This window comes from Mesoplodon mirus, assembly GCF_964341445.2.
Source record: "Mesoplodon mirus genome assembly, chromosome: 3".
Lineage (NCBI taxonomy): Eukaryota > Metazoa > Chordata > Mammalia > Artiodactyla > Ziphiidae > Mesoplodon > Mesoplodon mirus.
This window is the reverse complement of record NC_138978.1, coordinates 46239398-46804538: the sequence shown is the minus strand read 5'-3', so window position 1 is coordinate 46804538 and position 565141 is coordinate 46239398. Positions and strand designations below refer to the sequence as shown.

At 39.7% G+C, this 565141-nt stretch overlaps 7 protein-coding genes and 2 pseudogenes across 21 annotated transcripts; 7 read left to right on the top strand and 2 right to left on the bottom strand.

Annotated features, from left to right (window-relative positions):
* Window positions 1-28185: 28185 nt before the first annotated feature.
* On the top strand, window positions 28186-30254 carry LOC309801451 (ski-like protein; annotated as a pseudogene). Its single transcript has one exon. The product of its transcript is annotated as a ski-like protein (transcript).
* A 15815-nt stretch (window positions 30255-46069) lies between these two features.
* Window positions 46070-75089, bottom strand: BTF3L4 (basic transcription factor 3 like 4). Of its 4 annotated transcripts, none has more exons than XM_082613370.1 (6): window positions 74765-75089; window positions 69620-69686; window positions 65756-65869; window positions 47991-48192; window positions 47067-47126; window positions 46070-46527 (listed from the first exon to the last, which is right to left on the bottom strand). In XM_082613370.1, exons 2-6 carry the CDS (start codon window positions 69671-69673, stop codon window positions 46481-46483), a joined length of 477 nt encoding a protein of 158 aa, XP_082469496.1. In that variant the 5' UTR covers window positions 69674-69686; window positions 74765-75089; the 3' UTR covers window positions 46070-46480. The 4 variants fall into 4 exon arrangements, with proteins under 4 accessions (XP_082469496.1, XP_082469495.1, XP_082469498.1 ...); XM_082613369.1 differs by lacking the exon at window positions 74765-75089 and adding an exon at window positions 72900-72994; XM_082613372.1 differs by lacking the exon at window positions 74765-75089 and adding an exon at window positions 72637-72828.
* Window positions 74113-97770, top strand: TXNDC12 (thioredoxin domain containing 12). The gene is made up of 7 exons (XM_082613368.1): window positions 74113-74336; window positions 84655-84715; window positions 91340-91392; window positions 92192-92265; window positions 93883-93952; window positions 94737-94820; window positions 96905-97770. The coding sequence occupies exons 1-7, from the start codon at window positions 74240-74242 to the stop codon at window positions 96982-96984; spliced, it is 519 nt and encodes a 172-aa protein (XP_082469494.1). The 5' UTR covers window positions 74113-74239; the 3' UTR covers window positions 96985-97770.
* Window positions 86378-88412, top strand: KTI12 (KTI12 chromatin associated homolog). The gene has a single exon (XM_082615141.1). It carries the CDS (start codon window positions 86591-86593, stop codon window positions 87644-87646), a length of 1056 nt encoding a protein of 351 aa, XP_082471267.1. The 5' UTR covers window positions 86378-86590; the 3' UTR covers window positions 87647-88412.
* A 19303-nt stretch (window positions 97771-117073) lies between the features above and the next one.
* Window positions 117074-178893, top strand: RAB3B (RAB3B, member RAS oncogene family). Its single transcript, XM_082615519.1, has 5 exons — window positions 117074-117321; window positions 125066-125293; window positions 158607-158725; window positions 162286-162410; window positions 175174-178893. Exons 2-5 carry the CDS (start codon window positions 125066-125068, stop codon window positions 175359-175361), a joined length of 660 nt encoding a protein of 219 aa, XP_082471645.1. The 5' UTR covers window positions 117074-117321; the 3' UTR covers window positions 175362-178893.
* A 34096-nt stretch (window positions 178894-212989) lies between these two features.
* LOC309800742 (heat shock 70 kDa protein 12B-like) lies at window positions 212990-216612 on the top strand. Its single transcript, XM_082615076.1, is given in 5 exon segments — window positions 212990-213179; window positions 213182-213278; window positions 213382-214520; window positions 215117-215325; window positions 215327-216612. Coding segments are annotated over 5 exon segments (2082 nt in total). The 5' UTR covers window positions 212990-212995; the 3' UTR covers window positions 215780-216612.
* An 8326-nt stretch (window positions 216613-224938) lies between these two features.
* Window positions 224939-317014, top strand: NRDC (nardilysin convertase; the record flags this gene model as incomplete). Of its 6 annotated transcripts, none has more annotated exons than XM_082613360.1 (34): window positions 224939-225057; window positions 247228-247546; window positions 249978-250111; window positions 251017-251086; window positions 251247-251328; window positions 252185-252338; window positions 269859-269932; window positions 275277-275372; window positions 276442-276564; window positions 279051-279108; window positions 280868-280941; window positions 282326-282395; window positions 284777-284854; window positions 286928-287048; window positions 287130-287188; window positions 287459-287513; window positions 295651-295755; window positions 297266-297389; window positions 297947-298033; window positions 299799-299918; window positions 301032-301083; window positions 303560-303710; window positions 305909-306036; window positions 307610-307772; window positions 309625-309656; window positions 310120-310258; window positions 312217-312264; window positions 312543-312595; window positions 313015-313098; window positions 315104-315194; window positions 315475-315591; window positions 316415-316474; window positions 316571-316660; window positions 316795-317014. In XM_082613360.1, 34 exons carry the CDS (start codon window positions 224939-224941, stop codon window positions 316990-316992), a joined length of 3528 nt encoding a protein of 1175 aa, XP_082469486.1. In that variant the 3' UTR covers window positions 316993-317014. The 6 variants fall into 6 exon arrangements, with proteins under 6 accessions (XP_082469486.1, XP_082469482.1, XP_082469483.1 ...); XM_082613356.1 differs by having other exon boundaries at window positions 224973-225447; XM_082613357.1 differs by lacking the exon at window positions 312217-312264 and having other exon boundaries at window positions 224973-225447.
* Window positions 317015-317974: 960 nt separating this feature from the next.
* Window positions 317975-487800, bottom strand: OSBPL9 (oxysterol binding protein like 9; the record flags this gene model as incomplete). 5 transcript variants are annotated; one of them, XM_082613363.1, is made up of 24 exons in its annotated part: window positions 317975-318711; window positions 318938-319073; window positions 321056-321147; window positions 321948-322026; window positions 324098-324238; window positions 324368-324431; window positions 324673-324783; window positions 325509-325593; window positions 326890-327061; window positions 329177-329262; window positions 333467-333585; window positions 333715-333827; window positions 339754-339913; window positions 343164-343271; window positions 344574-344664; window positions 348424-348462; window positions 360555-360605; window positions 361408-361437; window positions 362425-362472; window positions 363156-363251; window positions 389146-389222; window positions 426183-426261; window positions 456555-456605; window positions 487636-487800. In XM_082613363.1, 24 exons carry the CDS (start codon window positions 487798-487800, stop codon window positions 318637-318639), a joined length of 2268 nt encoding a protein of 755 aa, XP_082469489.1. In that variant the 3' UTR covers window positions 317975-318636. The 5 variants fall into 5 exon arrangements, with proteins under 5 accessions (XP_082469489.1, XP_082469490.1, XP_082469491.1 ...); XM_082613364.1 differs by lacking the exon at window positions 348424-348462; XM_082613365.1 differs by lacking the exons at window positions 389146-389222; window positions 426183-426261; window positions 456555-456605; window positions 487636-487800 and adding an exon at window positions 379223-379425.
* Window positions 487801-508873: 21073 nt separating this feature from the next.
* LOC309799127 (calreticulin-like) lies at window positions 508874-543019 on the top strand (annotated as a pseudogene). The gene is made up of 9 exons (XR_014296148.1): window positions 508874-508973; window positions 520817-520918; window positions 524304-524507; window positions 527337-527431; window positions 528673-528887; window positions 531122-531235; window positions 532398-532541; window positions 536607-536699; window positions 541800-543019. The product of XR_014296148.1 is annotated as a calreticulin-like (transcript).
* The last annotated feature ends 22122 nt before the right edge of the window (window positions 543020-565141 follow it).

Below are 565141 nucleotides of genomic sequence, written 5' to 3'. Positions count from 1 at the left end.
CTTTAATCGGGAACCATTTCTCAGTCTTTGTTTCATATGACCTTGCCATTTTTATGGCATTTTGTAAAATATCCCTCGATTTGAGTTTGTCTGATGTCTCTTCTTGATTAGATTCAGGTTATGCATTTTTGGCAGGAGTACTACAGAATTCATGTTCTGTCCTTCTCAATGCATCACATCAGAAGACATGTGACACCTGTATAGGTGATAGCAGTTTTGTTCACTTGATTAATTAAGGTGGTATCTGCCAGGTTTATTCAGTGTCAGTAACCATTTTGCTCTTTGTAATTAATAAATATCTTGTGGAGAGATCACAAGTTTTAACATTCATTGATAATTCTTGCTTGAAACAGTTATTAGTATAGTAGTTGCCAAATTTCTAATTCCATCATTATCATTCCTAATACATTTTTTTATTTGCCTTCCTACTGTATGGGCAAACTTTTTGCTTCTCCCCCCATTTATTTTTTTAATCACTTTATTGATTTATATCAAGATAAACTCATCAATTTTTATTTTATTCTGTGAATTTTATAATCATTAACCATCATTTTTTTTGAATTTTATTTTATTTATTTTTTTATACAGCAGGTTCTTATTAGTTATACATTTTATACATATTAGTGTATATATGTCAATCCCAATCTCCCAATTCATACCACCACCACCACCACCACCACCCCCGCCACTTTCTCCCCTTGGTGTCCATACGTTTGTTCTCTACATCTATGTCTCTTATTTCTGCCCTGCAAACCGGTTCATCTGTACCATTTTCCTAGGTTCCACATATATGCGTTAATATACGATATTTGTTTTTCTCTTTCTGATTTACTTCACTCTGTATGACAGTCTCTAGATCCATCCACATCTCTACAAATGACCCAATTTCATTCCTTTTTATGGCTGAGCAATATTCCATTGTATATATGTACCACATCTTCTTTATCCATTTGTCTGTCGATGGGTATTTAGGTTGCTTCCATGACCTGGCTATTGTAAATAGTGCTGCAATGAACATTGGGCTGCATGTGTGGTTTTGAATTATGGTTTTCTCTGGGTATATGCCCAGTAGTGGGATTGCTGGGTCATATGGTAATTCTATTTTTAGTTTTTTAAGGAACCTCCATACTGTTCTCCATAGTGGCTCTATCAAATTACATTTCCCCTAAAAGCCCTAGTTCCATTTAATGGAGAATGGTATTTAGAAATTAAGATCTAGGTGGTAGGTGTGCTCATTACCACTATGGTGCCATTGCTTCTAGGCTCTCTCAGTAAGTAGAGCTAGAAAACACACACACACACACACACACACACACACACAGCACTTTTACTTGAACCTCATTTTTACTTTAAAGAACAGATGAACTCCAGTATTCAGACTTGGGAATTTGGCAGACATTTTCTAGAAAATAGCTGAAGTGAGCTTGTCACTTCAAGGAAAGCAACTAACAGCATTTGTTGCCAATGATAAAATTCAAGCTTTCAGGTAAATATTAGAATACTGAAAAACTTGCATTCACCAAGATAAACTTGACAGCTTCCCAAACTTTCTGAAGGAATGGGTGGTAATTAACAAATGTTATGGAATGTTGTGTGTTTTTTTTTAATGTGTAATGAAATATGTCAACATTGGGAAGGTCTGCATAACTCAGTGAACTAGTATTTTTTTCAAATGACCAACACATAATGTTACAAATATGTAATTGGGTAAAATATCCCTTTAAAGTGTAATATAGACCAAAAGATTTTTTTTTTTTTTTTTTTTCTGTACGTGGGCCTCTCACTGTTGTGGCCTCTCCCGTTGCGGAGCACAGGCTCCGGACGCACAGGCTCAGCGGCCATGGCTCACGGGCCCAGCCGCTCCGCGGCATATGGGATCCTCCCAGACCGGGGCACGAACCCGTATCCCCTGCATCGGCAGGCGGACTCTCAACCACTGCGCCACCAGGGAGGCCCCTAGACCAAAAGATTTTAATGGAACAGAGTGCAAAAAATCAGTATGGTTTCAGATTCCACATTGCAGCTAACCATTAAGAAATTACCACTTGTCAAGTTTTGATGTAGTATCAAAGAAAATATCCCTAATTATCTGAAATGTCTATTAGAATACTCCTCACTTTTCTAACTACGTATCTGTTAAGGACAGATTTTCTTCATATATTAACACATCAACCAAAACAACATATCCCAACAGATTGAATGCAGAAGCAGATATGATAATCCATCTGTCTTCTAATAGACCGATTTTAAAGAGACTTACAGGGGGCTTCCCTGGTGGCGCAGCGGTTGAGAGTCCCATGGGTTAGTGCCCTGGTCCGGGAAGATCCCACATGCCGTGGAGCGGCTAGGCCTGTGAGCCATGGCCGCTGAGCCTGTGCGTCCAGAGCCTGTGCTCTGCAACGGGAGAGGCCACAACAGTGAGAGGCCCATGTACCGCAAAACAAACAAACAAAAAAAATTGGACTTCATCCAAATTTCAAATTTTCTGAAATTGGTCATGGTGGGACTATTTATACTACAGAAATTGGCAAACGCTACAAATCAGGGCTTGTTTTGTTAATTGTCTAGATTTAAGAAAGTGACAGAGTGAATGTTAATAATGCAGATTAAACTTAAAATTGTGTTGTATCTATAGCTGTTACGTTGTGAAAAACAACAAAAATTGAGGAAATATTCTTCCAGCATTTGAAAACAATTACCTGATTCAGCAAATAAGTTACTCATATTATTGACAAATGAGTGAAGTTCCAATAGATGTCTTTGGTGTTTCACTTTCATCTTACTTGTTAACATAAAAATGTTAACAACATTCATGTCGGAACTGCACTCAGCTGGTTATTAAACATGTACCAGCACACCATAGGCTGGAAAGGACATCAATGATCCGATAATCCAGCATCTCTTATCATTTTACATGTTAGGGGCATGAAGCCCAGGACCTGCCCAAGGTCACAAACAAGTGAATGGATGGATGGTCAACCTTCGAATCATGTACTATTCTTTTACACTTTAACACCACCTCCCTGGGTATCCAGGAAAATATGTTTTCCGTGACATGTCAGACTGAGGATGGGCAGTGAAGATGTGTGAAACAGTTGTCATCAGTTTAGCTAATAAAAAGCCCTTCTCTCCAGAGTTCTAATGATGCTGTGTACCTCCCATGGGGAAATGAGGAACCAGAAAAATCAGGACACAAGAAGAGACCTGCCAGGTGCCTCTCCCTATCCTGGCAGACAGCAATAGGGCAGGTAAACAAGCCATGCCTTATTTTTGGACTTTTCTCTCCTTACGCCCTGAGGCATTAAAGAGATTGGGGAGATATTCAGGCTTCTCTCTTCAATAAGGGATTAAACAGAGGCCTGGCCCCATGGAAGAGGATCATGTTCAAATTTGGCCTCCAGACCAAAGCTCTCTCCTTGGCCTCAATCACTTGGAACATCACTTCAGTATTATTTACCCAGAGTCCCCTTGGGAGGCAAGCCAAGGATTATTAATAATAATAGACATTTACTTTTACATATATTCCTTTACAGTTTATAAGGCCTTTGTACATGCACCATCCCGCTTGAGTCCCATCATAGCCCAGTATGGTGAGTAGGGTAGGGGTTAGTAAACCTATTTTATAGATAGGGAAATGAGGCTCAAAGAGACAGGGTGCCCAACTTCTTGAAACAAATTTTAGGACTGGAACCCAGACATACTGACACAAAATTTAGTTGTCTTCCATGGCACAAAAGTATTACAGCACAGGCCTAGAAGTATTCAGAGAATTATTATTAGTGATAGTCATTAATAATAAAAAGTAGGTTGTTAGGAGAGAGAATAATTGAGCCAGAGAGGTCTTTGAGAAGCAGTTATTCAGGAGGGTCCAGGAAGTTCTTACTAAGGAAGTGACATGTAAGTTGGGACCTAAAGGCCAAGTAGCAGTTAGCCAGGAGACAGCATGTGCAATGGCCTGGGAAACTGACAGTCAGCCAGTGTGGCCAGAGTGGCCTGAGCAAGTAGTGAGTAGCAAGAGATGAGATCAGAGAGAGAGAGGCAAAAGTCAGGTCACAAAGGACGTGTAGCCCATGGCAAGCAATTGGGATTTTATCTCAAAGACAGTGGGAAGCCTTGGAGGGTTTTTAACCAGGGGAGGGATGTGATCCAATTTATGTTTAAAATATCACTGGCTGCTGAGAGGCAATGGAATTATAAAAACAATATTTGAAGCAGGGAACAGGAGGCTCAGAAATCCAAGCAAGATAGTGGCTTGGACTAATCTCAGGTAATAGCAGTGGAGATGGATAACTCTGAGTGGATGAATTTGAAATACATGCCAGATATTGTCAAATAAGTTTTCTTATTTAAGCCTCACAACAACTCAGTGATGTAGGTATTCTACAGGTTTTACAGATTTTTTATTTTATAGGTGAGGAAGCTGAGATTCAGAGAGGTTCAGCTTCCATATCATGCTTCCCTCTGTATAACAATGATCATCTCATGCCAAGTAAGGAAACTGAAGTTCAGAACCCAGAGTAGGTGTCAGGGTGATTAGCATGATAAAGCTCCTGTCAAAAGGCTTTGTCTTTTTCCAGATGAAAAAAAATCAGTCTAAGTTAGAGAACTCCTATGGTTAGAGGAGGTTATATCAACTAGAGGACTGTATGTGACTCAGCACAAGGTCAGGCCATCAGGACCCCTAGATTCCAGTAGTGTGGACTATCTGGCAACATGAAAAATTTAAGCCCTAGAAAGGTGTAATTGTAGATTGATAGAATTTGAAAGACTTCTTACAGATAGCTGGGTACAAACGTCCCACTACACTGATGAGAAAACGAAAAACTAGAGTTCAGAGAGGGGGGAGGGTCTTACAAGGGTTGCCTGGAATGATAGTGGCAGAGTTGGGGCTAGAACCGGGTCTTCTGACTCCCAGCCTACAGTTCCCACAGAACTGAGCTCTGCTATTTCTTTGATAGGCCCAACGATCCTTTTACACTGAGATATTCCATATCAAATGAATTCCATGTGGGGAAAATGTGCTTTCGAGTAGAGGAAGGGGGGCAAACCTCACTTCTGCTCCTAGGAGTTCCCTGCCAGAATCACAAGTCATTATCTTCCCACATAACAACCTCTTAAATCCCCAAACAAAGCCTTCTCCCAGGGAAGCTGGAGAGAGGGCCAGATTGTCACCAGGATTCGAGGCTCCTATTCCTCCCTCTCTATCCCCTTCCTTCTCCAGGTGCTCTCTTTACTCTTAAAAGCATGCTCTGGGGAAAGGATCTTCTATCAGACACTTACTTTGGCATGAATTGAGGAGAAGCAAATCCCAATAAGCCAGGGCCCCTAAATTCTGCCTCTCACTGCTATGTGACTCTTGGGCAAATCACTGCTTCTCTCTGGGCCTGTCTCCTTATCTGTACAATGAGGATACTGGACATAATTTCTGAGGGACCTGCTAGTTCTGATCATATGGGATCAGAACTTATCAGTTCCCACAACTCCAGATTCCCGCTACAGAGTAGGTTCGCCGGAACTCTTGGTTACCTGGTGAAGGGATGCTCATCAGGTGGAATGTCATCAATGGCTAGGCCCTCCCTGCTTTCTCCTAACATCCTCATCTGGTCCCCCACAGCCGCTGACTGGAAGCTCCTAGGATTCAGATTATTTTTCTTCTCTGCATTCAAGGGAGGAAGGATCCCCAGCCTTCACCCTTGGTCCTTACAGTCATACCCTGAGTATAATTTGAGGGAGGCATCTTCCTGCCTTAAAATATCTCCTCCCCCCACCCCACTGGGAGGAAGTGAGATGCTGATGAAATCACGAGAGTTGTGGAGTAAGTAGGCTTGGGTTTGAATCTAGCCCCACCATTTTACCAGGTCTGTGACCTTGGGCAGGTTATCCCCTCATCCTCAAATCCCCAAGCTCTGCATGCTCTGAAGATTAGGGTAGCATCTGTGAAATACCTGTTGAAGGAAAGCATATGGTAATCTCCTTTTCACTTAAGGAAAAAATATCACATTAGATATAGAATATCAAGAGAGCCGTCTCTCTCTTCCTACAAGGTTTTAAAAAATGAGGTGATGCCATCTAACTGCTTATTTTCTAAAAACCAAAATGCAATGAAAAGTCTTTTTTTCTTCCAAGTGTCCAATATATAATTCGTGTTCAATACATTTTTATTATCATTATAATTATGATTGTTTATTTTAAGTCCATTGACTCCACTCATAAGGTTCTGAATTCTCTCTTAAACAGAAGTCTATTCAAAACTCTCTCCTGCTTAAAAATCTTCAGTGGCTTCCCATACCCTACACGATATAAAGCCCAAACTTTATACTGTCATTCAGAGTTCTTAACACTCTGGTCGAACCTGCTTTTGCAGACTGGAACTTCTGGTATACTAAAAAAAAAGTGTAAGTTTTGGCATCCCACCTTAGCCACTTAGCCTTTTTCCTTCTCTGTGGTGCTGGGATAGTAATTTCTACCTTATCCATTAAATAATAGTAGCTTATGATAGCTACTAATTATTGCAGTTAGTAAGTGCTGGCCAGTGCACAAAAATTTGACAAATTCATTTAATCCTGACAAGAGCCCAATAAAGTAGGTGCTTTTATTTTCAGATGAGAAAACTGAAATTTAGGTTAAATAATTATCAAATATAACACAGACTTAAGCCCAGGTCTAGCTGCCATCCCAGTTCATGGTATAAGCCATTGTGCTAGAGTCTCCCTGAGGGCATATGTTTGAAAGGGCTTTGTACATGGCAAAGCTGTGAAAATTGGCTATTTATCACTATCACCATCTTCTTCTTCCTTAGATCCAATGCTCTGATTACACAGAGCAAGTTATCATTCTCAAAGTCACTTTTACAGCTTTGTGCCTTTGCTCATATTGTTCTCTCTGCCTGAAGTACTCTTATTTTCCTCTCAAAAATTCCTTTCATGAGACCCAGGTAGGAGATCACCTACTTTGTAAGTCTTCCCTAACACGCTGGCATATCCCTCATCCCTTCAGTGGTAGGCGTTGAGACTTCTCCATCTCTGTGTCCTTGGCCCTGTCCACTTGGTAAACATTCAATAGATATTTGTTGAACTCATTAATCTTAAATCAGTTATTATAAATTCAGTGAAATCAATCAAGGGAGTTTTTTTATCTTAAGGGTCTTCAAGTATGCCAGAGAAAATCTAAAATGATTGCTGAGTGACACTTAGAAGATAGCAGTGTAATTCAAGCTATGTCCAACAGGTGGCACAGTATTCATGGTCAAAGCAGCCAAGGAAGTGCTCTTTTGAAAAAGAAGTGGGACAGGGGTTTCCCTGGTGGCGCAGTGGTTGAGAGTCCGCCTGCCAATGCAGGTATTACGGGTTCTTGCCCCGGTCCGCGAAGATCCCACATGCCGCGGAGAAGCTGGGCCTGCGCGTCTGGAACCTGTGCTCCGCAACGGAAGAGGCCACAACAGTGAGAGGCCCGCGTACCGCAAAAAAAAGAAAGAAAAGGGAGAAGGATAACAACAATAATTAATATTTGCATAATGCTCACAAAGCTCTTTTACATATATTATCTACATGAATTTTTAATCCCCACTTTACAAATGAGGAGGGAAATAAGGGAACTTTTCCAAATCCCAGAATCTTTTCAGAACACAATATCAATCAATTAGGTAAGGTGATTTCAAGGGTCCACCAGAGACCCTGTGATTTTCCTTCCAAATTACCTCCCTCCTTTTTTGAAAATGTGTGAAATGTTACTTTAGGAGCGTCAACTCTTTGGCTGAGGCTTTAAATTTTAAATATTTAAATGGAGGGTAGGGATAGGGGAATGTATGAAATACTTTAATTCATTTGCACTTTAGTGTAAAAAGTTTAAAATATATTCTCGAGAGCCACTTGACCTAAGTGGGTTGGGTGGATGCAATAAGTGTTCATAAGGGCACTGGGGACGTGAAGAAGAGCCACAAAGATGAGATGGCAGGTAGGGGTAGGATGGGGAACTATAGGAAGTGACATTAACTCAATTTTGCCATAAGCTAACCTGTCATTAACTTAATTTTGCCATTGTCAGAGGACTCCATTCATCAGGGGGTTTGTTACCCCAGGAATTGTAGAGTACAGTTCAGGACAGTGTAGAATCAAGTAAGAATGCCTGGGAAATTCTCAAGAAACCTTTCTGGCATCCTCTAGAGAAAAGGTAGAAAATCAGGAGTCAAATCTGGGGTTGTAGGAATGAAATCTGGAGTAAAATAGTAACGTCTGAAATTCCAAGTTTGGCACCCGGAGTTCAGTGTTAGAATCTCAGACTCTGATAGAACTTGGAGGTCAAAGGTAAAATACAAAAGTCACAGATTAGAACTTGTGTTCCATATAGCATCTTGGGTTGCTATTATTGAAATTCCAGAAGTAGAATTTCTTTCTTTTTTTTTTTTTTTTTGGCTGCACTGTGTGGCTTGTAGGATCTTAGGTCCCCAACCAGGGATTAAACCCTGGTTCTAAGTCCTTTATATGTATTATTATTATTATTATTACATTTAGTGCTCACAGAAAAAACCTGTCAGGTGAGTACTATTATTATCATCCCTATTTTACAAATGAGGAAACCGAGGCATAGAGAGGTTAAATAATTTTCCAAAGGTCATACCTGGGAAGCACAGAGATTGTATCTGACTGTAAGCAAGTATGCCTCCAGAGTTCTGCTTTTAAGCACTATGATAAGTACCTCTAGATTCTAGAGGTTAGAAGAACTTTAAATTTCATTAGTAAAACTTGAGGTGTAACAAATAGAACCTTGAGTTACCGTAATAGAAACTATAATGCCAATAGCAGCATCTTGAGCAACCTTTATGTCCAATGGTAGAAAGAGGGACTCACACAATAGAAACAATAAAACATAAATTATTCAATTCCGAAATTAGAGCCCCAAATGAAGACATCGATTTAATCTCAGTAATTGGAGTCCAAAATTCTACTACCAGAACTTCAGACTCAGCTCTGAACCTTCAGGTCTAATCCCAATAATGGAATCTGTGTTCTGAGAGTAAAGTCTAAGTTTCTATAGTATAATTTTAGTTTCTGAGAGTAGAACCTTGAGGGTTTTTTTGTTTGTGTTTTTTTTTATTGTTTATTTTTGGCTGTGTTGAGTCTTCGTTGCTGTGCACGGGCTTTCTCTAGTTGCGGCGAGCGGGGGCTACTCTTTCGTTCTGGTGCGCGGGCTTCTCATTGCGGTGGCTTCTCTTGTTGCGGAACACGGGCTCTAGGCACATTGGCTTCAATAGTTGCAGCACTCAGGCTCCGTAGTTGTGGTGCACGGGCTTAGTTGCTCTATGGCATGTTGGATCTTCCCGGACCAGGGACTGAACCCTGTGTTCCCTGCATTGGCAGGTGGATTCCCAACCACTGCGCCACAGAGAAGTCCCAGAACCTTGAGTTTTAATGGTAGAATTTTCTGGGGAGAACTAGGGTTTTAATAGCAGAATCTAGAATTAGTGGATCCTTTAGTTCCGAGATTGGAAATTGGGATTCCAATAAGGAAATCTTAAATTGAAGTAGTAGAATGTAAGGTCCAATATTAAGATCTTGGGTTCAGAGAATACAAAAACACGTTTCAAAAGTAGGATATGTGATTCAAAGAATAGAACCTGGAGTTCTAATATTAGAACCTTGGCTTTTGACAAGAGAATCTGGGGTTATTGGAATATTAGAATCTGGAATTTAGGGAATAGAATCTGGAGTTGCCAAAATAGAAGGTATAATTCCAAAAGCAGCATCTTTGGCTTTAGTAGTGGAACCTGTTTGCCCAGTGGGAAAATATGGGACTCACAGAATACAACCTGGAATTCCAAACATAAATTATTGGGTTCCCAGAGTAGAATCTGTAGTTCAATAGATTAATTTTATGGAATGATAGTAGAATATGGACTTGCATTAGTAGAATCAGATATGCTCAGAGTAGACCAAGAGGTCCACTATTCGAATCTGGAGTTCACAAAATAGAACTTGGAAGTTTCAGTAGAACAATCTAGAGGTGCAATTGAAGGATTCTGGGACTTAAAGTAGAACTTGGACTTATAATGGTGGACTCAGTATAGTTAGTTTTCACATCAGTTTTCAACCCTTATCCTGTGTTAATAGTAGGATCGTGCCTCAGCAAAAATCACTGTTTCCTGTTTAATGAAGGAAGGTTCTTAGAGGGTAGGATTTCAACTGCCACCTTCAGAAGTGTGTAGAGTTGAATGTAACCTCCCAGTGTTACTGAAGGCTATTTGGCTCTAGATGAAAGAAGTCTTCTAATCAATGAGCCAGGTGATTAGGCCTGTGTTATGCGCTCCGAGGCATTCCAAAGGGAAGATTCTATCCTTGTCCTGAGAAGCTAACCATGAATGAGACAATACAAGCCCAATGTAGGGTAGAATGTAATCCGGGCGAAAATGTGTAGGCTGGCATTATTGAAATGGGGGAAAGAGATAAGTGAAGGCTGCAACAGTCAGGGAGGATCCACAGAGGAGGCATTTCAAAGGACAGGTAGAATTTAAATAGGCAAAGAGGAGGCAGGGCATTTCAGGTGGGAAAATACTAATCATTTATGGAAGTAGGATCTAACATGGTGTGCACTAGCAATTTTTCCACAAAGAAGTATTATGGAGTGTCCACAACTCACTAGGTACAATGTAGGCCCTGGGGAAATAAAAAGAAATCATTTCCTCTGAGGAAATTATGTGGAAAAAACAATTACAATGACTTTGACATTAGATATACCTGGCTTTGAAAAGCACGCTCATTAACTTACTAGCTATGTAACTAAGCAAGCCCCTTTGTATCTTTGAGCAAAGAGGATAATGATACTTCCCTCAAGGGTTGTTGTGAGGATTCAGAATATTCATGATGGTGTGGTGTGTGTGTGTGTGTGTATAAAGAGGCACATGGAGGATGCTAGTTGATGATGATGATAGTGATGATATGCTGAGTCACATAAAAAGTGTTAAGAAAATACAGAGCAGGTGACATTAGAACTGAGTCCTGATGGTAGGATGCATCTGACAATCAGAAAAGGGAAATGGCATTTCAGGCAGAGGAAGCAAAATTTATAAAAGTACAGAGGCATGAGAGGGAACAGTATTTTGGAAGACCTGGTCATTGATGAGGCTGGAGTAAAGGGTTTTTAGTGCCAGGCTAATTGCCTTCAGGTGATGGTGAAGCATTCATGTGTCATTGGTAGGGGATTCACTCAACAGAAATATATTGAACAGGCTTAGGGCCTAACTGAATACGAACTAGACTAGTGTAGGAGAGATGGCCTCTGCTTACACACACCTTACAAAAATTCAGCTGGGAAGAAAGATAAGTAACAACATGAGCATAGAAAGAAAAGGTTGGGCTTAGAGTTAGGAATCTCTCCCTATATTTCACCCATCAAGTTTACTAATGTTTACTGACACCTCCTTCAGGGAGTCTGTGAGTTCCCTGAGAATAGAGACTATGTCTTTTTCCCCAAAACTCCTTTCTGTGGAAAAACTCATACATACAGAAAAGTTTAAATAAATATCCATGAACTCAACTTCCTAGGTTTAATAATCAACATTTTGATTTATTGCTTTGTATATATTTTTTAACTATATGGAAGTTGCAGACACCATGACACTTTACCACTACATAATTCAGCATAAATCTCTTAAGAATTAGGATATGCACCTGCAGAACCACAATACCATTATCACACCTAATAAATTAATTCCCTAAAATCATCTATAATTCAGCCCATGTTCAAATTTTTCCAGTTGTCCCTACATGTCTTTTATAGTTAGTTTTGTTTGAATCAATTTTCAATCAAGATTCAGGCAGCTCATTGGATCATTGTGTACCTTAATATTCTTTTCATCTAAAATAGTCACCCCAGTTTTTTCAATTACAATAACTTTTTAGAAAAAGGAGGCCTATTTTCTTAAAGAGTGTTCCACATTCTTGATTGTCTGGATTCTTATAAAGTAGAAGTTAAATCTAAAGGCTTGATTAAATATAGGTTAAACATTTTTGGCAAGACTATTTCATAGGTAATACTGTGAACTTCATGTTGAATTGCTTTGAGAGGTACATAATGTCCAGTTGGCCTACTCTTAGTGATGCTATGATCATTTGGTTAAAGGCGGCCAATCACCACACTCCCCCACCCCCACCTTTGCAATAAACAAGTAATCTATGGCGATATGCTTTGGTACCATGTACCAACCTCTCACCTAATAGTTTAGGATCTATAGAAAGACTTGCGTGAATTAGTTATTTCACTGGTGGTTGAAATGTGATTTTCTAATTCTATCATTCCTTCTATATCTATGGCTGGCATTCCTTTGAAAAGAACTTTTTGTTTCCAACATGGGATGAACTAAAGTTCTTTCTTAAATTGCATGATAAAATGTTTAATTCTTTTCCATTTTACTACCAATTTTTAGAGTAAGAGCCGGTGAAATAGTCACCTCTAATTGTGGCAATGGATTTTTTTCTTTTACTTTTTTTAAAGATAGTATCCCTTTGGGTTTGTAGATTTTTACTTATTCAGTATTCTACAAACAATGACAATTGCACTTAGTTTGTCATTATTTATTTTAATGCTTAAATTGTCCCAAATTTGGCCAGTGCAAACTCCTTCAAGCTGCCTCCTGTATAATTTTGATATGGCTCCATCATTCTTTGAGCATTTCTTTACTTTCTGGAAAAAAAGATATCCCATATTCACTTCATACTTTCTCTGCCCTATACCTGGGATCAGCCATTTTTCTGGAGGGACCCCTGTTTCCTTTTATTAGGGAATGATACCTAGAAGCCCTGATCTAGGCATTAGATGTGCTTATTGCTACTGGGGTGTCACTGTTTCTGGGCTTATTCAGTGGACAGAACTAGAAAACCTATATTTTAAAAAATCATGAGATAATATTGATATTTCCAATTAAAGCTTAAGTTTTTCTTAGTTGCTATTATATCTATTTTTCGTAACATGAAAATCATGGTTTCTAATAACATTAACACATTTATTTATTTGTTTTATCCTATAATATACATGAAATGGTTTAGAAACTATAATACCAATGTACTAACAATAAGACTAGAATCAAATTTAAGATTTCTTTGCAGATCTTGTACTTAGACACTCTCCCACATCCTACTTAGCACCACGTTCAAAAAAAACTTGAAATAATCTTTTCTTTCTAGTAATTATAGTAGTAATTTAATGTACAGTTAGGTCCATATGCTTTCATTTATCTTCAATTTTAGTGTTTATTTTTTAATTTTTACTTTATTGGAGTATAGTTGATTTACAATGTTGTCTTAGTTTCAGGTGTAGCGCAAAGTCATTCAGTTATACCTATGCATGTATTCATTTTTTTTTAGATTCTTTTCTCATATAGGGTCATCACAGAATATTGAGTAGAGTTCCCTGTGCTATACAGTAGGTCTTTGTTGGTTATCTGTCTTATATACAGTACTGTGTGTGTGTTCATCTGGATTTATCCCTCCCCCCCCACAGTATTTACTTTTAAAATAACATCTTGAATATGTAACATTTTACATAGCCTAAAGTCAAAATATTTTAAGTACTATATTTGGAGAAATCTTCATTTCATTTTCTCCACCACATTTTTCCCTCTCTTGATAGGCAGAAATTTTTAGTAGCTTCTAAAATACTTCCAGTGTTTGTGTTTATTTTCTCTTTCTTTTAAAAAGAAGTCCTTTACTTCATGGGCATATATCCAGAGAAAACCATAATTCAAAATGATACATGCACCCCCATGTTTATTGCAGCACTGTTTACAATAGCCAGGACATGGAAGCAACCTAAATGTCCATCTACAGAGTAATGGATAAAGAAGATGTGGTACATATATGCAATGGAATATTACTCAGCCATAAAAAAGAATGAAATAATGCCATTTGCAGCAACATGGATGGACCTAGAGACTGTCATACTGAGTGAAGTAAGTTAGACAGAGAAAGACAAATATCATATGATATCACTTATATGTGGAATCTAAAAAAAATGGTACAAATGAACTTATTTACTAAACAGAAATAGAGTCACAGATGTAGAAAACAAACTTCTGGTTACCAGGGGGGGAAGAGGAGTCAAGGGGAGGGATAAATTGAGAGATTGGGATTGACATGTACACACTACTATATATAAAGTAGATAACTAATAAGGACCTACTGTATAGCACAGGGAACTCTCCTCAATACTCTCTAATGACCTATATGGGAAAAGAACCTAGAAAAGGATGAGTATATGTATATGTATAACTGATTTACTTTGTTGTACAGCAGAAACGAACACAACCTTGTAAATCAACTATACTCCAATAAAAATTTTTAAAAACCTTTACTTAAAATAATTGAAATCTACAGAAAAGATGCAAGAATAGTTTAATGAACTATCCTTCACCTAATTCACCCATTATTAACACGCCTCCATTTGATTTCTCTCTCTTTCTTCAAAGTATTGATGGTGTTATTTTTATTATTTTCTGAACCATTTTAGAGCAATCTGCAGACATCATTACCCCTTACTCCTAAGGGAAAGGACATTTAAAAATATGTCATAATACGATTCTCAATTTCAGGAAATTTAACATTCATTCCATATTTTGGCTAATATATAGTCCATATGCAAATTTCACTCATTGTCCCACTACTGTCCCTTAGGTCAAGAAACAACCTCTCCACAAATATTTTCACATTTCTGCATGGTTAGGTCTTTCTGAGAAAACAAATTCTGGCAACCTGGGTTAAAGGGTGATTGAACAGCAACCCTAAAGATAAAGACTTCTGGAGACATAAAAAGTCTTCTCCCTCCCCATAGCTATTTTCTCCAGGAAGGTAAAGTAGAGATCTCTCCAACCTCTCCCTAAATAGGATTTGTTGCATTCCAGAGCAAAGATCTCTCTTCACCTCTAGAGGGTAGGATGGGCAGCTGTGAAGACCATGCTAGATAGGCTCTGGGATTCATAATTTTGGAGTTTCTCTTATGTAGTACAAACTCCACTGTATGTGCCCTCTTTCTGTCACCCTATGGGAAAATAGGCCATAAAAAACTGGTGCTAAGATTAGGTCAGTAGAAACAGTTCTATCTCTGATCCAAATCCAGAGGTTTCATGTTCCTTTGTGTGTGTGTATGTGTGTGTGTGTGCGTATAAAACTGTGGAAGTGAGATAACATCTCAGACCATTTATAGTTCAGGACTTAACACTTTATAGCGTTTTCCTCCCCAGATCCAGGATCCTATTGGGAAATGACATGTTGCATTTAGTTTGTCAAGTCTCTTTAGTGTCTTTTAATATTTACCTTTTAACTGTTTTTGGTTGCTCATCACACTGACATTTTTGAAGAGTTCAGACCATTTGTTTCATAGTTCCCTTCTTTCTTACACATTCGCAGATAGGGAGGGCCAACTGTACTCTTCTGCACCTTGCTTTTTCACTTAACAATATATCCCAGGGAATTCACTAGCTGTCCAGTGGTTAAGACTCCATGCTTTCACTGCTGTGGGCCCAGGTTTGACCCCTGGTCTGGGAACTAAGATCCCACAAGCCATGCAGCACAGCCAAAGGGGGCGAAAAAAAAAAAAAATATATATATATATATATATCTCCCAGAGATTATGCTGTATATTAAGGCCTTCCTTTCTTTTCTATGGCTGCATAATCCTTCTTTGTTTGGATATCCTGTTTCCCTAGTGTGTATCATATACAGTAGGTACTCAGTGAGTGAGTGTTGAGAAAGTGGATGGTTCCAAAAAAAAAAAAAAAAAAAAACGGGTAAATGAATGGGGAACAATTGAGCAGAAGAGCAATATATAGCCTGGACAGAGAATAATTTGGAGTCAGACAGATTAGGGATGCAAATCCAGCTCTCCTGGCATTGGACAGTTTAGCATAGTGGTTAAGTAAGCAAGCTCTTAAACCAGAGTACCTGGGTTTGACTCCACCACTCACTTAGCTGTGTTCCCTTGGGAAGGCTGTTAAACCAACTGTGCTTCAATTCAGTTTCCTCATCTGTGAAATGGAAATAATAAGAGCAACTACTTCATAAGGTTATTGTGAGAGCTCAATAAATATTAGCTATACTTTATAGCTATAATTTTTCTAAACCTCAGTTTCTTCATATGTAAAATAGGGCTAGTAATACCCATTCAGCAGGGAGAGTGTTGAGGACTAAGTGAGCTAATGTCTTAGTACAGTGACTAGCACAGAGAGGTAATCAATAAGTTATAGCTATCAAGACTAAGGGATAGAGGATTATCGGTACTGTAAACTCCTGTGAAGGTTGGACTTTATCTTGTTCACTAATGCAGGCCCAAGCACAACACCTTTCACATTGGCTTTGGAGTTAGACAAATCTATTTGTGTTTAAATTCCTGCCAGGACACCTGCAAACTGTGTGATCTTGGACAAATTACTCAACCTTTCTGATCCATATTATCCTCATTGATAAAACAAGGATAACATTAGTTTCTATCTCAAAGTTATTGTTGGAATTAAATAGAATGATTGGTGTAAAGCTATCTGATCTCACCTTAGATGATGATTAAAAAAAAGTAAAGCAGATTGCTGCCCATGTATGTATGCATAACAAAATATTTTCATGGTCGCGGCTGAAAGTGCGGAGCCCAGTGACGGGCGTGGGACGCTGGGGCTGCTGCTGCCGCCGCCAAGAAGCCTGTGTGCGAGCGCAGGTCACTGTCCACACCGCCCTTCCGGGAGCCTGTGCAGCCCGCCACTGCCGGGGTCCCGGGATCCAGGGGCGGCTTCCCTGGGAGAACGCACGGCGCGCCTCGGGCTGGTGCAACGTCACGCCGGCCTCTGCCGCTGCAGGCTCGCCCCGCACTCCGTGCCCCTCTCTCCCCCCAGGCCTGAGTGAGCAAGAGTCCCCGAAGAGGCTGCTCCTTTAACCCTGTCCTGTCTGAGCGAAGAAAAGACGCCCTCCGGCGACCTACACGCAGAGGCGGGGCCAAATCCAAAGCTGAGACCCAGGAGCTGTGAGAACAAAGAAGAGAAAGGGAAACCTCTCCCAGCAGCCTCAGAAGCAGCGGATTAAAGCTCCACAATCAACTTGATGTAACCTGCATCTGTGGAATACATGAATAGACAACAAATCATCCCAAATTGAGGAGCCAGGAGTCAGTGCTGTGCCTCTGAGGTGGGAGAGCCAACTTCAGGACACTGGTCCACAAGAGACCTCCCAGCTCCACATAATATCAAACGGCAAAAATCTTCCAGAGATCTCCATCTCAACACCAGCACCCAGCTTCACTCAAAGACCAACAAGCTACAGTGCTGGACACCCTATGCCAAACAACTAGCAAGACAGGAACACAACGCCACCCATTAGCAGAGAGGCTGCCTAAAATCATAAAAAGTCCGCAGACACCCCAAAACACACCACCAGACGAGGACCTGCCCACCAGAAAGACAAGATCCAGCCTCATCCAACAGAACACAGGCACTAGTCCCTTCCACCAGGAAGCCTACACAACCCACTAAACCAACCTTAGCCACTGGGGACAGACACCAAAAACAACGGGAACTACGAACCTGCAGCCTGCAAAAAGGAGACCCCAAACACAGTAACATAGGCACAATGAGAAGACAGAAAAACACACAGCAGGAGAAGGAGCAAGATAAAAACCCACCAGACCTAACAAATGAAGAGGTAATAGGCAGTCTACCTGAAAAAGAATTCAGAATAATGACGGTAAAGATGATCCAAGATTCTATTTCCCAGATCCAAAATCTTGGAAATAGAATAGACAAAATGCAAGAAACAGTTAACAAGGACCTAGAAGAACTAAAGATGAATCAAGCATCGATTAAAAACACAATACATGAAATAAAAAATACTCTAGATGGGATCAATAGCAGAATAACTGAGGCAGAAGAACGGATAAGTGAGGTGGAAGATAAAATAGTGGAAATAACTGCTGCAGAGCAAAATAAAGAAAAAAGAATGAAAAGAACATAGGACAGTCTCAGAGACCTCTGGGACAACATTAAATGCACCAACATTCGAATTATAGGGGTTCCAGAAGAAGAAGAGAAAAAGAAAGGGACTGAGAAAATATTTGAAGAGATTATAGTTGAAAACTTCCCTAATATGGGAAACGAAATAGTTAATCAAGTCCAGGAGGCACAGAGAGTCCCATACAGAATAAATCCAAGGAGAAATACACCAAGACACATATTAATCAAACTGTCAAAAATTAAACACAAATCATATTAAAAGCAGCAAGGCAAAAACAACAAATAACACACAAGGGAACCCCCATCAGGTTAACAGCTGATCTCTCAGCAGAAACTCTACAAGCCAGAAGGGAGTGGCAGGACATAATTAAAGTGATGAAGGAGAGAAACCTGCAACCAACATTACTCTACCCAGCAAGGATCTCATTCAGATTTGATGGAGAAATTAAAACGTTTACAGACAAGCAAAAGCTGAGAGAGTTCAGCACCACCAAACCAGCTTTACAACAAATGCTAAAGGAACTTCTCTAGGCAAGAAACACAACAGAAGGAAAAGACCTACAATAATGAACCCAAAACAATTAAGAAAATGGGAATAGGAACATACATATTGATAATTACCTTAAATGTAAATGGACTAAATGCTCCCACCAAAAGACACAGATTGGCTGAATGGATACAAAAACAAGACCCATCTATATGCTGTCTACAAGAGACCCACTTCAGACCTAGAGACACATACAGACTGAAAGTAAGGGGATGGAAAAAGATATTCCATGCAAATGGAAACCAAAAGAAAGCTGGAGTAGCAATTCTCATATCAGACAAAATAGACTTTAAAATAAAGACTACTAGAAGAGACAAAGAAGGACACTACATAATGATCAAGGGATCGATCCAAGAAGAAGATATAACAATTGTAAATATTTATGCACCAAACATAGGAGCACCTCAATACATAAGGCAAATACTAACAGCCATAAAAGGAGAAATCGACAGTAACACAATCATAGTAGGGGACTTTAACACCCCACTTTCACCAATGGGCAGATCATCCAAAATGAAAATAAATAAGGAAACACAAGCTTTAAATGATACATTAAACAAGATGGACTTAATTGATATTTATAGGACATTCCATCCAAAAACAACAGAATACACATTTTTCTCAAGTGCTCATGGAACATTCTCCAGGATAGATCATATCTTGGGTCACAAATCAAGCCTTGGTAAATTTAAGAAAATTGAAATTGTATCAAGTATCTTTTCCGACCACAATGCTATGAGACTAGACATCAATTACAGGAAAAGATCTGTAAAAAATACAAACACATGGAGGCTAAACAATACACTACTTAATAACGAAGTGATCACTGAAGAAATCAAAGAGGAAATTAAAAAATACCTAGAAACAAATGACAATGGAGACACGACGACCCAAAACCTATGGGATGCAGCAAAAGCAGTTCTAAGAGGGAAGTTTATAGCAATACAATCCCACCTTAAGAAACAGGAAACATCTCGAATACACAACCTAACCTTGCACCTAAAGCAATTAGAGAAAGAAGAACAAAAACATCCCAAAGTTAGCAGAAGGAAAGAAATCATAAAAATCAGATCAGAAATAAATGAAAAAGAAATGAAGGAAACGATAGCAAAGATCAATAAAACTAAAAGCTGGTTCTTTGAGGAGATAAACAAAATTGATAAACCATTAGCCAGACTCATCAAGAAAAAAAGGGAGAAGACTCAAATCAATAGAATTAGAAATGAAAAAGGAGAAGTAACAACTGACACTGGAGAAATACAAAAGATCATGAGAGATTACTACAAGCAACTCTATGCCAATAAAATGGACAACCTGGAAGAAATGGACCAATTCTTAGAAATGCACAACCTGCCAAGACTGAATGAGGAAGAAATAGAAAATATGAACAGACCAATCACAAGCACTGAAATTGAAACTGTGATAAAAAATCTTCCAACAAACAAAAGCCCAGGACCAGATGGCTTCACAGGCGAATTCTATCAAGCATTTAGAGAAGAGCTAACACCTATCCTTCTCAAACTCTTCCAAAATATAGCAGAGGGAGGAACACTCCCAAACTCATTCTACGAGGCCACCATCACCTTGATACCAAAACCAGACAAGGATGTCACAAAGAAAGAAAACTACAGGCCAATATCACTGATGAACATAGATGCAAAAATCCTCAACAAAATACTAGCAAACAGAATCCAACAGCACATTAAAAGGATCATACACCATGATCAAGTGGGGTTTATTCCAGGAATGCAAGGATTCTTCAATATACGCAAATCAATCAACGTGATACAGCATATTAACAAATTGAAGGAGAAAAACCATATGATCATCTCAATAGATGCAGAGAAAGCTTTTGACAAAATTCAACACCCATTTATGATAAAAACCCTAGGCATAGAGGGAACTTTCCTCAACATAATAAAGGCCATATATGACAAACCCACAGCCAGCATCGTCCTCAATGGTGAAAAACTGAAACCATTTCCACTAAGATCAGGAACAAGACAAGGTTGCCCACTCTCACCACTCTTATTCAACATAGTTTTGGAAGTTTTAGCCAAAGCAATCAGAGAAGAAAAGGAAATAAAAGGAATCCAAATCGGAAAAGAAGAAGTAAAGCTGTCACTGTTTGCAGATGACATGATACTATACATAGAGAATCCTAAAGATGCTACCAGAAAACTACTAGAGCTAATCAATGAATTTGGTAAAGTAGCAGGATACAAAATTAATGCACAGAAATCTCTGGCATTCCTATATACTAATGATGAAAAATCTGAAAGTGAAATCAAGGAAACACTCCCATTTACCATTGCAACAAAAAGAATAAAATATCTAGGAATAAACCTACCTAAGGAGACAAAAGACCTGTATGCAGAAAATTATAAGACACTGATGAAAGAAATTAAAGATGATACAAATAGATGGAGAGATGTACCATGTTCTTGGATTGGAAGAATCAACATTGTGAAAATGACTCTACTACCCAAAGCAATCTACAGATTCAATGCAATCCCTATCAAACTACCACTGGCATTTTTCACAGAACTAGAACAAAAAATTTCACAATTTGTATGGAAACACAAAAGACTCCGAATAGCCAAAGCAATCTTGAGAACAAAAAACGGAGCTGGAGGAATCAGGCTCCCTGACTTCAGACTATACTACAAAGCTACAGTAATCAAGACTGTATGGTACTGGCACAAAAACAGAAAGATAGATCAATGGAACAGGATAGAAAGCCCAGAGATAAACCCATGCACATATGGTCAACTTATCTTTGGTAAAGGAGGCAGGAATGTACAGTGGAGAAAGGACAGTCTCTTCAATAAGTGGTGCTGGGAAAACTGGACAGGGACATGTAAAAGTATAAGATTAGATCACTCCCTAACACCATACACAAAAATAAGCTCAAAATGGATTAAAGACCTAAATGTAAGGCCAGACACTATCAAACTCTTAGAGGAAAACATAGGCAGAACACTCTATGACATAAATCACAGCAAGATCCTTTTTGACCCACCTCCTAGAGAAATGGAAATAAAGACAAAAATGAACACATGGGACCTAATGAAACTTAAAAGCTTTTGCACAGCAAAGGAAACTATAAACAAGACCAAAAGACAACCCTCAGAATGGGAGAAAATATTTGCAAATGAAGCAACTGACAAAGGATTAATCTCCAAAATTTATAAGCAGCTCATGCAGCTCAATAACAAAAAAACAAACAACCCAATCCAAAAATGGGCAGAAGACCTAAATAGACATTTCTCCACAGAAGATATACAGACTGCCAACAAACACATGAAAGGATGCTCAACATCTTTACTCATTAGAGAAATGCAAATCAAAACTACAATGAGATATCATCTCACACCAGTCAGAATGGCTGAACAATAAATGCTGTAGAGGGTGTGGAAAAAAGGGAACACTCTTGCACTGCTGGTGGGAATGTGAATTGGTACAGCCACTATTGAGAACGGTATGGAGGTTCCTTAAAAAACTACAAATAGAACTACCATATGACCCAGCAATCCCACTACTGGGCATATACCCTGAGAAAACCATAATTCAAAAAGAGACATGTACCAAAATGTTCATAGCAGCCCTATTTACAATAGCCCGGAGATGGAAACAACCTAAGTGTCCATCATCGGATGAATGGGTAAAGAAGATGTGGCACATATATACAATGGAATATTACTCAGCCATAAAAAGAAATGAAATTGAGCTATTTGTAATGAGGTGGATGGACCTAGAGCCTGTCATACAGAGTGAAGTAAATCAGAAAGAGAAAGACAAATACTGTATGGTGACACATATATATGGAATTTAAGAAAAAAAAATGTCATGAAGAACATAGGGGTAAGACAGGAATAAAGACACAGACCTACTAGAGAATGGACTTGAGGATATGGGGAGGGGGAAGGGTAAGCTGTGACAAAGTGAAAGAGCGGCATGGACATATATACACTACCAAACGTAAGGTAGATAGCTTGTGGGAAGCCACTGCATAGCACAGGGAGATCAGCTCGGTGCTTTGTGACCGCCTGGAGGGGTGGGATAGGGAGGGTGGGAGGGAGACGCAAAAGGGAGGTGATATGGGAACATATGTATATGTATAACTGATTAAATTTGTTATAAAGCAAAAAAAAAAAAAAAAAAAAGAAAAGTCACTCAGCTTAAGTCATCTTTCTCTTCATACTCAAATAATTATTAAATGTCTTCTGGTTGCCAGGCATTCACCTAGGCTTTTGCTACTAATAAAACTTGTGCTTCTGTTTTTTAAAAAAAAATATTTTCATGATTATTTCTCTGTGGTAGCCATGAGAATGTGACTTGGGAGACCTCCAACCAGGAAGGGTAATTGACCAAGGCTCCAGCTGCTGAACGGTGAAATCCATCACTGCATTTGTACTGAGGCCATGCCTCCCGTGGGCTGGCCTATCAATTACTGAGTGTGGCAGAATACTAAGGCAGACCTGTTTCTGGGAGACATGGGACTTCTCTGATCATTGACTTTGGCTTGGGGATTCCATATGGCTTTGCCAAACCTTCCTCTGACTGCAAGGAAGCCTAGGGTGCTTTCATCCAATCTGTTCTCCCTCTCTCCTTCACTTAGGGTCAGACTTACATGGTAGTCTGACAGCTCTCTCAGCCTGTTCCAAAAATTTCCCATAATAAAACCTTTGCATGATTAATCCCATCTTGGATTCTTTGAGGGCCCAGACTAATAACCCCCTTGGAAAAGGATCACTTAAACATAATGAATATGTGCTTTTTTTTTTTTTTTTTTTGCGGTACATGGGCCTCTCACAGCTGTGGCCCCTCCCGTTGTGGAGCACAGGCTCTGGACGTGCAGGCTCACCGGCCATGGCTTACGGGCCCAGCCGCTCCACAGCATGTGGGATCCTCCCGGACCGGAACACGAACCCGTGTCCCTTGTATCGGCAGGCAGGCTCTCAACCAGTGCGCCACCAGGGAAGCCTGAATACGTGCCTTTTTAAATGCTAGAGTTCATAATGAGTATATTTAAATCCAGATATTAGCCAAATTTTATTTTGAACTGAACAATGACTCAGAGAGGAAAGGAAACATTGTAAAAGGTCTGACCCTCAGTCACTTAGTATTCCTGCTCCTTCTTTCCTTCATCTTCTACAGATGTTACGCCCAATAGATTTATTGCATTTTATCTCTGTCTTGGTGTCTGCTTCCTGGAGCACTCTAACTGACACAGCCATCCAGAGGGGGAGAACTCCTGGCTCTCAAAAAGTGTTTTATACAGAATGAAGGAGAAAAGCTGGAGTCAGGGTGGATGAGGGTGTGTGTGCAGATGGGCTATCAGCGCCACTTCCCATTTTGCCTCCAAAACAGTACCTGGAGATCAGTATATGCAAACTTGAGAGTTGAAATTAGCCAAAATTAAATTCTTCTAACCCAATGAACAAGCTCATCAGTGATATAAAAAGTGATTATGTAGTTTAGTAAATTAGAGGTCATGATTGGATGATGGTCTGGGGAATAGAGCACAATCAAAGCTGTGGAAAACTTCACATTCTTATGCCTTGGATTTTAGTTCTATTTTATTAGACCCAGGCAATAAGGTTAAGGAAATGAGTCTCACAACCAGTTGCCAAATGAGTTTCACTGTTCTGCTTTATTGCCCAAAATATACCTCAAGCCCCTGAGGGAAAGAAGAAAAGTCAGATAAAAGGTAAAATAATACCAGTGGCAATGTAAGAATACTCTTGCACCCTTTATGAATGTCAGGGCTGGGTAGCCCCTGGTGCAGGAAACCATTGCCTCTGGCAGGTAACACAGAGCCTTATTGAGGAAGCCATGCAACACAGAGCCATCTCTGTGTCCTATTTGCTGTCCCATTTGCTCCAGGAGCTGTGAGTGGATATCCCAATACCACTGTAAGAATTAATTAGATAAAATGAGCATTGGGAAGTTAATCATTGGCCTAGATTCTGGCTCCCTGGATACCGTCATCGTCAGGATAACCTGAACTTGGCGGTCAATCATTCCACAAGGGATATACAAGATATGAATGTTCTTATACTCATTTTGTGAAAGGAAAAAGTCACACCTTCACAAACATTTTTTGTTATCTGCATAAAGGAACTTTGATTTATTACTTGGTACATATTTTGCAAAAATTAAGAAGACATATATTAAAATCTACCATATGGTATCCAGTCATAATACAAGTCTGGCAGTCAAAATAGAAGCCCAAATAAATGAATAAATGAAGTGGCAAAAACTAGATTTGATTTTTTTTTTTTGCGGTACGTGGGCCTCTCACTGTTGTGGCCTCTCCCGTTGCGGAGCACAGGCTCCGGACGCGCAGGCTCAGCAGCCATGGCTCACGGGCCCAGCCGCTCTGCAGCATGTGGGATCTTCCGGGACCGGGGCACGAACCCGTGTCCCCTGCATCGGCAGGCGGACTCTCAACCACTGCGCCACCAGGGAGGCCCTAGATTTGATTTTATATCTGACTCCCAAACCCATTTTCTTTTCACTTGACCATGATGTACTTACAAGCGGTCATTTCCTAATCCCATGCAAATTATTCTGTGAGAGGAATAAACGCTAGTAAGTAAAATAGAAAACTGCCATTTTGGCGCAAAGCTAAATCACAGATTCTCCATAAATGTTAAATAACAATGGTAGGGGACTTCCCTGGTGGTCCAGTAGTTAAGACTCCGTGCTCCCAGTGCAGGAGGCACGGATTTGATCCCTGGTCGGCGGGGAACTACGATCCCGCATGCCGCCTGGCGTGGCCAAAAAAATAATAAAATAAAATAAATATGGTACAAATCCATCGGTGGCAGTGTGCTTAGAATTTATAGAATCACACAGAATCCCAGGGGGGAGAAGAGACCATTAAAGTCATCAAATCTAGGGGTTTTCAAATATGTTCAGGTAGTAGAGTTCCTGGAACTCACAGTGTTCTTTGCAAAACTTCACAGATTACTGACAGCTAGTATTATATAAACTGGAAATGATTTCACTAGCAGATGCCATGATGTAATGGGAAGGAGCAGGCTTTGAAGTCTCACAGATTGGACTTTTCCATTCACTAGCTTGTGACCTTGAGTAGGTTAGTTAACCTTTCTGTGCCTCTGATCCCTCATCTGAAAAATGGGGACGTCTCCATTTCAGGATTGTTAAGGATTACTTTTGACAGATGTAATGCTAATACCTTGACAAATGGTAGCTACAGGTCCATAATTCCGTATGCAAAATGCTTGGAGCCAGATTTTTTCAGAATAAGGAATTTTTTGGATTAAAAAAATGTAATATAGGGGCTTCCCTGGTGGTGCAGTGGTTGAGAGTCCACCTGCCGATGCAGGGGACACGGGTTCGTGCCCCGGTCCGGGAAGATCCCACAGGCCGCAGAGTGGCTGGGCCCGTGAGCCACAGCCGCTGAGCCTGCGCGTCCGGAGCCTGTGCTCCGCAATGGGAGAGGCCACAACAGTGAGAGGCCCGCGTACCGCAAAAAAAAAAAAAAATGTAATATGGGACACATGTCTTATAAGTAACACCCCAGCTGAGTCTGAGGCAGTACCCTATAATCCAACACTTTTATATTTCTGCAGCGTTTGCACCAAGTTTATTAAAAATATAAACTTCTTCTCAAACCATCTTGAATTTAATTGGGGTTTTGGACTTGTGGATAAGGGATTGTAAACAGGTATTAGTATTATTTGAAGATAATACGAGTGCTATATGTATGCAGGTCTCCATAGCTTAAGAAAATATGTATTTTTTATGAGCGATGCTGTTGGTATCAACCCAAATCCTTTTTGCCAGTTGATGTACCCATCCTCCAGCTGCTGCCAGTGGTGGCTGATAACAACTCACAGTTTTCCCCTTCCTGGAACTAGCCTTCAACCAAACAGGAGCCACCTCTCTCGGCGGTGACGGAAGTGGGGAGAAGAACTGTTAATGACTGTCTGACATAATCCCTTGCCTCAAAAAACTAATATGGGGACACAGTTCTTGTTTTAGGGTTTCCCTGTGGGATTAGACCAATGCCGGTCTTCGAAACCACATTCTTCTTTAGTTTTTCTCCCCTCTCCTATGCTGCTTCTATCTCTCCTCTTTTCCTAAGAGCAAATCCCTCAGCCTCTGCTTCTAGGGAACCTAACCTAAGACATTTGGTGCCAAGAGTAGTCCTAGAAAGCAGATTCTAGGATGGGATTCTGAAGTTGGATCACGCAAGGACTGGATGGCAATGTGGTAGTGGAGTACGAGATTCCCTGGCATGCTGTAAATGTAATTGAAAAGCCTTTCGCCTACAGTGAATTGGGGTGGAATACACGCGGAAGGAAGGGGATGCTCAGTCTAACTGGCGCAATGTCTAAGACGTGAAAGATATATGGGAGCCGTCGGGACCCCGGAGACCGGGACGCCCGTCACCGCCCTCTCCCGCCCCCGTCGCCCGTCTGCGCCGCGCGGGGATGCCCCGGGCTCCCCCCGGCTGGTCGGCGCCCAGCGGCTGCGGGATCCCGGCTCGGCGCCCCACGCGCCCCTCTCTCTTCTGACCCCGGGCGGGCGAGGGAGGTGCAGCCTTAGGGGTGGTGAGGTAAACCCGAGAACTTCCTGGGGAGAGGGTGCACGGGGGATTTCCACAGTTTTCCCCGCGGCCCCCTCAGTGGGGCGGTGTTGGGAGTGCCCTGGGGTGTTCCGAGACCGCGGAGGGGGAGGGGGGATGTTAGGGGACTCCTTTTCCTCCACTTCCCACGACCCCCTTGCACGCCCCGAGGCGTCCCAGGTCCCTTGCTGGCCACCCGCCCCCCCGCCGCCGCCTCGGGTTTGAGGTGGGTGTGTGGCTTTGCGTGGGCCGAAGATTTCAGGGTTTGGGGGCTCCCCCATTCTAGGTCTCGCCTCCTGCCCTCTTCCTTGGCCTGCGTTGGCTGAGGTGTTCCCGTAGGGGACGAAATCAGTACGTTGGCTAGTGGCCTTGGTCCTTAACCCTTTGGGTTTGTTTTAAGATTAATTAAAAGAAAAATGAACAGTAATCCTTGAAGATAACTGGGCAGTTTTTCTTTAGGTTTCATTTTTAATTGTACAAGTTCAAGTGGAGTCAGAAGCTCTTCTTACTGGTGTGAGGACTTACACAAGCCTTCATTTTGTCCACACAGACCAACAGATCATCATTTTTAGAGAAGATACTTTTTTCTCTCCTTTTTTGGTGTCCTTGATACCAAATACTAAATTCGGGTGCATAATTCTGACACAAGTAATTGCATAAATTTTTCACATGTTGTGCTTAAAGCCAAACCAAACTGTTGCGTTGAACTTGGACATCTTGAATTGAGAGAACTGGTAACTTTATTTTAATACATATATATGAAGAATTTAAGAAAATAAAGGCTTCCTCGGAGGTGTGCCTCTTAAAATTATTTTCTTTGTTATTAGACATAAAATAAGAAATTTTATAGCACTTGCAGTGAAATTACACTAGAGTACAAGCAGAACCAAAACAAAGTTGCAAAATCTATTGACAAATTTAGGGAGATGTCTCTTTGGAAATTTAAATTTTCTGTGAGAGTAAGTTACCATAAGTATTGGTATACATTGCTTTTCTCTCCTCAAATAAGTAACTAAATAACAACGCAAATCTCAGACTTATTTAACACAATAGTTTTTAGCAATGGAAAACCTACAGACAAATTTTTCCTTGGTTCAGGGCTCAAATAAAAAACTGAACGGGACGGGAGATGATGGCAGCCCTCCAGTGAAAAAAATGGTGATGGACATTCACGCAAATGGAAAAATGATGATAAACAAGATGCCAACAGTAAAGAAGGAACACTTGGATGACTATGAAGCGCCAATGGAAACTGATGAAGAGCATGTCAAGAGAACCTGTGCCTCTGTACCTGAACCTTTACATTTAAATCCCAGTTTGAAACACACTTTGGCACAATTCCATTTCAGTAGTCAGAGCTCTCTGGGTGGACCAGCAGCATTTTCCGCTTGGTATTCCCAAGAAAGCATGTCACCTACTGTATTTCTGCCTCTTCCAGCTCCTCACGTTCTTCCTGGTCCACTGCTCATCCCTTCTGATAGCTCCACAGAACTCACCCAGACTTTGTTGGAAGGGGAGTCTATTTCTTGTTTTCAGGTTGCAGAAGAAAAGAGACTATTTGCCCCAAGTCCTAAATTCTGTTCTCTGAGAATTTTCACTCCAACAAATAAATACAGTATGTGATGAATTGTACATCTATTGTTCAAGGTGTACATCAGACCATCTTCATATCTTAAAGGTCCTGGGAATACTTCCATTTAATGCCCCATCCTGTGGGCTGATCACATTAACTGATGCACAAAGGCTGTGTAATGCTTTATTGCGGCCACATACTTTTCCTCAAAATGGTAGTATACTTCCTGCTAAAAACTCATTGGCTCAGTTGAAGGTAACTGGAAGTGCCTTTGAAGTGGAACATGAATGCTTAGGCAAATGTCAGGATTTATTTGCACCCCAGTTTTATGTTCAGCCATATACTCCGTGTATTCAGCGTCTGGAGTGCTGTGGAATGTTTGCACCCCAGACATTTGTGATGCATTCTCACAGATCACCTGACAAAAGAACTTGCCACTGGGGCTTTGAATCTGCCAAATGGCATTGCTATTTTCACGTGAACCAAAAATACTTAGGGACACCTGAAGAAAAGAAACTGAAGATAATTTTAGAAGAAATGAAGGAGAAATTTAGCATGAGAAATGGGAAGAGGACTCAATCCAAGATAGATACACCACCAGGAGTGGAGTTAAAGTCACGGTATCCAGTTATAAAGCAGGAAGGTGACCATGTTTCTCAGACACATTCATTTCTACACCCTAGCTACTACTTATACATGTGTGATAAAGTGGTTGCCCCAAATGTGTGGCTTACTTTGGCTGTATCCTAGCCTAAAAAGGCCCCAAAGACAGAGGCAAATAGATCTATACTAAGACATTCAGAGAAGCCTCACAGCAGTGGGAAACATCAAAAAACAGTGTCTTATCCAGATGTCTCACTAGAGGAACAGGAGAAAATGGATCTAAAAACAAGTAGAGAATTATATAGCCACTTAGATCCATCAGTTTCAAATAATTCTACGAGCAAAAAGAAACCTGAGTCTACCACTTGCAACTTAGCCAGAGACACAAGTAAGGCGGGAATTGACCATGATGCTGCAGCTTCATCTCCACTTCTTGTCAAAGATGTCATTTGTGAGGATGATAATGGAAAAATCATGGAAGAAGTAATGAGAACCTATGTAAAACAACAGGAAAAACTGAACTCAATTTTGCAGACGAAGCAACAACTTCAGATGGAAGTTGAAATGTTGAGTAGCTCAAAAGCTGTGAAGGAACCCCCTGAAGAATAGCAGAATTTACAGAAAGAGCTTGAATCTTTGCAGAATGAACGTGCTCAAAGAGTGGAAGAATTTTATGTTGAACAGATTTAGACATAAAATTAGAGCAGGCAATGAAACAAAAATGTACCTGTGACTCAAATTTAGAAAAAGATAAAGAAGCTGAATATGCAGCAGAGCTGGCAGAACTGAGACAGAGATTGGACCATGCTGAGGCTGATAGGCAAGAACTCCAAGATGAACTCAGACAGGAACGGGAGGCAAGACAGAAGTTAGAGATGATGATAAAAGAGCTAAAGCTGCAAATTTTGAAATCATCAAAAACTGCTAAAGAATAGAAACCTTTAAAGAGATTCATCTGTGTGTTCCCAACAGGGTTTATTTTTGTTTGTTTGTTTGCTTTGGTAATTGAATTCTGAACAATTTATCTGCATGAAAATAACTAGGCATTGTATCCATTTGTAGATCAGAGAAAGTGAAGAGATTATATATTAGTACATAAATTTTTACATTTTCCAAATGAATGAAAATATATGGTTCTTTGTACTTTTTTTTCAACCAGCTCAGTAACAGCACTTTATGGTTTCAACTATTAGATAATCTGCCTATATTTCCAATGTAATTTAGCAGTTGCATACTTTTTAAAAGCTGCATTTTGTGATGGAAAATAGTTTTGATCAATTTTGTTATCCATATTTCAGATTCAATTTTAGATACAATGGTGGCTTCATAGTTCATATATAGAGCTACTCAAGGAGTTGAATCTCCATTTTTTTTCATGAACACAATCTCCTTTCTAAGTTAATATAGTATACTCATTATTATCATCAAAATTTGCTTTAATTTTGTTTATATTGTGAAATGAATTTCCACCAGTTCTCTTCTATTTAATGTCTCCTAAGAGACATTTTGTCAATAGAGGAATTTCATTGATGAGGTTATATTATAGCACACCCCATGGGGAAGGATAACATGCTTTCTTATACACTGCTGCTAAACACAAGAAGCAGTTATAATTAGATTTTCTGTTTAAATGTGGTTATATTTAGAAAAAAAAATTTTTTTTTTAGAAAAAAATTTTTATGTAGCAACTTTAGAAGAGGGTATAAAATGTAATAATTTTTGAACTTTTATGTTGTTAATAGTGGTGTGAAAATATTAATGTACTTGAGAAAAACTGATACCATTGATGTACATCAGTTTCTATACAATCCATAATCCCCCTGTACAGTTTCTGTATGTAGTTGTGGGTCTTACTGATATTTATATAATGGATTTGTTTTCCTTAATGGATTTGTTTTCCTTTAAATTGTAAAACATTAAACACTTTGAAGGTTAAAAAAAAGAAAAATATATGGGAAATAGCAGCTATAAGGATTGTGGAAGTGGGTGACTGACACTGAGTCTGATGAAAGACTGATAAAAGAAAATAACCTAAGTTCTATTTATCAACAATTTAAAACAAAGGACCTCACTGTTAGTATTTAAAGAGACCCTCATCTCTTTTTTTTTTTTTTTCTTTTTGCGGTATGTGGGCCTCTCACTGCTGTGGCCTCCCCCGTTGCGGAGCACAGGGTCCGGACGCGCAGGCCCAGCGGCCATGGCTCACGGGCCCAGCCGCTCCGCGGCATATGGGATCCTCCCAGACCGGGGCACGAACCCGTATCCCCTGCATCGGCAGGCGGACTCTCAACCACTTGCGCCACCAGGGAGGCCCGAGACCCTCATCTCTTGCAGCCAGTATTCAGAGATAATTATCAAGCAGAACTTTAAGAATGGGAGAATTTTAGAAAAGGCTGAATTCTCAGCGTAGGAAAGTTTCCTCCTAAGAGTTGGGTCCTGATGGGGAAGGAGTAGGACCTTGAGATTTGGGGTGAAGATATCTAGGTAGATTCATTTGAAACGCTTGAATCCCAAGACTCCTCTGAATCCTCTGAGCCTATAGAAGTGCCCCTCTGGCCTAGGTGGGATGTTAAAGGCCCATCCCTCCCCATTTTGTAGGTACCTTATAAGACAATGTAAGTCCTCCTCAGGATCTACTCTGATTTCTCCTCGTGGCCACCAGACTCATAACTAGGATCAAATAGCCCAAGTAGGCAATATTATATCCCCAAATAGCTATAGCACCTGACTTACATGTAATGGCAAGTACCAGGAAAGGATGCCTGAGGGCTGGATAAATGGGGGTGGGAATTTAAAGCTGGATAAGGGGGAGTTGATCAATATCAGGGCTCTCTGTTGTGACACGGGGTTTAACACTCAGCAAGGACCCCTAAGAGATGGTTCTATACACTGCTGGAATGGCTCTTTAAAACTTGAAAAAAGTGATAGCCACACATTAAATAAATAGAGATGCCAGAACTGCCATGGTAAAAGGAATCAAAAGGCTCAATGAAGTGGGCCTGCAATAATGGGTTTATTATCTAAGACTGAAAAATCCACCAGTCAATCGGGTTTTTTGGAAAGCTTGGAGGACACTCCATTTACCAAGACAACAAAGAATGCACTAGGTAAGGAAATTACGGGTATCATTGAGAATCTTGCAGCAGCTGTGGTCTCTAAGTCAGGACCGATGGTAGGAGATGGGCTCCCTAGTAGCAATGAGGATAAGAACTCAGATTAGCAGAGACCAGGTGGCTGTACTTCACCATCAGAAGAACGGTGAGGCTTAATGTTAGAATAGTAGCCAGGAGGGCCTGGCCAGCAGGGATCTTGGTGATGGCTCAGAGAACACGGTGTACCGGGAATTCCGTGGTGATCCAGTGGTTAGGACTCCACACTTCCCGGAGTGCAATCCCTGGGCAGGGAACTAAGAACCTGAAAGCTGGGTGGTGCAAGAAAAAAAAAAAAAAAGAACATGGTGTTCTTAGGGCCAAGATAGATGGATGGCCACTTTTTATAACGAAAAGGGAGGGGAAAATGAGGAGTTATTTAATGGACATAGTTTCAGTTTTGCAAGATGTAAAAGTTCTGGAGATCTGTTGCACAACAATGTGAATACACTGAACACTACTGAACTGTACCCTTAAAAATGGTTAAGATGGTATGTTTTATGTTGTGTGCTTTTAACTACAATTTAAATTTTTTTAATTATTTACAAAAAAAAATGGATGAGAAGGCTGAGATCAGCTGCTCTACTGGAAAGTCACAAATCTTTGCCTGTTGTCAGACCCAGAAACTATCAATTATAGGAGACCAGTTTCCCATGAGGAAGCCCCCTATAAAACCACAGCAAGTATACATAGTAGTGATTCCTGCAGTCCTTCCCCAATCTATGGCCATTTATTCAGATAACTCTACAATGGAGTAAGAAAAATACCCAGATCTTTCTAAGGTTGTTGGAGACAGGGTCCAAGTTAACACTGATACCTGGGGACCTAAAGCATTAGCATGGTCTCCTCATTGGAATAGGAGCATATATGAGTTAGATAAAATGAAGGCTTGGGCCAGGTTTGTACCACAGTTGTTCCACTAGGTGTATGGACCTACCCAGTTATTTCCCATTCCTGACAGTATAATTGGAATGGGCGTACATAGAAACAACAGAACTCTCACATTAGTTCCTTGACCTGTAGAATAAGAGCTACTAAGTAGTAATAAGAAAGGCCAAGTGGAAGCCCCTGAAACTGTTCCTGGACAATGGTCAAAATAATAAATTAAAAACCTGTCAAATTTTAGGGGAATGGCAGAGTTTAGTACCTCCCTCAAAACTTTAAAGAATGAAATAATGATGGTCCCTGTCATATTCCTATTTAATTCACCAGTCTGGCCTCTGCAAAAACTGATGGATCATGGCAGATGACAAACTTAATGCAAACTTAATCAAGCAGTGGCTCCAACTACACCTGCTATGCCAGATGTGATATCTTTCTAGAGGAGATTAACAGAGCCTCCAGTACATCGTGTACAGCCGTCGATCTAGAAAATGTGTTCTTTTCCACACCCATCTGGAAAGAGGATCACACAGGATGGGCAACTATACATTCATGGTCTTGCCCCAGTGTCATATTCTCTGTCTTATTATAGTCCAAAGGTATCTGAACCGTTTGAAAATTCTAACATGATATTAGTCCAGTATATCAATACCATCAGATGTGATAGGAAGTAAGTGGCAAGTATTCTGGATACCTTAGTAAGGCATATATCCTCCAGAATGTGGAGGAGAAACTATACAAATATTTAGAGGCCTACCACATCAGTGAAGTTTTTACAGGTTGAATGATCTGGAGCATGCCAGTACATTGCTTCCAACATTAAAAAAACAAAACAAAAACATTGCACAATGCACCTCTTACCACCAAGAAACACATTTGGTAGGCCTCTTTGGGTTATGGAGGCAGCATATTCCACACTTGGAAATACTGCTAAGACCCATTTATCAGCAGATACAGGTTTGTTGGATTGCACCCCTCAGTCCTACAAGCCCTGTACTTGCCCAGCTTCAAGACCAAAGAAAGAGCCCAGAGTCAGCAACAGAGACATCAATGGTTTAATGGATAGGGGGACCTCACATGTCTGAAGCAGGGTACTGGAGCAACACCCCACCATGTGTGGCATGTGGCAGGCAGGACATGGCAGCAGTCTTCGTTCCCAGGGGGAGGGGGAGGTTACCAGTTGTAGGGCGAATTGATGTCAGGTTGGCTCTTCAGTTACCAGGGAAAGCAGCAGAGGGGCACACCACCACCTTTCACTACCCCTCTGATAAGCTATCATAGTGGAGATGTTCTGATCTAAAGCAAGAACAATCCTTAGCTGGGGCCTGGGGCAAGTAGGTAGGAAGGTCAGTCATGTGAATAGGGTATTGGTGAAGCAGGCACTGGTTGAGCAGGGCATTACAGAGAACAAGAGTACAGCCGTCTTGAGTGGCCTGACCACACAGGTTGGAACCTTTGATTGGAGCCCAGAGGAAGAAAGGACTGAAAGATTAAAACTGAGATATGATCAACACTGCTGCTTGGGCTCTGTGACTCGGCAGATCCCATGATACTTGAACTACCTGGGAACAGAGAATGACACTGTATGAAATCTCTGGCCACCACTTGGCTCAAATATTTGGACATTCATGCATTTCTAAATTTAGTTGATTCATGTTTACTTAATATGTGCTTACCATATGCCAGGCCCTGTCCTGGACACTGAAAACACAAAGATGTAATAAAACCTATTCTCTGTTCCCAAGTAGCTCGGTCTAATTTTACTCTTACTATTTGCCTGCCATTTGACTCATCTATTTCCTCCACCCTGGCATTTGCTAGGATTCAGGTAGTAACAAAGTGGGGCCAAATGGGGAAAAACTTGAGAACAATTCTATTAACTAAAAATCGACCACAAATCGGGCCATCATGATTTGATTTGAACAAGCCACATCAGTCATGCTTTAACAATAATAACTCAATTAATGAGACCTACTGTGTATATGCCACACACTTCATATACATTTATCTTCCCCCCAAATTCTGCAAGGTGTTATCTCTCTCCACATGAGAAAACTGAGGTTTAGGAAGTTAAGGCATCTAAGACACATATGAAGTGTTAGAGCTAAGATTTGAATGTAGGGCTACTTCTGGCACCTCAAATCCTCTTTTACCACTATATCATACTACCTTCATGCTACTTCCAGTGATCCGTAATAGTCTGAAAATACCTTGATGTATTCCAATTCCTTCATTAAACATTAAATTCCTATTTGAAGCCCGCCAGTGACAACAAGCTCTTCAAAGTGGTCCTTTTTATCTATGATCAGGAGATTCTTCCACAGGAAATTCAAATGTCCTCTCTTTAGGATAATTTAGCTGCAAAGAACACTCAAGCTAGGCAGAGGGAGGTGTTTTGTTTTGTTATTTTGGCTGCATTGGGTCTTCGTTGCTGCGCACGGACTTTTCTCTAGTTGCTGCGAGCGGGGGCTACTCTTTGTTGTGGTGCACGGCCTTCTCATTGCGGTGGCTTCTCTTGTTGTGGGCTCTAGGCACGCGGGCTTTAGTAGTTGTGGTGCATGGGCTTAGTTGCTCTGCAGCATGTGGGATCTTCCTGGACCAGGGATTGAACCCATGTCCCCTGCATTGTCAGGTGGATTCTTAACCACTGCGCCACCAGGGAAGTCCCGAGGGAGGTGTTTTAAGAACACAAAAATCTCACTGGAAAGTTAGCAACCCAGGGACAGAAAAAGGACAGCCAGCCATCACGGGGACAGGAATTTTGAAGCCATTTCTGAAGCTGTCATTTCTGCTTCATTCATTTTTCATTCTATATCATTCTTACCAGCTTCCATTGCTTGCTCAGGGCCTGGCATTAGTGCTCTAGCCCCATCCTACTTAACCTTTCAGTTCAAGATTCCATTATCATCTGACTCGGTCTTTTCTTTTAGTACAAAATCCTTAGAAATAAATAGATTGACCCAGTTTAACCTATGGATTGGATCTTGGATCATGTTCTAACCTTGGTCTGACCACCTATGACTACGATGGAGTCACCCCAAAAACATGGCTGAGTTTAAGTAGGATCTGTGGATGTAAAACAACTTCAGAAGGGGTGTGAACTGGGCTTGATACACTGTGTTAACAACCTTGTTCAGAAAAACATAAAGATGAGATGAATATCCTCTTTTTATGTGACACTTAAACAGAGTCTGTAGCAACCAGGTATGATTTTTTATTATTTGTTTGCTATTTTCTAACTTAACTAAGTACCAAGGAGGCAGAGATTGGCTCCTATCCATCTCTGACCCCTCAAAGCACATATCCTAGTGCTCTCAACACTGTGCCCTGGTACAACTTGATGCTGAGGTAAACAGTATTTGTGATGGGGGTACACTTACCTACTGTTGGCTGATCTCTTAAACATAGGGTACCAAGAGGCATACTGACAGTTTGATTTTGTGTGTGTGTGGTAAAATATACACAACATAAAATTTACCATTTTAGCCACTTTTCAGTGGCATTAAGTACATTCATGTTGTGCAACCACCACCACTATCCATCTCCAGAACTTTTTCATCATCTTGAACTGAAACTCTGTACTCACTAAACAGTAACTCCCTATTTCCCCCTCCTTCCTGCGCTTAGTAACCACTGCTCTGTCTCTATGAATTTGACTATTCCAAGATACCTCACGTAAATGGAATCATACAATATTTGTATTTTTGTGTCTGGTTTATTTCATTAAGCATGTTTTCCAGGTTCACCTTTGTTTTAACACATATCAGAATTTCATTCCTTTTTAAGGCTGAATAATATTCTATTTTATATATACTAGGTCCCCTACATATGAACAAGTTTTATTCCAAGAGCTTGTCTGTAAGTCCAATTTCTTCGTAAGTCCAACGAAGTTAGCCTAGGTACCCAACTAACACAATTGGCTACATAGTGCTGTATTGTAATGGGTTTATAATACTTTTCACACAAATAATACATAAAAAACACAAAAAATGAAGAAAACATTTTTAATCTTACAGTACAGTACCTTGAAAAGTATAGTAGTACAGTACAACAGCTGGCATACAGGGGCTGGCATTGAGTGAACGGGCAAGAAGAGTTACTGACTGGAGGAGGGAGAGGAGGTGGGAGATGGTAGAGCTGAAGGATTGTCAGCAATAGGACACGGAGGGCAAGCTGCAATTTCACTCACGCCTGACGCTGATGGCACAGGTTCTGGTACCTTGCTGGATTCAATTCTATCTACCTTCTTGAAAAAATGATCCAGTGATGTCTGGGTAGTAGCTCTTTTTTTCTTGTCATAGATGACATGGTAGCACTGGACTGAATTCTGAACGGCTGCTGCAACCTTCGTGCACTGTTCTTCGTTCGGTCCTGTGCCTCAAAAACTAACAGTGCCTCCTCAAATAAAGAAAATCCCCTTGCCATTTCCTGCATCATGACTCTCTTTGGTTCTTCAGTTACTTCTTCTTCCTCTTGTCTCTCTTCATCCTTTCTCTGGGCCTCCAATTCCGTCAGGTCTTCATTAGTAAGCTCTTTGTGTTGCACAGCAAGGAGTTCAGTGAAGTAGTCTTCTTGAAGATCTAGCTCCAGTTTCTCACTGAGGGTCACTAAGTTGCTGAAGACCTCTTTGGACTCCTCATCCACCTTCCAAATCCATGAAAATCGTGAACAAACTGCAGGCAAATGCTCTTCCAAAGCCCATTCATGGTGACAGCTGTAACCTCACACCAAGCAAAGTCAATGTTTTTTAAGGCCCTGAAGATGGCAGTCCTTCCAAAATTGTCACAAGGTTGTTCCTGATTTGTCACTCGTCTTTACTGCCTGATGAAAAGTGTGAGGTAAATATTTCTTGAAAGTCGCTATAACTCCCTGGTCCATAGGCTGGATGAGCAACATAATATTTGGTGGCAGATGCACTGCTTTGATGCTGGGATGAAAGTCATCCATGAATAGGGGGTGGCCTGGAGCATTGTTGAGCAGCAAAAGAATGTTGAATGGGACATCCTTCTCCAGGCAGTATTTCTCTACCTCAGGGATAAAGTGGTGGAAAAACCAGTCCTGGAAAATGGCCTGTGTAACACAGGCTTTGGGGTTACTCTTCCACACAACAGGATGAGAGCCCTTGGCTATGTTTTTAAGGGCTCTTGGGTTCTCTGAATGATAAATTAAGAGAGGCTTCAGCTTCATATTGCCGGAAGCATTGTCACCAAACAACAGAGTTAGCCTATCCTTTGCTGCTTTATAGCCTGGCATCAACTTTTCCTCCTTACTGATGTAACTTCGGTCTGGCATCCTCTTCCAGTACAGCCCTGTTTCATCCACATTAAAAACCTGCTTGAGTCAATATGTGCCTTCATAAATAATTTCTCAAAGTGTTTCATGAAACTCTCGGGCAGCTACCATATCTGCACTCGCTGCCTCACCGCTTACTTTTACATTGCGAAGGTTGGCTCTAGCCTTGAACCCTTGAAACAAGCCATGGCTGGCATTAAAAGATGAGCCCTCTGATTCTTCAATGTGTTTCTTCTTCAAGTCTTCATAAAGGTTTTTGGCTTTCTCTTGAATTAGCATTAAGCTTAGTGGGACTCAGTGCTGAAGCTGATCCTGCATCCACACACTGAGAAGTTTCTCCATCTCCTCCATCACTTTTACACGTTTCTTTGATATTGTTGTTGACATCATTGGCACAGCCGACTTCACATGTTCCATGATCTTGTCCTTGTTCTTTAGAATCGTGCCAATGGTTGAACAATTCACGTTTTAAGAATGAGCAACATCTACCATATTTTCGCCTTGCTCCACTCTCACTTATTTTCACTTTTGTCTCCATTGTTATTGCTTGGCGTTTCTTAGCAGTACTGGCTACATCACCGCTGCTTTTACGCTTGCTTCCGGACATCCTGGGCTTGAAATAAAGATACTGTACTCTATAAAGTACACAAAAGCACAACCACTTGTGGAGGATGCACGCACATGACAAGGTATGCCAGACACGTGAACTAACTTATGTGATTGGTCATGCGAATGCACGTTCACATCTTTGAAAGTTCACCACTTGAAGGTTCATATGTAGGGGACTTACTGTATAGACATTCTGTTGATTCCTTCATCTGTTGATAGACATTTGGGTTGTTTCTACTTTTTGGTTATTGTAAATAACGCTGCTATGGGGACTTCCCTGGTGGTCCAGTGGTTAGGACTCTGAACTTCCACTGCAGGGGGCACGGGTTTGATCCCTGGTGGGAGAACTAAGATCCTGCATGCTGCACAGAGCAGCCACAGGAAAAAAAAAAAAGAAAGAAAAATTGCTGCTATGAACATGGGTGTACAAATATCTGTTTGAGTCTCTGTTTTCAGTGTCTCTCTGCTTTGGGGTATATATCTAGAAGTGGAATTGCTGGACAATCTGTGTTTAATGTTTTGAGGAGTCACTATATTGTCTTCCTCAGTGGCCACACCATTTTATATTCTCACCAACAATGCATGTGTTCCAATTTCTCCACATCCTTGCCAATGTTTGTTTTTTGTTTTGTTTTTAATAGCAATCCTAATAGGTGTGGAGTGGTAGCTTATTGTGGTTTTGATTTGCATTTCCCTAATGATTAGTGATGTTGAACATCTTTTCATAGGCTTATTGTATATCTTCTTTGGAGAAATATCTATTCAAGTCTTCTGCTCATTTTTCAATTAGGCTGTTTTTTGTTGAGTTGTGGTTACTTATATATTGTGTATATTAATCCTTTATCGGATATATGATTTTCAAATATTGTCTCCCAGTCTGTGAGTTGCTTTTTCATTCTCTTGATAGTATCCTTTGATACACAAGTTTTTAATTTTGATACACTCCAATTTACCTATTTTTTCTTTTTTGGCTGTGCTTTTGGTGTCATATCAAAGCAATCATTGCTAAATTCAAAGTCATGAAGCTTCCCTGTGTCTTCTTCTGAGGATTTTATAGTTTTAGTCTTATGTTTAGGTCTTTGATCCATTAATTTTTGTCTGTGGTGTAAAGTACAGGTCTAACTTTATTTTTTTGCATGTGCATATACAGTTCTTTCAACACCATTTGTTGAAAAGACCATCCTTTCCCCATCGAATGGTCTTGGTACACTTGTCAAAAATCATTTGACCATACATATAAAGGTTTATTTCTGGGGTCTCTACTCTATTTCACTGCTCTGTATGTCTGTCTTTATGCCAGTACATTGTTTTGCTTGCTGTAACTTTGTAGTAAGTATTGAAATCAGGAAATGAGTCCTCCAACTTTTTTTTCAACTGTTTTGGATATCTGGGACCCCTTAAGATTCCATATGAATTTTAGAGCGAGTTTTCTTTTTCTTTGATTTCCTTAGCATGAATACTTTGTTCCTTTTATAACTTTTTAAAAATACTTGAGTATATTTGATTTACAACATTGTGTTAGCTGTATAACATAGACTTTTTTTTCAGAGTATATTCTAAGTTATTACAAGATATTGGGTATAATTCCCTGTGCTATACAGTAAATCCTTGTTGCTTATCTATTTTATGTATAGTAGTTTGTTATCTATTAATCCCATACTCCTAATTTGTCCCTCTCTCAACTCCCCTTTGGTAACCTGTTTGTCTTCCATGTCTGAGACTGTTTCTGTTTTGTATATAGATTCACTTGTATTATTTTTTAGATTCCATATATGAGTGATATCATATAGTATTTATCTTTTTCTGTCTGACTTATTTCACTAGGCATAATATTCTCTAGGTCCATCCATGTTGCTGCAAATGCCAATATTTTATTCTTTTTTATGACTAATATTCCATTGTATATGTATCACATCTTCTTAAGCCAATCATATGTTGATGGGCACTTGGGTTGCTTCCATGTATTGGCTATGGTAAATAGTGCTATGAACATTGGGGTACATGTATCTTTTTGAATTAGAGTCTTTATTTTTTTCCAGATATATACCCAGGAGTGGAATTGCTAGATCATATGGTAGTTATAGTTTTAGTTTTTGAAGGAAACTCCATACTGTTTTCCATAGTGGCTGCACCAATTTACATTCCCACCAACAGTTAGAATGGGTTTTTCTATTTCTGCAAAAAACTTTATTAGGGTTTTCATAGGGATTGCATTGACTCAGTAGATCTCTCTGGGTAGTATTTACATCTTAACAACATTAAGTCTTCCAATCCATAAATTTGGGATGTCAGTTCATTTATATCCTAATTTCTTTAAACAATATTTTGTAGTTTTCAATGTAGACGTCTCTTACTTCCTTGGTAAAGTTTATTTCTAAGTATTTTATTCTTTTTGATGCTATTGTGAATGGAATTATTTTCTTAATCTACTTTTTGGATTGTTCATTGTCAGTGTATAGAAATGCAGCTGCTTTTGTGTGTTGGTTTTGTATCCTAGAGCTTTGCTGAATTCATTTATTAGTTCTACTTTTTTTGTGGGCCAGTTTGATTTAAACACATTAAAAAAAAGTGTGGCTGCAGGATAAATTCATCACCAACTTGTTCAAGTGTATATTTTTCTTTGACAAGGTAACCCTAAAAGGATGCAAAATTTTGAGAACACCAGTGCCAAGATTAACATATGTAACCTAAGAATTTTTGCCCATATACCACTGTCAAAGATCTCATCCCAGGTTTGCAAAATATCCAATTATTAAGTTCATAAAACTCAACTCCTGAATATATACAAAAGTTACAAATCCTACTTGTAAAAAACCCCTCAAACTTGCTGAGTAATCCTTAAGATTTGACTTTCAGGCTAATATTGAGTGATATTTGATGAGGATATCCATCTAGAGGTCACAAAAACATAATTTTCATTTCAATAAATATTTGTTGAATGGTGTGGGGTGACGTTTAGAATTTAAACTCTGGAATCTGATAATCTAGATTAGAATTCTGGTTCTCTCACCTGTTAGTTGTTTTGGTACTTCCCTAAATCATTTTTGCTCCACTTTAAAAGTGAGACCATAATATGTGCCCCACTGAACTGAGAGTTAAATGAGATCTCTATTCAGTAAATGTTAGTTATTACGATTGTAGTAGACTACATGTTGTCACTATGCTAGATATTGGGAGTAAAAGATGTGTGACACACTATCTGCCATCAAGGTTCTCACAATCTAGATGGGAAAACTATAAAGAAAATCAAGTAATCTCAATATTGTACTACAGTAAAAAATATGTGCAGAAGGATGAAAGCTTGAACCAGAGTGGTATGTTGGAGATAAATGTGAGGCTATGACACACTCAGATATGAAATTTAGGTTGTTTGGCTCCTATGTAAAGGATGGATTGGAGCAAGTGAATCATAAGCAAGCCCAGTAAGGGGGCTATGATAATCTAGGCAAACTCTGTGTGGCAGAACAATACAGACTGAACAGGAGGGTGGCAGTGTAGAATGGAGCTTTCCTGTGCCTAGAACCATAAGCTCCTTTCTGCCATTGCTTGGGAGATCACACGCTTTAATCATCTTTCATCTTCACCTTAATCATTTAGGGAGTTCTAAGGAACCCTGTTTGATTCAGGGACTATTTACAGTGGAGGAAACAGGCTCAGATAGCAAGGCCATCATTACACTAATATAGGGGCATTAGTCACATTATACTCTATGAAAATGGCAACCCCTGGGACACAACAAATATGAGTGGTGAACCCCCGAGTTGTGCACTACAGTAGCCCTATTGGAAAAATTATAACACAGTAGATAATGGAACTGACCTCTATCTAAAAACCTGTGCAGTTCCTACTATTCCATACTATGTGTTTTTAATTAAATTAATTAATTAATTTTTGGCTGCACTGGTTCTTCATTGCTGTGTGTGCCCCTTCTCTAGTTGTGGCGAGTAGGGGTTACTCTTCGTTGCAGTGCACAGGCTTCTGGTTGCGGTGGCTTCTCTTGTTGCAGAGCACGGGCTTTAGGCGCATGGGCTTCAGTAGTTGCAGCACATGGGTCAGTAGCTGCGGCACACAGGCCCTAGAGCACATGGGCTTCAATAGTTGCGGCACGTGGGCTCTAGGGCGTGAGCGCTTCAGTAGTTGTGGCTCACGGGCTCTAGAGCGCAGGCTCCGTAGTTGTGGCGCATAGGCTTAGCTGCTCCGTGGCATGTGGGATCTTCCCAGACCAGGGATCGAACTCATGTCCCCTGCATTGGCAGATGGATTCTTAACCACTGCACCACCAGAGAAGTCCCTATCCCACACTATGTCTTCTCATAATATTGTATTTATGGATATATAACACCCTTAGGGTTAAACACTGAATTAAAACAAAGAAACAAATCAAACACATCCCAATATGGGTTTTCACAAAAACCTGGTAGGCTTATTAAAGTTAATTTAATGGAATCCCATAAATACTAGTTACTTAACAACAAATCAAGATGCTTGATGTATTCTTAAACCATTACTTAATGGGAAAAGTAAGGGTAAAACAAACATAAGGTCCCAACTACTTACTTTGGGCTTCCCCAAAACAGATAAATGAGGAGCTTTATAAAAACTGAAAGGACTATCCATAAAAATTAAGATTATCAATCAACTTTCTGTAGACATTTCTTGAATTACCCCAAAATTCTAAGGTGAATTTCCCCAGAAAATTCTTCTATAGTTATCTTGGCAATAAATACATAACCTTAGTAAAAAGTAAATATTTAGTAACTACTTCATATATTAAAAAAACTATGTAATTCCTATTTATGCCAAGAACACTAAAATTTATAGAAGTTTTATCCACATTCTTTCTTACCTATGCCTACTCACTCTGAAGGCAGGAACATTTCTTTGGGTTGAGTCAGGATCTCGATATGCTTTGTCCAGGAAAAGGGAAGGTATGAAAATATAAAACAAAAAAGAGTATTGGCTCATTGCATACAAGAGAGGCCAGCCATTAAGAGTTATTGTCAACAGGATAAAAGGAAATACTGACCAGAGCTCCTCTGGGTGAGCAGTTAAAATATGATCAAAATGTAAAAGAGGAAGAAGTATATACACACAAAGAACTTTTATGAGTATTGATAAAAAGACATTTCTGAAAAAATGATAAAATACCTCCTTGAGGATTTTCAGAAATGAGATTCACAGAACTACAGGAGCAGAAGAAGTGTTGATTTGGAAACATCTCATTTGACTGATGATGAATTTCAAAGTCATTAGGTTAGGTAACCTGCCCAAGGTCATACGGTTAATGCCAGAGTTTGGACTAGGATCCAATTCTCCTGAATTCCACGAGTGCTTCTTCCCCCCATTTGGTATACTACCTCTTAGGTTTCCCTAACCACTTGAAGTCCCCTTAACTCTCTCTGCCCCACAATGTGCCCTTTGGGGACAGTCAGAGGAACAGCATTCTGGACTAGGTAGACCATGTAGAGCTACTGATCTAACAATGGATGAAGCATAATTTCAAAAAAAGACTAGGTTGAAATTCATTTGGGGGTGAGGAGCAGAGGGAAAATACAAAAGAAGTAAATTCTGTAGACAACAAAAAGAGAAGCACAAGAGGAAATATTATCCTCTTTTGTTATTTTATTACTGTTATTTTATTTTGTAGTTAACTCCATATATTATATAAAACATAACAGGAAAAATCAACAAATGTATAAAATAAATTGAGGTGTCTGGATGGAAAAAAATACAAGACCTTTGCCTTCGTGTCTATAGATCTCTTGATATGTTGGTCTTGCACTAGAGATATCAAATAAAGATATCTAGCTTGAAACAAAAGTTGATATGCTGCAAGGTTAAGCCATAGTTTGATGATGGGCCATGATAGGCTTTCTAAATCTTATCCTTAAATATTGGCTATAACAAATGCTGATATAACAAAGTGCAAGCTTTTATCATAAGACGGCAAGAGGGAAGCATCAATGAATGAATGCAACTTACTTCCAAGTCCTCTGAAAGGAGGTGAAAAAATAAATACTGTGTTTTACCAGTGTTCCCCCAAAGCATTACTCTAAGCATGCAGGAGGATGCTATGAGCAGCTACAATAGTAAGATCCAATCCAGAGGTAGGTTCAAGGCCAAGAGTAGAGGAGTGGTTGAAGAAGTCCTCCTAGGGCCAGTACCATTTCACGGAATGCCCATTTGTGCTGGGGAATGAGTCTATGGCCCATTTTTTCTGATTCAAAAGGACATTCCCAATTTCAACCTTGCTGAAAAAGAGGCATTTTTGCACCTGCTACTAAGAACAGCTAGGATACAGGATAAGGCTGGCATAAAATTATTTAGCAAGCACATGCTAGCTATTCCAGTTTGAAATCTACCAAACTGTAAAATCAAAGGAATAAGAAGTTGAAGATGGAGCTGTTGTTCCTCAAGATGTGGGAACAATCTTAGAAAAAGAGGGATTAGGCACTCGATTAACTCTATATGGAGAACATCCTTCTCAGGCTAGATGGAAGATGAGGAAGAGCATTACTAAAGGCTAACCAGGCCATTTCGAGACCAAAAGGGGAGAAAACAAGGCATTTAGGACAAAATCTAGTAGAAGAAATTCCTCTGGGTCTAACTAGGTAAGTGAATCTAAGGCAACTGCACCAAAGATATGCTACCCATTATGCCAGCATGAAGCTGGTGACAAAATATCTCAAGACATTTTAAACCCAGAAAAATGTATGAGAAATATGTTAACGAAGCAAATTAAAACCAAACCTCCAAGGGTAAAATCTCCTCAGATTTGAAATCCAAGATACTCACTTTTCATTAATTCTGTGCATCATTAGAAAAAATAAAAAGTAACAAATGTAAAGATTTGTTTTATTTCTACTGGGGTAAGGAGGAGGATAAATAAAACTGTTTTCCAATTTGCTCTCCACTGTATACACACATACCCACACGCATACATACACATACACACACTAAAAATACCCCAACAAAAAACAAAACAAAAAAACCAAGAATCAAAACCCAAAACACCCTCAAACTGCACCAACACTTCGTATTTTGACCAAAAGAATAGATCCTGGGAGGAAGTGCAAAATGCAAAATCAAATGATCGAAAAATGCTGAACAAACAGCATTATTAATATACAAAATATTTATATTACTGAACTAGTAACAGCTGATGTTCTCCGTGTCTGTAAAACTTTGGAACCACATAGCTGATTTGTTAAATCTAGTCCATGCCAGCTTCCAAAAACCAGAAAAATTTTTAGTTAGCTTCATTCTTTGATGCCTCATCAAAATTTTCTACGAGATCTGAAAAAAAAAAGTAAATAAGTTAAAGATACAAAAAAAGACAAAGAGGTAAATGCAATTCCTAACTTCTAGCCTAACAAAAACAGAATTGTTGCTACTAGAATTAGCCTGAAAACATGTAAGAGGCAGAAATGGATTGGTGGCATTTCACTAATAATGCTTCATTTATCTGCTTAAAACAGAAACCCTAAGGAAATGTTAGTCTTCTTTTGCCTATGCAAACTACTAAGGTGACTAGCATTTTCATATGTCAATCGTAATTCCTACAGAAGTGTTGTAACAATAACTATGCAAATTTATAATCACAATGATCCCAATTTAATAAAGGCAGATTCCAATTTAATAAATGCAGCAGAGCTTTGTGTGACAATTTCTAAGCTCTGAACGGGAGGGCTTTTATCCTGTTTCATTAGATCATATGCACATCGTTGTGAATTCACAAGCTCACCATTAACAAAAAACTGAAAAATGATCATGCAATGAATTAAATGAGATAAACAGGATGCTAAAAATCTTAAAACTAAAGAAATGTCACCTACCTGGAACATCATCATCCTCCTCATCAATGTCTTCTGGTTTTGGTGTTTTGCTATCCAACACTACAAAAAGTTTATTTTAAAATTAGCCATTGAGAACAAAGACCTTTACCAAACACTTGTAATGTTTATCCTTTTTTCCTATCTACATAGTTCTAGAAACAAATCTTACATAGTTGTTCAGAAAAAGCTAAATATTGCCTAATCTAAATGCCATATTTTATTTGATACTAAAATTAATAAAAGTTTAACTTCATTTGATATACACTAAATACGGTTGGCAATTACAATGGGTAGTGAAGGTAAAACTTACATGCAAAATGGAATAATTTAGGTGAGTTTAAATAAGGACATTATAGTTAATTAACTCTCCAAATTCCATATTCTCCAAATAAAACATCAACATTCAAGATTTTTTCCATCTCTTTTGGTGTAAAACTATCTAGCTTTGTAGTATTAGCACTGAACTAATAGGCTCTGATTTTTTAGGGATGACAAGACACATTTGAAATCAGAACTACCTTGGACACTCAGAACTTATGGTTGCTGCATCTATAGCACAATCAACAATATTAAATGAAAATATAGTTCTGTGATAACACTATCTTTTTCTTGTCATTAGTCAGAAGTGAATACCAAATCAACTGTTTATAAAATGTGGCCTGCAGATCCTGGCACTTTCCTTTTAGGTAATTACCTCCCAACACTCTATATTACTACCAAAATGTATCTGAATATTCTACATGCTACACTGCATAATTATTAAAGGAACAAACTCAAAAATGTATGAAGCATACAAGTAATATTACAAAAAGTAAAATTTATGTACAGGTAAATCCTTCTAGCATAAAATGGACACACCTTTTAAATCATTAGGTTCTTTAAGTAAGGTGAGGAGGGAATGAGGTATTAAATTGAAATACCTACCTTGTCGAGGGAACTGTTCAGCTAACTTCCTAAGACTTGTTAAGCTGTCAGCACCAAGCTGACTTAATATTCCAGGAAGCATTTCTGTGATTGGTTTGGCTTCAGCATGGCCAGTAATTGCAAAGGTGTTAGCAGAAAGGGAAGCTTGGACTTTGGGATTGTTGAAATGAATAACTGTCCCATCATCTTTAATCATGTTCACCTGTGTGATCACAGAAAAAAATGTATTTCACATATTTGGTACAACTTTAAAAATGTTTTAAAAAACATTTTATCCAATTACTGTTTTTTACTTGGTAGTTAGTTATGCAATCCCAATGTAGTAATTATGTAAGCCGTGGATTTGGGTGGAAAAAAACCCTAGTGACAAAGTAAAATAATGTACATGGCATAAATTACTAGGATGGTCAAGAAATAGTCATTTTATTATAGAATCTAAATTTATTATTATTATTATTACTGGCCATGCCACACGACTTGTGGGATCTTAGGTCCCCGACCAGGGATCAAACCTAGGCACATGGCAGTGAAAGCGCTGAGTCCTAACCACTGGACCAGGGAATTCCCTAGAATCTAGATTTTAAATTCAAAGATTTCTACTGCGAGGAAGAAGTTCATGCCCACATTTTTAAAAAATGGAGTTATCAGCCACGAATTGGCTTCATAATGAAATTACCCATTATCTTACTCAATTTATACTAGCAAACTAAATTAATAGATACTATTGTATCTGTACAACAGTCAGCATCATACTTATGGGACAGGTTTTAAGGGGGTAATAGTGTATGGTAAAAATAACCACTGAAAACCCATAAAGAACACTCAGAAATTTAATCAATCAGGTGTTTCACTCCTTTGAATACTTAGTAAATTTACAAAAGTTTCAACTTGTTCTCTTCATGTCTTTCTTTGTAGAGGATTTTGTCACTTTCTCTGATTTTTTAAGTGTAGCTTCTCAACAACCTTCAAAACCCCTTGTAAATGACAAGGAAGTTCTCCCACCCAGTTGCCTGGCCATCTGAACATTTATCAATTACTAGGAGACCTTTAAAACCATCCTCACATTCTCTCTATAGCTTTCACCAATATGAACTGACTGTTTCAGATTTAATTTCATTCACTGCCTGGGACTCACTGAAAAGGAAGGCTGAATGTGCATGCACTATGTAAAATGTTATTTTTCTCTCTCACTCTTTGTGTTTTAGTAGAGTTGTATTTGCTTATAAGTTAAATGTGTAAATAATGTGATTCCACTATGTAGTTGATTTCACTGGGTAAGTTACCTTGGTGGTAACATGCTTATTATATAAAAAGGTTACGAAAGTTAACTCTTGGCTACTTTAGAAGCATTTCATGATCCATCCAAAAACTGCCCTTGTCACAATCAAGCAGAGATGCTGAGTGTTCTCCATGGTCAGTGCAAGTGGGCTTTTCTTCCTCAGAGGTGATCACCACCACTGATAGACAGCACCAGAAAGGAAGGGGAAGAAAGGGGCTTCTAAATTTCAGGCAAGACCTGGAACACAGAGAAAATAAAGGCAAGTCCCCTAGAAAATTGTAACTAAACCCCACAAATATTACACAGAGTAAGCATTCAATCTAGCTGTCCTGAACAAAAATCATCACAAGTTAAAAATAACTTATATTAACTTTAGAAAAAGATAAACTATGTACTTCTGAAGATAATTACTGTTTAAGTAGAAAAGTTAAATGGAAAAATGGCTGAAAATATAGGAGAGGAATGGCTTGAGAAGGCAGTGGCCTAGTAGATATGAAATGGGATGCTGCTCTGGATCTATCCTAGAATCACATAATTTTAGTATGGGAAAAGAATAAATATATGGTAGGACTATATTTTCCAAATCAAGACCAAATCACTTAATTTAATAAAGGATTTCTACAATACTTCCAGGTGTGAAAAGAGCCTCAAACATTGTAATATGAGACATTTTTTATTTACAAACATTGAAGTCACAAGAGATTTGAAATAAATATTGTTCCAAAAAAGTCAGGCCATATATTTGTTGAATTTAGAGGTCTTCTAGTTCAAATCTCTTGTTAAAGAAATAAATACTAAAGACAAGAGCTCTTGGTTTTGATTAAGCAACATACCCAAGGACAAATAGCTGGTTATGTGCAAACCCAGAACTTGAACCTGGATTTCCCAACTTTGTTTAATTTCCTTCCTATGATGTCATTCTCATTCTTAAAACACTTATTTGTCTATAAAAATTCAATTCTGTGGCATCATAAAAGCTTGTCAGAGAAATATTTATCTCAGAATGTAAGCTAAATAACAGCTGATATATGGATAATATATATCTTACTGGCAGCAAAATAAGAGGCTAACATGGGGCAAAAAACAATAAATAAATTCATGAATTTTCCTTCTGTTCAACCTTCTTTTCCAAGGCTAAATGTTAAGTCATATTTTACAGCCTGATGTAGGTCTTTGTAGTTTAAAATATGTTGTTTGAGTTTAGTGTGAAAAGCAATATGAATGCCATCCCAGACTGTGAAATACAAATAAATTTATTAATGGTTGTTTTAAATGGGGTTGTATAAAAGATGTAGCTTCATGAACAGAAAGGTCCAGAAACGGGTGGAGAGTTTAGTTTTAGAATAGAGAGAATGAAATACTACAAGTTAAAAAGGCCAGAATATTTTATTTCTATCTAACATTCCTTCCCCTCTACTGAGCAAATGACATGGTTATATAAGGCTCCTAGATACAGGCTATTAGAACTATCAAAGGATTAACTGTTGGGCTGAGCAAGATCAGTTAGACACTTCCCAACTCTTTTAGAGGCAAAAGGAGGGATAAGGAATTTGTTAAATTCACAAAGCAAATTGTATGCATTTCATATGAAGACTTCACTTCCCCCAGTGATTTTACTGCTGTTTGGTCTACGTAAATCATACAATCTATATACAGTATAATAACAAGAAGCAGACAAATAAAGACTATTAAACTAGCTACTACAACAGCACTCAGGTCCCCTTTTCAATCGATCAAGCATCCCGTTTATGTCAGTGTTTTTTCCACTTAACAGGTAGCTGAGGTAAAGAATGCTACTTGAGTTATGGAGGAAGAGGCATTAAAAAAATTTTTTTTTTAATTTTTAATTTTTGGCTGCGTTGGGTCTTCATTGCCACGTGAGCTTTCTCTAGTTGCGGCAAGCTCTTCGTTGCAGAGCACGGGCTCTAGGCACGTGGGTTTCAGTAGCTGTGGCTCAAGGGCTCTAGACTCAGGCTCAGTAGTTGTGGCGCACAGGATTAGTTGCTCCGCGGCATGTGGGATCTTCCTGGCCCAGGGCTCGAACCCGTATCCCCTGCATTGGCAGTCAGATTCTTAACCACTGTGCCACCAGGGAAGTCCCAAAGAGGCATTTTTTTTGACCCCAGTCCAAAATTCCAGATGCCCTTGCTCTTATTTTTTGCTCTAATTAATACTGACATGTCTTGTAGTTACCAGAAGATACTTTGTCCTCTCATGCATAGTGCACTTACATATGCTGTTTTCACTGTTTAGAAGAACTCTTTCCTGCTTCTCCACATTGTAAGTTCCCATTTATCCAGGACTTGGGTCAGATGCTTCTTTCTCTGTGAAAACTTAAGGTGGTTTATTCACCTTCTGCACTTCATGGAAACTGATATTATATAGAATTATCTTGTAGTATAATTGTGTTTGTAATCTTTGACCTTACTAGAAGGCGAACTCCTTGAGATCAGAGGCCATTGCCTTACGAGATACAGTATCCCCCCAATTGTCAGCACCTAATAGTCACTCAAATTTGCTGAATGGACACCTCCTATAAAACTTATTCTAAAATCATGGATGCTGTCAGATCTCACTTCCCCAAATGCTAGATGAGGGGTCATATTAAGGTTTAGAAATAGCACCAGTAGTGCCCCCAGTGAAGACACCCAGAACCTCCTGGGCTGTATTTTTCGCCTTTTCCTATTGTTCTGCCCTTTCAGAATCAGCCCAACTGCTCTATAGAATTGAGGGCTATTTTAAGTCATTCCGGGCAACTGCTGGGTGGCCCAATTACGCTACTATCAAAACCTTAACGACCCCTGTCCTTGCTGGTCTTTGAGTAGGGCACATATATTAACTATAGCAGCCTTCTAGCTGGTAAATCTGATGCTCGCTTTATTCCTACACAGCAATAAGTTTTCATGGCTATAAGGAGGCTTACAAAGTTATGATTGACTCCACAGCTCTTGCCGGTAATTAACTGCCCTCTCAGTTCAGAGAGGGGGTTTAAATTCTTATGCTATGTAATTTTTTTTGTTTCTTTCCAGGTCCCCACTAGGCCAGTTAGCTGCAGTTCATAATTGACAGTTGTCTTAAAATCAAGTTTTATTGCTACTCCTTCCTGTATGTAGTGGCACTTAAATGTTTATTAGGAAATTAATCTTTTATTGCCTTCCTGCTGTATTTTAATGGGGTGAAATAACAGATATTTTAAGAATAAGACACGTAAGTGTCTGGATTGTGTAAGGCTAAGGGATGTCAAATTTTGAGGATTATGGCCTTTGCACACATTCCCATAAGTCAGTATCTTTCACATCCAATCCTTGTAAATAAGCTCAGCACCTGCTTATATCTAAAGGCTAGTATGAAGCATAACCTATTATTACTGATATGAGTGAAAACTAACAGACATCATTAGAGTATATGATATGCTGGGATCATTTTCTCTTATGCTCTGGTGGCAGGAGTCTGATGAGATGGATTCTCTGTAGCTATGCTGTAGATAGCATAAAATGGCATGTCCTTTCTGAAAATCAATTTTGCAATATGAATGAAGAGTTCTAAAAATGTTCATGATCTTTCAGTCAGCAACTGTATTTCCAAGAATCTGTCTTAAGGAACTTGGAGATGAAGATAAATACTTATGTATATAAAAGTCCAACATGTGAGTCTACTATCAAAGCATTGTAACGCATAATAAATAAAGAAATGTTAAATTATGGTATGTTCATATATTGGAATACATGTAGACATTTAGACTGACAATTAAGAAGAGTTTTTTAATGACATGAAACAATTTTTATAATATAATACTATTTGGAAAAGGAAGGATTCCAAATTGTACATCTAACTGTAGTCTCAGATATATTAAATATATATGCATATAAAGATAGGAAAGAAATATAAGACTAATAGTAGTTATTTCTGGGTAGTGGAGTTATGACTGAATGCTAATATCTTTTTCATATTTTCTGCATACCCTTAACTATCTATGATGACAATGTATTTTTATAGGGGGAGTGGAAGCTATTTTAAAAACAAAAGATGTTCATCAATAAACAAATGGATAAAATGTGGTATTACCCATAGAATGGAATATTAGTCAGCTATAAAAGGAGTGAAGTTCTGATACATGCTAAACATGGATGAACCTTGAAAACATGCTAAGTGAAGTAAGCCAGACATGAAAGGACAACTATTACATGATTCCACTTACATGAAATATCTACAACAGGCAAATCCACAGAGACAGAAAGTAGGTTAGAGACTATCAGAGGCTGGGGGAAAGGGGAATGGGGAGTTATTGCTTAATGGGTACAGAGTTTCTATTTGGGATGATGAAAAATTTGGAAGTAGATAATGGTGGTGTTTGCATAACACTGTGAGTGTAATTAATGCCACTGAATTGTACACTTAAAATTGGTTAAAATGGGAATCTAATTCTGGAGCTCTCTGGTGGATCAATGAGTCTGAACTTTTAAAAGCAACCTATATGGTTCTGAGAAAAAGTGGTCCCAAGACCAATTTTGAGAACTATTAATGAAGCAAATAAAGAATGTTAGTGACAAAATTTTGAGGAAATAATAGTTTTAGTGGGATGGAAAACAAAAGGAGACAGCAAAGGAAATAACGATACAATGAAGTAGGAGAAAGGACAAGAAGCAAAGCATAGAATTTTAAGGAAAGTCTTGGCAAATGCTGCAGAGTATCAGTGAAATGATGATGGAGAGGAAGCAGAATAACAGGTGAAATCATCTCTAGAAGAAAGAAGGGGAGGGACTTCCCTGGTGGTCCAGTGGTAAAGAATCTGCCTTCCAACACAGGGGACATGGGTTCGATCCCTGGTTGGGGAACTAAGATTCCACATGCCACGGGCAACTAAGCCCACATGCCACAACTATGGAGCCTGTGTGCCACAAACTACAGAGCCCACGTGCTCTGGAGCCCATGCGCCACAACTATAGAGTCCACACACCACAACTAGAGAGAGAAAACCCACACACTACAACTAGAGAGAAGCCCGTGAGCCACAATGAAGAACCCATGTGCCGCAACGAAAGATCCCGTGTGCCGCAATGAAGATCCCACATGCCGCAACAAAGACCCGATGCAGCCAAAAATAAAAGACAAATAAATAAATATTAAAAAAGAGAATTCTCTAGGAAAAGAAAGAAGGGGAAATCAAGAACTGAGAGAGGCCAAGATGGCGGAGTAGAAAGACCCCCTAAGCTCATCTCCTCTCACAAGCAACATCACAACTAACTACAGAACAACCATTGATAAAAAAGACTGGAACCCACCAGAAAGATCTTCTGTAACTAAAGACATAAAGAAGGAACTACAACGAGACGTGTAGGAGGGGCACACTTGAGATATAATCAAATCCCATACCTCCTGAGTGGGCGACTTGAGAGTAATTATATTATAGAGGTTCTCCTACAGGAGTGAGAGTTCTGAGCCCCACATTGGGCCCCCCGAAGAGCCCCTACACCATTTGGCTTTGAAGGCCAGCAGGGCTTTATTGCAGGAGCTCCACAGGATTGGGGGGAACAGAGACTTCACTCTTAAAAGGTACACACAAAATCTCACGTGCATCAGGACTAAGGGCAAAAGCAGTAATCTGATAGGCGGCTGGGTCAGACCAACCTGCTGGTCTGAGATAGTCTCCTGGGTAGGTGGGGTAGGGGTTGGGGAGCAGCTATGCCTCACCCTGGGGACACAGACACTGGTAGTAGGCATATCAGGGAGCATTCATCTGCATGAGCTCTCCTGGAGGCTGACATCTTGGCACCAAGACCTGGCCCCACTCAACAGCCTGCAGGCTCCAGGGCTGGGAGGCCTCAGGCCAAACAACTAACTAGGCATGAACACAGCCCCATCCACCAGCAGACACGCTGCCTAAAGACTTCCTAAGCCCACAGCCACCTCTAGACATGTCCCTGCCCACCAGAGGGCCAAGACCCCACTCCACACACAAGTGGGCAGGCACTGGCCCCTCCCACCAGGAAGCCTGCATAAGTCTCTAGACCAGCCTCGCCCACCTGGGGGCAGACACCAGAAGCAAGAACACTACAATTCTGCAGCCTGCAGACCAAGTCTGCAAACACAGGCCAGATACTACCCTGGGACCAGCTGGCCTCTGGCCCTTGGGTGATGAGAGGTGAGTGCACTGCTGGGACGCACATGACATCTCCTACAGAGGGCCACTTCTCCAAGGTCGAGAAACATAATTAACCTACTACATACATAAAAACACAAATAGCAATTTAGATAAAATGAGGAATATGTTTCAGACAATGAAGAACTGATGTAAAATCCCAGAAGAACTAAGTGACGTGGAGATAAGCAATCTACCCCAAAAAAGAGTTCAGAGTAATGGTTGTAAAAATGATCAAAGAACTCAGGAGAGAAGGGATGCACAGAGCGAGAAATGAGACGTTTTTAATAAAGAATTAGAAAATATAAAGAACCACCAAACAGAATCGAAGAATACAATTACTGAAATGAAAAATACACTAGAAGAAATCAATAGCAGACTAAATGAGGCAGAAGAATGGATCAGTGAGTTGGAAGACAGACTAGTGGAAATCACTGCCATTGAACAGAAAAAAGAATGAGAAGAAATGAAGACAGTTTAAGAGATCTCTGGGACAACATCAAGTACACTAATAATAAGATTATAGGGGTCCCAGAAGGAGAAGAGAGAAAGAAAGGTCCTGACAAAATATTTGAAGAGATAATAGCTGAAAACTTCCCTAACCTGGGAAAGGAAAGTCACCTGAGTCCAGGAAGTGCAGACAGTCCCATACAGGATTAACCAGAGAGGAACAGACTAAGACATATTGTAATCAAAATGACAAAAATTAAAGATGAAGAGAGAGTATTAAAAGCAACAAGAGGGAACTCCCTGGTGGCGCAGTGGTTAAGAATCTGCCCACCAATGCAGGGGACATGGGTTTGAGCCCTGTTCTGGGAAGATCCTACATGCCACAGAGCAACTAAGCCCGTGTGCCACAACTACTGAGGCTGCACTCTAGAGCCCATGAGCCACAACTACTGAAGCCTGCGTGCCTAGAGCCTGTGCTCCACAGGAGAAGCCACCACACTGAGAAGCCCGCACCACAACGAAGAGTAGCCCCCGCTCACTGTGACTAGAGAAAGCCCGTGGGCAGCAACAAAGACCCAACACAGCCAAAAATAAATAAATAAATAAATTTATATATATATAAAAAAAGCAACAAGAGAATAGCATCAAATAACATACGAGGGAACTCCCATAAGGCTATCAGCTGAATTTTCGGGAGAAACTCTGCATGCCAGGAGGGAGAGATGATATACTCAAAACGATGAAAGACAAAAACCTACAAGCAAGAATACTCTACTCAGCAAGGCTCTCGAAGTTCAGATGTGATGGGAGAACTCAAAAGCTTTACAGACAAGCAAAAGCTAAAAGAATTCAGCATCACAAAACCAGCCTTAAAACAAACGTTGAAGGAACTTCTCTAGGCAGAGAAGAAAAGGTCACAACTAGAAACAAGAAAATTACAAAATGGAAAAGCTTGCTGGTAAAGGCAAACATACAGTAAAGCATGATATCATCCACACACAAAGCTAGTAGGGAGTTTAAAAGACAAAAGTAGTAAAATCATCTGTATATACAATAAGCAGTTAAGGGATACACAAAAAGTTAGATATAAAATATAATACCAAAAACAGCAATCATGAGGGTAGGAGAATACAAATGCAGGGCATCTAAAATGCATTTGAAATTAAGAGATGAGCAACTTAAAACAAGCATGCATATACAGACTGTTATACAAAAAGCTCATGGTAACCATAAAACAAAAATCTATAAAAGATATACACATAAAAAAGAAAAAGGAATCCAAACATAACACTAAAGATAGCCATCAAATCACAAGAGAAGAGAACAAAAGAAGGGGAAGAAAAGACCTGCAAAAACAAATCCAAAACAATGAACAAAATGGCAATAGGAACACACATATTGATAATTACCTTAAATGTAAATGGATGGAATGCTCCAACCAAAAGACAGACTGGCTGAATGAACACAAAAACAGGACCCATATATATGCTGCCTACAAGAGACTCCCTTCAGATCAAGAGACCCATACAGACTGAAAGTGAGGTACTCCACACCAATGAAAATCAAAAGAAAGCTGAAGTAGCAATACTTATGTCAGACAAAATAGACTCTAAAATAAAGACTGTTACAAGAGACAAGAAGGACACTACATAACAATCAAAGGATCAATCCAAGAAGATATAACAATTGTAAATATATATGTACCCAACATAAGAGCACGTCAATATACAAGGCAAATGTTAACAGACATAAAAGAGAAACTGACAGTAACACAATAATAGTAGGGGACTTTAACACCCCACTTACATCAATGGACAGACCATCCAGACAGAAAGTCAATAAGGAAACACAGGCCTTAAGTGACACATTAGACCAGATGGACTTAATTGATATTTATAGAGCATTCCATCTGAAAGCAGCAGAATACACATTCTTTTCAAGTGTACATGGAACATTCTCCAGGACAGATCACATGCTGGGCTACAAAGCAAGCCTCGGTAAATTTAAGAAAACTGAAATCATATCAAGCATCTTTTCCAACCACAACAGTATGAGGTTAGAAATCAACTACAAGGAAAAAAACTGCAAAAGACACAAACACATGGCAGCTAAACAATATGCTACTAAACAATCAATGGATCCCTGAAGAAAGCAAAGAAGAAATCAAAAAATACCTTGATAATGTGAAAATGAAAACATGACAATCCAAAACCTATGGGATGCAGCAAAAGCAGTTCTAAGAGGGAAGTTCATAGAGATACAAGCTTACCTCAGGAAACAAGAAAAATCTCAAATAAATGACCTAACATTACACCTAAAGCAACTAGAGAAAGAAGAACAAACAAAACCCAAAGGCAGCAGAAGGAAAGAAATCATCAAGATCTAAGCAGAAATAAATGAAACAGAGACTAAGAAAACAATAAAAAGATCAATAAAACTAAAAGCTGGTTCTTTGAAAAGGTAAACAAAATTGATAAACCTTTAGCCAGACTCAGCAAGAAAAAAAGGAAGAGGGCTCACATCAATAAAATCAGAAATGAAAAAGGAGAAGTTACAACCAATACCACAGAAATACAAAGGGCCATAAGAGGCAACAAGCAACTATATGCCAATAAAATGGACAACCTAGAAGAAATGGACAAATTCTTAGAAAGGTACAATCTCCCAAGACTGAACCAGGAAGAAATAAACAATATGAAGAGACCAATTACCAGTACTGAAATTGAATGAGTAATTTAAAAACTCCCAGTAAACAGAAGTCCAGGACCAGATGGCTTCACAGGTGAATTCTATCAAACATTTAGAGAAGAGTTAAAACATATCCTTCTGAAACTATTCCAAAAATCTGCATAGGAAGGAAAACTTCTGAACTCATTCTATGAGGCCATCATCACCCTGATACCAAAACCAGACAAAGACACCACAAAAAAAGGAAATTACAGGCGAATATTGCTATGATAAACCTAGATGCAAAAATCGTCAACAAAATACTAGCACCTGAATCAACAATACATTAAAAGGATCATACACCATGATCAAGTAGGATTTATCCCAGGGATGAAAGGATTTTTCAGTATCCACAAATCAATCAGTGTGATACACCACATTAACAAATTGAAGAGTAAAAAGCATATGATCATCTCAATAGATGCCGAAAAAGCTTCTGATAAAATTCAACATCCATTTATGATGAAAACTCTCCAGAATGTGGGCATAGAGGGGACTTACCACAACAAAATAAAGGCCACATATGACAAACCCACAGCTAACATCATACTCAATGGAGAAAAGCTGAAAGCATTTCCTCTAAGATCAGGAACAAGACAGGGATGCCCACTATCACCATTTTTATTCAGCATAGTTTTGGAAGTCCTAGCCACAGCAATCAGAGAAGAAAAAGAAATAAAAAGAATCCAAATTGGAAAAGAAGTAGTAAAACTGTCACTGTTTTTAGATGACATGATACTATACACAGAAAATCCTAAACATGCCTCCAAAAAATTACTAGAGCTCATCAATGAATTTGGTAAAGTTGCAGAATACAAAATTAATGCACAGAAATCTGCTGCATTTCTATATACTAACAACAAAATAGCAGAAAGAGAAATTAAAGAAACAATCCCACTTACCTTTGTAACAAAAAGAATAAACTACCTAGGAATAGAGACCTCCCTAGGGAGGCAAAAGACCTGTACTCCGAAAATTATTAAGACGCTGATGAAAGAAATTGAAGATGACAAAAAACAGATAGAAAGACATACCATGTTCTTGGATTGGAAGAATCATAATTGTTAAAATGACCATACCACCCAAGGCAATCTACAGATTCAATGCAATCTCTATCAAATTACCAATTGCATTTTTCATGGAACTGGAACAAAAAATTTTTAAATTTGTATGGAAACACAAAAGATCCTGAAAAGCCAAAACGATCTTGGCAAAGAAGAATGGAGCTGGAGGAATCATGCTCCTTGATTTCAGACTATATTACAAAGCTAGAGCAATAAAACAGTATGATACTGGCATGAAAACAGACACATAGATCAATGGAACAGAACAGAAAGCCCAGAAATAAATATAAGCATTTATGGTCAATTAATCTATGACAAAGGAGGCAAGACACAACGGAGAAAAGACAGTCTCTTCAATAACTCATGCACAGAAAACTGGACAGCTACATGTAAAAGAATGAAATAAAAACATTCTCTAACAGCATATATAAAAATAAACTCAAAATGGATTAAAGACCTAAACGTAAGACCAAATACTATAAAACTTTTAGAGGAAAACATAGGCAGAACACTCCTTGTATTTTTTTTTTTTTTTTTTTTTTTTTGGCCATGCCACGTGGCTTGTGGGATCTTAGTTCCCTGACCAGGGACTGATACTGTGCCTCTCAGTGGAAGCACATAGTCCTAACCACTGGACTGCCAGGCAAGTCCCATATATACTTCAATTTTTAAAAATCATTAAAAAAAAAAAAAAAGAAGATCTGGGACTTCCCTGGTGGTGCAGTGTTTAAGAATCCACCTGCCAATGCAGGGGACATGGGTTCGATTCCTGGTCTGGGAAGATCCCACAAGCTGCAGAGCAACTAAGCCTGTGTGCCACAACTACTAAGCCTGTGCTCTAGATCCTGCAAGCCATAACTACCAAAGCCCATGCACCTGGAGCCCGCGCTGTGCAACAAGAGAAGCCACCGTAGTGAGAAGCCCACGCACCGCAATGAAGAAGAGACCCTGCTCGTTGCAACTAGAAAAAGCCCACGTGCAGCAACGAAGACCCAACACAGCCAAAAATTTTTAAAAAAGCTCTGCACATAGGGGAAAAAAAGGGCAAATTTTATGTTATGTTTATTTTACCACACACAAAAAAAACAGGAAAAAAAAACATAAAAGGGGCTTCCCTGGTGGCGCAGTGGTTGAGAGTCCGCCTGCCGACGCAGGGGACACGGGTTCGTGCCCCGGTCTGGGAAGATCCCACATGCCGCGGAGTGGCTAGGCCTGTGAGCCATGGCTGCTGAGCCTGCATGTCCAGAGCCTGTGCTCCGCAACGGGAGAGGCCACAACAGTGAGAGGCCCACGTACCGCAAAAAACAAAAAAACCCACAAAAAACCAAACAAAAAAACCCCACAAAAAACCAAAAAAGCAGGATATTTAAAGAATGTAAGACTGATGTGTAATAATAAGTTGAATGGTACAGTGTTTCTCTTTTACTCTCCTGTACTCAGAGCTGTACACCCATTGACACCTGAGGCTCTAGCTGGAGGAAGAAGGAACCACAGTAAGGGTCAACAAATAACTTTAGGTTCTCCTTCTGTATAACTGGTTCAAGAAAAATAAGAGCCAAGAAGAGGAAAATATAAACAGTAAAACTTATGTGTACAATTACAAAATTTAAATTCCCAGCCCTAAGCTTTCTCCTGAGTGCCAGCTCTCTATGGCTAACTTCTTGCAAAACAATTCCACCTAGAATAATCAGTATCGCTTAAACTTAACAGGCCCCAAACAAACTCATCATGGGAGTCAGCATGCTATAGACTATAAATGATGAATAAACACAGTTCCTACTGTCAAGACTCTTACAATCTACTGCAAACAGACTACTTGGTTAATAAGTAATCATACCCTACAATATGAGGCTGTAATAATAAACACATTATAGCAGAGCAATTTAAGCTAAGGGCAGTGGAAGTACAGATAAAGTGTTGATGAATTATGCCTGGAAAGATAGGGAAGGTTTCATGGAGACAGAATCATACCTTAGTTAAGATAGAAGCTGTCCTCTGAATATAATAGTAAAACTCTGTGAAACAACTAGACCATCTGAACCAGAGAAGCAGATTTTTGGTGACATTTCTTACTAAATACATCTGATGAAATCAATTATCTCTGGGAAATGAAACAGATCTTACTTTTGATAGATGCATGTTATCATCAGGAGAAGAAAGGTGACAACACGGTCACTACAGTCAACTAGATTACCAAGTAAGAAGCACATCCAAATATCTTCAAATGTCATAGAACATAAAATGTTTTCAGAAATTTAGTTCTGGATTATACTCTCAGAGTTCACATAGGAATTTCTTCCTAAAACCTGGTATTTACTTGGCTTTTTTGTATGAAACAGTCTCTGACACTCCCCTGCCCCTTTTTGACAGCTTTGGATTTCTGTCTTTGGTAACAGGTAAAAGAATTCTACCAATGATTGAATTTATTACCCCAAATTAACAAACTAGGGAATACATAAAAGACCAGAGAAGCCTCTCAATTCAAACAGTCCTTTAGTTTTTAAGTATTTGAAGAGGACATAAATTAAGCTTTAGGAGGGGAAAAAAATTACTGATACTGACAGCCTAGAAAGTAAGATTAAAATTTTACTTGGCAAAAGTGCATTCAATAAGTTTTTGAAACCCAACTCTGATCTCTCTGTTCCAACCCACCAAACCAAGTACTCTCTATTGGTTTGATGTTTTGAAGGTCAAAGTACAGAAAACATAGTAATATTATTTTTGCTTTACAATAATGGTAATGGTATCTTCTCTTTTCAAATGTTTTTATCTGCTTTCCTTAAACTGCCAAAAACCAAAAAGATAGTATCTTCCAGAGTTCAGCACTTTGAAAAGAGCTGAAAACATCCCAAGTTAAAAATAACGAAACTGTAAAATAATTGTTTCTTCTATTCTAAGACGTATATATTTTTTCATATCTTAATGTATCTGAAAACTGCACACATTTTCATGTATACATTTAATGTAGTAGTTCCTTTTTTCCTCCAAGAAGCTGTTTTTAAACCAAGCGTGTGTCATAATTTTCTTAAAAAAAAAAATGAAAAAAATTCTGCTTTAATTATAGTAACACAAAACATAATGTTCGAGGCAAGCCAGATTATACAGTACACTAGATATGCCTAAACAAAATTATTTTAGATCTGCAAAGTGTTATATAAAGTACAAATATCTTGGTTCTCAAAAAATCAATTTTAGAAAGAGGGAAAGGAAGAAAGCAAACCTTCCCATTTTAGTTTCAAACATTCAGAATGTTACAGCTGTTATCTTACAGTGTTAATTTTCTTTATGCATATTTTCTCTATACAACTAGTCTGTGAGGGTTGGAAGACATCACACACACACACACACACACGGGGGTGGGAGTGCAACAGGAGCATGTACATGCCTATTATGTACCATTAATTTTCTGTGTGACTTTTTGGAGATATGTGTCCCCAAACAGAACTGCACTGGCAATACCAACAAAAAAGAATTAATAATATAGTTTAATACATGCTATAATAAAATTAAATACAGGGCATTATGGAGGCACATAGGAAAGGCGTCTAACCCTTCTTTGCATAAATGTGTATGTGTGCTACCAGGAAGGCTTCTGGGAGGAAATAACACCTACATTAATACCTGAAAAAGGAGAAAAAGCAATGTCCTTGGAAATACTGATGGGGATTTCTTTTATCTATAATGTTAAGTAATGAATTGTACATGGCAGGTACTCAATAATACAGGATATAAGGCAGGTACTGTCCCTTTCTTTGGGGGGAGTTTGGAAGAATAGAGAGGAAGGAGGGGCAGGAGGAGAGGAAAAGGCCAATAGTGGGTATAGGAAAGTATAACTAAAAAGACCAAAGCAGCATAAATCAATGAATACAATGAACTCTGGTTTTGACATACTTACTTCAAATCTGGAATTCAGCACTTACTAGCTATGTGATCTTGGGCAGATACCTGACTCTCTAAGTCTCAGCTTTCTTATCTGTAACCAGTAACAACCAACCATGAGACATTGTGAAGCTGAAATGGATAATACATATTTGTTTATCTGTCTAGCTGTCTAATTAGTTTCCGTACTAGATTTTAAGCTCTAAACGACAGAGCCTATGAATAATATCTTATGAATCACTGCCTAGTAAAATGCTTGGCATACAGCAGATGTTCACTACCATTAAAAACTTATTATGATAATTTCGATGACAAATAAACCATGACTTCAGCACACCATTATAACTAGTCTGATTATATTCTGAAGAGATCAAAGACTGATAACTGACTGGCTTTTTATTTCACTATAAAACACTAAAAGTTTTATTAATTATAAGAACCATAAAGTCTTCCAAATTTGAACAAACCAAACATTTAGACAAGCATGCCCCTGGAAATACTATGCAGTTAAAATCTATACTTCAAGGAGGTGTAAATATAATCTTTTCCTCTCTCTAAAGAAGTGTTTTCAACCAAGGGTGATTTGCCCCCCAGAGAACATGCAGTAATGTCTGGAGACATTTTTGGTTGTTGTAACTGGGGATCTAGTGGGTAGAGTCCAGGGATGCTTCCAAACATCCTACAATGCACAGGACAGTTCCCACAGTAAAGAATTATCTGGTTCAAAATGTCAACAGTGTTGATGTGGGGAGGGGTGGGCATGGAGTCAGAGAGCAGAAAGGTAGGCAAAGATATAAGATTGCCTGAACACTTATAAGTTAGGTTTAACATTATCAGAGTTCATGTCCATTATTACAACTTATTCTTTTTTTTTTAATCAAGCTGTGATTTTTTTAAACATCTTTATTGGAGTATAATTGCTTTACAATGTTGTGTTAGTTTCTGCTGTATAGCAAAGTAAATCAACTATACTATACATATATCCCCATGTCCCCTCCCTCTTGAGTCTCCCTCCCTCCCACCCTCCCTATCCCACCCCTCTAGGTGGTCACAAAGCACCAAGCTGATCTCCCTGTGCTATGCAGTTATCAAGCTGTGATTTTTAAAGACAGGCTTAGATTTGCTTTTTCTCAAATATACCCCAGATAGAGAATGATCTCTCTGAAAATTATTTTAGGTCAATGAAAATATATAAAAGCTTTCAATAGCTCAGAAAAAAAAAAGCATTTTAAATGCTTAATTTCAAGACTTGCAAATGAAGTTCTAATATTTATCAGAGTAAGAATGCACAGCCACATCAAGCTGAATGGAAAAAAGATACATGTGGCTTACATTTCCTACTATTTTATCAGTATATTGACTTTGAAAGTACAAAGCAGATTTAAACGATGTGTTCATTCATTCATATATGCATGGTTGAAGGAATATGTAGCACTTTGCCATTTCACTGCCTTTTTTTGGGTACTCTGCTATTTCTTTAATAGTAATCCCCATCACCACATTGTTTCTATGTTTCACAGCACATGTCCATTAATAATCTACTAAAAATTGTGAGGTGGTGCCACACAAAGTAATGACATAATGAAATCTAACTGATGGCAGTGAAAATTTTAACATTGGTTACTATCAGAAATGGAATCATTAGGTAGAAGTAGGTCTAGATGGTAACAAATCACAAACAGTTGATGTTATTATAATTTTACTTAAGTATCTTTTGAAATAACATCAATCTTTGGCTTCAGATTTGAGAAAAGTAGTATTATCAAAATATAATAAAATAATTTAAAAATTTAATGAATAATTTTTGAAAGAGGTCTAACAAGAAATCCAATTCATGTAAAGCTATTGCTAGAGCTTGGCTGAGGTAACGCTTTGAGAGACTGTATGGGAAAAAAGTCCACCCTACTGGAAGAAATCTTTGGGTTTCTTTATTTCTGTATCATTAGAAAAAAATCTTATTTTACATTAAAATTCAAGAGCGGTTCCATAATTTTGACATATATGCAAATACTCTGAGTCTGAAAAGTATAATGAATCCCTTAACTGTCTACTAAAATCATTTTTTTTTGACAATCATCCAATTTATATAATAAGCAAATTCAACAGCTATAGTCCTTCAGAAAGACAATACCAGATTCATCTAAGCTGATATTTTACATTTGAAAGTGTGGATAATTATTTGTGAATGTGCTACTTGTCCACATAACAATTTACAAAGTGATCATACCTCTTCAATACCAGCTATATTATTCACAGCCAGTTTTTTTAGAGAACTCTGAAGTTTTTTGTCATCAGCTGTAGCTGTTCTATGTACCACCTTCTTCTTTCTGCGCGCTGTACCCTGAAAGATAACCAAACGGAAGTGTTAGCATGCCATGCATTTGACAACTGTAATCACTTGTCTTCCTCTACATAATATTCTAACTAATATTCTAACATAATATTCATAATATTCACTCAAGAAACTGCCAACTTTGACTTAATAGTAGGTGGTGCCACATACAGTAATGACATAATGAAATCTAATGAATGATTAGATGATTAATAAGACTGTCAGCCTAACCCAGATTTTTGAAGGTCTGTTTCTAGCCAATTTTTCTTACTCTTTCCAATATCCAGCCTTTATCATTTTAACATTGTGTTTCAAGAAAATGTTTCTAATAAAAAAATTGTTTCTAATAAAAATTTATAATTTCAAGATAATTTAGTGGGCTTTATATCAACTTTCAAACATTATAAGGAATGCTTTTTTTAACAGTGCCTACCACCCCGACAATAAAGTCTAAAGATATTCCGAAACTTTTGGAGATTATGACATAATTAAGAGTCAAAGGGCTTCCCTGGTGGCGCAGTGGTTGAGAGTCCGCCTGCCGATGCAGGGGACACGGGTTTGTGCCCCAGTCTGGGAAGATCCCACATGCCGCGGAGTGGCTGGGCCCGTGAGCCATGGCTGCTGAGCCTGTGCGTCCGGAGCCTGTGCTCCGCAACGGGAGAGGCCACAACAGTGAGAGGCCCGTGTACCACACACACAAAAAAATGTCAAATGCCTATTATGTGAGTGTTCTAGAGTCCTAGAACCCAGGAATGAAAAAGATCAAGTTCTTACTTCAAGGAGCACACATTACAGTGTGAAGGAAAAGTCAATAAATATATAAACAAATTAGATCATTTCAAACAGGACAAGGGTATTAAGAAAAAAAAATAACATAGTGACAAGAATATCAGATGGGGGTAAAGCACTACTTTATTACAATGTTCAGGGAAGGCCCCTCTGAAGAGGTGACGTATGAGCTGAGACCCATGGGAAGATCTAGGGGAAGAGTGATCCAAGCAGAATGAAACAAGAGTGAACCTTTTATTTCTAGAGAAAGCAGGCCAGTATGGCTAGAGCAGAGTAAACAATGGGAAAGGAGGAGGAAAATGAAATCAGAGAGATCGGTAAGGGCCAGATCATGTGGCCTAGAATCCCATGGGCAGGAGTTGGACTTTATTCCAATTGCAATAGGAAGCCATTGGAAGGTTTTTAAGCATGAAAATGACTAGATCTGATTTATGATTTTAAAAGATGACTGAGGTTGCTGTGGGAAATGAACTATAATGAGATCAATCAGGAAGCTACTGTAGCAGTCCTGATGAGAAATGAGGGTTGTGGCAGTGGAGATGGTGAGAGCTCAGACTGTCAGAAGAACCAACAGGACTTGCTGATGGACTGGATATGGGATATGAGGGAAAAAAGGAATCTAGAATGATGTTTAGAATTTTGACCTGAGCAAATAGGTTGAAAATTATACTATTTACTGAGATAGGAAAAGTTCATTTCTAAATGGATACTTTGAAACTCTAAATACATTTTTTCCATTGAAAAACTATTTAAAACAATGAATTAAATTCCTGAGCCAATTTTAAAAAATGTAACCTAAAGCAGGGCTGAAACACTGCGAAGAGCAGTCTATATCTTGAGGGCTAAATCTTTCTCAGACCTGGCAGGAGTAAAGAAAAAGGAAAGGAGGTTTCAATCTCTGGGTAGCTCCTGCAGTATTACTCAGGCAATCAGGCTTATAGAGGGCAGGCAGGAGCCTCAGTCTCAGCAACTCTGGTGGGAGTAGAAGAGAGTCCTGTGGGTAGCAGCAGAGGTTGTAATGAAATCCAGTTAAAGGATGAACCAAGAGTGACTCTTTACATAGATGGCCATTTATTTATGATGTGTTCCTGACTCAGGGATAGCTCAATTGCTTGCTGGATACAACTCAAATGATCCTCACGCACCTCAAAGTCAACATGCCTAAAAGCTTATCAGTCCACCAAACTACTCTTCTTGTATTTCCTAAGTTTTGTAGCTCTAAAACCAGAAATTTGGAGGTCATCCCAGAATCCTCTCACCCGTTCATCCCCCATATTCTATTGGTCATTAAATTGTGTAATATCCAGTCCCTGAATTTGTGTCCCACATACTACAGCAGTAGCTTCTCGATTGTTCTCCTCTATGCCAAACTTGTTTTATTTCATTTTCCACAATGCTGGCAGCTACCTTTTAAAATGACTGCTATTTCCTTCTTAAGATTCTACAGTAGTTTACTGTTGCTCTTGCCTATAGGATAAAATCCGAATCTCCCTAGTATGGCATACAAAACTATGATCTAACCCTAAATTACCTGGTTGTTTCATTTGTTACCATTCTTTACCCATTATTTACTCTAAACTCTAGCTATAACTAAAGCAAGCTGTTCCATTAAGCACTATGCTATCTCAGCATCCTATGGGCCTTTGCATGTGTGAATATGACAATCCCCCCTTCACCCTACCCACTTATCCTTGCACCTGTTCTTGTTTATTCTTCAAATCTCAGCTCAGTGATGACGTCCTTATCTCTCCTAGGTAGGAGCACCTTGTACCTCATTTTAACATTTACTATTCTGTAGTGGAATTGTATGTCTCTCTTCCAAGCTGAACTGTGTCAAGAGGAGGAAACCTTGACTTATTTATGTACTGTGTGCTTGGCCCATAGTACATTCTCAATAAACCAGCTGAATGAATGTGTCAACTATCTGGTTTAAAATATATAATAGTGATGTACTGCATCAAGCTCTTACAGGTATATTCTATAGTTCTTGAATATTCCTAGTTTTTGCACTCGTACATTACATTACACTTGCTGCTACAATGTGACTAGTACTTTGGTTATAGGAATGTGTTAATATGACTCCAGAGTCATATAACTGTATCACTATGAAAGAAGGAGAAAGTACTAGTTGTTTCTCCCCTTCCCCCTCTCCTGTCCCCATCCCCAGAAACTGTGGTTATCATCAAAGTAAATGACACAGTGGGGCTGCTACATAGTGTCCTACCTACCCCCTCCCTAGGTCTGAGGTAAATACTACTCATGCTTTTCCTTTTACGAAGATTGTATTCGGCAGATATAAAGGGAGAATATTCTCCTTGAGCCTGAGGCTGGAGCTGAAGGGAATCAAAGATTTTCAGTGTTCAGAACTAGATCTTCCTTAGGCTTCAAAGTACATGGAAAAAGAATGCTTATGTTCATATTCACCAACATAGACAAATCGGTAGGAATTTGGGAGGAAAACCTAGCAATGAACAAACGTACCATCAACTTAAGCATGTCCCATTGTAAACCTAACTGAAGCAGTAGGGGCATCCAGTCAAGATAACCTTAATATCTGGGATGCCCTGAGGGTGAGTCTAACATAATAGCTGTCATTTATTTAGTGTTTAGTCTGTGCCAGACACTGTTTTAGGTGTTTTAGAAATATTACTCTATCTTTAGAAGCATTTTATATAGGATCACTTTTGTTTTGCAGATGTGAAAATGGAAGCTTAACAAGGTTGGTTAACTTGTTCATATCATATAACCACCAGATGTTAAGAAGACTCAAAGGTGGCTATTTCAATTGCACCATCAGAGAGAGAGATCTTCTAATTACCTATTTTAGATCTAGACAAATTTTCAAATTGGAATGTGGTTTAATCTCAATTGTTTAAAAGATTTTAGATTTTCAATGACCACAAATCCAAAATAATGACACTATCTGGTAATAATACATTCTCCTATCAGTTTTTCTTATGCCACACTCACCTTGCCCCCTATCCGGACCTGAGCCTGAAGTTTGGCTAACTTTTCTTGATTCATGCTGTTGGTAAATCTAGGGGGGGAAAAATAAATTTGTTAAAGTCACTGTTTTATTTACCAAAACAAAATAACTGTTTATACAACAGTACCTTCTGGTTCACTGAACCTGTAATATGCATCACCACCACAATCATATTGTCTATATTCTTAAAAATATTAATAACTTGTCCTAGCTTCATAAGCCAGACAGTAAAAAATCCAAAATTAAATAATACCAAGAGGGAGCTGAACTTACAAACAGAAAATAGAATGCGATTCAAAGTTACCTATTCGAAGATCCCTCCTTAAAAGCATGATTCAGTGCTTTGGCATTCAATAAAACCTAACCAATTATGAAATCTCTGCAAGCCAGTTTTTCCCCCAAAGATTTTTACAGCAGAGAGCTGTTACCAAATTAGCACCTTTAAGTAAACATTTTTCTCTCAAATCACATTTTGTATTTCTTTAAACCACAAAATAGAAGACAAAAAAAAAAAAAAAGAAAAAAAGAGAAAAGAAAAGAAATCTGGACAAAGAAAAAAATACAACAATAGGCTGTGTAGCTGTCAAGATGTGAGGTAGTCATGTCCTCTATTCAAGGTCAGGTGGTATGTTAATAATAGGAAAAGAGAACCAGATTTTCAGACATTCAATGCTTCTGCAGCACTTTCCACGGAGTTCATTCAATACCTTGCACTAATATAACATGTCATACTTGTCAAGATATTCTTGCATATAAGGTAAAATGCCTCCTTGCACAATTTGACAAAAACCTATCTCTGCTACATTGATGCTAAATTTTGTGGGGAGGAGGGGAAGAGGAGACTCTTAAAAATAAACTTTTAACGGCTAATCTTGATTTTGAAAACTCTAAGACCATTATAAAGTCATGAATCCTACTCTGGTCAGTCCTTTCCTACTAAGGAAAAAAGTTCTTCCGTTTATAATGGGCCATAACATTCCACACTATGTAAACAAATAAAAGCCAATGTTAAAAGTCTTGTTTTACTTGTTCTTGGATCAACAGATCATTACTGAGATATGAGAAAGGGAATAAAGGATAAGGGTGTTGTCAAAACTTTTTGGCTGATTCTCTAAACTCTTTATAATCATCATTCAGATGAAAAAGCTACCGTTTTCTTCATTTCAGAGAAGAGAATCAAAGATTATATAAGTACTAATCGTTCTGTACTCTGACACTGTACTTAGGCATCAATCTGTATATCTCTCTGCTTTAAGGCCAAAGTCTAGTTCCTAAACAACATTTAGAATTTATGATTTCTCAGTCTTTACTCAGAACTGTATCACAATGCTCAAGCAGCTAAAACACTCTTTCATAGGAGCGAGTGTGATTAGAGTACAATCAGGAGACTTAGGTGTGTGGCAATCTCAACTCTGCCATAGACTTATATCTGCTAATGTAAATCCCAATCTCTACATTCAATATCTACAGAAAAGGACCAATATTCACTACTCTCAAAGGAATGTGGCCACGAAGGTGTAGTGAACTAACAAAGAGCCTAAGGAATTTTTTACAAAAAAAGGGGGATAAGTGAAAATATTAGAACCAGATACAGGGTAAACCTTTTGGGACTCTTCGGCATTTTGAAGTAACAATCCCCAAGACAAGAGATGGAAGCCAAAATAGAGTCCTGACTTGTTTGAAACAAAGCAAGAACAAAATCAACTCTTTATATCAATGTGTAGACAAGAAAGAACAGAGTCCATTCCAGATAATCAGTATAACAGAAAACTTGTTCCCAAGGAGTCTCTCAGAGAAAAAGCATTTTAGGGCGGTTGGAAGCTCAAGGTTGGTAGGGGAAGAAGAAGAGTGGTCCTTTGTCTACTAGCAGGTTGGGGTGCATGGAATTGAAGTAGGAAATTAGATTGGACTCAGTCTATGAGAGAAGAGATTTCAAGCTCAGAATTTGGAATAGACCTCAAAGATCACCTGCTTTAACTCCCTATTCCTCAACCAACCTTCATTTTATTGTACCCATTATTTCTGTCTTGTACATGCGGCCATCTCAAATACTTGCAAGCAGCAGCAAGGTATAAATTATAAATAAATAAAAGTTCACCTCCCTCCCAATTTAATAGATTTGGAAATGAGGGCCCAGAAGGGAGAAGTCACTTCCTAGGCCCAAAAGGAAGAAGTAACTTCCTAAGGCCATATGATTAGTGAGTTCTTCCTTGGGGATCCTAGGATCTTTTAGCCCTTTCCTCAAGGATTCACGAAAAGATGGAAATAATGAGGTTATAATCAACATTTATTGAGTGCCTAAGTTCCAAGCATTATGGTAGGCACTTTCACATACACCATGTTCACAAAGAGATAAAATAATTTCAATCTTTAATCCTGACTTTTTATTTTGTGGGTTACTCTAATAAGAGAGGCACAGGCTTTGGAATCAGAAGGATCAAGTTTCCACCATTTAGGGCTTCAGAACGGTATTTTACTTCTCTGAACTTTTATCCCTTCCGTATTAGAAAAAGTGTACCACCACATACTTCACAGAATTGTTTTAAGAGTTAAAGATTAAGGTATCAAGCACAGGGTATGGCTCACAGCAGATACTCAAAAACTGGTAACTATTGTTACCATTCCCTAAGGGACAGATCTGGTAGAGTGAAAGAACGTGGGAACGGAAGTTGAAACCTCCATTCACGAGCTGTGTAACACTGCCCGTCGGTCAATCATCAACTTCCTGACAGCCTACTATGCATCAGGCTGTGTGATGGGGCTATAAAGATAGGCAAGGCAATGTCTCAGAGAGTTAAACAAACACTGCCATTACGAGGTGAAGAGCGCTGCAACGGAATTCGGTCTCCAGAGCTCCGGGGCGGGGGCTGCTAGCCTCAGTTTCCCTATCTGTCCAGTGGGAGGATCAAACGAGATGACAGCAGATAGGCTATATAAAGCTCACAGCATTATAGTTGTGAATAATGAAGAATAAACAGGACAGAGGCGGGGGACCACCTGCCTCCTGGGACTGGATCTGGGCGGCAACAGCGCAGGCCCGCTCGCCCACAGAAAGCGGTGGTGCTGGGGACCTTCCCTCAGGTGCCGACCCCCAGCTGCGCCGCCGGTAACCGACAGGCCAAGCCAGCCGCCTCCGCCCCCACTCGGCGCGCCACAGCGGAAGTGGCAGCCCCAGCAGTTGGCGGGTGTCGGCAGAAAAGGGCGGGGGGAGACCGTGCGCAGCGGCCTAAGGCCGTGGAGTGGCGGGACCGCCGGGGGTCTCACCTGAAGCAAGGAGGGTCCTCCAACACCAGCACGCGGCAAGAGCAAGATGGCTGCCTCAGTCGAGACAGAGAAAGACGAAGGCGGCCGCGGCGGCGGGAGTCGGTCCCACGTGACACATCCGGCCCCGCCTCTCTCACCAGAGCAACCTATCCCGTGAGCCCATATACGAACTACAAAGCCCAGGCTTCTCTGCGCCTCCCAATAGAAAAGCGGCAGGTGCAGGTGGCCGCGCTGCATCCTGGAGCTTGCAGTCGCCCTGGTGTTCCATTGTGTCCGTGCCTGCAGTTTGTAGGGAGCCTAATAAAAGGGCTGTGTGTATTTTTGTTTGGGTGTCTACTTTTGCCGGATGTCTTTCACTAGGAATTAAGTACGCACTGTCGACCTTAACTAGTGCGGACTCACGAGTGTGCAGACTCAACTAGTCTCCACTCAGGAGGAGACACGGGAAATTTTGACCTGTTTGTTATGCATCAGAGAGGAAAACTGAGAAATACTTAACCCACGAATTTTAAAAACAACAAAAACAAATAGATTTAACCAGAAGAAGCTTTACACTTTAAGTGCCTGCAGTAACTTATGTCTTGGTGCCCTGAAGAGCTAGGTCAATTTTGCAATGAGAGGTTCCAAGTTTGGTTTTCTCAGAGCTTGCATCAGTTGATTGCATCATCCCTGAGTGGAAGAAATTGGGTTAACAAGGAAAAATAAGGTGCAGTGCTTCTTCTCCAGCAGGAAGGGGCATTCTTGCAGGCACGAGACCATGCACCGCAGAACAGACTTGCCAGGTCTCTTTGAGACTCGAGCAGGAACCTAAGAATGAAATCCGGTTGTCTGCCTTTTTTTTATTTGCGAAGGGGGAGGGGGGACCCGAAGCCAATGGGCACCCCGCCCACTGTTGGGTGCTGCTGACTTCACAGATCAATAATTTGCGTAGTGAATATTAAGTGCAGCGGTTTTTTGGAGGAGGGGCTAGCGTGCAGGCGGACGCAAGCAGCAACGGTTCTCCCGAGCCTCCTCCTCCCCGCCCCCCCATCTCGGCCCATCTTTTCTCTCGGTCCTCGGACTGAAAGTCCGGAACCTGGGGAAGCAACTAGCGCTCAAAAGCAGCCCCCGCAGCCTTCTTCGTGATCTGCACCTTTAAACTCTCACTCCGTCCCAAACCGGACCCCGGAGGCACCACCCACATCCGTCTAACATCACTTCCTTCAGGGTTAGAAAAAAAAAAAAAAAAATCTGGGAACAAGAGCGGATGGGCTGAGCAGCACTTGGGAAACCGAGCGGACTTTCTGTTAGGACCCGGGCCCTACGTCTGCTCAGCCCCGTGGCTCCGCGCACCTACCACCATGGAGCTGCGGCCTCGTCTCGGAGCCACCTGTTTGCTGGGCTTCAGTTTCCTGCTCCTCGTCACCTCTTCTGATGGACATAATGGGCTTGGAAAGGGTCAGACCGCGTTCTTGTCTTAATCTTTACTTATCCTGGGCCCCAGCCCAGTACAACCCTCTTCTTGTTCTAACATGATCCCTTTCCCATTTTATCTCTGTGGCCACGCTAGATTTCTTTTTATCCCCTCGAACTGCTCCTGGAATTTGGGGTGAGGAGTAGCGGGTCTGAGGAATGTTGAGATGGGGAAGTTTTACTTGAGGCCTCCCTGAATTCTTGGGTTGGGGTAAGGAATTTCCCTTATATTACGAAAAGCATGTTTAAGAGACCAGCATAGTGCCTAGCACTTGGTAGGTCCTCAGGCACCGTTACCTTCCCTCCTGGGAGAAATAGAACTTTTGGGGACCTGTATATTTAGACCCTTGCCCTGGGTCTGAAGAGTCCCCTCCTCACCTCTTCTTTTAAGAGCTAGGTTACTGCTTCCTTACCTTGGAGCGAACAGCACCTGTATCCTAGGGAGGGGTGACTGGCACAAAAGGAAGGGCCAGATGAAGGGTCAAAGGTCTGATGTTAGAGGGTCGCCAACTGTCCTTGGTTGAGGCTGTCCTTGGTTCCTTGGTGTGGTTCAGTAGGTGTGTCTGAAGAAACTGAGTTTTTCTGAAGAGTGAGGGGGCAATGGTTATGAATGGAGAATAAGAGGTGTGACCCCCTACTCCATCCATCCCATTACCTACATCTTTATTGGAACTCAGGGTTTTATGCTTTTTCTAAGTGGTTGTGTGGTAGCATGCATTCCCCTCCCTTTCCGTTTTTTTTTTTTTTTTTTTTGTAGTGACATTGCTGTATGGAATGTCTCTGCTGCAATCCTGCTGTTGTTTTATCCTCCCTATTTGCACATTTATTGGTGGGTGATGAGATTGGGTGGACGTTCAGTGTGCCTGAATACAGTCAGTCCTTCATTCAGTAAATAATTTTTGATCACCAACCGTATTACAGGCATGGTCCTAGGCACTAGGGATATATCAATGGATAGGACAGACAAGGTTCCGCTCTCACAAAGCTTATATTCAATTCAGAGGGACAGAAAGTAGATACATGAACAAATTAATAGGCAAGATAATTTCAGCTAGGGATGAGTTCTGGGAAGAAAATGGAACTGATGGACTAGAAAGGCTGGGGAAGGATGAGGGAGCTGGCATTACTTGAGCTAGGAAGATCAGGGGAGACTTCTCTGAGGAGGTGACATGTGGGTTTCCATCTCAATGATGAAACTGCACAGTGAATTCTGTTGAGCCAGAATGTTTTAAGTACTGACAGTCCCATTTTAAAGCAGATTATTGTATATTTAGTATAAAATTTTAAGTACTGAAGGAGACAGAAGAGTGTAGTGTTAGGAGTGTGGGTTTAGATTTGAGTTTTAATTTATTCTGCCACTAACCAGCTGAGAGGCCGAGGGCAAGTTGCTAAACTTCTCAAAGTTCAGTTCCTCATCTGCAAAAGGGGCAGAATAATAACTACCTCAGACACGCAACAAATAATTTACCCTGTTCCAGTTTACTGTGTTAGGTGTAGGCAATACCTTGGAGTCACGTATTCAGTATTCCTTGTTAGCCATTAAGCTCTGTGTGGTTGTTCCATTTACCATTGCTGTATAATAAACCACCCCCAAATTCAGTGGTGTAAAGAAATCATTTTATTATGCTCACGATTCTGTGGGCTAGGAATTCAAACAAGGCACAGTGGGGAAGGTATATGTCTTGGTTCCAAGTCTGGGGCCTCAGCTGAGCTTGTTACTTCTACGTGTGGTCTGTCTTCATGGGCTAGTGTGGTCTGTCTTCATGGGCTAGTGTGGGCCTCCTCACCATATGACAGCTAGATTCCAAGAGTGAGTGCCCTAAGAGAACAAGGTGGAAATGCATGGCATTTTTATCATCTAGCTGTACAAGTCACATAGCATCACTTCCACTGTACTCTGTGGGCATGTTTAAGGGCAAGGGACATTAACCACACCCCCTCCATCCCCCATGGGAAGAATGTTGAGGTCCCATTGTAAGAAGAGCATGTGGAATGGGAGATATTGTTGCAACCATCTTTGAAAAGTACAGACTGCCCCAGTAAGGTAGGACCATTTCTGTCTTATTCGTGCCCAGGAATATTTGTTGAAAGAAGAAGTGAATGGTACACATGATCGTTGAGATCCCTGTCTTTTTCAGCTCATAGTCTGAAGACTGTCAGGACAAGTAAGCAGGCAGTTACATGACAGTGATATGTACTGTGAGCAGGGAAATAGCATGTAACTTAGGAGCATATAGAAGGGCAACCTGGTGGGGGGGGCTGTGTTGTCAGGATTAAACAAAAAAACAAAAGGTATTTAATATGTGTCACAAACTTAGAAAAGTGTTTATTTAATGTTTATTATTATATCCTCCCAAAGAAGAATATTGAATTGTTCCTGAAAAGAATTAATAATATTTCAAACTGCTTTTGTTTGTTTGTTTTTGGTTTTTTTGTATCTTGTGAGTGTGGTTTCTTGGAAAATAGATTACAGCTCACCATCCACCTCCCAAAAAAGTGCTACCCAGAGCAGTGATGAGTAAGATTTCTTCCCAGATGTTTAAGTAGTTTTGACTCTCTCCAGAAGATGGCCTGGTGGTTTGCAGAGAGGAGAGACAGAATGACCCTACTGTTTTCATTAAGAAGAGGAAGTACAGTGGTGTGGTGTGAGCACTGGATAGAAATCAGGAGGCCTGAGTTTTAATCCTGGTCAGACTATATAGCCAGCTCTTATCTTCCCTGGGGATCATTTATTACATGAGAGAGCTGGGACTGGAAATGATTCCTAAGAGTCCTTCCAGCTCTAACATCCTAGCGTTCTAAAATAATTTTGTTGTTTTCCATGTGCTAAAAATTTGGAATATGTATCACCTGTGGGGAGGAGTGTAATGATTAACATTTACTTTATATTTGCTGTATTCCAGGAACCGTTCTGTGCATTTTTCATGTATTGACTGGTTTAATCCTCATAATAACCCTCTAAGATAGATAATATTTTTTTCCTTGTGAAGTTGACATTTTATTAAATATTTTCATTCATTAACATATTATTTTTTCAATATTTTATTACAGTAGTTTTCAAACACATAGCAAAGTTGAAAGAATTTTGCAGTGAACCCCCTTATGTCTACCTCCCAGGTCTACCATTGATGTCTGACTATCCTTGTCCTATCATGTCTCTCTCCACGTAGTCATCTATCCATGTGTATCTATTTTTTTCTTACAGTGTAGATAATATTTTTTTATAGTTATCCCCATTTCACAGATGAAGAACCTAAAATGGGATGCAGGAGTCACATAGCTAGTAAGTGGACCAGCTGAGATATGTATTCCAGAGCTTCTGTTCTCAACAATATACCACTCCTGCTCTGAGTGCAGAAACTCCTTTGAAAACTTTAAAGGAGAAATGAGAAAGTTTTCAGTGGGGGCGGTTCATGTGCTCTCCTGCCTGAAACAGAAATGGATGGCTTTGTCAAGTCTCAAATGCAAATTTGGCACTGACACATATGGAATGTTTACCTTCCATACTGTGACTTATTCACAGTCACAACAGCCCTATGGGACAAATATTTCTGTTAGTCATATTTTGCATACGGGAAAACAGCAAGTGGCTAAACTAGGTCTGTTTGATGCAGGCAGACTTCATTTAGCCACTGTGTTATTCCACCTCTTAGGTACAGTGTTCCCTGTTTCAGAGACTTGGCTGCCAGTTCTGACACGTAACCTTTTGTTTTGTCAGCTGGGAGAAGGTGGATAATACTTTTCTGATGTCCTTAGCTTACACTCATGAAAACAATTTGAGCATGAAGGGCTTGGGAATTCTGATGTAAATGCTGTGTTTGGAAATTGTCACTTTCCCTTTTTTTCCTCCTTTTTAAATTAATGTTTTACGGCAGGAGCTGCTAATATGGGAGCTTTCAGCTCACTCTGCAGAAAACTGGAGTTAATAAAGTGTCTGTGCAGGTGATACTTTAGGAAATTGGACTGTCTTCAGATGTTCCACGTTGGCATGGGTGTGAGTGTGGGTGTTACTGGGGAGTAGGTAGCAACACGGTAAGCACTGTACCTTTTCAAGTTGTTTTTGAAGGGGAACATAAGGACGCAGGTTTTCCAGACCTGAAGTCTGTGTTTTCATTCTGCTTTGGTGAAGCCACATTCCTTTATTCATTTATTCATTTTTATCTTTGCTAGAGAGTCAGTGAAGTATCGTGAGCAAACTACAGACTCTGGAACACAACCATCTAGGTTCTAATCCCAGCTCTGGCACTTACTAGCACTGTAGCCTTGGGCAAGCTATTTAACTTCACCTTCCATATCTGTAAAATGAAGACAATTAAGTTTCTACCTCATAAGCTTATTGTGAGGATTAAATAATACATGTAAAAGCATGAACAACAATGGCTGGCATATAATAAATGCCATATAAGTGTTAGTCATTAATGCTATTATATTATCGTAATTATAACATAGAGTAAGCACTCAAAAAATGATGGTGCTGGGCTTCCCTGGTGGCACAGTGGTTGGGAGTCCGCCTGCCGATGCAGGGGACACGGGTTCGTGCCCCGGTCTGGGAAGATCCCACATGTCATGGAGCGGCTGGGCCCGTGAGCCATGGCCACTGAGCCTGTGTGTCCGGAGCCTGTGCTCTGCAACGGGAGAGGCCACAACAGTGAGAGGCCCGCGTACAGCAAAAAAAAAAAAAAAAATGATGGTGCTGATTATTACTTGTGAAAAATTCCAATGTACTTTTTAATATGAATTTTCAAAGAAATCTTATACACGTAGTGAACTGTTTCAAATTATACCTCTAGACTTACTCGTAGGGATAATGCAGTAGGGCAGCCAGGGGCACTGGAAAAGCATTTTAATTAGGAATCAGACTAAATTCTGGTTGTGGCTTCCTTTGTGGTCTTGGGTAGCCTCTTCCGTTTTCCAGGCCTTTGTAATATGAGAGGATTAGACTGATCTCTTAAGTTTGTGCTGTCCGATAAAGTAGCACTAGGAATATGTCACTCTTAATTTTTAAATTAATTAAAATAAAATAAAAAATTCAGCACCTCTGTTGCATTAGCCATGTTTCAAGTACTCAACAGCTAATAGCTACCATATTCAACAGTGCGGCTATAGAAATTTCCATCACTGGAGAAAGTTCAATTGAACAGCCCTGCCCTAGGCTCTCTCTTAGCAATAACCTCCTATGACTGTAAGCTTTGTCAGCTAGCTTCTGAGTAGTCCATGTTTATGGAGAAATTTTATTTTGCCTGATAGTAATCTAGCTTCCCTGACTTTCTTTTGGCTGACATTTGCCTGAGATATATTTTTCAATCATTTTACTTTTGACTTTTACAAGTCCTTCTGTCTTAGGTGTTCTTGTAAACATAGAGGTAGTTTTTTTTTTTTTTTAACCAAAATCTGACAAATTCTGTCTTTTAACTTTAACTGGCAAGTTTAGTTCACTTATGTTTGTTGTGATTATTGACAGAGCTGGTCTTATTTCTCTCATCCAATTTCCATTGCTACTGTTTTTTCTATTCTTATTTGCTCTTTTTTGCCCTTTCATTGGGGGTTGAATATTTGCTGGTTCTTATTTTGCTTTATCTCCTTTATGAGTTTGGAAGTTGGCACTCTAGTTCTTTTCTTTTAGTGGTTACTTTTGAAATTTTATTCGCATATTTAACAAAATCTAACATTAATATCTTAACCCCCCAATGGTTAGTGGGCCTTAGAATATTTTAACTTCAGTCTCTTCCTCTTTCCTTATAAGCTGTTGTTGTCCAATATTTTAGTTCTCTCTCCTTTTTTTTTTTTTTGCGGTACGCGGGCCGCTCACTGCTGTGGCCTCTCCCGTTGCGGAGCACAGGCTCCGGACGCGCAGGCTCAGCGGCCATGGCTCACGGGCCCAGCCGCTTCGCGGCATGTGGGATCTTCCCGGACCGGGGCACGAACCCGTGTCCCCTGCATCGGCAGGCGGACTCCCAACCATTGCGCCACCAGGGAAGCCCCCCCTCTCCTTTTTTAACTCTATAAATTGAGCATTAAAATTTTTTATACAGATAATATTTAGATTTATCTACATGCTTACCAGTTAATTTGCTCACTGTTCCTTGTATTTAGGCTTTCTTCTGGAATCACTTCTTTCCTGAAACATGCCTTTTATCATTTAGTTTCTCTGGTTTTCTCCCAGAGGACTATTTCGTATTTACTTTTGTCTCTTCAAACCTCCAATGCTTTCTCCACAATCCTTGCTTTCAGCCAGTCACCACACTTCCTATTTAACAGAAGGTAGAAGGACTCAGAAGAGACCTTTCAAAAATTGTCACCACGAGATTTACCTACCTTCTAGCACCAGTATCCATATATCCTTCCTTTCCTGTCTTTACTGGATGAGCTATCAGGGCTCCTAGCAAAGGCTAATCCCTCTACTTGAGTACTAAATTCCATCTCCTTTCATCTACTCAAGATATTTTCGACTCTCCCTTTTAGTCCTATATCATCAGTTTTCCTACCTTTATTATATCATTTCTATCAGCTTTCAACATCCTATACTTTCCTCCATATTGAATAAAAACCTTTCATGGACTCACAGCTGCCTCTAGCAATTGCCCCTGTACAGCAAAATTCTTTAAGAGAGTTGTGTGTACTTGTTCTCTAATTCTTCCCCTGGGCTGTCTTGATCTTGCTCTAATCATCTTTTCATCCTCGCTCCTCTATTGAAACTGGTCTTGTCAAGGTCAGCATTATTCTCCGCTTGTTAAATCCAGTGGTCATTTCTGATTTAATAGGAGCATTGGTGTCAGTGGATCATCCTTCCTTCTTGAAACATCTTGGAAACACTTGGCTTCTGGGATTCCATGTGCTGCTGGCTTTCTGCTGATCTCACTGGTAGTTCTTTCTCACGTCTTTGGCTGGTTCTTCTTTATCTCCCTTAACATGGGAGTGCTCCAGGGCTGCTGGACTCCCTCTTCATCTACACTCACTCCCATGGTGATCTTATTCAGTCTTAAGCTTTAAATAACATCCGTATGCTGATAACTGTCCCTTGAATTCCGGGCTCAGATATTCAGTTGCTTATTCAGCATCTCTACTTAGATGTCTAGTAAGCATCTCAGAATGAACATTTCCAAATCCAAGCTCTTTAATGTTCCTTTCTAAAACTCACTCCACCTACTCTCTTTCCCACCTCTATTTACGACAACTCCATTCTTCTAGTTGCCCAGGCCAAAAACCTTAGAGTCATCCTTAACTTCTCTCACCCCATATCCAGAACAAAATCCTTTTGCCTTTACTTTCAAAATATGTCCAGAATCTGATAGGATCTACTCCCTCTACCACCACAGTTGGTCCAAACCACTGCCATTGCATGCTTGGATTACTGCAATAACCACTTTCCTAGTCTCTTTTGTTTTTGCCCTTCTCTCCTGTATTAGTTTGCTAGGGCTACAATAACAAAGCACCACAAACTGAGTGGCTTAAACAACAGAAACTTATTGTCTCACAGTTCTGGAGACTAGAAGTTCAAAATCAAGGTATTGGCAGTATCGGTTCCTTCTAAAGGCTGAGGGAAGGGTCTGTGCCAGGCCTCTCTCCTTATAGATGGCTGGGTTCTCTCCCTGTGTGCGTATCTGTGTCCACATTTCCCTTTTTTATATGGACACCTTATTGGATTAGGTCTCACCCTGATGACCTCATTTTAACTTGATTACCTCCATAAAGATCCTGTTTCCAAATAAGGTCACAATCTGAGGTACTGGGGATTAAGACTACAACATATCATTTTTGGAGGGACACAGTTCAACCCATAACACTTCCTTTAGTCTGTTTTCATCACAGAAGCTAGAGCAATCATGTTAAAACAGAAATCACATCATGTTACTATTGATACTTTGCTCAAAACCTACTAACCTACTATTGATACTTTGCTCAAAACCCACTAAGAAATAACATCATGTTACTATTGATACTTTGCTCAAAACCCACTTAGTAAAAGCCAGAATCTTTATAGTGGCCTGTCAGGCCCTGCATTGTCTACTCTCTCCCTTGCCTCTTTGTCCTTACCTCCTTCTGCTTTGAAGGACAGCATTGTTTAGTGCTTGAAAGTAAGGAGTCTGGACCCTGAGCGCATAGGTTCAGTTTCCAGCTCTGATGCTCATTAGCTGTGTGAACTTGGGAAAGTTACTTAAACTTTGTGCCTTGGTTTTCTCATCTGTAAAATGGTATTAATAAAAGAGTACCTACCTCTAGGGTTGTTATGAAGATCAACATTGGTAAAGTACTTAGAATAGTGCCTGGTATATTATATTAATAGCAAATACTTGTAGCAATTCTCCAGTCCCAGACACTGTTCTAAATTCTTTTTTTGTTGTTGTTGTTATATTCATTCATTTCTTTTAGTTTTTAGATTCCACATATAAGTGAAAACATACAGTATTTGTCTTTCTGTGTCTGACTTATTTCACTTAGCATAATACCCTCCAGGTCCATCCATGTTGGCGCAAATGGCAAAATTTAATTCTTTTTTATGGCTGAGTAATATTCCATTATATATATATATATATATATATATATATATATATATATATATATAATTTTTTTTCTTTTTGGCCGCACTGCGTGGCTTGTGGGATATTAGTTCTCTGACCAGGGATTGAACCTGGGTCACCATAGTGAAGATGCTGAGTCCTAATGACTGGACTGCCAGGGAATTCCCATGTATATACCACATCTTCTTCATCTATTCATCTGTTGATGGACATTTAGGTTGCTTTCATATCTTGGCTGTTGGTAAATAATGCTGCTATGAACATTGGGATGCATGTATCTTTTTGAATTAGTTTTCGATTTTTTCCAGATACATACTCAGGAGTGGAATTGCTGGATCACATAGTAGTTCTATTTATCATTTTTAAAGGAACCTCCATACTGTTTTCCACAGTGACTGTGCCAATTTACATTCCCACCAACAGTGTGCAAGGGCTCTCTTTTCTCCATATCTTCTCTAACATCTATTATTTGTTGTCTTTTTCAAGATAGCCATTCTGAAAGCTGTGAGGTGATATCTCATTGTGGTTTTGATTTGCATTTCCCTGACGACTAGTGATGTTGAGTATTTTTTCATGTGCCTATTGGCCATTTCTATATCTTCTTTGAAAAAATGTCTATTCAAATCCTCTGCCTATTTTTTAATTGGGTTCTTGGTTTTTTTAATATTGAGCTATATGAGCTGTTTATATATTTTTGGATATTAACCCCTTATAGGTCATATTATTTGCAAATATTTTTTTCCAATTTGGTAGGTTGTCTTTTTGTTTTGTCAGTGGTTCCCTTTGCTGTTCAAAAGCATTCAAGTTTAATAAGGTCCCATTTGTTCCTTTTTGCTTCCATTTCTTTTGCCTTAGGAGACTGATACAAAAAAATATTGCTACGATTTATGTCAAAGAGTGTTCTACCTATGTTCTCTTCTAGGAGTTTTATGGTTTCAGGTCTTACATTTAGGTCTTTTTTTAAAATTAATTAATTATACTTTTGGCTGTGTTGGGTCTTCGCTGCTGCTTGTGGACTTTCTCTAGTTGCAGTGAGTGGGGGCTACTCTTCGTTGTGGTATGAGGGCTTCTCATTGCGGTGGCTTCTCTTGTTGCAGAGCATGGGCTCTAGGCATGTGGGCTTCAGTAGTTGTGGCACACGGGCTCAGTATCTGTGGCTCACGGGCTCTAGAGTGCAGGCTCAGTAGTTGTGGTGCATGGGCTTAATTGCTCCATGGCATATGGAATCTTCCCGGACCAGGACTCGAATCTCTGTCCCCTGCATTGGCAGGCAGATTCTTAACTACTGCATCACCAGGGAAGTCCACCATTATTTAATTTAATCTCCTTAAAAACTGAATTAGGTGATATTATCTCCATTTTACAGGTATGAAAACTGAGGCTTGAGGTATAGGACTGTCCATGGTCCCATACACCTAGAAAGCAGTGGATTTGGGACTTGAATACCATGCTTTTGACAAAGGAAAGCCTTTTTTTTTTTTTTTTTTGTGGTACGCGGGCCTCTCACTGTCGTGGCCTCTCCCGCTGCGGAGCACAAGCTCCGGACGCACAGGCCCAGCGGCCACGGCTCACGGGCCCAGCCGCTCCGTGGCACGTGGGATCCTCCCAGACCGGGGCACGAACCCATGTCCCCTTCATCGGCAGGCGGACTCTCAACCACTGCGCCACCAGGGAAGCCCCAGGAAAACCTTTTTTTATGAGTATCTTGTGAACATGCCACATTTCTTTCTTGGGTCTTTGCCCTTTGTTCATGTGTGAATGTTTATGAGGCTCTTTCCTTCCAGGTTTTGGAGATCACATTCATTGGAGGACACTAGAAGATGGGAAGAAAGAAGCAGCTGCCAGGTACAAGATATGGTTTTAGTTTACTTATGATGGTAAAACACTTTCCAGCCATCAGCTTAGCATTAATTTCAGGTGAAGGATTATGCCAAGGCAGAGCAATGGAGGGGCTGCCTGATAACAACAAAAATAATACTACTACCTAACATTTATTAAGTGCTTACTATGCACCAGACATTGAATTATGTGAATTAACTCAAATTTAATTCTCACAACAACTCTTTTGAGGTGGGTACTGTTGTTACCTTCATTTTACAGATGAGAAAACTAAGGCACAGATCAGTTAAATAACTTGCCCAAGATCACACAGCTAGTTAAGTGGTGGAGCCAAGATCTGGACCCAGACACTCTGGCTTCAGAGCCTACACTCAACCAGTAAACCATACTGCCTAATAGTCTCAAGTTGAATAGTCTTAAGTTCCAAGTAGGTTTAGTCTATGCACAGAAGACTTATACAAAGGAGGAGGAAAAGGAGGAAAGGCTAAACATTGATCTGAGTGCTTTATATTCATTAATTTATTTAATCCTCACAACCTATGAGGTTGGTTCAGCCTGTGAAATAAGAAGCATTGTTATTATTTTACAGGAGAGGAAATTTAGATACAGAATGGTTACATAACTTGACAATAGTTTACACAGCTAGTAAGTAGCAGAGCCAAGACTTGAACATTCTCTACTATACTGTACTGGAGACATATAAAGATACAATGTATGTGCACTTCCTTTATACACACACATCCTTGCACAGAAATACTCACACTTCTGCACCTACCAAACTATAGTGCTTGCTTTTGCTAGAACAGATCCTACAGCTTCATGGCTCTGAGCCTCATACCTTCTGCAGGAGTAGGGTTGCCAGATTTAGCAAATAAAAATAAAGGATGCCCAGTTAAATTTGAATTTCAGATAAACAATAAGTAATTTTAAATATGCCCCAAGTAATATTTGAGACATACTTATTTTTAAAACATTTTTTGTTGATTGTCTGAAATTCAAATTTAACTAGGCATCCTATATTTTATCTGGCATCCTTACCCAGGAGAAAAATTCCTATTCGTTTTTCACGTTCTAAATCAAATGACTATTCCTAGATAAGTCTTCGACAATTTTTGTGAGCAGTTTGTTTTTCTCTTCTGTACTTTTACAACCCAACCTACCTTTATCCGTTAGAGTGTATGTTAATCTGCCTGTAGGTGCCTGACTTTTCCCATTCAGACCCTTGCTTTGTGGGGGGACTGTTTTATGTTCATCTCTGAATTCCCAACCATGAAGATATTGAATGATTGAAATGGTTATTGAATAAACAGTTACTGAATGTTATTGGCTATAAGAAATGAAGGGGAACTAGTATTTGTGAATTGTCTTCCATTTGCTAAATATAGTGCTGATTGTTTTGCAATATTTAATGCTCTTTAAGGCTCCATTATAAATTGGGCCTCCCTGGTGGCGCAGTGGTTGAGAGTCCGCCTGCCGATGCAGGGGATACGGGTTCGTGCCCCGGTCTGGGAGGATCCCATATGCCGCGGAGCGGCTGGGCCCGTGAGCCATGGCCGCTGGGCCTGCGCGTCCGGAGCCTGTGCTCCGCAACGGGGGAGGCCACAACAGTGAGAGGCCCGCATACCGCAAAAAAAAAAAAAAAAAAAAAAAAAAAAAATTGATAGACATAGTCTTTGGCCGCCAGGAGTTCTAAGCTCCGTTTCCTTTCGGAGAGAGCAGGATCTGGTTCTCCTTGGTCTAGAACTCCTGTTTCCATAGCAACAGAGGTCGTGTAAGAGTCAAGGGAGGCAGGAAGTGTGGCTTGCATTTCCGGTTTGCGTCGGAGCCCCGGCAACCCGGAAGTTGACGTTGCGCGGTTGCATATGGCCGCGTCCGGGAAGGATGCCGCTGGTGGTGTTTTGCGGGCTGCCGTACAGCGGCAAGAGCCGGCGCGCGGAGGAGCTCCGCGTGGCACTGGCGGCCGAGGGCCGCGCGGTGTACGTGGTGGACGACGCGCAGGTGCTGGGCGCGGAGGACGCGACGGTGTACGGCGATACGGCCCGTGAGAAGGCCTTGCGTGGAGCCCTGCGAGCGGCCGTGGAGCGGCGCCTGAGTCGTCACGAAGTGGTCATCCTCGACTCGCTTAATTACATCAAGGGCTTCCGCTACGAGCTGTACTGCCTGGCGCGGGCGGCGCGCACTCCGCTCTGCCTGGTCTACTGCGTAAGGCCAGGCGGTCTGAGCGGGGGACCGCGGGTGGCGGGCGCGGATGAGAGTCCGAGCCGCAGTGTCAGTGTGAGTTGGAGGCCGCGAGCTGAGGAGGGAGGGAGACCTCTGGCGGCGGGCACCGGTGTCCTCGGGGAACCGCAGGCAGTGGACTCTGTAGTAAATGGGAGAGCCCAGGCAGAAGTACCTAAGGAACTGGAGCGGGAGGAAACCAGGACGTCAGCTCTTGTGACTTCGGAATTCGAGAAATCTGCAGAGCATGTGTCCGGTGCCTTTTACCCTCCCGAACTTCTGGAGGCCCTGGCGCTGCGCTTCGAAGCTCCCGACTCTCGGAACCGCTGGGATCGGCCCCTGTTCACCTTGGTGGGCTTAGAGGAGCCGTTGCCTCTGTCAGAGATCAGAGCTGCCTTGTTTGAGAACCGGGCTCCTCCACCCCATCAGTCTACACAGTCCCAGCCACTTGCCTCCGGCACCTTTCTGCACCAATTGGACCAGGTCACCAGCCAGGTGTTGGCACGACTGATGGAAGCTCAGAAGAGCGCAGTCCCTGGAGACTTGCTTAAGCTTTCTGGCACCACAGAGCACCTGCGGTTTACCCGGCCTTTGACCATGGCAGAACTGAGTCGCCTCCGTCGCCAGTTTATTTCCTACACCAAAACGCATCCCAACAATGAGAACCTGCCTCAACTGGCCAACATGTTTCTACAGTATCTGAACCAGAACCTGCACTAACCAGAGCTGGTGGGGGAAAGTCATGGCTCCTTGTCTAACCACTGCACTCTCTGTTTCTCTGGGAAGAATAATCTGAAGGTCTGCAGAATATATTGATGTGTGGAAATAGAGCTATTGTGACTGATTCACTCGTACATTTCTGAATGCCTCTGTGCCAGGCCTTGAGTTTACAGCATAAATTGAGACTAGAGAGAATGGAGAACTAGCTTGGAGGAGCCTGGCAGGTTTCTCTAGAGGACAGAGCTCTGGTGGACAGGGTTTGCTTAGATGGGGTTCTACTTGGGATATCACATACCATTGATTTCCCCCATCTGAATTGTGGGAAAGCAGACTGGATGGATGAATTGTTTTAAAATAATTGTGAACAGAACTGAAGATGACACAGTTTTGCCTCTGTACTGGCCCTTTTTTCATACCACAGTTTTTTGAGTACTGTGCCTACTTTTGCTAGTCTCTGTCCTGGGGCCTGGGATCACAGATAGATCCACTGGTTTCTGTCCTTGGGAAGTTTTGGTTCTAATAGTGAAAGACAAAACCACTAGATTGTTTCATTTAATAAAATCTTTTAGATGAAGACAGTGTGCTGGCATCTCTTTTGCTTTATGTTCTTCATGTAATTTACTTAATGTAACATTTTAGATACACAGGTATCCCTGTTACGCCTTTGATCAAAAGTACTTTCATAGTGCTGGGTGAGAGTCTCGATGCTTTGGTCTTAACCTAGAGTGACTGTTATGACAACTCCCATAACTGGGTGCTTCATTCTGTTTTTCAAGACAAATAGCACTTTAAGCATGTCTTTCATTTTTTTCATTGATTTCAGTAAACAAATGGTAGGTACCTACCTTACCAGTGCTTGTGTTTTTCAAAGATGTATTAGATAGTCTTTGCCCTTGAGAAGTTAGTAGTTTAGACAAGTAAACAGGTGATTAGAGGATAAAAAGGACTAGAGGTTAGAATGCTTTGCGATCCCAGAGGAGGAATTGGACTAACTAGCTGCTGAGAGAAGGTGGTTTTGGGAAGGCTTCACAGAGGTGTTTACATTTGGACTGTCACTCTAGAGCAAGGGTCAGTAAAGGGCCAAACAGTAAATATTTTAGGCTGTGAGGGCCATAGGGTCTCTGTTGCAGCTTATCAACTGTGCCATAGTAGCACAAAAGCAGCCATAGACAATAAGTATATAAATGAGTGTGAATGTGTTTTAATAAAACTAGTTACACTGAAATATGAATTATATTTAATTTTAATATATCACAAGGTACTATACTTCAGATTTGTTTTTCAAACATTTAAATACGTTTAAAAAAACATGTTTGTATATCATTGCCGTACAGAAGCAGGCAGTGGACTGGATTAGGCCTGCAGACTAGTTTGCTTACCTCTGCTCTAGAAGGATGAATAGGAGTTTGGGAGAAAAGAGAAAGCAAGACATTCTAAGACATTCTAAACTGCTCTGTAAGTGCGCGGTGCTGTTAAAAGGATGGGCTGCCTTGGTTGGTGATTATTTCTTGCTTATCAGGTTATCTGGACCACCTTTTGTTTCTGATATATGAGACTGGATTCCTGCATGAAATGGAGGTTTGGACTAGGCAGCATCTAAGGCCTCTTCCATTTTCATTCTCAAATTCCAAGTTGATTATTGGTTGGTTGGGTTTAAACCCATGGATTCTGGATTGCTGTTCTAAATTGAAGTAGACGATAGTGGTCAGAAAGAATATTGATTCTGGAGTCAGACTTACAAGTTAACTACTAAGTGGCAGAACCTAGAATTTATGTGTCCAAAGGTTTAATTTCTTGGAAGTATCAGTTTTCTCATTTCTATTATGAGACCATTACCTTAGGATTGTTGTGAGGATTTTTTGTTTGTTTGTTTGTTTTTTGCCGTACGCGGGCCTCTCAATGTTGTGGCCTCTCCCATTGCGGAGCACAGGCTCCAGACGTGCAGGCTCAGCAGCCATGCCTCACGGGCCTAGCCGCTCCGCGGCATGTGGGATCTTCCCGGACCAGGGCACAAACCCGTATCCCCTGCATCGGCAGGCAGATTCTCAACCACTGTGCCACCAGGGAAGCCTGTATTTTTTTTATATATATAAATTTATATATATAAATTTATTTATTTATTTTGGCTGCGTAGGGTCTTTGTGCGGGCTTTCTCTAGTTGCGGTGAGCAGGGGCTACTCTTTGTTGCGGTGCATGGGCTTCTCATTGTGGTGGCTTCTCTTATAGTGGAGCACGGGCTCTAGGTGCGCGGGCTTCGGTAGTTGTGGCATGCAGGCTCAGTAGTTGTGGCTCGTGGGCTCTAGAGTGCAGGCTCAGTAGTTGTGACACACAGGCTTAGTTTCTCCACAGCATGTGGGATCTTCCCGGACCAGGGCTCGAACCCATGTCCCTGCATTGGCAGGCAGCTTCTTAACCACTGTGCCATCAGGGAAGCCTTGTTGTGAGGATTTAAATGAGATAATGTGTGTAAAGCACATACAACAATGTCATATAATAAATGTTTAGCACATTTGGCTATTATTATTATGGCTATGTAGATCCCACTTCTTACCTAACCTTGTCCTGCTCATTTAGTTTATAAGCTTTTACAAGTATTAGAGGCACCATTCTGTCCCAGATTTGTAGTAGGCCTATGATGAGATAGCTGAATAATTCATTTGACACTTATTAAATTAACATATGTATTTAGAATAGTACCTGGTACACAGTAAATGCTGTATAAGTTTTTGCTACCAGTAATATTATTCTCTATATTAGGTGTAGGGAGTATAGAGACAGCTAAGAGTTCCTTCCTTAAGAAGCTCTAAGTAAATAAAAAGATACAGTTCAATGTGGTAAATACTGTGATAGTATTGTACAGCATGTGGTGATGTGGTGATAAGGGGGTTGGATGATGGAGAAAGCCAACGTCTGATTACATAGGACCCTTCTACAAGTCGGCATTTGAGCCTTGAGAGCATAAGAGCTTCAGCTGGCCAAGACTGATTCAGGTGGAATATGTTGCTTATTATTTTATGAAAGAAAAAGCTTTTCTTCCCTGATTATAAAAATAACATTTAATTGGGAATTCCCCGGTGGTCCAGTGGTTAGGACTTGGTGCTTTCACTGTCGGTGCTCGGGTTCAATCCCTGGTTGGAAAACTAAGATCTCACAAGCCGCATGGTGTGGCAAAAAAAAAAAAAAAAAAAAATTACACTTAATTGTAGAAAAATTGGAAAATAAAGGAAAAGTATAGTAAAACCCACAATCCCATTATCCAGAGATAACCTCTATTATGATTTGGAACATTTCCTTTTAGACTCTTTTCTACATATTTGTATAATTTAAACTATAGATAATAATTTCATATTCTAGCCTTTAACAGTGTACCAATAAAAAATTTATTAACGTTTCAGTGGTTATATAACCATAACATTTAGAAATGCTGTAATTTGTTGTTTTCTTCTACAGTCTTTTCTCCCTAGCTTTAAAGCCCAAATTTGCAGAATTTACTGGAATGTCAGAACTTAGCAATAATTTTGTTGTACTAGTCCACTATTATTGAATAGATTGTCTTAAAATTTTTCTTATTGAAATTATACTACATGAACATCCTTGTACATTAATCTTTGTCTTCATTGGTTGGTCATTTTATTAGAATATATTTCAAGAAGTGGAATTACTAGATTATAATTTCTTCATTTTGTTTTTAAGTGGATTACCCCTGATGGTGATTATCCATAAGTCCTGGTGTGGAGCTTGCAAAGGTAGGTGCAAATGATCAGACCTCAGATGTGTTCTCAAATATTAATGTTTAAAAAATATTAACACTGACTTTGGCTCAGCACTGCTTATTGCTTGAAGGAATACCGAAGAAATTTATGGTATAGATTCCCTGCCCTCAAGAAATTTGCAGTTGTATTTGCAAGGGGTTGGAGGGTGAGGCAATTAAGATATGGTTATGTAGAATATGGGATTAGGTGCTACAGTAGTTGTATGGACAGTTGTATGTAACAGAGAGAGACATGAGGAGTGGTCTTACTGGAGGAGGTGGGAACCAAATTAGAGCCCAGGTTTTCTTACTTTGTAGCCTGTATTCTTCCTGGTATACCAGCCTGCCACTTCCCAGTCAGATTCCTTCTTTTGTTTGGTATGCTACACTTAATAAAATCATGTAGGAAAAAGAGTATAAAATTAGTGTAAATTGCTAGTTTAATAATATATATACATTAGTGGCAGAGTATTGTTACTCTATTGTCTTTATTACATCTATTCTTAAATAAATGTTATTGAAATACGTAAAAAGGCCAATAGTAATATTTTTTTGTCAGTATGCCGTTATCTATATTTTATAAATTAGATGAAAGCTTCAGAGAAATAAAGTCAGCCACTTAAGTGTACATAACTGTGCAAGTAAATGGCAGAAGCAGGACCAGAATTCAAGTGTCCTGATTTCTGGGTCTTAAGATTAGCAAAAGGGTCTGTTATATGAATCATCTCAGCAAATTAGGGTTTGGGTATGACAATGATGTTTTCTTCTGTTCCAAAATCTTTTCTTCCCCCTAGCTTTAAAGCCCAAATTTGCAGAATCTACAGAAATTTCAGAACTTTCCCATAATTTTGTTATGGTAAATCTTGAGGTAAGACTTCCAGAGTTTCTCCTTTCTGCTATGATTTTAAGTCTTTACTGTTTTAGAGTTAGCCTCATTGATGGTATAAAATCTTACTCAGCAGAGCTGTCTTCTTGTATGTATATGTTTTTCTCTTGAACTCTAATACTAAGTCTTACATTAGGTGTGGTAGAATGCTACTGAGCCCCCAATTGTGGGAGGAAGTAGGAGAAGAAAGATTGGATAAGATGACTAAATTTTAAGGTCCCTTCACTTTTAGCTTATGATTATGACATGTTTTTACATCTTTGTATAACTGAACTAAAGATGTAGTCACATGTGTAGGCCACAGTTCCCTGCAAAATATGATTCAGTTGAAACCCTACTGTGTGCTGGGCTTATATGTAGAGCTTCCTTTTATTTCATTAGATATCCTTTATGTACTTCACATTGACCAGAGGTCTTGGAATCCCAAGTCAGAATATCAGATCTTAGAGTTAGAAGAGATTTTTAGGCCATTGATGCTATCCCTGTTTTACAGATTGAGCATCTTAGGCCTGAAGGATTTAGGTGATTTAGTCAAGGTCATAGAGCCTAATAGGTGATAAGAATAGGTACTATGACCTAGCTGTGCTGCTTTTAGGCTGTACTCTTCCAATGTGGGATGCTCGGATGCTCTGTGATGATACTCCTAGCCCTGTTTCTATAAAATGATGTTTATTTAAACATAGGACTGGAAATCTTCTGAACACATTACCAGTTAATGTTGAGGTAGCTAAGGGATGGCTTATAAAGCTAGTGGATAACCTAAACGCGGACACACCTCACTGAAGGCAAGGTTATATTAACTATTTGATATAACTTCTGAAATGGGAATCACACCATAAACGACAAAATTACTGTTGATTTCTGTGCATCTAAACGCCTCACCACTTTCTGTGATGAGTTAGAATCACCACTCACAGGAAACAGAAATGTGTTCAGTGAGCATTCTCCAACTTGAGAGATTTCTTAAAAAGAAAGCTAACTGTGTGGTCATATCTTCTGGGAGAACTATAACTTCACAATTGTACTAAGATGTCAGTCTCATCAATTCATGCATTCAAGAAAAATTGTGCAAGTCAGTGATGTAGGTATTGAGAATCAGCAATGAACAAAACAGACAAAATTCTTTGCTGTCATTAAATTACATATGAGGAATTGAATATGGGGAGGCAGATAAGTAAAATATGTCAGTGGTAAATGCTATGGCTAAAAATGAAGAATGGAGGGGATAGTTTGCAATTTTAATTAGGTAGTTAGAAAACAAGGTGACATTTGAGCAAAGATTTGAAGCAGAAAAGAGAGTGAGCCATGTGGATGAAGGGGGAAGTGTGTCCAGGCGGAGTGTAAGAGCAAATAAAAAAGCCTGAGTGGGGAGCATGCCTGGCTTGTTTAATGACAGCAATAGCAGGCAACTTAGTGTGGTTGGAAAAGACTGAACAAGGGGTAGGGCGTGTTGTTAGAGAAGTGCCCAGGTGGCAGGTGAAGTAGGGCCTCTTAGGCCACTGCAAGGACTTAAGGTTTTACCCTGAGTGGGAGGGGAAGCCACTGAAAGGTTTTGAGGAGAGAGGGAACATGATCTGACTTAAGGTTTATACTTAATAGGATGAAGAAGAGCCCAAAGATGAAGATTTCAGCCCTGATGGGGGTTATATTCCACGAATCCTGTTCCTGGGTAAGGTGAAAGGTCTTAATCTGGGGATCCGTGGTGCAGAAGGAGAGAGAAATGAATCAAGTCACTGACTCCACCTAGTGAAATTTTACTGGGATGGCTAAAAACAAAAACAAAAACCAGTTTCAAGAGAGAGTGGGGAGTTCTGAATGCCAGAACCTCGGATCTGAAGGAAAACTTCTCCCATTAACTACCTGCTTTTGTAAAAAACAAAAAACAAAACAAAACCCCAAAACTAACTGCTTTTGTGAGCAGTGGGAGAGTAGTGGTCATTCATTTATCCCTTTAGCAATCATTTGTGCATCAGCCATATGTCAAGCACTGCTAGGCACTGCAGGGACTGAGATAAGCCACAGTTCCCACCCTTGACCCTGTAGTGAGGCTGAAGCAGTGGGATTCTATAACAAGAAAAATGTCTTTCCAGAAACAATTTTATAAAAGATATTTAATGACTACCTAATCTTTGCTCAGCATTCTGCTAGATTCTATGGGGGAAACAAATAAAAATATAGATCCCACCATTATCAAACAGAAAAGAAACATGCCAGCAAGAGGGACCAGCATATACCAAGGCATGGTGGGGAGTGAGGGTGGGGGTGGGTTGTGTTCAGGGAATTATAAGGAATTCATTGTGATTGCAACATAAAAAACAAGGGGTAAGGTGGTGAGATAAGGGCTGCAAAGATGGACAGGTCTCATTTTCCAGAAGGCCTAGTGTACCATATGGTGCTTAAAGTACCTCTCTGTTGTAACTATTGCAATCCCTCTGCCATTTTGTCTACAATAGATCCCAGTGGCAAGGTGCGTCCTGAAATCATCAATGAGAGTGGAAACCCCAGCTACAAGTATTTCTACATCAGTGCTGAGCAAGGTATGGTTATGTTGAGAGAGAAGGGGGAGGGTTGCTGCTAGGTTTCAGTAGGATGAACCACATGCAAGGTCTGTGATGGGAAACTAATTCAACATGTTAGCCAGTCATCTGCTGCATGACTAGCTTTTGGCTAGATGCTGTGTAGAATATAGGAGAAAGATAAGACTGAGCCCCTTCCCTAGCTTTTTATAATCCAGTTGGGAGCTAACTGACCCACAGGAAACTGTGAAGAACTGAGGCTCCCAGAAATAGTCACTTGCCCGTGGACCCACAGTTAAAAAGTCACAGAGCCAGGATTTCAGTCCAGAACTTAGTTTTTTTCCACTGCACTAATGCTATTCTTGTGAGAATTCAAAGGAAGGGGAATGCTAACTGTTAGCTGATCTAGTCTGAAAGGTTTCATAGATAGTAAACTTTAACTGGATCTAAATGGATACGGATATCCATCCGTATAGAAGAGGACATTTCAAGTTATGGAAGCAAGGGGTGTGTGTGTGTAGGGGGGAGTGTAGCCCAGCATGGAAAGGGCGTGAGGCATGCTAGAGGGGATGATGACTGGGTTGAGTCCTAGCCAGCAGAGGAGTGCGGAAAGCATCATTCGAGGCAGAGGGAACAGCATCAGCACAAACGTGTGGGGGAAGATTGAAATCATAAGTCAGTCATGCTTTTTTGTTCTCTAATCCTTGAGCACAGTCATTCTAGAGGGAGAGTTTGGAATTCATGCCATGTACTGTCTCTATTTTCTTTCTGAATTTCTCCCTGCCATCTGTAAAAGAGGGTTGTTTGCTAAGTTGCCATGTGTCTCCCATTGCCATGCTGCCAGGTTGTTGATCGCTTTATGTTCTGAGTCCTCGGAACTCTTATTCCTCAGGATAGGGAGAGGAAAGAGATCTGCAGAGGTTATCCTCTCCTTTCCATGGGTAAGGGGAATGTCACCTTTCCTACACAAATGCCAATCACTGGAGCTTGGTGTTACAGGGGAATTTTCCACATGGAGAAGGGTAGCTGAACTTTAGGTTCCCAACTTTTTTTTTTTTTTTTCTTGGCTGTGAGGCTTGTGGGATCTTAGTTCCCTGACCAGGGATTGAATCCAGGCCCACGGCAGTGAAAGCACCTAGTCCTAACCACTGGACCACCAGGGAATTCCCATAGGTCCCCAACTCTTGACCCTTGAAATTCACCTTCCTTTTAGAATTTCATGAAGTTACCACTTCCATCTTGACACCAGCATCATCCTTTAAGACATTAGTCCAAATGTGGACACAGAACCCTTTGCCTGAATTCTCCATGGCTCAGCTGACATGAAACTGGAATATTCAAACCTGGCTTTACTAAAGGCTTGGGCAAAACAAAAGGGATGTAACAAACTATACTACCTGGTTTGCTTTCTGAGATCCATAGACTGGCTCAGCCTAACAACTGGCCTGCCACTGTATGGGGAACCTGTACCAAAACAGCTGCCCTCCTTGATGCCCAAGATAGATGAGAAGTTTCATCTTCCGTCTGCCCAGGGCCTGCCTTCCAGGTTTCTCCTGTGCCTGAGAACTTGACTTCTTCCATACGTAGTTGATACTAGATATGACCATCTCTTTCAGTGAAGACCATCCTCCCTCCAAGTACACGCACACACTCACATACCAGTGTAAACTGTAACCTCCACAGGATATGAAATAAATGCAGCGATCCTCCAGAAGAGGTGATGGGGATGGTAGGAAGATGTTTTCTATTCCCTTAGTGTCAAGTGAATATCTACAGCTTGTGACAGGGGTTCAGCTCTAATCCTGGAGGGTAAGCCAAAGTAACTACTAACATTTTTTTAAGACTTCATAGTTTATAAAGCACATTTATTATTCATTCTCTCATTTAATTTTTATAATCTGTGTGAAGTAAGTAGCATCACCTTATTTATAGATGAGGAAACAAATTCAAGAGACTTTCCAGGGCTAAAATCCGGAGCTAGATCTTGAATCCAGATCCTGTGCTCCTCTTATATTTCTCCTAAAACATAAAAATCTGTATTGGTTGTCACATGTCAAATATTAAAGACCTGCTTTATACTTTTCCCCTCAACCTTTATTTCACAGTTGTTCAGGGGATGAAGGAAGCTCAGGAAAGGCTGACGGGTGATGCCTTCAGAGAGAAACATCTTGAAGATGAGTTGTAACATGAATGTATCCCTTCTTTCATCAAAGTTACTGTTCTGGAAGGAAGGTAGCAGGGAAGAGAATATTGAGGAATCACTCAGAACAGTTAAACCTTGTTCCTGCCTACATGGGAAGGGGCCCTCTCACTGTGGAAGAGTTCTGCTGCCAGAAGCTGGTCTCCATGTTTGTGATCCAGCAGAGTGTGGCAGACTTCCTTCTCCTGTCCCCTCTCACCTAAATGTCTCTGTCATTGAAGGTAAAGAATGACACCTTTTGACACAAAACTTGAGCCATTTGGAGGTTTACTCCTCACACTGCAGTAGTTGAGTCTTTCCATTTCCTCCTGCTTTACTCACCTTAGTGGTGAAAAGAGACCAGAAGCATCTTTTTTATAATGTTAAAATTGCAGAAATAGCTTATCATTTAAAACAACAAGTCCTAAATGTAAATCCGTAATTCTATCCAACCAAGGAGACCAGCCTGTTTCTTCTCTTTTTCTCCTGGGAATAATCTTGGGCTTCTTCCTGAATCCCTTCAGCTTCTTTCCTCTTCTCTGGCTTGGCTTCCCTGTTTGCACGCATGTGTGTGCAGGAATGGCTGTGTGCTTTGGACTCAGCCCAGCTGGAAGCATGCTTTCCCCTGTTACTGTTGGAGAAACTCAAACCTTCAAGCCCTAGATGAAGCCATTTTTGTCGAGTCGTCAACTGTATTTTTGTACTGGGGTTAACCAAAAAAAAAAAAAATATATATATATATATATATATATTAATTGTTCCATTAAACTTTAATAAAACTTTAAAAGGAAATGTGTTGTGATGGCCTTTTTGTTATTGCAGAATGGAGGGAGGGAGGTCATTCAGGAAGAAAACTAACCTTGAGGGCCTAATCTAGGAGCTCTGTCTAGGACTCCTTGTGCACCTGCACCTCCCACATTCTGATGGGCATCAGAGCTCTTCTCTTCTACTTTTTAAATACCTGAATTCCCTCCTTCCTCACTGACACTCTTGTACAGGGCAGGCCTTTTCTACTTCCTAGACTATGTATTGTTGTAGCCTTGTAACTTGCCTACTTGCCTCCAATATTCTCTCCTGCAATCCGTCCTCCTTACTTCCCCCAGAGTGATCTTTCCAAAACACAGATGTGACCATGTCACTCCCCTGCTTAAAGCCTTTCCTGCCACCCTCAAGAAAATAATACTAACATTAGAAAATATCTGGGCCTCAGTACGTGGCAGGCACTCTTCTAAGTGCTATATGTGTATTATTCCATTTTGTTTGCCTTTAGTCCTAACAGGCCTATGACAAAGGTATATTATCATTTCCATTTTATACAAGAATTTGAGGTGTACAAGGAAACAAAGGCACAGGATCAAGTCAAGATCTTTACCATGCCTTTTAGGAAGCTTCTTCAACATCATTTGTTTTCATTGTCTTTGCATTTTGTGTTGTGGTGACACCAGATTGCTTCAAGTTCCCCTCACAACATGCTCTTTCATGCTTTTTTGTCTTTCCTTGGCTTGTTTCCTCTGCCTAAAACTTCTTTTTACTCATTCTTCACATTTTGAGCCACCTCTTGCAGACTTACCTGGCTTTTCTCAGGAGGATAAAATGCCCCTCTTCCCAATACATCTATCTTGGCTCAGCACTACATTATATTGTAATTACCTGTTTGCACACCTGTAGCTGTCATCAGGCAGCCATGCTCTAGGGCAGAGCTATTCCTCTGTCCTGTGTACCAAGGTCTCTAAACAATGTACTTTCAAGTGAATTGTCAAGCTCTGTGGTAGGTTCTTTTCATTCATTCTATTTAAATCCCATTAATGGTCCTAAAGGATGGGTATTATTAGCCTCATTTTATGGAAAAGGAAACTGGAGAGAGACGTGGCTTGCCCTCAGTTTCTAGTCTAAATACTGGATTCTAACCACCCCTGTCTTATTCCAAACTCATACTTTTTTCACCACACATTATATTACCTCCTTTATGTTCTAAGGTGTGACTCAGAACAAAAGTTTTCAATCTGGGGTATGTAAAGGCTTTACAAGAAATACACGGGCACAAAATCTTTAGTGAATTGATATCCAGGTCTTCATTTTCCCAAAAGTGATTTCCCAGGATTCCTCAAAAAAATTAAACAATTACCATATGATCCAGCAATTCCACTTCTGGGTATATACCCAAAAGAACTGAATGCAGGGACTTGAATTGACATTTGCACACCTCTGTTTATAGCATTTTTCATAGTAGTGAAAAAGGTGGAAGCAACTTGGGTCCATCAACAGATGAGTAGATTAACAAAATGAGGTATATACATACAATGCAATGTTATGCAGCCTTTTTAAAAGGAAGGAAATTCTGACACATGCTAAAACATGCATGACCCTTGAAGACATTATGCTAAGTAAAACAAGCCAGTCACAAAAGGACAAATACTGTATGATTCCACTTACATGAGGTACCAGTCAACTTCATAGAGACGAAGACTGGTGGTTGCCAGGGACTAGGGGGTTTGGGTGTTAGTGTTTAATGGAGACAGAATTTAAGTTGGGAAAGATGAAAATGTTCTGAAGATGGATGGTGGTGATAGTTACACAACAATGTGAATGTACTTAATGCTACAGAACTGTACACTTGAAAGTGGTTTAAATGATAAATTTTGTTACATACATTTTACCACAATTAAACAAAAAAGATTTCCCAGGACATGTCATCAAGATGGTTCATTCCCACCTCCCTTATCACTCACTATTCACCTTTCCCCACTTCACAGAAGAAAGGCATACCTCTTACCCTGAATTTTAATATGGTTCATTGCTGTATTATGCAAACACCTCTGGGGTGCCAAACAAAGGTAAATTGAAATAGTACTAAGCTTCCTTGATTAAAGAAAGGCTTTCTGAAATAGTACTAAGCTTCCTTGGTTAAAGAAAGGCTTTCTGTCTTGTACATAGTTGTCATAAGCGTAGTTTGTCAAAGGTAAAACCTAACATTAGAAATGGGCAGTTTGCACCATTTGGAGATATTTTGAATTCAGAAATGTTGTAGAGTGAATGTGATGAAAATTTGCTTCTTCCAGTCCCCAATTATTATTAAAGAAGGCATTTCTCGGGTTTCCCTGGTGGCGCAGTGGTTGGGAGTCCGCCTGCTGATGCAGGGGACACGGGTTCGTTCCCCGGTCCGGGAGGATCCCACATGCCGGGGAGTGGCTGGGCCCGTGAGCCATGGCCGCTGGGCCTGCGCGTCCGGAGCCTGTGCTCCGCAACGGGAGAGGCCACAGCAGTGAGAGGCCCGCGTACCACAAAAAAAAAAAAAAAAAAAAAAAGGCATTTCTCCTGAGGGAGAGGTCTAAGGAGAAGAGAAAGAAGTTTGAAGTCATCCAGGTGACAAATTCATGACAGGTCTTCACCTCTTAGAATCTGGAATTAGTCTTAGAGTTAGGATTTGAAACTAAGATAGTTGTCATACAGATTCATGTTAACATGTTTATTTGACTTGAAAAATGAAGTTACATTGTTGCCCCTGGGCAAAGACTTGAACAGATACTTCACAAAAGAAGATATAAGAATGGCCAATAAGCATGTGAAAATGTGTGATATTAGGCAACAGAGAAATGTAGATTAAAACTATAATGAGATACTATTTCCCACCTGCTGGAATTGCTAAAATTAAAAAGACTGTTGATACCAAGTATAGAGGGGATGTGGAGCAACTAGAACTCTCCAGTTTATTGTTGATGGGAATGTCAAATGGTACAAACATTTTGGAAAACAGTTTGGGAGTGTTTTATAAAGTTAAATGTACACTTACTATGCAATCCAGCAATTCCAGGATTCCAGGATTATGTGACTTATATAAAATAGAAGTCTGCAAAAACAAAAACTTGTACAAGAGGGACTTTCCTGGTGGTCCAGTGGGTAAGACTCCACGCTCCAAATGCAAGGGGCCTGGGTTCAATCCCTGGTCGGGGAACTAGATCTCACACGCATGCTGCAACTAAGGGTTCACATGCCACAACTAAGAAGCCTGCATGCCGCAGCTAAGAAGCCTGCATGCCGCAACTAAAGCCCGCATGCCACAACTAAAGATCCTGCGTGCCGCAAAGAAGATCCCGTGTGCCGCAACTAAGACCCGGTGCAGCCAAAATAAATATTTAAAAAAACCAAAAACTTGTACAAGAATGATAGAAACCTTATTCATAATATCAAAAAACTGGAAACAACCTAAATGCCTATCAAATAAGTGGATAAATTGTGGTATATTCATACAAAAGGCTACTACCCAGAATAAAAAAAAACAAACTACTGATACATAAAGCAACATGGATGAATCTCAAAAACATGCTGAGTGAAAAAGACCAAAAAAGAATACATTTATATGAAGTTTCAGAACAGGCAAAACTTGTCTGTAGTCTGAGAAATCAAATCAGTTGTTACCTGAGATTGGGGGTGTGGGGAGAGGAATTTAACTGCAATGGCACAGGAGGGAACTTGCTGTGGTGGTGGAAATGTTGATTGTGATGCTTACCTAGGTGTATGTATTTGTCAAAACCTATCCAACTGTAAACTCTATATAGGCATTTTACTGTATGTATATGTCAATATGTTTGATTTTAGAGATAATGAATTACATTTTTTTTTGGCTGCACCATGCAGCATATGGAATCTTAGTTCCCCTGCAGTGGAAGCACGGAGTCAACCACTGGACTGCCAGTGAAGTCCCAATACATTTGATTTTAAAACACTTATTCTGGGGCTTCCCTGGTGGTGCAGTGGTTAAGAATCCGCCTGCCAATTCAGGGGACACGGGTTCGAACCCTGGGCTGCGAAGATTCCCACATGCCTTGGAGCAACTAAGCCCACACGCCACAACTACTGAGCCTGTATGCCACAACTACTGAAGCCCACGTGCCTAGAGCCCATGCTTTACAACAAGAGAAGCCACCGCAATGGGAAGCCTGCGCACCACAATGAAGAATAGCCCCTGCTCGCCGCAACTAGAGAAAAAGCCCGCACGTAGCAACAAAGACCCAATGCGGCCAAAAATAAATAATAAAATAAAATAAATTTAAAAATAAAATAAAATAAAACACTCCAACTCTCCAAAATGAAGTCTTTATAAATGAAAGACTGATGTAGCTGATTGACTTAACAGTGAAGACTGACTTGGCCATTTAGCTAATATATAATACTTTTTCCATAAATTGAATGAAAGACAAGTGTTTCATTAAAATACACTTGAAGCACATGATAAGATGAACACAGTTTATCAAAGCATGTTGCATTGGCAAAGATTTTCTTAGCCCTTTTTGTGGCATTTGGGTTGTGTGGTGTACCTCCAAGGCAAGTGAAAATGTTTGAGAGGTAGTTAATAAGTATTTGATGTCTTTGCGGTATACTTTCCAGAAACTGAGAGAGTGAATGATTTTAATGAATGGGTGACAAATTCTTTCACAAGGTAAGTGTTTTCTATTTCTTTGCTTACAACATGACTAAAAGAGGGCCTAATTGAAGTATCAACTGGTATTTATTTTAAATTTTTGATATTAGGTCACTTGTGATTTTTTGGCATATAACTCAGTAAGAGTTCAAAGAATTTAATGCTATTGCAATAACAAAACTTCCGTTCTCATGTGCTTATTTATGTGAACATTTCTAAGCATTTATATTTCTAAACGTAATAACTAGTGTTAAGAAAAATTGTTCCAAACTTTTAATGTTATTGTACAGCATTTTAGTAACAAGCCTCCCTAAAGGGTTATCTGACTTTCTAAGAGAATACAAATTAGTTTGATTTACTATTTACTGTTAATTAGGATACACACATTTTACAACTCTATAGAGTTAGATGTAAATTTATAGAAAACTGATAAGAAGCAAATGATTTCTTTCCCAGGGAGAAGATAACCTCAGAGGTTATAGCGTTAATGCCTTTAGGTCATTAACCAGTTTTGTATCTGATTTAATAATCTTACTTCAACTTTGAATTGGTTTTGTCATCTTGTTGGTCCTGATTAATAAGTTAAAATTTTGGCATGTGCTTAAAATCTGTCCGAGAATTAAGTTTTTAACATTTTGAGAATACTCTTGATATAAAAAATAGTTAATGCTGAATCCTGTCCCATTCTAGCCATAAGTAATATTCTTCCCACAGATATATGAATGACATTTTAAAAAGTCATGTCACTAAGAGATGCAATTTTAATAAAACTTTACTTTTTATGTTTAATAATTATTAACATTTGTAATATTTATTGTTTTGATTGGAATACTAATAATTCTTGTAACGATAATTGAATCTGGAAAAAAAATTTTAACTCTTAGATTTTAGCTTAGGTTTCCCTAAAAGTAGGGCCTGAGATAAGGCCTGTACGGGTAATATATTCTAGGAAGAGGTTCTCAGGAACAGGAATGAGAGACTGGGGAAAGTGAAGCACAGGAGGGAGAACCAAAATAGGATTTATTATTGAGCTGTTTACCTCTCTGGTCCAGGGTTGCCTCAGAGGAGCTAATTTCCTGGAAGAATGTCGACACAGAGGTGACAAAGAGCCTTGGAAGCAGAAAGCAAGAGATAAGGGAATGCAGTTTTAGAGAGGTGTCCTCAACCTCCAAACGTAGCTGGTTACCACAGCGACAGCCAAATGGGGGGAAAGATAAAGAGGTTGCAAACTAGGGTACAAAAATTGTCTAATGTAACTTAGATTCTTATAGTCAAAGAATTTGACTATAAGAATTTTAGCATTTTAATTCCAATTAAATACATAAATTTACTATAGAGAGGTATGACATGGTGATCAATAAGAGACTTTAAGCATATAAATGCATTACATTGGTTTATAATTCTGTGGGTGGAGTGAAAGAAATGCAAGTTCAAGAAGAAAGAGAATAATGTAAAATTTCCAACTGGTTAAGAAGAGCCTGTCCATGTATTAGTTTTAAGTGGAAAAAAATTAAGTGGATAAGGTGGGTATAAAATTCCTGTGGTACTTAGGCTCTAGTGGATACATTTTTTTAAAGTGACATAACAGCTTTTTCTAAATGTTAATATTTACAGTACACCAGAAATTATGTCCTTTGCCGTTATTTAAATGATGAAGATTTTAGATCTCAAAAGAGTCAACTTAAAAGCACCTAGTTTTCCAAAATTCTTTCAGGGATCATGCAACCATAGAAGTTTCAAGACTACAGGTTTCGAACATTCTTTACCTAAAGATGCAAACATTTATACAGCACTGTGTGCCAGAAACTGTTCTAAATCCTCCAGTCGTATTAACTCATTGAATCCTAACAATAACCTGATGGATTTGGTTCTATTGCCATCATCATCATCATCTCTGCCTTATAGACAGGGAAACTGAGGCACACAGTGGGTAAGTATCTTACCTAAGCTAGTGGGATCAGAGTTGGGATTTGAATGTGGGCAATTTGGCCCCGGAAACCATGCTTTTAACTACTACACCATACTAGGCAATTTGTATTCAAGTCAACCAACTCAAGGATTGCATCAATGCCTTATGCTGTGTAGGAAGTATAAATTTTCAAGCCAACTTATACAATTACAAAAAAAGAAACATAATTGTCTATTCCAATAACAATTCCCTTTCAAACTGCCATTCTGCCTGAAGACAGAGAAACCACTTACAGTCAGGTCCAAGCTTTTTTAGGTTATTTGAGGTTGAAACTAGGTCAACTTTAGGATTTTTTTGGTCTCTTTTCTCCTTCCCTGGATGGCATTTAAATCTCAGAGAATTATACAGTGTCATGACATCAGATAAGAGACACTGCTCATGCTAGCATCTTCTGAGGTATAATGCATCCTACCTGGTCCTGGCACATCCTTCCATGAAGGCCTCTGCTGAGATGTCTATTTTCCTATCAGCCTCCAGTGGTCAGTCCACGCACCCTGCCCCTTTATCTTGTCAGCAAGCCCCCTCCAGGTGGCCCTTCCAGCTCCTCAGCACCACTTCTCTTCCCTTCATTGGGCGGGATAATTGGGCTGCTCTCCCATGCCATTCTAGGCCATGAGCATCAGGACCACTGATCACAGTTAGGCAGCCTCTCCAAGGATAACCTGTCACTGCTGAGTGCCTAACTTGTCAGCTGCAGCAACCAACACTGAACCTCTGGACTTGGTGACACAATCCAGAGACTCCAACAGCAAGGTACCTCGTGTAGGTTTTTTTTTTTTTTTTCTTTTTTTTTGGCTGTGCTGTATGGCTTGCGGGATCTTAGTTCCCCCAATCAGGGATTGAACCTGGGCCCTCGGCAGTGAAGGCACTGAGTCCTAACCAATGGACTGCCAGGGAATTCCCCCTCGTGTCAATTTAATTACACTGGATTCCTTTTATCCTGGATGAAACAGCGATCTGATTTTATTGGAAGAGAGTCTTAATCTGGATTTCCTTTCCGCCAAGCTTCTGCTTTGGTACAACCGTCTGTGGGCTTGCTGACCATCTTAGTCACCATCAAGCTGTCTCACTCAATATTGCCTCTAAAGTGCACTCACTTTACAGTGATGCTTTCATGTGAGATTGAATTGGGAACGGTTGGGGAAGAGTTGGCAGAGTGTGAGGCCTCCATTTTGCTGGTGTGACTTCACAGGTGTGATGTGGCTCTGGAGACAAGTATTGTGGCAGCAGCTTCCTGATCCCAGGTTGTAGCTATCGCAGAGTGTTCCAGGAGGACAATGGCTTGCTTATTTCCAGATGGTGGCCAAGATGGTGTGATCCCGAAACCATAACCTGGGAGGGCAGATTCCTTCCCGAGTGATGTAAAACTTTCATTTCCCATGTCGGGACAGCCTACAATGTCTTGGAGTCATTCCTTGGGGCCCAGCTTAGTGTTTGTTCCTCTAGTCATTTCAGTGATTTTTTTTAGTACCTAATTCCCTGTATTAAATGCTTTCTGATTAAAATAGCTAGCATGGTTCCTATTATCCACAATAGAACCTTGCTTATTATAGTGGTGAACTTCCTGATTAATATATCATATATACAGGTGTGAGTCCAAAGATTCACTTAGAAGTTCTAGATTTGTAACTGGATGTAGTAAATAATGAGACTTTGGATTGTACTGCTTTTGGTGAGTGGGTAATTGCATTTTGAGTTGCATTATGTTGAAGTGTTTTTTCCTTTTAAGTGTAAATATGGGTAGGCGGGAAATAATATAGTTCAAGTTGGGCAAAGAAATTAGTGTATTATGTAGCCATTAAAAAATTATTTTAGCCACTAAATTATCCTTCTTAGATTCAAGAAATCCTTCACCTTATAAATTTTGGAGGGAGGCAGAACTCTTTCCATTTTAGAAGTTGGAAATACCAGATAATTGCTTTCCCAGCCTCCTTTGCAGCTAGACTATAGGCAAATGACCTAGGCTCAGCCAATCAGATACACCTTCCTGCAGACAACAGCGTGTGCTGGAAGACTGAGTTCTTGGGGCAGTGGTGGTTATAATGCCCATGGTGGTGTCCAGTGTTGGAGGCTAGTGGTTTTCAAGCAGTACAAGTTTAGTACTTAGTGGTGACAGCCATGGTGTCTTCCCCAGCATGTCTGCAATGTGTACCCCAAACCTGGTTCTCCAGCATCCCTGGGTAGTTTATGATCTAGTCAGTGTTATGTTTTTTTAATTAATTAATTAGTTAGTTAATTAATTAATTAATTTATTTATGGCTGCATTGGGTCTTCGTTGCTGCGCGATGGCTTTTCTCTAGTTGTGGAGAGTGGAGGCTACTCTATGTTGCGGTGCGCGGGCTTCTCATTGCGGTGGCTTCTCTTATTGCAGAGCACAGGCTCTAGGTGTGTGGGCTTCAGTACTTGTGGCACGTGGGCTTCAGCAGTTGTGGCTCGCGGGCTCTAGAACGCAGGCTCAGTAGGTGTGGCACACGGGCTTTGTTGCTCTGCGGCATGTGGGATCTTCCCAGACCAGGGATCGAACCCATGTCCCCTGCATTGGCAGGCGGATTCTTAACCATTGTGCCACCAGGGAAGTCCCTAGTCAGTGTTATTTAATAAATTCTTTTTTTTCATACATAAGCCAGAGTAAGTTTCTGTGACTAGCCACTGTAATAGTCAACAACTGTTGTCTAGCAAGGTTATAGAAGCATTTTCCAAAGTATATTCCACGCAACACTAGTGTCCCCAGAAAGGCATTCCATTGCTAAATAAGTTTGGATAACAATGTATCTCTTGGAATGATTTATAATTAAAATCAATATTTTAGAAATTCTGAGAGGTCTCACAGGATATTTTTATTTGCTACTAGATGGAGTGTGAAACCAACACATGGAGGGGGGAAAATAATGAGAAAACTGCAGTGAAACATGTTTGGAGCCAGTGGATGAAGTCAACCTAGAATACCACTTTGTGGATTTCAAGATATATACCTAATATTCCAACAATTTAAGTCAGCTGAAGCTTGGCTTCCCATAACTTGCCATGAAAAGCCATGAAAAACTTCATCTAATATCTTGGCCTCTCATTTATTTGGCCTCCTTCTCATCAATGACCTCCACTCTATCTCAGCCACCAACTCGAATGATCTCATTATCACTCAAAACTCTTCTGCATTTGAAGCCTTGAATCAGAAATTCCATTCTCTGAGCACAGCCACCTATCTATCCTTTCAACATAACTGATCAATATCTTCCCCTTACACTTTGACCTTATCCAGATCTTCTGATATAACTCCCTCAACTTTGCCCTGGTAAATCTACAGGCCTTCCCTGTATCTGTCTCATCTTCTCCTCCTATCCTTTTATTCCAGTGGAAGAGATGGTTTCTACTTATCAGAGGCTAATCCTTCCATTGAGCTCTGGAGTCAGCCCTTCCCTGTCCTCAGGGGGTTTTTTTTGCCATAAATGTTTCTCTCTTATATCATCAACCTCTCTATCTCTATTGGGTTATTCCTATGCAAACTTAAACAAACACTTATTTCTCATCTAAAAACAAACCATCCGTGGACTTTATGTGTCTCTCCAGCCTGACCCACACTGTCAACCTTTCCTCACTTCATTTTCTCTTTGACATTCTATCTGTTACACTCTGGCTTTGGCCTTCACAACTCCACCTAAATGGTTCCTGTTAAGGTAATGGGAGGAGATATTTAATTGTGAAGTGCATGAGGAAAGTCTGGTTGATAAAATCATTTTTGAAAGTTCTCTTTCTAATTCAGATTTGCATGGATGATACAATCTCCCCATATATTTTATATAATGTGCCAATAAATATTGTGATATGCTGCTGGCCAAACTATCATATCTTTGTACATTGCTTTAGGACCCTAAAAGGACAACTACTGAAAAGAGGAAATGGATCCTTGTGAACTTTCTTCCAGTGTTCCTTATCAAGTAGGTCAATAGCACCACCCTATTGTTTTACATGCCAGAAACCTGAGACCCATCCTTGGCATCTCCTTCTCTTTACTCCTTAATTGTCAATTACTGATCATTCTCTGTCCTAAATATTTTTTAAAAAAATCCATTCACTCCTTGTTATGGGCTGAATCATGTCCTCCCCCAAATTAATATGTTGAAGTCCCAACCCTAAACCTCAAAATGTGACTGTATTTGGAGATAGGGCCTTTAGAGAGGTAATTAAGTTAAAATGAGGTCATATGGGTGGGCCCTAATCCAATATGACTGATATCCTCACAGGAAGAGATTAGGACACACACATACACACACACACACACAAGGAAGACCATGTGAAGACACAGGGAGAAGGTGGTCCTCTATAAGCTAAGGAGAGAGGCCTTAAGAAATCAACCCTGGGACTTCCCTGGTGGTCCAGTGGCTAAGACTCCACACTCCCAATGCAAGGGACCTGGGTTTTATCCCTGGTCAGGGAACTAGATCCCACATGCCACAACTAAGAGTTCACATGCCGTAACTAAAGATCGAGCATGCCGCAACTAAGACCTGAAGCAGCCAAATAAATATTTTTTTAATAAAAAGAAGAAGAAAGAAAGAAATCAACCCTGATCTCAGAATTCTAGCTTCCAGAACTGTGAGAAAATAAATTTGTTGTTAAGCCACCTAGTCTGTGGTACTGGATGATGGCAGCCCAAGCTGACTAATACACTCTTCTTCATCCATATCATCACCACCATAGTCTAAACCACCAGCATTTGTCACCTAGACTTTTAGTGTAAGATCCATCAGGGCAGGGCTTTTGTCTGTCTTGTTCACTGCTGTATCCTCAAAGCCTAGTATAGAATCTGGCACGTGGTAGGCATTCAATAAACATTAATGAGATGGCTAAATAAATGAATAGCTATTTAGGTGGTTTCCTTGCATCCATCCTTGCCCCTCTCTCCACATGTTCTCCACAGGGACTGCTCTCTTTAGAATAGAATTCTGGTTATATCATTTCCCTGCTTGAAACTCTTCACTGTCTCTCCTCCATTACTCCCAGGATAAAGTCCAAAATCAATAATACTGTTTAAGTGAGTGGTATAATTTGGCTCTCAATTCTCTCTCCAGCTTCACTGGATGTCATTCTCTCATTCTATCCCAAATTCCAGCCACATTTGTTTTCTTTCCATTTTTCAAAGTTCCTCATGGTCTTTACACATGTTATTCCCTCTACTTGGAGTGTCCTTCCCCATATTTTTGCCTAACTCATTCTTCAGAAATCCCACCTAAGTGTTGCTTTGTGAAATCTTCCCTGATCATGGCACCAAAATAGCTTTTTCTTTTATATCTCCCATTACTTTTCCTTCAAAACAATGATCACAATGGTAATTATTGATATGGTTAGTTGTATAATGTCTGCCTTCCTTATTAGAGTGTAAGTAAGTTCTGTGAGAATGGGGACTGTATCTGTTTTGCTTATTACTGTATTTCTAGTACTCAGTACCTTCAGCCATGCCTGGTATACCATAAATGAATAATTGTGTTAAAGCATGGGCACTGTTAATTTCCTAGGGCTGAACGTTTTATTTTAGCTATCATGTACCAACTGCAAGCCTAAGGTCCAGAAGTAGTACAAAGGAGGGAGTGATTAAATTCCCTCCAAGTAGGATGAAATGGATACAAGGATGAGTAGGGAGGAGTCTTCTTGATAAAGGAGGGGTATTCAGGAAGGCACTCAATGTAGAAACAAAAACCTATGCGAAATGCTGAAGTATAAAGCAGTTTTTAATACTGCAGACTTACAGTATAAGTTATTCTGTATGGCCAGAGAAAAGGACCAAGGGGGTTGGTGGTGGGAGATAAATCTAGGGGGAAAAGGACCTGGTTGAATTTGTTAAGGAGGTTGGGTTTTATTTTATCATGCAGTAAACATCACCAGCTTTTCCAGTTCTTTCCTTTGTTTAGGTCTGCTTTCTCTCTTACTATCCATGGATGTTTGTAAAAGTCATTTAACCTTGCTGAGCTTCAGTCTCCTCTTGTTGGATGGTTGATGAGAGACATGAGATAGCGTATGGAAGGCACTTCAGAAAGTTTCTGGAATATGGTAAGTGCTTACCAAATGTCAATTCCCTTCCTTTCAGCCCCTATATTCAAGCTGATTTCAGCACCATGACTGCTGGTCAGTCCAGCGAGGTTGCAGTTCCCCTTTAGAGCACAAGGGGGAGTATGAGACTGAACCTTTGCAAAGGGTCACAGGGCATCTTAAGCAGCATCCCTCAGCAAGCCCTCTGAGAATGAGGATACAGATGTTTTTCCAAAATTAGAGAGGCAACCTGACTTATTTTATAGAGTCTAAGTGAGAGCAACTGTTTGTAAGTCCCTAGACGTGTATCTGAAGGGAGAAATCATTGGCAAGCATGATATACTTAGTTATGAGTTGTCAGATCCCTTAAAGTATCTGATGTTATTGAATTGAATATCCTATTAAGCACCCTCTAATTTACATACATTATCACTTTTAATTGAACTCTCCTAAGGAGCCAATGAAATAATTCTCATCCCCATTTTACAGATGAGTAACCTGTGTGATCAAGAGAAATTCAATCACATAACTAGCAAATGGTGAAGGTTGGATTTGAACTTAGACCTCTCTGATTCCAAAGCTTATGTCCTTTTGATTATCCCACACTGGTTTACTTCATTCTCTTTTGAAGTCACTGCACCAGCTTTCTCTCTGTTCTCCTTGTCCTCTGTATCTTGGAACCTCTGATCCATCTCCATTCTATAAGCTGAGTTCTTTCTAAAGCATATATTTGGCCATCTTCCCCCTGGAGAAAGCAGTGTAACAGCTCCACATTGCCCTGATCTTTGAGTCCATCATCCTTAGCATGGCTCCCCAGGCCCTGGCTGACCTCTGGCTCTGACTTACCCTCCCACCTCACTCATCACCTGTGCCCATCATGTCTGTGCTTCCAGAGACCTACAGTCCCTGATGTTCCCTAAAGCCTTCATGTAATTTCGTAACTTTGGGCCTTTGCTCATGCTGGTCCTTCTACCTGGGTTCCTTCTCTGTGAGTTTAACTCCTACTTATCCTCGAAGACTCAGCTTAAGTCTCAACTCTGCATCCCAGGACCTGCCTCCTAGCATGAGGCCTAACTCTGAGGCTCCTCCACGTTGATGTGTCCCACAGTGAGAAAACAGCCATGTCTTGTCAAATTCATTAATGTGGCTGATTTTAGTCTTGGCTTCCCCTACTTTCAGTAGCTGAGAAACCATGGGCTACTTATTTCTTCTTCACATCCAGGATGGTATGAATCAGTCCCCACTTCATATGTTTACTGTGAAAGTTAAATGAGATGGTAAGAAACCTTTTGTGAATATTTGTATGCCTATTTATTCAGCAAACATCCCCTGACCCATTCTAAGAATGATCCAGGAGGTCATGTTGGGTTGCAGTTTGGCCTATGCCTTTGTGAACTCAGACCAGTGGGTCTTACAGCCTGCTATCCTGCACCAGACCCTGAGCAACTTGGGTCAGGGACCATTTGTTATCCACTTGGGTGTACAGCAGGTGCTCAGGTGATATTTGTTGTGTGGGTGAGTGAGTGAATGAATGAATGAGTGAATGGTATTCAAGGTAGTGGGAGAAACTGAGGCAAATTCATGGAGATGTTACGAGCAGGTCACACTCTGGGAACCAGAAGTAGTTTATGCTGTTGGAGCTTAGGGCAGGATGGGGGAGTGTCCAGTAATGAGGCTAGACGGTAGTTGAGGCCAGACCACAAGAGGCCATATGTGCACATTAACAGATTTAACCTGGGTTAGGAAGACTCCTTTGCTGCAGTATGGAGTGTGGATTACAGGGGAAGTTTGGAGGCTATAATGGGGATAGGACAGTGAGAAAGCTGTGGCCATGCAATGGAGAGCTCGCAGGAAGTATCACGGACAGACTTTGGTGAAGGATTCATAGGGTGGGCGAAAGAGAGAGGGGTGGTGGGTGGGACCTGGGTTCTGAATATTCACATGTTGAATGCTTTGTGTGTGTGTGTGTGTGTGTCTCAGATTCCTCCCCTGCTGACAGCAGTATGCCCTGATGATGGGGCAGTGTCCTCAGCGTGCATTTTCATTTATTTTACAAATAAAAAAACTGAGGCACAGAGAAGAAAGAAGGAATGATTAGTGTATGAAGTGGCGTTTGAGATACTTATCATTTTTTCTCCTTATCCAAATCTGTTCCCATTTCTGTAGTAGATTGGTTAAAGGCCATTGATTCCTCCCTTCTCTATTCATACCCCTTTGTGATGAGACTTTGCTCTTCTTCTCACTCAGAGCTCTTTGAATCTGGGCTGGGCTTGTGACTTGATTTGGCCAATAGAATGCAGTATATGGGGTGCTATGCAGTTTCTGAGGCTGGACCTCAAGAGATTGTATCTTCTGCCTTGGCTCTCTTGGAACTCTGCCGCGAGACCACCATGTAAACTGGTCTGGCCTACCAGTGGATTAAAAGCCTTGTGGGGAAGAACCATGGCACTTAGCCCTCAGCCAGTACTAACTGCCAGGCCTCGGAGTGACCTTCCAGCTGAATGCTGCTCACGAGTCATTCAAGGTAAAATCATCAGATGAATCCACTCAGCCAGCCACAGAATTGTGAGAAATAATAAATTATTGCTGTTTCAAGCCACTGAATTTTTGGGAGTGGTTGTTATGCAGCAATAGATAACTAAAACAACTTCTCTGCTCCCGTTACCAGTAAATGGCTTCACTGTCTACCTGGTTGTTTATGCCAATTCCCTTTCCCACACATCTCACATTTAATCTGCCACCAGGTCCTAAATACAAATCAAATCCCTCTACTTTCCACTTTCCCCACTGCTATGACATGACTTCTGGTCCTCTTCATCTCTCACCTGGATTTTTAAAGCAATTTCTGACTGTTCCCTGTCTCCTTTCTCCCTGCTCGCTACTTGTCCATCCCATCTATCACACCCACCACAGTCAGAGCTATTCTTCTTATATGCATATGTGACCAGGTTACTCCATTGCTTCAAACCTTTTGCTTGCAAGGTAATTTCCCAAACCTCTAACATGATTTACAAGGCCTTAGGCCATCTAGTCTCTGCCTTTCTTCCCAGCCCTGTCTTCCACCACTCCTCCCATGAACCCTATGTTTCTAGAGCTGCTTTACATGTTCTGGTGACTTTCTGGCACCTGCTCCAGCTCCCCTGTTATATGAGGCAACCACTGAAGGAGTGAGAGAAAAACGCGTGACCTGCCAACATATCTGCATTCCTAGGCTGGCCATGAGGGACTCACACTGGGGTGTAGATCTGAACCTTGGAAAGATTTGAACATTCCAAGTGCAATCCACACTTAGGCTACTACCTTTTCTTTTCTTCTTTCTTTTTTTATATTGAAGTATAGTTGATTTACAACGAGGCTACTACCTTTTCTAAGTGACTGATTCTCATTCAATAAAAAGCATCACTTTTATATTTCATATAAAAACTAGGAGCTAGAGAAGGCTGATTGCTCTGGCAACTAGAAAAGATTTAAGGTAATTTTGTTTGTAGGACTCTTAACCACAATGGTGTTCACCAAGCAATCATGATTCTGAGGTCTAATAGAAAGAGCCCTGGACTTGGAGTCAGACAGACCTGGTATCTGGTTCTGCCATTTACCAGATGTGTGACCTTGGAAAGTCACTTAAACTTTCTGACTTCTGTTTGCTCATTTATAAAAAGGGGATGGCAATCCATACCTTGTATGATTGTATTGAGGACTAAATGAGACAAAAGATGTGAATGAGCCCAGTATATTTTAAGGTCTTAATGATTATAATTGTTAGCCAATCTGATCTAAGACAAAAGGTAGCATTTTGTCTTTCTTCCTATTCTTACTTGGCATTTGGATCTGGAAGTGAAGACAGTCCAATATAGTATGATTTGTTTTGTATTCTCTCTGGTGGTTACCTTCTAGTCAATAGGGAGGCACAAATGACACAGCCCAGGTGTCAGATATGGCCTCCCTCCCCCTTTAAGATCTAAAAGCAGTGAGCTTGAACTTCGATTTTTACATTGATTTTTACATTTGATAACCCTTGTAAGTTGGAAGACCTCCTGGAGATTTCCGCAAATTCCACGAGGGCTTGTGTTCTCTTCATCTCTGCCTCTACTCTCCTTTTTCAACTCAGGAAAACAAAGCCCATTGCTCAATTTTCCCAGTCACTCATCCTTACAACTCCTCTCTCAGAAAGCATTCCTGAGTGTAATGGCCTTTACTGAAGTCTTGAGAGTCACAGAAATTGGTTACATTATATGTGCAACAAACAACTTCTCCCATTTAATGCATTCCAGTGTTTAAACACCCTTTGTATACCTGCCATGGGAGGGTTTCTTCTGACCCTTTATCCATGTAGCACCTACACTTACAATGATTTTCTTACTCATCTTTTTCCTTTCCTCCCCCCAGCTCTCTTTATTACCTCTCTCACCCATATTGCTAAGTGAATTCCAAATTCTTTTCCTTTTTTTGCACAGAGCAAGTTGGTGTCTCCCTTCCCCTCTCACACTTACATATCCACACTCCTCAAGGTCCTAAGTAGGACAAAAGGACCTCTGAACATTAAGGTCTATCTTTCTTGGAAGGCAGTTGTGGTTAAGAAAATAGCATTTTTTGTTCTGTTATAAACACAGTGTTTCCTGTTTATTGAGGGCTTACTATGTGCCTGGCTTACTATGTGCCTGTCAGGTGCTTTCCAGTAGCTCTCTCATTTTGTTATTTGATCTTCACAACATTATTGCTCTTTCTACAAATGAGGATGAGGTGCATGTGTCAGAAAAATGGGGTAATTTACATAAGATCACACAGCAAGTAAGTGTGTAGAACAAGGATTGAAAACCATATCTGTCTGGCTCCAAGTCTGTGCTCTGTCCACTTTAATACATGGTCTTTCAGGGAAAAAGGAGAAAGTGATGTGAAGACCTGAGGTGATGTAAACACAATACCATCTGTTCTCATATTGCCTCTCAACTCTAAAAGGGTGATTTTATGTGTTATCTCATTATTCTTGTGAAGAATGAATAATCATTATCATGACACCCATTTTGAAATGAGGAAACTAAGGCCTTATGGGAGAAAGGGAGTGAGGGAGCAGGCAGTGCAGGATATTTGATTTTAAGATCACAGAGATACTAGTTCTGTGTGATTAAGAAGTTCAAGGTATGACCATGGGAGGTAATGTGAAGAGGAGACCAAGGACTGAGGGATCAGGAAACCACATGGCTACCGAAGGCACCAGGAGAATGGCAAGACAGGGCTAATGAGAATGACCATGAACCAGGGGCTGAAATCTTCAATGCATAGGAGCACTTGGAGGTCAATCATGTCCTTGATGAGGAAGGGTGGAAGATGGTATGGCTGGAGACCAAAGGAGAAGGAATTTTTGTACAAGGGTGGAAGTGGCAATGCCGACCCCACCTCCTGGTCCTGTGGTGTATGGTGAGTGAGAAAGTGAGAAGCCTTCCTGCAGAGGGTTACAGGAGGAGTCCTGGAGGAGGGCCAAGCTTTAACAAAGGTAAAGAAGTAACCTGAGTACTCTCTGAAGAAGCAGAGGGTGTAGGAGAGTTTGTTGACAAAAGAACAGGATTCTAGAGGGCACAGTGGAAACGGCTGCCAGGACGAGGACAGTGGGGAGGTGAGTGAAAGAGAGTGGGTGGAGAAGCTCAGAACAGTTCAAGGATGAGTCTGAGGAAGAAGTCAGACAACCAGAGGGGCTGTCTACTGGGTGGTTCCTCGGGCCATAGAGACAAATTGTAGATCAGGTCATAATGGAATGTGGGGAAAAATTGTTTTGGTATATGACTCAGGCCTCTAAGATTTTTAAAAATTGAATTATAGTTAATTTACAATGTTGTGTTAGTTTCAAGTGTACAGCAAAGTGATTCTGATATATATATATATATATATATATTCTTTTTCAAGACCTCTAAGATTTGAGAAGGGGGAAGAGCATGGGGAGGGATGATGATTCTAAACCAAAGCTGGCAGCTGGCTCCTGTGACCTCAGGAAGACTTGAAGTCCAGGTCCGCGTGTGAGTATGGGGTGCTAATCACCACTTATACCTGCCTTCTCTGACAGAGCTGGGACTTCCTAATGACCAGGCAAGAACATTTCCTCAGTCCAGGCTACTGCTGGTAATGGGGAGCCATTGAAAATGTTTTGTTTCTGTTTGTTTCTTCAGGGTTGGTGGTAACATGGTGACATTTAGAACAATCACTCAGGCTGCCTACATAGAGGATGGATTGGAGAGTGGAGGCAGGGAGACCCATTAGGAGGCTGTTTCATTAGTTCAGGCAAGAAGTGATGAGGCCTGAACCAGGGCTAGAGCAGCGGAGACGGAGACGAGGGGAAGGGATAGGATATGTTACGGAGGCGTCATCACCAGGCTGATGGGATGTAGGGTGTGAAGGAGTGCATAGGGTAGAGAACAATGCCCAGGTTTCTGGCTTCGTTTCCACCTGTAGACAGCCGTCCAGATTCTGCCTCTCTACCCGGGCTTTTGTGATGAAGCGGTATAACGACAGGGAGGTGCTTTAGAAATGGCAAAGCTACAAATCCATCATCACCTACATTATCATCGAAGCTCTCTGATCACCCTAGTAAGTTCAGTGTATGGAACGAGGCGGAGAATTAAGATAAATCACGATAGTCACCCAGATATTGGGGAGCTCCGGGCCCCCAAGATACCTCGGATTTCCTACACCTGCCCAGAGCTGGGGGCCCGGCGAATAGGGACTCCGCCCCTGGGCGGGGCATGGGTGGGCCCTGGACGCGGTGGTGGCCCAGCCCAGCTGCAGCCCGAGCCTCAGCCCGAAGTCGCTGCGGAGGGGACGAGACCCGCCCCGCCCCGCCCTGCTCCGCGAACCCACTGCGCCTTTTGCCGCCCGCCGCCAGGTCCAGCGGTTCCGCGGCGCTGCCAGGGAGCGAGCCGCTCGTCCTCACCCGGAGTCCCAGGTAAGGGGCGCGGCCCAGCAGCCCGCCCGGGGAGGATCTGAGACCGATTCCCGGCGCAGGGCGCTGGGGACAGTGAGTGGGCGTTGAGAAGGAGCACAGGGCAGCGGAGGGAACACCAAGGAGAAGGGGCCAGGCGAGGCCACTAAGGAGGGGCACCGCGGCAGTGAAGGGGCGCGTAGCCTGGGGAGGAGGCGCTGGGGAGGAGGCGCTGAGGAGGGTCTACCCGAGCTGTGAGGGCCGCAAGGAGGGCTCCAAAAGCAGGGGCAGAGGGATTGGGGGAACGAGAAAGAGGGCGCCGGGGCTGGGGAAAAGGAGGAGCGGCAATTGGAGCGCAGTGAGGGCTCGTTGAGGGGGAAACGCGGGGGGATGGGGGGGAGAGGAGGGAGCTGAGAGGGACAGTGCGGGAAGAGGGTACCAGTGAGCCGAGGGGCGGGGAAGGGGGTGCTGAAGAGAGAGGACTGAGAGGAACGAGGGAAGGGAGGCGTGGAAGTGAAGAGCTAAGGGGAGGGGACTGGCCGGCGGGGGTCCTTTCGAGCTGGAGAGGAGTGAAATGATGAGGGGAAGGGGCGCTGGGCCGGGAGAAGGTAAAGTGAGTGTGGTGTGGTGCCGGAGCCCAGGTGGGTCTAGGCAAGGGGGGTAACCTGAGTGCGGGAGAGGGATGGGGCTTGGAGATGGGAAGCTTGGAAGAATGGGAAGGTGGGAGGCAAGGCTGGGTCTATCCAGGCTGCAGAGAAAGGGGGAGAGAGCCAAGGGCTTGGATATGGGCTGTGGGCACCTGAGTTCTGGCTAGGGGTGGCGCATGGAGAGGCACTGGAATAGAGCAAGGGGTTGGCAGCCGGGAGTGGAGGAACTGTCGGGGAACTTGGAGAGTTTAGGCTGGTAGATGGGCTGGGTCATGGTGCAGAGGAAGCCAGGTGTGGGTTGTGGTGTGGGAGTGGGAAGATGATTGGGGCCCAGAGTGGAGTCCAAGGGCATCTAGCTGGTAGCTGTGTCTTAGCTCCTCAGAAGGCTGAGGAGGGGGCGCAGGCACTGGACCCTGTTACACTGCGACCTGGGGTCAGAGACAAGAAGAGAATCGTTGACAGAGAAATTCATCCACAGGCTGACTCTGTTCTGGAGTCCACGTGTGGGAAGAGATTTTAGGGAGGGAGGTGGCAGCTAATAGAGGTGTGGAGGGGAGTGGGAGAAGGACAGGGCCATCCATCCCAGCTTCTTGGAATCCAGATGGAAAAGGGTGGGGGATAGTAAAAGGAGTTGTGTGTGTGTGTGTGTGTGTGTGTGTGTTTGCTCACCTGTTCTGAGCCTATAAAGGGAGGAAGACAATGGAAGTCCGTGAAAAGCCCTGTCTGTGGTACTGGGAAGCCCTGGTGCTGTGTTTGCCCTAGCAAATACATTCTGCCAGAGGATGGTGGGTCAGGGAAGACTTCTTGGTCATGAAGGATTTAGCTAGCCACAGAGGAAAGAATGTTCCTATCAGAGGAAACAGTATGGAAACAGACAAAAATATAAAATGATCTCTAGTCCAAGAAATAAATCTCCTGTTTCTTAAGGATTACAATATGAAGGGAGACACCAGCAACCTATAGAGGATGTTTAGGAAGGTTTCTCCTCTAAGCTGGAACTTCTATGGTTTCTCATCATCTCCCCAGAGTACAGCACAGGGCCTGGCACACAGTAGGTGCTCAATGAATGTTGACTGAATGACTAATTGAGCTCTGGCTGTGCTCCTGCCTCTCTCACGTACTGGTTTTAATTCTTCCAATAGTTTGCCCGGAAGCCACTTTATTAACTCATTTTATAGATAAGGAAACTGAGGCCCAGGGTGTGATCTGCCTAAGGTTACATAATTGCTTAGAGAGCCAGGGCTCAGCCCAGGTGTCTCTGACTTTGTCTTGTGCTCTTTTCTTCAAAAGAGAAGTTCATCCATTTACTTCTTCACTACATGTATTCAGTTGATCTCTTCTTGCTGGATTTTAAGGCTGTCTCCTCTTCCCTCCTCTTTCCTGGCTGAAGTCGGGTTCTTCCTTAGATGCTTGTCAGGCTCAAAGTGTTGTTTGCTTTTCACACCGACCCTTGGAGGAGCCATTTCCTTCTTTCCCCCAGCCTGGGACCAGATATGACTTCCCTGGGCCTTCATCTGTATTGCTTGTCATGAAGACAGTGAGCTACCCAGCTCTGTCATTTATGTGACTGTCAAAAAAAAGAGAGAAGATCTGATTGACGCTTATCTGACAAATGCAGTTCTGCAGACACCACCTGTGCATTGACCTGTCTGCTCAGATCTGCCTCAGGCAGCTGCCTGCTGGGGTGGTTTTTACTTCTCTTCCGAATGTCTGTGTAGCCCCTGCCCCACTCTTGAGAAGATCCCCTTGGGGGCGTCCACATGAACCTGCCTTCCAACTGTACCTCTCAGCTCTCCCTGTTTTCATACCACCTTCTGGGAAAGCTATGCTGTGTGCACATAAACAAATGTTGACAGTACAGTATGGCAAGTGCTAGGAAAGAGATCTCAGGGTGCTGGGGATGCTTTTCTACTCACCCTAAAATTGTTGTAGTTTTTATTTTCCCTAATCCTAGTCCAATCTGGGGGTAATCAGATGACAGAAGTTCTAGTAATGATGCTCCAACTGACTTGCTGTATGACCTTTGACAAATCACTTCTCTTTGTGGAGCCTCAATTTTTTTTACCTGAAAATGAAGGGGAGTGGATCAGACCAGGAGCTGAAACTATTTTTTACTCTTGCCTTGCACCTATGGCAGACATAGCTAATAAAGGCAGGCACTTTTCCAACTGATTCTACGCAAGGCCAGGTGTAGTTTTCTCCACAGAGTGTAGGTATGAAGCACCCTTATATACATTTTCTTTTTTTTTAATTAATTTATTTTTTATACAGCAGGTTCTTATTAGTTATGTATTTTATACATATTAGTGTATATATGTCAATCCCATCTCCCAATTCTTCATACCACCACCACCCCCGCTTTCCCCCCTTGGTGTCTATACGTTTATTCTCTACACCTGTGTCTCTATTTCTGCCTTGCAAACCGGTTCATCTGTAACATTTTTCTAGATTCCACATATATGCATTAATATACGAGATTTATTTTTCTCTTTCTGACTTACTTCACTCTGTTATGACCGTCTCTAGGTTCATCCATGTCTCTACAAATGACCCAATTTCATTCCTTTTTATGGCTGAGTAATGTTCCATTGTATATATGTACCACATCATCTTTATCCATTCGTCTGTTGATGGGCATTTAGGTTGCTCCCATGACCTGGCTATTATAAATAGTGCTGCAGTGAACACTGGGGTGCATGTGTCTTTTTGAATTATGGTTTTCCCTGGGTATATGCCCAGTAGTAGGATTGCTGGGTCATATGGTAATTCTATTTTTAGTTTTTTAAGGAACCTCCATACTGTTCTCTATAGTGGCTCTATCAATTTATATTCCCACCAACAGTGCAAGAGGGCTCCCTTTTCTCCACACCCTCTCCAGCATTTGTTGTTTGTAGATTTTCTGATGATGCCCATTCTAACTGGTGTGAGGTGATACCTCATTATACTTTTGATTTGCATTTCTCTAATAATTAGTGATGTTGAGCATCTTTTCATGTGCCTCTAGGCCATCTGTATGTCTTCTGTGGAGAAATGTCTGTTTAGGTCTTCTGCCCATTTTTTGATTGGGTTGTTTGTTTTTTTAACTATTGAGCTACATGAGCTCTTTATATATTTTGGAGATTGATCCTTTGTCCGATGATTCATTTGCAAATATTTTCTCCCATTCTGAGGGTTGTCTTTTTGTCTTGTTTATAGTTTCCTTTGCTGTGCAAAAGCTTTTAAGTTTCATTAGGTCCCTTTTGTTTATTTTTGTTTTTATTTCCATTACTCTAGGAGGTGGGTCAAAAAAGATCTTGCTGTGATTTATGTCAAAGAGTGTTCTTCCTATGTTTTCCTCTAAGAGGTTTATAGTATCCAGTCTTACATTTAGGTGTTTAATCCATTTTGAGTTTATTTTTGTGTATGGTATTAGGGAGTGTTCTAATTTCATTCTTTTACATGGCTGTCCAGTTTTCCCAGCACCACTTATTGAAGAAACTGTCTTTTCTCCATTGTATATCCTTGTCTGCTTTGTCATAGATTTGTTGACCATAAATGCGTGGGTTAACCTCTGGGCTTTCTATCCTGTTCCATTGATCTATATGTCTGTTTTTGTGCTAGTACCATATTGTCTTGATTATTGTAGCTTTGTGGTATAGTCTGAAGTCAGGGAGTCTGATTCCTCCAGCTCTACTTTTTTCCCTCAAGGTTGCTTTTGCTATTCGGGGTCTTTTGTGTCTCCATACAAATAAGATTTTTTGTTCTACTTCTGTAAAAAAATGCCATTGGTAATTTAATAGGGATTGCATTGAATCTGTAGATTGCTTTGGGTAGTACAGTCATTTTCACAATATTGATTCTTCCAATCCAAGAACATGGTATATCTCTCCATCTGTTTGTGTCATCTTTGATTTCTTTCATCAGTGTCTTATAGTTTTCTTAGTACAGGTCTTTTACCTCCTTAGGTAGGTTTATTCCTAGGTATTTTATTTTTTTGTTGCAGTGGTGAGTGGGATTGTTTCCTTAATTTCTCTTTCTGATCTTTCATTGTTAGTGTATAGGAATGCAAGAGATTTCTGTGCATTAATTTTGTATCCTGCAACTTTACCAAACATTGATTAGCTCTAGAAGTTTTCTGGTGACATCTTTAGGATTATCTATGTATAGTATCATGTCATCTGCAAACAGTGACAGTTTTACTTCTTCTTTTCCTACATTTTCTTATTTAAAAATCACAGCAGCCTTCTGCAGTAGGTAATGTGATCATATCATAGATGAGGACATTGAAGCTCAGAGTTTAGGTGACTTGTCCATGTTCATACATTGACTTACTGGGAAAGCTGGGACCAGTAGCCAGGCTTTTTGTTATAATAAAGCTGCCACTCTAAAATCCCTTCAAATTCCAGTAATCTAAGAGTGCAAACAGCTGCATCAGAAAAATGAAAACCAATAATACAACATTTACATCAATAGTCTGGCATGTGGCAAATGTTCAATAAATTGTTTACTGAAAGGAGTAACATGCCCAAGGATTTACTCTAGGTTCATTGTTGACAGGGTATAAGGATGGATAAAACTCAGCTGAATCCAGAAGAAGAGACAGACAGTTAATTGTAAAACAGGCTCAAATTATGGAGCCCAGATCAGGGAGAGGGCACTTGAACAAGATTTGACTGCAGAAGTGAATTAAAAAGCCAGTGAATTAATATTTATTGAGTACATCCCATAGATCAAGAAACCATGCCAGATTATTTACATATGGTAACTGCTCACTCTGTTGGTACCATAGCTCAGTGAAGTAGGTGGTATTTTCTCTGTTGTAAGGTAAAATGCTGTGGCTTAGAGAGCTGATATTACTCACCCAAGAATTCAGCTGAAGAATAGAGCAGGAATTTTGACCTCTCCCATATTACTTCATGGTACTAGGTCTAGTCTCAGCTGTTAGTTGTTAGCTTGGGCAAATCCTTATAATTTCTGGCCCTCAGTTCCCTTCTTGATCCAATGGGGATAGTAATCTTTGTCCTTCCCGTTTTATCTCCCAGATCTATCTAGAGGATAAAATAAGATAAAGGAAATTGAGGTAAGAATCAAATCTGTTTCAGTAGAGTTATTCTTTGACCAGGGGTTCCATTTCTAGGAATCTCTCCTAAGGAAATAAATAAGAAAGAGAACAAATATGTAAAGAAATGGTCACTGCAACTTAATTTTTATAATTAAGAACAGAAAAATAAATATATGACTTTAAAGAATTGGTCATATGACACAACCATAGGATGGAATAAAGTGTAGTCAATTGAAATCATATTTACGAAAAATTTTTAAAGTCTCGGTATATGATATAATGTTAAGTGAAAAGGAGCAGGATACAAAACTAATTATCTCAGCTATTAAAATATACATGGAAGATATAGACTAGAATGTATTGTGTGTTATCATTTATATATATATATATATATATAAAGTATGAACAGACCTCTGTGCTTATATATGCAAAGACTATCTTTGAAAGATACATAAATTGTTAACCTGTTTGCCTCTGGGGAGAGACTGGTCATCAGGGGTGGAAGCAAGACTTACTTTTCACTGTAAACCTTTAGGTTCCATATTACCTACTTTTTATGCTAAAAGTTAAGAAAATAATGCAAATTGAAGATGGTGATAAAGTAATACTTGCAAATAGTAAAGTTTGTCTGAATTATTTTCAGTGTGTGTATTACCCTTTTTTTCTTAATACTAATTACTTGTTTATTGTAAAAGTGTAAAGGATACAACTCAGGAACAGCCAGATGGAAGAGATGCATAGGGCAGGGTAGGGGGAAAGGGTGTTTTGGAGCTTCCAGGGTCTCTCCTAGAACATCAACGTGATCACCAACCTGGAAGATCTCCACACCTCTTTGGTTAGGGTTTTTTACGAAGATTTCATTACTGTAGGCATGATAGATTAAGTCATTGGCCTCTAGTCATCAACTTAATCTCCAGCCCTTCTCCCCTCCCCAGAGGTTAGGAGGTGGTGCTGAAAGTTCCAACCCTCTAATCATGTGGTTGGTGCCTCTGGCAACCAGCCCCCACTCTGTGGTTGTCCTGGAGCCCCAGCCACCAGGCATCTCATCAGCACACAACAAGACACTTATCACTTGCACTTCCAGAGGTTGCAAAGGTTTCAGGAGCTCTGCCTGGAACCAGGAACCCAGACCAGATACATCTTTTATTATATCACAATATCACAGCGCTCAATAAATGGGAACTGTTATATGGTTATTGTCACCATCATATCTCTCATGGGAAATAATGAGTAATTGACAAATATTTGCTGGTAATATTAAGGCCTAGGTATACTACAATGTATTACCTTTTAAATTAAATAATAAGGTATAATTTCAAAATAGATGGCACTCTGGTACGTGAAAAAATAAAGGAGGAAATAAACTTCAAATGTTAACAGTGGCAGTTTCTGAGTGGATGCCGTGTCTGGTAATTTAAAATTTTCTGTTTTACATTCTTGTGTTTTTTTCTAATGTCTTGTAATGGATATATACTTTCAAAGGAGAAATTTTCTTTTGTAAACAAACAAAGACGACTAGCAGCAGAGTGGAGTGTGGTATGATGTCGTTGTGATTGTTTCCCTTGCTTTGACTTGCTGTTTTGGCCTTTTTTTTTTTTTTCCAAACTCAGCTTAGGAGCTACCCCTACAGGAGCCTCTCCTTGCCCACCATGCCTCCAGGTTGGGTTAGGTACTTCTTATGGGCTTCCTCAGCCAAGGCTTCCCTCTGTCTTATCACTTATCCACTGCTTTGTTACTCTGTGTTTGTGAGTTTTTTATTCTAATCTGTGGCCACTCAGAGGTCGTACACCATGTCTGATTCATACTTGTATTCCTTGTGCCCAGCACAGGGCTTGACCCAGAACAATGTGTTCAGTAAATATTTGCTGAAGGAATGAATGGGAGGAGCTGGGCTCCACCCCAATCCTGAGACAACATTTGGGGCAGGTGCAGTGAGGGGGTGACTCTGAGTAGTGTGTATTTCCTCAATGATGCTGGGGCATGGAGTGAGTGTATGCAGGGTGGTGTGACCATTAAAAGTTAGGTGATCCAGGGTGACACTGGAGATGTGTTCCTGAGTGACCACAGGTCTCTCCTGCAGATGGCTTCAGTGACTGATGGTAAAGCCGGAGTCAAAGATGCTTCTGACCAGAATTTTGACTACATGTTCAAACTGCTCATCATCGGCAACAGCAGTGTTGGCAAAACATCCTTCCTCTTCCGCTATGCTGACGACACCTTCACCCCAGCCTTCGTCAGCACTGTGGGTATTGACTTTAAGGTGAAGACAGTCTACCGCCACGAGAAGCGAGTGAAGCTGCAGATTTGGGTGAGTCCTGGGCATCTTGGGCAGAAGTGTCCCAAGAGCTGACTCGTTTGCTGGTACAAAGGCTGGGCGGTGGGGCCAGTTTAGAACTTCTGGGTTTTATGACATTAGGCACCAGTGCTATTGTGTATCTGGCCCCTGGCCTATCCCTTGTTGGTTTTATACAGTTTTGCTCTCCTCTGGGAACTCAGTTGCTTCTGCTGCTTAACTGTCCAAAAGGTTTTATCCTGGCTTATATGGATGAGTAACCAAGAATCTGGGCTTTGGAGTTATAGACCTAGATTCAGATTTCAGTTCTGCCAGTAACTAGTCATGGAACCTTGACTAAATTACTTAACCTCTCTGGGCCACACTTTCCTCTTTGGGGATTATAATAGCATCTATGTCATAGGGTTGTTGGGTGCTTAGCATAGTTCCCAGAACATAATAAATGCACAATAAATGTTAGCTACTGTATCCATAATCTATCACTCTGTAATCACTTCAAAACTTGATGGCTTAAAACAACAATAATAATTCATTAACACACAGTTGCTGTGGATCAAATATTTGGGAGTGGCTTGGCTTCTGGCTTGTGGTCTCTTATGAGGTTGCTGCCAGATGTTGGCTTAGGTTACAGTCATCTGAAGGCTTGAGTGGGCCTGGAGGATTACCTTCCAAGGTGGCTTACTCACATGTCTGGCACTGGCTTTAGCAGGAGGCCTTCATTCCTTTCCACGTGGATCTTTCCACAGATCTGCTTCACTCCACAGAGTGTCTTCATGGCATCTCCTAGGGAGAGAGATCCAAGAAACCAAACAGGAAGTGGCAGTGTCTCTTATTAGAGTATTCTATTGGTCACTGATTCAATGTAGGAGGAAACTGCACAAGGGTATGAATCCTGGGAGGTGGGGATCATTGGAGACTATCTTGGAAATTGGCCACCACAGCTACTATTATTGGTATTTACCAGTGGTACTAATAAAATTTATATGTATTTGAGATGATATAGCAACATGTACATCATATACTTTTCTATACTTAATTAGCACTGGGATTGGAAATTTTAGAAATTTGTGATTTAAAGTATTCAAAACATATATTATTTATTATCAGTCCACTCAACATTAATACATTGTACATATATGTTATTAGTATAGTCTGTATACAGTACTTTTCTTTTTACAAATTATTTCCATGTGTTAATACTATCTCACAATCAACCCCATGGGACAGATATTCAGAGAGTAATTAATTTGCCTTAGGTTGACCATGCAGCTACAAAATGGAATTCCAACTCAAATCTTCTGATTCTAAAGTATGTGCTCTTTTCTCTACACTGTGCACATTGGGTCTTATAGAGCCCATATTTTCATTTGTGATCATGTTAAGTATTACTTTATATAGAGATAAAAGTTCATTTTGTTTATTTAGTCTCTATTAAAAGCATTGAGGAATCAAACCATTAGAAATGCAAGAAGCTATGCATTCCATTTAGTTCGTTGGTTCTAGAAGTGTAGTCTCCAGATCAGCAACGTCAGCATCACTGGGAATTTGTTAGAAATGCATAATCTCAGGTCCCTCCTCAGACCCAAAGAATCAGAAACTCTGGGGTACAGCCCAACAATCTGTGTTATAACAAGTCTTCCAGGTGGTTTTGAGGTTGGCTAAAATTAAAGAACCACTGATCTAGTTTAACTACCTCATGGTGAGAATCAATAAGCATTTATTAAGTACCTGTTCTGTGCCCAGTGCTTCCATTTATGTAGTCTGACATCCTCCCTGCAGCCAGTGCACAGAGGGGGCTGAAAACAAAGGATATTTGGGGCATGGTGAGCAATACAGTGAAAATGGAACAAGGCTGTGAAAGAGCAGGGAGGGGATGCTGAGAGAGAAATTTGCTGGAGAGGCTTTCAGGTGGTGGCTTGGGAGTCAGGGAGACCTTGGACAACAAACAGAAGGTTTTTGAAATGGGCCAGAGGGTACATGTCTGATTATTCCTTAGGGCACTGAAGAAACTTACTAGAGTTTATTCTTGTCTTTGTATATAAAATAAATGTTTACTAATATTTACCACATGGATTGACATGGATATCTTCATTTGATCTCCACATTTGGTGCTCACAGATCCTACAATCAAAAAATCTTCAGGTGGGAGGAGATACTCTGCCCTTTAAGGGGTTGGCAGTAGTGGCTCCCTCACTCTTTTATTCATTTTCAGACCATTGTGAGCTTTTGCAGTTTTCCTGTGCTTAGTTAAGTGGATTTATTGATTGTACTACCTCATTTTAACTAAATGAACCCCCATGATGGATATGTGGATTTAAAAGAGTCCTACCAAGAAACCTCTGATTGAAGACTATATTAATTATAGTAAGCCTAAGTGAGCACAGAAAATGGCTAGACTGATATCTCCCTGAAACCTAGCACAAGTTCATTGTCAGCCATGTTTTGAGGTAAAATCAATGACAATCTAATTAGATCTGACATAGTCAATCACATTGCTTTTGCTAAAAAAAAAGTTAGCAAAGGGTTTTGTGTGTGTGTGTGTGTGTGCACGCATGCATGCTTTTCTGTAGCAAAAAATAAAAATTTTCTGTATTGTTCATATATGCATTAAAATGTAAACATTTAAATATTATTTGTCATTTTAATGTATTTTAATATTGTTTGTGTACAGAAGTAGGTATAATATGTATGTATATGTAATCTAAGTAAATATACAAATACTGTGAGTGCTGTGCCTACATTTTTCTTACAGGGGTATGAATTTGGAGACTACTACCACGGGCATTGGGGAGCATAGAAGGGTTTTAACAAAGTCAGATTTTCATTTTAGAAAGATTTCTGGCTTCAGTTTGGGAGGGTAGATGTATATGAGGCAAAGAAACTAGTGGTTTGGGGAAGTTATAAGGGCCTGAACTAAATGTATTAGTCTGCTCAGGCTACCATAATAAAATAGCACAGACTAGGTGGCTTAAACAACAGACATTAATTTTCTCACAGTTCTGGAGACTGGAAGTCCAAGATCAAGGTGCCAGCAGGTGTTGATGTCTGGTGAGAGCTCTCCCATTGGATTGCATATGGCTGGCTTCTTGCTGTGTGCTCACACTTCCTTTCCTTGGTGCTCACACTGGAGAGGAGTGAGCTAGCTCTCTGGAGTCTCTTCTTCCAAGAACACTAATCCTATCAGATCAGGGCCCCACCCTTATGACCTAAATTAACCTCAATTACTTCCTTCAAGTCCCCATTTCCAAATATAACCACACTGGGGGATAGGGCATCAACACATGAATTTTGGGAGGCTACAAACATTTGGTACATAACACTGAGAAAGTGATAAAATGACATAAGTGATGGAAATGAGGAGAGAGAATTAAGATTAAAATTTACAGAATTTGATGATTAATTAATTGTATAGGGAGAGGGAGGAACACGTATCTTCTTATACACATCTATTTATACATATTTACTTCTCTGAGAGTTCTGTGATTTTTTAAAGTTGTGTGAGCTTTGGTAAGTCAGTTTACTTCTATGAATAGATAATATTCTCAACTGTGAAGGTCTCACAGGTTTGTTGAAGGAGGGGCTACATGATAACATAGTATTGTGCCTGGCACATAGTAGGAATACAATAAATGTTAGGTTCTGTCCTTTCTCTCCTCCTGATCTTCATGCAAATGGTAACTGGGTTCCCTCACAAGGTTTCCCACCTGTGATTCCAGAAGTGCTGGAATAGCATCCAGGGATTCACTAGCACTGTATGAAGTGTTCAGATAAATTTTTCAAGCTCATTTGATCTCTCCCAGGGGATTTCAAAAAAGTCATTGTCAGGGTGGAAGCTGGAGAGGGAAGAAGAGGAGGTTATGAGCATCACTGAGCAGGACCATTCACAAAAGGAGTTTCTGTCATCTCTGGGGGATAATGATGGTATTGGTAGTGCCTTGTTCCCCGGGGTCCCTTGCCATATAGGTCCCTGAGAGTCTCCTCTGTGTCCAGAGAGGTTAATTATTGTGGAATGGAGAAGAGAATCTTAGTGGGGAGGTGAGGGTAGGGGACAAATCTCATTAATAGAGAATGAGAGCATGCACAGGTGTGGAGGGAGGGAGAATTGGTAACTCCACAGCAACACACTTGACTAGAGGCCACTTACTGCTTGGGTGCTTGTTGCCAAGCAACTCCTGGAGACACGTGGGAAGAGAAGAGTGGGAGAGGGCCTTCCACTACCTCCATGTGGGGCCCATTGCAGGGGATATTGGGTCTGGTGCTGGCCAAGGGAAGGATCCGGGGGTCTGTGGGATGACTGAGCTGACCCACCACTGTGGAGTCCTGCATTCCAGTCCTGGCTCTCCCTGAAGTTCAGTCATTGTGTGATCTGGAATAACCCCTCCCCTCCATGGACCTATTGGGACCTATTTCCCCAACTATCAAAAGGAGAAAATAATCCTTCTTCTTGCCTCATGGGATGTTGTGAAGTTCAAGGGAGGATATGGAAAGGAAAGCCCAAGGAGAACTATGAAGTTTTGAGTAGATCAGAAGGACTATGGATATTGTCAACCATGTGAATTCTTCCTGTACATGCTTTAAATCATTCTTTGTGTCTTCCCACCTTCCCTCTGACCCAGGGAGGTAGTTATCTCCTTAAAGAATGGGTGGTTGAGCCCAGAGATGTCAAGTTACTTGTGCGGAGCCAAACAGTAAACTTCATTCTTTTAAATAGACATTCATCTGGTACTCCCTCTGTGCCAGGCATTGTGCTAGCAGTGGGGAAACACCCTTCCTGCTCTCCTGGAGTTAACGCTGTAGCAGGAAAGATAGATACTAAGTACATGGGTGAAAAATATCTAATTTCATCTGTGGTAAGGGCCGTGAAGGAAAAAAAAAAATAGACTTGTTTCAAACTCAAGCACTGAGTCACAGAGCTCAGGAATCGCTGAACTGTGACTTAGGTCTCATACCCCACATGCAGCTGGGGTCAGGCTCAATTCTATTCACAATTTAAAAGGCTGATGACCTTCGTCACACCAGCTCACTCCAGGCCTGGTCTCTGTCTGGGGACGCGGTGGCAGGGGCCTCCACTGTGGAAGGACAGAATGTCCTCCTTCTCGCTCCCACCAGTGAGGCTTTTTTTGGTGACCTTCTTGTCAAGAAAACTTTAAAGATAGGAGTGTCTCATGTGTCCAGGGTCACTTGTATAGAGACTGGGGAATGGACTGACTGGTCTAACATTTTTCTATCAGGAGTTTGAGAACTCTGTGTTTTGTGAAGGATTTAAAGGCCACTGTCCTCACTCCTGGGCTTGTCCTGGTATTGCTATTCACCATCCTCTTTCTCTCTCTGCAACTCCCTCTTCTGAAACCCTCAGTCACTACAGTGCTTGCATGTACCTCCATTATTCTACTTGTTTTGTTGTGTTGGTGATGATTTTTTTTTTTTTTTTTTTTTTGGCCACACCGTGAGGCTTGCGGGATCTCCGTGTCTGACCAGGGATTGAACCCAGGTCCATGGCAGTGAAAGCGCGGAGTCCTAACCATTGGACTGCCAGGGAATTCCCTTTGGTGATGATTTTGAAAAGATAATGTGTATAAAGCACCAGCGTAGTCTTTGGCATGGAGTAAACACTAAACAAGTAGTAGTTTTTATTAAAGTTCTAGGGAGATCAAGAAATGATACTCCTTGTCTTCCCCCCTTAAGTCTGGAACCAACTGAGAGATAGATACAAGAGTCAGAGGGATGGGGAGTAATGTGACAGCCTTCTTAGTGATAAAACTAGGATGAAGCACATGGCCCAAGTCTTCAGGGAATTGGAGCTGGCTAATACTTCACTCTGAAGTCAGATAGACATACAGACCCAATCACAGGCCGACATGAGTGGCTAGCTGTCACTAGCTCCTACAACATGCACCCAGGGTCAAAGTCCATGTGGCCCAGACTTACTAATGCTTAAGGCTTGAAACATTCCACCTAGGTCTACAGTAGAAGCCTCAATCTCCATGGACAGTCTTCTTCATGGAGGGGGAAAGGAGGGTCCCTCCTCCAACAGCTCTTTTTATAATTAAAGAAATAGAAGTAAGCATTCGCTCCAAAGAGAGGTTGGGAAGAATGATGAAATCTGGGAAAAATAGGAGGAGTCTTAGGGGGTTTCATGGAAATCCTAAATTCCATAGTGTTGAGAGTGACTCCCTACATAACCAGGAGCTGAGAACAATAAGACTAGGGTGAGATAGGCTGTTGGTAGTCAGCTAGTTTCTTTCACTCACTAGCCAACCACCCACATAGCTGCCTCAATGATATTTAGGTTACCACATGGCTTTGGAATCACTTATAAATATTAAAATGTGAATATCAAATCTGGGAATGTCAAAGACCTATATCTTAGGACCAACAATGTAAGAGTATAATAAAAGGTAATGGAGGGCTTCCCTGGTGGTGCAGTGGTTGAGAGTCCGCCTGCCGATGCAGGTTTGTGCCCTGGTCTGGGAAGATCCCACATGCCGCGGAGCGACTGGGCCCGTGAGCCATGGCTGCTGAGCCTGCGCGTCCGGAGCCTGTGCTCCGCAATGGGAGAGGCCACAACAGTGAGAGGCCCACGTACCGCAAAAAAAAAAAAAAAAAAAAAAAATGGAGCTTAGGAATGTGGGGAAAGGCCATACCAGAAACCCAGACTAAGGAGGATTGTGGCTCTTGAGCAGTCATTTAACAAATATTTACTATGCCAGACAATGGGGCTAGAGAAGTTAATATGAATATGACACATTCTCTGCTCTCCAGGAACTGGTGAGAATGAATTTACCTCTGAGCTCCAAAAGTGAAGTAAAATGAGTAACATAATTCTCTTGTTCTGTTAAAGGAAGCAAACTGGGACATCAAGAGAGATTGACTTTTCCCTTGTGTATTTAAGAATAGATAATAATGGGTTATTATACATGATTGGTCAACTGTTTAATGGGCATCTGCATTTGTTTCCTATTGCCTCTCTGACACATTACCATAAATTTAGTGGCTTGAAACAGCATGTATTTATTATCTTATAGATCTGGTGGTCAGAAGTTCAAAACGGATGTCACTGGGTTAAAAATCAAGGTGTTGGCAGATTTGTGTTCCTTCTGGGGGCAAGGGGAGAATCCATTAACTTGCCTTTTCCAGCTGCTAGAGGCTGCCTGCATGCCTTTGCTCAGGGACGCTTCCTCCATCTTCAAAGCCAGCGGTATAAATTCTGTCAACTTCTGTCTCTCTCTGACCTTCCTGCCTTTCTCTGATAAGGACCCATATGATTACCTTGGGCTCTTCTGAGTGATCCAGGATAATCTTCCCATCTCAAAACCTTAATTTAATCACATTTTCAAAGTCCCTTTTGCCATGCAAGGTAACATATTCATAGGTTCTGGGGATTAAGACATGGATATCTTTGGGGGACCATTATTCTGACTACCACAGCATCCATTAATAACATGGAAATGATCTAATATAAATTCTCCCCATTTTTCAAGGCTCTAACTCAGGTTCCCTCTTCTCTAATGATAGCCCCCTCTGCTAACTCCCTGAAACAGGTGCTGTCTCTGTCTTAGGCTAAGACTACCTGCTGAGAATGCCTGTCATCTTCTTAGGTGCCAACAAGCCTGTGAGCTTAGAGCTTATCACATCTCAGTCTCATTCTAGACATGAGGAGGCTGAGGTCCAGAGAGAGATAGGACTTACTAAGGGCTCGTTCCAAAACTCCTTATGCCACCTTCAGAAAGTTGAAATCTGGCCACCAGAACATAATGGGGACCCAGAGAGACTGAGGGGCAGCACAGAAGAGGCCAGAGGCTGAACAGGAACATGAGGGCTGCGACAGGTCCCTGTGGCTCCAGGAATATGGAAACACTTGCTGAGTACAACATCCTGTACTTAGCTCTTACAATATTCAGAATTGATTTTTCTAGGCAGCAAGTTTCCTGGTGTGGCTGCAGAGACATGTTGACACTTTCATCTTCCCGAAGCCGGTAGGAACCAGCTGCTGGGGAGGTTTAATCAGATTTTTAAAATCACAACAAAGACTATGGGAGGTCAAATCAGAATTGCAGGCATAGTCCGCCTTTGTAATTTGCAAATTAATTAACCAGCAATCCTGATTGGCTATTCAAGGGACCTCCACACTTTGGGGCCACCACTGCCTTCCCTCCACCCAAACTGGTGTAGGGGAAAAAGAAATTTGCACATTCATTCAATAAACATGTGTCACATGCCTATTAGGTGCCAGGCACTGTCATCATAGGGCAAATAAACAGCTACAATACAACATAAGTGATATAAAGGGATGAAGAAAGTGCTGTGGGAACACAGGGAAAGGAGCTGCTACTTCTACCTAGAAAAGTTATTTTCCGCTTCACAAAAGAGGGGGCATTTGAACTGGGTGTTGGCAAATGAGTAAGAGTATTTCAGGTTAATGTTGGGGAAGATCTTTACAAGCCAAAGAAAAGACAGGCGCAAAATCACAGTTGCTTTCAAGGACCCATTTTGTGCCCGACTGTGGTAGGCTCTGCAGGGATTCGTGAGACAACATCCCTACCTCTAAGGGGGCGCTCACGTAGTACAAGAGGTATAGCATGTACACAAATAGCGACGATGCTACAGATACGAATGATGCCTTGAGAGAGGTACAGAAAGTTTTGAGAAGTTCAGAGAGGGAGTGCTCCCTCTAGGCTTGAGAGCATCAGAAAGGGCTCCATGGAGGAGGTGGCTTTATGGTAATGCAAGTTGGCTCTAGCATGTAATAACATCCTCAGAGGCTCTCTGTCTCATTCATCCAGCTCTGTGGTCCAGGCTGATCTCAGTTTTTGACTCAGCGTCAGTGTGCTGACATCCCTGCAATTATTTGTATGTTCAAGAAGCAATGCAACACATTGTTGGGGGTGCAGCCTTTGAAGCGAGCCAATCCTGTGCTCCAAACCCACTTCTGCCACTGTCACCTTGTTCAAGTCCCATTATTTCCTTGTACTTCACTTTCTTCTTTCTAAAATAAAGATAATTTTAGTAACAACCACATGGTGTTGTTGAGAGAATAATACAAGATAATCCTTAGCCTAGTGGCTGGTACATAGTAAATGATCCTTAATCGGTAACCTTTATTCTTAATAACTCTGTTACTCTCAAGGGTTGATTTGTGGCAACTGGGAGTCTGAATGTGATCTGAGCTAGACTCTGCATCCTTTTTAGGAGCTGAGGAACATCCACCGGCATTCTTTCTCTGAGTCTTGAGCTGAGTCTGCAGTGGTTGATGGCTGACCCCTTTGGCAGAGCCCTGCCCTGATGGCACATGCTGCTTAGCTGGGGATAGAAAACGATTCAGAAAACCATAAAGAGCTCAGATGTGTGGTGCTGAGTGAATGCAGTAGCATGCTAAGAAGAAAGAGTTCAGTATTGGGTAGAGTGGGTAAGAAAGGCCTCTGGGAAGAAGGTGGGGGGCATTGCAGGGTAAGGCAAGAGAGGAGGGTGTAATAGAGACATTCCAACCAAGGGGGGTGTCGACATAGGCTGAGATGGGGGCAGACTTTAAGGGATAGGGTGAGTTGCCATGTGCTTTGTACGATGGTCTTTCTGTGAGATGACTGGACTCCTCCCTTATCTCCCAGCCACAGCTCCTGCCTCTGCTCCACATCCTGTGTGCAGTAGCCATTCCAGCCACAACAAACTTCTATGCGTTTGTTTGTTTATTTACTCATTCATTCAGCAATATTTACATTGTGTGCACCAAGCATTGTTTTTTGTTTGTTTGTTTTGTTTTGTTTTTTGAGGTATGCGGGCCTCTCACTGTTGTGGCCTCTCTCGTTGCGGAGCACAGGCTCCGGATGCGCAGGCTCAGTGGCCATGGCTCACGGGCCCAGCCGCTCCGCGGCATGTGGGATCTTCCTGGACCGGGGCACGAACCCATGTCCCCTGCATCAGCAGGCGGACTCTCAACCACTGCACCACCAGGAAAGCCCCCAAGCATTGTTTTAGGTGCTACAGACACAGCAGTGAAAGTAACAAATGGAATCCCCTATCCCTCATTCTCCTAGATTTAAGGGGGAGACTGGCAATAAATAAGTAAATACACAGTATGTTCTGTGATGATAAGCACTCTGGAGGAAAATATAGCAGGATAAGGGGGATAGGATAGGATAGGATAGGAGGGCTTTTTATAAATTTAATCAAGGTGGTTATGGTGAACTTCACTGAGCAGGACACTTTTCAATAAAATCCTGAAGGAGGTGTGGGATATTTGTAGGAAGAGGATTCCAGGCAGAAGGAAAGGCAAGTGCAGAAGCCCTGAGGCAGGGTTATGCCTGGGACATTCCAGGGATAGTAGGAGCCCGGTGGGGCTGGAGCAGGAGAGCGGTCAGAGATGAGGCTGGAGTTAGTGGGAGGGCCAGACTGTGTAGGGCCTTGGAGGCCTTTGTAAAGACTTTCGGGTTTTTTTAACCCAAAAAGTATAATTTTTTTTTTTTTTTTTTTTTTTTTTTTTTTTTTGCGGTACGCGGGCCTCTCACTGTTGTGGCCTCTCCCGTTGCGGAGCACAGGCTTCAGACGCACAGGCTCAGCGGCCATGGCTCACGGGCCCAGCCGCTCCACGGCATGTGGGATCATCCCGGACCGGGGCACGAACCCGCATCCCCTGCATCGGCAGGTGGACTCTCAACCACTGCGCCACCAGGGAAGCCCCCAAAAAGTATAATTGATATACCAAAAACTATACATATTTAATGTATATAATTTGATGGGTTTGGACACATGCATATACCTGTGAAACCACCACCACAATCAAGATAATAGACTTATTTATCAACTCCAAAAGTTTCCTTGTGTCCCCTCACCCCCTCTTTTTTTTTTAGTAGTAAGAACTGTTAACGTGAGATTTACCCTCTTAACAAATTTTTAAGTACACGGTACAGTTTTTTTAACTATAGGCATTATGTTGTACAGCAGTTCTCTAGAATTGCACCTTTTTAAAAAAATTAATTTTATTTTTGGCTGCGTTGGGTCTTCATTGCTGCACGCAGGCTTTCTCTAGTTGTGGTGTGCAGGCTTCCCATTGCAGTGGCTTCTCTTGTTGCGGAGCACGGGCTCTAGGTGCGTGGGCTTCAGTAGTTGTGGCACATGGGCTCAGTAGTTGTGGCCCGTGAGCTTAGTTGCTCCGTGGCATGTGGGATCTTCCCAGACCTGCATTGGCAGGCAGATTCTTAACCACTGCACCACCAGGGAAATCCAAACTTGCATCTTGTGTAACAGAAACTTTATACCAATTGATCAACTCCTCTTTTCCCCTCCCCTCAGTCCCTGGAAACCACTGTTCTATTTTCTGCTTTTATTTGACTATTTTAGATATCTCATATAAATAGAATCATGCAGTATTTGTCCTTCTGTGATTGGCTTATTTCACTTAAGTTAATGTCTTCCAGGTTCATCCATGTTGTTACAAATGGCAGAATTTCCTTTTTTAAGGTTGAATAATATTCCACTGTATGTTTATACCACATTTTCTTTATCCATTCATCTATCAATGAACATTTGGGTTGTTTCCATATCTCAGCTATTGTGAATAATGCTGCAATGAACATAGGATTGCATATATCTCTTTGAGGTTCTTATTTCAATTCTTATGGGTACATACCCAGAAGTAGAATTGCTGGATCGTATGGTAGGTCTATCAAAGGACTTGAATAGACATTTCTCCAAAGAAACATACAAAAGGGCCAACAAGTATATGAAAAATGCTCAGCATCACTAATCATTAAGGAAAAGCAAATCAAAACCAGGAGATATTTCCTCATACCTCTTAGGGTGGCTATTATAAAATTAAAAAGATAATAAGTGTTGACAAAGACTGGAGAAATTGGAGCCCTTGTACCCTGTTGGTGGGAATGTAAAATGGTGCAGCCACTATGGAAAACAGTATGGAGTTTCCTCAAAAAAATCTTTGAAGGCTTTGGGTTTTACTCAGGATGAGGTGGGAGGGTTTTGAGCAGTGGAATTACGTGATCTGACCTATATTTTTTAAACTAAACTTTATTTTTTGATAATTTTAGATTTATAGAAAATTTCCAGTGATAGTACAGAGAGTTCCCATATATCCTTCACCCAGTTTCCCTAAGATTAACATCTTATATAACCATGGTGCATTTGTCAAAAGTAAGAAATTAAAATTGGTACAGTTTTATTAACTAAGCTATAGACTTTACCTGAATTTCCCTAGTTTTTCAACTAATGTTCTTTTACTGTTTCAGGATCCAATCCATGTTGCACTTAATAACATTTTAAAAATTGAGATATAATTCATATATCATAAAATTCACCCTTTTAAAGTATACAGTTCAGTGAGTTTTAGTATTCACAAAATTGTGCAACCATCATTACTAATTCCAGAACATTTTAGTGTCTTACATTTTAATATTTAACGGGATTGCTCTGAGGCAGACTTATGTCTATTTCAAGAATAAATTCTAAACCGACAAAGGGCAGAAGCCGGCAGGATCAGTTAGGATTTGTAATAATCCAGGCTGGGAATGATGGTGGCTTGAAGTAGGGGAGTAGCAGTGGTGGTAGTGAAGGTGGTCTGTGGTGGTAGTGAGAGTGTGTATACACTGAAAATATTGTTAACAGGATTTGCAGATGAATTGGATGTGGGAGAGAAGGAAGGGGAGGAGTCAAGGATGAGCCCACATGTTTGCGCTAAGCACATGGAAGGTTGACGAAGCCTCTGACTGAGATATGGAAGACTTCAGGGAAAGCAGGATTTGGGGAGACAATTGGGGACTGAGTTTTGGTTATGCTCAGTTTTAGATGCCTATTAGATAACCAAGTAGAGATACAGAATAGGCTGTTGGATAAATGAATCTGCAGGTCAGGGCAGAGGCCCTGGCTGGAGATATAAATTAGCAAGTCATTAGCATAGAGGTGGAATTTAAAAGAAGCCAACAAGGTCAAAAAGGGAAGGAGTGAATATAGAAACATTCTAAGGATGGAGACCAGAGAAATTCCAATACTAAGATGTGAAGATGAGGAAGAATCGCAAAGGAGACTGAAAAAGAGCAAATGAAAAGGAAATGTGTGGGGCCTTTGCAGCCAAACAGGGAGAGAGTTTTCCAGAGGGAGAAGAGATAACTGTGTCCAATGCTGCTGCTTAGTCTATATGAGGACTGAGACTTGACCACTGGATCTAGCAGCAGGGAGTTCATTGGTAACCTTGATGTGACCTGTTTTGGTGGAGTAGTGGGGATGAAAGCCTGCTAAGAGTGGGAGAAGAGAAACTGGAGATACCAAGTGTACATAGCCCTTTCAAGGATTTTTGCTCTTTGGAAAAAGAGACCACTGAGTGGTAGCTGAAGGTGAAGGGGGATGTGAGTCAGAAGAGGTTTTTGGTTTTTGGTTTTTAAGGTGGGAGAAGTAGCTGCGTGTTTGTGTGCTGGCGGAACAATCCAATAGAGATCAACAAACCAAGCAACCAACAAAGAAATAATACAAAACTGACACTATAGGAGAGAGAAGAGAGTTTCTGGGACAATATCCTTGAATTGGTGAGAGGAGATGGGATCACAAGCAGAGCGCGAGTCCTTGCTAGGAGCACAGACTGTGCATCCATATTAACACGGCAGAGCACAGAAGGAGTGGCCACAGGTGCAGCTAGGGGCTATGTGTGCTGGTGGGAGTTCTCTTGGATACAATTGTTTGGTGGAATAGGAAGCAAGGTCTTCAGCTGAGAGAGGTTGGGGGAGGGCCGTAGAGATTCAAGGAGAGCGGAGGACGGTGGGAGAGTGAATAGACTAGGGAAATAAAATTTGATTGCTGACTGGCATTAAGGCTCCACTTGAAATTAGGGATCATAAATTTAAATTTATGAATTTGAAGCATGGTTGTGTGTTTTTCTCCAACCATGTTTTGCTCTGTGGGTGCAGTCATAGAATAGGCAGTGAGCTGGCTCTAATGAAAGTATTGTTTTGCTGAATGACTATGACAAAGCAATAGAGAGTCAAGAGAGTCAGGGGGGTGTGCAGGAAGCCATTGTCATAATTGGCCATAGAATTCAAGCTGGGCAGAGAAGAGGTGATGACATGAGGGCAGTGAAAAGATGATAGAGGTTTAAGACTCTTGCAGCTGGGAATCTAGAAAGAATGAGCTAGAAAGATCCTAGCGATCTGAGAGTGGGAGGTTGAAGTTCCTATTGGTACTGACAAGGTGCAGGGCATGATTGTGGGTGAGTGGCTGAGGTAGGGGTGGAGATCAGCATCACCGGAGGAGAGGAATTTGAGGGAATGAGAGTTCAAGATGTGGGAAGGCTCACCTCTGTGGCTATGAAATCACCAAGAATTATGGAGAGAGTAACAGTGAAGCAGGAGCTGTTCACTGGTCAGCAGAGGGATGAGTGGGTGGCATAATCTCATGATGTGAGATCCAAAGCTGGAGGCCGTTTTGTTTTTTGAAGGAGGGAAAGAGAATTATCTGCAGGCAGGGGTGAAAAGCAATAACATGTATCCCACTTTCTGGCCCAGAGATTCAAAGGTGGTGAGAGAGGAGCAACCATCAATTTGGAGGCTTTGGGAGAAGCCGTGTCCTCGAGGAGAACCAGGTTTCAATCACAGCAGGGAGGTGAAGAAAACACCCAGACCAGAGGTTGAGGAAAATGAGATTTTCCTGATGACCGACTGTGGGTTTCAGAAGGCCCAGGGAAAGGTTTCAGTGGGGAGAGGAGAAGATAGGATTAGAAAAGATGATGTACGTAGCTGTATGGGAACCAGAGTCCAGTAATTAGGGATGGCCTGGGAGACTTGGGCTTCTTGTCATGAAGAAGTGCTTGCCATGACTCACATGAATAGAGGGATAAAAGGTGCAACAAACCAAATTGTAATGCAGACAGATGGCACCAAGGCAGACAGTGGTTATGAGGAGGGATAAGGGCCTTGCTTTCTCTTTTTTTTTTTTATGAGTTTTTAAAAAAATTTTTTGGCTGCACCACCCAGCAAGTGAGATTAATTCTCCAACCAGGGATCGAACCGCCATCCCCTGCATTGGAAGTGCAGAGTCTTAACCCCTGGACTGCCAGGGCAGTCCCGGGCCTTGCTTCCTCTTAATCCCTGCTTTTAGAGGCCCAGAGGCTGGCAGAGCTGCCATTCTTACTCAGAATGCCTCCCTCTCCATTTCACACATCTGTAATTATTGTGGCAATAATCAGCAACCACCATTTATGTAAAATAGCCTCACCAGTAAAATGGGGCTAATAATACCTCCCGCAGGGTTCACGTGAGCTGACAGTGGCACTGGCTAGTGGCTGGCCCTGGCTAGTGGCCAGCACTGTGCTCAGTGCTTTTAGCAACTCATGTCATCCTTACAACAACCTTGTGAGCTAGATATTGTTATTATCCCTGTTTTACAGATAAGTAAACTGAGGTCCAGAGGAGTTAGGTAGCTTACTAAGTTCATAAAATAGTAAGTGGTAGAGTGTAGATTTTAATCTAGGTATATTTGACTTCAAAACCCATGTATGCCCCATGCCCTGTACCCCACCCTCCGTGTTATATCTTTACATACATAAGGACTTGGGTGCTCAGAAAGCACTCAATAGATGGTGAAAATGTTAAGAGTTATAATTATTGGGCAGCAACTATATATTGTACAGGTATTTTACACGCCTTTTTTTTCTTTTTTAAGTCATTGCAATGATGGTGCACAAAACAGATGAGAAAACTAAGACTCAAAAGTTAAGGAACTTGACCAGATATTATCAAAATTAGTAAATGGCACAACAGGAATTCAAAAGTAAGGCTGTCTGCCGCCAGAATTTGTGTTCTATTTACAGTCACCTGCCTTCCCCATTCTTCCCATTGCCCTGTGATGCCCCAGGGACCTCACAGGTGGTTGAGAGTCAGTGTCACAGCTGAAACTTGGAGTTGCGTCTCCAAGGAAACACTCTCAGAAAGGGATGGGTTACCTGTTACAAACTATCTCCTGTTAACTTTCTAGCTCCCCTCCCTTTCTACCAGCCCTCGTCTCTCTCCAACCCCTACAGCTTCACAGGTGATTCTAATGGGCATCGCTGATCTACAGGTATGTCATTAAGTGGCTTGACACTTAATGTAGTGCTCTGTGTGGAGCTGCTGCACGTTCTGGCAGAGTGGGAGGAGGGGTGGGGACTTCCTTAGTTGTGGCAGAAGTAAAATGAAAACATGGCACCGGCAGTGTGACAAGTTATGATGTCTCTGAATCTCCGTTTCCTCAGCTGTAAAATAGGAATAACATTAATGGCTACTTCTTAGTAGTGATGTAAAGATTAAAGAGACAGTATAAGGAAAGGACCTAGCACGGTGCCTATAACATATTAGGTGCTCAATAAACTTGCCCACAGTCGCACAGTGAGTGGTAGAGCAGGATAACTTCATGAATGTTCTATTGTGCTGGACTGTTGTGATTGGTCTTGGTCACTGCCGTTTTTGAGATTGAAGCCACGGCATTTCCAGGGTCGAGTTCATCAGCAGAGAAATTAGGTATGAGCCATGGACCTTTTACTCCCATTTTCAGCGGGGGATGGAGAGAGCAGCAGTGCTCTGCTCCTGAAGATGCCCAGTTACCTTCAAAGGCAAGAGATTCGCCTAGCTTGCTTGGGTCCTGCCTGATATGCTGCTAAGGGCAGGGGCAGGAGTCGAGGAGGCCCCTCGACTGAGGATTTATAATTCCTTGCTTCTGCAGACTCCCCTTTCCCCCACACCATGGCCCAGCACCATTGCCCCGCACCTTGGGTTGCCAGGTGACAGCTGGAAACTCTTACCCTCTCTGTATGCCTGTGCTTCTCATCTTCCTCTGTGAAGACTGTCAACTCTGTGTTAATGACGCAGAGGCTCTGAGCTCAGGCCCGGGGTGGAGGTGGAGGAGAGGGGAGATGATGGGAGGTCAAGTCCAAGGAGGTGTCTATGCTCCCTCTCTTGAGCACCCCAACCATTGCCACCAGCTTCAAACTGAGGCTCCTCCTTTATTCTTCTCAGCTCTTGTCCTACTCATCCAGTTGTTCATAAGAACCATTAATTCTGTCCCCCAAATTTCTCTTGAATGCATCCCCTCCGCAGTTCTGTTCCATAAACATTTATCCAGAGCAAACTGAGCCTGGCGCTCTGCTGCTTTCCTACCTTGGATTCTTGTTCTCTCCCCCTTAGACTGTATCAGCAGCCCCAATGGATCTCCCTGCCCTCAATCTTGCTCCCTCCATATGCTCTCTGATCATTGTCACTCCACTGCTTAAAACCCAGGGAGGGCTGCCCACCCACACCCAGTAAACTCCTTGCCTGGCATTCCAGGCCCTTTCTTGCCTTCCCAGTTCCATCTACAGTCACTCACCCTTCAGGCAGTCCACACTCTACCCATGCATTCTCCAAACTGCCAATCCAAACACAGGATGCATTTAAAAAAAACCCAAACTTTATTTTTTAGAATAGTTTTAGATTTGCAGAAAATTTACAAACAATTGTGTGGAGAGTTCCCATTTACCCCCTACCCAGTTTCCCCTATTATTACCCCTTACATTAGTAAGGTACATTTGTGCTAATTAACCAATATCGATGCCTTATTATAAGCTGACATCCATAATTTATTCAGATTTCCTTAGTTTTTTACCTAATATCCCCTTTCTGTTCCAGGATCCTATCCAGGATACCATAATGCATTTAATTGCCATGTCTCCTTAGGCTCTTCTTGGCTGTGAGAGTTAGGATGCAATATTTTGCTACTTCCTTCCCCCTCTCCTTAAGGATTACCCCTCCTCCCCATTTCTCACCAGCAAACTTCCATTTGACTTTAAAGACTCAGTTCAAGTATAACCTCCTCTGGGAATCCTTTCCTGACCCACCTCTTGCCGAGCCTGGGTTAAAGGCCCCTCCTTTACTTCCAACACTTACCACCTGTATTGTGTCTGGAACTTACCTGTCTTCCTCTCAGATTGCAGGCTCCCTGAGGTCAAGGGCCAGGTCTGATACATGTCTATAGCTCCATCACACAGCACAAAGCCTGGCAAGGAGTAAGCATTCAATAGAAGTTTGCAAAATAAAAGTGAGTTCTCAGGCTGAGCTTTATACCTCTCAAAGTCAAGGCCAGCATTCTCCGTGTACCTGACATGTCCAACCCTTCTCTTGGCCCCAGATCAAGTTTTACCTCCCCAGGAACTCCTCTAGCCTGTTCTGCCCCTCAGTGGCTGGGAGGCTTGGGGTTTCTTTCGGGTTAGTCTCTGTGGAATGGACATGCTGCTTTCTTACCTGCTTTCCTCTCAGAGCCCTCTGGATACCAGTCTAGTCAGATCATCTGGCACATCTGATCTCATTTGATCCTGAGGAGGATATTGTCACCCTCATTATATACACGAGGATGCTGAGGCTCAGAGAGGTAAAGTGTTTGTGCTTTACTAGAGGTCACACAGCTGGATTACGTGAGACTTGAACCCAAGCTTCTGTGACTCACCTCCAAACCTTCCCACTGGACCACACAATTTCCACATATAAAAAGTGAGACCTAACCACAAGCAACAATTAAGTGCTGTTTGGGAGCCATTCCAGTATATCCCAGTCTCTTCTGCAGGGAATGTTCTAATAGGGCTGCAGGCTGAACCCACAGTTCCATAAACTGGCTGAACCTTTCAGTTTTCTCCACTAGGACTTGGGGAGGAAGAGAAAAGGGAAGTAAGAGAGAAGAGAAAGAGTGAATAGAGAAAATCAGAGGTGATTCTAAGGTTGGACATTGTGTCCAGGCTCCCATGAGGTGCCATTTTGTGGGGAGAGAAAACGTACTCTTTGGATACTATCCTCCCCCACTGTCATGTTGCTGTGTCAACTGATTGAGCCCAAGGCCAGCTACCAGCAGAGGCATAATTAGCCCTTTAATTTCCTTCCATCGGAAGTTTGCTCAGGCAGTTATCAGCCCTGCTTTCTTGGGTTCCCCCTTCTTCGCACTTTCCTACAGCTCCAGCTCTCCAGGAATCTGAGGCCTGTCCTGGGTGTGGCACCAGGGGAAGAACAGCAGATTATCAAGGGCAAACCGTCAATTAAATGATTATGACTAATGTTTATACAGAACTTTACAGATACCCAAGCACTATCACAACACATTTCATTTTATCTACCCAACAACACCAAGGAAAGGATATTCATTTTGCAGCTAACGAATGGGCTCAGAGAGTTAGATAACTGGTTCAAGGTCACATGGCAGGAAGCAGCAGGCTGGAATTTGAACTCAGATGTGCCTAACCCCCAAATCTATACTCTTACCACTGCCCCTTACAGTACCCACTCATTAATGCTTGCTGTGTTTAATTAAATGACATGTAAGTGCTAAAGAACACTAAAATTAAGGGGTTGATGAGAATGAGGATTTTAAGAGGCTTCCTGGGGAGGTGATTCCCCCACCCCCTGAGATGGAAACAGAAATGGTGCCAAGGTATAGAATTTTAAAAAAATGTATATATATAATATATGTTGTATATTTTTGGTCTTGTTCCCAAAGGGATTTAAATGGCAGAGAAAGATTAGACAGAATGAGGGACTTCATCTTTTTTTTTTTTTTTTTCAGTTTGGTCAGACTCTAGGCTGATTTTTTTTTCTAAGTATGCTGCTCCAAATTATCTCCCAGCAGTTCAGTCAATACTATAAAACAAAAAAAACAAAACTAGAAGAGCTTATAGTCTGTGGAGGAGACAAACACCTTGGCAATTCATATTTCATTAGAGAGAGGGTAGAAAAGGGCTTAGGAAGGCTGTGAGGTCAGATTGTCTGGTTCAGATCTTTAACCAGCTGTATGACCTAAGGCAAGTATTTAACCTCTGTGTCTCAGTAACTGCACCTGTAAAATGGGTATAATAATGGAATCTCTCTCCGAAAGTTGTAAGAATTTGCATAGTAACTGACATACTCTTAGTCTCAACAAATGGCAATCACTCATCACTTCCACCTATGGGTATTGGAGGAAATGTGACTCATTGAGGAGGAAGCATTTTAACTGAATTCTGAGTAGTGACTGGTTCAGCAGGGCAGGGGATCAGGCTGATCCAGGCAGAGGGACCAGCATTGGAAAAGCAAAGAAACTTTGAGGAACACAGTGTTTGGGACCTGGGGGATTAGCCCAGGGTGGTTAGAACCTGAGGAGAAAAAATGGGAGGGGTGGCATAAGCTTAAGGCAGTGAAACTGCTAGATTAAAAAACCAGGACTAAGTGTAGCATTCTAGCATCCTGGAAGGCAGTATAGCACAGGGTTTAAACTCCCAGCTCCAACATTTGTTAGTTTGGGTGAGTACTTAACCTCTTTGTGCCTCAGTTTCTTTATCCTACCTGCCTCAAAGAGCTGATTGTGAGGACTGATGAATAATGCATGAAAAATACTTGTCACAGTGCCTGACACTTGGTAAATACTCATTTCATGTTAGCAGTTATTATTATTACTATTTGTCCTGACTCCTTAGAGCTAGAAGGGGCCCTAAAAATCATCTAGTCTAATATCCCTGTTTTAAAGATTGAGAACCCAAGGCCCAGAGTGTGTGTGGGGATGGTATTCATAAACCCACAAAGCAAGTTAATGATCGAATTAAATCATACCCAGGCCTCCTGACTCCTGGCCTGCACCATGTGGCTCCCTTACTATCATCAGGCTGCCTCTGACAGGTTCCCCCTCCCTCTTCAGATGATTGTCTCCCCTCCCTTGTAAATAAATTTCAAGGCATTTGCTTTGTGGAGCTGAGTGTTTATCCTATTTTTAGAACACTCTGGCACCTGTATGCAAATGTTCCTCAGGGGACTTGTCTGCTATGGTGACTTGGGCCAACTCCCAAAAGAAAGCAGCTATGAGACCAAAGGGAAAACACAGCCTGGGGCAGGATGGAGATCCTGGACTGTCTTTCTAGTTAAGTCCCAGAAGTCCTAGGGAGTTCATTCTAATCTCTTACTTACCCTGTATATGTCAACTCCATATATCTCTGTTTGGAAATGAGTTCATAAGAGGGTCTCTGGGCCAGGCTTCCATCCAAGGTTTTGGACTTAGGATGTTGTGTCAGAAGGTGCCATGGAACCCAGGCCTCTGGACATTCACATTTATTTAGCTCTGGTGCTGGCTCAGATTCTGAGGAATTATTTCTTACTATCAGGAAAATGGAAGCAATGTGGGGGTTTGGAGACAGAAAGGCTTTATCAGACAACCTGATGGTTTTGCCCTGCAGAGCTGGAGAGAGATGGGACTCGTGAGATGACAAAGAGGGGAGAGCAAGGCCTCAAATACCTCCCCCATAGAGGTCGGAGTCCCCTGGCCCTTGACATAAGCAGCAGTGTCCCCATCCTCAAAAGCCTCACCATTTAGCACACACTTACTGAATGTCCTCTAGGCAATGGGCCGTATTGTTGGGTGCCACTAAATCCCTCAGTGGTTCCCTATTCTCTTCCAGACAATGTCCAAGTGCCTGGCCTGGCATTCGATACCTCCATGATATAGCTCCAACCTCACTTCCTATTTTAAGTACTGTGTTTCAGAAATTGAAAACGCTATCAATTGCAAGGTATATCCTTATTTCAGAAATGCTAAAACGTGAAAAGAAATGGGCATCTTAAAATCCATATAATATTGTATTTACACTCAGGTGAAAATGGAACTGCTTGTACTCTCCCCAGATGCCATGCTGTTTTAGGCTTTACTATTTTTCTTTTCTTTTTACCTGTTTATAATGGAAAATTTCACACATACACTCAAGTAGGGAGACTAACTAGTACTTGAACACCATCATTCATCTACAATGATGATCAACTCATGATTTATCTTCCATATTTTTCCCATATTTCCTTCTCCTTGGACTATTAATAATAATAGCAACTGCCATTAATCATTATGGGTTTAGTTTTTCTTAATTATAAAGGTAACATATGCTCATTAAAAAATACTTTGAAATTATATCCAAGCATAAAGAAGAAAATATTACTGACATTGTGGTTGGTTTCTTTCCAGTTTCTTTTCTATGAATTTTTAACATAGTTGAGGTCATAATGTATATTTAATTTTATATCCTGCCTTTTTGAAGGTAAAACTATGACATAAGTGCAGCTAAATTGTTAGAAAATCTTTATAAATATTTTTTTTAACATTTTTATTGGAGTATAATTGCTTTACAATGGTGTGTTAGTGTCTGCTTTATAACAAAATGAATCAGTTATACATATACATATATCCCCATATCTCTTCCCTCTTGTGTCTCCCTCCCTCCCACCCTCCCTATCCCACCTTTCTAGCTGGTCACAAAGCACCGAGCTGATCTCCCTGTGCTATGCGACTGCTTCCCACTAGCTATCTATTTTACATTTGGTAGTGTATATATGTCCACATATACACTACCACTCTCTCACTTTGTCCCAGCTTACCCTTCCCCCTCCCCGTGTCCTCAAGTCCATTCTCTAGTAGGTCTGCGTCTTTATTCCCGACTTGCCCGTATGTTCTTCATGACCTTTTTTTTTTTTTTTAAGATTCCATATATATGTGTTAGCATATGGTATTTGTTTTTCTCTTTCTGACTTACTTCACTCTGTGTGACAGACTCTAGGTCTATCCACCTCACTACAAATAACTCAATTTCATTTATTTTTATGGCTGAGTAATATTCCATTGTATATATGTGCCACATCTTCTTTATCCATTCATCTGTCGATGGACACTTAGGTTGCTTCCATGTCCTGGCTACTGTAAATAGCATAAATATGTTTTTAATGACTTCATTGTATTTTATAGGGAAGATATACCATATCTATTCATTAACTCTTTCATCAACAATGTTTGTTGCATTTACCATATTTTGGGCACTCTAAACAGTGGTAAAGTAATGAGGCACAATCTCTGGCCTCTCAAAGTTTAGTTGTTCTCCATTGTTTGAACGTTTAACTACTTTTCAATTTGGGGCTGTTATGGATAACGTTGCAGTGATCAGTGATCATCTTTGTGTGTAGAACTTTTCCTAGGTTTCAGATTATTTCCTTTAGATAGATTTTCAGTAGTGAAATTCCTATTGTACTCTACCTTGGCCAGAATCAAATAGTATCTTAGTTTAATTTTAGCTAATTTAATAGGATAAAAATGGTATCATTATTTCAAATTGTATTTCTCTGATTACTTATTGAACAATCAACTATATGTTTATTAACCATTTGTCTTCTGCAAATTGCCTGACAAGGGTCCTATTTTTATCACCAGCAGTTTCTTAGTACAAGACCTGACTCTCATTTCCTTTTGCTTGCTGTGACCTGGGGATATATTAAGTATAATCTTGTCTCAAGCCTCTCTTTTTCCTCCTGACCCTCTCCCACATCACTTCTTCCCCCATTTCTTCCTGTCTTGAAGGGGAGTTGGGTGAGTCACCTAAAGTGTACAGCAGGTGGCAAATTAAGCGAATTCCCTAAAGAGACTTCGCAGAATGCTCTGAACGGTGCTGATGTCAATTGGTAGGCGAAAAGACTGAAGAGGAAATGGATTGACAACTGTAATGCTAAATTTGACCATGCCAAAGCACTGGGATGATGGTTAGGGATGAGGGTTCTTTCAGCAGGCATCTTTAAAATACCTGCTATGTGCCTAGATCTGTGCCAGGTACTGATGAGGGCATATTAGCTGGAGAAGACACAAATGAAATAGGTCATACTTAATAGTCAACTATGTACATGTCTAAGGCATTCAGACTAGGTGGAGATGTCCAGCAGACAGTTGGAAATTTCCATCTGAAACTTGGAAGTAAGGGGCCCAGGGGATAAAGAGCCAGTTTAGGAGACAGAGCAGGAGCAGGGGAGATGCAGGGAGAGCACTGGTGAAGTGAGGTTTCAGAGGAGCTGAGGAAAGGAGGGGTTTTGAGAAGAAAAGTATGTTTGGGGCATGTCTTCTTTGTTATTTAAGGCAACAGAGAGATAATATTACTCAGCTTCTCTCATTCATTCATTCCTTTGTTCATTCAGCATTTTTGGAATACCTGCCAGGTGCCATGTATTGCTCTAGACATTGCTCTAGACATTGTTCTTTTTATTACAGAAATAAAAGTCACAGCCCCGAATCCACAGTCTAAATGAGGAGATATAGATGAGATTGAAACAAATCCCTGATATAGGTTCTGTGATCCATTCATTCAAAAATATTTATTGAACACCTAAGATATGCCAGGTGTATTGAGGGGCAATGAAAGGAACCCCTATAACTTTCAGTTTATCTGCACGAAGTAAAATGTAGTACCTATATCTTAGTGGAAATTATCTGTGAGAGGATTTGAGGTTTTGAGGGTTTTGTGTGAGATCAAGGCTAAAAATAAGAACCAGAGCATTCATCTCTTTGAGCGCAAATTTCTCATCTGTAAAATGAGGGAGTTGACCCTATATGTACCTGTCACAGAATTTGTCACGTGTGAGGTAGCTTCCCTGCTAGTCTGAGAATTCCGAGGGCAGGGATCACGTGGGTCTTACTCACTGGCACAGTGTAGGCTCAGTAAATATTTGTGTAATTGATGACTCTCACAGGGACTTTCTAGATCTAATATTCTGTGCTCTGCTATCGCTAAAATAAAGGCCCAACTACATTCTGTGGAGGCCCAGAGAAAATGATGCTGGATCCCAAGGAACTTCCTAGAATAGGTGCCCTTTGACTTGGACCTCAAAGGTTAGATAGGATTACAGTGGGCAGGGAAGTGCTTTCGAATACCCAGTCCTGGATTCCAGTGGCCTCTTTCCTGCCCTCTGCCCTCAAGGATCTACCAGTTCCTACCTATGTGCACTTGGACTCCAGTTTTCTCACTTGTAAATCAATAGTGACAGTAATTCATGGTGTGCTGGAAAGAATACTGGATGTGGAGTCAGAATATTTGCACTTGAGTCCCAGCCTAACCAAAAAATAAGTAGCTGCGTGACCTTAGGAAAGTTACCTCTCTAAGTCTCAATTTCCCTACGTGCAAAATAAAGCAGTCAGACTGGATGACCTCAAAGATTGGTTTCTTCTGGCTCTAAAAAATCTATATCACAGGGTCGTTGTTGGGATCCAATGAAATGATGCAACAAAAATGCTTGTAAACTGTAGGGTGCTCTAAGTGTGGTCTGTACTACTGAGGGACAGATGGGTGTAACACCAAGCCAGCTTTAACGGAATACTCTTTCCTTTCCTCAGTCCTCTGCTTCTCCTTGGCTACACTGAACCTCCCTGAAAAGCTCTCTCCCTCTGCTTTCCTCCCATTCCCATGGGACATAATGTCTCGGCTCCCAGGTGCTGCAAAATACAAAGGGCTTGGAGCTTGGCAGCTGTGGGTTGGGGCACAGAGTGAGGGGAAAACGAGCCCAGAAGCTCTTATTACTTGCGTTCCTGGTGCTCATCATCCCCACCCCCCAATCTGGCCTGGAGGGAATGAATTGAAGAGGGGGGGATGGAGGAGTTTGGCTGGGGGAGCATGTATATAACAGGGCAGGATCCAGGGATGGAGGTCCCAGAGATAACCTCTTGCTAGCTGTGTGACCTCTTAAGTCTGTCACTGCTCTGGGCCTTCCTCTTTTTTTTTTTTTTTGTGGTACGCGGGCCTCTCACCGTTGTGGCCTTTCCCATTGCGGAGCACAGGCTCCGGACGCGCAGGCTCAGCGGCCATGGCTCACGGGCCCAGCCGCTCCGCGGCATGTGGGATCTTCCCGGACTGGGGCACAAACCCGTGTCTCCTGCATCAGCAGGCGGACTCTCAACCACTGCGCCACCAAGGAAGCCCTGGGCCTCCCTCTTTTGTGTATAACATGGAAAGGAATCAGAAATAAGAGGTGACCCTTTTCTCACAGGTGCTTTTCCAACCAATCCTGAGGTTCTAAATGAGTTTTCCCTCCTCAGCACATAATCAGCCTTTGAGTTTCATTCACCAGCATTCTTAGTAAGTGCCTACTATGTGCCAGATGCTATAGTTGAGGGCCTGGGATTTAGCTAAATAAAGATTGGGTCTCAAGATGCTCATAGGGAATTCCCGGGTGGTCCAATGGTTAAGACTCCACACTTCCAATGCCAGGGCCCAGGTTCGACCCCTGGTCAGGGAACTGAGGTCCCACAAGCAAGCCGCGCTGTGTGGCAAAAAAAAGACGCTCATAATCTGGAAGAGGAGACAGATGAATGAACCAGTAACTATAATAAATGTGATGTGTGCGATGATATAATGCCAAATCATAAAAGGGCAGAGGAAGAAGTTACTTTGTCAGAGGAGAGGAGGCCAAGGAAAGTTTCCGAGGATGTGACCTTGAAGAAGGTTGTGAATTATAAAAGAGAAAGGGGATTTCAGGCAAAGATCAGCATATCAGGCTAAGGCCCAGGGGTGTGAAGGAGCAGTGTTTGGGAAACCACTAGTTAGGCAAAGCTGGAACTCACTGGTTCAGTGGAGGAATGGGAGGGAAGAAACTGGAAAGGAAACCTGAGTAGATCCTGAAGGGTCTACGTTCTATGGAGTTGCTTGGACCCCATCGTGTGGGCTGTGGGAAGCCGGGGAAGGGATTTAGACCCAGAGTAAGGAGATGAGATTTGGATTTTTAGAAATTCCCATCTGACATTCAGTGTGCTCTGTCAAAAATGTTGCAGTCACCCACAAAATTCACCCTTTCAACTAGTATTTTTTGGAAATCTCCCCCACCCCATGTGCCAGTGCTGTGCCAGGCACTGGAGACACAATAGTAGGCAAAACCAGACATCCTGTTCTTGTGGTCCTTGCAATTTGGCAGGGAAGACAGACTTTAATCAAATAATTACACAAATAAATACAAAATTACAGTGGGGAGGAGTGCTACAAAGAAGAAGTACATGGTGCCAGGAGAAGCTGTAATTGGAGCATTTGACATTGCCAGGATGGTCAGGCCAGCTCCTCTGCTGAGCTGAGCTCCAAAGGAAGAGTGTTGCCTCAAGGAAAGGTGCTAGAAGATTCTATGGGAATGGGCTTCTCCTGCCTCAGAATCCCCATCCAATGCACATTTCTCTTTCCAGTCAACAGACACTGTAGACTTCAAGTAGGTATGTGTAGTATTCAACATTTTATCTTCAGGACCTAGCCAACACTTGCCACAGAATCAGTGCCCAGTGAAGATTTGAAAAAAAAAAATAGAAAGGAAAAGGAGGAATACCCTCCCTTTAGACACTTTAGATATTTGAAGATAGCAGTACGATTCCCCAAAGCTTCTTCCTTCCTTCAGTTGCTTCTCCCATGACACAGTTTCAAGTTCCCGTCACTGTTCTGGTCATTCTGTTTAATTGTGGTGCCTGTCACAGGTGATTTAAAATATCAGGGATGTAGCCCTGCGCCACGTGCAATGGTCTCTTGGAGTCAGAAGACCTGGTTTTATTTAAGCCTCTTTTCATCATTCACCTCTTCAAGGTGCAGTTGTTGTGTGTGTGTGTGTGTGTGTGTCTGTAAAGGAGATATTGGTTCTCCTCTTAAAGGATTTCTCTGGGAACTAACTGAGATAATAAGAAAAAAACTTTGTAAACTCTAAGAGCTAAACAAACCTAGAACTTAAATATTTGGAGGGCTGCCACATGAGTGAAAAATTAGATTTATTCTTTGGGTCTCCAGAGAACAGCATTAAATCAATGGATAGAAATTACCACATGCAGCTTTCAGCTCTATGGAAGGAAGAAATGTTCTAATACTCAGAACTGTCCATCAGTGGAGTGGATGCCTTTTGAGGTGGTCGGCATCCAACATTGGGAACACTCAATGCAAGTATGCTGTAGAAGGAATTCCTTTTTTAAGTGAGCGGGTGGATTGAGTAACTTCTAAGATTTACTTTTAATTTTAGAACTCAACAATCTGATAGTCAAGACAAGTGGAGGAACTGGGAGAGGGCATATGTGGCAGAGAGAGTAGCATGAACAGACATATGGAGCAGAAATTAGTATTGCATGTGTGGGTGACAAGGAGGGAACTCCAGAAAGAAATGATGGGTCTGTGTTGGATCAATGTTTCAATCAAGACAGAGAACATAACTAATATTGTTGAGCACCTGTGTGCCAGACACACGTGATTCCATTTAAGTTTTGTGGGTGATTTCCAGCCTTACCCTCTGGTGGAGGGGAGATTGTTGGCCTTAGGGAGTCTTAGACATGGTTGGAGGATCTCCTATCTGGAAGGTTTCATGGTGGGCTGGGTCCTGTCCTGAGGGGCAGAGAGGGATTCAGAATTCACAGTCTGGTTGGGCTATAGGCTGTGCTGAAAATACACACTTGTCGAAAGACCGAATTTGAATCCTGACTCTGCTTCCTTATAGCTTGTGACTCTAGCAGTTTACTTAACCTCTGTGACCCTCAGTTAATCCATATATAAAATGGGGACTCAAACTTGTCCTGCTTCAGGCTGACATAATAATTAAGAGAAATAATGTAGAGCAAAGGGCATCCCAGGAAGAGCACAGGCTTTGGAATCAGACCTAGCTTTGAATCTGTCTGCCATGAACTGGGTGCAAGATCGTAGGCAAGTTATTTAAATTTTTCTCATCTGTAAGTAAACATAACAGTATTTCAAGGCTGTTTTGAAAATTAATTACAGTAGGAAAAGTGCTTAGCATAGTGCCTGGCACATAGCAGTTTTATTTTGTTAGTACAAATAATAGGATCCCATATATAAAGCACTTATCAAAGTGCCTGGCACATAGCAAGTGTCTGTCGGCCACACTGACAGGGCTGCTGCAGGCCAGGATGGTGGCTTGTGCATCATGATGTCCACTCTCTGGCATAAAGCTCTGCCCATATGAAGAGCTCAATGTGTGTCTGCTTCGTAGAAGTGAATTGATTGCTCTTGATGACATGGTCTCCTTCCTCAAGTAGCCAGTGAGTCATGCCTCTTTCTTTCTCCTCCTTCCTGTCTCCTCTTTGGTTCTATTTCTGACTCTCCTCAGTGGGAGGGGAATCAATGTTCGTCAAAGTGATTTTTAAAAATAAAAGAGAGAGGGAGGTTTAGAAGCGATTCTCTGGGCTACTTTCTATTGAGCACAGGGTGGTGAGAGCTGGATTGTTCTTTCCAACCTTGCTTTTCATTAGGTGAACAACAACAACAACAATATCAACAGTAATAGCAGCAGCTATTATGAACTTTATTGAACACCTACTATGTGCCTGGCACTCTGCCAAGCTCTACCAGTACATTATCACTGATCCTCATATAACCACTTCAGGGCTGGTATTATTATCACCACTTTATTGATGAGGAAATTAAGGCTTAGAAAAGTTAAATAATAATGAAAATGACAAATACTCCTATATCTGAGTACCTATTATGAGCCAGACATTTAAAAAAATCTTATTTAATTACAAACAGCCTACAAAGTAATCATTATTATTCCATTCGAATCGTGAGGAAGCTGAGCCTCAGAGAGATGAAAAAACCAAGCTGTCCAAAAGCACAGTTGATGAGTGGCAGAGCTGGGAGTCAGACCAAAGCCTGATCAACTCTTTTTTTTAATAAATTTATTTATTTTATTTATTTATTTTTGGCTGCATTAGGTCTTTGTTGCTGCGTGTGGACCTTTCTCTAGTTGTGGCGAGCGGGGGCTACTCTTCATTGTGGTGCGCGGGCTTCTCATTGTGGTGGCTTCTCTTGTTGCAGAGCACAGGCTCTAGGTGCGTGGGCTTCAGTAGTTGTGGCTCGTGGGCCCTAAAGCGCAGGCTCAGTAGTTGTGGTACACGGGCTTAGTTGCTCCGCGGCATGTGGGGTCTTCCCGGACCAGGGATGGAACCCGTGTCCCCTGCATTGGCAGGCAGATTCTCAACCACTGCACCACCAGGGAAGTCCAAAGCCTGCTCAACTCTTTTTTTTTGCGGTACGCGGGCCTCTCATTGTTGTGGCCTTTCCCGTTGCAGAGCACAGGCTCCGGACGCACAGGCTCAGCAGCCATGGCTCACGGGCCCAGCCGCTCCGTGACATGTGGGATCTTCCCGGACCGGGGCACGAACCCGTGTCCCCTGCATCGGCAGGCAGACTGTCAACCACTGTGCCACCAGGGAAGCCCAGCCTGCTCAACTCTTAACTCATCCATTCCCTTTCTGTCTGGCCACTTTCTGCTCCTTGAGGGAAGCATCATATTGAGACCCTGGGTGGAGGCAGCCCTGGGCAGGTTTGGATGAGAAGGAAGTGGCACATGGCATGAGACTCATTCACTGCTGTTGGGCAGACCCTGGGAAGCTGGCCCTGCTCCTGGGGCTGACTGTGGAAGTACAAAAATAATGCCTAAGTGGCATTTACTCTGTATCAGGAACTGTTCCAAGCATTTTAGATATAATAACGTTCTTAATCTTCACGATAACTTTGTGAAATAGGTATTGTTATTATTCCCGTTTTTTTGTTTGTTTGTTTGTTTTTTGTGGTACGCGGGCCTCTCACTGTTGTGGCCTCTCCCGTTGCGGAGCACAGGCTCCGGACGCGCAAGCTCAGCGGCCGTGGCTCACGGGCCCAGCCGCTTTGCGGCATGTGGGATCTTCCCAGACCGGGGCACGAACCCATGTCCCCTGCATCGGCAGGTGGACTCTCAACCACTGCGCCACCAGGGAAGCCCCACCCTGTCACTCTTTATCCTGGAATGAGGAAGACAAAAAGCAGAGCGCCCAGCCAACCCTTGATGGATATGTAAAAATAGTGAAAAATAAAACCTTGTTTTTGAAGCTGCTGAGATTTTGAGATTGCGTATTACTGAATAACCCAGTCTACCCTAACTGGTGCACTATCTCTGCTTTGACATCTTCCATAACTACCTAAAACCACCATGTTTCTACCTTATCTGACTTGTGTGACACATTTTCTTTATGCCACATACCCGGTACTGATGACATACTGCCATGTATTGCTAATTATGAGTTCAGTGGTATGCCTTATCCACCTCTTTACTTTTACTGAGGCTTCCTTAGGGCAAGGATGGTCCTTGTCCCATTTCTGTGTCACACAAAGTATGGTTCATAGCCAAGGCAATATACTGTAATGGGGGTAGGAGTCAGACATACTTGTATTGAATCCCAATTCTTACATTTGATGGGCAATCTCTCTGAACCTCAGTTTTCTCATCTGTAAAATGGGAGTAATAATATGTACCCTACAGGGTTTTTCTAAAGTTTGTGGATAACAGGTGCAACATATGTACAATTAATGGCAGGCTGTAATTCTTATTGTTCTCATTATTTGTTTTTATTTTTTTAATGATTTATTTATTTATTTGGGCTGTGCTTGGTCTTAGTTGTGGCATGCAGGCTTCTTATTTTTTTATTTTTATTTTTTTAATTAATTAATTTATTTTTGGCTGCTTTGGGTCTTCGTTGCTGCGCATGGGCTTTCTCTAGTTGCGGTGAGCTGGGGCTACTCTTTGTGGTGTGTGGGCTTCTCACTGCGGTGGCTTCTCTTGTTGCGGAGCACAGGCTCTAGGTTCACAGACTTCAGTAGTTGTGGCACGTGGGCTCAGTAGCTGTGGCTTGCAGGCTCTAGAGCGCAGGCTCAGTAGTTGTGGCACATGGGCTTCGTTGCTTCGCGGCATGTGGGATCTTCCTGGACCAGGGCTCAAACCCGTGTCCCCTGCATTGGCAGGTGGATTCTTAACTACTGTGCCACCAGGGAAGTCCAGCATGCAGGCTTCTTAGTTGTGGCGTGCAGATATCTTAGTTGCGACGTGCAGACTTCTTAGTTGCAGCGTGTGACTCTTAGTTGCATCATGTAGACTTCTTAGTTGCAGCATGCATGTGGGATCTAGTTCCCCAACCAGGGATCGAACCCAGGCCCCCTGCATTGGGAGCATGGAATCTTACCCACTGGACCACCAGGGAAGTCCTATTTGTTTTTATTATCATTATGGATAGTGTTCAGTAAATGCCTGTGGATAAATCTTTCATTGATTGAGGTATAATTGTATGTGCATTGGACTTGGAATCAGATGTCCTAGATTTAAGGCATAGCTTTTGTCACCAGCTTTGTGACCTTGGAAAAATCACTTACCCTCTCTGCATTTTTGCATTCTCAACTACAAAATGTAAATACTGATCCCTACATCATAGAGATTATTATAAAATTTAAATAAGATAATATATGAGGAAATGTTTTATACGTGCTCAAGTATCACACATCTAAAACATGATTCAGAGAAGACCGGCTGGTCCCTCACATAAGGACCACGCGGACATTGTGAAGCATCCCAGTGTACTCCAGTAACACTTTGTTGTGGGGCTTGGCTTATCTTGCTTACATGTTTGTCTTTCCAACTAGACTGTGAGCTGCTTGAGATAAAGAATTGTCTTCGTCTTTTTTTAGTAAAAATGTTTATTTGTTTCTCCTTATATAAGTAATACATGCTTAGCATAGAGAAAATAAAAATAGCTGAAGAAAATGAAAATCCTGGTAATTCTTATCTCTCATACAGAGATAATCACTATTAACCTTTTTTAATTATTTTTTTATTAGTTTCTGCTTTATAACAAAGTGAATCAGTTATACATATACATCTGTTCTCATATCCCTTCCCTCTTGCGTCTCCCTCCCTCCCACCCTCCCTATCCCACCCCTCCAGGCAGTCACAAAGCACCGAGCTGATCTCCCTGTGCTATGTGGCTGCTTCCCACTAGCTATCTACCTTACGTTTGGTAGTGTATATATGTCCATGCCTCTCTCTCGCTTTCACTATTAACCTTTTGATGTGTTTCTTTCCAGTTTTCTTCTCTGCATATATAGTTATGAAACTGACATTATATTGCACATACAAGAATTGTTCCATTATAATAAATATTCTTATATAAATAAACACGTTAAAAATCTTGTATTTAAACCATTCTCCTATTGTTGAATATATAGGTTGATGTCAGTTTTTCAATGTCTAAATAAAGTTGTAAGAAGCATTTTTGTGCATAAATATTTGTCTGATATTCTATTTTTGTAGAAATTTTTTTAGAAGGAAAAATTTCTAGTTCAAAGGGTACAACTATTTTTAATGCTCTTGGGACTTCCAAACTGATTATCAGAAAGATTGAACCAAGTGTCGCTCCCACAAGCAAGGTATGAGGTTATACATCTCACTACATCCTCAACTATAATGGGAATTATAATTAAAAATAAGGTTAAAACCTATTAATATAATAATTATCCATTTACATTTCTTCTGTGAGTTGTTCTTTACTCCTGCTCATTTTTCTATTGAGATTTTAATTATCTTCTTATTAATTTCTATGAGGTTTCAAAAACCATTTTATTCTAGTCACCAAATACAATAAAAGATACATAATAGGTGCTCCTTAAATATACTTTGGATGATTTTAATTGTCCTGGGGGCTCTTTAGAAACAAAGCAGACTTTCTAGGAGGCTGACTCTTTCCTTTTCCCACCCAGGACACGGCTGGGCAGGAGCGGTACCGGACCATCACCACAGCCTATTACCGTGGAGCCATGGGCTTCATCCTGATGTATGATGTCACCAATGAGGAATCCTTCAATGCTGTCCAAGACTGGTATGAGATTCGTTCCTTCACCCACTCATCAAACTGTTCATGAAAACCTAGTATGTACTAGGCTCTGTGCTATGTGCTAGGGAAACTCGAATGAATCAGACATGGCTCCTGTCCTCAAAAAGTTCACAGATGAGAGGAGAGGACAGATCAGTGAGCAGGCAATGAAAATATCATGTGACAGGTGCAGTGATGAGAGTGGCACCAGGGCTGTGGGAACCCAGCGGAGGGCTCTGACCCAGCCTGGGAAGTCAGGGAAGTTGTCCTGGAATTGCTGACACATATGCTGCATTTTGAAAGATGAACAGGTGTTAGCCAGAGGGACAAATGGGTAAGAATATTCCAGAAAAAGAGTACAGATGTGCAAAGACAAGAAGGTAGGTGAAAGGGTAAGAAGAGCAGAGGTCATGAAGGATTTTGTGTGCTGGGGTGAGGGATTTGGATTTTATGTGGTAGGTGAGGACATTTGAACAGGGGAACAACAGGTTCAAATTAGTGTTTTAGAGAGATCATTCTGGACATAGTGCTAAGTGAATCCACATATTGCTTCCCTATAAAGTTTATCCCTGGGCCGGGGGTCCAAGTTCATAAAGATTCAATATCTTGATATGATAGAAATCGGCACAGTTCCCCAGAGGTATAACCTCTGAGCAACTTACATCTTTCTTCCTGGAGCATTACTCACAGGGAGAAGGGAGCACAAGAGGAAGGGCATGTGAGACGGAGGGCCAGGACCCGGTGCCCCTAATCAGTGGAAAGGATGGGGAAGATGGAGCGTGTGTGCCTGGCTCTTCCTCACAATCAGAGAGGCTGAGTAGGCTGGGCACACAGCAGCAGAGCTGGCCAGTGCCAAGCTTGTCTCCTGCTCTTCTTTGCCCAACAGCTACCTTTTCAAGACTTCCCGTCTCCCAGGGAACAGTTGTCATGACTACGTGCAGCACTGTTGGTGCCTTGGAGCCTTGAGCTGGGAGTGACCTTGCAGGCTGCTTGCCACGTTCTCCCCGCCCAACCCCCGAGTTCTGAGCAGCAGCCTAGGATGCCACCTGCATGCCTGTCACTCATGTGTGGTCCTTCTTAATCTGTTGGTCATCCCCTTCTTCCTCCTTTCTCCCCCTTTCCTTTTATTTTTATTTTTTAAAATTTATTTATTTATTTTGGCTGTGTTGGGTCTTCGTTTCTGTGCGAGGGCTTTCTCTAGTTGTGGCAAGCGGGGGCCACTCTTCATCGCGATGCGCGGTCCTCTCGCTATCGTGGCCTCTCTTGTTGCGGAGCACAGGCTCCAGACGCGCAGGCTCAGTAGTTGTGGCTCGTGGGCCTAGTTGCTCCACGGCATGTGGGATCCTCCCAGACCAGGGCTCGAACCCGTGTCCCCCACACTAGCAGGCAGACTCTCAACTGCTGTGACACCAGGGAAGCCCCCTCCCCCTTTCCTTTTAACAAGTCCTTCTCTCCACCTTCCTTTTTTCTCCTTTCCTCCCTCTTTTTTCCCTTCCTCTCTCTTTATGCCTCTTTTTTCTCCTGCTTTTTTCCTTTCTTGTTCCCTCTCTTCCCTCCAGTCATGACTTTTCTCTTCTCCTCCCTTCTCCCATGTCTCCGTCTTTCCCCCCCACCTCCCACCACAAAGTGATTAGCTCTTTCTTTAAATATCTCCACACTGCCCATTCTCTGTCGGCCTTGACCTCCTTCCCTCTCTCCATCAGTCCCTGTTCATTCTGCCTCAGGCACACAGTGACTTTAACACCTGGTGAAGATTCCTCCAAGAATAACCTAAGTTGCTAATCTGGGAGCTGAGCCTGGATGATGGTGGGAGGAGGGAGGAAGATGACAGAAGAGTGGCATGGGAGACTTGGGGAGTTGGCTCCAGGTACCTGTCCTGAAGCTGAAGACTGGATGTCTATCTTTCCCAAGCTCTGGCCTTTAGTTTTGCCTCTGGGAAACTTGGTCCCAGCCTAGCACCCACCTGCCATCTAAGCCCCAGTACCCAGCACAGAACCTGGCTCTCTGTCAGTTCACCACAAATGGTGGTTGAGTAAATTCCATCCTTTGAGGGAGTGGCTTTTCACCCTTAAAGAGAAGATTGGTGGTGAGATCAGCTTTAAGAGCAGGGCTGGTGATCGGTCCAGGTTGCAGTTAGGGTTGAGTTAGATTGTCAGTGTCAGGATAGGGTCAGATTTTATTTAGATCTGCTTCAGGATCAACAATTTGCTGGCTTCTTCCTTCATCAGACAATCAATGACTTCTTTTCTCTGTGCTCTATGCTGGGGGCTGCTACCCCAAAGATGAATAAGCCTGTCCCTGCCCTCAGGGAGAGACAGATAAATTCAGCCAAATGTGACAGGCGCCACAAAAAAGAGTAGGGGAACAAAAGGGGAGGTAATTGTTTCTACCTGATGAGGTATTTGGGGACAGAGTTAGGCCAACTACACAAAAAGATGTCTCCTCAATAAAAAGGTCTGATTTTATTTCCTCTGTTTAAAAGTTTGTTTCTCATTATAAAAGTAATACATGCTCACTTTCAAAATTTTGAAAAGTAAAGTATTTTTTTTAAGTTTTGGGACTTCCCTGGTGGAACAGTGGTTGAGAATCTGCCTGGCAATGCAGGGGACACGGGTTTGATCCCCGGTCTGGGAAGACCCCACATGCCTTGGAGCAACTAAGCTCGTGTACCACAACTACTGAGCCTGCGCTCTAGAGCCTACAAGCCACAACTCCTGAGCCTGTGTGCCACAACTACTGAAGGCCGCACGCCTAGAGCCCATGCTCCACAACAAGAGAAGCCACCACAATGAGAAGCCCGTGCACATCAGTGAAGAGTAGCCCCCGCTCACCACAACTAGAGAAAGCCTGCATGCAGCAACGAAGACCCAACACAGCCAAAAATAAATAAATGAATAAAATTTCATAATCATCCTACATGAAGGAAACCATTGCTGACATTTTGGTTTCTACAAATAATAATGATCTAAGGCCTCAGTGAAGATTTATGAATCACAGAGGAGGAGGGAGAGGCTTACTGGGCCAGGGGAAGCTTGAGAAGGCTCCCCCAGGCAACTGTGGGATCAGCCCTGGGCCTTGGAGGATGACTTAGTGTGGGGAAGGGGTTTCCAGTAAAGGCAAAGGCACATGCCATGGAAGAACCTTTGGGGAGTGGGTGAGGTTTGTGAAGTGAGAGGAAGGGTGATGAGGCTGGAGAGACAGGATGTAAATGGTCTTGAACGCCTAACTGAGGAATCTAGACTTCATCGCTTATCTAGTCCAGGGACCAGAGAAGGCTTTTAAGAAGGGACGAATCATCTGATAGATGTTTTAGAAAGAGCTCTCTGCCTGTGAGGAGAGGGCATTAGAGGTGGACTCCAAATAGCTGAGTGAAGTTTGCAACCAGGGCTTAAGGGTCAGCATCTGTGACAGCCAGCAGGAGCAGAGGTCTGACTGTCCTAGGATGAATTAGCTGACAGTATCTCGTGTGTTGCGAACCCCACTGAAGGGGCTTCTGTGAGCTTTGCAGGGTCCTTTCTAACCTAGGAGGATGTCATTAACACTGTCATCTCTCTGTCTCTCTTTAGGGCTACTCAGATCAAGACCTACTCCTGGGACAATGCGCAGGTCATCCTGGTGGGGAACAAGTGTGACATGGAGGAAGAGAGGGTTGTTCCCACTGAGAAGGGCCGGCACCTCGCAGAGCAGCTTGGTATGTGCATGACATGTGTGTATGCATGGGAGTGGGGCAAATGGAGAGGACAAGTGTGTGTTTGTATTTGTGACATTAAGGATGTGCTGTGATTGTGAATTATGTGCATATGTGCTCTGTGTGTATTGTTTCATATTTGTGTGATGTACATATGGGCTTTGTGCTAGTGAATTCTAGGTATTCATTATTTATGACACGTATATTTTGTTACATTGAATGTATACATAATTTTTTTATAGATTTATTTATTTTTGGCTGCGTTGGGTCTTCGTTGCTGCACACGGGCTTTCTCTAGTTGTGGTGAGCGGGGGCTACTCTTCGTTGCGGTGCTCAGGCTTCTTCTTGCGGTGGATTCTCTTGCTGTGGAGCATGGGCTCTAGGTGCATGCGCTTCAGTAGTTGTGGTGCGCGGACTCAGTAGTTGTGGCTCACAGGCTCTAGAGTGCAGCCTCAACAGTTGTGGTGCACGGGCTTAGTTGCTCCGCAGCATGTGAAATCTTCCCAGACCAGGGATCGAACCCATGTCCCCTGCATTGGCAGGTGGATTCTTAACCACTGTGCCACCAGGGAGGTCCTTGAATGTATAAACAAAGTGCAAATTTATGAAATATTTTTTTAACCAGCTCCTTCCACAAAGGATTTGAGGTATCCTATAAAAATCATCATAGTGTCAATACATCAATAAAAAAATAAGTGAGACAATTGAAGCAAAGGGAAAGCAAGTGTAGGAGAACATAAGAGGAGGCCAGGGGTGAGATAAGTGTATATTTTATAAGTTTTGGGGCATGTGCAAGAGTTGGGCAAAAATATTTGCTTTGAGCTTCCCAGCAACCATTGCAAAGGGGGAGACATAATCAGTTACATGGTTCAGAGATGGCCCTTAAGATGAAAACAAACCCATTATTCCAGAGAAACACTGCTCTCCACTGGCAACTGTAGAGCAGACTCTATATGCTGAATGCGACAACGTCCTTAATATCAAACATGCCTTACAGCAACTACAACACTGAACATCGTAGGCTGTGTCTTACAGTTTCTCTCAATGTAAACTGATGCTTTGTCACCAAACTACAATTCATGGCAAAAGTAATTGTATGAGGGATGAGACAGCGTGGTGTAAGCATGCAGCTCAGTGATGCTCTGACTTTTTCCAAGGTTAAAGCACCTTGATCCTTGTGCTCCACTGAGACCCAAGTGCCTCAGATGTGTCTCAGTGACTGCACAGCAGAACACCTACCTACACTTGCTTAAAAGAGCAGCCTTTCTGGGCTTCCCTGGTGGTGCAGTGGTTGAGAGTCCGCCTGCCGATGCAGGGGATGCAGGTTCGTGCCCTGGTCTGGGAAGATCCCACATGCCGCAGAGCGGCTGGGGCCGTGAACCATGGCCGCTGAGCCTGCGCGTCCGGAGCCTGTGCTCCGCAACGGGAGAGGCCACAAAAGTGAGAGACACGCGTACCACAGGGAAAAAAAAAAAAAAAAAAAAAAAAGAGCAGCCTTTCTTTTCTTCCTTTTTTTCTTTTCTTTTCTCTATTGGGGTTCAATGTAGGATCACCTTAGAGAAGTCTTCTTCTAGAAGAATGAGTGTACTGCTTAGCTTTTAGCCAGTCTCCCTAAGTATTTCTTACAACCTAGGTGCTGTAAGTATTGAGGAATAGGGAGTTTAAAGTTATGTTCTCTGCCAGTTTCTGAAGTACTGGCAAAGATATTTGGGCTGCTAGGTGGGAAAATTGTATAATATACAAGTGTGAGTTGTGTCTTGTATATATTTGTGTTATGTGTATTATGAGTAGATGTATAGGAGAGTGTCCTATACTTCTTTCTTCCCTCTTCTGTTCTCCAGTGTGGCCTAGAATAGGAATGAACACACTGTAGGTGCTTAATAAATACGGAGGTTGGGCCATTTGGCTCTTGATGGGTTCTTACCCCATCACAGAGGTTCTCAGGGTCCAGAATGTGCCGCTACCCATCCCCATAGTTCACAGAACAGCGAGCATGTGGCGAAGCCCTCACATGGGTGACCTCAGGCTATCTCTTTATGTCTTCAGCCTGCTGTCCCCGAGACTCCCAGCACTGTCCCTGGATCAACGATGTACCATCTGTTTGAAAGGCTCTTTTCTACTCCCCATCCCCTACTTTTATCCAGCTGTTGAAAGCCCACTCAGCTTTCAAAACATCTTCACTGCTCTGAAGCCTCTTCCGTATTCCCCCAGCTCTTTTCTTTTGTGCCCCCTCTTAGTGTACCCCGTACATGCAACAGGCACAGTACCCATCACACTTGGGTGCACTTGTTTCCATATTTGTCTCCAGACAGCTCCATGAGGACAGGAAATGAGTCTTGTTTATCTTTATACCCACTGTGCCTGGCAAATGGCCTGGCAGTGAGTAAACACTGCAAGACTATGTTTTGATTAAAATTGTATGGAGTCAAGTATTTGACTACTTCATTTCACTTCATTCTAATTACGACTTCCTGAGCTCCTACTCCATGCCAAGTACTGTGCTGTGAAATAGGCTATGTTCCCTGGTCTGAGGCAGAAATAGTGATCCACCTGGTGATCAGTGTTGTGATAGAGGGATGTGCCGGGGTTGTGGGAGCACAAAGGAGGCACCTATTCAGTTGGGGTCAGAGAACATGACACCCACGCTGAGTCTTGAAGACAAGTAGGGGCAGCCAAGTGAGAAAGAAAGGCAAGGACGTTCCAGATGGGGGAATAACACTGGCAAAGGCAAGGAACAGCACTCTGTGTTTAGGGAACCATAAATCATTGGATTGTGTGAGTCTAGAGTAGTGCTTCTCCAAGCAGGAGACTCATGTCACTGGAAGTGTGCAAGATGATTTTATGTATATATTTTGGTGTGTACTAGAAAAAAATATATAATCAGCATGTCAAGCCCTTAATGTTAAGCAAGACTAAGTTTTTAAAAGGTGAGTTAATTTTATATTCTGAAAAAATATAGCCAGCATGCCAGACGCTTATGACTAGCATTTTAAAAAGGTGTGTTCGGGCTTCCCTGGTGGCACAGTGGTTGAGAGTCCGCCTGCCGATGCAGGGGACGCGGGTTCGTGCCCCGTTCCGGGAAGATCTCACATGCCGCGGAGCGGCTAGGCCCATGAGCCATGGCCGCTGAGCCTGCGCGTCCAGAGCCTGTGCTCCACAACAGGAGAGGCCACAGCAGTGAGGGGCCTGTGTACCGCAAAAAAAAAAAGGTGTGTTAGTTAAATATTTATTAGGTGTTTACCATGTGCTGGGACCTATTCTAAGTGTTTAAAGTATTACTCATTTAACTTAATCCCCCCTAGAACCCTCTGAGATAGGTACTTTTCTTATATCCAAGTTGTTCTTTTAACAGATGAGAAAACTGAGGCACAGAGAAGTTGAGTAACTTGCTTAAGGTCACACAGCTAGTAACAAGTTGAGTCAGAATTTGAATTCAAGCAGTAGTCTGGCTCCAGAGCCTGTGCTTCTAACCACTTAACCTCACTATACAGCAAATATCGTAATAATGGCTGATATATATTGAGCCAGGCATTATATGAAATGCTTCACGTTAATTATCTCATTTAATTCTCACTATAAGTCTTCAAGGTAGGTCATGTTCAATACTCTGAAAGATTAGGTTCTTGCTCAAGATTACACAATTAGGAAGTGGTAGAGCCAATAAAGATCTATCTAATTTATGTAGGAAAACAGATGGAAGTGAGATTAATTCTTACTACAGGGTTTAGGAAGGTGCTTAAAGAGGGCCTTAATGAATTGGTTAGATTTGGGTAGGTCAAGGTAACCCATCTCAGTCCTACACAACTTCCTGAGCTTTCCTCTACTGCTTACCAGAACTTGCCTATTTACATGTCTGTCTCTCTTGGTAGACCTCAGAAGTAGCAGGGGTTATGTCTAAAATTTTTTTTCATTATCCCAGCCACCCAGCACAGGATAGATACTCATTCACTCGTACATTTGTTTATTGAAAAATATTTACTGAGCACATACTCTGAGCCAGGTTTTATCTTGGCACTTAGCTGTGATTCTTACTGTCACGGAACTAATGGGGGAAAGAGACACTAAACAAATAATTATACAAATAAATATATAATTAAAAATTGTGTAAATGGGTGAATTGTATGGTATGTGAATTATATGTCAATAAAGCTGTTAAAAATTGTGCTAAGTTCTATTTGACTTAGGACTCTCATTATGGCAAGTGATAAAATCCCAAATCAAACAAGCTTTAATTAAAAAAATAGAATTTAGGGCTTCCCTGGTGGCGCAGTGGTTGAGAGTCCGCCTGCCGATGCAGGGGACACGGGTTTGTGCCCCGGTCCGGGAGGATCCCACATGCCGCGGAGCGGCTAGGCCCGTGAGCCATGGCCGCTGAGCCTGTGCTCCGCAACGGGAGAGGCCATAACAGTGAGAGGCCCGCATACAGCAAAAAAAAAAAAAAAAAAAAAAGAATTTATTAGCTTATGAGTGCAACTTAATTGCACTATTTCTTAGCTTTGTGTACGCCTTCAGCCTCTTTCTATAGTCAGACTCTGAATGGGGAGTAGGATGGATGATGGCAGCTCCAGATTCATATCTTCCAACTTCTGCAAAAAGAGGATTCTTTCTCCCAGCTACCTTATGTCAATCTCAGGGAAGACTGTGATTGGCTACCTGTGAGTCACATGCCTGTCCCAGTGGCTGGGGGAGGCAAGTATTGTAATTTATAGTCCCACCACAGTTGTTTAAAGTAGAAGTTCCATAAAGGAAGGAATCGTGGACAGATAAGAGTAACATAAGTCCACTGCAAGTGCTATTAAGAAAGTAAAAAAGAGAGAAACCTAATTTTAGACTGGAGAGTCAAGATCTTCTGAGAAAGTAACGCTTAAGCTGAGAACTAAAGGATCAGAAAAAAATTAGGCAAAGATTGAGGGTGGGTCAGGGAGGGGAGTGTTCTACATCAAGACCAGCCCTAACGTAGTTTAGAGCTGAAAACGCTCATGAGATTGAAAGACCATGTTGCAGGGATTAACTAGTCAAGGGGAAAGTAGTGGGAGATGAGGGTGGAGAGGTGGGCAGGGGCCAGATCATGCAGGATCTTGCAGATCATGTCAAGAATTTCTCAAGGATGTGATCATATCTGTGAGCAATGAGAGAGGATGCTCAGCCTTCCTCATCCTCACCCTCTGCTACACCAACTATTAAGTAAGTCTCAGTGATCTGCTTGCCAGTGAAGTAGGGCCACTCTCTGCTTTATGGGATTCCTCTTCAGGACTCCCTTTCTTTTAGTGTTTCTCAGCTCTCTCAGCCAAAACTACTGATATGGTCAGCAACTAACATTTATTAAAGCTTTGAGTAGCAGCAGGTCTTCTATATCCTCAAAGTTCCTGGGACATGGATGAGGCTGTAGAGATGCTGAGGCAAGTGGATCTTTGGGAGGACAGAGAAGTTTCAGGGACTCCTATTCCAGGAAGCATGACATGTTAGGGCCTCTACCTCTTTGTGCTGCTCAAAAAGGGGCTCCTTGTCTCTTCCTCGATCTGACTGGGAATGGGTCTAGACTAGAGCCCAGGGATGCTAATAAAAGTGAAATGTATTTCTGCCTACAAGGGCAGGAGAAACCTGTTCAAAATGTGGTTTTGAAACATACACATAAACACTCACTTCAGTGAAGTGTGGAGGGAAAAGTATCAGCCTAGGAGTTTGGAGACTGAGGGTTTTATCCTGCTTCTGCCACTAGTTTACTGTGTGACCTTGAGCATCTTATTTCCTGTTTCTGGGTCTCAATTTTGCCCTTTTGAAAAACAGGGAATTTGGATTAGTTGAGTGGGAAGGCCTGTTCAGCTCTATCCCTCTGACTCCATGATTTCAATTCACACAATTCCCCACTCATCCCTCAGTCCCCACAGACCCTTATACATGGCCTTGCTTATTTTAGGTGCTTGGTAAATGTTTTTTGGATTGGGGTGAATTGAAACCTTGCATCACTCAGCCTGGTACAGAGAAACAAATACCTAGCTGACATTGAGAATAACTAACCTTGGTGTAGTGACTTATGATTCACAATGTGTTTTCACAACAATTCTCTTGTGACCCTCACTCTCACTCCTAGTCTGGGAGGCGGCATTGTCTTCAGCTCCATTACACTGAAGAAGCTGAGTTCAGACCACTTATGTTTTCTTGCATGCAATGAGCTGTGCCACACTTCCATGTCTTTCTTTTTTCACTTGAAGATTATGTAACTTTTCTAAGCCACACAGGTCATAGGTGGCAGGTCCAGTACTCTAACTCAGCCTTTAGACTCAAAATCCTAACGCTTCCATTGTATCATCACCCAGTGGTGTTTTCCCAAAAGCTTGCAGTAGTTTCTCTTGGAATTTCACCCTCAGCCCCAGTGTTGGTGAGAATTCTTTAGATTATGTTGTGGTAACACATAACCCAAGTCAGGAGCTTGGATAATAAAGGTTTATTTCTCACTCACGTTACATGCCAGCTGCAAGTCAGCTGCAACTCTGTCCATGTCATGCAACTCTGAGATCCAATCTGAGATGCCTAAGCCACACAAAGACTCTCAAAGCTTCTGTTGGGACTTGGTATGCCCACATCCATTGGCCAAAGCGAGTTACATGATGAAATCCGATGTTGATTGACAAGGGAGATATGTTCCTCCCACAAGGAGGCACTGCAAGCCACTTGGCAGTGGGTGGGAATATAAAATCTTCTACAGGGAGGGTGGTGAACAATCTGCCACAATCCCTGAACACATGATGGACCCTGGTGCCATAGAGGTGAATAAGTTCCCTGCTCTCAAGTTGCTCATTGACCAGGGAAGCAAAATAGTAAAGAGATAATCTCAACGTCCTGTTTACTATCATTCTTCACCCTTCTCCATCTCTGTCTCTTTCTTGAAACCGCCCCCTGGGAAGTTGACCTTTGCAGGCTGTGTTTCCCAGCCTCCTGTGACAGTGGCTTCTGGCTGGGTTTAGCCAAGGAGAGACACTGGCAAGTGATGGGAGTTGGGGAAAAGAGAAAAACATGCATGTGTGTCTCCCCCACCCCTTGGCAGGCTCCCCCAGTAGAGGCTGCTCCTCTTCTCTGACTCCTGCTCCCACAGTTTTTACTTCCTTTGGCCCCATTAATAGTTTTCTTTTCTGTTAATAATCTCTGTGTTTCTTCGGTATTCTGTTTGGCCTCTTAGTTCTTCTACCACCCATATAGCCAGTTCCCTCTAGTTAAAATTTTAAGAATAGTTCCCATTTTCCTGATGGACTCTGACTGAAACAATCATGTCAGGTGCCATGGGAGTCTAGGGGAGAGGTACATTGTATGTTCTGAGTGGTGGAGATGGGGTGGGGAGAGAAAGGGAAGGCTCTGTGGAATCAGGGATTCCACAGGTGAGTAATGAAGAGGATTAGGAGTAGGAACTAAAGAGTAGTAAGTAGCATGAGTAAAGAAACCAAATAAGAAAGTATCGATGTTTCTGGAGCATGGTGTGAGCCAGGAAGATGAGGCTGGGGAAGTGGACAGTGGCTGAGCCATGCAGAATCTTGGGTGTCAAACTAATGAGGCTGGATATTGGATGAATTAAACCTCTTTGAGTTCCAGCAACACAAATCTAAGTCAAAATAGCTCAAGTTATAAGGACAGGGGCATAGCAGAAACAAAACGGAAGAGAATGTTGCTGGAAATGAGATGGTTAAGAAATTAAGAGCCAGGATGTTGGATGGATTGTCCACCTGAAACCCAAAGTTCCTGAGAATGAGTACAAGCCTGGGTGGAAAGGAAGACAATGAATCCCTTGCCAAAATCATCAGTGACCAGAGGGGCTTGAGTTGAAGACTGATACAAGATGGAGATGATGAGGTATCAGAGCAGGCTAGAGAAGGGATTTGAACATAAAAGAAGAGGAGAAATGTTCTGGGGCAGTTTCAGGGAGAAGAGAAGCAAGTTTAGCTAGTTGTGAGTTTCTGAAAAGAGTTGTAAAGTCAAATTCAGAAGCAGGCAGTGTGGACAGAGTCAGTGGAATCTGTGGGGCCGTGACAGCTGCCTTTGGACAGGATAGGTAAACAGGAGCATTTTGGGGGTGGGAATCATCTCAGATTCAATTAAGAATTGGGCCCAATTAAAGGCAGCAGAAATTCCATTGTTCTGAAGCCAATTAGAGGGAGGAAAGGACTGGGGGATAGTCTGATTAAGTGGTTGTCATCTTCCTGAGCTCTCTAGATTCTCAGCTCCTGAGACTCCCCACTAATGAACCTGAGGAAAGGTTACCGTCTGGGCCTACTAATGAAGAGCCTTCCAGGAGTCTGACAGTCGTTGGGTGGAGGTGCATTGGGGATTGTTCTGCTAGCAAAAGAGACCCACGAGCTGGCCAGGGTCACACGCCAGTTACTTGAATCAGAGTTCTCATACCTTGGGTATCTTTGAGACGGCAGTGATGACATCTCCTTGGCCTGACATATACGCTCTCCGTGTTTGGTTACTTACTCCCTCTTCCATCACCACATTGAGCTTGCTGCTCTAGTGATAACAAACTGCTATGGTCATTCTGGGATATACCAAGACTGTTTTTTGTCCCATTATATGTGTTTATGCGGTTTCTCCTGCCTGGTGTCCTATACATGCATGTGCTCACACATGTCTTTATCTAGCTGATATCTGCTTAGGAAACAGCTTCTCCAAGAAGACTTCCCTGGGCCCCAGGCCTCCTCTGTGCCATGACAATTCCCTCGCTCCCCACCCTTCCAGCATTTATCACACTGTCAGTGTGTCTATCTCCGCTTCTCAAGGTTAGGAACCTCATCTGATTCACTTCAGTGTCCCCAGTGCCCAGCACAGGGTTTGCTGTGCTTATTTTATTTATTTATTTATTTATTTTGTGGTACGCGGGCCTCTCACTGTTGTGGCCTCTCCAGTTGTGGAGCACAGGCTCCGGACACGCAGGCTCAGTGGCCATGGGTCACGGGCCCAGCTGCTCCACAGCATGTGGGATCTTCCCAGACCAGGGCACGAACTCGTGTCCCCTGCATCAGCAGGCGGACTCTCAACCACTGTGCCACCAGGGAGGCCCTTGCCATGCTTATTGAGATGAGTTCTCATGAACCCCACTGTCCACAACCCCTCAACCACATCCTCCACGCTCATTCCCGTCTCCTGCATCCATCTGTCTGTTCATTCAGTTAACATTCACCAAGCCCCTACTCTTCTGGCTGGTACTGGAGCTCAGATGAATGACGTGGTCCCTGCTTGGGGAGCTCCTTGTCAGATGGACTTCCACCATGCACGGTAACACGTGCTGTGGCAGAGGGAAGCATAGAGGAGGAGGCAAAGCCATACCTAAGATGAGTCCTAAAGAATAAGTTAGTCAGGTGAAGAGTTTTGCTCTGTTCTCGCCTTAAAGACACCCATTGCAGGCTTCCCTGGTGGTGCAGTGGTTGAGAATCTGCTTGCCAATGCAGGGGACACGGGTTCGAGCCCTGGTCTGGGAAGATCCCACATGCCGCGGAGCAACTAAGCCCGTGCGCCACAGCTACTGAGCGTGCGCGTCTGGAGCCTGTGCTCCGCAACAAGAGAAGGCCGCGACAGTGAGAGACCCACGCACCGTGATGAAGAGTGGCCCCCACTCGCCGCAACTAGAGAAAGCCCTAGCACAGAAACAAAGACCCAACACAGCCAAAAATAAATAAATAAATAAATAAATTTATATTAAAAAAAAAAGACACCCATCGCCACTAACTTTGGAAGCCTATTCCCCCTCTCCTCCCCTGCCACTCTCTCCCTCTGCCACATTCCTGCACAGCCTCTGGTTTGCTCTACCTGGGTTATAGTGTATTCTGTCACTGTCCCAACTGAGAGTGAGACAAGGGGGCATAAGGGATAGAGCCCTGGCTTATGCCCCATCCCTGAGCCTCAGTTTCCCTATCTGTAAATTATAAGTGATAACCCTTGCCTTGCCCCCCCCAAAAGTTGTTTTAAAATTGTATTTGGGAATCGTTAAGGACTATGAATGTGTGAGGGACTGACACTCTGGTAAGTGTGTCTTTTCTCCACAATTAGAGTTGGTCTCCCCTTGTCCCTGGCACTCAATGCAAGACCTGGCACAAAGTTAATGTTCAGTAAAGACCTGGTTTATTGATTGACCCTGAATGATGAAGAAAAAGAGGCTTTCCCCAAAGGCCCTGGGGACTGATGGAGGGGCAAGGAAGCTGGGACTCAGATGGGCTGGGAACATAAGGGAAAGGGAGTTGTCATGTATTACACATGCCAACCACTTCGCATACTTTTGTGCATTTGATTCTTATTACCACCCTATGAGGTAGGTGATATTCACCCATTCTACAGATGAGGATACAGAGGCTGGGAGAAATTAGGCAATTTGCCTGAGGTCACACAGCTGGTAGCTGAGAGAGACTATATTCAAATCCAGGCTGTCTGACTCCTGGGCTTCTTCCCACTGCCCACCTGCACAATGGGACACGTCCTCCCCTCAGTGCCAATTCCTCAGAAGGGATTGGTGATCCTGGTCTTGACCTGTGTCCCCATCTTCATCCAAACTGATGGTTTAAGCCTATTTACTTCTTTACCTGTTCTCCCCTTTCCTAGGCAAGCAACATACTCCACCCACTTCCCCAAACACTGTCACTTGTAACAAACCAGTCAAAGGCCAGAAAGTCAATGTTTATGATATTCATTAAGGAAAAGCTACATGCTGGAGGGTCTCTCAAGCCAACTGCGTTTCTACAGCCTGAGCATAAGGAGCCAGCAGCTGCTTCCTTCTTCATCACATGTCTTCAATTAGCAGGCACTTCTGCACCTTGCTTTCTCAGGTCGGGAAATGGGCTACAGGAGAGGCTGTCAACCAGAGGCGGGCTGGCAGGAATTGTGCGTGCCTTCAAGCTGGCGTGGCCCGGGGAAAAGGAGCCCTGTTTGTACCTGGGGGCTTCAGCCCTCTCTGTGGACAATGGGGTAATAGGGAGAAGGAGGGAGGAGGAAAGAGACCCCCCTCCTCTGTGTGAGAGGATGACAAAAGAGGGAGAAAGGGATGAAGAGGAAGTGAGAGGAGCAGATGAAAGACGAGCAGAAAGAAACTATCATCGTAACAGGCAACTTCGTACAGCAATTTATCCATCGTCTCGCTCAATCCTCCAGGACTGCTCTCGGCAGGAAGATGCTGTTGTTATTCTTATTTGACAAACGAGGAGGCTGAGACTCAGAGAGGTTAAGTGATTCAGAAAGATGAAGTGACTTGCCCAGATTCAGACACTGTGGTAGTCAGATAAAAGCAAAGGAGGCCAAAGAGACTTGTAAAGGAAGAAAAAGATATGATCAGGGAGAAAAAAAAAAAAGGAAAGTGAAAGGGAGAAAAGTGAAGAAACGGGAGGCAGGGCTGTGTATGGATGTAGGAGCTAGCCAGACCCAGATCTAAAACCAATTTCCACTAACACAGTCACGTGACCTTGTGTGAGTTAGGTAATCTCTTAGAGCCTTCATTTTTCTTTTGTAAATTGGAGATGATTATATTTACCCCACAGGCTGTTGTGAGGATTAAGGAAGACAATATTTGTAAAGCTCCTAGCATAGCATCTGGAATATAGTAGGCACTCAATAAATATTAAGGATCCCAAGGAGTATGAGAAACATAAGGGGAAAAGAAGGAGCTAACATGGAAAAAAGAGAAGAGGGAAGCTGTTGAGGAGAAATAAAGATGGACTCAGAAGGAAGGGAAAGAGGAAGGTGGACAGACAAAAGAGGAAGGAGTAGCCCGGCGCAGGGGCATGATGGAGAATGGAGGCTTATGCTTCTAAGGGCTGCCACCAACCTGGCCAAGACCCTCAGTTGGAAAGCAGCCGCTTTGTCTGAATCAGGAGGGCCTTGCTCGTGTCTCCTGGAAAACCAAGTTCTGTTCATTGTCACAGAAAGTACCTTTAAGGATCTCAAGGTGCAAAACAGACAAGAATGTCTCAGCCTTCAGGTGCAGTTTTTCCTGGGCAATTTGTTGGGTCCGTGTGAGGAGCGAGAGATCCAGGGTGATTCCTGGAAATTCAGGGAGGAGGAACCCCTCTGAGGGGAGATAAGCCAGTGTGTCTGTGTGGATCTTGGAGTGTCTCCCAGAACCCAGATTAGACTGGCCAGGCTGGGGTGAGTAGGAGGCAGGGGAAAGTGGAGTGAAAGCCCTGGTCAAAAAGGACAAAGCTTGGGCTTCTTATACTGGTGACCTTGGGCAGGTCAGCTTACTTCTCTGAGCCACAGCGTGGGCATTAGTGAAATGGAGAGGGTCTGCCTGGACCCTCCTTCCCCCAGGGGTGACATGAGGATCAAATGAGATAATGGGTGCCGATCAATGCTTTGGAAGCTGAAGTGCTGTGTACACATAGTCAAGTAGTCACTCTCAGAAAACACCTAATTATCACACATACACACCTGCCCTGTTATCAGGCACAGGACTATACACTTTACATGCATCATCTTGTTTAATCCTTGAAATAATTCTATGAGATAGATAAAATTATCCCAATTTATAAACCAGAGAATTGAGTCATAAAGAAAATAGGTGACTTGTCCAGGGTTACACAGCTGGTCAGTGATAGAGCCAGGATCCGTCTGACTCTAAACCCAGTGCAGGTAATACCTGCCTGGTACCCTCTCCTTGAGGCAGAATCCTCTGCCCGTGGAATTAGGCCTCCTTGCTTTACTCCTGAGCACTGGCTGTATTAATGTAGAGTGTTCTGGCCAAGGGGCATGAAAAGGAAGGGAAAGATCCTTACTGCTATCTCTCTTCTATCCTCAGGGTTTGACTTCTTTGAAGCCAGCGCCAAGGAAAACATCAGCGTGAGGCAGGCCTTCGAGCGCCTGGTGGATGCCATTTGCGACAAGATGTCTGATACGCTGGACACAGACCCCTCCTTGCTGGGCACCTCCAAGAACACCCGTCTCTCGGACACCCCACCACTGCTGCAGCAGAGCTGCTCATGCTAGGCAAGGCCCACTGTCCTGATCTCCCTTCATTGTGGCACCACACCCACTCTGCTTCCCCCTTATACTCTGTCTCCCCTCAGCTGATTTGCTGCTGTTCCTTGCCTGCAGTGAAGGTGGAAGCATGCCCCTGGGGTTCTCTATGGATGGCCCCACTCACAGACACTCAGCACTAGACTAACTAGGTCACAATGTGGGCAGAGGTTCGTTTTACAAAAGGAGAATCCACTTTATGAAGGGGATTCACTACAGGGACTTGGAAAAACAAGTCTCTTTTCTGCCTTTAAAATAAGATTTCCTCCCTTGACCAAAATTTGACACACCCACGCACACTTTTCAGGGCCTGGCCAACTGTGTAAAGTGAGACACACCTGCATAACTAATCCTTTTGAAAAAGACCTCTCCATACACAACCTGCTTGTTTCATATCAGGCACCCTGTGGGGCTTCCTCTCACCACTAGACAAGCCTTGTTTCTCAAAGCCCTCGCCTGTTACCACGGATGCCCACAGGGCCTGGGCAGTTGCTGTGGTGACAGGCCAGAGCTAATCTCCAGAGAGCTCAGCCTCTCTAAATGATGCTGAAGGAGCAAAGGCTGCGTCAGAAACACACTTAAAAGAAAAAGATTATCCCCTGCAAAATGTCAAAGGTTCCTGCTATATGAAAGAACAAGTGCATGAGCTCAGGAAAGACAAAGAGAGAAAAAGAGACACAAGGTCACGAATTTCTGATTTTGCTGCTTTCCAGCAGGTTCTTAACTGTGGAACTCTATGACATTGGTCATTGGTTCTTAGACTCCCAGAATCTAAAAAATTTATAGTTGGTGGAATCCCAAATTTTACCAAGTCTCACTAGTCAATTCCAATCTTCATGTCTCTGACAATTGGCTGTCAAGCCTCACAGCCAAATCTCTTCTAAAGCATACCTTCTAGGCAGGGATGGGAGCTCAGTTTCCACACCATCTTTGGGCATCTCTCATAATCAGAAAGTTTTCCTTGCTTTAAGATGAAATCTGCCTCCTGGAAATTCTTCTTCCTCTTCCCACTCCATTTGTACCAGCTCTGCTGTCAGAGACTTCACAGTCTCTGCTCCCTCTGCCCCGTGACACCCTTAGATGATTTGAGAACAGAAATCATGACCCCTGGAATCTGCCCTTTCTCTAAATCAAATAGTTCTAATCCCATCTGCCCTTCGTCTTAGGGTCTTCTCCCCATCCTGCCCTTTCCTCCAACCCATGTTTCAGTCACTCTTGAGTAGTCCAACTGGGAAATGTGCTTCAAAGCAGAATAAATCTAAGGGGGTATGACCCTGAAAAAATTGGGAAAAGTGAACTCAGAGGTCCCAATCCTAACCTCATTCTCCTGAGGGTGAAAGCTTAGTTTCTACTGAAGAGCAGATGTGAAACTACTTCTGGTGGAAGCCACTTAATTAAACACCCAAAGAAAACAGAAAAGAAAAAACACGCCTCTGACACCAGAAACAAACTGAATGCATCAGTTCATGGTTCTAGCTTGTTTGGACACAGGCACATGTTTGGTTTTTAACTGAAATAATGATGTGGAGCTAGCAACGATTCCTGAAAATCTTTCCTCCCAGCCCTGGCCTGAATCCCCAGCTTGACACTTCAGAAGTCAGTGGGGGAGGAGGGAGAGTCTCTCCCAAGTTTTCTCTCCATTTTAAATGCAGCTTATTTTCCTAGGAAAGTGCATTAACTAGCGACAGGTCCAATGACTACATAAAAGGACCCTTCAGGTTCAGCGCTGTGGAGATGTTGCCTTCTTTGACACAGTGCAGAGGATGGCGCTTTGGACTTGGAATCAGGAGACTCAGACTCTGCCCTTAAATCAAGTGTGACTCTGGACCAGTTATTCCCCATCACTGAGTCTTGATTTCCCACTTATAAAATGAGGGAGGTTACGTGGGTAATCTTTCGGGTCCCTTCTGGCATGAATAACTCTTGAGACTCTTTTTTTCACCTTCAACATTTCTGTTGATCTGCAAAATAAACCCAAGAGATGAGGACTATCACCCCAATATCACTGTAGCTAATACTGTTGTCATGCTTACTCAATACTAGGCATTGTTCCAAGCACTTAACATGTGTTAACTCATTTATCTTTCCAACATCTTTGTGAGGGAGGCACTATAATCAGTCTCATTTAAAGACAAGGAAATTAAGGAACAAAGAGGTTCTCTGGCTTGCCTAAGGTCACATAATGAATAAATGGTAGAGCTGGGGTTCAAAGCCAGAAAGTAGGCTCCAAGGTCTGTGCTTTTCACCACATTCTGTACTACATCTTATAGTACAGTGATCCAAAGAAGTTAAGAGACTTGGCCAAGATCACACAACTAGAAAGTGTTAGAGCCACAGTAGAATTCAATCCCAAGGCCATCAGATTCCAAGTCTACTGGAGAAAAGACTTACGTCTCCAATCTGTTAATAAATTTTTCAGCTACTCAGGCTAATCTGAGGTGATAGCTGTCTAACGCTTCTGGGAAGGAGGCTCTGAGGCAACCAGGTCCCATGGGCCTGAGCAAAAAAAATGCCCATGTTTCTGAGGCCTAAGTGCTGGCTTTCCCTGTATCTGCCTCTGTCAGACAATTCTTATCTAGCTCTCAAGCAATGCTGCGAGCAGCCTTCCTGCATCAGCAATGGGGCGTAAATTTATAAAGTTCTCTGACAATGGGAGAATGTGGTCCCTTCCCAGGGCAGTGTTCTGAATGTGCTTTTTACACTGTAAAGTCCTCTACAGGTCAGGAATAATTACTATTTTTCTGGTCAGTAACACCCATCTACCCAAGTACTAGGATTTCAGACCAAGCTCCTCATGACCCCTGGGTATGTTAGTACATATATCCAATAATCCTTTCTCTCCTACTGAGTATCCAGGCAAAAATTGAATTTTTTACTTAAAAACTGTCAAATTCCTAATAACTCAGGTGCCAGTTCAAGGGAACAAGCATCTTCACGACAGATGGAATCAACAGTTAAATGTAATAGTGACAAACTCTTCTACTGGGCAACAAACAGATCTGCTTGTTAGATGGCAATTCCCCAGCCTTGCTCTGTGACCTTGTTTCTGCCGAGTGGAAGGCAGCAGCTTCCAGCTGATAGCAGTGAATGTCCTTCGATCATGGTAATAGTGCAATTAGGTTCAGGCTGCCTAATATGTGTTATGGCAACTTGTCCCAGTTTTCATCTTGCTTAACATTCCAAATAAAACAAGATTAAAAAAACCCTCTTGACCTCTAAAAAGGCAAAAGTAGGCCAAAAGTGCAATACAGTATTGAAGCTATTTATCGAATCTGTTTTAAATGCATGTGTATCTGTAAATACAAAGTGATTGGTGACTTACTACCGTCTCCTCAGTCTGTAACTTCTAGGAGCAGCAATGCGGTAGATTGTACTGAATGGTCACAGACTCATTAAATATTAGATCTGGAACGGAGCTTAGAAAAAATCTTGTCCAGGCTCCTCTTTGTACAAAAAGGAAGGCTGAGGTCCAGGGAAGGGGAGGAAATTTTCTAAGGTCACTCTGTGGGTGGATTAGTGATGGAGCCAGGACTAGGTCTTGGATTACCTCTAGGAAGAAATTCACCTATTCTGTATCTCCTATAGGTCTGGCACTATTAAACACTGGATAAATATATATGAAAACAAATGATCCCTCCCTGCAGGTACCTATAGTTTAAGGGAGGTGCTGTTTCTGAAATATTATTATCCCAATTTGGCAGGCAAGGAAACATAGCCTTGAAAAAGTTAACATGCCTAAGTCATTCATTAGTATCATTTGAACCCACCTCGGTCTGACTCTTGCTCTTTCAATTTTCCTCTTCAGACTGTATATTTGAGGTGTTGGTAGTGACAGATTTCCAAAGATTGTCAGAATTAAACAGCCTCACTTGGGACATTGGTTTCACAATTATTTTGTGACTGCAGCCTTATAATGTCCACAGAATGATATGAACATTCTCCAGACCTGACTTTCCCAGTTACACCACCTGTTCCAAGCTCCTTGCTTATGTATCAAACTTCCTACAGTGTCTTGAGGAATGTTTATTTGAGTTTGTTTGCCAGTAGTTTGGTGTAAGTAGAAGGAATTACAGCAACAAATGTCCTGGGATCTCATTGATTTCAGATTCCCCATCCCAAACCTACACCTGATTACCTGCCACAGCTGGAGAATCAAGCAACAGCCTGTGACTGGGAGTGCCTGCAAGAGACAGGCCCATTGGATACAAATACTTTTAAGTGATGGTTTTGAAGGCCTGGATCCCTTATATGAGGTAGGCAAAATTCAAATTTATTCATTCAACAAATTAGTGTCTAGTATGTGCCAGGATACAATCAGTGGTAAATTAGACACAATCCTTGCCTTCATCAAGCTTATAGTCCAATAGCTTGTAGTTTAGCCTAGACATTGTAAAATAATCACCCAAATAGAATTACAAAATGCAGTGAAGGAAAGCTACATCATTCTATGAGAACACATAACTGGAAAACCTGAATCACCTATGTGGAGCTGTGTCAGGGGCCTGAGGAAGACTCCACTGCCCCTGGCCATCGCTTTACATTTCTCAATTAAGCTTTCACCTTTTAGTTTAAACCTTTGATGGCTAATTGAACACAAATCCTCCAAAAAGAGTAAGAGTAAGAGGGAATTCCCTGGTGGTCCAGTGGTTAGGACTCTGGGTTTAATCCCTGGTCGGGGAACTAAGATCCCGCAAGCCATGTGGCATGGCCAAAAAAAAAAATGTAAGAGTGAGATCAAGAATATCTGTACCTGTGACACCTCTGTAGACTGCCTCGTTCAGAGTTAATTGTCCTCTGAGAGATATAATAAACCACTCCAAAACTTAGTGACTGAAAGCAGCAAACATTTGTTATTTCTCATGATTCTATAGGTTGGCTGGGTGTTTGCTCTGGCCAGGCTGGATGGTCTAGAATGGCTTCATTCACGTTTCTGGGGCCCCAGCTGAGATGACCAGGGTGGTTGAGGTCTCTCTTCATGTTTTCATTTTCCAGAAGGGGACCCAGACTTGTTCACATGGTGGTGGAGGTTTCCCCAGCAGCAAGAGAGGGCAAGCTCCAATGCAGAAGCACTTTTCAAGCCTCTATTTGTATCATGTTTGTTCATGTCCAACTGACTAACAAGTCATATAGCCAAGTCTAATTTTAAGGGGTGGAGGAATAGATGCCTTCTCTTGATAGGAGGAGCTGTAAAATATTGTGGCCATTTTCCAATCTACCAATGGAAGCAACCCTAAGTCATCTGAAACTAAGTCTGGTAAATTTCCCTGGGTCCTAAAGCTTGGCTCTGAAGATGACTCCAAAGGGAAATATCACAATGGTTTACAGCAGGGCAGTTTCTCATCATTTGTTTAGTTGTCCAAAGGGTGTACTTTGGAGCAATCAAGCCACATCTCATGGAGTTTTGATGCTTGTTTAACAGCTCATTTGGTTAGTTCTTAGCTCCCCCCGAGGGATGAGTCGGGCTTCTCATTCCATGGGATTCACTGTAATAATGGTTCCGATTCCCACCTGAAGTTCCTGGCTGGATGCCTAGCAGAAGGATTCAGTATATGCAGAAGAGATGACTAAAAGAACAGTTGGGCCCTCTGCTCTAGCTATAGCTTCTTCCTTGGAGCCTCATCTAGTCCTGAGGCTTTAGATGCTACATCTTTGTTAATGATATGTATACACGAGTACTTACTAGACATCTCCATGTCTCAAACTTACCATGCCCACACTGGAACTCTTGATTCTGCTCAAAATTTATTTTAACCCTACTCTTCACAGAAATCTTGGTATCATTCTTAATTCCTTGTATTTCTTTTTCTTAGTGTCCACATCTAATCCAACACCAAGTCCTATGATTCTACTTCTAAAGTCTACCTCAAGTCTGCCCACATTTGTCCATTTCCATTGCCATGACCTTGGTCCAAGGCACCATTGTTTCTCTCTTACCTAGGAGCTAACACACAGCTTGTAGCCAGTTTCCCTACTCCACACTTGCTCACCTACAGTCTACCCTCCACACAATAGCAATCTTTTAAAAATAGAAATGAATGAGCACTCGTAACACTGAGGTTTACTTCAACACCACACATGAAAAGAATCTAGAGACTTCCATTATTATTAATAATTATTATTTTATTGATTCGATTTCTAGCCCTGAATTTGTCCCTCACTTGCTGTAGGACCTCTGGTAAATCATTTCCTTTAATAGCCAGCTATCATATCTCCCTTCATTTCTTCAGGAAATGGCAACCTCTTTTTTTGCAGTACTACTACTTTCTCATTCAAACCAGGTGATTCTAGTGAAGACTGTCAGCAAAGGGGGCATGTGATCAAGTGGGGCCAACCAGAATCCCTCTCTAAGATTTTTTTTAAACTGGAGCTATGTTCTTTCCCTTTGAATGACAAATATATGAGGATGTGCGCTCCAAAACCGATGGTGTATCCTCAGCTCAGGTGTAGAATGCCACTCTGTGGTAAGAGAAAACAAGCTCATCATGAAGGGAGTAGCCATAGACATAAGATGAGAGAGTGTGTCCTGTGGCTTTCCTGGCCTTGATTCTGGCTTCTTGAGATTTGACTGGTCACCTCTTTCTTTGATTCTGTTAGACACTTCACTATATGTTTTTAATAAAGCCCCCATCTAGCTTTGCTTATTGGAGTTAGGTTCTTATAACTTGCAACCAAAACATATTCTTTCCTCTTTGGTTCTCTTTGGTGCTCCAAATTTTTAAACACTGAGTCTTCAGAGAATCCCATTTCTATGGACTTTCTGATCAAGAACTTTGTATAATCTGGAACAAAGCCTATTCACTTCACCATTTCCACTTCTTATACCTGAATGCATGAGGAAGAGGGATTTTGCAAGGTAAAAAGCAGTTCTCCATGAACTCTGATGACAGCACCGGCAAAGGTTCCTATGATTAGGTCACTGATCTGCACAGAGTCTGGCTTCCCAGGTACTCAGAAACTACACAAAACATCTAACACCACTGCTGCTAGTTCTCCACATCTGTTCCTATTTCTCTGCCACCTCGGTGACACCCATCGTCTTGAGGAAACACCATTGAATGGACTGAGTTGTGTGGCATATGCTTTCACCTGCTTTTCTTCTATCATTTTGAAGTGGTCAAACAGCAAATAACCAAATAGGAAGTCTCTTGAAGGGAGATGATTAAAAGAATTTCCTTTGCTTGATGTAAAATTGTGCAATAGAAATGCAAAGTAAACCAAATATAAAATAGATAGCTAGTGGGAAGCAGCCACATAGCACAGGGAGATCAGCTCTGTGCTTTGTGACCACCTAGAGGGGTGGGATAGGGCGGGTGGGAGGGAGACCAAGAGGGAGGAGATATGGGGATATATGTATATGTATAGCTGATTCACTTTGTTATAAAGCAGAAACTAACACACCATCGTAAAGCAATTATACTCCAATAAAGATGTTTAAAAAAAAAAGAAATACAAAGTAAATCAGTAAGTGTCTGAGGGGTGTGATTAGGATCACATCTCTTCCTGGGGTTTACCAGTGGACTGGGATAAAGCTAACAGGCTGTGCAACCTTAGCTAAGTCACTCCCTATCTCTGGGCTTCAGGAGCTTACAGCAGATGGTTTCTGCAGGCGCTCTTGGCACGAGTGCTCTGTGATTTTATGCCCATTTTCTGTAAGAGCTGTAAGTGGCAAACAAGATTTTGGCAGGGATCCTTTCACTATGAAAGCCTCTTTTCTCCTCGGGTATAATGAAAACAGCCAAGGCTATGTGACCCCCTCATCACTCAGCCAGGCTTGTGGCTCTGGTTTCTGAGGCTGCCAGAAAGCATCTTAGCAATTAAGTGCATCTGGATGGTCCCTGACTGCCTATCCCAGGTAAGAGGTTCCTAAAGTGTAACAAGAGGAAGAGGAGAAACAAGAATCTCTGAGGAGACTTACTAAGAATGGAGCACAGACTTAATGCACTTGAGAAGAGACATTGGGGCAGCAGCCAGTGTTTAAGAGCCATAAATGCATTCCAATTCAAGGAGGACTTAATTTATAGACCACCAAGTGTGCCAGGCTCAGCTGGGCAAGATCTTTCTGCAGACAATCTCCATCATGCAACTAGGATCCTGGGAGCTGAAGGGCTGAGAGATTTGCATGTGCTGAATTATCTTCCAATCCCTCTAAACTTCAGACCACGGGATGAGGACTGAGAAGGCAGTATGGTGCATGGTTTAAGAGGACAGGGCTCGTGGTCCAACAGACCCAGGTTCAATTCTTAGGTCTTCATCACTAACTAGTTGTGTGACTTGGAGCATATTACTCTCAGAGCCTCAATTACCTCATATGTAAATGGAAAAATAATATTTACCTCAAGAGGTTGTTGAGGGGATTAAATGAGAGAATGGTACAAATAAAGCCTTTAGTGCAGGCCTGACATACACAGTAGGTGTCGAACATGTGGTATTGACTACTGTGCTACACAAAATCATCCAATCAGGCAGAGCAGGGAGAAAACCCAATCCAGGATCCTTGTAAGTGCTCTAGGAACAGAGACAGGAAAGACCCAGCATAAACATTATGAACAACAGAGCAATGGGGGGTGGGAATGAGGCCTGTAAGTAGGAGATGGAGCCTGGGCTTGGAAAGTGGATCAAGGTAGAGTCTCATCAGGAAAAAGGGAAGAGAATCCAGGAAAATGGCCTTGAATGGCTCTGTTGCATGACCTTGTTGGGCTGGCTGCCACCAGACACCTGACAGAATGAAGAAACCAGCCTCCGGGAGTGAGGAATAAGCCAAAAAGAGTTAGAGAGTTCTGGAGCCTTTGTTAGAGATGTCCTCCAGTGCTCCGGAAACCAGGATCCTGGAGACCTGGGTTTGAGTCCTGCCTTTGTAACATACTAACTGTGTGACCTTGGACAAACATATTTTCATCTATAAAATGAGATTAATAATCTTGCCTACTTCACAGAATAGTGGTGAGAGTCAAATGAGAGTACATTTTAGAAACTGCAGAATGTTGTGGACAAATAGGATGGAGCCACTGTGAAGGGGCTGGGAGTAGGCAGCAGGTGGCATTCATCACAGAATGAAACTGAGCATACCCCTCCCGAAGCCATTTCCAAGGGTCCCCTCCTCCCTCCACAGCCTCTCCCCTCCCCCCACATTTTGGTCCCAGGAACCTAACCTCACATGGAAATATCAGAGCCAGCATGCCCTACACCCAGAGGTTTGCTTAACTTCAGAGAAACTTCCAGAGTCTAAGAGCAGCCAAAGGGCATCAGCCAGTGCCTGTGGGGTTGGATGAACAGAGCAGTGAGCTATGATGAGATTGGGGCCCAGGAGCGGCAGACAGTGGAGTCCATATGCACTATGATTAGAATAGCATAACAAAAATCACCAGTCATGTGTTTGGCACTTTACAATTCCCAAAGCACTTCTCATCAAAGCCCTAGTGATCTCTGACACAACCCTGTAATATGGGTTTTATTATTTCCAGTACTCAGATGAGGAAAACTGAGGCCTGCATCAGAGAAGCAACCAGCCCAAGACTACATAAAGAAGGCAACAAATGGCGTAGTTAGTCTCAGAACCAGGTAGGGTGTGGCCCAGGAGTAGGCAGTCCTGGTCCTGGACCCTGCCTATTGTGGGCAGGAGGAAGGCAAGCTGAAGAGAAAACCTAAGCATCAGTTGTGTCTACATCTGGTGCTTCTCTGCTTGTGGGAAGGAAGAGAGGAACACACACTCCTCACTGCCTCCACACCCTCAATAAAATGAAACTCTGGAGCAGGGTTGAGCAGCAAAGGCTTTCCTCCCGTCACGGGGCCAGGGGCAGATGGTCTCCCCAGTCACATGGAGAAATGTCACCTTACTCAATTTGCATGCCATTTTCAATTCCCCCAATGGCTCTTTCTAATTTATTCAACAAGGGACAGGGCTGGTCTCATGCCAGCCTAGGAGATGTACCACAACAGGCTGAGCAGAATTCCTTAGGAGGAGCAATTAGCAAAAACTGGTGTTGTCACTCTATAAGACTGAGCAGAGAGGAATCATAACTCTTATGTTCCACTCCCCGCCGACAGATTCTAGCTAAACAGATGTTTTCATTTTTTTTATTCTTCTTATATTCTGTATACTGACACCCCTTCTTAGTGACACATGAAATATAAAATGTCATGTGGGGTTGTGAATTTGTACAAATATAAAGAGATATAGTGGTGTACAGAGTAACAAAAGGAAACATCCTATTTGCAAATATCTGGTGTCTCCTTGTTCTGTGTTGATACGCCTTATTGATATAAACTGGCTTTTCTTAATGTAGCCCCTATCCTCATCATGGTGTCAACGATGGTATGTGCATTAAAGTTCATCCGAAGTATGCATCTTTTATGCAGTGACTGTTCCCTGAGTTTGTGCTAGGAGCTTTGGGAAAAGACTCCTGCCATCTGAGATCTTAGGGACTAGGGAGACAGGTCCAGCACCAATGCAATAAAAGCCACAATACAGGGCTTCCCTAGTGGCGCAGTGGTTGAGAGTCCGCCTGCCGATTCAGGGGACATGGGTTCGCACCCCGGTCCGGGAAGATCCCACATGCTGCGGAGTGGTTGGGCCCATGAGCCATGGCCGCTGAGCCTGCGCATCCAGAGCCTGTGCTCCGCAAAGGCAGAGGCCACAGCAGTGAGAGGCCAGTGTACCGCAAAAAAAAAAAAAAGCCACAATACAAGGCGTTAGTTCATGAATGACTCAGAAAAGGGGGAGATCAGGGTGAACTCTAATAGTCAGGGAAGGCTTAATGGAGGAAGGACCGGAACTGCAAGAGGACAGGGATAGCCATTCAGCTTGCACTTGGGAAGATCCTCTGGGTCCCAGTTCTGTGCTGGCTGATACAGAGGATGCAGAGAATCACAGGGGGCAGTGTGTGCCTCCGAGGAGCATGGCTCAATACTGACTCCCAGCAGTGGGTTAGGATACACTGCTGGAGCACTGAGGAGCAAGAGAGCTGCTCAATACACTGCTGAGCTGGAGAGAAAGTGTTCAGCCCACAGGAAAATGAAACAAAGTGCAGACAGAAATCGAAGCTCCTGGAACTTCTCTGGTGGTCCAGTGGTTAAGACTCTGAGCTCCCAATGCAGGGGGCCTGGGTTTGATCCCTGGTCAGGGAACCATATCCCACATGCCGCAACTAAGACCCAGCAGAGCCAAATAAATAAATAAATATTAAGAAAAAAAAAGAGAGAAAGAAATGGCAGCTCCTAAAAAGGGCAAAACCCACTCCCCACTTACCAACCCCCCCAAAAAAGTATAACAAGCATATCAGATAGCAAATTCAGGCTGGTTCTCCACCCATCCCCACCATGGTGGGGAATCCTTTCCCTTTCTCTAGCCTGGTTAACTCTTAATCATCTGTCAGGACTCAGCACCAAGACCCTGGTGAGCCAGAGAGGATGCAGAGCTTTGGAAAAACAGAGCAGAAGTGATGGAAGTGTCAGATACTACATTCAGTCAGGATCCTTTTGATTATGTGACATATACCCACTTTTAATAATCATAAGAAAAAAAGAGGTCATGGTGGAAGGGGAATTTGTTAGCTCATGTTACGGCAAACTCCAGGGGTATATCTAGCTTCAGGCTCAACTAGACCTAGGTGATTAAATTATATTATCAGGATTCCCTTTATCTCCCAGTTTCACTCTCCTCTGGGTTGGCTTCATTCTCAGGTTGCTTCAAGCTTATCTTACCATGTAGCCATCTGGACAAAAAGAGAGTGCCTTTGCTTCAATAGTTTTCTCCCTATTTTTTTAAAAGTTGAAGTATAGTTGGTTTACAATGTTATGTTAATTTCTGCTGTATAACAAAGTGATTTAGTTATACATATATATGCATTCTTTCTATATTCTTTTCCATTATGGTTTATCACAGGATATTGAATACAGTTCCTTGTGCTTACAATAGGAGCTTGTTGTTTATCCATTCTCTATATAATAATTTGCATCTGCTAATCCCAAACTCCCAGTCCATCCCTCCCCCACCCCCCTCCCCCTTTGCAACCACAGGTCTGTTCTCTATGTCTGTGAGTCTGTTTCTGTTTTGTAGATAGGTTCATTTGTGTCATATTTTAGATTCCCCATATAAGTGATATCATATGGTATTTGTCTTTCTCTTTCTGACTTAACTTAGTATAATCTCTAAGTCCATCCTGTTGCTGCAAATGGCATTATTTCATTATTTTTTATGGCTGAGTGGTGTTCCATTGTATATATACACCACATCTTTATCCATTCATCTGTTGATGCATGCTTCAATGGTTTTGGCAAAAGTCCTGGGTCATGTACCTGTTCTAGGATCAGTCATCATACCAGGAGGCGAGGTGTTCTGATTGGCTAAACCTGTACCTTGTGCCCATCTCTGCATTTGGAGAGTGGGGTCAGTCCCACTGAAGCCAGATGAATGGCAATTGGGAGAGAAGTGGTTGCCCCTAAGGAAAATTTGGGTGCTATTTCCAGAAGAGAAGAGGATGGGTGCTGGCCAGACAAAAATACCACCTATTCACGGGAGATACAGAATCAGATCATTCCACAAAAGACTCCGTACAACTGGACATAGGAGAACAAAAATGAATTCTACCCCCAGGATATGGAACTGGAAGGAAGAATGAGGGCAAGGATGGCATGGGGTGCAGGTTTGCGTAGACCCGAGGCAGCCAGCTGAGTGCAGAGCAGGCAGGATCAGTATATATGATTGAATAGGCTGTGTTCTGCTAAGGGGGCCTGTGGAGGCTGAATGGCGGTTGACATGCAGGCTAGGCTCTAGGCGCTGAACTTTGTGTCCCAGCGTGGAGCTGCCTCCACCAGGATGAAGCGTTCCTTTATGTAATTCACACAAAGGCGCTATCTGCTCACCGAGCCATGAGTAGAGGGGCAACATCCATCCAGAGCGGGCAGCTGTCTCCAGTTTGCACAAAGATGCTGTAGTGGGTTGAATTGTGTCCCCCCAAAGATATATTCAGTCCTAATTCCTATGAATGTGAACTTATTTGGAAATAAGGTCTTTGCAGATGTAATCAAGTTAAGGTGAGGCCATACTGGACTAGGGTAGGCACTAAATCCAATGACTGGTGCCTTATAAGAGGAAGGAGAGGGAGATTTGGACACAGAGACACAGTGGAGGAGACACAGGGATGATGTGATGATGGAGGCAGCCACTGGAATGATGCAGCTACAAGCCAAGGAATGCAAAGAATTGCTGGCAACCACCTGAAGCTAGGACACAGGCATGAAACTTTCCTCCTCAAAGCCTTCAGAAGAAACCAACACTGCCAACACTTTGGTTTTGGACTTCCAGGCTCCAGAGCTGTAAGAGAATAAATTTCTTTTGTGTTAAGCCCCGCAGTTTGTGGTACTTTGTTACGGCACTGTTAGGAACCTAATACAGGTAAGATATGTGCTAGCAGCAGCCCCAGTAGTAAAGTTTTCCTCCACCCTTATGTCCTGGTAGAAGACATAGAAAACCCAGGTACTCAAGAGATCCCAGTAGAAGTATATGGGCCTCCTCATAGGTACTACTACCCAAGGGTATCCTGGAAATGCCTGTTACCTCCACCTTCGCACAGAAAGTAAACAGTATTTTCAAACTGTAGTAATTCATAGAGTGAAGGCTGCCAATAAAATGAGTGTCAACCTCTCCTTGGTTTGAGAAGGGGACTGGGGCACACTTTAGATAGGAGCGTCTGCATATGCTGTTCTTTCTACTCCTCTGTATCCCAAGCTCAGTTAGGTGCCTCCTCTGGGAAACGACATCCCCTTTTGTTTTCCTTTGCCATAGACATTACTGTGCCATATTGTGATTTTCTGAGTACTTGTGGGAATAGATTGTCCCATGATACAGAACACATTTTTCTGTGAAATAAACCAGGCAAGAACTAGGCAAATGTACATAAGGAGTCTGGAGACCTACTTAAACAAAGGAAATGAGACTCCAATAGTTTCACTAACAAGATTCAGAGTTATTGAAATGTGTTGAGGTAAACTAGGGTAGCTGTGAACACAGACCAGTGACAGGGAAAGGCGGTGAGTCCCTGGAATGTCATTCCTTAGAGAAGTGTACCTTGACTCTATCATACCCCTTCAACTTGTTTTATTTTCTTCATGAAAATAAATCTTCATTAATCATCAGAAAATTATTTTATTTGATGAAAGTTTCATGATAGCAGGGACCTTGCCTGTTTTGTTTACTGCTGTACTCTCAGAGCCTTGGGCAAGTTCCTTTACTTAAAACCTCTACTGCAAACCTCTCATTTGTAAAACATACCAACCTCATGTGGTTATTGTGAGATTTAAATGCATTAACATAAGACCTTAGACCAGTGCCTGGCACAAGTTGATAGTTGATACTAGGTAGCATTTATATTGTGCCTACTGTGTTCTAGGCACTATTCTAAGCACTTTACATATACAGTTGGCCCTCCATATCTGTGGGTTCTGTATCCTCAGGTTCAACCAACAGCAGATTGAAAATATTCAGAAAAAAATTCCAAAAACTTCCAAAAAGCAAAACTTGAATTTGCCAACACATCTGGTAACTATTTACATTTCATTTACATTGTGTTAAGTATTATAAGTAATCTAGATATGATTTGAAGCACACAGGAAGATGTGCATAGGTTATACACAAATACTATGCCATTTTATACAAGGAACTTGAGCATCCACGGATTTTGGCATCCTCAGGGGTCCTGGAACTGATCCCTCATGGATACTGAGAGGGATTGTACATCAACTTCATCCTCACAACAACCTTATAAGAGCCTCATTTTGTAGATGAGGAAACAGAAAAGTTATTTATTTTTGGCTGTGCGGCTTGCGAGATCTTAGTTCCCCAACCAGGGATTGAACCCACGCCCTCGGCAGTGAAAGCGTGGAGTCCTAACCACTGGACCGCCAGGGAATTCCCAACAGAGAAGTTATTTAACTAGTCTAAGGCCACACAGCTAGTAAATGCAGAGCAGACATTGAAACCCCAGTGTCCCAGACTTCACCGTAACACTGTACTGGCTCCTAATATAGATTTTTTGAATGAATAAAATCGCTTAGAGAATGGAAAGAGATGGAACCAGTGGACTGGCTCAAAATTCAAGACAAGTATTGAAGGGGAATAGTGGTTTGGGGTCCGTGAGGCTGCGATACTGAATTTGCATCTATTTTGTCTTTCTGTGGTCAGTCTTGTGCCTAGGGAAATGGCTGTGAGGGTTAATTTATAAAGTAGTAAGGAGAAAGGTAATTCTTGGCTGAGTGTAGCACTGGGATGGGGTGTTGTCTTCCTTCACATCCTAAGAGCCTCGGAAGCCTGGTCAGGGATTCCCACTAGTGGCAAGAGCAGGGACTGGTGCTGGAGACCCAGCCCCCATCACACCACACGAGACACACCCAAAGCAACTCACTCCAGCAGTGACAGAAGCAGAGGAGAGAATCTGTCTCAATTGCCCATGTTTCAGCCCCCTCTGGCTTTGACAGCTGCACCGGTGATTTATAGGATACTACTGGGGCATCCTTTAAGAAATAAACTGTTATATGACCCAGTCATTTGTCTTTGCCACCACTAGAAAGTGAGCTACTGGAGGTCAAGGAAGAGAGTTTTACTTCTCTCTCAAACCCCAGGTCCCCCACAGGTTATGGCACATTAAGGGTCTCCAGTAGCTATATGTTGAATAAAGAGAATTGAATGGTCTTTGTCAACAGATGGGATGATGTCTAGACAAGGCAGTTGCTATCTTAGATTTTTAGCTGAAAGGTGGTGATGGTGATGGTATTTTGGAAAGGTGTTGAGAAGATGGAGAGATCACAATCAAGCTAGTTCTGGAAGAAGCCATGAAAAAAAAAATGGTTTGTTCAGGTGGTCACAAGTTTAAGCCCTTCATGGCCAAAGGCCTTTTAAAAATCTTTCCCTAAAACCTCCACAGTCTGCTTAAGTTGAAGAACCTTTTTTCCCTGTTTTTCTTCAAAGATAAGCTGGCAGCAGTATCCAGAGTCCAACACCAGGCACTTATGGGGAGCTGTTTTTCCAAGCTCCCAGCTCTTACAAGAGCTGCTTGGATCACAGTTGTGCCTATGGAAAGGGAGGTCTCTACCCTTCCGTACTGGTGTCTTTCTGCCTTTCATAGTGGGCATATAGAATGCCTGGGAATCAGCTGGTAATTGTCTAAATGAAATACTTGGGTTTTCTATGCATGACTCAATAAATTGACTTTTTAAAAGAACAGCTAAAAATTAAAAAAAGCTATTTTTCATATATTATATATGTATATATTTTACTCATTACATAAGCAGATTTCTTCACATTATATTGAAAATATTATTCTAGAAATACTTCTACTCCATAAACATGCTCATCCTCAGCTGATTAGACCTGCAAATATATCCCTCAGCTACTAGGATTAGCGTCACCCCTCTCCATCTTCCTTCATCTGTTCCCTTTGGCAAAGGGCACCACCTTTCATGTAACCAGTGTCTTAATGTTGCTTAGAGCCTTATTTTCCCCTATTCTTCCTTCCCCCCAAACATTAAAATAACCACACTCTTAGATCCTGCTACATGATAGATGCTAATAAATTAGTCTCCCACTGAGATGATCTGAAAAATAATGGCTTAATATATATATCATTTCTCCAGGGGAGCTAATATCAAGTAAGAGTCTTCAGGAACTGAAGACACTAATGGTAGACTCTCAGGTGCTGTGTCAAGCCAGTAGAATACGTAGAGAATCGAGGAATAGACTAACACATATATGGAAACAAATTTTTTGTCATAGAAAGCATTTACAGATCAGTTGGGAAAAGATGGACTATTCAATAACTGGTTATCTATGTGGGAAAAAAATAAATCTGATCCCTACCTTACGCCATATACAAATATCAGTTCCAGCTAGATTTAAGACTTAATATGAAAGACTTAAAGCTTATAGTATAATGTAAAACAACAGAACTTTTAGAAGACAAAATAGGAAATATCTTTATGACCTCAGGGTAAAGAAGGATTTCTTAAATGGGGACTAAAAGTGCAAACCATGAAGGAAAAAAAAAGTGTAATTTCAATTGCTTTAAAATTAACAACAGTTGTGCACCAAAAGATACCTTATTATGAGTGAAAAAACAAGGTTATAAGGGGGAGAAGATATTTGTAACATATGGCTGACAAAAGAAAGGCATAAAACTCGAGCAAAATGAGTAAAAGAAAAAATGTCATCATATTAATGGCCAAAAAGCATGGGAAAAGATGTTCAACTTTGTTAGAAACAAGGAAATGAAAATTAAAACCACAAGACACTATTTCTCACCTACCAGATTGACAAAAATTAGAAACTCTGATAATAACCAAGTGTTGGTGAAATTGTAGAATGACAGGAACCCTCATTTAATGCTAGTTGGAATGTAAATTCATAGGACTTTGGAAAATAGTTTTCATTCACATTGTACGAATTAGCAACTACATATGTATATGCATTCTTGCATTTGCACAGCAAGAGATAAACATAAGAATGTCTAAAGTGGCATTGTTTGTAAAAACGAAAAGCTGGAAACAGTCCAAATGTCCATCAACTGTAGAATGGATAAATATATTATGGTAGATTCATACAATGGGCTATCATACAGAACTGAATATGAATGAACTATAGCTACACACTTGAACTACTTTAATGAATAAACAAAAAAGGCAAATCACAGAAGAATAACATACTGTATGATTCCATTTATGTAAACTTAAACAGGCAAATCTAAGCGATGTATTTTGTCTGGATATCTTCAGTTTGCCCCTCCAGTTTCACTGGAGGCTGCACTGAGTGAACTGAATCAATGGGCTCTTTTGATTTTTGGCTTCTGGTTAGGTTTGGTTGATGGGAGCCACCAGCAGAAGATTGGAGAGGTAGAAGAAAGTGGGGTGGAGTATTTACTCTCTGGTACCCTTGCTGTGGGTTGCTGTTGGCTGGTTGGATTCCTTCCACTGAAAGTCTCATCTCCTATTGGGAGGCCCTCTTTGTCTGACCTCCCATAACCACCTCCACTACTCCAGCTTCAAGCCTAGGGTGATAAAGAGCACTGTCACTAGCTTAAAGATAATATCCTGTTGTATGCTCACCATATCCTGCCCGCACCTTTCTAAATAGCTCCTTTAATAAACTCTCCTCAAATTATCCTACTTTGAGTGGGCCACCTGTTTCCTGCCAGGACCCTAACTGGTACAATATTGTTTAGGGATACACAGACACTATGGTAAAACTTATAAAGAAAAGCAAGGGAATTATTAACATAAAATTCATGACAGTAATTACCTCTGTGGGGGAGGGAAATATGATACAAAAAACCCACATTGGGGACTCATGTACTGGTAATATTCTATTTTTTAAACTAGGCCGTTTGTAGATGTGTATTTGCTTTATGACTGTTCTTTAATATGGTTATTCTTTAATGTATTGTAGATAACCTTTTTTATGTATACCTTACAGCAAAAATTAAAATATAATAAACTCCCACTAGAATGAAAGATCATGAGGACAGAGATTTTTGTCTTGTTTCTTTGGTGTTGACAATAATAAGTACAAAAATATGTGTTTGAACATTGACTGAATGGATATCTAACTTTGGCCTAGGACCTCCCCATCCATGATATGGAGTCAAGGAATCTTTGCTCAGATTTTTTTTTTTTAACTCTAAATCCTATTGTACAAGCCAGGAAGAGCTTCCCTTTTTCTGTCTTCCTTGTTACAAGTTCCACAGACTCTGTCTCTTTCTCTCTCTTCATGGTGGCTACCACCATAATTCTGTTTTGGGGGGTATTCTACCACTCCTCCACCCCATCCTTCTCTCAATCTGACTCCAGAATTAAATATACTCTCTCTTCATCTTTCTTTCTTCTTAGACAGCAAGTTCAAAGAGTCATTTTGTTTAAAGGATTTTATTACCAACCATTTTGGGGAAATAGAAAAGGAATACAAAACAAGAAGTATTTACAAAGGTCTTGGTTCCCTGACTGTGATTTGAATTCCTTGTAGGAAGTCAGGTTAGGTTTTAGCCCTTCCCTTTTAATTATTCTTCCTGTGGGTTTGGTCATTACAACTCACTCTGTGTGGGTCCTTGGAGGAATCACTTGGTGGAATGACAGTAAACAACTTGTTTCTCTGAGAACTTCCAGGGAGGGTCATTTCTCCTTCCAGGAATTATTCATTTGAAGCATTATTTAACATGCCCCAGACTTATTTCTCCAAGGTTCTTTGTTCAACATTGGTCCAGATACTGAAGGTGGGTAATGAGATAGCTAAGAACAGGCAGATCAGCATAAGAAAAACAAAACTATAAATCAGCCTCTTCCAAATTGTTTCTCACAGAATAATAGTGTAAGAATATTCATTACCAAAAAAATAAAATTAAAAAGGGAGAAGCAGGGAGTATTCTACGGTCAGGCAAGTTTGGGAAATGCTGCATGCTACATTGTCTTTTTTTTTTTTTTTTTTTTTGCGATATCCGGGCCTCTTACTGTTGTGGCCTCTCCCGTTGCAGAGCACAGGCTCCGGACGCTCAGGCTCAGCGGCCATGGCTCACGGGCCCAGCCGCTCCGCAGCATGTGGGATCTTCCCGGACCGGGGCACGAACCCGCGTCCCCTGCATCGGCAGGCGGACTCCCAACAACTGCGCCACCAAGGAAGCCCCTCTACATTGTCTTTTTAGAGAATCAGAATATATGTTAGGAAACTAAAGCCCTTGAGAATCAGCTTTACTCTGTTTAATTCTGTTTCTCAAGTTTATTTGACCATTGAACCTCTTTTCTGGTCCCCTGTTAATACTCTGCTGAAGTTCTACCAAACACATTTCTGGGGAATTCTACCCTTATTAGAAAGTAGAATAGGATCTATATTCATTTAAACTTAATTATCTCCTTAAAGGCCCTGTCTTCAAATACAGTCACACTGGGCTTTGGGCTTTAACATATGAATTTGGGGTACATACAATTCAGTACATAATTGGGTCACACCTTTATCCTTTCCTTTTCATCTCATATTTACACAACTCATCACATACATAAATCATTCTCCCTAGGCCTTAGTGTTTTTCCAGTAGGGCAAAAAAATTGAGAACTTGGATCAGCAGGCCATGGTTCAATTACACACGCATTGAGTACCCACTTGGTGCAAAGTATTTTGCTAGGGATTATGAGGGATACAAAGATGTTGGTGACAAAGGCCAGGTCCACCTTTCAGGGAACTAGGGCCTTAACCAAGACTATCCCTAACATAGACTGTTTTGTCTACCATCATACTTTTTCTATTTTTTAACAGAAACTCTGGTTAAAAACAAACAAACACATTTTAGTCTAAAAATGACATGGGTTTCTTAGTTTCATGGAGACTAGATGCTCACAACATAATGCAGCTTTGGAATCAGTTACAAGCTTTGTGACCTCAACCCTCTTGGTTCACTACTGTAAGATAGATGCCCCCTGGAAAATAAACTTAGAAAGATCTTATTTTTCATGAAACTCATTTCATTTACTCTTAAAGCAGTACTTGAGAAAAGCACAGATGGACAAGCAAAGGATGAGGGAGATTATTTTTCTCAGAATGAGGAGGAGAGAGAGATACAACTGAGAAGGCCAAGTAGGACATCTGAGGAAGTACATATGATGGGCTAACCAGGGTGGGTAGTTCGAGCTAAATCTTGGTGGATGGGAAGGATTTGAATAGAAAAACAAAACAAAACAATGAAACAGAAAAGAAAGCATTTGAGGCTTACTGGCCAAGATGAGGAGATGGAAATTAGCATGCTGTCTGAGGCAGTGAGCCCTGAGGAATCATCTGGCAGGAACAGACAATATTATCCATTGATAATATTATCCAGTGCAGCAGATCATGAGATACTGAAACTTAGGGCTAACTGGTGCCAGTTCTTGAGAAGCAGGAAAAGCTAAATCTCAGGGTTAAGGACAAGGTGGCAATACCAAGCCAATTTCAATCATCAAGTTGATCTGCTAAGGGTCTAGTGCAGTTTTCCTCAAAATGTGGGCCAAGAATCTGTATTTCTGGTTTTAAAACTGCTTCCCTAGTTGTTAAGTCCTCTAAAGTTTGAGATTATTCATTTGCCTAGTGTTGAGGAGGCCAGACTCAGTAATACCCTGCAAACCAGGATTCATACGCTGACCTAAAAAAAAAAGGATGGTGGCTCCAGAGTGACACCCTACCCTCAGCACTATGTGGATAACATTTATTAAGCCCTTACTATGAGCTGGACAGCATTATCTCATTTAGCTCTCACAATACTTTTACATCTATGAGATAGGTTCTATTATCCCCATTTTTTTTTCTTTTGGTCGCACTGTGTGGCATGCGGGATCTTAGTCCCCTGACCAGGGATTGAACCTGTGCTCCCTGAAGTGGAAGTACAGAGCCCTAACCACTGGACTGCAAGGGAATTCCTATTATCCTCATTTTATTTATGAGGAAACTGAGGCACATTTAGAATATGTAAATTGCTCAAGGTCTCACTGTATTAGAGCCAGGATTTGAATCCAGCTAATCTGACTCCACAGCCTCTACTGTGTTATGCTGCCAATTTACTGTAATGGCCTGCTGTTAGCACATTCATTTAACAAATATTTACTAAGTCCCTAGTGTATGCCAGGCTTTGTGAATAAATAAGAAAAGCAATCAATGAAGCAGCAGAGTAATTTTCTCATCTTCATGGCAGTAGGGGAGGCAAACAGATAAAACTCAGGGAATAATTTCCTAAGCATATCAAGTCATCCATTCATTCAATAAATACTATGGAGCACTTACTGTGTGCTAAGTATTATGGTAGTAACTAAGGATAAGGATATGAATCAGGATTTTAAGACCCTGTTCCTGACTACTGGAGCTTGATAGGGGAGAGAGACATGTAAACCACTAAATCTAACATAAGACAGAGTTAAAGGCATGCCATAAAGATGACCAAAGTACTGTGGGCATCCAAAGGAAGGAAAGGTCCAACCACGTTGCTGCAGATAGCAGGATTTCCTTCTTTTTCATAGCTGAATAATATTCCAGTGCATATATATGTGTGTGTATATATATATATATATATACACCACATCTTTATCCATTCATCCATTGATAGACATTTAGGTTGTTTCCGTGTCTTGGCTACTGTAAATAATGCTGCAAAGAACACCAGGGTGCAGATACCTTTTCAAGTTAATGTTTTTGTTTCTTTTGGATAAATACCCAGAAGTGGAATTGCTGGATTATATGGTAGTTCTATTTTTAATTTTTTGCGGAATCTCCATACTGTTTTTCATAATGGCTGCACCTGTTCATAGTCCCACCAACAGTGTACTAGGGTTCTCTTTTCTTCACATCCTTGCCAACGCTTGTTATTTCATGTCTTTTTTATAATAGCCATTTTAACAGTTGTGCGATAATATCTCACTGTGGTTTTGATTTGCATTTACCTGATGATTGGTGATGTTGAGCACCTTTTCATGTACCTGTTGGCCACCTATATGTCTTCTTTGGAATGTTTATTCAGAACCTCTTTCCATTTTTAAATCAAGTTCTTTGTCTTTTTGCTATTGAGTCATGAGTTCTTTATGTATTTTGTATATTAACCCCTTATCAGATTTATGATTTGCAAACATTTTCTCCCATTCTGTAGGTTGCCTTTTCATTTTGTTGATGGTTTCCTTTCCTGTGCAGAAGCTTTTTAGTTTGATGTAGTTCCACTTGTTTATTTTTGCTTTTGTTGTCTTTGCTTTTAGTGTCAAATCCCCCAAAATCATTGTAAGACCAATGTTAAGGAGCTTATCCCCTATGTTTTCTTCTGGGAGTTTTCTTCTGGTTTGGGGTCTGTGTTCAAGATCCATTTTGAGTTGACCCATTCTGAGTTGCTTTTGTGTATGGTGTAAGATAGGAGTCCAGTTTCATTCTTTTGCATGTGGCTGTCTAGTTTTCCCAACATTTATTGAAGAGACTATCCTTTCCCCTTATATATTCTTGGCCTCTTTGTTGTAAGTTAACTAACCATATATGCATGGGTTCAATTCTGGTTTCTGTTCCATTGATCTATGTGTCTGTTTTTATGCCAGTACCATACTGTTTTGATTACTGTAGCTTTGCAATATAGTTTGAAATCAAGACGTGATGCCTCCAGCTTTGTTCATTCTCAAGAGTGATTTGGCTATTCAGGGTCTTTTGTTGTTACAGAAATTTTAGGATTGTTTGTTCTATTTCTGTGAAAAATCCACTGGAATTTTGATAGGGATTGCCTTGAACCTGTAGATTGCTTTGGGTAGTAGGGACATTTTAACAATATTAATTCTTACAATCCATGACTCAAACTATCTTTCTGTTATTTATGTTTTCAATTTCTTTGATCAATGTCTTATAGTTTTCAGTGCAGAGCTCTTTCACCTTAGTTAAATTTATTCCCAGACATTTAATTCTTTTTGATACAATTGTAGATGGGATTGTTTTCTTAATTTCTCTTTCTGATAGTTCATTATTAGTGTATAGAAATGCAATTGAGTTTTGTATATTGATTTTGTATCCTGCAGGTTTACTGAATTCATTTTGTAGTTCTGACAGTTTTTTGGTGGAATCTTTAGGGTTTTCTATATATAAAATCATGTCAGCTGCAAATAAACAGTTTTACTTCTTCCTTTCTGATTTGGATGCCTTTTTTTTTTTCTTGCCTAATTGCTCTGGCTAGGACTTCCAATACTTTGTTTAATTCTTACAGCAATTCCATGGGGTAGGTGTTATTGGTCCCAATTTACAGAAGAGGAGACTGAAACCTGGAAAGGTAAAGTGACTTAGTCAAGATCACCCAGGTAGTAAGATCCAAAATACGAACGTAGGTCCATCTTATTCCTATACCAGTGCATTTTATTGACTCTTAATCTCAGCTGATCCTCAAAATTACGCTGGGATTAGCAATAACGTCCTGTAAATTTTTTCTTTTCTCTCCATTTCACTGCTATTGTTTCAATTTACAGCATGAACTTTTACCTCACCAAAGAAGCATAGTGTTTAAGAACACAGACTCTGGAAGCAAACAGTATGGATTTGAGTTCTGGTTCACTAGCTGTGTGACTTTGGGAAAATTACTTAATCTGTATATACCTCAGATTCCATATCTGTAAAGGAAGGATACTTCATAGAGTTTCTCTGAGCATTAAATGAATTAATGTGTGTAAACTGTTTAGGAACATGCATGGAACATAATAAATTGAGTTATCATTTTTTTTTTTTTTTTAATTTATTTTATTTTATTTTTTTGCTTTATAACAAATTTAATCAGTTATACATATACATATGTTTCCATATCCCCTCCCTTTTGCGTCTCCCTCCCACCCTCCCTATCCCACCCCTCCAGGCGGTCACAAAGTACCGAGCTGATCTCCCTGTGCTATGCGGCTGCTTCCCACTAGCTATCTACCTCACGTTTGGTAGTGTATATATGTCCATGCCGCTCTTTCACTTTGTCACAGCTTACCCTTCCCCCTCCCCATATCCTCAAGTCCATTCTCTAGTAGGTCTGTGTCTTTATTCCTGTCTTACCCCTATGTTCTTCATGACATTTTTTTTTCTTAAATTCCATATATATGTGTTAGCATACAGTATTTGTCTTTCTCTTTCTGACTTACTTCACTCTGTATGACAGACTCTAGGTCTATCCACCTCATTACAAATAGCTCAATTTCATTTCTTTTTATGGCTGAGTAATATTCCATTGTATATATGTGCCACATCTTCTTTATCCATTCATCCGATGATGGACACTTAGGTTGTTTCCATCTCCGGGCTATTGTAAATAGGGCTGCTATGAACATTTTGGTACATGTCTCTTTTTGAATTATGGTTTTCTCAGGGTATATGCCCAGTAGTGGGATTGCTGGGTCATATGGTAGTTCTATTTGTAGTTTTTTAAGGAACCTCCATACCGTTCTCCATAGCGGCTGTACCAATTCACATTCCCACCAGCAGTGCAAGAGTGTTCCCTTTTTTCCACACCCTCTCCAGCATTTATTGTTTCTAGATTTTTTGATGATGGCCATTCTGACTGGTGTGAGATGATATCTCATTGTAGTTTTGATTTGCATTTCTCTAATGAGTAAAGATGTTGAGCATCCTTTCATGTGTTTGTTGGCAGTCTGTATATCTTCTGTGGAGAAATGTCTATTTAGGTCTTCTGCCCATTTTTGGATTGGGTTCTTTGTTTTTTTGTTATTGAGCTGCATGAGCTGCTTATAAATTTTGGAGATTAATCCTTTGTCAGTTGCTTCATTTGCAAATATTTTCTCCCATTCTGAGGGTTGTCTTTTGGTCTTGTTTATGGTTTCCTTTGCTGTGCAAAAGCTTTTAAGTTTCATTAGGTCCCATGTGTTTATTTTTGTCTTTATTTCCATTTCTCTAGGAGGTGGGTCAAAAAGGATCTTGCTGTGATTTATGTCATAGAGTGTTCTGCCTATGTTTTCCTCTAAGAGTTTGATAGTGTCTGGCCTTACATTTAGGTCTTTAATCCATTTTGAGCTTATTTTTGTGTATGGTGTTAGGGAGTGATCTAATCTCATACTTTTACATGTCCCTATCCAGTTTTCCCAGCACCACTTATTGAAGAGACTGTCCTTTCTCCACTGTACATTCCTGCCTCCTTTATCAAAGATAAGGTGACCATATGTCCGTGGGTTTAACTCTGGGCTTTCTATCCTGTTCCATTGATCTATCTTTCTGTTTTTGTGCCAGTACCATACTGTCTTGATTACTGTAGCTTTGTAGTATAGTCTGAAGTCAGGGAGCCTGATTCCTCCAGCTCCATTTTTCGTTCTCAAGATTGCTTTGGCTATTCGGGGTCTTTTGTGTTTCCATACAAATTGTGAAATTTTTTGTTCTAGTTCTGTGAAAAATGCCAGTGGTAGTTTGATAGGGATTGCATTGAACCTGTAGATTGCTTTGGGTAGTAGAGTCATTTTCACAATGTTGATTCTTCCAATCCAAGAACATGGTACATCTCTCCATCTATTTGTATCATCTTTAATTTCTTTCATCAGTGTCTTATAATTTTCTGCATACAGGTCTTTTGTCTCCTTAGGTAGGTTTATTCCTAGATATTTTATTCTTTTTGTTGCAATGGTAAATGGGAGTGTTTCCTTGATTTCTCTTTCAGATTTTTCATCATCAGTATATAGGAATGCCAGAGATTTCTGTGCATTAATTTTGTATCCTGCAACTTTACCAAATTCATTGATTAACTCTAGTAGTTTTCTGGTAGCATCTTTAGGATTCTCTATGTATAGTATCATGTCATCTGCAAACAGTGACAGCTTTACTTCTTCTTTTCCAATTTGGATTCCTTTTATTTCCTTTTCTTCTCTGATTGCTGTGGCTAAAACTTCCAAAACTAGGTTGAATAAGAGTGGTGAAAGTGGGCAACCTTGTCTAGTTCCTGATCTTAGTGGAAATGGTTTCAGTTTTTCACCATTGAGGACGATGCTGGCTGTGGGTTTGTCATATATGGCCTTTATTATGTTGAGGAAAGTTCCCTCTATGCCTACTTTCTGCAGGGTTTTTATCATAAATGGGTGTTGAATTTTGTCGAAAGCTTTCTCTGCATCTATTGAGATGATCATATGGTTTTTCTCCTTCAATTTGTTAATATGGTGTATCACGTTGATTGATTTGCGTATATTGAAGAATCCTTGCATTCCTGGAATAAACCCCACTTGATCATGGTGTATGATCCTTTTAATGTGCTGTTGGATTCTGTTTGCTAGTATTTTGTTGAGGATTTTTGCATTTATGTTCATCAGTGATATTGGCCTGTAGTTTTCTTTCTTTGTGACATCCTTGCCTGGTTTTGGTATCAAGGTGATGGTGGCCTCGTAGAATGAGTTTGGGAGTGTTCCTCCCTCTGCTATATTTTGGAAGAGTTTCAGAAGGATAGGTGTTAGCTCTTCTCTAAATGCTTGATAGAATTCGCCTGTGAAGCCATCTGGTCCTGGGCTTTTGCTTGTTGGAAGACTTTTTATCACAGTTTCAATTTCAGTGCTTGTGATTGGTCTGTTCATATTTTCTATTTCTTCCTGATTCAGTCTTGGCAGGTTGTGCATTTCTAAGAATTTGTCCATTTCTTCCAGGTTGTCCATTTTATTGGCATAGAGTTGCTTATAGTAATCTCTCATGATCTTTTGTATTTCTGTAGTGTCAGTTGTTACTTCTCCTTTTTCATTTCTAATTCTATTGATTTGAGTCTTCTCCCTTTTTTTCTTGATGAGTCTGGCTAATGGTTTATCAATTTTGTTTATCTTCTCAAAGAACCAGCTTTTAGTTTTATTGATCTTTGCTATCGTTTCCTTCATTTCTTTTTCATTTATTTCTGATCTGATTTTTATGATTTCTTTCCTTCTGCTAACTTTGGGATGTTTTTGTTCTTCTTTCTCTAATTGCTTTAGGTGCAAGGTTAGGTTGTTTATTCGAGATGTTTCCTGTTTCTTAAGGTGGGATTGTATTGCTATAAACTTCCCTCTTAGAACTGCTTTTGCTGCATCCCATAGGTTTTGGGTCGTCGTGTCTCCATTGTCATTTGTTTCTAGGTATTTTTTAATTTCCTCTTTGATTTCTTCAGTGATCACTTCGTTATTAAGTAGTGTATTGTTTAGCCTCCATGTGTTTGTATTTTTTACAGCTCTTTTCCTGTAATTGATATCTAGTCTCATAGCATTGTGGTCGGAAAAGATACTTGATACAATTTCAATTTTCTTAAATTTACCAAGGCTTGATTTGTGACCCAAGATATGATCTATCCTGGAGAATGTTCCATGAGCACTTGAGAAAAATGTGTATTCTGTTGTTTTTGGATGGAATGTCCTATAAATATCAATTAAGTCCATCTTGTTTAATGTATCATTTAAAGCTTGTGTTTCCTTATTTATTTTCATTTTGGATGATCTGTCCATTGGTGAAAGTGGGGTGTTAAAGTCCCCTACTATGATTGTGTTACTGTCGATTTCTCCTTTTATGGCTGTTAGTATTTTCCTTATGTATTGAGGTGCTCCTATGTTTGGTGCATAAATATTTACAATTGTTATATCTTCTTCTTGGATCGATCCCTTGATCATTATGTAGTGTCCTTCTTTGTCTCTTCTAGTAGTCCTTATTTTAAAGTCTATTTTGTCTGATATGAGAATTGCTACTCCAGCTTTCTTTTGGTTTCCATTTGCATGGAATATCTTTTTCCATCCCCTTACTTTCAGTCTGTATGTGTCTCTAGGTCTGAAGTGGGTCTCTTGTAGACAGCATATAGATGGGTCTTGTTTTTGTATCCATTCAGCCACTCTGTGTCCTTTGGTGGGAGCATTTAGTCCATTTACATTTAAGGTAATTATCGATATGTATGTTCCTATTCCCATTTTCTTAATTGTTTTGGGTTCATTATTGTAGGTCTTTTACTTCTGTTGTGTTTCTTGCCTAGAGAAGTTCCTTTAGCATTTGTTGTAAAGCTGGTTTGGTGGTGCTGAACTCTCTCAGCTTTTGCTTGTCTGTAAACGTTTTAATTTCTCCATCAAATCTGAATGAGATCCTTGCTGGGTAGAGTAATCTTGGTTGCAGGTTTTTCTCCTTCATCACTTTAAGTATGTCCTGCCACTCCCTTCTGGCTTGTAGAGTTTCTGCTGAGAGATCAGCTGTTATCCTGATGGGGATTCCCTTGTGTGTTATTTGTTGTTTTTGCCTTGCTGCTTTTAATATGATTTCTTTGTGTTTAATTTTTGACAGTTTGATTAATATGTGTCTTGGCGTATTTCTCCTTGGATTTATTCTGTATGGGACTCTCTGTGCCTCCTGGACTTGATTAACTATTTCCTTTCCCATATTAGGGAAGTTTTCAACTATAATCTCTTCAAATATTTTCTCAGTCCCTTTCTTTTTCTCTTCTTCTTCTGGAACCCCTATAATTCGAATGTTGGTGCGTTTAATGTTGTCCCAGAGGTCTCTGAGACTGTCCTCTGTTCTTTTCATTCTTTTTTCTTTATTTTGCTCTGCAGCAGTTATTTCCACTATTTTATCTTCCACCTCACTTATCCGTTCTTCTGCCTCAGTTATTCTGCTATTGATCCCATCTAGAGTATTTTTTATTTCATGTATTGTGTTTTTAATCGATGCTTGATTCATCTTTAGTTCTTCTAGGTCCTTGTTAACTGTTTCTTGCATTTTGTCTATTCTATTTCCAAGATTTTGGATCTGGGAAATAGAATCTTGGATCATCTTTACCATCATTATTCTGAATTCTTTTTCAGGTAGACTGCCTATTACCTCTTCATTTTTTAGGTCTGGTGGGTTTTTATCTTGCTCCTTCTCCTGCTGTGTGTTTTTCTGTCTTCTCATTTTGCTTATGTTACTGTGTTTGGGGTCTCCTTTTTGCAGGCTGCAGGTTCGTAGTTCCTGTTGTTTTTGGTGTCTGTCCCCAGTGGCTAAGGTTGGTTTAGTGGGTTGTGTAGGCTTCCTGGTGGAGGGGACTAGTGCCTGTGTTCTGGTGGATGAGGCTGGATCTTGTCTTTCTGGTGGGCAGGTCCACGTCTGGTGGTGTGTTTTGGGGTGTCTGTGGACTTTTTATGATTTTAGGCCACCTCTCTGCTAATGGGTGGCGTTGTGTTCCTGTCTTGCTAGTTGTTTGGCTCAGGGTGTCCAGCACTGTAGCCTGCTGGTCGTTGAGTGAAGCTGGGTGCTGGTGTTGAGATGGAGATCTCTGGAAGATTTTCGCCGTTTGATATTATGTGGAGCTGGGAGGTCTCTTGTGGACCAGTGTCCTGAAGTTGGCTCTCCCACCTCAGAGGCACAGCACTGACTCCGGGCTCCTCAATTTGGGATGATGTGTTGTCTATTCATGTATTCCGCAGATGCAGGGTACATCAAGTTGATTGTGGAGCTTTAATCCGCTGCTTCTGAGGCTGCTGGGAGAGGTTTCCCTTTCTCTTCTTTGTTCTCACAGCTCCTGGGTCTCAGCTTTGGATTTGGCCCCGCCTCTGCGTGTAGGTCGCCGGAGGGCGCCTGTTCTTCGCTCAGATAGGACAGGGTTAAAGGAGCAGCCTCTTCGGGGACTCTGGCTCACTCAGGCCGGGAGGGAGGGAGGGGCGCGGAGTGCGGGGCAAGCCTGCAGCGGCAGAGGTCGGCGTGACGTTGCACCAGCCCGAGGCGCGCCGTGCGTTCTCCCAGGGAAGCCGCCCCTAGATCCCGGGACCCCGGCAGTTATCATTATTTTTTTAAAAAATATTCCGACCCATTGGATTTTGAGCTCCTGAATTGTATTCCATTCTTATTTGTATCTCCTGTCCCGAGGCCTGCTTGGCCCACAGAAGATGCACAGGTATTTGCTGAATTGAAATGTTTCACACTTGACTTAGAAACAGTAAACCAGAATTTCATGAGATACTGTATAGTAGCAACAATATCAGGTGGAGGGCCCATTATAGACGAATGGGGAAAGGGGGTTTTAGCCTTTCAGAGGTAGGTCTGGCAAAGTAAAGCACCTGCTCTGTCTCTAGCCACTGGTGTCCTGGATTTCTTTCTTTCTTTTTTTAAAAATCAATTAATTAATTAATTTTTTGGCTGTGTTGGGTCTTCGTTTCTGTGCGAGGGCTTTCTCTAGTTGTGGCAAGCGGGGGCCACTCTTCATCACGGTGCGCGGGCCTCCCACTATCGCGGCCTCTCTTGTTGGGGAGCACAGGTTCCAGACGCGCAGGCTCAGTAGTTGTGGCTCACGGGCCTAGTTGCTCCATGGCATGTGGCATGTGGGATCTTCCCAGACCAGGGCTCGAACCCGTGTCCCTTGCATTGGCAGGCAGATTCTCAACCACTGCACCACCAGGGAAGCCCTATCATTATTATTGTGTCTTTCTATTTCAGAGTCCTGGCAGGAAATAGATGGCACGCTCAAGCTAGAAGATTTGAGATGTGTTTAATAAAGGAACTATTTACAAAATGTGTGCAGGGCTTATGGAGACAAACATGAGATATAAAGTTCCCCTGGTGCTAGCAACAGTGGAAATCATTACTAGCCAAAAGCATGAAAGGATAAAGGGAGGAAGTGATTAATAGAATCTAAGGTGGGCAGTTGTGTGGAGGGTGCTGCCTGATAAGAGCTTTGGCCTTTGGTAGAAGGAAGTATCCTCACAAAGTGACTCAACAGGGAGGGAGCTGGGAGATAAATACTCAGACCTCTCTTTCCTCCTGACCTCACATCTCCTGCTGCTATCTCCCAATGCTGGACCCAACCAGAAGCCAAAGGGCAAGGCAGACTCTGGGGAGCCCACATAGGCCAAATTTCTGGGACACAGAGTAAGCGGAGTAGGGTGGTATCTGGAGAAACAAACAGAAAATATCCAGCACACCTTCCATCTAGTCTAGCCTTCCTCTAGTCTCTAACTTGCAAACAAAATGATCTTTCTAAAACATGAATCTAACCTTGTCTTGCCCCCTTTGATGTCCTTTAGTGGCTCTGTATCACCCTCAGAAGAAGTCTATACTCAACATAAAATACAGGGCCTAATGATTATCTCCAATTTACCCCACCAGTTTTAACTATTGCCATTCCCCTCTCAAACGTTACTGTGGAGACATATTTAATTACTTTCACACCTACAAGAACACTGCTTTCTCTTCTTTGACCCTTTGCATATCTTGGAACTCAGGCTGTAATGATCTTTTCTCTTTCATTCTCTTTCAGTTGGCTAATGCTCATTCTTTATTTATTCATAGAAATGAAGGGGTTTCTCCTATCCAGTTAGATTTTGGGGGATCTAATCTCTGTTTACATAGCAATGGTTTCTTGAGCCCTGAAAGTAGTGGTACTTTGAGACTATTTGAGCGTACCTTTATCTTTTAAGTGGACTTCTGTGATTTTCTTGAGATTCTAATTATAATAAATATATAGCCTGCAAGATCAAGCCTGAAAGTAATGAGAGTTAAGCTTTTTTTTTAATTGAAGTGTAGTCAATTTACAATGTTGTGTTACTTTCAGGTGTACAGCAAAATGATTCAGTTTTATATATATATATATATATATATATATATATCCTTTTTTAGATTCTTTTTCATTATAGATTATTACAAAATATTGAATATAGTTCCCTGTGTTATACAGTAGGTCCTTATTGTTTATCTATTTTATATATAGTAGTTTGTATCTGTTAATCCTAAACTCCTAATTTATCCTTCCCCCACCCTTTCCCCTATGGTAACCATACGTTTGTTTTCTATGTCTGGGAGTCTACTTCTGGCTTGTAAATAAGTTCATTTGTCTCATTTTTTTAGATTCCACATATAAGTGACATCATATAATATTCTCTGTCTGACCTCACTTAGTATGATAATCTCTAGGTCTATCCATGATGCTGCAAATGGCATTATTTCATTCTTTTTTATGGCTGAGTAATATTCCATAATATATATATATATATATATATATATATATATATATATATATATCACATCTTCTTTATCCATTCATCTGTAGATGGGCATTTAGGTTGTTTCCATGTCTTGGCTATTGTAAATAGTGCTGCTATGAACATTGGGGTGCATGTATCTTTTCAAATTAGAGTTTTTGTCTTTTCCAGATATATGCCCAGAGGTGGGATTGCTGGATTATATGGTAACTCTATTTTTAGTGTTTTAAGGAACCTCCATACTGTGCTCCATAGTGGCTGCACCAATTTACACTCCTACCAAAAATGTAGGAGCGTTCCCTTTTCTCCACACCCTCTGGAGAGTTAAGTTTTTAATGAGCTTACCGAAATGTACCTTCAAAGTGATCCTCTGAGAACAACAGAAGCCTAATCTACATCCTTAGAATCCTAGGATGTTAAGTAGACTTCTAGGAGTCCTATTTGCATGGGGACCCAATGGGCGTCTTGGAAAAAATGGTAAGTATGCGTTTTGGAGCAAAGAATGTAGACAAGTACTGCCTCTGTCTTCTGGACCGAAGATTTTCTCTCATAACTGTACAGTCATCTTCTCCAAGAAGAAATAAAATTAGCGTTATTAAAGAATATCTACTGAAAGCTCCTTTGTCCATCTGGTTCTTTTTGAAAAACAAAAACCAACCAACCGGACAAAAACCTAAAAGCTCTCATGATGGAGCAACATGGGCAGTTGTTTAAAGGGAGATAGAATTTACTCTGTCAAGACTGAAATAGAAAGGTTATTCTTTTTTCCCCTAAAGTCCCAAATTCCTGTTCAAGGACAGGATATACATTCCCATGTCTCTAGCTCCACCTTGTGGTCAATCAAGAAATCACCCACTCCCCGTCAACTGGGGTGTTCGGTAGTCATCAGGATTTTTACACTTGCCGGCAGTTCCTGATGACATATTTTGGGCCAGGCTCTTTATAAGTGCTATTCAAGAACTTAATCCTCAAAAAAAAGCCTAGGAAAGATGTATTTTATAGTTGGAAAAACAAGGTTAAGAGAGTTTACCAGAGTTTAGGACTTGTCAAAGATCATACAGGTGGCAGTCAGAACCTTGAACCAGCCCCTTCTAGGCCTTTCCTTTCTATCACAACTGTCTGCTTATAAACTAATGCACACATATATCACATATGTTTTTCTCCCTTTACAACACACATATCTTATTTAATCCTCTACTGCAGGGATTTGCATTTTCAAGGTAGTCCATATGAAATGTATGATCCAAAGCAACAAATTAATGTTTAAATCACAGGCATTAGATTAGAGCATTAGGCCCACGATTACCTATTCTTGATGAGAAAATGGTATATTGGAAAAGCCAAGAGCTTTGCAATAGCACCTAAGTTTGAATACTTGCTCTGCCACATACTAGCTGTGTATTCTTGGGCAAGTTACTTAATGTCACTGGCCTCAATTCCCTTACTTGTTGAATTAAGAACAAATGGACTTGGAATTCTCTGGCAGTCCAGTGGTTAGGACTCTGTGCTTCCACTGCAGGGGGCACGGGTTTGATCCCTGGTTGGGGAACTAAGATCCTACAAGCTGCATGGTTGTCCAGCCCCCCCCCCCCAGAAGAACCAATGGACTCAAATAATGTTAATTTTTGTAAATCAAACTCTGGCTTATTTTTCATAGAAACTAATTACTAAAAGTTAATAACAGGGACTTCTCTGGTGGCGCGGTGGTTAAGAATCCGCCTGCCAATGCAGGGGACACGGGTTCAAGCCCTTGTCTGGGAAGACCCCACATGCCTCGGAGCAACTAAGCCCATGCGCCACAACTACTGAGCCTGCACTCTAGAGCCCGAGAGCTACAGCTACTGAAGTCCGTGCGCCTAGAGCCTGTGCTCCGCAACAAGAGAAGCCACCGCAATGAGAAGCCCGAGCACCGCTACAAAGAGCAGTCCCCGCTCGCCGCAACTAGAGAAAAGCCCGTGCGCAGCAGTGGAGACCCATCGCAGCCAAAAATAAATAAAATAAAATAAATAAATTTATTTTCTTAAAAAGTTAATAACATACCAGTAAACAAAGTGTCCCATTGGAATCTGATGATTGAGTTTTAGTAGATGGAAGAACTGTTCATATGATGAGTTAAGTTGTTAAAACGCTCAGTGGATCTTTGAGAAGTGAAACTTTGAAAACCATGTACATGATAGGCAGAATAGTGGCCCCCTAAAGATGTGCAAGCTTAATCCCTGGAATCTATGAATACGTTAGGATACACAGCAAAGGGGAACTAAGGTTGCCGAAGGTATTAAGATTGTTAATCAACTAACCCTAAAATAGGGAGATTATCTTGTATTATCTGGGTAGGTCCAACTTAATCACAAAGATTTTTTATAAATGGAAGAGTCAGAGGAAAATGTAATTATAGAAGAAAGGCATAGAGATGCACTGTTGCTTGCTTTGAAGATGGAGAAAGAGGGACATCAGCCAAAGAATGTGAGCAGCATCTAGAAGCTGGAAAGAGCAATGAAACAGATTCTCTTCTAGAGTCTTTAGCAAGAAATGCAACCCTGCTGACTCAATTTTAGCCCGGTGATACCTGGGTCAGCCTTCTATCTCACAGAATTATAAGATAATATATTTGTGTTGTATAAACCACTAAGTTTGTGGCAATTTGTTATAGCAGCAATAGAAAACGTGCAATACCTATGACCATCAGTGTGTCCAGACTTCTTACCTGTTTCCTGTGGTGGTGTGGAAAAAGCACTGGACTTGGAATCTGAAGACCAAGATTGGCACCTGAGTTCTGCCATTAAATAGCTGTGTGACTTCCAGTAAATCACAGTTCTTCTCTAAGCATGTTTATCATGTGGTGGCACCTACCTCACAGAGTTATTATGTACAACAAATGAGATAATGGATGTGTAGGTGTTGTAATAACTATAAAGCATTCTATATATGAAAGGAATTATTATTTACAGTACCTAATACATGGTTGGTATGCAGGAAATGTTTGCAAAGTGAGATTAATTATTCTTTGACAGTCCTTGGAATGTGGAAACGTGATTGCAAAACATATGCTAGATACTCGGGAGAGAACAAGAGATCATATATTATATCTGCTCTTAAGTTGATTACAATATAATAATGGAGATATATTCAAGAGAAGATTTAAACTGTAACTCAAAATTTATATAAGACAGTAACACAAGAGAAGTCACAAGGTTGTATATGATTAAGTATCAAAGAAGTGATATAAAAATATGTATCTGGAGTTCAGGTATGGAATAGATGGTAAGTGTGAGCTGGAAGACTCAAAGAAGGATTCCAAGAGGAAGAAGGTCTTGAGTAGGATCTTGGGAGGTGTGGTTAGATGGAAAGCAGTTGCTCCTGTTACACCTGCAAAGCACTGTGTTTCTACACACAATTTCAGGAATCATGTTTTACATTTAGGACATTGGCTGTCAGGTCCAATGTTTCAAATGGTATTCTTTTTGACCCCCTTGGTAATATTTTTTCCTTTTTCTTTTTTAAAAATTGCAAACTTAGAGAAAAGTTGTAAGAACAGTAAAAAAGGAGGCCTTTTTCCCCCTGAACCTTTTAGAATAGGTTGCCAGTATGATGCCTTACCATGCTGAAATTATCAAAATCAGGAAATTAGCATCTACTCATTACTATCATCTAATCAACAGACCCCATTCAAATTTAGCCAACTGTCCCAATAATGTCCTTTATAGTGATGTATTTAATTATCAAATCTCATTAGTCTTTAATCAAAACAGTTCCTGAAACTTTGATTTTCATGAAGTTATCAATATTTTATAGAATATTCCTCATTTTAGGTTTCTAATGTTTCCTCTTAATTAGATTCAGGTTATACATTTTTAGCAGGGTTAGCACAGAAATATGCTGGGTTTTTCCTCATTGCATACCAATACCAAATTGCAACCTTACCAAATTCATCGATTAGTTCTAGTAGTTTTCTGGTGGCATCTTTAGGATTTTCTGTGTATGGTATCATGTCATCAGCAAACAGTGACAGTTTTACTTCTCCTTTTCCAATTTGTATTCCTTTTATTTCTTTTTCTTCTCTCATTGCTGTGGCTAGAACTTCCAAAACTATGTTGAATAAGAGTGGCGACAGTGGACATCTTTGTCTTGTTCCTGATCTTAGTGGAAAAGCTTTCAGGTTTTAACCATTGAGTGTGATGCTTGCTGTGGGTTTGTCATATATGGCCTTTATTATGCTGAGGTAGGTTCCCTCTATGCCCGTTTTCTGGAGAGTTTTTACCATAAATGGGTGTTGAATTTTCTCAAAAGCTTCATGGTGTATGATCCTTTTAATGTGTTGTTGGATTCTGCTTGCTAGTATTTTGTTCAGAATTTTTGCATCTATGTTCATCAGTGATATTGGTCTATAATTTTCTTTTTTTGTGATGTCTTTTTCTGGTTTTGGTATCAGGGTGATGGTGGCTTTGTAGAATGAATTTGGGAGGGTTTCTCCCTCTGCAATTTTTTGGAAGAGTTTGAGAAGGATCAGTGTTAGCTCTTCTTTAAACGTTTGATAGAATTCTCCTGTGAAGCCATCTGTCATGGACTTTTGTTTGTTGGAATATTTTTAATTATGGTTTCAATTTCATTGCTTGTGATAGGTGTGTTTATATTTTCTAATTCTTCCTTGTTCAGTCTTGGAAAATTGTACCTTTCCAAGAATTTGTCCGTTTTTTCATGGTTGTACATTTAATTGGCATAGAGTTGTTTGTAGTAGATTCTTACAATCTTTTGTATTTCTGCAGTGTCAGTTGTGATTTCTCCTTTTTCATTTTCTAATTTTATTGATTTGCATCCTCTCCCCTTTTTTTTTGATGAGTCTGGCTAAGGGTTCATCAATTTTGTTTATCTTCTCAAAGAACCAGCTTTTAGTTTTATTGATCTTTGCTATTGTTTTCTTTCTTCATTTCTATTTATTTCTACTCTGATCTTTATGCTTTCTTTCCTTCTACTGACTTTGGGGTTTCTTTGTTCTTCTTTCTCTAGTTGTTTTAAGTGTAGGGTTAGATCGTTTATTTGAGTTTTTTCTTGTTTCTTGAGTTGAGATTGAATTGCTATAAACTTCCCTCTTAGAACTGCTTTTGGGCCCCACCGGCTTTGGGCCCAGGATCCAGACGTCTGGACACAGGTCGAGCTGTCGGCAGGGCAGAGCCACAGGGCCTACAAAGATGCTGGCTGTCCCGGAGATGGGCCTGCAGGGGCTGTACAGTGGCTCCAGCCCAGAGCGGTCTCCAGTGCCCAGCCCACCCAGCTCCCCAAGGACCGAGGAAATCTGCGGCATCGTCCCCCTCACACCCTCACAGTCTCCAAAGCCTGAGGCCCGAGCCCCCCAGCAGGCCCCCTTCTCCGTGGTAGAGCCATCGACTTTGGCACCACATCCAGTGGCTATGCTTTCAGCTTTGCCAGTGACTCTGAGGCCATCCACATGATGAGGGAGCAGGAGCTGAGGATGTCGGATGGGACCCATGGCCCCATGGATAGAGAGGATCCCATGAGCAACGTTTATGGAGATTTAAGTGGATGCCAAGCACCATATTCACAAGAACCCTAAAAGGAAATGGGAGGGCGGGGACCCAGGTGTGGTCCACCAGAAGACCCCCACCTGCCTGCTGCTGACCCCAGAGGGTGCCTTTCACAGTTTTGGCTATACAGCCCGTGATTACTACCACAATCTGGACCCTGAGGAGGCTCGTGACTGGCTCTACTTTGAGAAGTTCAAGATGAAGATCCACAGTGCCACTGATCTCACCTTGAAGACCCAGCTGGAAGCGGTAAATGGAAAGAAAATGCCTGCCCTGGAGGTGTTCGCCCATGCCTTGCGCTTCTTCAAGGAGCATGCCCTTCAGGAGTTGAGGGACCAGTGCCCATCGCTGCCAGAGAAGGACACTGTGCGCTGGGTGTTGACAGTGCCGGCCATCTGGAAACAGCCAGCTAAGCAGTTTATGCGAGAGGCTGCCTACTTGGCCGGACTGGTGTTGAGAGAGGATGCAGAGCAATTACTCATCGCCCTGGAGCCTGAGGCCGCCTCTGTCTACTGCTGCAAGCTGCGTCTGCACCAGCTCGTGGACCTGAGCAGCCGAGCTCCAGGCAGTGGGCGCCTGGGCGAGCGCCGCTCCACTGATTCCAGTTTCCGTCAGGCCCGAGAGCAGCTTCGAAGGTCCCGCCACAGCTGCACGTTCCTGGTGGAATCGGGTGTCGGAGAACTGTGGGCTGAGATGCAAGCAGGAGACCGCTACGTGGTGGCAGACTGCGGGGGAGGCACGGTGGACCTTACCGTGCACCAGCTGGAGCAGCCCCATGGCACCCTCAAGGAACTCTACAAGGCATCTGGTGGCCCCTGTGGCACGATGGGCGTGGACCTGGCCTTCGAGCAGCTGCTGGGCCGCATCTTTGGCGAGGACCTCATTGCCACCTTCAAAAGGCAACGCCCAGCAGCCTGGGTAGATCTGACTATAGCCTTCGAGGCCCGCAAACGCACCGCAGGCCCACACTGTGCGGGGGCGCTCAACATCTCGCTGCCCTTCTCGTTTATTGACTTCTACAGCAAGCAGAGAGGCCACAATGTGGAGACAGCCCTGCGCAGGAGCAGCGTGAACTTCATGAAGTGGTCCTCACAGGGGATGCTCAGGATGTCTTGTGAGGCCATGAACGACCTCTTTCAGCCCACGGTCAGCGGGATCATCCAGCACATAGGTGAGCACCTGAGCCTGGGTCCTTCATTCACCTCAACATACACACCCAGATGCGGGAATATGTTACCCTGTTAGTGCCTGGAAACCTCCCCATATCCATACACTGGAATGAGACCCAGAATCATCTGGAATACCTGGAGGATGCAGTGTGGTGGGGATTAAGAGATAGGCGGGAAGATGTGCAGTCTTGCCAGGTTAAAGAACCTCTGGTGCCTGTTTCCCCAAATGGGGTGATAGTATTAGGTCCCCCAAGCTGTTATCACAGGGATTTAAATGAGCTGAAGTATCTAGAGAGTGAGTGCAATGTCTTGCACGTAGTAGGCATTTAATATGTATAAATGCAGACCCTTATCTCAAGCCCTCCACGGTGTGGTGGGGAAGCAGAGCCCATAAGGATTGTCAGGGGCCCTCACAAAAGTGCCCGGTGTTTTTCTTTATGGGAACCAGGCTACCGTTTTAGAGTGAAATGACTAGTTTCTGGTTGCCCGAGGATACAGGCGGGCAGAGGAGAGGCGCCAGTGGCTGCGCAGTGGTGGCCTCAGTGGCCCACTCCCCGTCCCTCCTCCTTAACCCCCACCCTTCACTCCTGTACCGCAGAGGCGCTGCTGGCGCGCCCCGAGGTGCAGGGTGTGAAGCTGCTGTTCCTGGTGGGCGGCTTCGTAGAGTTGGCCGTGCTGCAGCACGCGGTGCAGGCAGCACTGGGCGCCCGCGGCCTCCGCGTGGTGGTTTCGCACGACGTGGGCCTCACCATCCTAAAGGGCGCGGTGCTCTTCAGGCAGGCTCCGGGCGTGGTTCCGGTGCGCCGCTCGCCGCTCGCCGCTCACCTACGGCGTGGGCGTGCTCAACCGCTTCGGGGCTGGGCGCCACCCGCCCGACAAGCTGCTGGTTCGCGACGGCCGCCGCTTGTGCACCGACGTGTTCGAGAGCTTCGTGGCCTCCGAGCAGTCGGTGGCCCTGGGCGAGGAGGTGCTGCGCACCTACTGCCCGGCGCGCCCAGGCCAGCGGCGCGTACTCATTAACCTGTACTGCTGCGCCGCCGAGGACGCGCGCTTCATCACCGACCCGGGCGTGCGCAAGTGCGGCGCGCTCAGTCTAGAGCTCGAGCCCGCCGAGGGAGGCCCCCATGCCGCTGGCGCGACCCCTAGCCGCCGCAAGATCCGTACTGCCATGCAGTTTGGCGACACCGAGATTAAGGTCATTGCCGTCGACGTCAGCACCAATCGCTCCGTGCGCGCCGCCATCGACTTTCTTTCCAATTGAGGGCGCAGTGCCAGCCCCCCTCGGCTCCAGTGAACTCTCTTTTGGCCCAGGGCCTGGGGAGTGGGCTGAGGCGGACCAACCGGCCCCATTCCCCACCATCCTGCCCCGGGAGGTGAGGTCGCAGGAGGATGGGTGGGGACATATCCAGAAACTCTGGCTTTGGGATTGGGCCCCTGTCCGCTGACTGGAAGGCTGAAGGGCCCTGCCAAGGACTGAGGTCAAGGAGACTTAAAAGAGGTTTGTAAGACGGCGTGCCCACAGGGAGCACGTGATCCTGAAAGCAGAATGCACCGGAAGACTTGAGCCGTGGTCTGAACTGGGGTCCGGGATGGGAGTCGGGGTGGGGGTGCAGCTGCAGGTGGGGCAGCAAGAGGAAGGAGGTTGTGCAGGGCCTGGGCCTGAAGGGCAGATTGCACTGACTGACTGGCTCAGCCTGTTTAGGGAGCCAGACAGGACAAGGACTGGAAGCTGACAGGAAAGGGACAGGGGTAGTAAGACCTTCCTGGGTGTGGTACTGACCACCCAAGTATGAATGTTAATTGTAGAAAGAGCAGTAGCAGACTATGAGGAGAAGGGTACAGGGCGAGGCACTCATGAGGGGGATGTGGGGGCACATGTCGGGGGGGCCTTTCCTTTCTATCTGAGAAGGCCCCAGGGGCAGCCTATGAATGACCCACTTGCACTCCATCGAGCCACGGAGTGGGGGGAGGGTAGGAAGGACAGAGGGAGCACTGGTCGCAGCTCTGCCATCAACTCAGTGTACCTGCCCTCCCATGACGTGCAACAGCCCCACCTGCCTGAGAACCCTAAGGTGACAATAAAGCAGTTATGCTCAAGGTGAAAAAAAAAAAAAAAAACTGCTTTTGCTGCGTCCCATAGGTTTTGGGTCATCGTGTGTTCATTGTCACTATTTTCTATGTATTTTTATAATTTCTTCTTTGATTTCTTCAGTGATCTCTTGGTTATTTAGTAGCACACTGTTTAGCCTCCATGTATTGTGTTTTTTACCATTTTTTTCCCTGGAATTGATTTCCAGTCTCATACTGTTGTGCCCAGAAGAGATGCTTGATATGATTTCAATTTTCTTAAATTTTCTGAGGCTTGATTTGTGACCCAAGGTGTGATCTATCCTGGAGAATGTTCCGTGTGCACTTGAGAAGAAAGTGTGTTCTGCCACTTTTGGGTGGAATATTCTATAAATATCAATAAGATCTATCTGGTCTATTGTGTCATTTAAAGCTTGTGTTTCCTTATTAATTTTCTTTTTGGATGATCTGTCCATCGGTGTAAGTGGGGTGTTAAAGTGTTACTGTCGATTTCTCCTTTCATGGTTGTTAGCATTTGCCTTATGTATTGAGGTGCTCCTATGTTGGGTGCATAAACATACATAATTGTTATATCTTCTTCTTGGATTGATCCTTTGATCATTATGTAGTGTCCCTCCTTATCTCTTGTAACAGTCTTTATTTTAAAGTCTATTTTATCTGATATGAGTATTGCTACTCCAGCTTTCTTTTGATTTCCATTTGCATGGAATATCTTTTTCCATCCCCTCACTTTCAGTCTGTATGTGTCCCTAGGTCTTAAGTGGGTCTCTTGTAGATAGCATATATATGGGTCTTGTTTTTATATCCATTCAGCCAGTCTGTGTCTTTTGGTTGGGGCATTTAATCCATTTACATTCAAGGTTATTATCGATATGTATGTTCCTATTACTATTTTCTTAATTGTTTTTGGTTTGTTTTTGTGGGTCTTTTTCTTCTCTTGTGTTTCCTGCTTAGAGAAGCTTCTTTAGCATTTGTTTTAAAGCTGGTTTGGTGGTGGTGAATTCTCTTCAGTTTTGCTTGTCTGAAAAGCTCTTGACTTCTCCATCGAATCTGAATGAGATCCTTGCTGGGTTGAGTAATCTTGGTTGTAGGTTTTCCTCTTTCATCATTTTAAATATGTCCTGCCACTCCCTTCTGGCGTGCAGAGTTTCCGCTAAAAAATCAGCTGATAACCTTGTGGGGATTCCTTTGTATGTTTTTTTTTTGTTCTTCCCTTGCTGCTTTTAATATTTTTTCTTTGAATTTAATTTGTGTTAGTTTGATTAATATGTGTCTTGGTGTGTTTTATCCTGTATGGGATTCTCTGCGCTTCCTGGACTTGGGTGACTATTTCCTTTCCCATGTTAGGGAAGTTTTCAACTATAACCTCTTCAAATATTTTCTCAGACCCTTTCTTTTTCTCTTCTTCTTCTGGGACCCCTATAATTTGAATGTTAGTGCATTTAGTGTTGTACCAGAGGTCTCTCAGATTCTCTGCAATTCTTTTCATTCTTTTTTCTTTATGCTGCTCCTCAGCAGATATTTCCACCATTTTGTCTTCTAGCTCACTTATTCGTTCTTCTGCCTCAGTCATTCTGATATTGATTCCTTCTAGTGTATTTTTCATTTCAGTTATTGTGTTGTTCATCTCTGTTTGTTTGTTCTTTAGTTTTTCTAGATCTTTATTAAACATTTCTTGTATTTTCTCAATCCTTGCCTCCATTCTCTTTCCAAGATTTGGGATCATCTTTACTATCATTACTCTAAACTCTTTTTCAGGTAGATTGCCTATTTCCTTTTCATTTATTTGGTCTTGTAGGTTTCTATCTTGCTCCTTCATCTGTGACATATTTTTTTGCCATCTAATTTTTTTTTTTTATGAGTGGGATTGTGTTTCTGTCTTACTGGTTGTTTGGCCTGAGGCTTCCAACACTGGAGTTTGTAGGCTATTGGGTACAGCTGGGTCTTGGTGCTGAGATGAGGAACTCTGTGAGACTTCACTCTGATGAATATTCCCTGGGGTCTGAGGTTCTCTGCTAGTCCAGTGGTTTGGACTCAGAGCTCCCATCGCAGGAGCTTCGGCCCGTTCCTGGGCTCATGAAACAAGGTCCTGCAAGCTGCATGGGGTGGCAAAAAAAAAAAAAAAAAGAACAATAACAAAGTAAAAAATAAAATTAGACTAGGAAACTAACAGGTATGTTAGAAAGAATATAAAAATAAAAATATAGATGGGGCTTCCTTGGTGACGCAGTGGTTAAGAATCCGCCTGCCAGTGCAGGGCACATGGGTTTGAGCCCTGGTGTGGGAAGATCCCACATGCCATGGAGTGGCTGGGCCTGTGCACCACAACTACTGAGCCTGTGCTCTAGAGCCTGTGAACCACAACTACTGAGCCTGCGTGCCACAACTACTGAAGCTCGCGCGCCTAGAGCCTGTGTTCCGCAACAAGAAAAGCCACCGCAATGAGAAGCTCACGCGCTGCAATGAGGAGTGGACCCCGCTCACTGGAACTGGAGAAAGCCCACGAGCAGCAACGAAGACCCAATGCAGCCATATATACATACATACATAAACAAATTAATTAATTAATTAATTTAAAAAATATATATATATTAATCAACAACTGGAAGGTACATCAGTACCACAATAGTAAAAAAGAGGAGGGGGGAAAAAGAAGAAAAAAGGTGGGAGGAAAAGGCCTTGGCTGTGGAGGGTGGGGCCTAAGCAAGGATGAGGTTTGGGCAGTGGGTGGGGCCAATGCTCAGGACCCACAGGGCTGGAAAAGGCCCTGGGGGCTGTGGGGGGTGGGGCTTAGGCTCAAGGAACAGAAGGGGCCCAGGCGTGCCCCCCACCCCTGGTCTCAGAGGGCAGGGGACCTCACCTGGGAGCCCAGAAGGCTTCCTGGGCTCAAGTGGGTGGGGCAAATGCCCTCCTCTCCTCTCTTGCTCCTCTGGTCTGGGAGGGCCTCTCCTGCCTGACTCTCCTTATCTCCCTGGCCTCCCTCCTATGCCCAAAATCTGTATCTTTAGATGAGAGTTGAGGAGCTCTTGGCTGGATTTGTGATAGAATAACTTTCATTTGACATAAAGTATTTTTTAAAGTCACTCAATTTATTTTGACGTTTGAACACTAAATTCTTTCTAGAAGTATGCTTATAGTACAATAGAAAACTATTTTTATCGTCACACAAATTCTTTGGTATGTTGTGCACACATTTAGTCTCACAACAGAAGACTCTATAAGAACATGCCTGCTTCTTGACCTAGATACAAAGCTACCAAATGTGGAGAGCCATCAGTGGGCAGGACACTAATAACTAGAGCTCCAAAAGTATAATTGCTTAGAGCATGGGCCCAGGACAGAATTGTAAAGTAAATAGTATTTCTCTTGTTACCTACCTCCTCTTTCTGTGCCTTTCCTCTCACATTTAGCAACCTCTTTATCACCTGGGTTCATGGTGATATCAAGTTGCCCACAGTGTGCTTCAAAAAGGGAGAAATAAAAGCAAATCCATTCACAAAATGGTGCTAGTTTTTTACTCCTTCCAAGGATATTATTGGCATTTAAGAGGAGTTCTAAAGAGGACAATGAATCACTAATGGGGGAATTTTAGACACTAAAGTAAGATAGATAACTTTAGGTTTGAGGCTCACAGCACTCCCAATCTACTCACCCTAGAATCAATATTCCACATTTCTGATTATCCTGAATCTCAAATATAAAGGTGGGTAATGGGGTTAATAAAACAATTTACCTTTGAATTTTTAGGAGTAAGGCGCAGATTTGTCCCTCTGGGAGGCAGACAGCCATTGCATTGACTAAAATAACTTTCTGAAGCAGGCATCAAACATAAAAATGAGATGTGCTTAATTTTCATGATTTCTGACCTCATCAGAAAAAAATAGGGAGAGAAGGGTCACCAGACCTGACAGGACAGTTGGCTGCACCACACAGTTTGTGAGATTTTAGTTCCCCGACCAGGGTTCGGACCAGGGATTGAACCCAGGCCCTCAGCAATGAGAGCGTGGAGTCCTAATCACTGTACCACCAGGGAATTCCCGGGAGAGAAATCCTTAAGGTAAAAATGGGAAGGAGTGGGCTTCCCTGGTGGCGCAGTGGTTGAGAGTCCGCCTGCCGATGCAGGGGACACGGGTTTGTGCCCCGGTCCGGGAGGATCCCACATGCCGCGGAGCGGCTGGACCCGTGAGCCATGGCCGATGAGCCTGCGCGTCCAGAGCCTGTGCTCTGCAGGGGAGAGGCCACAACAGTGAGAGGCCCGCGTACCGCAAAAAAAAAAAAAAAAAAAAAAGGGAAAATAACACTCCTGGTTTGGGAGTCCTGGCTGTGCCACGGGTTACTTGTGAGCTTCACCTCTCTGGATAGGTATTTCTCTTTATAGCTGAAGAGGCCAGATTAAAGTACTCCTGTGATCCCTTGCTAGTTCTCATATTTTACACATCTAATCTGACACTTTTGACATTTGCTATTGGGTCAGAATTGTATTGGGCCAAGCATCAAAGAGAAAATTTTCCTGTGATATTACATTCTTATGGTTTTCCTCTTACCATTCTGGTAGTTCCTTCTCAGTCTCTTTTGGGAGTTCTTCTTCTTCTATAAGCTTCTCAAAACTTGGTTCTTGAGACTTTTTCTCTTCACAATGAGTGTAGGTGATTTTATTCAAAAGGCTTTGGTTACCACCTAGAAGCCCATAAACGTCAAATTGACATCTCCAATTTAGGCCTCTTTTCTGAACTCCAGACCTGATCCTCCTTTTGTATGGTTCACAAATGACTCAAACATAACATATCCAAAACTGAGCTTAGGCTTTTCTCCTCCCAAACCTGCTCCTCTTTCAAAATTTCTTGTTTACTGAGATACTGGCACCATGATCTATTCACCCAGAAAACTAGACACCAGGGAGTGACACCTCTCTCTTCTTTGTTCTTCCACATTGAATCAGTTACTACCCCAAACCAGTCATTTCTACCTCCTGAATATATGACACATCTGTGTACATGTATCTCTACTCTTACTCCTCAAATCCGAGCCATCATTTTCTAGTGTCTATATCACTTTAATACCCTCCTAAGTGCTCTCTCTCTTCTTTCTTTCAGTCTTGGCCTCCTCCCACCTGACCCCCAAACTATTTTTCACACATCAGCCAGAGTGATCTACTTGGAAAACACCTGTGATAATGTCTTCCTGTTTTATTTGTCCAACCATTATTTACTGAGTACCTTTAATATGCCAGACACTATTCTAGAAGCTAGGAATCCAGCTACACACAAAATAGACAAGGCAATGACTTCTTTTTACTCTTAGGAAGGTTCTGTATAATCTTGACCACCGACTCACTTCTCCTTTGCTCCCAGATTACTATAGTTTAGCCATATTAGACTTGCTTTCTCAGAGCTTTTGAACAAGTCTATTCCTATACATTCCTATACCAATTCTTATACATTTTCCAAATGTATGCCTAAATGTCGCGTTAGAGAAACTCTCTGACCAAACTAGGTCCCTCTTTCAAAAACTATTCACAATGATAAATCTAAAAAATTGCATGCTTTTTTAATATCTCTCCAACTAGTTTGCTTGTAAGCTCCAAGAGAACAGGAAAATTTCTTATTCATTACTCTATTCCCAGTGTGTGGCACATGTTAGGCGCTATATTTGTTGGTTGAATGAATAAATGAATGCCTAATTACAGAGTGTTGCTATATTCCTTTTTTTTATAAATTTATTTATTTATTTATTTTTGGCTGTGTTGGGTCTTTGTTGCTGTGCACGGGCTTCCTCTAGTTGTGGTGAGTAGGGGCTACTCTTCCTTGCGGTGTGCAGGCTTCTCATTGTCGAGGCTTCTCTTGTTGCGGAGCACAGGCTCTAGGCATGCAGGCTTCAGTAGTTGTGGCACGTGGGCTCAGTAGTTGTGGCTTGCAGGCTCTAGAGCTCAGGCTCTGTAGTTGTGGCCACAGGCTTAGTTGCTCCGCAGCATGTGGGATCTTCCTGGGCCAGGGCTCGAACCCGTGTCCCTTGTATTGGCAGGCAGATTCTTAACCACTGCGCCACCAGGGAAGCCCTATTTCAATAGTCTGGTGACCTGTAAGATTCAGAGGCCTCTTTATAAAGGGAAAAACTGACGGTCACACTTTAGGATGTGGCCTCTCTTTGTTTCTAGTCAGAAAATCCCAATTGTTGGCTGAATTTGAAGATTCCTTACTGTAAGCAGATAGGGTAGGGAGTCCTCAGAGGAAAAGAACCAGATATAGTTTTTTTGACACAAGAGAAGCCATTTTGGACTAAGCCATTTTGTGATCTAAGCCTGGCCACAATGCGTGCCCTTGAGCAGGTCTCAGTAATTAATGATCTTAAGGGAACAAAGGAATGCAGGAACAGAGGAAAAGGTCAAGAAACAATAGTTCAGTGATAAAAGAGAGTGCTAGTTCCTCCTCAAGGGAGGAGTATTAATCTGATACATATCTTGGAGTTGTTCTACAGGAACTAAACTCCTACCGTTGGAGAATGTTAACTACATGCTAAGACCTCAGACTGGTAGGAATCTAAGGAATGATCATGTTGACCTTTTCTGACCCTTATGACTTCAATCTACTAAACGTTGGACTTTGTCAAACTTTGCCCCAATTCACTGTTGAATTTGCCGATGCTCAAGCCCCTGCATGTGTATGCATACACCACCCAAATCCCTTCATGAATATGCATGTTCCCTTAGCTTAAGACTTCCCCAGTTTTGCTGTTCAGGGAGACACTGCTTTAGGAAAGATCCCCAGTATTTTCCTTACTTGCTGCAGGTAATTAATCCTTCCTTCTCCCAGTGTTTGGCTTAGTTGTGTCTTTTGGCTAGACACCCACCAAGAGGTGAACCCCATTTTGGGAATCATTACTTGTAATGTGTTATTGCTTTGGAGAGTTAAAAAAAAAAAAAACCACCCCAAAATAGTCATGTCACTTCAGGTATTTATTCAACAACAAACATTACGGTTTTACAATGCACTGGGAAGCTATGTTAGGGACTGGTAATAAAGAAAATACACTGCTCTGAAGGAGGGCAATCTAGTGGAATTGCTTAATTTAACAATTGATAGGTTCTTGAAAACAAACTGGGATATTTGAACGATATTTTTCAATGAATTTATCTCATCTGCTGCCCTGGTTCAGGTTTCACTTTCTGCCCGAATCGTTGCATTTTTCCTTCCCACTCCTTACTCTCCTATCCTGCGTTATTGTCATAGCTTTCACTTTAAAAAAAATCTGTTTTTATTGTGTTTTTTCCCCTTTGAATGCAAGCTCCAAGAAGACAAGTTTTTTTGTTTTGTTCATGATTGTATCCCCTGTATCTGGAGTTGGGGAAGCCTAGAAAAATTTAAAGACTTATAACGATCAACCATAAATCTCCTTGCTTCAAGTGTTTCTCCATTCACTCATTCATATTTATTCCTTTTATGTGCTAGGAACCCTCATCCCATGGTTAATAAGACATATTGTATGTCAGCTGCTTTTTATTTTCAAGTATGTCTGTTTCAATCACATTTTGCCCACCAAAGGCCACTGAAAGCAGAAAAAACTTTGGGAAAAAGGACTTGAGGGTAGCAGCCTGACACGAGGTGGCTGCTCAACAAACGTTGGCTAACTTGAGGCTGTGGACTCCAGTCTGAGGGGGAGCTAAAAAATCTTTTCACATGCAAGACTGAACACATCTACACCGGTCTTTTAAACTTTCTTAGGCCCTGAGGGCGAACAGCACAAAGGTCTAGCAGGCCACAAGGCGGAGAATCAAAACTGCTGCTTCTGGCGCTCAGCTCAGCTCCACTCAAGCGCAGCTTCCATCCGGCGGCAGAAAAATACTTCCGGCGTTCTGCTTTTTACGTGCTGAGTCACGGCCACAGTCTCCACCCCAGGTTTGAGGGGAAAATGAGCAAAATATGACACGAGTGGGGAGAAAAAAGGCTTGGGAATTAATTTTCTCCACTCGTCTATCGGTTTTCTCATCAGGGGAATATTTTCCTCTGAGCCCAGAAGCGCTAATCAACCACTTCTTCAAACCACCTTCCCGCTTCCGTCATAAACGCTGCGCAACCGTCCTGGCGCACTTCTCCCGTCGTCCTCCGCGCCACTCTCTCCGCCTCTTCTTCCTCGCCCCGCCCACCCCTGGTTTCGAAGAGCTCGCTGGGTGCTCCGAGAATTCGGCCCGGGCTCGTTGGTTCTTTTTATTCCTTGTTTCCATTGGTTGATTACGTGCACGTGACTGCTCTCTTGCCTTATTATTGGCTAGAATCAATTGCGTCATCGAAGGCCAGGAGGGCGTGGGGATGAGGGAAGTTGGCGTGAGGGAGACCGGATGGGGGCAGGGCTTCAGGCCTGTTTCCCCCAACCCCCGACTGCGGCAGCACCACTACCGGCCGCCACCGCCTCTGGCGCGCTGAGGAGGAGGAGCAGCTGGAGCAGTAGGAGGAGGAGGTGGGTCTTGGCGAGCGGGATGCCCCTTGCTCCGGCTTGGTGGTGAATGCTGAGGAGAGTCACGGTTGCTGCAGTCTGTGCCACCAGGAGGAAGTTGTGGTGTGAGGCCGGGCGGGAGCTCGCGGCGCTGTGGAGAATAGAAGCGCGGGGTTGGTGCGAAGACTCGGCGGCTGCCAGACCCTTTCCTATTCTGACCATGCCTGGAAGGAACAAGGCGAAGTCCACCTGCAGCTGCCCTGACCTGCAGCCCAATGGACAGGATTTGGGCGAGAGCGGCCGGGTTGCTCGTCTGGGAGCCGATGAATCTGAGGAGGAGGGACGGAGGGGTCCTGTCAGTAATGTCGGAGACCCTGAGATCGTCAAGTCTCCCAGCGATCCCAAGCAATACCGGTGAGGGAGGAGGCTCGGACCGGGGAGGAGAGCAGGGGGCGGCCTCTCTGTTCCCGCTGTGGTCCCTTCTCGTCTCCTAATCTTCCGAAGGAGCAACCAGGGGTACACTTCCCACCCCAGTAGCTTCCTTGGATGGAAGTGGCAAGGGCAGTTAGGGACATCTGTGTGGTGTCAGCTCGCCGAGGGGCAGATCTTGGGTCCCACCAGGAATCAGGATGTCAGAACGGGAAGGGTTGTTCGAGTAGTTATGACACTCGCTAAAGCAAGAGTGGAGGTTTTCCTGAGGATGGCAGGCTGGATGGTCAGGGAGCGTTTCTTGGTATTCTGTTTTGAGGAAAGGTTGAAGGGGCTGGGGATTTTAATTTTGGAGAGGATATTAAGGGGCATATCATCACTATCCACAAATACTTGAGGTGCCTGTAGTTGAAAGAGGGGTAAAACTAATGGGTGGAAGTTACTAGAGGATCGTGTGGTTTCAGTAAAAGAATTTAGGCATCAGAGTTGGCCTGTGATGAAGTGACTTATTTCCATGGGTTGTTTCTCATTGCTAGAATGGTTGGGTGAACTCTTCCAAGAATATATTAGAGAGGACTTGAATCTCAACTGAGGCATAGAAGACTTGTAAGGTTTCTTCTAATCCTGAAATTCTCAACTTTTGGTTTATGCCATAATCCTCTAAATATCTCTAATAACTGGTGGCTCAATCCCCACCTAAATATTTTCTTCACAGGTAACTTATGCCATAGAACGTCATGACTGTAATGTATTTGAAGGAGAGAGCATATTGTCTAACTTCATTTTAAAGGTTGAGGAAGTTGAGATCCAGAGAGTCTGCTTCTTGTTCAGAATTATACAGCTGAATAATAACAGAGCTGGTTTGAACCCTGTCCATCTGACACCAAATGCCCTGCACAATTTACTGATTTTTATAAAGTTCTTACTGAGTTGAAAGCTGAAGGATTCTAGGTTAAATTTGTTGTATGCCCCTACATTGTTAGAGCAGGAAAGAACCTTAGCCTTAATCCTTTTCACTCCCCACCACCCGCAAAAGACAGGTGACTGAAACTAAGGTCTAGAACGAAGTGTTTAGCCCTAAATTGAAGACAGGCCTAAATTCTTTCACTCCACATCTAGAGATTAACAGTACACAACTCTTTGTACTATTCTTCCCAGGCTGAAGATCTTTATGGATGGGCTAAGTTTTCTCTCTTTCTCATCAAAGATGTGGTTATATTAGTAATAATGTAAATGAGCAAATTGAAACCTTGATAAAAGTTATTTAGTTTTTGCTGTCCAGATTAAATAACAGTTTCAGTTTTTTTTTCTGCCTATATAAAGTTATGTAATAATAGGTAATGTTTATAGAATGTACACTATGTGTCAGATACTGTTCTAACTGCCTTTGATGTATTGTTTCATTTAATGACCTCATTTTTGGCATATTCATTTGAAAAATACTTACCAAGTCTTACTGTGTGCTAAGCGCTGAGCTATCTTAAATCTTTTCTGAAACTCAGTTGAATATAACTTAATAAATGATATTTTATTCTGGGTACTGGGCATACAAAGATGATTAAGACAGTCCCTGCCTTCAGGGAGCTTCTAATGTAGTGGAGGGACACAGACACATAAAAAAGGTATAATTAGAGCACTAAAGTTTTATAGAAACTATAATAGAAGTATGTGCTGTGTATAGCAAGGAATAAAGTAAGGAGTGGTATAAACTCTACCTGGGGAGAAAGTTAGAAAAGACTTCAAAGAGGAGATAATGCTTAAAAAGTATTGTCTGAGTAATTGTTGCATTTCTACATTTTTGTGGTCTTTTGCCAAATCATTGTCCTTAGTGTCTCAGTTTGCTTATTTTAAAGTGAAGGGTGTTGATTAAGAATAGCAGTGTTTTCCAATAACTTCCTCTCCTTTCAAAAGAGCAGGTCCACTTTTATCTGTTTTATATACCAACGTTTTCAATTAGACTCTTAAAGATTTTGTTACTTTAAAATAAAGGTGGAAAACCTCGATATTAGATGAATTTTAAAGATTTAACCATCCTAAAGTTAAGTCCTTTGAATTTTGTAACCGGAAATAGACATGAGGCATCTGCAGCCCAGAGAGCTGAATTACCCTTCTAGGACCTGCTCAGATATTATCTCTGTGAAGCCTTTCCAGGCAGAACTAATCCCTCCTTTCACTGTATTTCAGTAGGACTTTATACATGGTCCATTACAGTACACATCCATTGTATTATAATTATTTATCTTTTGAATGTGTGAATAAGTACCAGAGGTAGACCTGATTAAAGGAATATTTTGTTGAAAATAACACCACAAAATACTACCAGTCTGCATTTATTAAAATAGCCTGTGGAATTTTACTTCTCTATATGTAATTTGTTTTAAGTTTTTGGAAATGTTAATCATACCTCCAGGACATCCATTCTGCTTCTTTTAGTGATCTGTATAAATGCTTGGTAAGTGTTGATTTCCTTCTCTTCTGAAGGATTAGGGACTTTTTTTCCTGTAAAGTAGGCATTGAGGTCAACTTAAGTGGTCCTCTAAGAAGTTGTATGGGAAGGAGTGGGAAACAGAGGGGAAGCCTTTAGCAGTGAAGGTTTGAGATAGATAGTGTAGAGAATGGGTGAAGTATATTTGAGAAATACTAAGAGAGAAGTTATGAGTTCTTGAGCATGAAAATGATGTAAATAAAGCAGTGTTTTAAGATTAATCTGAAGATAGTAGCTTAGACCCACGAGATGTGGCAAGACTGTTTTAAGGGGTAATTATATTGGATTGGCCAAAAAGTTCTTTCAGTTTTTAAGTAAAAATAAAAGACATATTTTTCATTTTCACCAAGAACTTTATTGAGCAATGTATTCACCGTTTTGTTCCACTACCTTCTGCCATTTTTCATGCAAATTCGTAATTCCATCTTCCCAAAACTTTTTATCTTTTTGAGCAAAGAACTGTTCCAGTTGCGTTTTACAGTCTTCCAGGGAATTGAAATTTTTTCCATTAAGACAATTATGTAAAGACCGAAATAAATGGAAATCCGAATGTGCAATGTCTTGTGAATCAGAACTTCCCAGCCAAGCTGTAACAGTTTTTGCCTGGTCATCAAAGAAACATGTGGTCTTGCATTATCCTGATGGAAGATCATAAGTTTTCTGTTGACTAATTCTGGACACTTTTCATCAAGTGCTGCTTTCAGTTGGTCTAATTGGGAGCAGTACTTGTTGGAATTAATTGTTTGGTTTTCCGGAAGGAGCTCATAATAGAGGACTACCTTCCAATCCCACCATATACACAACATCACCTTTGGATGAAGACCAGCCTTTGGTGTGGTTGGTGGTGGTTCATTTCCCTTGCCCCATTCTGTTCCTTTCCACATTATTGTACGGCATCCACTTTTTATCACCTATCACAATTTGTTTTAAAAACGGAACGTTTTCGTTAGGTTTAAATAGTGAATTGCATGCGGAAATGTGGTCAAGGTTTCAAAGCGATTAACATAACCAAGCTGCTGCAAATGATTTTCACCGCTTGATGTGGATATTTTGAGTATGTTGACTTCTCCCAGGTTGATAACATTGATTGTTCTCAATGTCTCAATTTGATCGCTATCAACCTGAACTGGTCTACCCAACCGTGGAGCATCGTCCAGCAAGAAATCTCCAGCATGAAACTTCTCAAACCACTTTTGACACATTTGATTAGTCACAGCACCTTCTCCATACACTGCAGAAATCTTTTTTTGCGTTTCAGTTGCACTTTTACCTTTCTTGAAATAATAAAGCATAATATGCCGAAAATGTTGCTTTTTTTCTTCCATCTTCAGTATTAAAATGGCTACACAAAAATTCAACAATTTTGATGTTTTTTTTAAAATGCACGCTGATACGACAGCTGTAACAAAACACTCTAATGAAATTCTTTTGAATGAGGTTAAACACAACTAAGCGCTACTAGAGCCATCTTACAGAAACGAATGTTTTGGCCAACCCAATAATTGTGTATTGAATGGTGTGCGCTGATGTATATGTTACTATTCTTTCTCTAATTGATGTGTTCCCCTCTTCACTTTTGTTTTCTTTCCTCTTATTAACTTAATTTAACAAATGTTTGCTAGGCTAAAAGCCTATGAATCTGGAGTTCAAGTCTGTTTTGCTCACTCACAGCATGTCATAGTTCTCAAATAGTATTTGTAGAATGTCTAAATGCATGAGTGCCCATATGCCAGGCATTTTCATGGAACTCTTGGGGATATTCTGCTGGGAACTTTTTAGATCAAATTTATATCCTGGCCAGTTTTAAAAAATAATTACTTGATTTTTGAGAGAAAACAAGTATGAATAGGCAGGTTACAGAGAAAAAAATTTAAATTATACAAATAATATGAATGGTGATACTGTAGTATATTTAATTCATATAGAAGCTTGTGGTAGTTGGCATGTAATAATCATTCAAATGTTAGCTGTTATTGTTTTAATATGTTCACAATTATTAAATGATATTTGCAGCACTCTAATAGCAAAAAGTTGGCAACAACTTTATTGTCCATTGGTTGGCTAAAGATTATTATTATACCATTTTACAATGAAAATAATATGTAACTATAAGAATAGATAGAGGGGGGCCTCCCTGGTGGCGCAGTGGTTGAGAGTCCGCCTGCCGATGCAGGGGATACGGGTTCGTGCCCCGGTCTGGGAGGATCCCATATGCCGCGGAGCGGCTGGGCCCGTGAGCCATGGCCGCTGGGCCTGCGCGTCCGGAGCCTGTGCTCCGCAACGGGGGAGGCCACAACAGTGAGAGGCCCGCATACCGCAAAAAAAAAAAAAAAAGAATAGATAGAGGGGCTTCCCTGGTAGCGCAGTGGTTAAGAATCTGCCTGCCAGTGTAGGGGACACGGGTTCGAACCCTGGTCTGGGAATATCCCACATGCCGTGGAGCAACTAAGCCCATGTGCCACAACTACTGAGCCTGCGCTCTAGAGCCCGTGAGGCACAACTACTGAGCCCATGTGCCACAACTACTGAACCCCGCACGCCTAGAGGCTGTGCTCCGCAGCAAGAGAAGCCACCTTAATGAGAGGCCTGCACACCGCAATGAAAAGTAGCCCCCGTTCGCTGCAACTAAAAAGAAAGCCTGCGCGCAGCAACGAAGACCCAATGCAGCCAAAAATAAATAAATAAGTAAATAAATAAATAAATTTATTTAAAAAAAATAAAGTTTAAAATAGATAGATGGTTTTATATATCGATATGGAGAGGTGTCCCATTTACTACTGAATGAAAAAAGCCAGTTGCAAACCACAATATATTGTATAATTCCATTTTTATAAAGAAAACCCAGAAAACAACACCTCCCATTATATGTTTACCTAAAATGTAATTTACAGTGTTTAGATATGTTGAGAAATGATTAGAAGTGATATTAAGTAAGCTTGTTTCTCTAGAGAAAAGGAGAGATTTGACTTGAGTTGTTTACTTTTTAGGAATTAAAAAAGATTGATCAATAAACAAAAGTATTATTTGGTCCTTGTAGGAAATTTAGATAACAAAAATTTTAAATTCCCTATAATCATTCCACCTGGCATTAACCACTGGTAACGTTTATTCCTTTTTGCTATGCAGTTGTAATTTATAATTTTGAAATGGTATAATACCATCTTTAACAATGTTGTGAACATTTTCTTATTAAGTGTTTTTCAATATATTTTGTCCACTTAGAAGTCCATGGTGTAGATACACCATAATTTAATCATTAGCATTTTATAGGATGTTTAGATTATCAAATTTTTCTTTACCTTAGAAGCCTGTTTATTCTCAACTGAATCCTTTGGGTGTAGACCCAATCATAATGGGTTTGGTAGATATGTAGGGTAACCTCTGGTGATCTGGTCTGTTTCTAGGATATTCTTTACTTGGGAGAACTGGCAGATAAGAAGATGGTTTGTTCTGGGACTTCCACTCTGACATAGGTCTTATTTTCATACTGGTTCCTAGAATGAAGTCAGCCATTAAGCCTGTCCAAGTCATAGGAAACTGAGTATATTATAGTCCTTTTCTAGTGTGTGTGTGTGTGTGTGTGTGTGTGTGTGTGTGTATTATTTTTTCTTTTTTTGTGGAGATGGTGGGCTTAGTTACATGGACCAGAATTAAACTGTTTGCAGAAAGGTTGGAAGTAGATTGTAGTTTGGAAGGTTCACTTGGTCCTCTGAAGACGTGTACAGAGATTTTATATTTCTATTACCACCACCAACAATGATCTTTGTTTTCCTAATAATAACTGGTATTTGTTGAGTGCTTACTAGGTATTAAGTGCTATTCTATGGAGTTTACATAGATTATCTCATTTAATCTTTACAGTAATCCTATTAGATAGTGCTCTTATTACATGATAGCCTAAATGCTATTCTATGAAAATACATTACTGAGCAGGTACTGAGAAATAACTAGAATATAAATGAATTGTGTTCTCTCATTTGGTTCCTTCTAAGCAAAATTCTTAACCACGGCAGATAAGGTCTAAGTCCCTCCATTTTTTGATTCTTAACTTTCCAGCTTCACATTCTGTTATGCGGTTTTGTGCTACTTTTCTTGGCATATGCTGTACTCTGGTCAAACGTTACCTCCTCTGTGAACCCTTTACCTCTCTTCCTTCAGTCTTCCCCTCCTATATGCAAGTTATTTACACTCTTGTGTGCCCCGTAGCAGTTTTTTTCAAGCTATTTCATTTTTTGTAAGTACTGGTTTGTCTTTCCCCTCTATTATGCTGAAATTTTTGTAGAGAGGGATTTTGTTTCTTTGAATCTTTGTATGCCTTCTTTTCTGTTATTAATAAATCAACTGTCTATACACCTAACACCCATCTTTCCACTTGTGCAATAGATCCCATCCCCTCTTTATTGATCCCGGCCACCAATTATTTCACCAGTTGTTCCCCTTCCATCCTGCATCATCAATTTCCCCTTTTTAGTAGATCATTCCCATGAGCATACAAATATGCTGTAATTGTTCCTATCTTCTGGGGAAAAGCATTTCTTTGCTCAGATCCCCCTGGACCTATGCCCTTCCAGCTACTCAAATTTCTCTATTTCCTTGATAGCAAAGCTTGTTAGGAGAGTTGTCTGTATTCAAAATTTGCAGTTCATCTACTCCCATTATTTCTTGAACTCAGAGTGGGCTTTTGCCACTTTGCTTTACCAAAATAGCTATTTTCAAGATCACCAATAACTTTTACAATTGGTCAGTTCTCGAGTTCTTATCTTACTTGACCTTTCAGTATCTTATGACACAGTTGATCGTTCTTTCCTTCTGGAAATGCTTTTTTTCAGTTCTAGGTCAACACTGTTCTTAGTTCTCTTTCTGCCTCATTTGCAAAGTTTCTCCTTATCTCCTTTCTCCTTATCTTTAAATTTTGGAGCGCCTGGGCTCAGTTCTTGGAGTTCTCTTCCCTGTCTGCTTTTGCTCCCTGTGTTGTGGCTTTAAATAGCACCCTGTATTGAATAACAATTATACTTAGGTTCCCCACCCCTATGCTCTTTCTTACTGTTTTACTTTTCTTCATAGCACTTATTTGCTATTTGATATACTATATATTTACTTGTTCATGAGAGCAAGGACTTTGTTTTGTTCATCCCTATATCTGTAGTGCCTAGAATGGTGCCTTTCTCATAGTCTTACTTCCATATCTGACCCCTTCATCCCTTCATCCTTTTCTCCTCTGGCCTGATGGATATATAAGGATATATTTTGCAGTCTTCCTTTTTAAAAATCATTTTATTTCTTGTTTTTATTTCAGATTAAAATATTTTTTTAAGGAATAAAACCGTATAGATACACTTGAAGCTCTTTGGATATTGCCCCCTCCTATTGCATTCCCTACCCTCTTTTTCCAGTCTTAACCATTATCTGAATTTTATATATATATACCATTCCTATGTATATTTTTATGCTTTTTTATTAAATTTGCATTTATCTATAAACAGTATACATTATTGCTTTCACATGTTTTAAGACATATAAATAGAAATTATATCACATTGGATGTCTCATAACCTTTTTTTTTTGGTTTAACATTGCTTTTGAGGTTTGTTCATGCTGATAAGTGTAATACAAGTGTAATACTAGTTATTTGTGTTATATGCTGTTTAATATCTTGTGTGAATATATCATTATTTATTTGTTTTCCTACCACTGGTCATTTAGATTATTCCCAATTTTCTGTTGTATTTTGTTTTCTGATTATGCCACAATTTATCTTTTCTCGATTGTTGTATATTTAGGTTATTTCCAGTGCTTCACTGAACTTTTTTTTTTTTTTTTTTTTGCGGTACGCGGGCCTCTCACTGTTGTGGCCTCTCCCGTTGCGGAGCACAGGCTCCGGACGCGCAGGCTCAGTGGCCACGGCTCATGGGCCCAGCCGCTCCGCAGCATGTGGGATCTTCCCGGACCGGGGCACAAACCCTTGTCCCCTGCATCGGCAGGCGGACTCTGAACCACTGCGCCACCAGGGAAGCCCTAGTGAACATTTTTATACATGACTCCTTGAGTACACATTTTAGACTTCATTTATATACCTATAAGTGAAATGACTAATTTTTAACCTTACTATAGATGTTGCCAAAGTACTCTTCTAATTAGTTGTACTATTTACATTTATTCCAGAGTTCCTGCTTCTATATATTATTACCAATTCCTGATATTGTTAGATTTTTAAAAAAATTATTGAGAACTTGATCTGTGGGAAATATTTTTCTCTTAAAAATTTTTTTATTTGCAATTTCCCTTATTACTAATAAAATCAAACATTATTTCATGTTTCCTGGCCATTTGGATTCTCCTTTTATGAACCGCCCATTTTTCTATTGGGTTGTTTTTTTTCCCCTCTTTTAAATTGACTTGTAAGAATTCTTTACATATTTTAAATACTAATCCATTTTTGATTATATGAGTTGCAAATATATTCTCTAAGTCTATATAGCTTATCATTACCCTTTGTTTATAAAGCCTTAAAATTTAATCAGATTTATTCATCTTTGTATTTATGGTTTGTGCTTTTTCATCTTATTTCTTTCTAGAAGTTTTATAGTTTTGCTTTTTACACTTGCATAAGGATCTAATTTTATTACTGTTCTTTAAAAATATAGGCAGCCAGTTGTCCAAGCACACCTTTTGAAAAGTCTATATCCCAGAGGTCACCAAATTTTTTCTGTAAAGGGCTAGATAATAAATATTTTAGACTTTGTCAGTCAAGAGACAAAATTAAGGATATTATGTAGGTACCTATATAACAAGAAAGAAAACAAATTTCTGCAAATTTAAAAGAAAAAATTTTTTTTCTTGGCCATGCTACGCAGCTTGCGGGTTCTTAGTTCCCTGACCAGGGATTGAACTCAGGCCACCACAGTGAAAGTGTTGAGCCCTAACCACTGGACCACCAGGGAATTCCCTCTGCAAATTTTTATTAAGTTCAAAATACAATAGTAGTACTTTATTTAGTAATACAGGTCCACTAGTGAGAAGAGGTGGAATTCTTTTTGGGAGGGATAGCTTTTTGCTTTTGAGGGGGTTCAAAGTTAATGTTCCCTGTCTTTAAAGTTGATTGCAAATGTGTCATCTGTTAATACTGATTTGTAATGAGAGTCTACATATTTCATCTTTGAAAATGTGTTTTCACACACAGACAGGTACTACCAAATACTGATATTAGTCTACGAGCATTTGATTTTATTTGAGCATATTCATTGCTTGGAAGGCATTTATAGAATTCTATTAGTTTCTTCTCTGATATTTTTGCCGTTTAGAATGCCATTACATTGTAGATTAATCATTTCTGATTGAAAATTAGGTGGAAGCTCCTCAATTGCACAGTTAAAAGGACTTCAAAATAAGGAAATTTCCTTTGTGATTGCACCACCATCTGAAAAACACTGCTGGAACCGTAGTTTGCTTGGAAAACATATCTGCGGCAAATTTGTGTGGGAATGGAGATAGGGCTTCTTGTTTTAACTTCTGGCAGCACAGGAAAAGTATAAAGCCACTTGCCATTGCTTGTAATTCAGATAACATTAGTTGTTTTTGAAACAAGTTTTGCGTATAGGCACTGTTTGGTAATTTTGGGTTGAAATCATTAAGAAACATCAAGTCCATAGCAAAAGCTAACTTCCAAAGCCATCTGGTATTTGACAGTGGCTGAAGGCTGTTCTTCAAAAAAGTTTAAGTTTTTACTCTGAGGTCAAAACATTGCAATAAAAGGTTCCTATTGCTAAGCCATCAAACTGCTTACCCTAGAGTAAGGGAAATTAAAAATATTCAGTTTCTGGGAATTTCCAGGCAGTCCAGTGGTTAGGATTTGTGCTTTCACTGCCACGGGTCTGGGTTCGATCCCTGGTCGGGAACTAAGATTCTGAAAGCTGTGTGGAGCAGCCAAAAAGAAAAAAAATTCAGCTATTTCTTTTTTTTTTTTTTAATAAATTTATTTATTTTTGGCTGCGTTGGGTCTTCTTTGCTGCGTGTGGGCTTTCTCTGGTTGTGGCGAGTGGGGGTTACTCTTTGTTGAGGTGCACAGGCTTCTCATTGCGGTGGCTTCTCTTGTCGCAGAACACGGGCTCTCGGTGCGTGGGCTCAGTAGTTGTGGCACGCCGGCTCTAGAACACAGGCTCAGTAGTTGTGGCACACGGGCTTAATTGCCCCATGGCATGTGGGATCTTCCTGGACCAGGGCTCAGAACCCGTGTCCCTTGCACTGGCAGGCAGATTCTTAACCACTGCGCCACCATGGAAGTCCCTCAGCTTCTGTTTCTGACAAAAATTAACAGAACTAATGATTATAAAGTCTACAAGAGTAAATGACTACTAAAGATAGGGATTTATTTATTAAAAATTTTTTTTAAGATAGGAATTTATTAACAAAATCCACATTGAAAGTGTGACATTTGAATTCACCTTTCCCCTTTCCTTATTTGGGCATGATAGATATGTGCTGTTGTTCCAAAGAAACAGTTACAGTACATGTGACACTTGAAATGCTGTTCAGTTATAAATGCATTGCTGCAGTTTTTAGGTTGTCGAGCAGCAGTGAAAATGCTGCGTGTGCTCTCTCACAACTACTCCATTCTGCCATTGTGACTCAAAAGCAGCCATAGACAATAAGTAAATGAATGAGTGTGGCTGTGTTCCAATAAAACTTTGTTTATGGACACTGAAATTTGAATTTCAGATAATTTCATGTATCATGAAATATTAATCTTTTGTTGGATTTTTTTCCAACCACTTAAAAAAGTAAAAACCATTCTTAGTTTGAAGGCTGTAAGCCATAGTTTGGTAATTCCTGGTATATCTTTTTTCCTATATTGCCAACTCTGTCATATGTTAAGTTTTCACCTATGAACGAATCTTTTTTCAGGGATCTTTATTATGTTTTATTTTGTAAATTTCTTATTTCATTATGTCATGGCCTAAAAATTCATATTTTATTTGCAGAGAGGGTTTGTCAAATAATTTTCGTGTCTGTGGACTAAAACGTTTGATCTCTTGCTGTTTCCATTTATTTTACTTGATACAAATCTTTAATCTGGTTGATTTTGTTGCTAAAATTAGTAATTTATTAATTTTTCATTAATAGGTCTTTACTGAACATGAAATTTAGGTGTAACATCCCACTTCCTGTTCTAAAATACATCCCAATTTTTTTGATAAACCAGTATCAGTATTTATAGCTCAAAATATTGTTCATACTGAAACATGTAGTCTACTATGATTACATCTTCTTTCTTGAGCAACTTTGTTGTCTCTAGTATTAAAAATTGCCTTATTTTTAAAGACAGCTTTATTTAGATATAATTCACATACCATACAATTCACCCATTTAAAGTGTGCAACTCATTAGCTTTTAGTATATTTACAGAGTTGTGCATTCATTACCACAATTTTAGAACATTTTCATTACCTCAGAAAGAAACCCCACTCCCCTTACTTGTCAGCCTCCCCAGTGGTCCAACCTGTACAAGCCCTAGGCAAATGATAATCTATTTTCTGTCTCTCTAATCCACTGTCTGTCTCTCTAGATCTACTTTCTGGAGGTCTCTCTACTTTCTCTGTCTCTGTCTGTTCTGGACATTTCATATAAGTGGAATCATACAATATGTCATCTTTTGTGATTGAGTACTTTCACTTAATGTTTTCAAGGTTCATCCATATTGTAGCATGTATCATTACTTCATTTCTTTTATTGCTGACTAATCCATGGTATGAATATATTTTATTTATCCATTCAGTAGTTGATGGATACTTTTTGGCTATTATGAATAATGCTGCTATGAACATTTATATATAAGTTTTGCGTGGATGTATGTTTTCATTTATTTCAAGTATATAATAAATAGGAATAGAATTGCTGGATCATATAGAAACCATTTAGCCATTTGAGGATCTTTCAGACTTTTCCAAAGTGATTGTACCATTTTACTTTCCTTCCAGCAGCGTGTGAGAGTTCTAATTTCTCTACATCCTCACCAGCATTTGCTACTATCTGTCTTTTTGATTATAGCCATCCTAGAGGGTATGAAGTGGTATCTCATTGTCATTTGCATTTCCCTGATGGCTGACGATGTTAAACATCTTCTCATGTGTTTACTAGTCATCTGTCATCTTCTTATCTTACACTGTGTGTATCTTCTTTGGACAAGTATCTGTTTAAATCTTTTGTCCAACTTTAATTTTTTAAATTGAGTAGTAATAATTCTTTATATATTCTAGATATAGGTCTTCTTAGATAAATGATTTGCAAAAATTTTCTCTTGATGGTATCCTTTGAAGCACAAAAGTTCTAAATTTTTATGATTATTGTTATTGTTGCTTGTGCATCATATCTAAGATGCCTTATTACTATTATTTTTGTTTAGTACTCTTTGTGATCTAACACGAATTCTACCCTAGTTCTCTGCCAGAGCTTTAAAACTCCTCTAACTGTGGTCAAACACATCAATAAATCCATCAATTCAACTGTTTTCTTGTATCTTCATTCCTCAATCAGTTTAGAATATAAATTCTTCAGTCCCAGGAAATTTTTCTTGAATTTTTTCCCTAATTTTCCCCCTCTGTTTTCTTTTGAAGCTACTATATAATATAGGAACACTGTTTCAATGAGAGGGACTTTACTATGGTAACACTGTTAGCCTCTTTCTCTACCTCTTCTTCCCCTTCACAGGAGTGACTTATTTGATTAGTGAGTGCAGTAGAATGACCTTGGGCATGCTCAGTCTAACCTTTTCATCTCTCTTCATTCCAGCCTGCAGACAGCCAGTATTTTGGCATATTCTTAGTGCAGTAGACTGCACGACTAACTCTGCCTTTTGGGGGAAATATTTCAGTTCTCGTGGATAACTTCAATTCAGAGAGCGTTAGCAAGCCATTTCTAAAACACTCTTGAGCCGTGTTCTCCAACCTAGCTTTATATCAAGGATAAAGCTGACATTTTGCTCTCTATTTTTCTGTTCCCTCTCTTTTTCTCGTCTGATTCTGAAATCAAGTGGGGAAGAGACGTGCTTTTTTAAAATTTTGGTAAACTGCACATAACAGAATTTACCATTTTAACCATTTTTAAGTGTACTGTTCAGTGGCATTAAGTATATTCACATTGTTGTGCAACCATCACTATATCATCTCTAGAACTTTTTCATCTTAAAATGAAACTCTGCACCCATGAAATAATAACTCCCCATTTCCTCCTCCTTCCAGTTCCTGGCAGCTGCCATTCTACTATCTATTTGTGAATTTGACTACTCTAGGTACCTCATGTAAGTTGAATTATACCATGTTTGTCCTTCTGTATCTGCTTTATTTCATTTAGCATAATATCTTCAAAATTCATCCATGTTATGGCATGTGTTAGAATTTCCATCTTTTTTAAGGCTGAATAATATTCCCCTGTATGTATATATCACATTTTGTTTATTCATCTGTTGATAGACTTTTGAGGTGTTTCCTCCTTTTAGCTATTGTGAATAATGCTGCTGTGAACATTGGCTTACAAATACTCTTCTAGTCCCTGCTGTAAACTCATTTGGATATATACCAGGAAGTGGACTTGTTCAATCATCTGAGTCCTCCTAATGTATTAGCATTGCTGTGTAACAGTCCACCTCAAAATTTAAGTGGCGCAAAGCAACAATGATTTATTATATTTTTACAATTCTATGGGATGACCAGGCAATATTTTTTTTCCTCTTACCTGGGCTCACTTTTGTGGCTATATTCACTTTGTGGGTTGGTTGGAGCTAGAGGGTCTAAGATGGCTTCAATCACATGTCTAAGGCCTTGGTGGGGACAGCTAGAAGGTAGGCCTTCTCTCTGCACATAATATATCCTCATTCATAGTTTAGCTTAATCTTCTTGACATGGCAGCTGAGTCCCCAGAGAGTGAAGGCAGAAGCTGCAGGGGATCTTGAGGCCTAGGCTCTAGGACTTCACGACAAATTATAGGGCAAAGTTTACAAAGCTAGCCCAGATTCAAGGGGTGGGGAGAAATAGACTCCAACTCTTGTTGGGAAGATTGACCAGGTCACTGTGGGGGCCATTATTAAAATGATCAATTACACCTAATAACCTAACAACTGATCCAAAGATGAGGAACCTTGAGAAATAGGGAAGGACTGCCATTAAGGAACAAAAAGCCCTTCTGGTGAGTCTTAAATGGGGTGGCTTGCTGTTATGTTTTAACAAGCAGAGAAGCATGTGGATTTTTTTGATCTTGGTTATTTGCAAGAACTATATTGTACCATGCAGTAAGTTTTTGTTTCTGTTTCTTTTTCTTCTTCTTTTTAAAAATTTTACCTTTGGCTGCTGTGCGTGGGCTTTCTCTAGTTGTGTCATGCGGGGGCTACTCTTCGTTGTGGTGCGCAGGCTTCTCATTGCGGTGGCTTCTCTTATTGTGGAGCATGGGTTCTAGGCGCACGGGCTTCAGTGCTTGTGGCTCGTGGGCTCTAGAGCGCAGGCTCAGTAGTTGTGGCACACGGGCTTAGTTGCTCCGGGGCATGTGGGATCTTCCCGGACCAGGGATCAAACCCATGTCCCCTGCATTGGCAGGTGGATTCTTAACCACTGCACCACCAGGAAAGTCCCCATCTTTTTCTTCATTTTTTAAACAAGTTGTATGGTTAGATTTAAACTAATGCAGCTTAGGTGAGAAGGCTTTAGCTGGCTCAGGCAGGCCATATCAGCTTTACTATGTGGACTGTTGTAACTTGAGAGTTGCAGCTTCCTAGAATTATAGGCAAAACTGAACAGGGATTTAATTTTTAATGGTTTGGTGAGCATAACAATTAATGCTTTTATGGACTTCTTAAACCAGGTCTGCAGCTTTAAACTGCAAAGATGTCTAAAGTTTCAAATGTACTGTACAGTAGTTAATGACTAAGGCTCTAGCCTTAAATTGTTAGCTCCAGGTCTAGACAGAGAGTACTAAATCTTTTTAGGTTAAAAGACGGTACTTTGTAATTATGTAACTTGTCACTACCCGTCCCCTGCCCCCCACTATATGGTCTCAAGTATTTTTGGATTTAAATACATGAGCTCTTAACTGCGGTAATTTTAGTGACTGAAAGTGGCTTCACAAAAGGTTGGTTCATTTAATTAAAGAACAAATAAAAATGAGTGGGTGGATACGTTATTATAAAGAAAATAATGCCACATTCTTGATTCTTGGGCTTGGTTTGAAAAATCTACTTCAGTCTTTTTTTTTTTTTTTTGTCCATGGCATGCAGTCTGTGGGATCTTAGTTCCCCAACTTGGGCCTGGCGGTGAAAGCACCGAGTCTTAACCACTGAACTGCCAGGGAATTCCGTACTTCAGTCTTTATAGTCAGTACAGGAGCAGTGTGAGGATGAAACCAAATAAAGGTAGACAAGTTGAATAAGCTAGAGGGAGAGAGGTTTTCTTAGACATCTTAGAAGAGCCCTACCCCTCCAAAAATTTACACACACACACGAATAATTGAGACCACATGGTTTGGGGGGAGGTAATGATGAGTTATATAATTACAAAGTTAGCCCCCCAAGTACCCTTTTTTGACCTATAATGATTTAGCATAGTCTAGGTCTAAAAATAGCAATTTAAGATAGAACCCGAGTCGCTAATGATTTTCTCTCTATATATGGAAATGAGGTCTTGAAGGCTATATAGTATACTGTGGTATGGCTATGAGATAATGTATTTGCATATTTTTCTATATATGGACATTTGGATGATTTCCAATTTTTCTCTACCACAAATGTTGCTGCAGTGAACATTGTTGACATATGTGTGAACATTTCTATAAGATATATAGAAATGAAATCACTGGGTTGAAACATATGCAGAGTTTACATTTTTAAGAAAATAGGTATCGCCATATTCTCCTACAAAAATACTATACCCACTGAGATTCATAAGCAAGTGTGTGAGAATACCCTGTCCCCTTGTCAGTATTGGATAGCAATACAAATTTAGCTAATTTGCTGGATGAAAAATATTTTGTTGTTTTCAGTTGATTATCTTTGATTTCTGGTAAGGTTCAGCATCATTTCATTTATTGGACATCTTGTATTCTTGAAATGTTTGTATATATTTTTAAACCTATTTTTATTAGTTTTTGTTTTTTGCTCTTATTGATTTGAAGGGACTCGTATATATTGTTATTCTTTTCTCTCAGTATGTACTTTTCTCTTTGATTTAGTTTATGATGTTTTGTTTTAGAAAAATTTTAAATTACTATATAGTGAAATCTTTCTTCCCCCCTCCCACCGCCCTTTATAGCTTCTGGATTTTGGATCTTGTTTAGCATAAATTTTCTTCATACCAATATTATAGCAATATTTTCTCATCAATACTTTTAAGACTTTTTTTTCTTTTAGCTCTGTAAGCTATGTGAATTTATATGTGTTAGGTGTAGGGTAGAGATGGCTATTTTATCTCCCTAAATGAATTATCTATTGTTTCAACATCATTTATTGAATCATAATAAAGTGTTGCAACAATATTATAAACATTGCTCTGTTTCTAGAACCTGTTTTCTTAAATTGATCTGTAGGTGTTCCTGTTCCAGTATACTCTTTAATTTTAATTGCTTTAAAATATTTATTTTTATAATTGGTAAGGCAGTTCCCCCTCATGTTTTCCCTTTTCAAAATGTTCTTGGCATTTTTTTTTTTTTTTTTTTTGTCCATATGAATTTTAGAATCAGTATGCCAAGTTACACACAGACACACACACACACACAAACTTACTGGGATTTTAAAATTGGAATTGCCTTGAATTTATAGATTAATTTGGGGGAAGAATTTATATCTTTGTAATATTGGATCTTCCCATTGCAATTGCATGGTATGACTAGTCACGTCTGTTATTTTCTCCTGTAAAATTTTCTAGTTTTCCTCATGTTGGATGAGGAACAGAATGGCTTCTGGTGCCATGCTACTTGGGTTCAATCGCTGCTAAGCTTGGGGAAATAAAAATCCTTTATTTTGTGTGTGTGTGTGTGTGCGCGCGCGTGCGTGTGTGCTTTAGTTTCCTCATCCATAAAATGGGAATAATAACTCATTAGGGTTATTATGAAGATTAAATGGGTTAAGACATATAAGTTTATACACTTAAAATGTGAGGTGTTATTATTAGATATATATTTATAGTTTCTTTTGCTTTTGTGAATAGGATCTTTTATTTAAATCTCATTTTATTTAATTGGTTACTTTTGGTGTATAGGAAATTCATGATTTTCGTTCATGGTTCTTGATTTGGATGCTTTGCTGAAGTCTTCATACTATGCTAATACATATATATTTTAAATTCTCTTGCATTCTCTAGGTAATCGTATATTTTTGCAATGAATTGTTTTAGCTTTCAATATCTTTGCCGTATAAATCTATTTTATTTATTTATATTGTGGATCTATTTTCATTTGCTAGGACTTCAAATACAGTGCTGAATAGAAGTGATGATGAAGAGCATTTTGTCCATAACTATCTTTAAATGGATTTGATGATTTTATAGAAGTTAACTCTCTGTAAAGCTAAGGGGTGTGTGTATGTGTGTGTTTGTGTGTGTGTTCTTAATTTGTTGTGGAGTGGGTTTTGGATTTTCATTATATTATTTTTATTATACAAATAAGTGATTGTATTTTTATTACAAAAGATTGAAAAATATGTAGAAATTATAGAGTAAAGCATGAAAGTTCTTGTATCTTGCTCTACTTTTATTCCTCTCTCCAGGTGTATATATTTCTGTTACATTTGGTTTGTATCCTTTTCGTTCTTTTGCTATACCTTTATGTACATTTAGTGTGTATATGTGTGCACATAATTTTATTTTATAAAACTACTTGATATTTTGTTTCATTTAGCAGATATTAAGTACCTATCATGTATCAGGCCCCCTTTAGGCATTAACATTCTTTTGTTCATTCAACAGATATTTCTTAAATGTTTCCTAAGTGCCAGGCAATGTCTTAGGTGCTGGGAATATAGCTATGAAGAAAAAGAAAAGCCCTGCCCTCAGAGCTAACTTTCTAAAGGTGCAGACAGAAAAATTAAAAAAAAAAAACCCCAAACAAAAACAAATGATGATAAATAGTGTGAAAAAAGTTAAAACAGGATAAAAGAGGATAGGGATGGACTGGGGTGCAATATTAGATAGTGCGTCAGAGAAAGCGTGTTTGAAAAGGGGACATTTTAGCAAAGACTTGAAAGAGATGGAGCAGATGTTCAAGAAAGAACAATACGTTTTGGTCAGAGCAAAGAGAATGAGGGAAGAGTAGGAAAGAAGTTTGGAGAAGTGGTGGGGCGCCAGATTATGTGGAGCTTTCTAGGCCCTGGTAAGGATTTTGGATTTTATTCCAAGTATGATGGGAAGCCATTGATGGTTTTTGAAAAGAGAAATGGCCTTGTATTAGTTTGTTAGGGCTGCCATAACAAAATACCAAAGTGACTTAAACTATAGAAATTTATTTTCTTACACTTCTGGAGGTTAGAAGTCCAAGATAAAGCTGTCAGTAGGTTTGGTTTCTTCTGAGGCCTCTCCCTTTGGCTTGCAGTTGACGGTCTCCTTGCTGTCTCCCCATCTGCTCTTTGATCTGTGTGTGGGCATGTCCAGTGTCTGTGTGTCCAAATTTCCTCCTCTTAATCAGGACACCAGTCAGATTAGACTAGGGCCCACCCTAATGGCCTCATTTTAACTTAATCACATCTTTAAAAACCTTATTTCTAAATACAGTCACATTCTGAGGTTAAGACTTTTTACATAAGACTTTTGGAGGAACACAAGTTAGCCCATAATACACCTGATCTGCTTTGTTCAGGCTGCTAAGGATAGACTTGAGGTATGTGTGTGGGGTGGGAGTGGGGAGTGTAGGCTTTTTTTCAGACTTTCTTGGGAAGAACTAATACCTTGTCTATTAATACCTTGTCTACTAATACCTTGTTCTATTTTCTATTTTCTCCATTAATCTGATTAAATTTGAATGTTTTCTAATAATTTCTAAAAACTTCTGGTCTGCATAATGGCATCGTTTTCTTTCTTTTATTGAAGTATAGTTGATTTACATTACTGTGTTAGTTTCAGGTATACAGCAACGTGATTCAGTTATATATATATAAATATATAATATATTTTTCAGATTCTTTTTCATTACTATAAGATACTGAATATAGTTCCCTTTGCTATACATAAATCCTTGTTGTTTATCTATTTTGTATATAGTGGTGTGTATCTTTTAATCCCATACTACTAACTTATTTCTCCCCACCCTCACTTTCCCCTTTGGTAACCATAAGTTTGTTTTTTACGTCTGTGAGTCTGTTTCTGTTCTGTAAATAAATTCATTTGTATTAGATTCCACATATAAGTGATATAATATTTGTCTTTCTCTCCCTGACTTACTTCACTCAGTATGGTAATCTCTCGGTCCATCCATGTTGCTGCAGATGGCAATATTTCATTCTTTTTTTATGGCTAAGTAATATTTCACTGTGTGTGTGTGTATGTGTGCATGTGTGTGTAACATCTTGTTTATCCATTCATCTGCTGATGGACACTTAGGTTGCTTCCATGTCTTGGCTATTATAAATAGTACTGCTATGAACATTGGTGTGCATGTATCTTTCCAAATTAGAGTTTTCATTTTTTCTGGATATATGCCCAAGAGTAGGATTGCTGGATCATATGGTAACTCTGTTTTTAGTTTTTTTAAGGAACCTTCATACTGTTTTCCATAGTGGCTGCACCAATTTACATTCCCACCAACAGTGTAGGAGGGTTCCTTTTTCTCCACACCCTCTCTAGCATTTATTATTTGTAGACTTTTTGATGATGGCCATTCTGATTGGTGTGAGATGGTACCTCATTGTAGTTTTGATTTGCATTTCTCTAATAATTAATGATATTGAGCATTTTTTCATGTATCTGTTGGCCACCTGTACATTTTCTTTGGAGAAATGTCTGTTTAGGTCTTCTGACCATTTTTTGATTGAGTTGTTTGTTTTTTTGATATTGAGTTATATGAGCTGTTTATACATTTTGGAAATTAACCCCTTGTTGGTTGTATCATTTGCAGATATTTTCTTCCATTCTGTAGGTTGTCTTTTCGTCTTGTTTATGGTTTCCTATGCTGACATTTTTTAAGTCTGTTGTGATTTTGTTCTCAAACAAAACCAAAACAAAAAATAACCATAACATTTTTTTTCTGTTTTTTAAATGTGATTTTTTATATGGGAAGGAGATAAATCCATGTGTTTTGTCTTCCATCTTGACTCGTAGGCTCCTTTTCTTGTTGCATGTTATTTTTTATAGTTTCTGCTAGAAAACTTTTTTTTTTCCCAGCTTCAATGCTCAGCTTAAGTGTACCTTATCTCAGAAGCCTTCCCTGACTGCTTCCTTCTTTCTAACATCCTGTGTTTACCTCTGTCATTCTGTATTGTACTGGCTTTATTGTATTGTATTAGACAGTGAGTGCCTGAGGATGAATAATGTGATTTTATTCTCTTTACCCTTAATGTATCTTATACACTTCAGGCTGCTAAGTAAATGTTTATTGACTAACACACTGAAGAATGAGTATAAATGCGAGAAGTTTGTCATAGATATTCAGTCATCAAACTGGCACAACAGTTTTACTAATTAGGATAGTCATGCTTACAGCGGTGCTACTAGTCTGTGGGATTTACTTTTCTTAGAGATGTAGCCATTTTCTTAGTTCATAAAAGCATCTTTGGAGACTGGTATAAAATATCAAACACATTGTACCAAAAGGAATCAACAGAGTTTAAATATAATGAGATTTTGATTCAATATTTAAGCTGATATGACTGCTCTGTATATTGAGTGATATGTCTCTTTTAGGGTAGGTCTTCTGGTATGGTAGAATGTTTATTAAATACTTATAAGCTAAAAAATATAGTAAGGGAGGCTGGGTGGTGGGTTTGTTGTCTATGTTTAACTTCTAAAATTTAGTTTTTGAATAGGTAAATATATTTTCATAGTTCAAAATTAAAAATACAAACAGGGTAGATTCCCTGTATTTAGAAAATACAAACAGGGAAGCATCTCTCTCATCGTTTCCCTGTAGATACTTGGAAACTGATAAGCTTTTGAGGTTCTCCTCCTCACAATCAACCAGTTTTCATTAGTTTAAAAAGTGTTGTGTGTGTACTTGGATTTTTAAAATAATTCTGCTAAGCTGATCACTTGTGTTGGTGTAGTATAATGAATGGCTGACTCAAATGTTTTGTGATTTTTTTTTCTCTCTTTTTTTTTTAGATACATCAAATTACGAAATGGCTTGCAGGCACTTTTGATTTCAGACCTAAGTAATATGGAAGGTAAAATGGGTGATGCAACAGATGATGAAGAGGAAGAAGAAGAGGAGGAAGAAGAAGAAGATGATGACGACGATGACGACGATGATGAGGATTCTGGAGCGGAAATAGAAGATGATGATGAAGAGGGTTTTGATGATGAAGATGAGTTTGATGATGATGATGACGGACATGATGATGATGATCTTGATACTGAGGATAATGAATTGGAAGAATTAGAAGAGAGGGCAGAAGCTAGAAAGAAAACCACTGAAAAACAGGTGTGAATCATGTCTTCTATCTTTTTCTAATTTGGGAATTCTTTGGGATAAGTTCCAAACTTATGTTTTATCTCTTAATGGCCAAAAGGAAATATATATCTTTTGATCTTAGTAAAGGTATATTTATTCTGTATAAAGATTACATTTAAAAAATGTTTTTCTCTAATTATAAAAGTGACAAATGCTTATTATAGAAGCTAATGGAAAATAAAGAAAAACAAAAATATAAAAGTTGCCCGTAACCATAACTCTCAGAGGTAATCACTTACCAGTATTTGACTGCGTTATATGTTTTAAAAACAAATGCCTGGAGGTGAGGATCCACATAATTCTTAGCCTGGGATAGAGGAATAAGAGAGAGAGTATCATCCTTGGAGAGACTGGAAAAAGCTTAAGAAAAGAACAAGGCTAGCGTAGAGTCCTCACCTGGGCCTAGGGTTCTAAGAGTCCTCATATGAGTCATTTCTGTCTTTGTAATTGAATGTGATTTATCTCTTTTTATGAGGAAGCACCAGAGGTTTGAATAAATAATAAATAAGTAAATTGGAAGAAATGTAATAGAAATGGGGAGTTGAGCTTAGTTAGTGAAACATATAATAACAATAGGTGAGCAGATAAATAGGGCTTGATAGAGATAATTTTCCTCTCTGGATATTTTTTGAAGAATGCTTCCATTTTGCAGTAGGAAGTACCTATATTGGAGGATAATATTCTGGAGCTATTATAGTGGAATTGATCAGCAAATGTTCGTTAAAGATAGTATCTTGAATATTGATAATGCATTCAACATGGTACAGGCCTCAAAGAATGAATTAAAGTTCAGATGATTAACACTAAAATCTAAAGGTCATATGTATAATACTATAAAGTCAGCTCTCAAAGTGTGAAGATGGGAGATTTAAGTAGTAGATATGGCCTAAATAAATTCTTTGATAGATACTCTTTCTGGAAAAAATTATTATTTTTTTAAAGAAGATTGTGGCAATTCTTTCACTGAGGTGTTGGAGGGATTGAGTCATGTTTAAAGAAGCTATTTGCCCTTGCTATTCAGATTGTGAGTGATGCCTGTTTTGGGAGAGCAAGATAGGTCAAGTGGTTTTAGCTTGGAAAGCTTTAGGGATGAAAACCAAAACACTGGGGGGAAAAATATATATATATATGCTACTTGATAGTCTATAGTAAGGTCTTTGTCAGTAAATTGGGAATTAATAAATTCACTTTTAATTTAAAATAGATCTAGTAATTCCAAATAGAGGAATAATAGAAGGGAAGAAATGATAAAAGTCAGAAATGGAAAGAGCATTGACAGTCAGGAAACCTGAATTTTAATTCTGAATCTGTCACTATCTTTCTGAATGATCTTAGGCCTTTTCATTTTCTCATTTTTTTCTCATTTCTAAAACAAGAGAATTAGGTTACATAAATTTTAAAGTCCATTTTAGCTCCAAAACTTACTGTGTTATAACTTCATAACTGAATATTCCTTGTCTGTAAATTTCTTTCTATATGTCTGTCTGTGTATTTGTAGCTTTTCCTGTGTTTTGGACTTCTTTATACCTTCTGTCAACTGATAAGCAAAACTCTAGGATTAAATTAAGAATTGTTTTGACAGCCAATTTTATTGTCAAGATATAATAAAATATCTTAGATTTATACAGAAATTGTGAACCTCTTTGACAAATGAAGATGTGCATCCAGTATTTTGGGTACCCCTTTTAACCTTGCTTAAGTGCATCAAACTCCAAATGTTACCTCGTCTAGAAGCAGCAAGGTCACATTCTAAAGATCATTTAAAAAATGGCTTAGATGCTGCCTTTCTTTTCTGAGAACTTGGTATGATATATTCCCTCATAAGATATTGATAGGTAATTCTCTGGATATTAGAAAGGAATGGAGGAACCTAATGCAATTTGAAGAAGAGATCGAACTGTTTAGATTCAGATGCAGCGGGTACACGAGTGAAAGGCTTTCCTTTGATCCCATGATCTGGGAAAATGATTTATAGTCATTGAATGAATAAATGCCTACAAAAGGGAAATAACGTAGATAGTCTAGGTAAGAGGTGGCTTAAGAGTAGTATAGGGTTTGCAGCGGTTTTATGATTTTTTGTTTGAAAAATGTGAAATGTGTTCAAGATAAATATGCAAATTTATAAGGGTAGTGGGAAGAAAAAATTTTGAGGTTTTTGGAAAACTTTTACCTAATTAGGAAGTTAACTACTCTTTTGAGTTATCATTTTTATCCCCTCTATTTTCTTCCTCTCAAAAGGAAATTGTTCTTGATCTGAAAGCTTTAATAAATTAACAAGATTGGAATTTAAGTATGATATATGCTGAATTATGATTTGTTTAGGCCTTAAGTCAATTCTCAAGTATGTTTCAAGTATGAATTTCTTGGGTAGATAATTCTCAAGTATGAATTTCTTTTCTAGCAATCACAGAGCCTGTTTTTGCTGTTGTCAAAGCTGACTGATAGACTGTGGTTTAAGTCAACTTATACAAAAATGTCTTCAACCCTGCTGGTCGAGACAAGAAAACTTTATGGGGTAGTTGGAGCTGAAAGCAGGTTAGGCCTCTATTAAACATCACAGAACAGGTTAGACTGTGCCTTGAAGAAGTGGATATTCCCTCATGTTGTAACTGAGTTTATGTGTCTAAGTCTTAAGTATGGGATTTATGGTATCAAGTGAGACTATTTGGTTCTTCCAAAAGTGTACTTTTTTTTTTTCTCCCCTGACACATGGTTAAACTTTATACCAGGTGTATGCTATTTTTTAAAAACCCTCTAAGAGGATAACCATTTATCAAAACAGTCTTGTGTCATCAAATCTGTTAGCCCTTTAAAATGGACATTTGTAAAATTTGGGAAAGTTAATAATTCAACTTTCTATCCTCAAGGATTCAAATTGACTATCTCTCCCCTTTTGTATCTTTTAACTTATAATGATATAATGGTATGCCCTGATCATTTTAAATGCAGAGTTTGGTATGCCTCCTGACCATCTATTTTGTTGGAAACTGATTTTCCCAAGGTATTGGGAGAATATCAACCAATAAATATTCTATATATCTTCAATAAGAAGTGAAGAACTAAAAAGCCTCTTTAAAGTTTAGTTCTGTAGTTTTTTAATAGTTAAAGATTTTCTTTCCTAACCATTTATTTATTTTCTTTGTTAGATGTTTTCCTGACTTGTTATTTTATGCCCTGTTTTAATAAAAACAAGATTTTCTGAGTAACATATTGAGAAATTTCCATCTAGTAACTGAGTTACTGAACACAGAGAGCCTTTAATTGCTTAGAGATCTTTAGACAGAATCTACTCAGGTATATTACTTCTGCAGATTTCTGAAATCTGATAAATCAGAAACAAACTTGGTCCAGAACTTTGAAATGCTGACACAAAATAATACTTGGGTGGGCTGGCCAGTCCCCCTTCGCTTTTTTCTGTCTGTTTCTGCTTTTTTCCTTAGGTCTGCACCTCTTCAGCATTTGGCAGGATGGCAAGAGGAGGAGCAGCAGGGTGAAACTGACACAGTTCTGGTGAGTTTCACTTTGCTGCTCCTCCTGATTCTCAGGGAAAGAATTTTGTTACTTTCTGTTGGAAAAAGTCCATCTCCAAGTGAATCTTTAAAATGAGATGATAATATTATTCCTTTAGGATTGACTCACTGTTTATTTGTATGTGTTCTACTTACTCCAGTCTGCAGCGGCTCTTTGTGTTGGAGTTGGGAGTTTTGCTGATCCGGATGACCTGCCGGGGCTGGCACACTTTTTGGAGCACAGTAAGATCTTTGTAAAATATCATTCCCGGGTGTGTTTTTCCCTCTAAATTTGTATGTAATGATTTCAAAGATAAGTAACTGGTTTGGTAGAATTATAATTTGTTTAATAAGAGAAAAACTAAGAAAAAATGTTAGTGGATATCATAGGGGAAGATTTAATTTTAATCTTCTTGAGTGCACTTATTTTGAGGATTAGAGTGAAACCACTTAGAAAACTACTTTAAAATGTAGGTTTTATTATTCAGGTACAGGAAGCCCAACAAATCAGGAGAAAATTTCTAACCTCTAGGAATTTAGGCTATAGCCTTGGGAGGGGCAGTCTCTTCCAGGGCTGCAAGGCCTCAAGATGTCAAAGCATCAGAAATACAGAAAATAAAAAGGCATGATTAATATCAAAATAAAACAGAAAATCTTCAGTTTAATTATGAATGTACCCAAGTAAAACCTTTGTGAATGCTATACAGTTATGATACTTGAATTACTAATTTTTTTTGTGTTCTGGTTTTATAAGCTATTCAATACTTGAGGGTAAAGTTCTCATGAGATTTTATAGTAGAAATTAATCTGCTTATATGTCTGTGTTTACATTTTAACCTTTTCACAAATAAATTACGTATTTCTTTCATTAAAAATAAAATGTTTAGGCTTTGAGAATAAAAGTAATATGTGAACATTTTAGAAAATTACAAAAACAGAAGTGTAATGAAGAAAGTATTATCCAGACGTAACCATTGTTCATGTGTTGGCATATTTTCTTCTTCTTTTTTTTTTCCCTGCACATGAGAAATTTCATCCTTGTTAATAAAAACATTGTCTGTATCTTTGTGTTCTGTGACTTTGTGTTCTTTCCACTTAGTGGTATTCATGGGTAGTTTGAAATATCCAGATGAGAATGGGTTTGACGCCTTCCTGAAGAAACATGGGGGTAGTGATAATGCTTCAACTGATTGTGAACGTACAGTCTTTCAGTTTGATGTCCAGAGGAAGTACTTCAAAGAAGCCCTGGATAGGTAATTAACTCAAAATGTATTTTTATTTTGATTATCTAATGCCACCTTACAATTGGAAATATTGGGCATTGTTCTATGGTATTTCTTTTTGAGCAGTGTTCTAATTCTGTAGAATTGTCACAATACTTTATCTGGAGAAAAGAGCAAATTATAAATAAGCCTTGGCTCTTGTTTTGTAATCCTTAGTCTTTGTTTTAAAGATTAAACTGAAGCCCTTTAAACACCTTTTGAGTTTTGTACATAACATAGTCTCTATTGACTCATTATTGCAATTGTTATTTTCTAATTTAGTAGAAAATATGGAAGAACAGAGAAGCAAAAAGAGATAAGATTGCTCCCAATTTCATAATCTAGAGTTAACCGTGATTGATATTTTGGATTATAGCTACCTATACTCGTAATGTATATGGGATCAGCTTGTTCATATCTTTTCATATTTTTAAATAAGGTATATCACTTTTACATATAATTTTATAATTTATAAAGCATGATTTTAAGTGATTGTGTATGATTCATATTATATAAAAGTACCATAATTTGTTCAGCCAGTCACATATTATTGGACGTTGAATTGTTTCCAGTTTTCTAGTATTGTAATGCTATGATGAATATCCTAATCTTTGTGTACATCCTTAATTATTTCTTTTAAGTTCTAAGGAGTGAAATTTCTCAGTCTATTTTCGTGAATATTTTTAAAGCTTTTTTTTTTTTTTTTTACGGTACGCGGGCCTCTGACTGTTGTGGCCTCTCCTGTTGCGGAGCACAGGCTCCGGACGCGCAGGCTCAGCGGCCATGGCTCACGGGCCCAGCCGCTTCGCGGCATGTGGGATCATCCCGGATCGGGGCACGAACCCGTGTCCCCTGCATCAGCAGGCGGACTCTCAACCACTGTGCCACCAGGGAAACCCCTTTATGTGTTCTGGAACCCCCAAATTAACAACTTTTTTTCCTAAAACAATGCCAAAATTCCATTAAAATTGATACAATTAGTTTGATGACAATATTTATAATAGGATACAACTTAGTGGTTTTTCTTCATTAATTTAAAATATGGCTGTCTACTTGCATTCAGTGAACTGGTTTTTAGCTCTTTTTTAATCATATACTTAAGGACATGCTCATAGCACATATATTTGATCTCAGTGTTTGTCTAATTAAACATTTAATTCCCAAATAACAAACGAAAGAATAGAGACAAAAGAAATTAACAAAGGCAATGCAAATGATGCCCAAATTTATCTTTTCTATACACTTAGAAAATTAGGAATACTCTGGGACTTCCCTGGCTGTCCAGTGGTTAAGACTCCACGCTTCCACTTCAGGTGGTGCAGGTTCAATCCCTGGTTGGGGAACTAAGATCCCACATGCCACACAGCCAAAAAGAAAAAAAAAGCCACGAGAAAATTAGGAATACTTTTAGGATGACTGCATGTTTGCTCTTGTTTCAAAGTTTTCAGCTTCCCAGTTTCACAACATCGAAACAGGTCTTTATGTGTGAAGAAAGCTTAAGCAGTAGACAAGTTGAATTCTCATGACTTTATATTTGGTTATATCCAAATATAAAGAAGGAAAAAATCCACTTCATTGGAAAAAAGAATAGGCTAGGGATATGTTGAATAAATTCTGACCACCTCAGAGATGACAAAACTTGGTATAAAGTGTAGTTAAAGAACTTGTTTCATTTCTTCTTAAGAAATTCTATGTATTTGAAATTTAAGGACTACTTCAGGAAATCAAAAGATATTTGCACATTTATTATAGATTATTTCTACTTAAAAGAAAAAGAACCTATCAGAATTAATAAGAAGAATGCTACTGCTTAATAGGAGAAATAAATAAGAATATCAGATCATGAATTCATGCCATAAATGGTAGATAGTGGTAGAGCATTAAGCATTGCATATACTATAATAAATATGAAAATATTACACTTCTACAGTTAGTAAGGAATAAAAAGCCTTTGGATCATTTTCAAAGGACTTTTGTATAGCATGGATTAAGTGCCAGTATTTTTTAATAAGTCAGTAAAATCCAGTTCCCTCACAGGTCACATTGTTTATCAGTATCTTGAATCATTTAAATAAAAAGTTGAGGAGCTGACTAAATTTTTACTCTGGTAAGTAAATGAGAATGGAAGCTGCTTTTGCCCTGGTGGCATTTGCTAATTTCAGTAAATTTGAACTTTGGTTTATCAGTATTTCAGGGCAAGAGCAAGAATTATCAAAGCCCAGGATGTTCATATGGTGGGATGTCTAACAGGATGCCCTTCTCATGATAAACTGGGACTCCAGAGGCATCACCCTCAGGTTGAAGAAATGGATTAGCCATCCTGAGGAATTACAGCCTGCTTTCAAAATGCCTGAGTTGTCTAGCAAACCTTAAGCCTTGATTGTGATTTAACATGGTCCAGAACTGGTAGTGTTCTCTCATGCCCAAAAGAAGCAAACACAAATCCTCTCAAAAGGAAAATACCTTTATTTTATGCTTTACATTACTTACTCCTATAAACAGTTTTTCAAGTAGAGTGACCAGCATTCAGTCACACATAAGCAGGCACACGACAAAACAAGACAACATGAATGAGAACAGAAAACGGAAAAAGACTTTTAATGCCTTAGAAATCTTAGAGATTGGAATGTACAATTACAAAAACGATTCAATTTTAAAGAAATAAGGGACAAGTTTGAATACAGTTGCAAGGCATAGGAAACTATAAAATGTGACCTATGGGATTTGAAATATAAAAAAAAGAAAGAGCATTTTGAACTGAGACATGATAATTGAAATTGAAACCCAATGGACAAGTTTAAGAAAAGAGTAGCTATAGATGAAGATAGAATTTGTGAATTGGAAGATAGATCAAAAGAAGTCCCTAATACAGCATGAAGAGAAAAAAGATGAAAGGTACAGGAAAAAAGGAAAAGGGGCATAGTGGATAGAGTGAAAATGTCAAATACGTATTTACCTGGAGTCCTAGAAGGAGAGGAGAGAAAGATAGAGTAGACAAAATACTTGAAGGTTTGATCACTAGAAAATTTACAGAACATCAAATCAGACGTTAAAGAAGTTTAACTAATTCCAAAAGTGTATATTAAAAGACATTCACATATAGAAAGATATAGTGACTACAGAAAACCAAATATAGAAAATCTTTGCAAGATGGAAGGGCAGAACTCCTTCAAAGTCATATTAGTTAGTCTGATGGATGACTTTTCAACAGCAGTAGTGGAAGCTAAAAGATAGTGGGATATCTGTAATAGTCTGAAAGAAAATAACTGCCAACCACAAATTCTACACCAAGCAAAAAATACCTTGTAAGAATGATTGTAAAATAGACCTTTAGACACACAATTGAGAGTGTGTGCCACCAGCCAACTTACCAAAGGAAATTTAAAGAATTTATTTCAGGCAGAGGAAAATGCAGATCAGAGATGCAAAAAAGATAGAAGAACAATGAAAGTCATTTTATGTGAATAAATATAAATGAACATTGATTACTCAACAGTAATTACAAAACTTAAAAAGTATACAGAATTAAAACAATAACATATCAGGAATAATGATGATGGAGAAAAAGGTATTTTTATAAGGTATTGATTAACATTAGACATTGATAAGTTAAAAGGATGCATGTAATATTTTCAAGGGTAACTTCTAAAAGAACACAATTTGAGTATAAAAATTCCAAACCAGTACAGGGAAAACATTTGGAATAATTCTTTTTAATAATAAATTCAAAGAAAAAAAGTAGTAGGAGAGGGCTTCCCTGGTGGCGCAGTGGTTGAGAGTCCGCCTGCCGATGCAGGGGACACGGGTTCGTGCCCCGGTCTGGGAGGATCCCATGTGCCGCGGAGCGGCTGGGTCCGTGAGCCATGGCCGCTGGGCCTGCGCGTCCGGAGCCTGTGCTCCGCGGCGGGAGAGGCCACGGCGGTGAGAGGCCCGCGTACCGCAAAAAAAAAAAAAAAGAAAAAGTAGTAGGAGAGACAGAACAAGTGGGAGAAGCAGTACAAAGTAGGATGGAGGTAGATGTTGATCCATATATAACAGTAATTCTCATTAAATGTAAGTGGATTAATTTCCAATTAAACATTGTCAGACTGGATTTTTAAAAACCCAATCAAATAGTTTTCAAGACTTAGATGTAAGGCTTGGAAAAAAAATTACTGTTGTTCACAAGGCTCACTTCATATGGATAAAACTTAACTAGGAAGACATAATTATTTCCAGTTTGAACACATCTACTAACATAGCCTCACAGTAAATCAGATATAAAGACCAATGAACAAGTAACCAACTGCAGTGGGAGATTTAACACCCCTTTCTCAGTAATTGATAGAACAACCATAAAATCAATAAGGATGTAGAAGATTATAACAAAAGGATTACCACTTTTTTTCATAGATGTATCTAATTAACACCTTCCAACTACAAAATTTTTTCAGTTGACCATATTTTAAGCCACAAGTTCAGTCTCAAATTTCAAAGCATTGAAACCATATTATGTTTTCTGAACACAGTGTACAGTTAAATTTTAGCTAGAAATCAGAAGCAGAAAGCCGACTAGAACATTGCGTTATGTTTGGAAATTAAATATATTTCTAAGAAACACCTGGGCAAAAGAGGAAAGCATATCAGAAATTAGAAAGTATTTTATACTGAATATAATATATAATATAAAATATTATAGAACAAAAGTTGTGGGATGCAGCTATAGTAGTACTTAGAGGGAATATATAATCTTAAATGTATATGCTAGAAAAGAAGAACGGCTTAAAATTAATGAGCTGATCAATCTCAGGAAGTCTGAGTAAGACCAGCAAAGTATGCCCAAAGAAAGAAGAAAGAAATGATGAAAATAAATAAAATAAAAAGCAGACTGACCTCAGAAGAATGTTGAAATAGGACCTCCAAAAAGCCCCTCCTCTATAAAAGCAATGAGAACATTGCCAAAAATTGTCAAAATCAACTTTTTCAGAACTCTGGAAATAACCAAAAGCTTGCAACAATCCAAAGAGTATTTATTCAAGTGAGTGACTAAATCTTACTAAGAACAGTGAGTTTTGTGGCATTTTAACTTGCCCTATTTCCATTGCCCTCTACCCAGCTCTACAGTAGTCTCGAAAACAAAGAGGTCCCACAATCTCAGTAAAAAACAGCAGTCTAGCAGCCACTGGAGGGGGCTGGATGGATTTAGAGCTCTCTAAAAACATCATTCTGGAGAATCTTCATTATTTGACCTGTCTGGTAATTTCCTGGGAACCACCATTCATGGATTTTTATGTATTTGGCCTGACTGGGAGCTCACCCATTTGCAAAAATCTTTCTCTGGAGGCATTTGTCAAAAACATTTGGATGGAAGTTGTTTACCTTTGTGACTACCTGAGGCAGTGGATAACAGTTGGGGCAAACAAATAGGCTATTCAAAAAGCTTAAAAGGAAAAACTGGAAAATGAGATATCCTAAGGGGCTTTGCAAAGCTCCAGTATATTCCTGGAAATTTTGAAGGTCACATATATGCATATAGCTGTGTCATGTCCAGGGCTGTGTGCATGCTCAAGAAAGACCTAAGAACGCCTTAAGTTGTCACCATGGTTGACCTTGAGTCTCTGGGCAAGCAGGATGTGATGGCTAAGGCAGAGTTGTAAACTGCCTGACTGAATGTTGAAAGCATCCCCCAATATGCACAGAGAACCCCTTGGCAAGGCATTTAATGAAATCTCTCAACAACCAAAGATTATCACTAAGCTAACCAAGCAGTGGTTGTACTTGCCAAAGAATATGGACTTTACAGAATTAGTTTAAGAAAGGTACTAAATTTATAAACAGTAAGAACAGCAAACAGCAATAACAACAAAAAACCCTGAGGAGGGAGGAGAATCTTGATTTACAGAGTTGCCACATTATATTATTTAAAATGTTGTTTTCAACAGAAAGTTATGAGGGATGCAGAAAGTATGGCTGAACACCAGAAAAACAGTAGACAATAGAAACTGTCCCTAAGAAAGCCCAGATTCTGGAGTTACTAGGCAAAAACTTTAAATCACCTTTTTTTTTTAACATCTTTATTGGAGTATAATTGCTTTACAATGGTGTGTTAGTTTCTGCTTTATAACAAAGTGAATCAGGTATACATATACATATATCCCCATATCTCCTCCCTCTTGCATCTCCCTCCCACCCTCCCTATCCTACCTCTCTAGGTGGTCACAAAGCACTAATCTGATCTCCCTGTGCCATGTGGCTGCTTCCCACTAGCTATTTTACATTTGGTAGTATATATAAGTCCATGCCACTCTCTCACTTTGTCCCCACTTTACCCTTCCCCCTCCCTGTGTCCTCAAGTCCATTCTCTAGATCTGCGTCTTTATTCCTGTCCTGCCCCTAGGTTCTTCAGAACCATTTTTTTTTTTAGATTCCATATATGTGTTAGCATATGGTATTTGTTTTTCTCTTTCTGACTTCACTCTGTATGACAGACTCTAGATCCATCCACCTCACTACAAATAACTCAATTTCGTTTCTTTTTATGGCTGAGTAATATTCCATTGTATATATGTGCCACATCTTCTTTATCCTAAATCACCTATTTTAATTATGTTCAAAGAGCTAAAGAAAACTATGTCTAAGAGCTAAAGGAAAATATGAGAATGATGTCTTACTAAGTAGAGAACATCAATAAAGAGATACAGATTATTAAATAGAACCAAATAGAAATTCTGGAGTTGAGAAGTACAACTCAAATGAAAAATTAACTAGAAGGGCTCAACAGAAGATTTGAATTAGATTTGAGTTAGCTGAGGAAAGAGTAAACAAACTTGAAGAAAGGTTAGTTGGGATTGTCCAGTCTGAGGAACAGAAATAAAGAAAAGGAATGAAGAAAAATAAACAGAGCCTCAGAGATCTGTGGGACACCATCAAGCATACTAACATGTGTATCATAGGAGTTCCAAAAGGAAATGAGAAAAGGGTAGAAAGTATTCTTGAAGGTATAATAGCCAAACTCTTTCCAAATTTGGTAAAAGACCAAAATCTACACATTCAAGCAACTCAAGGATTTCCAGAAGGATAAACACAGTGGTATTCACAACAACGACATTCACAATAAGACACATTATAATCAAGCTGTCAGAAGCCAAATGTAAAAAGAATATTGAAAGTAGCAAGAGAAGAGCAGCTTTTTTCATAAAAGTTAATCTCAATAAGGTAAACAGGTGCTTTCTCATCAGAAATCATGGAGGCAAGAAGGCAATGGTATGACACATTCAAAGTGCTGAAAGAAAAAGACTACAAACCAAGTATTTTATATCCAGCAAAAATATCCTTCTAAGTGGAGAAATTAAGACAATCTCAGGTGAATTAAAAACCAAGTTTTAAGTTTGTCATTAGCAGATCTCTATATGACATATTAGATGAATGGAGTCCTTCAGACTGAAATGAAAGGACGCTCAAATCCACATGAAGAAATAAAGCATACTGGTAAAGGTAACTATATAGGTAAATATAAAAGAAAATATAAATATACTTTTTGTTTGTAATTTTTTCCCTATCTGATTTAAAAGATAACTAACTGTATAAAGCAAAAATTATAAATCTGTGTTGATAGGCATGTAATATATAAAGACATCATTTGTATGGCAATAATAACACAAAGGAAAGGAGAGAGAACAGGTATATGGGAGTGAAGTTTTTGTATACTACTGAAGTTAAGTTGGTATTAATTCAAAATGGATTGTTGTAAGTTAAGATGTTAGTTAAGAAAATAACTCAAAAAATATAGTAAAAAAAATGGCAAGGGAATTTAAATGGTACTCTAGAAAATATCTATTTTAACAAAAAGAAGTCAGCGATGGAGGAATAGAGGGGAAAAAAAGACATAAGACAGGAAACAGCAAAGGAAGATATAAATCCTGTCTTATCAGAAATTAAGTGTAAACAGATCAAGCATTTCGATTAAAAGACAAGATATTGGCAGACTGGGTAAAGAAACGTGTCAGCTATAAATGCTGTCTGTAAGAGACACACTTTAGATTAAAATACACCAATAGGTTGGCAATAAGAAGATGAAAAAAGATACACATACAAATAGTAATTAAAAGGGAGCTGGAGTGATTGAACTAATATCTGACAAAATAAGACTTTAAGATGAAACTTTACTAGAGACAAGGGAATTTTGTAATGATAAAAGGGTCAGTTCATCAAGAAAGTATAACAGTTATAAACATAAGTTCATCTTTCAAAGGAACCTCAAAATACATAAAGCAAAAACTGACACAATTGAGGGGAAAAATACACAATTAAATAATAATAGTTGCAAATGTAAATATCCCACTTTCAATAAAGGATAGAACAGCTAGGTAGATCAACAAGAAACAGAAGACATGAACAAGAGTATAAACTAACTAGACATCTACAGAACACTTCACCCCAAATCAGCAAAATACACATTCTTCTCAAGTGCAGCATGTATTTTTCTCCAGCATAGATATATATTAGGTCATAAAATAAATTTATTCCCAATAAATTTGAAAGGATGAAATTATACAGAGTATGTTCTCTAGCTATAATATAATGAAATCAGAAATCAGTAACAGAAGGAAATTTGGGAAATTTGACAAATCTGTAGAAATTAAACAACCTTACCCTAAATAATCAATGGATCAAAAAAGAAATCACAAGGGAAATTTAAAAAATAGAGACTAATGAAAATGAAAACAACATACAAAAATTATGGGATGCATCAAAACCAGTGCTCAGAGGGAAATTTATAACTGTAAACACCTCCATTAAAAAAGGTCTCAAGTGACCCTAAACTTCCATCTTAATTAACAAGGCAAAGAAGAGCAATCTAAACCCAACTAAGCAGAAGGAAGGACATAATAAAAATTTGAGTGGAAATAAATAGGGAATAGAAAAACAGTAGAAGATAAAACCAAGAGTTGGTTATTTGAAAAGATGAACAAAATTGACAAACTTTCGGCTAGACTAACCAAGAAAAAGGAAGGCTCAGATTATTAAAATGAGGAATGAAAGAGTGAACATTAGTATGATCTTAACCAAAATAAAAAAGAGTATAATAGAATATTGTGAACTATTTTATGCCAACAAATAGATAACAGACAAAATGGACAAATTTCTAGAAAGACACAAACCTACTGAAACTGACTTAAGAAGACAGAAAATCTGAATAGACCTGTAATGAGAGACTGGATGAGTAATCAAGAATTTACCAAATGAAAACTATAGACCCAGGTGACTTCACTGGTGAATTCTACCAAACATTTAAAGAATTAACACTAATGCTTCATAAACTCTTCCAAAATATAGAAGAGGAGGGACACTTCCTAAATCATTCTATGAAGCCGGTATTACTCTGATATCAAAACTAGACAATCATTGCACAAGAAAACTACAGACTAGTATCTGTTATGAATAGAGATGCAGAAATCCTCAACAAAACCACAAAACTGAATCCAGCAACATATAAAAAGGATTATGCACAATCCAGGTGGGAGTTATCCCAGGATTGTGAGGTTAGTTCACCATACAAAAACTAATCAACATAATATGCCATATTAATAGAAGAAAGGACAAAAACACATTCCAAAAATCATCTCAGTATAAACAGAAAAAGCATTTAACAGAATCCAGCACCCTATCATGATAAAACACTTGATAAACTAGGAATAAAAGGGAACTTCCTCAACCTGATAAAGGGTATCTGAATAACCCACAACTAACATCATACTTAATGGTGAAAGGTTGAAAGCATTTCCCCAAAGATTAGGATCAAGATATCAGCCCTGTCCACCTCTATTCAACATTGTAGTGGAGGTTTTAGCTAGAGCAGTTAGACATGAAAATGAAATAAAATCATGCAGATTGGAAAAGAAGTAAAACTATCTCTATTTGCAGATGGCATAATCTTGTACAGATGATTCTCATTATTTGTGGAGAATTCACCTACTCACTAAAATTTATTTGTAACTCCAAAATGAATACTTACAGTGCTTTTGTAGTCATTCAAGGACATGTGAAAAATTTGGGAAAAAATTTGAAAATTGTTGTGAAAAATTTGAGTTGCCTGACACACACCTCAGCTGAGGTTGAAAAAGGCAACACTCTACCTTTTTGTTTCAGCTTTCATACAGAAGTGACCAGAGGATAAGGGACAGTACAATATAGTAAGAGAAACTCTGGCTCTGGAGCCAGTTCTATGGAGTTTGAGTCCCAACTCTGGTACCCACTGGGGAAGTGGCCTCAGGCAGTTTCCTTAACACTTCTGAACCTCATTCTCTCTTTTGTGAAATAAAGAAAAGAGAATCAACTAGAATGAGATACCTTTAGGATTTAAGATCATAATCTGTGTATGTGTATTACCCCTAGGACAGTCATTCAATACTCGCTAATTCAGCAGTCATGACAACTTTAGAAAACATAACTACCACAAATAATAGGAACTCATTGTATATGGATAATCCTACAGAGTCCACAGATGAACTATTAGAGCTAATATCAAGTTCAACAAGGTTGCAGGATCAAGATCATTGTACAAAAATCAGTTGTATTTTTATACACTAGCAATGAAAAATACAAAAATGAAATTAAGAGAAAATTCCTTGTACAATAACATTAAAAAGAATAAAATACTTAGGAATAAATTTAACAAAAGAGGTGCAAGAGTTGTTTGTGGAAAGCCACAAAAATTTTTTTGAAAGAACAAATTAAATTAATGGAAAGCCATCCCATGTTCATAGATTACAAGGCTTAATATTGTTAAGATGACAATACATCCCAAATTGGTCTACAGATTCAACTTAATCCTTATCAAAATTTCAGCTGTCTTTTTTGAAGAAATTGATGAGCTGATTCTAAAATTCATATAGAAAGGAAGAGACCAAGAATAGCCAAAATTATCTTGAAAAAGAACAAAGTTAAAGGACTCATATTCCCAGTTTCAAAACTTACTCAAATCTATAGTAATCAAGGCAACATGGTACTGGCATAAGAATAGACATATACTTCAGTGGAATAGAATTGAGGCTCCAGAAATAAACCATTACATTTATTGTCAGTTGCAAGGGTGCCAAGGCAATTCAATAGGAAAGAACAGTTCTTCAAAAAATGCTACTGCGACAACTGGATATCCACATGCAAAAGAATGATGTTGGATCCTTTGTTCATACCATATACAAATATTAACAAATTGAGACATATGCTTAAGTGTAAGAGCAAAAACTATAAAATTCTAAAGAGAACATAGGCATAAATCTTTGTGACCTTGGACTTGGCAATAGTTTTTCAGATATGACATCAAAAGCAGAAGCAACAAAGGAAAAACTAGATAAACTGGCCTCCACTGAAATTAAACACTTTTTTGCTTTAAAGGGTCCTATGAAGAAAGTGAAAAGACAACTCACAGAATGGAAGAAAATACTTACAAATCATCTATTTGCTAAGGTGCTAGTATCCAGAATATATATAAAACTTTTAGTCTCAACAATGAGAAAACAAATAACCCAGTTTTAAAATGGGCAAACGATTTGAATAGACATTTCTCCAAAGAAGATATTCAGGTGGCCAATAAGCACATGAAAATATGCTCAATAACTTAGTCACTAGGAAAATGAAAGTCAAAACTACAATGAAATACTACCTCACAGTGGTCAGAATAGCCATCATTAAAAAGTCAACAAATAATAAATGTTGGAGAAGGTATGGAGAAAAGGGAACCCTCTTACACTGTTGGTGGGAATATAAATTCCCACCAACTGTGGAAAACATTATGGCAGTTCCTCAACAAACTAAAAATAGAGTTACCATATGATGCAGCAATCCCACTCCTGGGCATATATCCGGAAAAGACGAAAACTAATTTGAAAAGATACATGCACCCCAGTGTTCATAGCAGCACTATTTACAATAGCCAAGACATGGAAGCAACCTAAATGTCCATCTACAGATGAATGGATAAAGAAGATGTGGTATGTATATACAATGGAATATTACTCAGCCATAAAAAAGAATGAAATAATGCCATTTGCAGCAATATCATACTAAGTGAAGTAAGAAAGAGAAAGGCAAATACCATGTGATATCACTTATATGTGGAATCTAAAACAGGACACAAATGAACATATCTATGAAACAGAAACAGACTCACAGACATAGAGAACAGACTTGTGGTTGCCAGGGGGTAGGAGGGCGGGGGAGGGAAGGATTGGGAGTTTGGGATTAGCAAATGCAAACTAGTATAAATAGAATGAATAAACAACAAGGTCCTACTTTATAGCACAGGGAACTATGTTCAATATCCTGTGATAAATCAGAATGGAAAAGAATATGTATAACTGAGTCACTGTGCTGTATGCAGAAATCAACACAACATTGTAAATCAACTATTCTTCAATTAAAAAAAACTTCAATGAGATACCACTTTGAAAAGAAGAACATTTACAATTATTGGTGAATGTGTGGATAAATTGGAACTTTTGTACATTGCTGGTGGTTCAGCTGTGTTAGAAAATGTAGTTAGAAAACTTCCTCAAAAGTTAAACATAGAGTTACCATATGACCCAAAAGTTCCACTCTTAGTATACATACTCTACAGAATTGAAAACATATATCTACACAAAAACTTCTACATGAGTGTTAGCAGTGTTATATATAATAGGTCAAAAGTGGAAACAACCTAAATGTCAATCCACTGATGAATGGATAAAATGTAGCACATCCATACAACGGAATATTACTTGGCAATAAGAAGGAATGAAGTCCTGGTAAGTAATACAACATGAATGAATCTTGAAAACGTTATGCTAAGAGAAAGAGGCCAGATGCAGAAGGCCCCATAGTGTATGATTCCATTTATATGAAATGTCCAAAACAGGCAAATCCATAGAGACCAAAAGCAGATTAATGCTTGCCAGGGGCTGGAGGGATGAGGGAATGGGGAATGACCGTTAATGGGTACAGAGTTTATTTTTGTGTTAATGAAAATTTTCTGAAATTAGACAGTGGTAATGTTTACACAATTCTATGAATGTAGTAAAATCCTTTTAATTATGTACTTTAAAAGGGCATTTTGTGGTATGTGAATTATTTCTCAGTAGAAACAATATGCATATGGTAGTTTCAAGAAAGCTAAATGTTGGTTTGAAAAAACTGACAAAATGGGTAAACATTTCATGAGACTGGTCAGGGAAAAAGAAGAGTATGTGCAAATATCAGGAATAGAAAAGAATTAAGACATAATGGCATATGTTGAAAATACAATAAGGTATTTTGAACAACCTATGCCAGTAAATGAAAAAGCTAGATGGTGTTCACAAATTCTTAGTAATATTATTTATAAAACCCACATAAGAGAAATTATAATTTAAAAGTTTTCATACTCTTATAATCATTAAAAAAATCAGTCAGTATTGAAAACTCTTCTCAAAAATAAACTTGTTTAGAGTCGTACAAAAAATTGAAGGAAGAAATAATTCCTCCCTCATTTATGAAGGTAGCATGACCTTGATTTAAGAAAGTATAATATAAGAAAAAATATAGACCAGATTCACAAACAGGCTGATATAGCAGTACTGAGTGGGGGTCATCTTAGAAGTATGAGGTAGGGTTAACAGAAAATCAGTGCTGTTCATTGCATTGTCAGATTGAAGGAGAAAAACCATCTCAGTATATGTAGAAAAAAATTACGTGATGAAATTCAGTATCTATTCACAAAGATGCTCTTAGCAAATAAGAGTATAAGGCAGCTTTCTCAATAAGATATTTGATGGTTTAAACCAAACCTTATATTTAATGGTGAAACCTTGAAAGATTCCACGTTGAGATCAGGAACAAGACAGAGATACGGGTTGTGATCGCTTCTGTTCATTCTATTATATTAGGCAAGAAAGAAAAATAAGCAAAATACACAACTGTCAACACATATGATATGATTGTGAACATAGAAAATCTAAAATCTTCTACATATAAAAATTAGGAACATTAACAGAATTTAGTAAGATAGCTTGATATGCAAAAAGTAAAAATGATAATATGTTTAACATATAAAAGTACAACTTCTATGTATCAGCAACAGTTAGATATTAAAATTTTAAAAAAGTTTATAAAAGCTACCCAAATAATCAGACACTCAAGAATCATCCCAAAAATTATGTGTAAGACCTCTTCATGGAGAATATATTAAAATCTTATTGTGAGATATTTAAAGAGACCTAAATAAATTGAGAGAAATACTATTCATGGATTTGAAGCCTTGTTTTTTTGTCTTGTTTTGATTTTGGCCATGCTGCACGGCATGCAGGATCCTAGTTCCCCAACCAGGGATCGAACCTGTGCCCCCTGCATTGGAAGCTCCGGAGTCCTAACCACTGGACCACCAGGGAATTCCCTGAAGCCTTTTTTTTCTTTTAGTGACATTAATCTTCCTATTTAATGTACAGATTCAGTGATACCACAACCATAATCTCAGAAGATTTACTTAGTCTTCAATAGACAAGCTAACTCTAAGATTTATAAGGAAATGCAGAGGGCTAAGTATAGCCGAGATACTTTTGAATTGGAAAAATAACAAGGTAGCAGGACTTGACCTACTAGATATTAAGATTTGTTTTGTAATTAGGACACTGGGGTGTTAGCAGAGGGCTAGACAAAGAGATGATGGAACAGAATATTTCTTGGAATGGAAATAGACCAACACATATGTGGACACTTGATTTTTGATAGGAGCATTATGGAGCAGTGGTGAAAGGGCTTTTTAAAAAAATGATGCCGAGACAGTTGGGCTTCTATAAAGGCAAAACCAAAATTGACTCCCTATCTCACAACATGCACAAAAAAATCAATTCTATGTGGATTATAGACCAAAAAGTGAAAAGTACAATTAAAAGTTTTATAGATAAGCATGACTTTAGCCTTAGGTAAGGATTATCAAACAAGATGCAAAAACAAAACATAAAGAAAAATGATAGTACGTTACGTTCATCTAAAGATAACATAGAGTATGAAAAAAGCAAGTATAAAGTGGGAGAATATATTTGCAACACATGTAACTAACAGGACTTATATTTAGAATAACTACCAGAGATTTAATTATTAGATTATATATGTAATTGTATGTAACATAATTTATATATGATAATATATATCATATAAATGGATAATTATATATATTATTATGATCAGTAAGAAAAATACAACCCAATAGAAAAAAACCCTTAAACAGGCATTTTACCAGAGAAGAAATTCAAATTATTAATAAATATATAAAATGTTCAATCAGGAAAATGTAAATTAAAACCATTATGAGATTTAACTATCCTAAAAGTTGCAGAAAATTTTAGTCTGACAATACCATGTGAGAGTGAGGTTGTAGAGGATTGGAGGATGATCTGATGCAAGTGTAGATTGGCACAATCACTTTGGAAAAGTTTGATTATTACCTAGTGATGTAGAACATATGATGCATATACTATTACCTAGGAGTTCCTTTCTTAGATATATATTTAGACAAACTTGTGCACATGTGCTGTGGTACATATTTATAAGAATGTTTATGGCAGCATTGTTTGTAATGGTTCAAACCCAGAACCAGCCCAAATGTCCACCAGCAGTAGAATGGATGAATAAATTCATGCAGTGGAATATTCTACTGCGATGAAAATAAATGATCCACAGCCACATGTAGCATCATAAATGACTACTAAAAAGAGTGTTGAGTTAAATAAATCACGCAAAGAATACATACACTGTATATCCATTTATATGAAGTTCAAAAATGAACCTATATTGTCTAGAACATGCATTCTTGGCAGGGTTCATACTGTTTCTTTTGGTGGCAAAAATTTGTCTTGGAGGTGAAAAAACATTTGATATTACAATGGTTTGTGGCCCTCCAAATCTTAACCCTACCTGCAAAATCTTAGTGTTTGATTTCTTTTTGAGTTTTCTCAAATATCACATGAGCACCATTTACTCTGACATTGAGTTTGTGGAAGATATGCAGAGCGTCTGCAAGGTCAGGGGTACAAAATTGTGGTGGATAGATGGTTGGAGGACTTTCAAATGACTGATCTTGAAGTCATCACTAGAGGTGGTCTGTGTGTGTTAGTTGGTTGCCATTGGCTGCCTTGTGGATGTTATGTTTGATCCTCTCTCTGCTTTTGTGTGTGACTTTGATTTTTAGAATTAAATAAAAATATTCTGTTTTATTATTTAGTTCAACAAAAGTTATTCAACCCTTCATTAGTTATACTAAGTACTGACAAGAAAAAAATGTCAGTAATATTTTAATGAGTATCTAGTAGCTAATTAAATTAAAAGTTTCTTCTCAGAGCAAGCAAAAGTTCAAAGTTTATTAAATATTGTAGGAAATTAATTTTTTCAATGTGTTTTGTTGGAAAAATGAATTTTAATTTTTTAAAAACTTGATTGCATTGCTGTTATTATATAAATTGTTAATTTGCATGTGTAATTTGATGTGTCACAATTTATATAAGGAATATATTACATTAAACAGCAAATACAGTTATAAAATTAAGTGAAATACTAGTAGCCTTTAAAATTTTAACTTGGGATTTCCCTGGTGGCGCAGTGGTTAAGAATCTGCCTGCCAATGCAGGGAACACGGGTTCAATCCCTGGTCTGAGAGGATCCCACATTCTGTGGAGCAACTAAGCCTGTGCGCCACAAGTACTGAACCTGCGCTCTAGAGCCAGCGAGCCACAACTCCTGAGCCCGCGTGCCACAACTACTGAAGCCCGTGCGCCTAGAGCCCGTGCTCCGCAACAAGAGAAGCCACTGCAATGAGAAGCCTGCGCATCGCAACGAAGAGTAGCCCCCGCTCGCCGCAACTAGAGAAAGCCCACGTGCAGCACCGAAGACCCAATGCGGCCAAAAATAAATGAATTAATTAAAAAAAAATTTTAACATAAAAAATAAAAAAAAGTAGGCCTCAGATACTTTTTATTTATAAAATCACAGATACACATAAAATATGTAAACAGATTGTGTATGTGTGTAAAAATGTCATAGGGGAGTGATTAGAAGAAAATTCTGAAAAGACTACTTAGGGTTGATAATGGGAAAAAAAAAAAGATCAAGAAACACCAGCCTAGAAATACATATATATGTGGTAAAGCTATCAAGAAAAGCAGAGAAGTGATTCCCGTAACATTCATGATATTAACTCTGAGGATAAGGTGGGTGCTGGGTTCTTCTAGAGTTTTGACAGTGGTCTATTTCTTGATCTGAGTGGTGGCCACTCAGGTGTTTACCGTATAGTCTATATGCCCATGTTTTATATATAATACTTTTTTGTATGGGTATTATATTTCATAATAGAAAAAAGGTAGTTTGTAGACATTAAAATCTAGAAATGCTGTGTATTGTTTAGGTTTTATATGCACGATTATGAACTAAATCTCCATCTTAGTAAAGCTTCTTAATTAAAAAAGTAGATGTTGACTGATGAAAAGCTTTTACCAAACAGTTTTTTTTTTTTTTTTTTTTCAGATGGGCCCAGTTCTTCATCCATCCACTAATGATCAGAGATGCAATTGACCGGGAAGTTGAAGCTGTTGATAGTGGTAAGTGCTTTATGTCTTGCTGCTTTTTTTTTTTTTTTTTTTTTTTGCGGTACGTGGGCCTCTCACTGCTGTGGCCTCTCCTGTTGCGGAGCACAGGCTCCGGACGCGCAGGCTCAGCGGCCATGACTCACGGGCCCAGCCGCTCCGCGGCATGTGGGATCTTCCCAGACCGGGGCACGAACCTGTGCCCCCCGCATCGGCAGGCAGACTCTCAACCACTGCGCCACCAGGGAAGCCCTCTTTGTCACTCTTTATATTATAAAGGGCTAAGTTAAAATAGATATGTCATGTTTATTCCTGTAGCCATTAAATGTCTAATTCAGTATATGAAATAAGTCAAAGAATGGTAGATTTTCAATTTTTCAGCCTTTATTTTTTGAGGGTTTTACCACAGTGACTGACCTTTTGCAGGGTAAGAGCCTAAGTCTTTTTTTTTTTTTTTTTTTTTTTTTTTTTAGAGCCTAATTCTTAAAGCTAATCACTGGGTGTTAAAACTTAAAAGTTCACATACTCTTTTTGTATGAAGAGGTATTTCCTCTGAGGCTTTATTTTAAGCACCATCCTGATATTTAAATAGCTTATTTTTTGTTGCCTCTGTGTGTCAGTGCTTTGTGGGTTGAGTTTCTGTAGTTCCAAAAACAATCATGATATGTTTATGGATGAAGAAACTAAACTCCTGAACAGGAAATGCATTTAATTTTACTTTTTGACAGTTTTTTTTTATCTTTGTGATTTAAATATTAAAGACTGTAAGGAAGGCTGTGTGTCTCTATAGGGTGCAGGTTCATTAGAGAACTGTGCTGCACATATCCCTTAATTACAGAGTACCAGTAAATAGCACCACTGCAGATTGACCCTGATTCCTTATTTTAGCATTAGAAACATGTAACAGTAGACTTGGGGGATTTGTAGTTCACATAGGTTAGGGTTGGCTTGCATAGCTGAAGAGGCCAGGTCTCTGTACTAGTTCTTCCCTTTGTAGCATTTTCCCTCTTGGCTTGATTGTCTAGTTCTAATAATCACTTATTGCATTCACTAGGCTGAATAAACTGCAGATGGCTGGAAAGAACTGTCTTGAAGTCAGCAAACTGTATTTTACTTATAGAAATGTCACTACCTGTGGCCCTCAATTTATTTGTAAAAGAGGGTGGAATGGAGTTAGATTCCTCCTAGTTCTAGTAGCTTCTTATAATCAAGGATTTATTTTGTTCATTTTTGTTACTTGCCTACCCACAGTGTCTGTTTTTTCATAGGCCCAGATAAGTATTTGTTGAATACAAGAAAAACCAAAATAACTAAGGAAAACTCCAAAAGCCTTCCCTACTTTTTGGGACCTAGGAACTATATTCTGTGTCTTTAATTCTTTCAAGTGTGTTTTTCTTTATACAGTTTCTAGAGTGGGTCGAAATTGGCATTTAAAAGGTTAGACATCTAGGGAATTCCATGGCAGTCCAGTGGTAGGATTCAGCGCTTTACTGCTAGGGCCCACGTTCAATCCGTGGTCGGCAAACTAAGATCTCGCAAGCTGTGCGGTGCGGCCAAAAAAGAAAGATTAAACGTCTAATTTAATTTTACAAGTTTAATTCAGAATATATTTTATTATATTTTGAATATTATACAGAAATATATATATATACATACATATGTGATATATGATATGTACACACACACTCAAATACAATAAGTAGTTTTGGTTTAAGATGAACTTAAGCTAAAGGCTCTGTTTTTTGGTTTGTTTTTGATGATAGGAGACCTAGATTTCAATTTGTGATCTGATATAAATAGGTATATATCATTAGTTACTTAACCTTCTAAGTATGAGGGATTTACTTGAGATTAGGGAGATGGGAGAGGTCTTAAATTTTAACTGGTGTAATAAACTAGTATTCATTAGCCAGTTTTGTTTTTTAGCATACTGTTTATGATATTCTTTTATTTGCATTTATAAGACATCAGAAAATTATAAATAAGACAAGAGCTAAGTTTAGATTCTGTGAACATACAACAAGATCATTTGGAGACTCAATATTTATACATTGATAGATGTTGGTATTTATTGTGAACACAGCATAAATTTATCTTGGCTAAAACCACAAAATGTTTAACAGTTTTACATGCTAACGTGTATAGTATGCAGACCATTAAGAGTTAACAGCTCTAGGCCAGGTCTAAGTCAGTATTATATTCATACATCTTAGCTTTTCTTTTTTCCAAAATCAATATCTGCAAGTAATGAGATCTATTTTTGAAAGCTCAATAATCAGATGTTATTTTCTTCTATTCAGATGTGATAGTCTTTATTCTGTCATTCTCATCTCATTCGCATGTTTTTAGTTGCCTGCATGCTTGGATGGCCCATTCAGTGTGAGAGGAGTTGAAAGGAAGTTCAGCTAACCTGGTAGATTCATCTTTTCATTTTCTTTATCATTTATTTCTCTCCACCTGCTTATGGAAGAGATTCTTTCCTGAGTTTTTAATTTATTATCTTGTTTTACCTTCATTACTTTATCACCGTGCCCTGCATTGACAATCTGTTTTTGGTCTGTTCTTTCAGTGGAGTGGTTATACACACAAATTTATAAGCATTTATTTGCACAGTGCAGATAGGTCTGTTCAGTGTTTTATAATTTTCTTGAATACATTTAATCACAGAAGCTCATAAATGTCCACAGGGTAGGTTTTAAAATGGGATTACTTTATTGCTAAAAGAAGATTATAGAGAAAAAAATTATTTTTAATGATTAGCCCTTTATTTTAATGATTGTTCATACTTTTACATAAGCATGTTTAATTGCCTGCATATTTTACCTTAGTAATTGAGACTGAGGATATAGCCAAAGCCTTTTTTTATATAATCAAGTGGTTGAGTGTGTTCTCTAAGTGTTCAGTATTTATACTCTATTTTTATCAGTTGTAGGAGGTACTAAATCACTTTTTGTAGGTATGTTTATATATCTGCTCCATTAGTTTTCTGTTGCTGCTGTAACAAATTACCAGAAACTCAGGCTTAAAATAACAACAGATTTATTTTCTTAAACTTTTGGAGGTCAGAAGTCTAAAATATTTCCTCAGGGCTGCATTCCTTTTGGAACCTCCAAGGGCGAATCTGTTTCCTTGCCTTTTGCACCTTCTAGATACCACCTACTTTCCTAGACTATGGCTCCTTTCACTATCTGGAGAGCCACGGGTGTAGAATCTTCTTTGCTATCTGACTTTTGCTTCTGTCTTTATATCTTCTGTCTTTGATCCTCTTACCTCTCTCTTCTAAGGACCCTATGATTACATTGGGACCCAGATAATCCAGGATAATCTCCCCTTCTCAAGATCCTTAATTTAATCACACTGCAAAGTTCCTTTTACCACATAAGGTAACACATTCACAGGTTTTGGAGATTAAGATGTGGCCATCTTTGGGAGCCATTATTCAGCCTGTCACCTTAGTAATGGAATTGTTTCTTCTGTGTTAGAGCTATATCTTCATAATTTTTACAGCGATTTTAAAAATTTACTCTGTTGAAGCTATGTATATATTTTTTACTACATATGTTTTCCAGGTATGGAAATTAAAAATGTATATATTTTTTACTGTCTCATCTTTGATTTAGACTTTATGGCTTATAACTGAAGTATTTTAGTGAATATACTTTTGCTTCTTTCCATCTCTTCTGTCACCACTTTAGTTTCCACTCTCTTTACCAAGTATAACAGTGATGGCCTCTAATCAGTTTCCCTGTCTATACTTTTGCTTCCACATTTACCACCAGAATGAACTTAGTGAAGTCCAGATCTGATATTGTTACTCTCCTTATTAAACATTTATAACGCCTTACCATTACTCCCATGATAAAAAAAATAGCTAACATTTTTTTTTTTTTTTTTTTTGCGGTATGTGGGCCTCTCACTGTTGTGGCCTCTCCCGTTGCGGAGCACAGGCTCCGGACGTGCAGGCTCAACGGCCATGGCTCACGGGCCCAGCCGCTCCGCGGCATGTGGGATCTTCCCGGACCGGGGCACGAACCCGTGTCCCCTGCATCGGCAGGCGGACTCTCAAGCACTGCGCCACCAGGGAAGCCCCAAATAAAATAGCTAACATTTATTGAGCACTTACTATGTGCATTGTTATGATTATTACCTCCATTATCCTTATTTAACGTACAATGAAACTGAGGCTTAGAAGCGCTCTTTCAAAAATTGTTTCGTAACTCTTCAGCCTGATATCTTGCCTCTGCTTTGATTCTGAACCTTCTACCTCCAGCAGCTAGTTTTAGTAGTACCTGCTGCATGATGTTCAGTAAATATTTGTTGAAGGAATATATCTTATTTAATTCTTATAAGAATCCTGTGAGCTAGGTACTTGTAACTCCATTCTATAGATGAGAAATAGAATCAGGGAAGTTAGATAACTTTCTCAAGGTTGTATAGCTTAGTAAATGGCAGAACTTGGATTCTAGCCAAGATACTTCTGACTTCAAAGTGATTGTTTTTAACCATTAATACTTTATTACCAACACAGTTGGCTTTGGAGGAGATTTAAACAATATATATGACAAAGTTCCCAGACAATAAGGAGTTTGATTTAACATTTTCTTGGCACTTTCATCAGTAAGATCTTGGACATAGCATCTGTTGACTGAAAAAAAATGCACAACCTAAAAGTTGAGAGTTACGTTTTATTTGGCGGATTTTCTGAGGACTTCAAGCCTGGGACACAGCATCTCAGATAACGCTGAGAAAACTGTTCCAAAGAGGCAAGGTGGGGAGCTAGGATATATAGGATTTTTTTGCAACAAAAGGCCAGGTAGTCGGAACATCAGAAGATTACTGTTAATAAAAGAAACCGAGATATCTCAAGTTAAGGAATTTAGCGCTTTTCTATGTACAGGAAGATGCAAGAGTCTGGACTCACTGAAATCATTCCTTTGATAGGCACCGCAGCTATCTGGGTCCAGTATCCTATGTTTTCTCATCCTGAGCTTCCTGAGGGCACACCATCCCTGTGGCTGTAATGTGATGGCTTGATGGCTGCAACATCTTTTGTTTACTGATATGGCAGGCAGTACTTTAGTTCTCACAATAATAACCTTCAGATTATTAACTGCCTGTTTCATTTGAAAATAAGGGAAAATCTCTAGAAAGGTGAATTGACTACCCAAAGTTAGAGAATGTGTTAAGTCATAGAACTTGTCCTAGATCATTGATTTCCCTGCTTCAGTCTTACTACACTTTATTCATAAAATTAATTTTTGTTACTTCCTTACTTTCAGTTCTTTAAACTTGAATTTCCAGATAATAAAGCAAGATACTGAATTTCATTTTATTAAAAGTGTTTCCTTAAAACTGACAGAATATCAACTTGCAAGACCCTCTGATGCAAACAGAAAGGAAATGTTGTTTGGAAGCCTTGCTAGACCTGGACATCCTATGGGGAAATTTTTTTGGGGTAAGATACTAAATACTTCATCTATTTCATGTTTTCTAGTTAAGGAAGATAGAGAGTATGAAAAGTTTATAAAGAATGGAAAGCTATAAAGGTAGGGTAGCTAGGTACCTTTTACCTTTTAGGGTAGGTAGGAAGCTTTTCAAATAAAGTAGTTCAGCATGCCTATATTTGGTTCTCTAACATTGGATATATGAGGAATAGCACCTAACATTTTGTGAATGTTTTCTGGGTGCCAGATGCTCTGCTAACACTACATGAATTATCCCATTCAATCATCATAACAATGTTACAAGCTTGGTACCATTATAATCTCCATTTAAAGATAAAGAAACAGGCTCAGAGAAGTTAATTTTCTTAAATGTGATAGTGGTGGATGTGGGATTTGAACCTCTGTTTATCTGCTTATAAAGTGTGTGCTCTTCCCCAACCTGACATTTCCAATTAGCAACAGAGTTTCAGCAATAATTTCTCTAGTAGTTTTTGAGCTGTGACCTAATTTTGTTTAATTGTTAAGCTGTTTAAATGGTATCTGGTTTTTCATAATGGCTTTTTCTTAGTGTTAGAATTCAGTTATTATGGCTTTTTCTTAGTGTTAGAATTCAGTTATTATAGCCATATATTAATCCTCTTGACCACAGAATAGAATCTGGAATGAGTTGATCTAAATGGTACTTCATTCAAAGGATGATTTGCTTGTTGCTTGTTTGTACAGTTATATTCACTTTGTATGTCATCCTTGCTTTATGTGGTTTATTTTTAAGAATCATACAAAATATTACTAAAATAATTAAGAGATAAAACCAAATAGTAGACTAATTATTAAGAAAGGAAGCTTAAGGCAATTACTGTTAAGGTATTGCCAACTAGAGATTAATTCCTTATGTGTTAAAATATACTTTGAAATTGTTTCTTGTGAATTTTTGTCTTATTATTATTATTATACACTGTTTTCAGTATTTTGAGTCACTTGGGTTATTTCATTCATTAAATATAGTAGCAAAGGATGCATTGTCAGTGTGGAGACTTAATAAACTTAGTTATTTCTATAATCTTTTCCATCTTTTTATAGGAAACGCTGAGACTCTCAAACATGAACCAAAAAGAAATAATATTGATACACATGCTAGATTGAGAGAATTCTGGATGCATTACTATTCTGCTCATTACATGACTTTAGTGGTTCAATCCAAAGGTAATATTGTCTACTATGGCCCTTAGAATTATTTGGAAGTAGTGCTTTCTTAGGATTTGTCTGTCGTATCAATGTTGCAGTGCACTGTTAATTTACAATACTTTAGTGCTTGATCCTAATATGAACTAAAGAAAATCAGAATTTGAAGAGGCAAAGCTCAGGGAAGCACAAAATCATCTGATTCTCAGGAAAATGTTTTTTCTTTTATAGACATAGGTCTTAACTCCAGGCTAGTCTATGAGTGTATTAATGTACTGATTGATCACGAACTGTTTTTTCTTTTTTTTTTTTTTTTTTTCTTTTTGCGGTATGCGGGCCTCTCACTGTTGTGGCCTCTCCCGTTGCGGAGCACAGGCTCCGGACGCACAGGCCCAGCGGCCATGGCTCACGGGCCCAGCCGCTCCGCGGCATATGGGATCCTCCCAGACCGGGGCACGAACCCGTATCCCCTGCATCGGCAGGCGGACTCTCAACCACTGCGCCACCAGGGAGGCCCTGTTTTTTCTTTTTTAATAAACTTACTTACTTACTTACTTACTTACTTACTTATTTATTTATTTATTTATTTATGGCTGTGTTGGGTCTTCACTGCTGCATGCAGGCTTTCTCTGGTTGTGGTGAGCGGGGGCAATTCTTTGTTGCAGTTTGCGGGCCTCTAATTGCGATGCCTTCTCTTTGTTGCAGAGTATGGGCTCTAGGTGCATGGGCTTCAGTAGTTGTGGCACAGGGGCTCAGTAGTTGTGGCACATGGGCTTAGTTTGCTCTGCAGCATGTGAGGTCTTCCCAGACCAGGGCTTGAACCCGTGTCCCCTGCATTGGGCAGGCAGATTCTTAACCACTGCACCACCAGGGAAGTCCCGTGAGTTGGTCTTTTAAGCCACATTTGGCTGCTGCCTCTGTTATCTCCGGTTTTGCATTTAATCTGTATTAATCATAAACTCTTAAAGGGCACAGTGTTTGTCTTTTCATCCTTACATAGGGTTCAGTAAAATGGCATGATTAATTGAAGTCTGTCATGGTGACGCTAGCAGAAGTATCTTAAATGTAATAATACTGGTCAATACCTCTACTCTTTTCCTTCTTTTACCGTTACTGAAAATAATGTGTCAACTTTTCTCATTAAAGAAATCATAGTACCTTTCTTTTGTTTTCTTTATATTTTAATCTCCTTAGGCTGTTTTTCAAAGTCAGTCATTTGCTGAACTATTCATTTTGATATATCAATACCTTATAGTTTGTATATTTCTTTTTGAAAAACTAATCCTCTCACTCTAATGTGATTCTCCTTTTTATAAAATTTTGCTCTCTTATTGTCAAAATTAAGATCAGAGCTGACTTGGCACTTAATTATAAAATATTTTTGTGTTTAGGATCAAAATTAGTCCACTAAAGTTAGCTTTGAACATAAAGCTACAGATATGGTATGGGACTCAAACTACAAATGTGCTTCTAGATTCCTTTTACAGCATTTATTAAAATAGGCAATTCTATATTTGGTATGTAATATTAATTTGAAAATTTTAATTTTTGTTTTCAAATCTGTCATGAACATGCTTTTTTCTTCAACTAGGTATTGATTCTTTTTCATTCTCTTCTTCGGTGATAACAAATATGAGCATATTAACGCTTGTTGCAGATTTCTGAAATAAGCCCCACGTGTTTGATTAGAAAACCTTGTCCAATCTAGAGTCAGTTGATTTTGGAGCGTCAGCATTTATTATATCATTTAAGAGTTAAATATCAGTATAAATAGTATAGAGTAAATGCAGAACTTGATTAGTCTAATTTGCATCTTGTATTTATATTCTGGGGCATCTCTTTTGAGAATTAATGAAAGTCATGTAGCTGGTGAAACTTAACAAATACTATCCAGTGATGGTAATGAGTCACTGGGATAAAGCTAAAAGGTTTCCTTTTTCATTTATTCATTTATTTTATTTATTCATTCCTATTTTACTAGAAATTTCAGAAGAATTTCTTTTGAAATATAAGAAAAGAATCAAAAGAAGATAGAAATCATATCAGCCTAAGAAGACATATATTAAAACCACAGCAAGTGTAAATTAATGTAAAGTAAATGGAGTATAATAGTACTGATGAGCTGCTGAGAAGGGTAGTGTAGGTTAGTTAAGAGAAACCTTCCTAGAGGAAGTAAGTTTTGGAATGGGGCAAGAGGATGATTGATGTATTTTGATCTCTTGGTCCTTCATCTGGCCTAATGATAAACAAAAACTTTTTTTTTCTACTTGTGTGTTTTTTCTAACTTCACCAGGGAGAAAGAATAAAGGAGTCTTAACAAAATTATATGTGTCTCAAGGTTTTCTTAAATATTATTTTTCCTATTACTGATTAAGGAGTGGCAAGTGATGCCCAAATTAAAGTATTCCTTTGTTTTATAGCTAAAGATCTGTGAGAAATATAATTGCATTTCTACCTTTAATAACAACACTGCCTTTCCCTGTCTCCTTCCTGCCCTCTCCACGAAGAAACACTGGATACTTTAGAAAAGTGGGTGACTGAAATCTTCTCTCAGATACCAAACAAGTAAGACATTTATTTTCATAAATCATACACCTATAGAGTTAAAGAGGCTAAAGTTAAGAGTTAAAGATTCATATCTTCCCGTATGAATCCCAGAGGTTTTTGCTTTTAGTTTATTTTTTTAAAAACAAGTGATTATATTAAGAACTAAAGTAGTTTAGCAAGATTGCACAGCCTTTGAGTGGGAAAACTAAGATAACCAAAGTTTCCATAGTTTCTGTAGTTCAGAACTTATAATCTTGTAAACTTATAATAAGCAGTAACTCTGAAGAATTTGTGCCTCCTTTTACATTTATTCAGAGATTTTCTGTTACTGTGTACAGTGCTTGAAATTATGATATGAAAGCAAATATTGTATTGAGAGGTAACATATACATATACGTATCCCCTGCCTCAGAACAAATTAAGTTCTGAAGGCTTGTTTTTTAAGTCAGTTGTTTGGAACTTGGAATGCTTTTTCCCCATAAACGAAATAATCTTGTAGTTGATGACTGACTTTACATATTGCCTGAAAAGCCTATTGCATATATTGTAGTTGAATCAAATTGCCTTTTATTAGAAATTGGATGTAGGGTGCTAGTTCAGAAAGCTACTATTTTTTTGTCCACCTCAAATTCATCAAAATAATACAAATATTTAAAAGATACTTTATTGTTACATTTTTTGTTACAAAGAATACAGAAAATTTAATTCTCAAGCAAAGTGTCTCTTCCCACTCTTAGCAGTTTGCATTTTAGTAAACTAAATGAAATCGGATTATTTTTTCTTGCATCAGGTGAGTAAGCTAGACTCTTTCCAGTTCTTCATTCCAAGACAATTTGTTTTAAATTTATGAAAGAAAAATTAGCTTTAAAAATGTTGGAATAATTTGTAATAACAACAGATTGGTTATTATTATCTTGGCTTTATGTAAACTTCTGTTGATAATTAGCAATACTTTTAAGTATGCTAATTAAGATAATGAAAGCCATGCCAAAGTTATGGGGTTGTTTAATTTGTTTTTGTTTGTTTGTTTTGATAAGAAATGAGTATTAGCTATGGAAATGTCAAATGGCAGATTGAAATGTGTTTCACTGTGAAACTTTACTAATAAAATCAGAGGTATATTGAATAAAGGGATTCATTAGGTCTTGTCAATAAATTCCTAATAAGAATTTTAAATTAAAAAAATGCTTTTACATATTATTCACTAAGAACTTTGGTTCCTTAATCAGACGGGTTAAAAAGTGTTCTAGGTAATTAATACTGATTCATACTGACCATGTTTTAGAAGAAATGTTAGTTACAATGTATTCAGCCAGCTGGGAAGCCTCTAGAAGGAAGAGTCCAAGTTTTTCAAATACCACAGTGCCTAATATTGTACTTTATACGTTAAGAATCTCTCCATGTATATTTCTTGGATTAAAAATATATCTCTAGTGTAAGTTTTCTTTCTGAAATGGCTTTGTATTAAGAGGAGAACTGAAGTTGGATGGGGCTGATAGAGACAGTAAATATTGGGATGGGAGGTCCCTTCAATTCATTGTTTTCTGTCTCCTGTGAGTTTTAAAAGTATTTGAGTCATCGGGGCTGAGGTTAAGAATAGTTTGTGTAGTTCAGGATTTTGTGGCTTTGTTGCCATCTATTCGCTTATGCCTAGAATGCTTTTCAGCCAGGAGTATGTAGATTAGACTATAAAAACCTATCAGTTTAGGCATCCCTAAAGATACTGCTTATAAAGGCTTTTGCCAATTAAATTTTAATGTATTTGTTTTATTTTCAGTGGGTTACCCAAACCAAACTTTGGCCATTTAACGGATCCATTTGACACACCAGCATTTAACAAACTTTATAGAGGTTCGTGAACCAAAGGTTTAAAACTGTTTGAAATAACTTTAGCACATTCTCTAAAACTTAACTGAGGCTGCCAATTTTCTTTGAAAATGAGAATACAACAGAAAGTACAGCTGGATTGGAAAGGGAGTAGTAGACAGTGGAAATCCAACTAGTGACAGATAGCAGGCCACTAACTAGTAGCAGTTTCATTGGTTTGGCACCTTAATGCTACTTGAGTCTGTTTCATGCTTTCTCCCTATTTTCTTCTTGTTCCCTTTTGTTCTTGGTTTTTTGTTTCTTTCCTAATTTGTTTTTATCTATATTCTGCTCTTTTTTGCCTTTAAAAGAGAAAAATAGAGGATGGGAAAATACTTTGGAAATAATTTCCTTTTATCTTTATTATAAAACCAATTTTTGTTAAATGAAGGCAAATTTAGTGTAAAAAAAATTGGTGGGGGGAGTTACCCTTAAATCTTACCATCCAGAGAAGTGGTTTTGGCAGATTTCCTTTTGAGTTTCTGTAGGTATATTTTCTTAATGTAGTTGAGATTATAAAGTATATACACTCTATCTCTTGCTTATTTCATTTAATATTATATCTGTAATAACTGCCCAATGAGCCATCACATGGTTATGCTATAACTTACTTAACAGTTTGCCCATAGTGAATACTGCAGAAACATTCCTAATTCACCATTTTTCTTTCTTTGCTCTTTTTATCATGGCAGATTTTTTTCTTTCTCCTAATTGCCTAGTTATTCCTTTCTTCTCCTTCACTCCACTGCCAGTCTCTTTCCTCTTCCCTTTCTCTGACCAATGACTTTTGTCACACTCTTTATCTGCTGCTGGCTCCATTTTATCTAAGCTGACTCTTCCCAGAGACAACTTATTTTTGGTTGTATTCTTCCTGGCTGTAGATTTTCTCTTCAAAGAATCATAGAAGAATGGGAAGCACTGGGAAGAATCTTAGAGTTACTTCAGCCTACCCCACTTATCATACCATAACAGATTCAGAATGAGTTAAATGCAAGTGATTTTCTCAAGGTCGTATAAACACAGATAGCAAGATAGTAGTAGTGCTGGATTTCAGCCATGGGTCTCCTGACTCCTAGTCCTGTACCGGTTCTTGCAAGAAGGGATCCATCTTTAGGGGCTTGCCTATTTTCATAGTTCTTTTATCCATGCTTTCTCTATCTGTGAAACCAAATAGAAAAGAAATTTACAAAACTTGCATTATTCAAATTGGAAAATTGGCAACTTGAAATAATAATTGCATTATATTTAACTTTCCCATGCTTATTGGAGGATGAAATATATTGAATTTTAAAAAATTTCATGTAACATAGTATATATAAATTATAGAGAAACACTTATATCTGTTCTTCTGAAATATATTTTTGTTCAGTTGTTCCAATCAGAAAAATTCATGCTCTGACCATCACATGGGCACTTCCCCCTCAACAGCAACATTACAGGTAAGAGTTCAAAGGCAAATTTACTCCACTAGATACTGAGAATCATATTTTAAAAGCATACTAAATGGTTTAACTTTGGGCATTCTGGATTTATAAACACAGGTAACATGGTAAACTAGGACCTCACTACTCCTGGATTGTTCAGCCTTTGCTATATATTTTAATGTCTTCTTGGGTATAAAAGCTAGAGTTTTCTTATAACTAGTTGCCTTTCCTGAGTCTTTGAAGTTAAGTATCTTAGTGTGAATGCTAACTTTTGTAATTATTTTCTTTAGCACTTGAGTACAAATATATGTTAGCTTATGATTTATTTGTCAGTGGTGGCCGTTTAGTTTGATCTTGTCAAAAGTAAAGTTAAATAATTTTGAGCCTGAAATACAACTACAGCATAAATCTCAAGGACCTACTTGAGTTGGGAATGAGTTAGGTCAGATTTTTAGAAATTAGGAAAACACTTCAATTTATTTATATAATTATTTTACATGAGCAATATACATGGGCTAAGAAGTTCCTTAAAGATAAGGATCAGTCAATGGCTACAAATGCTTTTCTCATTAGAAATAAATGCTAATGAACTGATAAAAATTTAACTTAAGTTTCCAAAACTAACCAACAAAACAAACCCAAGAAGAGACACACACAAGCAGAAGGAAAGAAAAGTAATGTGTATTGCTTTAAGCTCAGTAAAAAATGCTTTTAACAGTCAAGTCCCATGAAGTTAACGAGAACAGTATGCCTCCAGTGAGAAAGCAGAGAACGTGTGTATTGTCTACTTACTTTTTTTTAGTGCAAGGATAATATAGGAAAAAGTAATGTCCATTGGTTGTATAGTTATGTTAGAGTATCCCAAAAAGTGTTAAAATGATTACATGCATATTTAAAAGTTTATTCCATTTGTTTTAAATTTTTATTATAAAAGTAAGATGCTTGTAAAATGTTGAGGACAAAAGAGTATTAAGTAAAAAGTAAAGCTCTGCTTCTCCTCTGTCCTCAAAGATATGCCCAACATTAATAGTTCCATATATATCCTTCAGATATTAAAATAATGAATATAAAACATATCTTTTTTAATGGAAATGGAATTATACTATGTATTACCATTTTTCCCATTTTTTGCATTTCTTGTTAATTAACAAAGCCTTGTTTATCTTCTGCCTGATTACTAAGGTAATTCATTGTAGAAATCTTGAAAACTACTGAAAAGTAGAAAAAAGTCATCCATGATTCTGTTTTCCAAAGACTGTTACCATTTCTGTATGTTTTGATCCAGTTATTATTATTTTTTTAATGAACTGTATATTTGTTTTAACCTGATGTTTATCCCAAATATGTGAACTCCCACTAAATTAGCTTTTGGGGGAACGATTTTTTTTTTTTTTTTACAAAGAAGCAAGTGTTTCTCCCTCCAGAGTTACCAAATACAGTACAATTAGATTTGATTACATGCAAATGTTATGTATTCAACTGGGTTCATTCTTTAACTGATTTTCTCCTCTATATCAGTTTTAGGATAGATGCAATCTAAAATATGTCATTCATATTTTATGTTTTTTTCAAATTCATATTTTAAACAGTGACTTTTAAGAGTTTACTGAGTATAATTCTATAAACCAAGTTTAAAATTTAAGAATGTTTAGATTTCCTAGCTTGACTTTTCTGTATATTTTTGGTAGGAATATATTCCCAAAATTATAGTAGAAGCCAGTGGGAAAAGATGATGTGAATAACACATAAACAACTACTCAGACTATTGATGTATATTATTATATAAGGTATTTTTTATACCTGTTATTGCATTTTCATGAAAAGCCTATGAGTAAGTAGTTAGGCAAGTAGAGAGAAAAAGAAAATAGAGTGAGATTGTCTTTTGCTCAAGATCATGCACTTACTTAAAGGAAAAACTAAAACTACAAGCTAGATTTTCTGACCCATAAAGCAACACATTTCAGTTTACCAGAGCCTGATGCAATGCCGAAAGCTTTTAAGGATACAGAATGATTCGTATCTGCATCAGATTCTAAAATGATAAAGAATCTATATTATTTCTATTTTGGGTGAAAAAATAATGAAAGATTTTACCATGAAAAGCAGTAAGATTGGTATCCAAAAGAAAAAGTAGTATCCAAAAGAATTCTTAAATTTTGGAATATTTGTACTTATTCAGTGATTTCAGATGAAGAAGTTAAATTTCACCATGTTTTCTGTTTTTATCTCGCTGCTGTCAAATTAATGATAGTTTCATATTTAGTAGAATTTATGTGAAAATAAGTTTGTAATCACATTCTCAAATATCAATCTCAGAAGTAAGATTTTCTAAAGTAAAATTAAGGTATTTATACCTTAATTCTTAAAAACTTCTGACCTTAACGTTTTTTTTAAAGGGTGAAGCCGCTTCATTATATCTCTTGGCTGGTTGGACATGAAGGCAAAGGCAGCATTCTTTCTTACCTTAGAAAAAAGCAAGTATTTAATTAATAAGTATTTTCAGTGTAGCAATCTCTGAAAAATAATGGACAAGTGTTATATAACCCATTCTTTTCTTTTTTTGCTTTGTCTGCCAGGAAGCGTAGATTCAAATCTAATACTTAATTAAAGTCTCTTCATAACCTAGATTATTTTTTTTTTTTTAATATTTATTTATTTGGTTGTGCTGGGTCTTATTTCTGGCAGGCGGGATCCTTAGTTGCGGCTCGTGGGCTCCTTAGTTGTGGCATGTGAACTCTTAGTTGCGGCATGCATGTGGGATCTAGTTCCCTGGCCAGGGATCGAACCTGGGCCCCCTGCATTGGGAGCACAGAGTCTTAACCACTGCGCCACCAGGGAATTCCCATAACCTAGATTATTTTAATGGCCATATCATATTTGTATATTTCCTTGGAAGCCACCTTTTAGCCTATGTTGGAAGAATTATAGTTGTACACAAAATTTTTAAATTCATAAATAGAGTCCAGAATTACATGAAAGTTTAGCTCTAATCAAGAATTTGGATTTGAATAATAATGAAGTCATTTATTTATTTATTTATTTATTTTGGTTGTGTTGGGTCTTCGTTTCTGTGCAAGGGCTTTCTCTAGTTGTGGCAAGCGGGGGCCACTCTTTATCGCGGTGCGCGGGCCTTTCACTGTCGCAGCCTCTCTTGTTGCGGGGCACAAGCTCCAGATGCACAGGCTCAGTAGTTGTGGCTCACGGGCCTAGTTGCTCCGCGGCATGTGGGATCTTCCCAGACCAGGGCTTGAACCCGTGTCCCCTGCATTGGCAGGCAGATTCCCAACCACTGCGCCGCCAGGGAAGCCCTGAAGTCAATTATTTAAATGCTGTGGATCTCCAGGCTTTCCCAACCCAGAAGGTGGACTTCAATGAAAACTTCATTGGGCAGATAAATCATATAAATATGGGGCACTGTGAACAGTATATTCAGCCATGTTAGCAGTATGTTAGCCATGTTTCCTAAAGCATTTAAGCACTTGTTTAAGTTGCCTAGGCAAATAATAGAAATACAGCTTTAGAATCAGGACCAAAACATATTAAAGTAATTCCTTGCTTGATTTTTCTATACACTATTCAAGAATGGAAGGTAGATGAGAAATTTAAGACTTTAAAACATTGATGTGTACTAGATTATTAAAAGAAAGCTGAGAGGGCAGGCTTATTAGAAAAAAAATGAATGACATTAAGTACATATATACCTTACACAATAAATGTAATATGATTTGAGATTTGCATAACCTTTTTACCTTACTGAACTTTATTAGAATTTCAAGTTTTTCATTCTGGCCTCCTCTCTCCTTATTTTAGACTTTCAGGATTATTCTAGTCAGGAAAAGATACAGTCTTATTGCTTCTTTCCTAGATAACCTGTGCAGGTTAGCTGATGGTCTCAAAGAGCCCACTTAAAATTCTAAGTAGGGAAGTATCTGAAGTGTTTTTTAAGGCTTCTCTTGGGAGATGGCTCAAAAAGGGATGCGAGAAATGCCTCCCAGGGGAATTCCCTGGCGGTCCAGTGGTTGGGACTCCGCGCTTTCACTGCTGAGGACCTGGGTTGAATCCCTTGTGAGGGAACTAAGATCCTGCAAGCCTAGCGTTGCGGCTAAAAAAAAGAAAAAGAGAGAAATGCCTCCCAGCAAACATACTTTTAATATTGTGAAGTATGAAGTATGAAGAACATACTTCACAATATGTTAAAAATATGCTTCGACAAAAAATTACTATGTTCTCTTCGACAAAAAATTACTATGGCTTCATGAAACTGATAATGTTTTACTATGTTGTAATATTAGTGTTTCCATTAAAGAAGTAAATACGGCTGTTATTTCCTTCTGATCATTCCTGTATGCAGTACAATTAATTCCTTGGGAGGCTTTGTACTTTTAAAAAATTTGTACTTTTAAACTTACTGTTGGAAAGCATGTTTGCTTCAAAGCCTGGGCTTCCCAAATTTTACATAGAAAGCCTACCTATTTTGTTAATTTGAAGTATTTGTAGACTATCAATCCCAAGATATTGACTGGATTAATTTTTTCTCCTAACTATAGGTGCTGGGCTCTTGCACTATTTGGTGGAAATGGTGAGACAGGATTTGAGCAAAATTCTACTTATTCAGTGTTCAGCATTTCTATTACATTGACTGATGAAGGTTATGAACATTTCTATGAGGTAAATAATAAAAATGGAGGGTTTTAAAAATTATATAGATATCACTTTATGCAAAAGTATAATTAGATGTTTCATTTTTAGGTTGCTCATACTGTCTTCCAGTATTTAAAAATGCTGCAGAAGCTAGGCCCAGAAAAAAGGTAATATATACTTATAAGAGTCAATCCTAATATGTTTTAGCCTTCAGGCTACCAACAGACATGCGTTAGTCCTGCCTTGGTGGTTTTCCAGGCATTTCTTGCTTAATTTCCTTTACTTGTTCCATATCCTTATTCCGCTACATGTGAATGTATGTTAAAGATTTAGGTTTACGTGCACAGTCTGTTTATTTTTATACTTCTCTTTTCTTGCTGATGATTCTAATGAGAAATTTAAATATGTCTTCTAATTATAATTTTCTTCTTTCACAGAATTTTTGAAGAGATTCAGAAAATTGAGGATAATGAATTTCATTACCAAGAACAGGTACTGGAAGTCAAATTCTTTTTGAATGTTATCTGTGACCAAGTTGAAACTGGTGTGGACATTGTTCCTCTTTTTGGAAGTGTCACTGGAGTTTTAATTCTGACACTCTCTGTCATGTGAGTCTCAAGATGGCCTTGAGGTTTCTGAAAATTCACTCTTGTGTTTTTGAGTATTTATATTCAGTAACAGTGAGAGAATTAGGCAGATTGACACAGGTCATGTTGTGTGACAATCATTCATCTGTGTAGTCATTTCATATGTCTATCCCTTTAATTCCTTTGATAAACATTCATGGAGAGCTTGATATTTTGGGAATTCAAATATTGTGAAGACATTCTACAAGGTAATATGAAGTAATTAACCATATATAATGTTAGAAATAGTGTGCTTTGTACTTTCAGGGTAAGGAAAGCATTTGCCTTGACTGGAATAGGACAGGGAAGCCTTCATGGATGTAGTAAATTTGAATTGAGTTCAGTTTTTAAAAATGCATAAGGTTTAGATACTCTAAGCAACGGGAAGCACATAAGTAAGGAACTCTGGGGTATTATGAAAAAGTGAATGATCCTACATGTCTGTGGCATAGGGTATATGAAAGCAAAGTTGAAAGGTAAGGAGTTTAGAGCAGGGTTTTTAAAAAACCCTTTTTGTGCCTTGAATCCCTTTGGAAATCTGTTGACTCGTATGGACCCCTCCCCAGAATATTATTTCACCTCTTCATCTTTTTAAACTCTCAGAAAAATCGCCCTAGTAGTAGTACAATGATCACTGGTGTATCCCTCACCTAGATTTACCAGTTCTTAATATTTTGCCATATTTTCTTTCTCTCTCACGCCTCTTCTTGTGTGTGTGTGTGTGTGTGTGTGTAGTTTTTTGAGATTTAATTACAGATATCATGATACTTCACCTCTCAATGTTTTTTGACATGTATCTGCTACAAACAAATGTATTCTCTTGCATAACCTCACTAAAATTGTTGTGCTCAGGAAATTGAACATTCAAACAATACTGTTAAATATTTATTATGCAGCCCATAGAATAGTGGGTTTTTTGTTTTGTTTTTGTATTTTGTTTTTGTTTTTATTGAAGTATAGTTGATTTACAATATTGTGTTAGTTTCAGGTATACAGCAAAGTGATTCAGTGATACATACGTATATATGTATACATTTTCAGATTATTTTCCAGTATAGGTTATCACAAGATATTAAATATAGTTCCCTGTGCTATATAGTAAGTCCTTGCTGCTTATCTATTTTATGTATAGTAATTTGTATCTGTTAATCCCATACTCTTAATTTATCCCTCCCCCCATCCCTTTCTCTTTGATAACTATAAGTCTGTTTTCTATGTCTGTGAGGCTGTTTCTGTTTTGTATATAAATTTCATTTGTATTATTTTTTAGATTCCACATATAAATGATATCATAATATTTGTCTTTCTCTATCTGACTTGCTTAGTATGATACTCTCTAGGTCCATCCATGTTGCTGCAAATGGCAATATTTTATTCTTTTTTATGGCTGAGTAATGCTCCACTCTGTGTGTGTGTGTGTGTGTGTGTATCATATTTTCTTAAGCCACTCATCTGTTAATGGGCACTTGGGTTGCTTCCATGTCTTGGCTATTGTAAATAGTGCTACTATGAACATTGGGGTACATGTATATTTTTAAATCAGAGTTTTCATCTTTTCAGATATATGCCAAGGAGTGGGATTGCTGGATCATATGGTAGCTCTATTTTTAGTTTTTTTAAGGAACCTCCATACTGTTTCTGTAATGGCTGCACCAATGTACATTCCCAGCAACAGAGTAGGAGGGTTCCCTTTCATAGAATAGTGTTTTTAAATGCATAAGATAAAATACAGTAAGTTACAAAGGAATACTGAAATAAAGACTCAAAATAGTAAAAATTAGTAATATGGGTCTCTGTATCGATATATTAAATAACAAAGTCTAATGGTAGATCTAATAATTATTACAATTTTAAGTAGCAATGAATGTGCTGTTTTTTTTTCTTATTAGTCATCCATTTAATCAATCCCAATCTCCCAGTTCATCACACCGCGCCCCCGCCCCGCCCCCACCGCTTTCCCCACTTGGTGTCCATACGTTTGCTCTCTACTTCTGTGTCTCAATTTCTGCTCTGCAAACCGGTTCATCTGTACCATTTTCTAGGTTCCACATATATGCGTTAATATACAATATTTGTTTTTCTCTTTCTGACTTACTTCACTCTGTATGACAGTCTCTAGATGCATCCACGTCTCTACAAATGACCCAATTTTGTTCCTTTTTATGGCTGAGTAATATTCCATTGTATATATGTACCACATCTTCTTTATCCATTCGTCTGTTGATGGGCATTTAGGTTGCTTCCATGACCTGGCTATTGTAAACAGAGCTGCAGTGAACATTGTGGTACATGACTCTTTTTGAATTATGGTTTTCTCTGGGTATATGCCCAGTAGTGGGATTGCTGGGTCATATGGTAATTCTATTTTTAGTTTTTTAAGGAGCCTCCATACTGTTCTCCATAGTGGCTGTATCAATTTACATTCCCACCAGCAGAGCAAGAGGGTTCCCTTTTCTCCACACCCTCTCCAGCATTTGTTGTTTGTAGATTTTCTGATGATACCCATTCTAACCGGTGTGAGGTGATACCTCATTGTAGTTTTGATTTGCATTTCTCTAACAATTAGTGATGTTGAGCAGCTTTTCATGTGCCTCTTGGCCATCTGTATGTCTCCTTTGGAGAAATGTCTATTTAGGTCTTCTGCCCATTTTTGGATTGGATTGTTTGTCGTTTTTCCCTTGCTGTTTTCAATAATTTTTCTTTGTCTTTAATTTTTGCCAATTTGATTATTATGTCTCTCGGCGTGTTTCTCCTTGGGTTTATCCTGTATGGGACTCCGCACTTCCTGGACTTGGGTGGCTATTTCCTTTCCCATGTTAGGGAAATTTTCGACTATAATCTCTTCAAATATTTTCTCGGGTCCTTTCTCTCTCTCTCCCTTCTGGGACCCCTATAACGCGCATGTTGTTGCGTTTAATGCTGTCCCAGAGGTCTCTTAGGCTGTCTTCATTTCTTTTCATTCTCTTTTCTTTATTCTGTTCTGCAGCAGTGAATTCCACCATTCTGTCTTCCAGGTCACTTATCCGTTCTTCTGCCTCAGTTATTCTGCTTTTGATTCCTTCTAGTGTATTTTTCATTTCAGTTATTGTATTGTTCATCTCTGTTTGTTTGTTCTTTAATTCTTCTAGATCTTTTTTTTTTTTTTTTTTTTTTTTTTTGCGATATGCGGGCCTCTCACTGTTGTGGCCTCTCCCATTGCGGAGCACAGGCTCCAGATGTGCAGGCTCAGCGGCCATGGCTCACGGGCCCAGCCGCTCCACGGCATGTGGGATCCTCCCGGACTGGGGCACGAACCCGCGTCCCTGCATCGGCAGGTGGACTCTCAACCACTGCGCCACCAGGGAAGCCCCTCTTCTAGATCTTTGTTAAACATTTCTTGCGCATTCTCGATCTTTGCCTCCATTCTTTTTCCGAGGTCCTGGATCATCTTCACTGTCATTATTCCGAACTCTCTTTCTAGAAGATTGCCTATCTCCGTTTCATTTAGATTTTTTCTGGGGTTTTATCTTGTTCCTTCATCTGGTACATAGCCCTCTGCCTTTTCATCTTGTCTGTCTTTCTGTGAATGTGGTTTTTGTTCCACAGGCTGCAGGATTGTAGTTCTTCTTGCTTCTGCTGTCTGCCCTCTGGTGTATTAGGCTATCTAAGAGGCTTGTGGTAGTTTCCTGATGGGAGGGACTGGTGGTGGGTAGAGCTGGCTGTTGCTCTGGCGGGCAGAGCTCAGTAAAACTTTAATCCGCTTGTCTGCTGATGGGTCAGCCTGGGTTCCCTCCCTTTTGATTGTTTGGCCTGAGGCGACCCAACACTGGAGCCTAGCCGGGCTCTTTGGTGGAGCTGATGCAGACTCTGGGAGGGCTCACGCCAAGGAGTACTTCTCAGAACTTCTGCTGCCAATGTCCTTGTCCTCACAGTGAGGCACAGCCACCCCCTGCCTCTGCAGGAGACCCTCCAACACTAGCAGGTAGGTCTGGTTCAGTCTCCTATAGGGTCACTGCTCCTTCCCCTCGGTCCCAATGCACACACTACTTTGCGTGTGTCCTCCAAGAGTGGAGTTTCTGTTTCCCCCAGTCCTGTCAAAGTCCTGCAATCAAATCCCGCTAGCCTTCGAAGTCTGGTTCTCTAGGAATTCCTCCTCCTGTTGCCGGACCCCCAGGCTGGGAAGCCTGACGTGGGGCTCAGAACCTTCACTCCAGTGGGTGGACTTCTGTGGTATAAGTGTTCTCCGGTTTGTGAGTCACCCACCCAGCAGTTATGGGATTTGATTTTATTGTGATTGTGTCCCTCCTACCATCTCATTGCGGCTTCTCCTTTGTCTTTGGATGTGGGGTATCTTTTTTGGTGAGTTCCAGTGTCTTCCTGTTGATGATTGTCCAGCAGTTAGCTGTGATTCCGGTGTTCTTGAAAGAGGGAGTGAGAGCATGTCCTTCTACTCCGCCATCTTCTGAGTGTGCTATTTTGAGATATCTGCAACAGCTATATTGTGATTTCTATTGGTTATAGTCATAGATGCTGATAATACTGCTGTGGTTTGTTGCCTGTATATTCATAAATTAATAAAAATGCTAAGTTAGAGTTTAGTGAAAATAAATATGTAATTTCTTTCCAATCAAACTCATGCTTCCTGCTCTCCCTGAATTTGTCCACTGTTATCTTGTGGGAGGTATCTGTAGGCTCTTGATTAAGAGCCCCCAGTTTAGCACCAGTTCATAGAGTATCTTGAAATCTGCCTTTTTGGATCATCACCAGAGACAAATATCTACTATAATTTGAGAAGACTTAAGTACATGAGGACAAGGTCACAAAAACTATAAGCTTCCAGTTGCTATTGATTCCTATACAGTCTGCTATATATGCTTGAAGTCATTTGAAATTGAAATAGAAATCTTATTCTATGAAAACAGAGAGCTACTGTGATTTATATTGGCCATTTGAGGGTCCTATAGACACTTCTCTTCTATAAATTGATTGATATGCATAGAACCCACAAGTCCTGCCATCAACTTTAGCAGTACTGATTTTTTTCAGTGTTCTTATCAACTGTTGTGATAACATGTAGGCCAGAACTGTGGCAGGGAAAGAGTAGGAGTAAGAATTGTGGACTACAACCATAACTAATACCCTTATTCCTTTTTGGGGGATTGGCTTGTTAGCATTAGCTGAGTTACATTTTCTTTCTGCCCTTCTAGTTTCTTCTTAGCAAGACATTTCAAGATACCTTTTTTATAGCTCGCCATTTTGTAGCTCTTTTTTTTTTTTTTACCTTTAGCACAGTATTCATGAATGCTTGTCTTGATTTTAAAACAGGAGCCCAAAACATTTTAGACTAAATCAGTACAAAGAACAAATCAGAAAGGTTCATATCTTTGTTTGAACTGCTAAATTTTAACTCAAGTAGCTCAGCTTATTTCAGCTTTTACATATTTCTGTTTTATTAACAAAGTTGACATATCTCCTCTTCAGACATTTTTCTTGTCTTCATCAGTAAAGGCAAATAGGAATGCTCTTTCAGACTATTCAAGCCAGTCTTTTTTAATTTAAAAAAGAAATTTAAAAATAATTTTTATTTCACATGGGAACTTGGACTCAATATATCTTATAAATCAGCTACTTGAACTAGAGAAAAGCTGTTTAAGTGTCTTTCTATACGCAGAGAAACAGGAATAATGTAACAATAATGGAAGGCATTGAGAGTTGTAGTAAGCAAAAAAATTAGAAGATAATAAGTGTTGGAGATGTAGAGAAATTGGAACTCTCATACATTGCGGCTGGGAGTGTAAAATGGTACAGCTGCTTTGGAAAACAGTTTGACAGTTCCTTAAAAAGTTAAGCATAGAGATACCATATAAGCCTGCAGATCCACCTCTAGGTATACACCCAAGAGAATTGGAAACCTATGTCCACACAAATACTTGTACACTGGTGTTCACAGCAGCATTATTCATTATAGCCAAAAAGGGGAAACAATCCAAATGTCCTTCAATGAATGAATGGTTAAACAAAATGTAGAATTTGCATACTGTGGAATATTATTCAGCATAAAAAGTAATGAAGTACTGATTCATTCTACAACATGGATGAACCTTGAAAATATGCTAAGTGAAAGAAGCCAGACACAACAGGTCACATATTATATGATTCCATTTATCTGGTTATGAAATATCCAGAATAGGTAAATCTATAGAGCCAGAACACAGACTGATGGTTGTTGTCAGTGGCTGGGGGCTGTGGGTAACAGGGAACAACTGCTTACTGGGTATGGAATTTTCCTTTTGGGCTGATGAAAATATTCTGGAACTAGATAGAGGTGATGGTTGTACAACTTTATAAATATACTGGAAACCACTGAGTTATATACTTTATTATACATTTTTTATTTTTAATTGTATACTTTAAAAGTGTGGATTTTATGGTATGTGAATTATATCTTTAAAAAAAATTAAAGGATAGCATTTAAGTGTTTTTTTTTCCTAGTACTTTGTCCATTGCCTTGTCACCAAAGATCTACTTTTAGCCAGGGTCCTGTTTTCTCATAGGAAATATTTTGAATCATTCAATTTTGTAGCAAGCTGAATAGAACAGTTAGCTTACAAAAATAAGTGGCTGGTGAAAATAACTGGTTAAAAAATTTAGAACAGAGTAGAGGGAGTCATTTTAAACATTAATAGCACTTGAAAGAGTGGGAGATAAGTGAATTAGGCAAGGAAGATTAAGAGGTACAAACTTCCAGCTGTAAAATAAATGTCATGGGGATGTAATGTATAGCATAGGGAATATAGTCAATAATGCTGTAATAACTTTGTAAGGTGACAGATGGCAAATAGACTTGCTGTGGTGATCATTTTGTAATATATAAAAATATGGAATCACTATGTTGTATACCTAAAACTAATACAATAATTATACTTCAAAAAAAAAAGGTACCTTAACCTCCATACGCACACACACACAAAATAGTAGCACTTTAGTGACAAATAAACTTGATTTAGGAATGTTTCCTGAGGTGGAGCAAAAAAGGTAACAATGAATCTTTCCATACTTTTTCCATATTCTATCTGAATGTGATAAGGAGTAGGTAGCATGTACCTATGATCTCTAATTTGATGTATGCATGTCTCATTTCTCCTCCATGAATGTAGTAACCTTCACTTCTGTTCTATCTTCTGTTAGATGAGAGAACAACCCAGATTGTCTAGGGAAGGACTGGGCAGTATGGTATTTTGGGAAAGAGTGTTCACTGCTATGTTAAGAGGCCCAAGCTCTAGTGTCTACTCGCCTATCACTTACTGTGTGATCTGGGGCAAGTCACCTAATCAATCTGAGTACATTTCCTCATTGTAAAATGTAGGAATGGAGCCACTTGGTGTCTAAAGGACCTGTCAGTTTTTAAGATTCTGTGCATTTGGGTGCTCAGTAAATATCAATACTTGAATTGGTTGCTTTCCTCTGGAAAAGTATTTCCATTTCATAGGTTAGTGAACTTTCTGTCATTATTTCAGTTTTAAATTGAGATAATATACTGATTAATTTAACCACTTATAGCAAGACTTATGTAATGACACATTTTGATTTCTGTTGATATATTGATTTTGATTCATGCTTACAAACAGTTTTTAGGTGATAGTGCTGTAGTGATAAAATGATGAAGACCCTGTCTTTAGGGACTTCATAGTCATGTGGGGCACTTGACATGTAAACACACCTTTACAGTTCAGTGTTGTAATTTCTCCGATGAAGATGCTGTGATGTGATTAGAGCCTCGTGTGTTGTAGGGCTCAGTATGGGGGATTGGAGGGGTGTTAGGTTAAGCTACTTAAGGTAGTTCTCTGGCTAAATTTTTTGTAGAATTCTGAGCATCAGATTCTTAAGCTGCAGTTATATCTGGTTGTATCTGTTGGAAGCTTTTGGTTTCATTGTTAAAAAAAGAGGTAAGTATTTATATTTTGTGGCAAATTAAGGATAATAATGGAGAATTTCTGGTGTGAAATAATCTTACCTCTTTATAGACAGATCCAGTTGAGTATGTGGAAAACATGTGTGAAAACATGCAGCTGTACCCACTACAGGACTTTCTCACTGGAGATCAGCTTCTTTTTGAATACAAGCCAGAAGTAAGGAGGTTTCCATTTCTAAAATTTACTTTTAGAGAAAGAGGAGGGTGAGAAAGTACATAGAGGTACTTAAGAACTGTGGGAATGGAGAAAACTTGGTTATGTTTAGTCAAGTTTTTTGTTTTTTAAACAGAAGAAATATCATAGTTTTGTGGGTAATTTTTCCTGATTCTTGTATATGACTGTGGTTTAATATGAGGAGAAAACCAAGTCCTCTTCTTAGGTACTATTCCCACTGTTTTTCAAGTGTTGAAACATCTACTAACATAAAGTCATTTCTAAGAATTATGTGCTTGCCTTTTAATTCTGTTGGACACCCTGGACAATTAAATTTTAATCATTTTGAGAATATGTACAAGAAAAATATGATTCCCTGAATTCAAAATATATGACTTTGGGATAATAAATATTATACATAAATAAATAGTTGGTCAGGTCTTTCCTCCACTAGTCCTGGAAAATAAGTCATTTCGCTCTATATAGGGTAGCAGTTCTCAACCAGGGGTGATTTTGCCCCCATGGGAAATTTGTCAATGCTTGGGTACATTTCAGTTGTCATAGCTGGAGAGTGCTCTTGGCATCTAGCGTGTAGAAGCCAAAGATGCTGCTAAACATTCTACAATGCAGAAGATGGCACTCCACAACTAAGAATTATCTGGTCCAAAGTGTTAATAGTGCCAAGGTTGACAGACTTTGATATAGGGTATTCTAAAACTACTGATTTTAAAGGGGATGGGGAAAGGTAAAGGAAGAAGCAGTAACCATACATTCTTGTCATTTCTCTAGGATGGTTGTGCCCAGGGGTCCAAGTATTTTTTTCTGAACCACTATTTGTTGTTTTTTCTTAAAGAGATGGTGTTGAAGTGCTAGTTAGGGTTTCAAATCTAACCCACAAAAATCTTATGTTTAGTCCTTATCATAGCTGAAGGATTATTGAAGGAGGCCCTACACTGGGATCATTTTACTGATTCTTGTGTATGAGGTAGTATAATACAGAGCAGTTAAGAGCATAGTTTTTGGAATTATGGACAAACTTGGTTAGAACTCCACTTTTGCCACTTCTAGGTGTGTTCTGTGCAGATTATAGAATCTGAACAAATTATTTAAACTTTAACCTCTGAGGCTGAGTGCTTTCTGTAAAATGGGTATACCTTAGAGTTGTTTTTAGGATTAAATGAAATAATGTATGTTAAACACTACCTAGCACATAGTAAAAGCTTAGTAAATGGTAACTTTTCACTGCTAGTCCTCTTACTATGTAGGATTTGAGATGAGTGCTGTTTAAGCATTCTGAAGAAACATATTAGAAACAGCTGATAGACTAATGTAGTTTTGTAAATTAGGGTGTTCATGGACTATAGACAGATAGTTTCATGAGTATCAAGATGCTAGGATTTTGAGGTGCCTAACATAATGTGGCTTTGCCTTTTTAATAGAGATGTATTAGGTTAAAGTTATAATCGTTTTGTATGTGTCTCCCCACTCCCCCTTCACCCCTGCCCCCAATTAGGTCATTGCTGAAGCCCTTAATCAGCTAGTTCCTCAAAAGGCAAATCTTGTTCTACTGTCTGGTGCTAATGAGGGAAAATGTGACCTCAAGGAGAAATGGTTTGGGACTCAGTATAGTATGGAAGGTAAAATATTTTAAAATTGTCCTACATTTAGGTATATGATTCACCTGGGAAGTTTTATTCCTTAATAATTTTTCTGATAGTTCCTGTGGGAAAAACTTACGTATTTTTTTCAGTAGTTTACTTTGAAATGAAAATTATTTATACTGCTTTGCAGAAAATTATTTTCTGCAATGTTTATATCTATATTTATTAGCTAGTGAGAAAATCCTATTGTATTGGTAGTTTGGGGGCAGACTTTTGACTGTGTTTTAAAAAGTGCTCCTCAAACTTCAATGTGCATATGTATCACCTGGGAGTCTTATTAAAATACAGATTATGATTCAGTAGCTCTGGAATAGGGCCTGCAATTCTGCATTTTTAACAAAGTTCCCAGATGATAACAATGCTGCTGAGACGGCACATTGAGTAGCAGGAGTCTAGAAAGCCTGGCTATGTCACTCACAGCTTTTCTGAGAAAAGAGAATTGATTTGTGAAGGCCAGTTGTTGACTGCTTTGTTATTAATAGAACTCTGAACATTTGTTCTTTATTGGATCAGTTTGTCTTTCATCTCTACAGATATTGAAAACTCTTGGGCTGAACTGTGGGAGAGTAATTTTGAATTAAATCCAGATCTTCATCTTCCAGCTGAAAACAAGTACATAGGTCAGTAAAATAGCAATCATTATACACAATCCATCCATATACTATTATTAAAACAAATAGCACCTCTGTAGTATGTTATATTTTACAAAGTATCATTTGAATTCATATTTGAGTTTCCCAGTTATCTCTGGGATAAGCATTACAGTTTTCTTACTTTTCCAAATGAGAAAACTGCGGCTCAAAAAAGCAAAGTGACTTGTCCTGGATCATTCAGTTGGTGAATGCAGGAAACAGGACTTAAACATAATCCTGAGACTTTTTCTTGTCTATGATAGCTGATCCTTTCATGTGAGTCTCTGTAGGAATTGCCATTATCTTGTCCAATTTTTCTAGTGTTTTTCAAACTACAGGTTGCAACCCATTAGAGGGTTGTGAAATCAATGTAATAGGTTTTGAGGTCAGTGTAATGAGTTGTGAAAGCACTAAAAAAATCAGAGTAGAAAATAGCAAAATGTTTCACTGAATAAAGAAAGGGTATTATTTTAAGAACTTTTGTTCTCGGTAGGTATACGTGTGTGTTATCTGTCTACTAGCTTGCAATGGAAAACAGTTCTAACTGTGAGAAAGTCACTGGTCTAGGACAAAGATTATATATAACTAATTTTACTCAGAATACCATTTTTCCCAGCAATTCCATCCCTAGGTATATACCCCAAAGAATTGAAAACAGGTATTCAACCAAATACATGTACATACACTTTTCATAGCAGCATTATGCACAAAAGCCAAAAGGTGGAAACAGCCAGTGTTCATAATGAATGAGTGGATAAACAAATTATGGTATATACATGCAATGGAGTATTATTCTGTCATTAAAAGAAATGAAGTACTGATACATGCTATAACATGGATGAACCTTGAAAACATTATGCTAAGTGAAAGAAGACAGACACAAGGGGTCACATATTGTATGATTCCTGTTACATGAAATATCCAGAATAGGTAAATCCATAGAGACAGAACTCAGATTGATGGTTGCCAGTGGCTGGGGGGAGTGGGTAATGGGGAGTGACTGCTTAATGGGTATAGAGGTTTCCTTTGGGGCTGATGAAAATGTTTTGAAACTAGAAAGAAATGGTAGTTGCACAACATTGTGAGTGTACTAAATTCCCCTGAATTGTTCACTTTAAAATGGTTAATTTTATGTTATATATGAATCTAACCTCAGGAAAAAAATGCTTTTATACAAAAAGTCTTGCATATTTTAGATAATTCAGTTCTGCGTCTTGAACTTTAAGTATCTAAACAACCCATTTTTTTTTTTAGTAAATATAGCCAGTACCTTTTTTAATTCTTAAGTAAGCTATTTCGCACCTGAGTATTGATGAAACAATTTATGTTTCATTAACTTAAAGGACAAATTTGACATTGTTTGAGCAGAGCTATTTTGTTAACTTTTAAAAAGTCTGTAAGTTTGGTAAAAGACATTCTCATTCAAGAATGCATTCATTCATAAATTGATTTATATAACTATTCTGACCAAAGGTCCCTTTCAGTTAAGATTGTCTCTGAGAAAGAGAATGAAGCAGAATATGGAAAGATCAAAATCAACTCTTGGGAAATTACAGATCTTCAGAGTTCATTTAGTTTAAGGCCAAGAGGACTTTCTTTTTAGTATTGTTCTAATAATTTTTTGTATTTCAGCATTTGAATTTGACTTACGTGTGCCACAAAGAAGACTTACTTAGACTTCTGAAACCAAGAACAGATTGGTGGGAATCCTGTTGAGATAACTGAATGATTTATTACCTTTCACTTTTGTTAGCCACAGATTTCATGTTGAAGGCTTTTGATTGTCCAGAGACAGAATACCCTGTTAAAATTGTGAATACTCCACAAGGTTGCCTATGGTATAAGAAAGACAACAAATTCAAAATCCCCAAAGGTAAAATATTTCCCTCCTTAAAAATAGTGAAATAAGTATAACAAATCTTTTTCCACTTTCTAGCAACCTTTGCCCTCTGTGTCTATCACCTCCCTCTCTTTCCCCTTCCCCTTCTACTTGAAGACCTTTTCTAGGCTTATCTATCAGGTCCATACTGTGCTCCTGTGCTATCACAGAAATTCTTATGGACATTATAGATTCCAGGAAGTATATAAGGATTCAAGCCTAAAATGAAATTATTTTTGGATATTTTTCTTTCAGTTATATGAAAGCAGAGCCAGGTGTTTGGCCATCCTAGGGGATAGGTGGTGTTTTTTGAACATTATTGTTAAAAAGAAAATAAGAGTAGCTGAAAGAAATTATTCTTCGACACAATAGATAGCTGAGTCCAGCATTACAAAATATGAAATATCCTCTATCTGTCTCCCTCTACTATTTTGCTTTTCAGCATAAAGGAAGCATAGTATATAGTTAAACAGACTCTAAAGCTCTTATCTTCAACACAGTAGCCCAAACTGTGTTGCTTTTTAATTTTCTGTTCTTGTGCATGGCATTGGAATTTACTGAAGCAACTTGGAATCAAAGGCTGAGTGCTCTTGGCTGCCATTTAACCCAAATCCCTAACCTTAACACAACTGGACTAGTTCTGAGGGATTCTTGAGTTCACTGGGAAGGTGTTTACTCAATATTTCTTGAATAGATTATAAGAGTGTCTAAAAATGTTCTTAACATTTATTCAGCTTCCTTGGAAAGGCGCTGCTATAACTTTTTGTGAGCATTGGGATTTTTCCCTTAATGTTCTTGACATGTATACCTCTGTAAGCATTTTTCCTGACCAAAGCTATTGATAATAAGAGTATTCTTAGGCCTCTCTGCATATCTGTCTATATATCTGGTCTTCCCGTAGATTAAAGTGTACCTTCTGGACACTATTTGGAATGGTAAATAATACTTTCTAAGAACCCTTAAGGATAAAAATGTAATGACGATTTAAGGATTAGTGGTTTGTTTCAGAATTTTTAAAACTACATAATATTAGGGAAAATAGCAGATGTATTAAATAGTTGAGGCCTCTGGCCTATATTTTCTTATTTAGGGTCTTTTTTCTTTCAGCATATATACGTTTCCATCTGATCTCATCTTTGATACAGAAGTCTGCAGCAAAGTAAGAAATTGTCCTCTTTTCTGGAAAATATTTTTTTTATTATTGGAAGACTATTTTGTTTGTTTATTTCTGAATCATTCTATCATTTTTCTCTGTCAGTACTTGAGCTATGCTCCTCATTTATGTGTTTTTATGTGCCCCAAACAAATTATTTGTATGAATACTAATCACTAAGATGGAATTGTGGCTGCTCCATCTCCAGCACCCATTTGTAAAACATGCTGACAGTTTAGGCTAGTCATAGCATTCCTGGATTGAGAAAGTTCCTTAGAGATGAGTTTGGGTCAGCTTCCAGTCTGTAATGAGGACTAATGGATCTGTTGACCTGTATTTAGAGATTATTTATAATCAGATTCCTGTATTTATAATCAGATTCCTGCCAAGGAATCTGATTATACTTTGTTCTTAGCAAATTACTTACATTTTTATGTAGGTTGTGGGAGGTCAGAGAGCCTAAAATACACCTGAATCATAGGAGGTGCTCAGGAAACGTTAGTGTACTTCTTCCTTTCTTTTGCCACTTAACCTGTAAAATCCAGCCTTAATCTCACAAGCAGCACTAACATAATTAATATTCAGTTTAAAAAATGCATTACCCTCCTTCATTTCCTCAGATTTTTTATTTTTCAGTCAGAAAACCTAGGCCGCAGGGATAACTAGAGCCTTTGGGCCAGTTGCCTTTCATGCATTTTACACTTACCCCATTGTGCAGTATGAATATTGGGTTGGCCAAAAAGTGTCTTCAGTTTTTAAGTAAAAATAAAAGACACATTTTTCATTTTCACTAAGAACTTTATTATATTCACCATTCTTTCCCACTACCTTCTGCCATTTTTCAGGCAACTTCATAATTAATTCCATCTTCCCAAAACTTTTTATCTTTTTGAGCAAAGAACTGTTCCAGGTGCCTTTTACAGTCTTGCAGGGAATGGAAATTTTGTCCATTAAGAGAATTTTGGAAAGACCAAAATAAATGGAAATCTGAAGGTGCAATGTCTGGTGAATATGGCAGATGAATCAGAACTTCCCAGCCAAGCTGTAACAGTTTTTGCCTGGTCATTAAAGAAACATGCAGTCTTGTGTTATCCTGATGGAAGATCATGTGTTTTCTGTTGACTAATTCTGGACACTTTTTTTTTTTTTTTTTTTGCGGTACACAGGCCTCTCACTGTTGTGGCCTCTCCCTTTGCGGAGCACAGGCTCCAGACGCGCAGGCCCAGCGGCCATGGCTTACGGGCCTAGCCGCTCCGCGGCATGTGGGATCCTACCGGACCGGGGCACGAACCCGTGTCCCCTGCATCGGCAGGCGGACTCTCAACCACTGCGCCACCAGGGAAGCCCCTGGACACTTTTTGTCGAGTGCTGCTTTCGGTTTGTCTAATTGGGAGCAGTACTTGTTGAAATGAATCGTTTGGTTTTCCGGAAGGAGCTCATAATAGAGTACTCCCTTGCAATCCCACCATATACACAACATCACCTTCTTTGGATGAAGACCAGCCTTTGGTGTGGTTGGTGGTGGTTCATTTCACTTGCCCCACGGTCTCTTCTGTTCCACATTATTGTACAGCATCCACTTTTCATCGCCCGTCACAAGTTGTTTTAAAAACGTAACGTTTTCATTACGTTTAAGTAAAGAATTGCATGCGGAAATATGGTCAAGAAGGTATTTTCGCTTAACTTGTGGAAACCAAACATCAAAGTGATTAACATAACCAAGCTGGTGCAAATGATTTTCACTGCCTGATTTGGATATTTTGAGTATGTCGGCTATCTTCTGCATGGTATAACGTTGATTGTTCTCAGTTAATATCTCGATTTGATCACTATCAACTTCAACTGGTGTACCTGACCGTGGAGCATTGTCCAGTGAGAAATCTCCAACACAAAACTTTGCAAACCACTTTTGACATGTCCGATCAGTCACAGCACCTTCTCCATACAGTATACAAATTTTTTTTGAGTTTCACTTGGCGTTTTTACCTTTCTTGAAATAATAAAGCATAATATGCCAAAAATGTTGTTTTTTTTCTTCCATCTTCAATATTAAAATGGCTACACAAAAATTCGCCAATTTTGATAAGTCTTTTTAAAAATACACGCTGATATAACAGCTGTCACATACAATCTAACAAAATTGTTTCAAATGAAGTTAAAGACAACTAAGTACTACTAGAGCCATCTTATGGAAAAGCCGAATGAACCTTTTGGCCAATCCAGTATTACATTTTCTCTGTGTGCGTGATGTGAAAAAGATAAGGGAAACATTGCTGAAGGTGGGAGTTCTGTAATGCCCCTGTGAAACTGAGTCCTGGGTAAGCTGTATTTGCCTTTGAACTCAATTAGTATATATGGTTTTACATTCTGGAGTAGTGAATTAACATCTTTATAAAAGTGAAGTTTCTTACTCTAAGTCAAAGCAAATCCATTTGTCTATTTCTTGCCAATTAATGATGCTATTTGCATTTTATACTCTTAGTGTGGTCCTCTTTGATATCTTTGTCAATATCCTTACCCATAACCTTGCGGAACCAGCTTATGAAGCAGATGTGGCACAGCTGGAGTATAAGCTGGTAGCTGGAGAACATGGTTTAATTATTCGAGTGAAAGGATTCAACCACAAACTACCTGTAAGTACAGTGCTCTAATTTCCTTACAGGCAAATTTAAAATTTTATATTTGTGTTTGTTGTGCCTATAGCACCAAGCATAGAGGCTTGTGCATGAGGTGCTGTACATAGAAAGAAATGTTTATTAATATGGATTATTGTGTTTTTCTGGCTGATGACAGGTATTCTAACTTTGGCCACACAAGACCAACATATATTCATTAATTAATTACATTAATCAGTGTTGTATGCATTAGTAATGGATACAACACAGCCTGTGCTTCAGGCTTCATTTCACTTCCCTTTGCTGTCAGTTTCTCTGCAGCCAACACTGGCGTTTAGGACTGGTTTGAGCATAATTTCATGCCATACAGCAAGGACAAATTTAAAGCACCTGACACATTGCCTGACATAGAGTAGAGCTCAGATGTTTGTGTTGTTTCTTCCTCTTCTTGCACTGTTTTCCATTGTTTCAAGTTTATGTGTCTTGTTTTCCTTCTAAGTTTCTGACTCTTTAGAAACAGAGTTTATATCTTGTCAGTGATTTATCTTTTAGTAAAGAATATGTTTCAGTGTCACTTTGTCAAAAACTTCATCAGTAAAGGAAGAAATAATATGGGATGCTAGCTAAAGTATTAGATCATCAAGTACCAGGTAAAATAATATAATGTACCCAACAACAAATTTTATATCTTGGTTTCTTGGGTAGAACATATATTAAAGTTTGGGGAACTGCACTCATACAAGAAAAAATCTGGAGGAGAGGACCTGGCAGAAATTAGACCTGTGCTAAGAGGTGATATAGCTTCCATATCTTAGATAGTTCTCTCCTTTATACCCTCATCCCTGTCAGTCTCCCCAGGGAACAAAGATTGGTCTTAGGAGGAGACACCATGGAATATTTTACTAACCTTCAAAAGCCTAAATATAATTTAGCTTAAAATCCAAACATGTTAAAGTTTCGGAATTACCTGGAGAGTAATTGTATTTAAAAATACAAGCCGTAGAAAACTATTTGAGGTTCTTCATTTTATGAAGCTTGCCTAGCCTTAACATTAAAACTTGATATAGACTATAAATATGTATATAAAACTGGAGATCAGTTTCACCTATGAAATACAGAGTCACACATTCTAAAAACTTGAAAATTAAATTCAACAATAGAACAAAAAGAATAATTCACCATGACCAAGTGCCAGGAATGCAAAGGTTGGTTGTTCAGTATTAGGAAGTTGATGAACATAAATCATTATAACACAAGTCAGTTGAGGAACACTATGTGAATATAGTGATAAATGCCCAAAAAATCATTTGATAAATTTGAGTGGTCATTCCTAATAAGTAGGAATGGAGGGAAGTTACTTAACCACAATAAAAACCTTAATTAAAAGACTAACAGCAAATGTTCCACTAACTGATGAAATGCTGAACATTAAAATTGGGAACAAGCCAAGGATACCCATGATCACATCTATTACTCAACATTATTTTAGAGTTTCTGGCTAATACATTAAAGTCAAAAAATAAAATAAAAACACTTGGAAGGGAAAAGTATTTTTCTTTTCAGGGGATATGGTTGTATTCTTAGAAAATCTAAGATACTACTAGAATTTAAAAAATAATTTGTGATATGACTCATTACAAGATCAGTATATCAAAATAAATGGCTCCTTTTCCTATAGTGCAATAACCACTTAGAAATGGATTGGGAAAAAATACCCCATTTGTAATATCGAGAAAAATAACAAAATATCTAAGAATTAATAAGAAAAGTACAGAACCTATCTAAAGAAAACTAAATCTTTTTGAAGCATATAAAAAAGACTTTAAATAAGGGAGAGACTTATCATGTTTCTGGATAGGACAGGTTGATATAAAGTCATTATTTCCAAAATTACATTCTCCCAATTAAAATCACATTTAGGGGCAGTGGACATGCTGGATAAAATTATTTTTAAGCTTAGTTGGAAGGAAAAATGTTTTAAAATACCCATAAAAATTATAAAAAAGAAAAAGAAAATTCATTGCTCCAAATTTGACAGTTATTGAGAATTTTAGCTCCTAAAGATTCTTTGAGTCGTTAGTACTTCTCTTTTGTCCTGCGCGATGCCTGTTACCATACTGGGCCCCTGGTAAAAGCCAGTGGGAGACATTTTTCCCCTAAACATTAGTGGATTTCCATGCTTCTCCACTTAAGGTGCTTCTTTCTTTTCTTCTTAGCTGCTGTTTCAGCTTATTATTGACTACTTAGCGGAGTTCAGTTCCACACCAGCTGTCTTTACAATGATAACTGAGCAGTTGAAGAAGACCTACTTTAACATCCTCATCAAGCCTGAGACTCTGGCCAAGTAGGTATACATGGATGGGATCAGCTTATATTTTGAAGGCCTGAAAGTATTTGCCTTCCTGGAAATTAAGTGTGGGGGATGAGGCTGTAGTTTCAGTGCTAATTCAGATGTGATAGAAATGTGCCGTGTTTTAGGAAACAAGCCCACAGAGTTATAGGATTTCTAAACCCAGTGTAAGTAACTATCTGTCAGTAGGACTGCAAGCAGCCTACTATACTTAATTAGAGGCTAAAGGTTAAAAGGTTGCTTTTTCCAAAGTTTGTAAGTAAATAACAGTTCAAAAAATTCTGACTTTGTTGTAGCTCAGAATTGCTTACTGGTGATTATATGGTGATTTTAGTGTGTTGGATGTTATATTAAGTAGCTGACTTAAATTGCCTAACATATCACTTATCTGACAAATGCAACTATCCAAGAATTCATCCAGGGTTCCAGAAGAGAGCAAAAAGGCTCTGGACAGTCTGTGTACTAATGCTTAAACTCTCTGCTAATAGGCAACCCTCCTGGGCCTTTTCATCAGAGCCTGTTCTGTACCTTTGTGTGAATCAGAAAAAAGTACACCCTTGGGGTAACCTCTATCAGCAGGTAGAGCCTTTGTGGAAGAGGAAAAAAGTCCCCTCTGAGCAGATACAGCCCTTTGTGCACATGGCTTGCAAGCCCCTATTTGATCTGCTTGCTGGGCATATATAAATGGTAAACAAAGAGCACAACTTTATATAGAGGCCCTGCTTTTGACATAGTTATAATGAGCCCATAAATGTCCAAAATTTGAAAGCAGGAGAGGGAGCAGTTAAGAATCAGACATGTAATAACTGATAATCTGATCACAAAAAGTTACAAAAACTCATAACCAAATATAAGTTGGAAAGGAGAGTTGTCTGGAACTATTGATATGAAAAATAGCTGTGTATCCCATAACTCCTGAATACTACTTTATTAAAATGTGGTAGAGTAATAATAACACCTGTTTATTGAAGATTTGTTATGTGTTAGACCTAAGAACTTTTTTTTTAATAGACCTAAGAACTTTTAAGTGTATTTATTTATTTAATTCTCACCAAAATTCTGTAATGGTAGCCATTATTATTTCCCTTGTTTTACAAATGAAGAAATTGAGTCACAAATGTTAGGTAACTTGCCATGTTCAAACAGCTTACTGTGTGTGGAAGGGGGTTAGTCTGATTCTGGCCTAGAGCCACTTATGCTGTATTGTCATTGTAGTAATAGATATCCATGATGATCACCTCCAGTAATTAATAAATGCTAGTGAGATTTCAAATCAAAATAGTAAATTAAATTGGTATATGGCTCATCTGGCAGCTTATGTGAAATAATTTATTTTGCAATTGAAACAGATAAGTGAGTTGTACCAATGAGCTAATAATCTATGTAATAGTTTGTATATGCAGTTTTAAATGCTTTTTGGTGATTATGACATTGTTTCCCTATCTTAAGTTGCGATAGAAATTGCCTCTCTTTAGAACACATCATCTATAGAAACTTAATCAAATCCTTCTTTACCCTTAAGATTCATTTCTTACAATAAAACTTTTTTTTTCTGCTCTCTGTACAGAGACGTTCGGCTTTTAATCCTGGAATATGCCCGTTGGTCTATGATTGACAAGTATCGGGCTTTGATGGATGGCCTTTCCCTTGAGTCTCTGCTGAGCTTCGTCAGAGAGTTAAAATCCCAGCTCTTTGTTGAGGGCCTGGTACAAGGAAATGTCACAAGCACAGTGAGTGTGAGGTGCTCTGTTGCTGCTGGCCAGGTTTGAATGCCATTCTGGACTCTGGAATTGCATTAGTTCTTCCCTAAAGGGGAAGCTCTGTAGTCTGGCAGGCCAGCATTGTCACAGTCTGTTTAGAAGGGAACCTGGCCCCTCCGATGCTAAGCAAGATTTTCTTATGAAGGAGACTGCTGCTGTTGGACAGGACTTTGAGTTAAATGGGTTTGGTAAATATATGGTATTGGTTACATTTGTTGAAGACTGTGGGAACTACAAACAGTTTAATTTAGAAATTAAAGTGGGAGCTGGGGAGTGGTGAGGGATGTATGTATATATATATATATATAGATATATAGATATATAGATTCACATATACTTAGGCAGAACTTGTATGTCAAACTTGTATGTCAAGCTACGGAGCTTGGGCTTTTATCTTATAGTAAATGGAGAACCATTGAAGGATTTAAAAGAGGATTTGTCATTAAGAAAGATCCAGAGAGACCAGTTATGAAACTGTTATAAAAGTTGGCATGAAGTACGATTCCACTTATATGAGATCTCTAGAGTAGTCACAGTAACAGGAGGTAGAATAGTGGTTACCGGGGGTTGTGGAGGGAAAGAAGGGGAGTCCTTGTTTCTATGGGTATTGAGTTTCAGTGTTGCAAGATGAAAAGTCTGGAGTTTCATTTCACAACAATGTGAATATACTTAACACTACAGAACTTTACACTTAAAAAAGGTCAAGATAGTAAGCTTATGTATTTTTACCATAATAAAAAAGTTGAGGTGAAAATGATGAAGGCTGAGGTTAGGCAAAATAAATGAAAAAGAAATGCTTAAGAAATAATGAGGCAGAGGACGACCAAAGGCAGTGACTGATTGGCTATGGGGGTGAGGGAGAAGGGAGGGCTCTAGGATGATGCCCAGATTTCTTACTGGAACCGGTGGGTTGGTAGAGGAGTAGGAATAGTGTATGTTTGGGGGCATATGGGGAGTTGGTTTTGACCCATATTGAATTAGATGTGTCTGTGGGACCATGTAACTAACTGAGGCCTCTTCCAGCCAGGAGTGCTTGTGTGGACAGTCCCTAAACTGTTTGGCTCTTGACCTCTTCCTCCATGGTCTCCCAGTTTCTCAGGACTGGCCCTTTAATGGAATATATAAATGGCCACTCTCGAGATTGGCTGCTATCCTCCCTACTTCTCTGTCTTTATTCCCCCACCCCGAAACCATCCCTGATTTCTGTCATGCCAACAGAAAGTTTAAAAACAGGGAGAAGAGCAGGAATAGCTGCCTGCTTCTCTGAGCACAGTGGGAGTACCGTGGGGGGGTCCTTTTGGTTCAGAGGACTTAGCACCATGAATTGCCCCAGGCAGAAACCACTTTAGAGATAAGCTCACCTCCCCACTTATCCCTCATAGGTTAGAAAACAAGTCTTAAGAGGGGGAGGGGATACATCATTCATTTAGTATTAAGTATTATTCTGTCACTCACTCTATGCTAGGCTCTGTATTAATAGATCCAGGTTTCTAAAACACAGCCTAGTGGGGTAAACTGAACAATTAAGTTTGATCCAGTGGGGAAAGTTTCACAGTGGACAGGTAAACAGAGCACCAAGGGAGAACAGAAAAAGAGCCACTTCAGTTGAGAGCCTTAGTATTCAACAAACATAATCAGTATTAATCAGTGAATGATAAGCCCAGTGAATTAATGACCAGCATTTAGGATAATAGACTATATCTGCTTTCCTAATGCATTCCAGGGCTTCCCAAGCAGTTAGAATATTGGTATTAGTTGGTTCTGGGTGAAATTAATGTCAGGAGAGCCTAATATAGTTATTTTCTTCTCTTTCACCTCCTAGGAATCTATGGATTTCCTGAAATACGTTGTTGAGTGAGTATTGGTTTGAGTTTTCTCTTTGGGAGTTACGTGTTCTTTTTTTTTTTTTTTTGCGGTATGCGGGCCTCTCACTGCTGTGGCCCCTCCTGTTGTGGAGCACAGGCTCCGGACGCGCAGGCTCAGTGGCCATGGCTCACGGGCCCAGCCGCTCCGCGGCATGTGGGATCCTCCCAGACCAGGGCACGAACCCGTTTCCCCTGCATCGGCAGGCGGACTCTCAACCACTGCGCCACCAGGGAAGCCCACGTGTTCTTAATAGCATGAGGGCCTCGAGACCAAAACTCAGTTATTACTAAATCCACAATGGAGATGCTTCTCATAGTAGGTTTTTTGAGGCTAGTTATATAAACAAAGCAATTCAGATGGGACTGTGGAAGGCCTGACCTTTTCACAGTTTGGGGGTGCAGGTAAGAGGATAAAGGCACGGCCTCAGTAACCCACACTGATTGTTTTGCAGCAAGTTGAACTTCATGCCTCTGGAGCAGGAGATACCTGTGCAGTTCCAGGTGGTAGAGCTGCCCAGTGACCACCACCTATGCAAAGTGAGAGCTCTGAACAAGGGTGATGCCAACTCTGAAGTCACTGTATATTACCAGGTCAGTGGCCCCTTTGCACACAGCTGTCCTCACGGCTAAGTATCTTTAGGACACTAAAGCCTGGTGGAAGGTCCAAAGTATCTGGGAGAAGTGAGCCTATGCTCTTCAAGAACCTTTTGCAGTTATTCTGTGGTTATATGCTTGGGTCATTTGTACTCTTGAAGCAACTACATTTAAAAATTGTTCCTGTCAGTGAAATGGATCCTTTTTCAATCACAGTGCTTCTATTAATCACCCAGCCACTAGTCCAGAAGGACAGAGACTGAAGTATGGCTGGAAATTCCTACATGTTCCCATGTCAGAACTCCAAGGAGCAGGAGGACATTTGTTAAAAGGACAGTTTTAAAATGTGACAAAAATAAACATAGCCAGTCAACCAATATAGAGTAAACAGAATGGATACCAGAGTCATAATTAAAGGTTTCAAAGCACCTGAGAGATAGGATTTATCACCTGTTTTATGGATGATGGATCTGAGGTCCTTCATTTACCTGAGGTCATACCAGCTGGGGCTCGAATTTGTACCTTCTGTCCTCAAATCCTGTGTTTTTTCCACATAATTCTGGAGAGATGGGATGGTGCTTAAAATAAGGAAGAGCTCTGCAACAATCTTAATTGGCTCGTAGACTATTTTAGCCTGTGGTTACTCATACTCACTTCTAGGACTATGGGGACCTGTGTCTATCTCGACTGATCTCAGACTTCCCAAACTCTGGGGCTCCTATAGCTGCTGCTATGGTCCTGGATTGTCTCCATGAGGAAGTCACTTCTCTGGCCTTGTGAAGATTCCTGGCCTGAACTTTGGGCAGGGCTGCATGGCTTCACCGTCACCTTGTCCTTTTCTTGTTTCTGGCCCTGGGCCTGAATCTTTCCCTAGAGGCCCAGCTTGTCTGTAGAGCCTGTCTTCCTCTGGCTGTAGCTACCTGGGTTTTTTTTTTTTTTTTCCCCAGGTTCTCAGCTTATTTGAAGCTGCAATAACTACCAGGTCCTAAACTTCATATATGGTATGACCTGGCTCTGCTTAGCCCTGTCTACATTTCTGGTGCTTAACCCAGAGAGGGTAGTATTTCTCCAGTTTCAGGCAGAATTTTGTATTGTAAGGCGGAGTCTGTTGAGGTGCTTTCCATGGATCACCTCTTAGCACTAGCTTCTAATACAAACTGCTTCCCTTGGGGGAGCCACTTCCCTCCTCACAGAGAGCATTTTGAACAGGAAGTTGATACAAGGTTTTGAATTGTTTCGTTGCAATCCTTTCAGAGGCATACAGGAAATCTTGTTGCTGATAAACAGGGCTTGCAGGGCACAGAGGCTTCAGCTTCCTCAGGTGAAGCAGGAAGGAATAGTAATGAGAGTCTGTATCAGAGGAGCCTGCAAGAGTCTGACTGGGATGCACTGGCAACACTTGCTCGTTGGCCTCCTGCCCTCTTTCATCCTGTTGTTTTGCCAGTCTCCAGGATAGCCAGGATGTGGTCTCCAAGTGTGGTATCTGCCTCTTATGCATTTTTCTTATCAACTAGTTTTGGGTCCGTGTGTGTGGCTGCAGAAGCTCCTATTCATATCCTCTCCATCTGAGGAATAGGGCCAGTTACCCAGACGTTTCCTGCTCTCCTCCTTAGGACCTTGAACTGCAAGTACTTGATTTTAGGTTGTATCCTCTGGGTTCTTTGGGCAGGAGCTGGTAGGTCAGGGATTGTTTGACTCACCTCCATGTCTGCCTGCGGTTCTGTGCTAGGGCTGGGAATACAAATCATCAAGCACGATTCCTGTCCTCACAGATCTCCTGTTTTGTGGGAAGGCAGAAAGTATAGCAATAGAGGGTATGATAAACTCTTGGAAGAGAAGAGTGGGATAGTACTCTTCTGAATGCCTGAATAAATGGTTGCTGAGAATAGCTGGATTATTAAAAAGCCCTGTAAGCCATTGGATTTTCAGTTGGTCAGATCAGCTTTTTCTTTCAGTCAGGTGCCAGGAGTCTGAAAGAGTACACTCTTATGGAGCTGCTTGTGGTAAGTTTTATAAAGGAGAGTCACGATGTTCATGAGCCCCTGACCCACTGTGAGGACTGGCTTTCTGGCCTTTCTCCCTGAGGGCTAGGGACTTGGGAGTGGTCAGAGATCTGTGATTGGTAGGTGAGATGGTTATTTAGTGTTTCTCACCCAGCATGGACAGGGGGCCTGGGCGATTTAGGAGGGAGGCTGGACTCTGGGGTCATGTGTAACACTTTTGGGGGAAGAAATGGAAGTTTCTCTGGGAGGAGTTGAGCTGATGGTATGTTGAATTACAGATGCACATGGAAGAGCCTTGTTTTGACTTCCTTCGAACCAAGCAGACCCTTGGGTAAGTCTGCTGGCAAGGAAATTGAGCTCAGATAAGATCTGGGGGCTTACTTTGCAGGCTTAGATTTATCAAATATCCTGACTGAGCAACCTCTCAGAGCTCTTTGGTCCTTTCATGCCTTAGAGTCGTACTTACTGGTCAAAACTTCTGGAATTTGCATCTTGGACTGTGATCAGGCTCTCAGTTTGGTCAGGCTTCAAGATTAGCCAGAGAAAAAGCTAGCCTGTGGTCCACAGTTCAGGAGAGGGTTGGATACTCTAACCTGGGAGTAAAATACATGTACACATTTATGGATCCTCTTCCAGGACCTTCAGGTCCAGTAGGGATGAGCAGAAACCCTTCCCACTCCTCTCTAGTGCCTCTGAGGACAGGGCCTTGGTGACCACCTGAGCTCATAGGACTTTTCATTCTGGCTGTAGGTACCATGTCTACCCTACCTGTAGGAATACATCTGGGATTCTAGGATTCTCTGTCACCGTGGGGACTCAGGCAACCAAATACAAGTGAGTAAATGAGTGAGTAGATGGGCCCAACTATTATTTTTCTTGGCACAGAGAATAGGGACTGCATCCTTAAACCTCAGGCAGCTCTGACCATTTGCTTCCTATTTAGTCACAGCTGCAGGGATTGGCTCATAGATGGCCTGATCCCGGACTTACCAATGGTAAGTATGAGGAGTGGGCCCATAGGGCTTGACTCAAGTCCTATGGTGACTGCAGGGCTTGCCACCGCTTCCTCTCTTCAGGCATATCTGAGGACCAGAAAGGCAGAGATGGCCGACCTGGCATTCATGCTACAAGCAAGGTATTGCGTTGGCCAAAAAGTTCCTTCGGTTTTAAAGTAGACACATTTTTCATTTTCATCAAGAACTTTATTGAACAAAGTATTCACCATTTTTTTCCACTACCTTCTGCCATTTTTCAGGCAACTTCATAATTCCATCTTCCCAAAACTTTTTCTTTTTGCAGTACGTGGGCCTCTCACTGTCGTGGCCTCTCCCATTGCGGAGCACAGGCTCCGGACGCGCAGGCTCAGCGGCCATGGTTCACGGGCCCAGCTGCTCTGCAGCATGTGGGATTTTCCCGGACCCGGGCACGAACCCATGTCCCCTGCATCGGCAGGCGGACTCTCAACCACTGCGCCACCAGGGAAGCCCTTCCCAAAACTTTTTATCTTTTTGAGCAAAGAACTGTTCCAGGTGCCTTGTACAGTCCTCCAGGGAATGGAAATTTTGTCCATTAAGAGTTTTGGAAAGACCAAAATAAATGGAAATCCAAAGGTGCAATGTCTGGCTAATACAGTGGGTGAATCAGAACTAAACAGCCAAGCTGTAACAGTTTTTGCCTGGTCATCAAGGAAACATGCGGTCTTGCGTTATCCTGATGGAAGATTATGTGTTTTCTGTTGACTAATTCTGGACACTTTTTGTCGAGTGCTGCTTTCAGTTGGTCTAATTGGGAGCAGTACTTGTTGGAATGAATCGTTTGGTTTTCTGGAAGGAGCTCATAATAGAGGACTCCCTTGCAATCCCACCATATATACAACATCACCTTCTCTGGATGAAGACCGGCCTTTGGTGTGGTTGGTGGTAGTTCATTTCGCTTGCCCCACGATCTCTGTACATTAATGTACAGTATCCACTTTTCATTGCCCGTCACAATTTGTTTTAAAAACATAACGTTTTCATTACGTTTAAGTAGAGAATGGCATGCGGAAATGTGGTCAAGGTTTTTTTCGCTTATGTGGAACCCAAACATCAACGCGATTAACATAACCAAGCTGGTGCAAATGATTTTCAGTGCTTGATTTGGATACTTTGAGTATGTCGGCCTTCTCCTGTGTGGTATAACGTTGATCCTTCTCTGTTAATGTCTCGATTTGATCACTCTCAACTTCAACTGGTCTACCCAACCGTGGAGCATTGTCCAGTGAGAAATCTCCAGCACAAAACTTTGCAAACCACTTTTGACACGTTCAATCAGTCACAGCACCTTCTCCATACACTGCACAGATCTGTTTTTGTGTTTCAGTTGCGTTTTTAATATGCCGAAAATGTTGCTTTTTCTTCCATCTTCAATATTAATATGGCTACACAAAAATTCACCAACTTTGATATATTTTTTTAAATGCACACTGATATGACAGCTGTCACAGTACAATCTAACAAAATTGTTTTGAATGAAGTTAAAGACAACTAAGCACTACTAGACCGATCTTATGGAAAAAAACCAAACGAACTTTTGGGCCAACCCAATACAAGGCCTTGTTGGTTCTCAGCTTTGGAATGGTCAGCATGGCTGTCTACTGCTTCCTGTGAGGATACCAGGAAATCAGGCTAGAGGCGGGGTAGGGGTAGGGTTCTTCACCGTTCCCTTCCCTCCCACAGCTTAGGGGAGAATATCACTTCAGCCTTTTTCCTGGAAATATGCCTTAGCCCTGATTCTCTCCTTTGCCTTCTGCTTGAGACCTGGTCACTGATGACTTGTAATTGAAGGTGTTTTGTTTCAGCTCTGAAGTTGTTGATAAGAAGATAGAAGAGTTTCTTTCTAGCTTTGAGGAGAAGATCGAGAACCTCACTGAGGATGCATTCAACACCCAGGTGACTTTACTGTGTTGGCCTGGCCTTTTATTCCTTGGCCCACACAAGCCCTCATGACAGCTAGACACCAGTCTTAACAGTGCCGTATGCTGGCTGGTTCTTGAGCTCTATAGCCCCCCGCACCCCCCCCCCGCCCCTTAATCTGACCATGTCTTCCCAGCTTCATCCCTCCCCATCATGCTGGCAGGTCCATCACAAAGCAGACTGGACAGGGCCAAGTGTGTTCTGAGGGAACCGGTGTGAGGCCACACCTGAGGGTGTCTCTTTCTGATGGTAACAGGTCACAGCTCTGATCAAGCTGAAGGAGTGCGAGGACACCCACCTTGGGGAGGAGGTGGACAGGAACTGGAACGAAGTGGTGACTCAGCAGTATCTCTTTGACCGCCTTGTCCATGAGGTAGTAACACCGTTTTCAGAGTAAGACAGCCCTGAAAGGGACTCCTGATTTAACAGGAGACACAATTCTAAGCAAATTGGTATTGCGTGGAAGAGAAACCTGGGGCAGATTATTTACTTGCCCATTCCTTGATGTGATTGATCAAATCTTGTTTCCAGACTAGCTTCTCTAGAGCCTTAGGTGGCCAAGTGAGCAGGATGCTTGCTAATCCTTACTTCTGCTCCCCCAATTTCACTCAGATCCATTTTTTAAAAATTGAAGTATAGTTGATTTACAATGTGTTAATTTCTGCTGTACAGCGTTCAGTTATGCGGATATATACTTTTTTTTCCACCTTTTTATTATATGCTTAGGTTCCCTATAAGGTTTGGGAGAAAAACGGCTTCTGCTACTTAAAGAAAATTGAGAACTTCTGGTTCTCAATTTTATGGAGTTCCTCCCCCAGATTTAAGGATTCTGTGTATAGGTCTTTGTGACAAATTCTAGCCCAAAGTAGTAAGTCCCACGAAAAAGCTCTGGGCACTGCAATCCATAGCTCTGATACTATAACCCTATGTGGTGAATTACCAAAGGACATTGAAGCAGAGGGGTTATTTAACAAGAGGCTTCAGTCAGCCCAGCTCTGGAGGTTCTGCGGTTTTCCTATTAGAAGCCAGAGTGTACCATTACCATGTACCTGAGAGGTGACACTAAGGTGTGATGCGTTTGGCTCAGCGTACAGTTCTCAGCTGTAATTACACCATCTGCTGCTACCTGCCAGGGTCAGTCACTGCTAAGAAACGTGAAGGTGTGTCAGAGCCTCATTTTTATCCTTCTCCAGAAGGTTGGGAGCCAGCTGAAACGTGGAAGAATAAAACGATATGCAAAAAGCAGGATCAAGGAGGTCTGCCTAGGGTGTTATGTTTAATATCTTTACAGAAAATACATTGTTAGTCTTTTATAGCTTTCTTTCTTTCCTGTCCTCCCTTCCCCCTTTAAGATTGAAGCACTGAAATCATTCTCAAAATCAGACCTAGTCAACTGGTTCAAGGCTCATAGAGGACCAGGAAGTAAAATGCTCAGCGTTCATGTGAGTATGGTTACCTAAGCTGTAGCTCTGTCCTTTCCAGGGTTGTCATTTAGATTGGTATCAGAGATCCTAACAGGTCTTTGCCCAAATTTGGTCAGCATTCTCTCTCACCTCAAGTCTTTGGCCTCTTTCAGGTTGTTGGATTTGGGAAGTATGAGCCGGAAGAGGATGGTACCCCTTCCAGTGAGGATTCAAACTCTTCTTGTGAAGTGATGCAGCTAACCTACCTGCCAACCTCTCCTCTGCTGGCAGATTGTACCATCCCCGTTATTGATATCAGGGCTTTCACATCAAGACTTAACCTTCTCCCCTACCATAAAATAGTCAAATAAACTGCAGTCTCATTGGCCTGAAGCACTGTGTATTTAAAAGTGTTGTTGTTTGAATTTTATGAAGTTAGTTACACTACTGCCTTAGGGCTTCCACTGAATTTTTGCACTGGCATCATAGAATTTGTACCCCCCCAGCCCCTCCTTCTGTTGTGACTAACAAACCAAGGGTTACTATAGCAGCCGCAGAGAGCAATTAGCAGGTGGGCCAATGTAACCAAAAAGCTTGCAGGAGCCATCTGAGACTCCCTGGCCTGGCCTGGTCCTCTCAGATTGAGAATCCAGTTCTGTATGACAGGCTTCAGAGGCCCCATGTAATTGATGTCTTCTTAGTACCTAAATGCCAGGTGCTAATACTAATAATACCTGTGTTGTTGTTTATAATGTATTTAAAAATAAAGGTAATTCTGTATTGCCCTTCAGAATGAGCCATTTGCTGCTGTGGCATTCCTTTTATTATATTTTGTTTCGGTGTGGGGTGGGGATCTAAAAATAAACATCCTTCCCAAATTCTCTAAGGCAATAAAATATTTTTGGATAAAATGTCGGTAGCCCTATGTGTACTACTTGAGAGTTCAATTAAAACTTGTGAATAGCATTGTGGGGGCTAAAGACAGAACACAGAGCCTAAGGAAGGAAAAGGATGGACCCCTTCATTACTTCAAGAGTCCCTGTAAAAAGCTAGCTCCTGGGGGCTTCCCTGGTGGCGCAGTGGTTGAGAGTCTGCCTGCCGATGCAGGGGACGCGGGTTCGTGCCCCGGTCTGGAAGGATCCCACATGCCGCGGAGCGGCTAGGCCCGTGAGCCATGGCCACCGAGCCTGTGCGTCCAGAGCCTGTGCTCTGCAACGGGAGAGGCCACAACAGTGAGAGGCCCGTGTACCGCAAAAAGAAAAAAAAAAAAAAAAATCTAGCTCCTGTATTCAAGGCTGCCAAATAACTGGGTTCAAGTTTAATCATAAAAATAATAAAAGAAACACTAAAAAAAAAGGTTGGAAAAATTACTTTATGAAGCCTTAAGAAGCACTGAGTATAATTAAACTGTAGTCCAGAGTTGGATACAATTTAATAATAGTTCAATTCCAAAATAAAAGTTATTGTAGGTGAGACCAGGAAATTTCCTAACACGTGGTTTTAATACATTGTGCTAAATTTTCTAAAACAACTCAGAGGAACCAATATTTACAGTAGATGGCATATTTATGAAAAATCTGGCATCACCTATATATATGTATATATATGTGTATGTGTATATATATATATGTATATGTATATACATATATATATATATATAGAGAGAGAGAACCCAAGATTATATGAACTAGGAAACAGATGTATATCTCAACAGCAATACTAGAGTGCAGAGTTTGAGACTGGGATTTATAACGTGGGATTTGGAAAAGGAGCAGACATCTTGTTTTCAAAACCTGAAGTTTTTTCTCAAGACCGAAGTCAACACTAACTGCCACAGAAGAGGAAAAAGGGAAGCTTTTCTTGCTTTAATTGTTCCTCTGCATCAGAAAGTCCAGTATCCCTGAGATAGGAACCACTGCAATAACAAGGGAGTGAATAGGTTCTCCCAAAGGAAGACTGTTACTTCATTGTGCCTCCTGCCCGGGTCACCAGGAGCAAACCTTGCATTTCCCAACCTAATGCTTGGCAGCACCGAGACGTTTCAGTAATGGTTCATCATAAACCCAGCATTCTCCATCTTCATGAAATAACTAAGAGAAAAGGGGAGAATTCAGTTACACACTTGCTCTGTACTTCTATAATATCATACCTTTAATTATTTTATGTGCTCCCCCTCCCCCCAACACTGAAATGAGTGTTCATCTCGTTCATCACCATGCTTACTCGGTACTTCAGTATTCACTGAAATGAACAAATGAGTTACAGTTCAGGGAACAGCAGTAGGGAGACTGAGGCAGGCTTCCAAAGCAAGCTTACCCTTGTCTCCCACTGAATTTCCTTTTCCTTCCTTTCTCGGGCTTCTGCTCTTTGTCTTTCTTCAAGTCTATGCTTGGCTTCAGTTGCTGCATCAATGTCTCTGATTTTTAAGTTGAAAGTGACATCCTTCCAAAGGCTAAAGAAAAGAAGTGAAGGTGCTAATAAGTAAGTACTTGATGGACAGAGGAGTTAGCAGTCTTGAGAATGAAAGGCTAGATCCATCTAGAATATAACATTACTATGGTACAAGTCAAATGGCTTTAAATGCTGTAGTTCACAGACTATAAATCTCCTTCGGCTGACACCAGGGCACTGGAGTAAAGAACAGAGAAGTGGTCTCAGAAGATTCCACTGCTAGTTGTCAAAGGAGGAAATACAGGATGGGCAGAAAGCTGGATATATGGTTAGGACAACAGAGGAGAAAAAATAGCTGAGACTGGGATTCCACTTCTGGCTGTACCTCTAACTAGCAATGCAACCTTGGGGCTGTCAGTTCACCTCTCTAGGGCTTCAGTGTCCCTTAGTATAAACCAAAAGGGGTATATAGTAAGATCAGATCAGAGGAGCTGAGAAATTCTATTTCATGAAGACTCCCCTGGAATTAATAACGAAATCTGGGAGAAGCAGTTTGAATACAGAGAATAAGGGTCAAGAGATGCACTGCAGAGGCTTAAGGCGGGGTAAAAGATTTGGCTTCCTCTCAAGGCCTGGAAAATGAAAACTAGACAAGTCTGGTCCAAACAACACTTTAAAGTGAAGACTCCTAGGAACTAGAAAAGTAGACATCCTAAGATTCCCCTTGTGTGAGTAGCAGAGCATAAATGTCTATAGATCTCCACTTATAACTATGAGCAGGCAGTCGAGGCAAGCAGACTGTTAACAAGTTAAAGACACAGGCAGGGTTATAGTTTGTAAGGTCTTCTTCACTTAAGAAATCCCCTAATATGCTAAACAAAGAACTTTATTTAGTGCATGATTCCTCATACCACTAAAAGATCCTGATTTTATTGTACAAATAGAAGGGGGAAAAATTATGACATTTGAGACTACTAGAAAATTGAATACCAATTAGATATTTGATGATATTAAGGAGTAATTTTTTAAAAAGTACAATGATGATATTGTGGCTGGTGTTTTTTGTGTGTTTTTTTTAAAAAGTCACTTTACAGATACATACTAAAATACTCAGAAATGGAATTTTTTTTTTAAGCTTATTGCAAACAAAAAAGGCCCTAGGGAGTGTGGGACAGAGACGCAAGAGGAAGGGGATATGGGGATATATGTATACGTATAGCTGATTGACTTTGTTATACAGCAGCAACTAACACAACAATGTAAAGCAATTATACTCCAATAAAGATGTAAAAAAAAAAAATGGTTCTCATGAACCTAGGGGCAGGGCAGGAATAAAGACGCAGACATAAGAGAATGGACTTGAGGACACAGGGAGGGGGAAGGGTAAGCTGGGACGAAGTGAGAGAGTGGCATGGACATATATGCACTACCAAATGTAAAATAGATAGATAGTGGGAAGCAGCTGCATAGCACAGGGAGATCAGCTCGGTGCTTTGTGACCACCTAGAGGGGTGGGATAGGGAAGGTGGGAGGGAGACATAAGAGGGAGGGGATATGGGGATATATGTATACGTATAGCTGATTCACTTTGTTATATAGCACCAACTAACACAACAATGTAAAGCAATTATACTCCAATAACGATGTTTAAAAAAAAAAAAGAGACCCTAAAGATGTTTTGATCTATATATGATCTCAGTTGGGACCTCACTACCATCTCTTACAAGCCATAAAGATGGTGATAAGTCAACATACACTCTATACTTATTATATGCCAAGCATCATTCATAGGCTCCATGTTTTTCTCATTTAGTTCTCACAACAATGCTGAGGTAGTTCCCGTTTCAGGAAAGAAGGCAGAGAGGGTAGCTTATAGTCATGGTTACAATGCAAGTGGTGGAGCTCCATATGAACCCAGGCGTTCAGACTCAGTCTGTGCTCTGTTACACCCTGCTATACAGTCTCTACAACCCAGCCCTGCACCTATGCCTGGCCAATAGCAAGAGCACCGCTGCAACAGCTCTAGCTATGTCACCTCCTTACCAGCGGGATTCGTACTCATTCTGATCTTCCAACTTCCTCACTTTCTTCTTGATTATAGGCAACTTCTTGGTATCTATAAAAACTACATTTTCCTAGAAAACAGAAGAGGTAGATAGATGTTTTATTGTTCACACTGTTCTAGAAGGAAAAGTCAACTCTTCCTATTAACGGATTTAATCATGAAATCCCACGTTAGTGATGTAGACAATGAGTTCCATATGCAATCTTCAGCCTAAATTGTAATTGTTTTAAGTCTTGGTAAAGGCTCAATTCAACAGTTTCAATGTGGCTATGTGCTACATGCTTGGGATGTAATCTCTTGGAGAGCTAGACAACTAATCCTAACGTTAAGTACTCTGAAGTGCTTTTTAAATTTCAAATTCTCTGAGTCCAAAATCCAATTCATTGGCTCCTCCTGTTAATACCATACCACCTCCCTCCTACCTTAATTAGGTAGTTTGCAAGTTCCTTGAGGGCAAGGACTATCTTACTCATTTCTGTATCCCTGGTGCCAGGCAGTTAATACATTTCTTAGACAAAATCAAACTGTGTATATACAAACACACGAGTTAATAGTTTAGCACCTCATTTTATTTATAAACACACAGACCATACATTCTAATGATATAGCTAACATTTACTGGGTGCTTACTATGGTGTCAAGCATTTTTTTTTCATATATTATTCTTGAGTATTTTAAGGGGAGAGAGGAAAGTAAAAATCATTCTACTACCTGTACTGCTAGGTAAGAGGTGGGAGAAGGAAAAGGCCTGCCCTGAAGAGCTGGCATTAGAGCTCATCCTGGTTAAATTTCCAGATGAAGGAAGCCAGAGTAACGGATGGGCTACGATTCAATGAAGCCTGAAACAAGTGGCAAAACACAGGTTCTTACCCCTGTTGAGTATTTTGCATACATTACACCATTCCATTCCCCTTCAACTGAGCAGAAAGACTTCTTGTCATTTGGAGAACTAGATTAAAAAACAAAAACAAAAAAACACAAACATTTGTGTTAGTCTCAAATTGAAATTTCTCTACCAAAGAATCGCGTTAGTGTGGCCTACCTACACAGGGCAGAAAACAGAAGAGCAACTGTGAAGTCTTTGGGGAAGGCAGCTTAATAAAACTGGATTTCTCAGAGCCAACTAGAAGAATGAGGGCCCTAAAGAAGATGCTAGTAGACTCAAGATCCCAGAAACTGTGGGTGTGAGATGTGCTAGGTGCTGGGACCACGGCAAACTAGGGACAGTCCCTGCCCTCGAGCTGTTCACAGTCTAGTGGGGAGACACTGCCATTGAGATTCTGGGTGGCAAGTGCTGTGGTGAGTTCAGGTGAGCACTGGAGACCAAGGGCAACACTGCTAGGATGAGGATCAGAGAAGGCTTCACTTAAGGATACAATGCTGGAGACCAGGCTTTCATCTTCAGGCTGAAAGGGACCTCTGGGTCACACGATTTTACCTCTTTTCCTAAGCAAGGATCCCTTCCTCAGAAGCCCCAACAGGTTTTACTTGGACCTGACAGTGATGTGTATGGCAGGTACGGAACTTAGAAGATAAGCATTACAACAAAGGACAGATGAGGAAGGGCAAGGCATGGACATAGAAGGAGGCTAGGAGGTCAGAAAGAGAAAAATACACAGGGTAGAGGGATGAAGTTGCTATCAGTAGACTGAAACTTGCTTCCTCTATGACTTGGTGCTTTGTGTGAAGGAGGACAAAGGGAAAGAAAAATGGTAGGATTCCAAGTTTAGAAGGTTATTGTGCAGTGGTTCTCAAAGTATGGTCTGGAGACCCCTGGGGCTTCCCAAGACCCTCTTAGGTCAAAACTATTTTCATAATATTTAGGGCTTTCCTGGTGGCGCAGTGGTTGAGAGTCCGCCTGCCAATGCGGGGGACATGGGTTCGTGCCCCGGTCCGGGAAGATCCCACATGCCGCGGAATGGCTGCGCCCGTGAGCCATGGCCGCTGAGCCTGCACGTCTGGAGCCTGTGCTCCGCAACCGGGGAGGCCACAACAGTGAGAGGACCGCGTAACGCAAAAAAAAAAACTATTTTCATAATATTTAGACATTACCCTAATTTGAAAAGCCCACCAAGCATTCTTTCAGAAGGCAGTCTTTCTATTATACGTCGCTGTGACTGGCCAAAAAATCTGCTAGCAGTTCCTGTTGGTGCTGGTTGGTTGCCTCTAAGGAATTCTGAGAAGCAGGCCCACCCAGGTCTTTGTTCTGGACATTCTATTTCCCCCACCTGCCTATTTTAGGGGAGCAGCCACATTATCATGGTGACTTGTGCTATTCCCTAACCTCTGCCTGTATTTTCTGACTGCAATAATATTTTGGATTTTACAGTGATCCTTAGTAAACATCTTGTGTTCGTGGTCCCGTCCTGCCCTGCTTAAGATTTTTTTGGATGCTGATTCTGTCATCCAAATTAAATTATCTCCCTAAAAAACTGGTTAACCAATCCTGTGTCTTCCATCTGCAACACTGTTCCCAATAAGGCCTTTGAGGTCAGAGAAAGTCCTACAGATTTTCCTCTTCTAGGCAGGCCCTAAACCACCCAACTGACTGTTTACCCAGACAGCACAGCTGTCTTCATCTGATCCTAGAGTGTCAAACAGAACCAAGCAAAGATGTGACGGTTACTGTTTTTCCCCAGCAAAGGCACAGAAAAAAGGACTATGAGGGCTTTGAGACACTTCGGTGGGAGTCACAGGGTCTACTGTATGGGCTAGCTCGTGGTCCAATCCAGCAATAATGAGTCAGGCACCCATAATCTGGGTTAACTAGGAAATCCAGGAAGACTCTTTCAGTTCCCCATTTGCAAGTCAGGTTCCTAGGAAGGAAATCCCACCAATGACCTCAGGTTGTCCTTCTGAGATGGGATTTTAGGAAGAGACATGACACACAAGATGTGAAGTAAGTTTACAAAGACAGAACCATTAAAATGGTCAATTCCTGATGGAAGTTATAGTTCAAGACAAAAGGAAAAGTATTTCAGAGAAGCAGAAGCACCGAAGCAGAAAAACAAAATACCTACAAAATCTCAGCAGTAACTCTGTGCTTCTTGCCCCCATAGAAAGGTTTAGTGTGGAAGACGATATTGGCACTATAGCCAGTCTTGGAACAATTAATATTGCATTCTCCGCCTAGTTCCACCCAGGGCACTGTGAGGATAGACCTGCAAAATCAAAAGTTTCAGGTAAGGCTGACAGTTCAGAGGAAAGAAAGGAGGGGCACAGCTTAAGGAACAAAGGAACAGCAGGGTCTGCTGCTTGCTAATCAGAGGAATGCACACAGCTCTACTTGCCTTCCATAACCATTGGGGAATGTGAGAATGTAATGTTCATCATGGTCTAGACACGAGACACAGCCTGTGGAGACAAGAGATGGAATTTCAGCTAAGTAGTTGACGGAATCTCCATTCAGTTTAGGGAAAATCAATCTTGCACCCCACCCCTGCTCTCACGCCCAATACACATGCTTCCCTGCAAACAATGACATCAAAACTGGCTTTCTGGGGTCATTTACTCTTACTAGATAGGTGTCCAGCACATATTAGGATGACATAAAATTCTATTAACACTGTAGTCCACCAAAAGCCCACAGACTTACCCTGTCCTATGTTGTGCACCCCAATTGACATCCCAAGGAATTTTGATTTGGTCCAGATATGAGCATTGAATTGTATCTTCTTGTTAAAACACTCAGCATAAAAGGCTGAAACTGAATAGAAATTGTTTTCAATTAGTGCACTACATAGCCACAGTCCCCTCTCCAACTCCATTAACCCAGAGAAAAAACTGGCTGCATGGGGAAAATCCTTTACCGCTCAAAGAACAGCCTTGAATGTAGTCAGGAATTACCCACCTGCCTTTTATACCCTGCTTCCCCCAATGCAAGCATCCGTTCAGGACCATGTGGGCAGGAACTTCCCTGAACCATGAGGCTATGACCAATCCCAGAGGCTTAAAAACAAAGGGTCTGTCTGTTCTTCTGGTCAGCAAGCATGTTCCTGCCCCAGCCCCAACCTGGGCCCATCCAGTATTACCAGTCTTAATGCTGCATCCAGCAAATAACACGGGAGGACACACCTTCTTTCCACTATGCCAGGAATATACTGTGCAGAAACTACGTCTTTCTTATATAAACTGTCTTCAGAGTTGCTGGGATCACTACAGTACAGCTCATGCTGTGAAAGATGACTTCAGAAGCACTAAAAGGTGGCTTCTCAAATCCCTTCTTTTTATATATAATTAAGCAGTGAAGCCTAATAGAGTCTTTGGAACTTATACCAGGAACAGATATGAGGAACCAATCCTCACAGGATTGGGAAGATACAGGTGGCCATAAAACTGACCGTGCAGTGGCCTCAGTTATGGAGCTCATTATGACCCTCTTTAGACAGAACAGTTTGAAAGTGGCTATTGCCGAGGAGCTCTGTAACTTACTGGGTGGATGATGGGAAACCTGCTCAGCCACGAATGTTACGCTATTCTTAGAAACCCAGGGAACTGGTCCTTCTGAAACTAGCTCCTGCAAGTAAACAGAACATCATTTTCTTTTGGTGTGGAAACAAATGACAGCGCAGAGAATCTAATAACTGGAGTCTCTGCCTCCCAAGGTGGTTAACTGCTTCCTCCTCTACACACCCAAAACATCTTATATATACTTTTCTTGTGGCACTTATATTACTGGAATTACTGCTTTGTGTCAGTCTCCCTAAGTCTCTCTGACTAAGACATTATTGAAGACAAGGACCACGTGCCTAACTCAGGGCCAGGCCTGGCACAGAACAGGGACTTATCAATGTCTGCAATATGAACAGGAACAGACACATTGCTTCTGTCTTCAGGAAAGGACTACATGTAATGTGTCATTTGGAAAGGGAAAAATACAGAGAGTTATTTTTAAGGAGAGATTATTATGTGAAAGCCAGTGTGGGCCAGGGGCTTATTTTTTTCACCCCTAGAGGCCTTTTAGCATTTATTTGGGTCTTCCATGTTGGTTGTTTTCCTCAAATCAACCCCCAAATGTTGGAGCCCTGTGGCTCAGGTCTCAGTTAACTATTCTTCTCTAGATTCTTCCTAGATGATTTCATCTAATCCCAGGGATTTAAGTGCCTTCTAAATACACTAAAATCTCTGAAAGCCCCGTCTCCATCCTAGACCTCTCTCTCCCTTGAACTCTTAAATTCTAACTGCCTACTTGACAGTTCCCCTTACATGTCTAACAGACCCCTTATAATTTATATTTCAAATTGGAGTTCTGGATTTTTCCCTCCCCAAATCCAATCTTCTCCTCTTTAGTAAATGGCACCAACCAACTGCTGAAGCCCACAAGGAAGGATTCATCTCTGACTGTCCCCTTTCCCTCACCTTGCCCAACCCATCTAGCAGCCCTGCCTCCAAAATATAGCTTGAATCAACCATGTCTCTCCTGGAATAATGCCAAAGCCTCCTCAGTGGTCTCCTTGCTTCTATTTGCCCCTTTCCAATTCATTTTTCACAAAATAATTATAATGACCTTTTCAAAGCAAAAATGAGTTCCTGATAAGCCATAAAGTTACCATTATGGTCCAGGAGGACTTTGCATGATCTGATTTCTACATTTCTATCCTCACCTCATGCCACTCTTTCTCCTTGCTCACTGTGTTCAAACTATACTGACCCAACACCACTGTTCTTCTACGGGTGGTAAACATCGTTTGTTCAGTGCCTTTACCATTGTTATCTGCCTCCAAACAAAAGGAAATCTTGAATCAGCACACTAAAAGCTAAGTACGAAGTATCTAAATACTAAGGTAATTGAAAATGTCAGTGGAGAACTCACCACATTCTCTTCTGTATCATTTGGTAACGTCCAGTGACACTGAAAGATCTCGCCCAGAACGGGGTTGTACGGCTTTTTGGCAACTGATCCTTTCCTTCCTGCATGAAAGGCTGAGAGGTACCATTTTACAACCTGAACCATTCGGTCTCTGGCATCCTTCTGGTCACTAATACTGCAAGGGAGAAAGACAAAATTTAACACCCGGTTTTCTGACAGCACCCTCAGCATGGTCCACCCTAAGCCAGGCTAAGAGGACCCAGGACCAGGAGCTACCTCGGTCTCTTTTTAAAACTGAAGTATAATATACATAATTAAAAATACCAGTCTTAACCGTTTGGTTTGATGAACTTGAAAAAATGCTTATATCCGTTTAATTAATCACCATGCAATCAAGATACAGAACACCTCCATTACCCCCAAGTTTCCCCATCCTCCTTTCCAAGCAATCCCCAACCCTTACCCTGAGGCAAACACTGTTTCTGGTTTCTAAGACCATTAGCTTTGCTTGTTCCAGAACTTCATACTTATAAGTGCATTGTTTAACTGCCAAATAGTTGCAGATTTTCTGGATATATTTGTTATTGATTTCTGATTTAATTATTCCATGATCAGTAAACATATTCCATATGGCTCCAATTATTTTCAAGTTATTACGTCTTCCTAGTATATGGTCTATCTTGATGAATGTTCCATTTACACTTAAAAAGACTGTTATACAAATTGTTTGGTAATGTTTTAGAAAAGTCAATTGGACTTTCTATAGCCTCACTGATTTCCAGAGGGGTGGGGGGAGGTGTGTGCTGCTCAATCAATTCCCGAGGGAGGAATTTCCAACCTTGTGTACTTGTCTATTTCTCCCTTCAGTCAATTTTTGCTGCATATATTTGAAGCTGTTTTACATATTTAGGATTATTATTTATTCTTGATAAATCGACTCATCATATCATATGAAATATCCCTACTTGTCTCTGCTAATATTTCTTGTCTTAAAAAATATACTTTGATACTAATACAGTGACACCAGCTTTGTTACGCTTAGTGTTTTGCATGGTATATCTCTGTCCATCCTTTTAACTAATCAGTGTCTTCATATTTAAAGTCTCTCTCTTGCAAATAGCGTACAGATGAATCTTGCTTTTTTTATCCAGTCTTATAATCACTGTTCTCTTAAATGGAGCGTGTATGCTATTCACATTTAGTGTAATACTGATATAGTTGGGTTTAACTCTATCATCTCGGTATTTTTCTATTTGGCCTCTTTATTCTTTGTTCCATTATATTTCCTTTCCTCCTTTTTGGGGAGTTAGAATTTTCAGAATTCCATTTAATCTTATCTATTGGCTTTTTAGCTGTACTAGTGTGTTTTTTATGTCATTCCTCCAGGGACCTCATAGCTTAAATTCTCATACATTAAAAACTATCCTTAAACCTCAAATCTATATCTAATGAATAACTGGTACTTTCCATTTATTTATGTTACCAATAAATACTTACATTTTATTTGTTCAATTATGTATGAATTTGAACAGTGCCATAGCTATTTGAATTTCTGGCCTTTGGGAATTGGTTAAATGGGTCTCTGAAAATCTTCATTAAGAAGGTATGTATCAATGTCATCCAATGTGCCCACCCACTGTGAAGCTTCAGTAAACCACAGTCCAAGGCCAAGGAATGCAATCAGAGAAGACGGATTAGAACACCCCATTACAAAGAAAATATTGCTGCTACCACTGAAAAGCAACTCACTCACCTCCTCATAAATCAACCCCACCTTTAGATTAGCTCTGTCCTTCATACATGTATCTAATATTGCAAGCTTTGTATTTGAAATTTATGCATCAGGCTATACTCTGGACACTGGACTGTAAACTCCTCAAAGGCAGACACTGTGACTCTTTCCCTTTCCAGCTCATAACAAAGTGCCTGGCAAACAATAGGTGCTTTAGAAAGGTTTGCTAAACTCGGATAACTGAAATTCATTGGATATAGTGTAAATAATTTAACAGTGATTACCAATTCCTGGATCAAATAAGATCCTAGCCTTGGCTCCGTAAATCCTAGCTACCTTAACAGGCACTCAAGATTTTTTCAAGTGTTTAACTTGGTTGCCTAACAATATCACTGCCAAATAATCTAAGCAAACGGGCATCTAATACAAACGAAATATTCAATTCCACTTTTCCCCAGAAATGTCTGAAAGGCAAAGGGATCTATCTATCCTGCCAAGGCAGAAAGCTAATGGGTAAAGTCTTAAAAAAACTGGAAAATACTATATTGAGTCAAATACCTCACAAACAGGTCCGGATGTGCAAAAAAGTCTGCATACATTTCTAAAAGAGATCTTCTTTCAAGAATAAATGTTGGAAGAACTACCTGAAAAACATACATATTTGACCCTTGAGGATCAAATTCCACTACAGATAAACAGATTGCTGAACTGCTTAAAAAAAAAAAAAGTAAATGAAAACAAAAAACTCATTCCAATCATAGTAACACCCACCAAGTACTGCCCAGGCATGCTTCTGATACCTACTTCTCAAACTGTTCTGATTCAGAATGCCCATTAACCTGCCCAACATATGAAAAACAGAGATTTTGAATGTTCAAATGTCACTTCCTCTTTGCAACCTCCCTTTAGCTCCCCGAATCAGTGTAACAATAACAACTACTCAGTAGCAACCCTTTGATACCTATATGACCTTCTGGAGTATCACGTACACATTATCTTATTAAACTGTACAACAATCCCGTTAAGAAGAAATTATCATCTTTATTTTACAGCAGAGAAAAATGAAGCTCAAAAGGGTGAAAAATTTTCTCACCGCTCTGTTATTCAGTGGAATTCAAAATCGGGTCTGTCTGGTTACGGGGGTGGTGCAGGGCCTGCTCACTTCCCCTCTATCATCGTAGGTGCACTAGGGAACTTATTTGCTTATGGGTCTGTGTCCGCAAATGAACAATGAGCTCCTAGAATGCAAGGGCCATACTTATTTCTACTTGCATCTTCAGTTACTATCCCCAAAGTAAGAAAAATTTAAATAAGTAACTGAAGGAATAAACAAAATGAAGAAGAGAATAAAGATGGGATTCAACAAACTTCTTCATCATGGGGCTGAGCCCATGAAGAAAAATGCTGAGGGGCTGGGAATGTGGCAGAGGAGAAAGTAAAGAAGAAATTGGAAAATAAAGAAAAAGGATAAGATAGATTAGGATTAACCAATTAAAAAAGGAATGAAGGAATAGTTTTTGAAATGTGTATCAGATTAGACGTTATTCATTATGGAAGTAGCGTATCATAGTAAGTAAAAATTCCTTTAAATGTAGTAATTACTGTATATCTGCTATATTTAAGATCGTGTGGTAAATGCTATGGAGGCAGCAAAGGTTAAGTATGAGAGAATAATACCAGCATTTAAATTTTAGGTGGAATGTGATAAATATCATACAAGAGATGCTCAAGGTACCATGGAAATTGAGGAGAGGCAAAGATCATGTTCTGTTTGGGGAACCAGAATGAGGGCAGTTTGGAAACAACTTATTGAGGTGGGGTGCTAAAGAAAAGCCTTAGAGAGTAGGCTATAAGAGACAGAGGGAAAAACAGAAGAACAAGACATGGAGATTGGTGGGGGGGCAGAAAATGAGTGTGACAGGGACTGACCAGTGGACCAGTATTGCTGCGTATATAAAGAGGAATGATAGAACACAAGCTTGAAAAGAAAAACTGTGGTTCTAACATTTAAAATGTTTATTATCAGGCTCCAGAGTTTAAATGTTCCACAGAACATGTATGTTCATAATATACATATGCTTAGATTGGCAAGTAAGCTTGGTACAATTTCCTACCACTCTTGGAGAACACAGAGATTCTAAATCACTAAGTAAGACTGCTGAAGAACAAGACAGAACTAAGTATCTTAAAGTATAAACAGCTCTTGCAAATCAACAAGAAGAAGATTACTATTGCCAGTAGAATAATGAACAAAAGAACTGAACAGGCAATTTGAAAAAGAAGAAATGGCCAAAAACCATAAATTTGATTTGATGTGTAATCAAAAAAAAATTTTTTTCCCTCCCTACTTAAAAGTTTTCTTAAGAACTCTCATTCAACACATCTTCTTCAGTGTTTTTAGCACTATACTGATGCATGCCATTATGTCAAGCCACTGGAACACTGATAAAAGTGAGCTGGGTTAGGCTGTCTTAAACCTGGGTTCAAGTACTTATTTTGTCACTTCTTAGGTGTGAGGAAGCCCTGGAAAATTAATTCAACCTCTGCAAGTTTCTGTAAAAGGAGGATAATTATATGCCTTGCTTAAATCTTATTTTTTTTAATTTTTATTTTTTGCTGTACGCGGACCTCTCACTGTTGTGGCCCCTCCCGCTGCGGAGCACAGGCTCCGGACGCTCAGGCTCAGCAGCCATGGCTCACGGGCCCAGCCGCTCCGCGGCATGTGGGATCTTCCCAGACCCGGGCACAAACCAGTGTCCCCTGCATCGGCAGGCGGACTCTCAACCACTGCACCACCAGGGAAGCCCCTTACGATTGTTTTGAAGACCAAATGAGGTAAGCGGGATGTGACTTTATAGTATTTCCAAACACTACAATGTATTTGGAAAATAACTCTTTATAGAAAATATTTGAAGTGAGAAAGTATTTTTATAAATAGGAAAATGAGATACAAATTTAAGGTATTATTGTAATAATACTTCGGAATGTACAAGAGAATCAAGATTTCAGAATCTGCTGGCAAGCATAGCCATTTATGACAATAAAGATTTCTAAAATAGCTAATTTGGCAAAAATTAAACTTTTAGTGGCTCCAAACCCAAACCTGGACTACCTGGCAGAGGAAATTATGCGAGGCCAAAATTACACACTTGATTGTGGCACACACTTTTGGTTGCCTATGTACACCTCTACTAACAGAACTTTCATTCAGTTCAGGTTCAGGCTATAGGTTGCCATGAGAGTCACAGGGCCCTCCCAGATCTCAAGGGGTGAATGTGGATTAATCTAAGCCAATCATTTAACCTCCTTTACCAGTGATTTAGGTAATCACACCTGGTTTAGGCGTGCACACCTGCCTAGTTCTGGCCAATGAGATTCAATTGGCAGTTTGATGGGCCACTGTTGTTATATGTTCTCCCTATTACAACAACAAAATTCATGAAAAGAAATTATTTCCTGCCTCTTTGACATATTTGCATAAGGATGTGATAACTGGAAGTGCAGCAGTCATTTTGCAATGATGAGAAGACAGGTCTGAGTGTGAATGTCAGCATGCTAAGGATGGCAGAGCAGAGAGACTGAAGGAACCTAGGTCCTTTCTCACATTGTTGACCCACTACGAATTAGTCAATCCTGGAAATACTCTACTCTGGACTTCTCATTACATGAGATAATAAACATAGCATTATTCAAGATACTGTTAGGTGGGTCTTCTATTACTGAAGACCAAAACCAACCAAGGTAGAAGATGTAGAAAAGAAATATATTATAAATGTCAACATCTAAAATTAAGCTGTATCATCTTTCAAATGTGAAGTTACAATTCTGCTCCAGCAATTATACAATCAATCTAATGATCACTGAAAAAATTCTGAGGACAATCTCCTGCAAATATTTTCTTACCTAGAACTTTCCCAGCAAGTATGTTTGTTGCACAAAATTTCCGTTTTCATTTAGATTTGGGGTAAAAATTTTTATTATAGACACTTACTAGAAAGTATTATGGATTAGTTTACAGATTTTGAAATCTACAACCAGATAAGAATCTCAGTTCTGCCACTTAAATAAGACTTAGCCAAGTTACTTAATCTCTATGAGCTTTAGTTTCCTCATCTATAAAATGATGTTAACAATAACACCTAACTTTGCAGTGCTGTGGTGAGAATTAGGTAAAAGGATGAGGCTTTTAGCACAGGGGCGGGGACATATGCAGGCACCTATACACCAGTCTCCTACATCAATCAGGTATTCTGTTTAGAGTGCCAGGTTTAAATTCAAATTCAAATCCAGAACCACAATAATTATATGGCTCAACATGTGTCATACAGTTTTCCACTCACTACCTGTTCCATTCCTTACAACAACCCTGTAAAGTAGGTCACTGTATGTCCATTTTGTATATGAGAAACCCAAAGATCATAGAGAAAGGGACTTGCTCAAGCTCACACAGTTTGGTAACAGCTGAAGTAGGATGTAAGCACAGGTCCTCTAACCCCGAGATCAGAACTCTGCTCATTTTGATTCCATGCACACTACACTGCTTTAGGTTTTGTTCAGACTACTAACCAAGCCCAATACTATTCCATGCTTGCCCCCAATAAAATCCAAATCATAATCTATACAATCCATATGTACTATCTCTATGAAATTATCCTAGGTTTACTTATTTCATCCATTTATAAAAATTTTCAGTTAACTCAGGTACATATGTATTAATTCATAACAAGACAAAAGTATAAACAGAAGTTATGTCATTATACTACATTTGCAGACACACTCACCATACGATCACTGAGGATCTACATATACACATTAAGACTAACAGCAAATACCAAATTTGATTCTTACCTTAGTAAGATCCATTCCAAGCCTAACCTGTGACAACAGATGCATGATAACACTCTTGTGCTCTTCCACCGACCCTGCCTCCCCGTCATCATCTCTATCATCATGTGAATCGAAAAGGTCTAAAATAAAACAGATCTTCTTAGACTGGTGTTAAACTGGGCCAATCTGTGCTGTTACCAAGTATTATACATTTTTTTTCAAACAAATATTTTTAAGAAAAAAAAGGTAAACTCTCCAAGGCTGCTTACCAGCATCACTTGTTCCATTGGACATGGAAGAATTAAGTGATTCCGTGGTATCTGGGCGCTTTAGACTATTTCCTGAGCTGCTGTGTGTCAAGACTGAGGCAGATCCAGAGGAACTAAAAAAAATTAATCACCTTCTTAAGCTTTTTAAAAAAGCAATTTAAAATCATAGTAAGATACCAATCTATTTAAAACCAATATACGGAGATAGCTGACAGAAACTAACTAGACCCTTAAAGTTAGCTGGTTACATACATACACACATACATGCTTTCCAACTCTCTCCCCATCAGGCTCATGTTTTCTGCATGGTGTATGCTCAACCAAGCCATGTTGAAAGGCCATGAAAAATTGGTAAGGTTTTGCCTCTGCGTTTAAGTTTAAAACTTGAGTTCATTTTCCAATTTTGTTACTTTGCATAAATGTAGGTATGTCATAATTCTTGGCAACCATTTCCATAACCTCAAAACTGGTGAGTCTATTAATTAGCCTCAGAAAGACGTCTATATTTTTGAGATCCTTTGATAAAAGCCCACACTGGTAATAATACCTTTCCCAGTCATTAGAAAATTATATTTGAAATTAAAAAATAAAAAAGCATATTACTTTTTACAAGTAAATTTATGGTAAGTGGTATTATGAGCTGATTAACAGGGTCTAAAGAAAGATTCCTCTATTTTATTATTACAGCTATGATCATAACTTACCTAGGGCTAGTATTTGTACATTAACAAAAGAATGGTCAAAGTTTACTTATTAAGGGTAAAAACAGAAACCAAATTTCTCATACTGCAGATATTATTTATAAAATGGTACACACATAAAAGTCTTTTATTGCAAATTTATAGGTGCAAAACACATTATATATTCTAATTTAAACATAGTTTGCCCTGATTACTTACCTTCTTTTGATTTCTTATTTAATAATAAGCTTGATTTTTTTAAGAGTAGTTTTAGGTTCAGAGCAAAACTGAGCAGAAAGTACAGAATTTCCATACGCACAACCTCCCCACTATCAACATCCTGCACGAGAGTAGTACATGTGTAACAGTTGATGAACCTACGTGACATGCCATTATCACTCAAAGTCCATAGTTTACAGTAGGGTTCACTCTTGGTCTTGTACATTCAATGGATTTTGACAAATGTAATATATCCCCCACTGTAGTATTGCAGAGAATAGTTTCATTATCCTAAAAATCTTCTGTGCTCTGCCTATGTTAGAACATTAGAATATTAGAACATATGTATTCTAATTTAAACATAGTTTGTCCTGGTTACTTGCCTTCTTTTGATCTATTTTTCAAAAATCCTTAGGTAACTAAATATTGCTACTTTGATAATTTAGTAGCGTACATCACAAGGTACTGTAACTAATGTCTACCTCACCAGTTTTGAAAGCCAATGGAAAATATGAGTAAAAGAACTAGATAAGAGAAATCAAATGATCATTAAATAAAAGAGCTGCATAAAAATTATCTTCAAAAAGTTTTGTGGCTCTTTGATACATCATCAAAATAGAATCAATCTTTTAAATCAATTGATCTAAAAACCTCAGATTCTTTAAAACATGTATCTTATTTTAGATTCCAAATGTCAGAGATGAATTTATGCTGTGCTTTTCTTCCTCACTCAGGTTAGAAACCATGTCTGGGCCAAGTGAAATGCTCAATAAAGCTCAAAATGGAAAAAAATGGGATAAATTCTCATTTAGCCATTTCATAATTTACCTCGTTCAGGACAAAGGATTTAAAGACTATAGTTACAAAACAAGAGCAACACTGACAAAAATGACATGCATACAGGAAAGGTTTATCTGCAATGGGCTAACTTGCACAGACTTAAATCATAAGATCATAAATAAACTAAACCGAAAAAGGTACAGCTCTGAACTTAATTATAACAACAGAATCCAAAATCTTATTGAGTACCTTGTATGTGCCAAACATTGTATATGTTCATCTTCATAACAATCTAACCCTGAAAGGGAGACATGATTATTCTCATCATACACAGAGGCTCAGAGGTTCAATGACTGGACAGAGGTCACACAACTGGTAAGTAGTGGAGCCATTTCAAGTATACGTCTGGCTCCAGAGCACAAGTTCTTTCCCATATGCACTTTCATCTAGTTTATAAATGTGCAAAACCCAGTAACATAGTTCACACAGAAGTTATCATTACTACAGGTCTTTAGAAACTGAACGGTGAAAGGACTTAAGTTTTCAAATTCTCTTCTGTCAGGGAGAGAAACTGTAGATAGAAACTTGACCTGAGAGCTAGAAAACTAGTGGTAGCAGCTGATGACCAGCAGGTGGCACACAAGCTCAATGCCTACAGAGGCCAGGCAGAGAGCAAAAATATGTGAATAGGGCCAGATTATAAAACAATAGAGGCCTGGCACTAGCATACTCAATTTGAAGGGATTTAAAGTTCCATTTAATGGGAAAATGTATATCTGAATCACTTTGCTGTACACCTGAAACTATCACAACATTGTTAATCAACTATACTCCAATTAAAATAAAAATTTTAAAACAAAAAAACCAATACACACTGTGCTGGCCAAATAAAACATCTGTAGTCCCTACTAGTTTGGGAATCTAGATTAGGGCATAAAAGGAAAGAATGAAATTGAAGGAGAAAAGGAAGCCTGAGTGGGCGAGCTGGACAAAGAATTTAACTCTGGATTCCTTCAAATAGGAGGTTCATAAACTGTGTATTTGTTACAGGATGGGTACTGGGAGAGCATAGAGAAGGAAGCTTACAAGGAGAAAAAAGAAAAGCCTATGAGCCTGCAGGTGACTTTGTAGATATGCCTATTACAGGTACAACAGGTAAGCATTTAAAATTTATCTATTTCAGAAAAATTTCAGGAGAACCCCTAAAACTGGGGCCAGAGATTGACTATCTGTGATGTAATAAGGAGGCTTACCACATTATTATCAAGCTTTTACTGAATATAGTTATAGGCTTCTAGAGGACAGATGATCCATCTTGATATTCAATTGTACTTTGTTTCGATTAATAGCTAATGATTGAGACTGTCCTTAATTCTGTTTAAAGAAAACAATGATTTAACACTTCAAAAATAAATAATAACCTTACTTTGGAATTTTCTTCCAAATGCTTATTTTCTTTTAACCCCACTATCATAAAAAATATTTTAAAAATTAAAGTGGAATTTCTATTGGCAAACTGCTAATAAGGGTCTTGTAATAGTTTATTTCCCTACATACAAATATTAAGAAACCAACATGCTAAACCAAACTCTTTCTGCTACACTAGCCTTCTTGAACTGTGGGCTCAAATCTCTCTTCCTTAAGTAAAGTCTCATGTCCTAACAGTATGTATTTACCTAATCCCATATATTTTACTTTTCCAGCATTCAAAATCTGAATTTGATCTACTATGTAACAAAACTTCCTGAATTAATATCATTTTCCTTATAAATTCGGAGATTCTGAATAGTTACAGTGCAATTATATATGATACTGTATTTCTCAGTTCATGTGCACACTTAAGAGAACTGGAGTGCTGGGTCATATGGTAGTTCTATTTTTAGTTTTTTAAGGAACCTCCATACTGTTCTCCCAGCAATCCCACTACTGGGCATTTATCCTGAGAAAACCATAATTCAAAAAGACACATGCACCCCAATGTTCACTGAAGCACTATTTACAACAGCCAGGACATGGAAGCAACCTAAATGCCCATTGACAGATGAATGGATAAAGAAGATGTGGTACATATATACAATGGAATATTACTCAGCCATAAAAGGAATGAAATTGGGTCATTTGCGGAGATGTGGATGGACCTAGAGTCTGTCATACAGAGAAAAGTCAGTCAGAAATTGAAAAACAAATATCATATATTAACACATATATGTGGAATCTAGAAAAATGGTATAGATGAACCTATTTGTAGGGCAGGAATAGAGATGCAGACACAGAGAATGGACATGTGGACATGTGGGGGAAGGGAGGGTGGGATGAACTGGGAGATTGGGACTGACATATATACACTACCATGTGTATAAAACAGATAGCTAGTGGGAACCTGCTGTATAGCCCAGTGAGATCAGCTCAGTGCTCTGCAGTGACCTAGACGGTGGGATGGGGGCCCGGTGGAGGGAGGGAGGTCCAAGAGGGAGGGGATATGTGTATACATGTAGCTGATTCACTTTGTTGTACAGCAGAAACTAACACAGCATTGTAAAGCAAATATACCCCAATTAAAAAATAACTGTTATCTCTAAAAAAAGAAAAAGAGAGCGAGAGAAATGGAGTGCCACAAAATATTTCTTACTAAAAGAAAACAAGGTTCAAAGTCTAAGTTTGGCTGATAGTACTTAGCTTGCAAATTCACATATAATCATTTCCAAATTTGTACTGTATTTCAAAGCAAACCCCAAGCTGTAACACTAGCACCGACTCCTGAGATGGCAGGAGACTTGGAAAAAGTACCCAACAAAAAGTAAGCCAACTACATCTACAACAAATATAAGAACATTAAAGCAAATAAATGTTAGTTTGCTTTCTATAATAGCTATCACTTACTGTGCACTTATTATACATGCCAGACATCATAGTAAGCACTTGACATTATTCTCATTTAAATGTTCACAATGACCCCTTGTAGTTGAAACTATTATTATCCTCATTTTACAAACAAGGAAACTGAGGATGTCATAGGTTAAATAACTTGACCAAGATCACACACCTTAAAAGCAAAACAGATTTAGAACCTATTCTTTTCTAAGATTCCAGAATCCAAAGTCTAACCACAGCAGCCTATGTACCAGTAGGGCTAAAAAGTACTTTGCTTATTGGCTATCATGTAAGTGACTTTACATGTAAAGGCCTTTTCTGTACAATGGAACATACCTAGCTTTGATTTAACAGTGTAAAATAGGTCAAATATTTCCTAATGAGAGAAAACCTATCATCAATATCTGCCAAAATCTGCCTACTTAGTATCTCTGGAGTCCATGTGCTTCCCTCCATTCCTATGCTATGACCTTAGCTTGGGTTATCAACATTTCTCAAGTTTCTACCCAGTTTTGCCTGGTCTTCCTACACGTAATGCATCCCCACTGCATTCGATTCCACACAATTCAGGCATATCTATTTTTCTAAAATGCAGACCTGACCAGCAGCTGCCATCACTTGTCAGAAAATGTTCAAAATTCATAAAACGCTAAAAGGACTCTTTCACGACCTGGCCCTTGTCAATCTCTTCTGTATCTTCTTAACCACTCCCCACAACTTATGCTACAGCCACACTCAGCCATGCTCAGCAGCTTACAGCTCCTCAAAGAAACCAAGCTCCCGTTGCCTCCAGGCCTTTCTTATTAGGGTTCCATCTCATGAGAACAACACTTTCCATTTCCCCTTCCTCTTCTCACCCTCATGTCCCTTCTCTCCCTACTCATCCACATCTCACCATGGATCACATCCCCTCCCTCCTCTGTGAATCCTTTCTTGACTTCTCAGGACTTCAAAATGTTCCCATTCTTTCTGTGCTTATTCTTACATAGCATATTTCCCACTGGATTATATAAGTTTGTTTTTCCCCCAATAGACTGTAAGTTCCCTGAGGGCAGGGACTGGCTCTTTATTCACCTCTGTATCATTCCTCCACCTAGTAACAGTGCCTGGCTTATAGGCACCCAAATATCTCTACTCTATACAGAACAAGTAACGGTAACCTCCTCTTATGTGAGTAATACTTCCTAGCTTACTCACTTTCATTTGACCCTCTCCTAATGTTGTTTCTATAAGGCCCAGAGTTAATGAACAATACTGGCATGTTACCACAACTGATGCAAAATTATACCATTTGAATTAAATCAGGAGTAAAATCACTATTCTCACAGAACTAGCTTTGCTCAATAAGCCAATTAAAAATAAGCTGTCTTTTTCACTTTTTCCAAATAATAATTTATAAAGGAGTCTGTCATTAACACCACTCTCAAAATCAAATTACATTTTTAAAAATCAGGAGTCATTTCAATACATAGTTAGTTTGTCTACTTACTCTATTAAGTGCTTTGGGGATGAGCCACTCTGATGGAATTCATCTGCATCATAGAATTCATCTTCACTGCTAGAATAAGAGAACTCTGGGACTGTGTTTGGAGACAAGTTGACATGGCTTGGAGAAGTTAGACTGCTACTAGGTGGTGAGTGCCCACTGCCTAGGAAGTTAAAACGTTTTTAATTAGGGGACAGTGTTGGTAATAGAAGGGAAGAAATTAGGGAGATGGTATCAAAGCAGACCTTTCTAAAATCAAAAAAGAGTTAAGTTGGTAGAAGTCCCTAGACTATCTGTAAAGAAATCAACATTTAAACTAGACAAAGAAAAATGCAAATCACATTATAGAATGGGACATAGCCTTTTAAATAAATGAAAAAATACTATGTCCTCACCTGTAATTAGGAAGGGAGTTCTTTTGACTATAATCACACTGTGTGAGTTAAGGTATTAGAAGTCCCATAGTAGATACCAGTACCAACGGGAAGCCAGAGCTCTTATTTTATACTATAGATCCAGATACCTTAAAAATGCAGCAGTGAGCCAACAAGAATACAAAGTGGAAAGAATATCAAAAACCACATGAATGTTAAAATTTTGTTCAGTATATCACATTCATATTAGTCAGTATGTTTTGGCAATCATGTGCAAACACAAAAGCTGGGAACACTTACCATTCAAACTCCTCACCTCTTTTCTACCCCAGTTTAAGTCAGGTTGCCCAGAGCCCAGGGGCAGAGAAAAAGAGAGGGCTACCATAGGAAGCACATGGAAAAGCAAAGAACCAGGAGGAACATCTTTCTATTCCTAAACAGTCTAATTAAGGAAACAGAAACTAATGGAGATCCAGAGAAAGAATCTCTGTGATAGTCATCTGATTCAGAGTCTAGTAATAAAAAGTAACAATATCAGTATCAAACAGAACAGTGAAGTACTGAAAGTAATTTAACAAGTACTTATTGAGCAGATATCTAAGGGCTCTCAGGCAATTTATGCCAAACTGCTACAGATGCCTGGTGGAGATTAAAATTAATTAAGTCACTGCTGGCAATATAAAAGCCAAGGCCACAGTTCTAGAAGGAAATGAGAATAGCAGCAGTAAAAATGAATCCAGAGCCATCCATGGATTTTTAGTGTCCCATTCCAGTGTCTATCTATGGTTCAATAGTTGAGAGAGCACATCCACCTGCCACATTTAGTTGCCATGTTCACAAAGATATTTTTAAAACATGACACTGAAAGTTTGCTGCCTAAATAGGCAAGGCTTATTGTGGGAATTCCAAAGATAGTTCATCTTAGCAAATAACTTTAAATTCTTACCCTACCGCTGCCCTGCCCCATAGCAGCCATAAGATGGGAAATAAATAAATTTCTCTTATTGAAATAATGGGGGAAAAAAACGAGAGAGAAAGAAAGAAAGGAAAAGACCAGGAATTACAAATGATTAAGTAACAAGCAAATAGTCCAGGCAACCACACAAAACTGAAAATGTATCCAAGAAGAAAATGAGTTGGAATGGGAGTTGCAAACAAAAGAACTGAGTTTTCCTTACGAGAGAAAACAGTATTATTTCTTTTTTCAGTTGTTCCTTTCTTTCTTTTATGTATTAGTGAGAGAGATAAAGGAAAGAAAGATGAAGAAATTAGGTTGAAAAATCAAACACGACACAAACCACACACTAATTTAAAAAAATTTTTTGAATCCACCTACTCTAAAATGTTATATTTTTAAAATGCCGTCTTCTGAAATAATTTATCCTAAATTATTTATAACTAATTAATGATCCTAAAATTAATGTGCATAAAGAATACTGCTAACTTTTTCAAAGTCTGTAACTGACTAGGTTTTGTATATTTCTGAATGGAAAATTTTGTCTGTTTCAGAATTCTGACATAATTCCTCCTTATAAAAAAACAAAAGAAAATACAGATACTGTTTTTAAAATGACACAGTGTAATGAAATACATAAAAAAGGCAGGCAAACATTTCAACTGCATTACTCAAACTGCTTATCAGCATTTTCCCAAGAGCTTCAAGTAAGAGAGCTGTTGTTGCTTGCTTTTTTTCAAAATAAGGAGACATCTGCTCAGGCTGTTAAATCTTAAAAACCAAAGTAATAACATCAGCATCTTTACTAACTCAAATTTCAAACTAGCTAAAAATCACAGGGTAACTTTTCATTATTACACAGGAAAAGTCCCACCCAGGAAAGAATCTGTGGAGCAACAGCAGGGGCTTATCCCCACGTCCTCAAGAGTGGTTTCGGTTTTGGCATCCAGATATAACAGGGACAAAAGCACCAAGTGCTCCCTTGAATTTGGTGCAACTGATAACTCAACATCAACCTAATTAGTTTTAAAACAAGAAATAAATCTATACTAACATTAATAGCATCCCTGTGAATTAGAGAAAAAATAAAGACCATAAATCTAAACAAATTAAGAAAATGCAAACTAAAATCAAGTATCCTTTTTTTGCTTATAAAATTGGCAAAAATGTGACCGATAAATCTATCCTTAAAAAATTCATATGTGCCAAAAGGTGCTGTACAAGGATATTCCCTGAAATACTGCTTATAATAGGAAAATTTTGGAATCAACCTAAATAAATGTCCATCAGCAGAAAAACAGGTAATAGCCACTTGAGCAGCTGTAGAAAGAATGTTGTATACCTAAGTGTAGGAACACAGAAAGCTCTCTAAATGTTCTTAGTTAAATGAAAAGGGAAAGTCACAGAACCACATGATCTCATTTAGGTCAGGGTAAAAAACAACAATAAAAATACACAGGGCTTCCCTGGTGGCGCAGTGGTTGAGAGTCCACCTGCCGATGCAGGGGACATGGGTTCGTGCCCGGGTCCGGGAAGATCCCATATGCCGCGGAGCGGCTGGGCCCGTGAGCCATGGCTGCTGAGCCTGCGCATCCGGAGCCTGTGCTCCACAACGGGAGAGGCCACAACAGTGAGAGGCCCGCGAATTGCAAAAAAAAAAAAAAAACACAATATAGGTATGTAGGTACATACGTGTATAAATGACAAAGAGTAAAGAAGGCTTACAGCTGCTTTTGTTCTCATACTTCTGTATTATCTGATTCCTTTACAGTAAGAAAGTATATAAATCTAACTCGAGCAAATTTTTTAAAAAAGCCAATACAGAGCTTCAAAGTAAGTCTTAAGGTAAACAAATACACAAAACTCTGCAGTATTTTATTTCATTTAAATTATAATTATTACTAAACTTCTGGTTCAGTCACAAAGTTAACCACTCCATGTATGGAACTGTAATGATAGGGCTAAGGTATCTCCAATACAAAATATATAACCTTTCTTCAATCTTTTTCCCATCAGTAATCAAACACAAATCTTGAATGTTAATGGGCAGTTATGAGAAGTAAAGGAATTATACAAATCTGTACCTGTACTATTTGGCGTTGGAGTCTGATGATGTCCCAAGGTAGTAGCTAATACAGGTCCAACTGGTAGAGAAGATGGACGCTGCTCTGACTTACACAACTGAGCAGGCTCTAGGAGATTTGAACATGTGAAATAAGTTAGAGAAAAAGCCAAACACAACTCTTCTTTTTTTAAACATCTTTATTGGAGTATAATTGCTTTACAATGGTGTGTTAGTCTCTGCTTTACAACAAAGTGAATCAGCTATACATATACACATATCCCCATATCTTTTCCCTCTTACGTCTCCCTCCCACCCTCCTTATCCCACCCCTCTAGGTGGTCACAAAGCACTGAGCTGATCTCCCTGTGCTATGCGGCTGCTTCCTACTAGCTATCTATTTTACATTTGGTAGCAAACACAACTCTTTAACTGCAATATCCTGAAGATCAGTAATTTTTGAGACTATATTCTATTAAGTCAAGTTCCATGCTACTACTCCTTTCTGACCCCCAATCCCCTTTAAACTCAATGATGATATGCTACCTAGTACTAAGACACTAGGCAGGATATCAAGAGACTAGTCAAGATAAGCTATTACCTCAGTACAAGTACTCTGTAAAACCAGCAAATGCTTCGGATGATAAACTGTTTCCCCCCGAGGATCAAACCACTTGTAAAATCTAAAATGGGGCACAGTACTTCCTCTTTAGTCTCGTGAGAGATATTAAGCTCAATCTCCTAAGGAGTAAAAATTCATAAAAAGATCTCACATACTTAATAATTATTTTTTTAAAGATTTTCTTTTTTCCAGTAAAATTTCCGACTTATGTCATCAGTGAAAACACTGAAATGTTGGATGCAACAAAAAGGTAAAAGGAATCAGTGGTTGTTGGCCTTAAGCCCTCCTCTGCCAGTTAAAAAAATATATATTTATTACTCCATCCCTAAAAATACACGTCTATCTAATCAGTAGGCATCACAAATTTCATTCCTCCCTTTCTCATTAAGTCCACCATGAAGAAACCATTTGTATTATTCAGAGCTATAAAGAATATGACAAAATAGAACATTCCTGGATTACTTTCAAGTAGATCAAGGTATATTAAGTTTTCCTTGGTAGCCATGAATCCTGGGTCATAGGATTCTGTCCTAGCAGATAATCCAAGTAAACCATGTTTGTTTTCCATCTCACTTTGAAAACCAAAAGCCCTTTAACTGTACTAAAAAAGCCCCAATACCAAAATATTATCATATTTTTCCAGTTCATTTCTGGCTGTATTTTGTGTGTAAGATTCCTTTTACTTATTAAAAAACAAAAAACAAAAAAAACCCCAAAAAAACCCTTCAAGATTACTACAACTGCCATAAAAAATTAAGTTTTTTGTCACCAATGTACCTGTGAAACATTTTTCCAAATATTATACTATACCTGGAGGTAAGACAGTCTGGGAAGGCATTGTGTTGATCACAGGTTCCAAGGGACTAGGTTGATATATTGCATCTACAGGATTAATAGTACTCTGAGATAAAGAAGCACAGTATAGTTATTTTTAATTAAATACCCTTCCAGCATTGACCCTCCCAAATGTATGAAAAGCCCACACTTCTGACAGCAAAGTCCTGAGGGTAGCTGTATAGACATGTTGGTGAAATTGCAAAGAGGAAATAAAACAACTTTACTATATGGAAGTCTAAGAGTTTCTTATAAGATTATTTAAAGAAGCATTGTAAGGAGGGAAAATGAATGAATCTCTGACATATAGAAAGGTAAAAATAGATGAAAACACTTGGAAAGAGTTGTAGAATGGTTTCAGGAAACCGAAATAATAACCTCTTGATTCAACTCAGTGATTCTCAAATTTTAATTCACCACAAATATCAAAGATGGAGAAATGCTCTCTCCTGCTGTGGTATTAATAAGCACTATACCTATGACTAGCTAATGTATCTGTACCACTACAATCTTATGTTTACATCCCATACCACTGCCACCTTCTATCAATGTGTATTGCACCATATAGGCACGTAGTTTTACAGTCACTAAAGGCAAAGAAATGTATCTTCTAATTGGACGTCTTTTCTTTCTGAGGATTTAGAAGGAAAAAAAAAATACTCAAACATGTAGTTACAATTTTAGAGAGAAAAAAAAAAGTCTAGGTTCTTCTGACTCCAAGCCAAGATACTATTTTGCCAGCATGATGGCATTTTAAAAACAAGACTCCAAAGCTTACTGGTATTTTTTTATTTGGAGGAGGGGGAGATTTTAAACCAAGGCCTTTGCCAAAGTAAAGTTTGAAACCACCACTTAGAAGACTATACTAGATAAAACCCAAGAAATAAAACTTTAAATTTTTTAGCTTTCCTTGATCTGGAAAACTAAACTTCAAACATGTATTAGGTAGAGCTTGTAACAGAAAATACTGAAACAGAATTAGAAAAGAAATACTTTATTGATGAGCCCCAAAAGCATTTGTAAAAATTTAAAAGCACATAACAATGGAAACTGAGATAATAGGAAAGTTTTTATAGCATTCTTATTTAATGCCTAAGTTATTTTTTCTTATATCCCCTCTCTGCATAAATATCAATATGTAAAAATCACTAAATCAGATCTCTTAAATTGATTTGAACATAAGAATTCTGATTCTTGTCACAACAGTCTACATACTATAAATATTCTAGTCCTAGAAAATAAAGGACACAAAGAAGAAGCTCTGAAAACAATCATTAATAATCAAAAGCCTAGTAAAGTGAAGTGGGGGAGGTTCTGGAGCAGTACGAAAAGCACAGAAACAGAGACTTAGAATTTTAATTCCTAGAACCCTTGCTCTACCAGTGACTTGCCAAGTCTCATCTGCTGTGGGCCTCACTTTCCCAGTGTATAAAATGAAGAAATGTCTGGATGCTGTGGTCTCTAAGGGCTTTCTGGTTATTACATTAGGATTCTATTTTCAGATACCAGGCTGGGCCATAATACCTAAACAAGTGTCCCAACAATCCTGGAGCTGTTCTTAAAATAAATTCCTTATTTTTACATAGTGATTTTTCTCTAAAGGGCTCCAAGTGCTTTACAAAGGCAAAATCCCACCTTTAATACTTTGAGCCATAAGAATGAGAATATCCCACCTCCTTATCCCCAACCTATCATATAAGAAAAAAATTACTAAAGAGACCAAGAAATAAAATAACTTTGGAAAAAGGGACGAGAATTCAATCTTTTGAATGCAATCTTCTGTTTTTCAGAAGCCTAATATTAGGTTTGTCAATCCCACAGAACACTTTTAGACTTTTTCTTTTGTTGCTGTTGTTAATAGAAAATACAACTACTGTCCGTGGTCAACCAACTTCAGGCTAAAAAATGTCAAATAACATTCTACACCTTGCTTTAAAAACGAATATGCAGAGCTTGAGAAGTGCAAACAAATGACAATCCTAAACCCTAATCTGTTGTAAAATTAATAAAATTCATGCAATACAATATAAAATACAATTATATATAATATATGTATGTATAGCTAACATTTACTGAGTACTATGTGCATACTATCTTACAACAATCCTCTGAGATAGAAGTCACTTTTCTTTATAGATGAGGAAACAAAGACTCAAAGGTTAAGTAACTTGCCTAAGGTCACAGATAGTAAGTGGCAGGGCTAGGTCTTAGCTGTCTGGGTCCAAGGCCTAAACCATGAACAGTGCCTTTTTTTAAAAAATAAAAACTCTTAAGGAAAAATGCTATAGTCCCGGATCAAATGATTCAAATATGTTTGTTTTCTACAGGCTTAGGTTTTCTATCAGTATAAACTATCTAGATGTTTTTAACTACAAATGATCAAACATTTTTAGTATGCTTTATAAAACTATTGCTTAACATAATAAAAAGTAACTGATTTGCTTTGAGAGAAAAGAGATAAAAATAACTGCCATCATTAATTTTCCTTAGGGTCTTTGGGAACCATGAAATGCTAGACAACATACACAGTCTTTTTCCATGACGCTTATAATCTTAATTGGTATCTCAGAAGAGATATTATATTATATTGTAATTATATCACATAATTGTATTAAATCACCATGGCTCAAACTATGAACTCACACTGTGAAGAAAAACAAAAATTCCAATGTGTTTAATTCAAATTTTAAAAATGTTTCCCGGGCTTCCCTGGTGGCGCAGTGGTTGAGAGTCCGCCTGCCGATGCAGGGGACGCGGGTTCGTGCCCCGGTCCGGGAAGATCCCACATGCCACGGAGCAGCTGGGCCCGTGAGCTATGGCCGCTGGGCCTGCGCGTCTGGAGCCTGTGCTCCGCAATGGGAGAGGCCACAACAGTGAGAGGCCCGCGTACAGCAAAAAAAAAAAAAAATGTTTCTCTTACTCTGTTTTCTTAAGAAATATGTAAACATAGATATTTAACTTATTTTTCATTTTAAACCAAATATAAACATAACATGCTCATCCTTTCAAATATAATCATAAGATGGTTTCCAAGATTTACAAAATGAGTTTCCAGATCTCAGATAAGCTGGCATTTGTAAAGCCTCAGACAAAAAAAAAGAGGTTGCCTCCTTCTTCAGAAATACAGTCTGAACACAAGTCACACATCTACCACAAAACCAGGGGAGCTTAAACTGCAAACCTTCAAATTCTAACTTTTATTTCCAATAAAATTTTCTTTTCTTTTTGGTGGGTAAGTTGAATGTAAGGGAAGAGCAAAACCCAAGGGCAGGAAAGAATAGAAAATGGCTATAAGTGGAAGAATTCATGTTGCAACTTGTTCCTACAAAAAAGCAGTATACACCACAGTAGCAATGACAGTTAACACAATACACAAAATTTAAAAATAAAGATAAGAAATTAATAGAAACCTATAACCATATAGTTAAATTAAGATGTTTCAGTACTGTACCCCTCCCCTTCTGCTTTCATTAGAAAAAAACAAGTTAGACAAGAAATGTAGCATTGTGAGTTATGCCTTATTTAGTCATAAAAGCTGCATTTTTATACCACGATTAACCCTTTAAGTTAACACATGCAAGGTGATTCAATAAGAATCAAGACTCAACAAAATTTTAAGATCGACATTTCCTCTCCAAATGATTGCTGAAAGATGGCCAACTTTAAGAGCTCAAAGAAAATTGCAAGAGTCAACAAACAAAGAACAGTGAGTAGGTAAAAAGAGAAATTTGTGTTGAAAAATGAGTAGAAATTCAGGCTTCTCCTGACATAACTGGTTAAAATGCTCTGCAGAAGTAAAGGGGAACAAAGATTAGATTAAACTTACTATAATTCCATCTGCGTGCTTCTCCGCATTACACTGGTCCTTAAGGAGAAACGTTAAAAATATTAACTTCATTCTTTCATTTAAGTAACACCTTGTGTACTTTCTTCCCTAGTAAGAAAACTTATTTTACTGGGTAAGCAACAACGTTAGAAAACTACTACTCTGCTTCCACTAAGATAGTAATTTCACTGGTCCATTCCTAGCCAAACATAATTCTAACCAAGAGCATGGCAATTGTTTTTCTATACAGGCATTTAATTAAATTCTTTGTAGAAATATCCTATTGAACTGTGTAGTCACATTGGTATCCATGATTGAAAGCAGATATATTAATTTAGGATTAACGATCCTGAATATTTCTGGGTTTAACTTTACAGTAAATTACGCCAACTCTCCACAACCGCCAAACTCTTACCGTACTGCAAAGGTATGACAATCATATACCCTTAAAAACTCAGGACAGACATAATTTCCCATATTCTGGATGCTGGCTCCAGAAGTATATCAATACTTTTCTAAATAGATGGTCTGATTTTTGTTTCAGTAACCGTAATCACCATATCCACAGAATGATGATACAGGGGCTAACGCTTACTACCTGGCAGGTATTTTACATACAGGCATACCTCGGAGATATAGCGGGCTTTGGCCAGTCCACCACAATAAAGCAAATACCGCAATAAAGCAAGTCACACAATTTTTTTGGTTTCCCAGTGCATATAAAAGTTATATTTACATTATACTGTAGCCTATTAAGTGTGCAGCAGCACTGTCTTAAAAAACAGTGTATGTAATTTAAAAATACTTTATTGCCAAAAAGTGCTAAACATCATCTGAGCCTTCAGTGAGCTGTAGTAGTAATATCAAAGATCACTGCTCACAGATCGTCATAACAAATACAGTAATAGTGAAAAAGTTTGAAATATTGCAAGAATTACCAAAATGTGACAAACCCACAAAGTGAGCAAATAATGTTGCAAAAATGGCGCCAATAGACTTGCTTGACACAAGGTTGCCACAAACCTTCAATCTGTAAAAGATAGCATCTGCAAAATGCAATAAAGCAAGGCCTGCCTGTATATTATTAATTCACTTGTTCCACCAACAACTCTATAAAGTAGGTATTATTATTATCCCCATTGGACGGATGAGAAAACTGAGACAGAGAGAGTGTCTAGTCTAGTCTACAGTGTCTAGTCCAATACATATAGTCTAGTTCCAGAATTCAAGGTCTTAACTAATATGCTATTGATATTTTGCCTTGCCTCCCTTCTCCAAGGATGTACTTAAGGAAGAAGGTGGTGGAAAGTTACCAAACATATTTGTTCCTGTAACTATAATCTATCTATTAGTATTACACAGACAATATATTTAACTTAAAACTGTTTAAAGTTTTAACTCCATACTATCAAGAAGTTTTCAAGTTTTAATAGAAACCAGTATTTGGTCTTGGTTTACAGCCAAGTTATATATCATTTATACATAACTTTTTCTTTCTTTAACTACAGAGTTTACTCAGAAATCTACAGATTGAAGGGACAACCAAGAGCAATTTAAAGATTTGGAGATAATTTTTTTTTTAAGAATTAACACAGTAGGCCTGAAATAGCTATCCTCAGAAAAGCCTGCCTACAAAGTTGGCCGTTGGCTTGGTGTCTGGGAACTTGGATTTTAGGAGGGTTCCCACCACCTCACTATCATAAGGGCAGCTCACTGCACCTAATCTGTTTAATAAGCAAACAAAATGGTTTATGCTGAAGACCAGCTTTCCTTTTGGAAATCTGGACTCTTGCTTGGTAAGTGCTAGGTAAACAGTGCTTACATGACAAAAAGCCCAATAAAAAACCTTAGGTGTTGAGTCTCTAATGAGCTTCCCTGGTAGACATTTCACAAGTGCTGTCACAATCTGTTGCTGGAGGAATTAAGCACACCCTGTATGATCCCATTGGGAGAAGATTCTTGGAAGCTTGGGCCTTAGTTTCCTCTGGATTTTGCCCCATGTGCCTTTTTCCTTTGCTGGTTTTACTTTGGATCCTTTGCTGTGATAAATCATAGCTGTAAGTACAACTACAAGCTGTGCCTTCCAAGCAAATCACCAAACCTAGGGGTGGTCTTGCAAACTGCCAACACAGTGCATATCCTTTGCACATCCTTGAGAATAAAAGCATTTTGATAAGCCCATAATTCATGTTGGGATTTGCACAACTGAATTAACTATATATTTACAATATCCAAAGTTTCAGTAATTTTTAATAGACACAATTGAAAATAAAATCTTGAGAACTACACAGAAAGAGAAATTTTAAAGTTTCTTGTTCAGATGATATTTTAATTTACTTTTAGTTTTCCCCATTAATTTCTAAATTTCTAATTTCTAAAATTGACTTTTCCAAAGAATTTCTTAGAAAGAAATATATGTAAGTGGCAATAAGTGGAAAGAAATACATGTGGTAGATTAAATTTTCCAAAAATGGTCCCAACAAGAGGTAGAGTTCATGGCCCCTATCCTTGAAACTCTGTAACTGTCCCTAACCAATAAACATAGCAGAAGTGACTATGTGTGACTTCTGAGACCAGGTCATGGAAATGCCACAAATTTCTACCTTGTTTTCTTGAAGCCCAACCACCACACTGTGAGAAAGGCCAAGCAGCTGGAAAGAGAACTATACGGAGGAGCACCTAGGTTCCCAGCTCAACTTCCCAGGCATGTGAGTGAGCCATCTTGAAAGTGGATCCTTTGGCCCCCCCATCTCAACACATACACCCCTGCCCTTGCAATCAAGCCACCACAGGTGGCACTGCATGAAACAGAAATAAGTCATGAGGCCTAACCAAATTGCAGATTTGTGAGCAAAATAAATGACTGCTGCTATTTTAAGACACTTAGTTGAGGTTGGTTTGTTATATAGCAATACATTACGGATACAGTACATTATCTAAGAAAACCACCACTTCTACTTCTGGTATAATTTAAAATAAACTTAAATATCCAGTTTGAAGATAAGTAAGTACTAGGGATGTGATGTACAACATGATACATATAATGAACACTGCTGTATGTTATATATGAAAGTGGTTAAGAGAGTAAATCCTAAGAGTTCTCATCACAGGACAAAAAATTTTTTTTTCTATTTCTTTGATTTTGTATTTATATGACATAATGGATGTTCACTAAACCTACTGTGATAATCATTTCATGATGTAGTAAGTCAAATCATTATACACTTTAAACTTACACAGTGCTGTCTATTATGTCTCAATAAAACTGGAAGAAAAAATAAACTTAAATATCTGACAATTTTTCCCATAAAATATTCTCAATTAATAATACATGCTGGGCTTCCCTGGTGGCGCAGTGGTTGAGAGTCCGCCTGCTGACGCAGGGGACACGGGTTCGTGCCCCGATCTGGGAGGATCCCACATGCCGCGGAGCGGCTGGGCCCGTGAGCCATGGCCGCTGAGCCTGCGCGTCCGGAGCCTGTGCTCCGCAACGGGAGAGGCCACGACAGTGAGAGGCCCGCATACCACAAAAAAAATAAATAAAAAATAAAAAGAAATAATAATACATGCTATCTACAGGGTATTTTAAGTCAGGGTTTATTATTTTTGTTACTGCTGTGGTTTATCTTTTAAGGCAGAGTCAAATCTAGACAAACCCACACTATTAAATGCCTTACTACCAATCCATTCCCATCATGAACTTCAGGAATTTTGTTCTCTTATTTTAAAAGGCGTATTACACTCATCCTCCCTCCCTCCATCTTTCTTTTCAAAACTTTTTATTGTTTTTGTTTTTTAAGTAAACCGCAAGTTGCCTTTTATCAGGGTCAGCTAAAGCTAAATCTCAAGTACTACTAAAACCAGAGATACAACTGATTTCAATTTGAATTATGTCAATTAAACAAAGAAAGGGCCTAATGCTACTTCCCACTTAGATTATAACATATGTTTATCTGGTTATAAGTCCCTCATTCCTTAATGCAATGGCTATTCTCTCTTCTTTGAACAAACAAGCATGACTGAGATCTGGAAATATGATAGTAACAAAAACATCAGTACAACATAATTTGAGAAGACTTTTGACCAGAATTATAGACTTCGGTATTTTAAAACCATGTCTACCAATAAGATACATGAAACATATTCCTATCTTTCTAATATGGCAATGTAGTCTAATGAAAGCTCTCTTAATTATGGACCTATACATGTACTTATCACAGGAAATAAAAAATAAATATGCTATGGTGATGAAAGAAAATTTCTAATTCAAGTTTGATGAGATTCAACAAACGGGACTGGGACAACTGGATAACCACATGCCAAAAAATGAACCTGGATCCATACCTCACACCACAAAGATTAACTCAAAGTGGACCATACATTGAATTAAATGTAAGAGCAAAAACTACAAAACTCTTGAAAGAAAATACAGGAATAAATCTTTGTTGTTTAGGATTAGGCAATGATTTCTCAGGAAAGCCACCAAAGGCAAAAGCACTAGAAGACTGATAAACTGGATTTCATCAAAATTTAAAATATGCATGCTTCTCAGGACACTATCAAGAAAGTAAAAAGACAACCCACAGACTTGAAGAAAAATCTGAAAGTCATATATCTGATACGGCTTGTATCCAGAATATATAAAATCACTCCTACAACTCAATAATAAGATTAAAAACCCCAACTAGAAAAATGGGCATGGCACTTCCCTGGCGGTCCAGTGGTTGGGACTTTGCCTTCCAGTGTCGGGGTGTGGGTGCGATCCCTGGTCGGGGAGCTGAGATCCCACTTGCCCTGCAGCCAGGAGGCCAAGGCATGAAGCAGAGGCAATGTTGTGACAAATTCAATAAAGACTTAAAAATAAATAAAATTTAAAAATAAGGGCAAAGAATGGGAATAGACATTTCTCCAGAAGAAATGCAAATGAAAACCACTAGAATGGCTATAATCAAAAAGACAATCACAAATGCTGGTGAGGATGTGGGGCAAATAGAACCCTTACACAAGACGTAGAGGATGGACTTGAGGGCGCGGGCAGGGGGAAGGGGAAGCTGGGACGAAGGGAGAGAGTGGCATGGATGTATATACACTACCAAACGTTAAATAGGTAGCTAGTGGGAAGCAACCGCATAGCACAGGGAGATCAGCTCGGTGCTTTGTGACCACCTAGAGGGGTGGGATAGGGAGGGTGGGAGGGAGGGAGACGCAAGAGGGAGGGGATGTGGGGATATATGTATACGTATAGCTGATTCAGTTCGTTATACAGCAGAAACTAACACAACATTGTAAAGCAATTATACTCCAATAAAGATGTTAAAAAAAAAGAACCCTTACACATTATGAGTGGAAATATTATGTGCAGCTGCTTTGAAAAGTAGTTGAGCAGTTTTTCAAAAAGTTAAACATAGAGTTACCATGTTACCCAGTAACTCCACTCCTAGGTATACACTTAAGAGAAATGAAAACATGCATCCCTGCACAAAAACATCACATGTAAGTGTTCACAACAGCATTATTCATAATGGTCAAAAAATGAAAACAGGGCTTCCCTGGTGGCACAGTGGTTGAGAGTCCGCCTGCCGATGCAGGGGACATGGGTTCGTGCCCCGGTCCAGGAAGATCCCACCTGCCACGGAGCGCTGGGCCCGTGAGCCACGGCCACTGAGCCTGTGCGTCCAGAGCCTGTGCTCCACAACGGGAGAGGCCACAACAGTGAGAGGCCCGAGTACCGCAAAAAAAAAAAAACAAAACAAAACAAAAAAAAAACAACCCAAATGTTCATCAACTGATGAATGGATAAACAAAATGTGGTATATCATTCAAAGGAATATTATTCAGCAATAAAAAAGATTAAGTCCTGATACATGCTACAACATGGACTAACCTTGAAAACATTATGCTAAGTGAAAGAAGCCAGTCACAAAATACCACATATTGTATGATCCTAAATATATGAAATGTCCAGAATAGGCAAGTCTAGAGACAGAAAACAGATTAGTAGTTGCCAGGGATTGGAGGAAAGGCAGGGGCAAGGGTAAGTGAGGGAAAGAGGTATAGGGAATGAGTTCTGCATATGTATGGTGTTTCTTTTTGGGGTGATAAAAACATGCTAAAATTATATTATGGTGATGGCCACACAACTTTGTAAATATACTAAAAACCACTAAAGTATAAACTTTAAATGAGTGAACTTTATGGTATGTAAATTATATATCAATAAACCTGGTTTAAAAAAAGTCTGATGAGAAATTAATGAATACTGATATAAACAAAAAGTCTATGCAGAAAAAAATTCTAGGGAGAGAACCTGGGATCCAAGGATAACTTAAACATACATTCTAGTTTAAAAGTATCTATGGTCAGACAACTCAGTTCTAAAACGATAATCTAGACTTGGAAAGTCCAGTTTAGAAGCCACTAGTCACATGTGGCTATTGAGCACCTGAATGTGGTTAATTCAAAGTGCAAAATACACCCAGGATAGTGACGACTTAGTGTGGGGGTTGGGGGGGAGGGGGGGAGGGAGAGAGGGAGAGAAAATGAAGTATCTCATTAATGAATGAATTTTTATATTGATTACATGTTGAAATGGTATTATTTTGGATATAATGAGTTAAAATACATTATTAAAATTAATTTCCTTTGCTTATGTAAGTTGTGACATCTGGTCATATCACCTAATCTTAATGAAGAAAACTGGTCAAGTCCCCAGCTGCAGGGGTCTCCCAGATTATCTTCACTCTGCTCCCTCCCCTTCTCATTTCCTCTGCAATTCCCCATGAGTGAAAGAAACACTGCTGTCTCTATCTATGGTACAAAGGAAGAATGAAGTCATCTGAGCTAACACAGCTTACCTGAAAATCCCAATAACCAAGTGGTGCCCAAACTTTGCTACACATCAGAATCAACCTGGGAGTTGAAAAACCCCAATGCTCAGGTGACACACCACAGCAACTACAACAAGAATGTCTGGGAATTCGAGCCATGCATCAGAACTGTTAAAAGATTCCCAGGTGATTCTAATGTGCAGCAAACTTTGGGAACCAATGCACTAATCATTTAGGCAGGTGGGAAGCTTTGGGGAATGAGAATTAAAATCAAAGACTCAGAAAACTGGAAGGAGCTTAAAATCCTACCTATAGCATGCTGCCTCTAAGAACCTAAAACTAAATCAACCCAAAACAAGAAAGGTATCAAATTAGCTACATTCTTTTTTTCTTTTTTGAGGAGGCCACATCCCTGTGGGGTCTCAGATGACAATACATCTTCTAAAAGTAGCTGATTCCAAAATCTTATTAACCTGCCAGGGCAGAATCATCTTCCAAAGTAACTAAAACAATTTATACTCCCATCAGTGTTAGATGGAAGTTCTCAAAATTTTACCAACATGCCATTCTGTGGCTTTAAAATTTATGTCCTAATAAAAAGTTTTTTTAATTTAACAATTATTTAGGATGAATTATATGCTTGGTACTAAGAGCATTACAAACACTAATTCATTTAAGTTTCACTCTATCAGCAAGAGTACAGATACTATTATTATTCCTATTATATAGGAGAAAACCAAAGCACAGGGAGGATAAATAAACTTGCTCAAGCAGTGGAACAAGGATTCAAACCCAGACCATCTGGCTCCAAAGTCCATGCTCTTAAAAATGTAATGCTGCCTCTCACTATTATTTAACAACTGTATATCTTAATCACAGATTGACTGATTATGCAAAGATTAATTCATAAGGATGATAAAAAAAATCATACAGATAGTGGAAATACTAAACCATGCAACTATTAAAAATTATGTGTTAAAAAATTCATTCAAAATTCACAATTATTTATCAGGCCCCTACTTTGTGGCAGGCAACTGTTCTAGGCACTGAGGATACAGTGGTGTTATGGAGTGAATGTCTGTGGGCCCCCCCACCCCAATTCAGACAATGAAGCCCTAACCCCAGTGTGACTGTATTTGGAGTAAAGGAAGTAAATTGAGATTAAATAAGGTCCTAAGGGTGGGGCCCTAATCCAGTAAATCTCCTTCTAAGAAGAGACACAAGAGAGCTCTCATTCATGCTCACTCTCAGTGTGTACCACCAAGGAAAGGTCCTGTAAGGACATGGTGAGAAGGTGGCTGTCTACAAGCCAGGAAGAACCAAATCAACAGGAACCTTGATCTTGGACTTCTAGCCTCCAAAACTGTGAGAGAATAAATTTCTGTCATTAAAGCTACTCAGTCTGCAGTGTTTTGTTATGGCAGTGCAAGCATTCTAAGACAAAGGCCTCATGGAGATTATAGTCAGGTATAGACAGACAACAAACAGGATACCAAGTAAATCTGGCTAATGATGCAAGACCATGAAGAAAAAGAAACTACTGGGGGCCTCCCTGGTGGCGCAGTGGTTGAGAGTCCGCCTGCCGATGCAGGGGATACGGGTTCGTGCCCCGGTCTGGGGGGATCCCATATGCCGCGGAGCGGCTGGGCCTGTGAGCCATGGCCGCTGGGCCTGCGCATCCGGAGCCTGTGCTCCGCAACGGGAGAGGCCACAACAGTGAGAGGCCCGCATACCGCAAAAAGAAAAAAAAAAAAAAAGAAAGAAACTACTGGGAGGGTAGAGATTATTTTAGATAGAGTGGTCAGCAAGGTCTCTCCAAAGAGATTTCATGTGGGCAGAAATTTGAATAAAGTGAGGGTGTAAACCCTGGAAGTCTGGAAGAAATGCCTTCTAGGCAGAGGGGAAAGCAAATACAAATCCCTGAAGCAGAAAAAGCTTGGCCTGAGAAAAAGAAAACAGGCCGATGTTGTTAGAATGGTGTGATCAAGCAAGGTGAGGTGAGGGAGTAGTGACGGCTCAAATGACATGCAGTTATGGTTAAGTTAACTTAGATTCCATTCCAAGGGAGGTAGGAAACCAATAAGGGGATTTGAGCAGGCAAGTGACATGGTCTAATTTACACTTAAATTGTTTAAAAGTACACGAAGAGTTCATATAGGGTACATATATATATAATTTGAGGGATGCATCTGTACATAAAAAGCCTTAACAATGAAATTCCTTCTGGAAAAAATTAAAAAGCCAAACTCCATTTACTTGATCCATGTTATCCATTCTGAAGGACCTTGAAATGCAGGTCTATTAAGCTGGGCTAAAACAGACAGGTAGCAGGTACTGACTGAACTGTAGAAATCTCTAGAAAGAAGTTTTAGTAACTTGAATTGTAACTCATTCCAAAGACAGAACATCAAAAATGTTCTTGTTGGGTGGCTAAATGGTGAGCTACTGAAAGAGGCTAGGCTGCCCTGTTTTACAACTATCTAAAGACCTGATTGATTTGTAGAGATGATCCAAACTGGCCTAAACACTATCAGCTCTTCTACTTCCTCAATCTTCTAGAGAAGGCACTGTTGAACCCCTAAAATACCTATCTACTCACACTGGGCTTAATGTAGTTTACTGGTTATCTGTATATAAGCTTCTGGGTAACTGTAGGTGGCCCCAACCCACCCATGTAACTTCACAGTAAAGAAAACCAAAATAAAACCCTTACCCCTTCTGTGCCTCCAACCCTATACTCCCTTCTTAAGTTTTGGAATGTATTCTGATTCACAAAAATAGATGGAAGAATTTAGACACATACATAGGAAATCAGGCATAGTGGTCAAAAATACCTAGAAAATGAACACAAGCCCTTAAGTTCTGACACTTTAATACTGAATCTGGCCTCAAAAGAAAATGATACTTCCCCTCACCCCTAAACGTACAAGCTGAATAGCCATACCATCTAAGCACAAATGCATTTTTCTATACTATTGTGTCATTAACAATGCTAGGAAAATAGTGTCCATTATTAGGCAAACAAATATATGCAATTGAATAAGTAAAATAGGCCAAATAATTTAAAACTCAAACATCATTTCCAAAACTGGTTGCTGAATTGGCTGCCCACCTGCTTCTAACCACTGGCTAGAAATACAGAGGTAGAGTCAATGGAAAAAAATTTTTTTCTAATACTTATTTTCAAACACTAAATTCTTGTTTCTCAAAATGTCATGCAATCAAGTACATATTTAGGTTGAATACACCAAAATTTTTCAGAAAAGCAGGCAATATCCATGAAATTGTTAACCAACCACAATAATCCAAAATATGTTTTTATTCCATGAATAAGGAACAGTAATCAAGGCAGTGATTTATTAATGTATTGGGTTGGTCAAAAAGTGTCTTCGGTTTTTAAGTAAATATAAAAGACACATTTTTCATTTTCACCAAAAACTTTGTTGAACAACACATTCACGGTTTTTTTCCACTACCTTCTGCCATTTTTCAGGCAACTTCGTAATTCCATCTTCGCAAAACTTTTTATCTTTTTGAGCAAAGAACTGTTCCAGGTGCCTTTTACAGTCTTCCAGGGAGTTGCAAGTTTTTCCATTAAGAGAATTTTGGAAAGACCGAAATAAATGGAAATCCGCAGGTGCAATGTCTGGTGAATACGACGGATGAATCAGAACTTCCCAGCCAAGCTGTAACAGTTTTTGCCTGGTCATCAAAGAAACAACATGCAGTCTTGCGTTATCCTGATGGAAGATTATGTGTTTTCTGTTGACTAATTCTGGACACTTTTCATCAAGTGCTGCTTTCAGTTGGTCTAACTGGGAGCAGTACTTGTTGGAATGAATCGTTTGGTTTTCCGGAAGGAGCTCATAATAGAGGACTCCCTTCCAATCCCACCATATACACAATATCACCTTCTCTGGATGAAGACTGGCCTTTGGTGTGGTTGGTGGTAGTTCATTTCACTTGCCCCACGATCTCTTCCATTCCACGTTATTGTACAGTATCCACTTTTCTTTGCCCGTCACAATTTTGTTTTAAAAACAGAACGTTTTCATTACGTTTAAGTAGAGAATCGCATGCAGAAATATGGTCAAGAAGGTTTTCTTCACTTAACTTATGTGGAACCCAAATGTCAACGCGATTAACATAACCAAGCTGGTGCAAATGATTTTCACTGCTTGATTTGGACATTTTGAGTATGTTGGCTTTCTCCCACGTGGTATAACATTGAGTGTTCTCAATTAATGTCTCAGTTTGATCACTATCAACTTCAACTGGTCTACCCGACTGTGGAGCATCGTCCAGCAAGAAATCTCTAGCACAAAACTTCGCAAACCACTTTTGACACACATGTTTGATCAGTCACAGCACCTTCTCCATACACTGCACAGACCTTTTTTTGCATTTTGGCAGTGTTTTTACGTTTCTTGAGATAATAAAGCACAGTATGGTGAAAATGTTGCTTTTTTTCTTCCATCTTTAATAGTAAAATGGCTACACAAAAATGCACCAATTTTGATGAGTCTGTTTTTAAACGCACGCTGATATGACAGCTGTTACATCAATCTAACAAATTTTTTTTTTTTTTTTGCGGTTCCCCGGCCCCTCACTGTTGTGGCCTCTCCTGTTGCGGAGCACAGGCTCCGGACGCGCAGGCTCAGCGGCCATGGCTCACAGGTCTAGCCGCTCCGCGGCATGTGGCATCTTCCTGGGCCGGGGCACGAACCCGTGTCCCCTGCATTGGCAGGCGGACTCTCAACCACTGCGCCACCAGGGAAGCCCACAAAATTGTTTTGAATGAAGTTAAAAGACAACTTAGTGCTACTAGAGCCATCTTATGGAAAAAAATGAACGAACCTTTTGGCCAACCCAATAGTTCAGTACTAGAAAAAATATGTAAAAAACAATTTAAAAAAACACATCTCTATTGTACTCTTCATTATGGATGAAAAAAACTCTGCTTAAATTTAAATTCCTTTTTTCCTAAGAAAAACTTCTTTTGTGAAAGGTTTTGCAAAATATGTCCCTATTTCAAGCAGTGACAATGGAAAGGGTGAGTCATTCAAATGTGCTCCCCTCCTTCCCAGCCACCATCACAAATGACCTTATCAAAAACAAGCACAGGCTGGCAAGGTAACATCCAAACACAATGGTTTTTCAACAGCACCAGTAACGCCAAACTATAACTTAAATTTACTGTAGAAAGGTAATATATTTCAGAACTGAGTATTTTGGCTATTAAAGAAAAATGCCATATATTAAAATCCAATTAAATGAAAGTAATCAAAAATAAAATTTACTTACTTTAGCGATCTGCAGCAACACAATGCAGTGTTTAATTGATTCTACCATGCTCTATAAAAACAAAACACTGATTTTAGGATCTCGCCCCAAATGGCCATACAATGCTAAAACTTAAAATATAAAAGTCAGTTCAAATATACAGGGTTTAAGTCTATTCTACATAAAAAATACCCTCTCTGGATTTCCAGTGGGTTCTAACATGCTGGTAGTATCAAATGAAATTATCATTAGCAATTCTATGAATTGTTTGGAAATACCAAAAAATTGTTAATTTATACTGAATAACATCTAAAGGGTCTTTCAACAGTTCAAACATAAAGTGATGTGAATTTGATTAACTTCCAAATTCTTAGATCGTCAGCAGGCTATCCCAATGTAAATTCCTAAAACGTCTGTCTATTCAAGACTTTCATGGAATTATGGAGAGTAAAGGATCCTATCAAAATATTGGTGAATACTACCATGTCTGTTTTTAAAATGCTTTTATCAAAATACAAATCTTATTAGTAGCCCATTATATAATGTCAGAAGGCCAGCACATCAGAAAACTCAAATCACAATATATTTAATTATAAAAAAGAATATACATTGTGCATGGATGAAACCTTTTATCCAAGCGTCTCAAACAGACAAGACCAGAAACAGATAAAATGGCACACGAAGTCAATTCAGTTAAAGGGATTATTCTATTCACTTAAATTCCTTTAGATGATAATAAAATCCTTAAACACCCTTGTAAAAATGCACAAAAATTAAAAACTCAACTGCTCTTATTAATAATAGCAGCTTGAAATAGAAACATTTTACAGCACTTTCTAATGCAAAGCCAGAGTTTATCAAACATATAACTTACATTTGTTGTCTCTTTGAGAGTTTCAATTTTCTGTGAAAAATAATAAATTTAAACAGAAATTATCAGAAACACAAAGAGGTATCATTGTTGTTTTTTACTGGTTAGTCATTTAAAGAATTTTACCAAAATGTACTCTTTACTCTAAATCAGTTCAGGCAGGTTGGGGAGTGCTTTTGGTTAAACTTTTTAATTTAAATAAAAAATTCAGACATTTTATGGATTACATCCTCAAATAAAATTCATGTGATTCAATTCAAGATTTGTAAGAATAATATAAAACATTCTTATCCCTTACCTGAAAACAATTTTTGTTTTTTCTATAGGATTCGCTATGTGATTTTAAAATGCTTATTTTAGAATCACCTTAAACTTTGCAAAGTTGTTTAAAAAATGACATGAGACTAAATTCCAAAACTAAGAAGGTGAGCTAAACATGAGTTACTACTATTACCAAGTGTAAAAGAGACAAATGCAAGGCTATGGTTAACAGAAATGCAAAAAAATAAATGATGCTGCATCAGGAAATCTAGTCAAGGAGAAGAAAAACGTTAATTGAAAAAAAGAAAACAATATTCAAACTACAAAGTAGTTGTCAGAAACCCAAAGGGAGGAACTATAATTAAAGCAACATTCATTTTGTTCCCTCATGTGTGGCTTCTGGTTTATTTTGAAATTTTTGCTGGTTGCTTTATTAATATCTGAAGTGACCACATGTAAATTTAAAAAAATAACTTTCAATCTTCAACATATGATACTTGAAGAGGAAGAACTTATTCCTAAAGGTGGTACTTACAAAAAGGGTATCATAATAAAATTTTCTGTGTTACTCTTTTGTTCAATTATGAAACCATACCAGAAATTCACCAGAAAACTCCACTTGAAATCTATATGGCATACTATCATAACAGGTCAACAGTACTATTATAGTAGTCAAAACACCGAGGTCCTTCTATTACTTCTCCAAAAGGCTCTTGGTTTCAAAAATTTTTAAGTCAAAATCATGATTATAGAAGTTACCTTTCTCTGTTCATCATCTTTGCAGTTTTGAAGTTTGTCATCAAAAAGCTACAGGATTAAGAAAAAAATGATTATAGTATCAAGCCTTTACTACATAGTACACATTTACTAAGCAAAGAAAAGCAAACATATTTCTTCCAGGGATGGTTTATACATGCATTAAATGTATAATTAATGTTTACTAAAATACAAGATAACACACATTTTTTCAAGGCATTGTTATCAAGTCAGATTCTATTGAACTATTTTAAACAGTCAAGATCAATTACTCTGGTAGAATCACAAGCAAAAGAAAACATATGACTTTAAGAACTTAAAAGATCAGTTCAAACCTAAGTTTTTTCTGCCTTGTCATCCAAGTTTATCAACATTCCTTGTTCTTTCCAGGAGCTTTGCTTGTAATTAATTTTAAAGTGGGAGTTGAAGGAGACAATTTTAATAATGATGAACGAAGTAGAGAAGTAAACTCTCTCAATCCCCCAACTCCCCCAAAATGAAAAATGGCCTTAGAAATCGAGCCACTTAAAATTTACCAGTTTCACACAACTTTTAAACAAAACATGAATCTAATCTTGTCTTATTTTCTTCTAATTATGTTTAGGTTAGCTTTAAAAACTACTGAAAAACCAGTAAGGGTTGTAAAGTAACATCAAGTAACTATTTTTACTCAAAATCAAGCTCAGTAACATTTACTACTTTATATAAATTCAATATATAATCGAATGCCATACCTTTAACTGTTCTATCAAGATTTGTAGGTAAGCATCAGCCTCCGTAAGTTTCTTATCAAAGTCTTGGACACTAGGAACAAATCCTGAATCCAAACCCTAGAGGGAAAAAAACTGCAATAAATCCCAGCAATGTCTAATACAAGACATCTCACTTTTCTAAATTAAAAATAGTACTTTTCCATAAATAATAGGTCTGTTTAAATTATCTAAATTCTCTAAGAATAGTGGTACATCAATCTCCTTCATGAACTTCTAGCATTGTTCCCTGTTCATCAATTACATGTGCTGCTGTTCAAATTAGAATTTACCCGGCTTTTTCAGAATCATTTTCTTCTCTCCCAAAAGCCCCATAATGGGCTCTAAAGCAACAGTAATTTAGCTAAAGGAACATATACAAAACACCCTACATTACCTCCTATTTCCCCCCTACTTTTTGTTCAGTTCAATCCTCCGGTCCCTTAATCTCAACTTCATATTCCCACTATTTAGTTCTCCTGTTCCCTAAACTACCCCATTAGCTCTGATGTTTTCCTCCTCCTCCCTTATTTAAAAAAAAAAAAAAAAGAGGAAAACTCAAAATTCTCACCTCCTCTAAGAGGGCCTTCCCTAAGTGAAAGTGACAACACTTCTGTCGTAAGTTCCCTACTCATTTTCACCCTTGGCATGAACACTACACTCTGGACACGGTGTAAATGTTTATTTATTTAGAGGGCCCACTTATTTCTCAGTTTAAGAGTCCAGCATGTGCATGTCCTACTTTTTGTACGCTAAAAATTTTAAGTTCCAAGAGCACGGGATTCCTATGTTTTAACTTTATTCCAAAGAAAGTTTTGAGTTCTTAATCATCTTTAACAGAAAAGTACATCAATCTTGAGTATAAAAGAGAAAATAGTCTGAGATTGAACAAGGCTACCATCTTGCCATACATATCTGCATGCCCAGAAGTCATGGAGTTAAACAGGGAAATAAGGGTCGGGAACCACTAATGTCACAATCACAACCCAACCACAAAACTCTGTACTAAATGGGTGAAATATAGTGCTTCAACATACCATACTTGACTTTCAATTGTTTTCTCTCCTGCCTTTTGCCAAAACGTGCTGATCATTTCACATTCCCCATTTTAGTCAACTGAGGCCAGAGTTCATTTTATATTAAACCAACACCTCATCTTTGCCTAACACTTTATCATTATTAAAGCACTTTCACAGCCATGATCTCAAACATCAGATTGAGACCGTATAATATTATGGAAAAAACAATGGGTTGGCAAACCTGGTTTCTAATTGCAGCTCAGCCACTACCAAGATATTGCGTCTCTCTAAACTATTTTCTTACCTGCCAAATATAGGCATCTTCCTCCTACTATTATTAATGTGGCAGCTATGACCTCTACTAAAGATTATAATTACTAACACTGTCAATTACTACTAATACTATTGCTGTTCTTCCCAAACTAAAATTCAAATTCTTAATCAAAGCATTAAAAACCTAAGTCCACAACTAATCTTGTAATGCATTTTCTTTTTCAAATTCAAAGGCAAAAAAACTGCTTTTTTTTACATACATGTTGAGAAACTGCTTGAAATGAGTATTGAAAAACCCCTTTCCAATGAGAGATGTCATGTAAAAACAAAGTTTAAGAAAGAAAAATCATAATAAGCAGTATATGTAAAATCCAGATATATTTATAAAATTGTAGTTAAACATCTTCATTCTTAAAGATAACCCCAAAGACACCCTTTTAGAAACATCTACTATGTAGAGTATGATAATAAAAGACGTGGAAAAGAAAGGATAAATCCATCACATTCCAGAGATAGCACAGTACTGTACTAAGAAAGTAGGGAGTGATTTCTTTTCAGTGTTACAGTACCACAGGAAAATTGGAAGGACTGCTTGGCTTTTTGTTTTGTTTTGTTTCACAGGGCAATATAACATAACTATCAATCATTTAACTATAAAATCCAGCTAAAATCAGCTAAATACATTGTTCTTGATAAATACTAAAAAGGTCAATGGCATATTCATAAATGAGTATAAAGGTGAAGGATCTAAATGAGAAAAAGTGACCTTCAAGAGTTTTCCCTCTTCTGAATCCATTTAGAACTACCACTATAGAAATCTAATTAATATATCCTTCTGAACAAGTCACTATATCCCATTTAAAATCCCCCAATAAATAAATGGAAAAAATTAGATTTATATTACTGAGATCTGAAATTAAGTCTAAATTAATTCTTAAAAAACAACTCTTTGATGTTGCTATAATCATGTGAACCTCACCTTGGCTCTTTTGTCAGACCTGCCTCCCCCTAGATATCATCTTCTACAATGGTCCTTTACCCTTAAAACACCACACATTGTAACATCCAAGTCAAAGATCTACTCAACAATCTATTTTTCTTTATGTAATGTATAATGGGAGGTTTGTAACAACAGTTATTAGCTTAAAGTCCCAGAACTGGCCTAAAACTCCCTTGCACAGTAATCCATAAGTCTTTGGTATACTTTAAAATAAAATCTACATATATAGTTTCCCCATCTTAAATCAATAAAATAACATGTATGCATTTATTACTACCGTGGACAAGCAACTGACAGTAATTAAACTGTTTTCTCAAGTCTTATAAGAATAATACACTAGAAGAAAATATAAGTTTTCACTACATATTGTGACTCAGTACACAGAATCAAGGCCACCTAGTCCAGCCTCCCACTCATATAAGTTACTTTTATAATGTCCTTGAAAGTCATCTAGTCTTTGTCTGAGTATCTCAAGAGAAAAGGAACTCAGTACCTCCTAACATAAACTATTTCACAAAATCCCTTTAAAGCCATAACTATTCCTCTTTCCATTAAACATTTAAGATATAAGGCACTATACATATTCATATCCTTTTTAATGGAATTTTGTTTTAAAACAGGTCATAAAAATAGAATACAGTCCTCTACCATGTTGAGTGGTTTGTCTTCCTTTGAAAAGAACTCAGAACAGGCAGAACCTTTAAAACAGTGTGACTTCATACTTCTTAGGGTGACACTTAGCTCTTGAGAACAAACTGGTTGGGAGTCAAGCAGATGTACATTCTACTGCTCTGTACTTGCCTTTTTATCTAACACTTATCACATTTTATCATAATTAAATATTTAATTGATTGACTTCTCTGAAGGAGTATAAACTCCACGAGGGCAGAAACTGCCATTCATTCAGCACTATACGCCCGCACCTCGACTCCAGGCTAGCTCATTGTTGAGTGAATGTGTGCTGCACTGATTGTAGCTTCTGGCAACTGCTGATGCCATGATACCACTCTTCTCCATGACCACGTCTCCCTATATTTCCCCTGCCTTTCTGTTCTCTTTCTCCTTCTATTTTTCTACTCCCTCACTCCCTTTCTTTCCTTCTCTTTTGTCCTGCAGTAGCAACTGAAGTGGTTATGTTGCATTTTTGGCAATCGAGACCAAAGAGGTTGCTGCTCCCTAGTTTACTATATTGATGATCCATAGTTCTAACTTGATGATTTCTGTATGAATTCATTTAAAGTTTAAACTAAACATGACTATTATAGAGAAATAGAGACAAAATGGTCTGTGATGTAAAAAAAGTTAAACTAGAAGAAACTCAATAGAAATTAAACCATAAAATTAGAAATCTATGTAAAGAAAAAAACCCCACTTATGTGGTGAGTATGCTAAAAAACAAAACAGTGTCAGTTTGCAAGAGTAATTTGCTAATTAAAGAAAGCTAAAGTATGTATATGAAGTCAAGAGTAACACATAATTCTGTATCAATCAAGACCTATGTATCCAGATTAAATATATATATGTATATGTATATATAGAGACAGACATTTGGCCCAATTTAAGGGGAATTTCAAATATAATATCTAGAATGATAGAAGAATATTAAACTGCCTCAAAACTGTATGTAGGTACTTCCTACTATCTAATACTTATGTTGAACAGCATCACTTTTCTCAGAAGGTACTTCAAAGCTAACAAATGTCAGCAAAATTAAATGAATTTCTATCAATACTTTAATCGGGACATTAAACACTATTTATATTTTATACATACACATAACTGAATACTTTACCGCCATTAAAAAGAAGAGTATTAAAAGGGATATCTTTAATACTTTCTGAAGTACATATGAATTATACTTCATATGTAGCTACTTTGGAGAGACACTCTTAGTAAAACAGTACAAGAGGCAATTTTTGAGGCAAGGAGTAAAAGCTTTTAAAGTAATTCCTGCTGACAAAGGAAGAATAATGAATAGTGGAGGTAAGGTGGGAAAAGGTGGTTTAAGGTCTTCTTGAGGTCAGAATCAGGAAATAAGAAAGTTAGGAGTAATTTAAGGAACTGAGAAGAAAAATGCAGAACAGGAAGGGCTATGGCTGAATAACACTGTAAAAAGAAATTCACAAATGAGTCATTATTTTCATATCAAATCTTATTTCACAGCAAAAACTTAAGGGACTAAGTACCCTACACTCAGTGCTTTCTCCTATACAGGACAAAATAGTATATAATAAAAATACGTTGTGAAGAGAGAAATACAGAAATTATTCCACATAAGTCTCATAGAAAAGTTCAGAATAACAAGAAAACAAAATAAGTTATCAGTAGTAGAACTGTAAAAGGGAATAACAGTTTAAAAATTTAACAAAGGAAAAACACCAAAGAAAACAAGACTCCTAATGAAAAATAAATGGCATAAATCCAGACAAAAGTAGATGATTTTTAAAAATTAGCAAAATACACACCCTATGAATAAATAAATAAATAAATAAATAAATAAAAACTCTGCAGAAATGTTGTTTTGATTAAATAGAAGAGTATTTGGAAAGTTTATGTTCACAATTAGCAATTTGAGATGACATGCATCACAGATATGCTTTCATCCAATGAAAGAAGTATAGGGCATACTTACAATTGAATCACTTACAATTATTTTTGAAAATTCAAGAACTGGAGAGATACCAGAAGACTGGAAAAAAGCAAGTGTGGTACTGATCTTCCATAAAGGTAAGGAAAAGAGAGAATAGAAAGTTACTATGCTGTGCGTCTGACATCAATAATTAATTAAAGGAATTATAAGAGAAACATCTGTAGCTATACAGAGGAAAAGTAGGTACATGAGCAGCAAGTGGCAAGTTGAAAAATAAACAGATAAATAAACATTATGCCATACTTAATGGCTTTTCTGTTCCTTAGAAATTTATTAGCAAATTAAGTTTTTTGAGAAATGACACCATTTTCTCTCCTTACCAAATGACTCAAAAGTTGCTTTAATGATGAAAAAAGTATATTAAAGAAGCCAAAAATATTAGTAAGACCATCATTTTATGTGGGGTATACTAACATGTGATTTCCTTGGACTACTGAAAATTTGGAAACATTTATAATCTGCTGTCTCCGAGGTTTACTCACTTCAGCTAAAGGAAAACAGAATTTAGAGATATAGAGAAGTTCTGAGAGTAAGAATTTCCCCTATTTTTAATGCTAAAGAACACTCAACTACCAATTCATTTGGAGTAAAGATTAACAATTCAAAAACGTCTATAAAATTGAGCCTATTATTAAACGCTTTACTCCGATGTAACTTCAGGAAGGTATTTTCCATCTAAGTCAATGTCCTGATAATCTAAGGCTCCAAAATAGGGTCTCTATTATCAAAATGGTAGCTATAGCTATCTTATCAACAACTGTTTAGGTACCCCAAGAATGCCATAAAAGGTAAGGCCTTTCTCCATAGTTCTAAATGAACATTTCTAACACCATGGATTCATCACGGATGCACAGTATAGTAATTTTTTCCCAGAGTATTAGGTCCTCTGCTAGATATTTTATATTATTTCTTATTTCATTATTATAACATACATAGTAAGGTAAATAGATATTAACTCTATTTCATAAGTGCTTTCCCAAATCATCCAGCTGGGTTTTTTTTAATTGAGATTTCAACCCAGCCCTTTGATTTCAAATCCATTACACTTCTCTATTAAATCACAATGATATTTGAAAAGAATTCATGGCATAAGAGACTAAAATTTAATCTAAAAAATGCCTGAAGGAGCCTGGTATACCAAAAATGAACACCAGCTTTAAGGTCAGACTGATCTAGTTTTAAATCCTGAATCTGCAAGTCCCTAACCAATTACCTACATGATCTGGCCAAGTTACCTTCTCTACCTCCTTTTCCTTATGCAGGGATGGACACAATAATAAACCACTCAAAGTTGTTGGATAGACAAAATGAAAGAATATGCATAAAGTAACACAGTAGTGGGTGTTCTCCACAATGTGGAATTGAAAATAACCAGGATTCACCACTGTATCCAAGGCCCTAAACTAGTGCCTAACAGACAGAAAAGGTCCTCAGTGAATATTTGATGGATTAAAACCAAAATGAATTAACAACTAGGTAATACACAAAACATATGCAATTTTAATAGAGAAGTATAATCAAGAAAAGGATACAAGCGTAAGTTAAACTGTATTTAACATTCCTTTAAAAAAGGAATACAAGCAGTAAGCTGATGAACTCAAGAAAATAAATAGTAATAAAAAAGGTATGAAGAACAGACAAACAAGTGATAAAATACAGTCTTGCAAAACAGATCAAAAACAAAATTCCCTATAAGATGTTCAGAAAAGTATCAGGTATTATGCCTGAACCACAAAAGGTAAACTGTACTCAATTATTACCTTGGTACCAAAGAGTCAAACAATATAAAGAATGCCCCCTTTGTCCATAAAATAATCTGATTTTTGAAAATCCGTTAGTTCTTTGAAAAATAAAATTGTTTTTATCTTTAAATTTACAAAGAAAATAGCTTCTCTTAAGAAAAAACAACACAAAACAAATCTGAATTGCTCACATACTTGGGACAGAAAACAGCTGCCTTGTCAAACAGGAATCAGGTACAGACACCAGTGCCAAAATTCCTTAGCTTTATTATAACTCTTAGCACAACTGCTTACTCTTCATGATCTCTCTTCATCTAATACTGACAGTGTTAGGTAACCTTTTGACTTACAGAACAAAACACTAATATTGATTCCATAAAGTGATTTGGCTACTCAAACAACTGCACAGGAAAGGTTTGGGATTTGTACCATTTTCCTCTATTTAAATCACTGACAGCTTGTCTTTCCAAATGACTCTCCCAATTTATTCAGTAAAGTCATATGGAGCTTCCCTGGTGGTGCAGTGGTTAAGAATCCACCTGCCAAGGCAGGGGACATGGGTTCGAGCCCTGGTCTGGGAGGATACCACAAGCTGCGGAGCAACTAAGCCCGTGCATCACAACTACTGAGCCGGCACTCTACAGCCCGTGAGCCACACTACTGAGCCCACGTGCCACAACTACTGAAGCCAGCGCGCCTAGAGCCCGTGCTCCCCAACGAGAAGCCACCACAATGAGAAGCCCACGCACTGTAACAAAGTAGCCCCCACTCACCACAACTAGAGAAAGCCCCATGTGCAGCAACGAAGACCCAACACAGCCAAAAATAAATACATAATAAATAAATAAATAAATAATATTGAAGTCATACGAAAAGTTATTGCCAAAAGTAAATAAAACAAACAAAAACCTGAAGTTTGTAAACTGCGTGACTTTTACCCTAGTTTGTCTGGGATATCCCTAGTTATGTCTGTTGTATCAACAAAATTATTAGCAGTCTCCTTCACTCTCAAAGTGCCCCAGTTTGGACAATAAATTATATGTTCTCTATATAAAGGTTGTAACTAGCATTTTAGAGATATAAAAGTCTGGAAGGCATACAGGATTGCCTCGAGATTTCAGAATGCAGCAAATTACTTTTAAAAAAATCTAAAATGAAATATGAGTTTACAGCCTCTGAATGTAGAAAGCAAATTACAAACGTAAAATAAACACCAGAATTCAAGTCAATTAATACTGGTTGAGGGCTTACCTTATTCTAGATAAATAGAGACATGAACAATAAAGAAGTTACATTTCGAAAAGTTATTTTATTCACACACATGCACGGCACACACACACACCTGAAATACAACACATGAAACAAAACACATGAGATGCAGATGTTATTCCTAGGGAGTGTGATTGAGAAAGAGGGGCATTTAAGACAGGGACTCTTAATTTTTACTTTATACATTCATGATGTCTGATTTTTAAAAGTATCTATTTACTTAAATTCAAAAACTTTATGTAAAAAGTATTCAGAAACTGTGCAGGTTATAAATATGTTTCAAAAATTTTATAACTGTTTTAGCTTGCAAAATCATCAGCATTATTATTTTAAAATTATCTACCAAACCCTAAAATGACTTGAGAGAGTAAATTTGGCAACGCTGAAGCTGCTCAGATACACCTTTCCAAGCAAAATAAAATACAGCATAAAAAACTTATAACATTATTTACAGATAAAGTACAAACTAGCAAAAACAAAAAAACCCATGCACTTGAAAATTAGCAATCACTGCTATACTGGAATAAATGCTGAGAAGAAAAATGGCCAGTAAAACAAAGCAGAATACCTAATTTTCTTCCCACATCCTTCCTGCCAATTCCATGGTCATGAGTCAACATTCAAAAAAGCAAACTCATAAAAAACAAAAACACCTACTACATGACCCCCCCAACAAAGCACTGTTTGACCATGTGGTTTTGGCAATCAGCCAAAGCTTTTCTTTTTCACATACTGGTGGGTCAGGCTACTGACAGTATCTTTTTTAAAATTAAAAGTCTTGGGTTAAGTCATTCCAGGATCTTAAATAAGCTCTGAGCTGCTTACTAGAGGGGAGGCAAAAAATACATTCTTCCCCTTCCCAACCTCAGATTACTGCCTGTCATTCAGCTTCACAGCATTTTTTTTTAAACATCTTTACTGGAGTATAATTGCTTTACAATGGTGTGTTAGTTTCTGCTGTATAACAAAGTGAATCAGCTATACGTATACATATATCCCCATATCTCCTCCCTCTTGAGTCTCCCTCCCACCCTCCCTATCCCACCCCTCTAGATGGTCACAAAGCACAGAGCTGACCTCCCTGTGCCATGCAGCTGCTTCCCACTAGCTATTTATTTTACATTTGGTAGTGTATATATGTCAATGCTACTCTCTCACTTCATCCCAGCTTACCCTTCCCCCTCCCCGTGTCCTCAAGTCCATTCTCTACGTCTGCGTGTTTATTCCTGTCCTGCCACTAGGTTCACCAGGACTTTTTTTTTTTAAGATTCCACATATATGTGTTAGCATATGGTATTTGTTTTTCGCTTTCTTACTTCACTCTGTATGACAGACTCTAGGTCCATCCACCTCACTACAAATAACTCAATTTCGTTTCTTTTTATGGCTGAGTAATATTCCATTGTATATATGTGCCACATCTTCTTTATTCATTCATCTGTTGATGGACACTTAGGTTGCTTCCATGTCCTGGCTATTGCAAATAGTGCTGCAGTGAACACTGTGGTGCATGACTCTTCTTGAATTATGGTTTTCTCAGGGTATATGCCCAGTAGTGGGATTGCTGGGTCCTATGATAATTCTATTTTTAGTTTTTTAAGGAACCTCCATACTGTTCTCCATAGTGGCTAGATCAATTTACATTCCCACCAACAGTGCAAGAGGGTTTCCTTTTCTCCACATCTTCTCCAGCACTTATTGTTTGTAGATTGTTTGATGATGGCCATTCTGACCCGGTGTGAGGTGAGGTGACACCTCGTTGTGGTTTTGATTTACATTTCTCAATGATTAGTGATGTTGAGCATCCTTTCATGTGTTTGTTGGCAATCTGTATATCTTCTTTGGAGAAATGTCTGTTTAGGTCTTCAGCCCATTTTTGGATTGGGTTGTTTGTTTTTTTGATATTGAGCTGCACGAGCTGCCTGTATATTTTGGAGATTAATCCTGTTAGTTGCTTCATTTGCAAATATTTTCTCCCATTCTGAGGGTTGTCTTTTCGTCTTGTTTATGGCTTCCTTTGCTGTGCAAAAGCTTTTAAGTTTCATTAGGTCCCATTTGTTAATTTTTGTTCTTATTTCCATTTTTCTAGGAGGTGGGTCAAAGCTTCACAGCATTTTGAACAGCAAAAACTCTCACTGTTTTCAAGGGTCCACCAAAAATGGAAGTTTTAGAAAGTTTTATGCAAATCTGCTCTACATATAATGAGGGAAAAAATCACATTAAACACATGAATTCTTAAGCTGAATGTTTTAATAGTTCAAGTTTTGAAATAACTGCAGAATTCTCATACTCATTCATAATACTTGAAAATTTGATTACGAAATGTTTTCACAAACAAAACCTAATATATTCCTCTAACAAAACTGGATCTCGGGCTTCCCTGGTGGCGCAGTGGTTGAGAGTCTGCCTGCCAACGCAGGGGACATAGGTTCGTGCCCCGGTCCGGGAGGATCCCACATGCCGCGGAGCGGCTGGGCCCGTGAGCCATGGCCGCTGAGCCTGCGCGTCCGGAGCCTGTGCTCCGCAACGAGAGAGGCCACGGCAGGGAGAGGCCCGCGTACTGCAAAAAAAAAAAAAAAAAAAAAAAAAAAAAAAAAAAAAAAACAACTGGATCTCTCTACGTAGGAAAATATAACAAACTGAAAATGAAACACCCAAGGGAAGTTAAATGATAAGCTAATCAGGCCAACAGACAATCAGTACTAAATGGCTTATTTCTCACACAAAACAACCAATCAGAATAGAACAAAAACAACAACCCTGAATTGGAAAGAACAGATTCTGTAACTGGTTTGGCATTTATCCCTTAAAAATCATATATGCTGAAGCAGTTTTTGTATATCTAATTTTAGCTGCCAGTGAACATCAAACAGAAGGAAACAGGTTGTTTTTGCTAAGGCTGTTAAAAGTACAGTACAAAATTACCCTGATTTATCCTGATTACGCTAATTGTTGTCAGAAATCTATCAAAATAGTCTAAAATATGATTAGACTATATGCCCCACAGGACAGGACTCTTTTTGTTCTCTACTGTATCCCCCAGGCTAGTGTTTGGTTTCTAGCAAATGCTCAGTAAAATTTTTGTAAATGAATGAAGAAATTCTGAAATGTACCTACCTGTTAGGATTTAAACATAAAAAAACAATCAAATAAGTTCTTGCAAATTATAAACCAGAGTGCTCAGGAAAAAAATCATAAATAACATTTAATTATTCTTAATGATTTATTACAAGTATGGATGCTGAAAATTTTTAAGGCTAATTGAAAGTTTTTAAGAAAAGAGGAATTGAACAGGAGGAAAGACACTGTACCACCCAGGCAGTACAAGAAGCAAGACCAGCTGAGCAACTGAAACAAACTTCTAGAAACTCATTCTCTCCCGCCAAGTCTCATGAGCAGTTTTATACATACTACTCTGGGCTTAGAATTCAGTGTTACAGTAATGGTTTATTCCCTGGGTGTTTTTTATGACTACGACAACATTGTGCTGGATGCTTTGGACATGCCAAGATGAAGCAGATACAGATCGCACCCTAAGTTTCAAATGTGTAGCAGGAGATAAAAATCTGTCTACAAATAACTGATTCATGCATGGTAGATTAAGTGTTATGAGAAAGATACTAAGAGATTCAAAGGAGAAAGTTAAGGGGATGAAAAAAGCTTCACAGAGGTAGCATTTTGGAGTGTAGGATTCTGACAGAGACGGGGAGGGGAAAATTATTAACAGCAGTGGGCAAGGGCAGGAAACATCATAATCAGATGGGATTTTTGAACTCTTTAACCAAGTGACTAGAGAAATGAGGGCAGGGTTAAGGAAACTAACAAGGGATGCTGAGGTACCCAAGAATTAGGAACAGCAGGAAGCCTTCACCACTCCCAAGCCTGAAGGAACAAGGAGTGAAACAATGTAAATCCAAGTAGGCTCAAAGGACACTCTACTTGTAGCCACTGCTACAAATGCATGGAAGCAGAGAAAGAGCAAGAGGAATAAATACACCAAAGCTTCTCTCTTTTCTTCCTTCTATCTTCCATCCTCCCATTGGCTAAACCCTACAAGAAGCCAGAGGATAAAGAACTCCAGATGACACAGGCTGTAAAGGTCAGCCTCCTGAAGCAGGGAGTAGAGAGGGGCATAGAATGAATCTGCAGGAAAATGGAGAATAACCAGAAAAGCCATCTTCCCAGACTCAGGAACCAGTATATAAGCACAAAGAGAGACTGGAAAGCACAAGGAATCCAAATAAGGAATGATATTCTCTTGGAGAAGTATGTAAGATGCTATTTTTCAGATCTGGGTACTGAATCTGAAAGGAAACCAAAATTAGTGCCTGAACTGGAAAAATTACTGGGACTTGGAGAGTGAGGTGAGCAGTGAATGAATAGCAGCATCAGAGTAGCGCTCCAGTTCTCTCTAGAGCTAATAAAAGAGCAAGAATCATAGGCTGTAGTCCTAGTTATTCTAATCTCTAACTGTGTGACCTTGGCCAAGTCACTTGTCTTCTCTGAAACTGTTTTCTCCATTATAAAAATAGGTAGAAGCCAAATTAAAACTTTAAGATCCCTTCCAGTTCTAAGATTCTGTGAAGCCAGTATATCCAGGTAAATAACCATATATTCACCATGTGAGTAAATACCTCACCATACTGGAAAAACCTGGGGTCCACTTACTTTCTAAAAAAATTAATTTCATTTAAATAAAGACAATAAGAACTTACAGGTTGTAACTGCAGCCAGGTCCTCCACCGTAGGACAACAAATGTTAAAACACAAGCAAAAATTTAGTGTAACCTTGAAACTGAATGAGGAAGACTAATGCAAACAGATTTAAAAACATGCTCTGGAATGCAGAGAATGCAAAGCAACAACCGAGTAAGCAGAATAACTTGGTTGAAGTGGCACATTTCAGAAAAAACAAAATTAGCTGCTCAAGTCAATATAGCAAAGAAGCAAAGTTCTTAAAGGTGTTTCCAGAAATAAATGAACTCCAGTGTGGAAAGGGCTACACGTATCTCCCCCGTCCCACAACACACACAGAGCAACCATTACCTTTCCTTCGTAACACAAATATCCATTGAACATCTGTTATGTGCCAGGTACCATCAATGCCTTCAAAGGGCATCTTTAAGGACAATACAGATAATAGCAATTATAGTTAATCATTACCTAACCTTCTGGAATGAGATCAGATTTCACCCCTTCTAAGCAGTCTCCCTGACGTCTCTAGCCAGCTTTTTCCTATGATACTAACTAATACAGAACCAATTTGCGCTGGTACTGCTGCTAGTATTCTTTCAACTATATCAGAGGTCATGTAGGTTGGGGGAGGAGTTTGCCTGGAAATCTGCTCACCATCTGTAACATTATTTCTAAACATTTTCTCCAGTCCTGTCTCTCAGGTGTGACAGCAACCAGGGAGCTTGGTGACTTAGCAAACATTTCTAACTCACAGGGATAAACCCAGCTCCAGTACAGTGAGCCAAAGGTTGCACACTTAGGACATGATTAAGCCACATATTCTGATCATTTAATGAGGATCCACTAAGCACCCACAATGTGCCAAGCACTGGACTAGGGGCAAAGGCCCTGGGAATAAAGGAGGTTAGAGTCTAATCCAAGAATCAGATATGTGCACAGAAGTTTATAGTACAGAGTATGAACAAAGTGCTGCAGTAGCACGTGAAGGACAATAGTAATTCTAACTTGCTCTGCCTGAAGGAAGGAAGACATCAAAGAAAAAGTCACATGCAAACTGTATGTCAAAGGAAGAAGTGGAGATTTATCACTTGATTGAACGCTAAGCAATTATAATTCTAATCAAGAGGGAAAGGCTGTGACTGGACCAAGAGCTATGAGAGGCTATGCCATGTTCCAAATGGTTAACAGCTCACAGTGCTAGAGTAGATGCCTTGGGTAGGCCGCCTGCAGCTGAGTCCACACTCAAGAATGATAAATTAGGACCAGGTTCTGAAGGGCCTTAAAGAACATTCCCAGCATCTGGGCTTTGGCAAGGGGGAGCCAAAACAGACTTTTAAGCACAGCAGTAACTTAGTGGGATCTGACTGTGGATAAAGAGTATGGGTAGAGGGAGTCTAGAGACAGGGAGACTAGTTAGGTTTTGCAAAAGTCTAGGTGAGATGATGAGGGCCTGAATTAAAGCATTATCAGGTGGAAAAAAGAGGCCAAATCCAAGAGACATTACTAAGGCAAATTTAACAGGACCTGGTGACCGGACATGGAAAATATGGGAGATGGAAAATGGCTTTAAATGACTAATTGCCTGTGTGTGGTGGAACTACAATTAATTAAAATACTTCGGGAGAGGTACTTGGCTTAAACACATTTTCAGCCTAAGCACTATTCTTTCAAACATAATATTTGTTTAAACCTTTACTGGAAAATCTTCCTAAATATAATTTTAGGCCAAGTACATTATAGTACACATAAAAACTGTCTTTTTCTATAGAATCCCCATAAACATCAGTTCTTACTCAACACTATAAAGTTTAGATACTGATAGAACTCAATATATCCTAAGGGACATCTCAGAATTTCCTTTTCAGAATAAAAGCCTGATATCTTTTTTCTCAAGCAATAGACTGCAAACTATGCAAATACCTGATTCTCCAATCAGCAGAATATGGTTGTATCACAATGCTCTTTACTGGCTGAACCAAACTTATCAACTGGGGAGGGTTCAGTGGTTAGATTATTACTGAATCCAATCTTTCCACACTAAAGGGGGAAAAAAAAAACCCCAACTAGGACTTTGGAAACATCAAAATGGATGTGACCAACAGTCACTGCAGCCTAATATTTACTGAAGGGCACTTCAAGTAAAATGTCATCTCTGTCAAAACCAAACTCAGGACACTTTGAAAACAGATCCAGCTTCTCTGTTTTCTAATTCCCCATTTAAGTTCTCCAGACTAAAAGTCTGATTTTTAGTGGTTTTTATCTTCCCTGGGCTAGGAAAGGTAATAGGTATTTAATTTAAGTTGCTGGCGTACACAAAAAGTGAAAAATATTTTAATTTTAAGTAAATGAGAGATGTTAACACTATTCATTAAAGAGCTTCATCACAAACTCAGTTCAATAAAGGCAATGTTCTGAGAGATGACTCACAGTGGATGAGAATTTCCAACTTAAAGCTCACTACAAAAACTCTTAAAACTGCAACTACTATTTCAAGATCTCTCCCACCTTCTCCACTCAAAACTAGGAGAAATAATTACTTGATTTCTTTTTGATTTCCTGAACACAGATAAAAGTAAACGGTTTAATCAACAAGCAAAGCCAAATGTTAACTTCAAATTAGCAAAAATTAGTTATCTTGATCAATACATCTCTCGCTCTTTCATAACAAAAATACTTGTGTAGTAGGAATGCAGCGAAAAATTCATGATTCAAACATACTTCCTGGTCTACTGCTTATATTCAATATTCCATAACCAAGCTTACTGAGAACCTAAACCCTTCCCTGCAGTTTTTACGAGAACCCCCTACAACTATTCCGAAGTTTTCACTATTTTTGCACAAGCTACCCAAAAAGCATAAACCACCTGCCTCCCCCCTCTCCACACTCACACTCACAAATAATAGCACCCATAATTATTACACACAAAAATACTGGGCCAGACAAGAACGCAGAGCCAAAACTGAAACAACAGAAAATGTTTGGCCCGCAACTGGAAATTCTATTAATGGGCAACTGGTCAAACTTAGGCTTTCACATTAAGAGAAAGTTTAACTCTTACGTTTAGTATCTTGAGACAGCTTTCGAAAGGAAAACAGAGTTCCACGAAAATGAATCGACAAAGGGGAAGCGATTCTCTCCAGACTGGTTTGGTGGCGAATGACTTCTCAGTAGTACAGAATTAGGCCCCTAGCCTCTGCCTCCAACCATCCCGGCGGAGGAAGTGAGGAGAGTCCCAGAGAAGAGAGGGCTCGGGCGGCCACGTCGTCCTACTCACCCCAAGGCGCGGCGGGAAGGAGGCAGGGAGAGAACGACATTCGCGCCCACGGCCCGGGCAGGCAGCAGGGTCCCTGGGGACTCAGGGGTGGGAGCCGGCCCCTCTCCCAGACCCTCCGGGTCTACTCACTCCGCAAGCAGCCGTCAAGAAAGCCATTCGCCAAGGCCCCCGCCCTCTGTGCCTCCAGGGGAGGGAGCCGAGGGCTGCTTCCGGGCACCCCCTCTTCTCCTCCCTCCGCCGGATCACCGGGCTGACGCGCAGTCGGTCCGGTCAGCTTCAGCCGGTCCCCCGGGACAGCCCCTCTTCCCCAACTCCTGCCCCAGGCCTAGGGGCCGCCCCGATTGGCTGGCCCTGCAGCCTCCTGGCAAAGAGGCCCCTGGCGATTGGCCATGGGTCACCTGCTGAAAAGGAGGTGAGTGGCCGACGATTGGCAGTTAGGCCAATTTTGGGGCGGAGAGGCAGGAGGGGCCGCCCGCAGCGGGCGAGCATCCGGAGAGCCCGGCTCCCCTGCCGCCTCCTCGCTGAGCCCAGGGCTCATCTCGGGGCCCGGGCCTGCTCCCACGCCCGGACCTGTGCCTCGGGACACGCGGCCGCCCCGGCACGCCAACGCAGCCCGCAGGAAAGGAAGCTCGTGGCTTGAGGGAGCTCAGCTAGGCTTCGAGGCTTCGGGGCTTCGGCCCCGGAGATTCCCATAGGGTGGCGACTGGGGAAGGACCCGGTCACAGACGTAAACGTGCTGCACCTACACCCACCCGCTGCTAGCTCGACATCCAATATTTTGGCAGCTGTGCAGCCAAGTTTCATCTGGATAACTGCTCTTGCCTACTTCCGAAAAGTTGTGTTTGTGTCACGAGGCGGGGGAGGAGGAGATACTATATCAATAAAAGCAGGGGTACCTGTTTTATTTTATTAATCCAGGGAAACACTGGGCTTGCTGTTGTGACACAGCTCCATAAGGAATGTAGGTGGCTTGTGAAGATGGCTTCAGGAATCCAAATGGCATAACTTCAAATTAGATGGAAAGTTCGGACTTTGAGGACCTCAGCAGAGAACCATCCAAAATGCAGGAAATCACAGACATAAATAAATGACTGACTTACTGACCTGGAGGACAATTACCTTCTGCTTTTACTATTTTTTCCTTATGGTTATTTATATACCTGTAATTCTACTAAACTAAGCATCTAATTAATTTTTGTAGCTCTACTGGTAGCCCCTACAACTAGCATATTGTACACTGCACATAAGGCTCAATAGATGCTTGCTGCGCTGTGTTAAAGATCCCTTAAGTTTTGTTTTATGCAATTTTTTTCAAAACGTCCAATACCAAATGCACTCTCTTCTTCCCGCACCCCCTTCCTCAAAAGCCAGGTCCTCTTCCAGTCCTCCCTGTATCAGTAAATGAAAACCACTACCATCCACTCGATATGCGAACCATAAACCTGGCAGTCCTTGACACTTTCTTCATTCCACATTCAATCCATCACCACGTTCTGCCATTTTTACCTCCTGAATACAATCTCAGTTCTACCTCTCTCCATCACCACCACTCAATTACAGGTCCCAGCCTCTTGCAACAATCTCCTTAGTGAAGTAGTCCTGCTTCTTAAAGCTCCTCCAATTCACCCTCAACACTATGGCCACAGTAGTTGCTTTCCAAAACCAAAGTCATGACTCCCATCTCACCCCACCCAGCCCCATTAAAGAACTTCAACTGCCTTCCATTGTGTTTAGGATACAACTCAGCATTCAGCAATGGTGTGCAAGGTTTAGCCCTACCTGCCCCTCGCTCCATCTTAACAACTTCCACTCCCTCATTTTCTGCACTCCACACAATGGCCTTTTTCATGTTTCTTCAATTTGCCTTGGACCTTCTAACCTCAGGGCCTTGGCACACGGCCCCTGTGGTTACTTTGTCTTTTACACTGTCCCCTTGAAACTAATCCCCCCCTTCACTTTTTTAAAAATATTTATTTATTTGGTTGTGCCGGGTCTTAGTTGCAGCAGGTGGGTTCCTTAGTTGCGGCATGTGAACTCTTTGTTGCGGCATGTGGGATCTAGTTCCCTGAACAGGGATCGAACCGGGGCCCTAGGCATTGGGAGCTTGGAGTCTTAACCACTACACCACCAGGGAAATCCCAATCCCCACCCTTCACTTAATTTACTTCTACTCATCATCATTTCCTCGCTGCCTATGTGAATTCTTCCTATTTTATGCTCTCATAGCCCATGCAACGCTCCTTTATAAAACTTATTACAGCTCCAGTTAGTCCCCTACATACGAACGAGTTCCGTTCCGAGAACGTGTTTTCAAGTCCAATTTGTTCGTAAGTCCAACAAAGTTGGCCTAGGTACCCAAATAACACAATCTGCTATATAGCACTGTACTGTAATAGGTTTATAATATTTTTCACACAAATAATACATAAAAACAAACAAAAAATAAAGAAAACATTTTTAATCTTACAGTACAGTAACTTGAAAAGTACAGTAGTACAGTACAACAGCTGGCATACAGGGGCTGGCATCGAGTGAACAGGCGAGAAGAGTTACTGACTGGAGGAGGGAGAGGAGCTGGGAGATGGTAGAGCTGAAGGATCATCAGCAATAGGAGACAGCGGGCAAACTGCGATTTCACTCACGACTGATGTTGATGGAATGCACGTTTGCAACTTTGAAAGTTTGCAACTTGAAGGTTTTCTATCTGTCTGCATACTTCTTTAATGTTTTATGTTCACCACTAGACTGTAAGATGTAAAGAGGCAAGAAACTATCTGATTTTGTTCATCAAAGCCTCAATTTAGCCAAATGCCTGGCACATATTAGGTGCTCAATAATGGATTTCCTACGGTAACAGAGTCTGAAAATAAACATCAATTCTATGATAAGCATCAATTAAACTATAAGCAGTGATAGAGAAAAATACATTAATTTTGCCAGATGGACAAGGTCAATGTCTAAGAACCTCCACTAGCACCCTTTATATTTTTCCTTTAATATCTGCTTTTCTAGCAGTTAATTTTGTGCCAGAGCAGCTCAGAGGGCTTAATTCAATATTGGCTGATCAAACAGTTCTCCACGCCAAGGGGCAAAAAAGCCTACACCTCTAATTCTGTCTATATATTGTACTAATTGACTCTGTAAGAGACATAATACTAATTTATGTAATTCCTGCTTACCAGTTCTTTCATGAGATTTTCATGTGTTCTTTCTCACTCCACAACAAGACAGAAAGACCCATAGGGTCATCAAGGACTTTGTATTTAACAGTACACACTGGGACTTCCCTGGTGGCACAGTGGTTAAGAATCCACCTGCCAATGCAGGCGACACGGTTCGAACACAGGTTCGATCCCTGGTCCAGGAAGATCCCACATGCTGTGGAGCAACTGAGCCCCGTGTGCCACAACTACTGAACCCGCGCTCTAGAGCCCACGAGCCACAATTACTGAGTCCATGTGCCACAACTACTGCAGCCCGCATGCCTAGAGCCTGTGCTCCGCAGCAAAGTAAAGCCACCGCAATGAGAAGCCCACACACCACAACAAAGAGTAGCCCCCGCTCGCTGCAGCTAGAGAAAGCCCACACACAGCAACAAAGACCCAATGCAGCCAAAAAATAAATAAATTTATTTTTAAAAAAAACACAGTACATACCAAAATATCAGATTTTTTTTAAAGTGTCCTCCAAATCTTCCATCATCATCATCATCATCATCATCATCATCATCACGGGTCAGTAGCTTCAAAATCTAAGGCACTATCATTTTTGACAGTGTAGTGTAAATAGTTAAGTCCTAGTAAAAATTTAGTGGAACCAGTTATAATTAGGGTTTCTTTTGATAGATTTAAGTGTTAAGACTGGTATAATGGCAATAGAGAATATGACTTATGACAGCCTCTTAAAAATATAGCTACAGTCCAGAGTCTACCTTTTCACAGTTTCATATTAGAGATAACTGTGTTACAGACATATAATTCTCATTTTCCTAATCCTAGTGTAAAGTTAGTGCGCACAAAAGATGTAGCATTTAAAATGAAAAGTAATTAAACAATACAAGGCAACATACCCATTTTATCCCAAGAAACTATAGGACTTCTAAGCAAATTTGTGTTGAAAAAAACTCAAATTTATGTTTAAAAACACTCAAGTGTTTTTAAAGAAATCTACAAGTTGTTTTAGAAGAAAATTAAGTGACCAATGCCTTAAAGTCATATATGCCAACTGATTTCCAACCCATGTATCAAAGGGGTCTCTAATACTTATCTTCAAACTACATAACTAAAGCTACTAAGCGATTAAATTAAATTGATACTTAATTTTTTTTGTTGTTCAAGAAAAGAATGGAATATAGTGATTAAGAAGCACAAAAAACATCATTGGGGACTTCCCTGGTGGTGCAGTGGTTAGGAATCCGCCTGCCAAAGCAGGGGACATGGGTTCGAGCCCTGGTCTGGGAAGATCCTACATGCTGTGGAGCAACTAAGCCCGTGCTCTACAACTACTGAGCCTGTGCTCTAGAGCCCACAAGCCATAAATACGGAGCCCACGTGCCACAACTACTGAAGCCTGCACGCCTAGAGCCCGTGCTCTGCAACGAGAGAAGCCACCTCAATGAGAAGCCCGTGCACCACCATGAAGAGTAGTCTCCACTCACCGTGTGCAGCAACGAAGACACAACACAGCCAAAAATAAAACAAAATAAATAAATTTATTCTTAAAAAATCATCATGTTGTATACTTTAAACTTATACAGTGATCTATGTCAAATTATCCACAATAAACCTGGAGGAAAAGATTGAAAAACAAATACAAAACAAGAAAAACTTAAAAATAAAAAAACACACCTCCAAATTTCCCTCTTGCTGCATCTCACAAAAAATGTATAAAACACAATCTGAGAAAAATCAAAACACTAAGGTTCAGGGTTAGTGTGGATCTTTAAAAATGACAGGAAGTCTATTGACTAAAAAATAGGCCAACTTTACCTATAGCTATTAAGATGAAAAGAGCATTTTAACTATACAGAATTTATGTACTACTTTCAAAAATATTATTTCTGCTAGAGAGTCCAGTAATGTTTACCTATAAATCACATTCTACTCTGATGTCATTTTAGAGACAGATGACAAATACTTTTGATTACAACAGATGAAAAGAAGAAGCAAAAATAGGGGGGAAAAACGCATAGTTTCCCTAGGAATTTGCCTAGCAACTTAGGCCAAATGATTAGAGCAGACAACATTAAAAGACAACTCTTGGAAGCAGGATATGTAGCTCCACTATTTTGTCTGACCAGTATCCAGAAGTCTCAAAATTAAAGTCAGCCAATAAATTTTCACATAGAAAATTTAGCCAGATGGAATAAATATACCATTTGGCATACAGTAGAAGCAGTCCCTAACTTGTGATCAGGACCACCATGTTCCAGAAGTTTCTATATAAATTATTTGCAATTCTTAATGCATTATGAAACAAACAAACAAAAAATATTTGGTTCAAGGTTAGGAATGAATACCCTCTACACAACCCCACAATGATTATGATAGTATACTGCTTATTCATCACTGTATCTTTAGCATCTCCTCACACAGAGACTGGCATGTATTAACTGCTTAATAAATGTCTAATGAATGAATGAAATGCCAGGTACTACACTACAAATATAGCAGTATACACAGCTAAAAAGGTTGAAAATGGGTAGTCTAACAAGGAGAACAGAGAAAGCAGAGGGGCAGAAGGCTAATGTTTTTCTATTATAAGCCTTTTAGTACCATCCAATTTTTAAATTATATGAGAAAGGTGCTATTGCCCTAATTTTTACAGTTAAATTCTGCATTGGTCATTTAACTTTCTTCTGAAACAACTTACAGGTTTCATTAAAACCACGTGAGTTGCCAAAACTGGTTAGAAGTACAGAGCTCGTTGCCACAAGATGGATAAAACGGCTTTGTATTGTGTGATTACTCTTCATTTTAAATGCTCCAGCTTTTAGGCACACTAACTTTACATTAGGATTAGGATGTTAACAAACTGGAACTCTATGTTTTTCTCTAAAGAAGGGGTGTAGGAAAGACTATTGCTTTTATTTTATATACTTCTACATAGCTAACTTTTTTTTTTGGAAGCATGATTTACTTATGACATTACTGTCGTTTTTTAAAAATTCAATTCCCATGATTTTTATTTTCTTCTTTATACTAGGCTGAGCTCCATAAAGACAAGGACAATATGTCATTTATTCACAATTATATCCCCTACAACTAGTATAGTGCATGGAACACATAAGTGTCTGATAAATATTTACCAAATAAATAACTTTTCTGTATTCTCTATATGTTCTGAATTGAGCATGCACTATTTTTTTTTAAGTTTTAAACTTTATTTTTATAAAGAGAAGGCAGGAAAATATAAGTTCTAAAAGATTTCCATAAAAACAAAGTTAAAATTTATTTTTGGCAGTTAAAGGAATAATCTTTAGCATCTATAAAACTGGATCATTTGTTTTTAGTTGTTTCCCAAGAGCTCAAGATAGACAGGCCACCACTATTACAACAAAATTTATTTAAAAAAATGAATCCTTGAATCCTAAATTCCAATTTAGGAGCCAGAAATTTGTCTGCCCTCAGTAACAGCAACAAAATTGGCAACATTCCTTAGTGGAATTTTCCTTTGTTGTAGGAACCCCAAGTAACTGGCTACTTCATACCATTTTACCTGTGGAAGAAGTGACACATCTACATTGCAATCATTTCCTTTGGGAAACAAAGGGCTTCAAGGGAGAAAAACAAAACACATCTACTTTCCTACATGATACAAAAATAAAATCTAATGAGGCCAGGGAAAACAATACATCTCAACGTTCTCAATAAAGAGCAATATAAAAGCAATCTAGGGCTTCCCTGGTGGCACAGTGGTTGGGAGTCCGCCTGCCGATGCAGGGGACACGGGTTCGTGCCCCGGTCCGGGAAGATCCCACATGCCGCAGAGCGGCTGGGCCCGTGAGCCATGGCCACTGAGCCTGCGCATCCGGAGCCTGTGCTCCGCAAAGGGAGAGGCCACAACAGTGAGAGGCCTGTGTACCGCAAAAAAAAAAAAAAGCAATCTATACATCATGTGTTTGTTCATTAATTCCTTCAATTATTTCTTTATTTAACTAACATTTATCGAACACCATTTAGAATGCCATTGAGAGCACCATTTAGAATGTACAGGGGGTGGGAATGGTAAGAGTAGTAGTTGCATTAGTAATGGCTTAAAATTTGCTAAATTATTACTATAGCTAGGCATTATTTCAGCAAATTTACATTTAGCTCATTTAATCATCAAAACAACCCTATAAATTAGGTACTTTTATTATCTTCATTTTATAGATGAGGACATTGGAACTCAGAGTAATGTCAAGAATAAGTGGTGGCACTGGGATACAAACCAAGACATTCTGGTTCCAGAGTCAAGTCCTTCACCATACTTCACCATCTCTGGGAAGAAAATCTTTACTTTTTTTGCGAATCAAATTAACATTTAATTACATACTTCTAAACGTCCCATCTTCTGCATGTATTAACGTTAGAAAAAATATATATATATATAAATAACTCTTTTTATTACCTGTATTTTAAAATATCAAAGTTATCAGAGTCTAAGACTTCCCAAAATTATCTTTTTCTTCTTGTTATTCCCAAAGACATGTAAATTCTCTTCAAAGCAAAAGCTCATATATTCTAAAATTGGATCAAATTAAGTACCTGACCTTAAGGAGTCTGCATCCTAACCGACGAGGTGGGAATTATATATACTTCAAAGGATAACAAAAAGAATATAGTAAGGACTCAGTGAACTGTGCAATGAGTATGACATTCAAAGGAAAGAGATCACTGAGTTTGGGGGGTGGGGGAGGAGGGGTTGGTCAGGGGAAGCTCCACAGAAAGAGGTCAGTTCTGAACTGGGCTTTGAAGAAAAGAGGCAGAATGCAAAGGCAGAGTGGAGGCAGATGGCATTACAGAGAGACAGAGCATCATGTACAAGAATGTAGAGACCAGAAATGAAAAGATGTGTTCAGAGGAAAGCAAGTAAACGGCAGCACTCTAGTAGGTTTGTGTAGGGGTACAGTGGTTGGAAATGTCTAGAAAGGCAGTCTGAGAATAGATCACATAGAGACTTGAATATCAGTCTAACCAACTGTGGAGGGAATCTCATCTGCCACATTCAGCCTAATCTGAATCTTAAAATACTTATCTTCTTACTGGATCACAAATTTGCTAAAATGATGCTAGTCATTTATAAAACTGCCTAAATTAAAAAGAAACTTATGGGGCTTCCCTGGTGGCGCAGTGGTCGAGAGTCCACCTGCCGATGCAGGGGACACGGGTTTGTGCCCTGGTCTGGGAAGATCCCACATGCCGCGGAGCAGCTGGGCCCATGAGCCATGGCCGCTGAGCCTGCACGTCCGGAGCCTGTGCTCCGCAACAGCAGAGGCCACAACAGTGAGAGTCCCACGTACCGCAAAAAAAAAAAAAAAAAAGAAAAAAAAGAAACTTATGAAGAAATTCATTAAAAAGAATTCATAGAATTTCTTCATAGAAATTATGAAGTTGCTTTTAAAAAGCATAGCTCACAGGGTTTCCCTGGTGGCGCAGTGGTTGAGAGTCCGCCTGCCAATGCAGGGGACACGGGTTCGTGCCCCGGCCTGGGAGGATCCCACATGCCGCGGAGCGGCTGGGCCCGTGAGCCATGGCTGCTGAGCCTGTGCGTCCGGAGCCTGTGCTCCGCAACGGGAGAGGCCACAACAGTGAGAGGCCCACGTACCGCAAAAAAAAAAAAAAAAAACCATAGCTCACAGAAACTTACAGATCTCCTAATTCAACTCCATATTCATTTCTTACAGTCTCTTAAAAACAACTTCCTCATGTAATGTTTTTTAAGCCTCTGTTTGAATAACTTTCAAAGTGATGGGGAGTTCGCTATAGGACCTGGGGTGTCCTATACTAACTTGTCTAATCAAGCCAATTCCTGAACAAGGTAAGTAGAGATAAAGGACTATAAAACATCAGCTTTCTAGGATTCAATCCTGTAAATCAAAATAAAATAAAATCCTCTCTATATGCCACAATACAAGCTCTTTCAGTGGAGAATAAACATAGAAGACTATCTTTAGTATGGTAGAGTAGACATTTGTTGTTTTTGTTACCTAGGATCTTTTCTTCCCTATTCTGACTTTGCTTGGGGGCAAGGGGGTTGGGGGGACCACCTTCTACTCTATAAGCTACGTGTTTCTGATGAAGCAGGTAACATCCCATTTCCAGAGGAAGAACATACGGCTATGAAACTGTGATTGGTCAGGACCGGGAAAGTGACTGAAGCTGAGGTATCAGCACTAATCCTCTTAATCCAGAAAGAGCAATAGCCTCCTATAGATTTGGAGTTCCACCAATGGGAGGCTGAAATTGCTGCAACCATCTTACTACCACAAAGGGAGAACCTATCTAAAAATGAAGCCAACCCAGAAGAACTAAGACCTAGAAATAGAGATGAGGGATCTTGGTCCTCATGACATTGTTTAAATGCCTACTTCAAACCACACCCAAGCTAGATGTGCTTTTTTCTTTTAAACCAGTTTGGGTTTTTTTCTTTCACTTTCATCCCTAAGAGTACTACCCAACACACATGGTAACTGCCAAATCCTGTAACAAGAAAAGTAGGTTAACTTCTCAGCACTTACCTATTATTGTGCATTATTATATAATTTGGCTATACCAATAACCAACTATAGATATTAAATTTTTAAAATGAACTTGGCACATTTTAATTTTAACATAGTATTTCACTTTCAACATTGCCTTGCACTGTCTTGTTTCTAGACAATAATCAGTATTTTAAGCAGAAGAAAATGACTATAACTTTACTATATATTATAACACTGTAAAGGCAAAAATAAACAACTCAGAAATTAAAAGTTTTCCTTATATCCTATCAGTTATTTAAAAAAAACAAAAAGAAAACAAACAAAAAAAACCTAATGAACTATCCAGAAGCCATGTAAAGACTCTTACTTGAAGCTGAAGAGTATGTCGAAGAATAGTTTCTTCTAAGGCATGGATCCACTTCTCTCGCTCATCAGCATCACGAGCTGGAATAAAAGTTTATAAAAATTAAAACCTTAATAGAAAAAGAAGAATACTCCCCAACTCTTGTAAGGTCAACATAACTTGGATATTAACCTGACAAGACTATTATGAGAGAAAAGAATTTAAGGCAATTCTAATGCAATAAAATACATGCAAAAGTCCTTTATAAAACTGTAATATGTCAAGTCGAAGTTGAGTGTATTCCAGAAATACAAGGTTGGTTGAGTATGCAAAAAATCAAGCAACATCCAACAATATAAAAATACATATGAACAAGGTTATTCACTGTAGCATTGCTTATAATTACAAAATATTGGAAAGAGCCTCAATACTCAGACAGAGGAAGGTGGTTGAACAAACCATGGAGTACAATGCAGGTGTAAAAAAGAGAGCAAGGAAGATCACTTTTGAGTGATTTTTCAGATACACTATTAAATGAAAAAAAGAAGAAAGAAGAGGATATAAGAAAATATACATGCATCTGCTTGTTTGTGCAAAATAAATAGAAGAAGGATGAACTATAAACTAAAGAGACTGGTTACCTACAAAGCACAGGGGGAAAGGATGGAAATCAGGGAAAACAGGAATGAGTTAGTAGGGATACAGAGGTAGCAACACTCCTCTGAATTTATTGTTTTTTATATAGTCAGACTCTTTAGAACCATAGTAACATTTCACACACTCTCCCCCTAAATAAATAATTTTAAATCAACCAGGATGGGGAGGGGGAACCCAGAACAGAATATAAATAGTAACAAATTAATCTAACTGTATTACAAATGAATAAGACAATCACAAAGAAGGGTATGAGGAAGAAAAAATTAAACCCAACTAACTTTGAAAACAGTATTCTAACTAGATAATGCAAGGCTAAACCAAAACATAACCATACACAAACACTGTACAAAAACTGCACGAATACTGTAAATCTGGTTTTCACAGGAGTATAGTTTAGCAATTCTGTAACTACAAACAAGTGAATATATTGTAGATTATGAGAACCAGGTTTCTCACTGTCCGAGGGAAAAAAGTTACAAATAAGGAAAGGGAGAAGGCTAGAATGAGCCATGTGGTGTTGGACTAGAACGGGAGGTATCAATATGAACTCAGGGTTTTAGATAGATAGACAGATACATACATACATACATACATACATACATACATACATAGGCAGTGCCTGAAAAAGAATGGGGGCACGTCAAAAGGAAACAGGAGCCAACCTGAAGGAGTTCCAATAACCAAAGCCTAAAGAATGTGAGCAACAGAATAACTGATAGTACTGAATTATAATTCATAGAATAAAATAAATATCTAAGAGTGCAATATTGATATAAATAAATTACTTGAATAAGTAAATAAATAGGGAAGAAGGCACAGCTCTTTCTTCAGAAGAGTTACAATTCATAAGTATTGTAGGGATGAAAGAAATTTTTAAATCACATTCAGACAAACACGACAGCAATAATTACTGCAGGCAAGATCCACCAATGGCATACTGATAGCTAAAAACAGTGGGCAAAATTTGAGGAGAAACAGGATATTAGCAGAGTCTCAAAGTTATCTCCCCCAATATATTTATCAACTATGAAAGGAAGAACAGTATTTTCATGATGGAGAAGTCTGGCAGACACTACCTTAATCCAGTGATCAAGGTTAACATCACCAGTAACAAATGTCTTGATGCATACCATCCCCCGCACAATATGACCCACTGAGAAGGAAACAGCATCACTTCTGTAGTATTCTTGCCAAAAAACACATAATCTCAATCTAATCATGAGAAAACATCAGACAAACCCAAACTGAGAGACAATCTACGAAATAACTAATACTCATCAAAAATGTCAAAGTCACGAAAGACAAGAAAAGAACAAGGAACTGTCATAACTAAATGCAATATGGGATCTTAGGTTGAACTCTGGAACAGAAAGGGGGCATTAGAAGGGAAAAATCAAATGAGCTCTGTGTTTTAGTTAAAAGTATTGTACCAAATGGGTCAATTCAGGACATCAGAGCCTGAGCAACACAAGGAGGGCATATACATCAAGCCAAGGGACAACCTGGCACGGGGTATCAAAGCCAGCAGGAAGAAGAGGGAAACTACACAGAAAAGTGCAGCATGGAGAGTCAGAGCCCAAGAAAGGTGAGGAAGGAGTCCACATTGTTGGGGGCAGGGTCAGCCTGGCACAAGGTTTACCAGGCTGAGTGTAATGAGGGTGACATGCACACAAGGAAGTGGGTGATGATGGGAAACTAATTACATACAGAAGGATTGATCAAATGAGTAAACATATTCTCACTGTTTCAGTGTGGTTCTCAGTGTGGTTTCTCACTGTTGGAAAATATTAATAGTTAGAAAAGTGGTAAGGGAGAAAACCAGAATGATTTCTGTGATGTTAGATTGGAAATAGAGGTATCAGTATGAACTCATGGTTTTCAATATTTATGTAGATAAATACATATGGAAATATGGACATGAATACACATTTATGTACACATGTATATTACATTCATACGTTTCCTAGCTCTGAGAGGGCCTGGGCACCATGACAGCCAACAGCAATAAGTACACCTAGCAGCAGGTATTGATTCTAAATACTATTCTCCATTAAGAGGAACTAAGACTCCCTGGAAAAATGGTTGATTCCGGGACTAGGTCAGGGAAGATAGAAAATTAGTCTGGAACTTCTTTTTTGTGCCAGAAAGTAAGGAAGAAAATACTCAGAGAATGATAGGAACATGTCAAGAGAACACAGAAGTCAGCTTAAAGAAAATCCTACTGGCCAAATCAAGGATAATTTGAGCATTAAAATAAATAATGATAGTAAAGAATTATAATCCGTTGAGTAAAACAGGAAACCATGAGTTACTACTGATACACATAAATTGAAAGTTTGTTGAGGAATGGGATTCAGCATAGCTTCAAAATACCTCCCCACAAAATATTAAGAAGGGAAAAAGACAAAATTTAACAACAAAAGCCTGGCAGATACCACCTCAATCAGGTTATCACAGTAAATGTCATCTGTTATGGGACAAATTGAAATTCTGTGATAAAAGCACAGAATCACTTCTGTGATATTCAGGCCAGATAAATAATCTGAATTATGAAGAAACATCAGGAAAAAACAAACTGAGTGACATTCTACAAAATAATTAGCCTATAATCTTTAAAAGTGTCAAGGATATAAAAGTCAAGGAAAGGCAGAGGAACTGTTCCAGACTGAAGGAGACTACAGAGACACGACAGCTAAATGCAAAATGTGATTCTGAACCAGATTCTCTTTCTATAAAGGACATTATTGGGACAACTGGCAAAACCTGAATAGAGTCTAAGGATTAGATGGTATTAATGCATCAATGTTAATTTCCTGATTTGAATGGTTGCATAGTGTATATACAGGAAAACTTCCTTGTTTGCAGGAAATATATAATAATAAAACATTCAGGGGTGATGGGACATCCAGTTAACAACTTACTTTCAAATAGTTCTGAGGCGGGGGGCAAAGTTCTTTGTACTGTATTTGCAACTTTTTTGTGTGAGATTATTTCAAATTTTTAAAAACTGTATTTTAAAGACATTATTATAATAAATCAAAGAAGACATAAATAAACAGAAATACTGTTTCATGGGTTGGAAGATTCAATACTATAACAATATTCGAATTGATCTATAGATTAAATGCAATGCAAATCAAAAGTCCAAAATGCATTTTGGGGAATTTGACAAGCTGATTCTAAAATACAAATACAGGGAATTCCCTGGTGGTTCAATGGTTAGGACTCCACACTTCCAATGCCGGGGCCATGGGTTCAATCCCTGGTTGGGGAACTAAAGATCCTGCAGGCCATGCAGTGTGGCCCAAAAGAAAAAAAAAGAAAAAAAAAACCAATATAATACAATACAAAGACAAAATGGTACAAAAGGTAAAGAATAGCAAAGGCTTTCTTGAAAAGAGAGAAGCATTCTTAGAGGATTTACTCTATCACATATAAAGTCTTACTATAAAGCTACAACAGTTAAGAAAAAGTGGTACTGGAGCTAGGATAAATAGCAAACCAATGAAACAGAACAGAGCCCAGAAACAGACCCACTCACATATATGGACACTTGGTTTGTGGTAAGTGTGGTTCCAAAGAACAATAAGGAACAATCTTTCAATAAATGGTGCTAGGACAATATGGGGGGCGGAAATGAAACTTGACCCTACCTTGTAGGGTAAAAATAAAAATCAATTTCAGGTGATTCCTTAATTCTTAAATATGAAAGAAAAACAATACATTTTCCAGAAGGTAAAACAGGAGAATATCGTCATAACTTTGGGATAGAAGAAAGCTTCTTAAACAGGGTACAAAACTTAAACAAGATATAAAGACAATGACATAAATTTAACTACATCAAACTTAACAATTTGGGTTCATCAAAAGACACCATTTAGAGAATATCATGGTAAACAACTGTGACATATGAAATTAAAGAACATGGACTCCAGAGCCAGAACGTCCAGGTTCAACTCTGAACTTTGCTGTCTATTAACCATACAACTTTCAACAAGTTACTTAACCTTTTTAAGTCTCAGTGTTCTCATCTGTAAAATAAGGACAGTAATAGAATCTATCCCATAAGGTTATTTCAGACATTAAATGAGTTAGTCCAAATATAACGCTTGGACAGGTAAATGGCATAAGGTAAGTGCTCAATAAGCAGTAAATATTATTATCATCACTGTTGAGCATTTATTATAACTTATCCCTGACTCCATGGAGCTCAAAAATCTGGTAAAAAGGACAGATTTGTATTTATCTGTATAAATACATGGCTTATGTCACCACCAAAGGGTATGAATGAAAAATCAGGGAAGAACTCCTTAAGGAGTTTAGATCTTAAAGAATAGTAATTAGTTCGTCAAATAGAGAAAGATAAGCACATCCTGAAAGTGGAAAGACACTAACAAAGGCACTTAAGCATGAAAAGGGTGAAAACTGGGAAACTGGTTTCAATGTGTCTAGAACAGTAGGCTGACAGGGGAAGAGGAAATGGCAAGAGTTTAGGATCCCATCCCAAGGAGTGTGAATGGGCTTTATGACAATGGGGAGCCCCTGAAGAATTTCAAGCATGAGAGTGACACGGTCTAATTTGCATATTAAAATTATCAATCTGGCAGCACTGTGGACAATGAAAACTGAAGGTGGCAAAGACAGAGGTGGCATTCCAGTTAGGAAGTGGTTGTGAGAGTGAGGCCTGAACTGAGAAACGTCTGGGGCGTGATGTGAGGCACCATTCTCGCTGCCATCAGGGCACCAATAGCAATCACCTTTAAATCTGCCACCTCCTCACAAACAACCACCAGATCCTTCCTTGACATAGTTCCTCTCTCTACCCTTTCTTTCCATCCCTACTGACAACATGCTCGTTCAAGCTCTCATACAGTCTCATGCCTGTAAACAAAACATCACCACAAAAGTAGTACATGTGCTTAACTCTGCTAACTCAAATGCAGCCTGCACACCTCACTCAGATTTGAGCTTATATTGCAAGGCTGCTTCCATCAAAAACCTCAACATTCTCCCATACCCTACTGAATGTACCTAATCTCCCTGTCTAACAGTAAAGGTCCTCCACATCTTTTATTTCATGCCTCTTTTTTTTTTCTTTTTTTTTTTTTTTGCAGTACTCGGGCCTCTCACTGTTGTGGCCTCTCCCATTGCGGAGCACAGGCTCTGGACGCTCAGGCTCAGCGGCCATGGCTCACGGGCCTAGCCGCTCCGCGGCATGTGGGATCTTCCCGGACCGGGGCACGAACCCATGTCCCCTGCATCGGCAGGCGGACTCTCAACCACTGCGCCACCAGGGAAGCCCTAGCTACCTATTTTACATTTGGTAGTGTATATATGTCCATGCCACTCTCTCACTTCGTCCCAGCTTACCCTTCCCCCTCCCCGTGTCCTCAAGTCCATTCTCTACGTCTGCATCTTTATTCCTGTCCTGCCCCTAGGTTCTTCAGAACCAAAACAAATTTTAAGGTTAAAAAAAAAAAATGGGCAAAGGACTTGAATAGACATTTCTCCAAAAAAGACATACAAGTGGCCAATCAGAACATAAAAGGATGCTCAATATCACTAATCATTATGGAAATGCAAATCAAAACTACAACAAGAGGGACTTCCCTGGTGGTGCAGTGGATAAGTATCCACCTGCCAACGCAGGGGATATTGGTTCGATCCCTGGTCTGGGAAGATCCCACATGCCACGGAGCAACAAAGCCCACGTGCCACAACTACTGAGGCTGCGTTCTAGAGCCCGCATGCCACAACTAATGAGGCTGCACGCCACAACTACTGAAGCCCGCATGCCTAGAGCCCGTGCTCTGCAACAAAAGAAGCCACTGTAAGGAGAAGCCCACGCACCACAACAAAAAGTAGCCCCTGCTCGCCACAACTAGAGAAAGCCCGTGTACAGCAATGAAGACCCAACACAGCCAAAAATAAATAAAATTAAATCTTTAAAAAAAAAAAAAAAAAAAACTACGATGAGATAATCCCTTCACATCCATCTGGATGGCCACTATCAAAAGAAGAGAAAATAGATGTCTTGGCGAGGACGCAGAGAAGTTGGAGCCCTTGTTGGTGGGAATGTAAAATGGAATAGCCACTATGGAAAACAGTACAGAGGTTCCTCAGAAAATTAAAAATAGAATTACCATATGATCCAACAATTTAAATTTTGGGTATATACCACAAATACTCAAAGCAGAATCTCAAAGAGATATTTGCACATCTATGTTCATCACAGCATTATTCACAATAGCCAAGGGCTGGGTGCAACCCAAATGTTCATCAACAGATGAATGGATAAAGAAAATGTGTAAGATACACACAATGGAATATTATGCAGCCTTTAAAAAGGAGAAAACCATGTCATATTCTATGACATGGATGAACTTTGAGGACATTATGCTAAGCAAAATGAGCCAGTCACAAAAGGACAAATACTGCATGATTCTACTCATATGAAATATTTAAAGTGGTCAAAATCATAGAAACAGAAAGTAGAAATGTGTTTACCAAGGGTTGGGGGTGGGGAAGAGGGAGAAGGAATTAGTGTTTAGCAAGTATAGACTTTCAGTGTCACAAGATGAAAAGTTCTAGAGATCTGCTCCACTACAATGTGAATATGTACTACTGACCTATACACTTAAAAATGATTAAGGGACTTCCCTGGTGGTGCAGTGGTTAAGAATCTGCCTGCCAATGCGGGGGATATGGGTTCGACCCCTGGTCTGGGGGGATTCCACATGCTGTGGAGCAATTAAGCCCGTGCGCCACAATTACTGAGCCTGCCTAGAGCCCACAAGGCACAACTACTGAGGCCGCGTGCTGCAACTGCTGAAGCCTGCGCGCTTAGAGCCCATGCTACGCAACAAGAGAAACCACCATGATGAGAAGCCCACGTACTGCAATGAAGAGTAGCCCCCGCTCACCACAACTAGAGAAAGCCCGTGCGCAGCAATGAAGACCCAACGCAACCAAAACAAAAAAAAAAGTTCAAGATGATAAATTTAATGTTATGTGTTTTTTACGATAGTTTTTTTTTTTTAAATGGAGGCTTGGACTAAATTGTCCCTTCCAGCTGAAAATTCAATATTCTATTATTCTGACTAACCTAGCCAACCTTCTCCCATTCTCTCAAGAGGCAGTAAACAAACCTCTACCCTACTGTATCTAATAGGAAAAATATCTTTGTGGATATGAAGCACCAATGAGATATCTGGTTATTATTCAATCATAATAAATTATTTGTTGATTAGAGAAATAAAAATATGGTAATGATATACACAATTCACAATCCACCTGCAGAAACAGCTCTCTAGAAGTAAAATTAAAGCTGTACTAACTCTGAATGAACCCCTGCTAAAAGGGTCCAATTTAATGAATTAGTTAAAACAATCTATAGATAGTACATTATTTTCCCCTAATCTATATAGGTTAACTCTTCCTCCCTCTTTTTATAATGTTATTTATACATTCAGCTTATCTCTATGATTCCTTCTCTAGCACCTACCTCTCCTCTTCATTACATTTTTCAAGCTCTCTTTCCATTCTCTTAGCCCGTGGGGTCCAAATTTTGTTTGGCTGTGACCCACAATAAGAAATACATTTATAACATGGCCTCAGTTCACAAACACATAAACACATACACGTATACATGTAAAACTGAACATTAGTTTCACAAAAAAATGTATGCTCTTACTACATGCCATAAGCACTGGTATTTTCCCTGCTGTACTTTACTTTTTAAGAAATGTTTATCTTGGCCCACTAAACAGGTTTCACAATCCTCTAATGGATTGCCATCCATGGTTTGGAAAACACTTCTCAAAGCCCCACAAAACTATTGCTTTTCAGTATCTCTTAAACTGTATAGTTTAAAGGCTAAGAAGGGCTCTGATACCCAGCTTTTACCTTATTCACCCAGCCCTTGGGCAACTCACTTAAACTGTCTGAGGTTTACTCTCCTCATCTATAATCTGGGGATGGTAATACTACCTATGGGCACGACAATAATACCTAGACTTCATAAGGTTGTTGTGAGGTTTAAATGAGATAATTAATCTGTACAATATTTACCACAGTACCTGACATAAACTAAAATATCAGTATGTTAGACTCACAGATATGGAGAACAGATTTGTGGTTGCCGAGGGGGAGAGGGGGAAGGAAGGAGTGGGAATTTGGGTAGCAGATGCAAACTATTATACATAGGATGGATAAACAAGATCCTACTGTATAGCACAGGGAACTATACTCAATATCCTGTGATAAACCATAATGAAAAAGAATATGAAAAAGAATATATATATGTATAACTGAATCGCTTTGCTGTATAACAGAAATTAACACAACATTGTAAACCAACTATACTTCAATAAAATTTAAAAATGTATGTTATTATTATCACATACAGCCTTAAGAGAAAACAAGTTCTACTAATAATCTGATAAATAATTAGAGAAAATAAGTAGGGAAGAGATTATTGGTAACTCTTAATTCGCAATAATGCCTGGCTTATATAGAAACAATATAAGACACACAGAAAGAGAAACAACATTCAACCAGTAAGTAAAATACTTACATTTTCAGGATTCTATAATCTTAGCTCTTTTATTACATATCTATTTATATTTCTTACATTGTACATATTTAAAGTAGATTTTTAAACAAGTTTCCAAAACTCCTATACCTTACCATTCCTGATCCCACTATTTAGGAATCTGTCCTCCTCATCATATTTTCTTCTCCTTTAAGACATATGACAAACTATGAATAAACTACTGCTTGTTTGCAAAAGGAAGTGGTTATTTGCCTGTCTTGTAACTGAAGCAAAAAGAAGAATTAGCCTCTATAATCAGGAAGCCCTTCTTTTCTCTGAAAGTTGTTGTGAAATGAAAACATTATGCAAAACCATATTTATAAGATTAAATGCTGAGACACTACTCAAATACCTACTGAGCCCCAATATGCACCAGGTACTATGTTGGAGTTATGAGCAAGGATAAGACAGTCTGTGATCTCAAGCAATTTAGTCTCTTGGAAAGTACAATCACTTGGTTGAGTAGCGTATTGTTTAGTGAGGTGTTATCTTCACCCATTCTAAGAGCCTCTGATACCTGCTTATTAGCATCCTATACATTCTTCTGTGCTACACTGAAATGTCACCTTCTCCATATATGTTCCTCATGATAACGGGATCTGCTCTCTCCTTTTAATTTATTCAAATGTTCCCATGCTCAGGTAGTATATAGATATATGCCATACACCAGTCATTGTCTTAGGCATTAGGGGCCCAACTTTGAGTTTACTGCTCTGGTCCAGCAATTTGGCAGATCCAAATCTACCTTTTCTTACTTCCCAATGTACTCCTCCACAAACCATTACATTTCAGTTACACTGTACTTACTATTCACATGACTCACAATTCCCAGCTTTTGCTCAAGTTGTTCCTTCCACTGAAATGCCCGAGTCCTGTCTCTATCCGTGAAATAATAAAAGCTAACTCTACTGAGCACTTAATGTGTCAGCACTGTCTGACACTTATGTCTAAATACACATGTAGTAACTAATTAAATCCTCACAACAACTACATGAGATAGGTATTATTATTTTCCTTATTTTCCAGAATAGAGAAACAGAAAAGTTTGGTATTTTGCAATGATGTACCACTGAGAAAGAAGCCAGTAAAAATTAAGTCTCTAGGCTTCAAGCAACCCTAGCCCTGTTAAGCCTCATCCCATGCCCTTCTTACTAGACAGAGTCCTTCTCAAGAGATAACAGTATAAATTTTCCACTTTGGAGATAGTATATGAAATAGAGACAAACAAGAGCCCAAAACTCTAATCAGAAAACTTGGATTCAAGTCCCAGTTTCACTACTTTTGTGTGACCTCAGGAGGACAGGACTTAATAACTAGTTATATACACAAATTTAAAAAGGGGTAAACATCACCAACCACCTCAAAGGTCTACTGTGAAAATCGGGTGAAATAACATATATAACAACACTGGGAGTACAAGGAGGTCGAGGGGTCCTTAGGGCAAAACTGTTTTCATGACAATACTAAAACGCTATCTGTGGTTTTCACTATGTTGACATTGGCACCAACGGTGCAAGAGCAATGGTGGTGAAACTGCTGGCACCTCAGCGCAAATGGAGGCCATGGCACCAAACTGAACTTGTAGTCATTATATTCTCCACCACCATGTACTAGAAGAAAAAAAAAATTCCTGTTTCACTCAAGAATGCCCTTGAAGAAACAGCAAATTACTATTACATCTTGACCCTTGAGTATATGCTTTTTAAATAGTCTGTGTGACAAGTGGGAAGTAAACATAAAGCACTGCTGCTGTATATCAAAGTATAATGATTATTTCAAGGAAAAGCACTTATGCAATTGTCTGACTTGTGAACTAAGCAGCTCTTTTCTCATAGAATATGATTTTTACTTGACAGAACAACTGACAAACTCTATTATTCACACTGGGGTATTTGGCAGACATTTCCCTGAAAATAACCTGTCATTTGTTGTCATTTGACAGTATTTGTTGCCAATTATAGTATTCAGGCTTCCAAGCAAACATTAGCATTTTAGAAAAGCTGTATTCACCAGCCACTCTGACTTTGACAGATTTTCAATACTTAAAGCCTTTTCTGATGAGTTTGGGACAATATCAACAAATATAATTTTTTATGTGATATAATGAAATGTGTCAATACTTGGAAGATTTGTATATGACCAATGCATGATGTTACAGGATCATACATAGGGTGAAAGATCCATTCAAAATGCCAGACAGACCAATGGATTTAAATGTAATAGAGTATTTTCATATATAAATTTCATTGTTATAGTTTCAGATTCCACACTGCAACTAACCTTTAAGAAACTATCACTTGTTGAGTTTTGGTCAAGTACCAAAGAAGAATATTCACATTATCTGAAAAGGCTATTAAAACACTCCTCCTCCCTTTACTAGCTATATATCTGTATGAGGCTATATTTTCTTCATATACTTCAACCAAAACAACATATCACAAAGGACTGAACATAGAAGTAGATATGAGAATCCAGCCATCTTCTATTAAACCAGACATTTAAAAGATTTACAAAAATGTAAAACAATGTCATTCTTCTCACTAATGTTTTTTGTTTGGGAAAATGGTTATTTTCCTAATCTGATGCATATTTTCTTAATTCTCAAAGCCTGACATGTTCTTAGCAACTAACTGATACTCATAATTACCAGACAAATGATAATCGTCATCTTCTCAAATGATACTCTCTCAATGAAGTCTCCTGACCAGCATACACTAAAACCTGGCCCCCCAACCCAGCATTCCCTGTTCCCCATATCCTGCTGTACATTTTCTTTTCTTCACTGTACGTATCCCTTCTTTTATATATATTTATATATGTGTAAATGTGTATATTTTTACACACATATGTTTGTATATATTCATATGTGTTTATTATTTACTGTCTGTCTCCTGTCACTGAAATGTAAGCTCCACAAAGGCAGGGATCCTTATTTGTTTCATTTATTTATGTATCCCAAGCCCCTAGAATTATGCCAGGCAAATACGTATTCAATAAATATGTGTTAACTGAGGAGTAATGATTTCATTATTCAGTGTATGGTTCCATGTTTTATATTTGGAATCTAAAAATAGGTTGGATTTCCTAACAAATCATTAGTTTTGCTTAGTATCCTTTAAAGCTGCCATAACTGGCTCCCTCAAAGATTTACGAACAGTCTTAGCTGAAGTCTCCAAACTGCTGAATAAAATACAAGCAAATATTTACAAAAGGCTTTCTCCGCCACAACTTCTGCTTTGACTATCTGAAGCAATACTGTGCTTCTCCTGGACAGAGTCAGCATTGTATTGGGCAACTGGATATCTTTGATTCCATCAAAGCAGACAATGAAAATCCGATATAGATTAATGGGTTATTTTCAATTCATTCTACAACCACATGCTTCCAAGTCAAGTTATTCCTGGTAACTGAAAATTCTCACCAAATTTGTATGTAACTATATCCTAATAATTTTAGCTCCTGCAGAAGATGTGTCCTAACTATTTTAACTCCAGCTTTTAGTAAAGGGGTCACTATTCCTTAATCTTGAATTTAAGAAAAATTAAGATTTGAGTTTTCAATCTTTAAGACTTACAATACTAAGGAGGGGAGAAAAAAATGTTAGGAATATGTTGGTTTTAGAGAGCTCACCTAGACATCAATAAGGAGGGAGCTGTGGCAGAAAAAAGACCAGAAAGAAGGAGAGAAGGAAGTTGAAAAGGATCCACACAGAAACTGTGAAAGTAAGAAGTGATAAAGACCTGGACTATGAAAGTGACTGAAGGAATAGAAAAAGGGTAGAATCCAATGGCCATGGTTACTCATGTGATGTAGGGGAAATGTAGGGGATGCAGATGTAGAAAAAGAGAAGCCTTCAAATTTGGCTAACTAGGTAAATGGAAGTGCTATTTCACAACATAGAGAACACAGGAAGAAAAACAGGTTGGGAATGGTGGGTTGCAAAATATTATTTGGGATTTGAAGAGACCCAGATTCAATGAATCCTGAAATTTGGTAAACCTGACCTCCTGAAAAATCTTATTATCAAAAGTTTTACTGAATTCACTACTTTTTACAGTTAGTATACATGTTGCTAGAAAATACTCCCTCTCCAGAAGCCAAAAAGTAGAATACATCTTTAATGCAAGAAGCTGAGAAGCTGAAGCCAAGTGTTAGTTCAAGAGAAGAAATACAGTTTGACTCTTGAACAACATGGGTTTGAACTGTGTAGGTCTACTTCTACATGGATTTTTTAAAACAGTGAATAATATGAATCACAGTTGTTTGAATCCACAGATTTGGAACAACAGATATGGAGGAACCATGGATACGGAGGGCTGGCTATAAATTATAGGCGGATTTTCAACTGCCCAATGGACCGGGACACCTACCCCATGTTGTTCAAGGGTCAACTGGATAGAACTTCAAAAATACTTTCACTGACTACCAAGGTTCAGGGTTATTCAGAAAAAAAAGAATGCTGTTACAGAATCACTCAACTTTTGAATTAGGCAATAAAAGGAAAAAGCCAGGGAAAAATTAATACATGTTAGAAAATTCAGGAAGAAAATGAAAGCAGGGCAAATAAAATATAAGAAAACAAAATTTGCTACTTAATTCTTTTGTCCACTTCCAAGGCAAACAAGGCCAAAATAGATGTGGCCTAACAAAGTATCAAAATCATATTAATAAGAAACTATAATGATTGATTTATGTTACTTTAAATAAATTCTTAGTTTTCTGAACACAGGTATTATTCCTTATAGACAGAGAACAGGGACACCCTTTAGACTTAAAAAGAAAATGTAAGGGGCTTCCCTGGTGGCGCAGTGGTTGGGAGTCCGCCTGCCGATGCAGGGGACACGGGTTCGTGCCCCGGTCCGGGAAGATCCCACATGCCGCAGAGCGGCTGGGCCCGTGAGCCATGGCTGCTGGGCCTGCGCGTCTGGAGTCTGTGCTCCGCAACGGGAGAGGCCACAACAATGAGAGGCCCACGTACCACCAAAAAAAAAAAAAAAAAAAGAAAATGTAGGGAATTCCCTGGCAGTCCTGTGGTTAGGACTCTGCACTTTCACTGCTGAGGGCGCAGGTTCAATCCCTGGTCGGGGAACTAAGATCCCGCAAGCCATGCAGTGTAGCCAAAAAAAAAAAAAAAAGAAAAGAAAAGAAAAAATGTAATATATATGCAAATATGTCTTCAGGATATAAAGTATAGTAGAGGCACTACTGCATTATAATCTTAAGCTATTCCTAGGGAACCTTTCTAAAGGCTTCACTCTGTCTCCAGTAGCTTTCCAAGGAATTCTGCTCAGGGCACAGAGCTAGCAATAAGCTTCCTTCTCTATATGCAGCTGTTAGCTGTTAATATAATATCTTCACCTTTCTTTAGGAAAGTATATATTTCCAGACCAGACTGCAGTATAAACTCAGACATAAACTCGGTGCATTCCACAAGCTTTAACTCTATCCTGTAAAATACAATCTAGATATATAGTAACATGTCATTGATTCAGCCCTCCCTACAATTTAGGACTTATATAATTTATATCAAATCACTATACTTAAACCAATTCACTAAGAACAAAGTGTAAAAAACATGAAAAGAAATTCTTAATGATGATAAATCATGCTAAAAAATATATCAGACAATAATGTTAGCTTAATTCTAGTGTCTACATATAAAGCTAGGAAAGGGCATTTCTTTCCAGATAGCCTATAATTCAGATTTCCTTCTCTCTGTCCACCATGAACTAACCTGTCCATATTACTAAAACTGTACATTGCATTTATGGCATTACCCTGATATATCTCATTAACCTAAAAATGTAGACTCCTGAAAGGAAAGGACTCAGTTTGGTTCACATTCGAAAGTGCTGCAAGATGGCTAGAAACTTCAACACAAAGAACATGGTCAAGAGTCAATTTATATACTTCAGTCATATTCTACTCATAGTCTTCCCATTAAAAAATCAGAGTATACCTTGTGTAAGTAAAAGTCAGACACTGGTCCCCATGTATGAGTATTTCTTTTCAAGCTTAAGTTGCTGGTCTTGTGACTCTTCTTAACTGAAGACTATTTTCTCAGGGATCTGAAGCCCTGAAGCCTCCTACAGTGGGATAACACCACATATTTTTCTTAAACAATTGCATTTACCCTGACATATTCCAAAGTTACACTTTCATTCAACAAAGTATTTATTGAGGGCATATGTGTCCTTAGCAGGTAGGCACTGGTGACACAGCAATGAAAAAGACACAGTCCTTTATACATCTGAAAGAATAGTGCCACCATCCTCCCATTACTCTGTCAGAAAGCCGGGGATAATTCTCAACTTCTTCTTCCCTATCTTCTTACACGAAGTGAGTCACCAAATTCTGTCTGTCATACATATTTTTTGTTTGTTTATCCTCTCCAGGGCACTCTTATTGCCTTTGTTCAAGACCTCATCACCTCTCGCCAGAACCTCCCCAGTAAGCTCCAAACCAGGCTCCCTGCCTCCCATCTCACTCCTCTCCAAAGCATCCCACAAACAGCTCCCAGTGTTCCTTCTAAGCCACAAAGGTGACAATGACATTTCTGTGACTAAAATACCCGGTGCTTCTCCCCAATATACAGAAAAGGTGTTTTAGTTTATCATTCTGGTGATATGAGACCTTTGATGATCTATCTCATCCCAGACTGAACTCAAGCTCCTTCTCCTCACCTCCCGTGTATTCTCAAATGTCCTACGCTTCTTACATTTCCTTAATAAATCACCCTTTTTCATACTTCCAAGCTTTTGCACATACTTTCTCTTTACCTGGAATGTTTCCTCCTTTCTCTGCAGTTTGGTAAACGTTCTTTCCTTTCACCTCTATCCCTACCTAACTATATCTTTTTCATCCTTCAAAACCTGTATCAAAACCCTCTCTTCTGTGAAGTCTTCCTGCCTCCACCAGTTCTCTCGTTTGCATTTCCATATGTCTCTATCGCCTTTACTTTGTACTGTAATTAGCTGTTCCAAAATATGTACCTTGGATAAGTGATTAGCACTCTATGCCTCAGTTTCCTCAAAACTATTTCTCGTGGTTGTTAAAAGAGTGAAATGAGAAAATGCACATAAGCCTTTGTTTGGTATGGAAACTGCACAAACTGCTATCCTCATTATTGTCTTTCTAGGAAATATTTCTATCGCGGTTTCTCCTATTAAACTGAGAGCTCCCTGACTAGCAGGGAATCAGCTTTCTATCCCTGGTATTGTGCTCTGTATGTGGCATTTTCAAAAACCTAATTTGGGTTACATCTAGCCCAAACCATTGGCTAGAAAAAGGAGAACAGGGAATCCCAGAAAGAGCAGCAGCATGATCATCAGCAACTTCATAAAATAAAAAATAATAATAGTTGGGCTTCCCTGTGGCGCAGTGGTTGAGAGTCTGCTTGCCGATGCAGGGGACATGGATTCGTGCCCTGGTCCAGGAAGATCCCACATGCCGCGGAGCGGCTGGGCCCGTGAGCCATGGCCGCTGAGCCTGCGTGTCCGGACCCTGTGCTCCGCAACGTGAGAGGCCACAACAGTGAGAGGCCCACGCACCGCAAAAAATAATAATAATAATAAAATAATAATAGCAACAGCTACTATTTTTTGAGCACTGCTATTTACCAAGCATCATGCTGAGTATTTATATGCATTTTCTCTAATAGCATCAATACAAGAAGTCTGGAGGTCGGTATTGCCATCCTTGTTTTACTGGTGACCCCCTGCTCCATATTTAGGCTTCCTAGGTGGGTAGGGCTTCCTCTGCAAAGGACGAATAAATATTGGAAGACATGTTGGCCTGTTTTCCTCAACAACTTGAGCATGCTCCCTCAGCTGACATATTAAGAGAGAACCCTGTTGTCAAAAACTCTGGAGTAAAGTTAAACAGGGTACAGGTCAATACCTGTTTGACTCCCTGCCTTTAAATCCATACAGGGGGACTTCCCTGGTGGCACAGTGGTTAAAAATCCATCTGCCAATGCAGAGGACATGGGTTTGAACCCTGGCCCGGGATGATCCCACATGCCACTGAGCAACTGAGTCTGTGGGTCACAACTGCTGAGCGTGCGCTCTAGAGCCCGTGAGCCACAACTACTGAAGCTGGTGCACGTAGAGCCCATGCTCCGCAACAAGAGAAGCCACTGCAATGAGTAGCCCCTGCTCATCGCAACTAGAGAAAGCCTGCACGTAGTAATGAAGACCTAACACAGCCAAAAGTAAATAAATAAAATAGATAGATTAAAAAAAAAATCCATACAGGGAACATTCCTGAGCCTTTCTTCAGCCAGTCTTCCAAGCCTCCCTCACACCTGGTGAAAGACTGCTCACCTCACACTTCATGCCATAACTCACACCAGTCTATTCTGACCAATGTCCCGGTTCCCTTGCTTCATCTGGGCCCCTGCCAATGACAACTAGCAACTTGGATACACACTGAGCACAGGAGAAACTGTGACAACCTGATAGCATGAAAACCCTAACTACTGTCAGAGTAGGAAGCATACTGTACTGTTTAGAAGAAGAGAAAACAGCAGTGAAGCTAGAGCTGCAAAGAGGCTAAGGCATGGTGAAAAGAGAAGTCTGTGTGGCTAAGAGTAAGAAAGGAAGAAAGTCATGGAGAAACAGTGCTGCGTAATGAAGATGGCATGGGCTTGAATTCTGGCTCAGCCACCTCCCATATGTGGTACCCTGGATAAAAACTTCTCCAAGCCTCAGTTTCCTTATCTATAAAATGGGAATAAAAATACCTATCCTATAAACAAGTGTGGGGGTGCACACGAGGATTACAGTGCCTAGCATCACATTAACTGCACTCTTAGTGACTGCTTCCTCTCTACCCCACTCCCTTCTTTTATTCATCAGAGGCTCACTTCTAGAATATAATCACCTCCAGAAAAGATTTCCAGTCATCCTCTCCAAGATTAAAAAAAAAAAAAATCCCATTGACACCCACCTGCACTTGGCTTAAATGACCCATATACAAGGGCTCAGCTCAAATTTCTTTTATGTGATCCCCTAATTCCACCCACTAGGCAGTCCCACCCAAAGCAGATATCCTCATTAAAGCCAGCAACCCAGCAAAGATGCAGCTTCTTTACAGTTTATCTGAATTTGAATTCTTTTTTCTGGGGTATTAGTCGAAACTGTCTTAGGGTCCTCCAAATTTATTACTAAGAAAATGCAATGATGAGTGACTTCCCCGTTAGCACAGTGGTTAAAAATCTGCCTGCCAATGCAGAGGACATGGGTTTGAACCCTGGTCCGGGAAGATCCCACATGCTGAGGAGCAACTAAGTCCGTGCACCACAACTACTGAGCCTGCGCTCTAGAGCCCACATGCCACAACTACTGAGCCTGTGCACCTAGAGCCCATGCTCTGCAACAAGAGAATCCACGGCAATGAGAAGCACATGCATCATCAGAATGAAGAGTAGCCCCCGCTCGCTGCAACTAGAGAAAACCCGCATGCAGCAACGAAGACCCAACACAGCCAAAAATAAATAAATAAATAAATAAAAGAAAAATGCAATGATGAAACACAACTTGAATATATATGTTGAACCAATGTTACATGTGGAGTACATTGATTAAAGCATCATGATCACGAGAATGAATGTTCATAAACTGCAAGTATAGTTAATAAAGCAGGTTGAAAGGCCAAAGATGACCCTGGCAGAAGTGAGTATTTTCTTAGAGAATTCACCAGCTAGTTATCTATCTTAAAGTAAAGCCAAGGGTGAATGCAGTCTAGGCACGACTAAAAGATAGCACTTTAACTCATGGATATTTAACCTGGGGTCAGAAACTACCTGAAAGTGTGCAACCAGGAAGCCTCCTCTAGAATAATTATTTTCAAAATGTGAAACCCTTAAGGATAGGCACTTACCTTGCTCACTACTTTACACCCAGGAACTAGCCTAGTACCTGGTATACAATAAGCATGCAAACACCTGTTGATAATAAAAATGAATGAATGAATGAATAAATAAATAAAAAGAAAGAATGGATGAAATAAATGGAATACTGGTATTTTCCCAAAGTGCCTAGGGGCTGCCTAGGGCAGGGCTCTAGGCCCTCAACCCTCTGACTTCAAGCAGAGCAACTGTACTTTTTTCCATCTCACATTTGAGCTTCTAAGTAAGGTTGCATATGTAAAATGCTTTTATTAAAAGTTTGAAAAACATGGAAAATCTAACTATCATTGTAATTCCCTTCCCTGAACTGCTATTATAAGTACATATAATTTAATGCTTCAATATCCCCTAAGTCAGTTTTCAGTCCCCAAGTTTTCCTGAGGTATGAGATTACATTTTACATAAGCAGTACTTGCCTATTCAACCTTATATAACCTGTACTTTCTTGTACACTGCCTCCTCAGAGAAAAGTTTGAATTTTCTATTATCAAGCAACAAGCGGACATTTTGTGCCAACACATCATGCAAAGCCTGCCAGGCAACAATTTAGTTCTTGTAGTATCACCATCTCCATTGGAAGAGCAGTGCTCATACAACTATTTTAATGTACTTTGCATTCTATTCTACCATTCTTTTAACAATTTTTTTTTTCTTTTTTTTTTTTTTTTGCAGTACGTGGGCCTCTCACTGCTGTGGCCTCTCCCGTTGCGGAGCACAGGCTCCGGACGCGCAGGCTCAGCGGCCATGGCTCACGGGCCCAGCCGCTCTGCGGCATATGGGATCCTCCCGGACCGGGGCATGAACCCGTGTCCCCTGCATCGGCAGGCGGACTCTCAACCACTGCGCCACCAGGGAAGCCCTACCATTCTTTTAATTAGTAGAAAAACAGAAAAATTAAAGTGCCAATAGGAGTGACAATTAACATAAATTTTATAAACATAATAAAGTTGAGAAATCATTAAGCATGCTGAAAACAGTAAATCTTTATCATTAACAGGACACTCCTTAGACTTTGGCCCGTAAGACTTTAGTCCATTGCCTATGTGTTCATTTTTAACGGAAAGGTAAAAAATGTACGACTATATCTTAAGAATAAATATTATGTCTAAAAGGCAAGGTGTCATTAAGGACTTCATAGTATGTCATGAGAATACATCCCCCTTATACCCTGCAAGTCTTTGTTCAACTCAGTTTACTTCCATCCATATTTTCAGTTACACATTATATACTAAAGTAGGGAAATGCTTTTCTTTATATATCTACATTTACTCTTCACAATAATACCTACCAGCAATGGGTTCCAACTTGGATAAAAAGATTACTTAACAACATATATCAGCAATTTTAGATAGTATGGTTAATGAATGAGTCTAAGACTATTCCCTATTCCCTTTCAAAAAGAAAGGTATAAGAAGAGCATGAGCACACCACCAACAACAAAAACATGGACAAGAGAATGAGTGAGGCAGGATTACACTTCAGGATGGCGGAGGAGGAAGATATGGAGATCACCTTCCTCCCCCAAAATACATCAAAAATACATCTACATGTGGAACAACTCCTACAGAACACCTACTGAACACTGGGAGAAGAACTCAGACTTCCCAAAAGGCAAGAAACTCCCCGTGTACCTGGGTAGGGCAAAAGAAAAGAAAAAACACAGACAAAAGAATAGGGACAGGACCTGCACCTCTGGGAAGGAGCTGTGAAGAAGGGAAAGTTTCCACACACTAGGAAGCCCCTTCAGTGGCAGAGATGGGGGGTGGTTGGGGGTGAAGCTTCAGAGCCATGGAGGAGAATGCAGCAACAGGGGTGCAGAGGGCAAAGCAGAGACATTCCCGCACAGAGGATCGCTGCTGACCAGCTCTCACCAGCCTGAGAGGCTTGTCTGCTCACCTGCCGGGGCAGGCGGGGGCTGGGAGCTGAGGCTCAGGCTTTGGAGGTCAGACCCCAGGGAGAGGACTGGGGTTGGCAGCATGAACACAGCCTGAAGGGGGCTAGTGCTCCACAGCTAGCCAGGAGGGAGTCTGGGAAAAAGTCTGGAACTGGCTAAGAGTCAAGAGACCATTGTTTCGGGGTGGGTGAGGAGAAGAGATTCAGAACACCATCTAAATGAGCATCAGAGACAGGTGTGAGCTGCGACTATCAGCGCGGACACCAGAGACAGGCATGAAATGCTAAGGCTGCTACTGAAGCCACCAAGAAGCCTGTGTGCAAGCCATCAGGAATCACTATCCACACCTTCCCTCCCAGGAACCTGTGCAGCCGACCATTGCCAGGGTCCCGGGATGCAGGGACAACTTCCCAGGGAGAACACACGGCAGGCCCCAGGCTGTTGCAATGTCACACTGGCCTCTGCTGCTGCAAGCTTGCCCCACATTCCACACCCCTCCCTCCTGCTAGCATGAGTGAGCCAGAGCCCCCTAATCAGTCGCTACTTTAACCCCCTCCTGTCCAGGGGAAGAACAGACGCCAGAGGGCGAGCTACATGCAGAGGCAGGCCCAAATCCAAGGCTGAACCCCATCCAAGGCTGAACCCCAGGAGCTGTGCAAACAAAGAAGAGAAAGGGAAACTTCTCTGTGCAGCCTCAGGAGCAGCAGATTAAATCTCCACAATCAACTTGATGTACCCTGCACCTGTGGAATACCTGAATAGACAATGAGTCATGCCAAAATTGAGGCAGTGTACTTTGGGAGCAACTGTAGACTTGGGGTTTGCTGTATGTGACTGACTAGTTTCTGCTTTTTCTGTTTATGTTAGTATAGTTTTTAGTGCTTCTTATCACTGGTGGACTTGTTTACTGGTTTCGTTGTTCTCTTTTTATTACTTTTTTATTTCTTAATTTTAACAGTACTATTTTGATTTTAATAACTTTATTTTATTTTTTTCTTCTTTCTTTTTTTTTTTTCTTCTCCCTTTTCTTCTGACCCATGTGGCTGACAGAGTCTTGGTGCTCTGGTGGGGTGTCAGACCTGTGCCTCTGAGGTGAGAGAGCCAAGTTCAGGACACTGGTCCACCACAGACCTCCTGGCTCCACGTACTATCAAATGGCGAAAGCTCTCCCAGAGATCTCCAGCTCAACGCTAAGACCCAGCACCACTCAAAGACCAGAAAGCTACAGTGCTGGACACTCCATGCCAAACAACTAGCAAGACAGGAACACAACCCCACCCATTAGCAGAGAGGCTGCCTAAAGTCGTAATAAGTTCACAGACACCCCAAAACACACCACTGGACACAGTCCTGCCCACAAGAAAGACAAGATCCAGCCTCATCCACCAGAACACAGGCACCAGTCCCCTCCACCAAGAAGCCTACACAACACACTAAAAACCAACTTTACCTACTGGGGGCAGACACCAAAAACAATGGGACATATGTACCTGCAGCCTGCAAAAATAAGACCCTAAATGCACTAAGTTAAGCAAAATGAGAAGACAGAGAATATGCAGCAGATGAAGGAGCAAAGTTAAAACCCACCAGACCAAACAAATGGTTTGGTCTGAAAAAGAATTCAGAGTAATGATAGTAAAGATGATCCAAAAATCTTGGAAATAGAGTGGAAAAAATACAAGAAACATTTAACAAGGACCTAGAACTAAAGAGCAAACAAACAATGATGAACCACACTATAAATGAAATTAAAAATTCTCTAGAAGGAATCAATAGCAGAATAACTGAGGCAGAAGAACAGATAAGTGACCTGGAAGATAAAATAGTGGAAGTAACTACCACAGAGCAGAATAAAGAAAAAAGAATGAAAAGAATTGAGGACAGTCTCAGAGACCTCTGGGACAAGATTAAATACACTAACATTCAAATTATAGGGGTCCTAGAAGAAGAAGAGAAAAAGAAAGGGACTGAGAAAATATTTGAAGAGATTATATGTGAAAACTTCCCTACTATGGGAAAGGAAACACTCACTCATGTCCAGGAAGTGCAGAGAGTCCCATACAGGATAAATCCAAGGAGAAACAGGTGAAGACACATATTAATCTAACTATCAAAAATTAAAGAAAAAGAAAAAATACTGAAAGCAGCAGGGAAAAGCAAGAAATAACATACAAGGGAATCCCAATAAGGTTAATAGCTGATCTTTCAGCAGAAAATCTGCAAGCCAGAAGGGAGTGTCAGGACATATTTAAAGTGATGAAAGGGAAAAACCCACAACCAAGATTACTCTACCCAGCAAGGATCTCATTCACATTCGACAGAGAAATTAAAATCTTTACAGACAAGCAAAAGCTAAGAGAATTCAGCACCACCAAACCAGCTCTACAACAAATGCTAAAGGAACTTCTCTAGGCAGGAAACACAAGAGAAGAAAAAGACCTACAAAAACGGACCCAAAACAATTATGAAAATGGTCATAGAAACATACATATCGATAATTACCTTAAATGTAAATGGATTAAGTGCTCCAACCAAAAGACAGAGACTGGCTGAATGGATACAAGAACAAGACCCATATATATGCTGTCTACAAGAGACCGACTTCAGACATCGAGACACATACAGACTGAAAGTGAGGGGATGGAAAAAGATATTCCATGCAAATGGAAATCAAAAGAAAGCTGGAGTAGCAATTCTTATATCAGACAAAAGAGACTTTAAAATAAAGACTATTACAAGAGACAAAGAAGGACACTACATAATGATCAAGGGATCAATCCAAGAAGAAGATATAAAAATTGTAAATATTTATGCACCCAACATAGGAGCACTTCAATACATAAGGCAAATGCTAACAGCCATAAAAGGGGAAATCGACAGTAAAACAATCATAGTAGGGGACTTTAACATCCCACTTTCACCAATGGACAGATCATCCAAAATGAAAATAAATAAGGAAACACAAGCTTTAAATGATACATTAAACAAGATGGACTTAATTGATATTTATAGGACATTCCATCCAAAAACAACAGAATACACTTTATTCTCAAGTGCTCATGGAACATTCTCCAGGATAGATCATATATTGGGTAACAAATCAAGCCTTGGTAAATTTAAGAGAACTGAAATTGTATCAAGTATCTTTTCCAAACACAATGCTATGAGACTAGATATCAATTACAGGAAAAAAACTGTAAAAAATACAAACACATGGAGGCTAAACAATGCGTTACTAAATAACCAAAAGATCACTGAAGAAATCAAAGAGGAAATCAAAAAATATCTACAAACAAATGACAATGAAAACATGACCACCCAAAACCTACGGGATGCAGCAAAAGCAGTTCTAAGAGGGAAGTTTATAGCAATACAATCCTACCTCAAGAAACAAGAAACATCTCAAATAAACAACCTAACCTTACACCTAAAGCAATTAGAGAAAGAAGAACACAAAAACCCCAAAGTTAGCAGAGGAAAGAAATCATAAAGATCAGATCAAAAATAAATGAAAAAGAAATGAAGGAAACAAAAGCAAAGATCAATAACACTAAAAGGTGGTTCTTTGAGAAGATAAAGAAAATTGATAAACCATTAGTCAGACTCATCAAGAAAAAAAGGGAGAAGACTCAAATCAATAGAATTAGAAATGAAAAAGGATAAGTAACAACTGACACTGCAGAAATACAGTGGATCATGAGAGATTACTACAAGCAACTCTATGCCAATAAAATGGACAACCTGGAAGAAATGGACAAATTCTTAAAAGCACAACCTTCCGAGACTGAACCAGGAAAAAACAGAAAATATAACAGACCAATTACAAGCACTGAAATTGAGACTGTGATTAAAAATCTTCCAACAGGGCTTCCCTGGTGGCGCAGTGGTTGAGAGTCCGCCTGCCAATGCAGGGGATACGGGTTCGTGTCCCGGTCTGGGAAGATCCCACGTGCCGCAGAGCGGTTGGACCCGTGAGCCATGGCCACTGAGCCTGCGCGTCGGAGCCTATGCTCTGCAACGGGAGAGGCCACAGCAGTGAGAGGCCCGCGTACCGCAAAAAAAAACAAACAAACAACAAAAAAAAACAAAAACAAAAACAAAAACAAAATCTTCCAACAAACAAAAGTCCAGGACCAGATGGCTTCACAGGTGAATTCTATCAAACATTTAGAGAAGAGCTAACACCCATCCTTCTCAAACTCTTCCAAAAAATTGCAGAGGAAAGAGCACTCCCAAACTCATTCTATGAGGCCACCATCACCCTGATACCAAAAGCAGACAAAGGTATTACAAAAAAAGAAAATTACAGACCAATATCACTGATGAATATAGATGCAAAAATCCTCAACAAAATACTAGCAAACAGAATCCAACAGCACATTAAAACGATCACACACCATGATCAAGTGGGGTTTATCACAGTAATGCAAGGATTCTTCAATATATGCAAATCAATCAATGTGATAAACCATATTAACAAATTGAAGGAGGAAAACCATATGATCATCTCAACAGATGCAGAAAAAGCTTTTGACAAAATTCAACACCCATTTACAATAAAAACTCTCCAGAAAGTAGGCATAGAGGTAACTTACCTCAACAAAATAAAGGCCATACATGACAAACCCACAGCCAACATCATTCTCAATGGTGAAAAACTGAAACCACTTCCTCTAAGATCAGGAACAAGACAAGGTTGTCCACTCTCACCACTATTATTCAACATAGCTTGGAAGTTTTAGCCACAGCAATCCGAGAAGGAAAAGAAACAAAAGGAATTCAAATTGGAAAAGAAGAAGTAAAGCTGTCACTGTTTGCAGATGACATGATACTATACACAGAGTATCCTAAAAATGCTACCAGAAAACTACTAGAGCTAACCAATGAATTTGGTAAAGTAGCAGAATACAAAATTAATGCACAGAAATCTCTTGCATTCCTATACACTAATGATGAAAAATCTGAAAGAGAAATTAAGGAAACACTCCCATTTACCACTGCAACAAAAAGAATAAAATACCTAGGAATAAACCTACCTAAGGAGACAAAAAACCTGTATGCAGAAAACTATAAGACAATGATGAAAGAAATTAAAGATGATACAAACAGATGGACAGATACACCATGTTGTTGGATTGGAAGAATCAACATTGTGAAAATGACTATAATACCCAAAGCAATCTACAGATTCAATGCAATCCCTATGAAACTACCAATGGCATTTTTTACAGAAGTAGAACAAAAAATTTCACAATTTGTATGGAACACAAAAGACCCTGAATTGCCAAAGCAATCTTGAGAAAGAAAAACAGAGCTGGAGGAATCAGGCTCCCTGACTTCAGACTATATTATAAAGCTACCGTAATCAAGACAGTATGGTACTGGCACAAAAACAGAAATATAGATCAATGGAACAGGATAGAAAGCACAGAAATAAACCCACACACATATGGTCACCTTATTTTTGATTAAGGAGGCAAGAATATACAATGGAGAAAAGACAGCCTCTTCGATAAGTGGTGCTGGGAAAACTGGACAGCTCCATGTAAAAGAATGAATTTAGAACACTCCCTAACACCATACACAAAAATAAACTAAAAATGGATTAAAGACCTAAATGTAAGGCCAGAAACTATAAAACTCTTAGAGGAAAACATAGGCATAACACTCTATGACATAAATCACAGCAAGATCCTTTTTGACCCACCTCCTAGAGAAATGGAAATAAAAACAAAAATAAACAAATGGGCCCTAATGAAACTTAAAAGCATTTGCACAGCAAAGAAAACCATAAACAAGGTGAAAAGACAACCCTCAGAATGGGAGAAAATATTTGCAAATGAAGCAACTGACAAAGGATTAATCTCCAAAATTTATAAGCAGCTCATGCAGCTCAATATCAAAAAAACTAACTACCCGATCCAAAAATGGGCAGAAGACCTAAATAGACATTTATCCACAGAAGATATACAGACTGCCAACAAACACATGAAAGGATGCTCAACATCACTAATCACTAGAGAAATGCAAATCAAAACTACAATAAGGTATCACCTCACACCAGTCAGAAGGGCCATAATCAAAAAATCTACAAACAATAAATGATGGAGAGGGTGCGGAGAAAAGGGACCCCTCTTGCACTGTTGGTAGGAATGTAAATTGATACAGCCACTATGGAGAACAGTATGGAGGTTCCTTAAAAAACTAAAAATAGAACTACCATAAGACCCAGCAATCCCACTACTGGGCATATACCCAGAGGAAACCATAATTCAAAAAGAGTCATGTACTACAATGTTCACTGCAGCTCTATTTACAGTAGCCAGGACATGGAAGCAACCTAAGTGTCCATCAACAGATGAATGGTTAAAGAAGACATTGCACATATATACAGTGGAATATTACTCACCCATAAAAAGAAATGAAATTGAGTTATTTTTAGTGAGGTGGATGGAACTAGAGTCTGTCATACAGAGTGAAGTAAGTCAGAAAGAGAGAAACAAATACCATATGCTAACACATATATATGGAATCTTAAAAAAAATGGTTCTGAAGAACCTAGTGCCAGGACAGGAATAAAGATGCAGATGTAGAGAATGGACTTGAGGACATGGGGAGGGGGAAGGGTAAGCTGGGATGAAGTGAGAGAGTGGCATGGACATATATACACTACTAAATGTAAAATAGACAGCTAGTGGGAAGCAGCCACATAGCACAGGGAGATCAGCTCGGTGCTTTGTGACCACCTAGAGGGGTGGGATAGGGAGGGTGGGAAGGAGACACAAGAGGGAGGAGATATGGGGATATATGTATATGTAGAGCTGATTCACTTTGTTATAAAGCAGAAACTAACACACCATTGTGAAACAATTATACTCCAGTAAAGAAGTTAAAAAAAATTAAAAATTAAAAATTTTTTTTAAAAAATGAAGGAAAGAATAGCATAGACCAATAAAACTAATAGCTGCTTCTTTGAGAAGATAAACAAAATTGATAAACCATTAGCCAGACTCATCAAGAAAAAAAGGGAGAAGACTGAAATCAAGAGAATTAGAAATGTAAATGGGAAGTAACAACTGGTTCAGTCTCAGGTTGTGCTTTTCTAAGTAACAACTGATACTGCAGAAATACAACGGACTCTTAGAAAAGATTTTCTAGGAATCCTTTCAAAATACAAACGATTCCTGCAAGAGGGAGGGGATATGGGGATATATGTATACGTATAGCTGATTCACTTTGTTATACAGACAAAACTGATAGACCATTGTAAGGTAATTATACTCCAGTAAAGATGTTAAAAAAAATAATAATGTAAAGAATAAATGAATGGAAAGTAGAAAAAAAAACTTAAGTGCAATTAAAATAAGTGAACTGAAAAAGAAAACAAAAAAAAAAGAATGAGCGATTCACCAAATAAGAAATAAACACATTAAAAATATTCTTGAGAAGAGGACAATGGGTTGGCATTCTTCTAAAATTATAATGCTAAATGTTGATGAAGGGTTTAATGAAGAAGAGGGGAGTATAAATTGACAATCTCCCTTGAAAGCTATAGGGGAAGGCTGTTTCAGGAATATTAAAAATATTTATGTCTTTTGTTCTGACAAATGTTTTATGAATCTATCTGTCCTAAGCTAAACAGAGACTTGGTTGAAGATTTATGTACAAGGATGTTCAACACAGTATTATTTAACATAGAGAAAAACCTGTACAATATAGATTAATGGTTTAGTATGATTATTCATAAAATGGTATATCACATAACTGTTAAAAATCATATTTTCTTAGAACATTCAGTGTCATGTGGAAATGTTCATGATATAATATGTAAAATTGAAAGTATGGAAAGTTATTTACACGGAATGACTCAATTTTGTAAAATTCACACACAAACACACACACTCACAAACAACTGAAATTTCAGAAGGAAATCCACAAGCATGTTACTAATAATTATCTTTGGGTTGTTGGATTATGGGTTATCATTAGTATCACCTTTATACTACTCTGTATTTTCCCAATTTCTACAGTGAGCAGTTATTAATTTTACTACTTAGAGATTATAAAAAAGGGGACTTCCCTGGTGGCGCAGCTGTTAAAAATCCGCCTGCCAATGCAGGGGACACAAGTTCGATCCCTGGTCCAGGAAGATCCCACATGCTGTGGATCAACTAAGCCCGTGCGTCACAACTACTGAGCTTGTGCTCTAGAGCCTGCGAGCCACAACTACTGAGCCCGAGCACCACAACTACGGAAGCTCGAGCGCCCAGAGCCCATGCTCCGCAACAAGAGAAGCCACCGCAATGTGAAGCCCGCGCACCACAGCGAAGAGTAGCCCCCACTCGCCACAACTAGAGAAAGCCTGCACGCAGTGACGAGGACCCAATGCAGCCCCCCCCAAAAATAAATAAATAATAAGGAAGTTATAAAAAAGGAAATGGTGGGATAAAATGTAAATAACTAACAGAAAATAAAATTGTATAGCCACTCTAATACTGACTCAGTAAGCCAAACAGTCCACAATTGGTTAAATTTGGATAAATTATAATTTCAAATATTCAGGGAGGATCCTGAACAGAAAGCAAATTAAGAGGAAGAAAGGTACACCAACTGAGGTCCAATCCTCCTACAATAACACAACAAACTCCCAATATATGAATTCAGTAGCATTTCCCCACTTAATGCCTACTGAAATTATAACATCTAATTAGAGAATTAGTTATAGCTGACTTACTCCCTTACAGAAAGTCTGTAAATGATTATTTTGTTTTGAGGAGGGGTTATCGCATAAAAATAAAAAATATAAAACTGCAGATGGAAATTTTTGTTAAGTCAGTAGTCAACAGAAGATAATGGAATCTGTTTACTTCTGCCTGCAACCACAAGTTAGTCTAATGATGTACTGCCTCTTCTTCTAAATGATTAAGGCTGAATTAAACACTTTCCTTCACGACTGGGCTGGTTTGTAGTAATTTTGCATTTGCATAAATGAGCGAGCTCTAATGGACTGAGTTGAAAAGGTCAGCTATCAGCCCAACCACAGATGACTTCTGCTAAGACTTACACAGTTCCTAAAGGTTCTTCTAATTTAAACATTTTTTATTGTCTAAAAATGTTGTATTTTGTCTTATGCAACTTGTATTGCTTTAAAAGTATACCCAAATAAATCTGCAAATTTCATATTGAAATCATTTTGGAGAACACACTGATTAAAAGATGTCTTCATTAAAGTCCTTTGAAAGTAAAGGATTATTTTATGAAGAACTAATCATACACATATACCTAATTTTCATCTTTAAAAAATTTAGATTTTTTCACATACCAGGTTTACTTAAGGCAAGACATCTGTGTAGGTTAGGACATAGTAAAAGATGACCTAAGATCAAGGCCAGGATCCTTGTCTCTCTGTGTCTCACTTCTCTCATATATAAATTGGGGATACTTCCATGTAATGTATAAGGTTATGAGAGTAAAGTGGAATAACAACGTGATACCACTGCATCCAGATCAATGATTGTCAAACTTTAGTGTGTGTCAAATCACTAGAGAGGGCTCATTCCCAGAGTTTCTGATTCAGCAAGCCTGGGGCTCAGCCAGAGATTCTGTGTTTCTAACAAGTTCCCAGATCTGGCCAGTCTGGGACCACACTTCAAGAACTACGGATCTAGACAGACCTGGGCACAATTTTTTTTGCACTACACGGGCCTCTCACTGTTGTGGCCTCTCCCATTGCGGAGCACAGGCTCCAGACGCGCAGGCTCAGCGGCCATGGCTCACGGGCCCAGCTGCTCCGCGGCAGGTGGGATCTTCCCAGACCGGGGCACGAACACGTGTCCCCTGCATCGGCAGGCGGACTCTCAACCACTGCCCCACCAGGGAAGCCCCTTTTCTGACTCTTAAACTAGAAATATAACTACCTCATTGTAGAGTTTAAGAATTATGGAAGTAATGCACATTGCCTGTTGAACACAGTGCCTAGTTTATAAGACAGTGGTAATAGGAGTTGTTACCACCACTATTGCTACTATTTCTACTAAGCAATGGAACATGTAGAACATTAACACCAGAAAAAGCTTTAATTGCATTAAACTGCACTGTAATTTAAAGTTCCTTATATTTTACATTAATTCCTTTTCTGACAAAATTATAAAAGTTAATTATAAACTAGTTGACAAATTTATATAATAACTTTTTTGTAGCAGTTAAGAGAATGGCTCTAGAGCACAACTGTTTGTGTTCAAATTCCAGTTCTGTAATATACCACGTGTCTGTGGCCCCCAGTTTCCTTATCTATAAAATAAAAACAATAATAGTACCTACTTCATAAGGTTGTGAGAACTGAATGGCTTAACCTACATAAACCTCTGAATAGTGCCTGGCATAAAATAAACATTTGATAAATGTAGCTATCATTATTATTATTATTACTATTATTCCAATACACTATCAGTAACATTATAAATATATATATATTTATATATACATTAAAGCATTAAATAGGTTTAATTTTATTTGAAGGTAAAACTCAAATAACTGGGTATTTTTCTAATTATTAGTATGAACTATAGACTATTTAGTCTTTTATTAGGTTGAGACATATGAACTGCTGATATGCAACTACTTTTGACTGATAAAAACAGTACGTACTTTCATATGGCTGTAGCTAGTAGCTTTCACCCCAACCTCTCTGATCATTCCTTTGAGCCCGTTGATGGTTCTACCCTAGTGCACTCCAAGGTTTGGTTTTCAGCTCTCTTTTCACTCAGATCTCCCAGGAGGTTCATACCCACTATTACTACAGTTTTAACCACAGACTGAAAATCCAGAGGTCTTATCTAGCTCATAGATACATTTTGTTGGCCTACATAATTGCTTTTTAAAACCTGAAGATTTAACACTCACATATTCAAACTCTCACGCACAAAAAAATCTGGATTTCTGGCTTCTCTTGAAAAACTGGATGATCTAGCAACACTGGACAAGCATTACCAAAAGCCTACAACTGTCTGGAATTAAGTAGCAGCTACCACTTCAAATAGGGCATGAGTTCTCTAAATTGCTAGTCTTCAGTCAGCTTTACTCTTCACTCATTTACTTATCTGCCTAGCCCTGAGGCATTCAATTTTTCAAATTTTAATTCTACCTTCCAGCAATATGTTGATAACCACTAATCTCCATCTCCAGCCCAGACTCAGATCCAACTGGCATCACCGTCAATACCTGTGAGTCTCACAGACACCTCAAATATAAGTGCCTCACCACCTCTGTTTTAGATTCTCTATTTCAGACGTTGACAACATCCAAACAAAACAGTAAGCCAAGTCTTACTAACACGTTTACTACTCTCATTCTCTCACCTCCCATTTCCAAGCAATCAACAGTTCCTAAAGATTTATCAATACTTCCTAAAAATCTCAAGTCTATTTTCCTCTTCTCCTTCCCCATTACCAATGCTTTAATCCACTCAGGGCCTTAACAATCAAGGCTATTTATCTAGAGCCCCTGTCTTACTCGTCTCCTCTCTGCTTAAAACTCTGCTTCATTGGCTCCTCACAGACTCAGGATAAAAATAAACCTTTTCATATTAGATGTAGGCCTCTGACTATCTTTACAGCCTCATCTCCTGCCCACTGTTCTAAAGGTACCAAACATTTGTAGTTCTCTGAACATATCCGGTAGCATCATATTTCCATACCTTTGTACATGCTACAACAACCCATCTGCCTGGTAAATTTCTGTTCAATCTTCAGAACTCCACCAGTTAGAGGAGGTAAGGAGGGAGAGGTGGGAGACAGAGCCTGGTGACAAGGGACTTTTAATTTTTATATTATATAAATCTGAACAACTCAAAATTTTTAGAACTAGTATAATTTTAAATTTTGATTATTTTAAAAAGAATTACTCGGTAACAAGAAAAACTCTGCTCTTCTGTGCAGCACTGAGTGATTGTCTCTTTTGCCTCTCCATTATTTCAGTGTTCTATACATATTTCTACTACTACAGCATATTTCATACTACATCATATACTTCTTTACAAGCTCCTTAACTTCCTGGCTCATGTCTTATTAACCTGTATACCCTCAGTTCTGAGCACAGGAAGTAATACATACTAGACATACATTGAATGTTTGAACTCAACAGCCAGTCTAATTAATACCAAAACTGCTTTCCACACAATGTCTAGCCAAGAAGCCAAATGCAAAAGACTTTTGCTGACTGATAGGAAAAGCGATCATTTCTTGCTATTGCTCAAAAGGAAAGAGCCAGTTTATAAAGATGAATTGGCAACTATTTCCTTTTTAATCTCTGAAAAATGACAGAATGAAGCTGTAGTTTTCAAACCTTTTTAAAGCTCTAACATGGTAGGATTGTAATTTCAATTATTACCTAAAGGGGAAAAAATAGAGTATTTCTTTTTCAAAACTAAAGTTAATTTAAATTAACTTTGTTTAAAGAATTTTATGGCATCTCTTTAAAACTGGAGATATTCTGAAATATCAAGTTACCAGAACTGGGAATCATTAGAATGAAAAATTATCTGTTGTTTCAGGAAAGTTTGTTCTCTTCATGGCACCAGTCCTCTCAATTATTAACAAATGATGTTTCAGGATACAGGACATGTAGGTCAGTTAGAGATTCAAACCACAGTGGAAATGAAGGTGGTGGGTAATAGCCTGCCTACATATATTTCCATACATTTGACTTCCTTTCTTGTTACTATGGATGAACTGTCCATGCTCCCAGCCAAAGGCAATGCCCCACCTGTGTATTAGGCCCCATCCTGTCTTGCCTTCTGAAGGACACTGATCCAATAATTCTCCCCTTTCTCTCTCGCATCATCAATTTTTCCCTCTCTACTGAATCACTGCCAACAGCATAAAAACATGCTATTATTGCTCTTATCTTTAAAAAAAGATATCTCATCTTTATCTCATTTCCTTCCTCCAGCTACTACTGTATTTCTCCCCTTCCCTTTACAGCACAACTTGAAAGCACTGTCTATACTCTCATCTTTAAGTTGTTCTTTTCAAGGTTACCAATAGACTCTTAATTGTTAAATCCTGGGATCATTTCTTAGCCCTCAACTTTCTTTTTTTTTTTTTTTTGCTGTACGCGGGCCTCTCACTGCTGTGGCCTCTCCCGTTGCAGAGCACAGGCTCCGGACGCACAGGCTCAGCGGCCATGGCTCACGGGCCCAGCCGCTCCGCGGCATATGGGATCCTCCCAGACCGGGGCACGAACCCGTATCCCCTGCATTGGCAGGCGGACTCTCAACCACTGCGCCACCAGGGAGGCCCAGCCCCCAACTTTCTTGATCAGGAGCATTTGACACAGTTGCTGATGCCTCTCACCTCCTAGAAACACTTTCTATCTTGACTTCCCACGTACCACATTAACCTGGTTTTCCTCCTCCTTTTTTGGTTGCTTCTTTTCAATCCCTTTTGCTAGCTCCGCCTCATCTCTGTGTCTTCCAAATAAATGTTGGAGTGCTTCAGAGTTCATTACTTGGACCTCTTCTCTTTTCTCTCTACACTTATTCCCAAATTCTCATGGCTTTAAAAACCACCTATATGCCAATGACTCCCAAATTTATTTCTTCAGGCTGGACTTTCCTCCTGAATTCCACACTTCAACTGCCTACTTGACATCTCCATTTGGATGTCTGATAGGCATCTAGAACTTGATTATAAGTATGTCCAAGGCTAAGTTCCTGATGCCCACCTGCCACTCCCAAACTAGTTCTTCCTGCAATCTTCCCCACCTCAGTTAACGGCAACTCCATTCTTGTTGCTCAAGACAAAAATATGGTGTCATCCTATACTACTGTCTTCCTCTCACATGCTACAGTTCAACCTTCAAAAAAATATAATATCTAACAACAGACTACTACTTAGCAATATAAAAGGAACTACCAATATATGCAACAAGATGGGCGAATATTAAAAACATTATACTGAGCTAAAATAAAGCCGGACAAAAGACAATACATACTGTATGATTCCATTTATGTGAAACTCTCCAAAAAAAAAAAAATCTAATCTTTAATGATAGATCAGCAGTTGTCTGGAGCCAGAGGCTGGGAGTGGAGACTGACTGAAAGAATAAAAGAAACTTTTGGGTGACAGAAATGTTCTACATCTTCATTATGGTAGCATTTACATGAGTCAGTAAATTTGTCAATATTCATTGAACGTTATAGAGTGTACATTTTATTGTATATTAATTACAGCTCAATAAAGTTGATTACACACACATAATAAGCCAGATAATCACACACACATAAGCCAGATAATCTCATGTTGCCTGAGACTCCCATAACTATTATAGTAGAAAAGTATCCATTTAAAAAATACATATAACACTTCATTTATCCTTGTCATTTAAATGATTCATTAAAGGAGTTGCCTGTTTTATAAGCAAGCCACATAAATATGGAAGTGTTAAAGGGGAGGTCAGTTTAACATAAATAATTTAAATCAGAGAAGGTAGAGGTGCCTTTGCTCTAGGGGCCTGGATCTCCTCTCCTTTAAACAGGCAAACAATACAGCTTCTGGAAGTCCAAAGAAGATGTCTCCTTAGTAACTGCAGAAGAGAGAATTCCATACTGCAGCCTTCACCTGCATCTAGCAGCTATTACTTGAAACACATTAAAGTATTCAACTTCATTCAAGTAAACAGTTCCAGAGTGTGGGCATTATCTGCTTTCATTTATAAGCAGCGGTATATATTTAACCTAAAAATAAAGGCCATGGGCTTTCATAATAAGATTTTAAATGTTTTATGAAATTAAACGTAGTAGAAAATTTCAGGAGGACATCATTAGCTTATAGCAGTCTGAATAAAGAACATGACCAAACATAATAAATACTTTAAGAATGCTTTTTCCTAAAAGCATTAGAGATATCACGAGTGAGTACACTGGTTTGTCTTTATTATATATAAGCTGGATCTTTCATTTCTATGTGCCAATTTCTTAAACAAGACAATGAAATAAAATAACTTCAATACACTATCCTAGTATAGAAGGACAATAGCTGCCGGAACATCTTGTATAACATATCTGGTCACTGTTAGACATCATAACCAAAACATTTGTAAGCTATAAATTTACTATTTCTTTATCTTGGTATGCCTAGCATCTATCACAGTGCATTGTCACTTGCAGTTCAAAGAAAGTGCAAATATTCTCAATTTTTAAGTTTCTTGGACTGCTTTAAACATAAAATAGAGGTTACTCTGGATAGGCAAAATAGCAAAAACATTAGTAACAAAGCTAACAGGCACTCCTAATAGATGAGAGGTACATTAGGACAGGATCATTAAAATTGACTTTTATTTGCTGGTTTAGAGTTTTCAAAGCAAGATGAAATGAGAATGATCATCTAGTACCTTACCCTTTCTACCGGTGAACCATAGCATGCAATGCCGAAACATAGCAGTGGCAGATGGCATTTGGTGTTATGAACTATAAAAAGGATAACAGCAGAGAAATGATGGCTGGCAGACAAGACGCAGAAATGCAGATGAAATGAATGCAAACTTGTAGTTCTTGAAGCAAAGCAAAACCTTTAAGCCAAAGGCTGCTACTAGCTTCAATTTATATTTTGAGTTTTACACGGACAAACACTGCAGCCTTCACAATCAGTCTTTGGACTTTTCATGCAGAAGCAGAGCCACACTCCTCGATAAGGAAGACCAGCAACCTTCTGCAAACACAAGCCAGCAGCAGCAGCCCATCACTCTCTCCCTTCACTGATTTTCATCGTTTCAATTTTTAATTTTCAATTGCAGCCAGATCCACAGTCGTTTCAAATAGATCTGTATCCACTGCAGATACGATTAGATCCCTGCCTAACCTGCAGCACCACTTCATCCAGAACGTTCCTGTGCACTCGTTCATGCAGGATCAGTTGCAAAACCATTCCAGTCACCCAGCAAACAACCCAAAAGAGAAGGAAAGAAGCAGCTGGGACTATGAAGAGAAAGAATCTTTTCTTTCAGCTCACCCTGGAAATGGAAGGTTTTCTGATCAACAGTTATTGTGAAGGTGCTGTCGTCCTCATCGTCTATACCAATCACAGCTCCCTGTGAAACAAAGAGCAAAATCCCAATAAGGCAAACAATGACATCAGCAATATTCACTACTGCTACAGCCCTGTAACGCTCAATGCACCGACGACACTGGAAGCAGGCTAGACGCAGAAAAGGGGAATCTGAGACTCTAGCTTTGCTTAAGGAGGAAGAACTAAACGAGCGGATGGCAGGGCACTGTGGTACTCTGCAAGGGTACTTTCTACCCTTGCTTAAGGGGCATGGATATGGGGGAGGGGGAGGGGATAAACATAGAAGCTGAGTCTAGAATCCGTTTAAGAGCCAGCCACTGATCCTTTCGGAGCTTTAGACTGTTCTCTAAAATGGGAGTCACCGGGTTGTTCTGAGGCTCAAAGAACACAAGTGCTCTTCATCAGGCTGCTTCTGTGTTATATTTGTCAGTTCAGAAATGCCAGGCGACACTTGCTTCAAAACACTGTCCCAGTGGCTTCTTCAAGGTATGCTCTCAAAAGCACCTGTCCGTGGCTCTGCTACTGCACTTCCACATTATACTGTGATTATCTGTCTGCCTTCTCCCACTGAACTGCTACAAGATCTTGGAAGTCAAGGACTACTTTATTTATTTTGATACATAGCACTCAAGTACACACTTAGTATATGTTTTCTAAATAAAAACATGAACAACTCTCTAAAAGAGGCGGGGGGGGGGTGGGTGGGTAAGGTAGGCCTGCATTTATAAGTTGTTTGTTTCAGGAAGGTGGATAGAGTGGGTTTTAAACTTTTTCTTTTTGGTATTCAACTATATGCAGCGTATTAAGACAACAGGAATTAGGAAAGCAACATGAAGCTATGCAAAATAGGGAGTCTACTGGTCAGTGTCCTTAAGAAATAAGTCTTAAGTATTCCAGAGAGAATAGCTAGAGAACATGGCACAGGTATAATGCTCCAGGTTAGTGACAAAACAAGCAGTATGCAACAGACAAAACTAGGACCTTGTAGATGGGGATTGAAAGGACTTAAGGGGTGAAGATACCTAATCCCATGAAAAAAAAGGCTACTCCTATCCCAGGAGGATTAGGTAATAGAGCCAAACATTTACAGGTTACCACCACCCCTTCCAAAAGTTCATTTTATGTCACTTTGTCTATTCTAATGCAGGTCTTTCACAAAAGCAGTCTCCAACTTACAATGGTTTGACTTATGATTTTTCAACTTTACGATAGTGTGAAAGCAATACACATTCAGCAGAAACCGTACTCTGAATTTTGAATTTTGATCTTTTCCTGGGCTAGCAATATGTGGTGATACTCTCTCATGATGTGGGGCAGCAGCTCCCCATCAGCCACGTGATCACAAGGGGGAACAAGATACACTGACAACCATTCTGTACGTCATCAACCATCCTGTTTTTCAGTACAGTATTCAATAAATTACATGAGCTATTCAACCCTTTATTATAAAACAGGCTTTGAATGAGATGATTTTGCCCAGCTATATGCTCACATAAGTGTTCTGAGCACGTTTAAGATATGTGAGCCTAAGCTATGGTATTCAGTAGGCTAGGTGTATTAAATGCATTTTTGACTTATTATATTTTCAATTTACAATAGGTTGATTGGTATGTAACCCCATTGTAAGTCTGTACCTGTTTTCACTTACCAAAAGAAATCTGGAAATTTTCCAGAAAACAGGTGAAAAGCGAAAATCGCATTCAGCATTTGTTTTGCCCTGAGCCATTACAGAGGCAGTGTGCACGCCAAATAGCAAGAGTAGAACCGCCAAGCTCCCTCCCCAGGAACTACACTCAGCATCTCAGCATCAAGATGTCACAGCTTTGAACTGTGTCTGTGAGCATCTGGGCTTTACCTCTGTTTATTTTGCGTATCTGTTAGGAAGCTGCAACCTAAAGTAATTGCTTTTGCACTTTACCCATTTCGCCTTACAAAAGGTTTCATAAGAACACTCTTCTTTCAGATAGGAGGGGAAACATGTATTTATTTCTTCTCAGAGGCTGTCTGGATGAACCCCAACTCTATCCAAATCCCATCAACTTGAATTACCTTAGTTATTCCTCTGTGTCATATTGGGTAGGGATTTTTATCCCCATTTTCACATATGGAAAGTGTATCCAGAGTATAATGACTTACCCAAGGTCATACAGAGTTAATGGCAGAACCAGACCATTGGCATGGTACCTACTTATTCCATGACAGCAGATAAAGACACACCTTAGTGGGTAACACGTGTGGGAGCAACTCATTCTGGTTAACTTTATTTCATGGTTAATGGAGCTAATCTTCTAACTTAAGATGTATCAATTATTTGTTGAGTCATAACTAAATACAGCATATGTGCCAGATACAGCTTTGGAATATATAACAATAATGCCTCCAGTAGAGGAGATAAAACATGTAAAGAGGTGAGTATACATAATATAAGGCAAAAAGTGATCTCTACATGGAAGAACTTTGAAAACATGCTAAATAAAAGAAGCTAGTCAAAAAGGACCACATGCTGTATGATTCCATTTACATGAAATGCCCAAAATAGGCAAATTCATACAGACCAAGAGCAGGTTAGTGGTTGCCTAGGGCTGAGGGGCTGGAGAACGAGGTGGGGTAGAATGAGGAATGACTGCTAATGCGTATGAGTTTCTTCATAGGGTGATGAAAAAATTCTAAAGTCGATTGTAGTGATGGTTGCACAGCTCTGTGAATACACTAAAAACATTGGATTGCATACTTTAAATGGGTGAATTGTATGGTATGTGAATTATATCTCAACAAAACTGTTATATAATTCACCACAATTCCAAACTCCGGTTCTTTCTTTTTGGTCCCTTAACATAAATTCACCAGTTTAGACCTAGTCAACTCAGATAGAAACCTCTCGGTTCTAATACTTGTTCTCCTTTATTCCATCACCACAAGTTGTGCTCATTCCACTTCTGAACTATAATCTCAAATTCGCCAACTCTTCTCCACCCTATGAATGGCTACTGCCCTATCTCAGGGTTTCATCACTTCTTGCTTGATGAAGCAATCTGTCTCTTTAAGTCTGGCTACCTTTAGTCCACAGTCCTTGCTATTGCCAGAGGAATATTTATAAAGCACAGACTCATACAGGAGACCCAGATACTTAAAACTTTCCTTGGTTCTCCATGAACTATTAGATAAAGTCAACATTTCTTCATAATGCCATTCAAGATTGTTCAAAATCTGGCCCAACCAACCTTTCCACTGTCATCACCTAGCCACTTCCTCCTCACCTCACAGAGATCCTATATGTACTCAGCCTCAACATTTCTTCCATACACTGAAAGAAAACACCAAGAAATTTCACTTTTTCATGTCCTTCCTCAAGTTCAATCCCCCACCACTTGTTAAACAAAAGCAAACCCCCACATCTCCCCCTAGCTACCACCTCCTTTCTTATTGCTTTCACAGAGGAACTTACTGACAATTGCCCACACCTTAACCTTTCATCTACTCCCAGCAATTGCTTCCTTCCCCACCCCTGCACCAAGCTTCACTCTCACAGGTCTTCAATGACCACTTTACTACTCTAGAGTTTTGTCATACAGCACGACTCTGAAGCATTGATGCTGCCCCTGACCACTTCCTTCTTAAAATTCTCTCCTTCAGTGACTCTTTATTACCTACGCTGTGCTTCAGAAACATTTCTACCTAAGTATCTTTGACAACCTATATGGAAAAGCATTCTCTCCTGGTCCATTACACTTTTTCCCTCCTCTATCCAAAAGCTTCTTTGAAGACTTTGGAACCTACCTAACAACCTCACACTCCAATCCAGTCTTGCCATTACCCTAAGCATTCTTCAATGTACAGAGGCACAATTCATCTGACACTCTGGCTTCTCAGTTTCTTGATTTATTCAACTCACATAAACTTCACTGCCATTCTCCTTCATTCACTCATTCTCATGGCAATTCCCTAGACCTGGATATCATATCATATCCAATATGACAGCCATTAGTCACATGTGGGTATTTAAATTTTTATTATAATTAAGTAAAATTTTAAATAAGTTCCTCAGTCATATTTCAAATACTCAATAGTCACATGTGACTAGAGACTATGGAACTACAGAGTGCAGACACAGAACATTTTAATGACTGCAGTAAGTTCAACTAGTCACCATTGCCCTAGACCTTGTCATCACAGAGAACTAAACCATAGTAAAAAGTTAATACTGCCAGTTACTGAACTGGCAGTAATGAGCCAGCCACTATGATAAGCATTTTACATACATTATTTGAAAACAACTTTATATGCAAAGGTAACATATACACAAATCATAACTGTACAAGCTCAATGAAGAAACGCTCTCCTTGTACCCTGCCCTAATCATTAGCCTTGTCTTCCATCCCAAAGGTAAATAGTATCTCTACTTCTAATATTAAAATTAGTTTTGTCTGTCTCTGAACTTCATACAAATGGACTCATACAACATATTTTCTTCTGTGTCTGACTTCCTTCACTCAACATGTTTGTGAAATTCATCAAAGATGTTGCATATAGCAATGGTTTGTTCATTTTTATTGCTATATGTAGTATTCCTTTGTATGAATATCCACAATTTATCAGTTTCACTGCAGATGGACATTTATGTTGTTTCCAGTTTTAGGTTATTAGAATCATGCTGCTATGACATTCTTATTCATCTTTTGTTATATATATGCTTATATTTCTATTAGACACAGTCTAGGAGTGAATTTGCTAGGTCATATGGTATGCACATGCTAATTTTAATAGACACTGTCAAACAGTTCACAAAAGTAGTTGTGCCAATTATACTCCAACCAAAGGTGTATGAAAGTTTCAACTGTTCCACACCCTCACTGACACTTTTTTACTTTAGTCATTCTGGCAGGTGAGTGCTAGTAACTTATAGTGGTCCCAATTATATTTCCCTGATAACTAATGAAGTTCAGTATCTTTTCATGTTTGTGACCATGTGACTATCCTCTTGTTTTTTTCTTGAATAGAAACAGTTCAAGTTTCTCGCCTATTGAATAGATTGGACTACCATTTTCTAATTATCTGTAGGAGTTTTTTATATATCCTAGACATGAACCCTTCACTGGTTATGAATTAGGCAAATATGTTCTCCCACCCTGTTGCCAGCCTTTGTACTCTCATAATGATATCTGTTCATGAAGAGTTAACTTTAACGTAGTAAAATGTATTGGTTTTACACCTTATGATTGTGCTTTCTGTATCTTCTTTAAGAATTCTTTCCCAATCCCAAGACCATGAAAATATTCTCCTATGTTATCATCTAGAAACCGTTACATTTCGGTATCAGGTGGAGTAAGTCCTCCAACATTTTTCTCTTGGCCTTTCTAAATTATAAATCAACATCAACACCATGGTCATAGCCAGTTCTCCCTAGAATGGCAGGTGAGAAAAAGTTGCCATCTCTACTGGGGTCTCTTTGTTGACTGAGAAGACAGGGATCAAAAGTGGGTATTCCTGGAGCAGAAGCAGAACTACAATCCTGCAGCCTGTGGAACAAAAACCACATTCACAGAAACATAGACAAGATGAAAAGGCAGAGGGCTATTTACCAGATGAAGGAACAAGATAAAACCCCAGAAAAACAACTAAATGAAATGGAGATAGGCAATCTTCCAGAAAAAGAATTGAGACTAATGAGAGTGAAGATGATCCAGAACCTGGGAAAAAGCATTGAGGCAAAGATCAAGAAGATGCAAGAAATGTTTAACAAAGACCTAGAAGAATTAAAGAACAAACAAACAGAGATGAACAATACAATAACTGAAATGAAAAATACACTAGAAGGAATCAACAGCAGAATAACTGAGGCAGAAAAACGGAAAGTGACCTGGAAGACAGAATGGTGGAATTCACTGCTGCGGAACAGAAAAAATAAAAAAGAATGAAAAGAAATGAAGACAGCCTAAGAGACTTCTGGGACAACATTAAACGCAACAACATTCACATTATGGGGGTCCCAGAAGGAGAAGAGAGAGAGAAAGGACCTGAGAAAATATGTGAAGAGATTATAGTCCAAAACTTCCCTAACATGGGTAAGGAAATAGCCACGCAAGTCCAGGAAGCACAGCGAGTCCCACACAGGATACACCCAGGGAGAAACACGCCAAGACACATAGTAATTAAATTGGCAAAACTTAAAGACAAAGAAAAATTACTGAAAGCAGCAAGGGAAAAACAACAAATAACATACAAGGGAACTCCCATAAGGTTAACAGTTGATTTCTCAGAAGAAACAATAAAAGCCAGAAGGGAGTGGCATGATATACTTAAAATGATGAAAGGGAAGAACTTACAACAAAGATTACTCTACTCAGCAAGGATCTCATTCAGATTCGATGGAGAAATCAAAAGCTTCACAGACAAGCAAAAGCTAAGAGAATTCAGCACCACCGAACTAGCTCTACAACAAATGCTAAAGGAACTTCTCTAAGTGGGAAACACAAGAGAAGAAAATGACCTACAAAAACAAACCCAAAACAATTAAGAAAATGGTCATAGGAACATACATATCGATAATTACCTTAAACGTGAAAGGATTAAATGCTCCAACCGAAAGACACAGGCTTGCTGAATGGATACAAAAATAAGACCCATATATATGCTGTCTACAAGAGACTCCCTTCAGACCTAGGGACACATACAGACTGAAAGTGAGGGGATGGAAAAAGATATTCCATGCAAATGGAAATCAAAAGAAAACTGGAGTAGCAATACTCATATCAGATAAAATAGACTTTAAAATAAAGACTGTTACAAGAGATAAGGAGGGACACTACATAATGTTCAAAGGATCAATCCAAGAAGAAGATATAACAATTATGTATGTTTATGCACCCAACATAAAAGCAGCTCAATACATAAGGCAGCTGCTAACAGCTCTAAAAGAGGAAATCAACAGTAACACAATAATAGAGGGGAATTTTAACACTTCACTTACACCAATGGACAGAGTATCCAAACAGAAAATTAATAAGGAAACTTTATTAGTAAGCAAGCTTTAAATGACACAATAGACCAGATAGATTTAATCGATATTTATAGGACATTCCATCCAAAAACAGCAGATTACACTTTCTTCTCAAGTGCACAAGGAACATTCTCCAGGATAGATCACAGCCTGGGTCACAAATCAAGCCTCAGTAAATTTAAGAAAATTGAAATCATATCAAACATCTTTTCTGACCATGATGCTATGAGATTAGAAATCAACTACAGGGAACAAAACGTAAAAAACAGAAACACATTGAGGCTAAACAATACGTTACTAAAAAACCAAGAGATCACTGAAGAAATCAAAGAGGAAATCAAAAAACACCTAGAGACAAATGACAATGAAAACACAATGATCCAAAACCTATGGAATGCAGAAAAAGCAGTTCTAAGAAGGAAGTTTATAGCTATACAAGCTTACCTCAAGAAACAAGAAAAATCTCAAATAAACAATCTAACCTTACACCTAAAGGAACTAGAGAAAGAAGAACAAACAAAACCCAAAGTTAGCAGAAGGAAAGAAATAATAGATATCAGAGCAGAAATAAATGAAATAGAAATAAGGAAAATAATAGCAAAGATCAATAAAACTAAAAGCTGGTTCCTTGAGAAGATAAACAAAATTGATAAACCATTAGCCAGACTCATCAAGAAAAAGAGGGAGAGGACTCAATAAAATTAGAAATGAAAAAGAAGTTACAACAGACACCGCAGAAATACAAAGCATCCTAAGAGACTACTACAAGCAACTTTATGCTGATAAAATGGACAACCTGGAAGAAATGGACAAATTCTTAGAAAGGTATAACCTTCCAAGACTGAACCAGGAAGAAATAGAAAATATGAACAGACCAATTACAAGTAATGAAATTGAAACTGTGATTAAAAATCTTCCAACAAACAAAAGTCCAGGACCAGATGGCTTCACAGGTGAATTCTATCAAACATTTAGAGAAGAGCTAACACCCATCCTTCTCAAACTCTTCCAAAAAATTGCAGAGGAAAGAGCACTCCCAAACTCATTCTATGAGGCCACCATCACCCTGATACCAAAAGCAGACAAAGGTATTACAAAAAAAAGAAAATTACAGACCAATATCACTGATGAATATAGATGCAAAAATCCTCAACAAAATACTAGCAAACAGAATCCAACAACACATTAAATGGATCATACACCATGATCAAGTGGAATTTATCCCAGAGACGCAAGGATTCTTCAATATACACAAATCAATCAATGTGATACACCACATTAACAAATTGAAGAATAAAAACTGTATGATCATCTCAATAGATGCAGAAAATTTTCACAAAATTCAACACCCCTTTACAATAAAAACTCTGCAGAAAGCGGGCATAGAGGGAAGCTACTTCAACATAATAAAGGCCATATATGACAAACTCACAGCAAACATCATTCTCAATGGTGAAACACTGAAAGCATTTCCTCTAAGATCAGGAAGAAGACAAGGATGTCCAGTCTCACCACTATTATTCAACATAGTTTTGGAAGTCCTAGCCATGGCAATCAGAGAAGAAAAAGAAATACAAGGAATACAAATTGGAAAAGAAGAAGTAAAATTGTTAATGTTTGCAGATGACATGATACTATACATAGAGAATCCTAAAGATGCCACCAGAAAACTACTAGAGCTAATCAATGAATTTGGTAAAGTTGCAGGATACAAAATTAATGCACAGAAATCTCTTGCATTCTTATACACAAATGAGGAAAAATGTGAAAGAGGAATTAAGGAAACACTCCCATTTATTATTGCAACAAAAAGAATAAAATACCTAGGAATAAACCTATCTAGGGAGACAAAAGACCTGTATGCAGAAAACTATAAGACACAGAGGAAAGAAATTAAAGATGATACCAACAAATGGAGAGGTATACCATGTCCTTGGATTAGAAGAATCAATATTGTGAAAATGACTATAATACCCAAAGCAATCTACAGATTCAATGCAATCCCTATCAAATTACCAATGGCATTTTTTATGGAACTAGAACAAAAAATCTTAAAATTTGTATAGAGACACAAACGACCCTGAATAGCCAAAGCAGTCTTGAGGGGAAAAAAATGGAGCTGGAGGAATCAAGACTCCCTGACTTCAGACTATACTACAAAGCTACAGTAATCAAGACAATATGGTACTGGCACAAAAACAGAAACACAGATCAATGGAACAGGATAGAAAGTCCAGAGGTAAACCCACGCACCTATGGTCAACTAATCTATGACAAAGGAGGCAAGGATATACAATGAAGAAAAGACAGTCTCTTCAATAAGCGGTGCTGGGAAAACTGGACAGCTACATGTAAAAGAATGAAATTAGAACACTCCCTAACACCATACACAAAAATAAACTCAAAATCGATTCGAGACCTAAATGTGAGACCAAACACTATAAAACTCTTAGAGGAAAACATAGGAAGAACACTCTTTGACATAAAATACAGGAAGATCTTTTTTGATCCACCTCCTAGAGTAATGCAAATAAAAACAAAAATAAATAAATGGGACCTAATGAAACTTAAAAGCTTTTGCACAGCAAGGGAAACCATAAATAAGACGAAAAGACAACCCTCAGAATGGGAGAAAACATTTGCCAATGAATCATCGGACAAAGGATTAATCTCCCAAATATATAAACAGTTCATGCAGCTCAATATTAAAGAAACAAATAATCCAATCCAAAAATGGGTAGAAGACCTAAACAGACATTTCTCCAAAGGAGACATACAGATGGCCAAGAAGCACATGAAAAGCTGCTCAACTAATTATTAGAGAAATGCAAATCAAAACTATAATGAGCTATCACCTCACACCAGTTAGAATGGGCATAAACAGAAAACCTACAAACAACAAATGCTGGAGAGGGTGTGGAGAAAAGGGCACCGTCTCACACTGTTGGTGGGAATGTAAATTGATACAGCCACTGTGGAGAACAGTATGGAGGTTCCTTAAAAAACTAAAAATAGAATTACCATATGATCCAGCAATCCCACTACTGGGCATATACCCAGAGAAAACCATAATTCAAAAAGACACATACACCCCAATGTTCATTGCAGCATTATTTACAATAGCCAGGTCATGGAAGCAACGTAAATGCCCATCAACAGACGAATGAATAAAGAAGATGTGGTACATATATATAATGGAATATTACTCAGCCATAAAAAGGAAAGAAATTGGGTCATTTGTAGAGACGTGGATGCATCTAGGGACTGTCATACAGAGTGAAGTAAGGCAGAAAGAGAAAAACAATTATCATATATTAATGCATATATGTGGAACCTAGAAAATGGTACAGATGAACTGGTTTGCAGAGCAGAAATTGAGACACAGAAGTAGATAAAAATGTATGGACACCAAGAGTGGATAGAGGCAAGGGATGGGAGTGGGGGTGTGATGAATTGGGAGATTGGGATTGACATGTATACACTGATGTGTATAAAATGGATGACTAATAAGAAAATAAATTTTTAAAAAGTGGGTATTCTTGGCCCTTTGTAAATTTTAGAGTCAGCAGTGGAACAAGTTACACACACACACACATACACACACACACACACTTAGGATACTGACTGGACTGACTGGGAACAAACTGGGATTGTCACTTATTTAGGTCTTTTTTAACTTCAGTGTTTATAGTTTTCTGAGTAAAGGTCTTGTCTCCCCCATTGTTAATATTTATTTCTAAGTAATTAATGTTTGATGCTATGGTAAATGTTCTCTATTTTTAAAAAATCATTTTCTCATTACTAGTCGCTGATATATTGAAATACAATTTATTTTTGTATAGTGACCTTGTACCCAGTACCCTTGCTAAATTCATTTATCAATTCTAATAGTATCTGCGGATTCTTTTGGATTTTCTGTATGCTTAATTAAAGCTGCTATGAATAATAACAGTTTTATTTCTTCTACTCCAATCCTTATACCTTATATTTATTTTTCTTGCTTTATTCATTGGCTAGGACTGCCTGGTGTAAGACTGACCCTACAGTGGCTGGCAATGTTGAATACAGGGGTAGTAGGGGGCATTCTTGTCTTGCTATTGGTCTCTCTTCCATTGTCCACTGTAGCTATTTAAAATCTTCTTTACCTTCCTTGAACCCTCAACAACATAAGCAGTCATCAGGTAGGAACTCTCAACCTGCTATGCCCTCCCACCTAAAGACTCGCCTGCATCTATACCCACTCTTGCTTCCTTTCCACTTGGAAAGGGTGCCTATTACCTTTCCTCAGATCTCTTACTGTACCAATTTTCAACTCCTCTCCCTCTCTATTGGCTCTTTCCCAACTTCATTTACATATGCCAAGACTTTACACTCTCTAACAACAAAAACAACACCAACAATCCTTCTCAGTTATACAACCTCAGCTAGCAAATGGCCCACCTCTCTCAGTCTCTTCCAGTCAAGATTATTATTCAGACTTGTCCAAGTCTCCTGCTTAAAATTTATTTTAACCTCCCACTCCTCATAGGATATGTAATCATATCAGTGGCTCTTCTTTACCTTCAAATAATGACTGTATAACCTGGTTTACCTGCAACAGTTCCCGATTATTCCTGTTATCCTAGCATAATAATGAATAGAACCCCCTTTATTCTCAGGAGTGTCCTGCTATAGGGGATATGGTCACTCTATCATGGCCTAGCCCAAAGGCCCTCAGTGATTTGCTCCATGCCTACCTCTCATCTCTCATGAAATTCTATAGTTGGGCAGCTTGAGGTTTACCAATTGCCCCATGCTCTCTTCCACCAAACATCCTTCCTCTCCCCTTATCTGGGTTTATACTATTTATCTTTTACATTTGGTAAAGCAAACTCCCTTTGCTAATCCATATATGGAATAATATTCTATCATTAACCAAAGTTCTTTGTTATGCTAACCCATCAATATACCAAAGTTTTTATTTCGTCCCTGCTTTTATGACCCATTGTGCCAACATAATAAACATATATATCATTCAATGACTTTCCATGACTTTTCTTCTGAAGGTTTCAGATGATTAACATTTCAGGTTCTGCCAGTACTTGGGCTCACCAAGGTGCCTGCTGCTCCAGGTCACAGTATCCAGGTTCCAGAAAGTAATAGAAGATGGAGTCATGAAATCAGTTGAATTTCCTGACTTTACCTCTTTTCCTTTCTTCTATACCCACAAACATACTTCAGACATGAATCATAGTTCTGGTACCAAAGACAGAAAGATAGTTTTGCTCTCATGCCTTGGGAAAAAACAGAACGCTGGCTATTTTAGGGCCAATCTCCCTTTGTAAGAAGAAAAAAGTAAACTGGTAAACTGGCTCCAAAGATAATAAAAAAGGAATGATGATTCCTCTGGGACACAGATTGCTCACACAGCTCCTAAAAGGAACGTTGACAGTGCTAAGAATACACAGCACAGCTACTCCCACTGCAACTCTATAACCACATACTTTCCCTCACTGCTGAAATATTAGAAGTCTTACATTCATATAACATTCTTACATTATTACATTATATGACCTTATGGTATATGATCTTACTTTCATATAACACATTTAGGCAGAACAGGTATTACTTTTCTTTAGAAATTAGAAAACCGAGACTCAGAGAAGTAAAAAAAAAAATTGCCCAAGGTCCTACAACTAAAAGATAGGAGAATTCAGGTCTTGCAACTCCTGATCCAAAGACCGTTCTTAACAGGGCATAGGTATAATAAGCAATATTCACTAATTACTTCAACATACTTATTAAATACCTATTCTGGGCCAGGAGCAATAACAGCCAGGGGATATATATAGGAATAAGATATATCTCTGCCCTGCAAAAGCACATAGTTTAGAGGGGAGAGAGAAGAGTCAACAATATAGAGGGAAGCAGGAAAGCTTAAGGTCCAGCCTGCTCACCAAAGACACTGCTGCATGCCGCCACTTCAGCATCATTCATTGTTTCAACAAGTATTTATTGAATTTTCTGGTGACTAATAGAGTGTGAACAATTTGCTTTCCTTTTTTCACTCAATATTCTTTTGAGGTTTGTTCATGTTGAGTAAATAAATATATATACATATATATGTACTTTTCATGTCAAAAATGTATGTGTGTATACATATGTAGATGCATACATATACACACATATACTATCTATGTTGAGAATATGTATGTACATTTTATCTGCTATATAGTATTTATTATATAAGTATACCACAATGTCTCAATTCCCCTGTGTAGAACATTTAGGTTATTTTTTATTTTTCCTATCCCAATAATGCAGCAATAATCATCACTGTATATGTCTCCTGGCAACACTTCTGCAAGAAAATGTCAAGCAAACCCTCTGAAATGGAAGAGAGTTCCATTTTTATGTAGAATCAGGTGTACCTTCAACCTTACTGAAGACTACAAAACTGCTCTCCTAAGCAGTTGTACCAATTAATATTCCCATCAGCACTGTGTGAGAGTTCCTATATCCTCAATCACTGGCCAACACTAGATAAAATCAGACTTTAAAAATCCTTGGCAAACTGATGAAAATACTATCTTACTGAACTTTTAATTTAGAGTCTCTGATAATTACTGAGAATAAGAATCTAGTCATATTTATTGCCATTCTTATTTCCTCTTACACGAATTGAGTGTATCCTTTGTACATTTTCTTTTTGGGCATTCTTTTTTCTTTTCTACTGATTTGCATGTGTTCTTTGGATTTTCTTTTTGTCTATTTGATGTGTAGGAATTCTTTATATATTCTGGATATTAATCCTTTGTCAACTATATGCATTGTAAATATTTCCTCTCCTGCCCAATGGTTGTCTTTCTCTTTGATTATGGTGTCTTTTGTTGTTGCTGTTGAAAGGTTTTAAAATTTGAATGTTGTTAAATCTGCCAATCTTTCCTATCATAGCTTGTGTTTTAAGACATCCTCCTCTATCCTGATATAAGGACATTCTTCTATAAACTCTTATAAGTATAAATTTTCATTTTATACCTTTAATACCTCTGGGATTTATTTTTGTGTATAGCATGAGGTAGGGAATAATTATATTTTTTTCCATATGGGCAGCCAATTGATCCAGCTTCATTTACTGAGTGATAGTCTGGTTTGTAATGCTGTCATATACTAAATTCTCATAGATGTGTGGTTCTGTTTCTGAGCTTTCGCTTCTATGCCACTGATCTATTTCTTTCCCCTTATACTAATAATACCATACTTATTTTAATTTACAATAGTTTCATTTAAAAAGTCTTAACATATGGAATGGCAAGTCCCCCGACTCCTTATTCTTGAAAATTTTCTTGCCCCTTTACCATATTAAATGACTTTTAGAATCATCCTGTCAACTTCTTTGTTAAGCTTAACTGAGATTTTTGACTGGGATTACATGTGTTTATAGATTAATTTAGAAGAAATAAACATACACATGATATTGAGTCTAATAAGCAAGAAGATGAGATAGCTTTATCTATTTTCAGATCTTCCTGTAGTCTTTCAATGATGTTTACATTTTTTCTCCATCAAAGGAATGTATTTATCTTATAAAATATATTCCTAGGTGACTTAGAGTTCTTGTTACTATTTAAATAGAATTCTTTTTAATTTTTATTTATTTGGCCACACCACACAGCTTTGCTGAAGGTGAGACATTTAAACAGTATTTATTTAGATTCTTGTGGATTTTTTTAATGTAGACAATCATATCATTTGCAAACATCAAAAATGTTTATTCTTCACTTCCAATCCTTTTTCTTCAAATTCTTTTGTTTCTTATTGTTGTGTTATATGTTTGCCAGAGCCCCTAGCACAGTTACAGAAACATTTTCTGCAAGTATTGATTTTGATTCTTCCTTCCAAACCTTGTATCTTTTGTATCTTCTCTTATAGCATTCCTTAGGACCTCCAGAGTACAATATTTAGAGAAGCAGCAATCCCTATCAAAATCCTCATGACTTTTTTAATAGAACTAGAACAAATAACCTTAAAATTCACATGAACCACAAAAGAGCCCGAATTGCCAAAGCAATCTTGAGAAAAAAGAAAAAAGCTGGAGGTATAAACCTTCCACACTTCAGATCATATTACATAGCTACGGTAATCAAAACAGCATGGTACTGGCACAAAAACAGACTCATTGATCAATGGAACAGAATAGAGAGACCAGAAATAAACCCACACACCTATGGTCAATTAATCTATGACAAAGGATGCAAGAATATACAATGGAGAAAAGACAATCTCTTCAATAAGTGGTGCTGGGAAAACTGGACAACCAAGCAGTCACATGTAAAACAATGAGATTATAACATTCCCTCACAGCATATACAAAAAAAAAAACCTCAAAATGGTTTAAAGACCTCACTGCAAGATCACAAACCATACAACTTCTAGAAGAGAACATAGGCTGAACATTCTTTGACATAAATCGTAGTAATATTTTCTCAGACCAGTCTCCCAAGGCAAAAATAAATAAATAAAAGCAAAACAAACAAAACAAATGGGACCTAATTAAACTTAAAAGCTTTTGCACAGCAAAGGAAACCACCAATAAAACAAAAAGACAACCTATGGAATGGGAGAAAGTATTTGCAAATCATGCGACCAACAAGGGGTTAATATCCAAAATATACAAACAGCTCATACAACTCAGTAACAAAAAAACAAACAACTCAATCAAAGATGACTTGAACAGACTTTTTTCCAAAGAAGACATACAGATGGCTAACAGGCACATGAAAAGATGCTTAACATTGCTAATTATTAGAGAAATGCAAATCTAAACCACAATGAGATATCACCTCACTCCTCACATCAAAAAAGTCTACAAATAACAAAAGTTGGAGAGGATGTGGAGAAAAAGGAATCACTGTAGAGTGTTAGTGGGAATGTAAATTGGTGCAGCCCCTATGGAAAACAGCATGGAGGTTCCTCAAAAAACTAAAAATAGAACTACCATACAATCCAGCAATTCCACTCCCAGGTATATATCCAGAAAAAAACAAATACTAATTCAAAAAGATATATGCACCCCAATGTTCACAGCAGCACTATCTACAATAGCCAAGACATGGAAGCAACTCAAGTGCCTGTCAAAAGGCAACTGAATTAAGAAGATGTGGTATATGTTTATATGTATACCTACATATATATGTATATACACACACACACATATATATGCAATAGAACATTACTCAGTCATAAAAAATAACAAACTACTGCCATCTGCAGCAACGTGGACGGACCCAGAGATTATGCATAGTGAAATAAGGCAGACAGAGAAAGACAAATACTGAATGATATCACTTACATGTAGAATCTAAAAAATATTACAAATAAATGTATATGTAAAACAGACAGATATAGAAAACAAACTTGTGGTTATCAAAGGGGAGAAGGGAGGAAGGACAAATTAGGAGTGTGGGATTAACAGATACAAAGTACTATGTATAAAATAGATAAGCAACAAGGATATAATGTATAGCATAGGGAATTACAGGCATTATCTTGAAATAACCTATAATGGAATATAATCTGAAAAAATACTGAATCACTATGCTGTGTACCTGAAACTAACATAATATTGTGAATCAACTATACTTCAGTTTAAAAAAAAGAGAAACAGCAAAAGGAGGCACCTCTGTCTTGCTACTGATTCTAAAGAGAATGCTTCTACTATTTCACTATTAAGAACACTGGAGCATTTTAGCAAATACTCCTTATCAGGTTAAGAATGTTCTCTTCTATTCCTAGCTTGTTTGATCTTGAATGCATGTTTCATTTTATTCACTGCTTTTTCTGCAGTGGTTATGTAATTTTCCTTTTTAGTCTATCACTATGGTAAATTATCTTAATTAATTATAAAATTAGCATCCTAGTGTTGCTAGAATAAACTCTGTTTGGTCATAATACTTTTTGCTTACACATTACTGGGTATGGTTTACTGTATTTTGCTCAAGATTTTGACATCTACATTAATAAGGGACTCTGGCCTAAAAATTCCCTTTACTTTCTCTTTCTACTTTCTTTATCATTACTTTTTTCTTTTTCTAATTTTTTGAATGTAATGCTTAGCTCATTAATTTTCAATCTCTGTTTTATAATATATTCATTTAAGATTATAAATCATAGACTGCCTTAGATGCAGTTTTAACATGTGTACCTTGATTATCATTCAGGTTTAAATATTTCATAATTTCCATTATAATTTCTACATTTACCAATAAATTATTTACAAGTATGTGTGTGAGGTGGCATGTGGCTACTGTTTTATAAAGGATTTCTAATTTATTCCATTGCTGTCAGAGAATGTTATGTATGTATCACTGGGTTTGGAGCATTCTCTTTTTCCATACAACTGTAATTTTTTTCTTAAAGTCTACTATTTATTAATTTATTTATTTACCACCAACACTTCATTATTAGATTCCCAGGGATTTTTATTTAGAAGCTGCAAAACTTGCAAGGCTATACAATTCCTGGAATGAAATTTAGGTTTACTTTCTGAAATCAATCCAGGCAAGACTTGAAGTCTATTATTTCTGATATTAATACTATTTCCTAGCTTTCTTTTCATTAATATTTTCCTGGAATACTTTTTTTCATCACTTTTAAAAATTTTAATTTATAGTCATAAAATATTATAAACATTCAGAAAATATAGCACTAATGACATCTATGTACCAATCACAGAGATTAAACAGATGTTTACTTCTTGCCCAAGAAAGGATATTTTCAGGGTCAAATTCACAGAGAAGAGATGATGCTTCCACAAAAGCTAGTGAATTAACAAAAAAGGCATAAATCAATAAAGTATTTTTTCATAATGAAATGATAAAACAATTGACAAAAGGATGCAGATCTAAGAGGATGAGGGGGAAAGACATTCTTAAGGTTATACATTAACCTAGAAATACCTAATTGCATTCATTCTAAGACATCAATGATTATAAAATGTATCCCAATGACAGAGATGTTAACATATGAAAAAATGATGTAGAATCATTGAAATAAAGCCCTGGAAGAAGTCAGTGCTAAAACTATTAATAATCTATCATGGTACACTGCTGAACTCTCTTGTGATGGACTAAAAGAAGAGAATACAGAGGACATATCCCTCAGGCAATCAGTCAACTCTGATGACCAGCACACTTGATATATGGAGTATTCAGTTTCACTGCATTGGATAAAAAAAGAGTTACTTTAAGTCACATATGGATTAATAGTTTTCAAAAACCCACAATATACTTAGTGATTACTAGGGCGATTCCTAAGGCCCTGTAAAATTCTTCAAAATCTGAGATTCATCTTACCAATGGGAATTATTATTTTTTTTTTGCATTTTTGAATTTTATTTTTTTTATACAGCAGGTTCTTATTAGTCATCAATTTTATACACATCAGTGTATACATGTCAATCCCAATCACCCAATTCAGCACACCACCATCCCCACCGCCCCACGGCTTTCCCCCCTTGGTGTCCATATGTTTGTTTTCTACATCTGTGTCTCAACTTCTACCCTGCAAACCGGTTCATCTGTACCATTTTTCTAGGTTCCACAAACATGCGTTAATATACGATATTTGTTTTCATCTTTCTGACTTACTTCACTCTGTGTGACAGTCTCTAGATCCATCCACATCTCAACAAATGACTCAATTTCGTTCCTTTTATGGCTCAGTAATATTCCATTATATATATGTACCACATCTTCTTTATCCATTCAGCTGTTGATGGGCATTTAGGTTGCTTCCATGACCTGGCTATTGTAAATAGTGCTGCAATGAACATTGGGCTGCATGTGTCTTTTTGAATTATGGTTTTCTCTGGGTATATGCCCAGTAGTGGGATTGCTGGATCATATGGTAATTCTATTTTTAGTTTTTTAAGGAACTTCCATACTGTTCTCCACAGTGGCTGTATCAATTTACATTCACACCAACAGTGCAAGAGGGTTCCCTTTTCTCCACACTCTCTCCAGCATTTGTTGTTTGTAGATTTTCTGATGATGCTCATTCTAACTGGTGTGAGGTGATACCTCATTGTAGTTTTGATTTGCATTTCTCTAATAATTAGTGATGTTGAGCAGCTTCTCATGTGCTTCTTGGCCATCTGTATGTCTTCTTTGAAGAAATGTCTATTTAGGTCTTCTGCCCATTTTTGGATTGGATTGTTTGTTTCTTTAATATTGAGCTGCATGAACTGTTTATATATTTGGGAGATTAATCCTTTGTCCATTGATTGGTTGGCAAATATTTTCTCCCATTCTGAGGGTTGTCTTTTCGTCTTGTTTATGGTTTCCTTTGCTGTGCAAAAGCTTTTAGGTTTCATTAAGTCCCATTTGTTTATTTTTGTTTTTATTTGCATTACTCTAGGAGGTGGATCAAAAAAGATCTTGCTGTGTTTTATGACAAAGAGTGTTCTTCCTATGTTTTCTTCTAAGAGTTTTATAGTGTCTGGACTTATACTTAGGTCTCGAATACATTTTGAGTTTATTTTTGTGTATCGTGTTAGGGAGTGTTCTAATTTCATTCTTTTACATGTAGCTGTCCAGTTTTCCCAGCACCACTTATTGAAGAGACTGTCTTTTCTCCATTGTATATCCTTGCCTCCTTTGTCATAGATTAGTTGACCATAGGTGCATTGGTTTATCTCTGGGCTTTCTATCTTGTTCCATTGATCTATGTTTCTGTTTTTGTGCCAGTACCATATTGTCTTGATTACTGTAGCTTAGTAGTATAGTCTGAAGTCAGGGAGTCTGATTCCTCCAGCTCTGTTTTTTTCCCCACAAGACTGCTTTGGTTATTCGGGGTCTTTTGTGTCTCCATACAAATTTGAAGACTTTTTGTTCTAGTTCCATAAAAAATGCCATTGGTAATTTGATAGCGATTGCATTGAACCTGTAGATTGCTTTGGGTAGTATAGTCATTTTCACAATATGGATTCTTCCAATCCAAGAACATGGTATATCTCTCCATCTGTTGGTATCATCTTTAATTTCTTTCATCAGTGTCTTATAGTTTTCTGCATACAGGTCTTTTGTCTCCCTAGATAGGTTTATTCCTAGGTATTTTATTCTTTTTGTTGAAGTGGTAAATGGGAGTGTTTCCTTAATCTATTTCAGATTTTTCATCATTAGTGTATAGGAATGCAAGAGATTTCTGTGCATTAATTTTATATCCTGCAACTTTACCAAATTCATTGATTAGCTCTAGTAGTTTTCTGGTGGCATTTTTAGGATTCTCTATGTATAGTATCATGTCATCTGCAAACAGTAACAGTTTTACTTCTTGTTTTCCAATTTGTATTCCTTTTGTTTCTTTTTCTTCTCTGATTGCTGTGGCTAGGACTTCCAAAACTATGTTGAATAATAGTGGTGAGACTGGACATCCTTGTCTTCTTCCTGATCTTAGAGGAAATGCTTTCAGTTTTTCCCCACTGAGAATGATGTTTGCTGTGGGTTTGTCGTATATGGCCTTTATTATGTTGAGGTAGGTTCCCCCTATGCCCACTTTCTAGAGAGTTTTTATCATAAACACTCTGTTGGTGTTGAATTTTGTCAAAAGCTTTTTCTGCATCTATTGAAATGATCTTATGGTTTTTTCCTTCAACTTCTTAATATGGTGTATCACATTGATTGATTTGCATATATTGAAGAATCCTTGCATCTCTGGGATAAATCCCACTTGATCATGGTGTATGATCCATTTAATGTGTTGTTGGATTCTGTTTGCTAGTATTTTGTTGAGGATTTTTGCATCTATATTCATCAGTGATATTGGTCTGTAATTTTCTTTTTTTGTAATACCTTTGTCTGCTTTTGGTATCAGGGTGATGGTGGCCTCATAGAATGAGTTTGGGAGTGCTCTTTCCTCTGCAATTTTTTGGAAGAGTTTGAGAAGGATGGGTGTTAGCTCTTCTCTAAATGTTTGATAGAATTCACCTGTGAAGCCATCTGGTCCTGGACTTTTGTTTGTTGGAAGATTTTTAATCACAGTTTCAATTTCAGTGCTTGTAATTGGTCTGTTATATTTTCTGTTTTTTCCTGGTTCAGTCTCGGAAGGTCGTGCTTTTAAGAATTTGTCCATTTCTTCCAGGTTGTCCATTTTATTGGCATATAGTTGCTTGTAGTAATCTCTCATGATCCACTGTATTTCTGCAGTGTCAGTTGTTACTTATCCTTTTTCATTTCTAATTCTACTGATTTGAGTCTTCTCCCTTTTTTTCTTGATGAGTCTGACTAATGGTTTATCAATTTTCTTTATCTTCTCAAAGAACCACCTTTTAGTTTTATTGATCTTTGCTTTTGTTTCCTTCATTTCTTTTTCATTTATTTTTGATCTGATCTTTATGATTTCTTTCCTCTGCTAACTTTGGGGTTTTTGTGTTCTTCTTTCTCTAATTGCTTTAGGTGTAAGGTTAGGTTGTTTATTTGAGATGTTTCTTGTTTCTTGAGGTAGGACTGTATTGCTATAAACTTCCCTCTTAGAACTGCTTTTGCTGCATCCCATAGGTTTTGGGTGGTCGTGTTTTCATTGTCATTTGTTTGTAGGTATTTTTTGATTTCCTCTTTGATTTCTTCAGTGATCTCTTGGTTATTTAGTAGCATATTGTTTAGCCTCCATGTGTTTGTATTTTTTATAGTTTTTTTCCTGTAATTGATATCTAGTCTCATAGTGTTGTGGTTGGAAAAGATACTTGATATGATTTCAGTTCTCTTAAATTTACCAAGGCTTGATTTGTTACCCAATATATGATCTATCCTGGAGAATGTTCCATGAACATTTGAGAAGAAAGTGTATTCTGTTGTTTTTGGATGGAATGTCCTATAAATATCAATTAAGTCCATTTTGTTTAATGTATCATTTAAAGTTTGTGTTTCCTTATTTACTTTCATTTTCGATGATCTGTCCATTGGTGAAAGTGGGGTGTTAAACACCCCTACTATGATTGTGTTACTGTCGATTTCCCCTTTTATGGCTGTTAGCATTTGCCTTATGTATTGAAGTGCTCCTATGTTGGGTGCATAAATATTTATAATTGTTATATCTTCTTCTTGGATATATCCCTTGCTCATTATGTAGTGTCCTTCCTTGTCTCTTGTAATATTCTTTATTTTTTTATTTTTATTTTTTTTGCGATACGCGGGCCTCTCACCATTGTGGCCTCTCCCGTTGCAGAGCTCAGGCTCCGGACGCGCAGGCTCAGCGGCCATGGCCCACGGGCCCAGCCGCTCCGCGGCATGCGGGATCCTCCCGGACTGTGGCACGAACCCGTGTCCCCTACATCAGCAGGCGGACTCTCAACCACTGCACCACCAGGGAAGCCCTAAGATTCTTTATTTTAAAGTCTATTTTATCTGATATGAGTATTGCTACTCCAGCTTTCTTTTGATTTCCACTTGCATGGAATATCTTTTTCCATCCCCTCACTTTCAATCTGTATGTGTCCCTAGGTCTGAAGGGAGCCTCTTGTAGACAGCATATATATGGGTCTTATTTTTGTATCCATTCAGCAAACCTTTGCCTTTCGGTTGGAGCATCTAATCCATTCGCGTTTAAGGTAATTATCAATATGTATGTTCCTATGACCATTTTCTTAATTGTTTTGGGTTTGTTTTTGTAGGTCATTTTCTTCTCTTGTGTTTCCCACTTAGAGAAGTTCCTTTAGCATTTGTTGTAGAGCTAGTTCGGTGGTGCTGAATTCTCTTAGCTTTTGCTTGTCTGTGAAGCTTTTGATTTCTCCATTGAATCTGAATGAGATCCTTGCTGGGTAGAGTAATCTTGGTTGTAGTTTTTTCCCTTTCATCATTTTAAGTATATCATGCCACTCCCTTCTGGCTTGTAGAGTTTCTGCTGAGAAATCAGCTGTTAACCTTATGGGAGTTCCCTTGTATGTTATTTGTTGTTTTCCCCTTGCTGCTTCCAATAATTTTTCTTTGTCTTTAATTTTTGCCAATTTGATTACTATGTGTCTCAGCATGTTTCTCCTTGGCTTTATCCTGTATGGGACTTGCTGCACTTCCTGGACTTGGGTGGCTATTTCCTTTCCCATGTTAGGGAAGTTTTCGACTCTAATCTCTTCAAATATTTTCTCAGGTCCTTTCTCTTTCTCTTCTCCTACTGGGACCCCTATAATGCGAATGTTGGTGCGTTTAATGTTGTCCCAGAAGTCTCTTAGGCTGTCTTCATTTCTTTTCATTCTTTTTTCTTTATTCTGTTCCACAGCAGTGAATTCCACCATTCTGCCTTCCAGGTCACTTATCTGTTCTTCTGCCTCAGTTATTCTGCTGTTGATTCCTTCTAGTGTATTTTTCATTTCAGTTATTGTATTGTTCATCTTGTTTGTTTGTTCTTTAATTCTTCTAGGTCTCTGTTAAACATTTCTTGCACCTTCTCGATCTTTGCCTCCATTCTTTTTCTGAGGTCCTGGATCATCTTCACTATCATTATTCTGAATTCTTTTTCTGGAAGGTTGCCCATCTCCACTTCATTTAGTTGTTTTTCTGGGGTTTTATCTTGTTCCTTCATCTGGTACATAGCCTTCTGTCTTTTCATCTTGTCTATCTTTCTGTGAATGTGGTTTTTGTTCCACAGGCTGCAGGATTGTAGTTCTTCTTGCTTCTGCTGTCTGCCCTCTGGTGGATGAGGCTATCTAAGAGGCTTGTGTTAGTTTCCTGATGGGAGGGACTGGTGGTGGGTAGAGCTGACTGTTGCTCTGGTGGGCAGAGCTCAGTAAACACTTTAGTTTCCTTGACTGTTGATGGGTGGGGCTGGGTTCCCTCCCTGTTGATTGTTTGGCCTGAGGCAACCTAACACTGGAGCCTACCTGGGCTCTTTGGTTGGGCTAATGACAGACTCTGGGAGGGCTCACGCCAAGGAGTACTCCCCAGAACTTCTGCTGCCAGTGTCCTTGTCCTCACGGTGAGGCACAGCCACCCCCTGCCTCTGCAGGAGACCCTCCAACACTAGCAGGTAGGTCTGGTTCAGTCTCCTATGGGGTCACTGCTCCTTCCCCTGGGTCTCAATGCACACACTACTTTGTGTGTGCCCTCCAAGAGTGGAGTTTCTGTTTCCCCCAGTCCTGTCAAAGTCCTGCAATCAAATCCCGCTAGCCTTCAAAGTCTGATTCTCTAGGAATTCTTCCTCCTGTTGCCGGACCCCCAGGCTGGGAAGCCTGACATGGGGCTCAGAACCTTCACTCCAGTGGGTGGACTTCTGTGGTATAAGTGTTCTCCAGTCTGTGAGTCACCCACCCAGCAGTTATGGGATTTGATTTTACTGTGATTGCTCCCCTCCTACCATCTCATTGTGGCTTCTCCTTTGTCTTTGGATGTGGGGGTATCTTTTTTGGTGAGTTCCAGTGTCTTCCTGTTGATGACTGTCCAGCAGCTAGTTGTGATTCTGTTGTTCTCACAAGAGGAAGTGAGAGCACGTCCTTCTACTCCGCCATGTTGGTTCCTCTCGCCGGTAATTATTAATTACAACAGTAATTACCATTCATTAAGAACCTAAGTCCCTTATTATAACTGTAAAAAAGAAAAAAAAAAGAACCTAAGTCCCAAACGTTGTGTTTGGATACTTTTTTTTTTTGGCCATGCCAGGTCAGTTGCTGCACATGGGATCTTTTAGTTGAGGCATGCTGGCTCTTAGTTGCAGCATGCATGTGGGATCTAGTTCCCAGACCAGGGATTGAACCCAGGCCCCCTGCATTGGAAGCATGGAGTCTTACCCACTGGACCACCAGGCAAGTCCCATACTTTTTAATGTATCAGTTAATTTGATATTCATAATTATATGAGTAAATGACATGAGGCCATTCCAGAGCTAAAGGAAATAGGACTCAGAACTGAATAGGTGAGTTGCCTGAAGTCACAAAGCTGGTAAGTGGCAGAATCCAGATTTGAATTCCATTTCATTTTTGGTCTGTTCTTGTCTCTAACCCACACTGCCTCTTTAATGCTACTACTTCTCCATTTTTCAGATTTTACCTGGAAATGTCGATGTTTTGCTTTATGGTGAGTCTCAGGACAGAAAAAATCAGACCCCAGGACTCAACCAATATTCTACTTTTCCATCAAGGCAAGGGCACCATCTAGTGGCCACACTTTGCCACCAATACAGTCAAAGAAAGTAGAGGGGAAGGAAATGGTTTCCCTCCACTGGTTTTACATGTCCTTGCATCAAGTTGGAGCGTCTGCACTGACTCTTCCTGTCAAGAAGAACAGGAGCCCAGGGACTTCCCTGGTGGTCCAGTGGTTAAGACTCCATACTTCCACTGCAGGGGGCATGGGTTTGATCCCTGGTCGCGGAACTAAGATCCCTCATACCACATGGTACGACCAAAAAAAAACAGAAGAGGAGCCTGGTAACATTATGGACTGTACATGGTTTTGGAATGAGATAGACCCAAGTTCAATCCCAGATTCACCATTTACTAACTGTGTGACTTTGTAAGTTACTAAATGTAACATGAGTCTCAGTCTCCTCATTCGTCAAATGAAATAACACCATTAGCCTGAGAGGATTGTCATGGGAATGTCAATGAAAATCAGCCAGCACAGTAACTGATCCAAAGAGCTTCCTCAATAACTGCTGGTTCCTCTTCCTAATCTTCTTTCATGTAGCCTAAATCCACATGGGTATTTTGCATTTTTTTTAAATAAAACACACCCATACCACTGGCTCATGCTGTGTTTAACATAACTTCCATACTTCTTTTGTATGTAAACTATAATAGAGGCAAATTCCCCAAAATATATTCCTTATTTTTATAAACACATGAAATCAACAATAAGCATTTTTTGAGTACCTACTTACAGTGTACCAGGCACGTATGACAGTGGATGGGAGCTCACTATTGACTGGGGAAAACAGACTACTTAACATGTAATACCATGTAAAAGTACTATCATGGATATAACTGACAAACGGAAGAGAAGCAAATCTGTTAGAAGGATGTAGATCAGGAACGCTTCATGAAGAAACACCTTTTGAAAAGTCTCTTAAAATATGAGCTCACCAGATAAGGGCACAGAACATTCCTGACATAAGAAAAATGTATGTCAGAAGCAATGAGGAAACATGAAGAAGTACAGTGTGGTTGGAACATAGGATGGGATGTATGAAGAGGCGGGGAGAGATCTGTAGTACAGGTCAATGACAGCTCGTCAAGCTCATGTGGAATCTAGATGATAGGTGCATTATCTATCACCACCACTGTCATCATCATCCACAGCAGTTATCATATATTAGACATACACTATGTGCCAAACTCTGTACATGCATAATTGCTAAACCTCACAACCCTGCAAGTTATATGTTATTTTCATAGAGGTTACGAAATTTGCCCAAAGGCACAGAGTCAGTAAGGAGTGTAAGCTGAGTGAGATTCAGCTCCAGGTCTCTCTGATTCTACTACACTAGTGGTCCCAATCTTGGCTGTACAACACAGTCACCTGGAGAATCTGTTTAAAAATAAAGGTTTCAGACCCAGTTCTCAAACAGTATATCTCTAGAGCATGGGACTTGGGAACCTATATTGCAAACAAACTCTCCAGATGTTTCCTAAATAGGAAGCCAAATGGCAGTTCCGCTTCTTGAAACTACTACAGAGCCTCTTAAAACACACACACACACACACACACACACACACACACACACGAACACTACTAATTTACAGCTTCCATCTATGTGTCAAGTGCCTAATCCTCACAAAATTCTGCAAGGGTATTATAATATTATACCCTTGCAGAATTTTTTATAATAATTATAATTATAATCCCCACTTTAAAGGAGAGAAAAGTCAAGTTCAGGAGGCTTACAGATAGCTTCCCTCTTCCAGTCAACAAAGCAAGGAGCAAAAATAAGATTCAAACACAGGTATGTCTAGTTCTTCTTTGTCATGCTGTGTGGTAGAATTCTAAAATACCCACCCCCCAAATGACCCTTGCCCCTGTATTCTCTCCTCCCCTTTGAGTGTGAGTGGAAACTGTGAATATGATGAGATGTTACTGCAATGATTATGTACAGGATGAGTAATCACTGAAGTGATTACATGGCAAAAAGATTATCTGGTGGGTGTAACCTATTCTAATCATGTGCAGTCTTTTAAAAGCAGAGTGTTTTCTGCAGCTGGCAGCAGAAATGAAAAGTCAGAGAGGTTTAAAGCACTAGAAGGATTCTATGCACCATGCTGACTTGAAGATGGAGGGGCCACATGACAAGGAGTATGTGCAGCCTCTAGAAGTTGAGAGCAGATCTCAAGCTGACAGCCAGCAAGAAAATGAGGATCTCAGTCCTGCAACCACAAGGAACTGAATTCTGCCAACAACCTGAATAAGCCTAGAAGCAGACTCTCGCCTTGGAGTCTTCCTCAGAGCCTCCAGATAAGAGCCCAGCCTGGCCAATATCTTGATTTCAACAAGGAGAGAATCTTCCTGAGATGTCTGATCTACAGAACTGTAGATAATAAATGGTGGGAGTTTTTTAATTGTGGTAAAGTACACATAACATAAAATTTACCATTTTAACATTTTTCAGTGTTCAGCTTAGTACCATTAAATACATTCACATTGTTGTGCAGCCATCCTAACCATACATCTCCAGAATTTTTTCATCTTCTCAAACTGAAATTCTGTACCCATTAAACAAGAAATCCCTAATCCTACTTGCCTCAGCCCCTGAAAACCACCATTCTACTTTCTGTTTCCATGAATTTGACAACTCTAGGTACCTCATATATGTAGAATCAAACAATATTTGTCTTTTTGTGACTGGCTTATTTCACACAGCATAATGTCCTTAAAGTTCATCCATGTTGTAGCATGTGTCAGAATTTCCTTCCTCCTTTTTAAGACTAAACAGTATTCCACTGTATGTATATACCACATTTTGTTTATCCATTTATCCATCATATGGTCACTGGGCTGCTTCCACCTCTAGGCTATTGTGAGTAACGCTTCTACGAAAAGCACATGTGTATACAAATATCTATTCAAGGCTGTGCTTTCAATTCTTTTGGATATATAGATTATATGAGTATTGTTTTAAGTCAATTCATTATCTTGAACATTGAGTAAGTAAAAGGAAATAATTGAGCATTTATTTATCCTGTCTATTTGAACTGTACCACTGGGTAATTAAATAATAGATGAAGAGAAATGTTTCCTTATATAATTATTTCTGATAAAAATTAAAACAAAATGATAAAATATCATAATTTTGCAACCCCCAAATGGATCTAGCTACTGAGCATCAGTAGTTGGTAGTATCTGGGAGTTCCCTGGTGGCCTAATGGTTAGGACTCGGCGCTTTCACTGCCATGGCCCAGGTTCAATCCCTGGTTGGGGAACTGAGATCCCGAAAGCTGTGTGACGCAGCCGGAAAAAAAAAAAAAAAAAAAAAAGAAGTTGCTAATATCAATAAAGAGCAAAAACCAGACATCATGTGTCTACTGATAAAAGAACACAACACTGCTTATAGTCTTGCCAAAGGGATCAAACCTAAGTCTGATCTGGTCTCTGGATCCACCTGCCAATTTGCAAGAAAAGCAGAGACAGAGGAACACGCTGAATTACACCAGTATGCAATCAATAAAATCTACATTATGGAAAGCTCCTACAGGTCAAAGGGTCTGGATTCTTCAATACATAATTGCAAACAAAAGATATCAAGTTTTTTTGAATGGGCAATATAAAATATAGAATTTAGGAAAGCAAATCCAAGAAGTGATTCCTATAAAAGAACAGTGGTTACTTTAAGAGACAGGGAGGTGGCTGTAATTTGAATGGGGCACATAGAGAGGCTTCTGAGGTAACTGGCCAAATTCTATTTCTTAACCTAGACGGTAGTCACAAGGGTTAATAATTAATTAAGCTATATTTAAAAGAAAAAAATAGCACATTAAATGTAACAATGACACAGAGGCCCAAATTCAGATTGAATTAGACGGAAAAGCTGTCTCACTGCAGCTCTGCCAAAGTCTCACCACTGAGTCTATCTCAAGCCAAGAAAGCAGTTCATACCAGACTGAGGGGTGACTGAGGTCAATGGCAAGTGGTTAGAAAAGCAATTAAACCAAGAAGGCAAAAGCAAAACCAAAGGAAAGGAAAAAAAACAGTAAACAGTATAATAAGCTGAATTTTCAAAAATCTTTATGCTATCACATATACAACGTCTGTTCAAAACAAGCCTGTCTCATTTCCATCCTGTAAGTTCACCATACTTACTCCTATCTCAGTGCCAAAATTTTTCCATTAGAATTTGTTTTTTTTCTCAGAGTTATTTCCCATTTTTACCAATTAACTACTGCTAATAAAGGCAATCGTATGTTTACCAAATATTTACATTTACATCTTCAAAAGTAAGGGTGCAGAAAAAAGATGGCAGAAAGAAAGCAACAGGAGCCTGAAAGAAGAAAAGGCCACTAGAAGCTGATTTACCAAGTTATGATAGAGGTAGGCCCTTCTTTAGATACAATGGAGTACTAGAGACTATATCCCCAAGCCTGCATTCTTTCTTGTCTTTAGCTATTTGGACCACAGTGGAAACTGAACAAGCAATTGAAAGCAGCTTGAAGCTATAGGCCTGCACTGTCCAATAAGGTAGCCCCTAGCTACATGTGCCTACAGGCCACCTGAAGTACAGCTAATCTGAACAAAGATGTGCCATAAGTGCAAAAGACATAGTGGATTCCAAAGACTTAGTATGAAAAAAAGAATGTACAATATCTCATTAATAATTTTTGTATTGATTACCTGTTTAAATAATATTCTGGATATACTGGCATAAACAAAATATATTATTAAAATTAATTTCACCTGCTTTTTACTTTTTAAATGTGATTACTACAAAAATTTTAAATTATGTATATGTGGCTCACATTATATTTCTACTGGACATCACTGCTACAAAAACCATTATTAAATAGTGTTGAACAGGAAGAACTAAGCAGCTGAAAGTGGGGATTTTTCAGTTTTTTTATACTGTTTGCGCTATTGCCAACACTACAACTCATTTAATTTCCAGCCCCTGTCCCTGGATATAAAATAGAGGTTTAAAAAATCAGTAGGTGCATTAAGTCATGGATACAACATTAAATCATGGGCCAAAGTAACTGAGTTCTAGTCCTGGTTCTGGAGTTACCCTGGAGAAGTCTTTTTTCTTCTCTGAGCCTTAGTTGCCTGCCCTAACAATTAAGTAAAGGAGCTAAACTAAATTTAGACTCCCACTAATCTGTCAAAATACTTTTTTCTTTCTGTCGGAATTGGTTTTCATAAAAATGAATAAATACTCACTCTGAGTCTAACACATCCTCTGCGAGAGCCTCTCATCATTTTGTCCTTGGACTAAAAGAAAAACAAAAACATTCAATGAATAAAAGATAAACAGACTGTTTTAAAAATCATCTAGGGATAAACAGACAACATTTATAGTAATATTCCTCCCTTCTCCCCATCCCCACCCCACCTCACCCCACCATCACTTAAAGATAGGAATTGGGAGGTTTAAAATGTTTTGTAGTCTATACAAATAAAACTAATCCCAGAATTTTTTGTGTACCTTAAATGTAACATATATTACACTATATTTTCATTCCTCCTTCATAGCCCTTAACTCTCAACTAAAATATGTTTCTCATATTTTAGTAAGTTTGAGAGTCACCTGGAAGGCGACAAATTACCTGGGGATTTAAGAATCACTCCCAGATGATTCTGACTCAAGCAAACACAAGACCACGTTTTGAGAAACACTGCTTTAACTTTATCTCCTTGCAACTCCCCAAATGGGTCACATTTTTTGCCTCTGAGATTTCTCATCCAATGTTCCTCAGCTTGGTATAACCTTGACCCTGATTTTCTGCCTTGCCAACTGTCATTCATCAGGTGCCCTACCTCTCTCTGATTTGAATTCCCATCCCTGGACTCCCAGAGTCTCCTGTGTGTTCCCTTGTTGTGGCATGCACCATCTTGTGCTATGATAGCTAGTTACTTGTCTGACTCACCCACAGACTGCACATTCCTTAAGGGGTAGAAACTGTATCTGACTTATGTTTCAGAACAATGTCTGGCATACATTAGGTAATCAAAAAATATTTATTGATAAAATGTTGCTTCTCCTTTATGTTTCCCCTACTAGAATGAGCCAAGCAAAGGCTATGTTCTGCATAATAAGCCCCATGTTGACATTCAGTAAATATTCCTAGAATTAACTTAGTCATGTGTAATAAAATAAAGTAAAACCTCAAATAACTAAAGTTTTAAAAATATTTAATACCTCAACAACTGGTATTTTTCTGTACTCCACTATGTGACAAAGTAAAACAAGCCAATATCATGGGTTTATGTTTTTTTTGCTTGTTCACTTGTTTTTAATTCTTTGGCTGTGCCACACAGCATGCGGGATCTCAGTTCCCTGACCAGGGATCCAATCTGGGCCTTCAGTGGTGAGAGCTTGGAGTTCTAACCACTGCACCACCAGGGAATTTCCTGGGGTTATGTTTTAAAGAAAACTGTCCCACTTTAAACCATAGATGCCCTACATCCATTGTACTGCGCCATAAGCAAACTTCCAGCTATAAGATAACTAAGTTCTGGGGATTTAATGTACAGCATGGTGACTATAGTTAACAATACGCACTGTATACTTGAAAGTGGCTGAGTGAGTAGATCTTAAGAGTTCTCACTACAAAAAAAAAGGTAACTATGACAGGTGGTGATGGATGTGTTAATTAACCTTATTGTGGTAATCACTTCTCAATATATATGTATATCAAATCATCACACTGTACACCTTAAACTTAAACAATGTTATATGTCAACTATACCTCAATAAAGCTGGAAAAAATAAATTCAATCTTTCTTGGAGATATCTGCATGTCTGTACACAAAGATCTGCCTTACCCTTCTCATTGCAGTACATGCTGTTAACATAGCCTATGTCATTGTTTTCACTGATTCTTAGCTTATCAATGTAAGAATATTACAATGATAAATCAAAGTAAACTCTCTTCAAAAAAGAAAAAAATGAAACAAAAAAGCAAAGTACTGAGCTATAGAAATTCATGTTCAGAAATTATTATTGAAGTACTGAAGAGAGTCTTCTTACTTACAAATATAAAGAGGACTCATACATTTTATAAAACATTCTCAACATCAAGCAGGGTTGAAAAGAGTTCTTTACTAACAATATAGTTGATAAAAACACAGTTAACAAAAACATTCCCTAAGCATTTAATAGCCCTTTTACCATACCGTGTATTTATCTTCCCTCCAAAAGTGTCAAGGCAATACACAAAAATAATAATTAGGTTTGAAAATACCCAATGAGAGTTAGAATACAACTCAAACAAGGTAAGAAACATCCTTGACCCTCTTCCATTTTAAAAAATAAGATTACAGTAAATAGAAAAAGAGTAAGACAGGGTTATAAGTTAGAAAACATTGAAAGAGATAAGTGAAAATAATTAAAGCAAGTATAACTAGGAAACAATCAGACAAATCCAGAATGTGGGACATCCTATAAAATAACTGGCCTAGACTATTTTAAAATGTCCAAAAAAAAAAAAAAAGATGAGCATATAAACGACTGTAATATAGAACAAAAATAAATTACGTGCATAGAGGCACAAAGTGCTATGAACCACAGAAGGCTCCCTGCCATGGATAAAAGATTGGGAAAGGCAATACTGAAGTGACCAGGTCTCAAGGTTCAATCTGGGACTAAAAAAAAGGATTCTGATAAGAGAGGGAAGGTAGGAAAAAGACAGCATTCCAAGCCAAGGGAATAACATCAGCAAAAGCACGGGTATGGAAAACTTTACACATGAGGTCTTCACAGAAGAGTAGACTGATAGCCCAAGCACAGTGTGTGGAGAGGAAGGTGGAGAGAGATGGAGAGATGGGGATGAAAAGGAGGTATGGGGACCAGGTCTTGGAGGGTCAGAAAAAAACAGTGAGAAGTTAAGAAAATTAAACTTTATTCTATAGTTAATGGAGAGCTACTGAAGGTTTATGAACATTCTCAGTGGTGTGTTATAGAAAAATAACACTGACAAATATGAGGACTTGGGAAAAAGGGATGATGGTGACATTAATGATATAGCAAAAGCAGCAGCAGCAGCAGCAGATTCTCACTCATTGATACCCACTATGTCAGTGGTCCCCAACCTTTTTGGCACCAGGCACCGGTTTCATGGAAGACAATTTTTTCACGGATCGGGGGTGGGGGGATGGTTTCGGGATGATTCAAGCACATTACATTTATTGTGTACTTTATTTTTTTATAAATTTATTTATTTATTTATTTGGCTGCATCGGGTCTTCATTGCTGCGCATGGGCTTCCTCTAGTTGCGGTGAGCGGGGGCTACTCTTCGTTGCGGTGCACGGGCTTCTCACTGTGGTGGCTTCTCCTGTTGCGGAGCATGGGTTCCAGGTGCACAGGCTTCAGTAGTTGTGGCTTGCGGGCTCTAGAGCGCAGACTCAGTAGCTGTGGTGCATGGGCTTAAGTTGCTCTGCAGCATGTGGGATCTTCCTGGACCAGGGATTGAATCTGTGCCTCCTGCATTGGCAGGTGGATTCTTAACCACTGCACCACCAGGGAAGTCCCTATTTCTATTATTATTACATTGTAATATATAATGAAATAATTACACAACTCACCATAATGCAGAATCAGTGGGAGCCCTGAGCTTGTTTTCACTTGCCACTCACTGATAGGGTTTTGATATGAGTCTGCAAGCAATTGATTTACTATGGTCTCTGTGCGGTCAAACCTCTCTGCTAGTGTTAATCTGTATTTGCAGCCGCTCCCCAGTGCTAGCATCACTGCCTCAGCTCCACCTCAGATCATCAGGCATTAGATTCTCATAAGGAGCCCACAGCCTAGATCCCTCACATGTGCAGTTCACAGTAGGTTCGCGCTCCTATGAGACTCTAATGTCACCACTGATCTGACAGGAGGCGGAGCTCAGGCGGTAATGTGAGTGATGGGGAGCAGCTGTAAATACAGATGAAGCTTCATTCACTCACCCGCCGCTTACCTCCTGCTGTGCAGCCTGGTTCCTAACAGGCCATGGTCGGGTACCAGTCCGTGACCTGGGGGTTGGGGACCCCCTGCTCTATGTGATATGCACTTTATACACAGTAAGCCTCACAAGACCTTGCATGGTAAGAGTTATGCACATATTATAAATGAAAGTGACACCAGGGAGATCAAGTAAATTACCCAGTTAAATTACACATGTAAAATGTAGCAGAGTTTGACCCAGCAGGTACAATTTGGAATGGCTGCCCTGCAAATCATTCTCTCAGACCATACCTGTGCTCTGCTAGCCTCGAATCCTCCTCCTCTTCCACAATGACACAGAGCCCTCGCCCTCATTTTCTCCCCACTCAGCTCCAATGTGGGGCCAAAGGGAAGCTGGTGTGACTAAGTCCCCCAGGCACAGTGAGTGCTGAGGAGTGGTTATCTGACCAAGCTGGTCGATCACAGGACCCACAACCCCAGGAACAAGGAAGGATAGAACCCTTCCACAGGGAGTTTTTCTACTGGGGCTGAGCTGATAGGGAAGAGCTCTTTCCTATCTGTGCTTGAAGCTGTGAGGTACAGTTGCCACAGGTCTTGTGCCCTCTACATGAAGGAAGCAATAATTAAAGCATACATGCTGAGAGGAGGAGAGAGGAGAGGCAGAGAGTCCTAGCTGCAAGTGATCTCCAGACACACCCTGATCTGAGGCAAACCTGCCTAAACCAATGCTATTCACTGAATAGCAGGGGTTTTTGTTTGGGGTTTTTTGTTTTGTTTTATATTTTCCTGCTGCTGTTGCTGTCTGTTTGTTTTTTGATGAATACTGGTACTGATGAGGGAAAGGTAGGGCCAACATAACCCCAACTCCAGCAATCTTCCTACCAGGTGCTGTGCTACCAATGTTCTCAAACTTACTAACAAATGTATTTTTTAGCAACTTGGCACAAACATGCCACCAGCCACAAGGTCCAGCACCTTAAGAAAGGATCACTCACAAAACAGATGCTAAAATCTTTTCAGCTAGATTAGAAAACAGAATCCCCCATGAAGCAGAGAGGTACAGGGGTGATATGTTCTACTCCTAAGGGGCTCCAGAATTTTAAAAGATTGTTGAATTTGGTGGTTGGGTTTGTTGGTTTCTTATATCTTATTAATGCAAGGTCACTGGCTTCTGTTACAACAAGACATGCAATCAAAAATTGTTTCTAATAATCCTTATGCCAATCCTAATGCTAACCCCAAGGTATTGATGCAGATTAAATTTGTATTGAAATTTCAAAGTAAATTACCACAAATATATTGTTGCCTGTAACAGGCCTGTCCCCTGATACCCATTCTCCTCTTCTTCCTTTCAGTAACATATCTTCCACCCAAAGTTTTAACTGAACACATGGCTCCCCTGCCAGTAATTACATTTCCAGCCTCCCTTTCAGCTAGGTATAGGCCAGTGTGCTGTGAACAGAAGCAGTGTGCGACAGATTGTGCCTTTCAAAGGAAACTTCTTGAAAAGACATTCTCGTTTCAAGGGTACGTGGAACATTCTCCAGAACTGACCACATGTTAAGCCATAAAACAAGTGTCAGTAAATTTAAACAATGGAAATAATACAGAGTATGTTCTTTGACCAAAATGGATTAAATGCAGAACTCAATAACGGAAGGAAATTTGGGAAATTCACAAATAGGTGGAAATTAAATGACACTCCTGAATGACCAATAGTTCAAAGAGAAAATAACAAGGGAAATTTGAAAATACTTGAGATGAATGAAAATGAAAACACAATTTACCAAAACATAAAGAATACAGTGGGATAGGGAGGAGGGGAGGGAGGCTCAAGAGGGAGGGGATATGGGGACATGTATATGCATATGGCTGATTTGTTTTGTTGTGCAACAGAAACTAACACAGTATTGTGAAGCAATTATACTCCAATAAAGATCTATTAAAAAAAGAATACAATGAAAGCAATTCTTAGAGGGAAATGTATAACTATAAATGTCTAAACTAAAAAATAAAGATCTCAAATCAATAGCCTAAACTTTTACCTTAAGAAATTACACAAAGTAGTGCAACTAAACCTAAGGCAAGCAGAAGAAAGGAAATAATAGAAATTAGAGCAGAAATGAAATTAGAAAATGAAAAAAACAACAGAGAAAAAACAATAAAAATCAAAAGTTGTTTCACTGCAAATATCAACAAAATGGACAAATCTTAACTAGACTAACCAAGAAAAAAAAAGGGGACTCATATTACTGAAATCAGGAATGAAAGAGACAACATTATTACCAACTTTACAAAACAAAAAGTATTCTAAAGGAATACAATGAACAACAAATTAGATAACCTAGAAGAAATGGACAAATTCCAAGAAAGACACAAGCTGTTGAAACTGATTAAAGAAGAAACAGAAAATACAACTAAACCTTTAAGAATTTGAATTAGTAATCTAAAAACTTCTCACAAAGAAAAGCTTAAGCCTAGGCTTCACTGGTAAATTCTGTCAAATGTTTAAAGAATTAATACCTAGGAATAAATTTAACTAAGGAGGTGAAAGGCCTATACTCTGGAAACTATAAGAAGTCAATGAATCTTACCCAGCACCAGGAAAAATCTCCTAGGTCCCTGCTATTGAAAGGTCCAGGGCAGCAAGCAGCCTCACCCATGAGTTTGTGAGAAATGCAGAATCTGAGGTCTCACCCCAGACCCCCAAATTCTGAATCTGCATTTTAATAAGATCCCCAAGTATTTCTCTGTGCAAATTAAAGTTTGAGAAGCACTTGCACTGGGTTACCCCTTGCTTCTTTTATTTACAACATCAAATAGCACTGAATTTCACACCACTTAATGGGAGTTTCCCTCTAGCAAATTGCTACACACTAAAATCTCCTTAATTGTGATACTTGAGCAACAACAAATCATAATATTAATTAAAATAATAACACAATCTAAAAAAAAAGAAGTCAACGAAGGAAATTGAAGACATTACAAATAAATGAAAAGATATCCCATGTTTATGGGTTAGAAGAATTAATATTTTTAAAATATCCATACTACCCAAAGCAATCTACAGATTTAATGCAATCCCTATGAAAATATCCATGACATTTTTCAGAGAACTAAAATAAATAATCCTAAAATTTGTATGGAACCACAAAAGACCCCAAATAGCCAAAGCATCTTGAGAAAAAAGAACAATGCTGGAGGTATCATGTTGCCTGACTTCAGACTATACTACAAAGCTACAGTAATCAAAACAGTATAGTACTGGCACAAAAACAGACATATAGATCAATGGAACAAAATAGAGAGCCCAAAAATAAACCCTTGCACATATGGTCAATTAACCTATAATAAAGGAGGCAAGAATATACAATGGGGAAAAGACAATCTCTTCAGTTAAATGATGTTGGGAAAATTGGACAGCTACATTCTAAAAAAATGAATTAGAACATTTCTCACACTATACACAAAAATAAACTCAAAATGGATTAAAGACTTAAATGTAAGACCAGAAACCATAAAACTCCTAGAAGAAAACATAGGCAGTACACTCTTTGATATAGGTCTTAACAATATTTTTTTGGAACTGTCTCCTCAGGCAAGGGAAACAAAAGCAAAAATAAACAAATGGGACTTAATCAAACTTAAAAGCTTTTGCACAGCAAAGGAGATGATCACCAAAACAAAAAGGCAACCTACTGAATGGGAGAAGATATTTACACAGGAACCCCAGTACACTGTTGGTGGGAATGTAAATTGGTACAACCATGGAAAACAGTACAGAGTTTCCTCAAAAAATTAAAATAGAACTACCATATGATCTAGCAATTCCACTCCTAGGCATATATCTGAAGAAAATGAAAAAAATTAATTCAAAAAGATCTACTGTATTTCTATACTCTTGGAACAAGCTATCTGAAAAAAAAATAACAAAATAATTCCATTTATAATAATACCAAAAAGAATAAAAATACTTAGTAATAAACCTAATTTTTGAAAGTACAAGACTTGTACCCTGAAACTACAAAACACTGTTGAAAGAGATTAAAGAAGATCTAAATACACGGAAAGACATTTTGTGTTCATGGATTGGTGGGCTACTATTGTCAATACAACGGCAATACTCTCCAAATTGATCTATAAATTTAATACAACCCCTGTCAAAATCCCAGTAGGGCCTCTTAATTGTCACACTCTGGATATATTTTATTACTTTAGCTGAACTTTTGTGTATCACATATAAAAAATCTTCTGAAAGGAAGGCTACATAAGTAATTTAAATTAAGGATAGCTCAAAATATTCTCCATTGAGGCTTCTGAGGCTATGGATATACCCATGTGAACTCTCTCATTTATTTTTTAATTTTATTTATTTATTTTAATTTATTTAATTTATTTTTCTTCTTTTTTTTTTTTTTTTTTTTGGCCACACGGCATGTGGGATCTTAGTTCCCTGACCAGGGGTCAAACCCACACCCCCTGCATTGAAGCACAGGGTCTTAACCACTAGGCCGCCAGGGAAGTCCCTGAACTCTTTCATTTAAATGTACAAAATTATTTCAATCCCCCAACATGGTTTACAAAAATTTTTAAAGGGAGTACAATTTTTAGAAGAAATTATTTTTTTTAAAGTATATCCAGACATGTAACTTATCCTATAGATAGTATAATTTAATGAAATAACATGGACCGTGGAGTGAGAGAGAGAAGATTTTGAATTCCAGCCCTGCCAACTTGCTGGCAGTGTGACCTTGGCCAAATCACTAAAATTTCCTGAGCTGTAGTTTTCTCATTTGTAAACCTGGGGTATTACTCTCACAAGATCATTGCAGGTACTGAGTTAATATAAGTAAATCACTTAGCATAGCACCTGCTGTATAAAAGGCACAAGGGGGGCTTCCTTGGTGGTGCAGTGGTTGAGAATCTGCCTGCCAATGCAGGGGACACAGGCTCGAGCCCTGGTCTGGGAAGATCCCACATGCCGCGGAGCAACTAGGCCCGTGAGCCACAACTACTGAGCCTGTGCGTCTGGAGCCTGTGCTCCGCAACAAGAGAGGCCGTGACAGTGAGAGGCCCACGCACCGCGGTGAAGAGTGGACCCCGTTTGCCGCAACCAGAGAAAGCCCTCACACAGAAACGAAGACCCAACACAGCCAAAATTAAATATAAAAATAAATAAATAAATATTTTTAAAAAGGCACAAGGTCCATGCCCCTTCCTTGCTTCTACCTTAAATACAGCAAACAGAGATCTGCAATCATTTTCTCTAAATGTAAGCTAAATTTATCCCCATCAGGCCACACTTTCTTTCAGACATGTCTCAGTTCCCTCTACACATATACATAGACCCCAAACTGCTTTAGTAATAAAACATAGACAGCCTACAAAAAAACAAATAACAAAGTAAAACAAAACCATATATTTTCCCTACTTCATGCTCACACACTTCCTCTGTGAGCCCTCTTTCAATCCAGCTCATATGCTGAGGTACAATTTATTGCATTCTCAATTTTTATGACTGCATTTAAAAATATTACATAAAACAATTAGAGAGCAATAATAATCTCTAATAATAGTATATAGGCACTAAATCAAGTGCAACACCAAGGTAACCTCTTAATTGTATCTTAAGTATAACTACTTAACTGTATCTCCAACAGGATATAAACTTTTAAAGATTAAAGATTAGTTCAGTATATTCCTAGCATATACTAAGTACTTAAAAGTATTTTAAATTAACAAATTAACTCACAAAATCTAGCTTGGTGCTGGTATATAGTGCCATCAATGAAAACCTATTTAACTGTTAATATACTGTGCATTTCCTCTGCTTCACAAAGCAAATGTGTCAGGAAAAGTTGTGCACAAATATGTTCAAAATTCATTAGGGAAGATTAGTTTGCCATTTAAACTAATTCTACAATCCTTTTATAAAGCAAAGAATGCCTCCCCAAACCTGTTATGTAAAGACACTTAAATTTTTATTTGAATGTTAATTTTACTTTAATAAACTAAATCTTTATCAAAGATGATGAAGCAAGAGTCTCATCTGACTTGCTCTGAATCTCTCATAGCTAAAAGGGAGGTTTCCTTCTTCTAAACTTTTTAATACATAGCACCCCATCTTACCTTTCTTAAGGCACATATTACTTCTATCTTGTATGAAAATAATGTATGTGCATGCTTCATCACTTCTCTTAGAGAGCAGGGTTTCTGATTCATCCATGTGTCCTCTTCTACCCAACACCCCTGCTATACCTTTGCAAAGAATAAACAATAAATTGATGGTAGAAGACAAGTGGACAATGAATGTGGACAAATGTCAAAATGGTCTCTCTCCTTTTAACATGAATGTAATACTGCTTCAGTATTGAGTCACACGTTAGTTCATTCCCAAAAGTACATGAGGTTGCGCTTCTAGCTAGTGTTGCTCCTTGGACTATTCACTCCTGGAACAACTAGCAGGGGCTCAACCTGCTAGGCAAAACTAACCTAAAGATTGAAATCACAAGAGGCTGGCTCTAGGGTGTAGGATGGACAGGAAAAGGACAGGAGGAAATTTTGCAGGATGACAGCAATGCTCTATATTTTGATTGATACTGGTAACAAGGGTGTAAACAAATGTCAAAACTCATCTAACTGCATACTTGAAATATGTGGGTTTTTTATTGGGTATAATTATATCTCAATAAAAGTAAATAAATAAATAGTACTTGCCAGAATTCCACATAGATACACTGTTTACAACAATAACTACAAAATAGGAAATGACAGCAATAACACCCATTCCTGTAGTCTCCTTTCTATTTGGGAGAGCACAGACTCCTTAAGCCATCTTGATAGTATTTAATGTACCAGAGAGCCTTCACTAGTTAATGCCTTGTGGACACTCAATAGCCCAAAATGTCATCATGCTACTGGAAAGCTACACTACCAGAAACATTGAGGATTCACAGACCCACAATAATGGAGGAATTTTCCCTATCATTCATCCCTCAAGTTGCCATAGATAACTTTCTCATCTCTCCCTCCCCATTACAGAGGGCCTCATTCGAGCAGCAGTATACTACAGATAGAGCCTTAGGAAAATATACTTAATCAGTATACAAGGGGACAGTGATATTTGGGGTCTCTCCAAGATCCTGGAAGATGGCTGCCTTCCTTCAAAGAAACCAGACATGTATGAGAACAGAGATATATACAAGATCATCTTTAAGAGGGGAACAGCCTAGAGGTAATTATACTAATTATGACTAATTATACTAAGTATCAGAAAGTATTAAAAGTAATAGAACTACAGTAGGAATGCCAGAACCAGAACCAGAAAGCCAGAATAGAAGTTTTGCTGATCAACAGGTTAGACCTGTTTGGTTCTTGTAATAGGTATGTCTCTAACACAGAGATACTGCATCTTGATATCAATGTCTGATTAAATATCTATAATATAATATATAACTCCCTTTAGTCTGCTTCTGCTTATAAATTTGGCATCCCATATAGCTTGCTTTCAGAGACTATATGTACTAATGCACTAATGAGATAGCCTAAATATGCAGTCTCCTTAACAGTTATATATCTTGTTATGAATAAATTTGAAAATTAGCTTATGTAATAGTTACAACGTACATTTAGTGAATATTATTATATGTCAAACACTGTCATAAACTTTAGCTTTTTGTTAATATTTACTGAGCACTTATATGCCAGACACTGTGCTAGTGCTTTAAATATAATATTAATTAATTCTCACATCAATCTTATGATATAGGTTCTTTTATTATATCCATTTTGTAATTGAGAAAATAAAGGCTCAGAAAGGCTTACGTAACCTGCCCATGGACTCACATATAATAAGTGGGATAGAGAGGATTCCAATCCAGGTCTGACTCTAAAGGCCATGCATTCTACCACAGTTACTATAGATCTGGTTAATTTAAGTTTTCTTTCAAAGTTTTTCTAAGCCACAAAGGCTGAGTGTCAAATCAGTGATCCTTCTGAACTCAACAGTATAACTGCCACCCTACAAAGCCTCACAGCAATACTTCAGAGGGTGGTACCCCTGCCTTCTGAACTAAGGCTGGCATGTAAACCCCTGCGTCATTAGATAACAGATACAGGTCCACATCTCTTATCTGAGACTTTCAGATCAAATGTGTTTTGAAATTCACAATTTTTGAAAAGTAATATACATATAGTACATAAACTGTGTCACACCTGCAGTGGAGTCTGAAGTATTAAGCATTTAATTAATTTCACAATTAAGCAAACTACTGTTTAGGTAGTACAACATATATTTACACTAAGTATGATAGAGATTATAAATAGCCACACAGTTCAAGACAGGCTTTACTTCCAAATGAGAATATAATAAATTTAGAAAAAAAACTTCTGGAATTCAGAGACTGAGGGATTTCAGAATTATGGGTAAAGGACTGTAGACCTGTATTTTGATCTAGTGACATCTTACACTGTAAAGTCCCAGGTCTCTCAATATTTCTTAAAAAGGACAATTTTATCTTCAAGTCAGAATTTCAGGCCAGTAGAAAGAGAACCACTTTCACAGGGTTTAATTAAGCACAGCTATGATGACAGGGATTGCACATCTTTTCTAAGAAAAAGTTAAATATTAAATACTAACTAGTAGCTTAAGTGCTACAAATTACTTAAGGTATGTTAATATATATTGGACCTCAATGTATATTTCCTATGTTTGTTTAGTTTTTCAAATACTGCCCAAAATACTAAATAGTGATTAATGTTATTTCACAAAAAAATGATTAAAAGAAATGATGGGGGTATGTTAAACTCCAGGTGGTTTATGCTGTATATTAGTACTTCTCCCACCAAACTGTGCAGTGATAATCCATTATTATCATTCAACTTCACTTTTCTATTAAAAATTGCCAAGAATGTTTCTCCTTATTTGGAAAAGACTAAGTCAGGGCCCAAGATAATAAGATAATGAAAAGATGAACAGCAAGAAAAGCACTACGAAGATGGGAAAATTTGTACAATGCAAAAATTTTTTTAACATCTTTATGGGAGTATAATTGCTTTACATTGTTGTGTTAGCTTCTGCTGTATAACAAAGTGAATCAGCTATACGTATACATATATAGCCATATCCCCTCCCTCTTTCGTCTCCCTCCCACCCTCCCTATCTCACCCGGCTAGGTGGTCACAAAGCACCGAGCTGATGTCCCTGTGCTATGCAGCTGCTTCCCACTGGTTATCTATTTTACATTTGGTAGTGTATATACGTCCATGCCACGCTCTCACTTCGTCCTAGCTTACCCTTCCCCCTCCCCGTGTCCTCAAGTCCATTCTCTACATCTGTGTCTTTATTCCTGTCCTGCCCCTAGGTTCTTCAGAACCACTTTTTTTTTTTTTTAGATTCCATATATATGTGTTAGCATACGGTATTTGTCTTTCTCTTTCTGACTTACTTCACTCTGTATGACAGACTCTAGGTCCATCCACCTCACTACAAATAACTCAATTTCGTTTCTTTTTATGGCTGAGTAATATTCCATTGTATATATGTGCCACATTTTCTTTATCCTTTCATCTGTTAATGGACACTTAGGTTGCTTCCATGTCCTGGCTATTGTAAATAGTACTGCAATGAACATTGCAGTACATGTCTCTTTTTGAATTATGGTTTTCTCAGGGTATATGCCCAGTAATGGGATTGCTGGGTCGTATGGTAGTTCTACAGTTAGTTTTTAAAGGAACTTCCATACTGTTCTCCATAGTGGCTGTATCAATTTAGATTCCCACCAACAGTGCAAAAGGGTTCCCTTTTCTCCACACCCTCTCCAGCATTTATTGTTTGTAGATTTTTTTTGGTGAAATGCAAATTTTTTGTGTTGTTCTTGTATTGCCAGAACAATAGCCAGAACCATGGATTTTTGAAGTCTTAGTCCTAATTCTAAAACTCATCCTTCAGGTCCCAAATTAGAATGAGGCTATGCTCCAAAAGCTCCTTGTTCAAGTTTGGAGTTTAGAACCCAGAACAAATTTTTGCAAAGAAACTGTTAAAAATGGTTCCCAGGTTAGCTAGGAAAAGCACTCAAAATACAGCATGTGAATATCAAAAGATATGGGGAAAGTTGTTATAAATTCAAACAATGCCTAAGAAATTATTTTCTTAAAGAATTTCTCTTAGATGTTGGTGCTTAAGGGAAAGCAGGATTACGAGCAAGAATAAGGAAGTAGGTCAAGAATTCAAGGACTATGCCAAAGGGCTTAAGAAACTTTCAAGGACTTGAGAAGTCAATGATCTGCAATAGACATATTTTACTTTTATAACCAAGAGGGGAAAAAAAAACACTTTTTAAAAGGCAATTTAAAAACACTCATTTTGAACAGACTTGTGGTTGCCAAAGGAGAGAAGGGGTGGGGAAGGAACGGATTAGGAATTTGGGGTTAGCAGCTGTAAATTATTATATATAGAATACATAAACAACAAGGTCCTACTGTATAGCACAGGGAACTATATTCAATATCCTGTGATAAACCATAATGGAAAAGAATGTAAAAAAGAATGTATATATATGTATATCTGAGTCACTTTGCTGTACAGCAGAAATTAACACAATACTGTAAATCAACTATAATTCAATCAAAAAATTAAAAAATTTTTTTAAAGAATTAAAAACACTCATTCTTTATCAGGTCTAATTTTACTTCGGAATGTATGGGTTTCCAAAAAAAAACAACGAAGGCAGAATAGCTAACATGCAAGCACAGAATGGTGAGTTGGTCACAAAGGATATCAGAACCTATCTGAAATTTACACTTCATCCTCTTCTGGGTGACTAAACTTTCAAAGTAGAATTAGCTTCAAGAATTTGCCACTACCTTTCTGTGCTCACATTTTGTGAATTAAAAAAATCATCAATCGGGCCTCCCTGGTGGCGCAGTGGTTGAGAGTCCGCCTGCCGATGCAGGGGATACGGGTTCGTGCCCCGGTCTGGGAGGATCCCATATGCCGCGGAGCGGCTGGGCCCGTGAGCCATGGCCGCTGGGCCTGTGCATCCGGAGCCTGTGCTCCGCAACGGGGGAGGCCACAACAGTGAGAGGCCCGCATACCGCAAAAAGAAAAAAAAAAAAAAAAAAAAAAAAAAATCATCAATCAACAAATTCTAAGACTTAGTATCTGCTCCTCATCCCCTTCTCTAGTAGGCTTTCGGTGAACTGGAATGGAAGAAGAGTCTTTTGTTTATCCTTGGCATTTCAAAGGGGATGATTTAAGTCCCTATCTTACAACTTAGATGTAAAAGGATTCAGTATTTTTTAATGATTAATCAATGCAGTTTGCACTTCAGAACAGCCTCCGCAGAAAGTTTATTTCATTGTGATAATGATGTAAATTAGTTATCACCTGTAAGCAGACTAGTGGTAACTTGGGTTTATTGTCATTTTAAAATATCAATGCTAGCACAATTCAGTATCCGCAGACAGAAAGAACATTCTATCTGGAGTCAGAAGACTTAATCACGTACAGAGAAACTACTGTGTGATTTCTTACATCTCAATTTCTTCATGTGTAAAGGAAGTAATAACTATTTCACACTATTGTTCATTCCATAAATATTTATTGAATACTCACTAAGTGCCAGGCACTGCTCTAGATACTAAAGACAAAATGATGAACATAAGTCTCTGTTGTCACATGGAACAGAGACTTACATTCCAGAGGGAATGCTTACATTCCAAGGGAAATAGACATAAACAAACAAACAAACAAAATAATTTTAGCAGCTAACAAAAAATGCTATGAAAAAGTAAAACAAGGCCATTGTGCTAGTGACTGACAGTGAGGTCTACTTTAGATGGCTGTTAAGGAAAGACTTCTCTGAGCAGTGACGCCTAAATGAAGACCTGTACACCAACAAGGAATCAGCCATGGTACAGCCGTGGGGTAATATCAGTCCATGAAGCCAGAAAATATATGCAAAGGCCTGAGGCAAGAACAAGTTTGAGGTGTTCTAGGAACACACAAAAAAAGCTAAAGTGGATAGAAAGTGGTGAGCAAAAGGTTTACCGTAGAAAGGTAAGTGAAGAAAGATCACAAAGCCATAAGTCATAGTAAAGAGTTTGGATCTTTTTCCTATAGTCTAATATTAGAGAATTTTAAGCAGGGGGAAAAACATGATCTTTTTTTTTTCATTTTTTTTAAAGATCACTTGGGCTGTTGATAGAAAATGGACTTCAGAGCACAAAAAGGAAACAAAGAGAACAGCTATGAGGTATTTGCAATAGACCAAGTGAGACATCATGGTGATTTATATGCGATAGTGGTAGCAAGAAAAAATGGGAGAAGTTATGAGGCTTAATGAGGTAATGTATTTGACAATATTAGAAAATACCTACGACAATGATTAATATAGTAGAGGCTTGTGTCACACTGTATTTTCCAAAAATGGCCTATAATAGTATTTCTCATCCCACAAGCTCTTCTAGAACTTTGCCACTCCCTCATTAAGAGGTGGAGTCTTTTGGGGCTTCCCTGGTGGCGCAGTGGTTGAGAGTCTGCCTGCCAATGCAGGGGACACGAGTTCGAGCCCTGGTCTGGGAAGATCCCACATACCGCGGAGCAACTAGGCCCGTGAGCCACAACTACTGAGCCTGCGCGTCTGGAGCCTGTGCTCTGCAACGAGAGGCCTGCGCACTGCGATGAAGAGTGGCCCCCGCTTGCTGCAACTAGAGAAAGCCCTCGCACAGAAGCGAACACCCAACACAGCCAAAAATAAATAAATAAATTTATAAAAAACAAAAAAAAAAGAAGTGGAGTCTTTTGTTTGTGGGTGGGTCTTTGTAACTGCCTTAACCTAGCAGACTGGGTGGGACATAATACAAATTATTGTACATTCTCTTCCAGCATCACAAACAGCATGGGAATCTTAATCTCCCAAAGCCAGATGACTGAGATCTCATTACGTAAAGATGAAGGAAAAATGATATCCTTTGTTCATTTTGCTACTTGAAGAAATGCAATACAAAATGGTACAAAAAATTATATAGAAAACTTTTAATAAAATGCTCTTAGGTTATAGAATATCATGTATAAAATGATTCCATTTGTACAAATTATACATAAATGTGTATATAAGCACAGAGTTGCTAGGAAAGCTATTCTCCAAAACACAGTAGGATTTCCAGTAGAACTTTTCTTCCTTCTACTTAATATAGTTTTCACTATTGTTTCAATTTTTAAAAATTAAGATTATGTTGTCATCTCTTCAAGAACAATAAAACTATTTTTTAAAGCTTTAAAATAAAGAGTAATGTCAAATTCTGCAGAGACAGCGCTATTAAAACTAAGGGTAAAAAGCACCCATTGAGTTTAGCAACAAAGCTATCATTGGAGACCTTTGTTAGGATTTTCAGTGAAATGTGGAGGTAAAAAGAGTGCTGTAAGGTAAATGGAAGATGGATGAATAAAGACAGACAATGTAGAAGACTCTTCCAATAGGTTCATCTATCCTGAAGAAGAGAGGTTAAGATGGTATTTCCAGGGAGACACAGAATTAGCAGAGATATTTTTCAACTTGGGAGAGATACAGTCCATGTTAATTTGTTAATGAAAAAGTCAGTAGATCCTAAAATTCATATAGAAATTCAAGGAACCCAGAATAGCCAAAACAATCTTGAAAAAGAACAAAGCTAAAGGCCTTACACTTCCCAATTTTAAAACTTACTACAAAGCTGCAGTTATTGAAATAGTGTGACACTGGCATAAGAATAGACATAAAGATCAATGGAATAGAACTGAGAGTCCAGAAATAAATCTTCACATGGTTTATGGTTAACTGATTTTCAACAAGAATGTCAAGACAATTCAATGGAGAAAAAATAGTGTTTTCAATATATGGTGCTAGAATAACCAGTTACCCACATGCAAAAGAATAATAAAAATAATAAAGAATATAAAGTTCTTTAAAAATAATGTGACCCTTAGCTCACAGCATATACAAAAACTAATTCAAAATGGATCAAAGACCTAAATGTAAGAGCTAAAACTATAAAACTCCTAGAAGAAAACTTGGGAATAAAACTTTGTGACCTTAGATTAAGCAATGGTTTTCCAGATATACCACCAAAAGCACAAGCAACAAAAGATAAATTAGACATAATCAAATTAAAAATTTTTGTGCTTCAAAGGACCCTATCAAGAAAGTAAAAAGACAACCCACAGAAAGGGAGAAAATATTTGAAAATCATGTATCTCATAAGGGACTCGTATCTAGAATATATAAAAAATTCTTCTGCGATGAAGAGTGGCCCCCGCTCGCCACAACCAGAGAAAGCCCTCGCACAGAAACGAAGACCCAACACAGCAAAAATAAATAAATTAATTAATTAATTAAAAAAAAATTCTTACAACAACAAAGACAACCCAATTTAAAAATGAGCAAAGGACCCAAATAGATATTTCTCTTAATAAGATTTACAAACAGCCATTAAGCACACAAAAAGATGCTCAACATCGATAGTCACCAGGGAAACACAAATCAAAATATACTAAGATACTACTTCACACCCACTAGGATGGCTATAATCAAAATGACAGACAATAACAAATTGTTGGTAAGGATGCAGAGAAACTGGAACCCTTATACCCCTAGTGGTAATGTAAAAAGGCGCAGCTGCTTTGGAAAAGTCTGGCAGTTCCTCAAAAAGTTAAACAGAGTTACCCTATGACCCAGCAATTCCACTCCTAGATATATATCCAAGAAAAATGAAATATATTTGGAGATATATATCCAAATATATATCCACTCCTAGATATATATCCAAGAAAAATGAAAACATATGTCCACACCAAAACTTATGTACACAACCGTTCACAGTACCATTAATCATAATACCCAAAATGTGGAAACAACTGAAATGTTCATCAGCTGATGAATGAATAAATAAAATGTGGAATATACATATAACAGAACATGCAGCAATAAAAAGCACTGATATATGCTACAATATGGATGGACCTTGAAAACACCATGTTAAATGAAAGAAGCCATATTAGAATTATTTAAAGAATACTTTAATAATCTGATTCTATTTATATGAAATGTCCAAAAGAGGCAAATCTACAGAGACTGAAAGTAGATTAGTGGTTGTCTAGGGCTAGGGGTGAAATACTGGAAGTGACTGTTAATAGAAATAGGGTTTCTTTTAGGGGTAATGAAATTTTTCTAAAATTGATGGTGGATATGGTTATACACTTCTGTGAATAAGCTAAAAATAAAAAACTCATTGAACTGTATCTTTCAAAGAGATGGTATGTGTATTAATATCTCAATAAAACTGTTATAAAAAAATGAAAAGCACCAGGCAACCTAAAAATTTACTAAAATTTTCCATATGAAATTGTTACAACTATGATGTTTAGTTGTTATACTGCAAAATAAATATTCTTAAAATAAACAACAAAAGTCTGTACATAGAAAGGAAGAAGTTGAAGACATACAGGAGAGAGGGAGGAAAGCAGAAAAAGGAGAAAATGTATAGACTGAGATCCTCAAAAAGTGTGTGAGCAGATGGAATCCAGAACACCCAAGGATTACCTCTTCCATCATGACAGAGAAGGATAGGCAGGAAAGTAAGTATACCAACAGGTGAGAGTATGAGCAGTTGAGAGTGTTTCCACCAAATGGACTCTATTGTCTCTGGGAAGAATGGCATCTTCTATGACTGATGGAGGAAAGAGGAGGATTGAGAGAGACTGTAGAGATAGTTGCCAGAGTGACAAACCAAATATTCACCCAATATTTTATTTGCCCATCTATGCCATAGAGTAATGCTAAATTAAATTAAATTAAATTAAATAAGTGAATAATCTTAGCATGAAGGTTTAATGTGAACAAAACTCTGGGACACAGCATATCAACTTTCATAATAATCTTTGTCATGCGAATGGGAAAAAATTAATTATGAATACCTCAAAATACTTTCCTTGAATATGATTCCATTTATATGATTCCATGTATCATGTAAACTTAACTTTTGCAAAAAAACTCTCCAGAAAGTGGGCATAGAGGGAACCTACCTTAACATAATAAAGCCCATATATGACAAACCCACAGCAAACATCATTCTCAATGGTGAAAAACTGAAAGCATTTCCTCTAAGATCAGGAACAAGACGAGGATGTCCACTCTCACCACTATTATTCAACATAGTTTTGGAAGTCCTAGCTAAGGCAATCAGAGAAGAAAAAGAAATAAAAGGAATACAAATTGGAAAAGAAGTAAAACTGTCACTGCTTGCAGGTGACATGATACTATACATAGAGAATCCTAAAAATGCCACCAGAAAACTACTAGAGCTAATCAATGAATTTGGTAAAGTTGCAGGATACAAAATTAATGTACAGAAATCTCTTGCACTCCTATACACTAATGATGAAAAATCTGAAAGAGAAATTAAGGAAACACTCCCATTTACCATTGCAATAAAAAGAATAAAATACCTAGGAATAAACCTACCTAGGGAGACAAAAGACCTGTATGCAGAAAACTATAAGACACTGAGGAAAGAAATTAAAGACGATACCAACAGATGGAGAGATATACCATGTTCTTGGATTGGAAGAATCCATATTGTGAAAATGACTATACTACCCAAAGCAATCTACAGATTCAATGCAATGCCTATCAAATTACCAATGGCATTTTTTATGGAACTAGAACAAAAAGTCTTAAAATTTGTATGGAGACACAAAAGACCCCAAATAGCCAAAGCAGTCTGGAGGGAAAAAAACGGAACTGGAGGAATCAGACTCCCTGACTTCAGTCTATACTACAAAGCTACAGTAATCAGGACAATATGGTACTGGCACAAAAACAGAAATACAGATCAATGGAACAACGTAGAAAGCCCAGAGATAAACCCACGCACCTATGGTCAACTAATCTATGACAAAGGAGGCAAGGATATACACTGGAGAAAAGACAGTCTCTTCAATAAGTGGTGCTGGGAAAACTGGACAGCTACATGTAAAAGAATGAAATTAGAACACTCCCTAACACCATACATAAAAATAAGCTCAAAATGGATTCGAGACCTAAATGTAAGACCAGACACTATAAAACTCTTGGAGGAAAACATAGGAAGAAACACCCTTTGACATAAATCACAGCAAGATCTTTTTTGATCCACCTCCTAGAGTAATGGAAATTAAAACAAAAATAAACAAATGGGACCTAATGAAACATAAAAGCTTTTGCACAGCAAAGGAAACCATAAACAAGACGAAAAGACAAGCTCAGAATGGGAGAAAATATTTGCCAACCAATCAACGGACAAAGGATTAATCTCCAAAATATATAAACAGCTCATGCAGCTCAATATTAAAGAAACAAACAACCCAATCCAAAAATGGGCAGAAGAGGGGCTTCCCTGGTGGTGCAGTGGTTGAGAGTCCGCCTGCCGATGCAGGGGACGCGGGTTCGTGCCCTGGTCTGGGAAGATCCCACATGTCGAGGAGCGGCTAGGCCCGTGAGCCATGGCCGCTGAGCCTGCGCGTCCAGAGCCTGTGCTCTGCAACAGGAGAGGGCACAACAGTGAGAGGCCCGCGTACTGCAAAATAATAATAATAATAAATAAATAAAATTAAAAAAAAAAAATGGGCAGAAGACCTAAATAGACATTTCTCCAAAGAAGACATACAGATGGCCAAGAAGCACATGAGAAGCTGCTCAATGTCACTAATTATTAGAGAAATGCAAATCAAAACTACAATGAGGTATCACCTCACACCAGTTAGAATGGGCGTCATCAGAAAATCTACAAACAACAAATGCTGGAGAGGGTGTGGAGAAAAGGGCACCGTCTCGCACTGTTGGTGTGAATGTAAATTGATACAGCCACTGTGGAGAACAGTATGGAGGTTCCTTAAAAAACTAAAAATAGAATTACCATATGATCCAGCAATCCCACTACTGGGCATATACCCAGAGAAAACCATAATTCAAAAAGACACATGCACCCCAATGTTCATTGCAGCACTATTTACAATAGCCAGGTCATGGAAGCAACCTAAATGTCCATCGACAGATGAATGGATAAAGAAGTTGTAGTATATATATACAATGGAATATTACTCAGCCATAAAAAGGAACGAAATTGAGTCATTTGTAGAGACGTGGATGGATCTAGAGACTGTCAAACAGAGTGAAATAAGTCAGAAAGAGAAAAACAAATATCGTATATTAACGCATGTATGTGGAACCTAGAAAAATGGTACAGATGAACCAGTTTGCAGGGCAGAAGTTGAGACACAGATGTAGAGAACAAATGTATGGACACCAAGGGGGGAAAACCGCAGTGGGGTGGGGATGGTGGTGTGCTGAATTGGGCGGTACACACTGATGTGTATAAAATTGATGACTAATAAGAACCTGCAGTATAAAACAAACAAACAAACAAAAAAAGTAGATTCTTTTTTTTTTAAGGAAGTCTAAACTAGTCTAAGAAGATTATCCTTTACAATAAAGTAAATGAGAAGAAAAAGACTGGGCTAGCCAGTTGTTTTTCTCTATAAGCAGTAAAAGGAAATAAATCCTTAATCTAAATCACTTGAGCATTGTTCTAGCTAGCTTTGATTGGAATTATGTAACTAGTTGAAAATCTAATCCAATGACAATTGCCACATATAAGAGTGGCATATTTTAAGAACAACTCTACTTTCCATCCTTCTACAGATTATTACCATCAACACAGCTGCCTGCAACAAAAGCAAGAACTGACTGCTTGTCTGATATAACACACTAAGCAAAAGATCCCACACAAGTTCTACAGGCTCTGGATGATTAAACAAAAGCCACTGTTATAAATATAAGCCCAATAAGGTTTTACATAGGGGAAAGAAACATACATATTTGCTATCAGTATATTCTGCACAGTTTACAAGGGTATATAAGCAACAACTCCAAAACAACCTTCTATATCTCAGCTCTAAGCCTAGTTTGCAGGGCCTTGGACATTCCATTCACTATGAGAATGATGTGCCACATTATAGGGCTTGAAAATCATAATGCTTAGTACTACTATCAAAGAGTTTACAAGCTTACTGTACAAAGAATGTACTAGAGATACGACTAGTTAATTATAACAGATGTAAATGATTCAACACCCAAAAGAATTATATGAGCAAGGCTCAAGAGTATTAGAACAGGGAAAAATCAAGGCTGACGAGAGTATTCAAGGAAAGCAAAAGATATAAAATTTCCATATACTTCTTCCCACTGGTACTACTTACCCTCTTAGGAGGCTTCTTTCCTTTATTTTCAGGGCATTTAGATTAGATACAATTTTTCTTCTGTTCCTTTTATAATTCTAAAACTACTATATTAAGATTTGTACTATTACTATGTACCATGTGAGCTTAATAAAAATCATAATTAATATATTCAAAAACAGTTTATTTAGAAAAGTATAAGTTCCTTTTAATTGTTTGATGTGAGTCGTGCTGATATCTTTCTAGGAGAATCTGAGACTCCCTCCTTTACATCTTTGCAAGAGAAACACACATGCTTAAGCTCTTCAAAAACCTAAAATCCAAGAATTAGATGACAGATTTTTTAAAATCACCTTCCAGACATTGCTAAGGACTGCCAAATAACACTTAAATGTGTTTAGATTACCAGTGATTTTGAAATTCAAAGTCACTATGAGTCTCTTTCAGTCAGCATGTAACAGCAAAGACCATATTATTTCTCTAATGATTCCTTTTACAAAGACTACCTTGAGTGGCCCTGATAACTTACTAACTCACTATTTCTAACATTCTCTCCAAAATGTTATAAAAACAATACAAATCAAGAAAGAGTGTTAAATATTTATGGGTAATGACTAAACAAATCATATTTTATAATCTCAACTAGTTCCTTATACAACCTGATTAATCTTCAACATGTCCCTAGTTATTCCTTTTTCCAGCTCCCATGGCCATTGATCTAAATGTTTACTATATTCCTTAAATCTTGACTCTACTCTCATTTTTAACATGGACCCTGCTTCCCATCCCTACAACATTTAAGCATACTCCTACCTTAGAAACCCCTTCCCCTCAATTCCATATTCTTCTCTGCCTCTTTCACAATGAAACATCTTGAGTAATCTACACTCATTTTCTCCACTTCTTACCTCCTATTTACTCTTCAAACCACTCTAATCTGGCTTCCACACCCACGACTCCATGGAAACTTCTCTCTTTGAGGGCATCAGTGATGTTCAAATTGATCAATCCAATGGATATTTTTAAGATTTCATCTATTCAATTCTCTCAATAGTATTCAAGCCAACCCACTATTCCCACCTTGACTGCCACATTCTTCTGGTTTTTCTCTGATACCTCTGCCTGTCCTTTTTCACTCTCCTGTGCAGGCTCTTTTCTCTGCCAATCCCTTAAATATGACTGTGATGGCTTAAAATCCCTCCACAAATTCTTTGACACTCCTTTCAAAAGGTAGAGCCTAATTCTCCTGCCCATGCCTAAAATTCCCATCCCCATGAGCATGAGCTGAACTTAACGATTCGTTTCTAATGAACAGAATAAGTCAGAAGTGATGTCCTCAGACCAGGTCATACTAAGCACTTTGGCTTCCTCCTGGCTCTCACTTGGATTACTCCTTCTGAGCGAAGCCAGATGCTCTATCATGATGACACTCATGTAGCCTAACGGAGAGGTTGGCTGGTGAGGAATTGAGGCCACCTTCCAACAGCCAGCAAGGAACTAAGGCTTTCTGCCAACAGCCGTGATAGTGAGTCATCTTGGAAGCAAATCCTCCAACTCCAGTCAAGCCTTTCAGGTGACTGCAATGTCTTGACTGCAACGGCATGAGAGACTCTGAGGCAGAACCACCTAGCTAAGTCACTCCCAAAGTTCTGAGTCACAGAAACTATGCAATAATAAATATTTGTCGTTTTAAGTGGCTAATATTGTGGGTAATTTGTTACAAAGCAATAGATATCTAATCCAACGGTGTTTCTCAGTGTTCTATTCAAAGCTCTCTATTATTCCCACTCACTCTCTCAACTCTCTATTTGTGTAAAGCTAATATTTATCTGTAACCCAGATATTTTCCTAAGTTCCAGACCACACGATATCTTTACATCAATTTCAACATGCCCCAAAGCAACCACCTTTCTCACCCCAACCTATACTTCTTATCCTTCCTATCATCATTCATCAAAGGAAATCTAAAAGCCTGGATTTCATCAGACTCATCCCCCCCTTTCACTCACATCCAATCAATCACTGAAATCCTGTCAATATGACTTCATTATTTTTCTGTAACCATAGTATTCTTTAAAGGATACAAATTTTACCTGAAGCTATTGATCAATTTTAAAAATCACAGAGACAACCAGACATCATGTGCCACTTGATGTACAGGTTTCCCCTGCTACCTGAAAGTAGAGTGTTCCTATGAAACCTTCCTGAAATGGCATAAAGCAAAGAAGCAATAACCTTAGGACACATCTTTCTAATGGATGCACAAAATAAACCAAGATAAAGCAAAGATGCTCACAGACACAGTTCAAAGCTATGGCAGCTTGATGCTGTGTAGTTCCCAGGGAAGGAGCTTAATGGCGCCACTCTTGCTGCTTGGGGTGCTCACTGCCTCTATAACAGCTCACTACAAAAAAAAAAAACTCTGAATGCTATTTTTGCTTTTCACCTATTTTTCATAAAAGCAAAAATCCTCTTCGGATTTCCTGTGGTTAGCAAACACAGGTAATAATATAGGTCTTTCTTAAAAGTGAAGTGGGGTAAAGCAAACTCTCAAAAAGCGGGAGATACCTGTAATATGTTCCACCTACAAAGTATTCCTGTCCAAAGGGAAAAAAAAAAGTTAAGCTTCTAGCTCTAAGTATAAGTTTATAGGAAACACGGAGGACAAAGGAACATGTATAAACATACAAGAATATTATCAGCAAAATCCAGAATGTAGAAAATCTACAGAATAATTTGCTGTCTTCAATCAATGGATGGCAGGACTTCCCTGGTGGCACAGTGGTTGAGAATCCGCCTGCTAATGCAGGGGAAATGGGTTCGAGCCCTGGTCCGGGAAGATCCCACATGCCACGGAGCAACTAAGCTCGTGCACCACAACTACTGAGCCTGAGCTCTAGAGCCCGCGAGCCACAACTACTGAGCCCATGCATCACAACTACTGAAGCCCACATGCCCTAGAGCCCGCGCACTGCAACTACTGGGCCTGAGTGCCGCAGCTGCTGAGCCCGCGTGCTGCTACTGAAGCCTGCGCACCTAGAGCCCGGCTCCGTAACAAGAGAAGCCACCACAATGAGAAGCCCGGGCACCACACAAAGAGTAGCATCTGCTTGCCGCAACTAGGGAAAGCCTGTGTGCAGCAATTAAGACCCAATGAAGCCAAAAAAAATTTTTTTAATTAAAAAAGCAGGGCTTCCCTGGTTGCACAGTGGTTGAGAGTCCGCCTGCCGATGCAGGGGACACAGGTTCGTGTCCCGGTCCGGGAAGATTCCACATGCCGCGGAGCGGCTGGGCCCGTGAGCCATGGCCACTGAGCCTGCGCATCCGGAGCCTGTGCTCTGCAACGGGAGAGGCCACAACAGTAAGAGGCCCGCGTACAGCAAAAAAAAAAAAAAAAAAAAAAGCAAATGAATGACAAAGGAAAAAAGAGGGAAGGAGGACCTATAGAGTAAAAGAGACTCAGTTTTATATGTGGATCTTATTTGGAATCCTGACTCAAATAAACCAACTGGTGAGGGAGAGGTGTTTGAGAAAAAAATCAAGGAAATTAAACACTGACTGGATAGTTGAAAATATTAATAAATAATTATTATTATTTAGTTGTAATAATGGCATTGTGATAACATTTTTTAAGAGAGAGACCTTAACATTTAGTAATACATACTGAAATATTCAAAAATGAAATAATGAGTTCTGGGATATGCTTTAAAGTAATCCAGTGGGCTAGGAAGGAGCTATTGGCAAGGTTGGCCATATGTTGATATTTTACGAGCTGAATGACAGGAATTCATTTTACTATCCTCTTTTGTGTATGTTTGAAAGAAATTTTCTATAATAAAAGTTTTTTTCTATAACAAAAAGGGCTTACAACACTTAAATGACTTTCCACTGCCCTGGGGGGTAAAGTTCAAATTCCTTAGCATGGTTAATCAAGAAAGCCTTTCATTATCAGGGCCCTGCTTCTCTCTCCAGCTCATCTCACCATTGTCCACCACACAGCCCAAACTCCAGGACTAACAAGCTCCTTACTCTTGTCTCCTGGAAAAACATTTATTCCCTCTATCTCGAGCAGTTTTCTCCCTCTGCTCACGTAGCTAATCTCTATTTACCATTCAGGTAACAGCAAACCTACTTCTTCTAGGAAACTTTTTCTGACCCTCCAAGACAGAGACAAGTTACCCACCTCTGCACCTCCCAAAATCCTATGCTTCCCTTATCACAACTCTTACCTGATGTACACGGCAGTAGACTCTAGGTATCATGAGACTATGGACTATATCCATCTTATTTACCATTTTAACCCTTCTTCTTAGCATAGTGCCTGGCACATAGTACATAATCAATAAACATTTGATAAATTTACAAAAGGCATGACCTCCACTAACTTTCTAACCTTCCAACTCCTCACATATCTATATCTCACATAATCTATATCTATATCACATATCTATGTCTCCCTCAATTTTCTTTCCTTTCTTGTCTTCCTTTGTGATCATGATTCACCTAAACGGTTGGCTGTCCACACAGTGTTCCCAAATTTATATCCTTAGCCCTCCCTGGGCATCTCACCTAATAAAAATTCAACAGGGCTTCCCTGGTGGCGCAGTGGTTGAGAGCCCGCCTGCTGATGCAGGGGACACGGGTTTGTGCCCCGGTCCGGGAAGATCCCACATGCCGCGGAGCAGCTGGGCCCGTGAGCCATGGCCGCTGAGCCTGCGCGTCCAGAGCCTGTGTTCCGCAACGGGAGAGGCCACAACAGCGAGAGGCCCGCGTACCGCAAAAAAAAAAAAAAAAAAAAAAAAAAAATTCAACAAATTCTGTGCTATAATCTAACAGATCTTCATCTCCAGGCCTGACCTATGGCTCCAAATACCTTCTGGACTCTATCTCCTGTTATCTCCCTACACACCTTTACACTAAGGCTGCTCAGAAATTCTCAATATCTTAATGCATTTTATGTTCTCAAGTTTCCCAATTTGTACATATTTCCCACTGCCTGAAATGCCCTTCTTCTCTTCTACCTTTAAGTCTCGGCTCAAATGTCTCTCTAGCCTTTTTTAGGCTAAAGACTGTGCCCACAGCAGTCTACTCTTACTTCTAATGTAGAATTACCATACTGTATTGAAATTACGTTTAGCTGTCTGCTCTGCTAGATTGTGAGTTCCTAGATGGAACGGACTCTCTCCTTTGTGCTTGTACCTCCAACATATAAAGTGCCTATTAAAAAGTCCCAGATAAATGCTTGCTGAATGAATAATTGTTTCTAATAATTAAAAGACTGAGCTTGAGCTGAAAAGATTACCTAATTCTACTTTTCTAAAGAAGGTAATCAGTTTCTCTGTTCCTGTATTGGTCAGAATAATATACTAAACTCTTTTTCAAAAAACAAAAATTTACGTATTATGAAAATAAAAGAAATGTAAAGTAAAAAGACCATCCATTCCCAGAAGATAGGTTTGGGTCTGGGCCCAGGTCCAGAAGAGAAGATCCAGGCTAAGGTGATGTTTGGGTGAATCTATTTAGTTCACAGCAATTCCTGTGATCCTTTCCAACCCTGAGATTATCCCAATATCAATTCTTGGTACAGGCTGACTCTAAAACAAGGCCAATTTAGTTTAGTCCAGGGTTTTCATGGCCACCCTAGAATAGGCCTGCAACCACAGAGTGAGACCAGAGCCCAAGTGATTTTGGAAACAAGGAATAGAGTAACTTGCTATTTACTGCTCTGCTTAAAATGCTGTGCAACTAATTCAGATAATCCTCCTAGAAGATGCAGCTCCAAGTTAACAGCCACATGCAAATCATTAAGATGTACCTTCATCCTTCCAAATCCTAATGTACTGAAACAATGTCCAAGTGTACAAAATTCACTGCCAACATTCAATGTCTCCTACTTTCTCTTTAAGTGAATACCTATCCTTTTCCCATCTTTACTGGACCTCCTCTAATTTGGGATTGAGTATCATTTTATTTTCACAAGATCATTTTATTTTATAATATTTCTCTGTGGTTTCTCTGCAAGCAAATACTTTAACACCAAAGAACAAGAAAAAAAGCTTCTAAATATCCATTAGTGAGAAATATGATACCTCCTTCTGCTGGCAGGGATGATGTTTTTATAGTCTAATCTCAGAAGGGAGAATAAGTAATGGGGGGGAGGTTTGGCAGGGAAGAAGTATAATTTAAAAAACTGTATTTAGCCAGTAAGACAAAGAGAGATTTGTCAAGATATTCAGAAACTAAAACGGCAAGGAGGCAGAAAAAGGATATGACAAAGGAAGAAAAACAGGAAAAAAAGAAGATTCTGTCTGCGCTAGGAGTTCCCAAGAACCCCAGCTTGGGGCCTCTCCAGTGTGACCCTAGATTCAGAGCCACACGAAGTTGGGATTTGTAGAGTAACTTCATTCCATAGTGCCACTCACTGAAATTACTCTACCTTGAATAGGCTGGAAAGGTTCAAAAGGATTTTCTGATTATCACTTCTACTGAAACCCAATATTACTCTTCATTTATCTGAACTATGGGATTTCATAATTCCAGAGTTTTCAGGATACAATGTTCATTTGCCTCTCTTTCATGGCTACCTAAAGATAATCTTGAACAATGTATTTAAACCTCATTCAGGTTTGGTCTTATTTTTCCCTTTAAAAATTATGTAAAGAAAGGAAGTTGATGTTGAAAGTTATACTTGTTACTCCTGCAGGCTTGTCTTTAGTAACTCAAAGATTGCATTTTTCTCCTTCCTGTAGTGAAAGTGAGGTGTAATGGAAAAAGTAAAAAAGCCAGTTATTTAGAACCCTGATAACACTGCTTACTGCTAGCTCTGTGATCTTGAGCAAACTGCTTAAAAGCCTGGAGCCTCACATTCCAAAACTGTAAAATGGGGATAATGAATACCTACCCTGCAGAGTTATCATGAGTAAAATGAATTAAGGGAACCACTAGACTAGAAGATAAGCTCCAGAGAAAAGGAATGATGAATATATTGATCTCTGTTGATTCTTGCTCATGTGCACACGCGTGTGCATACACACCCCTAGCCTAAAGCAATAACAATTAACATGTAGTAGGTGCTCAATAAATAGTTTAAATTAACGAAAAAATACTAGCGTCCCCATTTCTCTCATTGCCTTTAACCCTCCTTCCATAATCATAATTTTTTTCCTTCTGTTTTCTATTATTTTCCAAAGCCTTCAGGACATTCTATTTTGTTCTTTTAAGAGGCTTCTTCCCTCTCATTGGCTATTATTAACTAGACACCATTCAGAGACAGTACTTTTGGAAGTAATTTCTCTAATTCCACCCACCTCCCATTTCTAACGCGTCGGGGGCGGAGGGATAGTCAGAACATAAGATTCATAGCAATTCATGGACCTTCCCACGGCCACTGATTCGTATTTAACGACACTGAAGCCCTTAACTCAGCCCTTCCCGGAATATAACTTTCAGGAGACATCGCACTATCCAGCCTCTCTTCGCTAACAAGAGACTCCTGTGTAGGAAATCCTCCGCTCTCCAAAGTTAAGGCGTCGGTCACGCTCGCCTCCCGCGGAATGGAGGCGGGAGTCCTGTGAAAAGAGACACTCAACTTGGGCAGACCTGCGAAGGCAAGTCACTTCAGGACCCGGCCAAGCTCGTCAGACCACTGCTCTAAGAAAGCAGCGCTCCTCAATCCCTGGAGGGAAGGTAAGGGGCGCGGCCGTCTACAGGGCCTGGGGGGACAGTATCAAATCCATGATTAACATGGGGAAAACGCACGGACCGCGCGGCCGAACCCCTCAAACCACGACTACAACCACCCACCCACCTACAACAGCACCCCACTCCACCCCCCCAACAAACACCCGACCCTAAGAAACACGGCTCGCCCCCAGCCCATAAATCACACAGCCGGTGCCTGCTTATTGGCTGAGCCAGCATCTCTTTCATCCTCATTGGCTATCCGGGACGTAAAGCCCACCCCCACGAGGGAGCCCTCCCGTACGGCTGCACCCCCAAGCCTAGCAACCTCTCCCCGGCTACCAAAACGCCCGGTCCCCACCTCCACCCACGGATCGCGACCCCCGAGGCGCTCAGGGCTTTGCCTCCGAGGACTTACTGTGTAATAGGAGAGCAGCCCTGCATTGTAGTCCAACACGAACCAACGGTACTGCCAGCCCTTCATTACGTTAGTCCATTTACTCAGCGGCCCTTCCATGATGGACGCCATCTTGGGAGCCGCCAATGACAACAAATTGCCTGACGTCAATCGCCTATAAGGCATTCGGCATGCGGTGGGCGTGGCCGTCGCGGGCAGGGGCGGGGCCAGGGCGGGGCCAGCGGCTCCTTCTCGCCCTAGTGGACTCGCTGACCCATGCCCTCAGCTATCAAACTCAAAAAACGATTTAAAAAAAAACCCAAAAAAAAACAAGATTTTTTTGGGAGCCTGTTGTGTGTAGGACTCCATACCTGAGATGTGAAGAACTCAAGCATGAATACTGCTATTAAGATTATTTATTAACATAAATAATTTTACTGCCCATGATGATACCTTACACATCCAAAAGATTTCACATCTGATATTCATTTAAGCAATCATTTCACAAACCCATTCATTTAATAAATACTTTTTGTTTTGTACTAGATACTCTTAGGCTTTGGGGATTCAGCAGAGACTTCATGATGCGAACAGGAAATAAAATAAATAGTAAATTATACAGTATGTTACAATTTGGTAATTTGGAGAAAAAGTAAGCAAGGAAAGAAGCAGAGAGTAGGGGTTACAATTTTAAGTTCCCAAACAGAGAAGGCCTGAATGAGAAAGTAACTTTTGAGCAAAGACCTAAAGAAAGGGAAGGAGGGAGGCTGGCAAAGGAACAGCAGATTGTTCATTGTGAGTGGAGCAGCGAGCGAGGAGAAAGTAGTTGGAGATAAGGTCAGAAAGTAAGGGGAAATCACGTAGAGCCTATAAGGACAATGGAAGTATTGTCCCACATATTGAGACAATGTCTGAGGTCCTGGGAATGCAACGCTGAAGGAGACAGAAAGGTTCCTTGCTAAGAGCTTAAATTCTGTGATGGAAAGCAGACACTAAACAAGTAAACAAGAAAAATATCTAATAGTGATGAATGCCTTGCAGAGAATTTAAGTAAGCTGGTGTAATAGGAAGCCAATGGGTAGCTACTTTATATTAGGTGTCTGTGAGTGGAGCCTCAGGAAATGGCATTTAAATTGAGATGTGAAGGGTAAGAAAAAGGGAACTAAGAAGCAGGGCATTAGCTAGAAGTGGCTGTGAGATCAAGGGAGAGGTTTTCTTTGTCTTTAATTTTTAAATTTTTAATTTTTGCACTTAAAAGTATTTTGTATATTCAGGTACTGTGCTGTGAATCCCTCCTCTTTGCTGATAACAGAAGCTCTAGGAAAAAGAATATCACTGAGGGAGCTAAACAGAGAACCTACTTGCTAGCTAATCAAATTGAGTGAAGAGCTAAAGTAAGATCAAATTTATTATGCTTGATCTGCTTGATATCTTTTTTCTCAGTTTTATTGAGATATAATTGACATATAACATTGTGTAAGTTTAAGATGTACGTGATTTGATATATGTGTATATTGTGAAATGATTACCATACTACATTTAGTTAACATCCATCACCTCACCCCATAATTTTTTTTCTTGTGATAAGAACTTTTAAGATCTACTCTCTTAGCAACTCTCAAATATACAATACAGTATAGTTAACTATAGTCACCATGCTTTACACTACATTATATATCTCAAAACCAGAAGTTTTAATCTTTTGACCAACTTTTAGTTTGATATAGTCCCACTTATTTTTGCTTTTGCTGCTTTGTGCTTTAGGTGTCGTGTCCAAAGAAATCATTGCCCAGACCTATTTCAAGAAGCTTTCCCCTGTTTTTTTCTAGAAGTTTTATGGTTTCAGGTCTTACAATTAAGTCTTTAATCCATTTTGAGTTAATTGTTGTGAGTGGTTTAAAATAAGGGTCTAGTTTTATTCTTCTTCATATGAATTTTCCCAGCACCATTTATTGCAAAGACTACTTTTCCCCCACTGAATAAGCATTCTTGGCTCCCATGTCAAATATTAGTGGATTGTATATGCATGGGTTTATTTCTGGGCTCTTGATTCTGTTCCACTGATCTATATATCTGTTTTTATGCCAGTGTCATACTGTTTTGATTACTATATATTTGTAATACAGTTTGAAATCAGAAAGTGGGATGCCTCTTTCTTCTTTCTCAGGATTGCTTTAGCTAAGCAGACTCTTTTGTGGTTCCAAATGAATTTCAGGATTTTTTTTTCTATTTCTGTAAAAAATGCCACGGAATCTTGAGAGAGATTGCATTGAATCTATAAGTGGCTTTGGGTAGTATGAACATTTTAACAATATTAATTCTTTCAGTTCATGAACATGAAATAGCTTTCCATTTATCTGTGCCTTCTTCAATTTCTTTCATTAATGTTTTTATAGTTTGCAGTGTACCGATCTTTCACCTCCTTGGTTAGATTTATTCCTAAGTATTTTATTGTTTTTTGTTGCTGTTGAACTGTGTCCCATAAGGTTAACAGAAGCTGGAGCCTAAACAGAAATTCTTGAGTGTGTCTTACAGAGCAGCAGATAAGGAAACAACTTGTTAGTAACCTCTCTGTTTGTAACCTGCCTTTACTGATTAAGTCTGCTGTCAGTTTGTTTGATTCTTTTTCCCTTTCTCTAACTGCATACCCTCCAAGCTTCACATAGCCTAAGTAATATATCACCGTACTTCTTAACCACCCCTACAGATAACCTTCTGACATATGGGTCACTATAGTAACAGGAGCTTAAGTTGTTTTCCAGAAATTTGGAGTCGGCTCCTGCCCAGTTCAGACTGGCTAAGACTAGTGGGTACCACGGACCCTAAAACTGGGCCTGCTCAGAACACTGAATACCTCACCTTTTCCCTACCTCCAATCACATTTCCCCACACTGAAAACCACCCTGCTTCTTTATCCCATAAATATCACAGGCCTGTCGCCCTTGGGGAGACAGATCTGAAATTTGTTTTCCTGACTCCTTGCTTGGCTTCCTCCTGAATAAACCCTTTCTGTACGGCAAAGCTCCATGTCTCAGTTAGGCTTCCTGCAGGTCGGGCAAACAAACTTGGTTTGATAACGCTATTGTAAATGGAATTGTCATTTTTTACGTTTTTTTTTTTCAGATAATTTATTGTTAGTGTATGGAAACACTACTGATTTTTGTATATTGATTGTAACTTTACTGAATTTGGCAATTAGATCTAACTTTTTTTTGTGGAGTCTTTAGGATTTTCTGTATATAAAATCATGTCATCTGCAAATGCAGAAAATTTTACTTCTTCCTTTCTGATTTGGATGCCTTTTATTTCTTTTTCTTGCTCGATTTCTCTGGCTAGGACTTCCTGTACTATGTTGAATATGAGTGGTGAGAGTGCACACCCTTCCTGATCTTTGAGTAAAAGCTTTCAAGCTTTCACCATTTAGTATGATGTTAGCTGTGGGTTTGTCATACATTGCCTTTATGACATTGCAGTATATTCCTTCCATACCGAATTTGTTGAGAATTTTAATCATGAATGGATGTTGAACTTTGCCAAATACTTTTTCTACATTTATTGTGATGATCATATAATTTTTACCTTTCATTTTATTAATGTGATGTGTCATGTTTATTAATTTGCTTGTTGAACCATCCTTGCACCCCAAGAATGAATCTCACTTAATTGCTGTGTATGATTGTTTTGATGTGTGGTTGAATTTGATCTGCTAGTATATTGTTGAGAATTTTTGCTTCTATATTCAGAGGGATATTGGCCTATAGTTTTGTTGTTTGTTTGTTTTCATGTAGTGTCTGTGTCTGGCTTTGATATCAAGATAGTGCTGGCCTTGTAAAATGAGTCCTGGAGTGTTCCCTTCTGTTCAGTTTTTTTGAAGGGTTGAGAAAGATTGGCATTAATTTTTCTTTGAATGTTTGGTGAAATTCACCAGTAAAACCAGGAGCTATACTTCATCCATAGTAATAAGAGGGAGAGCAGTGAGTATGGGTTCAAATGCCATGGATTGGTAGTCTGGTGGTAGAGAAATAAATAGCCTTCTATCTGCTTTTAGTTGAGGAGAGGCTCAAAGCTTAGTGGTAGGAATGTGGACTCTGATGCCACAGTACCTAGGTTTGAATCCTCAGGCCCATTAGTTAGTAGCTGTATGATATTAGGCAAGTTTTCTAACTTCTCTGTGCTTCAGTTTCTCCATCTTTAAAATATGGATAATAAAAAGTTGTCTTCAGGATTAAATGAGCTCATACATGTAAAGACCTTAGAACAGTACCTGGTAGATACTGAACACTCAATATATGTTAGTTTTTAGAATTTTCTGAAGAAAATGTGGCATGAAAAAAGAGGGGAAGGTTTGAAAGTGTCATTTCAAAGAGTGAGAAAACAATAGAAGTGGAGTAGGATTGCTGGGCAGTGTTGCATACTCATTTAAGATTTATGGTCATGGGGACTTCCCTGGTGGTCCAGTGGGTGAGACTCTGTGCTCCCAACACAGGGAGCCTGAGTTCAATCCCTGCTTGGGGAACTAGATCCCACATGCATGCTGCAACTAAGTGTCCGATGCTGCAACTAAGGAGTCCTCATGACGCAATGAAGATCCCGTGTGCTGCAACTAAGACCTGGCACAGCCAAAATAAATAAATAAATAAATAAGTATTTTTTAAAAAGATTTATGATCATGAATTTAAAGTGAGACCAGTCAACAGGGATATCAGCTTTTCTTCAGCAATGTCATGCTGTTCAGGAGTAAGCTCAGAGTATGTAGAGAGCTGGATTTATCCAAGTGAGCAAAGTAAAGGGAGAGGACAATTAAGTTCATAGTGATATCCAGGGGTGTGATTATGATTATGTACTATGAAACCTAGTTTAGGTAAGGAAGGAAGTGAGAACAGAGGATGAGTTACCCTGGCTCTGCTATTTTGGCTGTGGGATCTTAGGTAAGCCTTTGTAGGACTGAAATTCCTCTTCTGTAAGCATGAAGGTAATCATCTCTATCTAATTTCAGTAGTAAATAAGAATATATCTGAAGGGGATAGCAGCCAATAAAAACTACCTTCCAGTTTCCCCCTTCCTTCCTTTTCTTTGGGATAGCCTCTTTCTTAGATTTTACAGTTCAATGGTTTGTTGAAAACAAGGCACATGTTTAGCACCTTCAAGAAAGCTAAAGATGAAGAGACACAGTTCCTATCCAGTAGCTAACCAAGGGCATGAAACATCCATGCAACCGAGTGTAATACAAAGCTACTCTCTTTTCCTTTTGGATATATATTTTTTTCTCACTAATTCCACTATTTATTATCTACCTTGTGTCAGGGACTGTGCCTTGAACTGTGCCAGGAGTGTTATATATCTTATCACATTTAATCATCACAATAACCCTATGAATGTGTTAGTTTCCATATTTTACAAATAAGGAAAATGAGTTTCAAAGAGATTAACCAACTTGCCCAGGTACCTATTAGTATTAATTGGTGAGTATCTGAGTCCAGTGTAAACACGTCTATCTTTTTATTATGCTACGTGGCCTCACCAAAAGACACTACACAGTTCTCACAGAAACTTAATATTCCAGAAACATTATTCAGCAGAAAACCTCATGTTGCTGATGTCTTTTGGCATAAACAAAGTGTTAGGATCTTGAAATATTATTATTCAGACTGAGTTAAAAGATTTACAAAGTGTCAGTTACTACTCCTCCATTGGCTTCTTAAGAGCAGAAATCAGATCATATTCATCTCTGTGGCCCTAGAAACTAGCCCAATGCCTGGCACACAGAGGTATTTAAAAATTGTTGTTTGATCTGAATTATGTGTTCTATTAAAACTAACTTACTGGGACTTCCCTGTCGGTCCAGTGGTTAAGACTCTGTGCTTCCAATGCAGGAGATGCGGGTTCGATCCTTGGTCAGGGAACTAAGATCCCACATGCCACACAGCGCGACCAAGAAAAACAAAAACAAAACAAAAAACCCCAAAAAACTAACTTACTAAGTTCCAAGTTCTGTGCTAAGAACCATCACCTACATTTTCTCCTTTAATTCCCACATCAGTCCTTTAGGATTTGTATTATTACACCCATTTTACAGATGAGGACTTTGGGACACATAGTTATTAAATGGCTTGCCCAAGATCACACAGCTAATAAACAGCAGAACCAGAATTAGAATCTAGGGTTTTTTTTTTTACCCCACATCCATTCAACCCCAGCTGCAAGCTATATTTGCATTGTCTATGTGTAAATAAAGGTCTTGGACTTGACACAGGCAGCATCATCAACTTCTAAATCAGCTTTAACTTTTATCAGTCTCACGGAGGCATCAGCAGGCTCTACTTAACTTCAAATGTCAAAACATAGGTCATCAGGAAGAGCCAGGAGCAAGGGCAGTTCTTGACTCCTAAGACCATGTCCAATTGCACGGCTCTTTTTCTACCTTCTACACCAAGTGTCAAACTACATGCTTTAGATCATCAGCTAAAATTAAACATTGTGGAGACACGGCAGCTCTCATTCCCACATTCCTCAGTGACTGGCCTCTCTTGGAATGAGGTAGAAGCTGAAGCAGAGCAGGAAATGAGGATCAGACTCAGAATCAGAAGGTAGAGATGATGTTTACCATTAAACATCATACGCTTACCAAGGACAGGTAATTTATCCTGCCACTTACAATATCAATAAATGTTAAACTAAAGATGTGATTTTTAAAAGATCAGGAACTTCCCTGGCAGTCCGGTGCTTAAGACTCCATGCTTCCACTGCAGGGTTCGATCCCTGCTCAGGTTACTAAGATCCCACATGCCACATGGCCAAAAAGAGAAAAAAGATCATTTTGGTAGCAAAACTGACAACAAATCAGAGATGGGCAAGACTGGAAGCAAGAAGACAAACTTTTAAAAAGCTAAGCAAGTAGTAGAAATAGTCTAAACATGAACAATGAGAACACTGACGGCAGGGATGGAGAATGGGAAAGATACTGTACTGCATATTTACTGAGAAACATTTTGGAAATGAGAGTTTAAAACCCACTAAACAATCAAATTAGATGAAGAGGGATTAAAGGGAGGGAGAGATAAGATCAAGTTTTCAAATTTGCACAACTGAATAATTAAAGTAATCAAGTTTTTTTTTTTAAGGAAGAAAAAAAAACGGCGTTTCTCAATATGAAGTTTCCTTCCTCTACACAGCTGTTTTGAAATGTAACTTTTTTTAAGTTTCTAGCAAACATGATTTCCCACATGTCCACAGCCAAGACTGGAGGTGCAAATTGTTTCAAAATGCATTCTGTGGCTGCTGGTTTGTTGCCTTCTCTTCCTAAACTTCCCACCAACTGCTTTTTGTTATTGTTGTTGTTGTCACGTTTCTTAATTGGCAGTTGTTGGGCATCAAATAAAACATTTACAAAATGCTGCCTTCTTAAGGGAAAACACAGAAACCTACAAAAACTTGACCATTCTTTGCTGATTGTAGAGGAAACAGAAGATTGACTTTAAATATAGGAAAAGCAAAATAAGACATGGCCTATTTTGCCTACAAACAAATCCCAGTTCCTGCCCACCCTTTCCTCCAGCCAGAGAGCAAGAAAGTGAAATATCACATTTAGGAAAATGCAGCTATGATTTTGAGGCAGAAGCGAGCTGGGGAAGGGAGAGAAAATATTTTAGGACATCTAGACTCTGTAAGTGTTCTAAGGAGAGAAAAGGAGGAATGCATTCATCTTTTGCCCTCCCTTTCTAATGTCCCCTTGGAGACGCACATTACGGCTACCCTGGGCTTTAAACATTTCACAAACATCCTCCCCCCCTCAGATGGAATTGACCCCTCATTCCCTTGTGCCCCACCTATTCTCTGAACAAATTTCTAACAGAGAGTCTGGGACACCTAATAGCGTCAATTATTGTGTGGTTCACAGAGACTGAATGCCCTCCAACACTGCCCTTGATAGTGGGTTCTTTGAAGTCTTGGTCATATGTGCATCCTCAACTTAGCTCAGGGCCTGATATGGACAATAATGAAACAGTGGAAGCCACTTAGCAGCACCAGGCAATCTGGATAAAAGGTGAGGGGAGGCAAGGGAAGCTGGTTTGTTGGAAACAGTTTTTACTTATATTTTGTATTTATTTGAGTTGGTTTAGAGGAGTTAATAGAGATTAAGAGGCTAAATCTCCTGGGCCTCCTTCCTCAATAAATGTTGAGGAAAAAGTAGCTTCTCAGGACTATAATCTCCTTGAGGTCAGTGACTTATTCACCTGTATATCCCCAATGTTGAGAACACTGCCTGGGACACTGCAGCCCACACTGAATGTTTGTGAAACTGATTTGAACTGAGCTCCTTGCTTTTCTCTTGTTGCTGTTGACCCTTGAACCATGCAGGGTCAGGGGCACCCACCCTAAACAGAGTGGAAAATCTTTGTGTAACTTTAGAGTTGGCACTCTGTATCCAAGATTCCCCATCTGTAGCTTCAACCAACCACGGTTCGGATAGTATTGTAGTATTCTATTGAAAAAAAACCAAGGTCCACTGCCCTGCAGATGCCGGACTTGCCGGCACCACGGGTGCGGCAGCTCTGCTGCACCTGTGACGTTGGGGCGGAGAGGAAGCGGCTATTTCTACGCTCAGTGCTCAGAACAGTGGGCACTGAGAATGGTTTGTAGCTGGACATCACCAAAAGCTGCGTGAGGGAGCACCTTGTTTCCACGTGCACTTGCAGTGTGAGCTGTGCGCAGGCCCTTGAAGACTTTGATATTCTTTTTCTTTATAAAATAAAACTCGTTGTGAGAATTAAAAAAAAAAAAAAAAAGAGGGCTTCCCTGGTGGCGCAGTTGTTGAGAGTCCGCCTGCCGATGCAGGAGACACGGGTTTGTGCCCCGGTTCAGGAAGATCCCACATGCCGCGGAGCGGCTGGGCCCACGAGCCACGGCTGCTGAGCCTGCGCGTCCGGAGCCTGTGCTCCGCAATGGGAGGGGCCACAACAGTGAGAGGCCCGCGTCCCGCAAAAAAAAGAAAAGAAAAGAAAAGAAAAAAAACCCAGGTATAAGTAGACTTGCACAGTTCAAACCCTCGCTGTTCAAGGGTCAACTGTATTCCCCTTTCCTGGAATGATCTTTCCTTTTTTCTCTGCCTGGGGAAATTTTTACTGATAATGCAAGTCCCAATTTGAATGTCATTTCCTCTTTGAGGGCTTCTTCGGACACCCACCCTATGCCAGCAGCCAGACAGAACTAATCTTACCCTTTACTATGTCCCATAGTAGATTACACACTCCTCAAATACAGAGAGCAATTATCTCACAGTGTCCTTCATGAGTTCATACACAATGTATTGTGATCATGTATGCAACATTGTCAGGACATGTTTTAGGAGGACAACTCTATCTGCTGGGACCAGGATGGATGCCATGCTGGAGTCAAGAAGCCCACAGTCTGTAAAAGTCTAGAGGAGAGAGGATGAAGACTAGATGAAAGCAGGAACAGAAGAGATGAAAAGGAAGATGATGGAGAGGAGAAATGTTAAGGGATTAGAGAAAGGGAGGAATCAATGTGGACTCCAGATTTCTAGCTTAGGAACACTGGAAAAGGTGTTGGTTGGGGGAACACGGATAAATGTAATGTTGGACATGTTGAATTTGATGTATGTGGCACATCGAGGTAGAAATAGGTGTTCAGCAGGCAAGTGGATATACAACTTTGGAGCTCAAGAAATAAACCTGAGCTAGAATTATACATTTGAGAGTTTTAATCCAGAGATGGTAGCTAAAGGGAATTCCCTGGTGGTCCAGTGGTTAGGACTCGGCCCTTTCACTGCTGAGGGCCCAGGTTCAGTCCCTGGTCAGGGAACTAAGATCCCACAAACCGCTTGGTGTGGCCAAAATAATAATAATAATAAATAATGATAAATTTAAAAAAAAAACAGAGATGGTAGCAGAAGGCATGGGAAGCACTGAAATCACCCAGGGAATGTGTACAGAGGGTATGGTTCAGGAGGGAACCCTGGAGGACAGCAACATTTAAAGAAGGGGAAAAGAAAAAGAGAGAGAGAAGCCAAGAAAAAAAAGACTGAGAATGAACAATTAGACTAGAGAAAGAATGAGAGGGTTTGGGGAAGGCAAGGCTTTTTCAAGGTCATATGCAAGAAATGAAGACACCTCCTCACCTGTGGACCCTATTTATAATGTTATTGGCAGATAGTTAGAGGGGAAAATGAGGTGGGGAGACAGGGAGTAGACTACATAGTGAACTTTGAGAAGATGATGTAATATGAAAGGCGAGAGGGCAGGGCCCTGTGAAATGAAAAAGAATTTCCAAGTAACAATGAGAGCCTAGCTGAGTTTAAGGATCCAAACTATCAGCAGCACACATTTATCTGATTGTGGGACTTTTTTTTTCCCCAGCAATTCTTAGTAACTTGACTGTAAGAACAGAGGAGGCACATAATTGGAATTATCCAAGGTTACGGGGATTTAGAGGGTAGGTATGGCAAAAGGACTGGGAAGAAAAGAGTTGAGAGTATTGGTTGAGTACTGGTTGAGTACAAGTTGAGAGGTCATGAGATCTTAGGCTGATTGTGGCAGAAAAGGAGGATAGATTAGGAGAAAGGAGTCTAGAGGATCTCCTCTGAGGTTTGAGAGGTTTAGTGGGATTAAGAGAGTTTAGAGGAAAGAGGATTATAGTCAGAGAGAGGAGTTTCAGGTTTCAGCGGTGGAACTGTTCCAAGTGATAGAAGGGTAAGGATATAGCCACAGGAGTGGAGAGTTGAAGTGTGTGGAGAGGTATAGAAGTCAAGGAATTGTGAGACCATGATGCTGGAAAGTTCATTGGAAGTTGAAAGTTACCCATTTGATGGCAGGGGTTGAAGCTGAGACGAAAGCTGTGGGACAGGGGACAGGACTTTTTCTTTTTTTTTTTTTAGCTGCATTTGGTCTTCATTGCTGCATGCGGGCTTTCTCTAGTTGCGTTGAGCGGGGGCTACTCTTCATTGTGGTGAGCAGGCTTCTCATTGAGGTGGCTTCTCTTGTCACGGAGCATGGGCTCTAGGTGTGCAGGCTTCAGTAATTCTGGCACGCAGGCTCAGTAGTTGTGGCTCGCGAGCCCTAGAGCACAGGCTCAGTAGTTGTGGCGCACGGGGTTAGTTGCTCCGCAGCATGTGGGATCTTCCCGGACCAGGGATTGAACCCGTGTCCCCTGCATTAGCAGGCGGATTCTTAACCACTGCACTACCACGGCAGTTCAGGGACCAGGACCTTAATGAAGGAAGTTACTCAATGACAACAATGATAAAAGGAGACTCCTCTGTGATTCCCAAACTTTCCCAGGGGCCTAAGCAAAAGACTAAAGAGGCTAGGTTGAGTTTTATAAATTATTTGTGGATATCGGTTAACTATGATATCCCTTCACATGACCAGCATGGATTTTCTCCAGTTGCTGCAGCAATACAATGTCAAGAACTTCTGGGAATTTATTGGTAAGGAAATAATCAGAGATTTATGTACAAGGATCTTGTCTGTAGTACTGAAACCCTGAAAACAGCCTATATGCCCAACAATATGGAAAAGATTAAATAAGTTATAATAGATCTGTATGATGGGCTGAAGTACAGTCATTAAAAATTGAGATATAGGGCTTCCCTGGTGGCGCAAGTGGTTGAGAGTCTGCCTGCCGATGCAGGGGACGCGGGTTCGTGCCCGGGTCCGGGAGGATCCCACATGCCGCGGAGCGGCTGGGCCCGTGAGCCATGGCCGCTGAGCCTGCGTGTCCGGAGCCTGTGCTCTGCAACGGGAGAGGCCACAACAGTGAGAAGCCCGCGTACCACAAAAAAAAAAAAAAATTGAGATATAATGATAAATGAAAAAATTATAATACAAAATCATACATATGTATAAAATGGTTAAAAATTATATATATATGGGTCATATTTTTAGTTTTTTAAGGAACCTCCATATTGTTCCCCATACCCTGAGAAAACCATAATTCAAAAAGAGACATATGCCACAATGTTCATTGCAGCACTATTTACAATAGCCAGGACATGGAAGCTACCTAAGTGTCTATTGACAGATGAATGGATAAAGAAGATGTGGCACATATATACAATAGAATATTACTCAGCCATAAAAAGAAACAAAATTGAGTTATTTGTAGTGAGGTGGATGGACCTAGAGTCTGTCATACAGAGTGAAGTAATTCAGAAAGAGAAAAACAAATAACGTATGCTAACACATATATATGGAATCTAAAAAAAAAATGGTTCTGATGGACCTAGGGGCAGGACAGGAATAAAGATGTAGATGTAGAGAATGGACTTGAGGACACAGCAGGGGGTGGGGAAGGGTAAGCTGGGATGAAGTGAGAGTAGCATTGACATATATACACTACCAAATGTAAAATAGATAGCTACTGGGAAGAAGCTGCATAGCACAGGGAGATCATCTTGGTGCTTTGTGACCACCTAGAAGGGTGGGATAGGGAGGGTGGGAGGGAGACACAAGAGGGAGGGGATATGGGGAAATATGTATATAGCTGATTCACTTTGTTATACAGCAGAAGCTAACACAATGTTGTAAAGCAATTATACTCCAATAAAGATGTTAAGATTATATATAGTATGATTCTAATTTTATTAAAAATGTGCATATCTTCCCAGAAGACTATAAGGATAAACAGGGACTTCCCTGGTGGCACAGTGGTTAAGAATGTGCCTGCCAATGCAGGGGACACGGGTTTGAGCCCTGGTCCAGGAAGATCCCGCATGCCTTGGAGCAACAAAGCCCGTGCGCCACAACTACTGAGCCTGTGCTCTAGAGCCTGCGAGCCACAACTACTGAGCCTGTGTGCCACAACTACTGAAGTCCGCATGCCTAGAGCTCATGCTCCGCAACAAGAGAAGCCACCGCAATGAGAAGCCCGCGCACTACAATGAAGAGTAGTCCCCGCTCGCCGCAACTAGAGAAAGCCCGCAAGCAGCAGTGAAGACCCAACGCAGCCAAAAATAAATAAATAAATGTTTTTATTTCAAAAAAAAAAAAGGATATACAGAAAAACATCTGGAGTCAGTTTGTGGGATTGTGGTTGACTATTTTTTTCTTTATAATTCTTTTGTCTTTTCCAAATTTTCTACAAGTAACATTGTATTTATAATGAGAAAAAAATGCCATTTTGTGAAGGAATAAAAAAAGATTACAATAGAAAATACCAGGTATTTTTATGCCAGCTCTGAATTTTCCAGGTATTTGTCATCTATAATCATAATATGCCTGCCTTCTTGAGGAGCTGGAATAAACCAGCATCACAGTTCAAGCAGTGATATCCTATCAGGTCCTGCCAGAACAGCCTTCTACCCCAATCAGGAGCCCTGCAGAATTCCTCATTCTCTATCTGTCTAGGTCTCCACATGAGCTGACACGACATGTCAACTGCAAACTTGGAGACAAGTCACTGCAGCCAAAATTTTGCAGTGTATTCATTCACTTTTTTCAGGAAGTAGCCTTCCCTAGCACCAGTTCTGAGTCAAACCCTGGACCAAGTGCCGAGGACAAAGATCAGTCATGCATGGTTCCTGTCCTCAAGGAACACAATGTGTTGCTGCAGAGGACAATTCATGCTAAACCAGTGGTGAGGAAGGGTGCTATGGGAGCACAGGGGAGACACATAAGCCAGTCTATTGACAGGGTAGACTGTATCAGTCTGCACAGGAAACAGATGGCCTTTCCTTTCCATGTCCACTGCCACCACCTTGGTTCAAGCCTGCATCATTTCATGCTTGGATCACTATCATAGCTTGGAGTTATCAACTCCACTATTGCTCCCTTCAGCCTGGCCTTCACACTAACTGTGGGAGCCATTCATATTTCTAAAGAAAAGATAAAATTTAATTCCTTACTTTTCAGTCTTACTCTTAGAGTCACTCATCTCCCCATGTCCAAATATGACACTAGTTTCCTAAATTCATCTCATTGTTGATCTGTGTGACATCTTTGCTATTTCTGCCCCCTCTGTGTTAAATGTCTTTCCTCCTCTGTGTTTGTCTAAAAAATACCCACTCATTTTAGGGTTTCTGCTAAAGTGTCTGTAATGTCTTTTACAAAGATTTTCTTTTTTTTTTTAAGACTACCCCGCCCCCTCCACCTATGAAGATGTCCCTGATTTCTCCCACAACTAGTTAGATTATCATTCCCTCATTTGAATGGCTACTATGGCACTTGTAACACTTTCTTGCATTTATTGGTTTATGCATCTGCCTTTTTCATTAGATTATAAACTCTTTAAGGGCAGGAGTTTTTTATTTTATTCATCTCAGTATCCAAAGTACCTAGCCCAGGAGTTGGCAAACATTTTCTGTAAAGTGCCAGATAGTAAATATTTCAGGCTTTGCAGACCAGACATTCTCTATCACAGCTACTTAACTCTGCCATTGTAGGGCAAAAGCATAAATGAATGGGCATGGCTGTGTTACAATAATACTTTATTTACAAAAATAAGTAGCAGGACAGATTTGCCTTTGAACCATAGTTTGCTGATCCCTGACCTAGTGTATGATGGACTTACAATAAATACTTAATGAATTTCTTTCGAATGTAGAATGAAGTGGTAGAGGCAGGATTTGTATCCCATTACATTCTGTACTAGATGCTAATGGTTTCTTGTCCATTTTTTCTTGGCATTCACGTCTACACACTGAAAGCCACTTACAGGGAATACTTGCAGCTCTTTGCCTGAAAGTTTTACTTTTTTTTTTTTTTTCTGTCCAAAGAACATACTTGGCCTGTGGGCAGAGCAAGCTAGGCATTTCAGAGATTTAATGTCACAAGAAGCAGTTTTTAACTCAATGATGGATGGCACGTTGGTGGATAATACCTCAGCTTCCTCACCCCTCCATTGAGACACCCTGAATGTGTCCTATACTGTCTCCCAGAGTCCCCCAGCTTAATTGAGCTCCAGTGGGCTACCATGGTAACTAGCTTGATAATGTATATATTTTTGGCTTTCTTCACTCCCCTGTCTCACTACCCTACTCCCACCCAGGTTTCCTGCCATCACATCCTAAATAAGTTACTTGGATTCCAACCCAAACCAAGAAACATACTACTATAACTAAACATTCTACTACACCAAAATGTTTAGCAAGAAGACCCCTGCTAAAATGTTTTTGTTACCTATAAAAGTAACATACAAATTATTAGTATCCCCTAAAATATTGGCACAGAATAATCCAGCTATCATTAAAAAGGAAAAGGAAAGGAAAGGGAAGAAAGGAAAAGAAAAGATGAAGAAAGCTTTTCGAGACTGGAAGATAGAATAGGCTCTGCTATAAACCAGCTGTGTGATCTTGGGCAAAACACTTAACCTCTCAAACAAAGAAACTTTGTTCCCTTTCTGGGAAATAGGGGCAATATCACTTCACTGGGTTTTTGTGAAGATGAAATAAGACAAGGTATTAAAAATGTCTTACCATGTCCCCCAAATGGAGCTCTAAGATGGTTTTCTCTCCAAGTCTAAAATCTTTTTCTTAGTCCTCATTCTCCTTGGCCTCAGCTGACTTATTTTTTGTATAGGTATACAATGTTGTTATTCCTAATACTGTTTGTTCATTATCTTTACACCTGCATGTGGCTTTTCTCATTTATATTGCTAGCTTCCAAAGGCAGAGACTTTATCTTATGCTTATTTATAATTAAATGAAGTCATATATTTGAAAATGGTTTGCAGACTGCCGAGTGCTTTGTTATTATTCACCTCATTCCATCAACATGTTTTGAGTACCCACTGTATGCCAGTCAATGTGCCACACATTCAGGATACAGAGAGAAGTAAGATTTGGTCTCTCATTCAAGAGTTTAGTGAAGGAGACAGATTATGTGGTATATAAATAATCATACAATGAGCCGTGTTAGGGGAGGGGTATGATGGAAGGCTTTGAAAGCTCCAATAATGTAACTATTTGCCTGAGAGAGACAGTGACAGAACTGAATTACAGTGCAACCTCCACCCTTTACTAGCATGGGACTTTGGCCAAGATACTCCACCTTTAGAGCTCAGACTCTGAGAACTGAGAATAAGAATACCTCCCACACAGAATTGCCCTGAGGATTAAATAAGATAATAAATACAAAGAATCCAGCATAGTACTTCTACATAACTGGTGTCCAGCACCCAAGTGCATTCCTTTTTTCCCTTTCTTTCTAGGGAAGGTAGGAAAGGCTTCCAAAGGAAATAGCATTTGAGCTGAGCTTATCAACATGAAAACTTTGCTTTCTTACTCAGGGAGGAGAAACTAACACTAGTAGATTAGCGAATAGGAATAGGTACTCTCTCTGGGGTTTCCCAGAATGAAGAGGGGAAGAATATTCCAAGCAAGGGGAACAGTATAGGTAAAGACATAATGTTTTGAGACTATGTATGGTGCATTTGGGGAATGACATATCCTTCCAGATGGGGTAGGATGAGGTAAACCAGTGAACCCATGGTGGGAGATGGGGCTAGAGAGGGAGACCTGGACTAGACTGGATACCATTTGCAAAGTTCTTTTCCTTCTGATATCTATTGTTTAGAGTTTAAACTTCCAGCTAGCCCTGCAGAACTGCAGACACACTGTCTTTAGACAGAAAAAAGTTCTCACAGGTTCACAGGGCTCCAACCCTTAAGTGGAAGCATATCAATTACAAAGATCTCACCTCCTATCTAATTCCCAGGACTACACAGGGATTTCCAAAACATGGTCCTTGATGCATAATTTATGCATTCACTCTGTAGTTTTGTAATTAAATCTGCAGAGGATTTGGAGATACACAGCAATACTGGTGCAACTCCTTACATAAACAAGTTTATGGTGCATAAACACACCATACGGGAGTGGAAAATTGATGATTTTCAACACTCCCCTATCTATATAGCTAATGATAGATTGTGTTATGAATGTAATTAAGTGGACCCAGGGCATGTATGTACTGACAAATAAGATTAAAAAGCATGTGAACTGACAGACCCACACAATCCTTCCTGATCCAAATTTCTGTTACGGTCAGATTCTGTACCATAGATTCCAGCTTTCTGATATTTATTATGTATGCTCTGAACTGTTCTCTAGGACATCTGGTGGAAGAAATCCGATAGTTGTCAAGTGTTCACTGTACTCTGGCACTGTGAGGATAATTTCACATTCATATTCCTGAGTGCTTACTCTGTGTCAAGTGCTCTAGGTATACAATGGAGAACAAATCAGACTTGGTTTCTGCCCTCATGCAGCTTCTAAGTATCTCAAGTAAACCTCATAACGACCCTTCAAAATTAGAATTTTAAAGAGAAGGAAATGAGAACTAGGTGAGGTCAGTAATTGGCCCCAGAGCCAACTTATACCTTAGGCAGAGTAGACATAGTATTCAGGGCCCAAGAAAATGTTTTAACATTAATTTTTTTTTAAATCAGAATTTTAAAATGAATATAATAATAATGAATATATAATAATGAATCCAGCCTGAATTATATTTGTCTTTATGCCATGCAGCGATGCACATATATTTAACTACTTTTTTTTTTAATGGAGGTTGGGGCCCATGAAGGCAAAAGTGCCTAGGGCCTACAAAAGTCATAATATGGCCCTGACTGGCCAAAAGTCACACTGCAGGTAACAGACAGAACAAAGTCAGGCAGGCCCTGGTAAGCCTGCCATCCCATTTGATTAGATGCATCTAAAGGGTAGAAACTGTGCCTTCATTCCTCTCCTGGTTCCTAAGGCTAGCTCAATAAATGCTGAATTAAATTGTATTAAGTCACCCCAAATTGCTTTATACAGTGAACAATGAACCATAAATTGTTACAGATTGAAGAAAACTCTGTGAAAGCTGCAAAAATCATGTGGGCCTACCCATCTGGAAAATAAACCTGTAAATGAAGCCTATGCATTTTATCAAATTGTAGAATCTTGGGGTCAAAAGATTAAAACACACATTTTTCTTTCCTTGCAAACAAAGATGCTTATCTTATACTATATATTGGACCTCTGACAAATCTCTGATGTCAGCATGATGTCCTAAAGATAAATATAATTATGTATATAATAAAAAAATTTAAATTCATCCATTCATTTAACATTCAGTCTGTTAGGTATACATATATATAACAACAAAGAAGCTACAGTGCCTCTGAGGAACACATGTTTAACTTAATCTACTTGTTTCACAAAAAATGAACAGAGTCTGTGGGAATGTTACCAAAGTAGTACGGGTGATTCCAATTTATCAGAATTGAAACATAATACAATCTCTCACATTCTGAGTATAACAACGGTAGAGGTTATTAGTGTTAAGGGAGCACTCCTAATTCTTATCATCTCACTTTCCTTTCAAAACCCTGAACCCCATCAGTGCCTAGAACAGCAATTCTCAATTGTAGACCAGTTTTGCACACAACCCCCAGAGGGACATTTGGCAATGTCTGGAGATATTTTTAATTCCTACATCTGTGGGGGAGTGGAGAGTGCTAGCGGTATCTAATGAGTAAAAGCCAGGGATGCTGCTAAATATCCTACGATGCAAAGGAGAGGCACCCCACAGCAAAGAATTATCTGGCCCAAAATGTCACTAGTGTTGAGGTTGGAAAACCCTGGCCAGAAGAACCAAATCCCAACTCCTGCTGGCATTCAAGACCTGGACCTTGAATTTGGCCCTTCCCACCTTTTCACTTTATCTCCTTGTGTCTTGTTCTCCAGACCCTCCATCTTCCCAGGAACCTTATGCTCCAGCCTGATCAGACAGTCACAAAATTTTAAAGAGTGATTAAGCATTGAGCTCTAAAGTGAGGCAGACCTGGCTGTGTATCTAGGCTTTACAACCTTGGGCAAGTTACCCACCATCTTAAAGCTCAGTTCCTTGGGCAAGTTACCCACCATCTTTAAGACTCAGTTCCTTCTTCTGTAAAGTGGAGATAACAGTAGTTATTGTTTCACAAGGATTGCAGGAGATGATGCAAGTAAAGCCATTGGATGCTGTCTGGCACATCTTTATGACTCTGTGCCCCTGTGCTCCTGCTGTTCTTGTCTTTCGTGTGTGTGTGTGTGTGTGTGTGTGTGTGCCTGCATGACTTGTGGGATCTTAATTTCCTGTCCAGGGATTGAACCCAGGTCCCTGGCAGTGAGAGCACCAAGTCCTAACCACTGGACCACCAGGGAATTCCCATTCTTGTCTTTTTTAGGGCACCATACTCAGGCTTCCACATTCCTAAGTGAGTTGCCTAACGGACTATCTCTCCAGGGAGCTCAAGAGTTCCTGGAGGCCAAGGACTGGGTCCTCTCTGCCTTTGTCTCCCCTTTGGCACAGCATCCTGCCCACAGTAGGTGATCAGGAAATATTCGTTGAATTGCAATTCTGGCACTCCCTTTAAGAGAAGACTGCCCTGCCAATGGGTAAAAAACCTAGAATTCTGAGGGAAGCTCTTTGAAACCCTTTCTTTAGGAGCCAGTCATGGCTTCCTTTGCTGCCTCCATTTTCTCTGCCCACCTCTCATGGTTGGGGTTCTCCAGAGCTGGGGTACTTGCGTGGTTCTTGGCCAATCTCCCCTCCCTCTTCGAAACCATCTCATCTAGCTATGTGGCCTAAAATACCACTTATATGACCCCAAATTTATACTTATAGCCAGAACCTCTTCTGTGAACTCCAGATTTATATATTTTAACTGTGAACTCAGTAACCTTACTTGGTTATATATTGACATCCTCTACTTAGCACACAGCAACCAAAGTGATCTTTTTAAAATATAAATCCAATAATGTCACACCCTTCAAGGGTTTCCCACTGCACCAGTTATAAATTCTTCCCATGGCCTACAGGCCCATTTAAAACTCTTGATTTCTCACCTCTTGACACTGTCCTCCTTGCTCACTCTGCTCAAGCCACATTGGTTGTCTTTCCAATGTTCAAATAAGACAAACTTATTCCCCTTCTCTGAGCCACTGTCCTTGATGTTGCCTCTGCCTGGAACACCTGTCTCCAGATCAATACATGGCTTCTCATTCAGATCTCAACCAGTACCAGTCCTGAAGAGGACTTCCCTCTCTTCTCCCAGCCTATCAGCCTTCCCCCATCTCTCTCCAACTCTCTAAGTCATAACCTTGTTTTGCTTTTTTGAATGCCTGTCATTATTTGATATTTGTTTGCTTCCTTAATGATTTTGTCTCCCCCACTAGAAAGTCAGCCCCACGAGAGCAGGAGACTTGTCAGCCTTATTCTCCACTGTATATCTTCAGCACTTAGCCCAGTGCCTGGCACATAGTAGGACCTCAACACATAGATATTGAACAGATAAATAGTTGAATGAAGGTGCAGTGAAGGCACTGGAATGAGAAGGCTTGAGTTCTAGTCCCTGTTCCATCTCTATGTGACCTTGGTAAGTCATTTTGTCTCTCAGAGTCCATAAAGTAAGTCTCACAAGATAACACTGACCTTGTAAGGTTAGTGTGAGGATCAAATGCTATAATGCATGGCAAGTTCTTGGTACAGTGCTTAGCACACAATATGATGATCAACTAATATTGGTGCTTTTTTCCCTCTTTGAGCTTCACTTGCCTCAAATAAGGGAAATGATACCGATTACATGGTATTGGGTCGTTGTAGAAGTGATATTAAGTTACAAGTCTTTCCCTCCTCTGGGCCTTTGCACATAGTATTTCTTTTGCTCCTCTCTCCCCATTTCTTCCTGCCTGGCTAACCTTTGTTGTCACCCACTTCAGGAGGTCTTCCTTGAGACCTCATGCTGATTTAAGGCCTCTTCTGGGCCCCCTCAGGCCCTGGGTGTTTCTGTTAGACAGACATCACACTGTTATTGTCCTGCATAGGCCCTGTGGGTGGATGGGTAGACAGAAGGAAGGATACAGGGATAGAAGGAAAGAGGGATGGAAGGATGGAGGGACACAGGGATGATGGAAGGAAGCATGTGACAGCACTTCGAAACAGGTTGCACCAACAATGAGCAGGCTCGCGGGACCCCAGAGGCCAGCCTGAGCTGGCCCTGCCACGTCCCCGCTCCCTAGGGACCCTGCCCTGTAGCTCCCTCAACACTTGGTCACCTTCCCCCCACCTCCATCCTCCAGCAGTCTCAGCGCGTGGTCCCCAGTCATTGGCTGCGGTCATTATTACCCCCAAGGCCGCAAATGAGAGACAGTCAGGTGCGGGGTGCAGGTGAACTCAGCCATTGCCCCGGGACCCGGGCAGAGGCGGCAGCAGAGCGGAGCACCTGGCTAGGCTAGCGGCTCTCCGAGGCTGGGCGTGGAGACCCCGAGCTCCGCGAGATGAAGGGGCTGGAGCTGCTGCCACTGCTGCTGGCCACCTGCGTGCTGGGGGCGCGGGCACAGCGCCGGGTCTACCTGCTCGAGGAGTTCCAAGATGGGGGTGAGAGGCTCGGCGGAGCGGGAGGGGATGGGGGGCAAAGGTAGATGGGACCCTACCTGCTCCTCCTCAATCAGCTGCCCCAGCCGTCTGCAGTTCAAATCTCTGCTCCTTCCTTTCTGGCTGTGTGACCCTGGGCTAGTAGTTTACCCTGTCTACATTTTAATTTCCTTGCCTATGAAACGAGGACAGCAAAAGGCATCTTTCAAAAATTGTTATGAGAATTCAATGAGGTAAGATAGGTAAAGCATCTCCCCTGGTATATAGTAGGTATGCAGTAAACGCTTGTTCCCTTCCCTTCATCCAGAAAACAGAAGTGAACTCTGGAGGGAAAATATGAGCGCTAATTGTGATAGTAAAATTTTGTGTTTCATAAAATATCAGAGCTCAGAGGATCTAGGAGATTTCATTACCCAGCCTCCTCCCTGGAATGACTCAGGAATATCAGAGAATTAGGGCTTATGTACCTAAGGACAGATGTTCAATGGTACTGTTTCAGCCCACAAAATACTCTTCATGTGTGTGTGTGTATGTGTGTGTGTGTGTGTGTGTGTGTGTGTAAAATGTGATTCGTTCTTTGAGAGTGCAGTGGATAGGGCACTTGCCTAGGAATCAGGATTGTTTGGATTTGAGTCTATATTCTACCGTGAAAGTCTGCATAAGCCCTTTCCCCTTTCTGAGATTCAATTCCCTAATATACAATACAAGTAACATTGTGTTGAGAACAAGCTGCAGAGATGGTGCCGAGGAAGGAATGAATAAGCCCAGGCAAGGGGACCGGACAGGAAAGTGTCAGGGAGAAGGTGAAACCCAAGCAGGGTTTTGAAGGATGAGTAAGAATTTATCTGAGGGGCAGGAATGGAGAGAAGGGTGTGCCAGGCAATAAGAACAGCATGTACAAAGGTTCCCAGTTATGACACAGTCAGCAGTGGCATCTTTAGGAAACTGGAAATTGTGAAAGGGAGGGTGGTTGAGGGGAGGCTGGAGAACAGGCAGGGCCTGGATCAAGGGGGCTAAGGAGGCTGGCCTTTCGCTGAAAGTAGTGGGAGCTAGTGAAGATGGCAAGCTGGGGAGAAACAAGATCTGGCCTGGGTATTAGAAAGAACATATCAACAAAAATGTGGAGAATGTACGGTGAAACTGACCAAAGTTATGAATGGAGGAAAAAACACCCCAAAAACAAGCAAATAAAAAAAACATCTGGGAGGCTCTGGTAATCTTCTAGATGAAAAGTGGAGAGGCTTTGGGGAGGGGGTTGGTAGGGGGTATGTGGGGAGATAGGGGAAGGGGCAGACAGGAGAGATGTTTAGGATTTGGCTGAAGCGTGGGATGCAGGAAGCCCTCAGCTTCACTGACTGGCTGTGGCGGAACCTTCTGACAAGGCACAAGCCTCTTCCAAGTGTAGGTTGCTGGACCCCATTTCCTGACTGACCTCAGCTATCCTATGCAGTGAACCCTGTGAGGCTAAGCTTCTGACCGTTAGCTCCTGCCCCACCTGCCCACCCCCACCTGCCTGGGGTGGCTTTACCCGCAACACAATTCTTCCTGTCAGAAGGCAGAGAACACGCGCAGATCTGCAGTCACTTCCCCAAGCACCGAACCCTCCTTGCCCAGTGTGGCAAGAGTGAAATTCCCAAGGGTGTTACTGACAAATATTTCTGAAATACTCCTTGGAATCAAAAACAAAGGGGCTCTAAGTCCCAAACCCCAAGACAGTTGATCATGAACAAAATCCAGCACCTATGTGCAGAAAAGGCTGCTCTGCCTGATATCACCTCCTCCAGGAAGCCTTGCCTAGGCCTCCGCTAGGTCCCTCAACTTCTATCCTTCCTTTGTGTCAGCCCTACTCACACTATGGTTGTCATTTACCCGATTCTCCTCTGTTTCCAGTGTCAAAGTCAGTGCCTGGCTTAGACAGGTGCCCGGTAAAGGATTATTGAACGGTTGGGGCTTCCCTGGTGACACAGTGGTTAAGAATCCACCTGCCAATGCAGGGGACACGGGTTCGATCCCTGGGCCGGGAAGATCCCACATGCTGCGGAGCAACTAAGCCCGTGCACCACAACTACTGAGCCTGCGCTCTAGAGCCCATGAGCCACAACTACTGAAGCCCACGTGCCACAACTACTGAAGCCCACGCCCCTAGAGCCAGTGCTCCACAGCAAGAGAAGCCACTGCAATGAGAAGCCCTGCACCACAACGAAGAGTAGCCCCTGCTCACCGCAACTAGAGAAAGCTCACACACAGCAACAAAGACCCAACGCAGCCAAAAATAAATAAAATAAATAAATTTATTTTTTAAAAAAGGATTATTGAATGGTTGAACTGAACTTTCACACACACGCATCCAAAAATCACATCCTAAGAAGAAAAATGATGTTCCAAGCAATCTTCCTACAGTAGGACTTAGAGACGTTAATTTTTGATGTTCAGTGCCTACTTTAAAGGAATCAACCCAAAATGTAATTATAATGCTGAAAGGAGAGAGATCAGAGAGATGTGCTGAGGGGCTGATGCTACTCATGACTGCGGAGGGTTGGACAGTGGGATCACCAGGGTTCTGAGGCTTATCCTCAGAGTAGAAGACCCAGAAACCAAATACTGTTAGGGTACTCAGACCTGGGAAGATTTAGATGCTGGTTTGTTCTTCCAAACTCATATGAGGCTGGTATACAAACAAGACGTGAATAAATTCATGAGCATCTCAGACTTAACATGTCTAAAGCAAACTCCTGTGTTCTCCTCCAGACTTGCTCTTCCCCTGGTTTCCTCAATCTTAGTAAGTGACCCAACCATTCACCTGGTCGTTTAGGTCAAAAGTCTTAAGAGTCATCTTTGATTCCTTTTTTATTTACTTTCCCCTCATCGAATCTAGCAACAAGTCCAATTGACTCTACCCTCAAATTATATTCTGAATATGGTATTTTTTTTTTTTTTACCTCTCATATTGCTGCCCATGCTAGTTCAAGCTATTATCACCACTCATCTGGACTATTGCAGGAACTCGAGTGTCTTCTCTGCTTCTGTTCCTGCTTCTCCATAGTCTCTTCTCATCTAAATTTCAGAATGCTCCTTTTGAAACATAAATCAGATTGTAGCATTCTGGAACTTAAAAACCATCACTGTCTTTCTATTAGATTTTTTTTTTTTTTTTACAGTACGCGGGCCCCTCACCACTGTGGCCCCTCCCGCTGCGGAGCACAGGCTCCGGATGCGCAGGCCCAGCAGCCATGGCCCCACGGGCCCACGGGCCCAGCCGCTCCGCGGCATGCGGGATCCTCCCGGACCGGGGCAGGAACCCGCATCCCCTGCATCGGCAGGCGGACTCTCAACCACTGCGCCACCAGGGAAGCCCTTTCTATTAGATTTAAAATAACATCCAGGCTTCTCACCATGACCTACAAGAATCTCCGTGATCTGATCCCTGCCTGTCTCTCCAATCTTATCTCCTGCTTCTTCATTACATTCTAGCCACACTGGCTTTCTTGCTGTTTCTCAGACACTCCAGGCTCAGTTCCATCTCAAGGCCTTTGCACTTGCTGTGATTTCTGCCTGGAATATTCTCTTAGATCTTCATGTGGTTTACTCCTTCTCATCATTCAGGTTTCTGCTTAAATGTCTCCTTAAATGTCGGAGGGGCTTTTCTTGTTCACTCTATCAAAAAGTATCGCCCCATATACATATCTGTCCCTTTGTATGATTTAATTTTTTTAAATCAACCTTTTTGAGATATAATTTATACACATAAAATGCACCCATTTGAAGTGTATCATTCACTGAATTTTGAAAAATATAAACACCTGTGTGACCACGACCACAAGTAATATATAGAACATTTCCATCACCCCTGAAAGTTCCCTCATGAACCTCTGCATGCTTAATTTTTCAGAATACTTTTCACTGTTCGATGCATTTCTTGTTTACATGTTTATTCATTGTCTTTCTCTTTCTCCTCGCCATTAGATTCACTTCCTGAGAACACAGTGCTTCTCTGTTGTGTTCATTGCTGTCTCTGTAGCCCGCAGAACAAGTACATAGCAGATGCTCAATTATTTTTGAATGAATGAATGAATTGCACTGGGAAATGACTCTTTCGAGAGATCAGAATGCTCATACTAGCCAAGGCAAACACTTCCTGGTTGTCAGGGACCCAGGAAACCAAATGCAGTGAGTCAGAACTTAATCTTTGTTGAATGCTTATTGTGTATCAGTGGATTTTTTTCTTTATATCTTATTTTATTGAATCTCTCAACAGTTCTGTCAGAAAGATGATATCTCTCTTTCACTGATGAGGAAACTGAGGTTCAAAGAGGTTGAGTGACCCTCCCAAGTTTACACAGCTAGTGTCAAAAATGGTTTGGAGGCCAAATAGGCAAACTGGAAAGCATTCATCACATTTTGCAGGTAAGAGACCATTTCACGACTCAGAGGAGTGGTGGGGGTGGAAGGCTGCCTACAGTAGGTTGAAGGATGGATGAGGACCTGGGAAATGAACAGGACAGCCGTGGGCTATGTTTTGGAGAATCCCGGCTGAGAGAGGAAGTCAGGTAGGGCTCAAGTAGGTAATTTGGGATGCAAAGGGAAAGTGAAGGTGGAAGGTTTGGATGACACAGTGGGGCTTTTGCAGAAAGGCAAATGGGCAGGGGAGAAGTGAGCAGAAAGGCAAATGGTCGAGAGGAGTGAGCAAGGTGATGGATCCACATCTCTATCAACTTTACAACCCCTGCACTTGGTACAGTGCCCGGCTCATAGAAAATGCTCGTAAAATTTTGTGGGAAGAAGGATGGAGGGGGGGGGGAAGAAGGAAGGATTGTGAGAATTCGATAGGAAGGAGACAGTTGACTGGAGAAGAATGGAGGGGATCAAAGAACAGGTGTACTTTGAGTAACAGAGCGTGAGAGTTGGAGGATAGAAAGCCACAATCATGGAGGGGGGAGTTTGGGTTTGAGATTTCAGAGGTGGAGCAGTTTCTGGTCACGATAAGGTCCAAGGTGTGTATGTAAGGGCAGATGGCTAAACTGGAATGTATGGAAGGTCACTGGAGATGGGGTGTGTTATTAATAATTGGAAACATTCAGAGACAAACCTAAATATCCATCAGTAGGGGCCCAATGAAGTGAAGTATGATACAGCCATATAATGTTTGGAAAGTTCTTAATGTCATGGGGAAGTGTTTATGATCTAAGCTTAGTTGTGAAAGGTACAAAATTACATATAAGGCATATATTGTCACTATGTAAAATATATTTGTGCATAGAGGAGAGGAATAGATGAAGATATAGCAAGATGTAAATGGTAAATAATGGAATTTCAGATGAGTTTTTTTTTTACTTTATTTTCTACAATGAACTTGTGTTACTCTTTTAATTAAAAACTATTAAAAATGAAGAGAACTGTTCTGTCTTTCCATTTCTTTCTGGAACTGAATTTCCTCCTTTTGAACTCTAGTTTTTACAGCTAAACTGTATCTGATGCCTTAGGTAACCTTTATTAAGCACAGTTTTACTCACTAGGCATGATGCTTTACACACTCCAGTTCTCACCTCCACTCTGTAAAGTAATTATTTTTCCAGTCTACAGACAGTATAACTGAAGCTCAGAAACACTGCATAATTTGTCTGAGGTCACACAGCTATTAAATGGCAAAGTCAGGATTTGAACCCAGGACTGTGTGATATCAAAGCTGATTTTTCTCACATTACTCCTGCTCCCCACCCCACTGCCTCCCATGAATCTGGTACTTGAAGTCCTTCTAGCTCACTTTTTTTTTTTTCCTTCGGTACGCGGGCCTCTCACTGCTGTGGCCTCTCCCATTGCGGAGCACAGGCTCCGGACGTGCAGGCTCAGCGGCCATGGCTCACGGGCCCAGGCGCTCCACAGCATGTGGGATCTTCCCAGACCGGGGCACGAATCCGTGTCCCCTGCATCGGCAGGCGGACTCTCAACCACTGCACCACCAGGGAAGCCCTCTAGCTCACATTTTAAGTAGTGCCTAGCAACCCCAAGAAAGGTAAAGCTTAGATTCTTTGAATGTCAGAACTGAAAGGGCTCTGAATGCTCATCTAGCCCCAAATGGCCTCCTTCTCCCCATTTACAGATGGGAAAACTGAGGTCCAGAGAGAGGATATGACATGGCAGGACCATTTATGGGTTTGTGGCAGAGCTTGAGTCAGGCTCCCTTCTTTCTGCTGTTTTCCCAGACTATTCCAGGCCACATTGCAACTTGGCAACTAGAGGGTTTTTGGAATTCAACCCTCTCATTGTACAGATGGGAAAACTGAGACCTAGAGAGGAGAGGTGGTTTTCCCAAAGTCACACAGTGAGTCAGTGGCAGAGATGTTTGTTGAACTCAGGTCTCTTACCTCCATAAAGGATGCACTGGCCAGTTATGCAAGCTGCCAAGTGTCAGGTGGCCAGCAGGTAATCATACCAGTGACCTCAGGGACAACATGAGCTTTTGGAATCTCAGACTTCGCATAAAAAAAAGGGCACATTAAAATATGCAGGAATTGTGGTTGATTGAACTGGAGAATCATTGAATTAGTGACATAAACAGGTGTGAGGGGGAGAACTAATGGTGACAGCAAAGGCCATTGTCAAAGTACAAAATCAGACAGAAAGAAACCGGAATTCAGATGAGGGACTGAATGATGCAGAAGTCACAAGGGGTGTGTGTGTGTGTGTGTGTGTGTGTGTGTGTGTGTGTGCGCGCGCGCGCGCACACGTGTGTGTGAATGCTAATTCTGTCAGTTCTCAGACTTGACCATGAAAACTTGGCTGAAGAGACATTCTGAGACAAAGGACCTCTGTGCCCAGCTGGCTCAGACTTGCTGAGGACAGCCCAGCAGGGCTGAGGAACAGCCTGCTGCTCAGGCTTATGACTGATAAGCTATTGGGACCATCTGTGGATTGTGGATACTTGGACATGCTGGGCCTGAGGAAGAATCACCCTGGACAGATGCCCAAACCCAAGAGGCCTGATCCAGCTGGCCTTTCCAGGTCTCAAGTACAAACTGATGGCAAGGATCTCTCCAGAGGCTGCAGGGGTGTGGAGGTGAGAGCAGGAGCCATAGTTAACATACAGAAAAGAAAAAAAAAGGCTGGAGGGAAATATAGCAAAATGTTGACAATGGTCATCTTGGGAGGTAGATTATGGATATTTTTACTGCATATTTGCTTCCTCTGGGCTTTCTACATCTTCTACAATAAATTATTTACTTTGAAAATCCAAGAAAAATAAAATAAGGAAAGCAGATGATTTATTTGTCTGTCTCTCTGTTTAGACCCTGAGCTCTTTGAGGGATTATGTCTTGTTTGTACCCTGGCGTCTAGCACTCACACTGGCACGGTATAGGTTCTCCGCAAAAATTTAAGTGAAGGACTTAAATTCTATCATAGTTCAAACATGTGGGCTCTTGTTTAATGTTCACTTTCTTAGCAAACTTGGCTATCTGCTTCTTAGGGCATAGTTGATTAGAAATGACAGCTTACAGAATGAACGGAGGACCCACTATAATGCCCATTCAATGACAGCAAAAATAATAATTTTAATAGTTATTATTAATCTTCATCCTGATATTAATTAATAATTATTACTATTATCTTAATTAATTTGGTCCTCATGCCAAACTATCATTCAACAAACTTTTATTGAGTACCTACGATGTGCACAGTGTTCCTTTCCTTAAAGAGTTTAAATATAATCCTTATTTACAGATGAGAACACAGATTCAGAAAAGTGATTGACCCAAGATTCTTATCCAGTGCTATTCACCACCCCATAAGGCTTTTTACTAGTTGGTAAATATCTGAGTAACTATGGTCTATGTGGCAGACGTGCAGTTAGACTCGTAGACAGAAAGAAAGGAAAGGAAGTGAACAGGTAAGGTGGCAGGCAGGTAAGTGGGACGTAGGTCCACCGGTTTCACAAGAGCTGGGTAGATTGCTAGAGGCAAACACACTGACCTCAGGGAGAAGTGAGTGCTCACAGCTGAACGGGAACAGCGGAGACAGAAAAATTTCAAAACAAACTCACACTTCTGCTGTACATTACAGCCTAGTACAGAGCTTGAGTCTTCAAGAAACTTAAAATTTTGTTTAGGATTCTCTACATAATGGGTCAGGGTCTTCTATAATGTCTACAAAACTTTTCCATTGAAAACGGTAGAGAAAATGTTGATACCTGAAGAGGTAAGCTTTAGTTTATCTAGAAAATTCTCTTTTGCAAAATATAATCTGATGATGTTGAATAAATGCAGCAAATATGTATTTTTATCTAATTATGCAAGCATTTTCTAAAGGACCTATTCTGTTCCAGGCTCAGAACTAGGTGCTGGGGAAGACACAACTTTTACCTTCAAGGCTACAAATATTTCTCTCTTTACCTTTGATATTATGTATCTTTGTATACATATACACATATACAGATTTGGCTTCAAGTAGTACTTATTGAGCACTTACGATGTGCCTTACACTGTGTTGCATGCTGTTTCATTTAATTCTCCCAGAAACGATGAGGTAGGTAAAACCTTTCTATAGATGAGTAAACGGAGTCTCAGAGAGGCTAAAGATCCTGCTGAAGCTAGTGGAAGAGATGAGGCCCTAGTCCAGTCTTCTGATTTGAACTACACCAAAAGCCAGGCATCCTAGGAGGTACATTTTGGAAATGAGTTCATTTGACAGAAAAATCATGGTTATTTGGTCTCCCTGGTTCTGCATCTTTACAGATGTGGCTGTGATTATGTGCATTTATCGGCTAGATGTGGGAGCACCCAAACACCTGTTATTTTTTGTTGGATGGATCTCTGGGGACATACAGATATTTGAACAGTTTGAAGGAAAGATTTAACAAGGAAAAAAAGATGGTAGCATCCAACCTTGGTAAATACACTGCTCTCTTGCTCTCAATTAATAAGCACTCTCCTTGATCTGGCCCCTCTGCCCTGCAAAACCATACAGTACTGCTTGCATTTCCCTTGAAACACCATGCTGTTTCATGCCTCAGGGCCTTTCCACATGCAAGACATTCTGTTTGGAACACTCACTCCTACCTTTTCTTCTTTTGCAGTTCTTCTTCAGGCATGCCTTCTCTGAAATCTACCCTGACTCTGGAGGGCAGTCAGTGCTTTTCTGAATTTCACTGTCCTGTGTGTCCCTCTATCACTCCCCTTACCATACTGTATTGTAATTGTTTACTTGTCTGTCTTTTCAGACTCTGAGCTCCCTGAAGCTCGTAGGTCCCTGGAGGGACCTTGTCAGATTCAAGTCTGTGCCCCTGGTGCCTGGCATAAAATGAATACTCAAGAAATATTTGTTGAATGAAGGAGTTATGAGCCCAGGACCAGAGTACAGTAGAACTGGGCTCTAGTCTCAGCTCTGTAACTGGCAACTGTGTCCATGAGCAAGTCGCTTCCTTCTCTTGGCTTCATTTTCTCTATACACAATACAAGGAGGTCAGGTTAATGACCACGAAGGGTCGTTCTGGCTTGAGCCTTTTATGATGTTAAGATGTTATGATGTTAAGAGGAAAAGTATAAAACATTAAAATGGAACTTTATTAACCAGGTGACATTATTCTCCTAACAAGAAAGGCTCCTTATTTGAGGACATCTTAAACTGTGGCAAATTAGATTTGCATCAGTACTGTTCACCCAGAAAAACTGATTAGTGATAAGAAGTTCTGAGTTCTGTTCTAACCTCTCCTACCATAAAGTTCAAGGTGAAAGCTGTAAACAGTTGCAACATGCATGCCAGGCTCAATTAACATTTGTCAAGTGGATTAATAAATGAGTCAATCCATTTGTAAGGCTGAGGATCTATGGCATAGGCAAAAGGCATGACCATGCATCCATTCAGTCATTCAGCAAATGTTTTTGGTGATTTACTCTGTGCTAGAAACTGGGACACAAGGGTTAGTAAAATAGTTATGAAACTTCTCAGTCTGGTGGGGAACATTACTCAAACTATACACAAATTATTAATTACAAACTGTAAAGTACTATGGTTGATTCTTACATTTGCTGTACACTCTTTAGGTTACAAAGGACTTTTCACACACATGACTTCATGGGAAGCCATATAGTATAGGGATCAAGAGCACGGATTTTGATGTTGCAAAGCCCTGGGTCCAAGCCTGCTTACTCATTTAACTTACAAACTTTGTTCTTGGACAAGTTTCAGAGTTCCACTCTCCTCATCTTTTGAATGTGGGAAAAAATAGGACATTTGTCACAGAGCTATTATTGGACTACAATGAGAAAATGCATGTAAGGCCCTCTGCACAATGCCTGACATGTAGTTGCTAAGCAGTAGCTATTATTATGATTACACAAGCTTTTTCTCTTCATAACACTTTCCCCTGCATCCCCCTCTCCTTCCAGAGAAGAGGCAGTATTTGAAATCAAACAGATTTGGGTTCAAATCTCAGGTGCACCACTTACTAGATGCAAAATAGAACTAATAATATCTATCTTAAAGCATTATCCATGGGAGTAAATGAGGGGAAATTTTCAGGGAGCCACACAAGGGTCTAACACATAATAACAAATCTTTTGACTTTGACATCAATTCTTACCCTTCATTGCGTCAACTATGGTCAGGGAAGCAGGATCCATTTCATTCAAGCCACAGCAACTTGAGGCAGGAAGAACCTCCTGGGGCCCCTCCCTCAGGAGTGATGGGTGAGGTCGTCACTGAGACGTTCTGGCCTGTGTAACACGAAGATCTTGGGAATGACAGGGGAAGACAAGAGAAAGCAAGCCCCTGGGCCTCAGGAAGGGAGGTCGTTGGTTGTTAGACTTGAGTAATAGGAGTCAACAGAGCTAGCTCAGCGTGGCATTATTAGAGGTATGTTGATATGGGGTTTTCATGGGCAGAGCTAAGGCAATAACCCTAGATATCGGTTAGTCGTATTTGAGAAAGAGAAATTCAGCTGCAGGGAGGAGACAAAATAAAGGCTACCCTCAAGGCCTCTTCCATCTCAAGCTGCCAAGTTGCCCCATGACTCTGGGACTGTGGTGGGTCCAGGAAGTGGGAGTCAGCAACTCTGAGGCATAAAATCAGAAAGGCACTGAATGTTTGGATGGAGTGCCAGGTCCCAAAAAGAATGCCTCTTTGTCTATATGCCATCTATGCCAAAGCAAAACAAATTTATCACCCTCTCCTTGAAACTGCAGAGGAGAGTCTAAAAAGTTTAAGCAATAAAAAAGGGTAAATGGAAATTGATTGTTCAGTATCATCATTACTAATTCAAGAAGTATAAAATGATATTGCTAATCTCTTTACTTGGTAAGCTAATTTTATTATTTTGTTTTACTAAACATAAATATGTATAAGGGCTCAGTCCCTCAACCGTATTTTCCACCAACTTTTATGAGAGTGTCTCATGACTTTCAAACAAACATTCCTGTAGTGGTTTTCAGGATTTCACTTTCATAGGGGAGGGTGGGTTAGAGCATTAATGGAACACTAACCATATGGTAGTGCATAAATGGTGGGGTTCAGGCATCAGATAGTGAGGGGGATTTCAGGAATACTGGAGTACTCTATTTTATTTTACTTTTTATTTTATTTTATTGACGTATAGTTGATTTACGATGTTGTGTTAGTCTCAGGTGTACAGCACGATTCAGTTGTACCTACATATATATTTTTTCAAATTCTTTTCCTTTATAGGTTATTGGAAAATATTGAGTATAGTTCCCTGTGCTATACAGCAGTTCGGAGTTATCTTTTGATATCCCGTTACTGTTTCCATGAGACTTGATCAGCCTTGGCTGTATTTCATTGTCTTTAAAAAAACACAAACCATTTTTATATGTTGCTCTTTTTCTTCTTTAACTCCCTAGATGGATGGAAAAAACGATGGGTTGAATCTAAACATAGGCTGGATTATGGTAAATTTCAGCTCACTGCAGGAAAATTTTACAGAGATAAAGAATAGGGTAAAGGTAATTACTACAATTTAGGAACATACTAATTTACTGAGAAAGTTCTGACTTTTATACAGCTGTTTTTATTTGTGATTACCAGTTCACTTCTCTTTCTTAGAATAAAAAGAAGTAGTAGAATGTGAAGAATGAAGTCTCCACAAAAATAATAATGTATTTGTTGAGTAACAGGTATTTAAAAGTAAGTTCTTAGACACATTATCCCCATTAATCTTCCTAATAACTTCATGAGATGGTTACTATTATGTTCCCAATTTTTCAGGGGGCCTCAGAGAAGTTGAATAATTTGCCCAAGGCTATATTCACAGCTGGCAAGAGCTGGGGCTGAGACCTGATTCTAGGTCTGACTCCAGGACTGTGTTCATTACCCAGGACTATACTACTTTCCCCAACCCTAGGATTTTTTAAATTTAACACTCTGCACTTGAAACAGGGGAAAGCACTATGTAACCCCCAAATACTGCTCTCCCCTGGAGCTGCTTGCTACAATAGAGAACTGAGCAGACAGACCTAGAGCTATGACTTGCTGACTGCATAATTTAGGCAAGACTTTTCATTTCTCTTAGCCTTGATATTAGATGGAGATAATAGTCATCATTTGCCATGTTCATTAGACAGGGCTGCTGTAAGAGCCAAATAATATTAGGAGGGAAGGAGGAGCTCTAGGCAATGGTTTTTTGTCTGAGAAAGCTTCTGTCCTATAAATAGAATCCATTGATTGTCCTCGGGAGTGATTTCCCATCTTCTTTCTCCTGGCTACTGTTATGAATCTCATTTTCATGTTTAGTAAAGAGGGGAATTACAAATTGGCTTGAACATTTAAAGCCTCATTTAAATCCACTCTGGAAAATTGTCTCCCAAGGAGAAGAGAACTAGAGGCTGTCTGAGTGACTCTTCTGAGGGCTCAGTCTGCAAAGCCACCCACCTACTCTCAGTTTGTTTGTTTGTTTGTTTTTAAAATTAATTAATTAATTAATTTTTGGCTGCATTGGGTCTTCGTTGCTGCGCACGGGCTTTCTCTAGTTGCAGTGAGTGGGGGCTACTCTTCCTTGCGGTGCTCGGGCTTCTCGTTGTGGTGGCTTCTTTTGTTGCCGAGCGCTGGTCCTAGGCGCACGGGCTTCACTAGTTGTGGCACATGGGCTCAGTAGTTGTGGCTCGCAGGCTCTAGAGCACAGGCTCAGTAGTTGTGGCACATGGGCTTAGTTGCTTCACGGCATGTGGGATCTTCCCAGACCAGGGCTTGAACCCGTGTCCCCTGCATTGGTAGATGGATTCTTAACCACGGCACCACCAGGGAAGTCCTCTACTCTCAGTTTGATTTCTTGGTTGTTGCTCCCCATACCTCATCCTACTCAGGTTCATTAGGTACCTCCTGGTTTTCTAAAAGGGTTCTGGGTTCAAACGAGGCTCCGGGGCGTGCATGTGTATGTGTGGGGGAATCACATGGCTACACAGCTAAGTTTGGTAGAGTGGAAATTCAAGACTTGGTTTTCTACCTGTGGGTTCAGTGCTCTTTCCTTTGTGCCCACTCCTCCCTCCATGAAGTCTTCTCTGGCTACTCTAGCCTCCCTTGAGGTCTTTGGGGAAATAAGCATACTCTTTAAAATATAGACAGCTCCTAATGTAATATTAGACATGAAAGTGCTTAGAGCACAGAGCCTGGTGTGCAATAAATTCTCGAGAGACATCTGAATCAGCACCTGTGATCCTTCTGAGCAATTTAACACATATTTATTGAGCATTTCCTCTATGCCAGATCTTTTTTTTTTTTTCGGCCATGCCACGTGGCTTGTGGGATCTTAGTTCCCCGACCAGGGATTGAACCCAAGCCCTCGGCAGTGAAAGCACAGAGTCCTAACCACTGGACTGCCAGGGAATTCCCCTTAGATCTTTATATTAAAGAGGCCCCTGCTCTTCAGGAGCTTAAAAATTATTCAAAGAGACTGAAATAAACTTAATTGCAACATAATGTGACCCAACGAAGTACAAAGAGCTGTGGGGTCATGAAGGAAGGATCCTCACCAAGCATGAATAATGATAGTCCCTTGCATTTTATATTGACAGTTTACAAAGTGCTTCTCACATCTCTTACCCATTTAACTTTCACGGGAACCCTCTGGGGTATGATTAATTACCCACATTTTGCTGATGAGGAAGCTAAGACTCAGAGAGTTAAAGTGACAGAGCCATAACCAGAAAGCTGGGCAGCAGCTTAAAATAATGGAAAGACCACTAGCCTGGAAGTCTGGACACTTGGCTTGTGTGTCTGTCACTTGTGACTATATGATCTTAGATAAGTAACTTTCCCTCTCTGGGGCTTGGTTTTGTCACCTGTGAAGTAATGTAGTTAGACTAGAAAGGCTCTAAGACCCCTTAGAGCTCCGATATTCTCTGGAGGAGGAGATAAAGTCTCGGGTTGGGGGCTCCGGAATTAGATAGACTGGTTGTGTGATTCTGGACAAGTGAAATAGCCTCAATGATTTCATGATAAAGTGGAGATATTAGTAGGGCCCACCTCATAGGGTTTTTATGAGGATTAAGAATAGTAATACACATGAATGAAACATATTGTCTGGTAAAGAGGAAGTGTTCAACAAATGTTAGCAACAATTATTACTTATTCTAAGAGTCTGTGCTGGGCCTCTTCCTACCACAGCAGTTGTGCACAGCAGAGCCTGATTCTGGCCACCCATGGGATCTTAATAGAAACAGAGCTTGTTTTGTCAGGCTTCAGAATAGTATTTACGTATCTCTTGAAAATCAGAGACAGTATGGTATAAGGGAAAGAAAGTATCAGTCAAACATGTCATAAAAATCCCAGTTTAGGGGACTTCCCAGGTGGTCCAGTGGCTAAGATTCCGTGGTCCCAGTGCAGGGGCCCTGGTTCGATACCTAGTCAGGGAACTAGATCCCACTTGCTGCAACTAAGAGTTCGCCTGCCGCAACTAAAAGATCACACGTGCCACAACTAAAGATCCCTTGTGCTGCAACGAAGATCTCACATGAGGAAACGAAGATCCCCTGTGCCATGACAAAGACCCAGTACAGCCAAATATATAAATAAATAAATAATATTAAAAAAAAATAAAGTGGGTGCATTTTTAAAAAAAATCCCAGTTTAGTTCCTTACTAGCCTTGTGGCCCTAGGCAGGTCACTTCACCTCCCCATGACTCAGACTCCTAATTTGTAAAAGTGAAGATAGTACCAATTTTGCAGGGTTGCTCTGAGGCTTGAATAAGATAATGTGTGTAAAGCATCCAGGACATAACCTGGCATGCAGTAGGTGAGTAAGAAAGTAGCAGAGATCGGTGAGACCAAGTGTTAGGTTTCTCTGGCTGCTCTTAGGGTATTTAAATGTAAAGATTCTGTGCTCTCTTCTCTCAGGTCTCCAGACCAGTGAAGATGCCAAGTTTTATGCCCTCCCCACCAGGTTCAAGCCATTCAGCAATGAGAACGAGAACTTGGTGGTTCAGTTTTCAGTAAAACACAAGCAAGGCATCCATTGCGGTGGTGGGTTCGTGAAACTCTTTCCTGACACCCTGAACCATGAGGATATGCATTCAGAATCCGAGTATTACATCATGTTTTGTAAGCTCTCTGACAGCAGTCGCTGTCAGCCCTGTGAGGTCTTAATGAGAGCCACTGTAGTTGTAGAAAAGGTTCAGATGGAAATTTATTTATTTTTAATTTATTGTATTGAAGTATAGTTGATTTACCACGTGTTAATTTCTGTTGTACAGCAAAATGATTGTTATGTATATACAGTTTTTATACACACATACACATACAAACATACACATTCTTTTTCATATTCTTTGGAACAGGAAATTTCTAATGTGATAGCTCCACCTCCCTCTGTGGTAAGACTCTTAGAAGACCTGAGAAAAGCAACTCTAAACCTAAATGTTAATATAGAGGTGAAGAGTCACATGGTATTAACAAGGCTACGGTACAGAGAGACACTTTCCATTTCTAAGAAAAAGAGAAAGGGATCAGAAACTGTGTAGATACCCTCAAATGTACCTATTACAATAAGGCTTTGTGCTCTGAAGGACGTTCCTGCCCTCAGGGAGAGAAAGGCACAGAAGGTTAGGGAAATCACCTTTATCCAACATCTGTAGTGCATCCAGTGTTGCACCTGTAACCTCAGTATACTGGCCCTCCTTGGAGCAGTCCAGCTCTTACTTAGCTCAGTTTCAACGTGGTTGGTATTTAAAAAACCAAGAAACAACAGCAACTAATCCAACTCCCAAATCATCGGTGAAGAATGTGGATTTTACTGAAGGTTTTTGCACAAATTCAGAGGAAAGGGTTAAACTACACATCATAAACCAACATTTCCTTAAAATTCTCTCTAGATTTTTTTTTTTCCCCAGGGAGCTCCAGATCTCTCTCTTGCCCTTGCCAAAATCCTCCTCTTCAGCTGCTTCATCCTTTTTCTGTCTGAATCCCTTCTCCCTCAACTCTCTTTCTTATCTTTCAATCTCTTTCTTATTTTTCAATCCCTTTCTTAGGTAGACCAATAAAGCACTATGGGGGTGTAAAACATGAGTCTGCCCATCTCTATTTTTTTCAGAATCTACCCTTCTCACAAGGCGCTTATATTGTAATGTACATGGTGGTTGTAGAAAGGAAATTGGAAATAGGTTTTTTTAATGTGATTTTTTTCCTTTTCAAATGAATATTATTTATTTGATGCTCAAACAACCCAACAAGTTTGGGCTATTATCATCTCTATTTTACAGATGAGAAAACAAAGGCAAGAAATTTGCCCAAGATGAGTAAGTCGGAAGTCAGATTTTGAACCCAGTCTGTCTGGCTGTAAAGCCTGGGCTTTTTCTACTCTACCCTTTTGCCTTCTGCTTGGTGTGGACACAGGCATATGAATCATTTTTTAAAAGGCAGAATGAAGACATACTTTTAAAAAGGTATTGATGAGGAGTTATGAGATCACAAAAGATGGCATGTCCACCTGGGGGCTTTTTGGAGAAGGTATTAATTATTCTTTGAAGAATGAGTTAGATTTTAATAAGCAGAAAAGGAGATAGAGTAAATGTAATTTGGGCATAGGAAACTGTGTGTACAAAAGCTCAGAGACATGAAATTCAAATGCAAGTAGAAAAACAATGTGACCAGTGTGGCTAGAGCACAGTGAGTGTGTGTGTGTGTGTGTGTGTGTGTGTGTGTGTGTTGCACGCAGGCACATGTTTAGGATAGTCAGAGAGCAATAGCATGGGAAATTAGGTAGAAAAACTAGGTTAAAACCTATTCTTGCTGGGACCTTCCTGGTGGCACGGTGGTTAAGAATCCACCGGCCAATGCAGGGGACACAGGTTTGAGCCCCTGTCTGGGAAGATCCCTCATGCCTCAGAACAACTAAGCCCGTGCGCCACAACTACTGAGCCTGCGCTCTAGAGCCAGCGAGCCACAACTACTGAGCCCATGTGCCACAACTGCTGAAGCCCATGTGCCTAGAACCCGTGGTCTGCAACAAGAGAAGCCACCACAGTGAGAAGCCCGCGCACTGCAACGAAGAGTAGCCCCCCCGTCGCTGCAATTAGAGAAAGCCCACGTGCAACAATGAAGACCCAACGCAGCCAAAAATAAATAAATAAATAAATGTATATTAAAAAAAAAAACAACCCTATTCTTGGGCCTTTGCCAGGTTAAGCTCTCTGGACTCACAAATCAACAGTTTCCTCTAAAGTTTTCACAAAGCAGGAAGAGCTCCAGGCTCTGTTTCTAGTTAGGCTTGGGTTTAAAGCCCAGCAATGCTACTTATTAGCTGTTTGACCTTGTGCAAGTTGCTTAACTTTTCTGGGCCACAATTTTCCCAACTAAAAGTGGAGATAGTAATACCTCCTTGTGAGAATTAAATGACATGGTATTAAGTGCCTGGCACAGGAGGGGCTTCCAGTTGGGTTTGGTCAATGGAAACCTGGCAGAAGATCACAGGGAGGGAGGAGAGTTGTGTCCCTTGGCTGAAAGTCACAGCTTATCTCCTGGCTGCCCTCTCTACTGAACTCCTTTTTTTCCTGGGCTTTGGTAACTGCCCCTTCTCCTAGCCCCTTCAAGCTCAGGGATGGGAATAGCCTGGAGCATAGCATTATTCCTTATATTTTCTCAATGTCCTGCCCCCACCATTTACAATAGTCCCTTTACGCAGGTTCGATCCCTCATTGGGGAGCTAAGATCTCGAATGCCGCATGGTGTGTCCAAAAACAAAAACAAACAAAGAACAAAAACAGAAAAAACCCAAAACAAAACAAAGAATTAAAATAGTCCCTTTATTAAATTCTCCTCAAATAATCCTAAATTTGTGTGTGCGATCTCTTTCCTGCTATGTCTGTATTAGCCACAAAACAGGCAAACTGCCTAAAAGTGATGTAAATTCATGTATTGGGATTTAATTTCCAGGCCCTGACATCTGTGGCTTTGGCAACAACAAAGTACAAGTCATCTCTCGTTATCAAGGGAAATACCATGAGAACAACAAGACCATCAAGCACAGGGTGAGTGTGTGGGCTGGTCTTCAGCCTAGGGGGAAGGATAATAATTTTGCATTTGTTATCTCATTTAATCCTTACAACACCCCTATAAATTAAGTACTATCATCTCCATTTTGCAGATTAGAAAATAGACCCAGAGAAGTGCTGTAAATTACAGGATTTCACATAGAAGCAATTGATCTGAAAGCCTAGGAAGTCATGTAAGCTTATCTCTTGGAACAATGTTTACCATGGCCCACTTCCCCACTGCTAGATATTGGAAGAGACGGGGGAGATGGGGAGTGCTGGACTTAGAAATGGGTGGTGAGTTTACCTTAGTAACATCAGGGTTAGAGAGATCTAGGTTGGCTGGAGGATAATAGCTGGATTTCATCAGCCACTCAACAGGAAATCACTGAATGCCATCTCTGTGCTGGGCCTTGGGCTGGGGATAGAGTGAGCCAGGCATGGCCTCTAATCTCACAGAACTCAGAGTCCAGTAAAGGTAAGAGTCAAGCAAAGGAGAATGACTACTTAGTCTGACTGGGGTCTGTGAGAGCACAGAGGAGGCCCCCTACCCAACCTGGTGCCTTAGGAAATGCTTCAGAGTAGCACAAAGAAGGTTTCTACTATGCTGAGTTTTGAATGATGAGCATGAATTGGTCTTGTAAAGGAAGGTGACAATTTTAGGGAGGACTGAGCTACTAGAAGAGGTAATCACATGAGAAAAGTCAAGGAGACTTGAGAAAGAGTAGCACTGCAAGAAGTTTGGCACAAGTAGAGCACAGGAGAGAGGCAGAGACTGAGTCTAGAGAAGCCCCTAGGTCCTGAGTCATGGGAGAACTTGTGTTTGGGGCAAAGTCCTTCCCTAGCAGGACTGTGCATACAGGGACTCCCTGGGATCCTGCTCAGGGTAGACATTGTGCTGGGACCTGCAGATACAACGGATGAGTCAGAAACGATCCCTGCAGTTGAGAAGCTCAGAGTCTAGTGGGACAGACAGAAAAACAGACAAGGTCAAAGAATGACCAGAGCTGTGATGAAGGGAAGGATGGGAACTAGGTGAGACCAGAGGAGTTTGTACTCAGGAGAATGAGACCCAAAGTCTCTTTTGGGTTAACCAGAGAAATGGGATGAGGGATGTGGTAAAGTGTGTTTGTGACTATGTGGGAGGTGGCATTCAGGAACTGAGGGTCTGTTTTAGATGGTGCATTTAATGCTTGAGGTCCAACAGGGGACTGAAATATTCCTTGTTCCCTTTCTAGATCAATAAAGACACTCACCTCACCTGTACACTCTGATTATTCGCCCCAATGCTACTTATGAGGTCAAAATTAACAACCAGCAAGTAGCAGCTGGGGACCTGGAGGACGACTGTGACTTCTTGCCTCCCAGGAAGATAAAAGACCCCTATGCCCGGAAACCAAGGTAATGGGATGAACACCTACAAATAGAGGATTCTGAAGATAAGAAACCTGAGGTGAGGTGTTTCGCTGGGAAGCAGGAGGGGATCTTAGCTCTGGGGATGGGCAAAGGAAGCTAGGAACAATGGAGCAGAAACGGGGAGCATCTTTCCCTCAAGGAGGTGTCCAGCTAAATGTTGGTATCCAGAGAGACATGGAGGGAAGAGGGAAGCACCTCACGTTTATCGAGGATTTACTGCCCCTGCTAGCAGCCTCTATGAGGACAAGGAAAGTGATGCTTAAAAAATGAAGTGACTTGCCCAGGCACACATACATTAGAACCAACATTTGAACCTGGATCTCTTTGATTCCAAAGTTATTGATATGGGAAACATGTGGAATATACTCACTGATTCATTATCATTCACTGGAAAGCTGTACTGGATACAGCTATGAATAGAACAATCCAGGGACTGAGAATCCTCCTGGGACTCAGAATCTAGTGAGGGATACAGACAAGTACGTAGATGCAGGTCACACTGTGTAATTAATGGTGAGAGTCAGGGAAGCCAAATCCTGTGGGAGCCCCAAACAGACTCCTAACTCAGGCTGAGTTGGGGTGCAGGTGGTGTTCTGGGAAGGAAGAGGCATGCTTCAGTGATTTGGTTAACCTAGGGATTGGAAACATAGACTTTGGGGTCAGACAGATATGGTTTGTATCTGAGCTCCACCCTTTACTAACTGCAAAACCCCACCTATAAGCAGTTAGGCCTTGGGCAAGGAATATAACTGCTGTGAAATTTCACAAACAGGGATTATTATAATACCTATATGTGAAGGTTGTTGTAACAATTAAATGAGCTAATATACATAATTTAATGCCTGGTACATAATAAGTTCTTAATACATGGCATTTATGTGTTAATCATGTACTGAATTTCAAACAGTAAATTCATTACAGCAAGGGAAATTGAGTTGGAGGAAAAATATTCCAGACCCAGAGAACAGCAGGAGTGAAGGCACATCAGTTAAGTGGAAAGTAACATGGTTATGTAAAGAACTGAAAGCAGCCGTTTAGTATTTTAGGAGCATAAAGTTCAAGGTGGAGAGTGATGGAAGATGAGTTGGAATGGTCTGTTGGAGCCAGGTCATGGAGGGCCTCACTTGCTGGGCTGCTGCTCCTGAGGTCAGAGCAGATTCACCCTCATGCAGAGGAGACGCTCAGGGTTCAGCAAAGAGCAGCATGGCACCCAGCAACTGGAATCCATTCCTTAAGGAGAGGCCTGTAGAGAGGTGGGCGGTGGCCCAGCCATGTGTAGGGAGATTCAGTGGGCTCCAAACCCAGAGGGAGGGAGGTGTAGTCAGGGAATTAAGGCAGATGATCAAGCAGTGTCTGGATCTTCAGCACCCTGGGAGAATTAGGGACTAGTTTACTTCCAGACCCAGCAGGCAGGCTCAGGGCAGCAAGACAAACCATAGACTCTCCCTCCTGGTGTGGACCATGCACCTGATGTAGTCAGGGCTGGATCAAGGCCTGAGGGAGAGGGGAGAGGCTGCAGGCCTCTATGCTCCCTGTTGAGTAGACCCGGAGAAGGTGGAGACGACTTAGATAGGCTGAGCTCTATCAAGTCTATAGCCCCCAGGAGAGGGTGCTGACTGTTAATGTCTCAGGAACCACAAAACAGCTGAGGCATCCCAGGAACTAGGGAACTTCATGCTACTGAATGACTGTGAGTCTAGTGGGCTTGGCAGCAAAGCCTTTAGTAAGTCTGGGAAGTGGTCAGCACCAAGGTGAACTGCCAGGTAGATAGAGCAAAACTTTGGAGGCTCCAGAGCAGAAGAAATATGAACGTTAGGACAGGCCATGACTTGGAGCTCTGTCTTAGGGAATAGAAGGGACCTGGGGTACAAGGGAGTACTGATACAGATCTGGGAGCATGCTGGGGTACAAGGCAGGTCACTAAGAGAGGCCTTCAGGAAGAGGGACTCAGGCTAGAAGACTTGTTCTGACAGTCAGGGCATATAACTGGGGAAGGGAGAGGGCCAGGATAAGGGAAATTCCCATCTTATTTGAGCTTAAAGTCGTCAAGGTCAGAAGGGTAGAGAATATGAGGAGGCACTGGAGTTGCTTAAAAGCTTTTTCTCTGCTGTATGTTTTGGATTTGTTTGCAGAGTCCTGAGCTGGGCTTTCACATGGGTGAGGACAGGAGAGCGGCAGGGGTAGGGCACCAGGTCCAACCCTACTGTACTCTGTACCCCAGTTTCATTCCGGCCCACCCATCTGCCCTCATGGAGGAACATTTTGTTTTAGGACTGGGAAGACTTCGAATACATCCCAGACCTGGAAGCCAAGAAGCCAGACGACTGGAATGAGGCAATGAATGGGGAGTGGGAAGGGCCCCTGACACCAAACCTGAAGTATAAGGTGAGGGGGTCTCTCCTGCCAATCGGTATGAGAAATAAGAGAGAAGAGATGTAAATTTTAATCTACAGAACAGAAACTCTGAGATCCTGTGGTCATCTTCCTCCTTTCCCCTTCTCCATAAGACTGTAGCCTCATTTGGGTCGTGTTCTCAGGGCTGTGCCTATCTGGGAGAAGGTGGTCTGGTCAAGGTTGATTCTGGGAGGCGGAGGTCCAGGGAGCCCTAGGCAAGGGATTTGTCCGGAGTGGTGGAAATCAGTCAAAGAAACATGATCAAAACAGGAAATGGGTCTGGGGTCAGGAACCGGAAGTCTCAGAAGTGGTCCAGAAAGGGGAAGGGTAGGACATGAATGAGCCAAACATGTTGGGGGAAGGTGGGGGAACTTCTTTTTAAGGGCTAAGTCCTGACCTCATGTCAGAAATGAGAGGGAACTAAAGGAATTGACTATCAAATGCTCCAGAGATAATACTGACTGAAACAAACATTGTTTTATTTGGTCACAGTTTCCTACACTGCACACCAGGAAGAGAATGGCCCCAAGTCCAGAGTCCTTAGATGGTGGTTCCCTGTGAAGCTACGTTTTCTTAACATCATGAACAAACTTATGCAGAGAGCTGGGACCAGGCTCAGAATGGGTCTCTGCTACCTTGTTCATATCCCTCTGGGTAGAAAGGGGAACCTGGGGGCTTCCCTGGTGGCGCAGTGGTTGAGAATCTGCCTGCTAATGCAGGGGACACGGGTTTGAGCCCTGGTCTGGGAGGATCCCACATGCCGCGGAGCGGCTGGGCCCGTGAGCCACAACTACTGAGCCTGCGCGTCTGGAGCCTGTTCTCCACAACATGAGAGGCTGCGATAGTGAGAGGCCCGCGCACTGCGATGAAGAGTGGCCCCCGCTTGCCACAATTAGAGAAAGCCCTCGCACAGAAACGAAGACCCAACACAGCAAAAATAAATAAATTAATTAATAAACTCCTACCCCCAACATCTTTAAAAAAAAAAAAGAAAGGGGAACCTGGAAGAGTCTTGTGCATTAGCTCAAAACAAGGGAGAGAAGCTCAAGGAATCCTGCTCTGAATCCCTATGCCTAATTGATTAATCTTTCTGATTGCATGAGAAGAATGGAAAAATACTAATGCCATGTTCACTCTTTGGTGCTTTGCTTAGGGACAATGTAAACCTCGGATCATTCACAATCTCAGTTACCAGGGGGAGTGGATTCAACCAGAAATAGACAACGCTGAATATAAACCCGACCCAACCATTTGTCACTATTATAACATTAGTGTCCTTGGCCTGGACCTTTGGTGGGTAAATCTCTCTGGGCTCAGAGCCAGGGAAGAACAGTCCCTCTAAAGGTTCCACAAAGTAGAAAGAGCTCCAGGCTGGAAATTACAAAACTTGAGTGAGTCTTGACCTTTCTAAACCTCAAACTGTTCCTCTTTAAAATGGGATTAATTATATTCATCTTAATAATTATAATAGCTAAAATTTATTTAGTCTCTACCATGTACCAAGCACTATTTCAAAGACTTTGTAAATGCCATTTAACTCTCACTATGAAATCTCCTACTTTTAAATGTGAAAACTGACGTTCAGCAAAGTTAGCTAACTTGCCTGAAGACACATCTGGTAAGCAGAAGAGCTGGAATTTGAATGCAGGCCTTTCTGAGGCTAGATTCAGTGTTCCACTACTTTATACTGCTAGGCCGGTCCTATGTGAATCTTGGGGTAGTTCTGGAAATAAAAGGGAATCAGAGATGTGGTAAAACTTTGAAATATTAAAATCACCAGATAGATGTTGGGACTGACTGTCCCAGCCATGGTGACAAATCCTGACCTAGCCTCCCTCTTCTCTGCCAGTTACCTTTCCTGGCTCTGATTTGAAGGAGGAGAGGAGGGCTCAGATACTCAGGCCTTCACAGAGTTGTTTTCTTCCAATGAGACCTGATGTTGAAAATGCGAGGATTCTTTCCCAACTCAGGAGAAAGAGAGCACTTCAAGTGCCTGCCCCAGAGTGAAAGCTTTAGCCCAGGAGGCCTCTTGGAAACTGCAACCTATCAATACATAGTCTTGGAATTCCCTTGGAGAGGAAGGGAAAGTGAGCATTAATATTCCTTATTATTACCCTGTATTATGTTTGAGAGAATTGAGAATCAGAAATGTCACATGATGTGCCCAAGAGCACACAGCTAGTGCATGGGAGAGACAGGATTCAAAGGTCTGTCAGCCCGTAAAGTTCTTGTTTATTGATTACACCCGCCGTACAATAGAGCCTCTAGAAACTGCAGCCACTTGTTCTTGGGTGTATCCTGGAATGTTCTACAGCCAGTGAAATCTCCGTCTCTGACCAGTGATTTCTACAGTTCAAGGCTGCTAAAGGTCTCTTGAACAGACACCCCCAATTTGAAGCTTTCTTGGTTTATTTACTTATTTTGACTTTCTTGTTTTCCTGACTCAGTGAGGCCAGCACACAAGTGTAAGGAGATGATGTATGTAAATTACCATGTGCATAGTAGGGGTTCAGGAGAGAAGGAAGAAGAGAGACATATGTCCTTCTTTTTTGTTCCTTTTTTATCTGAAGAATGTGGATACAGTTTGTACAAATTCCCATTGTTATCTCTTTTTTTTTCAGTTCTCCCTTTTAAATAAATAATAGGAACTTTCTACATCTTGAAAAAATATGTGGTCATATTAATATGCCTAATCTGATTGTTTCCTTAAAGTGCATTGGGTTTTTTTTTTCCACTGAAAACATTAAGGCACACACTTTAAACAGTTTCTTTGTTCATCTACAAAATTTAAAAATTATTTGACACTAATTGCTCTGAGTTCTATCTTCCTCCTCAAGTAGGCAAAACTTTCTATTTGAGAATTTAAACCATGCTGAAGGAGTGTTTCTCAAACTTTAACATGCGTATGAATCACTCAGATCTTAATAAAATGCAGATTCTGATCCAGCAGGTCTGGGACAAATCCTGAGAGACTACATTTCTGAAACTCCAGCATTATCTCTTTTTTTTTGTCTTGTGATACAGTTCTGCACAGTGCTGACATCACCCTTGCAGGCATCCTTTCCTTTTAAGTTCTAGTTGGGTCTGGCACTCCCAAGTCCTACTCCACCCTACCCACTCAGCCAGACCAACACATCCAGTTTATCACAGGGTCCCTGCACCTCACTGGAAAAGCCTAGCGACTCTCAGCATAGAGATGGGCCGGAATTCTCTCACCTGCCCTGCGCCAACCTGGGGTTCCAGATGCTCTATGAGTCCATCGCCCTCTGCATCAGGTCCTAGCCTAGTAAGCTGCTTAATCTTCCTGCTTAGTCCCTGACCCATCCTGTTCTCTGTTCCTACACTCCCATACACTGTCCCTTTTCTTTTCTTTCCTTTTTTCTTCCTTAGGCAGAAGATACGGCATTCTTTCATCAGGACAGAGACTAGGAGGAGATGGCAGTGAACAAGAAAATTCTTTCTCTTAGCTTTGGGACTCCTCATGATCTTTGAAGGAGTAGTGACAAAAAATGCAATGAATATAGCCTAACAGCCATAATGCAAAGCACATTGACATTCCTTAGGTCATATGGTCTGTGTCACAGCCCTGTGGGGCTGGAGGGTAGGGCTTATCATCTCCGTTTTACTGACCAGGAAGTGGAGGGCTTAGAGAGGCGACTTGACTTGTCAAGATCCCATAGCTAGTAAGTGCTCAAACATAGGTTTGGCACTCTTTCCATTTTATGATTCAAGTGGGACATCACAGGAAACCAGGTAACTTTCAGTGAATTAACTTTTTAGGCTTTACAGTCTCACAAAGCTCTTTCTCACATATTCTTTTCTCCTGAGAACTGTATGAAGAAAGCAGGGAAATTATATTTTCTTCCATTTTCCAGATAAAAACATGGAGGCACAGAAGAGATATGAGTAAACCAAGGTCCCTTCACTAATTAGCTGTTGGAAGCAGGACTGGCCCTCATGTCCTGATTCTCAGTTGGAGGCAGAGCCAGGAGTTTAGTGTAGGGGGGATGGGGGTAAGTGAGCACCAAAGAGAAAAGGGGAGATTGGAAACATTTCTTGTGCGAGTAGAAAAAATGGAAGAGCCAAAAACCGAGCAGTTTCCTAACCAAGACTGCTGACAGCTCAAAAAGAAAAAAATAAAAAGAAATAATAAATAAATCCCAACTCACAAAAAGAAAAAAAAATCCCAAAGAAAAAAATCGTAAAGTTGCATAAGGAATTATTAAAACCAATTTTTTAAATGGCTCAGAGGAAATTAACGATCTTTATTCAAAGTGGCTATTTTGTCATTTATTTTTCTGCTGAAGGCAGGGTTGGGGGGATGATGTAAGCCAAATAAAAGTCTTCCTTATTTAAAAAAAGCAAAACAAAACAAAACTTTTTTCAAACCCTAGAGGAAGGACACATGATAATTCATGCTGCAAACTTTCTCGTGGTCACACAACGGCTCTTACACAATTAACTTGCTGATTTATTTTACATATAATGCTAAAGCAAAAAAATCCAGAATGACTCTCCTTTTGTTTCTTTTGAAACATATCCAGATACTGAAAAGTTATGATAATAACTATTACCATTTATCGAATGACTGTTATCTGCTAGACACTGTGCTTTACATATATTATTTCTAATGCTCATGACAACACTTCAAGGGAGTTACTTTTAATACTTCACTTATGAGGGAATAGGCTCAGAGGAGTTGAGTAACTTCCCCAAAGTCACACAGCTAGTATGTTGTTGAGTTGGGCTGTCTGACTCCATGACTGCTGCTCTTTCTATTTTGTTCCTTTATCATTAATAAACACTGAAATTATTATATACCATTGACTTGATTCATCTTTTTCTTTAATTGTACATCTTAAATATGTTATTTTTTAAAAATAGAGAAATATGGTAGAGAATCTTAAATTGTGCTTGCACTTCTTTTTAAACCTTTTCTTTTCCCCATATTCTTTTAGTTTTTCTGATTATATTGAGGAGAGAACCTTAAAAAGGACATCTATAAGTGGCAGCAGAGACTGTCAATCTGAGCTGGGGCAAGAGCCACTGGACAGAAGTTTGGAGCCTAGCAGAATGATGAAAATTTCTTCACAACCCTCTGAAAGAGTGGTCACAGGCTTGGAGAACACAGAACCTTGGGAAACAGTAAAGTAACTTCTTTCTAGAGCAGATCAACTAAGGTGGTACAGCATTCTGGACCCTCTGTGCTCTTAATCATCTTTGTATTCCCTCACTCCACCTCAGTTATTGATTAAAATCTCTGGGTTTGTGGCCTAGGAGTCTGCATTTAGCAAAGCTTCCAGGTGATTTTTTAAAGTCTTTTGACCTAGTTCTAATAATCCCATTGTTTCCATTTCAACAGGTGAAATCAGGCTTAATCTTTGACAATTTCCTTCTTACAAATGATCAAGAGTTTGCAGAAGAGGCTGGAAATAAGAGCTGGGGAATAAGAAAAGTAAGATTTTCCCTCACTTGGATTTCCAGGTGTCTGACTCCTCAGTTGTGCACTGTTCTCTGCATTTAAAAAATCAGTCTCACAGTCATTGTCTCATTTGCTGGTTACATGGCCCTGAGAGGCAGGGTAAAGAACTTGTATTCATTGGACATCTACAACCTTGTACTTGACTCTATGAACACTTTCCAAAAGTCTTCCCACTTAGCCCTTAAAACAACCCAGCAAGACAGGTATTGCTATTCCCGTTTTTCAGATGTAGGAATTGAGATTCATAGAGTATATATAAACTGTGTAAGGTCACATGCAGCCTTTAACTTGTTGAGTTAGAATGCACTCTCCTTCTGTGTCACACTCCCTGCTCACAGTGTGGTGATCTAGAAGGGAGCCACTGAACCCATTTGTGATGGATGACTTGGAGAAAGAAGCAAGATGTTAGTGCTATTTACCAGCTTCCCTGCTCTCCTAGAACTATTTTACGGATGGAGTGATACATAGGACAATGGCTTCTTCTTGGTGCCACCCTTCATCCAGACTTCCTGGTTCTGCAGGAAGGGCCATTCAAGCAGGTTTGTGGCCAATGATTGATTACCCAAAAGGCAGACGAGGCTCATGGTTAGAGCAGCAGCAAAGCACAGGCATTAAAAGAAATTTATTTTTATTTTTGGCTGTGTTGGGTCTTCGTTGCTGTGTGTGGGCTTTCTGTAGTTGTGGCAAGTGGGGGTTACTCTTCATTGTGGTGCTCGGGCTTCTCATTGTCGTGGCTTCTCTTGTTGAGGAGCACGGGCTCTAGGCGTGTGGGTTTCAGTAGTTGTGGCATGTGGGCTCAGTAGTTGTGGCTCGTGGGCTCTAGAGCACAGGCTCAGTAGTTGTGGCACACAGGCTTAGTTGCTCCGTGGCATGTGGGATCTTCCCAGACCAGGGCTCGAACCCATGTCCCCTGCATTGGTAGGTGGATTCTTAACCACTGCTCCACCAGGGAAGTCCCAAAAAAGAAATTTTTGAGAGAACTTTGATACTTAGCATTTTCAAAGAAGCATTGACACAGTCATCATGGAAAAAATAAAAATTAGACTTTGACACTTCTTAGTCTGGTTTTGTTTTGTTTTTACTTTGAGGTTATCATCTAATACTGTTTTTTTAAATAATTTTTTTATTTTATTTTATTTATTTTTGTCTGATTTATTTTTGTCTGTGTTGGGTCTTCATTGCTGCACTTGGGCTTTCTCTAGTTGCGGTGAGCGGGGGCTGCTCTTCGTTGCGGTGTGCGTGCTTCTCACTGCGGTGGCTTCTCTTGTTGTGGAGCACAGGCTCTAGGCACGCGGGCTTCAATAGTTGTGGCACATGGGCTCAGTAGTTGTGGCTCGTGGGCTCTAGAGTTCAGGCTCAGTAGCTATGGTGTGCAGGCTTAGTTGCTCCGCATCATGTGGGATCTTCTTGGACCAGGGATCGAACCCATGTTCCCTACATTGGCAGGCGGATTCTTAACCTCTGTGCCACCAGGGAGGTCCTCTAATATTGTTTTATTGAGGAAGTATTACATATTGGTCAAGAGCATGAGTTTTAGAGCTAGATTGCTTAGGTTCAAATCCAGGCTCCATTACTTACTAGCTGTACAACGTTGGTCAAGTTGTTTAACCTCTCTGATCTTCAGTCTCCTCATCTATAAATTGGGAATGATGATAGCAATTATCTTTATTATTAACTTATATATTCACTTGGCAAATATTTGTTGAGTGCTTGTTCAAAGCACTGTTGTAGTTGTTGGAGATATACCAGTGAAATAAAACAGAGAAGTTTCTGCCCTCATGGGGCTTACATTCAGTCAGGGGAGCCCAACAAGAAACATATAAAGAAGTAAATATATATGCATGAGATGGTGAGATAAACTACAGAGAACAATAAAGCAATAGAGAGGGCTGTCATCATGGGGGTTTTGCTTTTTGGTCAGGAGAGGCTTTGTTGAGTAAGCAACATTTAAGAGACTTGTAGGAAGTAAGGAGCAAACCACGCAGATGTTTGGGAAGAAGAGCCTTCTGGTGGAGAGAACAGCAAATGCAAAGTCCCTGAAGTAGAAGCATAACTTGCTTGTCTAAGAAAGAGTAAGAAGTACAGTGTGACTAGAGCTGAGTGAGAAAGAATGAGAGCAGTTGGGGCCATTTCCCTGAGTAAAATGGGGAGCCATTGGAGCCATTTTTAGCAAAGGAGTGATATGAACTGGCTCATAGGTTAAGATGTTACTCTGGCTGCTGCGTTGCAAAAGTCTATAGGAATAAAAAGGGACTATAGGGGAACAAACACAGAAGCGAGTGGTAGTGCTGGAGGTAGAGGAATGTTCGGATTCTAGATCCATTTTGAAGGCTAAACTCACAAGAGTGATGGATTAGATACAAAATATGAGTTGGAGTAAAGAGGGTTGGCTCCAAGGTTTTTGACCCCAATGACCAGAAGGATGGAGTTATTGAGGATGAGCTTTGGGGCACCCCAATATTTAGAGATCAGGGAGATAAAGTGGAACCAGGAAACAAAACAGAAAGGGTAGCCAGTGAAGTAGGAAGAGAACCAGGACATTATCCTGTAGGCCAAGTGAAGAAAGTATTTTAAGGGGGAAAGGAGTGATCAATTGTATTGAATGATCAAGAAAGATGAGTACTGAGAATGGACCACTGCATTTAATAACATGGGGTTCATTGGTGACTCTGACAAGAGCAGTTTCAGTAAGAGGTATAGGGGAAAAAAATGGGTCCAAGAAAGAATGGAAGGAGAACAACTAGAGACAGCAAGTATAAGCTAGTCTTTTGTGAAGTTTTGCTGTAATAAGTGTAGAGAGAATAGGGTGGTAGGTAAAGGGAAACGTTGGTCAAGATTTTTTTTTATATACAGTAGATCTTCCTGCCTGCTTGTATGTTAATGGGAATGATACAATAAAGAGCAAAAACAATATAGGAGAGAAAGAGGAGAATTTCTAGAATTCTTAAGAATTTTTTTTTAAGAATATGAGAGTGGATGATGTCTAGTGCCCAAGAAGATGGGTTGGCTTTCCATAGGAATATGGATATTTTATCCATAATCACAGGAATAAAGAATGACTATATAAGAATAAATACAGGCAGATGGGTAGATCTGGTGGTGGGAGTATATGTAGTTGTATTCTCTGGGAAGCAGACACCAAGATGGTGTTAGAAATGTAGGCGATTTATTGGGAATAATGCCTGGGAAAGATGAAGGGTAGAGGGTGCATGAATAGGCACCTGTGAAAGGAGAGAGGAAAAGGAGAATTGGGTAGGAATTAGGGTCAAGTGCAGTGCAGCTCTGAGAAAGTCTTGCTAGCCCAACATTGCTCCAGGGGAAAAGGAGGAGAGTGAACCAACCACAGAAATATAGTAGGCTCATCAGTTAGCATTAAGGGCTCACTTGAGTTTAGTTTTTTGTTTTTTTTTTTAATTGTCAAATGTCTTGGCATTAAAAAAATTTTTTTATATTGGACTATAGTTAATTTTTGAGTTTAGTTTTAATGAGTTTAAAATGAGAACAATCTGTTTTTACTATTTTCTCTCGCCATTTTCTCTGCTTAGGTGCAGGCCTGGCAAGTTGGATTTGACCAGATTTGAAGATTTGCCCAACTAAAGGAGGGAAGGGCAAAGGAGTTGAGGATGTTTGCAAGAGGGTAATCACATAAAAATAAAGAAAGCCGGAAAGGGAAGATATGAGTTGGTTGAGGTCTAATGAAAAGGAAATGGTTTAGCAAGTTGTTATAGGTCCCGGTGAGCTTGAGGAGTTGGTAGAGTTGGTCTCTTGTTGCCTTTGGCAAGAACTGTTTTGGTAAGGATCGGAGGTTGGGAACAGATCAGTGAGTAGAGCAGCGAGAGGGAAGTGAAGAAATAGAGACGTTAACTGTAGCCAGTGCTTTCCAGGCATAAGAAAATGAAGGCCTGATTGAAAGAGAGAATGTGGGAATAATGTGGGGAACACAGCAAGATGTCAAGCACTTGCTCCCACTAGGATTGTCGAAGGCCCTATCCTACTGGGCATGCAGGTTCTCAATCTAGCTTTGTCCCCCAGGTCTGGGTAGAATACCACCAGATTCTCTAGGTGAGGATTAAAGCCCTAGAGGAGTTTAGACTGTGTCTTTTTTTTTTTTTTAATTCTTGGCTGCATTCGTTCTTCGTTGCTGCACGCGGGCTTTCTCTAGCTGCGGCGAGTGGGGGCTACCCTTCATTGTGGTGCGCAGGCTTCTCATTGCAGTGCCTCTTCTCTTGTTGCAAAGCATAGGGTCCAGGCACGTGGGCTTCAGTAGTTGTGGCACAAGGGCTCAGTAGTTGTGGCTCGTGGGCTCTAAAGCACAGGCTCAGTAGTTGTGGCGCACAGGCTTAGTTGCTCCACGGCATGTGGGATCTTCCCGGACTAGGGCTCGAACCCATGTCCCCTGCATTGGCAGGCGGATTCTTAACCACTGTGTCACCAGGGAAGTCCAAAGGACTATGTCCTTTCTTTAAGGCCCCTCTGAGTAGTAAAATTTATGAAGACGGCTCTAAGGATCAAATTCTAGCACCTGGAGAACTCAGAAGTCCCATGTCTGACTGCAAACTTGTACTGGCTACAGTTCAAAAGCAAATTCAAAGAGTTCCATAAAAGTTGTTTTCCCGTGATATACCAGAAAGAGGGCCAGACTTGGAACCAGAAAACCTGGTTTCTAATTCTAGTTCTACCACTCACTAACTATATAGCTTGGGGAACTGATTTAATCAGTCTGAATCTCATATTCCTCATCTAGAAGGTGGGAGCAGTAACACTTCATACATTGCTGTAAGGAATAGAAATAATGTGTGTAGACTGTCTCACACCATGCTTAGCAATACTGTAGGCATTCAGTAGATGTTTGTTGAATCTGAACCAATTTTATTTACGAACAAATTACACACACACACACACACACACACACACACACACTTCTCTCCACCCCACACATACTGAAAATTTATAGGTAAATAAACACCATACCAGAAATCTTTAAGAGTGTGGGAAGATGCCAGACATTTCTAAAGTGAGTTAACTTTGTTTATACCAACTGTAAATTATTTTGAAATTCCACACTCTAAACAGGACATAGAGAAGCAATGGAGAGAACTGTACAAAGAAATGGAAAAAAGAAAACAGGAAAAAGAGGCCAAGAAGAAAAAGGAAAAGGAGGAAGAAAGGGAAGATGACATCTGGGGAATTGAAGAAGAGGGAAGTGAAGAGGATTCTGCTGAGGAACCAGGAAATTACAGTCAGCTGAAGGAAGATGATGAAAGAGCATTTCTGGGTAAAAATGTAGAAGTCCATGTTGATCAGAGGATGAACTATAACTGGGTAACAAGTGGTTACTTCTCAGAGGCAAATTATGTTGCTTAGAAGGAAGAATGTTCATGGTTTGGTAAAGTCTGGGGAGCAAAATTACTTGCTCTCTCTGAATGAACATTGAATTTGGATTTCTATATCCCATCTCCTTTGCTCTGTATGACCTTGGGAAAGTCCCATCACCTCTTGGGGCTTCTCTTTACTTGTCAATGGAAAGGGAGTGATAATTCCTGTTTCATGAGGCTGCTGTAAGGAAGGATTAAATTAGCTATGTGTGCAAAGTGCCTGATATAAAAAGACAGTCAACAAATAGTAGCTATTAGTACTTACCATTATCATGGTATTTATAAAATAATTGACAGTAAAAAAGCCTCTGTATAAACTTGAGCCTCACTTTCAACTTATTCCAGTATATCCAGTGATTTTATTTTGTTTAAATATCTGTATTATTTAGTATTTACTGAGCAGTTCTGATAGCTGTATTTGTGGGTGATGATGCTTGATGTTTTCTTCTTGCAGGTGTATCAAGCACTTAAAAACAAAATCAGACTTCCTCTTACCATAAACAAAGATACTTTGTGAAACTCCTTTTGCTTCTCTGCTGTTTTGTGCCCTAATTTTTAGTTAATTATTACTTGTTTGTGGGTTTGCTGGTTTTACAGTTATCCTTTCTGTACCATCGGCTCACAATATCATTATATGCATTCACATAGCTCTTTACAGATCACAAAGCACTTTCCTATAAATTTGAGCAACTACTGCAATGTGCTCATTTAATCCTCAGAACAGCCATTGTAGAGGATACCATTATTATCTTCCTTTTACAGATACAGAAACTGCTAAGAGGAGGCAAGTCACTTGCTCAGGGTCAAACAACCAGTAAGGGGCGGGGCCCGTATCTGAACTCAAGTTTGTCTGGTTCCAAAGATTATCCTTCCATTGCATTAGGCTGTTTGTTGAATGAGTGAGTAAATATCTATTATGACTGAGTACAGTTAGTAGACAAGTCTCACATGGAAAAAATACCCTTTTAACAAAAATAATCATAAAGTAATTTTCCTCTTTTAAAAATTTTCTCAAAAAATAAACATACGAACAAGTAGCTGCATGAAGTGTGACAGCCTTTTCATAAGAAGCTAATATGGTTGCCAGGTGTTCAAGGTGACCATGGTTGATTCCTGGCCCTACTTACTTATCAGCTGTATTACCTTAGGCAAGTAATCTAACTTGCCTGTGGGAGTTATTTTCTGTTTCTCATTTTTCTGTCTCATTTTTCACATTTGCAAACTCAGCTGTGAGGATTAAATGCTGACTCTTCCTTCCTTTATTTTACTAGGACTCCACCAAAAATTAATCCTAGTGTAGCTGGAAAATCAAGCCCAGACACAATTATGATAGCACAGGGCTACAAATTTAGGTCTGGAACATCATAGGTGCTCAATAAATATTAGTTAAAAGAATGAACAAAACTCTGACTGGTGCTTTCAGGGAAGAGTTCACGAAGGAAGTAACTTTTGAACCAGCTCTTGAAGAATTCATGAGTCTGTCTTTCGGAGGATATGTGTGAACCAAATTTCAGAGTCAAAGAGCAGGGTACCTGTATGGCAGGAGTGGGGTGGTGAGGTCAGGGAGAAGCAGCAAGAACTCCTTCTTCCTTCTTTCCCGTAGGTTGGAGTCTGCTGTAGTAACTGGGCCTTACAATCTTTGGAATGTTCTGGTTTGAAAAACTTGCCTTTGCAGGGAGGCAAAACTTTACCTCTTCCCTTTTAGGGTCTTCAGCTGGGCCTTAGAATTTAGTTAACGTAAGACAGATGAACAGGAGAAAAACATACAAATTTATTCAATGTAAGTTTTATGTGACACGGGAGCCCTCATAAGGAAATGAAGACCCAAAAAAGTGGCAAAACCTAAATGCTTTAATACTAGGTTAAACAAAGAGAGGCAATTGTGGAAAAGTAACTAAAATGTACAGGGAGGCTAAAGGAAGATAAGAATTATTTTAACAATGTCAGTTTGTGTAGAATTCTCTTGCTCTCAGCTTGATGAGTGTTTCTTTTCTCCTGGTATGTGGAGGGCAGCTCCTACATGGGAGCTTTACCTCCTGTATTCAGGCGGAAAGGGGAGATCAAAGTATCCCTTTTGTATCTGCTGTTTTTCAAGTGCCTTTAGCTTAAAATAACCTTTATGCCAAAGTGGCATATTTTGGGGTAGCATATCTTGGCACCCTTCACCTTTATACCTGTTTCTATAACATAAGAGTCTTCTCATGGTGAAAAAGAGCAAGGCTTCAGGTACTGAGTCTAAACCCTGTCTTGGGGCTGCAGGGCTGGTGTGTAAGGAATCTATGTTTTAGGGATGCCATTGTTTACTACCAATGTCTGCTCTGATTGGTCAGGCATATGTTCTACCAGTTGTTACATATTTTCAAGTATCACCAGATAAAGATACTGATTTTCATGCAGAATTCTGAGGGAGTAGTAAACAATAAAGATCCATTTGAGGGAATTCCCTGGCAGTCCAGTGGTAAGGACTCTAAGCTTTCACTGCTGAGGGCACAGGTTCAATCCCTGGTCAGGGAACTAAGATCTTGCAAGCTGTGCCAGTCGGCCAAAAAAAAAAAAAAAAAATCCATTTGAATATATTTTTTAAAGTTGCTGCTTTACCTTTGTTAATTTTTTACCTTTATTTTGATTGATTGTACAAACACTATTTCAGAAATTAATGTAATTTTTACAAGAAAAAATTAATGAATAGTTCCATCCATTCTGCACACAGACTGAAATTTTTGTGTTTCCTGCTAGGACTTGTCTTTTGAATACCACCATTCTGCCACTGAAACATACTCCTCCAGATTGAGTTTTTCTTTTGAACTTCTGCTTATATGTTTAATTTTCAAAAGTAACAGATGTTCAATGTAAAAAATTTCATATCTACAAACACATTAAGAAAAAAGTAAAAAATTTTAATTATTCCCAAATCCAGAGACATCTGTGCAATATTTATTGTCTTTTCTTCCAGTTTTGTGTTTATTCATTGGTTAACTGGTTTGACTTTGGGTTGAAACGATTTAGTTAATCACACTCTTCAGTACATGGCACTTTATCCTCTTTGGTCAGTGATTATCAGTTTTAAATTTTATTTGATACTTTTTTTTTCTTTTTTACTGCCTTTCCCTTCCCAACACAAGCAACTAAGTTCTATCTCATATAAAACTTTTTTTGCATATGTTCTTACAAAATATGAATTTTTGTTTGCCCTGGGTGTATTTTTAATTCATGTAAAGGGTATAGTGTTTAAATCTCATTTTGTTTCCTCATATTTTTCACTATGCACTGTTTTAAAAATGCATTCATGTTAGAAATAGACAATCTGAAAAGACCAATCACTTGTAGTGAAATTTAATTTGTAATTAAAAAAAAACCTCCCATCAAATAAAAATCAGAACAGAATGGCTTCACAGGGAAATTCTACCAAACATATAAAGAAGAGCTAATATCTATCCTTCTCAAACTCTTCCAAAAAACTGAAGAGGATGGAACACTCCCAAATTCATTCTACAAGGCCACCATTATCCAGATACCAAAACCAGACAAAGACACTACAAAAAAAGAAAATTACAGGCCAACATCTCTGATGAATATAGATGCAAAAATCCTTAACAAAATATTAGCAAACTGAATTCAACAATATATAAAAAGGATCATACACCATGATCAAGTGGGATTTATTCCAAGGATGCAAGGATGGTTCAATATCAATCAGTGTGATATACTTCATTAACAAAAGGAAGGGTAAAAATCACATGATCATCTCAATAGACACAGAAAAAGCATTTGACAAAATTCAGCATCCATTCATGATAAAGACTACCATGAGAGTAGGTATAAAGGGAATATATATCAACATAATAAAGGCCATGTATGATAAGCCCACAGCTAACATATTAATGGTGAAAAGCTGAAAGCATTTCCTCTAAGATCAGGAACAAGACAAAGATGTCTACTCTTGCCACTTCATTTTTTTTTTTTTTTTTGCAGTAGGTGGGCCTCTCACTGTTGTGGCCTCTCCCTTTGCGGAGCACAGGCTCCGGACACGCAGGCTCAGCGGCCATGGCTCATGGGCCCAGCCACTCCGCGGCATGTGGGATCTTCCCGGACTGGGGCACAAACCCGTGTCCCCTGCATCGGCAGGTGGACTCTCAACCACTGTGCCACCAGGGAAGCCCTTGCCACTTCCATTTAACAGAGTATTGGAAGTCCTAGCCATAGCAATCAGAAAAGAAAAATAAAAGGCACTCAAATTGGAAGGGAAGAAGAAAAACTGTCACTATTTGCAGATGACATGACACTATGTGTATAGAAAACCCTAAATCCCCACTGAAAAACTATTAGAACTAATAAATGAATTAAGTAAAGTGACAGGATACAAGACTAATGTACAGAAATCTGTTGCTTTTCTATACACTAATAATGAACTATCAGAAAGAGAAAGCAAGAAAACAATTCCATTTAAAACAGTATCAAAAAGAATAAAATACCTAGGAATAAACTTAACCAAGGAGATGAAAGACCTATATTCTGGAACTATAAAATCTTGATGAAGGAAATTGATGATGACACAAAGAAATAGAAAATACTCTGTTTTCATGGATTGGAAGAATTAAATATTGTTAAAATGTTCACACTGTTCAAAGCAATCTACAGATTTAATGCAATCCCTATCAAAATACCCATGATATTTTTCACAGAACTATAACAATCCTAAAATTTATATGGAACCACAACATACCCTGAATAGCCAAAGGAATCTTGAGAAAAAAGAACAAAGCTGGAGGTTTCATGCTCCCTGACTTCAGACTATACTACAAAGCTACAGTAATGAAAACAACATGGTACTGGCAAAAAACAAAACAAAACAAAACAAACAGACATATAGACCAGTGGAATAGAATAGAGAGCCCAAAAATAAACCTACACATTTATGATCAATGAATTTACAACAAAGGAGGAAAGAATATATAATGGAGAAAAGACAGTCTCTTCAGTAAGTAGTGCTGGGAAAACTGGACAGCTATGTGTAAAAGAACGAAATTAGGACATTTTCTCACACCATATACAAAAATAAACTCAAATGGATTAAAGACTTTAACGTGAGACCAGAAACTATAAAACTCCTAGAAGAGAACATGAGCAGAACACTCTTTGACATTAATCGTAGCAATATTTTTTGGATCTGTCTCCCAAGGCAAATGAAACAAAACCAAAAATAAACAAATGGGACCTAATTAAACTTAAAAGCTTTTGCACAGCAAAGGAAACCATTTACAAAATGGAAGGCAACCTACTGAATGGGAGAAAATATTTGCAAATGATATGACTTATAAGGGGTTAATGTCCACAATGTATAAACAGCTTATACAACTCAATATCAAAAAACAATCAACTCGATTAAAAACTGGGCAGAAAAACCAAATAGACATTTTCCCAAAGACATACAGATTCCAACAGGCACACAAAAAGATGCTCAACATTGCTAATTATTAGACAAATGCACATCAAAACCACAATGTGATATCACTTCACACCTGTCAGAATGACTATCATCAAAAAGAGCACAAACAACAAATGTTGGCAAGGATGTGGAGAAAAGAGGACCCTAGTATACTGTTAGTGGGAATGTAAATTGGTGTAGCCACTATGGAAAACAGTATGGAGATTCCTCAAAAAACTAAAAAAGGTAGAGCTCCATATGACCCATCAATTCCTCTCCTGAGTATATATCTGAAGAAAATGAAAACACTAATTCAAATAGATACATGCACCCCAATGTTCACAGCAGCATTATTTATAATAGCCAAGACATGGAAGGAAAATAAGTGTCCATCAACAAATAAATGGATAAAGAAGATGTGATATAGCCATTATTTTGTAATAAGTTTAAATGGAGTATAATGTATAAAAATGTTGAATCACTATGTTGTACACCAGGAACTATTATAATATTGTAAACCAACTATATGTCAATAAAAAATAAAATGCATTCTTGTTGCTGTGTGTATATCTAATCCATTTCTGATGATTACTGCATAATATTTAATGACAGAACATTTACCACATTTTAGCAGTCTACTCTCCCAGTGACAGACAACCAGGTTGTCTTCAAGTCTCCACCATCATAAATAACACAGCAATGAATATGTTTCTGTGTCTGCATAAGAATTTCTTTGGGATATATCCCAGGAGTGCAGCTGTGGGCTCATAGAATATGAGTTCTTGATTTGCATAATTTATGTCAGATTGCTTTCCACAAGGCTATACCAGTCCATACTCCCACCACCACGCATAAGGGTTTCAGCATCCCCACAACCCGACCAGCTGGCATTATCAATATTTTATAGTTTAATAGATGTAAAATGATAGTACATTGCTGTTTTAATTAACATTTCACTGATATTTTTGAGCATCTCTTCATATGTCTTTTGATTTTGGGATTTCCTCTCAGTTCATGTTTTTTGCTTATTTTCTTTCTAGGGGTTGCTACCCTCTTACTTATTTGCAAGTATTTTGTGTATTAAGTATTTCATATATCTTTTCTCATTTTCTCATCTAGTTACTTTGTCTACAGTGTCTTTTGGTGAATAGAAATCTTTATTATTCATCAATATTATTGTCTTATAGTTTGTACTTTTTATAATAGGTTTTGCTTTTCCATTCTCCTCAGTCACAAACTGTAAGTCTCCTATGTTTTTCTTTTATAATTTTATTTTTCACATTTGTTATATCTTTAATCCTCCTCAAGCCAGTCTTGTATGAGGTATAGAATTGATGAAACATGGTAATTATACTTTAAGCCTTGATATATCAGTTTCTGAGAGGGGGATATTAAATCTTCTGCTACAATTATGCTTCTATCTATTTCTCCCTGAAGTTGTCTATATTTTAAGACTGTATAATTAGGTGCATCTATGTGTTTTACCTATTACATTTATGTGTTTGTTTCTTTTATGAATATGTAACAACTTTTTATCACTTCTTATCCTTTGAGACTAAAATTCCTTTTTGACAGATACTATGGTCACAACCCAGTTCATATTTTCCTGGTGTATCGTTTTTCATCTTTTTATTTTTAGTCTTTCCATCTCCTTATGTTTTAAGTGTGTCTTGGATAGCCAATTTACTGTTGGATATATTTTTTAAAAATCCAATTAGTGAGATTAATTTATTTGCATTTAACATAATTGCTATTTATCAAGAGTTAATCCTACCATCCATGTGCTACACACTTTTTTTTAACCTCCATTTCTACTATTTTTTTGAAGTATAGTTAATTTACAATGTTGTATTAGTTTCTGATGTACAGCAAAGTGATTCAGTTATACATATATACATGTATATTCTTTTTCATATTCTTTTCCATTATAATTTATTACAAGATATTGAATATATTTCCCTGTTCTATACAGTAGGAACTTGTTGTTTATCTATTTTGTATTATAGTAATTTGTCTCTGCTAACCCCAAACTCCTAATTTATCCCTCCCTGCTGCTATCCCCTTTGGTAACCACAAGTTTATTTTCTATGTCTGTGAGTCTGTTTCTGTTTTGTAAATAAGTTCCATTTGTATCATATTTTGGATTCCACATATAAATGATATCACATGATATTTGTCTTTGTCAGACTTACTTCACTTAGTATAGTAATCTCTAAGTCCATCCACATTGCTGCAAATGGCAGTATTTCATTCTTTTTATGGCTGAATAGTATTCCACTATATATATACATATATATATGTATATATATATATATATATATATATATATATATATATATATATATAACATCTTCTTTATTCATCTGTTGATGGACAATTTAGGTTGATTACATGTCTTGGCTATTGTAATTTGTGCTGCTGTGAACACTGGGGTTCATGTGCCTTTCTGAATTAGAGTTTTCTCTGGATATATGCCCAGAAGTGGGATTGCTGGATCATATGGTAATTCTATTTTTAGTTTTTTAAGGAACCCCCATACTGTTCTCCATAGTGGCTGCACCAGTATACACCCCACCAACAGTATACGAGAGTTCCCTTTTCGCCACATCTTCTCCAGCATTTACTATTTGTAGACTTCTTGATGATGGCCATTCTGACCAGTGTGAGGTGGTACCTCATTGTAGTTTTGATTTGCATTTCTCTAATAATTAGCAATGTTGAGCACCTTTTCATGTGCTTATTAGCCATCTGTATGTCTTCTTTGCAGAAATGTCTGTTTTGGTCTTCTGCCCATTAAACTTCTGCAGGTTTAAAATTCATACATAATTTTTTTTCTTGTGGTGGTAGCCATTCACTTCAGAATCATACCCATAGATTTAAGAGAGTTTCTCCATCTCAACGGTTTGAACAAAAACCCAAACAAAAGTTCTAAGGGTGATGCTCAAAGATCTGATGCATCATGTGCGCACGTTGATCCAATCACTGTTGCTGAAGTAGAAGGTGTTTGATCTCCAAAGGAAATACAAGGTACTGTTCTCAAAAGAAGGAGGAATGAAGGCCCAGAGACCATAAAACAATGTATGTCCACTTCTTTATACTAAATCAACTTTTTAAGACCTCAGTTTCTTTATCTGTGAAATGGCAATGATAATACCTCTCTCAAAGGGGTGATATGAGGAGCAAACTGGGTAATAGATATGAATGTCCCTTGTGAATCATACAGTGCTGTACAAAGATTAGTTATTCTTGCTCTTGCATTCCTCACATGGTATCATTTGTTTAGATATTGGTATTTATCTGTATTGCTACATGGGGAACTACCATCCTAGCCAGCATTCTCCCTAAATTGTGCTGATGTCTGTAGAACTGACTTTCCTTTTCTGAGAATAATGAATATACAAGATGTCAGGATCATGTTTGACCTGGGAGTCAGTTTCCACCCAAATGATCCTGAAGTTGCAGGGCAGGGTAACTCGCTAGTAGACTTGCCAGACTGTACACAGCTGAAAGCTTGTTGCAATGGTGCCAAACTGGGCTCCAGTTCCCTCTCTACCTCAGATTATATTGGTGACCTTACCCAGGTCACTTTAACTCTCTGAGCCTGAGAAATGGAGGGCATAAGAAGACCCACCACTTAAAGTTGTGGTAGGATTACAGAAGATTATAATGTAAAATACTCTGGCCTTGGAGAAAGTCTTATGCTTGTCAGACACAGATTCAGATCTTTATACTGAGCACTTACCAATTTCCACTCTGCTACATTATGGCTAGGTTGAGTACAGGTTCTTTCTCATCTCTGAAGTACATTGAATTTCTCTGTTTCCTTAGAGAATAACTGTTGTCCCCCTCAAAGCCCTATGTCTTTAAAATTTGGACCAGGAGTACTTGCCAGCAGGATAAAGTCTCCCAGGAGATCCTGTTCTTTATGGACAACTGAAGTTGACAATTCTGCTTTTCACATATGAAAATTTAGATTCAGACTAAACTGAAAGATAGTAACGTAGCTGCTATGTTTATTGGAATAGGTTATGATTGCTCATAAACCTATAATAATCCCATGAATTAGGTACTAATATCCTTGTTTTACTGATAAGGAAATAGAAGGTCACATAAATTAGGTAACTTGACCAAGGTGACACAGTTGATAAGGAGAAGGTAAACAGTCTAGTGTAATGTAAGGAGGATGGACTTTGGAGTTAGAAGGATCTAAATTAGGGTCCTGGCACCGCCATTTACTAGATCTTGATCTTTGGCCCAGGGACCAAACCCCTTAAATTTCAGTTTCCTCACCTGTAAAATAGGGATTATGATAATATCGACCTCACCTGAATGTTGTGAGGTTGAACTGAGAGAGTATATGTAATGCAGCATGCCTGGCACATGGTAAGTGCTCCATAAATCTTTAGGCACTGCTTGATAAGTGTCCTGGGAGCCCAGAGCCCATAGAGCTCACCCACAGCGTGGCTTTAGGGGGAACTTGAATCATCATCAAGCTCCTTTAAAACATTTCACTGGACATTCAAATGGTTGGCCTGACAATCCTTTGGGCTATGATTCAAGATGAAAGTCCCAGAAAGGAAATGAAGCAGCAATGTGCAGACCACCCCCACCCACACCCTGCCCAGCACAGCTGTTTGGACCGGGACTGGGAATCTGCCCCAAAGGCAGGCAAGCAACCAACAACCTACAAATGTGGACTGGCTTCTAAGAAATGAGTTGGACAAATCAATATTTCTCTCTCAGGGATCTGACTTGGGAAACATGAAGTGATTGAGGCAATTAACAGCAATAAAAACTATAACTAACTAAACTATGACATTGAGTAAGGATATGTGTGGGAGGAAATAGAGCCTGGGCTGTCTCTATCACAAACCAAAGTGATGAGGAAGCAGAAATTATGAGTAAACAGAAGCTATGAAGTGGAAAAAGATATGTTTATTCAACAAATATTTCTAGAGCCCCTTCTATGAACTAGGCACTGTGCTAGGCTCTGAATATACAAAAGTGACTAAGACACAGCCTCTGCCTTCACAGCACTTAATTTTAGTAGGGAAGAGAGACAAAACAAGTAAACAAACAAATAAATAATTACAAATTGTTTTAAGGGCTAAAAAAGAAAACAAGTATGGGGCTTAGATAGAACATACCAGGAAAGGAGCTACTTAAGAAATAGCATGGTGAGGGAAATTCTCTCAGAACAGATCATTAAAGTGAGACCTGTAGAATGAGAAGGAGCCAGAGAGAAGAGTATTTGAGGCAGAGGTTGTGCAATGCCTGCCAGTAAGAAAGGGCTTATTATGTACAAGGAAACTGGGAAACAACAACAAAACAAAACAAGCCAGGTTGCTGGAGGGAAGTGAAGGAAAGGGAAACAGCCTAAGATGAATTTGGCGGGGTAAGCAGGAAGCATGTCACAGGACCAGCAGGCCTTGGAATGGAGTTGGGTATTTAGTCCCTGTGCAGAGAGAAGCCATGAAAGCTTCATAGTAACGTGATCCAGTATAAAGTGGTAGATAAGTGCAAAGGCTAAAGATTCATTCTGGGTCCAAGCCTAAGTTCTACCATCTACCAGCTGTGTGATCTTGGGCAGTACTTAACCTCTCTGTCCTCCAGTTTCCTTTTCTATAAAATTGAGGTAAATTGGTTTTTACCTCATGGAGTGGTTTTGAAGACTAAATACATATAAAGTGCTTGCAGCAAGTCCTGGCACATAATAAACACCTCATAAATGTAAGCTTGTACTGTTATTTTGTTGTTAAAAAGGTCACGGTAGGGCTTCCCTAGTGGCGCAGTGGTTGAGAGCCCGCCTGCCAATGCAGGGGACACGGGTTTGTGCCGTGGTCCGGGAAGATGCCACATGCTGCGGAGCGGCTGGGCCCGTGAGCCATGGCCGCTGAGCCTGTGCGTCCAGAGCCTGTGCTCCGCAATGGGAAAGGCCACAACAGTGAGAGGCCCGCGTACTGCAAAAACAAAACAAAACAAAAAGGTCATGGTAGCTACTAAATGGAGAATGAATGTGTGGGAGATAAAAGAGAGGCCAGTTATGAGGCAGATGAGGAGTCTGGGTGAGAGATGATGAGTGAAGGGGTGGTAGTAGAGACAGAGAAAAATGGACTCATTTGACATATTTTTGGAGGTAAAATTTTCATATATCGCAGATAGATTGGACACTGTGGTTGAGGAACATAGAGAAATCAAGAATGACTCCTAGGTTTCTGGCTACAGCAACCTGATAGAACTGATATTTACTGCGAGGGAGGAGCCTGGGGGAAGCAGGTTTGGCTGGGAAATGAGAAGTTCTATTTTAGACCTGTTACACTGAAGATGTCAGTGGGACATCCAAGCAGATGTCAGTTAGGCAGTTCATTATAAGTTTGGAAACCAGAAGAAAGGTCTGGGATGAAGATATCAATTTAGATGTCATTAGCATAATCAGCATTTGAAGGCTTAGAAATGGCTGAGGTTGGCTAGGAAGAGAGTACACAGAAGGAAGTGAAGGGAGCCAGGAGGCCTGAGGAATAACACATTTTAGGGTGGTTGAATGAATAGACAAGGATAATGAGGAGAGGCCTGTGAAGAGAGAGTAAAACCAGAAGACTAGGGGAACAAAAACCAAGAGAGGAGAGTGTTTCAACACTGTTGGAGAGGTTTGCTTAGAGTGTGGAAAGGTCCAATAAGATAAGGATAGAAAAATATTAGTCACTGATGACTTTGACAAGAGCAGTTTCAGTGAAGTGTGTGTGTCAGGGGGTCACACTTCAAATAGAATCCAACAGGTTGAAAAATTAACTGGAGGTGCTCTTGCTTTGACAGCACGTATAGTAAAACTGGAACAATACAGAGAAAATTGGCATGACTCCTACATACAGATGACACACAGATTCGTGAAATGCTCCATATGTTTTGTGTATGGATCTGACTTTTGGACAATGTTAGCTTTTACATATTCAAAAAATAAAATTGGGGCTTCCCTGGTGGTGCAGTGGTTGAGAGTTCGCCTGCTGATGCAGGGGACACGGGTTTGTGCCCCAGTCCGGGAAGATCCCACATGCCGCAGAGCGGCTGGGCCCGTGAGCCATGGCCACTGAGCCTGTGCATCCGGAGCCTGTGCTCCACAACGGGAGAGGCCACAACAGTGAGAGGCCTGCGTACCGCAAAAAAAAAAAAAAAAAAAAAAGAGAGAATTGAACCAACAAGAATGAAAGGGATCCTAAAACTGAATATAAACAGACAGAAATAAACCTAACTGTATTTAAATAACTAATATAACCATTCTGAAGGAAAATAAAAAACGGATCCAGATTACTTTTGAACACAGTACTTTGACTATATTCCCTTAGTCTAAAAACAAAACAAAAATGCAAACAAATATTGAACACTATTTAATAGATTGTTTTCAGGGACTTCTCTGGCGGCACAGTGGTTAAGAATCCACCTGCCAATGCAGGGGACACAGGTTCGAGCCCTGGTCCAGGAAGATCCCACGTGCTGCAGAGCAGCTAAGCCCGTGTGCCACAATTACTGAGCCTGTGTGCGACAACTACTGAAGCCCGTGCACCTAGAACCCGTGCTCCTCAACAAGAGAAGCCACTGCAGTGAGAAACCCGTGCACCACAACAAAGAGTAGCCCCTGCTCGCTGCAACTAGAGAAAGCCCATGTGCAGCAACGAAGACCCAATGTCGCCAAAAATAAATAAATAAATAAATAAATAAATAAATAATAAAAAAAGATTGTTTTCTTTAGTGGAATGGATATAGCAACTCTGAAACTATTTCGTGTATATCATAACACTGAACAAACAAAAATAAGACGTTGATGCCGTTGAGAGCCGGAGTTCTCACTGTGAGAAAAGGGAGATGCAAATCAGGAATTGGAGAAAGAACCCTGTGGTGTTGAACTGGAATTAGAGGTACCAGTACTGAATTCATGATTAAAAATAGTTGAACTATATTAAGCTGGCTTTCCTCCTTGGCTCTCTTTACTTAAAGGGCCTAGAAGCAGTTACTCCCCAGTAGCAATGGATATATCTGGTGCCCAGATCTTGGCTTCTAAATACCATTCCCCACCTAAAGGGGTGCTCTTTTGGAGAGAGGGATGATTTCCAAGGCTAGATAGGGAAAATACAAGATGAACCTGGAACACGGTATTATATCAGAAAGCAAGGAAATGCTAAAAAAAAAAAAAAAGAGCATGTGTCAAAAGGACACAGAAGACAGCTTAAAGGGGGTCTCAATGGCCAAATCTAGGACAAGTTGAACAATAAAATGAATAATGACAATAATGGATTATAACCTATTAAATAAAATAAGAATCCATGAGGTTTTTTTTTACTGGTGATAATAAACAAATATATAGATACATAAGAGAGAAGGGAAAGATCTTGCTTACAGTAGAATGCTAACTAAAAAAATGTAGATGGGGCTTCCCTGGTGGCGCGGTGGTTGAGAGTCCACCTGCCGATGCAGGGGACACAGGTTCGTGCCCCGGTCCAGGAAGATCCCACATGCCGCGGAGCGGCTGGGCCCGTGAACCATAGCCACTGAGCCTGCGCGTCCGGAGCCTGTGCTCCGCAATGGGAGAGGCCACAACAGTGAGAGGCCCGCGTACGGCAAAAAAAAAAAAAAAAAAAAAAAAATGTAGATGGACTAATGGAGTTATAGAATCACCATCTTTGTTTTTTTGGCTGCACGGCTTGTGGGACCTTAGTTCCGCGACCAGAGATTGAACCCAGCCCACAGCAGTGAAAGCACATAGTCCTAACCCACCGGACCACCAGGGAATTCCCTAGAATCACCATTTTGCAACTATCATAGTAATTGATTCAGGCAAGAATTATCGGTGAATGTGGAAACCTTTGGGCAAAAGTTTTGAGGAGGAACAGGATATTTACATAGTCTCAGCGTACCTCTCCACAGATTACTCATTATTTACATAGAAAAAAATACTAACTTTGCAGTGAAGACCTAGCAGATACCACCTTAACCAACTGATCAAAATGAATACGATCAATAATGGGACCAGGTAACACCATATTTCTCCTCATGTGACACACCATCCCATAGGTAGTATTCCTGCCCACTCCAAAAAAAGAAAAATATAAATAATCTCATCATAAGGAAATAGGACACAAACCCAAATAGAGGGAAATTCTACAAAACAATGGCCTGTACTTTAAAAAAAGTCAGTATCATGAATAACAATCTATTTTAGATTAAAAGAAACTAAAGAGTCATGACAGTTAAATGTAATGCATGATTAGGGATCAAGCACTGGATCACACCTTGTATAGGATGGAAAACTGACATATAGGATATTATCAGGCCAATAAGTAAACTCTGAATGTGGACTATAAATAAGGACTCTATCAGTGACAAAGTTCCTGAATGTAATCTTCATACTGGGGGTGGGGGTGGGGAGAGGGGTGTATAGGTATGTAAGAGAATGTCCTTGTTCTTAGAAAATACACACTGAAGTATTTAGGGTGTTAGGGGTAAAGGCTACAATTCAAATGATTCAGAACTCCCCCTGACCACACACACATACAGCTATATATTTATGTGTGCATGTGTACACATATACACACACACAGATAAAGAGACTGTGGCAAAATACTAACTTTTGGTGTCCCTGGATAAAGAGTATATGGGAGTTCTTTGTAATATTTTTACAACTCTTCTGAAAGTTAGGAATTATTTTAGAGTAAAAAGTTTAAAAATAAATTGGAGATGAGTAAGTAGAAATAGTATGTAGATAACCCTTTTGAGAAATTTGGCTGTGAAGGGGAGCAGAGAAGTAGACCCAGAGTCAGCGTTGTAAAATATCTCTTCAAAGACGGGAGAAACTAGAATAGGTTTGCATGGTGATGAGAACAATGATGGGCCTCAGTTCCTCCTTTTTAAGAAGAGAGATTTGATGATATACCCTTTCCTCAGACCCTCTAAGACTCTCCTACCTTTAGATAATGTGAGCTCCTCTGAAAACACATTTTATTCCTTAAACTTCAACCAGGAAAAGACATTTGGGCCACCACTGGAGGGCAGTACAAAATGATGCTGCATGTCATTCTGGTGGTTTTATTGTTTCAGCTGCTGGAACAAAACAAAGCCCTTTACATGATTTTCTCTCAAATGTGTTACATGAAATAAACCTCCTTCTAACGCACAACTTTTCTTTTTTTTTTTTAAACATCTTTATTGGAGTATAATTGCTTTACAATGGTGTGCTAGTTTCTGCTGTATAACAAAGTGAATCAGCTGTATGTATACATATATCCCCATATCCCCTCCCTCCTGCATCTCCCTCCCACCCTCCCTGTCCCACCCCTCTAGATGGTCACAAAGCACCAAGCTGATCTCCCTGTGCTATGCAGCTGCTTCCCACTAGCTATCATTTTGTGTGTGTGTGTGTGGTACGCGGGCCTCTCACTGTGTGGCCACTCTCGTTGCGGAGCACAGGCTCCGGACGCGCAGGCTCAGCGGCCATGTCTCACGGGCCCAGCCGCTCTGCTGCATGTGGCATCCTCCCAGACCGGGGCACGAACCTGTGTCCCCTGCATCGTCAGGTGGACTCTCAACCACTGCGCCACCAGGGAAGCCCACTATCTATCTATTTTACATTTGGTAGTGTATATATGTCCATGCCACTCTCTCACCTCGTCCCAGCTTACCCTTTCCCCTCCCCGTGTCCTCAAGTCCATTCTCTAAGTCTGTAACGCACAACTTTTCGCAAATGTTTTACAGAAGAAAAGCCCAACATAATTCATAACAGGAGTTTGCCAGGTGGAGTGAAGTGGTGAGAGGGTCTCATGCTTGGAAAGATGCCTGTCACATAAGTTTAATAAAGAATAAACGATAACAGAAAATTTAGAGCATGTCAGAGTTGGAAGGGACCCTAGAGAAGGATGACTGCAGCCCCCTTTTTAAAGATAGCACCTTGGGTCCAGAGGAGGGGAAGGACTTGGCCAAAGCTACAATGACAGAGAAGGTAATGGTTTCAACATTTATCTGGTTAGTCTGTGAAGACAGAGGTTGTGATATCTTCAAATGACATCATAAATATAGCTTGCAAAGAGACTGACCCCATCATTGATATTGATACTGAGTTCCTGAAAAAGTTGTGACACCTCAGTTGCGAGACTGTGTCCCTTCCGTCTTCCTCAACCTTGGGAGAATATGACTATTTGACTTCCACTTTTATCTGCTGCAACCAGTCCTAATGCTCTGGACAGCATAATTCTGATCATATCCAGCCTATTTCCCACACCTTTCTCACAGGAGCTTCAGACCCATAAGGGATCACATGTCAGGCTTTCCTACCAACATTGGGGGGTGGAGTGGAAGGCTATTGGAAGGAAAGTGAATGGGCATGTGGCAGTCCATTGTTTGGAAAGAAACAGCTGTATCAGTGCATTCGAGGGGAAGTGATCTTAAAAGAACAATCAGAAAATCCTAGTGAAATGTAAAAACTCTAAATATGACCTAAGTACATAAAGGAAAAGAAAGACTGTAGACTGATCAAAATACAGAAAGCAATATGACTTCATATCATGCTAATACGTAGACTCAATTAAATAGAAGGCCCCTAATGTCACTATTACCTACATAAAATGTTCAGGCATTAGCCTGGCATTTTAGCTCCCACCCCGTGCTCCAGCCATTGTTACCTCGCTGCCATGGTACAACTGCTATGATATGTACTTGCTATGCTCTATACTTGCTCCATTTTCAGGCTCATTTCAAATGCCACCTTCTTTGCCTGCATTCCTTTAGCTGACCCTCACACTTACTTGAAGATTCTTTTTGGCTACAGCCATTGCATGTGTCTGTTTTTAGCATTCATTTCATTCTGCCTTGTCTTCCCCACTACATAGTGAGCACTTTGAGGTCTTACTACTACTATTTTTTTTAAGTTATTTATTTTATTTGTTTACTTTTGGCTGCTTTGGCTCCTTGTTGCTGTGCATGGCTTCCTCTAGTTGTGGCGAGTGGGGGCTACTCTTTGTTGCGGTGCACGGGCTTCTTATTGCGGTGGCTTCTCTTGGCATGGGCTCTAGGCATGTGGGCTTCAGTAGTTGTGGCACGTGGGCTCAGTAGTTGTGGCTCACAGGGTCTAGAGGACAGGCTCAGTAGTTGTGGTGCACAGGCTTAGTTGCTCCGTGGCATGTGGGATCTTCCCGGATCAGGGCTCAAGCCCGTGTCCCGTGAATTGGCAGGCGGATTCTTAACCACTGTGCCACCAGGGAAGCCCTACTACTATTATTTTAGGGATTGTTTCCATTCATTAATAATCTACCAATAGTCTTTCTTATCTTTCTGTACCTCTCCTGTCTTTCCAGCTCACTCACTCCAACAGTTCTTTGGTTCCCCCCTTGGCCCTACAATCTAGTGATCCTAACACCTATTCACCATTCCTTACTCATTTCATGTCCTCTCACTTCTCTTTTTATCCACTTCACTTCCAAGGTCCAATGTTATCATCATTCCCTTGATATATCCTCTCCTCTCCTGCCTCATCTTGCTTTGATATTTTGCTTCACAAAATCCCTACCCTGGACAATCTAACTCTTCACTTACTCTCCACCTTTGGGAAAGTGGATGAAGAAAAACCCACAACTATATCAACTGGACTCTTAAAATTCATCACCACTAACCTCATGTGGGCCGTTAGTGCTACCTGGGAATCATTTTATTTTAAAAGTCCATCCACTTTCCCTAAATAATTATTTTATACCTTTTCTTTCCTCAAACTTCCGACACCTTCCACTTTCTTTTCCCCCTCAGCAGATAGCTCACCCACCTGCATCCATGCCTGCATACCCAGTCCTCTCTTCGGTACTCTAAAAATCAGTCCTTTCCCCTCTGCTCCAGCAATCCTCTCTCTTACCTACATAATTAATACTTCACTTTCCAAAGGATCATCACATCAGCTTTAAAAAGTGCTATGCTATTTCTTACCTTAAAAAACAAAATCTCTCCTGACTCCATATCCCCTTCTAGCTACCACACTTGCATCTGCTGTTCTTTTTACCTTGATGGCCACCCATCCTAGATATACTCTTGGTGACTGTCTTACTTTAAGTCTTTTCTCAAATGTTTCCTTATCCATGAGGACTTTTCTGACCACCCTTAGACTCTCAACCTCTCCCATATAAGCTCATATAAGCTCCCATCTATCTTTCTTCCTTCCGTAATATATTTTTCTCCTATCAACTTATGATTATATATATACATATTCATATGTATGTGTATATATGTATACAATCATAAGTAAATAAGGAGAAAATATATGATTTATAAATTATATTTATAATTTATAAATATATATTATTTATTTATTTATAATTTTATATATAGTTTATATAATTGTCACTCTTTCCCCATTGAAATATAAGCTGCATGAAGGCAGAATTTTGTTTGTTTTGTTTACCGTTGTATCCTCAGTACCTAGAACAGTGCCTAGCACATAGTAGACTCAATAACTATTTTTAAAATAAATGAACAAATCCTCATGATAACCCTACAAGGTAGATCTATTTTTATCTCCTCCATTTTATAAATGAGGGAACTGAGGTTCAGATAGGTTAAGGAACTAACCTTAAATCACACAACTCATGAATGGCAGAGCTGAGGTTGGAATTAAGGTGTGTTTTCCTTTAAAGCCCACAACTTTAACCACTGTGGTATACTGCCTTCTCTATATCCCTGCCATCAGTCTTCTTAAGTCTATTACCACTGCCTCTCTCCAATAACTCTTACCAGGATCTCTAAAGCTTCCATCCTTTTTTTTTTTTTGCGGTACGCGGGCCTCTCACTGCCGTGGCCTCTCCCGTTGCGGAGCACAGGCTCCGGACGTGCAGGCTCAGCGGCCATGGCTCACAGGCCCAGCTGCTCTGAGGCATGTGGGATCTTCCCGGACCGGGGCACAAACCCATATCCCCTGCATCGGCAGGCAGACTCTCAACCACTGCGCCACCAGGGAAGACCCCACAGAAATTTTAGAATTGTTAGTTTCTGCAAAGAAGTTAGGTGGGATTCTGGTAGGACTTGCCTTGAATCTGTAGATCAGTTTAGTACTGACATCTTAAATTTTCTAATCCATGAACTTGAGAAGTGTTTCCATTTATTTAGGTCTTCTTTAATTTCTTTCAACGATGTTTTTGTAGTTTTCAATTACAAGTCTTATACTTCTTCTTTGGTTGAACATCAGCTGAAATCTTTGAGTTGCATATAGGGACAATATTGAAAATAACAACAAAAAACCCTCTGAAACACTGAGCACCGAGGGTGTATAATTACATTTATATACAGTTAAATGCAAATATGACGCTACCATTCTATTTACATATTTTGATTTTCTGGACTGGGGGACAGAGTGGATAGTGTCTCCAGTGCAAGTAGGTGCCCTTTTTTGTCTCTTAGTACCAAATGTTGCTGTGAATTGGGACAGACTCCTCAGATTTTTAAAATTTGACAAACTTACTTCAGATCTCTGTTAGGGGTAAGACACAGTGTTTATCAGTAAAACTAATGAACACGGGACTGTTATAAAGATAACCAAATCCTTAACCATCATTGTCATAACCGTAATGTGATAGTCCGCATTTGTAGGGCACTTATTCCCATTCCTATGTTCCAGACACTGTGCAAAGTGCTTTATAAGATTCAACTATTTAATTCTCTTAATCACTCTGATATAGTTTGCATAAAACTGAGGCTCGAAGACTTTACATAACTTGTCCATGGTATTATAGCTTAAGTGGAGACCCTGATTCAATCTCAAATTTGTCTGATTACAAAGCCCATCCTCTTAACCACTGTCCTGACGTTAGGGTTCCTGGCCTATAAACTTGACTTCCTTTTGGAATGATAAAATAGGTTCCTGACTGTGCTTTTAAAAAATCAAGGCCACTAGATTTGAAAATACTATCAACACAAAACAGTAATTGTCCCATTTGCTTCCAGTGGTGATTTTGCATCTCTGAGAATCTTCAGACAGATGCATTTCTCTAAGCCTCTTCTGGCCCAGCCATGATTCCCTCTGGGTATTTCCTAAAATTCCCTCCTCCATCTTCTTCTGCTAGTTCCTCCCTCTCCCATCCCCACCATGCTCCATCCCACCAAACATCTCAACATGGCCAGAACATACTTGTTCTTCTGTGCTTTGTTGACACATACTTCACCTGCAAAGACCTGGCTCTGTTGTAGGTCAATGGTCAGGGGTTTGATGAGAAGTCCCTGGAGGGTTTTAAACAGGGAAATGATAAGATCTAATGAACATTTAAAAAAGATCACACTCTCTATTATAAGGATAACAGACGTAGGTGCAAAAATGGAATTGGGGAGATTAGTTAAGGAGCTTTAGCAGTGGTCTAGGAAAAAGGTGATGGTGGCAGTGAAGATACTGAGAGATGGTCAGATCTGGAATATATTTTGAAAATAGAATTGGAATTTCAGATATATACTGGAGGTTGAGCTAGCAAAACTTGCTGATAGTTTGGATGTGGGCTATGAAAGAAAGCACAGAATCAAGGAAGAAAAGCAATGAAGGTCTGAACAAGGCATCCTCTATTTGTGTTATGAGATGTTCAATACACAGTCATCATTTTACACTGAGACACAACTGTGATTGTGGCTTAGAAAATCTTTGACTGAAACAGTTGTCTATTTGTCATTATGTGTTCATGTGGGGTATCTTAGCTTTCTCCATGTACATGAACCTTCTAAGAGCAGGACACTGTGCTAGGTCTTTTACAAAAGTTGCATCATTTAACTTACCCCAAACCTTAGAAGTAGGAGTTAATATCCCCATTTTACAGAGAAGGAAACTAAGACTTAATTTATGATTTCACTGAGGTTACATATTTAGTAATGGGCTGAGCTGAGACTTGAAGTCAAATTTTACTCTAAAGCCCATGTTCTTGTCACTGCAATAATTCAAAGGTACAGAATCAGAATTCCCCAAACTTTTCTCCTCATTAATTGAAGCCTCTGTTGACCTTCATGTGCCCTACTTTAGAGCCCAAGGCTGGCAAACAGGACAGCTTTGTTCTGTCTGTAGCCCATCTGCAGACTTGCCTTGTGATTTAGGGCAAGCTTCTTAATTTGATGGTGTCTCAGCATTCCCCCATGTTAAAGCAGGACTTGTAATTAGTGATGGAGACAATTCTTTGAAATCTGCAGATGAAAGGACCTGCAGCCTTGAGTGTAAATATTTTCTTTCCCATGGTGTTCTTTTTGTTTCGTATAGCTTCTGGGACCCTTCATAAGGAAAGGAAAAAAAGAAAAAGAAAAAAAGAAAGAAAAAGGAAGGAAACAGGACAAGTGTAAAACTGTATTTGTTTGCTTGCTACAAGCCAGTGGAACTTTGGGGACATAAATGTAATAAACTCCCTTACTCTACAGAACTCAATAAACATTACTGATAAATGAATAAATTTTATTCAGAAAAACTTTAAGGTAGGCCTTTTGTTTTTCAATATTCAGGTTCCTTTAATGGTCCCACTGAAGATCTTTAATAATGATTTCTATTTTGTTTCTGGCTTCTTAAATCCTAAATATTCTCCAGTAGGAGCTAATGCTTATGTAGTGTCTGCTGTGTGCCAGGTATCAGGCTAACTGCTTTCACGTGAAACCTCGTTCGATCATCATAATAGCACTATCGGGTAGGTGCTATTATTACCTTCAATTTAAAGGAGAGGAAACCACGGCTTGGTACAGTTCTTTGACTTGTCCAAGGCCACAAAATTAGGAAGTTGGACTAAGCTGGGTCTTCCCAGTTCTAAATTCAGGCTTTTCCCAGGACACCCCCTTGCCCTGAAAAATTAGCAATGACGACAATTTTGAACTGTGCTATCACACCCTGGGTGTGTGTGGCATTTAAAAATCTCTTACTGCTTGTTCTTTCCAGTCCCTGGCACAGGGACAGTTATTTGTGTAGCACAATTGTTGTTATTGTGCAGCCTCACATATTTTTTCTGCCCTGGGCAAACATGAACAATAATGGGCTATATTTATGAAACCAGCAGCTTGGAAGCATGACCTCCAGATTACCATTACAATTGTAGTATAATTTTTTTTCTTTTTTTTGTAGCTTAGCACTATTTATATAGAAGGGCTTTCTCAAAGTCTCATGCCAATAAACTAGTTCTTTGTATACTCAGAGGGCTCCTCACAGGTTTTTTTCCCCCATAGTTTCGATCAATCAGCCTGCATTTCTAAAAGCTGACGTCACAGACATGCAGTGTTCATGAAGAGCTGATATGACAGTCACCTCCCAAAGTTGGAAAATAAAGAAATAAAAGTAGCTGTGGTTTCTCTTAAGGATGGATTGGGGAGGGGTTGTGGAGTCAGAGTAGGATAGAAAGATGGAAAGATAGGCTGATGACAAAGCTGTTCATGATCTAAGTTCTCTCCTTCAAGATCATCTTGGGTTTAGGATTACTATAAATCCATACCCTCATCTTCAGCTTTCCATGGTCAAAAGCTCCATATTATGAAGTCTTCTTGGGAGTGATCAATGTCTACAGGACACCAGCAACATGCCCTAGTAAAAAGCACATTTGAGTCAGAGCACCTATGTATAATTCCTAGCCTAGTCACTATGAATTTGGACAAAT

Bases quoted from the DNA above. Each gene is read 5' to 3' on its own strand.
- KTI12 (XM_082615141.1), top strand. From the start codon at position 86,591: ATGCCGCTGGTGGTGTTTTGCGGGCTGCCGTACAGCGGCAAGAGCCGG.
- TXNDC12 (XM_082613368.1), top strand. From the start codon at position 74,240: ATGGAGCTGCGGCCTCGTCTCGGAGCCACCTGTTTGCTGGGCTTCAGT. The intron at 91,393-92,191 runs GTAGGTGCAAAT...TCTTCCCCCTAG, and splicing joins CTGGTGTGGAGCTTGCAAAG to CTTTAAAGCCCAAATTTGCA. The intron at 94,821-96,904 runs GTATGGTTATGT...TTTATTTCACAG, and splicing joins CTACATCAGTGCTGAGCAAG to TTGTTCAGGGGATGAAGGAA.
- BTF3L4 (XM_082613370.1), bottom strand. From the start codon at position 69,673: ATGAATCAAGAAAAGTTAGCCAAACTTCAGGCTCAGGTCCGGATAGGG. The intron at 65,870-69,619 runs GTGAGTGTGGCA...GTTATCTTTCAG, and splicing joins AGGTCCGGATAGGGGGCAAG to GGTACAGCGCGCAGAAAGAA. The intron at 48,193-65,755 runs GTATGATCACTT...GTGATCACACAG, and splicing joins ATATAGCTGGTATTGAAGAG to GTGAACATGATTAAAGATGA.
- RAB3B (XM_082615519.1), top strand. From the start codon at position 125,066: ATGGCTTCAGTGACTGATGGTAAAGCCGGAGTCAAAGATGCTTCTGAC. The intron at 125,294-158,606 runs GTGAGTCCTGGG...TTTCCCACCCAG, and splicing joins GAGTGAAGCTGCAGATTTGG to GACACGGCTGGGCAGGAGCG. The intron at 158,726-162,285 runs GTATGAGATTCG...GTCTCTCTTTAG, and splicing joins TTCAATGCTGTCCAAGACTG to GGCTACTCAGATCAAGACCT.